The sequence below is a fragment of the Symphalangus syndactylus genome, chromosome 21 (assembly GCF_028878055.3).
Source record: "Symphalangus syndactylus isolate Jambi chromosome 21, NHGRI_mSymSyn1-v2.1_pri, whole genome shotgun sequence".
Classification (NCBI taxonomy): Eukaryota; Metazoa; Chordata; class Mammalia; order Primates; family Hylobatidae; genus Symphalangus; species Symphalangus syndactylus.
Window position 1 is genome coordinate 24,559,777 of NC_072443.2, and position 576,716 is coordinate 25,136,492.

General features: G+C 38.0%; 3 protein-coding genes, 1 long non-coding RNA gene, 2 other non-coding genes and 2 pseudogenes across 48 annotated transcripts in view; 5 read left to right on the forward strand and 3 right to left on the reverse strand.

Moving 5' to 3' along the window:
* The first annotated feature begins 9,711 nt into the window (after positions 1-9,711).
* Positions 9,712-50,533, forward strand: TFG (trafficking from ER to golgi regulator). Of its 31 annotated transcripts, XM_063630015.1 has the most exons (10): positions 11,582-11,819; positions 11,943-11,983; positions 14,880-15,106; positions 21,284-21,367; positions 30,342-30,488; positions 34,117-34,281; positions 38,189-38,317; positions 44,948-44,997; positions 46,396-46,494; positions 49,716-50,533. In XM_063630015.1, the coding sequence occupies exons 3-10, from the start codon at positions 14,923-14,925 to the stop codon at positions 50,007-50,009; spliced, it is 1,152 nt and encodes a 383-aa protein (XP_063486085.1). In that variant the 5' UTR covers positions 11,582-11,819; positions 11,943-11,983; positions 14,880-14,922; the 3' UTR covers positions 50,010-50,533. The 31 variants fall into 31 exon arrangements, with proteins under 31 accessions (XP_063486074.1, XP_063486067.1, XP_055115001.1 ...); XM_063630010.1 differs by lacking the exons at positions 11,582-11,819; positions 11,943-11,983 and adding an exon at positions 9,718-9,858 and having other exon boundaries at positions 38,189-38,329; XM_063630012.1 differs by lacking the exons at positions 11,582-11,819; positions 11,943-11,983 and adding an exon at positions 9,726-9,858 and having other exon boundaries at positions 14,893-15,106; positions 38,189-38,329.
* Positions 50,534-50,901: 368 nt separating this feature from the next.
* ABI3BP (ABI family member 3 binding protein) lies at positions 50,902-296,951 on the reverse strand. Of its 13 annotated transcripts, XM_055259010.2 has the most exons (68): positions 296,813-296,951; positions 228,488-228,667; positions 205,665-205,733; positions 201,787-201,919; positions 189,167-189,348; positions 188,562-188,614; positions 179,497-179,545; positions 178,490-178,561; positions 177,824-177,916; positions 169,579-169,656; positions 167,543-167,617; positions 166,701-166,775; positions 165,532-165,603; positions 165,010-165,084; positions 153,628-153,693; positions 152,406-152,480; positions 151,794-151,868; positions 150,548-150,622; positions 149,352-149,423; positions 148,127-148,201; positions 143,723-143,764; positions 142,540-142,581; positions 141,789-141,887; positions 141,288-141,335; positions 140,122-140,184; positions 139,930-140,004; positions 138,835-138,882; positions 137,314-137,373; positions 136,397-136,486; positions 134,838-134,870; positions 133,982-134,065; positions 132,295-132,351; positions 131,308-131,391; positions 129,687-129,746; positions 127,036-127,095; positions 126,116-126,199; positions 124,661-124,717; positions 123,784-123,867; positions 122,244-122,303; positions 121,383-121,466; positions 119,703-119,759; positions 118,609-118,668; positions 117,865-117,945; positions 117,086-117,145; positions 114,841-114,915; positions 113,652-113,708; positions 112,916-112,987; positions 112,414-112,461; positions 111,595-111,660; positions 109,351-109,425; positions 106,001-106,075; positions 97,565-97,624; positions 96,959-97,006; positions 96,077-96,157; positions 93,825-93,902; positions 90,577-90,639; positions 88,851-88,925; positions 81,582-81,659; positions 79,740-79,832; positions 76,690-76,818; positions 76,092-76,160; positions 72,257-72,466; positions 67,344-67,452; positions 56,120-56,199; positions 55,327-55,356; positions 54,329-54,490; positions 53,096-53,218; positions 50,902-52,138 (listed from the first exon to the last, which is right to left on the reverse strand). In XM_055259010.2, the coding sequence occupies exons 1-68, from the start codon at positions 296,889-296,891 to the stop codon at positions 52,023-52,025; spliced, it is 5,367 nt and encodes a 1,788-aa protein (XP_055114985.2). In that variant the 5' UTR covers positions 296,892-296,951; the 3' UTR covers positions 50,902-52,022. The 13 variants fall into 13 exon arrangements, with proteins under 13 accessions (XP_055114985.2, XP_055114986.2, XP_055114988.2 ...); XM_055259011.2 differs by lacking the exon at positions 143,723-143,764; XM_055259013.2 differs by lacking the exon at positions 96,959-97,006.
* Positions 213,220-214,462, reverse strand: LOC129471670 (BRCA1-A complex subunit Abraxas 1-like; annotated as a pseudogene).
* Positions 228,579-260,457, forward strand: LOC134735405 (uncharacterized). Its single transcript, XR_010118451.1, has 4 exons — positions 228,579-228,653; positions 258,952-259,198; positions 259,541-259,641; positions 260,362-260,457. It is a non-coding gene; the product is annotated as an uncharacterized lncRNA (long non-coding RNA).
* LOC129471799 (U6 spliceosomal RNA) lies at positions 256,274-256,380 on the forward strand. Its single transcript, XR_008653747.1, has one exon. It is a non-coding gene; the product is annotated as a U6 spliceosomal RNA (small nuclear RNA).
* A 192,532-nt stretch (positions 296,952-489,483) lies between the features above and the next one.
* On the forward strand, positions 489,484-490,023 carry LOC129471194 (actin-related protein 3-like; annotated as a pseudogene).
* Positions 490,024-526,900: 36,877 nt separating this feature from the next.
* LOC129471760 (small nucleolar RNA U13) lies at positions 526,901-527,004 on the forward strand. The gene has a single exon (XR_008653721.1). It is a non-coding gene; the product is annotated as a small nucleolar RNA U13 (small nucleolar RNA).
* Positions 527,005-551,311: 24,307 nt separating this feature from the next.
* The window catches only part of IMPG2 (interphotoreceptor matrix proteoglycan 2), a 101,048-nt gene continuing 75,643 nt past the window's right edge, over positions 551,312-576,716 (reverse strand). Inside the window, exons 12-19 of the mRNA XM_055259840.2 lie at positions 575,826-576,129; positions 573,547-574,811; positions 572,697-572,916; positions 562,738-562,948; positions 555,968-556,156; positions 554,389-554,599; positions 553,797-553,876; positions 551,312-551,982 (exon numbers count right to left, since the gene is read on the reverse strand). Coding sequence (XP_055115815.2) covers positions 551,970-551,982; positions 553,797-553,876; positions 554,389-554,599; positions 555,968-556,156; positions 562,738-562,948; positions 572,697-572,916; positions 573,547-574,811; positions 575,826-576,129 — 2,493 coding nt within the window. The 3' untranslated portion in view covers positions 551,312-551,969. The remainder of the gene's footprint in view (positions 551,983-553,796; positions 553,877-554,388; positions 554,600-555,967; positions 556,157-562,737; positions 562,949-572,696; positions 572,917-573,546; positions 574,812-575,825; positions 576,130-576,716) is intronic.

The following is a 576,716-nucleotide window of genomic DNA, read 5'->3' on the forward strand; positions in this document are numbered from 1 at the left end:
TAACAGAGAGTAGAATGGACTGGGACTGGGAAGTTGGGGGAAAGGGGAGATGTTGGTCAAATGGTACAACATTCAGTTATAGGATAAATAAGTTCTGGAGATATAATGTACAGCATGGTGACTACAGTTGATAACAGTGTATTATACACTTGAAATTTGCTGGGAGTAGAAAAAGCAATATTCACAAAGTGTATCTTTTACAAAAGCAAAATCCATAATTCCCTAACTTTCACTATTGTGTATTTTTCCATAATCTCTATGCTCTTTGTCTGAACACATAAGAATTTTACATAACTAATGACAATACATGATTTGATTTTCACTTGGTAATAACCTAGTTATGCAGTCTTTTTTTTTTTTTTTTTTTTTGAGACAGAGTCTTGCTCTTTCACCCAGGCCAGAGTGCAGTGGCGCGATCTCGGCTCACTGCAAGCTCCGCCTCCCGGGTTCGCGCCATTCTCCTGCCTCAGCCTCCCGAGTAGCTGGGACTACGGGCGCCCGCCACCGCGCCCGGCTAATTTTTTGTATTTTTAGTAGAGACGGGGTTTCACCGTGTTAGCCAGGATGGTCTCGATCTCCTGACCTCGTGATCCGCCCGCCTCGGCCTCCCAAAGTGCTGGGATTACAGGCGTGAGCCACCGCACCCGGCCGCAGTCTTCTTAATGATTGCATAATATGATATAATTTACTAAGTTGTTTCCCTATTGTTGTATATTTAGATCATTTTAATATTTAACATTGTAGTGACACTGTGATGAATAAACTAGTACATGTATTTTTTCCTTTCTTTTTCATTATTTCCTTAAAACAAATTATCTTGACTCAGATAAATGTGCCAAATTCTCTTGACCAGATAAATGTAAGACCCTAGTGTATATTGGTATATTGTTTAGAAAACATTGCAAGAATGTATAATGTCATCAACATATGGAGGACCATAAACTTTTTTAATATAGTTGTTTATTGCGGTATTTTCTTATTTATAATTTTGGCCCATTTTCAATTGAGCTATTGTAATTTTTTTTCTCAGAAATGTGTGTTTCTTATCTATCATAGATCATAGCCTTTTAAGTATTACATTTGGTGAAAATATTTCTTCCAGTTTATTGTTTTCTTCTCCTTTTAGAATAATGAAATGATTACTCTGGATTTGATTGGAAATGTCCAAAAGATTAATAGAGCATTTAGGATTTTCCGAGTTTATATGCCCTTACCCAGGCAGAATAATTTTTCATGTTAGATTAGGAAATATGTTAAGAACTATGCAGAAACTTCTAAAATGTAGAACAGTGGCATAAATATGCCACGTGAGATCAAATGACTCATGTATGACACATGACATCTCTAACCCTTCTTTACATCAGATAGCAGTTGAGTGGGGTTCCATGACAAAGTTATTTTTTCCTTTCAAATGTTTTCTGTCTCTTTGTGTCCACCTGCCTTTTCTTAAAAAGAAAACACTAAATCTTGGAGAAGTTTTATTAGCAATTGTTAATTAGAAAAAATTTTAAAAACCACAAGGAGTTTCAAAGTAATGTTACATGTGTGTCATCTACATTACTTCATTTACTTATGTACCTGTTATAATGTGTACTTGAAAAAAAGATATAAAAGCTGCTGAAAAACTGATTAAGAAGTCAGGAGTAAGGGAAAATAAGAATAGAAACAAAAAGTATGAAGCCAGGGATGAGAGTGATACCCAAGAATCATAATCTTGTAATTTTGCTAGGAATCAGCCACAAATTAGACTGTAAGCTTTTTAACACTCAACATAAATATAGAAATATTACACAAGTCTATCTCTTAACAATTAAACCACAATTTCTTGGCGAAAATACAATTATTTTGACAGTACATGAAATTGGCATTAAGTTTTTTTGAAAACGTCCATTTGAATATATTACCAAATCAGAGGGCAAACCATGTTGAATGAACAGAGACCAAAATGAGATTGTTATATTTCATTTGTGAATTCAGTATATTCGCATACATGCCTGCAAGTCTGCTAAGTGCATACACTGAAAAGTTATGTATAATCAGTGTTACTCTGAAGTTGCACAATACTATGTACACATAAAGACACACTTAATGCACCACAGGAAACTTTAGTATCAAAAGTGGATCAGTGAGGAGTTTTTTTTTTTGTTGTTGTTGTTTCTTTGTTTGAGATGGAGTCTTGCTCTGTCGCCCAGGCTGGAGTGCAGTGGCACAATCTTGGCTCACTGCAACCTCCGCCTCCCGGGTTCAAGCGATTCTTCTGGCTCAGCCTCCCCAGAAGCTGGGACTACAGGCACGTGCCACCATGCCTGGATAATTTTTGTATTTTTAGTAGAGACGGGGTTTCACCATATTGGCCAGAATGGTTTCGAACTCCTGACCTGGTGATCCGCCCACCTTGGCCTCCCAAAGTGCTGGGATTACAGGCTTGAGCCACTGCGCTGGGCCTTTTTTTTTGTTTTTGTCTTTTGTCTTATATTTGTGTTCCTTAATTTTGACTGGTGAAATTAGTTTTCATTTTGCTTGTTTGCTTTGGTAGAGGGTTTGCTTTTTTTCATTTTTAAATTAATTTTATTGATGTATGATTTACATACAATAAAATACACTCATTTTAAGTGCACAGTTAGATGAGTTTTAACAAATTCATACACCTGTAAAACCACTGTGCCAGACAAGAATAAACATGTTTCCATGACTGCATAACATTCCTTCATGCTTCTTCCCCTATTCTAAGCCCCAGGCAACCACTGATCTGCTTTCTATCATCAGATCCATCAGATACACACAGTTCTGTCTCTTCCAGAATATCACACGAATTATACAGTGTGTTCTCTTCTGAGTCTAGGTTCTCTCACTCAGGATGTTTTTGAGATTCATCTATATTGTTGTGTGTATCAGTGGTTAGTTGTTTTTTTTTTTTTATTGCTAGGTAGTATTTAATTGTTTGGATATACCACAATTTGTTTATGCATTCACCAGTTCATGGGCATTTTGTTGTTTCCAAGTTTTGACTATTGTGAATTAAAGCGCTATTAACATTGTTATACAAGTCTTTGTGTGGATATGTTTATTCTCTCTCTCTCTTGAAATACCTGGCCATGTGCAGTGGTTCATGCCTGTAATTCCAGCAATTTAGGAGGGCAGGATTGCTTGAGCTCAGGAGTTTGAGACTAGCCTGGGCAACATGGTGAAACCCCATTTCTGAATCTAAAAAAAAATTAAATAAGAAATATGTAGTGAAATTGCTGAGTCATAGAGTAAGTGTATATTTACCTTAAGAAACCACCAGTTTTCTAAAATGTTTGTACCATTTTATGCTCCCAACAGCAATATATGAAAGTTTTGAAGTCCAATTTGTGAATTATTTCAGAAACTGAAAATAGGTTATTTATATTTTTTGTAGGCCACTGATCATGTTTCTAAAAAAATTTCATATATGTTAAACCTTTAACAAACAGAAGAAAAAGGAACGCAGAGTGGTATGCCCTAACGCTGCTATCTTTTACAAAGTATTTCTCATAGAACTATAGTTCAATTCTTATCTGTATTTTTCTTGCAACCTTGCAAGTTGGTGCTTTTGTACATGTGGAAGTGTGACCTTTATAATTTGCTGAACTTTAATATAAGCTGCTATGAAGCCACGATATAACAACTGAGACTTTATGGACCTTTGTGATAAAAAAAAGAAAATGATATTTCTAGCCCAGTATTCAGTAGGCAGCAGCAGGGTAAAGAAGAATTCTGGACTGGGAGTTGTGGTCTCAGCTATAAGTTATGTGACTTGTGGCAAGACATTTACCCCATTTACCCAGGCATCACAACCTGAGGCTCTGTCTCTATAAAGGAACTGGCAAGACTAGGTGAAGTCTAAATTTCCTACTATCTCTAAAATTTTGTGAATCTAACTGCAGGCTGAAATTGTTCTTAAATTAACTTAAAATATTTTCCCATCTAAGTAACACATGAGTATGTTTTCCTTAAAAAAAACCAAAAAACCCAACAACAAAGAACAACAAATTAGAATGTTCCAGATAGAGCTAAAGTCCCCTTTGACCATTACCACCAAATCCAAGCCCCTCTTGTCTTTTTCCTCTTCTCCCCAGATTTAACTACTGTAATGAGCTTTGTGTGTAAACTTTTAGATTTTAAGAAATATGTCCATACATCATACACTCATAGCAACTCATAGTCTTGTGTACTTTCTTTTACATAAATGGTATAAGCAACTGTGTCAGTGGTCCCTAAGACAACTCCCAGTTTTGATGAATCACTAGAAGCACTCATTAGATTCAGCAAAGACTCACATTCATAGCTATTATTTATTACGAAGGGATATAAAGCAAAACCAGCAAAGGAAAACGTTGCATGGGGAGAAGTGCAGAGGAAACCAGAGCAAGCTTCCAGGAGTTCTCTTCCAGTGGAGTCACACTGGATGCACTTAATTTCTCTGGAAACAAACTGTGACAACATGTGAAATGTTGTCTGCCAGGAAATCTCATGAAAGATTCATTAATCAGGGTTTTTTATTGGGGCCTGGTCACATAGGCACCCACTGCCTGGCATGTACCAAAATTCTAGACTTCAAGAAAGCAGCTATTCTGCATAAATCACATTGTACAAACAGTTTAGACACAGTTCACCATTCTTATCAAATAATGGGATGAGAACACTCCTAAAATCCAATTTGTCAGACACCAGCCAAGGGCCAATCTTGCAAGTGGGCCTTTCTGAGGACAGCAGATTCAGGCTGCTGTGTTAACTATTTTCTGCACACTAATGTAACTTTCTGAAACTTGCTTTTTGCACTCATCAAAATGTTTTTGATATCTAACTATATGCATGTGTACATTTCTTTTAATTGCTCTATAGTCTTTCACTTGAAAACAAAACATTAATGGGTGTGCTCTTATGTGCAAATATTTCTCTGGTACACTGTAAATAAAATTGTTGTGTCATAAGGCATTTTAGATGCTGATACAAACTAATGTCCCCACAACAAAGCGCGAATGCCTATTTTGCTGCATACTTTTTTTTTCAAAGTGTTATGTAACTATTTTATTTTTCTCAGATGAAAATATGAAAAATGGTATTTCATTGTAGTTTTACTTTGCATCTTTTATTATAAGTCTCTCTTTATTGAAATGCCTTTTTGAGAATGCTGTTTAATTATGCATCTATATGGAGGGACTAAAAGCAGGATCCTTGGCATAAATGTTAGATTAGAGACATGAGTGTCTCCAAGTACCCAGAGTTTGTCCCTGATATGCATGATTCCTAGACTCTGGCAACTAGGTTTCTTTTACTTTTCTTTTTCTTCTTTTTTTTTTTTTGAGACAGAGTCTCACTCTGTCACCCAGGCTGGAGTGCAATGGCGTGAGATCATGGCTCACTGAAAGCCTTGACCTTCTTGGCCTCAAGGGATCCTCCTGCCTCAGCCTCTCAAGTAGCTGAGAATACAGGTACATGCCACTATGCCTGGCTAATTTTTTTGATTTTTATTTTTAGTAGAGACAAGGTCTCACTATATTGCCCTGGCTGGTTTCAAACTCTGGGGTCAAGTGATCATCCTGCCTTGGCCTCCCAAAGTGCTGGGATTATAGGCATGAGGAGCCACCACACTGGGCTTCAGTTTCTTTCTTTCTTCTTTTTTTTTTTTTTTGGAGATGGAGTCTCGCTCTGTCACCCAGGCTGGAGTGCAGTGGCACGAACTTGGCTCACTGCAACCTCCACCTCCCAGGTTCAAGCAATTCTCCTGCCTCAGTCTCCCCAGTAGCTGGAATTACAGGCGAATGCCACCATGCCCAGCTAATTGGGCCTAGGTTTCTTAAATGAGCCTAACAAAGCTACTCTTGATCAAATGAAAAGTTATATCTTCTTGCACATCTTGTGGCATTTGTATGAGTCTACTAGGGCTACCATAACAAAACACCACAGACTGGGTGGCTTAAACATCAGAAATTTATTTTCTTATAGTTCTGGAGGCTGGAAATAAAATTTGGTAAGTTTGGTTTCTTCTGAGGGCTCTCTCCTCGGCTTGCAGAAGGCTGCCTTCTTGCTGTATCTTCACACGACCTTGCCTCTGTGTGCACCCATCTCTGGTTTCTCTCTGTGTGTCCTAATCTCCTCTTCTTATAAGGACATCAGTCATACTGGATTAGGGGCTCACCCCAATGACCTCATTTTAACTTAATCACCTCTTTAAGAATCCATCTCCAAATACAATCACCTTTTGAGGTGGTTCAATATATGAATTCTGGGGGGAGGATGCAATTCAGCTCACAATTGCATTTCTCTTTCAACTTGAAATCTGACAGGTAATTTAGCAGAGAGGTAACTTAGCACTGTCTCCAGGGGATGTAAATGAAGAAAAGTGAATGATTTCAAATTACTAAGAGACAAATCCTACATGGTTAGGGAGCTAGGAACTTACCCATTGACAGCTGATCCTTTTGTTTTTTCTGGGAGCTTTCCCTGTAAAGTGGCGGGAAACTTAGTTTTCATTATTTTATTCAATAACTATGTATTGAACGTCTAGATCAGCCTCCAGGGATACAAAATCTAGGAAGAACTGCCTTTGAGAGTAGTTTCTCGAAAGAGAGGTTGGACATACAGCACTATGGTAAGACAAAAACATTTTAGGGATTTCATGGATGTGAAGCTGGTAGGACAGGTTGAAGTATTTTGCTTAGCTAGTGCTAAGAATCACTCACTCAAAGGTACAAAGTAAGAAAATCGTTCCTTTCTCCATTATCTCTGCATAGGGTGGCAGCTCCCTATGTTCACACAAGCAAATCTTTACATTTAGCCAGTGGAGGTGAGGCTGAGCTGACTCGCTGGCTCCTGTTTGGTCCTCATGATTCCCCTTCTGTTTGGAGTTCTCTTTTTTAGCTAGCTGCTGCCACAACAGAGCTGATTCTTGGCAAGGGACATAACTTCTCAATGGAAATTCTCATCCAAGGAGGAATGTACACCCTTTCCTTTGTTCTTCTGAGGGTATATAAGATGACTCAAATTTTCAAAATGATTTATACTGAGTACTAAAGAAGAATATGATGAAACATAGATTTTATCTAACTTGCTAACAGGGCTCATAGTCTTTGTCTCATTTCTTGTCCAGTCTGAGAATCCCGTTTTCATTCTTAGGATTTTCCCCCTTTCCATGTGAGTTTTAGCTACACAGACTTTCAGGGAGAAAGAGCAGGTGGTAGGTAAGTTGGTTGGTTGACTCCTTCTCTTAAAACCACAGTGTAAGTCTTAACCCTTCTTCAGATGAAACATGGAAAATAACCTGTGTAGTGCAGAATCTCTTATCTTTCCTTGCTACAGTCTGGGTCAAAGATATTTCCTTGCACTCCTTCTCCTTCCTTCACATATCCTCAACTTTAATATACTACCATTAAGCAGTATTTTCTTTCTTTTTTTTCCTAGCAGTTCCTTGGAAGAAATGAGTAGTATTTTCTAGTTCAAGACTATGCCCAGTGTTCATTTAAAACCAAATTCATCTAGATGCAGAAAAGAAGGCCAGTATGTATCTACAGACATAGTAGAAGAGACCCATGTTCTTGGTAAGTGAGGTAACTGGTTCAATTCAGGTTATGGCTCTGTCACTAGTTATCACCTGTATTTATTGGGAGCCTAAGTACACAGATGTGCATCAGCTTCGACTTGAGACGTCACCAGAACCCCACCTCTCAAGTTCCACAGAAGTGGCTGGGAATAGGCTTTACCATTAAACAAGACGTTACCGATGGCTTGGGGATGAAGCATGAGGGAAATTACATAAAGAGCCTCAAGTTGCTTTCAGAGTCCATGAGCTACATGAGTTCCAGCCTTTCCACAAGGCCAACTTATGGGTGCCTCTCTTCCTAGCGTACAGATGACCACAGTGTAACAGGGACCAGCTTATGTCTCCTCAGTAGCAGGACTCTTGAGTGCCCCCTCACTGGGGATCCTCAGAAGATACTTTTTTCACCTTATAATAGGCCAAGGTTCACCTCCTTATCTCCTGCCTCAGGATCTGACCTCTTTTTAGTTTAAATATACTACTATAACAGTAGTATAATTCACTTCCTTCAGGGAATATTTTACCTTTGCCATATGGTTGTGGTTTTACCTCATCCCAAACCATCTTAATGAGATCATAATACTATTATCTAACAGCAGTGCATCTCCCCAAATCTGTATTATTCAGTTTTAAAAAATAAACAATGAATAACATTTTTGGAGAGCAATCAGGAACTGTTTTTCATTTCTTCTGCAGTACTCCATTCCCTTATCCCTGCAAACAATTGCTCAAAGGTCAATACAACTGTTGGAAAATACAAATCAGAAGTGAACAGTGTAAACTTACATTATTTCACTCTCAAACAGAAGTTTCAGAGACTTACAACTGAAAAAGATCACACTACTTATGGTTGTAAAAGTACATAGCTTCTCACCCTGAAACGCCAGAAGTTACTCCAGGTCCTTTAGGAGTATCTGGTGTTAAAGCAAACTAAATATGGCCTGAGAAGGACTCCATACTTCTATATTTTAATCCTTGTGGATGAACTGTAACCTAGCTTAACAGACAAGATTGAAAACCTAACTTAGGAGTATGCGTCTCTTACAATAACCGAGTCTTGGCCAATTCTAGCCGCCACACTTCAATCACTCATGGACTGCTAAGTGTTCAAATAAGGCCAACGCCAACCTGTAACCAATCCAGCTGTTTCTGTACTTCACTGCCAATTTCTGTACCTCATTTCCCTTTGTCTATAAATCTTCCACCACGTGGCTCTGCTGGAGTCTCTGAATCTGCTGTGATTCTGGCCGCTGCCCAATTCGTGAAATCGTTCATTGCTCAATTAAACTCCTTTAAATTTAATTCAGCTTATGTTTTTCTTTTATAACTGGTAAACAACTGGAGACCAGGTAGGGTCTAAATGCTTCATTTATCGGCTTAGTCTCCACCTTAGAAGTGACAAACATTCTCCGTTTGGCCAAACTTGAGGCTCCCGGGCCTTCTCCTAGGACCATCTGTGCATTTTCTTGTAAAACTCAGTTTCGTCAAAGAAACTTGTTAAGTCAGTGTAGTGAGAATCCATCACCCTTGACTGGGTTCCTCATCCTCCACTACCTCCAGGTGATGTCTGTTATCTTGGCCTATCTTCGTCTAGAATCCTGTTGTGTTGGTTTAGCCAGAATCTCCCTTGCCCCTGATATTTCCTCTTAGTAATTTTCCATCCACTGACCGACTTCCACCCCTTGGCTATAAATTCCCACTTACTCACACTGTATTTCTATTTGAACAGTGTGAGTAAGGGAGAAGGGAAGAGTACGTAGGACACACTCAAATGCCTTATCTCTAAAAATCACTCAGGATAGCCTTAATTTCCCAGCTTTTGTCCTTTACACAGTTACAGATTTGTCCTTGCTCATAAACGCTGTAGGTCTTCCCTGCTGAATTGGAAACTCCTTGCTCACAAAATGATTCACCCCCATTCCTAAAACAGGGCTTGGCAAAGCGTAGGCTCCCAATAATGAATGAATGGATTTGCAGAAGAAAAGGTTTTTTCTTTTTCAGCTGTTACTACAATGGTCAACAACAACGACAAAAACCACTTAAAGTTGGACAGACGTCTACTGCAACCGGCTCTCAAGAAGTCCAGAACAGCGCACTACACCCCGCCCATTGGCGAGAAACGGAAATACACGCTTTCGAGAAAACCGGAAGTGCCTGGTCACGCCCCGCGCATGCGTGCATCGGGGCAGCTCACGCTTCCTAAACCCGGTGGTCCAGTGAGAAAGCAGGGACTTTTCGGCCGAGGCAGCCGGGACCCAGCCAGCTCTGCGCCTCGCGCCGTCGCGCATGCGTCCTGGGTATGTCCACTCGCAGTAAGGAGGGGCGAAAGGACATTTTTTTTTCTTGCTCCCGCCTCTGTTCTTCCCCCACCTGCCACGTACAGAGCCCGAGTTCTCGCTAGGCTTGTTGGGTCAGCGCGATTGGCCGGGGCTCACGCGAGCCTGCGAGCGAGGTGCGGCGGTCGCGGAGGGCAACCTAGCGGGCCGTGACCACCGCCTCCCCGCGGCGCCCCAGTCCAGTGGCCTCGCGTCCGCCCATTCAGCGGAGACTTGCGGAGAGGCGGCGGCCGCGGCCTCCGCAAGCTGGTATGGCCACTGGAGACGGGGGTTGCTGCCGCTGTCTCCGAGGAGGCCGGGAGACTAGGAGGCGCTGGGAGGGCCTCGCTCGAACCGCCCAGCGGCTGGGGTCGGAGGCACTGTGGGAAGGGGCTGGAGGGAGGAGGGGGCGCGGGGGAGGACGAGGCCGGGGGGAGGACGAGGCCGGGGGGAGGATGAGTGGGGCCTTGCATGGGGGGAGGGGAAGGGAGGTCGCGGAGGGGGAGGGGAGAAAGGCAACCCCTGGCCGCGCTGGCCAGGAGGCGCGCCTCGGGGCTCCGGGAGGCGAGTGCGCCAGCTAATGCCTTGGTGCAGCCTGCCTCCAAGCGTTTGTATTGAGAGGAGAGGGGCTTTGGGAGGTCTGGGGCGGCCGGCGCCCGATCCCCGAAGGAGCTCGGAAGGGTGTGGAGTGGCGCCTACGGGAATAAGTTAATTGGGGTCACTGAATCGGAGCCTCGTTTCTTGGCTAAGTCAGCGCTTAATCAAGCGCCAGCTGGAGGCCCAGCCTGGTTTTATAGTGATGATTCTAGATAACTTTAAGAGTTTGCTTTGCTGGACACTATAGTAAGTACTTTGGATGCACTGTCTCATTTAATCATCACGAGGATCCTTCCAAATTCAGATATTGTTGTTTTCATTTCGAATGTGATGAAAGTGAGCCTTCGAGGACTTAAGATCACATGGCTAGTAGTGAGAATCTTTACTGTCTTGCTATACTGCCTCTGAGGCAGGGTTTGAGGCCTCTTGGCATTCTTTAGAATAATTATAGGTTGACTTGGCTTAGTATTTCTTGAAGGAAACTGCTCCCCTCAGGAGGTGCCTAAGCCACAGCCTCTGAAATTGAGCAGGGTCTTAGCCTTAGAGGTAGTAGAACCAGAAGTTTGGCCCCTGAACCTAGAACCTGGTTCAGGAGGCAGTCTTTTTATATGACCTTGGGCATGTCAGATTATTCCCAGTGCTGAGAAAAGTGTTCCTGGTGGAGGGTTATACTATACAAGTTAGAAGCCGAGTCATTTCTGGACTTCAGAGGGGGCGGAGCAAGGACAAGATGGGAGAAGAGCTTGTCGTAGGCCTCCTACTGGCAGTTCTAGGAACTAGTTAATACCACTCTCTACTTTGGAAGAGAAAATGAGTACCAGAATTCTGTATATGAAGTAGTGTTGGGATGGGATTTCCCCTTGAAGGGAAACTTGTTGCACACTTACTTTTGAGATACTTTTGTGTTTACTCTGGGGAGATGACTGCAAGAGCAAACGACAGCTTTAGGAAAGAAGCACTGGTTCCTGGCCACAAGATGTTTACAGTCAATGGGAAACACAAAAAGTGAATTTGCAGGCAAACGTGGCAGATAGAAAGTATACGTGACTCAATTTTTTTTTTTTTTTTTTTTTTTTTTTTTTTTTTGAGACGGAGTCTCGCTCTGTTGCCCAGGCAGGAGTGTAGTGGCGTGATCCCCTGGCTCACTGCAACCTCCGCCTCCTGGGTTCAAGCGATTCTCCTGCTTCAGCCTCCTGAGTAGCTGGGATTACAGGCGTGTGCCATGACACCTGGCTAATTATTGTGTTTTTAGTAGGGACAGGGTTTCACCCTGTTGATCGGTCTAGTCTTGGACTCCTGACCTCGTGATCTGCCCGCCTCGGCCTCCCAAAGTGCTGGGATTACAGGTGTGAGCCACCGCGCCTGGCCCTCAAATTTTAAATCCATTGAAATTGGGCAACAAACCCGTACCCCAGTCAGAAGGACATACCACCGATTATATTCAAAGCTGGAATTTTTTTCTTAATTAGGAGTGTGTCTGATGGAAGTCACTTCTAGCTACATAAAGAAGGTACAGTGTGAGGGGTGTGAGGGTCGGATGTAAAAACTGATCTATATTACAGTTTTCTTCTCCCATAATTTAAAAAATTTAAAGTCTTTAAATTCTATGTGTCAGGCACTTTTCTGGGTGCTGCTGGGAATAGATAGTACCAGCTCACCGAAGCTAAGCACTGGTTCGTTTTACATTATTGCTGGTTTACACTTCTTGTAGGAAGGAGAAGGTAACAAATACATTGATTTATTGAATGGTCTTTATTACTCTTAGGCTGCCAGAGCAAACAAGATGGAATATTTACCATCTTGGTGAAGTAATTATACTTTAGAGCTTGGCACATAGTAGGTATTTAATAAGTAGTTCCTGAATGCAGAAAGCATTGCAGAAGGCATTGCAGAAGGCATTGATTGTAGAAGGCGAAGAGTTGGTTGTATGGAGATTTCTGTTAATCACTGTCTTCATGAGAAGTCCATTGTGAGAACTGGCAGATAGAAAGCTAACTGTATTCTTATTTTGCGTTAAGATAAGTATGGCATCCCTAGAGTGAAATGCAGTTCACTCTATTCTGCATTGACCTTAGAGTGTTATATTTAGTTTTAATGACCCATTTCATTGAAGATTTATTAATAAAATATAATCTGTTGAGAGCATGGTGAGGGGTCTAGAGATATTAATTTAAGGACTAGTTAGATGGAAGGACCTAGGGTATTTATATGAAGAATAGTAGAGCATTAATATATAATATTCATATAATAGGATTCATGAAAACTTTTTTCAAGTACTTGAAGGGTTGATATGTTGGGGGAGTAGGTGAGTGCTTTCACATACTCCAAAATAATAAAGAATAATTGCAGAGAAGTGTGGCATTAATGAAATAACAGATTGAAGAGGCGGAAGCAGAAAGCTGCTAGTAGTAAGGCGGGAAGCTGAAACTAGAATGTGGCCAGTAGTAGTTTGTAGGACACCTTGAAAAGTCTCAAGAGATCGTTTTCTTGGTGCAGGAGGAGGAAGGAGTTGATGCTTAGAAAATGTTCAGCGATTATAGATAACATTCAGGAACATCTTGGCCTTGAGAAGAAGAGATATTAATCCATTATTTGATAAGTATATCCTCCCTTCTTATCTAGCAACTATTTAACTTGCTAGAGACCTTTAACGTTATTTTGAATTTAAAATTATACAGTCATGGCTAGACTTGGTGGCTAACGCCTGTATTCCCAGCACTTTGGGAGGCCAAGGTGGGTGGATCACTTGAGGTCAAGAGTTCGAGAGCAGCCTGACCAACATGGTGAAACCCCATCTCTACTGAAAAATACAAAAATTAGCTGGGCATAGTGGTACATGCCTGTAGTTCCAGCCACTCAGGAGGCTGAGGTACGAGAATCCCTTGAACCCGGGAGGCGGAGGCTGCAGTGAGCTGATAGCGTGCACTGCACTCCAATCTGGGTGACAGAGTGAGACTCCAGCTCAAAAAAAAAAAAAACAAAAAAAACAGTCATTACAGGATAGTCATACTGAATAAAATTAAAGATTAAAACCTAAGGGAAAATTCTGTAACCAATTAGTGTTTAGTGGCTAGTTGTTTGATACTGTCTTATTTAATAAAGTATACAGTCCAATCGTACACACCCACCCAGGTGGGAGAGTTATGGAGTATGCAGCACAGTGGACAGTCTTTAAAAAGTTCTGGTGGGTGTTACTAATTTGTCCTTTCTCCTTCAGTTCCCTCACATAGAGAGGAAATTAAAGACACACTCATGAGTTCTTTCTTAGAAAAACTTGAGGCTCTATTTGAGTATTCACACGTAACTCTCTCTTCAGAGTTAGCATTTAGGGTTTATAGGATAATAGAGTTTTGAAGCCAGTAGTTATTTTTCCTTTTATTTAACAGCTGTTGAATGACCGTTGTCTGCTAGGCACTGTTGTAGGCTCTGGGAATATGGAAAACATAATTGTTTACTTCCTACCATCAAGTGGAAAAGACAATAAAAAGTTATGAATTTTTAATGTCTGGTAGTGTTAAGTGCTTTGAAGAAAAATAAAGCAGGATAAGAAGATAATGACGGGAGCCATTTTAAATTAGATGGTTAGGAAAGACCTCTCTCAGTTAACACTTGATAAGGAATCTGAATCATATGAGGGGTATCAGAAGGGGTCAAGACAAAGGGAAAACTTGAAGTATGGGTATAGCAGGGGTGAGTGAAGAAGAGAGGTAGGAAATGAAGTTAAATACTTGGCCAGGGACTGGAGGCCAGATGAGTTTATAGGTCTTGCTTTTTGAGGTGAGAATGCATTGGAAGGTTTTGAACACAAAGATACTAGGTTTTATTTAACAGTGTTAACGCTGGTGTTCTGAGACTGGATTAAAAGTGGGCAAAGGTAAAAAGCAGGCAGACTGGTTAGGAGTCTTTTCCAGTCATTTAGGCAAGCGATGATGGTGGCGTGAATCAAGTTGATAGCAGTGAAGGTGCTGAAGTGGTTGGACCGCAGAGTTATTTTAAAGGCAGTGGCAACCATATTTTGTTGGCAGTTTGGATGTAAGTTTTGAGAAAAAGAGATCAACCAAGATTTTTTTGTCTTATACAACTCAAAGGAAGGAAGATAAGCCTCTAGGAGAGGCAGCTTTTAGGTGGAAGATCAGGAATTTATTTTTAAATCTATTAAGAAAAATCTAAATGGTAATGTCAGATGAACAGTTAAATATGAGAAAAAATAATAGATGTAAAATAAAAGCTTATTTTATTATTCCTACAGTAAAATAATGTTGCCTCCAGACCATTTTAACATAAATATGGTAACATGGGGATAATGAATCTTTTGTAGGCTAGAGTTTCTTAGCATCTAATAGTAGCTTTGCTCTCAACTTTTAAGGTATGTTTTGTTGTTTAATTATCAAAATCACTTTTATCAGTCTTTCTCTAGAGTTGTATATATAGAACATCCTGGAGTCCACCATGAACGGACAGTTGGATCTAAGTGGGAAGCTAATCATCAAAGCTCAACTTGGGGAGGATATTCGGCGAATTCCTATTCATAATGAAGATATTACTTATGATGAATTAGTGCTAATGATGCAACGAGTTTTCAGAGGAAAACTTCTGAGTAATGATGAAGTAACAATAAAGTATAAAGATGAAGGTAAGAGTGTTTTTAAAGCTATTTTTTAAAGTCCTTTTTTTCTTTAAAAAAAAAAAAGAGACAGAGCCTCTGTTGCCCAGGCTGGAGTACAGTGGTGTGATCATAGCTCAGTGTCACCTGAAACTCCTGGGCTCAAGCAGTCCTGCCTCGGCCTCCCAAAGTGCTGGGATTACAGGCATGAACTGCCGTGCCTGATCTTAAAGTCTTAAGTATTGTATGTGTTATTTTGCCCATTTTTATTGGACTCTTTCCCATCCTCTCTTCATGGTAGTTGAGACCTCACTTTCTTGTATTGAATGTGATGTTCCTATAGTTACTATAATTCTCTTATCAGTTAAAATTAGCTAAGTGCGGCCGGGCGCAGTGGCTCATGCCTGTAATCCCAGCACTTTGGGAGACCAAGGTAGGCGGATCATTTGAGGTCAGGAGTTCAAGATCAGCCTGGCCAACATGGCGAAACCCTGTCTCTACTAAAAATACCAAAAATTAGCCGGGTGTGGTGGTGTGCACCTGTAATCCCAACTACTCGGGAGGATGAGGCAGAGAATTACTTGAACCCGGGAGGTGGAGCTTACATTGAGCCACGATCGCACCACTGCACTCCAGCCTGGGTGACACAGCAAGACTCTGTCTCAAAAAAAAAAACAAAAAACAAAAAACTAAGTGGTTTATTAGAAGGGAATTTTAAGTGTTAGAACATTTTCACATACATTTTTACAAGCATTGTTTTCTCCTTTTGTCCATATAATTCTGGTTTCTTTTAGCTTAAAAAAATTTTTTTTCTATTCTTATTTCCCAGAATGAAAGGTTTTAGTATGTATTGAATGAAAAGGGATTTCATGGTCAACTAAGGGAAAGCTGTTTTAAACAAATACAAAAGTGTTTCTTTATTTTAGGAGTTTTCAGATTATGTAATATGCTTATATACATTTTCAGAAGTTAGTAGTATGCAGTGTTCTCAGACTCATTTGTTGACAGAATTCTCTTTATGGAAATAGGTTTTGAATGAAAAATGTTTCAGCAAACACACTGAGTAGAATTATAGTAGTAGACTGTATTTCCTACTCTTTAACCTGTCTTCGTTAACATCTCTTTAGGTGGTTACCAGTGTTTCCACTGGTTTACCACCAATTTTCTCTTTAGGTGGTTACCAGTGTTTTTTACTGTTGAACTTACTTGCAGTGTATTTAATCTTGACCTCACTATTTAGCACTGCTACCCATACCATCCTTGTTTTTAAATACTTTTACCTCTTAACATCTCTGACACTGCTTAACCTAGTTTCTTATCACTAACAGTTTTTTCTCTGTCTGTGTTAGGGTTGGCTTAAAGTAATGCCAGCAGATATAATAGAAATCTTAAAATCTGAGTGGTTTAATAGTTGAAAAATCTTTCAGGGATCCAGGTTCAAAGAAGCTGTTACCTTCAACACATGGCTTATAAGCTCACCATAGGCATTGACATTGGCAGGCAGATGAGTGAAGACACAGTATGAAGAATCATATGGGAGATTTTACTCACTAGGCCTGATGGTGTTGTATGTCATTTCTGCCCTTATGTCATTGGTCAGTACCCAGTTACATGGCTCTGCTAAGATGCAAATGGGTTGGGAAGTATAGTCCCTGGCTGAGAAGCCACTTAGCACAACTTATACTGTGGAAGAGAAGTGTAAATCACTGGTGATCAGTTAAATTGACCATCTAGCTAAAGGTATAATTCTCCTTTGTTTTTGTGATGTGTAGTCTAAGAGTACCCAGAACAAATTTTTGAGAGTTGTCCATGTTAAGAAACAATAAAGGATAGTACTTTTTTTTCCTGTTTTCTTATGTTTATCATACATTGATTTGCACCTCTGTGACTTTGAAATGTGTGCCTTAATTTGATCAGTGAATTTTTTTTTTGAGACAGGGTCTCACTCTCATCCAGGCTAGAGTGCAGTGGCATGATTATAGCTCACCATAACCTTGAACTCCTGTCCCCAAGCAATACTGCCAACCCGGCCTCCCAAAGGCATAAGCCACCATGCCCAGCCTACAATTCAGATTTTTTAACTTTTTTTTTCTTTTTTTAGCAAAGTCTCAAGAGTGCTTTTTTAAAAAAATTTTGTTTTAATTGATAAATAATAATTGTACATATTTATGGGGTACATAGTAATGTTTCATTACATATAATGGGATTAGATCAGGGTAATTTGCATACCCATCACCTCAAATATTTATTTCTTTGGGTTAGAAGCATTCAATATTCTCCTTCTAGCTATTTGAAATTATATAATATGTTATTGTTAACTGTAGTCATCCTATAGTGCTGTAGAACACTGGAACTTCTATCTAGTTGTAATTTTGTGTCTTTTAATAAATCTCTCCCTATCCCTCTTTTCCCCTACCCTTCGCAGCCTCTACTGTCATAAGTTCTGCTTTTTACTTGTATGAGATCAACTTTTTGTAGCTTCCACATATGAGAGAGAGCATGTGTTATCTTTTTAACTTAATGTCTTCCAGTTCCATCCATGTTGCTATGAATGACAGGACTTCATTCTTTTTATGGCTGAATTGTATTCCATTGTGTATATATACCATATTTTCTTTATCAGTTAATCTGTTGTTAGACACTTAGATTGATTCCATATCTTGACTATTGTGAATAGTGCTGCAGTAAAATGTGAGTGCAGATTTCTCTTCAATATACTGGTTTCCTTTCCTTTAGTTAAATACCCAGTAATGGCATTGCTGAATCGTGTGTTAGTTCGATTTATAGTTTTTTGAGGAACCTTCATACTGTTCTCCATAGTGGCTGTACTGTTTACATTCCTACCAATAATATATAAGAGTTCCCTTTTCTCTTCATTCTTGCCAGCATTTGTTATTTGTCTTTTTGATAATAACCATCCTAACTGGGGTGAACCTTGTTGTGATCTTCATTTTCCTGATATGTGTGCATTTCCCTGATAATTTGTGATGTTGAGCATTTTTTCATATATTTATTGACCATTTCTATGTCTTTTTTTGAGAAATGTCTGTTCAGATCATTTGCCGATTTTAAAATTGGATTGATTGTTTTTTAGCTGTTGAGATGTTTGAGTTCCTTGTATATTCTGAATATTCATCCTCTGTCAGATGAGTAGGTGTATTTCCTCCCATTCTGTAAGTTCTCTTTTCACTCTGTTGATTGTTTTCTTTGCTGTGCAGAAAAGCTTTCCAGTTTGAGATAATCATATTTGTTTAATTTTGCTTTTATTGACTGCACTTTTGAGGTCTTATTCATGAAATCTTTTCCCGACCTATTAAAGAGGTTATCCTTTTCCTAATGAGTGGTCTTGTCAAAAGTCAGTTGGCCATAGATAACATGGATTAATTTCCAGGTTCTCTATTCTGTTTTATTGTTCTATGTGTTCTGTTGATCTGTGTGTTCTCTTGGTCAATGGGTCTGTTTTTGTGTCAGTTCTGTTGGTCTGTGGGTCCGTTTTTATGCCAGTCCATGCTTATTACAGCTTTGTAGTATATTTTGAGGTCAGTAAGTGTGATACCTTCAGCTTTGTTCTTTGCTCAGTATTGCTTTGACTGTCTGGGGTTGTATGTAGTTCTGTACAAGTTTTATCGTTTGTTTTTAAATTTTTATGAAGAATTTTATTGGTAGTTTGATAGGAATTGAATTGAATCTGTAAATTGCTTTGAGTAGTTTGTCATTTTAACAATATTTGTTCTTATATAAGCATGGGATGTCATTACATATGTATGCTCTTTGGTTTCTTTCATCAGTTTTTTTTTTTTTTTTGGTAGAGGTTTTTCATCTTCTTGGTTAAACTTCTTCCTAGATATTTAAAAAAAATTTTGTAGCTATGGTTAATGGGATTGCATTTTTGATTTTTTTTTTTTGTATGTGTATAGAAACACTACTTATTTTTGTGTACTTATTTTGTTTCTGGCAACTTTATTGAATTCATTTATTGGTTCTAAGGGTTTTGGTAGAGTTTTTAGGTTTTTGTTTATATAAGATTATGTCATCTGCAAACAGGGACAGTTTGACTGCTTCCTTTCCAATTTGGATACCCTTTATTTTTTTCTCGTGCATAATTGCTCTGGCTAGTACTTCCTTAACTGTCTTTTTTTTATTTTTTATTTTTATTTATTTTTTATTTTTGTCTTGAGACAGGGTCTTGCTCTGTCTCCCAAGCTGGAGTGCAGTGGTGTGATCATGGCTCATTGAAGCCTTGAACTCCTGGGCTCAAGCGGTCCTTGCAACTCAGCCTCCCATGTAGCTGGAACTGCAGGCGTGTGCCACTGCACTCAGCTTCTTCTTCTTAATGTTTATCAAAATGGGGGTCTCACTGTGTCGTCCAGGCTGGTCCTGAACTCCTGGGCTCGAGCGATCCTCCTGCCTTGGCCTGCCAAAGTGCTGAGATTACAGGCATGAGCCAGTGTGCCTGGCCTTTAACTGCCTTTTTTTCTACTTAAAGATGCTTTGCATTTATCTCAAACTGACCTTATTGATTGGCTTTCTCTTAACTACTGTTTAGGGCAAAGGTCAGCAAACATTTTCTTTAACAGATCAGAGATAATAAATATTGTAGCTTTGTGGGTCACATAAGGCCTCTGTCTCATCTTTTTTTTACAATGTAAAAACCATTTTTCATTCACAGACCTATAACAACACAGGGATTTTGTCCCTTGGTCACAGTTCATGGACTCTTAGCTTGAGGTGTCCTCGTTGTAGTTTGTCTTCCACATTTAGTTACAACTTTGTATTTCATGTTTTTTTTTTGTTTTTTTTTTGAGACAAAGTCTTGCTTTGTCGTTCAGGCTGGAGTACAGTGGTGTGATCTTGGCTTACTGCAGCCTCCACCTCCCAGGTTCAAGCGATTCTCCTGCCTCGGCCTCACAAGTAGGTGGAATTATAGGCACACGCCACCACACTCGGCTGATTTTTGTATTTTTAGTAGAGATGGAGTTTCTCCATGTTGGCCAGGCTGGTCTCGAACTCCTGACCTCAGGTGATCTGCCCACCTCAGCCTCCCAAACTGCTGGGATTACAGGTGTGAGCCACCGCACTTGGCCAAAAAGTTTTTGATTGTTTTGATTTGTGTCCCTTAGATTCTGTTAGACAGTAGAGTGGAGGGATGGCTTAGGTAAAGTTCCTGCCATCAGAGATACTCTGTTTCTGTTGTAGGAGTCAGAAAAGAAAAAAAGAACAGGAAGTTTTCTTCTTTTACATACCTACTTTATTTTCTTTAAAAAATGTGTTCATGAAAGTTCAACAGTAAACAGGTATGTTATGGGAAGTGGGTCTGGCTATAAGGAGCTAAAAACAGTTATAAAATTCTCAGTTTTGTCATCTCTGTCCAAAATAAATCCACCTAATTAGTGTTAAAGTAGGTGCAGCAGAGCATCCCAGCAGTAGTCTTGTGGCCTCCCCAGGACAGAACTCCTCCCCACCCAACTGTTTGTGAAGACACCCTGCAGAGGTCCCTGATGAACTCCTTGTCTCTGGCTGCTTTTCTGTTCTTGCTTTCTTTAGAGAATGTATTTTTCCCTTAGCCGTTTGAAAGCTTTTGACACACACAGTTGGTATGCCAATTATGGCATTCTTTATCCCTGAGATCTGGAGGATTTCATGGTCGTAAATATGCACTGTTTTGAATATATAAATATTTTTCTGGGGAGAGTTGATTGTTTTCATCTTAATATCAAAATGGTCAGTGACCTGAAAGAATTTACTGTCTATCCATTCATTAAAGCAGTTTTGCAACAGTAGTGTTTTACTCTACCTGTGATTAAGATTTGAACTTTGGGAAACTTTTTTACTTCTTGGTAAAAGATGTAAATTTTTTGGAATGAAAAGATTTCAGTCTAAACCAACAATTTATGGTATTGCTCTCTAAGAATCTCTTCTTAGTGACTAATAAATATTAAGGCACTTAATGGATTCACTTTAGCAATATTTTTTCATGTGGATATGTGTAAATACCTTGCCATAAGAGTAATAAGCAAAATTGATTTAGTGTGTTTTTGAACAAATGCATTTTTGCTAGACAAACTTTTAAAGTTTAAGGTTTCTATGGGAGAGTCCAACTATGTTCTACAATCTACATTTTGGATTTTTAATTTTTACTAGTTTACTGCTTATACAAATCTGAAAATTTAAAAAATTTAAAAAAACCCTTTTTTTTTTAAATTCCAGATGGAGATCTTATAACAATTTTTGATAGTTCTGACCTTTCCTTTGCAATTCAGTGTAGTAGGATACTGAAACTGACATTATTTGGTGAGTAGTAAACTTTCTAATAAATTTACTATTTTATTCATTGTGTTTTAAAGATGTTTGGCTTTTTTCCTTTTAAGACTCAGGTAAGCAATAACTTATTCAACTATTATTACATTTATTTGTGTTCAGGTAGTTGTTTTAGATTACTTGAAGCTTATGGCTGTGTATGTTTTAAGAAAATGATGGAAGTTTAATTCAGTAAGAACAGAGTGTTAAGTATGTTATTTTTTTGAAATCAGGTATAACTTAGGTATCCCTGGTACAGTATTATAGTTTTAATTTAGCTGTATTAGAATTTTTGAATTGTAATTATCTTCCTTCACATTACAGTATGTTGTTACTTATTCTCAGGGTGTAACATATAAGTCTGATACTTGAAACCAGTAGTCGCCAACCTTTTTGCACTGGAAACTGGTTACATGTAAGACAGTTCTTCTGTGGAAGGGGGCAGGAGAAGGTTTCGGGATGAAACTTCCACTTTGCATATGGAATTCACTATGGGGTTCACACTCCTATGTGAATCTAATGCCACTGCTGAACTGACAGGAGGCGGAGCCCACCACTTAACCTCCTACTGTGCTGCGCAGCCCGGTTTGGTTCCTAACAGGCCACAGAGCAGCACTGGGTTGGGGACCCTTGCTTTAGGCAGTATTTTCCAAGGGGTACTTAGAGATTAAAAATAGTTCTGATAAAAACCAATAGAAGACTAATCTTTTAGATTTTTTCTTTTAGATCTTAATAGATATGCAAGGCAGAACTCTTAAGGGACAAGATAGAAAAGATTACAGAGTTAAATGGTAGTGTGATTATGTGAAAAATAAAATGTGTACACTTTTTCCGGTTTTGTTGTTTTGTTTAGCATTTATTTTATTTTTTTTAAATTTTGTTGCATGAACCTTAGAGTTCAGTATGAAATATGATCATGGTCTGTTGATTTAATTTGTATCTATTTCATCTCCATCTAGGAAGGATGAATATGAATAATCAGAATTTAAATGTTAATAACAAAAACTGTTAAAAATTATTTAAAATAAAGGTATCTTTTTACAGTATTGAATGTAAAATACTTAACTATTGACTAGGCATAAAGCAGATTAGATAATCTGAAGACCCTTACTTTAAACAGGATCTGCTAGATAAACTTCCAAATGTATTTTTTGAATTCTGTAACTCAGCTTGCCCAGGAAAGTAAGGGAAATATCCAGGGAACAAAAAAATAGATGGAACTAAAGGCCTGATGTACCAAAAGCTGAAACTTGGGGTGTTCTTGGTGGTGATAGTAGAGATTTTAGCGTGCATAATTTAAGGAATTGCCATCTGGCGTCTACATGGTGTAGGCCCTTGGTCCTAGTCCCTCAGTAGGCCATGCTTTCAAAAAGAATATTTTAGAAAAGTCTACCTTGATATAGGGAAAGTCAAGGAAGCTTAACTCATACCTTGGGCCGTCAGGGGCTTGGGAAGTCTCCCTTGAGGATTCATAATTGTGGTCCTTAGGTGAGTTGGGTTTAAATTTAAACTATCCGTGTAGTTTGGTAACTCCCAAGCCCAGATGTTACCATTTTAGAAAAATCTCAGAAGAAAGGCCAAAATCTCTCTTGAGGGGTATATTCTCAATCCAGGTCACATAGGTTTCTCACAGACAAAACCATAAGACATATGAAGCTGTCATGTAAGCAAGAACCACTGGACACAACTAATAGCAGGATTAGATTTTCAACAACTTCAGTTAAGATATGTGATAGTCTACAAAATTAAAAGTTATTTAAGACATAGAAGAAGGAATAAGAATATAAAAGCAGCCGGCTGTGGTGGCTCACGCCTGTAATCCCAGCACTTTGGGAGGCCAAGGTGGGTGGATTGCCTGAGTGCAGGAGTTCGCAACCAGCCTCAGCAACACGGTGAAACCCCGTCTCTGCTGAAATACAAAAAAATTAGCCAGCTGTAGTGTTGTGCGCCTGTAGTCCCAGCTACTTGAGAGGCTGAGGCAGGAGAATTGCTTGAACCTGGGAGGTGGAGGTTGCAGTGAGTCGAGATCGTGCCACTGCACTCCAGCCTGGGTGACAGAGCGAGACTCCATCTCAGAAAAAAAAAAAAAGGAGAACGTAAGAGCAAGGTGCTATTGTGTTACACAAAAGAATAAACAGATTTTATAAAGAATTTAAAAGTAACTTGGAGATGAGAAATATAATCATTGAAATTAAATACTAAGTGGATAGGTTGAACACATTAGTTATCGCTAAAAAGAGAATTAGTGAACTGAAAAGGAAATCCAAAGAAATTACAGAGTAAAGCACAAAAACACAGGCAAAGAGAAGTTGAAAATGAGAACATCCAGAATATTTCTATTCAGAGTTTCAAGAAGGAGAGAATGGGAGAGTGGAAATACATTGAGGTAATGACTAAAGAAATTTTCAGAATTATATAAAAGATATTGACCCTCAGATTCAGAAGGCACAGGGAGCCTTGAGCAGGGATAAGTAAAAGTAAATCCCCACTGGACATATTGTCATGAAACTGGAAAATGTCTTAAGACAGAGAGAGATTACCTTAAAAGTAGCCAGAGGGAATAAGACTGATCACATAGGAAACAATTAGACTGTTGGTAGACTTCTTCATAGTAATAATAGAGGCTAAAAGACAGTAGTATTAGAGTTGTAAACAGTAAAGAAAAATAACTAGAAAAGTAGCATCCTATACTCCACTAAATTTCACGAATGAGGAGAAGTAAAAATAAAGACTGAGAATTTACCACTCATGGACCCTTGTTAAAATAATTTTTAACAATGGTCTTTATCAAGAAGGAAATTTAGTCCAGAAGGTGGTGAAAGATGCAAGAAGCAATGTGAACAGATAAACTGTTACCTGGTCCCGGGCCCTCAGTAGGCTATGCTTTCAAAAACTATTTTAGAAAAGCTTTTCCATTGATACAGAAAAAGTCAAGGAAGCTTAACTCTTAAATTTTGGGCTGTCAGGGGATTGGGAAGCACCAATGAAATTTATGAAATTTATGTGTACTTTTTAATGAGCATTGATTGTTACAAAAAATTAATAGTCTTAGGGAATAAAAACAATTTGGGACAAAAATACTGGGCAATAATATGTAAGAAAGGAAGGGGTGATAGGAATAAAAATATTCTAAGGACTTATTTGGGAGGAAGATTGTAATTACCTGCAGATTTTTTTAATTGCATACTACATATGCGGAAGTATGCATGGTGTGCATGTAAGAGTTATAATTGAAAAATTAGACATTGTCAGGAAAGGAGAAAAAAAGAATACAAGGGTACCTGTTGAGTTCAGTAGAAAGTGGTGGCGGAATAAAAGAAGTATAAAGCTCAACAGATAGAACAGAATACTAATCACGGTACACAGAAATTGACTACATATATCGGTTAAAATAATCTCTTAATGGAGTTTAAAAAAAAGTACAGTTCCATGCTACTTTCAAGAGACATAAAAGATTATTATGCAAAGGTTGAAAGTAAAGGGCTAGAAAAAGAGACTAGACAAATGCAAAGAAAGCTGGTTATTAACAGAATAGACTTATATAAAAACTTGAGTAGTAATAGTCACTTTATGATGATAAAAAGAATAATTCACTCGGACTATATAACAATCTGAACACTTATGCATGTTAGCTTTAGATGTTTTCCCCTAAGAAAATTTGACAGAACAAAGATAAATCAATAAATTTACAATTATGGGAGAGCTGATAAATCAAGCAGACTCAAACAGCGTTGGTCTTGTACATCTAGCAGTTAGGGAGAAATACAGTTTTTTTTTTTTTTTTTTTGAGTTCTCATAGTGCATTATAGAAGTTGACTATAAATCAAGTCTTCCAGAAAATCCCCAAATATAACAGATAATTAGATATCTTAAAGGTCATATTCTCTGGCTTCTTTAGAGACCATTGGGCAGAATATGTAACCCAAATTTCCCTACTTTTGGAGACAAAATATGCTTTTAAATAAGTCAAAGAAGAAATAATAATGGGAATTACAAATAAGTAGATAATGACTTCTATGTAACCAAGTTTTTAGAGAATGCTAAAGCTGTACTTAGAGTAGTACTTACAGCCTTAAATACTTTGTATTAGTAAACTGGATTGGAAATTTTTGAGCTAGGTATTCAAACAGTTACAGAAGGACAAAGCTCAAATAACTTGGAAGGAAATAATAAGAGCAGACGTGAACTAGAAATCGGAATTGTTAGGATCAACAATTTTGAAAAGATGCAGTCGGCAAATCTTTATGAGGATTAGTTAAGGAGAAACAGGCACAAATAAGCAATGTTAGAAATGAAAAGTTTATAGTAGAAACTTAAAAAATTTATATATACCATGAATTCCTTTATTTAAATTTGAAAACTCAGGTGACATGGACAATTTCCTAGGTAAATTTAATGTACTGTTTCAAGAAATAGAAAATTTGATTGCCCCAATTAACATTAAAGAAATTGGACCAACTATTATACCAAATACCTAAGGAACAGATGATTCTAAATTATACAAACTATTCAAGAGCGTAGGCAAAGAGGGAATATACACTAATTCATTTTGTGGGGTTAATATAACATTAACATGAAAACCAGCCAAAGTAAATGCAAACCAGTGTCACTTATAAACATAGATATAAAATATTAAGTAATATTTACAAATCAAACTCATCAGTGAATATTTAAACACACCATTGTCAAAATTGCTCACCCAAGGAGTCTAAGATTGCTTTAAATTAGAAAATCACATGCTACTTTCCATAGAACAGATTAAAGGAGAAAAACTGAATCATCTCTAGATAAAGAAAAGCCATTCATATCTCAATCATGTTGAAAAGTCATAGCAAACTATGAATAAAAGGGAATTCTTTTTTGTGAGACAGAGTCTCTCACTGTTTCCCAGGCTGGAGTGCAGTGGTGTGATCTCAGCTCACTGCAAGCTCCACCTCCTGGGCTCACCCCATTCTCCTATCTCAGCTTCCCGAATAGCTGGGACTACAGGCACCTGCCACCACGCCTGACTAATTTTTTTTTGTATTTTTAGTAGAGACGGGGTTTCACCATGTTAGCCAGGATGGGCTCGATCTCCTGACCTCGTGATCTGCCTGCCTTGGCCTCCCAAAGTGCAGAGATTACAGGCGTAAGCCTGGCCAAAAGGGAATTCTTTTACCTCATATGGGGGCATTTATTACGTAGAACAACTGCTGTATGCCTAATATAAAAGGCTTATAAATGTAACTAAAATACCAATTATAATTATATGCAACAAAAGATACTTGGGATAAATCTAACATGGCAAGATTGTTTTGGATGAAACATAAAATTATTTAAAATCAAGTAGGGGAATGGGTTTTGAGGAAAGGTACTCTGGGAGATTTAATTATGTCTATGCTGTTTCATTTCTTGGTGATTAGGAGCAAAGATGAAAAAAATATTAAGGTTTGGCCAGGTGCAGTGGCTCACACCTGTAATCCCAGCACTTTGGGAGGCCAAGGTGGGCAGATCACGAGGTCAGGAGTTCGAGACCAGCCTGGCCAACATGGCGAAACTCCGTATCTACCAAAAATACAAAAAAAAAAAAAAAAAATTAGCTGGCTGTAGTGGTGCACGCCTGTAATCCCAGCTACTTGGGAGGCTGAGGCAGGAGAATTGCTGAACCTAGGAGGCAGAGGTTGCAGTGAGCCAAGATCAGGCCACTGCATTACGGTCTGGGTGACAGAGCAAGACTCTGTCTCAAAAAAAATATAAATATATATTAAGCTTTAACAAAGATGGGTGTTTAGTAAGTTTATCTTGTTGTGTGCTTGAAATGGTTCATTAAAGTCTTATGATTATATTCACACTAATGAAGATACATTATTATGTGTGCTATGGTTCTCCAGAGGGATGGAACCAATAAGATACATGGGAGTTTTTTTAGGGAGAATTGCAGAGTGATTACAAGGCAAAGTCCCATGATAGGCCATCTGCAAGCTGGGGAAAGAGAGAAGCTGATGCTGATAGTGGCTCAGTGGCTTAATCCAAGTCCAAAAGCCTGCAAACCAGGGAAGCTGGTAGTGCAGCCTTTGTCTGTTGCCAAAGGCCTGAGAGTCCCCTGGGAAGCTGCTGGTACAAGCCCTAAAGTCCAAAGGCCAAAAAACCTGGAGTCTCTTGTCCTGGAGTCTGATGTCCAAGGGCAGGAGGAGTGGAAGCAAGCATCTGGCATAGGAAGGAGAGCGAGCGAAAGACCCAGCAAGCAAACTTATCCTACCTTCTTCCGCCTGTTTTGTCATAGCTGCACTGGCAGCTGATCGGGTGGTGCCCAGCAACACTGAAGATGGGTCTTCCTCTCCTGGTTCACTGACTCAAATGTCAGTCTCCTCTGGCAACACCCTCACAGACACACCCAGAAAGAGTACCAGTCATCTAGGCATTCCTCAGTCTAATCAAGCTGACACCTAATATTAACTTAATTAATTTAAACTTAGCTAATTTAAACTTTTAATTGAGTATAATTTGGAGTTTAGTGCTCTTAAATCCACTAAGTAGATAATAACAGATTATAGGCCATACTAGGAATGTAACTGCAGGGTTCTTAAAAGTTCTGGTAAGATGTATCAGTGTGCTCCAAAGACCACCAGGAACACACCTGTAGTTGAATGAAGTTGGGTTTACTGACTTACTGCAGCAAGGGAGAATGAATACCACGGAGAACAACAGGATGTCTTACAAGTATGTTAGAAAAGGATTTTTTTGTTGGGCTTGGGTTTGTGTTAGCTGATTTTGGATGAGGTTCAAGGAGGTAGAGCTTTGCTCTGCATTGGATGCTCTCAGGAAGTAGAGATGATTCTGTGTTTGGGTGTCTTATCATATCTTGTCTAGAAGGTGAGAGGAATGAGTCTTACTAAATCTTATCTGGAAGGTGAGAGGAATGAATCGAGGCTAAAGCTGCAGTTGGTAAATTAGTAGCAGTCACTCATATTAGCCAAGATAAAAGGTTTGGTCATTTTTCTGGTGTGATCAGTGTTCTTGTTTTTGTCTGAGTTTTGGCATGGTTATGGGCTGTTGATCTATCACAGATGATAGTCTTGTGTGATGTTGGTGTTCTTTGAAATATTTGTGTTCAACGGGAGAACACCACAGCCTACCTGTGAGTGCCAGGCCAGCTTCCAGCAACACTAAGGCCTGTCTTACTGCACCAGACCGGTTTCTGGCTGCTGGGAGCTGTTTTTCTCATTAAATATTGGAGAAAAAACAGTAATACCAAGTGAAAACCAATAATTAATTGACGTAGGCAGGAGATTGTATTGAACTTCATAGCTATGCAGGGAGTATATGAATTACTGGGGAGTTTTCTTCTAAAAGCTTATAATTGATGGTTTGATTTTGAAACATGTTTAACAAAGAATCACCCTGAACTTTTATTTTCACATAGATGTCCTTTTCTAATTAGGTGCTTCGGGAGTTTGTATGTATGTATACTGGCAATGCGCAAAGCATTTTAGTTTAATTTTTGAACTCCTGTCTTGGGGTTTGCAATCAGAGCCTTGTGTCACTTTTGTTTCTCTTCTTTTTAAAAATAACCTGAGTGGGCTGGGCGCGGTGGCTCACGCTTGTAATCCCAGCACTTTGGGAGGCCGAGGCGGGCGGATCACGAGGTCAGGAGATCGAGACCACGGTGAAACCCCGTCTCTACTAAAAATACAAAAAATTAGCCGGGCGTGGTGGCGGGCGCCTGTAGTCCCAGCTACTCGGAGAGGCTGAGGCAGGAGAATGGCGTGAACCCGGGAGGCGGAGCTTGCAGTGAGCCGAGATTGCACCACTGCACTCCAGCCTGGGCGACAAAGCAAGACTCCGTCTCAAAAAAAAAAATAAAAAAAAAAAAAAAAATAACCTGAGTGGTGACAGTGTTTGTTGCTGAATGAAGGATTTCATTTTTTTCAGTCAACTGAAAATCATTTGGACAAAATGAATAATAAGTGAAGTAATGTTGCTTTCATTAAAAAATCACAACCAGAGATTACCGAGTAATCTCTGGCATTTTGTGGCTTATATACTGTTTCTGGAAGTAACTGCTTTGAAGGACAGTCATGATGTAGATAAGTTCTGCATATATTTTTAAATTTATATTTATTTTTTAAAATTTTTTGAGACAAGGTCTCCCTCTGTCATCCAGGCTGGAGTGCAGTGGAGTGATCTCGGCCAACTGGACTTCCCCTTCTGGGATCAAGCAATCCTCCCACCCCAGCCTCCTGAGTAGCTGGGACTACAGGCATGTGCTGCCACACTTGGCTAATTTTTAAAGGTTTTTGTAGAGATGAAGTCTCACTGTATTGCTCAGGTTGGTCTTGAACTCCTGGGCTCAAACAGTTCTCCCACCTTGGCCTCCCAAAGTGGTGGGATTACAGGTGTGAGCCACCATGCCTGGCCCTGCATATATTTTTTTAACGATTTCTTTTAAGATCAGCTATTTTAGTTAGCTGTTTTTTTTTCAAGACAGTTATGCAAGAGGGATAACAGACCTATCAGTCATGTTATATCTTTAAACATGTATAGAGTAAGGTATTTTTGTATTATTTTAAGAATACCGTGAAATAAAACGAGCTTTTTAAGTTATATAATTTTTATTTAATAATTTCTATTAAATTTAATATATTATTTTAAGAACAGCATGAAATAAAATGAGCTTTTGAAGTTATGATTTTTATTAAATTTAATCATTTCTATTAAAAAGTAGAGCTCGGATTTTCCTACTAAACCTTTTTACTAGTAAGGTCATAGGCTATAGGTCTGGCATCAAGAAAGACTGATGAATGCTGCTTTTTTTCCAAAATAAGTTATTAGCCATAGAGAATTTTTTTTTTTGTTAAAGTTACTCCATTATCTCGATATCTTGTGTTTGTTTTTTTAAGGGAATTGTATTTATTTTTCCTTGTTGCATATTATTAGTATACTTATTCATGAACTTCTAATTTTAAGCAAATAAATGTTTTTATTTCAGTTAATGGCCAACCAAGACCCCTTGAATCAAGTCAGGTGAAATACCTCCGTCGAGAACTGATAGAACTTCGAAATAAAGTGAATCGTCTATTGGATAGCTTGGAACCACCTGGAGAACCAGGACCTTCCACCAATATTCCTGAAAATGGTAAACCCTGAATCCATTGTATTCTGTTTATTGTTCTTAGTCTTTTTGGAGGTTTTAAAAAACTCTTTTTAAGTAGGAGAAGGATGGCACCCCCAATGTCACTCTTATTTCTTCCTCTGCCTCTCTACTAGTATTTATGTCTGTATTCCTAAACTTTGCTGTTCATCAAGATTAGTAGGAGGTTTCGTTATACCAATTCCTGGATCTCATCATAGACCTACTGGAGTGTAGCACCTGGAAATCCCATTTTTAAAGTGTTTTCTGGGTGATTCTTTCGCAACTAGTCTTAGACTTTTGGATTTATTACACAGGTCAGTTTTCAAATCCTTTTGACACATGAACCCTTTTTAGTATAATAGATAAGTAATGAACCTTGGGAATTGAAAATCATTTCATGAATATTATATAGTGCTGGAAGTATTTTCAACTAAAAATCACTTAGATTAGTAATATTCATTAAAAATGGTATGTTACAAAGTTGAAACACAGTTTTTAATAATAATATTTAAAGAAAAACTGATTTTTTTCCCCATTTTATAGATGACATGTACTGTTTGTGTTAAGATAAAGCAAAATGTATCAACATTTGGAACTGACAATTTTGGGACCAAATGTATTTTAAAATGTGGACTGAACTTTAAGTATGTGTTATGACTTGAAAGTGGAGTTAAAAAACTGCTTTCTTCTTTTAAGATTCTTAGATGTTGCATTTAAAGAAAACTCTTATTATCGTTTTTTTTTTTTTTACAAATTCTTTGTTTGCTTATAATTTTCTTATGTTTAAAACTGTCCATATTGTGAAATAGTAATTTAAAAAAAATCTAGTCTGGATGACTGCATATAAAGGGCTTAACATGAGATAATTTTTGTGGATAAATGGCATGTATTCTATTTTTGGCCACTAAATAATTTGGGAGTTTTTGTTTTCTGTTTTTATTTTAGTTACAGTTTAAATAAAGATGTATTTTCCATCATTTCTCTCTTCCTGTCTTCTAATAGTCATATGGAATTATGTCAATGATAGATGTTTAATATATATTTGGTGATTGATTATTTCTAGTTCCACTTCTATTTCAGAACATAGTGGAGATTTGCTGAATACTATAATGAGATCTTCTTGGTCGCTTTATGATGAAACCTTTTATGTTTCAGGTCAAAGAAGGTTGCCTATTCTGAGCCCTACCTCTCTAAACAAAGATTTCCAATTTTAGATCAAGAATCAATGAAAAAGTTAGACAATTTTTCCAGAAGAATTCATAGATGCTGACACAACATTTGCATATAATTTCAGGGGATTTAACCATCTGCAGAATATTAAGAAATGTAGATGAGAATTTAACCAGTATAGCCAGTACTGTTCAGAAATTAGCTACAGTGGCCCACATTCTACTCTAAGGAATGGATTTGTGAGTTTTTTGCTTTAGGTGAAACTTTTTCCTCACCTGTTTCTTGCTACTATTTATACTTTATTTTTTGTTTCTGTATATTTTATACGTATTCTTGTTAGCTTTTTACCTATGTTAATGTAAAAGATGTTAAAATTGGTTTCTTCTCTGCATCTTGGAAATCATGCCATTATGTTGTTTTCTTGTATGGCCATCTTCTAGTTATTGTGTCCTGTCTGACATATCTGATGATAAGATGATATAAGAATAATACAATCTACATTTTATTTTTAGAGATAGTTATAATTTTTTTAAAAAATAAACAAAAACAAAAAAACCTACATCAGAAACTGAAATCTAGTCCACAAAATGAAATTGCCAATCAGCTATCAGTGCTATTTAGAACCTGTGGCTTACCCTCACCAAGAAATGTGGCCACCTGTGGTCTTCAGCTCTCTGTTACAGCGGTTCTTGGATGCTTGTTTTCCTTTAAGAGGCAAATGATGTGTAAACTACCTTAGATAGAAGACTGACCTGTTGGAGTATCTCCAGCAGCTAATGGAGCAAGTGGTAGGACATATAGTGTGTTTCCTGATGGTTTTAGTTTGTGATAAGTGAAAAGAGGCATAGGTAGTGAGATGTGAGGGGAAACAATTTGTAAGACTGACGTGGTATGCTCTTGGGATTAGAGGAGGGAAGTTGGTATGGAAGATAGATAACTGGTAGACATGTTTTAAAGGAATACTTCTAGTAGTTTTCTTTTTCCAAACATTTAGAAAATATTAGGGTAGCGTGGAATGGTATGTTAGGAATGAATGAGCTGCCAGCCAGTGTGTGCTGTGGGTACTTATATTCCGTTTAGCACTTACAGTTTTTTCAGAAGATACATTTTGTCTTGATTACAGGGGTGATCTAAGAACTGATGTTCATTTACTTGCTTGGTAACAAAAGTGATAATCATTGTCCCTTAATTGAGTAAATGGTTAGCAACAGTCTTTTTGTTTACTTGTTCGTGTTTTTTGTTTGTTTCTTTTGATGTCTTTTGTATCTTGGACTTGGATTCCTATTTGTAAAATGTAGGTTATTCTTGAACTCTTTTTCTTTCACAAGACAGTAGTATAAAGGCCTGTGGAATATCTTAGTATCCTTAGAAGAAAAGCATGATTTTAAATTTAACATACTCATAATATTTGACATTTTGTTTTTCTATTGTTGTTTTAAACATTTTATTATAGAAAAGTTTAAGTATATAAGAAAGTAGACATTATAACGAATCCCAGAAACCCACATCCAATTTCAACAGTTACCAACTTATAGTATCATATAATTACACTATACACACTTCCACCCCTCCTGTTACCCAGACTGGAGTGCAGTGGTACGATCTCAGCTCACTACAAACTTTGCCTCCCGGGTTCAAGTGATTCTCATGACTCAGCCTCCTGAGTAGCTGGGATTACAGGCATGCCTCACTGTGCCTGGCTAATTTTTGTATTTTTGGTAGAGATGGGGTTTTGCCAGGCTGGTCTTGAGCTCCTGTGATCTACCCACTTTGGCCTCTCAAAGTGCTGGGATTACAGGCATGAGCTATTGCACCCGGCTCCCCTCCTGTATTATTTTGATGCAGATTCCATATACATCATTTCATCTGTAAGCATTTTAATAAGTAATACATATTAAAATAGAAGGTAGCAAATTCAAAAATGTTTTTAGTGTGCTATTGGAAGATTATGAATTAATTATGGTTGGCTTGATTTCCATGTAATTTAATAGTGGACCAGTAGACAGTAGAAATAAAATGTAAAATTTGAGATTATAACCTTAGAAGTTTCTTTTTATAAAATAAAGCCTTAGTTCCTATAATTGTTATTTCCAGAGTGCCCAGTGGGTATCTGATACTAGGATATAGGTTATTGGGCTCCAAAAAGTCCCAAAAAAGTAAAATGTTTCTCTTTATCAAGGAGCTTGTATTTTTTTCATCTAATATTTCTTACGAAAGGAGGTAAATAATTTTTTTGGAAAAGCTGTTCATCTTCTGTTTCTTTTTGACCTCCCTGTTACTAGAAGTAAAAATACAAAAAAGTATAAAGGAATTAAAATGATCTATAAGCCTATATTCCGACATACTTAACATTCCAGACTATCATTATACACCTACATTATTTCCCTATCTTGTACGTTTAGGCCTTACTGAGTATAGATAAAAAGGAAACAAGTTTTTGTTTATTATTCTATTTTTACAGATACTGTGGATGGTAGGGAAGAAAAGCCTGCTTCTGATTCTTCTGGAAAACAGTCTACTCAGGTTATGGCAGCAAGTATGTCTGCTTTTGATCCTTTAAAAAATCAAGATGAAATCAATAAAAATGTTATGTCAGCGTTTGGCTTAACCGATGATCAGGTTTCAGGTAAGTTAGTTTCCAACTCCTTTACACCCTTCGTTTCCTTCCTCTTTCCTTTCTTCCCTTCTTTCTTTAATTGAAGAATAACTTGGATATGGTGAAGTACACAAATCTTAAGGGTTCTGTTTAACAAATTTTTACATACGTGTACACTTATGTAAAAGACTAACTAGATTAAGTTGTGGATGATTTCCAGCACCTCAGAAAGCTTTCTTATGTCCTCTCCCCAAGAGTAGCACTCTCCCTGTTAAAGAATAACCACTGTTGGGTTCAAGTAAATTTTTGAAAGTAAAATTTAGAAAGTTTTAAAAAATCTGAACTACTTTATAATTTGATTAGTTGCAGTATTCGAATTATATTTGATTTGTCTTTTCTCATCTTAGAGAAATTGACAATTAAATGTAGATTTTCTGGTTAAATTGCTTGAGTATACAGTGGGCTTTTATATAAATAAGTTTTTAACCTTAAAGCAGTACCTATATTGTTTTATTCTTTTTAACTTTTGGTTATAATTTCTTCATTATTTTTTCCCGCTTTTCTCTTTTCGGATTCTAATAACACGTACATTGGAGAGCTTGATACTGTCTCATGGGTCATTAAGGTTCATTTTTCTTCAGTCTTCTCTCTGTTCTTCAGGTTGGGTGATTTCTACTGAACTCTTCAGGGTCGCTGTGATTTCTAATATGCTGTGGAACCTTTCTAGTGAATTGTTTAATTGTGTTTTCAGCCCTAGAATTTCCATTGGGTTTTTATAGTTTCTATTTTTCTCTTGAGATTCTTTATTTTACATTCTTTAAGACTATATTTTCCTTTAATTGTTTGAATGTATTTATGTTTGAGTCTTTAAAAATATTTAGAATAGCTGCTTTAAAATGTTTATCTGCAACATCTAACACTTGGACCCATTTGGAGTCAGTTTTTATTGACTGGGTTCCTCTCCCCCACACACACTCCCCTCAACTCCAGTAGGGTCACGTTTTTCTGTTTCTTTGCCTGTCTGATAGTGTTTGGTTGAAAACTAGACATTCTGGTTAATATGTTGTAGTGACTTGGGACTCTTTATATTCTTTTGAGGATTTTCTGTTATTGTTGATCTAGCAGGGAGTTGATTTGTATGGACTTAACATAAATAACAAACAGAAAAGCGCTCTCTAAAAGAAAAAGGTATTTGGGGATAGAGCATTGCATTGAAAATATGCATGCCATAGTAAACTATGCATATTCAGTGAGGTAAAGGCAGACAAAGGTTTTTAAAGGAAAAAATGAGGAGAATATATAATTGTTTTGAAATAATTATTGTTGGCTACAAAGATCATTAGCAAGAGTGCCAGTCTGAGGTCGGACAGGCAGTTTCTGGGCAGATGTCCTCACAGTCACAGAAGTTTTTTTTTTTTTTTTTTTTTTGCAAAGTTGTGATGGCCTTTGTGTAGGCTTGTGGTTTTTGAACTCTTTTGTGATAGTTTTTGCAAAAATCTTCTCTTCATGGCCTTAGAGTTTTTAATATTTTTTTAACATTAATGACTTCATTTTGGTTTTGATAACTTTCACATACTCAAAACTGCTCCTCCTTTCTCCCTATGGTGTATAGCAGCTGATATGTATGCTCAGTCCTTTCAGCTTGCTCTAGGTGCTGCATTTTCTCTGAGCCTTCTTGAGATATCCTCCTCTGCTCTCCCAGCCCTACAGTCAGCTGGGGATTTGGGCAGAGTATATATACCTAGATTTTGGGTCTTACCCTTTCAGTAGCACCCTCACTTCTGGGATTTTCCTCCTAAATCTTCAGCTGCTTGTCCAGCCATAAGGTTGTTAACACTGTGGTTTTCTGCCATTGGAGCTGCAGAGGGCAGCGCTTTTAATTCTTATCCATTCTAATTTTATTGGGATAAACTCCTCTGGTTTCTGATTGACTTTCAGTTATTTCACATAGTTTCTTTTGTTCATGTTTTTAGTTGTTAACCTGGGGGAGAGTTTATCTGACGGATTTACTTTGCATTTATCAGTAGTTGGAAATGTATACAGTCTATTCATTTTATATTTCTTAGAGACTTTCATGGAATTACAAAAGAGAATTGTGTGAAAATTTGATGAGGTCAGACTTTTAAATTTTGATTTAAATGTAGTATATTCCAGACTAGAATAATATTAATATGATTTACATTATTTGAAGACCATTTTTCTCACAGCTTTGTATGTTGAATTATAGTAGGAAAAACTGTATGCATAGCTAGGATACTTTTGTAGTTCTTCAGGTGTGATGTGGTAAAAATATGGCTTATTACAATAATGAATGTGGCAATGGGAAGGAGGGATAAAATATTACAAACATGGAATGAACATTAACTGTAATAAATTACATATAAGGGAGGAAGGAGGAGCCAAAGTAACAAATATATATATTTAGGCTAATAACACAGTGTCTTTTGTAGGAAGAATATGTGTATTTATCTACATAGATATAAATTTAAGTAAAATGGTGGTAGATAGAAACCATCATCCATTTTATTTTGGCAATCATCAGTCTCTCTTGCATTACCACTATTATATCCTAGTTTAGGTTCTTATTAATACTTGGACTGTCAGCTGTCAACTGTGCCTAATACTGTGGGTAAGTTCTAGGGCTACATCAGAGCAGAAGATAGAGGTTTGCCCTTAGAGAAATTAGTCTGCTGATAATAGCAAGTACTTATATGGAACTTTCTGAGTAGTAGTCACTTTCATAAGCTTTTGCTGTATAATTCCTTTTGTAAGCCCATGCTGTAAGATCTTGTTAACTCATAATCCTCACAATAACCTTATCAAGTAGGAATTAGTATATCCTTTGTACAGATGAGGAAACTGAGGCACAGAAAGAGATTATGTAACATGTCCAGAGTTACACAGCTAGTGAGTGACAGCACTAGGATTTGAACCTGGGTAGTCTAGCTCCAAAACCTATGCTTTTAACCACTCTTCTGCATTGCCAAAGCAGAAAGAATTTAAAGCAATAAGACATATTTACATTGTCCTCAGAATATCTTTTTTGACTGTCACAGCATTGGAACTGTAGTATATTCTCTCCATTCATTTCTGTGTTCATTATTTTGGAAGAATTATAGTGGCTCCATATGTAAGTTAGAGTGCTAGGCCTTGTTAGGCAGACAAAAAGAATCAACGGTCAGGAGCCCGGCCAAAAGAGTGCAGAGCCTTTAAGAGGGAAAGTGAGAGCTGTTCAGAAATGCAAAGTAGAAGTCAGTATGGGTTAACAAAAGTAAACTTAGATAGAAGTTCACTAGTGGAAAAATATTCATGAGTCAAGAAGGCTTACTAGAAGTGTGGAATTATAATTGGATTTTAAATAATGTTATATTTAAACATGTGAATGTTATATTTAAATATATGGAATATACTGGGAGAGAACAGAGATAAATGAAATAGAGGTCAAAAAAATATTAGCTATATTATGGGAGTAGGGAGAAGGTTAGTTTAGCTGAAAGGGAGGCATGTGAGAAGAGAAATTGTGAGAAATAATGTTTGGACCCTTAATGCCAAACTAGGAGGTTGAACTTAATTTATGGGCAGTGAAGACCCCTTGAAGAATGAAGTGACAATTTTGGTTCATGTGCAGAATACATTGCTTGGAGTAGGGGGATATTGGCATTGCAGACATGAGTTTTGATTTTTGCAGGGAGAGATTAAGACTCAGGAATATAGTACTCTACAGTTTATAAGGAAGGATTTCCAATTGTAGCTTTGGATTAAGAGACTGGAGCAAAGGAAAAAAATAAAGTACATACATTTAATGTAAAAAGCCGTATTTGTGGTTATATACTTATTCTATAGTACTTTTAGTATCTTTTAACCAAACTTATTCCTTGAGCTTGCTGGGGGAAGGCCTTGTGTTGGATACTAAACTGACTTTTTTTTGACTATCCAGGGCCACCCAGTGCTCCTGCAGAAGATCGTTCAGGAACACCCGACAGCATTGCTTCCTCCTCCTCAGCAGCTCACCCACCAGGCATTCAGCCACAGCAGCCACCATATACAGGAGCTCAGACCCAAGCAGGTCAGATTGAAGGTAAAATAGAGATTAGAACACATGTTTGGGAAAGTACATGCGTAGAAGTGTTTATTGCAGCATTGTTGTAAACACTTCATGTATTTAGTCATGCCTTAAACACAGGAAAAATTTTGATTTACTGATGTGATTTGATGTTAAAAAACCAAATAGAACAATGTGTCAGGTATGTTTCCAATTATTGGAATGAAAAAAATACCTTTAAAAAGTGTTTCTGTGAATATAGATACAGAGTGAAAGACCAGTCATTAGTCAGTGGTGACCCTTGGGGAGGATAGTGAAGTTCAGACTGGTGATTTCACACTTTATTTTGTGTTATAGATGCTGTTTTATCTCCCTCGTTTCTTCAGCGTCTGTGCATGATTTTTGTAATTTAAAAAGATTTCTAAATAGAGGTAAAGTTGTAGTGGGTTTTTTTGGTAAGATTAATAGCCTTTTATAATTTTGTAAATTTAGCAATATGTCTTTAATGGAAAAAACAAGCAGTGTATTTTAAGTCAGACTTTTTCTTCTGAAATAGTCTGTCCTTGGATATGCAGTTTAGTCACTCTGGGTTTTGATATTCTTTCACTGTAAAATGTGAAAACTGGACTAAACCCAGTGGTTTCAAAAGAATGTCTTTAGTTCTGAATAAAATATAAAGCTCTGTATTTAAAATAGAGGATTGACGGGCAACAGACTTCAGACAGCAGGCACTAAGGTGCCTCATTGAGAACCTTGGAGTTCTGCAGAATGTGACTAAGTACTTAACTAATCTCTAGGGTGCCTTCCAGATAATGAAGTGTGATTTTTGTGTTGCCTACGCATGTTGAGACCTTTAAAGCCACATTCCACTTCAAAACAAACACCAGGTGGTGCTCTAACTATTTGTTTAATGGGTCAGATAGTGGTATAATGTATTTCCAGCCCCAGAAGCAAGTGATTAAGGTTATCAATCACATTAAAACAAAAACAAAACATAGGCTAAAATGAACTGACCACTTTTGGAATAGAATCCTATCATCCTGTGGTTTCAGAGTTACCTGGCTAGGTGTGGTGGATCATGCCTATAATCCCAGCACTTTGGGAGGCCAAGCCAGGAGGATCACTTGAGCCCAGGAGTTTGAGACTAGGCTGGGTAACATAGTGAGACCCTGTCCCTACAAAATAAAAAAAGATTTAAAAAAATTAGCTGGGTGCTATGGCATGTGCCTATAGTTCCAGCTACTTGGGAAGCTGAAGTGGGAGGATTGTTTGCATTTTTGAATTGAAGCGGTCTAGGCTGCAGTGAGTTGTATCACTCCACTGCACTCCAGCGTGGGCAACAGAACGAGACCCTGTCTCAAAAACAAACAAAGTCAAAAAAAAAAAAAAAAAAATCCACAGAGTTGTCTGTTGGATGAACACCAGTCATTATGGACTAGCGGGTGACATTTTGCTGATCAATCAGTGGTTTGCGAAGAATTTCTTATTGCTTAAGCCTTTTCTCAACCAACTTTAGTTAATTCCTCCTCTGCACCAAAATGCTACTGCCAAAACTAGAACAAACTAGAACTAAAGCAGATGTCAGCTGAAATGGACAAAAGCAGAGTATAGGTATGATGAGAGTTTAATGCCTACATCAAGTGAACTAAAGATTTGTTTTTAAATAAATCCCATTTTAAGCAGTGTATACTATGATACAATGACAGTTGGAAGGATCATTGTACCAAATAATGTTTGCTGTTTATGTATAAATAAATGGGAATTAAGGTACTACTAGCAATATGTAAACATTCTATGAAGTGTTTAATTGAGCATTTTCAAATAAGTAAAATTCTAAAAATGTGAAAGGACATACAGTGAAAATTCTCTCTCCCACCTCTGTCCACAGCAACCAAATTCCTTTTCCCAGAGATAGCAGATTAACACTGTTTATATGCATTTAATTTTTAGAGTAGTATTGTATGCCTTGCTACAATTAACTGTTAGCTTACATTAAAATATACAGTATGAAAATTGTACAGTTAATATGTGACATCATTTAGACTATTAATAACTGATCTAATTCTAGATCAGTGCTGTCCAAAAGAATTACGATAGAAGCCACATGTTATTTTTCTATTTAGCAGCATTAGAAAAATGTTTAAGAAAAGGTAAAATTAATTTTGTTTAGCCTAATATATCCAACGTGTACTCACTATTAAAAAGTTAACTTTTTTGGTACTGTGTATTGAAGTCTGATTTGGAACACTTCAAACAACAAACAACATATCACAATTCAAACAAGCCACATTTCAGGTGCTCAATAGCCACATGTGGCTAGTGATTATTTTAAGAGCACAGCTTTAGATAAATATATTCATTATTTATAGATTCCCAGCATGAATTATAGGCTACTTTTACTTTTTGATGTATAATGAGTCTTTGACATTGTCAGTTATTTAGATCAACTACTGGTTATAATTTGAGCAGAATTACCAACAAAAAATGTATTACTTATAATTTGTTAACATAGCAATTCTTACAATGTGTTAATAGTCCAAACTAAAATTAAGAATTCTGAGTTGTTACTTAACTCCCATAAAAGGGACTTTGGAACTGTGAATTTTATTCCAAATAAATGTAGTCTTAATATGTTGTTCAGTTAAAAGGATCAACAAGATATTGAGCATCATTAAAAAAACCAAAAGGGATAATGTTACTCTTCTTCATATAAAGCCAGTGCCTGTTACAGGAAGACTATGTGATGTTGCCACAAATGTAACTGGTAAGGAGAAGAATGCTAAAAATCATCAGAGATCGGGAGACATTGCTGTTTGACAACCTAAAAAAATGAAAAAGCATATAGTTAAAATCTGTAAAATCATATGCCAATATAATGAAAAGCCGGGTAGACTTTATTATGTAAATATTGAAACATACATAGAATAATCAACTCTTCATGTAGTCGTGTGGCTTCAACACTTACCAATATTTTGGCATTCCTTTTTCATCATTTTTTCCCCACTGCACCCCTTTTAATTTGCTGGAGTAGTTTAAATCAAATTATGAACAGCTTATTATACTCAGCTATTTCAGTATGTGTGTCTAACTGATAATCTTCTTTTTAATATAACCACCATGCTGTTATTTAACAGTGATTTTTTTTTTATTTTTGGTTGAGACAGGGTGTCACTCTGTTGCCCAGGTTGGAGTGCACTGGCTTGATTACAGCTCACCTGCAACCTCAGCAGTGATTCTTAATGTCAACATGTGTTAGTCTATATTTGAATTTCCCTAATTGTTTCAAGATTAGTTTGTTAAAATTGACTTGTTCAAATTAGGGGCCTAACAAGGTTCACACTTTGCATTGTTAATGTGTCTTGAGTCGTTTTTTCTAATAGCTATCATCCCTTACATGTTTCTAAAATCAAAACTATGTATATTATCTATTACTGTGTAACTATTATCCCAAAACATAGATGCTTAGACAACAAAAGTTAATTATCTCATACAGTTTTAGACAGATATCCCAGAATGGTTTAGCTGGGTGATTTTGGCTCAGCATCTCTCATGAGGTTGCAGTTAAAAACGGCTGCTGGGGTTATAGTCATCTGAAGCTTAACCAGAGCTGGAGGATTCAGTTCTTTACCATTTGGACTTCTCCATGGGGCTGCTTGGGTGACCTCATGACGTGACAGCTTCACCAGAATGAGTAATCAGAAGAGAGCGAGGTAGAAGATACCTGTCTTTTATAGCCTGTCTTCAGAAGTGTCACTGTCATTTCTGCAATATTCTCTTGGTATACAGGTCAGCCCTATTCAGTATGTGAGGGACTACACAAGGGAGCAGATACTCATGTGCTTGTTGCTTATTCTTTGGTCATTTTTGTATTGTGGAGTTAAATCTTTCTAATTTCTAAGAATATAAACGATACCAACCCATTGTCATAAATGCTATACATGTGCAGAAGCCATTGAGGGTCATGATAGAGGTTGGCTATTCTGTGTAATAAATAATTTCCAGAAGTCTTACCATTACTCTTAGCTTCATCCTGTTCTCTTTTTCCCCTTAATTTTTTTTATTACTTTTTACTTTATTCTGTCATTGATTCTTTTTGAAAATATGCATAAAACATAGCTTATATATAGTCATGCACTGTATAACAACCTTTCACTCAACAGTGGACTGCATATATGATGGTGGTCTCATAAGATTATAATGGAGCTGAAAAATTTCTATTGCCTAGTGATGTGTAGCCATCATGATGTAGTGCAAGGCATTACTTATGTGTTTGTGGTGATTCTGGTGTAAACAGGCTTACTGCCAGTCATATAAAAGTGTAGCTCACATAATTATGGGTAGTACCTAATACTCGATAATGATAATAGGTGACTCTCTTACTCATTTGTGTATTTACTATATTTTTAAATCATTAGAGTGTACTCCTACTTATTTAAAAAAAAAACAAAGCTGTAGAACCAGGCTCAGATATGTCCTTCAGAAGGTATTCCGGAAGAAGGCATTTTTACCATAGGAGATGACAGCTCCATGGATGTTCTTGACCCTGAAAACCTTCCAGTGGGACAGGATATGGAGGTGGAAAATAGTGATATCAATGATCCTGATGCTGTATAGGCCTAGGCTAATGTGTATGTCTGTGTCATAATTTTTTTCTAAATGTTTAAAAAAGTAAAAGAAAATTTAAAATTAAAAGAATAGAAAAATGCTTATAGAATAAGGATATAAAGAATAAATATTTTTGTATAGCAGCACAATGTATTTTAAGCTAAAGTATTAAAAAAGTTAAAAAGTTAAGAAGTTTATAAAGTAAAAACATTACAGTAAGCCAATGTTAATTTATTGAAGAAATGGAATTTTAAAAAATAAATGTAGTATAGCCTAAGTGTATAGCATTTGTAAATCTTTAGTAGTGCACAGTAATGTCCTTGGCATTCACATTGACTCAACACAAGTACCTCACTCGGAGCAGCTTTTAATCCTACAAGCTCCAGTCGTGGTAAGTGCCCTAGACAGGCATACCATTTTTAAATCTTTTTTGCCATATTTTCACTGTACCTTTTTTATGTTTTGATGTGTTTAGATACACAAATAATTACCATGTGTTAGAATTGCCTAAGTATTCAGTACAGGAACATGCTCTACAGGTTTGTAGTCTGCTCTGTACCATATAGCCTAGCTATGTAGTAGGCTATATATATCTAGGTTTGTGTAAGTATACTATATGATGTTTGTACAGTGACACAATTCTCAGAACCTACTCTTGTCATTAAGCAATGCATGACCATATTTTTTATTACTCAAAACATTGCTCACTATAAACAATGTCTGCATGTTGCTTTCTTCATATATCCTATAGATCTCTCAAATATGTGAAGAAGTTCATCCTTTTTCTTTTTTTAAACAATTAAACAGACGTCTTAATTAATTTTCAGAATACTGTGACAGTCCCATTTGGACTTGAATGAGGTGGGTTTAAAGTAAGTACCGTAAATCCTCACTTAACATTGTTGATAGGTTCTTGGAAACTGTAACTTTAAGTGAGACGATGTATGAGGAAATCAGTTCATAGGCTAATTGAGATGAGTAAGTTGAGTTCCTACAGCATATTTCTGATCACAAAAATACCCCCAGACTTCTAGATAAAGACTAAAAACAAATGTGAGTTATAGATACATTGAAGAAAGATTAATAAAAACAAATAAGATAATGATTTATGCAGTTATTCCAGTTCAGGGTTGTGGGTGGCTGAAATCTATTCCATCAGCTCAATAGCAAAGTGGGGACCAACCCTGACAGGATGCTATTCCATTGCAGGGTGCACTTGCAACCACACACACACCCATAGTCGCTCAGACTGAGATCATTTAGGCATGCTAAGTAACCTAACATATACATCTTTGGGATGTGGGAGGAAATTGAAGCGCCCAGAGAAAACCCACACAGACTTGGGGAGAACGTGCAAACTCCACACAGAACAGTAACCCCAACTGGGAATAATTTTTTTTTTCCTTCTCAGTGTTTTAATGAAACAATGTCGAACAAAAGATGTTATTTGAGGATCTGCTGTAAAAGGAATATTGCGTAGAGATATAATAAACCTCTGAAATTTTTAACTCTAGGGATGTTTTTCAAAATCAATTTATAGCAGTTTATGAAAACATGCAAAAAAAAAAAAAAGCTTTATGAAGAGTTGTACCCTATAAATTTTTATTGAGAGGAATAACTACGGTTTTGACCAGGAGTTCCTTACTCATTGATGACCACAGTCTACTGCTACATGGAGCCTTAATCTCAGCCTTTTTTGATGATGCCCAAGTTAATATTTATATTATTTCGTTCATGGGATAATATATGCAAAATGACTTTATAAACTAAAGCTTTGGAGTTATGCCTGAGTTCCAGTGATGGTTCCTAGCTCTTGATGGTTCTAATCTTAGCTATTGACTGCAGGTAAGTTGCTTAATTTTTCTGTATCTGAGATAGGGAGTAGTAATTTGGTTGAATTTTTTAAAATGTGTTTATTGCCTGTTTGCTTATTTTTTTACTGTGGAGTTAAGCCTTCTAATTTTCAAGAAGTAAGAGTTCATTGTTATGTGCTATACATATTTATTCCCCTTGATTATATTTCTATACCTACTTACCTTTTTATTTTAGATTCTGGTCACTTCTATTCCGAAAGTTATGAAGTACAATCCAGGATTAAGGTGACATCTAAATTTGGTTAATTTCTGTGCTACCTTTTATGCTATTAGTCTAAATCATTAAGAAAGCATTTAAGAAACTTTTGTGAGCGTTTCTGTTTTTTTTTCTTGTCATATTTGGGAATAGGATCAATAGCTTAAAATAGCTGAGCTGATTTTTATTTTTATTCTGTTTTTATTATAAAGAAACATTTGCTAGGAAATAAGCTGGATATAAACATAGTTGTATCTCCTTTAGTGCTACCCAGTGGGCAGCACTTAGACACGTTTAGGGCTGAGCAGCTAGTATAATAGAGTGGGCTCCGTCTCATTTTCTAAGCCTGTGAGTCCTAGCTGCCTACTGCAGCTTGATTTGAGTGGCAGTTGATATAATGTCTTTTTTTTTCTCACTTCTGCAGTAAGTATCTGGTTTGCTCATAGTCTTTTGATTAATAGGTAGTTTGAATATTTTTCAAAGAATCAGCCAACATGTGATTATTTTAAAGATTTAAATACCAGATAGATATTAAAATGCAAGATTATTGCTGCTAGATAATACATCTAGTTAAATCAACCATTGTGAAACAATTGAGAAGTAGGGATAATAAAGACAAACCAATAAATCTTTGCTTGAAAAATCACAGGTATGGGAACAGATTGTGAGGACAGAAAAATAAAAAGTAAAAAGAAAAATCATAGGTAATAAGTGTCTAAAAGGTTTCTTCATAGGAACAGTGATTGTTGACCCCAAATAGGACACCCATGTTCAGAACACATCACCATTGTTAAAAAGGTCTGCCATTATTAAATAGTGCAGTGAAGAACCCTTTAGGCTTTATTAGAGTCCACATTATTGGCGAAAGATGTTGGATTTTCATAGAAAATCAAACTTGACAAATTCCAAAAGTGTCTTTCAGCTCTGGAACAAAAGATGTCATGTAGTTCCTTGCTACCAAAGAGTTTGTTCATATGGTAATAGAGGCCCAAACCTTTAGAGGGCAAATACAGTGCTTTAGGAAGGGACTTAGATGATATAAATGGTATTTGTCCCTTTTCTCATTTTTATTTACTGATTTTCAACTCACTTGGCTTTTTAATGAACATTAGCGTTACTTATCTGTTGGCAGCTGGGTTGGAAAACATTTGTTTTTCTAGACTTTATGAAATGGTAGCCACTGGTGTTGCACTTAATGTTTATTGCCAGTGAGTTCTCTGCAGTTAATCCACAGCAGAGGAATCACACTTCTAAAATGGTTCATTCTCTTCTTCATAGACATTTAAAGTTAAACAAATACTTTCTTGTATATTGTTACTCTGTTTGGATGGGGAGAGAATGTATATGTAGCTTAAAAATATTTCTCTTTGCCACATTAGACATGCCTTTTTCTCTTGTGTGTGTGTGTGTGTTTTTTTTTTTTTCAGGTCAGATGTACCAACAGTACCAGCAACAGGCCGGCTATGGTGCGCAGCAGCCGCAGGCTCCACCTCAGCAGCCTCAACAGTATGGTATTCAGTATTCAGGTGAGCAGGTGTTGAAAGGGAGTTGGCTCATGGTTTTTGTTTCTATACTCATTAAACTTTAAGCTCTTCTTAATTCCTTGATTTGTAGTACATTGATGTAATAGGTATTAAGTTTTTATTAGGGGAAACGTTTGTTTTATTTTTAAATATTTTATGTTAATATTATAAATCAACATTTCAGTTTTCTGGTGGGCAGATAAAACTTACAGTAGATGATTCTGCAGTAACTTGTCGTATAAAAAGTTTTTAATACAAAGCTGTCTTACTAACGTGATCAGTTTGTCTTAGGCGACTTAGTGCAAGTTTTCCCCCTTCCCTCCACCTCTCCATTTATATGTAACACGTAATTCCAGTGTACTCTTAGTACCTGTAGAAATATGAACAGTTTACTCGTACATGGAAAGGTGATCTTATTGAAAAGCTAAATTAAGCTACTTAGATTTTAAAATCTCTTCCAGGTATGTAGGAATACCAGAAACAGGCCATAAAAATAAAATTGTATAAAATGTAATTCAGGCAACTAAGAACACTGTTTAGTTGTTTTAAATAAGCATCCTGAGTATTTTGTTTCTATTTTACCATCTGTCCACTGAAGATTATATGTATTTAAGTATGATAAATATTATTAATGTAACTTTGGCTATAATTCCAGGATTTTTTACAGTTATGTCAGAGAGTTTGTGTCCAACTCCTGTTTTACAGCCAGACTGAAGTATCAGAATTTCAACTGTAATTAGAAATAATTTATGCAAGTTGAATCTAGCCTAAATTCTATTTTATAGAGTTTTGTGGTATCAGCTAGAGCAGGAGTCAGTAAAGTATAGCCTACAGGCCAAATCTGGACTGTTGCCTGTTTTTTTGAATAAAGTTTTATTGGAACCTTTTTCTACTTTTATATTCTCTACTGCTACTTGGGCACTAGAATGGCAGAGTTGAGTAGTTGCAACAGAAGACCATGTGGCCCACAAAGCCTAAAATATTTACTATCTGGCTCTTTACAGAAAAGTTTGCTGACTCCTGACCTAGACCATAACATTCTGTCATTAATTAACATTTGAAATATTTTAACACAATTTTATTTAGATTGTATTTGCTGTAGAGTGACAACTTGTAGCTACTTGTTTTTAATTGTATAAAATACATAGAACTTAAGTTTGGATTATATCAGGAGAAAGGTTATTTTTAGGATGCAGTTCTTTTAAAAAAAAATCAGTGTTACAAACTGTTATTTATAGAAAGAATAGCAGAGCTGAAGAGATTTAGTCGTCATTTAGTCTCGGGATTTCGGTTCTCACTATGCTTTAGAATCACCTGGGGGAGGCTATGTGTGGGGGCCCCATTCCCAGAGATTTTGAATTTCATTTGATTGGGTGTGGGACTCAGGCTTTTGCATTTTATAAATGAGGCAACTAGTTTTCAAAGAGATTGTGACTTGTCAAAGCACATAGAACCATTCAGTAGAGGGAGCTGGATCAGTTCAGTATTTCCCTGTATCATTCTGCATTCTACAACCTAGACTGGAGTTGGCAGACTTATTCCATAAAAGGCTAGATGTCCTATGTATTAAAAAAAAAAAAAGAAACTCACATAATTTCCGTATTTCCTTTTTTTTTTTTTTGCTATTTCTGATGTTCTTCACCTAAAGTTACTTATTATTTTGGAGAGACGGAAGGGAGACTATATATATATATACACACACACGATAGAAGCATTGCCACATTATGTTCAAGAGACTGGTGGGCTGCTAATGAAATCTTCAGCCCGTAGGGTTATTCCCTCCTCTAAGCAATAATTAAGGATGAGATTACTTCCAGGCCCAGTTAAAAAAAAAAATTCAGATTTCAGGTGCCAGGATGAAAAGGCATTTTTCTTTTTTCTCACAGTCTTAAAATGAATAGGCATTTTCAGTATAAAGCTGAATCCGTCTGTTTCTCCAAAACCTTATAGTGAAAATTTAAGTTTTATATAGAGGACAGGAGAAATTGTGTGACGTTCAGAATTTTTTATGAGTTGGTTTCAGGTCAGTATTTAGATGCTACCGTGGGTTAATGCATTAAAGATACTTGATTTACTTATTAAGAACTAAGCTTGCTCTTAATAAATTTAGTCAGGGTCTTCACTCTGAGTAAAATTTAGTTTTTTCAAATTATTATCTTTGTATTTCTGATCCTACTAGTCTATTAACTTGAATTTGATTGAGAGATATGGAAATAGTCAACTAAATACTCTGCTTGGAGACTAAGAGGTGGTGGTGGTAACATTGGACCATCTTTGACACTGTTGGTTTGCCAGTTTCCCTCTGACCTTTTCCAGTTTTGTTCATGGACTATGTCATAAAGGTTTCTTTCATGAGTAAATTTTGAACCCAGGTTCAAGGTGAGTTCAGAATATACTCAAATTCATTCAATCCTTTTTTTTTTTAATGCAGGGTTGTACATATTTTAATAATTTTCTTATGTATCTGGTATTTAATGCTGACAGGATTCCAGTCAATGGAGAGGTTTCATTGCAAGTAGCTGCAGGTGTGTTTCATGGTAGAGATAAAAGTTTTCAGTGAAGCAGACTTTCGTTGTAAAAAAAATTACATCCTAGTAAATAATGAATATAGATGTTGCTTTTTATGGGGCAATATGGTATGCTTTTTATGTGTTATGCTGTACTGCTAAGTAAAAATTTTGAGTTGTAAAGGCAAAAAACATCAGATACCAAATCTAAAAGGAATGAAAGATTTTAAAGATTGTGAAAATGGTACTTTGTATTTATTCGCAAAATTTAAAGCACCTAATTAGTACAAGATGTATTTATAGTATTATTTCATATAAAAATGTTCATTCTCCGCAACGTGTTTTTATTTGATACTGTTAAGTAGGTCTCCCCTGAAAACCTGGTTAATGACTTATTTAGCTTTCCCATTTTTGGTCTTCCTAGAAAGTATAATAATTCTTTCATTTATCATTTGAGCATCTGTTCTAGGAATTATGCTGTGGCAGGAATTTGCTCTCAGGGATTATGTCTCAGAGGGTTTAAAAAATTGTAGAGAATGCCTCTTTGATAACTACTTGGTCTTGAAATATTATGTGATGGAGTCTACCACTCTGCTTGTTACGTACATATTTATTAAATTTCTCACCATTTTTGGTCCACCTAACAGTAAGACTAATTCTTTGGAAAAGTAGTTTTACTAAAAGATAAGATACATGTTATTTATTTTGCCTTTTCAGCAAGCTATAGTCAGCAGACTGGACCCCAACAACCTCAGCAGTTCCAGGGATATGGCCAGCAACCAACTTCCCAGGCACCAGCTCCTGCCTTTTCTGGTCAGCCTCAACAACTGCCTGCTCAGCCGCCACAGCAGTACCAGGCGAGCAATTATCCTGCACAAACTTACACTGCCCAAACTTCTCAGCCTACTAATTATACTGTGGCTCCTGCCTCTCAACCTGGAATGGCTCCAAGCCAACCTGGGGCCTATCAACCAAGACCAGGTTTTACTTCACTTCCTGGAAGTACCATGACCCCTCCTCCAAGTGGGCCTAATCCTTATGCGCGTAACCGTCCTCCCTTTGGTCAGGGCTATACCCAACCCGGACCTGGTTATCGATAAGGAGGCTCCTCTACACCAATTAATGTAGCTGCTAGCTATTGGCCTCCCAAAAGACTCCAGTACTATTTTAATTTGTATTGAAGTTCAGAAATTTAAAAAGAGCATTTTTTATGATATCATTGTTGCTGTTAATTGAAAGTATAATTTGCTGGAACACAAAGACCAAAATGAAAGTTTTTTCCTCCCTGCTTAAAAATGTAGCAGCTTCTTAGTTACTTTGGAACACTACTCTTACATGTATAAAGTGATTGACTTTCTAGCTTCCCTTGTCTGGAGGATATTAAAATGCTAGTAAAATGCTAGGGTGAGGTTTAGCCATCTTACTTGGCTTTTTACTATTAACATGATGTACTAAAGTAGAGCCCTTTGAGAATACAAGATAGATATTATGTATAAAATGTAACACTGATAGGTTAATAAAGATGATTGAATCCATTAGTGGTCTTGAAATTTTAATTTAGTCATTAACATTATATGAAAAAAGGAACAATTTTTCAGAAGTCCTTATTGGTGTTTGGTCTTTAAATGAAGTATAAACAAACATTTTAACTAACTTACAGATTTCCATTCAGAGAAAACAGTACAATTTGGTTTTTGTCCTTCCTTTGAAAAAAATGCATTTGGTAATCGTTGGTTTAAAATGAACTTTATTACTTCATAGGATGAAAGGTTAATTTAGGACATAAACAAACAATAGATATAATGGGGGTTGGTAGAGCCTGGATAACTTTGTGATTTTCCTTCTAGATAAAAGGTATAGTTAACATACTGATGAACCATTCAGAAATAACAAAAACTCAGTCTTAAAAAAAACTACATCTCTTTATTGCAGAATTTATACTTGTTTGAAAAATACAAAATGTAGCATTGATAAGATTGAAGCATGTTGAAAGGTAAGTAAGTACAGGGAAAGGTCCTTTCAGAATGACTGCAACAGTGCAGCAAAGATTCCCATTCCCCGCCTAAAGGACAATACCTTTTTAATAGAAATGAGTCCGATTCTTATTACAGATTGAATTAAACAGTTACAAAGCCATTCTCTGATACATTCATTCATAGAGGTCTTAATGTATAAATACATAGTAAATATCCTATAAAATGGTAGGCGATCTCATCGTGCATTATCTTTTTTGTGCTCAGACTTCACATTCAGTCTCTACATACAGCTTGATTAGAATCATAAAAACAATATGAAGACGACTGCATAAAGGGATAGTTTGACAAAGCATATTCAGATACTGTAACATTTATGGTGGGTAAAAATGTATCTTTTGAAACAATGTATTAGACTCCATTTTTAGCTGAAATGAAATTTACTGATTCAATCTTTTAAAGAATTTGTGCATGTTTAAAGGAAATGTATATTAGCATGAATGTGTAACTATTAAACTCCTCCACAAAGCTATTTAGCTGTTGCTAAAAAAATTGAAGTTTAAATATAAATGTGAAAATTCGGACCTTTTTTCCCCAGATATATATGCTGAAGATAATTTGATCCAATAAGTTAAACTAAGTAGAGATTTATGGAATTAACTCGTCAATAGGAAGAGTACACATCAATAAAAGTAAATAGTTTTAAAGAGTATATACCTTTTTTGATGTTAATTTTGTTATAAAAGTATCTCAAAACATCATTACAACAGTGTGATAAATAATATACAAACGATCTCTTAAAATACCATGAATAGGGAGCCAGCTTCCCCAAAAATGTTATTCTGTTAACATCAATATCTTGCTTTCTTAAAATGACTTTGTAAAACCTGATAAATACTCTCAGCAATCTTTTCTAATAATAAACATCTAGTATTGCTATTAATTAGATTGTAGACTTTTATACATAGTAAACAAAATAAATGAATGTGACATAGTATTTTCAATGATTTTTGTTTGCCATGATGAAACAGAAGGTAACTTTGTGTAGCATCTACCATTTTCCAGGAATTGTAGTCCCACATTCATACCACTGAACATAATTGATTTGGGTGTGACCACCTATTTCTCCAAATTGGACAGGTTCCTGGCGAACTGCTCTGAAATAACCTGAGGGAGAAAATAGTTTCATTTTAATAGCTGCTGTATTATATTTCTGCCCTCATAGCTCATAGATTGAAGGATGTCGTTGAATAGCTGAAGGCCAATCTTAGTGAAGCGAGATAATTTAGAAAACTGAGAGCAAGAAGCTCTGGTCTTTTTTCCTGAGGTGTAGTCATGGTTGGCTAAAATGGGCACCTGAAAAACTGTTGACATTTGCCGTGTCAAGCTAGGAGGGGATGGTTGGTAGTGACAGTTTCACTGCCCATTAATGTGATCACAAAACTTAGTAGGTCATCTTTCAGTATTGTTGGTATTTTTAAGTGCCCGTGAACAAAATGTGTTACTGAAAAATTGAATCAAATAGTTTATTTAGAGACCTCCAGGTGATTCCGGACTAATAGGAACAATTAATTTACCCCCTTCTGCACTGTTTAGACAAGGATTAATTTTCGGTCTTATTCAGTCCTCATTACACAGCTTGGTGCCAATGGGTCTTTAGCAATTTACAGAGGTTATTCATTTCCCACAGAATTATTCTATTTTAATTATATTTATACAGTTACTTGCAAGGTAAGTGCTATTTTTTCCATTTATGGTAGCAGTAGTTAAAACTTTTTTTTTTCTTAAGTAAATAAAGATAATGCAAGTACACTCAGTATGACAAAACCCATAACATTAATAAATGAGTGATTTAAGTTTGGGAAACTGCTTTTTTATAGCTGTTTTTGCAAGTTTAGATTTTCTTGAAGCAGAATGCATTTATATTATGTCTGTAATTTCCCTTGGCTCCAAGTTTCTAAGCTGAGAAACTTACATTGAAGTCTTCATTTTTTCCTAGATATGTGATATGTGGAGCAGTAGTACTATAGAATTCTTTTTAAATTGATTGCTTTCCTCAGCTTGATTTCTTTCTGGGTTAACCTGTAAAACTCTGTTGCTTACTAGGAGGATCAGAAAACATACCTTCTTTGATTGGTAACTGGTCAGAAGTGAGTTGCTGCCCAGTGCGTCCATCTAAAAATGAATCCACAAACTGGCAGTGATCTTCTCCATGGCCCCTCTGATCACCTATGTTATAAAATTTTCCTGAAGAACCAGAAATTAAAAGGATAAAGTTTACTTTCTTATTTTGAAATGTGACAATTTTGAAGTCATCACTACTGTTTTTGTACCTTCTCCCCTCATTCTCTGTTACCCTAGTTCAAACCAACAATGTCTCTTGCCTACCTGTATTCTTCCTCCCCTCCCTTTATCAGGGATTAGTGATCTTTTAAAAATGCATGTCAGATAATGTTTGTTCTCTCCATAAATTTCTCCAGCAGTCTCCCATTATACTCAGAATCAAATCCAAAGTTCTTACCTGATTTCAGAGCTCCACATGATTTCACACCTGCCTGCCCCTCCACTTACTGAGTCTGGGCCATACTGGTGGAACTGGCAGGTGTATTCTGCCTTAGGCCTTTGACCTTCTCTTTCCTCTAGACCTTTGTGTGGTTAGTTCCTTCTCAATTTTCTCCTTAGCTAGTGCTAACTTTTTAGAGAGGCCTTCACCTTTTTGAAAATGTTCTTTAAAGTACCTCTATGAAATGTTTACTTATTTACGTGTTGTCTATCTCTTCTTACTAAGGAAAGGAAGGAGAGGTAAGCTATAGGAAAGTAAGAAATATCTTTTATGCTGCTTTGTGTTCAGCACTTAGAAGAGTTGAATGACTGAAAAAATATCTACTTTTTAATGTTAGGGCCAGGCCTATTCATTAAAAATTTTTACTCTATAAATATAGAAAATTATAACCTATTGGGCATGGAACAGGGGGTTATAGCTCTTCTAGCATCTTGAAGATGTTATATTCGTTCTATGGTTATTGTTAGATTTAGTCACTTTATTGTCAATAGGCTTTTTATCCCTGGATGGTTGTAAGAAAATGGAGTTTGACCATGGTTAGTGAATGTACATTCCAGTTTGCCATGATGGCACTGTTTTATAATTGCATTTTTATTATTTACCTTCTAATAGCATGTCTTAAATTCTTGCTTTCTAGGAATGATAACCGTTTCCGTAACATTTTGCTCAGAGGAAAACTTGTGTTTACAGCACCCATTAGTGCCTGAACCTCTTAAGAAAAGGCCAAGTTGTACAATGCTGCAAAACATTCCCATAAGTTAAGGGCTGAAAACAGAGCTGGTAGCTCTGCTTACCTGTGAGGGAGTCGCTCAAGTAAATCTTGTATCTGAGAGAGTTGCACAGCTGCACTCCTACAAATTTTTTATACCATGTCCTTTTAACATATTGTTTGCCCTTACACTCTGAGTAAGAGTCTGAATTAAAGGGTCTTTCAGTCCAGATGGCATCTCTTCCTGCTACATAAGGAAAACAGTTTGAGTTTAGTATCTGACTCTTGGGTCAGATACTTTAAGAAATCAGTTTACAAAATTTGTCATCTTGCTGATCCCTTTTTTTTCCCCCATGCTAAATACTGGAGCCAAAAATATTAGAAGGATTTAAACAAGTAAACCCCGGAATAAGTTTCTGTCAATAGATAAATCTGAGAGCAGTATGTTAAGGTGTTTAGGTGTTGAATAGCCTCTGCAGAGCTAGATGTAGACAGTGTCATTTAGGAGCAAATTTAGGTTTCTTTTTTGTAGCATGTTATAAAATTTAGACAACTGCTGTAGTATGACGTGTTATTAAAAGTGGCAATGAGGGTGTTATATCTTTTTTTTTTTTTTGAGACAGGATCTCACTCCGTTGCCCAAGCTGGATCATGGCTCACTGTACCATTAACCCCCTGGGCGCAAGCGAACATCCCACCTCAGCCTCCCAAGTAGCTAGGACCACAGGTGTGCATCATCATGCCTAGCTGATTTTTTATTTTTAAATTTTTTGTAGAGAGGGAGTCTCATTGTGTTGCCAGGCTGGTCTCCAGCAATCCTCCCACCTCAGCCTCTCAAGAGTGCTGGGATTACACTGGCTATTTTATTAAACAGTAATAAGCCTGGTGCATGAGTGAAAGCAAATTTCAAAATGTCCAACTTGTTCCCAGAACATCATGGGTCCTCAGTGTTGTACAATGTGTAGGTAAACATTCACACCTGTTTGGTATTATAAGAAGACTAAGTGGAAAAACGCAAAATCATGATTCATTGAATAAATTTAGAAAAGCATGTAGTTGTGTCTCATTGAGACAGGTACTTACCAGAAACTGGCTCACTCACTCTTGGGTCCGCTGAGGAGAAATAAATACAAAAGTCAGACCTTACTAGGTAAAACCCCAACATTCCAGTGGCATGGTGAAGATGATGGGTGCTTACACTTGTTAAGAAGTCTTATTTGCAAAATGGTACTCTTTTGCTAAGGATTGAATTTGAAAGTTTGCTTTGTTTTGGAAATTGTTCTTGATTGAATAATCTCCTGCCTGGTAGGTATTCAGCTGTATCTGTTACATGTAATTTGAGTAGTTACGAACATTTGTCGCTGTTCCAGCTTTCACTTGAATTTCAAAAGCTGCTGCTTTTAGTTTGATAGAAAAACTTCATGGTAAAAATCACCAAGATGCCATGAACTACCGTTGGTATAAAAATTATGCAAATATTAATGCTGTATGTGCAGATGTATCTCATTAAGGAACTGGAGCTTGTAAGGTCTAATTGGGAAGTTTCACAGCTGTTATTAAACTATCATGGGTTCCCTTTGTGGATGTACGCACTGGTATTTTCATTCTAGGCATACAGGGGAGGATTCATTCACTAGCTTTTTGGAAGAGTATAGATTCATTATGCTTTTTAAATTAAACTGATGTGTCTTTAAGTGAGGAAAAATATGAATGGTGTTTCTCTAAACCTTCATCAATTTGCTTTTTCCCACAAATGGGTTTTTAGAAATTCAAGAAACAGTACATGTAGTGGGTTTCAAACAAGCTTCCTATGCAAAACATTGCTCCACTGTGGCCCTTTTACATCCTTTTTGGGAATTACTGTTGATGTAATTACCTGATTCAGTACTGAATGCCACTGTGTTGCTGACCGGGCCTTCACCAAGCGGGTTTTTGGGTTTCACCTGGAATTCATAACTGTTAAGGGGAAAATAAAAAAATACTTAGACATTCTTGAGGGCTAGGAGGCAACATTCCCCTATTATACAGACATCCACTATACTGACATCCCTTTGAAATTATGACAGTGAATGGTAACATATGTTCCAGAAGTAGGTTGAGGAAAGAAAAATGATTTCTTAGTTTTACTATCTGAACAGCTTGTCTAATGTTTGAGTAAGCATTAAGTTGATAAAAAAGATGGTTGTCTTTAAAAATCTCCAAATTAGTACAAATGACTTGGCAGGTTAATAGACATATAAGAAAGTGGTATATGGTAGAAAAAGGCTAATTCCAGTAACAAGGAGCCTGTTTCTTTAAGATGTTTCAGCTACTTCCTGAGGCCAAGAAGTGGCAAGATTCCATTTTATTTTCTGTTACCCCAACTCTGAGTATAACCCTGGACTTAGGCCATCTTCCTCCCTGTGGGGTTTGAACTACTTATGTCAGAATCACATCATAGGGTGGCAGTGGTGAAAGTGTGTTAAACTGCAAATTTCTTGTCCTACTCTAGGTATTGAAGCAATTTTTGAGGAGATTCAGGTAAGAATTTATAACTTCCATAGGTAAGTCGTGTGCCCACTGATGTTTGAGAACTACTAGACTAAGCTATAGTTAGTCTATTTAACTGTAGACTAAGCTATGGGAATAGATACACATAAATGTTTCTTTGCAAGGGCTTCCTAGTTGTATCACCTGGAACTTGGGTCTTCTGTGGATCACAGGATGCTATGATGTCTCCAGAAACGAGGCATGGTAATGCTGCCTTATGAAGAGCAGGAACACAAACATAGACATTTCTCTCCTTCCATGCCCCAAATTCATATCGGCCAGTCCCTTAACCTTTTGTAAAACAAAACCCCCAAACAACCCTAGGTCCCTTAGAATTATAAGTTCCTTTGATTGTATCCTTAAGAATTATTCATCAAATTATTGTGCAGTATTAGCAATTTTTATTCATAAAATGTGTAAGCAAAGCAAATCCTTTAAAGAAATGTAAACAGTAAAGCAATTTGCCATTTGCCTGAAATTAAGATTTCCTTTCAGCAGCAAGTGGACTTGGCAGTGAAAGAACATTGAATTCAAAAGTCAACCTGAGTCAGCTGATAATATTTTGAGAGTTTCAGATTTGCTCAAGGCTTTTGGGAGATAAATTTCATCTTTGAGAAGTTTATAATTAAATAAGAATGCAGAACGCACAAAAGATAGATATTTTATAAACAAGTGAAAAACAAGGTTGACCGCTGTCAGTTTGGTACGGATGGTACTAAGTGAGCAGGAAAAAAATTTGAGTCAGTTTCTTGATCACTGAGGTATTGCATTAACACTCCTAGTATCTAAGACAACAGATTCTAGTGCTACAACAATGGCAACCATTTTCTGAATGCTTACTATGTATCAGATGCATTAGTCATTCTACATATATAAAGCAATACAACACATGCAAACCCTGATGAGATAAATCTTATCCTAATTTTCAGCTGAGAGCAATGAGGCTCAAAACACTTGTACTGTTACTGTTTGTGCTTTTCAAAACTTTAAAACTGGCCGGGTGCGGTGGCTCACGCCTGTAATCCCAGCACTTTGGGAGGCTGAGGCAGGCGGATCACATGAGGTCCTGAGTTTGAGACCAGCCAGACCAACATGGAGAAACCCCGTCTCTACTAAAAATACAAAAATTAGCCGGGCATGGTGGCACATGCCTTTGTCATTGTCATTTGCAATGAGAGATTGTTGATACAAAAACACCTTTGTCATCTACAGAAATCACACACATAGGGGGTATTTTCACATGAAATATTTTCCAGAGATTAAATTTTTGCTAAGAGGCCTAAAAACAAAACAAAACAAAAAAGCCCATGGAACTATAGTGAACTGAAAATGGAAAAAAAGAAATCATAGCCATCTGGACTTTGATTCAAATGGGCAGTGCATTCCACATTTGTTCCAGGCCATTGCCAAAAGCCCTGTGCTTTGGCCAAGTCTGATTGCTGGAATTGTCTCCATGTCTTTTTATTTCACAGTTATGTACACTTAAGCTCCATTTTTAGCATGCCACAAATACAAGCTACTTTTTTGGGGTTTTTTTTTTTTTTGGCCAATATTTTGTGATATTCGACAAGTTTCAAAGAAATTATTTTGCACTAAATTTAATTAACATGGGAACTGAAAGGCACGTTTTTGTTTTGGTCTGATTAAACCCTATATAACAAAATTTATTTGTGTTGGTAAAATTTTTTCTGAAGAAGCACATTTTGTCACAGATGAATGACATCATAGGTCTAAGAGAAATGTCTCATAATATTGATTGTACATAGAAAATAAAATTTAAAGTTTCAGGGAACAGTTATTTGAAGTAAGAAACTTCAAATAGAAGTTTTGGAAGATAAAGTTGAGGACATTTTACAAATACTAGAACAAAAAGTCAAAGAGTTGAAAAAATGAGAGAAAAGAAAGTTGGAGAATTATTCCGGAGAATATAGTACCCAACTAGTAGGAATTCTAGAAGAGAGAAAGGAAAGGAGATAGAATATTATTCTAGAAATTGTGTAATAAATTTCCCAGTACTGAAAGACAGGAGTTTCCAGATTGAAAAGACCTACTCTGCCCAGCAAAATGAATAAAAGAAAAAGGACTAGAACACATGAGTTACAAAATCTCAGAGTACTGGGGTGATAAAGACAAGTCCTCAAAACTGAGAAGAAAATAGGTCCCATTCAAGGGATCCAGAATCAGGATGACATTTGACTTTTTAACAGTAACACTGGAAGTTAGAAAACAATAGAACAATTCCTTCAAAAGTCTTCATTATATCCTAATATGTCCAGCTAAAGAATAGTATCAAAGTAAAGCAAATTTTAAAACATGTAAGGACTCAAAAATAATGCCTTTTACAACTTTTCCTCAAGATTTATTTAGTGCTACAAAGTAATGGAGTAAACAAGGAAGAAGTCTTGTGATGCAGGAATTAGGGGATTCAAAACAGAGAGGCAAAAGATGTATAGGAATTCCAAAAGAGATGTTGCCATTAAAAACATACAACAAATAGAACAAAGAAATGACTGGAGTATTTGAGCATCTTGTGAAAAGGTCAGTCTAGACATATGGATTTAATTGACAGAAGAAATGGACAAAATGATAAAAAAAATTTGCATCTGGGGAACCAAATTTAGCAATAGGGAAGAGATGCTTTTATGGTAATTTAATTTTAAAAGAGTGTACATACATTTCTGATGAAAAAGAACTGTTAAGACCTACCACATCAAAATGAATATCTAAATGGAATGCAGTCCAGATGACAAATGCAGTCAAACCTTTTGGCCCCATCTAGGACAAGTCAGGTAAACAAAGCCTCACAGAATGCCATGCCTGGTTCTACCTGGGTAGGTGTAAATCCCCAAAGAAAAAACAATCTTCCCTGCACATCCCCATCAGGAGGCAGCATGATCCAGGGGGCATTAAAAACATGGGTTCTAGAACCAGAAAGATTCACAGCTCACTGATGTGTGACTTTAAGGTAACTTAACCTCTCTGAGCTTCAGTTTACTCATACCTAAAAATGAGGATAATGCTATTTGTGAGGATACTATTCATTATAGTAATTATAACTTCATGGGGGGTATAAAAGCATCTGTGAGGATTAAATGAGAATGCATGTAAAAGCAAAGTGCCTGACACATAGTAGTTGTAAGTATTCACTAGGATCATATTTGTATCTCTAGATGATTTTTTAAAAGAGTTTCTATTACTGGGGAATTTGACAAACACTGCCATAGAAATCTCAAGGCAGAACTCTTCTATGGCCACACACTTGCTTTTTGCTTGTGAAGTTTATAATAAGGGCATAGCTCAGGGGTTATTGGAAAGATTGAAAATTTAACAGGTAAACCTTTCTGCCTGCCATCAACATCATAGATCCATAGGCTAAGAAAAAATTGTTATATTAATATTTCATTGAGTCTAGAAAGCACTAAAGCATTATCTCAGAAGAGTGGCATAATAGAGGGTATTGTTTGACACCAACAGTTTGAGAGCAGCTGTAAAAATCAGCATGAGAACAAAAAACATACATCAGTTCATTGAAAAGTGAAAAACTAGGATTTCAAAAAGTGTGACCTGTGGCTCATGAGCAAAACTGTTAAGAGACAAGAACCTCCAACCTGCAGGATTCTAGCCTGAGACTGATTTCTTCTTTAGTGGAAGAGGGAATATCCTCAAGCGTAACCTTCAGATCTGGGTGGAGCAGATGCTTGCCGTTCCCTACCCACTTTTGATCCTTTCTATAACCTTTTCCTTCTATTTCTTGCCTACAATTTAGAACTGAAAGTTTTCATTATTTGATAAACTTTTTAGTTACATACTCCTTACTGATTTAAAAAGTTGGTTTTCATTCTAACAAGTCTTACAAACCTCAAGCAAATTGCTTTTTATATAGAAAGTCCACCCTATAGCTGTTGGTTTGAGTTGTTTAGCCGATTTTTACCCCTAGTGTAGTCGTGAAATATTTGATCCCCATTCAGGTGAGGGTTCAGAGGGAGATAAATGGACAAGTAGAATAAGAAAAAAAGAGGAAGGGCTGCTCAACATGGGAAAGGAGACATCTAATCAGTTTGGGTAAGCTTGACTCCAAGGACACTGAAGGACTATGGTAAGTATTTCTGGATACCTGCCACATGTAAAGTTATTACGCTGATCTGGGAACACAGATAAGGAGAAAGAGGGGAGAGCCAAGGGGGCACTCAGAAGACAAAATAAGGCTAAATCAGGGTATCAGCAGTCATGGGGTCACAAACTAGCTGGCTCTCATGCCATAAGGGGCATTTGTGTTCCCCCACTTCTGTGGGGACACAAATTCCAGAGTTGGGCTGTACTCTAATTCTGTGGTACTGTTATCACTTTCTTCCACTCCCTTCCTAAATGCCAAGTGATAGCAAAGAAAAATAAAAACTATGTGGTTATGTGAGAGGGAATAATTGTTCTCTTTATAGACTAGTGGAGTTATGTACTTTTAGGTAGCTGTCCTTCTGCCCCATGAAAAGTTGTCAAACTGAGCAATCAAGTCAATTTCTTCTTCAACAAGGAAGGAATTGGTCTGCTGCTGCCCACACCTACCACAAACTAAATAAAATGCCTGATGCTTTCGTAGCTTATTTTACTCCTTTCTACAAAGCCCATAAGAAGAGATGTTGAAAAGTTAATACAGAATATGCAGAGACCAGAATTTCACAGAAACACTATGAAAAGGGTATAATGGCTATTCCACATGCCTGCATCATTCAGCCAGATTGACAGTGTATAAGAAGTTGCTGTGTCTATTCCAGCTAACCAGTGCCAACATTTTATTAAATCAACATAAACAACCGTCCCAAACTATCATTGCTGCCAGCTTTAGGATACTTTGGTAGGTTTCAGTCTTAGAGGAAGATTTGTTCTTCAAAATCCTCCCAAGCCAGAGAGGTCAATAAAAGTACTTGAGCAGATTAAGTGAATTTGATTTATCTCAATTACTAGACAGTACATTTTCCATAGGAAATTGTTAGACCACATGTAAGTCTGGCACACACAATGAATTCTTTAATTTTTCAGTAAAGTAAGGAGAGAGGTGAGTTCATTGGAAGAGAAGAGTAGGATTAAAGGGCTTTTTCAGTGTGCAGTGTGTGTGTTCATCCATTTGCCCAGCCAGTTCATTAGGAAGAACTCCGTCCATCAGTGGATTATCAAAATGTGTGCTAAAAACAATTCATCTGAAAACAAATTGCAGACTGCAGACAGAGATTTAAAGACAAAAGAAAGTTTACTGGGACAATTCTACTTGTTATGGGATTGACCTAGGTTTTAGTTTTCAGTTCCAGTTCTCTGGCCGACTCCATGTGTGGCTTTGAATATCACAGAATTATATCATTTCAGAGCTGGAGGAGACTTAAGAGAGCGATAATCCACACTCACTGTCCCAATAAGCAGTGATGTAAGACTTATTAAGACATACTTTATCAGCTGCTCTATTCGCAGAACTAAAGCTAATCATAGTGGCCTTTGCAAAGTGGTTTGCTCTAGATAGGAGAGGCTCTTAATATTTTTCTTTTAGTTTAACAAGAGGCATACATTGCCTAAGGAGACACACAGAGGATTGGTGTTCTTGGGTAACTGTATGGCAGGAGAGGGTTTTTTTTTTTTTAATTTTCATTTTAGGGGTACATGTGCAGGTTTGTTATATAGGTAAACTCGTGTCACAGGAGTTCATTGTACAGATTATTTTGTATCTGAGTGCAGATACAAAGCCTAGCACTCAATAGTTGATTTTTCTGCTCCTTTCCCTTCTCCCACCCTTCAGTGGGCCCCAGTATCTGCTGTTCCCCTCTTTATGTCCATCATTTGGCTCCCACTTAGAACATACAGTACTTGGTTTTCTGTTAGAAGAGGACTTCTAGTTTAGAAATAAATGGAAAGTAAGTACTGGGGAGGGTAGATGAGTACTGATTCAGCTGGATACCAATATCTACAATTTATTTTAGGAGTAAGGGGTGAGAGAGGGATCCCTTAAAGAGATGAAATTTGCCTGTGTTAACAGATCTCTTTTGCATCATTTGACTAAAACAATCACATCTCCCCACAAATGACACCCCCTTCCCTGTGCACATATGTAACCACAGTGCACTGCAGCTAGTAGCCAGGCTGGGGAGGCCCCCCGTGCCACCTTTGGAGCTGCACCCAGCACCCTAGAACAGCCATGTGGCTCTCTATTGACAAGAACATCTAATGCCAGGTGTGGAGCTAAACTCTACCATTAGCAAAACAGCTGCTGGATGGTCTTTTACTTTGGACAATTTTTTGAGCTTCTGGCAGGCTAGATAAAAACCTTATGTCATAAAAACAAGCACGAGAAGGTTGGTATACACTGAAAGGAAAGGTAGGGGAATACTCCACTGTCACTCTGTTTCAGGATTAGGGTGTGAGCATTCAGAATTTCTAACAAAAGCACTCTATAGATCTCTAATCCCTGCCTTGTTTCTCCTGGGTTAAGTGTTGTAACACGAAGCTCTACTCTACCCATGTCTGTGTGTAAAGTTTAGCCAGTAATTATCATCTGAATTCAGATCTCACGTTTTTTAGTCAGGACAAGTGATGGAAAATGCTACTAAAATAAATGATTTACACGTATCTCCTAGTGTTGGAACACTGCTGTAATAATTCTTTCAGAAGCTTTGATCCATCTTCCAGTTATTCAAATAGGGAATTCCAGAACCTCATGAAGGAATTTTAACAGCTATAATTCAAAGTTTATCTATTTCAAAAATTCAATTTTACCATACACTTTGATTCCAAATTTCCTCCAAGCATTGAAATATGACTAGAGTTATTGATTTTTTTTTTTTTTTTTTACAGCTAATAACAGCCACCTGGTGGCTGCATCCTGTACATACTTCCTCTTTATTTTACGGTGTCTTTTATTAGTGTTAATCTTGGATCATGGTTGGATAGAAGAAACACAATGGAAAGAAACCTTGCCTTAACAACTTAAGGTAGTATGAAAAAAGCTTTTCATACTATTTGGACACCAGTGATTTTATTATTCTGACTGTAGCCTTGCTATCAATAGTAAGTTTGAGAACTACTTGCGTGTCACCTAAATCATGTGTATGGATTTGATTAGAAAGAAAAATACTGTTGTGTTTTTCCTTTCCTTGTTGGCTTACCCCTTCCATCCTATTCTTTATCAAATTCTAGTCTCAAGTATTCTATGAAGCATTCTCTCTTAAATCACAGAACTTTGGTATCAATCCTACATTTACTTGGTATGCTTTTTTTTATGCTCTCCAATTATTTAACGGGTGTTACTTTTGTTTCCCCAGATACTTTTTGGCTTCAGAAATCTCAAATTAATTGAAATAATTTACCTGATTTTATTTTTCCATAATTCATTATTTTTACTAATGGAGATTTCAATATATTTTAATATTTCAGCCCAAACATTTTTGTTAATTGAATAGACAAATGAATCTCCGACTTACCTGGTAAGAGAGATGTGAAATTCATTCAGAGGCTCATCGGGGGCTAGGATCTATTGAACTCCTTGACCACCATAAAGTTTCACATACTGAGGACTAAACAGTGTTCATGAAAGCACCTTTACATCCGTATGTATTATATTTTTCCCCAAATGGAAAAATGTTCTTTACTTCAGACTACTGATTTACAACTCCTAAGTCATGATCCATTAGTTAGGGACTACCAATATAATCCTGGCCAAATCATTTATATGAAAATTAATGATTTTGACATCCTGATGGATTTCATTGAACCATACCAAATTCTTAAAATAATGTTAAGTAAGCCACATATACTGAATGGCCTCAAATTAGTGCCAGTGGTAAAATTTGGCATGGGATCCTGATTTAGAAGGCCCTAAACTTGATTTAACATTGCTTTTCCCAAAGCTAAATCTAGACAGGGGTTGGGCGTGGTGGCTCACACCTGTAATCTCTCTCAGCACTTTGGGAGGCTGAGGTGGGTTAGTCACCTGAGGTCAGGAGTTCGAGACCAGCCTGGCTAACATGGTGAAACCCCATCTCTACTAAAAATACAAAAAAATTAGCTGGGTGTGGTGGCACGTGCCCATAATCCCAGCTACTTGGGAGGCTCAGGCAGGAGAATCGCTTGAACCTGGCAGGCAGAGGTTGCAGTGAGCCGAGATTGCGCCGTTGCGTTCCAGCCTGGGTGATAAGAGCAAGACCCTGTCTCAAAAAAAAAAAAAAGAAAAAATCTAGACAGGCACTCCTCTGGGCTTTGCTAGTCTTGAGTGTTGAGGTAAGGATAGGTTTTAGGGGTCCTCCTCAGAAGGCCCACTGACGAAAGACAGGAGCAATAAACAGGACATATAATGAGGGTAGGATAAAGAGGGCCATGCTGTCTTTTAGTGTGAAGCAATTTCCAGAAACAGCTAGAATGAGTCCTAAAACAATTACAACCAGAAGCTACATGTGAGCCCCATGACCTGTGATTACAGAATAAAATGCATCTTAGCCCTGGGGCACTTTTCTCTACCTGCTTCACCAGGCAGGTCAGATGCCCAAATGGCACTCTTGCCAAGACATTAACAAAAAGTTATTTTTTGTTAGATTTATTCCAGCAACCGTTACTCAATATAAACAGGCTCAAATATTAAAAGTGATTATTCCAACTAAAAGCCAGAATGAAAACACAAATGAAAAGTAGGAGCAAGTCATCCTCCCAATTACCACCCTTCAGAGTCTCCCCATCTCCTGATCTGGCTTATAAGACCCTCTCCACCCTGACTTCCCACTGTTTCCTCTGCCTCCATCCACTTATCATTACTCATGCCGAGGTAAAAATAGCCTATTTTTCACTGCACACAACCATGCCATTTTGGCCCTCCGTGTACTGACGTATACTATTCTAACACTCTCTTTCCCTATAATCACCTGGCTAGCTCCTTCCCACTCATCCTTCAAGCCTCAGACCAGATGTCACCTTCTTCAGGAAGATTTTCCTAATTTCCAATGACATTGTGTAGTGCCTCCCACCCTGGGATCCCATAGCACCTTGGGCATGCTTCATTCAGAGTTCTCGCTACTTTGTGTAGAATCCTTGGTCATTAACTGCCTCTCCTCTAGCCTTCAGTTCAAGGGCAGCCACCATGTTTATTCGTGTGTGTAGCCATACTTAATAAATATTTGCTGAATGGAAATGCAAATGCAAACCTTTTACAAACAAATTGGGTTTAAAATGATATTGAAATAACTGTATTCAACATTCAGATCATTAGCTAATAGGTGCACTGTGAGAAGATCTGAGGACAGTCCAATTCAGAAAAAAACCACAATGAACATTTAGAAACTGGATGCCTTTCAATGACGGTATTGTACTTTACAAGTCACTTTTTATTAAGTGGAATAAAAAGCAGAAAACGGAAAAGAAAAGCCAAATTTCATAAGCACAAATTCACCTATTAAAAAGTCCAAATTAAGTGACCTTTTCTTTCACTCATTCCTTCAAATATATTATGGCAAAACAGGCTTTCTCCCCCTGTCAATCTAAGGAAATGCTAAGGAAACAGAACAAAGAGCAAATGGGCTTTTACTGACATATGCTTATTTTGGTTAAAAGTCTTTTAAGAAAATTAGCAGTTGTAAACTATATCTTAAAATAGAGAACTTTAAAGAAAAACCCCATGCTTGTGAAAGAAGTATCCTTTTTGCAGTATCGGACTAGTTTATACACAGTGAACTGCCTGTAGTGAATTAGATGGTGCTTCCTTTTCTACAAAAAGATTAGAAGAGTCGCCCTACTGTCAGAGCCAAAATAGGCTCTTTTGAGTGTCACTATCAATAACCAATTCAATTCAATCAATTGATGACAATATGAACATTATGGGAAAAAAAACTTGGAACTTCCTTACTACGTTTCTAGAAATGTCTAAGACCCTGATTTTTCTTTCAGTAATAAAATGAACTAATAAAATGTTGGATATTTTAGATTGAAAAAAGAATCACAAAACTGTACAGCAATATGAACAACCTGGTATCAATATGTAATAAATAGGGATACTTAGAAAAGTTATCAAATAACAATGTTAAAGATATGTAACCCTTGTCAAAACGCTATTTCATTTTATCCATGATAAAAGGTCCCAAAGCAAAGAATTGCTGTGCCTGAGACTAGTCTGTAGTTATTTTAAGTATTAACTCTTAACAACTTTCACCTATATTTTGTCACAAGACTTTCCTTTTCTTGCCCTCTCCTTTCCAGGAATTTTTTGGTGCTTCCGATCTAGTTTACATCATGCACAGTCCAATTGTCACTGGTCCACAGACTTTTCTTTATTTTCGTATTTAATATCAACATTTGGTATCAAATGTTTTTTTAAAGATGTCATACTGTTAATTAACAAGACCATCTTGTCAGCAATTTTAAACCCACCAGTAATTCAAGTATTTGCAAAACATGACTCCAGAGGTATCTAGTGCTATATATAGAAAACCCAAGAGTGAAATGGAAGCTAGAGCCACCCTCAAGACAGAGAAGATGATTATCATTTCTTTCCTTTGTCGTGGTTATAACTTTTGCACTCTCAGAATTTACCTGGAATAGCACTGATGGCTTACCTTGTGTTTGGTTTCAGATTTTCTACTGTGGAAAAGGTCTGATTTGTCATTTGAATGGACTTGTTCTTCCCACTGAATGACCCATTTTCTTTGGATATAACTTCATATTCTGTAACGTGAAAAAAGCCAACATATACTTGTCTTTATTTCTTGGCTGATTTAATTGCTCCTGAAGCTAATAGCATAAAAAAGCCACTTACATAAAGTGAGCAATTGAGATTGAAGTTCTAGAGACATATTGATCTTACACATCGGCAAATTCCATACGGGGATGGTCAGCAGATGAAGGCTCCAGAAGCATTTTGGGATTTGCTCATTGACTATTTCTGCATTTCCTTTACCAGAGGCAAAGGAAGGCCTGGTAAGTGGTGAAGACCCATGCCATGCCTGTGGTTGCTTTGGATACATAGCCTTTGATTTTTTAGGTGAATCAGATAGTCTGTCGCTGCTGCAAAGCCCCATTTGGGGAAAGCACTGTATGAGGAGTGGTGCCTGAGTAGACATGTTCTCTGTTCTACGGGCTTTAGAATATAGCTGGGGAAAAGGCTACTGGCTACATGGTATTGCTGCAGAAAACTTCTTTCAGTTGAGCATCACAGCAGCAAATAGCAGCTAATCAAATAATAAACTCTACTTTTCTATAGTTCATTATTTTGAACTATAGGAGTAGTTGGTTTTTGTACTCACTGCCTACATAAGTTATGCCCCCTTGATTATTTTCCTCGTATTGAAAAACAAAATAATGTCCTTAAAGTCTGCATAGAGGTCTGCCTAAATTTCACTTAAAGGCACATTTCTATAAACTTGCAGGGCTCATCAAATGGGAAAGAAATTTAGAATAAGGGAATGCCATTTACACATTTGTTCATTGATTTCTCTGCTCTCATTTGGGGCTTAGCTTAATGCACATAATGAGATGATATAGAGGACTAAAAAAGAACCAAAAACCCAAACAATAAACCCCACTCAAAATCAGCTCCATTAATATGAAGAAATATGCAAGTACTGGGCATCAGACAAGGTGAAAAGGCTGCCAAAGATCTGGCAAGTTATATTAGGGATTTCTGCTATTAGCACTTAGCCCAGTGGTATGAGATGCATATTGGAAATAAAAAACTAGAATAACCCAGATAGACCCCAAATCACCAATTCATATTTGGGGAGGATTTTCTTTTCCTTTTTTTTTTTTTTTTTTTTTTTTTGAGACAGGGTCTCTGCTCACTGCAACCTCCACCTCCCGGGGTCATGCTATCCTCCCACCTCAGCCTCCTGAGTAGCGCACCACCACACCCAGCTAATTTTTTGTAGAGACAGGGTTTTGCCATGTTGCCCAGGCTGTTATTGAACTCCTGAGCTCAAGTGGTCCACCCACCTCAGCTTCTCTAAAGTGTTGGGATTACAGGCGTGAGCCACTGCGCCCAGCCTTAGGAAGATTTTTCATTGCATATTTAAAAAACCCCAAGAGGAGGATGATTTTTTCTGAACAATTTTGTATGACCATTCTTCCAAAAACTAAAAATTAAACTGGAAGACAGTGGCCATGGTTTCTGGATACTATTGGTGCAGCTATTAAAGTACTGATGACTGTTATCTAGTGCTGTCACTGAGACTTCTTTTTGATCCAAAACTATCTCTCAGCTGGCTCTCCTAACAGACTGGAAAGGGAAAGGAAGGGAGAGAATTCTGAATTAAAATCTGTCCATTTTATATTTTTTCCTCAGCTGTGAAGGGATATTTGTTAGAAAAAGATGGAAGGACTTAAAATGCAAGTAAAATTGATTAAAAAAAAAAAGGAAACCAAACAGTTTAATGGAAACAGACAAATTAAGCCACTTGCCTTGAACTTGGTCTCAGTCTTCCCATCCGTGCAAGGTTAATAATATCTCTTCATAATACTGCTTATAGGGATTAAATTGGGTACAGGTGGAAAGTGCCTTGACTATTTTTCATGGATTTTGTTCAACAGGTGGTACCTATTATTATGCTGCTTTTATTATTTATCATCCTTGAGTTGTGGCTTGAAAATATGACTAGAAACATTTTAAGATTCCAATAGGAAAGGTTCACGTGCTGCCAAATCACCAAAAGAACAATTTATATGACACTCCAGTTGTTTATGCACCAAAGCAACCACCTTCAGAAAGCATCTTTGGCTTGGGACATTCCTCAACTGTATGACATTCTTCTTAATATTAAACCTGCCTTTTAGTAGTTGAAACTTCTATTGCATGTCTTCTCTGATTTCCATTTGGCTCAAGTTTTTTTTTTTTTTTTGAGATGGAGTCTCGCTCTGTCACCCCAGGCTGGAGTGCAGTGGTGCCATCTCGGCTCACTGCAAGCTCTGCCTCCTGGGTTCACTCCATTCTCCTGCCTCAGCCTCCCGAGTAGCTGGGACTACAGGCGCCTGCCACCACGCCTGGCTAATTTTTTGTATTTTTGGTAGAGACAGGGTTTCACCGTGTTAGCCGGGATGATCTTGATCTCCTGACCTCGTAATCCGCCCACCTCGGCCTCCCAGAGGGCTGGGATTACAGGCGTGAGCCACTGCGCCCGGCCTGGCTCAAGTTTTAAAAGCTGATTTAATATTTTTTTTTTTTATGGAAGATCAGAATTCTCAAAATGGATCTAGAAACTTTCTTCCTAATTAAAAAGACATTTAGAATTTCAGAATTCTAGCTTTTGAATATACATTTGTCTTGTGCTTTGTAAATATATATTTCCCATTTTTAATACTTTCAAGTGCTAATACCTTTTCATAAATCCACCATTACAAAAATTGCTCCTACTGATAAACATTAACAATTTCTGGTTTATGCTGCATATTCAAATATCTTATTTTTCTCCTCAGGATAAATTGATAACAATGAGGATTATTATTATTACACCTAAGGAAACTAAGGCTCAAACAGTCTAGTTTTATACACAAGTTGCATATCTAAAATAAAGCTGGTCTGGGATTTAAATCTGTGTCAGCATGCTCTTGGACTATCAGAATATGATGCTTATAACTAACAACTTGAAGTTGCCCAAGGATCCAGGCTATGGCCAATTTTTTGGGTGTACCTTTTTCTACTTCAGTATAGAAGGGACATGTAGAAGCAACTGAACCTGGTTGTCTTCACTGGAGGTGAATATGTGTCCCCATCAACTCAAAGAAAGAAGCCAACTCAGGGGGAAGAATAGATATAACTCTATTATATCTCAGTTCCTTTTTGTAAAGTCAGTTCAAGAGATATAAGAATTAATCTCTATATTATCTGAGCTGCTGGTTTGTAAACAATCACTTTTGAAATCAAGTGGTATTTAAGGGAACACCAAAACAAAATGGAATGAAAAACCAACAGGATTTTAGGGCAAATGGTCTAATGTTTAAATATGGACTAGGTGAACTATGGTTAAATATGAACTTAATTCTATTTAGGAAATTCTGCAGCTAAAGAGATGTGGTCCTTGTCCACGAAAATTGTTATAAATCCTCTGTATCATGTGACAGATCTCAAGCAACTCATTAACATTTAGTAACAGCATTACAAAAGCAGTTTGGTTAGATGGATAAAGTATACTCTATCCATGATTTTTTGAGATTAAACCTTTATACAATCAGAAAGCACAATTCTTCAGCTTAATAAAGTTACATCGGATATTATGAATATATCCAAGTTGATGTGTATTTGATATTTAAATGTATTAGATTAACCAGTTCCAACTCAATGTTCTGTATCTTTAAGGCAAATGAAATTTTATAGATCATTTAGTTTCATGAGAACTAAGCCTCAGACGATCACAGGAACTCCTTACTAGCACAGTATATGAAGAGTTTTAGACATTTTAATGGGTGTAGATAATCAGTACTGAGAGATTAATTGATTTTTAGATATTTGTAGTACTTATTAGCACAGTCCCAAGGAAAGAAGCAGGACTAGGAAAATCTCCAGGAACCATGGGTAGCAGTGGGTTCTCTCTCAAAACAAAGGCTAGCTTTGCATGAGAAAGGGAGACTCACAAAATATGGTAAAGAAAGCTAGTTAAGATAAGCCGCTTACACTGGAAGTTGCCCAGATCCAATGGTTCTGTCTGAGGAGACATAGCTGCTGTTTTCCACGGGCAGTAGGAAATGTTTTTGGCAGATCCTGAGTCCCTGCGTGCGCTACCTGGTCCTGTGCACTGCTCCTCTCTCTTCCTGATGGCCTCTTAGTTGACCCCTCTATTCCCTGCCTGCCTGCACCAGGTACATGGCAGGAACTTGGGTGGCAGGAATTCACCTACCATGCTATTTGCTATATCCTCCAGCTGATTTAGCTTGCTAGTCTTTTTTGATCCTCCTCTCGTTTGACTATCCTCTTCGTTATGGAGAACCAGACTGTTGTATAACAAATTCAAAGAGTATCTCGGGGTTTCTTAGTTTTCACAATCATTTTTAGAGGAATTGGTGGGTGGTAACAGAATCAAAATTTCTTAAGATGAGCAGAAAATTGATCAGGAATAGAATTTTTGTTTTTATTTATCCTAAGACAGTTGAAGTAACCTTTAGTCTGCTAGAAAGTTCTAGGTCAATTATAAATTGGGTTGGTGAAAGGAAAATTAGTTTTAAATTAATCAGCAATGTAATTTTCTTGGTAATGAAAGACTAGCTTCTTCTTCATGGTGTGAAAAAGACTTCTGAGAGGAGATGGAAAGAATGCAGCTTGAAGAGATCTACTAAATTAACAGGGAGCCCATAACAAGGACGAAGATGATCTTTTCTCATCCTATGACATTGTTGACAATAATGTGCCTTAAAGGCAGCAAAACTGCTAGTTTTGGCTCCTCCCCAGATATGCTTCACATGTCAACGTTGACCCAGGGTACCCCACTCCCAGGGTATCTTGTTATCAAAGCTTCCCACTATATCAGCCCTCATGCCATGATCTTACCAGTGACAGTGTCATTTAGTGGCTTTTCCCAGTCCAAGATGACAAATGAGGGGCACCCTTCCACGGTGACCACAGTGAGGTTGGTGGGTGGGTTCTGTGGTGGGCTGGTGGCATTCCCCTCTGTGGCCTCCTCTTTGGGGAACCGTTTGACGGAGTCAGTAATGGAGCAGGGACTGTTGTCAGGCTTTTGGATGTATCGCACATGAGGACCTATGAGAGAGAGGACCCTTGACATTTAACATTTTTGAAACTCGTGAAGAAGATGGAAGAGAGCTCATAAATATAATTTGAGGACATTTGGTCTCATATTATAAGCAGATGGTTGAAAGCCATGACGTGGATGGTTCAAACTAGGAAAATTCAAAATCTTGCCTCTGAGACACATGATATAGGGTGGTGTTGATTTACTTACTGAATAGGTTTAGCTTATGCTAATATCCGAAAGTAATTGGATCCCCTTAAGTATAGTTTAAACTTCATACTTTATGGGGCACTGGATCTTACCCTCAGTAGTAGGGAATAATTAGCTCTATACTAAACACAGTTCTGGTCCCACCCAATAAATTTTAAAAACTAGACCCAAAGAATCAAGTAGCTTCAAGTATTTTACTGTATCCCAGAACAAAACTCAAGAATATTCTAGGAATAATTAAAAAAAAATCCAGCACATAAAAGGTAAAATTCATAGGAAAATATTACCTATAATAAGGAGAAAAAAATCAATCATTTGAAACCAATGAAGATCTCACATAGATGTTAGAATAATCAGATAAGAATTATAGTTATTGCTATAATCCACATATTCAAAAAGTTAGTAAAGACATGTATGATATTAAAAAAGACCCAAGTCAAATTTCTAGAGATGAAAGCTACTAGATAGAAGATGCACTGGTTAGAATTAATACCTATAAGATAATGCAGAATAAATGATTAGTGAACTCAAAGACATAGCAATAAAAACATCCAAAAAGAGGGAGAGAAGATAAAAATTAAAAATAATGAACATCACTGAGCTGTGTGGACCATTTCTGGTGGTCTCATATACATGTAATTGGAGTACCTGAGGTAAAGAAGTGGGTGAGCAGAAAAAAATATTTTAAGAAATAATGGTCCCAAATCTTCCAAATATGATAAAACTTCTAAACCCATAGATCCAAAAAGCTCAAAGATACCTAGGAACAACAAAAATGTAGAAAACTATATGCCAGTCATAAACAAGTTTCTCAAAACAAGTGATAAGGAGAAGATCCTTAAGGCAGACAAAAAAAAGACATGTTATATACAGAACAACAAAGATAAGGATTGTGGCAGATTTCTTACTAGAAAGAATGCAAGTGAGAGGCATTGGAGCAGCATCTTCAATTATTGAAATAGAAGACATCATTTGGAATTTAATAAGTAGTGAAAATACCTTAAAAGCAAAACACTTTTTCTAGACATACAAAATCTGTAAGAATTTATTTACCAGAAGACCCACACTAAAAGAAATATTAAAGGAAGTCTTTCAGGTAGGAAGGAAACAATACCGACAGAAATATGGAGCCACACAAAGGGATGAAAAGCACAGTGACAATAAACACATAGGTAACATACACAATGTTTTTCTTATTATTTATCTCTAAAAAATAGTTTACTGTTTAAACATAAATAAAAACACCTTACGGTAATGTACATAACATGTAAAAGTAAAATGTATGACAATAATAGTCCAAAGGCCAAGAGGGGAGTAAAGCTATGCTAGTGTGAGGTTCTTATATGTGAAGTTGTACATTATAACTAGACGGCAGATTGTGATAAGTTAAAGATACATACTATAAACCCCAAAGCAACCATTAAAATAATAAAACAAAGTTACAGCTAATAAGACAACAAAAAAGATTAAATGAAATCGTAACATACTCAACCTAAAAGAAGATTGACAAAGAGGAAAAAAGGGAACAAAGAATAGATGGGAAAAATAGAAAGCAAATAGCAAGATGAAGAGTTAAATGTACCAATATCAATAGCCATATTAAATGTAAGGTTCTACACACCCAAAATAAAATGCAGGCTGGGCGTGGTGGCTCACGCCTATAATCCCAGCACTTTGGGAGGCCGAGACGGGTGGATCACTGGCAGTCAGGAGTTTGAGATCAGCCTGGCCAACATGTTGAAACCCCATCTCTACTGAAAATACAAAAACTATGGGCAAGGTGGCAGGCACCTGTAGTCTCAGCTGCTTGGGGAGGCTGAGGCAGGAGGATCACTTGAACCCAGGAGGCAGAGGTTGCAGTGAGACGAGATCACACCACTGCATTTTAGCCTGGGCGACAGAGCGAGAGTCCATCTCAAAAAAAAAAAAAAAAAGAAAAAGAAAAACTCTTCTGAATAGCTCTATTCCTATTAAAGAAAGTGAATTCTATTAAAAATTGATACACTGAGCTTCATTAAAATTAGAAGACGTACACTGGGAAAAAATATTTTCAAAGTATGTATCTAAAAAAGGTCTTGTATCCAGAAAGTACAGATTCTCAAGATTCAACATTAAACAAGCAACTCCATTTTTTAAAATGGGCAAAAAAATTGGAAATAGCAAAAAAGATATATAGATGGCAAATAAGCACATAAGATGTTCAATGTTATTAAGTGGTTGCAAATTAAAACCATAATCAGATACCATTACACACCTATTAAAATGGCTAAAATAAAAAAGACTGACCATAACAAATGTTGGTGAGGATTTGGAGGAACTAGAACTCTCATCTTTGCTGATAGAAAGGTAAAACAGTACAACTACTTTGGAAAACAGTCTCTTAAAATGTTATATAAACACTTATATGTCATGTAGCCACCTCTTCCTGGGTATTTGTCCAAAGGAATGAAAGCATATGGCTATACAAAGACAAGTACATGAATGGTCATAATAGCTTTATCAGTAATGTAAAAAAAATAGCAATGCCATGAATGCATTTACTAAAGAAACAAATTATTGAATATCCAAATAATAGAATGCTAGTCAGCAATAAAAAGGAATGGACTACTGATATACATGCAGCAACATAGATGAATTTGCAAATATTTATGCTGATAAAAGAAGCTTGATGACAAAAAGAGTTCATACTGTATGTTTTCATTTATATAAAATTTCATAAAGTACATACTATAGTATGGCAGGCCTGTTGTCACGTAGGCACTGGGGGGTTGAGTGGGAGGAATAAGAGAAAGGTATTGCAAAGATACATGATGAAACTTTTGGAAGTTATAGATGGGTTATTATCTTGATTGTGATGATGGTCTCATGAGTGTATACATATGTTAAAATTCATCAAATGTTACATTTCAGAAAAAAATGGCTCTATATCATATCTCTCCTACTGTGGTAGATTGTTATTCAAAACTATTCTTTATGTCCATAGGATAAGTATTCTTCCCCAATCCTTGATTTGATCTTGGCTGTGTGACATTTTTTGGCCAATGGATATTGGTAGATATGACACAAAAAGGAGCTTTAAATGTGGTTTTGCATTCAGACACCCCATTTCTTGATTTTGCATTGTTATGAAAATGGCTTCCCCTGGGTCACTGTTGGTTGTTCATCCTGGGAATCAGAGTAAACACATGTGGGGTGGACCTGAGTCTAACCCACAAGAGGCCTAGCTCTACCTGCTGCTAGAAGCAGAACAAACACATCCTAGATTAATCAGCTGACACCCAGTTGACTTGCAGACACATGAAAAATAAATCCTTATTATAATAGGCTACTAAGATTTGTGGTTTGTTAGACAGCAATAACTGGCTGATACACCTACCAAAAATAGCCTTTTCAAATGTGAGATGCACAGCCAATCATACATACCTTTGAATCTTGGCTTCCCAAGAGGATCAGTTTCTCTTGTTGGGCTTGAGCTAAAGTCAGTTATATTTTCTGAGAATGGAAAATAATGAACAATTTTAGCAAAAGATAAAAAAGCTTCACAATACAATGAAAAAGTTGTAGACTAAAGATATTCAATATTTCGCCTTGTAAACTGCTTGCAGTTTTGATTTTTTAAAATTATACATATTCATCCACAATATAAGGCTTTTAGTTGTGTCCTGCTGCAAGGTGTTCTATAGTGTAATGAATTACAAATTATAACCAAGCAGTTAATATGCACTAATAACTTATGATATGTGTAGTTGGTAACAATGTGATTTAGTAGTAGCATTAGGTAGTCTAGATCTTTTTATGAACCAGAGTTAGGCCGTTTCTTCTATATCTGCTAAGGGAAGGATAATACTCTATAAGGGAGTGTTGAAAATAAGTATAATTTTAAAATTAAAAACAACCATATTAATCATAAAATGGAGTAAAATGGAAGACCTCAAACTGAGACTCACACATCCCCACCAACATTTAAAATCTTTTGCACCTCACAGCTAAGTATCCAGTGAGAACTGATTGCCATACGAACCCAGTTCTTCTCCAGAGGCAGGAACTGTTGGTTGCTTTATATCTGTTGCTATTCTCTCCAAGGGAGTTCCAGTAGGTCTGAGTGTTGACCTCAGGGGTGGTATAGTTATTGGGCCTGATGAAATGATTCCTGTAATGTACAGCCAAAGTAGTCAGGCTTTATAGGCACACTGCCAAGTTTCCTGTAAACATTTATTTATTCCGTAAATGTTTTTCAGCACTCACCTTGTGGCTTGGCACTATAGACCAGCCTTGGAGAGAAAATGACCTGACTCTTGGGGGAGATAGATGTATGAGCCAAGTATATCAAAGCATTATTATAGACATTGTAAAAAAGTACTAGATAACATCACAGAGGCGGCGCGTAAGAAGAGGGAGTGGTTATGTCTGAGGAAAGATGGAGGGTTGTCGGGTCGGAGTGGGCAGAGAAATGCCTTCACAGAGGATATGCCAATACAGGAGAAATTATTGGTAGGCAGAGACAAGAGCTGTATTATAGACAAAGGTTATAACAAGAACCGTGTCAGGGAAGCATGCTGTTGCCTGGTGTGTTTAACTTGAAGGGGTACAATAAGAGCTGAGAGTGGAGGGGCAAGGAAAGGCAGATCGTGAAAGAAGTTGAATATCATGGATTTGGATGTTATTTTTAGGGACTGAGTCATTTGTGTAGGCAAGAGAAAGGAAGGTGAACTACAGCAAAGGCAGTGGGACTGGATGGAAGGGGTGGACATGAGAGCTGTCAGGGAGACTCAGTGGCAGGCATGGAAGATGGCTAGAGAAGAAGGAAAAAGATTCCTAGGGTTAATGTCCATGATTCTGGCCTGGTGGCCAGTATAGTGCTACCCTGATTGCTATATTCAACAGTGACTCCTCCACTCTTAAAACACTTGTAAGTCCCTAAAACTGGATCCATCCCAAGGTCCAGGCAAGTCTGGGTGTTTGGGGTGGAAAGGAGACTAGATTGAATTTTATGTTCCACCTGGGAGAAGGAGTCACTCTTGGGCAATAGAGAGTCAAGGGATACAAGCCTGACCCGAGGACTATGGCCCAGCATGGAATCAGGGCTGAGTAGTCAGATGGGCCTCCAGGGATGCATGTTCCTGACCCTAGTGGGTGTGAGCCACAATAAGAGGTCAAGCAAAACCCAAGAGAAGTTGCACTGCAGTCCACAAGGGCTTTCCAGGGTTGGCAGAGTCAACAGGAAATGCTGGCATAGCATAGCATTTTCAGCCTGGTGAGGACAGTGGGACTCAGAAGCCTGGGTAGATCTGGAGATTGAGGGCAAGTGGCACATGTCACATGACAGCCCCAGATTGTGCGCACAGACACATATGAGAGAGCCTCAGAGGACTCCAGGACATTGGACTGGAATTCAAGATACACTTTCTGTGATGCTAATCAGGCCAAATCTGTACCAGTGCCCTCAGTTATGGTTTGGCTCCTCAGTGCAGCCGTTTCCCTTGAGTTAGAGGTGAATGGTGGAGGGTGAGGGTGGAGAGCAGGGACTAGGGTTCATCTCAGAAGTGGAATGTATTTACAGTTCTTCTTCAGGCTGGGTGGGCTGTACCAAAGCTACGTTTACTGACAGGAGAGAACAAGGGTTTATATGGCAGGCACCAAGGCCGTCAAACTGCTCTTTAAGGCACACAGCCTCACAGCATTGCTCTGGAGGGGGCCCCCAAGTGGCACACTCAGGCATCACCCTGTGGCTCATCCAGTCTGATCTGCAAGCTGCTGGAGCTCAAGTCACAGCTGCCCCAGGTTATAGTAAATGGGGAAACCCGGTCTCCTAGCAAGGCCATGTCACTGGGCTTTGAGTCAGAAAGGCACCAGAGGTATGGATGGGAGGCTGCTTCCTCCTTCAGCCCATGGGAAAATGACCTAGAGTTCACTGTGCACATGGGACATCCTACAAGCTCCATCACAACAGCCTCCTTTCATCCTGTGAAAACACTGACATCCACTCCCTTTCACAGCGATCCTCATCAGTTTCATCTTTCACAGCTGTTTTAACACTTTTATCCCGATTCCGCCTACAAAATATTTAGGGAGTAGTGTTCTGGAGAGAGGGAGGAAAGATGGGGAACATGCTGAAATTTGCTGGCAGGTCCTGGATGAAGAGCCCTCAGTATGAGGTAAAGCTTCCATCTGAACTAGGTGAATTTTACTGACTCAATTTCATTCCTTTATTCATTTTGTTATTACTCATCAAATATCTTCTATGTGCTAAGTACTGGATTTGGTTCTGGGAATTCAGAGAAAAAAAACCAAGGACTTTGTCATCACAGAGCTCACAGTCTCTTAGGGGAAGAGAAGTATGCAAACAAACAGCTCTGAAACAATTTTCTCTTTGCCCTAACAGAGGTGTATGTCAAGGACAAGAACGGAGAAGCAATGCCAAGACTACCTCGAGGAGTTAGGGAAGGTTTTTAAAGAAAAGGATGAAGTCTGAGTATCCCAAGCCTCGAGAGGGTCATTCTATAGGGAGGAGCAATGTGTGTGCCCAGACATGGAGGTTAGAGGCAGCTTGCCTCCAAAACATATTCCTGTATTGTTGCACAGGCTAGGCCTTTCAGTCACCCTGAATATTTTAGTCCCAAATCTTCCCCTGAGCACCATATCAGGCCTGGCATGAAGGCTGTTGGATAGGAGAGCTTTCAGTGGGACACACAGGATTTTATTTCAGGAGACAGAATAAGTCAATGACAAGTCATCACACCTATTATTCTTGGGGCCTTGGCAATGTACAGCATCTTGTCCAAAATAATCCATTTGTTGAAGGGTCTGAGTCAGCTTCAGTCTAGGCTCCAAGCACTCAGACATCTAAGAAGCAAATTTGCCTAGATGCAGAGAGGTGGTTTCCTTCTTTCTGTCCAAGAATCAGGTTGTAAGTCCTGAAAGCCATCATTTACAGTGTCTAGTCTTCAGGGCCAACACAAACGTGTCACACACATCAATAGTGTGCCTGTTGCTAGCACGCCAAGAAGAGCTTATGTTGGCTAGTAAAACCGAAATCATGGCGGGAGAAGGAAAGGTACATGACTTACGTACCCGCACTTCCTGGCTTTCCAGTGACATTATTTGGTGGTAAAGGTTTTCTTCGTGGGGGTGTAGGTCTGGGTGGCAAGGGTGGGCGGAGAGTCCCTGGGATTGTGGATAAGAGATTATATTTTAGATAAAGCCTTCATAAAGATTCACTATCGAAAAAAACAGAGTTTTTAAAAATAAAAAATAATGTTTGATAATTAGCAGTTGAATGACAGAGAATAGATTCTACAGAAAACTGCACACAAATATATTCAGATATTCCTATAAATTAATGTTGGTAATGTACCAGGGACAACAAAGCACTTTAGTATATAGAAAACATGTCCTCATTATAGATGAATATACAGTCAGGCCCTTCATATCTGTGGGTTCCCCATCAGTTAATTCAAACAACTGTGGATGGAAAAATTTTTTAAAAACCACAATAAAAATAACAATACAACAACAGGAAAACACAAAACATAACAATTATTTACATTGCATTAGGTATTATAGTGGATGATTTAAAGTATATGGGAAGATGTGCATGGGTTATATGCAAACACTATATGATTTTATATAAGGGATTTGAGCATCCTCAGATTTTAGTATCTGAGGAAAATCCTGGGACCAATCCCCCATAGATACCAAGAGATGATTGTACATAGGTATATCTACTTTTTGAAAGGCTATAAACACGTATAGAATTTAACATCTTTCATTTTCCATGTAGACTTCTGACCAAGGAGCACTTCTGAACTTCATTATCCCCAGTTGCCTTTTATTTTGAGCCTACAATTTCTTATACCATTTTAGTTTTAAATTGTTAAAGCATAAAATTTCTCCTTTTGTGGGTGTTTTACTCCATTCTCAGCTCTATTATATAATTATAATTAAAACCCTTTAGAACTTCTCAAACACTACATCGAGGTAACCCTGATGGCTGAAACAAGTCTGTATCTGTGGGGAGCAGGCTGTGAACAGTTGTGGTAGTTGTGTACCGCACAAAGACACTTGGCCCAGGAGGTGTAAGTGGGGGACAAAGCTTAGCACCTGCTCTGCTCATCCACTTAGGAACTCTCATGCAAGGCTGCCAGCCCAGAGGAAGGGCATTGTTTTTCTCATTGTCTGCCTAAAGGGTGGGGTAAACAGGCACCTTTTTATAATTTGCAGAAAGGTTGGCGAGGTCAAAGGTGCTCGGAGAAGTCCACTTTAACCCACATTTTAAGTCTTGTGCTATAGTTAAACAATTTATATCTTTTTTTGGCATAACATATGTTGGTTTTAAAATCTTCAAGAAAAATAGTCAATCCAGGAAAATGTCTGGTATACTAGTAAGAGAAAGGCTCTCTCTCTCTCTCTCTCTCTCTCTGTGTGTGTGTGTGTGTGTTCAGGGGTGTACTTGTGGTTGACATTAATAAAAGTCCTTATTCAATGCAAAGGTATTCTGAGTCACCAGATTCATACTTTTGGCCTATAACATAGAGCATACTCTTAAATCAGGAATTGAAGTAATCTCAGGCAAAAAAATATTGTAATAAATTACACAACACCAAAACTTAAACATGATAAAAACTAGAAACCACAGTGATTCTGCAGCATCTGTCCATTATGGCCCCTCAGAACATTATAGAAAGTAATGATTCAGTTAGTATCACATTGGAAGTTCCTATTAATATTTAATTTGTGCATAGAGCACTTTTAATTCCTCCAAAAATAATATTCCAAATGTTTTCCTAGCAATACCCATGCACTGTGTGCATGGTTCTGATACTTGTGGCTGTTTTTGCCACAAGAAATGATACTGCAGTTACCATCCAAGTTTCAGAGCCGAGCTGTCATAAAAGTCAGCATGTTATTCCTTACCTGGCTTTTTAGTGGGGTGAGTAGAGTCCACTGATACATTTCTACCAACACCTGATGGCCTGGGTGCTTGCTTGACCCCTATGAGCAGAGATAATGAAAGGGAATAAACATATAGCGAAAATGTTCCATGGAAACTTGGTAGAGTTGCCAGTAATAACGTACATTCTTTGCAGAGCAGGCGCATTGGTGTTTTCATGCCAAGACATTTTAACGGGCTTCTATTATCTGGCTATAGAAAAAAATAAAAACCCTACATTCACTAGTTGTGATATTTTCTCTGTAGAATTAGCATTTCATGGTAAATTGTGGTTTTGTCCAAATCTTTCATGAAACTCATCCTGCACTGCCTTACTGGGTGGTATTGCCTCACCAGGTGGGATTTCATTTATGGTAACTGGCCACCTTTTGCAAATATTCATCAGTACATTTTGTAATTCAAAAAAAATTTTTTTCTTCCAATCCCTCTATGCCCATTAAAAGAAAAAACCACACACATACACCTTAGAATTCCAATGTGTTTGGGTCTATACTTAATGAATTGACTTTAAAATTATTCCTGGAGTGGCATTAGCTATGAGGCTATTGAGACCACAAATGATCTTTTGGGATTTGTAAATTAGCCCTGGGCAGGCCTCTAACTCAAAATTACTGTTTGAAATAAACTGATTTGAAAATCACTTTGTGTGATATTTTGTCTCCTAAGCCCCTCAATAATCTTGTGGTTATTACCAGCCATTTGCCTAAATACTCAGGCTTGGACTTTGGGTAGCAATCCCACAGGGAACTAATTAGGTTTTTGTTGTATTTTAAAAATTATTCTTTTATATTATAAAATAATCTTCCTTAGTTTGGGTGACAGTCTTCATTATAATAGAAACAGACATTTTTAGAATTTAAACAATAAAAATCACTTCAGAAATAATGACCTGTCCTAAAAAAAAGAATTCCTACTACTTTGATGACCTGACTGTAATTTACATATTAAAAATAGGAATGAAATGTTTACATTAATATACTAGTTAGTACATTAACAATGACAACAACCCTGTTTTGAGGACTCACTGTGTTCCAGAAACTGTTTGGGGACATTATATACTTGATTTCATTTAATGTGTGGGCAGATATATTAAATATACAACAGAAGCTTTGCCTCCCAAAAATAAAATGACATTTTCACATTAATTTATGACATTCAGGGGCTGAACCTAATATTGCAATCCCACATCCTCTGCTGCTTGAGTAAGAGATAAAATATATAAAATTATGGAGAAATTACATACGGAATCATGAATTAAAGCTTATTTGTGGTAGGAAAAAAATGTTTCTGGGGGCAATGACTTTTGTGACTAATCCCATAGGCAGGCCACAAGCAAATGGTTCATTAGTCTTCCTCCTGTGTCTCACTGTCAGGGGTAGTGGGGAAGGGAAATGGCTCATTTGAGTGGTCACTCTGTGAACAGCATAGGGAATTGAAGAATACCTGCATGTGGGTCACTGGGGTAACTTGGCTTGCCGAGGTTTGATTTACCACTATTTCTCCAGGGTAACACAAAGTTTTATATACCCTAGAAGGCTAGTAGGCTGTCTTGAGTAGACCCTTCTTTACAGCCCCTTTCCAAATCTTCCTGCCCTTGAAAAACAAAGTATCTTGATCCAATACTGTGCAAGTGCCTTACATATTCATGACTTGACTTAATTCTTACAACCCTCTGTGTGTGGAATATAATCCACATCCCACAGATGAGAAAATCCAAGGCAAGGGGAGATTAAGCAATTTGCCCAAGGTCTCACAGCTAGGAAGCAGTGGGATTCAGGCCTACATATGCCAGGATCCAAAGCCTATCCCTTCAGCACTAAGAGGCAAATAACAGAGTACTTACTGTCCTCTGATCATTTTCTTCCTGCCATTCCTCATAGTAACTCTGAGTGAATATATTCCTAGAGCCCTCTACTCTGTCTCTTGGGTGGCTTGAGCTGCCACAACTGTATGAGGGCTAAATGGCCATAGCTGGCAAGCATGTGTTATCCAGCCATGCCAGGGGTGTGTGGGACTCAGAAAGTAGTCCAAGGCTGCCGGCAGTCGCTGATAAGGCATATGCAAATCCACCAAGTCACAGGGGCTGGTAGGTTAGAAATCTAGGAGCTCTGAAGAGAATCCAAATTTTGCAGAGTTACCTTATACGTAAGACCAAAGATACAAATTCCTTTGCCCTCTTTTTTTTTATCTAGGGAGAAACGGGAAGAAATGAGCCATTTTCTATGTAGGTGGAGACAGAGGCATCATATTCTTATGATCCTTAGATATAAGTTCCCAAATCAAATAGAGAATCAGCTGCAAAACTGGACTTTCTCCAGCCTTTAGAAATGGATAGAAGCCAGTGGCGCCTGAAAGCATTGGGAAGGGCCATGCAAAGGGCAGCTGTGTGGCTCAGTGGCAAGATCTGGGGACAGGAGACTGAGCTCTCATTCTGGACTTGCTCTCCTGCACCTAGCTGCTGTTGAGGCATTTCACCTGGGCCAGAACTGGAGGGACTAGTGAACATCTCTTGCCTTGAGTCAGAGGAGAGCAAATGAAGGCCAAAGGCAGCAGAGTGGGAATGGGAAGAGAAAGGAGAAAATCAGCAAGAGAAAGGAGAAAATCAGTAAGAGATACTGTAAAGAACACATTCTCAGGAATTGGCACCCAATTAGACAGTCTGGCCCAAGCTGTGACCTGACTTCTTTTTCCCTCAGGCAGGATTAACCAACACATCTTCTAAAGGGCAGAGTCAGCTCTGTAAGCACCAAGACTTGAGCCTCAGAATGAGCCCCCAACCTTCATATGAGAGTCCTCCGAAAATCTCTGGATTTACATAGTTCACCCCTCAGCAATTTATCATCCGAAATGAAGTAACAATTTGGGTATTTTAAACCATGGTAACAAAAACTTTGCAAACAAACAGAGTAAACTGGAAATCGGTTCTTAAATGTACCAGTGACTTCATTCCCTGTGATCAAAAAAGGGTGATATTTATGGATGATTGGTTTCTGCACTCTTGTCCCAAATCTTAGCACCTGGCTAAAAAGCCACAGGCAGGGAGCCAGCAGCCTGGAAGATTTAGTTACAGCCCAGAAAAACACATTCCTCAGCCTGAGGGGACTGGATTATCGTGCAGCCCACTCATGTGGGGGCAGTAAATTGTGGTTCCCTCATTAGGGTGTAGAGAAAGGAGTCTAGGGTTCAGGTATTTAACAATATCTGCCAAATCATATGTGCCAAGGTGGTTTCAGAATTACACCTTGCCTAGTACATAATGGGCTTTCAATAAATGTTGGTTGAATGAAAAAATAGCTGCACAACTTCCCTCAGGGAGAAACTCAGAGAGATTGTCTAGCACTGGATTGGCAAACTTTTTCTATACTTACTTTCACAGCACAATGGCAGAATTAAATATCTGTGAAAGAGACTATTTTGCCCACAGAGTTGAAAACATTTATCCTTTACAGAAACAGTCTGCTAACCACATGCAGACTGCTAACCCCATGCTAACCCAATAAATATTTTCACCTTTGTAGGCCATACTGTCTCTGTCACAACGATTCAACTCTGCCATAGTACTGTATACGTACCTTTGTACACAGTACACATTGTACATAGTACAATGTGAAAGGGAGATGTGTTTCCAATAAAACTTTATTTACAGAAACAGGCAGTGAGCCAGATTTGGCCTGTGGGGCTGTAGTTTGCACAATCTCTTGGCCTGGTGTGTGCATGGCTTGTAGCATCTCTGTAGGCAGGTCTCAAGGAGATTTTAATAGGCAGGACACATCAGCTAAGATGGGACACGTCTCTGGAAACCATGGAAAAGCAGAATGCTAGAGAAATGACCCACTTTAGATCTCAACCTCTGCAGGCTACTTTCTAACCTTGGGGTAGAGCAATACCTATCTACACATACATGTATAAAATACACATACATCAGGGAAAATATCTATAATGATGTGAAATAACATATAAAATACTGAGCTCAAGATATTCCTGGGGCTTATGGAATCACAAGATTTTCATAGAGACCTCAACAGTCAAAGGTCTGTAGTCTTTAGGCCTCAGAATCTGTTTTTCTTTTTTTAAGTCTTCCAAGGGCACAACCTTAGGTGGTCTAAGACCATAAAGAACATGTCCTATAGGAACTACAAATCAAAACCACAATGAGATACCACCTTTCTCCTGCAAGAATGGCCATTATCAAAAGTCAAAAAACAATAGATGAGATGGCGTGGATGTAGGGAAAAGGGACCACTTATACATTGCTGGTGGGAATGTAAATTAGTACAACCTCTAGAGAAAAGAGTTTGGAGATTTCTTAAAGAACTAATAGTAGAACTACCATTCAACCCAGCAATACTGCTACTGGGTATCTACTTAAAGGAAAATAAGTCATTATATGAAAAAGACACATGCACATGTATGTTTATTGCAGCACAATTCACAATTGCAAAGATATGGAACCAACTTATGTGCCCATTGACTAATAAGTAGATAAAGAAAATGTTTGGTATATATACACCATGGGATACTACTCAGTGATAAAAAAAGGAACATGATAATGTCTTTTGCAGCAATTTGGATGGATCTAGAGACCATTATTCTAAGTGAAGTAACTCAGGAGTGGAAAATCAAAAACCATATGTTCTCACTTAAAAGTGGGAGGTAAGCTGTAAGTGCACAAAGGCATACAGAGTGATATACCAAACTTTAGATACTCAGAAGGGGGAGGGTGAGAGGAAGCTAGGGATAAAAAACCACAACATATTAGGTACAGTGTACACTACTCAGGTAATGAGTGCACTAAAATCTCAAATTCACCACTATATAATTCATCCATGTAACAAAAAACCATTCATGTTTATCCATGTAACAACAAAACCCAAAAGCCATTGAAATAAAAATTTTAATAAATAAAATTAAAAAGAATATGTCCTATAGATCACAAACACTTCCTTTATTAACTAATTTTTTAAAATGTGAAATATCTGAGTTGAAAACTTCAGCAAGAAAAACTATAGGAAAATGTATGTGAGATGGATAATAAAGATAAATATTCTGAGTAAGACGTCAAGGCTGAACATGAAACCATTTAACACAAAAATGATGCATTAAAAGAGTCAACAGAGGCTGAAAGTAAGTGTGGATGAGACAGTAGAATTGTGTCAGAGAAGAAAATAAACTCTTGTGAACAGCTGCATTTCTGTGAAGAAATCTGATCAAAACTATGCAGAATCAAAGGAAGGTGGACTAAGGTAAGTCTACAACCTGGAGAGGAGAGATTTTTAAACATTTTTTCCTCACCAATTTCTGAAAATAGTATTCTCTAGGCAAATATCTGACAGCTGTTGTTTTCCTTAATAATATGCTACATAGATAATCATGTTATCTATAATTTCTGAATTTTATTCCATTTACTTCTTTTCTTGCCTACTGCAAGAAAAGAATACTAATTTGTTTGAGTGTTGAGCCAACCTTGCATTCCTAGGATGAATCCCATTTGGTTGCTATAAATTACTGTGGCTGACATGGAGATGTACTGCCCAGATCTCCATTCAGTGCCCTCTGGTTGAAGCTTACTCTGAAGGAGATGATAGCTAGATGCCATCTGCTGACCTCACTCCCTGCAGGCAGGCAGCAAGTTCTTCCTTGTCAGGGGATCCCAACTGACAAATAAAAGAATATAGACCAGGCACAAAAAATTTTGGTTGGGGATGGAGGTGGAGTGAAGAAAGAGGAAACAGTGAGCACAGCGTTGTCTACCTGTGCCCACCAGCCCAATTTCTCCCAACAATTGACAAATTAAATTGAAAAAGCCCTGCTATATTATTCTTCCAAAGCTAAGTTGGATACATTATTATAAAGTTGACTTTATGTATACAAGAAGGTAATAGATATCCATGTGTAATACAAATGGGCTTTGGAAAAATATTTATATTGTTGATAAGCTAAAATATAATAATGGTTTGTTTCCGTGAGAGATAATTGCATGTTCCTAGTAAGAATCAGTATTATAGTGAAGGTTAGTAGCTTTCAAGTGTGATCACAGCTACTTTACTGTTCTTTCATTTGCTTGGTTGACATCTAAGTGCTTTCTTTTATTTTTACTTATGCAACTTCCAAGGAATTATTTGATTGTTAAACAATTTGTACCTGCCTTCCTCCCAAAAGGATCTGAGAGAAGGTGGCTCCATTTACAACCAAATTGCCTATGTCAATCTGAAAAATTGTGCACCATCTAATCCCACAGTTGGGAAGAATAAAAAGAGTAGCTGAGCACAAATAGATATTGAGATGCTTTCTTGCTTTTCATAAGTCATGAATTTACAGTATTGGCCTCATTATTTGGTTTGAAGATAAGTGAATTCCTAGAAATTCAGAGACTGTAATAATCAAGTACAAAAGGCACATTCTTAAACAAAGCTCAATAATTTTTAGACTAAATATCTCTAGGTATTATTCATATCTCTTTCTCATTAGAGAACCATCATGGGTTAATCAGATATATATACATTAAATAAATTCTAATTTTTTTTTACCTAAGCAAACACAAGAGTTATATTACTAAAAATATTTAAAGGGAATGATACAATTCTGTGTTAAGGCATCTAAATAACTACCATTTATCCATGAAGTTGGGTGTTTGAATATTTATTAGATCAGTATCCTAGGTTTTCTAGCATAATACTTACTCCCATAGATCTGATTAGATTACAGCTATGTTATTTAAGATGAATGATTTGAAAACATTAATGACTGTTACCAGGGTAACCAAATACGAATTGCTCTGATTAAATATTTCTTGTATAAATTTCATATTCCAGACTGCTAACAGATGCAGTCATTCAAAAAAATTTTAATGGTACTTGTTAAATTATAAACTTAAAAACCAACTAATTATAGTTCAAAGACCAGTTTGTGTATAAATAGTATTTTGAAATTAGGGGAAATAGCTACTTTTAGTGTTTTCACTCAATTTATACTTAATCAGGATCTTTTTCAGAAGCAAGATTATATATAGTAACTAGTAGACCAGGTTTAGGAAAAGTGAAAAAGTCTTCACTATTTTTAGAGACATTTGAAGTTTTGATTTTGGATTGAGTTATAATTTTCAGTTACAGAATTACTAAGAACTTTAAAAACTGGTAAAAAGGAAATTAAAATGTGAATTCAACAATATCATAAAGTTAAATAACACTTATAGTTTTGACAGGATAAAAAGGAAATACACTTGTGATTATTACCTGTTCCAACTCCATTCCTACTGGGCATCCCACTGGGTTTGGGCCTAGTAGGTCTTGTAGTTGTCCTATTCAGAACTAAAATAAAGTGGGATATAAATAGTTCATTTCCTTATTGAAAGTTTGCAGCCAAGAAAAACAAAATTTCTCAGAGAATTGAAAGTCATTTAGGCAATAAAAAAGATGACTTACCAAAAATATTATTCAGAATATAGAAACCACAGTCTTGTATAAAAATAATAGACTTGAATTTGAAAACAGAGACGTGAATTTGTATTCTGAGGTGATGACTGTGCTTCAATACTTGACTTGAAAAAGTAACTGGCAAGGGAATTTATAATCCGAAGTGGGAAAGATCTTGTCTCATTTATAGGCATTAGATACATTCCAAAATGGAACTGAAGAAAGATCAGGACTACAGATGTCTAATGAAAAACCAAAATCTGAAGTGTATTTGTCAAGGCCTCCATTCATAAGTTGGAGTCTTTCCACTTCTTTTCGTGGGAATCCGTAGGTACAGAGGTTTCATTATACTAGTCCTTTCACAAAGTCCATTGTCAAGCACAGAACTTGATGAAACCATTTTACTTCCTTTCCTGCTCGGGAGAGAGTCATAGCCTTACCAAAGCCTTAAGAGGTGACCTATTTTATAATCCATTTAGAAGACTCTTTAAGGAGGAGCACTAAGTGTATTGTGCTTATGTGAGAAGCTCTGGAGCCATACTGCTCATCTTTTGATCCACTTTCTAGTTCCTCTCTGTGCCTCAGCTTCCTCAACTGTACCTCACAGGGCACATGGCCAGTGCTCGGTCATTATTAGCCATGATCGTTACTGCTTATTTTTTAGAAATGTTTAATATAACCAGTCTCACATTAAGCTCTCAACACCTATCATGACACACAAAGTCACAGAGAGATACACATGGTTATAAAAGATTTCTGTGCCCAATTATCTTTAGAAGTTGGAAAATTATAACAAAATATATGAATTCTACATAAACCAAAGACTATAAAATTATTGTTCTAAAGATGCATTCACTGAGAACATTCATTCGTAAGCAAGTTTCATCATCTGGAACTTTAAGACTCCTTAGAATCACAAAAAAAAGAAAATAAAACACCAGTGTTTGGTCCAACTTGTGCCTCAGCATAAGAGTGAGTTACGTGAACTAGATCAACCCCTCCAAGTTAACTTTTTTTCTGAACAAGCTCCAGTGAGGGCAATCCTAGGACCTTTGGAGAATTTAGTAAATTTAACATATTTCCCAATATATAACTATTTTTGCTGTTTAGAACTTGTGATATTTTTATTTTCTGAAGGAATCAAGTAAAAATGTTCTCCCAGAACAAGAGCTTTTCTATGCTGAAAAGAGACCATCTTTTCTTCAGAAAGAAAGAATATCTGAAAGTAACTATTAAATAATAACATGTCATAGCTAACTCTATGCTACCTCTTTGTCAGGAAAATTGTCCAACACTATTTTAAAAATACTTTTAAATCAATAAAATTTCACAGTGATCTCTGCATCTGATTATCCTTAAAATCCTTAGTCAAGTCTCATCACATTTATGGATTCATCAGTACCTTTCCACTTATCCACACAGATCAGAGTCTCCGTACGTCTCTTATTGCAATGTAAGGGTCCCCTTTGGTGTATTTGGCTATTTCAATCCATTTCATATCTTCCCCTGCCTGCTGATTATTTAAGTCATCAGAGAAACAACTTACCAGGTCTGATGTGTGGCTTGTCAGATGTTCTGGGCCTCACAGTAGTATAAAATCTGTGTGGTGCTGAAACAGAGGAACACTTTTTATTTAATAAGCAGCAGACCAAAGCCTCCTGAATGGAGATTTAGCATCCTAGGTACCAACAACTCATACACTTTGCATGGACGTATAAAGAAGTTTCAGAAAATTCCCATTATGCATTATAGACTTCATGCTAAAGGAAAATAAAACAAAGAAAATATACATGACTGAAAATTAAAGATGCACATAGAATGAGGTAGTTCATTTGTAAGGTGTGTTAAGGATTAGTCATCATTTTGTCCCTATTTTTCAAGAGCATTCATTTTACCAGATGTTTGCTTAGCATGATAAACCCATAAGCCATCCATCTGTCTGTTCATCTGTCCATCCATCCATCTAATCTCTCAGTGAAGAGTCATTGTGAAATATTATTTTGCTAAAGAAGTCAAACAATCTTAAAGGTAAAAAGAGAAATGAATGTTTAGGTAGGTAAAGAAGAAAGAGTAGGAGTATGTGGTCTCTATCAAATGGTCTTTGCTCATGAACCTGAAATGAGTAAGTATTCACTCAGTGTCATCCATAATGCTGTAGAAATGACAGAAAATGGTATCTGGTGCCCTGCCTATCAAAAGAGGACAAGTGAGGAACAAGAACTCAGATAATCCCTGGGCCAATTATCCAGCACCTGCACAGAAAGGCATCCTAATGAAGACTTGCTGAATGAATGAATAAGTGTGTGACCATTGCACCCAGGCAAACTTGTGAGAACCTGCTGAGATATTAATGCATCCTAAGGTTTTAAGGTAAGCATTCATCCTGGAATTCATCTATTCCATGCTGCTCTCCTCTGTCCCCAATTCCCCATCACATACTGCCTTCTGCTACCAGCTTTCTTGGGAATGTTTTTGGAAAAATTTTTTCTTGCAAACTATGTGAGTAGATTACATCGTTTTAATGATTTTATTCACATATCGAGTGGATATATAGCCATAAATCAGCAATGCCTTGCCTACTAAGTTAACAAAGTATGCCTGTGAAATAGGTTATAATGTAGCTCATTTATAAACTTCCAATGTAAAGACTGTGATGAGCAGAATTTTGCCATACTTCAAGCCAACAACAGCAGACACACACTGAAATTCTCTATAGGTTTATTTTGGGCTTTCCCAAGTATAATAACCATAAAAATTAATTCTCACAGACCCTAAAGTGCCCGATGATTTTTTGTAATTTTTTTCTTCCAATTTTGAGATGGTGGGATTCCCTGTTAATTTAACCTATTTCATCTTTCCACGTAAATCCCTTTGAATGCTAGGTTGCTTCTGCTTAAAAAAGATAAGAATCATAGTTCTTGTCTCATTCTAGAATATATATAAATTTTAAGACTTTGGACAGGAAAGAGATTGAGAATAGACCACAGAAATAATCAGCACTACATGATTTCAAAGCCATGGCACCTGAATTTTTGTTTTAGTTTTCTCCATGGTCTTCATTTAAATCTAGAAAGAATTTTTTTATAAAAGAGCTTAAATATAATTTAAGTTTAGGTTGTAAGTTACTCATATAGCTCATCACCAAACAATATATGGCCTTGAGGGTTTCAATTTTAAACATAGAAAAAGAGCTAAGGATATAAGAAAAAAGTCAACATATATAAATATGTTAAGACAATTTGTATAATGATATGAGATCATGGATATATTCCCAATAACAGGTGAAATTTATATTTAATACAATATTTTGAAGGAATTTGATTAAAATTCCATATATACTAGTAATGGTAACACAAGATTGATATTCTGTTTAAAGTAGGAAAAGGCAAAATGAGGAAAGAACAGGCCTGTGATCTTTTATCCTCATTCTGAAATCCTTAAATCTCTAAAAAGCTGAAATCTTTCTCATTTGGCAACACAACCTGTGTGGAATGAAAGTCTTTATTTATCATGCTTGTTGTAAATATTTATGTATTTTGTGGTAAAAACAGATTATGAGAATCCAGCTATCTTCCCTTAAGCCAGAAATTAAAGAGATTTGCAAAAACATGAAATAATAAACATACAGAAATCAGGGTGGAATAGGGATATATCACAACGGAGCATCTGTTCATTGTTGAGGCTGGTAATAGAGATCTGAGAGGGCTGTCATTATATTATACTTCAGAATTCTGTGTATAATTATAAATTAACAGCAACTAAAAATTAAATGAAGTAATTGAATAAAAGTTTAAAACATAACAAAAAGTTAAACCAAACAAACAAGTAAAAAAGATTTAGAAAATTTAAAGGAACTGCCCTTTATTGTAGTCTTTCTTAGTCATGTTTACTTGGAATAAATATTGCCCCAGTGACACATGTACTTTAAAATCAGATTTCTTTCATTATCATTTCCTCTTATTATCAAACTTCTCCCACCAACTTTCCCCCTCAAATTAGAACTCATAATGGGCAACATAAACTTATTTGTCTTCTAACTCCCTAAATGTTTGCTTTTTTTGGTCTTATTTTTGGCTTTCTACCATCTGATAGAGGCAGAGATGGGCAAAAGGGGTCATAAAAAAAAAAGTATTAGCAGTCCACAAGTGTTATAACCTAAGTAGGATAGTAGGATAGAAAAGTATAAACAGGAAGACTCCTGAGTGCATGAAGATGAGATGGAGCTTTGTGTAGGCAAGTTCACTTCCCCAAAAGCAGAAAATCACAGAGAAGAAATAAAAAGCAGGAAATCACTTCTGTGGATGTTTAAATATTGGCATAATTTTGAAAAGTGATTTTTCTTTTTAATAGCTTTTTTCTTATTAGTGTGTTTCATCAAATGGGGGAAGACTGGAGAAAGTGAGAAAAGGAGAGAAGAGGAGGAGGAGGACCAGGAGGAAGTTAAAGAGAGGGAGCAGGAAGAGGAAGACAACGGTTATTATTTATCAGATATGGAAAACGAGGCAAATGAAGGTCAAATGTGGGGAAAAAATGGGATCTTCCACTCTTAGTTATAAGCATCAAGTGGTCAACAATACATTGAAAAAAGTAAGTGCCAATGAAAGAACTTGTCTTGCCTACATTCAACTGATACTCATATAAGTATTCATATTCGGCTGATTTCTTTTGCCTATAAAATGATAAAAAAACAAGTAATCCACTGTGATGAGAAATGACATTCTGAAAAGAAAATTTCTTTCCTGATTAAAAGCAAATAAGGAAAAGTTATTCTCCAGAGGTAGGGGAGAGGATTACCCTGAGTTGTCTTTGCCAGTTCAGTTGTTCGTGGAATCTTAGTTGTGAAAGGTTCTTGGGTGGATTGGTCTGTTTCTTCTAGAGAAAACACAGTAAGATTGCTTGTTTTAAATAATTACCATTATGAATATGACCAAAAAACCCATACTCTTTTCTGCCCCATGCAATAATAAAAGGATAAGTTGCATTTAGAAATACACTCAGTAATCACAATAATTCAAAGTTAGTGGTACATTTTAATAACTCTCCTTTATGATATCTGCTGTTTTACACTATTATTTTAATGATTATTATAAGGATTTCCAAAAGCTTTTAGCTCACAATCATTGTATCATTAATCTAGTTGTGGCTATTCTTGGATATGGCTCATGTATGAAAGTCTCCTAGTTGCCTCAATGTATTTATCTCCTTCATGTTTCTTTCCTGCCCATAAATCCCACATGTTATTTTGATGAGCTGGAAAGGAAATATCATATGAAAAGATGTATATGATTTCATATATTTTCAATATCATATGAAAAGATGTATATTTACATCACATAAAACAAATATTCTATTTTTCTCATGTGAAAATCAGAGCATATGTTTGACATACAAACACAATCCTCTTGACAAAATAAAAAAAAATACATACAGCAATACTTCCATTCCCATGTTACCTTGAAATCATATATTATATAGACACAGCAAATTACACTGTTCACTTTGCCCATACTGGATCCAAGGAAATACTTGGTATAAATGATACACTGCTATCTTTTTGTTTTCTGTCCTGCTTTTGTATTCTCTTGATTCTGCTCAAGAAATATACTTGTGATAATTGACAGGTAATGGTTCTGACGTGAATAAACCAAGACACATTAGAAAAATAGGGAGTAGAAGTTAAATAATTAGCATATTCAGTAGTGGTTTTTGAAAAGCACTTTCAGCTTTGTCATCATGGGCGCCATTGATTTTGCAGAAATAAGCTAGATTAGATGAATATTTGATTAGAATATATTTGCTCGATTTAAATTTTTTCTTCCAAAAGGATTTTATTTTAAAATGTGATCAGTAACTTTATTTCAGTAGATACCCACAAAGGATGGATTATTAGAAAAGGAATGAAGGGAAGCAAATAGGGCCACTGACTTAAAGCCATATGGGATGCAGTGTAGACAGGAGACAGGAGCCAACAAATACAAGCCAGAACTCTAGCTTTTTGGTTCATTTTCAACCTAGAGGCAGGCAAACTGGAGTTTCCCACACATTTGTGTTGAACTCCTTGAGAGCATGTTCAGCTCATCCCGATGGACCTTTCCAACTTACCCATCCTTGTTTCTCCAGGCAACTACCTGCTCATCAGTTTAGTCTGTCATTCCTTGCCCTGTGCCTCTTTCCCATCTGTCTGTAACTTGAAAGAACCATTTGCATCTTTGACTGGTCAACTCTCATTCCAACTTGAAGACCCAGTGTAAATGACCCTAATCTGAGAGGCCTTTCCTTATTTCTCCAGGTAGTTTGTTTGTTCAACATGTTGCTCTTTTCTCTATCACACTCATTGTAGTTAGTATAACATTGACGTTAATCCTAGGCACCCTGGCGGCTGAGTGTGTAGATTCTAATCCTGGCTCTGACACCAGCTGTTTCACCTTGGCCAAACTTTTAAACCCTCTATGCCTCAATTTTCTAATCTGTTAAATGGAGCAAGTAATAGAACTTAATTCACAGAGTTACATGGTTTAAATTTTAAAAAGGCATGTAGTGTATTGGGTGGCACAGAGGCTGCAGTATTGTAACTAAGTCCTGTCTTCATATTAGAGATGAGCCCTCTAGGGTAAGGACTCCTCTTTCAAAGTTTCTTTTTAGAACTGCATTACTTAACAGTGCACCCAGTAAAGCTTAATAAATACTAGATAAGTAATTTTTCTTCCCAAATGCAGTTTAAAATACAGAAAAAGCAACAAAAAAGAACAGCATTGATTTAGGAACATTTTTCTTTTTAGAATACTTAAAATTCTTAAGTATTCTAAATCACACTTAATCACCAGAGCCAATTTAACACATCTTAGATGTGTTAAAACATTCTCATTTTATATTGAAAATCAGCATATTAGGACAAATACACAGTTAATGTAAAAGTATTGAGTGAAATGGATTTTTAAATAACCTATTATTTAGAAACAATCTATGAACATAATGTATTATGGTTACTTTAAGGGAAATTCCTAAAAGGCAAGTCCTCCTTCAACAAGTATTAAAACGAAATTTACCCAGAGTAGTCTGTAGTTCCTCTTGACTAGGACTTGGGGAAATCATGGGTATAAAAGGGATGCCTCGTGTCTCTAGAGGAGCTGTAAAAAGAAAAGGGCCAAGATTGTAAATTTTTAGATTCAAAGCCAGCACCAGACCGGATTGGTATTACATGAAATTCCTTCATTTGAAATAGAAAAAGGAAAGAAGAAAGTTAAGTGTGCACACAACTTTCAGAAAAATGACTGTGGAATATTAGAATAATGGTTCTCAACTGTTTTTCCACCAGGACACATACTACATGACATTCTATTCTTGAACCAATCCATCAGAATGGCTGGTTGAGATGGGGTGTGGGTTAGACACAGTCCTGGACTATTGGCTGTAGCTTTGTCCCTCTCTCCCCCATTCAAGAGAGCATGCATGATTACAAAATGAGTGAGAATATCATCATTGTTGGCATCATCTCCTTGAGTCTGCTCAAGCAGACTCAAGGAACAAATCACTGGCGATTTTCAGTATTTTGACCAATAATGATAATTACTTGCAGTATCTTTCAAACTTACCACATTCTAGTATGTTACATTACAGCTGAGAACCACTAAACCAATGGAAATTGTTAAACGGGCACCATTAGTAAACACAGTGGACTCGTTTTGAAACATGGAGATAGATGAAGTAAATGAAGATGGATTCAGTAATGTCTTAAGGTAGTCTTCAAAGCAAACCCATTACGACACTGAAATAATTGCTTTTTTATTTTGGAAAGAGTAATAATAATGAGAATGAAATGATGAAATGGATTAAGAAGAAATGATGTTTCAACAGGATCATTTGAGAAAGGCCTACAATCTTGATGGTAGCAAAGAAAACAGAGTTGGTCAATATGGGAAAACCATTACCTATTGTTGTCTTTGGTGGCTCAAATCTAAAGGTAACAGGTTGCAGAACTATGCCAAAAGCAAGCCAAAGGAACATATTTATGAGAATTACTACCTGACAAAGTCAAAATAGTTGCCCTATTTTTTTAGATGCGTTGATTTAATAATTTAAATGTTCTCTAAGAATTGTAATAAATAAGAGAAAATTCTTCACATTAGATGCCAATCAGAGAACTTAGTTTAACTAAAACTTTGAAGTTCTCGATCACTGTCACTTTAGGGAAAGTTTTGAGTAGGCACCCACTTTTTTTTACTTAAAAGTACCTCCATAGTTGTAATGTAGCTACATTTACATTTTGAAAGGATATAAGAGTTGGCTTGGTTAACAATGGTATTTATAATTTTAGCATGATCTCCTCAATGAACCTATGTACTATTCCCTCACTTAACCCAGGAAAAATATTTCAACCAGATGATTCAATTTACCCAAAGGAAATATGCATTATACCCACATTTTTTTCTCTGAATTTCTTCCATATCACAACCATTAAAAATATATTTACTTCAAGAATTTTTTTTTTTTGAAAAATATACTTCTTAGCCAGAAGGATGAAATAATTAATTTACCAGGTTCACTCTGAGAGACCTCAGGGTCTGGTTTGTGAGGAAGGAGCACATCTTTTGGAGCTGAAAGAAAAAGATTATAAAACACTGCGTACTCTAAATATCCCAACTGGAGTGAGCTTAACCAACAGATATAAAAATTCCAGAAAGCATGAATGAAGCAAAAGTATTTTTATAATGGTTAATGACCAAAGTTGAGAAGATGCCTGTTTTCTTCAAAATGGAAAAATGTTACTGTGCAGGGAAGGTTCTGGTGGCAGTGAAACAGAAATAGGAAGTCAGTCACAGTTCATTTTGAAGTCTTCCTTGAGGAAGAAGAGGAGATAGCTAACGTAATTAAACAATGAGGTAGAGCTCCCTCAAGTGGCTTTCAAAATAGAAAGTCGTTTTTTGCACAAAGTGGTTAGCTGCTGTTTGATATTCATGCTGAAAGTCCACTAACAGCAACAAAAATATGTATCTTAGATAAAGTACAAAAGTGGCTACAAACTGGGGGGAAACAATAAGAAATGGAAAAATCTTGAATATGTAAGAAGATGATAACACAGTCTTATTCTAAATGGCACTTACAGTTGCTGGGGGGAGAAAATGAAGCAAAAGGAATCAGCTAGTCATTAGAAGATACCACATGTAAAGTTAATGATAGTGCTTGTTACTTAGTAAATGACAGCTGTTGGCATTTTTGTCTTCTTTAGTGATGTGGCTTCCAGTATATTAGGTATCAAGCATGCTTGACATAAGCATATGAAAACAAAAGACAAAAATGTCAGCTGAACAATAGGCCTACTTGTATATGTAGTGCCTGAAATCCAGTATATTTTTTAATGTTTGTGTTCTATTTTAGCAAAATTAAACAGTAGATTGGAAACTTGGTACCGTATTTCTCAGTGGGGAAAATATTAGGGTGATTTGTCTATTTGTTAGTAGCAGATTTCTACAACAAAATCTCATTCCACAAATAGTGTAAAGTACTTCAACTCAGTTTCCCCACAAACCTACCCAGGCCTACTCTCTCAGTGAAAGGTTTTCCTACCACACTAAACCTTTCATACACACCAGTATCTTTTTGTCAGGCAGTGTAATTTCCTTGCATCTTATATAATGCTGGAAAAAAAATTATGATTCAGGCTAGAACTCTGCCTCAGAAGAAAGATGAAGAAAACTGTTTTTTGTTTTTTTTTTTTAATTATGAGGTGGCCAAGCACCACTTTACCATTAGTGGAGAAATAGGTTATATAAAATGAACACTCTCTTTTTATTGTTTTTGGGAATCATGTTTAACTTGCATGCCACATCTGTTCGTAGACTAGGCTGCTAAGTATTAGTGAAATTACAATTGTGAAAACTGGTACACTGAACAGAAACTTGACTCAGAACTTTTATGAGCTAAAAGGTAACATCCAAGGGAATTTGAAAATATGGATTGTTTTCTTAAAGAAAAAAGGAAACTTTACAAAGATTAGTGGTTGATAAGGTAGAGAAAGCCCACCACAATAGTGAACATTCTGCCTTTGCATGTAGTTTTTTTGGGGATTCAAATAGTAACATATGAGAAATTTCCAGCTGTAAATGAAAGAAAATGTTTATCTTGAGGCTGAAGAAGGCACTTTGATTTAGCTCTGTGAAGGCCATGAACATTCAAAGCAGCCTTTAGTTTATAAATACCCTAGTTAGTTACAGTACTACACCAAACAAAAAGGAGCTGGGATTAAGGAAAGGAGAAGCTGAGAAGAGATGTGGTACTAATAAATCCACCATACTGTAAATACATTATTCACTGCTGCTCTAGTTTACTGAGGAATTGAGGCTGGGGTAATGTGGATTCCAGCTGCTAAAATTGGCACTTTTCTTTTTAACCGTGAAGTGATGATTTAATAAACTGTCATAGCAGACTTCCTAAGCAGGTGAAATCAGTGGAAAGGAAAAAAATAGAAATATTTACAGGAAAGTAATATGAATCATTCTCCTACTTAGTCAACTACAGCTCCAAGAAATTCAAGTTGTTTTTTCTTTTTTTCCTATGTGGCATTCCTCTGTATATTAAATTCAACCAGAGCACGATCCCTAAAACCTACATCTTTCATGCTGGGAGAAACTCATCAATGAAAATAATGATGACAATTTTCTGAGAAAGCAGTTTTGATTTCTTTATAAGAATATTTACTATTATTATAATTTTAGATTTAATTATGTTAACCAACTTATACCATTTATACTAACCAATCTGTCTTTTTGAATAAAGCGTGCCACTCCAAAGTCAACACAAGTAAGAACGCACAATGTCTGTCATAGACAAACGTAAATGAATGTGCATGAAAGTTTTGATAGTTAGAAAACAATTAATGTGTTTGCTTTTGATAAAGTTAGAATATGAAGTCTGCGATAAGGTTTACCCTGGCGATAGGCTACAAAGACACTGATTCTCTTAAAAAAGTAAGACATATAGACTATATACCGTATTCTATTCCTTTAATCTATACTCTCTATTCCTTTATTCTAACCTTGTACGATTAGGTTCAGTCTGAGAGGAAGCCCCGTTGGAGGCCACCTGCTGGCTTTCCCTGTGCTCTTGGGCCACCCTCCCTTCTATCTCATTTGAGGCCTTTTACTTTCCGTTATTTCTGTTATATTTTTCTCTATTTGTCCATGTTTTCATTTCTCCATGTTACTTCCCCTCTACCTACAAAACAGCTCAAATGCTCTAATATCTTAAACAAAACTATTCCCTTCACATGGCTTCTCCTTCAAACAATCCTTCTCTCTTGCTCTCATTCCTTTAATAAAAAAACTGTATATCTGCCTCAGCTTCCTCACCTTCTAGATGTATTTTCTTCATGCACTGTGGCCCAGCCTCCGCTCATTTCCTGCAACAATGCCTTAATCATATTCTTAGGTCCAGAAACTCTGAAAGCTGAGTTTTCTCTTAATCTATTCAATAGCAAAACATAACTTGTACTGATCTAAGGGTTGTTTATAGGTTTTAGTTATTCTGCTTGGTAAGACTATTCATACTGCTCACTGAATACATATTACTGTTTCTAATCAATGGTATATGTACTCACGTAAGTTTCCAAAATCTGGAAACTGCTAATTCTGAAGCATGCAGCCCAAAGGTTTCAGAGCGTGGGATTCTGGACATGCATGGTCAAGCTGGCAGCCTCTTCTGACCCCTCTCCATCTCATTGCCACCGCAATGCCATTGCCAACCTTCCCTTCTTAGGCCTTTTCCTGCCTCATCTCCCAACTCCTTTCCTGATTCTCTCTTTTTTGACAACATCTGGAAGCTCTTTTTCCTCTGCCTACTCCTTAAATATAACTATGCTGCCTAAATATTGGATTTCCGGCTTCTTATTTTCTCCATCTATATTTTCTCCTCTATGATACTATCCAAGATTTAAGAACTATCTAGATGTAAACAAGCGGCTCCTAAATCCGTGCCCCAAATCCTGACTTCTGTTTAGAAGTCCAGAAAACATTTTCAACCATCAGTTAGGGTCTTCCCACTGAAAGTCCTACTGGCCCTGCAAGCCTAGCATGTACACACCCGTCTTTATTCCTCTCTCTACTCCCTGTTTCAGTTAACGGCATTATTATTTACTACTTGTGCAGTCTAGGAACAGCATTGTCATCCTTCTCTCCATAACAGCATTCAGTCATTCTCTAGGTCTTTGTAGTTCCATATCCAAAGGCATTTCAGCATTATTCCCTTAGTTTCCTTTCTACCACAATTAGTTCAATTTCTCAGACTTACCTTTCTAGATTGTTGCAAACCTACTAAGTGATTCCTGGCTATTAATCTTTTTTTTTTTTGCCAGTTAATATTCCATTTAAAAAAAATCACAGCCATCTTTCTAAAATACAGATGTAATTATATCACTCCCATGATTACAAAAAGAAACACACATAATTTTAATGTCTCCTAATTGTCTGAGGAAAAAATTTTGAAGTGCTTAGCATAACCTAAAAGCCCTCAAACATATGAATCCAATTTACACTAAGTCTTCGTCTCCCAATAATCTCATCATATGGCCAGCAATGTAGTCATTCTGAATCATGCTGTTTCTCAGCTATATGGAGCACGGAGTTTCACTCTGTCACCCAGGCTGGAGTGCAGTGGTGTGATCTCGGCTCACTGCAAGCTTCGCCTCCCTGGTTCACGCTATTCTCCTGCCTCAGCCTCCCTAGGTAGCTGGGACTACTATGGGTGTGTGCCACCATGCCCGGCTAATTTTTTGTATTTTTTTAGTAGAGACGGGGTTTCACCATGTTAGCCAGAATGGTCTTGATCTCCTGACCTCGTGATCCACCCGCCTTGGCCTCCCAAAGTGTTGGGATTACAGGCGTGAGCCACTGCACCTGGCCTGGAGCACTTTTGATACCTCCGAATCTTTGCTTCCTTAAAAATCATCAGTAGCTACTTGCCTATTAAAATCTATCTTAAAGCTCATTTTCTTGATAATACCTTCTCTAATTCATACATTTAGAATGTATTACTTTTCTGTTATTTCATTTTTTGTTTATATCACTAACCCATTAATTACTGAGATTTGCCTTGTTTTATAGTTATTGATATTATTCCTGTTTTCTCCCCTGCACTGTGTTGGGTGGTAGAGATCATATCTAATTCTTTTAATCCTGATTTTATCCCTAAGCATGGAACCAGGCAGATAAGTGGCAATCAATATTTGCTGAATTGAACATGCATTAGTGAATTTTTTTTTAGAGCAAATCTGGAAAAGATGGGCAATTCCCATGAACCAGCATTGTACTTTGCTAAGAAACATTTTAAAGACTCAAATTGACCTCTTCCAAAAGTCTCTAATTCTTTTCCAGGGAATTGTAAAACATTATTTAAAAATCTAGGCCAGGCATGGTGGCTTACACCTGTAGCCCCAGCTACTTGGGAGGCTGAGGCAGGAGGGTCACTTGAGCCCAGGAGATCGAGGCTGCAGTGAGCTGTGATTGCATCACTACACTCCAGCCTGGGCAACAGAGTGATATCCTGTCAAAAAAAAAAAAAAAAAAAAAAAAGAAAGAGAAAAGAAAAGAAAGAAAGATTTAAAGAAATAATTTATTAATCACATCAATGGCATACATAAGCTTAAAGAGATTTTGAGGCAAAGAGGAAGGCACTGAGTCACTAAAACTTGGGGGAAAAGCATACTGATATTTAATATATCATCAGGCAAATAAGCAAATTGCTGAAAACTCCAGATTTGAGTTCTCATATTTGAGAAGACATCTTGCCTCTAGGAAAATTGTTTGGAAAAAAAAAACTATTTTGACAAAGAATAAAATTACATAGTACATCCTTAAGGGGAAAAATAAGAAGCTTTAGGAAAAAATGGCAAAATGTCGAGAAGATGATAATGAAACATTGTAGAACAGTAATGATAACAGTATGATCTTAAGGAGGCAGTTCTCTATCCTGCTCATCCCAACTCCTATTTTGACAAAAAGTATAAATGGAAATAATTGTTAACTATTGTTATCTTGGCTTGCTCAATTCTAAACGTATTGTCTTCTAAGACTATATCAGAAAAAATACATTTATTAGGTGAATGTCCAATCGGGTTTCTCCCTAATATAAATCTGGCAATATTTTAAAGTATGTAATCCAGCAAATGATTGCTTTATGAACTCTAATTATCATTTTAAACAATAAGGCTCAATTTTTAAGAAATATTTAGAATTAAACACTTATTCTTAATTAGTTCACGAAAAACTCCCCTTAAAACCAGTTTAACTGAAAACATAAAACTAACTACAGAAATCCTGAAGAGTGTGACTACACATAAGAATTTTCCAAAGGGAAGAGACACGTTGAACATTCATGAGGATTTGGATAGCTGGCTGAAATCTAGATTTACTTCCTGGTTTGCTCCTGATGACTGAAATCTATCCCAATGCCTGGGGGCCAGAAGGTTGACCACAAAGCCAAGACAGCTCTTGGTGTAGAAAGGAACTCATAAGGAAGACAGAACTCTGTTGAGCCAGGAACCTCCTGTTTAGACTCCAAGTTAAATGGCACCCCTTTCTAGCAAGGAAGTTCTTTGCTCTGAATTCTAAATCATTCTTCCAAGGTAGATACGGGGAAAAGCCACTTTCATTTTGGTGTGGACATGGAGTGTGGGCTTAATTTGTCAAGATTCTTCATTGAATGTAATAGATAATTCAACTGAGTGGCTGGAAGGTTTTTCCTAAAGGCCTCACTGGATGAAGCTGATGTTATGCCTAGGAATCTATAGAATGGAAGTGCTGTACAATGAATCTGAGACTGACTTCCTTTTTGATGCAGGTCAAGAAATTGAAGTTTGTTACTTCTGATCTCTCTCAGAATACATTTTGAGATAAATGTCACAATAAAACATAACTCTGTCCTGACCTCAGGACTACATTTTACATTTTGAGACTTTTACAGAAGAGTTTATTTCTCCAGGATACTAATACATATTAAACTACACATGTCATTTACCCTCTGTTTTTTGAAGTATAACCCACAGGACCTGGTAAACAAAGTACTGGGTTCATTAGGGTGTGAATTTGAGCCTACATAAAGTCTAAAAACTGTCTGAACACATCAGAATCCAATGTATTTGAACACTTCTGAGAAAACTGAAATGTGGTAAGAGTTGCCTTCTGATTATTCCTGGGGGTGCCACACTCCTGGGGCAAGGGAGAACCCTGATCATATGGCAGGGCCAACACCAGATTTAGGGACAGAACCTTAACTCTGAGCATGTGGAGCTGGAGAGGTGACAGAAGACCACTAGGAGAGGCCCTAGTGTTCCAGGAGGCAGTTCTCTACTCTGCTCATTCAAACTCTGGATAAAAAGTATAAATAGGGATAGTTGTTAACGATTTGTGTTGTTACAGGGATCAAGATCACGGGTTAGAGTTTGTATGAAAAACAAGGTGTTGGTAGAATTAAGTTTTTTTTTTTTTTTTTTTTCCTGCCAAAAGTGGTCTACTCTTTATAACTTAGCTGTGGGAGAACATTTGAAGAATGTGGTTCAAGAGAAGGACGAGCTAACAGAGAAGATTTTAAAATATATACCTTAAAAAGAATTTTATGAGGGTAAGTTCCAAAGGTATATGAAAGTAGAAAAACAGTAGAATGAATTCTTAGGTACTCACCACCTGGCTTCAATAATGGCCAACTCAGGGTAAATATTAAATATTAAAAGAGGAAAAAACTTAACTAGTCAATATATTGATGTAATGAGATTATACTAATATTATGTTTTATACTGAAAAGGAAAAGTAAATAAAGTTACTCAAATCTACTCTTATCTATAACAAATTAATTTCCATTAATTTCCACAATTGAAAATAAGCTGATCTTTTGCAAGTGAGATGAGGGTTTTTTCTGACTTCCTGTTTATAATATTGGCTATTGTGTTTGGTGGTACAAATTTACATTCTAGACTTCAGGGCAAAGGAGATTCTCTCTAGCCTGCTACCACCACCACCAAATTGACTATACCACAGCAGCAATAGTAGCCTTTGCTTAGACAATCTGGAAAACATTATAGGAAGTGAATTCAGGCTTGCTTCCAAAATGCTATCATTTTAAACTATAGCTTAGAAATTCTTCGGCTCTGGAAATGTTCTATATGCTTTTAGGAGCATTTAGGAATTTATAATAATTGTACCTTTAAAAGGAAAGAGAAAAAACTCACAGTATTTCCCAGATTCTCTAATTAAAAATGAGCTTGGCTTTTTAGAGAAAGTTGTTCAGTTACCAGCGGCTTCCTAAGGCCACTTGAAGACTTCATGTAAATAGTGGTGGTAATACCCATGAAATGTCTGGGTCCTTGAAATCCCTACCCTGGATACTCCGCAAACATGAGATTACCTTCCCCACATGTGAACAAAAGGCCTTCTCAGATGATTGGCAAAAAAACAGATTTGTAGCTAAAGAAACCATTGTGTGTGTGTGAAAGAAATTTCTTAACCCAAGCTATGTCTCCATCAATTTGTAAAATAGAATGTGACAGGGAAAAAACTCAATGTGGACACAGTACAATTTATGTATCCAAGTAAATGGCTAAACATCATTGCCTCCATTTGTAAAAACACTAATTTATCATTTGTGGGGGAGAACAAAAGTCTTTATCTTTGTGTTTAGTGAAATATTTGAGCATACCATAGAATTGGCAGCATTTTTTGTAAGTCAGGGAATAAGAGAAATTTAGTTCTAGGAAAGACATTCTACCCTTGGCATAATTCTCTGCCTTTTGACTGCGATCACAGCTTTACTAGATGAACCACTGGGCACTCTTATGAAACTTCTGAAATTATCATACCACATATGATACAACATGGGATTTAAACATAAGTGAAATATTGACCTCACTTCCACCAAGTCTCATGTTTCACTGAAGCAGAGTGGGACAGTAGAATGCATTTGGCTTAAACATGAAATAAAGCATTTACCAGGTGTGGTGTATGACACTTCTGGACTTGGTGACGTTTTTGGTTTTGCAGTAACGCGCTGGGGCACCTTAGGAACTGAAAGAGAGAACTCATATTGTAAGTCATTTGGTTTCAGCATCTTCCAGTCATGCTTAACACATAAGACATGCCAAGGTGTAGCCTGAACACTGATAAAACAAAGCATTAGAGAGAAGACAGAAGAAGGACTCAGAAGACCTAACCTTAAGCTCTAGAGATAGGTTAGTTAGAATTCCAGATAATTATATAATAGTGAAATCTGAGAAACTGCAAAATTTCAAATTACAAAACGTCAGAGTAAGATGACGACTTTTTAGAAATCTTTATTTCAGAGGAGACGACAATGGAATGAATGTGAGAGCTTTTCTTTTCTGGATATGTTTGCTTGACTTCTCCTTCAACCCATTTTTATGTCTTTCCTTAAACACAAAGTAGGTAAAGATGGTGAGGTCAGGGTGGAATCCTGTGGAGCGTGGATATGCTTGAAGTCCTCTCGGGCAACAGCACAGTGGTAAGTGGACAATGCAATGGAATGGGTTGGTTCACATCTTACCCGCCCTGCATTTCTCTGGCCCCAGAGAAACCTTCAAATGAATTTGTTGACAACTAAAATTAGATTTCCACAACTGTTCCTTGGGAATAATAAGGTACTAATATAATAGACACCAGGAAAATAAGTCTAACAATTATAGTGTATTCTATGATTTCAAAAATGCCTTTATAAGGTTTACACCCTTTGAGTCTCACCATAATGTTGGGAGGAAGGAATTACTAGCTACTCTTTAAAGCTGAGGAAACAGAGCTTCGGGTGTGTGACATCATCTGCTTGAGGTTATGGTTATTAAGTACCAGAGTCAGGACTTGAACCAAATGCTGAAGATCAAACATTATCAATAGGTCTAAACACTTGGGCTTTCTGTATCCCAGTTCTGCAGGTCAGATTTTAACTCGCTTCTCATTTTTTAAGGTGAAACAATAAACCTGCCCTAACTCAAGATATGGTTATAAGAATCCAATGTGAAATGTCAAAATGATGTGAAAATTATACTACTATAAAATTTTTTTCCACTTCTCAAGGAGCTTCACAAATTTGGTTTTGAAGAATCTGAGTATATTCTGATTTTCACATTGTTTGCCCATGTGAAATCTAGGAGCACCCATAATTTTGATGGTTATAAGAAATTCTAGGTACACAATTTATAATATTGCTATTACCTATAAACACTGGGATCTAAGAAATCAAACTTTGACTTATAAAACATTCCTTATGCTTTCTTTCAGATTTTAGATTTTGAATGTTAAATACAGATTTAAGCATTGCCAATTTATAAACACACTTTCAGTAAAACTAACAATAAAGGTTACATGCCCAAATTACAGAATCTTATTCTGTGAAAGGTGGTGGATGAACAAAATCTGTTGCGACTTAAGTTGTAAATACTATTGTTAGATGATATTACAGCCCAACAATAATAGTTTGTATTGCTTTCATGCATATAAACAGGACATTCTCCTGTCCAAATGACTTTTTGAAATTTGCAGAAACTAGTCAAGGGTAAGGGAAGAAGTATTAGGATTTGACTATTTGTCTTTAAAATATTTTGTGATATATATGTGTACATATACACACCTCCTTGAAAGACTATAAAAATCCAGGATATTGCTGGAAACTATTACATAAGAGTCATATTCTTGTGGGACGAGGAGGTCCCAATTCTACCCACTTTTAAAAAGAATAAGTAGAATGCATTTTGTTTTTCATGACCGGTTTTCCAAATTGTTCCCTTACATTAAGTAGCACTGACAAAGCCAGAAGTATCTGGTTTGCAGCTACTTTCCACAAGAGATGCTGATGGACTGGAAGTTGCTTCAGTCGGGACATCAGAAGGCTCTCTCATTACAGTCTGGCAGCCACTCCATGGTTTCAGAGTTAGAGAGTGGAACTCACTGAGGACGTGAATCTATCTATTCTGAGGAGCCTGTCTTGTCAAGAAAGGTTGGCTAAAAGTCTAAGTAGAAATAAATTTGAAACTTAGAATATAGTATAATAATGGAAAATTAGAGCAAGCTCCTGATTTACTATACTGCATTTTAATAAGTACAAAGTACAGCTCAAAAAGATAAAATTGCAAATAAATTTTTCCTATTACTTCCTATCTTCTTTACCTTAAAAATTTTTTACTGACCATGATTCATGCCTGAATGTCTTAATTTTTAGTATTTTTCATCTTTTATAGTTCAACATTCAAGTTTTCGTGGTTTCTTCTCCCCATTTGTTTTCTACTTTTGTTCTATGCTTTATATTCAAATCCAAAACTGAGCTTCTTCTCATATAATTTTGTCTGCTATTTTTGAAGTTAGATTTTAGTTTCCTATTATAATAACAAATTTAATATACTTGGTTTATTTAATAACTTGGTATATTCTTAAAACTTTGATGTTTTTATTCCTATTCATTATTATTCACTAATCATTATTTTCTTGGACTTTTATTATGTTAATGTTTCAAATGTATTATTATTATTTCAAATTTCATATTATTTGGGGGAATATTGCCTTGGTACCTTCATATATTTATTATCAGAATAAATTATTTTCATAGCTAAGTTTTAGTAATTAGAACATATTTAAAATTATGCTAAATAAGGCAGATTTAAAATCATAGAAAAAATTTAATGATAGGTAAAATTTCCCTTAATTGATATTAGAGACCACACCTAAAACTACAGGGGTTTTCTTTTCCCCTGTAGCAAAACAAGAATGACAGTACCTCATGACAGAGATTCTGAGGTATGAGTAAAATATTTGTGGTGGGAATCCAGAATCACTACCTGGATCAAGCATAATGTGACGGTGCTAAACATTTTCCTTTCCCCAGACTAGATTAGCGGTCACGAAGGTTCCTTTCCCAGTGTCCTGGGTGGGTGTACCTCAGACATTTGTTGTAGTCAGGCCGTGTATTGAGGAAAATTTCAAATTAGATGACTGGCAGAAGGAAGCACATACAGGAATAGTGGAAGGGATAGGAGTGTAGTCTTAGGCTGGGGAAGGAAAAGGAAGTAGGCAGGCTACTCTTTCTTAAGCAATGCCATTCATGTCCATCTCATCTTCAATAACACAACATTAAGGAAAGCTTTGTGGAATAAGCTCTTCCAATGATGTAATTTTTTAGTAAGTCCAAAAAGAAATTTAAATATTTATTAGGTTACAGAGGAAGACTTGTTTTACAAGTATTAAAGACAATCTGCTATCATAACTGTTAATTAACAATTTGCTAGAATAACCCCACTAACCTCAAACTTTTCAAGCTAAAATGTAAAATATATATTTACCTGGTTGTGTTTGTGGGATTCTTGGGCGTGGTGATGTTTTTGGCTTAGGAGGAGCACGTGGTGTCTGCTTGGGAGCTAAAAGAAAGGATATAGGTTCGGAAATTTTGAGCCCTTCAAGAATGACAGTACCTAAGCCTCTAGAAGCTCAGAGATGTTTACTGAGTGACTGAAGACCTAAATAGCCAACAATTAAGGCTCCTAAAGATCTGCAAAGCATAGGAAGGTAACTTTTTTATATAACAGAAAACAAAACAAAAAGTCACATTAAATGATATCTAAGATGTTCAGCTGGCAAAATGAAACTTGGGATTTCAGAAATATTGACATCAAATACCTTTTAAATAGTTTGAAAATAAATTCACAATAACAAGAATTCATCCTTATTATGAGTTCATATAATTTTATCAGAATATTTAGTTGTACTATTTTAAATGCAAATACATGTTTTCTAAATAAAAAACAAAGTTAACATGTTATAGCTCAAATACATAATGTATTTTAATAGCAAGTGCTAATGGAAAAATTAATCTTACTAAACAAAACAGTTTTATTGCTTATATAGGGGAAGAGAGGGAAGAGAAATTGCACACCAAGGATATTTTCTATGCAGAGTTATTCCTTTGCTGAGCAAATCCTAAAGAAATTCTAGGACAATCAGTGTAAAAACCAATTTTTTCTTCACCAAAAAAAAAAAAAAATGAAAAATCTATCTTGCTGAAGGAAAGGAATTATCAGATGCAAGGTTGCAGCTTGTGGAGACACCTCATCTGGTTGAACTAAAATGTGTCTGGGATAAAGAAAGGTAAGAAGAAACATGGTCAACGTCATGTAGTTTAAGACACCTTAAGAAAAATTTGCTGAAAATAAGAGTTATTTGACACGAGAAGTTTCTGAAGGAGTCTGCAGAATCTTCTTCCTGATACTACATGAAAAAATACAAGGTATACAATGGTTTCAGTGGAATCTTCTTGCCTGTAGAGAGATGAATACTGATATATGCTGGAGATGACCTGGTTTAGAAGCCTGGAACCTGGGGGTTTTAGAGCTCCCTTTGCTAATCACTGGGTCTATGGTCTCAGGTTCTTCATCAAAAGTTACACGGTTTTAAAGAACCCTTCCAATTTTAAAATTCTGTCATTCTAGAGTTTCTCACAGTTTGTGATTTTCTGATTCTCAACTACCCTACTTGCTAAGGTTCTAACTGATATGCCACTTACTTTCCCCAGAGGATAAGAAAGACCATCTGAAGGTTAGGCATGTCATAAAGCAATTCCATGAAAAATGATACAGAATGAGATAAGAATCACTAATAGCAGTATTTGCAATGAGACATTCCAATAATATTATTATAGTTATTAAGAACAAAATTTGGAAAAGTTAGGTATAACTGACTGATTTCATTATTTTAGTCAATGTAGATTTCTTTTTGTTAAAAAACTATAGGGTTTATAGGCAACCTCTAGTAGGATATTCAGCAGACAATGAGTAAACTGAAAATCCACATCTCCCTTGGAAACAGTCATATAAAAATAATTTAATGCCAATCAAAACAGAAGTTAGGGCTTATTGATAACCTTTTATTACATTGAAACCTATAGCTATTGAGAGGATTTTTTAAAATAAGAGGCATATTTAGTTATTCATGTTGATTATTTTTCATTCATTTCAAACTCCACTACTATGTAAAGCTTTATGATAAGCCAAAGTAATTGTTTTGATGTTTTTATTTGTATGCAGTGAAATGGCCAAAGCACTGCAGAAAGGAGTGGAAAGAAGAAAGGTATCTGAATAACTACAAGGTGACTGGCCAGTACATCCCCTTTCATGTGAATTGCACAGTCAAACCTGTTTCTGGAGGTTTCTTTTAATGTCAAAAGCAAATCAGAAAGCTTAAAATACTTTTTACATGATCATAGAACTTGTAAAACTAGTTGAGATGAATTAGAATTAAAATCAGAATATATATATTTTAAAATAGAACAGAATATAAATGTTCTTCCCAGAAGCATTCCTATTCCCTGAATTAAACACTTGCAGAGTAGCTGAGAGTATTTTTCAACCATATCCTAAAGAACACTGCCATTTGAGTAATTATCAATGATAGCGGGACATCAGACAGGTAGGATTACCCATCAAAGTCTGTGGGCAGAATGATAAAGTCAGGGCCTCTGATGCCTTGAGGTGACCATACTGACATTCTGCAAACACTCACCTCACATATGACATACAAAATAATGTATTTACCGGGTTCAGTCTGAGGCTCATCTGGGCTGGGTAGGGTTATAGACTGAGAAGGCAGAGGCGACGTTTCTATGGTAATTGAAGGAAAGTACGTGGGTTACTATAGCACTTGACAGACCTTGAGTACAGATAACAGGCAGGATGGTAACAAATACATTTTTTTAAAATAAAGAAAATTGCAAGTCTGCAGCAAAACAGCATTCCTACTCCTTCATAATGCATTTGGTTAAAAAAAAAATGGTTGCAGATGAAGCTTACAAAGTACTTCTAAAATTCTCATTTCACATTAGAACTCTACCTCCTCAACAATGCTAGAAAGATATATTCAATAGGAATCATGAAGGGAAAAAGGAATTTTAAAAATATTATAGTATGAGTCATTTAAGCAGCACTGAATTTCACTGAAAGAATGGAGAAGAAAACCACATATGTAAATAACTGTGATGGGATAAGTGTTAATGGAAAGTATGTTGCTAGGTCAGAAAGTATAAATGGATCATCACGCCAAAAAAGCATTATCTGAAACATTCAACACAATGCCAAGCTGGCAGGATGTACAGTGTTAGGAAAAAAATATTTTAGATTCAACAGTTCTGCTGACTGACGAAGAGAAAAAAAGCAAAGTCTTGTTACACAACTGAATGGGAGGAAGGACATTTTTGGACAATGGTTATGGACAGGAGCACCTTGAAAGAAAAGTAACTGCCATGGCGAAGAGTGACGGTGTAACATGAATTCACAATGAGAGAGACCCGGAGGTTCCCAGGCGATGGTGGCAATGAGGACAGAGAGCACATAGGGTTGGGCTAACGAGGTTATTACCTAGTGTGGTCTCAGGTGGTTCAGACACATATGTAATAGTTTCCACAACTGTACCAAAACAAAGGAGAAAAATTTTAGAAACTGTAAGATATTAAGCTATAGTAAAGTATTTTTTTGAATATCAAATTTTATTAATAATTTGCATCATAATTTTACAGACAGGACAATGGATTTAGACAGGAAAAAAGAATTAGGAGAAAAATCCTATTCTATAATGCTAATCCTCCAATTAATATTTATGTTTTAATTGTCATTAACTGGGTTTCAAATGTTATTATGCCTCAATCTTTAGACTTCAGCAGAGAAAGACGAATTTATTTCTGTATTCAGAGAGAGTCAATTATCACTTTAAGAATTCAAGAATGTTGGAAGCTGTAGCTCTTCAAATCTGTTTAATTGTGAATCAAGTACCACAGCTTGAACTTTCATATTCCATGGATGTAACTGATGTTAATTTAAAATGTGTGAAATAAATGAATCAAAGCATTAAAACCTTTGCTACCTTCAGTCTTTGGCTCCTCTGGCCAGAGTGGTGCTTTGGCAGTGGGATAAACATAGTCTGTTTTGGCTGGTGCTAGGGAAGAAACGGGAATGGCTGGTTAGTTGTGGGCAACCCAAAGCACGCTGTAATAGAAACCTGCATTTAATTTAAAAATAGAATTGAGCTATCTTAAGCAGATACATTCTTGAGAATAATTAACATTTAGGTAGATTATGAAGATGACCACAATTTAGGACGGCAGAAATGAAAGCAGGAAATGAAGGCAGTGTGCTATGTGGGAAACACGCACACCCCATACATAATGTATGGCAGAGTCAACAGCAATTCTACCTGGAACAAAGAAGATAATTCCACTTTCTTTTTTTTTTTTCGTATAAGAATTCCAATTAGAAACACACATAGAATGAGTACTTGGAGAGCAAAAGCACGGGATGAATCCTAAAAGTGATATGAAAATGAAAAATAGGTTGTACATAGTCATATTGAAAAAGCAAACAGAAAATGTTAAAATTTTCATTTTGAGAATAAGGAAATTATGAAACTTGCATAGCAATACAGCAGATGTGAATACAATGTGCTGTATACAATGACATTCAAGACCCATTGGATGAGCACAGACAAGCTGTGAGGAGCAGGTGGCTATGAAATGTCACAAAGTGTGAGGACATCCAGAGATGACTTTGCAATGAGATGGAAAAGCACATATGCTTGACTTCCCATTGGGGAACATTTTTACCTATGGTCTCCTTTGGTGACTCAGTACTAAATGTAACCGATTCCAGAACATCAGAAACTAGTAAAAAACAGAAAATGGTACAATTGATAAAGGATAGGTTGTAAGTATTTACAAAAGTGTTTTGCATCCAGTAAGTGTTCAATGTTAACTGTTAGGATAACAATATTATTAACACTAAGGGAAGCTCTCGTAACTGAACTGAATTCACAACATTATAACTACTGTAGGTTACCATTAACAACCTACTTTGTACATTCAACATGAGTACCAAAATGTCATTTATCTAATTAAAAGATATTCAAAAGAGATGGAAAGAAATTACAGTCCTATGGTAGAAAAATATAGGATCCAGTGTTTTAAAATAAATGTCAGGAAGTAGCAACAACGTTGCTAATACAGATTTTTAAAATTTGCATCCATTTTTTTCCCCCAGACAGGATCTGACTTTGTCAACCAGATGGAGTAGGGTGGCATGAACATGGCTCACTGCAGTCTCGACCCCCTGGGCTCAAGCGATCCTCCTACTTCAGCCTCCTAAGTAGCTGGGACTACAGGCGTACACCACTATGCCCAGCTAATTTTTGTATTTTTTGTAGAGTTGGGGTTTTGCCATGTTGCCAAGGCTGGTCATAAAATTCCGAGCTCAAGCAACCCACCAGCCTTGGCCTACCAAAGTGTTGGGATTACAGGTGTGAGCCACTATGCCTGGCCTATTTACAAGCTTGAAGGGCAGTATGTTTTAAAGGATTCACATTGTTTATGAGGAAATTTTATTAATTTTACTGAAGTGAGAAATTTCTCCTTCCTTGATGGTCACAATTGAACTAGTGTTCTTTTAGCACAAATTTAAGTTACTATTAAAGAGAGTCACAAACTTGTAACTGTTGAAAAAATGAGGATAAATAATAAAATTAGTTCTTCTAAGTGGTTTGTCAACCACTTAATCAGATGTGATTATTTTCTAGAATGATACAAATGCAATGAAAAGTATTTTTATACATTCAAGTAGTAATATTAATGTATTACTAATTTAACAACATGCAATCACAAAAAAGAGCATTGTGCAATATTTAGAGTTATTAATGTGTATTCCTTTTTCATTTTTTATCTTTGGAAATATAACTTAGAGAATTACAGTATGCCTCTTAAAGCACACAGCATACCCAGACAGATAAAACAATCTATTTACCAGGTTGACTTTCTGTCATTTCTAGGCTTGGTGATGTCACTGGTTTCAAAATAAGAGTTTGCAGTTCAGTTGGAGCTGAAAGAAGAGGGTCTCAATTGTAAGAGTAATTTTGAGTTATTTATTTCATAGGTTTCAGACAGAGGTAGCAGTGAACTAAAATACACAGACCCTGAAAATCATGAGGTTACGGAGAGCCATACAGAATGTGCCCTATTTAAAGCAAAGGTCAGCAAACTATAGCCCTTCCAAGTCTAGCCAGTGGGCCAATAATGGTTCTCACATTTTTTTTAAGCGATGGGAAAAAATGAAAAATGATATTTCATGACACGTGAACATGGTATGAAATTCAAATAAAGTTTTGTGGAACATAGCCATAGAATGAACTAAAATTGTTCAGAGCATATTCATGTATCAGCTTTGGTTGCCTTCAAGGTAAAACAGCAGAATTGAGTAGCTGTAACGGAAACTGAATGGCCCACAAACTCTAAAATAGTTATTGTTTAACTTTTCACAGAAAAAAAAAATTGCTGACTCCTGATTCAAAATGTCCTTCTGAAAAAGCAGGAGCCTACTTGGAAAATTAAGTTCTCCCGGACTATTGTATCTGAATCTCAGTTCCCGCAAGAGCTAAGAGCTGCCTATAGCTGATGTCATGATAGTAACATTAACAAAATGTTGAATATCATCTAGGAGCGTTTTGTTCTATATTTTAGTTTCACCATCCCCTTAGCCACCCTTAACAAGTGTTGGTACTTGTTTTATTTGTGCTGTTCCCACCCTTCCACCCTCTAATCCAAATCCTATAATTATTTCAAAGTCCAACTATTCTCTGTCATCAGCCCACATCATTCCTTGACTCCTGTAAATATTTTGTTTTTACTACTCAATTAAACAATTAGTAGGAGGAAATTGTTCTATATTTAGAAAACTGTATCTAAGAAAACCTTATGGTTTCTTCACAATTACTTTGTACTTTAAGAGGTAAAATGTATCCTTTCTGTCGGTTTCTACCTCTGGCTCCTTATTCCACCCCACTCAATTGTTAATATGGTGTTGGGTACACAAAGAATGAGGAAATGATTGTTTTCTTAAGCAAAAGTAGCAGCACCATTGAGAAAGAGATGAATGAAATGGAATCAGAACTGTATAAGATCGATCTTTTGTAAGATACAGTCTTTATGTAGGGCACACGATGAATTTAGCCACTGGATAGATCTCCCTCAGCTATGAATCTAATAATGAGCCCTGTAATTGTCAAGCTGTTGACTACTATAAGTGCCTTTTCTCTCAGAAGGCACAGAAATGGGAAGCTATTCAAGCTTATTGTCATACCTGTGATTCAAGTGCAATGGGCTAAGACTCCTTAAACCTCCTAAAACCTAAGCCATACATTTTCGTTATTTCAACTGAGAGGGTTTAGGGAGTTTAAGGTCTGAGGGATGGAATAACCTCTATTCACCCTCCTTTATGTTTTTGAAACTAGAAGATGATGATCTTAGGTTGCTATAGTGTTTGTAGGTCTAGAAATCATTGAAAGCATTGTATGTAGATTTATGTTTTCTAAAACATGTTAGATTTTCTTATTTCCTAAATTAAAAAAAATTACTTTGTTTGTGATCATCACTAAGCGTTCCTTTAGAGACCAAAACCACATATGAAGTGATTAAAGGAATAAATATTGAACATGCATAGATATTCAGAGGGATTCCTACTTAGCAAAGATTAAAAGCCATTACTAAGCTGTGGTGAAGAACAGTGGTCAAGCTTATCAATGATTGAGGAGCCAGGAACTTTCAGGGAAAAGCTATTTTAATGTAATAGGGACACCTTATTCCTTAAAATAGGAAGAAAATAATGAGACTAAGACACAGGTTTTATAGAAACTAAGTTACTCAAAGGGAGTTCATGGTACTTAATTGTTGCTTTATAGATCTAAATACCAAATGGAAGGGTATTTAGATCTATAAATACTAAATACCAATTTGGACCTCAGATTTAACACTGAATCATATGGTGCAATTTTAAAGAGAGTTTCATGATGGACAGCTGTCCTTCACTGGGTCCAGGGACATCTGCGAAAAACAACAGGTAACACTTGAATTAAAACTGCTGACCATTTTAAAATGAAGTGTAGAATGGAATAACAGTGTCTTAGGAAGCAGAAGCAACTCTGGTCATGACAGTGCTCAAGTGGGTTTTTAAACAGCAATAAAAAGCATTTAATGCAAGTCACAAAAATCATTACCAAATGTTGTTCCTGGAGCATCAGTACTATGAACAACAGGTTCAAAGCCTGTAACAGAAACTAACCAAAAGCAACAACATGAATACAAGAAAGCTTAAAGACATTTTAAAAAAAATCCTCAATTTTTATTTTAAAACATGGGTTTCAAATGATACACAATTTTTTAAAACTTTTGAATTGATAGGAAGCATATAGTTGCTTTTGGAAGATTTGGCCACACTAGCTAGAACAATTCATCACAGAAGGTAGTTACAACTTTTGAACTCTGCTACATATCTTGATATTATCCACATGAGGTTTTCCTAGGTATTTGGTTTTCTAACTAGTATGGATGTCTGGCTTTGGAAATTTGTTTAGGCAACAGATATGAAAATATATAGAGAAATATATATGAAAGCAACTTGTTGCTTTTCTTGGAAGTTGAAAAAAATGCCTGTTTATGTAATCATGTCTATAACAAACGGATCACGTTTCAATGCAGATATAACAATAAATACCCATGAGTATGCTAATCTCACTGTAAACACATCTTTAAAGAGGGACCAAGAACGTCATCCAAACCAAGTCATTTAGGAGATCAGGCACACAAGTGTCCCCAAGCCATGTTCTCCTGGACAGCTCTGTACAAGCAGCAGCTGCTACCCATGTCACATAATTTGATTCTTAGAAAACATGACGACTGTTACTTCCCATCATAGGCATTTCTTTAGGACTTTATTGGGATAGCCTGCCAGGGTTCAGGTTCCTTGGCTACTTAAACCAAGGATTCACACGTTTACCCGATTTGTTCTGAGGTACTTCAGGACTTGATGTAGTTTTGGGTCTGGGACGGGGACGACGTGTCCGTTGTGTTTTAGGAGCTGAAGGAAGAAACTTTGGATTACTCTAGTGCAGGTGGCTTTGGAGACAAAACTTTAGGTTTTTAAAGGTATGTCATATTTCCTTGAGATTTAAGTCATATGTCTTTTAAGATTAAAATATTTTCTATTTTGTTAATTTTTTTTAATCACGGAAGATACTTGAGAGAGAAAACTTATGTATAAAATCAAGTTGAAAAGTGAAGAGACTCATACATCTTTAACTTCAAAAACACTAGAGCCAAACTCTGGATGATAGAGTCTTAGGCTCACACTAAATCTTTTGAGTATGCCGAAGAATCCATGATATCATAAGAACTGTTAGAGTTTAGTCAGTTTACATAAGATATAGCCACCAGCAACTGTGTTTAAAATTTAGCTTTAGACATGACATGAATGCTGTTTAGACAAAAGTACATGACACAAATTCAAATAAGATTACATGGTAGACTCTGAACTAAGTCCACGCATAGCTTTTGAAAATAATAAGTAACTTCTAAGGATCACTAATACTCCAATATAAAGTTGAAGGACACTATAAAGTTGAAGGATAGCAGAAGATGACAAGACAGTCCTACAAAGCTGATGATAATGTGATTATGATAATGATGGAATGGATTTGAAAATAAGCAGAAAAAATTATTCAGGAACACAGAATATCATTACCTAATGTTGTTTCTGGAACCTTGGTTCTAAAAGTGTCAGGTTCAAGGACTGTAGTAACAACTAGACAAAAATAATAAAGCAAAGAGATTTAACTTGAATATTAACTTCACACGTCACTTTTTAAGCTTCAGAACTGAGAGAAAAGTAAGACTTGTTTTTTGCAGATTTGGCCAAACCATGGTCAGGTACCCATTAGTCTCATAAGACAGACTTGCAAGATAGCATTGCACTCAGATTAATATCACTATGTGGTCAACAAAACATTCTCTTAGATGTTTGATTATCTGATTCTTGCTACACATTAGTGGAAGATTGTTGGACAAGCTTTTTACACGTTTGCATAATATATGCTTTTCTAACTGTACTGAAAAAGGCATTTATCAGTTTACAGTCTACTTGCACTTCTGTAGAAGTTGGGATAAATGTCTTGTTATCTACTGTCTAAATAACTATGGGTACAATAAAGAGTTCATATGTATGAAAGCATAAAGAATACCATGTAATTAATAAACTGTGCTCATCAAAATCTCAAAGCATTCCTTGATTCAGTAAAAGTTAAGAAACTGTTAAATCTTAATAGAGTTGAATAAAGAGTCAGTCTATCCTATTATGGAAGCCTCTCATTAAAACTTTCAAGACTTAGGTACATTTTACAATTTGACAATTTACTAAAAACATCATTCCTTGAAACAAAAAAATCAATATTACACAGATCTAATATAATGAAAAATAATATGAGCAAAGAAACACTGTGCTTCCCTACAATTGATGAGGAATAAGCAGCATAAATAAGGGATAGAGATTCGTGTTTGAAATGCAGCTTAAAATGGTCAATGCTGTTTAAACAAATGCACATGATCACATGACACATTGAAAGGTTAAAAGCAGTTTGATGTCCTGATATTAGTTCATGCGCAGTTCTCTCAAATTCAACTGATAATGTGACACAGAGCCTAGCATAATTTCAAGATAAAGACTATAATGGAATGATGACAAAGAATGACAGGACGGTCTTATGATGAAGAAGAAACTGACTACAGTAGTATGACAATAAGCAGGAAAAGCACTATTTGAAGGACACACATTCTCATTACCCATGGTTTTCGGAGCTTCAGTTCTGAGAGTACCAGGTTCAAGATCTGTAGCAGGAACTAATTAAAAGCAATGAAATAAACTTGTGAAAAGCCAATAAATTATATCTTTCCAGTATAATACTGCTTCAATCAGTATATGGCAATTTTAAGAAATTTTCTGAAATTTGATACTTGTTATTTGAAGACTTGGCCATCTTATAGCCAGATAATTTTTTTAAAAGGCACTTAGTCACAGCCTACACAATTTGGCACACATCTCAATAAAGCCCACGTAATATTCTCCTAGGTGTCTGAGTACTTAGTTCCAACTATTGTAGAAGACTGCCCTAGAAGCTTATTCAGACATTTTGCCAAGTACATACTTATCTAACTGTCCTAGTAACTGTTGGCATGTTTGTGGAAGCTTTAACAGTGTGTCTAAATGACCACAAATACAGTCAACAGCCTGTTTGAGAGAAGACATAGCAAAGAATAAAGCAAAGTGAATCATAGGCTGAGATTTCATTTGCAGTAAAGGCACTCAACAAATCAGGATAAGGGACAAACACGCAGAGTAGCTCTCTACTCTCTAATCATAAAAGTGCAGGACCCTAGATGGGTGATGCTTCTTGGGTCAGATGCAAACTTCCGAGTCATATCTTCAAGGACTTTCTTCAACTGCTCTTATAAACCCTTCCAAATGCAGCTGTCATCACTACTTAGAAGCAGAATCCTGCGTGTTTCAGGAAGCCTGCGCCCTCTGACTTGCCTCTACCCTTCCTGTCTGACTCTCTTCATCTCTAAGATTTTAAGACCCAACTTCTTTCCAATGATTTATTCTTATTCTTCATAACATTTTCTTTTTCTAAGTGTTTAGATGTGTACGGCACCCCTCAAAACAAGTTCAATTTACCCAGATACACTCCCTTGCTTCAATCTTTGAATGTTTCATACTGGGACAGGTTTTGATCTTAACTATACTACAGAGTAAGATGTGAAAAACAAGCTTCCTCCTCCTGTGATAGCCTCACAATTGTTGATGTGACTGTGGGAAGATAGAAGGCACTTAAATTTTTTTCTAGAAATAAAAATGCCTGATTCTATGTAATGCATTTTTGTATTTATGAGGACAATTCAATGAAATAAAAAGTAGTAAATAAGAGGCTGGGCGTGGTGGCTTACGCCTGTAATCCCAGCACTTTGGGAGGCCGAGGCAAGCAGATAACAAGGTCAGGAGTTTGAGAACAGTCTGACTAACATGGTGAAACCCATCTCTACTGAAAATACAAAAATTAGCTGGATGTGGTGGCACGTGCCTATAATCCCAGCTACTCAGGAGGCTGAGGCAGGAGAATCACTTGAACTGGGAGGCGGAGGTTGCAGTAAGCTGAGATCACCCCACTGCACTCCAGCCTGGGCAACAGAGTAAGACTCCGTCTCAGAAAAAAGAAAGAAAGAATTAGTAAATAAGATACACAGTAAGAGACAGACCTATATGCAGAAAATGGAAGGAATTCACCTGCCACACAGATCTATCCCAACTGTGTTCTCCCTTGCTAACTCAACAGGGGGAGCAGTAGCAGATCTTTTGTGCCTTCATCCACATGGTGCTCACACAGGCCATCACTCCCATCATTGGATCAGTTATAAATTCCTGAGGGCAGTTAGGATGAGCTACTTTAACCAGAAACCCAAATTTACCCGGTTTGGTTTGAGGAACCTCAGGACTTGGTGTGGTTTTAGTTTTGGGACGTGGACGACGAGTTCGTTGTGATGTTTTAGGAGCTGAAGAAAGAAAACCTTCAGTTACTACAGAGTCCGTAGTTCAGAAGCTATGAGTAGCATGACATATGGTTTGAGATCTCTTAAAACTTACTAGATTTTCTCATATTTCAGGAAATTTGTCTTTTTAACTTTTTAATTAGAAACATTCATTATTATTATAATAGTATGTCTCCTTTTACAATTGAAGAAAGTTGATTGGGAGGAAGTGTCATATTCTAAAATGAAATTGCTAAATTAAGAAGTGAAGAATAGTCAATAGGACTCATCAGATAAAAAGGTCGAGTCACTGCTAAAATATAGTGGTGGTGGTCAGTTATAAGTTCTTTGACAATTACTAAAATAAGACCACACAATTAACGAAAATGTCAATCAGAGAATATCACATAGATAGCAAAAATAAATGAGTAAATAGAACTTTAGATTCATAAAGAAACTCTCTGGTATCGAATAATGTTAGAATCAAGAAAACTGCATTTTAAAGTCACCTTTAACAAAAAAATAGGTTAAAAAACACACTGGATGACAAAATAATTTCAGATGGTTACATACCCAAAACATAGCCTGAGTTAGGTTCATACATGGCTCTTTTAAAAACAAAGGGTGAATTTGTTTTAAGAGTCAGAATTTTCAATACTTTTAGGATGAAGAATATGATGGAATGACAACAGAGAATGATGATGTAGTCTTAAAAAGCATAAGAATCTGCGGCTATGATGATGGAATGGGTTTGACAATGAGAAGGAAGAACACTTAATGAGGATTGCAACATGCTATTACCTTGTGTTGTCACCCAAGTCTCAGTTCTGAGTGTAACAGGTTTGAGCTCTGCAGTAAGAACTGACCAAAAGCATTAAAATTAACCAAATGATTATTTTAAATGAATGTGAACTCAAAACTTTTCTTCAAAAATGAGTCTTACTAGTATAATACAGCTTATAGAATTATATAGCAACCTTTAAAAACTGTTAAAACTAAAAAAGTAGACAGTTGATTTCCTAAAATTTGACTATACCTAACTCAGGTACCTATTTCCTTATTCCTCATTCTCTGGTTATCTAATTAATAATCCAGAATGGACTATGTAGGTATTGCTAAGAACTCATCTTCAGAAAGAGACGGAGGCCTTAGCATGATGAATTGAGTAGGATGTTCCTCCATTCTGAGCAAAGAAAGAACATGCCTTCATGTGGAAAGAACAGCTTGCTGATGTCTACCAGATCAAATCTCAACTGCTCCATCAAGGACCTAGGCATCTCTGCCATGGATATCCACGGTCCTAGTGAGATTCAGAAGGGATCTGCCTGTCATCTTGAAGTAAGACTTTTTTTTTTTTTTTTTTTTTTTTTTTTGAGATGGAGTCTTGCTCTGTCACCAAGGCTGGAGTGCAGTGGCGTGATCTCGGCTCACTGCAACCTCCACCTCCTGGGGTTCAAGCAATTCTCTGCCTCAGCCTCCTCAGTAGCTGGGATTACAGGCACCCACCACCATGCCCAGCTAATTTTTGTATTTTTAGTAGAGATGGGGTTTCACCATCTTGGCCAGGCTGGTCTTGAACTCCTGACTTCATGATCCACCCACCTCAGCCTCCCAAAGTGCTAGGATTATAGGTGTGAGCCACCGCGCCCAGCAAAGTAAGACATCTTTATATCAGTTGTCCAGTTAGACTGTCTCCTCTGGTTGGTCTCTACTTGTGTCTTTTCCTTCTGATTTTATTCTTCCCACCCTTCTACTCATCCCTGTGCCTTGGTGATTTCAAGGCTCCATTTCTCCCTAATCTATATTTCCGTGCTCCAAATATTTACACACCAAGCACATCTTGTTGCTAGCACTCCAAAACCAGTCTTGTATTTGCACAGATACTGCCCCATACCATCTTTTACTTTATTTACAAAGGAAAGGCTTCTGTTCTCAACTGCCTTACAGGTTTGAGGATCAAAATGCATCTCTGACATCTGATGTATACCCCAAATGTGCTAATATGATTGGGAGGATATCTAAGGCACTTAATGTTTGTTGAGTTGAGCTGAATATGTCTAATTTTTCTAAAGAAGTTTTATTTTTAAGAGACAAATGGAAGTTAATAAAATGCACAGTGCCAGAGAAGACTGCACAAAGGAAGCATGAGGCATTCACAGTTGCTCCACAGATCTCCTGACAGTGTTTCTCTTACATCTTCACAGTGGGATCTGCTGCTGACCATGAGTTGTAGCTTCCCTCTCACAGGGGCCTATTGGTTACTCCCAACCACTGGGATTACTCTTGAGACCCTGCTGGCTTAGGCTGCAGGGACTCTTTAAACCAGGAACACATAGTTTACCTGGTTTGGATTCAGATGCTTCAGGACGTGGTGTGGTTTTTGTTCTGAGACGTGGACGACGTGTCCGTTGTGATGTTTTGGCAGCTGAAGGAAGAAGTTCTTGGGTTACTACATAACTACATTATCTATGATTCTGGAAGCTGTGTGAGGTAAAAAAAAAAACATGACTCTATTGCTTGATAGATATTTGCCTTTTAGTTTGAGATTTTTGTCACATACATTCCTCTTTATACATCTTTTATCATAGAAAGCTCCTTAAGACAAAAATCACTTTTTAATTTGAGAAATAAAGATTAGAAATTTTAATGAAAATCTCACAGGGTAGCTTTACTGGGTACCAAAAAGGTTATTAAGTACTATTGCCAAATTTTAATGGATAACGAAGGACAGTTCCACTAAATCTGAGATGTACAACTTACTCTTTCAATTTTTGGCACATATTCTATACAGCTGTTAAAATCTGAACATATTATGACCTTATTAGAGACAAAACAATAAATTTCTATGCAAATAGAAAAAAGAGTAGAAATTTAGATGCACAATGAGTCCTCTGGCTTTATGAGAGTTAATAGCTTCATCTGTCCAGGAAGGAGTTAGAAACCCACTAATATGTTTGAAACATAGCTTTATCACAAACACTGTTTAAACAAAACACAGAATAACATGACAATTTCAAGCAGGTTATATGGCAAATAAATGTTCTCAAGTAGATTCATGGATGACTGCTTCTCTTAAAAACAACAGTTAAGAGTCTTCATAATTTCAAGAAGAGTTGAATGGCCATCAAGAATGACACTTGTCACAAGAAACAAACTGAAACTCTAGGTTTGACAATAAGCAAAAGAAGCTTGTTGAAAACGCTGTGTATCAACATTACCTAATGTTGTTGAGGCCTCAGGTCTAACAGTGACAGGTTCTAGGACTGTAGCAGGAACTGACCAAAACAACATGTAAATCAAAGAGATTTTTAAACATATGAGAAGTTAGAACACTCACATGCAAACAAATTTTACTGGTATGTCAATTCTTCCAGAAAAACAAAGAAAAAAATTAACTTCTTAACTGAGGGGAAGAATGTGTGTTTGTTCATTGATGGTTTGGCCAAACTATAGGCATGGTGAGTCTCAGGCTTAGCTTTTGAACTATCTTGAGTAGGTTAAAGAAGTCAACATGAAATTCTATTAAGCTTTTAACTAATGAATTCTGATATGGAAAACTGCACTGGAAAACATTTTAATGCATTTATCTCACATATACTTAGAAATTATCTTAAAAGATACAATTACTCTGTACTTCTGAACACTAGCGCTTATTATGTATAAGTAAACATGGATACAAGAGACAGTTCATATGTTTGAAACCGATATAAAAAATTAATCATTGAAGTGGACTATGTTCATCTTGCCAAGAACTCATCTATAGACAGAGTTTGAGACCTATGTCCAAACCATGACACCTAAGAGAACAGGGTGGTCACTCAGCCTATAATAATCAGTAGAGCATCTGTCTGCCCTCAGCCCAGAATAAGTGGAAATAAAAGACTTTTGATGTCTCTGTATCAAATCTAAGCTTCTGACTCAGGTCCTCAAAATCCTTCTTCATCTGGCTTGATGTACCCTTCCAAATGCACCATCATCAACAGTCATATATGACCATCTAGAAGGAGTCCGTCTAGACTGGACTGCCTTTCTAGCTGACCCAACACATGTGGTCCTTCTGCCCTAGTTCATTCTTCCCTCCATTCATCCAAATCCTCAGTGGGCCCAAGGTCTAAGTCCAGCCCACCTCGATCTTTTCTTTTGAGATAAAACACAAAGATCATCACTTTATGTTTGTGTCAGGCGAACATATCTTCATGATTATGTAAAATCATGAAAAATCTTCATGCAGAGAGGGCATACTTCATGAAGTAAAATCATGAAAAATCTTCATGCAGTAAAATAACTCTCCTAAAGCTGACGTATCACCCATTGTTGCCAGCGTGGGAATGGGAATATGCAAGGCACTTACAGTTATGTTTACTTGAACTGAATATGTTGGCTCTGCTAAAGAAGTTCTACCTTTAAGATGTGAATGGAATTTGACAGTAAAAAATATACTAACTATGTGATTTCAAAGAAAAGTCTCACATAGAAATAAGATATGCTGGCACCAGTTGGGTCTCACCCACACATTATTCTCCTTGAAAGCTGAGCAGATGGTACTGATGATGCCTCATGCCCTCATGCTTAGGGAGAATAAGACCTGTTGCTGCTCAGCATCGGCACTGCTTCAGTCCCCACTGCGACAGACTGCCAGGGATCACCCTTAAATCAAGGAATCACAGATTTACCGGGTTTGGTCTCAGGTGCCTGAGGGCTCGGTGTAGTTTTAGGTCTGGGACGTGGAGGGCGGGTTCTTTTTGATGTTTTGGTAGCTGAAGGAAGAAAAAGCCTTGTGTTACTCTAGGTCTTATGATTCTGGATACTGAGGAAAGGTTTTTCCAAAACTTGTCAGATCTCCTATAGTTCCAGGAACTTCAGTTGTTTTTAGTTTGACTTTTTCATTCCTTTTATAACATGTGTCATTTTATCATTGATGGTACTTTTCAGGCAAATTCATGTATATAGTCAAGTTGCTCACTCAAGGAGTGAAGATTAGCACTTGTATTGAGAAACTTACAGAACTTCCTTGCTGGGGAAAAAGAAAATGATTGGGGCAGAGTACTCAATGAGAAGGGATAGGAAGTTAGGGTCACATTAAGGAAGAGGCTTATAATTTAAGATTTCAGACTTCAGTAATTCCCTAGTTGTCAAACTAGTAATAAAACATATCATTACTTAAAGCACTAATAAAGAAAGAAACATACTGGACTTTTTTTTTTAAATTTAGAAACTCAGATGTGCAAAGGAGAGTAAGAATAGCTGTTATTGCCGATCAGCTTAGATAAGAAATAGATCCCAATTTGTTTTAAACTCAATGTTAATATAGAACTCTGCAAATGAAGCATGGGATGACATGATAATTTCAAATGTGCCACATGGCAGGTAAATATTTTGAGTTAAGCCTGGCTCTCATAAAAACAACAGGAAACTTGTTTTTAGGAGGCTTCAGTATTCTTCAGATGATAGAAATAGTTGAATAGTCACAGGCAGTGATGTTTGTTATTTCATAGAGGAAGACATGCCATGTTATAGGGATGAAGACTGAATGGACTGTGCAACAAACAGCAAAAGCACTTGGCAAGCAGCCAGGTAATTGTAGGATCGTTACCTAAGGTTGTTGCAGGGATCTCAGTTCTAAAAGTAACAGGCTCAAGGTCTGTAACAGGAACTGAGTAAGATAAACAAAAGAGATGGTAAAAAATGTGTGGGAGCTATAGTATTCACATCAAAATGTATCTTACTTGTGTAACACTGCCTCTAGGATAATTAAACATTTCTGGGAAGGGCATTAGGACTGAATTATATTTCCACTCCCACCCCCAACATATCAAATTCATACGTCAAAGCCCTAATCCTCATAGCGAGACCTTTAAAGAGATAATTAAGTTTAAATGAGGTCGTAAGGGTAGAACTCTACTTCAACAGGACTGATGGACTCATACGAAAGAGAGACATGAGCTGCACACACAGAGGAAAGGCTGTGTGAGGATACAGTGAGAAGGTGGCCATCTGCAAGACAAGGAGAGAGGCCTCAAGAGAAACCACACTTGTAGACACATTGATCTTGGACTTCCAGCCTCCAGAGTTGTGAGAAATAGACTTCCGTCATTGAAGCCACCTAATTTATACTGCTTCGTAATGGCAGCCCTTTTTCAAATGGAAATTAATTTTTTTTTTGTCTAGACTTGGCCGAACTATATCAAGTACACCATCTCATGAGACGGTCATCATCTTTGGTCTCTGTTTAGCACTACATGAGGCAAACAATTCCTGTAGTGATGGTGTTTATCTGAATATAATATGGAAGACTTTAGGATGTTTTAAGGCATTTACTTAAATATGTTTCTAATAATTCTCAAGAAGCACGTGAAAAACTAATTTGCACTTTAGTGATGCTGAATAAAGAGAACATGTACTATATGTTTATCAAATTATGGTTGCAGGAAAAAGTGATGAAATATCCAAATGGTCATCACACAAATAACTAAAAATGACTGATGATCTTGCTGGGAACTCCAGTTTGGAAAGAACTTTTCACTTCTGTCAAAACAAAAGCACTCAAGATGCTGGGTAAGGGGTGGCCACTCAGTCTGTGGCATCCAGTAAGTCATTGTCCACGCTTAGCAGAGGGAAAACATGATCTAGTGTGGAAGAAAGATTTTCGATGCTCATGAGAACAATGTCAGGCTCAATGAATGAGACATTCAAGCCCTCCATCCACTTTCCATGGCGTCATCCAAATGCAGAATTACCAACAAAAATGTTTTGGCTGACCCTAGAAGCAGGATCTCTGCCCTTTCTGGTCGCCTCTATTTATATCCAGTTTTTTCATCTTTGTTCATTCTCACCTTCCTATTTGTGCAAATTGTGATGTGACTTCAAGACCCAAATTCTTTCCTGGCTCTATTGAAATCCAAATTCATTTTTTACTTTAAGACCCTATAATAAGTCTAACACTTAACATTTATATTCCCAAGAAAAATCTTTAATTTGCAAAAACACCCTGGCTTATTCTCATTCTCTAGGCTTTTCACGTGGGAAAAGTTTTTGTGTTCAACTAGCCTGCAGACTGCGAAGTAAAACATGTCTCCTACTACAAAAAGGGAAGATCCTGCAGGTCTTTTCTAAACTGACTCCTTGTCAACCATGAGGGGGTAACAACACTCTGGACTCCCACACTAAGGGGTATGTAAGTCTATTATTTCTATCAGTGACAGGCTCCTAAGCTCCATAAACCAAAGACCCTATACTTATCTGGTGTAGTCTCAAGAGTAGCCAGACAAGGAGTGGTATTAAGTTTGTGCTGTGAATGATATGTTCAATGGGAGGTTTTTGGAGGTAGACGAAGACAACCTTCAGTTATTTTAAATCTTATGCTTCTGCACATCATAGACTTAAAAAAAATCTTTAGCTTTTCCAAAGCTTGGTAGATTTTCCTGAACTTCAGAAAATATATCCTTCTAATGCAAAAATTTTGCTCCTACTATACTTTATCTTCTTCTGTTAAGATACTTCAATAACAAATTTGCAAATATGCAAATTTGACAGATTAAATAAAGTTATTAATTCAGATACTTAGGATTAATATGTTTATCACATTCTCCTAGAGTGCCCTGCCTGGATTAAAAAGATTATAAATCATCCAGATTATGATGGGGACTAGGGGGGATTCAATTTATACTAAGGATAGAGTTTATTATTTAAATCTACTAGCCTTGATCACATTATCTGTTGATTAATTCACTAAAAATATTACTCATACATTAACAAAATAACAAAAATAACAGGCAGATTAAAAAGGTAGATGTTTGGGAATGGTTGTAAGTGCGATAAAAAAACAAACAAAAATATAAACCCCCAGAAAAGGAAAAAAATGAAAAGGGAGGTGTATAAGGGATATATAAAGAAACTTCTGTGTTATAGCCTGGTTAGCGTAGATCAGGTAGGAGACATGTGTTACTTCTATGTTACAGCCTGGTTAGCGTAGATCAGGTCAGAACCTCGTAAGAATATGTGAAATCTCCCTTAATAGAGAACTCTGGTTAAGCCAGAAACAAAATGAGATGATAAACATTTTAAGTTAAAGACCAGGAAAGATCCCAAACTAGATTCAGATATAGCTCTCTTATGAGCAAGAGGCAACTTGTTTTATGCATGTTCAACCATTACAAAACCAAAAATGTAATTGAATGGCAATATACAGTGGAATAAGCTTGACAGCAGAAAAAGCACTTGCTGAAGATCAAAAAGTGGCATTACCGAATGTTGTCCCTGGAGCCTCTTTTATAGGAGAAACTGGTTCAAAGATTGTACCAGGAACTGGCCAAAATAATAAAAATAAAACACCAACAAAACATTAAAAATTTATAAAAACTCAGAACATTCAAAAAGAATTTTACCAGGTCACGACATATCTGTCCAGAGCACAAAGCAAACACAATTAGCCTCCTGAGCTGAGAGAAAATGGCACCTCTGTCCTTGGGTACCAATTCATCTCTAGGAGGAATGGTCATTTACTTTGTAGTCAGATAATTCAGATAACGGTCCATGTGAAGTGTCCCAGGAGTTTTTCTCATTCTTTGGTGATCTGAACCTAACAGAGCATAGTAGACCATACACATTTTGCTGAAAACTCATCTTTGGAACAAGACCATGAGCTTTGTCCAACGTGAGTATTTAAGAGGACAAGAAGAGGGCCAGCCCCTCAGTCTGTGGTATACAGCTGGGCAACACCCAGAGAAAGCCTGACAGCACAGGGATGCAGATGATGCCTACCTGAAATCCAAACGCCTCAGGCCAGCATTCAAGACCCCTTCTCACTTAGCTGCAGACACCTCAATGAAATGTTCTGATCAACACCTAGAAGCCTGACAGCCTCTGGTGGTCGGAGAAACTGCCTCCTCAGACTGGTTTCCATACATTCCCTGCCTTTCTGAATTTCTCTATTACTCTTCCCCAAGAATGATTTTCCCCTGAGAATGATTTTTCTGTTTTTAAGTGGTTGTAAAAAAAAGAAAAGAGTTGGAATCAACCCAAATGTCCAACAACGATAGACTGGATTAAGAAAATGTGGCACATATACACCATGGAATACTATGCAGCCATAAAAAATGATGAGTTCGTGTCCTTTGTAGAGACATGGATGAAACTGGAAAACATCATTCTCAGTAAACTATCGCAAGGACAAAAAACCAAACACCGCATGTTCTCACTCATAGGTGGGAATTGAACAATGAGAACTCATGGACACAGGAAGGGGAACATCACACTCCGGGGACTGTTGTGGGGTGGGGGGAGGGGGGAGGGACAGCATTAGGAGATACACCTAATGCTAAATGACGAGTTAATGGGTGCAGGAAATCAACATGGCACATGGATACATATGTAACAAACCTGCACATTGTGCACATGTACCCTAAAACCCTAAAGTATAATAATAAAAAAAAAAAAAAAAAAAAAAAAGAAGAAGAAAATACTACAGGGACTATATGGCCCAGAAAGCCTAGAAAATTTACTATCTGGCTCTGTCTAGAAAATGTTTGCCAACTCCTGCCTTAGATCCTTATTTGTGACTCACATGACTCCTATAGTTAACAAGAAATAATCTCCCACTTGCATGAACCTATGTTCCTTCTCTGGCTGTTTCACTTTATCATACATTCAACATTGAAAGGATGAAGAGAATTGAGTGAGAAGTAAATTAAATAGATGCTGAGAGAGAAGCATAAGGAATTTGGCTACCACATCATCTCCCCAGCCCTGTTCCACATTGCCTAGTCTGATGTGGGATCAGCTGCTGACCGTGCCCACCTACTTCTTTCTCTTTGGGTCCCACTGGGGTGGGCTGCTAGGATTCCTCAAGCATGACCTACAAATTTACCCAGTTCAGTGTGAAGCTCTTCAGGACTCAGTGTGGTTTTAGGTTTGGGATGTGGACGACGAGTTCGTTGAGGCACTTTGGGAGCTAAAGGAAGAAAACTTCGGGTTAATACAGCATGCTTGGTTCCAGAAGCTGTGGATAAGATTATGCTTGTTATAATTTCTTGACTTCCAAGAAATGTTTCTTTTGGGTTTGAAATATTTGCCCCTATTTCAATAAAGTGTCTCTTTTTATCATGTAGCTTTTTCTGAAGAATAAAAATCACATAGAAATATGAGTTTATTGATGATATTTCAAGGAGCTTCTCACAGGGATTCCTGAATGAAGAACAAGTTCTAAAACCTTGCTGAGTTATGGCGGTGAGGGGGGTAGGTATAGGGTGATTTTATATTTGTGATGGTACTTATAATTTAAATTTACCAACCTTGGGCATATTTTACTCTTTACTTGGGAAAATTTTACTCTTTACTGAAACAAGAACACATCCTTACCCCCAAATGGCTATATATATATATATATATATATATATATATATATATATATATATATATATATAATGCAGACAGCAAAAATGTAGACATTTAGATCTGCAAGAGAACTATGTCACACCGTAGTAGCTGTGCCGATTTACTCAGCCTAGATCAGGGACAGACACCTTCACCCCCACCCTCCAGTGATTATATTTGAAACTCAGTAACAAAGAATGTGGTTAAAATGTTATGTGGGAGCAAGACGTGGGTAATTCAAAGTCATTACATTGCAATATATAAACCGACCCTAAGTTCATGCTTGGCTCTTTTATCATACAAGTATATATATATATATATATATATATATATATATATACTCATATATATAAAGAAGTAATGAATGATAGAGGATAACACAGAAGCCTTGTGAAGTGGGAGAAGCTGTGGTTATGATGGTGATGAATGGGTTTGAAATGAGCAGGAGAGGCAGATGTTGATGGACATAACATGCCATTACCTACTGTTGTCCCTGGAGCCTCAGTTCTAAGAACTGGTTCGAGGATTGTGGCAGGAACTGATCAAAAGTAATAAAAGAAACCAAAGAGATTTTGTGAATGCATGAAATGTCGGAACATTCATCTTACCACTAAAAATCAGATTTCTAAGGCTGCAAAATTAATTCTTAATATCATAACTCAAAAGAAAGTGGATGTATTTTTTTTCCTTTGAATATTTCTCCAAACTTTAATCAGGCACTCATTTGACTCAGAAGATAGTCAGCAATAGCCTTTAGACTTTGCTGAGCATCTCACTGAGGTCAATAGTAAGATCTTGTTGTTGGTTAACCATCTGATTCTAATCAACACTAGAAAAGCTGGCCAGTCATTTTCTTAGAAAAAGATACGGTAACGACTAGAACTTTTGTGGAAGCCAAAAAACCAAAGAGCACTCATTATAAGCAGTAATCAATAATGATAGATAGAATAAACATTTACACTTGAAAGCAAACACAGTGTAGCAGAGAGCCCCTATGGTGATTCCCAGTGGTTTCTGCCTCTGGTGTTAACACCTTTGTGTCATCTCTTCCCCTTGAGTGTGTGCTGGATCTCTGACATCTTTTTAACCAATAAAATAAGGCAAAGGTGATGGGTGTCACTCCGTTGAATAGGTGCATGTGCTGGGGGTGTGTCTGCCATGCTAGCACAAGAGAGAGAGAGACAGGGAGGGAAAGAGAGAGGATGAGAAGGAGAGGATGGATTATATAAAGGTGTTAACTCCAGGAGCAGGGAATCATTGGGAGGTTGCCCTTGAGTTTGTGCACCACACATATTAACAGCCAAAAGGAAGCTGAGACTACACTCATTAAGAGACTAGGTCTTTATAAATACAGCCGTACTTAACATAAGTAGCTGAAGAACCAACTCTCAGTTTTTGGTATCATTGGGCTGGGTATCTTCAGGTCTAAGAACAGAAAAAGCACGATCCTGTGCAGAAGTAGGGATCACTGAAGCCCCCTAGATCAAATTTAGCTCTTGAGCAGACATCCCAGGTCCCTTTAATTCATCACTGAACAGCAGGGTATCAACGAGTCATCCTCTGTCTGGTGAGCCAGCTTCAACACATTCCCTGCTTATCAGCCTCTGTTCCCTCATCCCTCTACTCATCCAGTTTCTATGCTGGTTTCTAATTATCCTGGACATTTTCCTCCTCTAAATATTTGCCATGCTTCTAGGAGGTGGCATTTATACCATGCAAGAAATTATATTTGCATAAACATGCTGCCTCATATTCATTTCTAACTGGTTATGCAGGAACAGCTTTTGTTTACAACTACAGTGTAAACTGATTGGGAAAGAAAACATTCTTCCCACTTCTGATGTATGGACTAATATGGCTTTGGGGAATTAGAAGTGACTTAACAAAAGTAGTCAATTTAAATGATTGTGCTGGCCCAATACTGAGCAGCTTTATCTTTAAGACAGGAATGAAATAAAAGAGCAAGAAGAGTAAATAATCATCAGCAGAGAAGATCCCTATAAAGGAAGCAAGAGGTGCTAAGCTATTCATGTTCTCCTCACTAACCAGTAGCTTTTACTCTTAAGAGATACATAAGGCACGACACAATGGATTGTATGTACATAGAACTTACAGTCCCAATCATGGTAGACTGCTTGGATTCTACAAAACAGAAACTACATATTTACCCAGTTTAGTCTGAGGTACTTCTGGATGGGGCGTGGTTTTAGGTTTGGGATGTGGACGACGGGTTCTTTTTGTTGTTGTTGGAGCTGAAGGAAGAAAATTTAGGATTAATATGGTGCTGATGGCTCCATTTACTGTGAATAGGATGACATAGCTATAAGTTTTAAAATACTTGTTAGAGTTTGAGTTGACAGAACTTTGTCACTTTGGTTTGAAATTTTCTCCTTCAGTATCTTAATAGGTTTTCTTTGATAACTGAAAGTTCTCCAGAGACAAAAATTATACATATAATTACATTTAAGAAACGAACATTAGAAACTATCATTATTTTCTTGAAAGTGTCTCTAATCCAAATCACTGCTTAACTCTGATGGTGTGAGAGAGGTTCTAACCAACCCTGCACTATTCACTTATAATTTAAGATAACTAGGCTTGGGCAAATTTTCCACTTGGTAATTTACTAGACTAAGTATATAAAATTCACAGAAACATCAATAAAGCAAAAAAACTACATAGAACTTGAAAAACAGAAAGGTGCGTAAAGAAACTTCATGATATCATCATTTGATACTGCATTGGTGCTCTAAGGAATATATGGGGAATTGTAGTTGGATCTTGGCTCTAAGAGTATTGTTCAGAGACTCGAACATGACACAATTTCAAGCTGGGCTGTGGAGCAGATAGCTGTTTTGAATTAAGTCCTTGCATATTTCTTTAAAAAGAAAGCTTTCCATATTTTAAGATGAATACTGTAATGAGATGACAACAAAAGATGGTACCATAGCCTATATAGCACCACAGCGAAATCTGACAATGAGTAAGAAAAAGCACTTGCTGAAGGACATAGAGAGTCATTACCTGAAGATGTCCCAGGAGTAATAGGTCCAAAGTCTGTAGCAAGAAATGATCAAAAGCAATTTTAAAAAGAAATAAATGTTAAACACACGAGAAAATCCATCATGCTCTTGAAAAGTGAACTTTACCATTATAGCATTGGTTCTATAGCCACAAAGCAAACATTTTGAAGTTCTCAAGTAAGGGTACATATTTATTTGCTTCTATGAAACAGATATAACCTTAGCATCTGTAACATGGTTAGCTACCAGTTTTTCTTATTTTTATATTATCTGATAATACAGTAGAAAACACTGCTTAGAAAAATCTTAGGACATCTAATAATGTTATGTTTAAAAATTAGGAAAAACTAATGTGAAAGTATAGTTACACTATAAACTGGAAAACAAAGCCCTAGTTCATGATAGATGCAATTACTGATACGTTTAAGCACATACACTGATGAATGACTATAACAGATAATGCTCTTCTTTGTTGAGAGTGCACTTTGGAAAAAGACCAAGACCCCTGTTCAAACAAAGGCATACAAAGAACCCGATATAGAGGGTCATTCAATCCGTCGAACTTGTTAGTGCATCTCTTTGTTATCAGGACAGAAAAGGCCTGACCCCTCGGTTAGGAGAGCGTGCTGGAGCCAATTGGCTCAAATCCAATCATCAAAGTCAGGCATTGGAAGTGCTCTTTGTAGACCTACCAAAAGCAGCATTACCGTCCAACTAAAAGAACTTTGCCTTTCTTACAATCAGGTTGCACTTGCAGTTCCTATCCTTCCAATGTCACCACCACACGACACCTTCCTGCCTCTGTTTATATGATTCCTACCCATCCACCAATAAATCTACAGGCTCTACAGATTTCAAGGTCCACAAGAGGAGCTCTTGCTCTGTTGCCCAGGCTAGAGTGCAAGGGTGCAATTGTAGCTCACTGCAGTCTTGACTTCCCGGGCTCAAGCGATCCTCCCACCTCATTCACCCAAGTAGTTAGGGCTACAGGCGCATGTCACCATACCTGGCTAATTTTTCTTAAATTTTTTGTAGAAATGGAGTTCTCCCTAAAGGTTCACATTACACTTATCAGCCCACAGATGTTTTGCTTCTCTAAGAATTAATGATGTGCCTAACAGTTGGTAAAATTTAATAAATATTTGCTTTTCCTCACATTCCTGTATATCCGTTATGAAGAGTCTCACACAGGTAAGTCATTTGTTTTTTTCTAAAATATTCCTCACAGATACAAACGTTCAAAATGTGTGACAGGTTGAACTAAATATGCTAACTAGACACCTAATCAGGTCAGTTTCTGCTGAGCTGAGGAATCAAAGAGAAAAGTGTAATTGAATGTCAGAGAAGCAAGTAAAATTCCCAGGCACCAAGGAGGTCCTCACGCAAGCAGCATGAGGAAGTCACAGGTATCGCCAGAGCACTGTGTTGGTAGCAGCTGCTTTCCATGACTTGGGCCTTCACCCCAAGGGTCAAGTGGGTTATAAGGTGGCATCTTAAACTGCCACCCCCATGCCACATCCAATGGGATGCCACCGGGACAAGGAACCACATATTATTTACCTAGTTTGGTCTGCGGTGTCTCTGGGCGTGGCGTGGTTTTATGTTTGGGACGTGGACGACGCGTTCTTGTTCGTTGCGATGTTTTTGGAGCTAAAGAAAGGAAACTGGTTATTGTAGTCTTATGACTCCAGACACCAAAGAAAGGATTACACATGATTCTAGGTTTTCTAAAGTTTTCCTAAGTCTTGAGAAATTTGTCTCTTTGGTTTAGAAGTTTCTTCTGATCATCTATATGCAAAAATATGTATTTTTGGTCTACTGACAGGTCTTTTGAGACAGATGGAATATATGTAATTTTAAAAAATAAACTGCAACTTTATTATTAGTTGCTGGTATAGGATTTTCAAAGAGGGCCCAGACCCAAGGGAAGTCAGACATAGGCACGTAGACATCGCATCAGAGAGGGACCCAGGCCCGCCTGCTTTTGGGAGAGGATACTAAGAAATTACTTGGCTCAGACACACATTCCATTCCAAGTTATTAGTATAAGCACATTTCGTTTTCTAAAATAGTTGGTAGACAATAAAAATTCTCTGTATATCTTAAAACAACAGAAAGTAAGATGCCCACAGAATTATAATTGATATTTGTCAGGCAGACATTCCTAATTGTATTTGAAATTCAGTTTGAACATAGAACACTACTGGAGCAGAATCACAGGCTCTGTCAAGCATTAATAAAGCTGGATAATATGGGAAAAATGGGACACAGACACTGTTCTCTAGTGGCGTACGGGCTTATAACCAAGTAACTTGTTTTAAGCACTTTCAATACATTCAAAATGAAGAATATAGTTCAATGACAAGAGGATGATGAGAAAATCTTATGAAAGAAAAAACCCTTAGCCCAAATAGTGATGGAATAGACTAGACAATGAGCAGAAAAAACTCATACTTAAAGACATAAGAGGTCATTACCTAATGTTGTCGCTGCAGCCTCAGTTCTCACAGTTACAGGCTCAATGTCTGTGGTGGGAACTAACCAAAAGCAATACAATAAACAATGGAGATTAAGAAATACAGAAAAAGAAAGTTATTTTGAAAACGAATCTTCTTAACCCTTTAATGTTTTAAATGCATTTCTGAACTCTGGGAAAACATTATTTGTTTTCTCCTAACTAGCCAAACTATCATATCCTTTTATTTCACAAAATATCCATACCCTTTGCATCCCTATAAGGGCAATGAAAAATATTTTTCTGTATTTCATTATCTGATTCCAACAACATAAAAAACCTGGATCCAAGAAAATCTTAGTTGTCCAATATGCAATTTTAAAGTACTCTAAAAATTTGTTGTAAAAGCTTCCATTGGTATTTAAAAAGTTTTCACCACCATTATTAATTTGTTTTGAGAGTGGTAGTTGTGAGGAGAATTAGAAAAATGTTCTCAGTCTATTTACTGGAGATTTGTGAGAGTTGTGCAAAATTCTTGTACTTTTTATTTGTAATATATGTGATATTGCTTCTTACTCTGCCTCCTTGTTCATTTATTTCAAATGGCTAATTAGGAGATAATTATTCAAGTAGAAAACAGAGATAATTAAGAAAAAGGTCTAAAAGGTAATGATACAACTTTTGTCTAGATAAAAAGGATTTCTATAACATTCTGAAGTTGATTATACAGATATAAAATTAATCAAGAATTGTAACTCTCTGGCATTAGCATCTCCATTTATCTTTCACTAAACCCAGAAGGCTAAATGTCCCATTCGAACATCTCATCCTCAAAAACTCTTTAGGCATTTATAGAGAGGCTGATTTGCCCTTATTGCTCAAGACATCATAGCACAAAGTTGGTTTAAGCCACCACTGAGAGCATCTTCAGAACTAAAGGCATATATAATAGAAGAGATGGAGGAAGTCAGGACAACAGGATGACAACAATATTTATAACTAATTGTCTTCAAACAAAACAGAGAATCCTGATTTTGTTTGGAATTTTGCATCGCAAGATGAGTTTAGCAACAGAAAGATCAATTTGGATATGAATAATGTGGAACAGGAAGAAAGGACTTTTGCGAGAAAGAAACAGTTATGTACCATCATGAGCTCCTTATAAACACATGGAGGACAAACTCCAACCAGCTTTTTCATTGTTCCCCTCCCACATCCATAAATTGTACCCACACAGAAGCAGAGGTTTCAAAAAATTTTCTGATTTGAAAGATGGATATAGACAGAGTGACTGTGACTCAAGCAATCCGAATGTCTCTGAAGGTGATCGAAGAAAGAATAACAATTATGTGTTACAAGCCGAGCAGCAGATGTAAGCATGCCTAATGATGTTAAAAAGGCCCCCGTTGAAAATAGTAAACAATTTTTAAAAACGAAAACAAAAATGGTGAATGACAATTGTGCATACTATAGCTAATGAAAAAAGAGATGAGAGGGGCAAGCTCAGAGAAACATTGGCCAAGAAGGAAGAAAGCATCATTACCTATGGCCATCAAGGGAGCTTCAGTTTCAGATGGAACAGGCTCAGAGACTGCATAATAAAAAATAAACAGATATAAGTAATAAAAGCAAGGAAGTCTAAACTTTTGGGTGCTCACTGGTGTTTAATACAGGGGACACAGAGTCTAGTTTATTCTAAGTTAATATAAATTGCCTTCTTGATAGGCTTATTTATTATGTGAGATGCTTCTTAGCAAGTTAAAATTTTATACTAATTGGAATCTTGGGAGAAAATTTCAACTGCAAAACAGATGGATTCTGAGAACTGTTATATAAGTATCTTCTTATGTGGTAGAAAATTACTCAGTTAACAGTTACTGTTTAAAATGTTGGCCGGGCACGTTGGCTCATGCCTGTAATCTCAGCACTTTGGGAGGCCAAGGCAGGTGGATCACCTGAGCTCAGGAGTTCAAAAGACCAGCCTGGCCAACATGGTGAAACCCCGTCTCTACTAAAAATACAAAAATTAGCCTGGTGTGGTGGCGGGTGCCTGTAGTCCCAGCTACTGAGGAGGTGTAGGCAGGAGAATCGCTTGAACCTGGGAGGCAGAGGTTTCAGTGAGCCAGCTGGTTGCACCACTGCACTCCAACCTGCGTGACAGAGCGAGACTCCATCTCTAAATAAAAAAATACAATACAATACAATAAAATAAAATGTCAATAGAGTATTTTAGAGGAAGCTAATCCCTGACTAGCAAGTCTTCTTTTCAGTTGTGCCTATAAATGAAGAACAGTGTCAGCCTTCTGTGTGTACTAACAGTAGTTACTAAAATCACTTTCAAAAATGTTTCAGATACAGAAAACTCAGGCTTCTGTTCATTACAAATTCAGAAAATAGGCCTAAAAAAGCTTCAAGAAAATGAAATGCCAGCCAATCAGGTATAAAATTTGCTAATTTCCTACATATTGACTTGTTCATTTCGCACTTGAAACATCAGTGTGGCTACTTGGAGAAGATAATGAACAAAATTATGGTATTTGGGTTTCTATGATTTATATGATATGACAGATTGGAAACATTTTCAGCAATGTTTCCAAAGAAAATCCTGTTAAGCTAAAGCACTGGAAATTATGTTTACCGGATTTAGTTGGTGGCATGTCTGGTTCTGCTGTGGTTTGGGGTTTAGGAAGTAATTGTTTTGGTGGTTTTAAACCTGAAGAAAATTAGAGTGCCATAATTAGTGTTACAGCTGAGATGTGAATGTGAAGATTAATGTTACTTACACATTGTTTTCCTATTTATAGATCAAGGCATTGAAAGTAATGATTACCAGGCTGAATTTGAGGTGCATCTGGTCTGTGTGTGGTTTTAGGTCTCTCAGATGGTTTTGAGGCTAAAGAAAAAGGTATCAAAATTACCAAAATGGGTCATGGCTGTGACTGTCAAAATTAAGAACAAGTATGTAGAACAAAGACACTATATAAATTCAATGAATCTATAAAAATTTCTGGGGTGTGGGAAGGGTGAAAAGGGTGTCTATTTTAACTACACACTAGCATAATTAGTTTTTCCAGAAAGGAAAATTAATCACTAAATGCTCAAAATGTGTTTTTGAGCAAAAGTAATGAGTACCGTCATAAGACTTTTTCCTATATAAATAATTTCAAAATAGACAAAGTATATTGGTTCTATGTCTTTGATCAAAAGGTTTTCTTCGGTATACAAACAGTAAGGTAGAAATCTGATTGCTTAGGAGGCGATCTGGAAGTAATCCATAAACATTTGAAATTACACACGAGAAATAATGTTATATGGCTGCCAATGTCTGGGATTTTCCAAAGTAAAGCCATGATAGATTTTGAAAGCTAAGAAACTATAATGAAATGATTATAATCAAACAGTATTAGTAGTAAAAACAATAAAACCAGCTTGGGACTTTTAATGCTGTCAAGTTCCAAAGACCATCACTAGTTTTACACTGGACTCTAGATCAAGAACGATCTTGGTAACTCTAGCTATCCAAACCTTCTCAAAAACATTTTTCAAAGAAACAGAAAAGCCGAAGAAGCCATTCTTTCATGCAACTTTTTTAAAAAAAGAAAGTCTTAGAAGTTGAATCAGTAAAGCAATGAAATGCTAACCATGGCACTGGAGTAAAATTTTGCCATTTGTTCAGTTCAGGATGAGCACAGAGGTCCCTGTCTGAGAAGGAGTTGATGGCTTTCTCAACCCCACGACACATATAGGGCAGACAGAAGGTCAGCAGAGAACCAGGAAGTTGTATCCAAGACCACAGACCTTCCCTAAATGAGCACACTGGATTGTTTTAGAACTCTCCTGTCTTTAGGATCTTCAGACCCAGACAGTAAAGGTGAGGAAAAGCATGGGATGAAACTGTGATGAGGTGGTGGAACTGCAGTCATGCCTGTAATGGAGAGTGGGGAAAGCAAAAGCTACAACCCGTGAAAGCAGCTGGGGTGGAGGGAGTAGAATTACCAGTTGTGGGCACCAAGGGCTCTGGTTGTATCGTGGCAGGTTCCAGAGCTACAGAAGCAAACACCAAAAACATGAAATATTTCAAGAAGTGGCATCTTGAGGAGGGAAACATTATGCCTCAAGCTGGGACACTCTATCTAAATGATGCATTTTTTCTGAATGTGATTTTCCCTTTTACAGTTCTCATTTTCCTTTCTCCTTGTTGCTTTCCCATACCTCATCTGCCATGAATGTACATCATAAGATTTCAAGGTGCTTTACTTTAATAATTCACTTAATGGGCCAGCTTTCTGCTGTGTGTAGCTAATAACTATGGGAGTCTAAACATATTATATAAAATATTACATATATAAAATGAATATAGAAAGTGAGTACAGATGCTCAGTTATAAAAGTCAATTCCACTGATTCCTAAAGCCCAGCTGCTTAAGTAGCTGATATCAAACCAGAAGCTGCCATATTCCACTTTCTATGTTAATTGGAACCCGAATATCACATTTACCCGGTTTGGACTTGGGCACTTCTGGACTAGGTGTGGTTTTAGGGCGGGGACGGGGACGGGGGCGGGGGCGACGACCTGGTCTTTTGGTCTTTCCTGGTGCTGAAGAAAGAAAATTAGCAAGTTAATACAAGAAGGGTGGATTTACAAACTGATGATAAATATTACATCCATCTTAGAACGACATTTAAACCCTTTGATTTACTGTGGACATGTTTCCATCTGTTTTGCAAATTTCTATCATTATTTATGTAGTTAAATGGGGTCTTGAATGATTTTTTTGTCACAGATTAATAAACTGTCCGAGAGATCTCTCTGTTCTTCCATTTTGAGATGGAAAATCTCAAAACTTTGTACAGTTTAGAGAAGTAGTCACTCAAAAATATTGAAGGCATATGTTCAACAGGAACATGAGAAAGGTTGCTTTTATAAAGCCATTTGGGATAAAAATTAAAATTTGGCCCAAGATTTAAACAGAGAAATTTTTCACTTAGCATTTAAAATATCCACAAATCAACAATATATGCAGAAGGCTTTGAATTCAGTAATTAGTTCAGGACAGGTTAAGTTTTAAAAAATGAGATAGAGTTTATAAACTATAACCTATAGGAATTAACTTTTTTTCTGAAGAACAGAGCACTCACACACACACAAATGGACATTAATGTATTAATTCATTAATGTGAGCCTGTCAACACAGATACCAGCAGACAGGAAAAGAAGAAACAAAGGTCACCCACTCAATAACTATTACCTAATGTTGTTGTTGAAGGTTTGGTTCCCAGTGTTTCAGGTCCTAAGACAATGTGAAAAAATCACCAAGAAGGAATCAAGATCAAAGGAAAAATGACATGTATTTAAAACATGGAATATGCTTAATTTTTAATTACTAGATTGAGCAAATATAAATGGTGAAACTTTTATCCACATACAAAGTTTCTTTTCTTCAATAGATTCCTGTGTTTTCGACACAGTGAACAAAAAAATGTAGCCAGTCAGTTAAGTTTGGAAAGAGAAATGGAACAAAAAGGCATGATTCTCATTTGGAATATGTGACTGTAATAAAGTAACCAGCAGTTCATGTTATGAAGGAAAATATGGGTAATTGGCTAAGATGGCACCAGAACACATTTTTTTTCTCTTTTGAAGAAAAAGAAGCTATAAAGATTGGGGTTGGTTTTTCTATTTCTCTCTGAGTGGATTTCCTAGTGACACATCAGGGTGTTTAGATGTGGAAAGACTGTGGCACTTTTCAAGAAAATCTGCAAAAGTTAGAGTTTTGAAAGTAAGAAAAACACCTCCAAAAGAGAAAACATAAATATATCCTATGAAAGTCAGGGTCCTCCCTGGCAATGAACAGGTTAGAACAAGCTCAGGGCACATTCCTCAAATATAATTGAAGGAGAATAAAGAATCTATCAAATTAAAATTAGTATTGCTTTCATGGGTGTCTCAGAACCACTGCTAAGTCAAGCACAGGCTGAGGGTATATCTTCGGGCAAAAATGGCTGGAAAAAGATCTGAAGGAAAATTAAGAAATATTAGGCGGGCACGGTGGCTCACGCCTGTAATCCCAGCACTTTGAGAGGCTGAGGGGGGTGGATCACCTGAGGTCAGGAGTTTGAGACCAGCCTGGCCAACATGGTGAAACCCTGTCTCTACTAAAAATATAAAAAATTAGCCGGGCATGGTGGCTCAGGCCTGTAATCCCAGCCACTTGGGAGGCTGAGGCAGGAGAATTGCTTGAACCTGGGAGGCAGAGGTTGCAGTGAGCTGAGATCACGCCACTGCACTCCAGCCTGGGCAACAAAACAAGAGCGAAACTTCATCAGGAGAAGAAAAAAAAAAAAACAAAAAAAACCCCAAAGCTGAACAAAGTTGAACATGGAGAGTGTTAAAGATACTTTGTTTTCACTCATTAGAAAAAGCTTTATTACCTATTGTTGACTGTGATGGCAGTAGAGTCTGAGGTTCTGGGGCTGCAATAAAAGCAAGTAATATCAAAAGCAATGCTGAAGAGCACCATCTAAGATAGAAGATACATGTTCTTTAGTATAAACGATGTTCTCTCCTGGGTGAATGATTAGGTTCTACTGGCTTATGCCAGTGAAGTTCAACCTTCCACATCCTCTCTACAAACCACAAGAATTGAGAATTCTCATTTTTGTTGTTGATCTTTAGCTGTTACTGTCACTTCCCGATATTCTGGTTTGCCTCTGGTGCTGAGGGAATACTAACTTACAGGGAGTTCTGGGTAGCCTCTCTGAGGTTGTTCAGAGTGTCCTGTCATTTGCTATTTGTTTCTTGCAGGACAGCCAATTTCATCCAAGGAAATGGAACAGGCAACAGACTCACCACCTGGTACCGTGTCTGTGCTGTTAGTTTGCAATCTCCAGCTTGGCTGCACCTGACGTTCTCTCACAAAAAAGATAAGAATTAAACTTATTGTTCAAAAGTGACCACAAGTGTTCATATGATCCCTGTATTCACTAGTATCTGTTGCTGGTAAACAAATTGGTTCACATATGAAACTTAACCCATTTGGATTGGTAAATCAATGAGTCCAAAAGCAGTCTCAGATTTCATAAAATGCTAAATTAAATAACAGTATCTAAATATTCTGATAAACTTTCCAATGTTTGTTCAAACTAGCAATAAGTAAATTAAACTTCATGTTGAATTTAGTTGGGTTACAATATTTGGGCTTAAAAAAAGATTACCCAATAGGTTTCTCATTATTCTGTGAACAAAAAGAATTATTGTTTAAGAAGGAGAAAATTAAAAAGGAATTGTTTTTAAAATGGAAAGAAAAAGTTAAGATTCTTTGACTTTTCTTAAAGAAAGAAACTAATCAATGTGGCACTCACAGACTATCTTAACAGAACTGAAACCATTCTTCTACTTATACATTTCCAATATTAGACTTATCAGAAATGATCGCTGATATTACTTGACAAGGGAATGTGGCAGGTTTTGAGAATACGTAGTGACTAAAAAAGAACTATAACAATAATTTCTATGTAGCAACTAACAACAACTGCTTCTATATAGCAACTAGTTTTTAGCAACAGAGAAATATAATAATGCAGGTAGAGAATTTTTATTTCTTCTAAAAGCAATGCATAATAGCATAAGGTGCTATTTAAAGGCATTATCATCCATTAACATATCTGTGATCAAAAAATTTTTGTGTTGAGGCTAAAGAGTACAAATTAGGTGCAAGAGAAGCAGGTTAAAGTTGTTTTTAAAAGCCCAGAATTCTGATTTCTCAAGAACTTGTGCAGAAATAGATTGTAACAGATGAACAGCAAAAGCAGTAGTGATGTGTCAGACTGAAGTTCATATAACAAAGTAAAAATTCTGTGTGTGTGCGAGTGAGTCTGTATGACAGAAGAGAGAAGGGCGGAGGGAGAGTGTGTGTATGTGAGAGGGAGGGAGGGAAAGAGAGGGAGGGAGAGGGTGTGTGTGTGTGTGTGTGTGTGTGTGAGAGAGAGAGAGAGAGGGAAGGGGAGAAGAAAGAGTGTGGGAGAAGGAGAGAGAGAGGAGAGTATGTATGCGAGAGAGTGTGAGAAAGAGAAAGGGAATTGTATGTGTGTATGTGTGAGAGAGTGTATGTATAGGTCTAGGTATCTCAGATGCTATAGGACAAGAAGAAAATAAACATCAATACATGAAATATAATAAATATCAAATAAGCATTCATACCTGAAGATAGCAAACAAAAAATTATTTTGAAACTTCAAGATTGTAATTCATGTTTTTGATTCTACAAAGTTGCCTTCCACAAGTGTGAAAAAGAATATAAAATTTGCTACTCATTGCATCTTTCAGACTTCACAAAAATTAAAGAATGTTGTTTTTGAAATTGTAAGGAAACATCTGCATTTTTTAGTTCCTGACTGAGTTTGAGACCAAATAGGGATAGAACTCCATCAATTAAGCTTCAAAGTCAATTGAACATAAAAACAGTAAGGTCTATGTTTAGTAAAAATAAATATATCTTCTGACACGACTTCTATTTGACAATCATAAGGTATTATAGGCAAAGGTATAAAATGTTCCATAACAAAGCTGAGTGGTCTGTAACTGACTAAGCCACTCATCTCAGCACAAAACAAAGACAAATTTGACTCACGTGTGTGGCTAGGAATGAGAACAATTTACAATTCTATTCACCTTGGAAGACAGTTAAGTGAAACAAGCACCTGTAATTGGGGGCACTCCCTTATTTTCAGTCCATTAGAAGCTTAAAGATTAAACCATGAAGGAAACAATTCCCACTGGACGAGGTAGACAAGTTAAGACATGGTAGGTGGCTGTGGTTTTTGAGAAATGCACTGAATTGTACTTATAAAACAAGCCCAAATCGATGTAGATTTTTACTCGTTGACTTAACCACCAAGCAATGCCAAAGGAAAAGGAGCCTGTAATGGAAAGTGAAACAGAAAAATAGAAGAGTGTGTGGAGAGGGCTGGGAAAGGCCTCAAAAAGCTTTGGGTGGTTTATTTGCTCTTCCGAACCTTGGGGCTAGAAACAGACATCTTTAGGAGAGCTATGAAGGTGGTCTGCCCTAAATAAAAATAAATAAAATTTAAGAAGCTAAAACCAAAGCAATGGTTTGCAGAGATCCAGTCATCATCCTGTGTTGCTATGGACCATTCAAGGTCCACTTGAGTTGGCACAGGCCTAGGTGTGGATTCTGAAGTCATTACATTGCTGTTAGAGGAAAAGGGGTGGATTTTCTTTGATGATTAGAAGGTTTAGAAATCAAAGGAATGTAAACACATTAGCCTCCAAGTAATTCTTCCCATGTTAAAAGGAAATGTCAAATTAAGAAGTCTTTTTGCTCAAACACCTTACAATGATAAAAACATAACCTTCCTCCCTCATTTGTACTGAAGAATTTCCTCTCAGAAATCTTTTCTTAGAAACCGCTGAAATGAATAACGTAACCTATCATATATAAACTGTAATCAATGTTTAGAGAAATTTGATGATTTCCAATTTTATGTTGTAATAACAGAAATAATTCATTTGAGAGAAATCCTTATTTAAATTTGGTGACTCAAACAAACAGTACTATTTCATCATCTACTTGGTAATAGTCCTCTGTTCAAAATACAGCATAATTACTACTTTATCCCAAAGCTCTCTAAGCATGATTTTTAAATAAGTGTGTATTAAACCCTTCTCTCATACAGCTAACTGTCAGAGTTATTTGATTTAAACCACTGTTAAGGCTTTTGAGTTTTATTAGCTACGCTTCTTCCTCCGAAAAACCTGAGTGAGAGTTTTTCATTCCATTTCTCTGACTTGGAGACCTCATCCATGGTCACGTGTCAACTATACTCCCTTTGCCTAATCCCTAATTTCCTTCAGTCTGCACCTACACCTGGAAATCTCACTGCTTCTTTACAGGGAGTAATGAGAATTTTTTCTTTAAGCAGTTACATTTTTCTTCCTTAGCCATTTCATTGCAAAAACAAATTATACCCACTTTAGCAGAAAATCTCTTGCTTTAATAATCCTACTTTGTAAACATGACATTAATGGAAATGCAAGTTGAAAATCCATTAAACATTATAGTGAGAAATATTTTCTTCTCAGAGCTAAGGGTTTAAAATTTAGATAATGATGACGCTGAGTGGCGACAAGGTTCCCTGTAGTCAATCTTATAAGTCAACATTTGAAACTGCTACATGGATTACAGATAGATAAAAAAAACTCCAAGATTTGGTCATTCAATATGTTCCACAATCTTTTTGTCTTAAATTATATATATAGAATGATCCCTTCCTGAAAAAGCAGCCTTTTTTTTTTTTTTTTTTTTAAAGGAAAACACCACTAAAAATTTCTAAGAGGTAAACAGAGGTCAGTGTTCAGAAATCAGCCCCAATTTAGAAGTCTTGGAGCACTAGGAAAATACAGGTCTTTCTGGTCTTCTAGCCTGAGAACTGAGAAACTCTAAAATAATGCAGGGTTCTTAGAAGATAGAAACACTTCTCCCCTTTCCAGCTGAAAGGCTATTGTTCATGTGATTAGAATTCCAGTCAACATTGGTATCGGAAACGATTTTGCAGTAGTAGACAAGGGAGTTCTCAATCATTCATATCATTACATTTCTGTGTTTTCTCTGTGATGACCATGAACATTGCTCAGAGCAATGCTGTGATATCACAGTGGCTATTTATGATTAGATCATTTCATTGCATGCTTACACTTTTCATGGAAAAATGTAACAAATGTCAAAATACAAATCAGAAATTCTTGCTCCAAAGAATTGCATAAAACTTGTTTTCAACCCCACTTTTGGAATATTCAAAAAAGTTTAGGGTAATTACCAGGTATGGTGTGTGTCACTTCTGGGCTGAGAGGGATTTTAGGTTTCAGAGAAATAAATTGTGTTTTACTGGGAGCTGGAAAAATAAAGAAACAAAATAATAAACAAATCAATATTTAGGCATTTCAGTGTCTAAAAACACAGAAGGAAAACCTAGAAATAAACTATACATTAAATGGAATGAACTCATCGTCTTGGAAGATTTTGGAAATACTCCGTTAAGAGAATATTTCATGATCCATTCACAGGGAAGTAGTTAATTTTCATCTTGTTTAGAAAAAAAATTTCAAGAGTATATTTAACAAATATAGCATTGCTACAAAATAGTCACAGTAACTACTCAAAGTAAAGATAGTTCTTATAATCTATGATTTTTAAAAATCAGTAATTATTTTGCACCCTTACTTCATATTTCTCAATCACATCTAGGTCTGAGCACTAGGAAAAAAAACCATGTTTTACAATTAATATTCACTGACGTACGTGCAGGATGTGCAGGTTTGTTACACATGTAAACTTGTGCCATGGTGATTTGCTGTACCTATCAACCCCTCACCTAGGTATTAAGACCAGCTAGATTTTTATCAGCTTTATAAACTAAAAAGGAAAAATCTAAAATCATTCAACCAGTAGCTGATGTATATGTCTTTTTCAGATGCAACAATAAATTTAAACTTCCTGCATACAATTTTAGGGTGGTGTTTTTCTTTTTCCCCTAATATTTCTAGAATCTGTCACTTTGAGCCTGTCTACCTAAACACATTTTAATAATAAAAAAACTACTCTCAAAAAAAATTAACCAATAGGTATAATGCTACGATCTGAAGCATAAAGTAATTCTACTAATATTAAAGTTAAAAGTTGTTTTTCCAAATGAAGTCTGAAGTTGAACTTGAGAGTCTTACTAAAAAATAAAAGAAAAAGAGAACTATATACAAGATTCAACTTCAAATACAATGACTGGATAGATAACAAGGAAGCAGCAATGGTTCAAAAGCTTGCACAGAATGACATCTGAAGGCTGAGTTCAGATCTACTAACTGTCGGGCCAGCTAGCCACAATCACAATAGCCATGGAGTTGGTGCACGCTCTGGGATGGGCCATACTGTTCAAATGAGCCATTTTGAATATCTTAATAGCTAACAGACATTACATAAAAGCTGGGGTACTGGATTTTCCATGGTGAAATGAAGCAACACGTCTACTAAGGACATATCGTTATTACCCGGTGTTGTCCATGTAGGTTCAGGGATTTTAGAAATTTTAGGTGTAATTGTTCCAGCACTTGTGGTTCTTTCTGGTGATGGAAAGGAAAAAAATATTGAAATATCCTAGAGACAATAAAAAGATACCCTCTAAAGAGGAACTAAATGATCCATTTAAAATTCTGCCATATGTAGTAGTACAATGAGTAAAAGTTTTGAGGAAGAAGTTTTAAACTGTCATAACAGTATACATCATACAAAATTACATTTATCTTATAATGGAATAAGCAAAACCCAGTTGGTCAGTCATGATTCTGAGTATATTGTCTGACAATGAAGAATTGACCTCCAGGTTAATAAGCATCTGTACCACCCAAACTCTGTGCTATAATATATATGTTATTCCCTTCTCCTTTTCTTCCAAATCCTACATGTATTTTGGGGGCTGCATCTTCAACTCTTTCTTGGAGCATTTACAAAAATATTATAGTCTCAGAAATAAGTTATGTAAATGTGTGTTGTGCTGCCATTTTTATGTTTTATCTTCTCAAGGTTATAATCTTTTTGAAAACCAGAGTCACGTCCTCCCTAACTCAGCCATTGCCCTGGTGAAACACTGAAAACAGGGTAGGTACCAAAAAATAAGAACCATCACCCCAATGAACATTATAATAAACATGCACACCAAAAAAATGAATTACATGTATCACCCTGCATTGCTATGAGTGGGACTTGTTTCTAGGTTTTTACCAAAATTCACATGCAAAAATATAATTTTCAGTAAACCCCTTTTGGAGACATTTGAGTTTTGTTATTTTGCATTATTAATTATTTATCTTTAGTTAATCTCAAATTTTGTAAAGAAACTAACCTATAAAACATATCCTTTTTTTTTTCCCCCTGAGATAGAGTCTTGCTCTGTTGCCCAGGCTTGAGTGCAGTGGTGCCATTATAGCCCACTGCAGCCTCAAACTTCTTGGCTCAAGCAGCACACCATGCCTGGCTAATTTTTTAAACTTTTTTGCAGAGACGAGGTCTCACTATCTTGCTCAGGCTGGTCTCAAACTCCTAGCCCCAAGTGATCCTCCTGCCTTGGCCTCCCAAAGTGCTGGAGTTGCAGGTGTAAGCCACTGCACCTGGCTATCCTTCTTACTATAGGAAGATGGACATTGTCTATCTGGAATTACATATCATGTAAGGATAAAGAGACATTTACCAGGTTTGGTTCTTGGCGGTTTGGGCCGGGGGCGTCGTTTAGGTGTAGAAGGGATAGATGTAGTTTGCTGGGGAGCTGAAAGAAGATTTAATATAGCTTTGATAAATGATATTTTTCAGGGGTCAATCAGGTTGTGCCTTTAAATTTGCAAACTTCAAGTACAAGAACTGCTTTATATTTCCTTGTATCCTTAGAATGTCCAGTACACCTTGTTTTATACATAGTAGGTGCTCAATAAACAAGGGGTGACTGGGACAAAAGGTATAAAATTTCTACATGAGAATTGAAGATATACGTTGTTCAATTAAACGTATCAGAAGTGAGCACCCTTGAGGCGTTTCAGAACACAAGGTACAATTAAGAACTCGAAAGGATGACATTGAATGGCAGGAGAGAAGCACAAATAATGGAAATTTGGAACTACTTTTTTTTTTTTTTTTTGGAGACAGAGTCTCACTCTGTCACCCAGGCTGGAGTGTGTGGCACAACCTTGGCTCACTGTAACCTTGGTTTCCCGAGTTCAAGCAATTCTTGTGCCTCAGCTGCCTGAGTAGCTGGGACTACAGGCACGTACCATGACATCTGGCTAATTTTTGTATTTTGACTAGAGATGGGGTTTCATTATGTTGGCCATGCTGGTCTTGAACTCCTGGCCTCATGTGATCTGCCTGCCTTGGCCTCCCAAAGTGCTGGGATTACAGGCGAGAGGCACCACACCCAGCCCAGAACTTTAATTCTGTAGCTCTTTACTATCCCCACCAAAAGTTAATGAACTTGGCTATTTCAATAATTTTCTGTTATAAAATGTAGGTTGTGTTACCTCTCTTTAACCATCTTTCTTCAACTTGTCCAGGACTGCAAATCCTACTTAGTGCTCTCTATACTTAGACTACTTTGGGTAAAATACTTTGATCAAATGGTACCTAAGTGTGCTAAGCAGAAGGGAATGTATTTTGAAATAATTGTCTATAATTCTGCTGCTATTTTCCAGCTGGTAAAGTTGAAAGAAGAGTTGGAAGGAAACAATTTCTCAAAATATATAGTCATCAGGATTGTGAAAATTCTTTAAGGATAATCATAAGGCTAAGTAGTCAGATTCTTGGGAGAATTTCATGGTAGAGACTGAAGGGAAATATTTAGCAAAAACAAACAAAAGAAAAACACACAAAATTCTGAAATGGCCGACATGACTTGTCACATTACCTGTTTCGTCAATGCATATAACTACACAAATGTCATTAGTTACCAGGTGTCGTGGGCTGCATTTCTGGACTGGTAAAGATTTCCAGTTTTTGAGGAACAAATGGTGTTTCGCTTGGAGCTGAAAGCACAAACACCCCATCCCATCAAATAATCCCAGTTAAAATGAAGTATTTGAAGAATTTTAGCATGCTTTTAGATGGTACAAAGCACATGCCACGAGTACATGATTAAAGATGAAAAATGCATGTAGTCTTGAAAGCTAGTGAATAAAATTCTGATTTAAAGTAGGGAAAAGGCTAGAATGATGATTGTTCAGTAGATGACTTCAGGCAGACTTGATGCATGGAAGTAAAGTGACACAGGCCACAAACATGTGAGGTGAGATGGTGCAGGTGATGACGTCCATGCAGTTTTCAAAGCTTTCACAACTAAAAGGATAGGGAAAATATTATCTATTACAGCTCGAAAAAATAAAAGCGAGCCCTAAATGGAACATAAAAGATGACTGCATTTAAAATATATAGATGTGTATATTAAGAAATAGGATAGACAAATGATTAGATGTGATGGAATGAAACGGTCATTTGGAAGAAAGGCATTCACATGATTTTTTTTGATGGAAAATAAACTATGATTTTTCTGTTAAAAACATTACCCAGTGTTGCCCTTGGCTGTTCAAGAGTTCTAGAAGTTTTAGGTGGGACAGAATCCAGAATACGATCACTTGTTGCTGTTGGAATAAATGTCAACATTTATAAAAGCAGTAGAAGGCCCCAGGAATAAAATACAAATTCATGAGTAATAAATTATGCCTCATATGAGGGAAAATATCAAGAATACTTGAGGGCTTGCTGGCCCACATTTTAAAACTAGTGATACATTAGGAATTGAAGATGAACTCACTTTAAAAAACATACACACTTTAAATATTAGAAACCATGAATAAACAGCATTTTATACATTCAACTGGTTTTCAACAGGTTTTTCTGGTTTCCTCCATTTTGTTTCATAATTGCTAACTGAACTCACCACTGACATTCCATTTCATCGTCTTATTTTCTGCTCTTTAAAATTATTCATCTTTATTTACAATGACACAAATAATGTTATACATACAAAAAATATCAGACATCTATCTATACCTGGCAGAAACCAGTCTCACTCCCTTTGAATCTCCTACAGTACCCAGTTTAGTAGGTGTTTGATAAACGTTTGCTGAAAGGAGCTGTCGGACTGAGGTAACTCACTATAGATGGGTCAGTAATTGAATGCCAAAGATTAGACCCAATTGAACTGCTACAGTCAAATGAATTATGTGACTGTTCTACAGCAAGGTTTCTCACATTAGCACTACTGACAATTAGGGTCAAATAATCTGTGCTGTGGGAGGCTGCCCTTGTACTGCAAGGGTTTAGCAGCACCCCTGATTTCTACCCACTAGATGCTAGTAGTGCTTCCCCAAGTTGTGACAAGCAAAAATGTCTCCACATTAGCAAATATCCTGGGGAAGGGATGGGAGTTGAAGATTACCCCCCATTTGAGAACTACTGCTCTAGACAAAACCCTCTAGAAACTCGAAGACCTTTTTATGATGATGCTGAACAATACAGTGATAAGCTATTACATTACTTTTCCTCAGTGGCAACCAAATCTATCCACATCTCCCTTATGTGACAGAGCTTATTTACTGAGAGATGTAAAGAACTAACCACTCGATGGGAGGAGTGGGTAAAACACAACTCCCTGACACAGGTGGAAATTTCTCCCATGCAGAGCTCCAGAGGATACAATTTTCCACTCTGTGAAAAACTAAAGGAAGAACCACCAAGTGTTGGAACACCTGGGATCCAAAGACAGAATTGAGAGGCCGGGTATACCTGTGTAGGACTCTGATATCTCAGGCTCATCTGATGTTGTAGGGCTTGAGAAAACATCATAAGTTGCTTAAAAAAAAAAAAAGGCAAAACAAGAGAGATGTTAATTTTGGTTAAATCTGATGAATTTAGAAAGATTACATGACATGTTGTAATGCTGGCTGAAGGACAGTTTTATGTAGGTGCTGGTGCATTTTGGCTCCAGGCTGCCAGCCTTGTCACTAACATGTAAGCACCAAAACTCGCCTTTGGTCCTTTTTGCTCTGAATCGTAGGATTTTATATAGTGAGCCCTGATGCTGGCCTCCAGGGTGATGAGAACATAGTGCTATATATTTATAATCATGCAGTGCCAGCTGTAAATCAAAGAGCCGCAAAGAGTATAAACATAAATAAAGTCAGATGGCAGTTTGGGGAGAGATTTCTAAAGAAGGAAACAGCAGTCCCATTGAGGCGATTTGCCGAAAGTCTGTTGCCTAGTCTTTCTGCTTAGTAAAAGTTACTGTTACGATATCTTATGTATGGACAGCACTTCACAGTTTGCAGAGACTTTCTCATACATTAACTTATTGAACCCTCTTAACATCCCTGAGAAATAGGTGAGGTAGGCAGTAGCCCCACTTTATAGATAATGGGAGGTTATCTCCATTTTTTAGATAACCAAGTTGAGGTTTATAGCATGAAGACATCTGCCAGTGGTCACACACTGAAATTGTCCCATCCAGTGTATTTTCCTCTCCTTCAGCAGGACCAGAAACAGCAGGGCTAAAACCAGGATTCTCTTTTGGCACCTTCCCCTCCTGACATGTTACCTAGAGGCAGCTTTCTGTGCTTCTCCATAGAGCCATGAGCCTTTCTCGAGTTTGGGCGGGTTTAAAGATAAATTTTCTATTCTATACGAAGAAAAGTAGGATGAGCTTAAACATAGACTTATTTTAATATGCGGATAATTTTCATGTTCATATAAGAGTTGAACCTGCAAGCAAAAACAGCATCACAAAGTGTTCTCTTTCCTATACAAATAGCTGTCACTATGGTCACAGGGGATATAGAGAACACATGAATTATTATGAGGTAGATGTTGCTTTCCTTGTCCATTCAAAATGGCAGCACAGAAATCAAGAAGAAGGGAGCTCACAGGAAGACGTAGTCATTGGGGTGACTTGTAATTCAGTGACAGTTTAATGATTTTGAACCAGTGGTGGTCGAAGCTGTAAGAAAGATAGTATCAGACCATGTGACATCCTCTGAAAGTAGACAGCATTTTATATTGTACTACATACTAAAGAGGCAGGAAATACATTGCAACATGTGAAAGTGAATCTACTGTTTCACAAAATCCTCAAAAATAGCAAGAATATTGTGAGTTAAAGATATGCACACGTTCTGAGAATGCATCTATTATATTGTAATGTCAAGTTTCCTTTAGCCTTGCTGTCATTTTAAAAGGTCAGATAAGAATGACTAATTTTTTAAAAGATTAATCAAAAGTGCCCGCAATTTCTGATCTTATGCTCATTTTCAGCCAATTTCAAGTCATGGATCTGGCAAGGTCAGCTCTATCTCCTACAAAATAAGAAAAACTTGGCCAACTTGTATTTAATCCTCTCACGCTAGGTAAGAAACTATGAGTTAATGGCTTTTTATTTCCATTGTTGCTTTTGAAAAATGTCATGACTGTCTTTCTTTGTTATCCTAACTCCTAATCTCCCTTCCATTTAGTGACGCTGGACCAATTTTCCTATAGTCTGTATTTTGTTCCAAAAGATGATATTTATTCACTTTTTTTTTCTTTTTTGAGACAGAGTCTAGCTCTGTCGCCCAGGCTGGAGTGCAGTGGCGCGATCTCGGCTCACTGCAAGCTCCGCCTCCCGGGTTCAAGCCATTCTCCTGCCTCAGCCTCCCGAGTACCTGGGACTACAGGCCCCTGCCACCACGCCCGGCTAATTTTTTGTATTTTTAGTACAGACGGGGTTTCACCGTGTTAGCCAGGATGGTCTCGATCTCCTGACCTTGTGATCCTCCCGCCTGGGCCTCCCGAAGTGCTGGGATTACAGGCGTGAGCCACCGCGCCCGGCCTTATTAACTCTTTTTACTTCTTTTTCATATTTACAATTTCTTTTCAATCAGGAGGCTCCAAGCCAGGCATCCATCTCCTCTCGTTATTCCCATAAGGCATTTACTGGGGAAAGAAACCTTTCTTCCATCATCCTCTGGCAATCGTGGCTCGAATCTGGAAGTTCCCAATTTTCAGGGATCCCTTAACTTCCAAACATTTTATCAAATATACTTAAGACAAAAATAAGACATTTGCCAGCATACTTTGTTTTTAATATTTCTATCTCTGTAGTTTCCAAGACTTGGAAATAAAAAGAGTGCTAAAAAGCCACATATGCCACTAAAAGTTTTATGTTGTTTGGTCAGCCTTAAGCAGCATACCACACCTCGTTTCATTTATGAGTTAAACAAGATCTTTTGATTCAGAAATAAAGAGATTGCCTGGGCGTGGTGGCTCACTTCTGTAATCCAAACACTTTGGGAGGCCGAGGCGGGTTAATCCCTTGAGGTCAGGAGTTCGAGACCAGCCTGGCCAGGAGAGTGAAGCCCTGTCTCTACTAAAAAAAAAAAAATACCAAAATTAGCCAGGCCTGGGATGGTGGGCGCCTGTGGTCCCAGCTACTCGGGAGGCATGAGAATCTCTTGAACCTGGGAGGCAGAGGCTGCAGTGAGCCGAGATCATGCCACTGCACTCTAGCCTGCGCGACAGCAACTCCATCTCAACAACGACGATGACAACAACAACAACAAAAAAAAAAAAAAAAAAAAAAAAGAAAAGAGATGTCGGGGGAGAGGACAGTGTTGAAACAGAGTTCTTTGAAAAGCTCCCTAACAATCAACAGCTTTTGATTTCTTTATAAAACCCTTCTATATACATGCCTATACCTGAGAAAAATTCATGAAATTGTTAGGCCTGGTTTCTAAAAGCTACACTAGCTATAAAATTGATAAGTAGCCAAGAGTTAAGGGTGAACCCTTCTGTATGGTAGCCTGTAAATTACCATATATTATTACTTAGAGGCAAACTTCTATCACTATGCTTATTGTAGTGGGTGAAACGCTACAGCTATATGACATTAAGCAGTATTTCTGATTTTGCATTGACAGAACATACATGGGATCAAAAGTTGTAGGTTAAATCTAATGCAACAAATAAAATAGATAATTCAATTCACAGGTTATAAAAGTCAACATTAGTTTATTTCAAAAAATAGTAATGACTTACAATCATAACTAAGTTTTACTTTCAGATTTTCCAGAGGAAAAAATAACATGAAATAACTTGCACTACCATTTGCTCTATACCTTCTTAAAACTACTTTGTTAAATTATTATTATTATTTTTTTCTCAAGATGCAGTCTTGCTCTGTCGCCCAGACTGGAGTGAAATGGCACGATCTCGGCTCACTGCAACCTCCGCCTCCCAGCTTCAAGCAATTCTCCTGCCTCAGCCTCCTGAGTAGCTGGGATTACAGGCATGTGCCACCACATCTGGCTAATTTTTTGTATTTTTAGTATAGACAGGTTTCACCACGTTGGCCAGGCTGGCTTTAAACTCCTGACCTCGTGATCCGTCAGCCTTGGCCTCCCAAAGTGCTGGGATTACAGGCACAAGCCACTGCGCCCTGCCCTAAATTATGTTTTGTTGATAGTACATTTTAGTTTTACTTCGAAAAACTGACTACATGCAAAGCCCCCAGTAAAAATGCTCTGATTTTGCTCTGGAAACACGTGATGGCATACAGGCAAACCATTTCAAATGATCAAGACTTTATCTTATTCAAATCCTCTGAATATTAGTAACTATGTGAAAACTTCCTTCTTAACATTAACTTAGACAAAAGACCTCATTAATGGAGAAATTGTGTCTATCATGCTCATTATGCTCATCAAGACTTACTTAATCCAGAAACTGGTACATGGTGGATACTCAGCAGAATTAATCTGCAAGATGTCCATTACAATAAACAATAACAGTGAGTTTGACGGTTGGGTAGCTTAAGCTCTTAGTAAGGATAACTTTCTGGCTTAGTTTGGAGAATAAATGAACACATGTCCTTTAATTATGTTATGATGTACAAGTGTGTGCACACAAATCTCTTCCTCTACTACACAAATACCTGGCATACACTTGTGTAGACATACTCTGTCATGGAAATGGAATTCTAAAAAAAATATATGAAGGAGCAATGAGAAAATACAGCAAGTAGCTAGAGGAGAAAAACAATACCACACACAGAGTTCACAGTACCACTTAAATACATTGATAATGCTTTCTTCAGTGAGTGGAAAAACAAAATACCTTTCTAGTTGGCCTTGCAATTTGTGAAAATATTGCCTGCAAGAAAATATTCATTAAAATGTTCATGAAATAAAAGTAAAGGCTGAGGATATAAATCTCTTCAAATCCACAGTGAATCTACAAACCATCTGCTGTACCTGAAATCTGTTTTCCTGCTCTCAAAGCATCAACACCACAACCCACTCCTTCGTTTTCTCCTCTTTGGAACTCAATCCGGTTGGGTGGGCCAGATCTGTGCTAATCAACACCTTACAGGGCAGACAGATAATAAATGAGCATGTCCTTATATGTTTACTTCTTTTCAACCACTCTTAGCAAACTGCCTGCTGCCAAAACTTTCTAACCAATCTACTACTCCTTGGGCATGCTGATGGCTGCAGTTTTCAAGCCTTGAAATGATATATAGGGCTCAATACATATGCAATTTACTCTAGTTCTACAAAGTACCATAAGAATTTAACACTGAAAATAATTAGTGATGACCTCCTAAAAAGCTCCCAAAGAAAAATCTAATGGAAAAACTGAAGCTGACCGTGCTTGGTTCTGTCAAGGGAAGTCTCTATAAGATAACTGTATATGGTTCAAGAGGAAATTATACCAGAATAAGTAGCAAGTTACTTAGTAACAAGTAACAGTAGAGTTGGAGCAACATTTGTTTTTTCTGGACACTTGGGAGAAGAACAGGCAGGAGGATTTCCTAACGATGAAAACAAACACTTCAAATTAATGGGTTTGCAAACGTTGTCTTTATTTGCTTTTGAAACTCTCTTGGTACTCAATGATGGTCTTTTTAAGGTTATGATTAAATAAATTAAGGAGGCTTAACACTTATGGCATTATCAATCTAGAAATGGAAAGCTCATTTCCACATAACCCCCCAACCCATATTAAGTCTTTAGAAGTCATGCACACGCCCATCTGTGGGATGATAAATACATGGCATTTATGCTGCTTCTCCTTCCCTGGTGCCCACAGAAAACACAGCAAGTTGATAGTGGCATTATTTTGCTCATTGATCCAAGAAGGACCTCAGAGCCCAGTTTATAGAGTGATTCATGCTGCCACAGTAACTGAAGAGAGAGACTATGTGATACGATTTACCATCCTTGCCGTAGGGGTAATAGGTCATTAGGCTATTCCCAAGGGGTGGCATGACCTCTGAGTAATACTGCATGTCTTTTCCTTTCTCAAACTTTTTTTTTTTTTTTTACAAGTGAAATGAAGACCCATAGATCATTTGGTATGATTGTATATATATATATACAAGCTTAGGGTTTTTTTCTTCTCTCCTCCTCTTTTATTAAGTAATTTAAAAGCATAATTGCTATTCTTGATTATATGTAGCAATTCAGGAGGTTGGGATAAACAGTATGATGTGAAGGGATGGCAGCCAATGCAAGATTTCATTGTATTAAGGAAATGAAAACAAGGCACCCCTTTATATATTGTGCATTATATTAAGTAATTTATACATTATTTCTAAGACGTAACCACCTGGTGAAAAATTTATACCTTATTTCCATTTTATAGATGGAACAAGTTATTTAACTGGTAGTTGAGCTGGTTATTAACCTAGCTCTATCTCACCTTAGATCTCACAGATTTGTGATCACATTCACAACGAGAATAAGCTTCAGGGACTGGCTGGCCTCTCACAGATCATGTGATGTTTCTTATACACCATAACTGGAAGGCACATGGCCCCAGTAATAACATTCAATTTCCTCAGTTGTAAAGGCTGTTCTCAAATTTTCAGAGCAAGCTATATGTCATTGCTTTGCTTTTAACTTGGAGTGGTTTATTGAATAAAAGATTAGGAAAGAAATGAATGAGCCTAATTTTTCCCCCTCTAACCCATTCAGAGTTAAGTTCCTCTTGTATCACTTTAAGATAAAAGACAATAATTCTGCCAGTTTCTAGGGACTTTGGACGTCTCAGTATGATGGTATATAATAGCCCCTTGAATCTCCTAGAAGAAAATTGCTATGCAAACACAATTTATTGTGTTCCAGTAGAGAAATGATACAACAAGCACGTGCACATACGTGTACATGCACAATTCATCTGAATGGAAGACATTGAGAACTTTTCTAGTGCTTGCTCCTTAACAACCCTGAGATTATAGTTAACTAGCTACTTCCAATAAAACATGAACCAATTTTATTGCATCATCAGAAAGACTGGCTTTTCGTGAAATATTGTCCCAAGCAGTTAAGTTCTAAAGTGTGGTCAACTTCCTTTAGATACAACATTTATAAGTAATTTTATATTCTGATACTTAATTATAGAGAAGATTTTCATGATTACCTTTATATATGTTACAGAAAGTTAGATTTGCTGAGGGAATCAAAATCAATCAATTTCATTTCAACATACTTTACAGAAGGTTTAATGCCAAATGCAATTCCAAATAATGAAATCACAAAATGCAGCACTAATGACAGATCAGGACAAACAGGCCGAAAGCAGGAAGAATATATTTGATGACTATACATCTCAGATTTCCTGGGATATTCCAAACTTCAAATACTCTGTCCCCTGGTTGCCAAAAACTATTGAAATGACCCAGGAATTTCAATTTTCAGTGTGCAAGTTAGAATTTTCATAAAGTCTTTTATATCCAAGAATGGTACAGAAATCTTTTTGAGTACACATATTCTGATTTTCTGACATAGAATATGTTGAAAACAAATCCAGAAAATAGTAAAGCAAAATAAGCTTTACAAAAAGTACGATAAATCTCATTTAATGGTTGATAAAGTGAAAAGCAGCCCCTGGCATCCAGGAGCTGGTCTAGTACCCACAGGTAGGCTGTGGTATTCTCCTGTTGAACATCGACAATTCCAAAGGACACCAATATCAGACAAGACCACTCTGCGATTATGATGGATCAAGACAAAAACAAGACCAGTCTCTAATTATGTGGCACACAGACAAAAACGTGAACATCACCCAAAGCACAAACATTACCCTCCCTACCTTCTGGCTAATACAAGTAGATGTGACTTCTCAACTAGTCACAGCTTTAGCTTCCCTCTGCTGGTCTTGCCTTCTAATTAAGAATTATGAATACATTCAATCACAGAATTACTCCCACTTTCTGACTACATCCAATTCAGAGCAAAGTTTTACCGTCTTGGACACTTCCCTCAATCGTTTAACACAAGACAAACTCTTACAATAAGTCTTTTCTATCATCTTCTAAGAGATCCCCCAGTTTATCATGGTCTGTGTTCTCCATCATTGTAATAAGTAAATAAATGTAAATTTGTTCAACTACAAGTGTGATCTGCTGGTCTTTGGCTGAAAGGAATTGATACAGTAAATATAGATGCATCAAACCCCAACAGAGAAAACAGAATGCGCTCATTTGGCTGTAATAATGTCATTATTACCAGTTAAAAATATTAGGTTGGTACAAATGTAATTGTGGCTTTTGCCATTAAAAGTAATGGCAAAACCATGAGAAGTGATGGCAAAAACTGCAATTATGTTTGCACCAACCTATATAATGTTTCTTTAAAAGATATTGGAACTAAAAATGGGATTCATGGTTTTGTGGACCACCATTTAAACACTATCTCTACCTGTCTCTTTTCTCAGTTCTCAAAATAGTTGCTTTAGGAAGCTGTGTGTGTAATTGGAAAATAAAATACCTATTATGTATGTTGAAACTAACTGGGAAATAGAACGTTAGTACACACGTAAATTTGCACGAAATCAAAAGAAACAAAGGCTGAAATAAAAGAGCTATATAAATATACCACTCTTTAAATCACAGATAATACATTTGTTATTAAATTTTAATTTGAAATTTAACATAAGTTAGGAAGATGCCACAGAGCACTTACACTAGAAATGGAAGCGTTGCACATTAGCAGAAACAAGAGATACCTAACTACCCACTTTGAAAAATCGATCTTGTATTGATGTGAGGCCCATGGTGCTATAACCAGCTACACCCGATGATTCTTACCGGTACCATGTAAAAACATTATAAACTATATCGATAAGGTAGTGCTTCTCAAACTTTAATATTCAATACAAAAATTAGCCAGGCATGGTGGCAGGTGCCTGTAATCTCAGCTACTCGGGAGGCTGAGGCAGGAGAATTGCTTGAACCCAGGAGGCAAAGGTTGCAGTGAGCTGAGATTGCACCCGTCGCACTCCAGGCTAGGTGACAAGAGCAAACTCCATCTCAAAAAACAGAAACTTTAATGTTCATATCGCCTGGGCATCTTGTTGGAAAGCAGATCTTGTTTCAATAGATCTGGAGTAGAGCCCAGGTTCTGCCTTTTCAACAAGTTCCCGGGTGATGCCAAATGCTGTTGGACTGGGGATCATGCTAAGTAGCAAAGACATAAAAATTAGCTGTTACAAGGCAGGATGGGAAGCTTCAAGGGCTAATGTTAATACGTGCAATCACATACTGTACTGTTATTACAGTTTATGACAAGTCTCCATTCTTTGTCTAGACGGGGTTGGGAGTTCTCAGTTGGAAGTTCTCTGGCGACCTAAGGTTGCCCTGGCAGTAGTGCAGCAGCTGAATAAAGAGTCAGTTTCCTGCTTCATTAGCCTCTGCTCATAGTCCATCAGGGCAAAATCAGAATATTCCTTTTTTGAATTAAAGGCAAAAGAAACCTTTCCTTTATTGGCATTTCCTATATCATCTATTTTCGTCTCATTGTAACTCTACAACCTTCACATTCCAACATATTCTCCCCATTCCCCAATGCTTGGTTCAACTCAAGCCTTCATATATAATTCAAATGCCAGGCATTAAAGTCTCGAAAATGGTTTCCTTGATGTTTTGGTTAGTTTGCTCTTGAATATTCATAGAAACCAAACACTAGATGTTGCTTAAAGAAAACCCAAAAGAACCCCATGTTCCCCATGTTATAACCCAAAAGCTAAAAGATGAAAGGGATCTAAAAGTTTATCTAGTCCCCAAATCCCCAAAGGCACTTGGCTCAGGTGCTCTTGAGGGATGTGGGAGTCACAGCCAGAGCTGTCACGGTGCAGCAGATAAACCATCACATATGCCCCTAGACTAGTTGTTGCATCATAATTACAATGCAGCTGCACCTGGGTGATGGCTACTGCTGCCAGAGGCTCAGTATGAAATTCAACTCAGAACCCAGATTTTAGACCCAGGTGACTTGGATTGCTAAAGGGGTTTTTGCCCCCACTTTAGTTTATTGCACTGGAAGTTTAGAATCAGTGACTAGGGTGCGATTCCTCAGGGATCTAGAACTAGAAATACCATTTGACCCAGCCATCCCATTACTGGGTATATACCCAAAGGATTATAAATCATGCTGCTATAAAGACACATGCACACGTATGTTTATTGTGGCACTATTCACAATAGCAAAGACTTGGAACCAACCCAAATGTCCAAAAACGATAGACTGGATGAAGAAAATGTGGCACATACACACCATGGAATACTATGCAGCCATAAAAAATGATGAGTTCATGTCCTTTGTAGGGACATGGATGAAACTGGAAAACATCATTCTCAGTAAACTATCGCAAGGACAAAAAACCCAACACCGCATGTTCTCACTCATAGGTGAGAATTGAACAATGAGAACTCATGGACACAGGAAGGGGAACGTCACACTCCGGGGACTGTTGTGGGGTGGGGGGAGGGGGGAGGGACAGCATTAGGAGATATACCTAATGCTAAATGAGGAGTTAATGGGTGCAGCAAACCAACATGGCACATGGATACATATGTAACAAACCTGCACATTGTGCACATGTACCCTAAAACCTAAAGTATAATAATAAAAAATAAAATTAAAAAAAAAAAAGAATCAGTGACTAGGGAAACCAAGACTTAGATACAGTTTGAGGCTTCTCTGGATAAGCGAACAACCATGGCCAGCTTTCAAGTGTGTTCCCACTTAGGGAAACTAGGGGTGACTATAATAGACATATTCCCTGAATTTGACGTCATCTTCTATCTTTTGCAGATATCTGAGCCCATTACATATACTAGAGAAAGGATAATTTCACCAAGATCTATGAGGGCTCATGCTCATCCTTTCTCAAACCCAGTCCTCTGCTGGACTGTGGAGAGCACCACAAAATGCTGCTGCATTTAAGTTCATTACATGAAACGTCCAGCTTCATTATACACTATATGATATGTACCCCAAATAAAGTCAAAACAACTAGAAGATTTACAAATATTAAAATACAAATAAGCAAAACACAAAAATCACGAAAGTAATCAAAGGATGGTTTCTGAGGTCTTCTTATAATTCTCATATGCTGAATACACTCTTTAGTTTACTGCTAGGCAATCAAAAGATGTATAGAATTTAGTTGAGAAAAATATTTTTTGTAAAAGAAACATATCTCAATCAATTTTAATGGTGGAACACAAGAATTCTCAACAGGAAAAAAAAAAAAGCCAGTTGCCACAGTTTGCAAAAGAGGAAACCAATACCTTCCGAAAGTAGAGAAAAGTAGCCATCAAATGGTTACTAGGAGAGCGAGGCCTGGAACCAAGGTCTATTATTAACCGCAAGGACCTGTGGTCTCTCCTACATGTCATGCTATACTTACAAATTTTAGAACTTGCTATACTATCTTCACATAGTAAGCTCTTAAATGTTTATTTAATTATTTTGCCAAAAAGAAGCAAATATTCCCTGCAAGAGAATATGAAACTCATACTGTTAAATCAAAACCATGCTGATGCTTCTTATTTTGTACTGCTTTCATGTCACTAAAGAGATCTCTATCAATGAGCCAATTCATAGTTCATGTTCTGGCCACATTTCTAAGATGTTATAGTATCCAGAAATTAGAACAGGTGTCTTTAAAACATTTAAGACCATTTTGCTTTTGTAATGGGGAAAATGAGGTTCATCTCAGTATCAACAAATGTATTATAGATTTTCCATTACAAAGCATATTGATAATCAATTAAGGAACCTATAAAAATAAAAACAATAAGTTACTCAATATTCCTTGTTATAATTGATTTTTTTAAGAAAAGGATTTAATTACCAGTTTGAGGCTGCAGAACTTTGGAATCTTCAGATATTTTTGCTGTAGGCACAATCCATGGCTTTTCACTTGAAGCTATATTGAAAAGAAATGGAATTTGCTGAAGATTTTTTTTTTAAGAGGAGAATGAGACAGAAATAGGTTGCTGGTATGGTTAAGTGGCTACCAGAAGCCTGCAATATACCAATACAATAAAAAGTCATTATATATCAGTAAGAAATAAGTATGTATCCATCCAGAGAACATTTGATTAGTGGTCAGAGAAAGACCAGAGTTTGGTGTCAGACTGTCAACATTTTTCAGGACAAAAAGCTAAGTGGATTACGTGGAATTAAGACTGATGGGTTTTACTGAATTTGCAGAAAATCCAAACAAATAGATTAATTAAAAAAAATCAAATCAACCACTTGTTTGCCTGTCAGTTCATGAGGTTTGCAGAAATAAGATGCAGTAAATGTGTCCTGCAGAATTAAGCAATCACCACCCATAGCCTTAATATTAAATTTAAGGTACTCTTATTACCCAGTGTGCCCCTAGGTTTCTCAAAAGGGAAGGGTGTTTTTGCCTCAGGAAATTCTGGAAGCCTTTTTGGAGCTGTAATGAAACACATAAGGAAAGTTACGACCTGAGGTGCAAGTAACAGAAAAGATTTTTAAAATTTTAAGCTTGCAAAAACAGAAGCAAACACAAAAAGGCAAATCATGTTAAGAGACCATTAGTAGCATTTCTTACATCTGTGTTTCAGTGTTGACTATAAGAAAGTTTCTTTTTCAATTTTTTACAGTTAAGTGACTAAATTTAAGCTACTGTATTTGGACTCTTCTTTCCACCCTTATTAAACCAGTTTGCTGATTTCTTCAGCTATGTTTATGTGTGTTCTTAAATATATTTCATTTAAATTTAAACCAAGCAAACACATCTGAACTAGAAAATGTCCATCTGAAAGCTTTTAAAAATAGTTTTGGCAACTATGTGGCTTTATATGTAAGCTCCTCCCCCGACCTTTTTTTTTTTTTTTTTTTTTTTTGAGATGGAGTCTAGCTCTGTCACCCAAGTTGCAGTGCGTGGCACAATCTCGGGGCACTGCAACCTCCGCCTCCCAGGTTCAAGCAATTCTCCTGTCTCAGCCTCCTGAGTAGCTGGGATTACAGGTGCATGCAACCATGCCAGACTAATTTTTGTATTTTTAGTAAAGATGGGGTTTCACCATGTTGGCCAGGGTGGTCTCGAACTACTGACTTCAGGCAACCCACCTGCCTCAGCCTCCCAAAGTGTTGGGATTACAGCCGTGAGCTGCTGCACCCTGCCCTCATTTTTTTCATACTTCACTCAGAATTCTAAGAATTCTAAGAAGCAGTCTGCAGAAATATCATAAATATATCTTCTCTGTTAAGAGAGACAATAGAGTAAAAACATTTACAAAAAATACAGAAATGATCAATTTGTTCAGTGACATATTGATTCCAAATTAAAAGAATCAAACATAATATTAAAATATGACCACTTAAAAGAAAAACAACCCAACCAAACGATTTGTCATAGGGAGAGCCTCTTTGGGATCCTAAACTTGAAGACTGTGTCACCTTTAAGGGATTGGGTATAAATTAGCGTAATTAATTCAAAAGACTTCTTTGAAGCATGCATACAATATCCAAGGTAATAATAAAGCTGCAGTATTTATTAATTTTTACCTAGGGTGCTCAGTGGCAATTCAGACTGAGGTATTAGAAGAGTTTGCAATGTTTCCGGGGTCCTTTTGCTGAGAACTACAATAAAAAAGAGTGCGGTTAGCAACTCCCGGACTTGGGTTTTGATGTTGTGGCTTAACCATGATCATGCGCAGCAAACTTTGGAACAGACTCTCGCACACAGAGCAGCCAATACCTTTAATGGAAATAACTTTCCCTGGAAAAGTTACATAGCTGTTAAAATATGAAGGTGTACATTCAAAGGGCAGTGGTGTGGCTGAGAAGATCAACATCAAATTACAGAACAAAACACATGCGCTCCTTTTCTTCAGGAGAAAGAGAACAACAAAGCAAGTTAGATTCTCTTGGACTAAGAAACAACAAACATGGGTGCCATGAAATTCTCGTTTAAAAGCATGACACTTTTGGGGCTTCTTCCCAAATTTAGTACGCACAAGACTTCCCAAAGCCAATCTGAGCAGAAAGCACAGACTCAAGACTTCCAGGTTTCCTTCATTCTCCTCCAAGATTTGGGGGTTATAGGCTGGTATTCTGTCTGTATAACCCAGAGACTGGTTAAAAAGGGCATTCAGTTAGCAGTTAGCATCCAGATTTGCCCAGAAGTTCAGTCACCAGGATTAGCCATGTGGTTAACTCTTCAGTGGAATCTGTCCAAGAAAGAGGAAGGTTAACCACTGCCAGGAAGGAAGGAAAAGGAGAAAGTGGGGAGGGAGAGAGAAGTTGAGGCATCAGGTTTCTTTTCTGTGAGTCCTGGGAGTTACTTCGTTGTTACTTTTGGTTTTTTTTTTTTTTTTTTTTAAGAAAAAAAAAGTTCTTAGAATTACCCAGTGTTGTTTCTGAAACATCTAATGCACTAGATGTAGTGGGTTTAGTGCTTCTTGGAACTGTTTCAGGAGTCACTGAAAGGTAAAAAGCACAACTTTACAAATCAAGATAAAGTGAAGCAACCAAACACCAGGAGACACATTTTGTTGCCTTTTAGAACTAGTGACTGATATTTGTATAGCCCATTTCTTTTTGTGTTACCATGTAAAGAGCTCCTTGGCTTGTCTCAAGTGCCTGAGCTGACACTCCTCCCCAACTGGTCCTTTCTGGGTTTGCTTTCTATCCCAAAGAGCACTCTGACCTGACTTTCATTGAAACACTTATAAGCTTAATCATAATTTTAAATCTGCCTTTTTCTTTATCACCAGGGCTTAGTATAATACCTGGGGTATAGTAAACAAGCACATGATAATAATAGTTTATTACTTTTTAAATCATTTATTGAAGAATCTGAAGGATAATCAAGATAATAGTTTATTAAATGAATAAATGGGCAAATGAAAGGATGACTCTGGGCTAAAAGTCTTACTTAGAGCTATCACATTATAAGACTTCTCTCTTACACTGCAATGAATATGCAAAGCTTGAAAATGAATTGAAATTATGATCAGAATTTAAATGCTCAGCCACAGATTTGTCCCAAATGCTAGATTAAAGGTAATAAAAAGCTCAATTAAAAAGCTCACACTCCTTCCCCACCAGCCAGTCAACAGTTTTGGAGAAATAAGAACTAAGATCACTGGGATCTGAAATGAATTGAGAGCCAGAAACCCCCAGAATGTTGCAGGGCAAGAACACAAAATAAACACAATAACCCTGAGTAATAAGCTGTGGTGTTTTCCTAAGTGTTTCTGAAGTGGAAAACTCTGAGGAGGGTTTGGCAGAGGCCTGAAAACATGTAGACTCTCCCATCAGAAATGCTGCCAAGAGAAAAAAGTATAATTGGGGAAAGTAGGTAGAATCTTTGAGGGAGAAAGGGACTTGGAGTCCCTATAGAGCCATGCCTATGCTTTTCTGGATATTGATCACATATACTGAAGTCAGAAACCATCTAGGAATTTCATCCAAATGGGTCACTCCAGTAGCTATACCTCTGCTCCAACTCCCATGAAGGTGGGGATGAAAGGTCCATCTCTCTTCTTTGGAAAAGGACCATATTCATCTTGCTCTCTCAGACATATTCCTACTTGAATGGATTTCTCGAAGTTATTTTACTGCCACAACAACTTTTATCTTCTCTGGACCAGTTACGAGTCCAAAAGTTAGTAAAAGGTATATTATCAATATTTCAAGTTATAGGATTTTGTGGACTAAAAAATTCACTTCGGATTGGAGTGACTCTGCTAAATACAGATTGTGGGAAATTCTTGCCAGATGTCTGTTTCATCAGGTCCTGGATAAGGTGGTACTACTCTGGCAAAAACTCTAGCTCAGAGATTAATGCCTCCCCGCTGGACTGGACTTGAGTAGTTCATTCATAGAAGAGATGCTGAATGTTTGTTAGTAATGGTGATAAACTATGGAGAAAATGCTTACTGCATTAGTTCTTTAAAGGATTGTTACTGAACTATTCTATATTCTCTACACTAGGATTGCTAAAGTTCCAGAGACATTTGTTTCTAAATGATTCCAGGGTATTTTCATAGATATTAAGCTATGGATTTGTGAAGAATATATGGCATTCTGCTACACTGACCACTTGTAAAAGTGTAGAAATGAAAAATGGTCTAATGTCATCATATGAAAGAACAGCACCAAACTTGTGGTATGATGTTTTAATATAAAATTGAACTAATAATTTTCATTTAGAGTAAAAAATACAGCTTCTGTATTACATATTAGTTAGGTGATTCGATAGTCCATTTTGCAGCTGTTGTTTTCCCAAACGTTAGAGACATAGAATCCCCTACTGCTTTGCATTTATGATCAAAATGAATTTCCTACTGGCTCTTTACTGAAAAAAAGGCTGCAGATTAGTATTTGAAAAAAAGCATTTTTTCTTTTCTCAAGGTTAACAACATAGCGATCTCATTACCTGTTGTGGGTCGTGCTGAGATTTTTTCAACCTCTGGTGTTTTAGATTCGGCAGGTAATGCCAAGGTTTCATTCTTAGCTAAAAAGTCAGAGAACAAACAATTTACCCCACTTGCAGTGTCCAAAAATACCTCCCTCAATGCATAATCAAGTAGCAGATTAAAAATCTAATCTCACACTCCTTCCCCACCAGCCAGTCAACAACTTTATTGTGTATCTCTAGCAGGAACTAATATAAGTCTTCAAAATTCTCTTATTAACCCTAGATAATTCTTTCTTATTAACCCTAGATAATTCTTTAAGATCTAAATTGGCATTGAAATGAAGAAAAAAAATCACAACCCAATACTTGGATACATCGCAAGTCATCTGATTGATAAATAGAATTTCTGGAAGGCATAGGTTGTATTACAAATGCTTCTTGGAATTTTATATTCAAGTACTCCCAATTTTAAAAAATCAACCTGTAGAAAATTTCCAGCTGGGCGCGGTGGCTCATGCCTGTAATCCCAGCACTTTGGGAGGCAGAGGCGGGTGGATCACGAGGTCAGGAAATCAAGACCATCCTGACTAACACGGTGAAACCCTGTCTCCACTAAATATACAAAAAATTAGCTGGGTGTGGTGGTGGGTGCCTGTAGTCCCAGCTACTCGGGAGGCTGAAACAGGAGAATGGCATGAACCCGGGAGGCGGAGCTTGCAGTGAGCCAAGATCGCGCCACTGCACTCCAGCCTGGGCGACAGAGCAAGACCCCGTCTCAAAAAAAAAAAAAAAAAAAAAAAAAGAAAATTTCCATTATTATGCATGGTAAAAAATGTAATAAGTTATGACATTGAGATTTTAGAAAACCACAAGCAACACATATAGGAAACTAAGCTATTTGAAAATATTTGTGGCAAAAAATTAAACAGTAAATTTTATTTGAGCCTCATATTAATGTAGATCTTCTCTTTTAATCTCTATGGGAATTCAGTACAAAGGATAAAATAATTTTTTTCCATTTTTCCTCTTTATGCAACTATTTGAGAAACTTCATTTTAAAATGTGGATGTTCTTTTTCAAAGAAAGTAACATTTCTAAGCCAGTGTTCCCCAGCGATTATGGTATTCCCCATTTGAAAGGGTATAATTAGGATTCATTCTATTCAGTTATTTTCTGTGTTGAATCATAATATTACCTGCTCATAATATTTTGAAACAGTCTAGTGGCATGAAAGAATTAATGCCCCCTTGGGATACCCTGATCATGCCACCTTGAGCTGATTACATAATCGGACAGGATTTTTCAGAGTCCTAAGGCTATATAGAACTTAGATTTCCCAACTTTGGCACTATTGATATTTGAGGCTAGATTATTTTTTTGTATGGGTGGCTGGCCTGTATACTGTAGGATGTTGAACAGTATTCTTGGCTTCCACCCATTGGATTCCAGTAGTGCTCTCACACACTTTTGGAATATTTTGTGTTCCACAGATACTTTTCTTTTTTTTTTTTTGAGACGGAGTCTTGCTCTTTCTCCCAGGCCAGAGTACAGTGGCGCGATCTCCGCTCACTGCAAGCTCCGCCTCCCGGGTTCACGCCATTCTCCTGCCTCAGCCTCCCGAGTAGCTGGGACTACAGGCGCCCGTCACCGCACCCAGCTAATTTTTTGTATTTTTAGTAGAGACAGGGTTTCACCGTGTTAGCCAGGATGGTCTCGATCTCCTGACCTCGTGATCCACCTGCCTCGGCCTCCCAAAGTGCTGGGATTACAGGCGTGAGCCACCGCACCTGGCCCCCACAGATACTTTTCTAACAACCAAAAGTATCTCCAGGCAATTCTAGATATTCCCTAAGAGACAAAATTGCTCCCTGTTAAAAACTTTAATTTTCACACTCAAAACTCTTTGAACATGTATTTTATAATCTGTAGTTCACTTTATTTTTGTAAAGACCATCTTCTTTTCTGTTAATGTGGGTTCAAAAATATTTATTTAATCCTGATGAGCTTGAAGACAATTAGAAAGTCATCTTTCACAATGTTTATAGCAGCAAATCAGTTTTCAATCCCTACTTGATAAAGGCATACAACAGATTTCTAGATAGCTAATTTGCAGGAATTATTTAAAATGCCACCACTAAGTGTCATAAATGATAATTTGCAACAAATTGTGTGTTTCTGAAGTTGCAAAGCATGTTTGCACAACAAAATATTTAATAGCATTGTTCAAATTAATTTAGCAGGGCATAAAAAGGAACTTTTAAAAAATCGAGCATAATTTTATAAATTCTATTTTTAAAACGTCTAAATTTTATCAGTATTTTTTTTCTGACGTCTTTTGTGTGAACCATTCTGATTGTCAACACAAAAAAATTCAGATCATGAATTTTTCAAGCACTCTGTTCCTATTATTTTCAACAGGCACCATAGGAAGTTTTTTTAAACGTAAAATTATAAGGTTTCCTTTCATGATCTCTTCTCTTTCAGTGTTCTCCTCTCCTTCCAGGGCTCCTTCCTGATTAAGAATTTCCCATGTTCTCAGTGAGTCCCTGGCTGACCTAGGACCTCTTATTATTTATTTGCTTAATCGTCCAGATCCTAGACTTTCACAGGCAATGCTCTCAATTTCTTTATTCAAAACATGTTCTTAGCTGGCAATCACATTAGCCTAAAATCAGGCTGTTAATGAAAAAAGGCAAACTACCCCTTCCTAAGAGACATTTGTATTCTTTATATATTACTAATTCATCTTACAGGCATATTGCTTTTTCTTTTTCTTTTTTTTTTTTTTTTGAGGCAGGGTCTCACTCTGTTGCCCAGGCTGGAGTACAGTGGCATGATAATAGTTCACTGCAGCCTCAAACTTCAAACTCCTGGGCTCAAGTGAAACAATTCTCCTCCTTCTGCCTCCCTGGTAGTAGCTGGGACTATAAGCACGTGCCACAGCACCTAGCTAATTACTATTATTATCTTGTAAAAACGGGATCTCACTATGTTGCCAGGCTGGTCTTGAACTCCTGAGCTCAACTGATCCTCCTGCCTCAGCCTCCCGAAGTACTGGGATTACAAGTGGGACCCACTGCACCAGGCCATACTGTATATCTATAAATGATATTTCAGACATCAGAGAACTTAGTAGATGGGGAGGGTATTTGAATGGGGAACTCTTGATATATCAACCCCTGAGCATTCATCCACACTGTCTATGCACAACCGCAGTCTTGGCAATAGGAAAGTAAAATGCAATCAGAATACAGCCTAAAACCCAGGAAATTCCTTTTCCTCTATTTCTTCTGTACATTTTTCCATCACAGTTGTTTCCTTTAATTTTTGGCAGGCTAGGTCTTGACTTTGGCAAATGCTTTGTATGTCCCTTGGGGATGTGTGTGTAATCCTAACTTTTTTGTTTATATCTCTCATTATTCACACCATGTGTTCTTAGAACAAGCTATTATACTTCTTGATGTCCCATTATGAGCTCTGCTGGAATGAGGATGTTATTTTTAGGATTTACTACCTCAAAAAATACAGCTTTTCTGAGTTGCAGCGATAATTAACTTTAGGGAAGTTTATTTCTCCCTTCATGGCATAAAGGAATGTTTATGCCCACACTTTGCAAAAAACAGTGCTTCTGTGCAGCAAAGGAAGCAATAAACAAAATGAAAAGGCAGCCTATACATTGAGAGAAAATATTTGCAAACCACATCTATCTGATGAAGGGTTAAGATCCAAAATATATACGGAACTTACACAAAACAGCGAAACAAAGTAACACAACAACCCTCAACCCCAAATAACCTAATTAAATCATGGGCAAAGGTCCTGAATAGACATTTCTCCAAAGAAGATATAAAAATGGCTAACAGGTATAAAAAAAAAGTGCTCAACGTCACTGATCATCAGGGAAATGCAAAATTAAGACCACACTGAGATACCACCTCACTTCTGTTAGGATGGATATTAAGCAAAACGATAAAAAATAGGTGTTGGCAAGGGTGTGGATAAAAGGAAATTCTTGTTTATTGTTGGGGTGGAAATGTAAATTGGTGCAGCTATTATAGAAAATGGTATGGAGTTTCCTCAAAAAATTAAAAATAGAACTACCTTATGACCCAACAATCCCTCTTCTGGACATACATCCAAAGGAAATGAAATCAGCACCTCATAGAGACACATGCAGTCCCACATTCACTCCAGCATTGTTCACAACAACCAAGATATGGAAATGACTTAAATGTTCATTGATGAATGTATAAAGAAATTATGGTACACACACACTGGAGTATTATTCAGCCTTAAAAAAGGAGGTCCTGCCATTTGCAATAACATGGATAAACCCGGAGGATATTATGCTAAATGATATAAGCCAAGCACAGAAAGAAAAAGACTGCATGATTTCACTCATATGTGGAATCTAAAAAAAGTCACATATACAGAGAATAAAACTTTATGAGGGATGGGATGGAGAGGGGGAAATAGGGAAATGTAGAACAGAGGGTAAAAAGTTGCAGATGCATAGGATGAATAAGACTAGAAATCTAAAGTAGAAAACAAGAACTATAATATTGTATATTGGAAAATTGTTAAGATTTTTGGTACTTTTACCACATGCACACACAAAGGGTAACTATGCAAGAGAATGGATATTAATTTGCTTGAATATAGTAACTATTTCACTAGATATACATATAAAAAAACTTCATGTTGGATTCTTGAAGCATATACGATAAAAAATTTAAAAGAATTGTATATGTAGTTTTTGTAAGAAACATGGTCTACTAAGTTGGTACATTTGTTGGGTAGGATTTTCCTTTGATTTATTGGACACTTTCAAACATACTGGCTATCAGTCTCTTCGGTGCGCGATATGGTTTGGCTGTGTCCCCACAAATCTCATCTTGAATTCCCACATGTTGTGGGAGGGGACTGAATCATCGGGGCAGGTCTTTCCCATGCTATTCTCGTGATGGTGAGTAAGACTCATGAGATCTGATGGCTTTAAAAACGGGACTTTGCCTGCACAAGTGCTCTCTTTTTGCCTGCTGCCATCCATGTAAGATATGACTTGCTCCTCCTCGCCTTCCATCATGGATGTGAGGCTTCCCCAGCCATGCGGAACTATAAGTCCAATTAAACCTCTTTCTTTGTAAATTGTCCAGTCTCGGGTATGTCTTTACCAGCAGTATGAAAATGGACTAATTCGGTGTGTAAGAAATTCTGCATATGTTAAATTTTCTATGTGTTCTGTTATTATTAGCATCATATTTTAAGAGACCGGGTCTTGCTCTGTTGCCCAGGCTGTAGTACAGTGGTGCAATCAGAGCTCACTGAGACCTCAAACTCATGGGCTTAAGTGATCCTCCTGCCTCAGCCTTCTGAGCAGTTAGGGTTACAGGCATGTACCATCATGCCTGGCTATTTTTTTATTTTAATTTTTTTTGTAAAGATGGGGTCTTGCTATATTGCCTACGCTAGTCTTGCATTGCTAATCTCAAACGATTCCCTGGCTTCAGCCTCCCAAAGTGCTGGGGTTACAGGCATGAACCATCCCATCTTGCCCATGTATTCAATTTAAGACAGGCATTTCCCTCAAAAGCCAAGTTTAAAAACATATTTACTATTTTCATAGTTTTAATTATTTGCATTTTACTATTTGCATTTAATTTTTCTTTATTAGAATAATACTTAATTCTGGACTTTTAGTGAATCATATCAGAAAGGCAAAAGTAAAAACGAATCCCAAGACAAAAATCCACTTTAATTCCTTAAAGAAAGCAAAAATGCTACATTGGTATTATGGTAGCATGTAGAACTTTTAAACATTTTTTTAAAGATTAGGAAATATCACTCAAGACTAAGCACTGAGGAATGGACCATGACATCTTCCAGTTTGAAACTGACAGCCATGGTCTGAGAAACACCCCTGCTCATTTTCAGTCCCCTTCACAAATCCTGCTTTCTATAATTTTGATGGACACATTAGGGACTAAATCAATAAGAGATTGACCAGCTCCTTTTTTTTTCCTCCTTCCAAACAAGTTCTAGGCACGGGGCAAAGTATACAGTCTCTGGGCAGAGAACAGGTGGATGCAAGAGTCCAGAGCTTTAACTCTTCCAAACACAGATTCACTGAGGGAACTTAATTTGGGAGCATCCTGGCAGCATCACATTTACATGATGTATGGTTGGGTCAGGGGGTTTTACAGTTAAAGAGAGGTGATCAAGTCTGATGTACAAATTAAGAAAATGAAGTCCAGAGTCACTTATCTATTTTCTGGGAAGTAATTCACTCTATGACTACTAGATATGACTATTTTAAAGTAAAAATATAAGGATTGCACGAAACCACAAAGATATATTGGCAAATATTTTCACATCTTACTAAGATGTTGAACCATAAGTTTTGGAAAATTTTTCAAAATTGTAAGTCTAATAGTCCCCAGTTAAGTGCTTTTCTACCCACTTAAGGCCTTCCTCTTCCTTCTTCCAGGAGTTTCTCAAAATCAACACCTAAAAAGAACTTAAGATCTTGCCTTTTAAAATTTTTATAACTGGATTGCCTCAGATCAGACAAGCAAAAAATGAAAAAAAGTTAACTTAAACTTTCAGGTAACACTATTTATGCAAAGTTAAGTGTCTGGATATTTGAAAAACACATGAAGAGATAGCAATTTCTTTTCAAGTTATTTTAAAAAATTAAGTAGCTTGACATTATGTGGACAAAACTTCTGAACATCTCTACATGGCCCTATTCCCTAAAGAAGAAAATTGGAAACAAGAAAAAGACATCAACATTTGGTACCTCATTAGATTTGACGTCTTTTTCCCCCAATAAGCCTCCAGGGCAGGGAGGGAAAGGGGGAAAAAGGAAATGAGTTATTGGCTTGTGGGATCCGCACTGTACCAGCAGCTACTCATCAGGAACACCAAGGGTTTGTTCCCAGTGGACGTATGCTCTTGCTAACAGAGAGATCACAGCAAGCCCCGACCTGACCAGAGGGTCTGCCCACCTAGGACCCCAGCCTATTGTTATGTTTCATGGTATTTTCTTGAAATAAAAAATACTTGGGTTATATCTTATTTGTCATTTCTTCTGCCTCTCTCTCAGCCAAAAAAGAGGAAATATCAACTGAAGGGGACAGGTAAGGCCCCCAGTAAGGGAGGAGAAAGTAAGTGCCTTGTCTGAGGTCCCAGAATGAGCAGGTGCCATGCCTGGGTAACTCACCATCATAGCCCCCAGCAACTTGTGGTTTTGACATAGGGTAATGCATAGTATCTGTTGAATGATTGTTGCCAAACAGGGGCTTGGGCCTCCGTTTCTTTATCCATACAACGTGCTGATTCAATCATATATTAAACATTAAAGTTCACAGCCAGTGCCTAGCTCAGGGAATACATTCTGTATTCTTAAGGCTTGTTCCATTTCTACCGCACTATTTCTTCCAAATTTATTAACAGCCCAAGGCATTCTCTAGAGACATTGGAGGGGTAGTTCTCAAAGTGTGGTTCCTAGACCAGCAGCGTCAGTATCACCTGGAAACTTGTCAGAAATGCAAATTCTCAGTCCCCATACTGGACCTACTGAATCAGTAATTCTGGAGGTGGGTGGGCGTTGGGGCGGGGGTTGGGGGGTGGGCAGCAGTCTTTGCGTTAAGCCCTCCAGGTGCTCCTGATGTTTCCTCAAGCTTGAGATTCTCTGCTAAGATACAATTCAGAGCCTAATTTGATACTTAAATGCAGCAACCAACTCAGCCCAGGGACCTCCACATTTATTCCCTGGCCCTTTTATAAGTGGATTTTCCATTTTTTTTCTTTTACTGTTATATGTTTTTTAAACACTGAACTCATAACCAGTTCTTTCTAGAAATAGGAAGCAATATCAATCTCAAGTAAATAATTCTAATGAACCTGACCTTCACATCAATTCTCATTGAAAACACCTAGTCGCCCCATAATAGTATAGTAAGTATAATTTAGAATTACTTTATTAGAAAATTATATATATGTATTTTGAAGAATTTCATAAACATTCACTCTTATTTCATACATATAAATATACCTTATATAAATATATACATATAAAATAACTATTTTCTTATAGAATGTTATTTATAATGAATACCTCCAACACTCCAACCTCTTTGCCTCTACTTTTTTACTTTGAGATCCTCAAACAGCTCATTTGCAAGATTCTTTGGATCTCCTAAGAATATCAGTGCTAGTACTCAGTCATTGCAAAGTTCAAATACAAAACTTTTCTGCTTACCTAATTGTGTCTTGAGTGCATCTGAAATCTCAAACATTAGGGATGCAGGAAGTTTTACAGTAGTTTCATTAAGACCTGGAATAATAAGGTGGACTGCAAGGAAATAGATACAAATAAGATAAGGGGAAGAAAGTGCATCGTGACATAAAATGAAGCTCAGCACATCAGCTATTACAAACTATGAAGCATAGCACTTATTTTGCTTAGTAAATTTTAACCCAAACTTTAAAACGTTGGAAAAAATATGGCCATACATTCTAAACAGAATATTTTTCATATTTAACCAAACTACTAAAATCCTCTGGCTTTTAATCCATAGACTCAAAAATTGTATAATGGCTGCTAAGATGTGTGGTGAACAAAGATTATTATCAATAATAATGATTTTTAAAAGAGCAGTTCAGTCAACTCTGTGGGGCAGGTAGGACAGGTGCCATCATTCCCACTGCACATGTGCTAGAGCTATTTCTTTAACACACCATGATAAAGATAGCATGGCTTGGCTCCTAGACTGGAATGGACACAAGCCAGGATGCTAAACAGTGAAAGGAAGTGAACCACGTCAATTAAACAGAACTACTCACACTGCAAAACTCCAGCAAAGCCCTATCCTCAAAAGATAGCCCGATTTGCTTAATCTAGGCATAGATTTCGAGATCCACTCACCTAGTATCACTCCTCCCAAGGGAGCTTTTTCTGGGGATTTAGTTGAATCCTTGTGAGTAACATTCTGAATCACTGTTGAAATACAAAAAGACAGTGTGAGGCGGTGGGAAATAGGAGGCAGTAAGAAGCTAATAACGTGAAGCCATCTGCACTGGAAAAGCCTTGATCTAACTTTATTAATTAATACAAAGCAACTCAATGGGCTGGCTATATAGCCAACAGAAGGATTGGAAGGCATACCTTATCTTAACACCTGCGCCTTTAACTGATGAAAGGCTATTATTCTATCATAAGGTGTTCCATTCTAATTACTGGAACATTTTCTTCCTAACTCTATTCCCTGAAGCCTTCCTTTTCCCCAAATCAATCAGTACTAGCACAAAATGAAGTGATGACCCAGCAATAAAAATTTAGAGAACTTATTTTCTCAAAGCAAAGAGTCTTTGAGTAATATCAACACTAACTGACTCTGTTTTGAGAATATACTTGGGATGTTGTGTTTTCTGAAAATGAAGAACTATTTTTTTAAAGGCCCTGTCTCTTCTACCAAGAAACTTTCTGGAAATAATATATTTTAATAATTTGAAAAACCAGAAGCCAAAACAAAAACAGTCAGATACTGAAGTGAAGTGACATTATAATTCTGGAAACTTGGACATCTTTACTTTCCTTAAAGTGACCACTAAATCAGTGGGTTTCTTCGGGTATGACAACTTAGTCCTGGGCAAAGCTCCACATATTTAACTTGTTTTAAAAAATTTAATACTTGTGATGGTTGCTTTGTCCTTAGTTGTCTGACCAGTGTGACCAGCCCAAAGCTTGGTGTATTGGTAAAAGAGCCAAAATTATCCATTAACTTCCAGTTTATTAGACCATTACATTTTCTTTGAACTTTTTCTCAAAAAAAATCAATTAAAAAATTGAGAAAATACGTGCCGTGTTTGATTACCTTAGCTAAAAGTATATTAAAGATTGCGCTAAACACATTTCCAGAGCAGACAAATTACCTTGCTTGATGATTGTTATTGGGATTAGCTTCCTTGGGACATATGCTGGCTGAAAAGAGAAGAAAGTCAGCTTTTGAGTCATTGTGAATAACTTTTTGTTCTTTAAAATGTTCAGAGAACTGGAAGTAGCCCTTTCTTGTCTTCAATGAAGTCTCCTGTGACACTAGTTTAATAGTTGCTGGTGGCGGGGCGCGGTGGCTCACGCCTGTAATCCCAGCACTTTGGGAGGCCGAGGCGGGTGGATCACCTGAGGTCAGGAGTTCGACACCAGCCTGGCCAACATGGTGAAACCCCATCTCTACTAAAAATACAACAACAACAACAAAAAATTAGCCCGGCATGGTGGCGGGTGCCTCTAATCTCAGCTACTCGGGAGGCTGAGGCAGGAGAATTGCTGGAACCTGGGAGGCAGAGGTTGCAGTGAGCCGAGATCATGCCATTGCACTCCAGCGTGGGTGACAGCAGCGAGACTCCATCTTAAAAAAAGTTGCTGGTTAGATTGTTAGTACATCCATCTGCCTCTACTTTATTGGATTCACTTGGTTTCCCTCATAAATATCCCAAGGTTTGACAGAAGCAATTTCTTCAGAACTCCCATTAGTTCACTTTACTTAGAAACTGCAATGGAAAGAAACCAAATCTTCTGTATTGAATATTAGTTTATTTTCATTACATTTGAGATAAGACACCACCAAATTGTTTTTACGGTCCCTCTCAAAAAGATGCTAAGCTACCCATTATCTTTGAAAACCAATCACGATCAATTGTTTGAGGGTATCCAATTGCTGCTGCTGCTGCTGTTACTACAGATACCACAACCACCATGAACTCCCAACACCAAGCACTTATTGCTCAAGAAAGCAGAGCAAGGACTCTGATCCAGACATTTCTTATTCCACAGCCTGTACTTTCAACCATTCTGCACATGTTTATACACAAGGGACCTCAGAATCAGAAGGACATATCCCAGACGACTCTGCTTCCTCTCTTCACCCAAATTACCTCAGAAGTCCCACAGGAGGTTCTGATGTCATAAAGTAGCCTGACCTAGGGATGGGTGTAGACTTTAAAGCAGAGTCATTGCCAGACATAATCATGAGGCCAAGGATAAGACAGACTAGAGGGACACAGGGCAGATGAGGAGAAGGGCAGAAAATTATACACAGGAGAATTAGAGTTGAGTTGAAAGGGCAAGATTGATGTCCACTTTTTAATACTTGGTTTAGCCTGTATACATAATACAGATATGGCATATACTAGACCTGTTGATCATCAAGGATGTGCTGAATATGAGCTGCTTACCAGATAGGTGTTTACCTGATTACCAAATCCCTTACAAGGGCAAACACCTAGTAGTGAGCAAAATATACTTTTTGACTTACTACCATTTTAATAAGTGATATCCCCCTGACAAAGAAGGGACAATACACCAAGCTTACTGTTGGCTATTTTCCTTATCATATTAAGGTTCTTATGTTTTAAAAAAATCACAACAAATAAAAGTTTACTATTATCAGATTATTTTTTAAAGGGGTGTCTGCATGCATTGACTCAATGATTTCCTCCTTAGCAACCAGGCCTAAGGAATTAATCAAAGACGGTGTTTATTATCATAACTTAAAATAAATTTATTATCAAAAAATAGAGGTTTTATTCAATGATAGTTCAAAAATTTGACTTGTATTTAATAAAATGGAAAAACACAGAATATAAATAAGTACCAAGGATACAAATTTGCATCCACAGTATAACCCAATTTTATAAATACATGTGTAGAAAAGACGCCAGAGGGAAATAAATCACTGTTTCCTTAAAACGGTATTCATTTCTTGTAAGCCAACATTCACTTTTTTTTTGTGTGTACCTTTCTATATTTGCCAAATTTCTGATAAGGGCAAGTTACATTTATAAGCAGAAAAAGTTATTTTAATCAACAATCTGTTTAGCTACCACCTATGCTTCTGTATCGCAACTTAGCGCATACACTATTGATAACTAGAGGAATGATGCAAATATAATTTAGACATGCTCTTTCTTGGCAACAGGAGGGAAATAGTAGGAAGATAAATATAACTTTCAGTGGAGGATAAAAAAATACCAAACTCTCAGCTTTGCAGTTATATGGGCAGGAGGATCCCTTTTGACTTTATTATAAAACTATTAAATGTGAGCACTTGCACAGAGATCCTTCCCCAGGGGAGAAAAGTTAGGCCCACCCTTGGCACTCTGCACTTACTCACGAGCCCACCTTAAGAGAAGCCCCACCAGCTCCTCCACCTGCACTGTCTAGTTCTCACCTGCCTTGCTCCAGCAAAAGGGTTGCCAGCATATAGCCTCTAACTCCTCTGAGAATTTTTATTTGTTCATGTTAAAACAACTTTTATTTTTTGCTATTTTTAAAAATCATTTCTTTTTCATAATTGTATACATTTCTGGGGTACAGTGCGATGTTCTCATCTAAGTGCACAATGTGGGATGATTAAACCAAGCTAATTACCATGTCCACCTCCTCACCTGTCATTTTTTTGTGGTGAGGCATTTGAAATTTATCTTCAGCAATTTTGAACTATACGTTAATAGTAACTATGGTCACCCTGCTGTGCAATAGCACTCTAAAGCTTACTCCTCCTGCCTAACTGAAACTTCCTACCCTTTGCCAGTATCTCCTCACTGCCCCCTTGCCCCTCACCCCCTGGTAACCACCATTCTACTCTCTGCTTCTATGTGTTTGACACTTCTGAGACTTTTAAATGCTTGGCATGGCAACCTTCAACTACATGGGAGCTGCCAGGCAAGAAAGCCACATTATTTTTCTAGGTACCAATAATTAGTTTTGTTCAGGCTGTGGCTGCAGCTACAGAGGCTTTTGAATGGCCTGTCCTCTATTTGCCCTACAACTCCTGTCACTTAGTGCACATTTGTACTTAGTGCATGTTTTGTTGAATGCGAAGTCTTTCCAAGATACTTAACACATTAGAGCAGAAAAGCCTACATGTTGCTGTGCTGACTGAATTGCATTATACCAGTTTAATTTTCCTTGTTGTAATGATTTGTTTTGAACAAACAATTTTTTGACGGGGACAAATGGAAAATATTCTGCTCTTCACATGAATGGAATAAAGTTTCTGTTCTGAGTTCTGACTCCAGTACAGACCAGTGACCAGTTACAGACCAGTGTCCAGTTAAAGTGACAAGAACATATTTACACTATGTACTGCCAAAAATTAAAAAATCATTTAGCTGAAGAATGCAATTTTTTTTCTAGGCCTAGAAATGCTCTCCTGCTTAATCCACAATCCAAAGCTGCTCAAGGACTCTACTAATGAACAAATAGCTGCGTCTCTACAGGTAGGTTTTTAAAGGGCATCAGGAAAGTCCTGTGGCTCAACATGTCTCTGCCAACACCTCTACAATTTCCATTCAGAAATTCACAATGTGAATCCTGTCCTACGTCTTCTTATCAAATAAAAGGGCAGGGAAAAGTTTGTTAACCAGACTCACTGCAAAATGAAGTACTGTGATAATTTCCAAGATACAGTGTTTAACCAATTACAATCCAATTTTAATAGAACTGTTTTATGTACAATGTTTTTAAAAAACATTTCCTTGCCGACCTTTCCTTACCTTTTCTAGGCTTGTTATTACGAACAGCTATTAATGTATATCAGAGTCACAGGTGTAGACAGTGTGGGGCCTGGAAATGGGAAGGAGGTAGTGACAGCCTCGCGGGCTTCCACACTATTTTGGCTGGTGTGGCCTCAGCACAATACTGCTGTCCTCAGACACCACTCTGGCAGCGATTTTCCTTCTTAGTCATTCCCTTGCTGGCTCTCTTTTCTCTACACAGCTTGCCAATTTCCCCATTCTTGCTGCAAACCTCTACCGCTTCTTCCTTCCATAGTTCTTGTCTTTCAATGTTTACTAAATGCCAGGAAGAAAGCATATTTCTTTCTTGTCCTATAATAGATTTTTTTCTTCTTCATTTCCAGATATCCTGTCCATTAGAAACCCAGGTTGGGCTATGCCTTGAGCAGAAGTCTTGTTAAGATCATTTATTTTTACCGATTTTCTGGGACACTGTGGTGAAGCATACAGTTGGTGAAACTCAATGAGGAGAGACTACTCAAGTGTAAAGGTGATGCCCCTGCAGAAAAATGCAGCATGCTTTCTTGCCATGGCTAGGGAAAGCGTATGCTCCTTTAGAAATACCTGCAGCAGCAGCAGCAGACGCTGCTACCACCACACATGACAAGGAACTTGCGTCTCACCCTGCATTACACTAACTTCCTCCTGAAAGTATATTGAAAATTAGCTATAATAAAGTTAGTGATAACTAAGGATGTTATTTTTTGTAGGTTTGTCCATTTGACATTTTTGTGGGATCAGAATATGATTATTGTAGGTTTAACATTATTTTCAGGCCCCGAGATAAAGAGGAGCTGTCCATTTTGGTAGTGGCTAAAACAGTGGCTCAAAGTCAAATTTCAATGACTCAAGAGTCAAACCACATGAGAACTTGGGCATATTAGATTCTGGCTTTAATTCACTTTTAGGATGTTCTAATGAAACTTACAAAACATACTGACTCAATCTAACATCTGGCTAAAAGTGAATCTAATGTCCTACTTTCAAAAGGCTTCAAATTTCTGGTCAACTTAACCTTTGATGATATATTAATAGTTTGCCTACATATAAATTTTTCAAGTTTCTGCTTAAGACAAGGATTGCTAAGAATGGAAGGATGCCTGATACATTCACTGTACACAGTCGTAAAGTGTGGGTGGGGACCGTAAAGGTAATCTGTCTTCACATCAATCATTTGATAATTGTTACATTTTAACAATTGGTACCACTTCTCTTTTTGATGATAATAACTGTGGATTTCTTAAAATATGGGTGGATCTCTGATGGAAAACAAAAAAAGATAAAAATAGATGTCATATTTTTGGAGAACCCTGATTCTAGGAAGATTTAGATTAAATAATTAAATTTGCTTTCAAAAATCTGTTAATAAGTGCTACATACTTCAAATATTGATTTTGTTTAGTTAGCTAGTTAATACATTTTTTCAAAATATAGAAAATGTATCAAAGTATTAGCCATGATTCTTTAGTTTTTAAAACAATAAAACCTAATAGTAAACATTAGGTTTTACCTTCAGAAAAGAGTGTCCTAGATTCTCTAAATGGAAAAAAAAAAATAGCACGAGCATCATGATAAATGTATCTTTTTCTTCCTCAATCATATAGATCTCAAGTGATTTATTTTATATGGAAAGAACACAGTTTTGTTTCTGCATATGCCCTTTCTCTGATTTTTCTAGAGGTATAGGTAGGAGCAATATTGAAAACATTTAATAATTGGTAGAACAAAGGCACCAGCCAACTAGAAGAGATTCCCTGCTATATGTTCTAGGCACAACTGCACTGGGGCTTGTCTGCCAGCAGAACACATATCTAGATATATGAATTACAATATATAGTGTAACAGAAGGGTAGGATGGGCTGTATTTTGTATTCAAAATTTTGACCTAAAATTTATTTATCTTTCAAATGGATAGCCTAAAGTTCAAGTTCTTTTTTTCCATTCTGAATACCTCTTATTGGAAGATGTTCAAGAGTTTTTGCTGCTTCTCAGGTTTCAGGTGTAACCATGTTCATGTGAATAAAAAAAGTTTTCAATGCGTCTTTTTGCTTGAAATCCAAAAAGCAAAACACATGAAATTAATTTCATATCTCTTGAAGTACTGCCTTCTAAGATAGGTCTCAGAGAAGAGATGGGTGAATAATTGGGTATACACTTCTTTGGACTAAAATATACCTCTAAAGTATCAAACCAGTTTTCAGAATCAATTCTATGTGGTCACATAAGATGGTCAAAGTTATCCCATGCAGTTCTGTTACTACTTCCCCATGTCCCAGAGCTACCTGACAGCAGAGATGTAAGTTCATATATATGTGTGTGTGTGTATATATATATATATAAATTATTTTTTTTTTGCTGCCCAGAAGGAAATAATAAAGCTTCTCAAAGAAGGCTTAAAATATCCTTTTAATGAATTTGGTTTTTCCTCTGGAAATAACAAAGAGTTTTAAACTCATCAGAGCTGGCTGGAGTCAGGATACTCCACCTCACAGCTTGAAGTGATAAAATGCCTGGCTCTGTGTCATGCAGGCAGGAAGTTGCTTCCTAGCCCTTCCTATCATGGCTGCTTATATTGAGGGGGAAAAAATTAAATTCCCTGAGAGTAAAACGTCAATCATCTTTCCCAATCTTGCTGAGTAACTCATCCTAAATGAAATATCCTGCCAAGACAAATACAAATTACTGGGATATGATAGCTGAAAAGAGGGAATGAAAGAAATGATATCATGGAGTCACATGAAAGGTTAAGCGTGACAGCCAAGAGGGTAGGAGACAATGCATGCTTCCTAGGAAACCATTCACAACAAAGAATGAGGATTGTTCTAGAAGAGGATGAAAGAGCAATTCTATCCCACTGTTTTGCCTGTGAGGTACAGCAGATCTACCTTTCCTACACAATGTTGACTGGATTTAAGAGACAAAGATGAAGGGAACTTAGGGAGAGGCACAATTCAATACATAAATACACAGTACTAAGCCAAATGGTTATTTGGGGGGAAAAATACATAGCCTAATCAATATAGAACCTTACTATATACCATAGTTAAATAAAATTCACAGAATTATTATAAAATCAAACCACTTATAAAACTAAAAGAAAGTAAAGAAATATTTATCTGCTCTCTGGAGAGGGAGGGTCTTTCTAAAATATAATGCAATTGAGGATATCACAATGGACAAGTCTAATAATTTGGTTAAGGAAATTTCATGAGTTGTCTATTTCAAAAGTGTCTATGAGCAAACTTAAGCGATAACAAATGTGAGAAAAATATTTCTAGATAGTATCATCAACAGGTCAATGTTTCTTTAATGTATACAGTCTTAGACTATATAGTTCTAAAAAGAACCCATGAAACGCCCAAAAAAGAACTGCAAGAGAACGTCGTTAAATGGAAAATACAACTGGCTAATAAACAAGTGAAGAAACTACTGCTTTATCAGCAATCAGAGAAATAAAAACTAAGATAACAATTATAAGCTATTAGACAAAAATTTAGTGATGAAAATATATAAAGTTGGCAATCAGGGTACTATAGCAACATAAACTGATACATTGCTGGCAAGTTTATAAATTAGTACCACTTTTTGGGAAAGAAATCTGACCATAGTATTAGGAAGGCTTAAAAATGTTAAAACTCTAAACTGTTAATTCCTCTTCTAAGTATCTATTTTAAGGAAATGATTAGAATTGTGAACAAAGCTTTATCACAAGTGTTCATAAACCTATCATAAGTGTTCACTATAACATCACCCACAATTTAAAAACAATTAGAAGTAACTTAAATGCCTACAAATTGGAAACTTATAATCATGCATTTAGATCATACAGTACAAAGCAATTAAAATTATGTTTATGGAGAGCATTTGATGATATTAAATATGTTCATATTTTGACCAAGTGAAAACAGCAATATAGAAAATTGCAAATATAGTATGATTTTAATTTGTAATGAAAACATGCTTAGAAAACAAAAGATGTTCTAAAGTTTTACCAGACTATTAATGGTTTTATACTACCTTTATAGGTAGTTTTGTTATAGGTAACCTTGTTAATGTTTCTTTTCCCACTTAACATTCTAAATATTTAAGTATTAGAAAATTAGAAAAGCAGCAAAACCTAAAAACCAAAAACCAACCAAACAGACAAGTTAAAAAAAAGAAAGCGAGAAAAAAAACAGGCCTATGAATTTATCTGCAATCTCTTTTTTGTATTAATATCTGAACTACATCGAAATATTTTCCTAGCAATTATAACAATCTCATAATTATTATTTGATAATAATTTCACAATGAACACATTTTTCTGCCATTTCAAACCACATGAACATTTGCCTTAGGCGGATTAATTTTTAGTCAGTTCTACTTTATCTAAGACTATTTTCTGTTACCAAAACCAATCCTCCTTTTTTTGTTTTTAATCCCAGTGAAATATGTACCACCATTTTTTTTCCAGACTGGGCTACATGATCTATGGGGCTATTCTGTGGACTCCTTAATTAGACATAAAAAGATGTTCAGCCACACACTTCAAGCACACATCTCAGAGAGCAAAATTCCACCCACAAATAGTCTTTGCACACTCATTTGACTGTAGGATACTTCCAGTATCTAGGGGCCAAAGTCAGCACCAAATTCCCTTCTTCTCACCGAACTGCCTCCTCTGTCTGCCCAGTAATATAATGTCCTTTGTTACTCTAATGTCGAAAGCTGCAATTATTTTGGCACCAAACTAATTACTGGGTATGAGATTTGATATGCGAACATGTCTGTGGTGGCTCTAACAGTGACTTACAGTCATCCCAGGTGGGGTGGTATATACTTAACATGATGCTTCCTGAGAATAGATTTTGAAAAGTGGAAGGAAAGAGAGCATGAGAAACCGAGTGGCTGAAGTGAGAGAGAAAAGGATGTTTTTAGATTCATGGGGAAATGCCTGGTTCATAAAACACAAACATTATCTGAACTGAACAGAGGCTGGGCATTTTACAAAATCAAACTGGTTGCTCCATCACTGTGAAAAAGACTGGCTCTTTTAAGTAGGGTATGATAGAAAATAGAAAGGAAAGGTTTGAGCTGTAGCAATGTACATAAAGCATGTATCAATTTGCTCTTGAAACATTATATTAAAAAGCAATCGACAGAAGATAATATGTATAACCTTGAAATACCCAGAACACTGAAATATTAGAATAAGCTACATTGAATCTCAGAATTTTAGAACTTCACACAAATCAGATGATTTGAAATCATGCTTTTACTTAGTATTAAGAAAAAGAAACTAACTCCTAAAACTAAGTACTTTCTCCACTGTTTCATAGTTAGTCAGTTAATCTAATTTCAGTATCTTATAATAAGACTATTTCCTTAACAATGCAGATACAATTTTTTAAAAACATTCTTGAAAATAAACTGTTACATACCACTGTGTGGTCTTGGTCATAGGTACTTTGGATTTTCCCATTTACTTTTTTACCTGATGAAACAAGGGAAAAATGACATTATTTTTATTCTCCTTGCTCCCAAGTTAGCTCTAGCTAATCATTATGAAGACAACTACAACTCGTCCTCTAACTTGGATGTATAATTTTAATTACTATCATTTTAAACACTGATGCCAATGAAGTTTTAATGATGGGATGACTGGAAGAAAGCTCAAGGTTCCCGAAAGTCTTTTTATGGGCATCTCTACTGGTCTAGATTTCCATTCTGAACGTTGGTACATGTTATTGTTTTTCTGGTTCTGTTGGTGTTTGCAGGTAGGGATTGATTTTAAACTACTATAATACAATAGCCAATGACATCAATGGAGGCATCAAATATTTATTACTTATTTTAAAAATCACTTATAACTAAAGATTCTGAAATATCAATGATCAATATATCCTGTTTGCTTCTATATTTTCATAAATGCTAGAGCTTAGGAATTAGCTTATTTCATATTATACAATGAATAACATAATTAAAAATTAGGTAACTAAGAAAAAATTATAAAAGCTTACTGAAACAAACATTTCTAGGTACTTACTTCCAACAACAGTCTTGTGATTGAAAATCTTACTCCAAATTCCACCTTCCACATTGTCTTTCACTCCAAATTCATAAACTGTGTTGGGCTTTAGGTTTTCCACAATTGTTTCAGTGGCTGGACAGATTTGAAAAATCCACTTCTTTTCTTTATCCTTTTCTCGATAGCGAATTGTATAAAATCTGTTGAATAACCAGAATATAATGCTTTAAAATCACAGGGGGATTCAGAATGTTATTTCAAGTTTCTTACTTAATCACAGATTTCAACCAACTTGGGATACTATTTAATATTGGCTTCTCTTCTGATTTTTAAAAAATTTGCAGAGAACATGAAAAAAATAAGTTCAACGTGTGCTTAGGTTTTTAATTTCTCATTGCAAGTTGGAGTCTTTGCAGCAGCACAGTTTTGGCCCGATGGAATTCCAGAATTCTCATTCTATTATTTGCTGCTTTGCAAGATGGAAGTTGGAAAACACTAGAAAAAACACAGATATTATACATAGTAGAATATAGGTGCCATTTTATAATTAGTATGGTAGTTTCATAGTTGTATGAGTTTAAGCTTTTTCATCCATGGAGGATATGTTAGAGGTAATATCATTCAATTTTGTAAAAAAAAAGAACCTAAGACTAAGATGTATTCAGTACTGCATTTTAAGGTTGAGCTGTTTTTATTATTAAAAAGAAGACCAATAGCGAAGTTAAGAGTACAATAAAAAAAGTTAATGCCAATTCAATATCACTGTTACGTATTTACTCAGGCCTTCATAATACTCATATATACATAAATATATACATATATATGTGTAAAATAATCCCTACCACTATTTTTTGAACCTAGGTTTTACATATATTACCCGGTTTAATTGTCATGAAAACATCTTAACTGGTGGAAATTATTAATCTCATTTTACAAATGTGAAAATGGAGTTTCAGAACATTCACTTAACTTGCCCAATATCACCCAGCTACTGACTTTTACCAGTGGCAGTGGCAGAATCGCAATACAAAGAAAGACTCCTCTGACTCTACTTTAGACAGCCTCTGTAAGTGGGGCAGCAGATCAAGTACAGTATACTACTATATACAGTAATGAGAGTGAATGAGAGAACTACATGTATCGATGTGGATAGATTTTAGAAACAAAATATCTAATAAAAGGAACAAATTACAGATTGGTGCATATAGTTTCCTATCATTTACATACGTATTAAGACATATGAAATATGTTACCAAATATTATTCCTGGCACTATAAAGGGATAACAAATACCGGAAGGATACAACATTTATGATAGTGCTTTAACTCCTAGTGAGCAGGTGAGGAGAAAAATAGGATTTGAGGTGCGGTCAATAGGTAAACTTCATCTGCTTTTTATTTTTAAAGAAACACTAAGTTAATAGAAAATAGTAGCTGCCATGTTATGACGATGGAAACATAGGCATTGGGTAAACATTTTTGGGTCCTTCTTATATCTTAAAATTTTCCTCAAAAGTTTAGTACCTTTCCTCCACTCCTTGCATCAGCAAAATTAAATGGAGTAAGATCAAGGTTACTTGCTTTTATTTAAAGCTTTAAAAAATCAGAAATTTTGCTCATTCTGAAAACATTTATTGAGCATTCTCTAAGTGTCAAGCCTAAGCTCTTGGTGATGCAAAACAATCCCAGTATCTAGAGTATCAAAACTGGCTACCTAATTTGTGGGGCTCAATACGAAATGAACATGTAGACTCTGTTCAAAAGTTATTAGGAATCTTAAGAGAGTGACAGCAGAACATTAAATCAAATCTGGGCTCTTCTAAGTTGGGGATCTAATAGTATGCCCATGAAGGTAGTATGCCCATGAAGGTAGTATGCCCATGAAGTCAGCAGGGGTTTGTAGTTTAATAAGTAGAGAGAGAGAGAGATGAGATGCATTTGTATATTCAGCCTACTTTCTTACTAGGCACAAACCACTGAAAGGCTTGCGATCATTGATTAGCTTGCTCCTTTCTAGTGAAAGCTGTACTCAGGGCTCCATTCCCCCATTCCAAAGTAGCAGAAAACAGAATAAGTGAAGGAGGCTGTTCCAGACTAAACACTAACTGCTACTGGAAACAAATTTTATATTATTGAATTGTAATAGAATGTAATAGAAATCCTTTGTGTCCTGTGAGTCAAAATATCAGTGATTTACGAAATGCATTTCTTGACAAGTATGCTGCATGAAATTTTTGTTGTTGTTTTTCCCCTTGTCCTGGCTCTTAGAAAAACGTTGAGAAGCTAAAATCAGACCAGATGGGCCACCAAAATTATGCATCTCTAGTAGATACATTTCTGAGGACTTAATTGCTTTCATGATGCAGGAGTCCTGTTGCTAACAGAATTACCGAAGGTCAGATTCAAGGCTTTGCAGTCAACTTGATCTCACATAACCTTCTTATGAATAAATGAGACAGAAATGTTTTGTTGTTTAAAAAAAAAAAAAACCCTAAACTTCACCATGTTTTAAAAATCCAGAGTGTAAATCTTTTCCATTTTGATCACAAAACATTTGAAATACCCTCTTATACCAAGTTTTTCAGGAAAATAAAGGTTTAGGCATTTTGCCCTTCTCCTAGTTAGGTTTGTCCTTTCTTACACTGTCTCAGCTGATACTTGTACATTATAGGCAAATTCCAATTTTGTTTTATAGCACTATCATCTTTTTTCAAGCAGAGAGATTAGGCCACTTAACTACACTTAAAGTGGTGAAGTAAATTTTCATTGATTTTAAAACAAAATATAGATCTTATGATAATAAACAGTTCTTTATAACCTAGTACATAGTAGGTGCTCCATAAATATTTGTGAAATGAATATGTGGTGCTCTAAGGGTCATTTAAAAATTAGAATATAATATCTCTAAATAACCAATTATTCAATTCCCAAGACATACTGACTTAAGCCATTAGGTCTACAACTATATTTTGCAACACATCTTTGCATAATGCACCATTCCTACAGAACCAATGCAAACTGAAGCCAAACACAATAAACTTCTGCATTATACATTTGCACAGGGCTTATGATTTTTATTTACCTATTTCAGTTTATCTATACAATAAACTCTGAGCAGAGAAAGAATTATCATACAAGAAGAAGAGAACCCAAGAAGTGTCTAAGCCCTGATAATCAGTGACAGACTCAGGCAAATGCCAATTTCTGACTCCTAATCTAATGCCTTTTGTACTGCACTGGACTCACTCAACTGTGGTGCCAGGCAAAAGATATGGAAGAAGATGGAAAAATGAACCAGAATGGAAGAAAAACAAAAGTAATCAGCATTTCACATTATTGAAGCCTTTTAAGTTTTTGTTTTAATGTGTATTTACCATAACATATAGTCACAGTCTTCTGTCAAAGGTTAGTTGACCCTTTTTCTGTGAATGATTAAAATTGAGCCCAAGTGCACAGACAGGCAACAAGTCTATTAAAAATAGAGGTAGTAGTCTATGAATGTCATCAGACTAGACTTCTAGAAAGTCTGCCTCCAGCAATTTGGATTTTAAGAACAAGAGCATCTCATATCCTAATTAAGAGGTAAGAAACTGTTGAAGGTAGGATTTGGTTCAACTGGCATCATTCTGTGCTTGGGCCACCTGAGTAGTCTCAATGCTGCCAATGATTGTTGTTATAGCATTGGAAAATCCACAGCTCCTCAAAATGTAGCAGAAAGGCAGGTAGTAGCTTGACTAGGATTTTAGTCAGCTGCAAACTAGTAGCATGATCTTGGGAGGGGGGCATCTCTCCACCCTCTTAAGAATCAATTTCTCAGAGGGGAACTGGACTCCACTATCTTTCAGATCCTTTCTGTTTCTAAAAATTTATTCCAGCAACATATTGGATATTCTATTCTAACAAAGTACCTGAGACAGAAGTAGAAACTCCATAAACTGAATTTATGATGTAACTGGTAGTGAATTACACTAAGTGAAGAAATTGAACACCAAACTAAGCTTAGTCCTTCTATGAACTACCCCAGCTTAACGTACGTGGTTGACTATCTTTTGGGTTTTCCATACTTTCTTCAGGAATGCTTTTATTTCTATGTGATTCACCACTTTTACATTTCCTAAAACATCTATTTCCCACATTTTTGACTCTTCATGTCAAAGAACACTTCCTGACACTGTCTTTGTCAGTGTCGCCTCTTGCTTTACTGAGAATGTAACTACGAGAAAAATTCTGCCCTCATCCCCTTCCTCTAAAGGGTCTCTCTTCCCCTTCATTCTCTCTTTGTCCCACGCTGATTTCAAGGGAAAAACCATTCTCATCTTCTCAAAGATAAGTTTCTCAATAATTGTATTCCACTTCCTTGTTCCACCAGATCTCCATCCTTTCTCTTGATCCTTTATGGACCTTCCCCTAAGTCTAAAAGTTGTTTAAATATCTTTCATTCTACCCCAACAAAATTAAAACTAGTACTTTTCTCTTAAACCTGCCACTATATTTTAACACAAAATTTCTTAATAATCTGTCTTCTCCCACTTTCTTACCACTCAAAAAGTCTATATTTCTTTGCAATCTGGTGGCTGACCTCTTTATTATAGTAAAACCTTATGATCAAATTACTTAATGCTCCGTGAATTTCATAACTAACTTAAAATCTACTCTTCATTTTCTTCTCCAAATCTGTTTCTCTTGTGATCCCCATTTCTGGTGACTTCAGAGTCCTTTCTCCCCTCACGTCCAATTTGTTGTCAAATCCAAGTATGTTTTCTTACGTGAATTCTCTTCCACTTGCCTCTCCACTATTCCAAGGTAGCATGTGAGCCCCAGTTTAGGTCCTTAATATCTTTGGACTCGTGATAATTTTCAAACTGGTCAACTATTTTTCTTTTTTTTGTAGACCACAAAATCCACTTTTATTTGGTAGTTTTTACATCTATGGCCAAATAGAAAGTAATGGGTTGACACAGTAATCTAGAGTTTACCTCTGAAAAAAAGTAATGTGAGTCTGTCTAACCATATTTTCCTAACAGTAGGATCATGATAAGGCAAATGCAAGTTATTTTTACCATGATTCTCAAATGTGAATTGAATTCTGACTCATCACAAACTGGTCAACTACTTCTAAGATCTCCTTTCTTTGTATAGTATCATCCACTGGTGGCTGGTTTAAGTACAACAAAAGAAATGTTTCTACTGATATTAGAGCTATCTGAAATGGAATGGCTTGCCTGAAGTTGGCAATTATAACAGAAAGTAAGTAATATCAAAGCAATGAGAAGGCTAGCAGCAGACAGTATAATTTCGAGTGTTCACTGCATGCTAGACACTGCATTAACCATTTTACATGTGTCATCTTACTAAATTTTGACAACCCTATGATATTACTTACCCCTTTTTGCAGATAAGAAAACCAAGACTAAAAGCATTTAAGCAACCCATGCAAAGCAACTAAGATGATAATAGAGCAGAGTTTTGAACTTGGGTAAGTCAGTGTGACCAGAATTTGTATCTTCAATGTCCATGCTATGATGCCATCCCTGGAGATGCTCACTGTGGACTCTGGATGGGAGATGTTGCAAAGAAGCTTCAAGAGCTGAATAGACTGGCTAGATGATTTTTAAAGCCTCTTCTTGACATCCCACTTGCATATTCACTTATATGTTGAGAACTACTATTGTAAAATACAATGCTGGGTTCTGTGTGAGATGGAAGCAAGTGGTACTCTGCAGAGTTTCAAAAGTGAGCTTGCACTCTAATGAAGGAGGTAGACATGCATGTGTATGACTGAAGAAGGCAGAATGGAAAGCACACAGCATAGAGGTGGGGTTGGGTGTGGCACTATCCAGCCTGAAGCTGAGAAATGGACAGGCTGCATTTTAAATCCCATTCCAGTGATGTGGTTTACTTCAGGACATACTACCCAGGCCCCTGGAAAGCAGAGTGGATTGCATTTACACCTCATTTCATGAGCATGACTCAGATATGCGTTGAGGTATATTCCTTGAGAGATTCTATGACCTATTTTCCTAGACAGTGGGGAGCTGGTGGCAATTCCTCAGTAGGTAAATAAAGTTGAGCAGTAATGAAGGAAGCTAGAATTACCAGTGTGGAAGAATAAGTCACAGAGAAACTGGAGGGAGGCATCTCAAGGTATAGTCCAGATGTGAGATAACAAGGAAAGGAATCACACACACACATAAAAATCAGAACAGATTAAAGTTATAGTTCTAAGAAAGAATTGATGAAACCAGACTCCTTATAGGATATGGGTACCAAAGAAAGTGAAAAAAGTTAAAACTGAGTTTTCAAAAGTGAGAATAAAGTGATGGGAAAACTATTCTTTTAATAGTGTAGAAAGTATGAATTTAGTCTGAGTGTGAGGTGCCAATCACAGTTACCTGGTTATTGTGATGAAAATATTCCATGGACAACTGAAAACATAATCTTAGTAATTTGAAAATGGGCCCAGGTCAGAGATTCAACCCTGGAAGTCATTTACATACTTGCCACTTCTGTTCTCTGTAGAACAGCAACAAAAGCAATTTCTGAGAGCTTTTAAAAATGCAGATTCTCAGGCTCCTTCTCAGGCCTACTGAATCAGAATCTGCATTTTAATAAGGTTCCCTACATGACTTGCATGCACAAAGTTTGGGAAGCACTAGTTGTGCATAGAGGGGATTGTTAAAGACTAGACATAGATAAGAAGGGTACTGCAGGTAAGAGATTCAAGGATAGAACATAATTCCATATTTAGGAGATATAATAAGGAGTGAGCAAAGGAGAAAAGGAAAGGTGTGATGGTTAATAGTGAGTGTCAACTTGATTGGATTGAAGGAAGCCAAGTATTGATCCTAGGTATGTCTGTGAGGGTGTCGCCAAAAGAGATGAACATTTGAGTCAGTGGACTGGGAGAGGCAGACCCATCCTCCATCTGGGTGGGCACCATCTAATCAGCTGACAGCACAGCTAGGATAAAGCAGGCAAAAGAAGTTGGAAGGACTAGACTGTCTGAGTCTTCCAGCTTCCATCTTTCCCCTGTGCTGGATGCTTCCTCCCCTCAAACATCAGACTTCAGGTCTTCAGCTTTTGGATTCTTGGACTTACGACAGTGGTTTGCCAGGGGCTCTTGGGTCTTCAGCCACAGACTGAAAGCTGCACTGTCAGCTTCCCTACTTTTGAGGTTTTGGGACGCGGACTGGCTTCCCTGCTCCTCAGCTTGCAGACGGCCTGTTGTGAAACCTCAACTTGTGATTCTGTGAGTCAATGCTCCTTAATAAACTCCCCTTCATGTATATACATCTATCCTATTAATCCTGTCCCTCTAGGAAACCCTAATACAAATGGTTAAAGAGGCAAGAGGAAAATCTAAATAAAAATGTAAAAGAAAGAAAGAGTTTAAGAATAGGTTAAGAAGGATAAGGACTGAGAAAACTCTACTGGGTTTAGTAACTCATTGGTCATTAGTGACCGCCAAGAGACATTTCAATGGAACAGTGGAAAAGGGATGGAAACTAGTGAGAAGGGATGAGGACCGTGTGGATGGTACAGAAATCAGAATGTGGGAGCCATAACTCTGAAAAGTTTGGAAATTAAAAGAGACTGAAAAGTAGCTTAGAATACATAACAGGATCAACAGAAGGCTTTGTTTTCAGGGAGAGAAACTTTTAGCATGCTTGCCAGCAGGAGGCAGGGCACCATTGCCTGCGAAAGGGCAAATGGCAGAGAGAGGAGATCACTGGGGCAGCAAAGGCTTAGATGACATGGGAAAGATGGGATCATGAGCACTGTCTGAAGTCAGAATTGTGTTTCTTGAAAAAGAAGAGAGGAGAGTTAAAGATAAATTCAGGATGAGGAAAGAGTGAGTTGATAAAGGATAGTCTAGATTTCCTCAGTACTGCAGAAGCTAGGATAGATTGGGGGAAGAAAATAGCAGGGAATGTAGCCAGGATGCTATTGCCAGAATCCAGGGTAAGGTGAGGCATGCTTGGATTGGGAACATTAGTGTGAAGTGGAGAAGGAGAAGACACAGATGCAGATATGGGTACATCTCAAAAGAAAAAGGAATGTATCTTGGGGCCTTCATAAACGATAGTAGGTGAAAAATAGAAAATGAATGAAGTTTTAAGTTAGAGCGAATGGGGCAATGATACTACTTTAGAAAGCAATACAGAGACAAGTGAGGTGATATTTCAAGAGAAAAAGTCTGAGTTTAATCTTGTCATGTTGAGTTTGAGGTAATGGTAACACATAAAAGTGAGAATGTTGACATTTCACTGGTTATTTCATTCAGCATGTATTTACTTGGGGCCTGCTATGTTCCTGATGCTCTTCAGGGGACCGGGAAATAATGGTGGGCAAAATACATGGGGTCCCTGCCCTCACCGAGCTTAAAACTTACATGGCAAGACATGTAACAAGGCACTGGGGTCAATCAGGTGAGAATTCAGACGCTGAAAATACTCGCTTCTTACAAACTTGGGGGCGGAAGAAAGGCAAGAGAGTCTGCTCTGGACTGGCCAAAGAGGAGAGCCCTCATTCTACACTAAGAGTAAATAAACACGGCCGGGCGCAGTGGCTCACGCCTGTAATCCCAGCACTTTGGGAGGCCAAGGCAGGCGGATCACGAGGTCAGGAGATCGAGACCATCCTGGCTAACACAGTGAAACCCCGTCTGTACTAAAAATACAAAAAATTAGCCAGGCGTGGTGGCGGGGGCCTGTAGTCCCAGCTACTGGGAGGCTGAGGCAGGAGAATGGTGTGAACCTGGGAGGCGGAGCTTGCAGTGAGCAGAGATTGCGCCGCTGCACTCCAAACTGGGCGACAGAGCAGGACTCTCTCTCAAAAAAAAAAAAAAACTCACAAGATGAGAATGTTAGAAAATGTGAAAGTGATTTCTAAACTATTCATAAAGCTTTAATACGTTGGCAAAAGAGTGAGAACCAAAGCAATCTTGAAATCTTTAACAAGTTGGAAACATGAGAAAGAAAACATAAGCTATTAATGGTGAAATAAATTTGGGTTAAAAGTATTTGACTCTTCATCAGGGCCAATTGGAAATCTTTCTTTCAAATTGAGGCTGTATTGAAGACAAATGTGTACACTCTTCCATTCAAAACCCATTAAGAATAAAAACTGTAAATGAAGCACATCTGCTCTCCAGCGTGAACTCAGAAAAGAATCTTAAAGCATGGGAGACCCATAAAGACCCTGTGCAAATAGGTATAGAGACATGTGCCACAAAGGATAAAGTGACATTTCGTTGATACTTCCAAGCTAAAAACAAAACAAAAACAACGAGGGTTTTCTAACTGGAAACTTACTACCTAAGAGCTTTGATATCCAAAGTCCATAGTCAAAATATAGAAACAAATTCACTAAGTTATTTGCACAGGATAAATGAGGCTGCACAAACCAATGTAAATCATTTTTAAAAAAAATCAGAGACTGTACAGAGGGAACCAAATATCAATGAATTAAAATGATACCAGTTGGTGTTCCTGTAGTGAGCCAAGTGCATTCAGATTGCAATGGTTTTGTAAAAAGATACTCCTGAAGGAAAACTTTAGCTGTATTAATCTTCCAATTTTCAGGAAATAACCATCATTTTTAGCTATTATTGCTTATGTTAACCTAGTGGATTAGTCTAAATTCTAAAAAAATTCTGCGTGAACATATGAGGGTAGATTTCTCCAAGTCTAGTCTGCTTCTAATTACACTAATTTGTAGTTCTGGCAGATTTATTTGGATGCTTGTAATATGTACAGTATTTCCAGGCTTTTAAATCGGGACTATTATTTTTTCCTCAAACATCACAAAGACTTTAAATGTCAATTTATTAACTATGCTAATTAGGGAGAAAGGAAGCATAGGGAAATGAAATTTACAAGTACTCCAAATACTTCTTTTTAGTCATTACTGTTTAATTCTTCCCTTCAACTCATGTCCTAATGGTTCCCTACTTTGGTCAAGAATATCTTGCTTGTCATTATTGTATCTTTCAAAAGACTTTACTCAAAATGAAATTATCGATTTTGAATATTGTGATGTGCATAATTCCATCTATTTGATAAGCGTAGAGCCAGGGTGCATGTGCAAGGGGGTGAGGGTGAGGGTGAGATCCATGCTTGGGCCTTAGAGTCAACGGCCTGGGTTAGAATCCTAGCTCCATTAGGTCATCTGTCCTAAGTTTCTCTATATTAATTATCTCTGGGTGCTGTCAAACCATGGCAACATCTATCAGTTAGAATCAGTCATCAGATAGATTCTTTTACAGAAAAGTCAGTAGGACAAAGTGAAATTGGAGGAGAGGCTTGAGGGTGGGAGGAAGAAATTACTCCAAATTATGCTACACAAGTTTGCCAGGTTACTGACCTATTGAAACAAGCAGTCCTACAGATTTATCAAGCAAGTTGAGTAACCCTTAAAATCAGGTTGCATTTTGCTGTAAGACTACAAAATTTCCTTTCTTCCTTCCTCTCTTCTCCCTTTCTTTCTCCATAACATTTTTTATCAAGATAATTTTTAAAAAGAAAAAGAGCAATTCATAAATGTTTATTTTCTCAGCATTAGTACCCTAGACCAATCCATTAGGAACTGGAATTATCACAAGGAGGCATGTTCTTTCGAGTCCATTTTCCAAACAAAATAAGTCATGGGATTAGTGGTAGGTGAAATAAAAAGTATTTTAGATTCTTTGAAACATTTCAAAATTATTTTTCAAATAATTGGGTTTTGGCAATATCTTCTACATGTTTTTCCAAGTATTCATCCCTTGAGAACCATGGGCATATGAAGGAAAATTTAATTTTTTTCTTGAGTCTAGATTTCCCAACGTCAGATGAAAGGTAATTTTGAGAACTTATAAACACTTTTAAAATTCCTTCATTTTAGTTTGATTTGGACAAATAAAAATAAATAAAACACTACAAAAAACATAAACATGGCCAAAAAGCATATTAAAAAATATGCAATAGCCTTAGTGTAAGGGAAATGCATATCAAAACTGTAATGAAAAACCACTACACTAGAATGGCTAAAATGAAAAATGCTGACCACCCAAAATGCTGCTTTAGAATGTTGAGCAATCAGAGCTCTCCTACACTGCTTGTGGGAATGTAGATGGAAAAATTAAGCAAAAAATAATCAAATATACATCTTCCTACAACTCAGAAATTCCACTTATGTTTAAGAGAAATTAAAATACATGTCCACCAAAATCTTACGCAAAAATGTTTATACAGTCTGTATTCATATAAATAAAAAAAAAACATAATTCAGGTGCTCATTAGCAAGAGAATAAACTTTTGAATATTCACATAATAGACTATCACTCAGGAGTACAAAAAAGGAATGAATTATTGATATCTGCAATGTCATGAATGAATCTCAATGCTCAGTGAAAGAAGACAGTCAAAAAACCCATACTATATGACTCCATTTATATGGAATTCTAGAGTAGGCAAAACTAATCTATGGTGATAGAAATCAAATCAATGGTTGTTTCTGGAGGAAATTACTTTCTAGAGTGATAAAATTTTTCTATTTCCTAATGGGTATTGGATACATGGTTATAGGCATTTGTCATAACTCAAACTGTACACTAATATTTATGCATTTTACTGTGTTTAAATTATACCTCAATACATTTTTATTCAAAAAGGGAATAAGAAAACTTCTGAAATGTAAAAATCACTTTGAATGTATTTAAAATAGAAAACTTAAAAAATATATATAATTATAAGTAATATTTTATAACTTTTATAAATTTTATATTTATAAATTTTTATATTTATAAAAAGTTTTATTTATAACTTTTATAAATTTTTTTATAAGTAATATATAATTATAAGTAATATTTTATAACCAACTTAGAAGTATGGTTCAGCATGTAGCACAGGGCCTATTACATATCCATCCAATGCATCTAAATACATGCCATCAAATGGTTGGATGGATAAATGGCAGTAGTTTAAAAATATACTTAGATTTTTCCCATTTGTTCTTCCAAAGAAAATGGTAGCTTCATTTCCAACTTGCTTTTCCTCTGCTTGTATCTCTGCCTATGTGTCTCTCCTCAGTTTTCTAAGCCAGTGATTCTCAAACTTCAGTGGGCATCAAAACCACCTGGAAGGCTTGTGAGAACACAAATGGCTGGGTCCCACCTTGAGAGTTTCTAACTCAGTGAGTCTGAGGGTGACCTGAGAATTTACCTTTTTGACAAATTCAAGACATGGTGATACTGCTTGCTTTGGGAACCACACTTTGAGAAGTATGATTTAAGTGCTTCAATTGCGAGATCAAAGATCCATCCTTTTCCAATCAACTTTCCAACTTTTAATTGTCTTTCCTAACTGCCTTTGGCCCCGTTTTCTGAGTTTCTAATTGTACTTATTATTGATACCACCCATTTGCTATTTGACTCATACTTCCTTGTATAATAGTTTATGATTTTTGAAAAGAATTACATGTATGTGTTTTCTATTCAGGTAGATAACCTTCTCAAGGGCAGGGCCCCTGACTTTGTTCGCCTCACACCTAGAACAGGCTGTACAGCTAAGAGGTGTTAAGTCAATGGTAATAGTCCTGATACTTACATATTCTTCTAAAGCATGTACAGATGCTATTAAAAGCAAGTGCTAATATTACCTGTCATTGGGACAGTGACTTGGCAATGTCCAGTCATGGTGTGGGTTGATGAGGAAACCCCAGGACAGGAAGACTGAGCTCGGTGTCAGAGTGCCAACCACCAGCTGGAGAGGTTTGCGAGAACGAGTTTTACCTGTGGAGGTGGCATACAGGTTAATTCAGGAGACATTTAGTAAGTTGCCATGATTCAGGTAAAATGCATAAAGATGACTTGGCAAGATGATGAAAAATGTGAAAACATCAAGTTCCTTTCCTTTTCTATAGTCCACATTATTACTAATTTTTGCCCATGAATTTAAATGTGAATCAAATGAAATAACTTTTTCAGATTTGTGTCTATGCACGTGTGCATATGCATATACACGTATATGTATATTGTACCTGTAAGCATATTAACAATATCCAGCTATACCTAGTTTTATTTTCTTGTGGGTCAGGGAATGATATGGAGGTCTTAGCTGTGATGAGTGAAATAAACAAATGCACATAAACACATTTAATTTCTTTTACAGATAAAATGAAAGTATTTTTATTTTTTTCCCGGGACTGTGAATGAGTATGAAATAACATCTAAGACAAGAAAAGAAACCTTATTATCTAGATTGTAGGTTATAATCTTTTTTAACCTGTTTAGAAGTGTAAAATCTCTTGATGTTATTGTAGTAAGTATATATTTTACAATGAGTACCTAAATGGAAAAGGCAAGCACATTTTTTAACAATGCTGGAAGAGTAGGAGTAACACAGGAAGCACAGTTGTTCTGATGGTGCCAGCTGGATCTAAATAATGCCAAGTTATGCTAATAAATCACTGGAGATTGTGTTCAAGTACACAGGAGCAGGCACTTGCACTTTCAAAATTATCTGAAACTGCAGAAGTAGGGCAGCGAAAAACAGGAAGAACCTCAACCGTGAAAACCAATGCTGACTCATTAAAAATAATTAGAGTAAATAAGATAGAAATCCGATAGAAAGCCTAATAAAACTACATAGAACATAAAACATACATGCTTTGTATTGCTGTTGAATTCCTTCTTTTATTTCATGAGACTATGTATGACGTATTTGCACTAGAAAGAACTTGTGCTATCTAATGAAGTGGGAGCCAAATGGCAGAATGGCCTGCCACCTCTATTAAGGTAGGTAGAAGAGTGCCCCTTGCATGAGACGACTGGTGGTCATCTGAATCAAATGCTCTTGAAAATTGTGCCAGGCTTGTTTCTTTTGTTAAATTTAAGTTCTGTAAGTTGTTCTTCAAGCAAGAACTCTTCTTAGCACAGAATACACCTAACCTAGTGGTGGCAAATTGCCTCATTATAGGATAGTTGACTTTTAAAGATGTTTGAAATAATTTTAAAGATAGTTATCATTTACATGGTTGGAAACACGGGTTTATTCTTCTCTAACTTTTGCAGACCCAGCTGTAATTGTGCCCCATATGATGGTGATTTAAATTGTCATGTGTGAGCTCCAATGAGGGCAGATTAGAATCTGCAGTGAAGGCAGGGAACACTTATAGTTTGAACAAGCCCTGGGATGATTCTGATCTTCCCTTTTCAATTCCTGAGTTGATTTTCACTAATGTGATGCAACGATCTCATTCACTTTGCAGATGAAAAATAAGGCACAGAGAAGTTTCAAGATTGTCCAAAGTCACACTAAGAGCAAAGTCAAAACTCAAGTCCTGGGTCTCCTCAATCACAATCTAGTTTTATTTTTATGATATCACTGTCTTGGCTCTCAATGTATAAAGATAATGCCATCTAGAGATGAAAGACATACTTTTCATGTAAGGAACCTAAGGCTTGTATGACCAAGGGAAACTAATGGTCTCCCAATTATTTGTATGACCAAATAACTATTTCACTAAGGTTGACTCTTAATATAAAAATAATTAATTAAAATTTATGTGGCAGATACAAATATAGAATGAATGGAAGCTAATCCCTTAGTCATTACATTATTCCTAAATGCAGATAACGAAAACAAAATTATATCTGCTATCCAAAAAGAAAGGTGGGATGTTATATCCTGAGCAAGATGAAGCAATTTCCTGAGCTGGTCATAAAGTAAACAATAATTTCTAAGGCTAGTGTCATAGAATCCTCAAAATAAAATGAAGTTATAAAGTGCTAAGGCATAATAATTCTCTTGACATTCCTTATATAATTTTGTATATTTGTACTATGATCATATTCCTATCAAGAAACAGTTCAATGAGTATTCATCTGAAAACAGACTCCATGGAATCACACTGATGTTTCTTGAGTTTGTGGCTATTTTTGGAGTACAGTGTTGAAATATTGAGAGTACATCTATTTTCAAGTATGTGGAAAACTGTCTGGACAACTCTCACTAACAAGTTGTAAGGAGCGATTGGAATTTCCCTTTTGCTTTGGGATGATCTATGAGGCCAGGAAAAAGAATTCGTATTTTTCAAAATGCTTAACCATTCAATGCTGCTCTTAAAAGAAGTGGAAATCAGCAGAAAGAGGGGAGGGAATTGTGGCAACTGATTTCTGATTTAAGCTATTTAGTATAATTGAATAGCTGAGTGCTCTTTCTCCCATTTTATTTCTCTAGAAAAATATAGCAAACAAACAAAAAGATCCTTTTATTGTGTGGTATCCAGTGTACCATAAAAGATGAACATGCTTTGGAAATAATTACTTGGAGATCATTCACATTAGAAAAATAAAAGCAGGCCGGGTGTGGTGGCTCACGCCTGTAATCCCAGCACTTTGGGAGGCCGAAGAGGGTGGATCACGAGGTCAGGAGATCGAGACCTTCCTGGCTAACATGGTGAAACCCCGTCTCTACTAAAAAATACAAAAAATTAGCCGGGTGTGATGGCAGGTGCCTGTAGTCCCAGCTACTGGAGAGGCTGAGGCAGGTGAATGGCGTGAACCTGGGAGGCGGAGCTTGCAGTGAGCTGAGATTGGCCACTGCACTCCAGTCTGGGCCACAGAGCGAGACTCCATCTCAAAAAAAAAAAAAAAAAAAAAAAAAAAGAAAAAGAAAAGCAAAATTTTGTGAACAACTCTGTATAGAGTTAGGAAGATGCAACATCAGATAGAAAAAGCATATTCACAGCTTCTCCTTATAGCAATGGTCAGCTATATTTGATCTGAGAAGAAGTTTTGGTAGTGAAATTAGATGACACAGAATTTTAATCTTTAGTTATGTAGAAAGTTTCTACTTACTTATTTATATATCCACTTTCCTGTTGCAAGTCTTCCTAGACCTGGAAACATGAGTGTTGCTATTATTTTTATTTTATGGAAGAAATCTTTCCTTTGTTGAATTGAAGAGGTTTAGAAGGGAGAGATAAGGAGTAAATAAAACCTATGTGCTGATCTATTTAACACACATACCTGAGTTATCTTTTTAAAATGTAAACAGTCTCCTTAAGAAAACGTGAGACATAAAATTTTGCCCTTAACGTCTGAAAGGCACAATAGTGAGAATGAGTTCACACACTGCAGAATAGAAACAGGCCAATAGGAGCTAACCCCAAATGAGCACTGACTACAGGCCAGGCACTGTCCTTAACTCATTTAATCCTCAAGGACAACCCTATTATGCAGCAGAATCCAGGAGTAGAGAGGTTCAATAACTTATGTAATTCCCTGCAGTTTGCAAGTGGTGGCACCAGGAGAAAATCCCAAGCAGTCTCTACCACCAGGCCGTGTTACTTCTCCAAAAGGGTAAACTGTGGACCCAGGGCTGACATCTCCTTAAACTGTGGACCCAGGGCTGACACCTCCTCTACATTCTTAAAGCTTCTCAAGGCATTTGGTCTCCATGGGTCCAAAAGAGATGAAAAGTCATGGTTCAAAGTTAATAAAAGAAAAAAAAAATCAATGCAAAGGTCTATACCTGAACATGACTTCTTTTGACTTGGAGGTGGAGCAGGTCGCACAACTATCAGATATTTCGGCTCTGCATCTGGAAACAATAACATTATTTATCAGAAAAACCCTTTGAGAACCAGCATTGGAGGCAGAACACCCCTACCCTGATTCAGCATTCCCTGAGTCATCCTCCATAACCGCAGCTCCAGGGAGTGAGAGGACCCAATAATCTGAAAAGTTAACACTTCCTGAGAAGTTTATTAAGTCATTAAAATGAAAATTAAATCCAGATTTTCCAAACCAAATGGGCAAGGGTGAGGGAGAAGTCTTAAAAGAATTATACTCTACACAGATTTTAAACGCTGTTTTCATCAGTTCTTTTCTCTGCAAATATATTTTTTAAAAAATCAGAGTATGTCCATTCTGTTACCCCACACCTCAAGGAGAGCCAACCCTGATGCTCCAGGGAAGGAAAAATTCTACTTGCACAAGACACCGTGGGCCTCACCTGCATAAGCTGAAATCACTCCCTTTCATGGGAACAGGAATATTTATAATGCCCTTCCTAATTTGTATCCTGTTTATGTAATTTCTCAGCCTGTTTTCATAGCTAGTCATTTTTAATGAACAATTTCTAAACAGTCACAATTTATAACTTGGTATAATTTTCATTTTAAATATGTTTCAATGAAATGTACATAGGGAATCTCAAGATATTTGTTTTAAATAAAATTATATTAAAGCAATCAGCATATGCTAACTCAATAAGGAGCTAATAATTTATCAAATAATTTTTTAAATATTGATGTTTGCAAGATGAATGGCTGGTTACACATATGTAAATAAACCAAATATATTTTGGGCATATGAAATAGCATTTTATAAGCAACTCTATTGGATTAATGGATTGATAAGTATTCTTTACAATGTTTCTCCAGAACTTTAAACTCTGAAACTCATTCTATAAGAAATATCATTTGGATGCTGTAGTCAGCCAGAATTCACACCTACTTACTCAGGCAGACTTCATATCTTTATTTTGCTTTCATTCTGGGTTCAAATGTCTCCCCTCCATGTGTCTGGAGCAGAGGCCTTCTTGCCCAAGGCTTTGCTGAGCTGGCCTCTTTTCAGATGGAGACAACCTGGCAACTCAACTTCTCTTAGTAACTTGTGCCTTTGTCTTTTTCTGGACACCTTACACAGTGCTATTGGCTATAACCTGCTGCAGTAATTACCACTGAATGAAGTAACTTAGGCAGCCTGATGAACTCACCTCAGAGCTTAGCCTGATTATTGTACAGTTGTCTCCTACCCACCACACAGATAAAGGAGCATTCATTCTGTTCCAATCTCATGTGTTTGAAAGCACATCTTGCTTAGTGAGGCTCTTATAAGGAATGCTGGACCCAAATCAAATAAACAAGTTTCCTAGTAGGAATACAATAACCATTTCCTGATTTTGAGATATAGAGCAATAAACTACCATGTACTGAGTGCTTTCTATGTGCAAGATACTATATTGAGAACCTTATATTCATAACTTAATTACTCCCTCATGACAATCCTTCCTGGCACTAATATTATCACCTCAATTTGTAGATGAGATAACTGGGGCAGGGTTGACTTCATGGACATGTGGCATATACAGTCACATGGGACCCCATGCTCAGAAGGGCCCCATGCTTCGTTTAAGGTCCTGATGTCATCATCTTGAAATTCTTAATACTTTTATCTTTGAACTTGTGTTTTGCAAGGGAAGTCTGATAGGACAATAGAGCATGCATGTGAGTGGGGGAAACAGAAGCAATAAGCATGTCTGCATTTTCTGGACTCCCCACTCATTTATGGCATTGGAGGAATCCATTATATATAATTCCAAAGGAACCATGATGTGTGGGAGTTCAGCAAGACTCAAAGGTAGAACAAGGTAAGTATGTCACATTTACCATTCAGTAAGAGGGTAAGGAGGGGGACACACAGAGCTCTGAGAGGCCATACTTTCCATTTGAACCAGAACTTGCTTTAGATGCAGAAAGAAGGCAATGTCACTTTAAGGTACGAATGACCAAGAAACTCTATCACATCCTTTCTTACTTATGCATTAGCCAACCACTTATGCTGAAAATGATAAAGGAGAAAAGGAAAAGATAGGGAAACCCAGAGGTTTTTTATTTTTTATTTTTATTTTTGTTTTTAACTCTTCCTCATTCAGAAATAAGTTGAAAGAAGAGTGTTGGTAGAATGTGCACATATCAAGAAGTGAAATAAACAGCTGAATTAGCTTTGTGCAGCATTTCCACTATTCTGGTAGGAACAAAATACATATGCATATATGTATAAACTGTAAAATACAAACTGTGCAATTTCAGTAATTTCACTTAGGAGTTAAAGGCTTTTACGTTTGCATTTAAACCTGGGATTGAACAATATAAAGATACAAAGTAAACTTCACGCTAATAATTTTAAATTTTTTATTTACTAAGACTTCAAATAGTAAATTGAATAAATACAATCGTGACAAAAGGAGAAATCACAAAAAGGAAAAAGCTTTATATTTTAGTATCTTTAACAACACTTTTTTCATGTTTTTGAACCAGGGGACCTACATTTTTATTTTGTTCTTGGCTCTGCAAGTTATGTAACTATCTTAATCAAGTCTACAAAATACTCTTTTAATAAATCTCAGGAATTCACTTTTAGAAAACAAAACCCCTAGTTTTCCTAAATTTTTCTCACTCTAGCAGAGTCTCTTAGAGTTAACCTTTTAGATTCTTCCTTCATATGGATTATGCCTAATGCCTAGAGGTTTTTAACAAAAGACCTGAAACACTAGAAAAATAACATATACAGAAGCCAAAGATAGTACCATGATCCAAGACATATGGTTATATGAGCAATTTAAAGATACCTTTTGTTATGATCACAGTTATTTTGCATAAAGCATAGGCTGTTATAGCCAATTACAAATTGGAACAAATGTCGCTACCTGGGTGCACGTGTTGGCTCTTACTGCTCATTAAATATTTCCAACATACACGTATTTTGGGAGTCTTTGTGCTCTATTGGGGACACAGGTGTGGAAAAATAAAACTGAAGAATAGGATTTCTATTTCTGTTCCGTACAATAAAATTCTTTGTGGATTTATAGTAGCCTAGAAATATATACATTGTAGACTGAAATTCTGCCAATATATGTTACTTCATTTAGAAAGATATATAATTAAAATGTCAATTTAGGAAAAGTTGCATAGAATGCAGTTACCTTAACAAAGTTTCCATTCCTGATAGTTAATTCTATACAATGTTGCAGACTAATTAAATCTAATTTGCTTAATATTTTGAATGCCCTATGGTGGAGGACAGGGACAGTTTACTGCTTAAGGAAATCTACTGTTGAAATATTTTGTTAATTACTGGATTTTTCAGTAATACTCTTATAATTGCAGTTTGATAAATCCCAATTTTCACATTTGGGGTCTGCTCCCATTAGAGGACGCCTGCATTGCAAGCCTCACTGCTTCAGAATATTGTCACAGGGAAGCTTAGTTCTGCATGCAAAGTTTCTGCCATTAACGTGTCCACAAAAGAAGCATGAAATAAACCAAGATAATCCTAAAAGAAATTAGGTAAGGGGGTCTGAAAAAGGCCCTTGCCAGGTTTAACAATTTTTTCGTTAAACTAATTTTCTGGACATAAGAGCACAGACTCTGGAAACAGATTAAATCCTATGCAACTACATGCTAGTACAAGTCAAAGTACTTAACCTCTGTGTACCTCAGTTTCCTGCAAAGTAGGAAAAAATCATACCTAGTCTCATAAGGTTCTTAAAGATAATTAAAGTTGTAACAAAGGCCAGGCATGGTGGCTCAGCCTGTAATCCCAGCATTTTGGGAGGCCAAGGTAGGGAGATCGCTCGAGCTCAGGAGTTTGAGACTAGCCTGGGCAACAGAGTGAAACCCCATCTCTACAAAAAATACAAAAATTATCCATGGATGGTGATGGGCACCTGTAGTCCCAGCTACTCAGGAGGCTGAGGTGGGAGGATTGCTTGAGCCCATGAGGCAGAGGTTGCAGTGAGCTGAGATTGCACCACTGTACTTCAGCCTGGGTGACAGTGAGACCTTGTCTTAGGGGGAAGAAAAAGAAAAAGCTGTAACAATGTCAAACACAAAAAGTATGAATTAAGTATTAGTAACAATCGTGATTTCTAGAAAGCAGAGCTTGTGTTCTACAAAGTCTAAGGACATATTACAAGAGAGGAAAATATTCAAAAAATCTTTACAGCAAACACCACAGGTTCCAAAATGCAAGCATTTCACAATAAACATTACAAACCAAACTCATTCATAAATATCGATGCAAAAAAAAACCCTAAAAATATACTGACAGGCAGAATCTGGATCTGACAGCACATAATACAATAATAAATTATTACCACATATAGTTTATCCCAGGAATGTAACATAAAGGAAAAAAAAGGCCAGGCATGGTAGCTCACGCCTGTAATCCCAGCACTTTGGGAGGCCGAGGTGGGCAGATTATGAGGTCAGGAGATTGAGACCATCCTGGCTAACACAGTGAAACCCCATCTCTACTAAAAAATACAAAAAATTAGCCGGGCGTGGTGGTGGGTGCCTGTAGTCCCAGCTACTCGGGAGGCTGAGGCAGGAGAATGGTGTGAACCTGGGAGGCAGAAGTTGCAGTGAGCCGAGATCGTGCCACTGCACTCTAGCCTGGGCGACAGAGCAAAGACTGTCTAAAAAAAAAAAAAAAAAAAAAGAAAAGAAAAGAAAAAAAAAGTAAGCCTATTTCCACAGGTGCTGAAAAGTCATTTGAAAGAAATAATAACTCTGAATAAATAAGAATTCAGTGGAATACTTTCTTATAAAATATATCTTAAAACATCTAAATCAAATGTATGATCCTCCTTTACTAAACATGCCAGACCCTTGCTGGCACCAAGAATGATACTGGGTAAAAAAACAACGGGACTGTTGATAACTGAGTTGAATTTCCCATTATTCCTATACACCAATAACAGACAAACAGCGAGCCAAATAATGAGTGAACTCCCATTCACAATTGCTACAAAGAGAATAAAATACCTAGGAATCCAACTTACAAGGGATGTGAAGGACTTCTTCAAGAAGAACTACAAACCCCATAATCTCAGCCCAAAATCTCCTTAAGCTGATAAGCAACTTCAGCAAAGTGTCAGGATACAAAATCAATGTGCAAAAATCACAGCATTCTTATATACCATTAACAGACAAACAGAGAGCCAAATCATGAGTGAACTTCCATTCACAATTGCTTCAAAGAGAATAAAATACCTAGGAATCCAACTTACAAGGGATGTGAAGGACCTCTTCAAGGAGAACTACAAACCACTGCTCAAGGAAATAGGAGAGGACACAAACAAACGGAAAAACATTCCATGGTCATGGATAGGAAGAATCAATATTGTAAAAATGGCCATACTGCCCAAAGTAATTTATAGGTTCATTGCCATCCCGATCTAACTACCATTGGCTTTCTTCACAGAATTGGAAAAAACTACTTTCAATTTCATAAGGAATCAAAAAAGGGCCTGCATAGCCAAGACAGTCCTAAGCAAAAATAACAAAACTGGAGGCATCACACTACCTGACTTCAAACTATACCATAAGGCTACATTAACCAAAACAGCATGGTACTGGTACCAAAACAGATACATAGACCAATGAAACAGAACAGAGGCCTCAGAAATAACAGCACGCATCTACAACCATCTGATATTTGACAAACCTGACAAAAGCAAGCAAATGGGGAAAGGATTCACTACTCAACAAATGGTGCTGGGAAAACTGGCTAGCCATATGTAGAAAGCTGAAACTGGATCCCTTCCTTACACCTTATACAAAAAATTAACTCAAGATGGATTAAAGACTTAAACGTTAGACCTAAAACCATAAAAACCCTAGAAGAAAACCAAGGCAATACCATTCAGGACATAGGCATGGGCAAAGACTTCATGACTAAAACACCAAAAGCAATGGCAAAAAAAAGCCGAAATAGTCAAATGGGATCTGATTAAACTAAAGAGCTTCTGCACAGCAAAAGAAACCATCAGAGTCAACAGGCACCTACAGAATGGGAGAAAATTTTTGCGATCTATCCATCTGACAAAGGGCTAATATCCAGAATCTACAAAGAACTCAAACAAATTTACAAGAAAAAAAAAACAACCCCATCAAAAAGTGGGCAAAGGATATGAACAGACACTTCTCAAAAGAAGACATTTATGCAGCCAACAAACATGAAAAAATGCTTATCAGCACTGGTCATTAGAGAAATGCAAATCAAAACCACAATGAGATACCATCTCACTCCAGGTAGAATGGCCATCATTAACAAGTCAGGAAACAATAGATGCTGAGAGGATGTGGAGAAATAGGAACACTTTTACACTGTTGGTGGGAGTGTAAATTAGTTCAACCATTGTGGAAGACAGTGTGGCGATTCCTCAAGGACCTAGAACTAGAAATACCATTTGACCCAGCAATCCCGTTACTGGGTATGTGCCCAAAAGAATTATAAATCATTCTACTATAAAGACACATGCACATGTATGTTTATTGCAGCACTGTTCACAATAGCAAAGACTTGGAAGCAACCCAATGCCCATCAGTGATAGACTGGATAAAGAAAATGTGGCACATATACACTACGCAGCCATAAAAAAGGATGAGTTCATGTCCTTTGTGGGAACATGGATGAAGCTGGAAACCATCATTCTCAGCAAACACAGGAACAGAAAACCAAACACCACATGTTCTCACTCATTAGTGGAGTTGAACAATGAGAACACATGGACACATGGAGGGGAACATCATACACTGGGGCCTGTTGGGGAGTCGGGGGCAGGAGGAGGGATGACATTAGGAAAAATACCTAATGTAGATGATGGGTTTATGAATGCAGCAAACTACCATGGCACTTGTACACCTATGGAACAAACCTGCATGTTCTGCACATGTACCCCAGAACTTAAAGTATAATTTAAAAGAGGTAAAAAAAAATTATCACTTTAGGAGAATTTTAATGACTTAGATAAAAAGTAAATTTTCATACAAATTTCTTTCTACATTGTGAAAATAAATTCTATTTCTTTTCTAGTCTTGCTTTTCCATTTTTTTTTTTTTTTTAAATAGAGATGGGTCTCACTATGCTGCCCAGATTGGTCTCTAACTCCTGGCCTCAATAAATTCTCCTGCCTTGTCCTCCCTAAGTGCTGGAATTACAGGTGTGAGCCACTGTGCCCGGCCTCACTTTTCCAGTTATAAAGAATGTGTCAGTGTAAGGCTTTCCCTCAACAATTTAGTGAAATGTGAAAAAAGATTTTGAAATAAAAGCATCTGATGTTCGAAAATATACTTTATAAATTAAACATGCCAAGACTTATCTGTGGATTACTGCAAACAGGGGAACATAGTAAAAACAAATGAATTTATCTGTATTAGTGCAAGTAGCTCAACATAGTAAAAAACAATAGAAATGTTTGGCTTTACCCATCAGCTAAATAAAAAAAAATTCTCCTTTTAGGTTAAAAGGATCAAGATGTAGGAGACTGGATATTCACTAGATCCTTTGATTTTCTCAATTTCTTCATCTATTTCTGGGCTGCTCATCGTAGATGCTTTTTCTTGGTTACTACTATCAGTATCTGTTTTAGATGGTTTGTCTTGTATCTCTAACTGCCACGATCTCTTGAATCGTCATCTAAGTCTAAGGCTTTATGCTTAATCATTTGTGGTCTACTAGCTAGAGTAGCTTCAGGAATGTCAGTGTGTTCTATCATTAAGGTCAGATTGGCTACTACATCGAGGTGGAGGTTGTTGTTACAGCTTTTAGAAACATGTCTGTTTTTTAAAGACATAACACATGAATGAAGAAATTCAGAATCTGGATAAAAGGTCCGTAATGCTTGACGAGGAAAAATGTTCCCCTGAGGGTCTTTTTAGATGTTTTTCTCTCATGCTGCCTGAATCTATGGTCATCTCCTTTTTTCCAATTTCTTGTTTTAATCTGTTTATATCCTTTACTAGTTTATTTATTGCTTGTTCATTGTCTTCCACTTTTTTTTGCATATACTCCTTAATTCCTCTTGTAATGAAGCATTATATTTCATTTATCTTATGTACCTCCTTTAATGATCCATCTTCTTCAAAAAATTTAGAGCTGTGTGTTTTTACTGCTTGGCTAAAACTAGTGGACATACAGGAACCTGATACAGTTTTATAACCTAGTTGTTCAGAAATACCCAGATTGGCAACCACTAAAGGTACCCTGTGAAAAAGTCCTTTTTGAGGTTTCAAGGCATGTTTCAGCCGATGAGTATAGCAGCTTTCTGTTATTATACTTGGTGTTAATAGTAGAAAAACAAGTTCTTGGTTTGAAAAATGCTCCTGCAAGTTTTTGTGAAGCAGCCTCTCTCTAAACATCATGATCTGATCTGAATGATGACGGAATTTGTACCAACCTATCACATTCTTTTTGACATTGGAGAATATTTTCTGCAGTGCTTGCTCATTTACTTCACTTGAGGAATTATAAAAGCAAAAAAAAGCATGGAATATATTTCTGAATGTCAATTGTATAAACAACTTCAACATCATCCATTTGGGAATCAGTAATGCTATTCTTGGCTTCATCTTTTACTTCCTCAAGAAGAAAACCTTCCATGTCCCAGACCGTGCTGGGGTGCTGTAAGGCAAGTTGGTCAACACAAAGCCTGAGAGTACCTGCTCTTACCCTCCGTGCTGCCGTCGCCTCAGGCTTCATGAGACCTATCTTCACAACTTCATTAATCTAAAATGCTTCTAAAATAGTTTATAGAAAAGGAAATGATCTCTTTTGTAAAAAGAATAGGCAACATAAAATGTACACATCAATGAGTCAAAGGAAGCTCTTTCCATAAGTATAAAATAAAAGCCTCAAGGGATACAAGAGCAGTACCATTAATTAGCAACTTTATTGTTTCTTAGTTTTATATAAAATAGACTGATTTACAGTTGAAAATGCTTTAGAATTTGATGAAATAAGGTAATTATTTATATTAGAAGCCAGTGTGGCACATCATGAGACCCTAGTAAGAATAAAATCACCCATAGAATTAAAAAAAACTATATTCATGGAAATCTCCATAACAGAAATATTGTTGATTCTTATTTGCATCTGTAAGTGCCCGCAAGCCACATTTAACTATATTCAGACCTGAGCGGGTATAATCTAAATTTAAGCATCCTCTAGCTCTTGACATTTGGCCGACAGCTCCTGTACTGCATTTCGTCAACACTAACCCTGAGTAACATCTGCCTGAAAAACACCCTTGAGAAATATTGCTGTCTTTAAGCTCCAGCAGGGAGTTCCACTCACCCACTAGTTGGTTCTCAAAAAAGGGACCTCCTAGTGTGGCCGTGGAACAGGTACATAAACAGCTCACCAGTGCCCTGGGCTCTGTGACTCTGTGGCTATCAGCTGCCTCTGCCCCTGCTGTAGATGGGTCCCCTATGGCCTATTGGTAGATGAAGGGGAGAAGGGAGAGGGGAACCCCACTGAAGAAGTCAGTCTAGGCAGAGATGGGCAGGCCTGTGGGGAGCTGGAATGTAAAAAGAGTAGAATGCTGTTGTCTCCTCACTTATTGAAAGGCTACTTACCAGTAGTTCTAAGTTTCAACAGGGGGACCAACTTTGCGCCCCACCCACCCCACCCATTGTCCTATTCTGGTGACAAAGAACTGACTAATAAAACCAAATTTACACCACAACAGCAAACTGGTTTCAGCAATGGGGTATAAAAATGATTCATAATTCAACTGTAGTCCACATCCACCCTGAAGACCATTGCTGGAAAAAGATAGGCTCCAATATTGTTGATGCCATCACTCCCCAGGACAGAATCAATACCGACTACAGAAAACCCGCCCATCTATGATAATTAAGTGACCCTGAAGTAATTACATATGAAAAGGCCAGAACAGCAGCAACTGAAAGTCTGGACCCACTCGAGAACATCGCTAATGTTCTTTCAGGAAGGATGGCGTCACTTCTGGAAAAACACTGATGATTATTTTTCTAGAAAATTGGGGAAATCCTGCTGTCTGCTTGGGCATGTGCTAAGTTGTAGCTTTGCAAAATTTCATGATAGCCTGAAGCTCAAGTAGAATACAGAGTAGCATAAGTAATGTCAGTGTTGTATCAACTTTACTATGTTAATACATACAATATAATTGACTAATATACAATGTTAATTTTTAATACATCACTCAGTAGATTACTAGCACATTGCCCTTAAACATAAAAAAGAACGTCTATAGAATTATGGAGCATCACAAAGTAATATAAGTCCTCCACCTTTTAGAGTATTCCTAAGCCCCTGATGAAAGCCATAAGAGGCTGAGGATCACTCTGGACGTGGGCCAGGCTTTCAGTTCATGCTGTTTATTCATGGACCTCTAAACACAGAAACATAGTAATTGCTCAATAAACACATTCTGAAAGAATGAATGAATCTGCTCTTCTACCCATTTAATGCCTGGGGCTAGAAGAAAGATGAATGAAGCCCAAGGCTTTGCAGGCAGAAAGGAAAAAAATAGAGGGTTGGGAAATAGCACAAACAAGTATTTTTTGAAAAGTAATCAAACAATTAGTCTTTAGTATGTCCTATTTGTAGGACTGTTGTTTTTTTCCTCAGAAAAAGTATATGTTTTCATGTGGAAAAAAAACTTTTCCTTCTTTGCCTGAAAAATAACTGGAGAGCAAATTTTAAAGCAAATCCTACACTCTTCAGTAATTATTTCCATTAAACATTACAAGATCTGTTGAATAACGAACCCACACCCAGTTTGACAGAACACTCTGTTATGCCCCATGGCTTGGAGAATTCTGGCTTATCTCAGTCTCTAAGATGCAGTCTGTGGAACGAGGCCCCTGGCAGGCTGAGCTCGTACTGAAGGTTAAACTACTCACAGAAGTGCAGCCAGCCGTACCACAGAGCAACAATGCAAAAATGACTAGGAACAGCAGCCACTGCTAGGATTCCAGAATGTTCACAGGCCTGTTCTGAAGGGAGCTCAGAGCTCATGTTGGTGCGGATGTCACAAGAGAAGTTGCTAAGAATTGTTTGGAAATGAATAACAGCAGTGAGAAGCAGCCCCTCATTGGCCCGCTGTAGAGAGTGAGTGGAGCTTCTACATATGAAATGGGAGTGCGGCATTGATTGGAAGAGAGGATGTGGGGAAAGGGGTATGGGAGGAAGACAAGGTTAAAGGGGGAAAGAGGGTGTCTCTTTCCAGTAATGTGTATTCCCAATGGCTCTGCCATACTTGATCACCATTTACAGCTTTCTCAGGTTGTCTGGAAGAAAAGACACATGTACTTTTTCTAAACAGAGGGTCATTTTAAAGACAATCCATGGAGGAAGACATTATTGGAGTTTTTCTCAGTTTTACTTTCATTCTGTGAGAGTTGGGGAGGCAATGCTATTAAAAGCATGCATTTCACCCAAGGCTGACTACATAATTTGCAGGGTCGGGTACCAAATCAAAAGGTAGGACCCTAAAAAGAGTGCCATTGAAGGCACAACATTCAACTTTTACTTTCTTCCACCATCTCTGTCCTGACCCATCATAATGTTTATTTGCTATTTAATATTGCACTGTACAGGCCCTCAGCCCACTCTCTTCCCCCTCCACTTACTATCTCCCTCCAGCAGCAGTACCAGAATCAAGATCAAAGTGCTTTACCCTTATTCCCCAACCCACCCCCCAGGGGAGAAAAGTCAATCTCCCTTCCCTACAGGTCTGTCATCCCAATTCATAGACCTCCCAAGGGACTGCCATTTCTGCACTGGGACATACTGTGTACCTGAGGCAGGTGAGAGGGAGGCTTGCCCCCACCAAATGCCCTACTTAATGCACAGTGGCACTGCCAGACACTGCAAGGACTGCTGCCGCCATGACCAGCCAGATGTCATCACAGAGGTGTGCACACCCAAGTCCCTGCTGGAGGTGGAGGGCAGCTGAAGTAGCTGAATAGAGATGGGAAGTGGAAGGCAGCCAAGCTGCAGGGACACCAGGGCAGGAGGACATGACAGTTGAGAATCAAACTAGGGGAGGGGCTGGGAGGCCAAGCATAAGAACCCAGGCTCCAAGCCCTCTGCACCTGCTCTGTTGTCTGATAGGACCTTACTTACAAAATAAAATGGAAAGATAAAGAATTCATGACAGTGACAGCAGGGCATTAAACCCAGAATGCAAGGTCCTCGAAGTGCACTGGTCATCTGATCGTGAAGCCAGCCCTGACCCTTCCACTTCCAGTGCCTGTACACTGACCACAACACTGAGGTTCCAGGTCATTTCATTTCCTGGGCTCCTGGCATAGAGTTGGGAGCATCCGCTTCAACTACTGTCCCAAACTAACTCTGCTTCACTCGCATGCTCTGGCAGAGTCTCTCCCCAACACCACAGATGTTTAAAGACTATTTCTCTTACCCACTTGCCACATCCTCTCCTAGTTTAGCAGACCTGTTAGGCATTACAATTGTTGGCTTTATTGCCTGTAGTTTTTTCCTTGCCCGTGTTTTATATGTGCACCCCACAGAGAAGTTTAGTGTAGAGTGTGGTCTGTTAACTGGTTTAAGCTTTGGCAAGGGCTTGATTTTGAAGTAGAGACTGTACATTCGCGCACACACATTTTTCCAGTGAATTCACCGCTTTGTTCATGTTATCGCTACAGGAAGTGTGTCTGGATATTTTTCTTTATCAGGACTTTGTTTGGATATTTTTCTTTCAAATTATAAAGCCAGGTCACATTAGCTCTCAGATCCAAAAGTCAAAGCCATCAAATCAGCAAAGATTTTTCTTCCTTTTCAAATGTTCTTGTCAGCTTTTCCATGTAGGAGTGGGGAGTCAGGAATAATTTACACAACACGAGTTTTTAACATTGAGTTCAAAAGTACTGGAACACTTACAGGCCTGGAGAAAAGCACTTTGGCATGGCGTTCAGATATACAGGCTGAGGAGTCAGCCTGCTACTTGTAGATTTCTTAACCTCTTGGGGACTCACTGTCTTCAGTGGGACAAAGAGAATGCTAATAGTACCTGCTTCATGGGGTTGCTGTAAGGATTTAATAATCCATTTCCATAAAGCCCTTAGCCCAGCACATTGTAAGTGCTCAAAAATATTAAATCATCAGCTAACAGGTTGATAAGAAGTGCCATTCCAGTATTTGACCATCTATGTGCCCAGCCTGGAGAATGGAACACAGCAGTGGCAAACCTGTGGCGAACCCTCCAACCCTTGATTTTGTCTCTCTTTTCTTGATGCAGAGCATCCCCAGAGGCAGAGAAAAGGCTGGGCTATTACCTTGGGATCAGATTGTGAAATATCGGGACCATGCTAAGAATTCTAGGCTTTCTCCCGTATGTAGATTGCATATAGATTTTTCAACTAAACTGGGGTACTATTGAAAGAAAGGGAGCACAATTAATTATATCAGAACAGCAGGTGCCAACCATGACTATGCCAGATAAAACAGGGTATATAGTTACTTTACTAATAGGGTAGAGTCAACCCTTTACCCCAGCTGAATAATTTTTTCTCCTGGATATTTTTACTATAGGCAACTAGGGACTTTTTATTTGGGCAGGGAGGCTTCCCTAGCAAACTCTGGGTAGCCAGCTACTATAGCTGTGAATATATTGACCCTGATTGTGGAGCCCATCAGGGAAGGTGAGACTCAGCTCTGGGTCCTCAGGAGCTTACTATTTTGCTGGTGAGACATGACACAGAAGAAACACACACATGACAAAAACAATTGGGGAACAATACAGAAGAGTATAACCTAATGCTGGCTTTCATGGCATAGCACTTGGTGTGACCCACATGTGTCAGAGAGCACTGAATTTCCATGGAATGTAAAAGATTTAAAGGAAAATAATATGTGGATAATCAGGAAAGTTGATGTGACCATGTTCTTTGGTTTTGAAATGTAAAAAAATAAAGAAAATTCTAAAGTTTAAATGCTATCTTATATATCTATTCCAGATAACCCTTTAATATCCTTTTACTGGCAGCTGTCTTTCCACTTAAGACCCCTTCTCCATAGCAAGACTTTTGCAATGAATCTGGGACCATATATCTTTTTGGCCCATGACAAAAAGGGCCATTAGCCATTCGGGGACACTCTTTTGGATATAATAGAGAATGACTTTTTAAAAGTTAGATTTTGATCTCAGTGCATTGTGTAATACATTTGAAAAAATTGTGCTTTATATTAAAATATTGTGAATTTTTGTATTGTATTTCCAAGAAAAGATAGACTTGGCGACAGTTTATCATTTGATGGAGTCAAGCAGACCATGAAAACACTGTGGTTGAATTCAGTAGAAAAAACAGGACTTTGAAAGGATGTTTTCTTTACCAAAACATGATGAAATGGTCATCTCTTCTCATACAATGGCTTTCTGGTATAAACTTATGGTGAATTGTTTAAGAGACGGTGTACATTTATTAAGAAATTGATACCTATTAGGCGAATTTCTTTAAAAATCCCCTTTGAAGCTTAAGTCCTGGTAAACTTTGTGCCTTGGAGGAAAAAAAAAAAATCAAATGATTCTGGGATTCCTGTTTTTTTAAAATGATAAATTTGGACTCATCTTGAAGATTTAAAGCCAAATACTTCCCAAGTGGTAAATCTATTTCCAAAGAAATAACTAAGAATTAGATGACATTTCAAAAATAATTTTAAAAGAGAAAAATCTATCTTAAATGGTACCCACAGCTGTTTCAGGCTTTTTGGGTCTTTCCTTTTCCTCTTTCCCATTTATTCATCCACCCATCCACCCATCCACTCATCCATTCATCTATTGTGTTTCTGAAATCAATGACGACATTGAGAGTAAAAAGAAATCTAAGGTTCCTAGGGTCCTTAGCTCCTGGGAGTTTTCTACTTGGGTGAAGTATAGAGGCAGACAAGACACACAAAAATAAAAACAAATAGCAATTGACTAACCTTAAGAATGATAAAAGCAAATGCTAAGCCTCCAGGATATTCATGGAGAGGGACTGAAATGTCTATCCTGGCCAGAAATGGCCTTGTGTACAGTAAAGTAGGACTTGATGGATGGGCAGCACATAATAAACAGAGATGGTGGTGGTGGAGGAAGGGGAGAAGAGAATAAGTTTTGAGAAAGAAATGAGTGCCTTACATATTTTATTTAAACCTTAATGAGGAGGTAGCCATAATACATCTCCCCACCCACTTTTTAACCGTTTTTTACAGGACATTATAGAAGCAACCCATCAGGAACTTATGACCATTGTCCTGTAGAACAGATAAAGTTCCCCAAGTTCTGAGAGGCAGTAGAACACAGTGGTTCAGAGCTCAGACTTCCTAGCTTCAAATCCTGTACCTGCCATATACTAGCTGAACAGCCTTAGGAAGTTTAAAACTGTTGGAGCTTCAACCTCCTTCTGGGTCAAAGAGAACTAAAAATACTACCTATCCCTGCAAAACTGCCATTTTGCATCGGTATCAGGAGTCTGATATTCACTCCTGGCAGCTGTCTTGCTCCCTGCCTTTGAAGCCTCTTGCCATCTCTCTAAGGACTCTGCCAGGAAGAGAGGGCTCAGGTGGCTTCAATGGCTGGTAATACATCATTTCCTTCTATTGGTTTATCCTGCTTCTTTTTTTCATAAGTTATTTTTTTCAGCTTCTTTATGTTCTCTATATAGTTCCTTCAGTTATTTTCAACCCCTATTTCTGTTTTTCTTCAATGAATGCATAACCACTTATGATAGGTATCTTTCAGTGTAATAAACAGTATCAATCTCTATTATTTTATATTTCATCCCACTTTCCTAAAAATAGAGCATTCTTAAACATTTTTATGATAGAGAAGTAGAAGAGAACAACTGACATTCTAAGGGTTGCCATGGTAAAAGAGGAAAAATTGTGCATTTCCTCTTGCTGTCTATACAAATGTAAAAATTAAGGGTAAACCTTGTAAATGGTACTAATAATCTATAGACATATAAATTGCATTAAAATTTATAAACATACAATTTATACTGATTCATGTCTGATCAATCATAAATCAACTTTGCTTTTAAAGTTTTGAAAATGTTTCACTGTGAAACAAAGTGAGAAACTTCAAAGTAAGAAACTGATGGTTGAATTTTAGCCCAAATGCACTGAGATAGAATTGCCATCAGTTAAGTAAATTAAAGCGTCATGCACTTATTTTTATCTGTTTAGTAGGACAGGTCAAAATTCTCGCTATCTTCTTGCTAAAAATTGCTTTATTTGAATAAGAGATTGAAAAAGTGAGATCTAGAGATGACAGACTTTTTCAGGTATATATTTTTGGGGGAGTCACCATATTTTTCTTTGGAGGCCACAGCTAAGGAATTCTAAGAGGCACCTGACGACTCTCTTCACCAAAGGCACAAAACAGTCAGCTTTGACACAGGATACCCTCAATAATTAAGAGATAATAATGACTTTGGGAGAGATCTGTGTGTGTGCTACTGTGTCATCATCTTAGATTTTGCTTATTTTGTTTTTTAATCTTGTTTTGAGAGTTGACCCTGACGAGAAACATACTTGGGTATGATAGATGGGCATGGCTGCCTTTCAGTGACTAACAGCTCTGCTAAAACAATCTACCCTCTACAGTTTTACCAACACTATCTCCCTACCCACAAATATAAAAGAAAACCACAAAACTGCCACTTAGACCAAGCTTTTTCAACGTAGGCAGTAACCTCTTAGAGCTGGCCAGAACTTTAGTGGAAAGTTAACCCAATAGTTATTAGCAACTGAGACAAACAAAGCTCAGAAGTGTTAGGTAAATTATCCAAGGCCACTCTGCTTGTTATAACAGCAACTGACAAAATTCATAAAACATGCCTACTGTGTGCTAGAGTTTATATTGGCTTTTATATATATATATATATTTTTTTTTGATATGGAGTCTTGCTCTGACACCCAGGCTGGAGTGCAGTGGCGTGATCTTGGCTCACTGCAACCTCCCCCTCCCAGGTTCAAGCAATTCTCTGCCTCAGCTTCCCGAGTAGCTGGAATTACAGGCACCCGCACCCATGCGTGGCTAATTTTTGCATTTTTAGTACAGACAGGGTATCTGTCTGTACTATCTTGGACAGGCTGGTCTTGAACTCCTGACCTCGTGGTCCACCCGCCTCGGCATCTCAAAGTGCTGGGATTACAGGCATGAGCCACCACACCCAGCCTATATTAGCTTCTTTATATGATTCAGCCATAGTCTTTACAATGCTTCTGGAAGATTATTCTCTATTTTAGAAATGAGAAAAATATAATGCAGATAATTTAAACTACTTACCCACAACTATTCCACAATAAGTCGTGTTGAATTTGAACCCAGGTCTGTCTGACTCAAAAGTAAATAGGTATTTTTTCCGCACACCATGCTGCCTCTCAAATGAAGGCTGATCTTTCCTAGAATACAGATTTTAACATCCTTGTCCAGGACTTTCTTCAGCTTAGAGCATTTCCAGCGCGTTGGCACTGCATCCTTTTCCTCACTAGAGCTGGCGTCACTTGGAGGAGTTATAGGCAAGATAGTGACTGAGAGGCCTGGGCTCAGTGTGAGAAATGCACTCCCTTAGGGAAATGTGTGAGGGTTAGCAGCTGTGAGAACACGAGAATTAAAACATTTGCACCCCATTAGTCCCTTTGGAGTCCTAACACCTGGTTGGAAGACAAAATCTTCAATCAGAATTTGTCATAGTGAACACATGTATTTAAACTTAAGCCTTCTCTGCAGTAAGGATACGAAGGTAATTCTTCAACGTGCACCACATAATTGATGGCTCTAGGTCTTCCTCTGCAGGTGACACTGATTAAAGTGTTTTCAGATGTCAACAGAACATCATTAAGTATGAGTCTTTAAAGGTCAACGCTGAGAAAGTTCTCAGCTAATGAGACATTAGCAAAATTACTAGCAGCTGACCATAAAAGAAAGCAGCAGAAACTTAAAATGTTAACCAGGAGTGAGAACATTCATGATGTGAGTAAAAAAAAAAAGACATAGGAGCTTAGAGGATCTATGAAGTGTGAATCATGTTTTATCACGTCATCGCAGGGCTCTGGAGGCCATTAATATTTATTAATAGCCACCGGGGAAAATACTATTTTTCCTACTGCCCCCTCTAGTACAATCTTAGATAAATTTTTACAGAAATTTCATATGAATATTAATTTCCAAAATGGCAAAAGGATGGTTTTGCTTACTTTTGCATGGAAAAGCAGTAAGTGACTTAAAAACATCTCTGTCAATACTTAATAAATAGAAAGATAATAGGTATTAAAATGTAAAAATGGTTATGAATGATTACTTGGTGGAAGTCCTAGTCCACAGGTCACTAAATGTTAGCTTGAGTATTTCTGAATAATCAACAGCTTCTCAATTCAATGGTAAAATGAAAAATGATGGTAAACACATCATTAAACAAATGAAATGTGTCAGACAAGGCTGTACTTAATATTTGCTTCGAAACTGAGGGTAATTCACTGTGTTTGAGTATAGTGCCATGCAACTGAAAAACATACCACTACCTTATTACAAAAGAAAGTAAGAGCAGGAGCTGTAAGTGATGCTTTTTTTCCATAAAGAAATAAAAATTCTTTGCTCTTGTATAGCACTTTGCACTCAAGGGACTTTAATTCATCACTTTATAGTTACAAATACACTAAACCACCACAGCATATCTGTGAAAAATACACCTGCTATAGATGAGCAGAGTTGAGATTTATTGCATAGTAAACTGATATCAGACAGGGAATTGAATAGAGATGCAAATTTTAAACACAGAGCTTGTGGCAGACAGGATAATGCACCCAACAAAGCTTGCTTACATCCTAATCCCCAGAATCTGCGAAGATGTGAGGTTGCACGACAAGGGAGAACTGAGGTTGCAGGTGGAATTACGATTGCTAATCAGCTGATTTTAAAATAGGGAAAGAATCCTGGATTATCCAGATGAGCTTACTACAATCACAAGGGCCTTTAAAAGTAGAAGACGAAAGCAGGAAAGGAGGCCAGGATGGTGATGGTGATGGTGATGTGATAAGGGCTTGACCCACTGTTGTTGACTTTGAGTGGAAGAGAAATGCAGTAGCCTCTAAAAGCTGGAAAAGACATAAAACCAGATTCTCCCCTCAGAGCCTCCAGAAAGGAATGCAGCTCTGCCCACACCTTGATTTTAGCTCAGTGAGATCCATGTTGGATTTCTGACCTATAACTGCAAGATAATAAATCTGTAATGTTTGAAGCCACCAAATTTGTAGTAATTTGTTTTAGCAGCAGCAGGAAACTAATGTATGGCTGCTTAATCAATTAGGAGCAATTAATGCAAATGCAGTCACGGAAGACTATAACCAATTTAAACAACCAAAAAATAACATTTTACTTGGAACAAAAGTTCATTTTTGAAGTAATAAAAGCAGAAGCACACAAATTTCTTGGCTTAAAGAAATACAGAAAAGGAAATACGTATGAGGAATGTTTTTTTCATTTCCACCAGAATACTAGAGGAGAAAAGGAATTAATAAAAAGAACATATTGATCTACAATATTAGGTAAGAGTTTTAAAAATAATAATTGGAATTGCCTTCTAGGAGTTGTGGAATCTTTGTCCCTAGGTTCTTTGAGATGCACAGTGACCTATTTTATCTGCCCTAAGTGACTTCAGTAGCTACTTTCCTGATGACAGGACTTAGATTAAACAATCTCTCATGTCCTCTTCCAGCCTAAATATTCTACAGAGACTGAAGTCTATCCAATTCTGTGGCACAAATATTTAGTGCCTATCTACTTAATGTAAATTATCTTGATATGAATAACCAAAGAATAAAACATAAGCTTGACTTTAAGAAGTTTTCAGTATTATAGTTAACCAAAGTAAACAATCAAGCATATTTAAGCTAGACCAAAAGAATCATAAGGCATAGATAAGTGATATATTGATAAAAACCCATTAAATATATAAAAATCAATGCATTCTTATTGGCCCTAAAAAAAACCCACCAACAAACACTGTCACTGGTCATCTTCGGAAATAATCAGAGCATCAACTTATAACACTGAAAATTTATCCTGCCTTCCTTATTGAAAGTAACGGCAAAAACTGCAATAACTTTTGTACCAACCTAATAAAACCAACATATATGGAAAATAAAAAAGGAGATGAGAGAAATTTCTTCTTTATCATTGGCTAAAATAGGAAGAAAGAATAATAGAATGAGAAAATTGCTGTTTATAACTCCTGAATAAAATAATAGATCTAGGCAATGATTATCAAAAGATGCTAAAACCATTAGGTAAAAATTTGATGGAGAATTTTACTGTGAGAGACCAGGCTGAGACTACCTAAACACATTAGTCTTAGGATCACTAAATGGGACAGGCAGCCATTATGCACCTCTTTTTGTGAGTCATTAGGAAATACATAGTACCACCTATAAAGTACTACATTTTCCCCCTTCCCCCAAATTCAAATCTAATACAGCCTCTAGATCTAATTACATCTTCATAGGAAATACAGGGGATAGGAGGAGCCAGCTCAAAAAATACAGAATTGAAGCAACCAGTTCCATATTCTATCATATAGAATATGGAAATTCTCTGTGATAAATGACCCAATTTCTCTAATCAATGACATTTAAAAAGAGAAGGTAGTGAGGATTGTTACAGAATAAAAGACACTTAAGAGGCATAATGAAATATATCATATGGACCTGTTTGGATCCTGATTCACACAAACTAACCCTAAAAAGACATTTTTAAGATCACCAGAGAAGTTTAAATATGGACTAGGTATAAAATGGTATTATGGAATTATTATTATAAAGTGATAAACTCAGTGTTATTAAAAATATTTTTTATCTGTTAGAGATGCATACTGAAACATTTTTAGATAAAGAAATGTGATACCTGGTTACGCTTTAAATACCCAAGCAATGAATACAGTTGTATGAAAGAATACACAGGGCAAGTCTGGCAAAACAGTGATAGGTATTCAAGCTGCATGCTGAGATATGAAGGTTCATTTTAATACTCTGTCCTTGGTTGTCTGAAATTTCCCATAATAAAGAACTTTAAAGAATGAACATAATATAAATAAATAAAAGTGTCCCTAGTCCATTTAATCAACTTTCATCATTGAAACAGTGAAAGGTTAAAATAGTTGTGCAACAAATTTTCTTTAGTTTTCTGAACATTTTTTTTATCAGTACTAATTTGACTTCTATTACTTTAAGATTGAACACTTTTCACGTTATATGGAAAAAAAGCTTACAACTGACCAAAATTTCAATTTATATAACAAAAAAATCTATCTAAATAAAATATTAATCCTAATGCTCAATGAAAAAAGGGGTAATATGTCATCTGTTTCTATTTGTGTGGGGGCAAACACACAGCTTCAGGTCACTTTTTATAGTAAAGAATGAATACAGTGAGACTTCTTTATGGTTTTTGTGGTCAAGGTTAGTGTTATTACATTTGTCAGAAATGCTTACCTCTCAGTTTTTTGGTAACAAACTAGTAGGTTTGCTTTAAAGTGTTTGTCTTATGTAAAATCTAGTTTAGACGCTTAATTAACAATATTACTCTGTTGCCAGATGTTGAAGTCCAACAGAAACGTCTCTGTGAGAAACAAGAGGCTACAGGACAAAATAGATTCATCTTCAACATTCCCTGCATATTATCAGAGCTGATATAAAGTAATTGAATTTATAGGATAACACTTCTGAAACTCATAGGAAAGCTCATAAGCAATAATCCTAGCAGTGGAACAAAATATAAACCTCGTATTAGACTATCCAGAAAGCCTTTAAAAGTATTCACAACAATAGAGGATCCTTTACATATTTATATATTTATATTATTTATTTATTTATTTATTTGACAGAGTCTCACTCTGTTGCGCAGGCTGGAGTGCAGTGGTGCTATCACGGCTCACTGCAGCCTCAACCTCCCCAGGCTCAAGAGATCCTCCCACTTTAGCCTCACAAGTAGCTGGGACTACAAGGCACAAACTACCATGCCTGGTAAATTTTTGTATTTTTTGTAGAGAGAGGATTTTGTCATGTCTAGAACTCCTCGGCTTGAGTGATCTACCTACCTCAGCCTCCCAAGGTGCTGTGATTACAGATGTGAACCACTGTGCCAGGCTTAAAAAAAGTTATTCTTAAATGATTTTATTTGCAAACAATTTTTCTGGAGAAGGCTTAAAAGTGATCCACATCCTCAATTTACATTTTAACATACTTTAAAACATTTTTAAAGAAATATAAAATTTTATAATACATAGAAAAACTTTAATCTTTTTCTCTGAAATACTCTTAATTTTTAAAAATGTAATACATTTCCTTTTTTCAAAATGTAGCTTTTCATGAAAAGACACTCAAAATGCTGTAGTTGTACTATCAAAAGATAGGAAGATACAGCAGTAAGGAAAACTAGTCCACATAAAATATGTTACAGAGACTTAATCCCAGACATTTCAGCTGTTTTTTTCCTTATGAATTTTTAAGTTATATGGCCAGGGATAATGAAGATAACTATTTCTGCATGTAATAATTTTTTTAATGTAAAGAATTGTGCTATGAGTTGCAACAGTTATGAAGATGTCTTGTAATTCTACCATTTGATTAAGCTAAGGATGTAGAAAAAATAGTTCTTGACATCAAGATTTGTAGGTTATGTTACACCCACCACCTCTTACCTCCTTTCCTTCCCAGCCCGATACCCAAACACCTTACCAACTATAGCCTCTGTGAATTTCCCTTCAGCGGGAAGAGGGAAGTACTGGTTTGGTGATACATTGCTGCCGTATCCCAGGAGAAGACCTTCAAGCTTTACATTTGGACTTGGACGCAGGAACTTCAAGAGGATGGAGTCACTTGTGGTATTGATGTGGACTTTCAGGTTTGGCCTTTTACCTAACAATGGAAATGAAAACATTGATGGCTGTTACTTCCCCTTTTTAGCATCCTACCCAAATTCCCAGCAAGTGTTGGTGGCTAGAGGCATTGTTCTTGATTGGAAAACATCATTCTCAGTAAACTATCGCAAGGACAAAAAACCAAACACCGCATGTTCTCACTCATAGGTGGGAATTGAACAATGAGAACTCATGGACACAGGAAGGGGAACATCACACTCCGGGGACTGTTGTGGGGTTGGGGGAGGGGGGAGGGACAGCGTTAGTAGATATACCTAATGCTAAATGACGAGTTAATGGGTGCAGGAAATCAACATGGCACATGGATACATATGTAACAAACCTGCACATTGTGCACATGTACCCTAAAACCTAAAGTATAATAATAAAAAAAAAAGAAAAACACGTTGTCTACTTTGCTACTCAGTATCACAGCATACACACCGAAATGCCCAAAATGAAGCTTAATAACACAGAGTAGCCTAGAATAAAAAGTATATCTTACTGTTCAATACTTAGTAGTTTATTATTGGGCAGGTAGATGGAATTTGGTTTATTTTGGCTATTCAAAGTTGGTCAGAACCTTTGCTTTATACACACTGTCTGGGTATGGTGAAAGGACCTGAATTTTCTTATTGGTAAAATTGAATTACTACAGCTCAAAAACGCCCAGCCTCCTCTATGAGGCTTTCCAGTGCCACATCCACAGGTCTTAGTCATTGACAGAGTTGGAAAGGGAGGGAAGAAAAAAGGTTTTTGTCTTAGGGGTAACTGAGATGGTAGAATAGGGAATGCTGGAAGGCAGAGAACGGTTGAGGAGAAAAATGATTAGTTCCACTGGGAGTACATCTGGGAGTACATGGAAATGCCCAGTAGTGAGTGGGATTTCTAAGTGTGATACTCAGGATGGGGGTAGAGACCCCCATTTAGCTTATAAGTCATAATTTATAAGTCATTAGCTTATAAGTGATAATTGGATGAACTTTCCCAGAGGGATGCCAAGAATGAGAAGAGAGACCTTAATCAAATTCTCAAGACATTTATTTTTAAACTACTAAGGCAACAGAGGCAAATAATCACACTAACTAAAGGTCTTGACCAAGTGGTGAGGAAACACATTGTCTTTTGCCTTTGGAGCCAGAAGGAACCAGGTTCAAACCCCACTTCTGTGACTCTGGCATCCCCCTGAAGATACTCGAGCCTTATCTTCCTGGTTTCTAAGTGATATATAACATTTACCTTCTTGCTGAGTTATTTACAAAGGTTAGTGTATTAGTCTGTTGTTGCACTGCTATAAAGAAATACCTGAAACTGCATGATTTATAAAGAAAATAGGTTTAATTGGCTCATGGTTCCTAAGGCTGTACAGGAAGCATGGCTGGAGAGGCCGCAGGGAACTTTCATCGCAGAAGAAAGGAAAGCAGGCAAATCTTACATGGCCAGAGCCTGAGGAAGAGAGAGAAGAGGAAGGTGCCACACACTTTTAAACAACCAGTTCTCGTGCAAACTCTATCACTAGGGGGAGGGTGCTAAACCATTAGAAACCACCCTTGTGATCCAATCACCTCCCACCAGGCCTTACCTCTAACATTGGGGATTACAATTCAACATGAGATTTGAATGGGGACATAGAGCCAAATCATGTCAGTCAGTTAATGTAAATGGCACAATCTTAAACCTGGCATATAGTAATTGCTCAACAAGTGCTTACTAATACAGGTCCACAGTTCTTTAGCCATGATTCAGAAATCAAAAAACTTTGTAGTTTTTTCGTGTCTTTTTTTTTTTGTAAGTTTATCTCAAATTCATCTGGCAACACATCCCAGTCAGAACCATCCTGAGGTCATTCAATATTTATTTAATCCACTGGGGTGACTATTCATGTGTTTCACTGAAGAAATGTGTTCAGTTAAATGTGTTGATCAAGACCCCACTGAGGAAGTTATGTAATATGTAATCTTGGCATCCTAGTTCTTTTCTAACCCTCCTCTCCAAATTTCTGAATTCCAAAACATGTCTGGCCTCAGGGATTTTAGATAAAGGATTGTGAACCTGAATTATGCTTTTTCTTTATTCCCCAAAGATTTAATATTTAAAAAATATTTTGACTATTGAAAACACTGCATTTACCAACTTAATAATTCACATTCTATTTCTCATTAATCAAAGACTTGGATTGTACAAACACCAATCACCACTTTTGTGCAGCATGTGCTCCCCAACATCATCACAATGAATTTATTCTACGCCACCCAAAATCAGCCTGCACAACCTCAATATAACCACAGAAAATGATTTAATTAGGCCTTTGGAAAAAGAAAAATAACCCTTTCTTGGATACCAGGTTGTGGGGATTATTCATACCTCAGCAGCTAAGGCTATAGGTTCCATGTATGCACATAGTAGTTTTTACTTTCCAAGAACTTGATGACATTTTTATAAACTTCTTGAATCTCAGACTGCTATTGTTATACTGTGGCAAAATAAAAACCCAGGGATACGAGTGGCCTATCCAAAATCTGAAAAGGGATCTTACAAATCAGCTAGTATAATTCCTCCAAATGAGGAAATTGAGGCACCCAGCACGTTAAAAGTGGGTCAAAACTAGATCTTGGGTTCTCTCTAGGAGAGAGAGAACTGCTCTCTTTTCATTGAGAATTTTGTGACTGTCCAAAAGGGTAAGGAGTGGCCACACCACAGATCATAATGCTCAAGTTGGGGTGACAATTGCTAGTGTTTTGTGCGAACTTTGCCAGGTTTTGAGAAGATGATTTATACTTCAGATAAAACACAGATTTTGTCAAAGTCAATTTTTTCCCTTTTTAATAATATGCGTAGATTAGTTACTTCACCCTGCTCAATAGAATGGAACCAATGTAAAATCGAACACATATTCTGCTACCTTAGAAGGCTCTCAAGTCTGCCAACGAATCCAAACTCAACCAGCTTATTTCCAACACTTAGTTGGGAGAGAGCATTTAACAAATCTTAGTACACATAGGCTGCATTCATATTTGACAAAGAGCCAACAGTCACAGCATCATCATCACGTTAGACCTTTGCTCATGGACTCTGGCCTGATGAATCACATTATTTCTCCCATGGGGAAGTGGAAAAGATGGCTACATCAGATGAGAATAAGGAAGGCTGTTGCATTTTTCCAAACAAAGTGGAAGTAATCCACCTCCTGTGCACAGGACTTTTCATGACTCCAGTCTCTCTCCCTTTTGCTAAAAATGTATATCCACAAATACATCAAAATCATATAACTATTCAAATGAATTGGCATTTAGCTGTTTTACTTTTTCTAAAATTCCAGTTCATACTACTCTCTCGAGCTAAACTTAAAATGTTCTGAAAAAGAAAAATATACACAGACAAATCTCATCTCAATATAGCATCACAAACTTAATTTTAAGATCATTACCTGAGTTCTTGTTTTAGAGATGGTAACTCAAATGTCTTCATTATCTTACCACACATTACTTCTTCTCTTATTACTTTTCAACATTTCTCATTTGTTTTTCACCCTTACAATCCTCTCACATTCTGCAATGCATATGAGGCTTTGGCCCTACACCTTTGCTCAGGTTGTCCACCCAGGATGGATTCCCTCTATCTTTGGTTTGCCTTCCCTACGTGCCTTGACTTACTCAGTTATTACCAAATTGACTCTTTCAATGTCAGCAAAAAGGTTAAGCAAGTTTTTTTTTTCCTTCAATATAAATAAGTTCAAGTGTTCCTTTGAATGAATGTTCAGATGAGTATTAAATGACATTTTACACTCTTGGACAATTTCTCTGATAATTTGAGGTATGCCTATGTACATTCTACACTAATGTTTAATCTTTGATAATACATTTATTTTCAGTGTAATTCTGGTTTAATAGTTTGGAATACTAGTCATAAAATGACATCTTTCAACAGTTAGTATAAAGTCCTCTGGTGAGTGCCTTAAGGTAGGGATCATAGAAAATAATACCACATGATACAAGCTTAACTAGTACAACATCTATAAGTAAAAATGATATATATGTCACCAGAAGAGCCCAGGAGTACAGAAAAATAAGACTACTGGAAGAACGTTTTGTTGCACCTTATATGAGGAACAAAGCATATGGCAACAGGAGTGAGAAAAAATAAAAACAGAATGTAAACATTTTGGGAAAGTAACACTAGTAGGCCTTAGACAAAAAATTGCATATTTGCAAAGTAGAATCTTGGATCTACGATGGTGGTTTCTAATCCTCTGTTTGCAACACCTTAGTGCATCTGTTAATATTTCAAAGAGTGTTATGAAATTCTTTAAAAAAAAGTCTTTCTCAGAAATGACAAAGGTGACATTACCACTGATCCCACAGAAATACAAAAAATACTCGGAGACTATTACAAATACCTCTATGCACACAAACTAGAAAACCTAGAAGAAATGGATAAATTACTGGAACCATACAACCTCCCAAGATTGAACCAGGAAGAAATTGAAATTCTGAATAGATTAATGAGTTATAAAATTGAATCAGTAACAAAAAGCCTACCAACCTGAAAAGGCCCTGAGCCAGAGAGATTCACAGCCAAATTCTACCTATAAAGATGAGCTGGTACCAATCCTACTGAAATTATTCCCCAAAAAATTGAGGAGGAGGGACTCCTCCATAACTCATTCTATGAGGCCAGTATCATTCTAATACCAAAACCTGGCAGAAACACAATGAAAAAAGAAAACTTCAGGCCAATATCCCTGATGAACATAGATGCAAAAATCCTCAACAAAATACTAGCAAATCAATCCAGTTGCACATGAAAAAGCTAATTTGCCATGATCAAGTAGGCTTTATTTCTGAGATGTAAGGTTGGCTTAACATATGCAAATTAATAAATGTGATTCATCACATAAACAGAACTAAAAACAAAAACTGCACGATCATCTCAATAAATGCACAAAAGGCTTTTGATAAAATTCAACATCCTTCCATGTTAAAATCCTCCACAAACTAGGCATTGAAGGACCATAGCTCAAAATAATAAGAGCCATCTATGACAAACCCACAGCCAACATCATGCTGAACATTCAAAAGCTGGAAGCATTTTCTCTGAGAACTGGCATAAGACAGGGATGCCCGCTCTCACCATTCCTATTCAACATAGTACTGAAAGTCTTAGCTAGAGCAATCAGGAAAGAGAAAGCAAGAGAAAGAAATAAAAGACATACAAATAGGAAGAGAGGAAGTCAAACTGTTTCTCTGCAGATAATATAATTCTGTACCTAGAAAATCCTGTAGTCTCTGCCCAAAGGCTACTAGAAATGATAACTTCAGCAAGTTTCAGGATACAAAATCAATGGACAAAAATTAGTAGCATTTCTATACATCAATAATTTCCAAACGAAGGGCCAAATCAAGAATACAATACCATTCACAACAGCCACAAAAAAAAAAAAAACTACCTAGGAATACAGCTAACCATGGAGGTAAAAGATCTCTACAACAAGAATTACGAAACACTGCTGAAAGAAATCAAAGATGATACAAAACATGGAAAACATCTCATGCTCATGAATAGGAAGAATCAATATTGGTAAAATGGCCATATTGCCCACAGCAATGTACAGATTCAATGTTCATTCTATCAACTACGAATGACATTTTTTTCACAGAACTAGAAAAAACTGTTCTAAAATTCATATGGAACCACAAAACAGTCCAAGTAGCCAAAGCAATTCTAAACAAAAAGAACAAAGCTAGAGGCATCAAACTACCTGCCTTCAAACTATACTACAGGACCACAGTAACCAAAACGGCATGGTACTAGTACAAAAACAGACACATAGGCCAATGCAACAGGTTAGAAAGCCCAGAAATAAGGACACACACCTACAACAATCTGATTTTCAACAAAGCCGAAAAAAAACAAGCAATAGGGAAAGGACTCCCTATTCAGTAAATGGAGTGGGATAATGGTTAGCCATATGCAGAAGATTGAAACTGGATCCCTTCCTTTCACCATATATAAAAATCAACTCAAGATGGATTAAAGACAAATGTAAAACCTAAAACTGTAAAAACCTCAGACGAAAATCTAGGGCATATCATTCTAGACATAGGCCTTGGCAAAGATTTCATGACAAAGTCTCCCAAACAAAAACAAAAATGGAGAAGTGGGACTTAATTAAGCTAAAGAGCTTCTGCACAGCAAACAAAACTATCAACAGAGCAAACAGACAGCCTATAGAAAGGGAGAAAATATTTACAAACTACTCATCTGACAAAGGTCTAATATCCAGAATCTATAAGAAACTTGAACAAATCAACAAGCAGAAAACCAAATAACCCCATTTTAAAAAATAGGCAAATAATAGGAACAGACACTTCTCAAAAGAAGATATACATGTGGCCAACAAGCACATGAAAAAGTTCCCAACATCACTAATCATTACAGAAATGCACATCAAAACCACAATGAGACATCATCTCACACCATCAGAATGGCTATTATTAAAAAGTCAGAAGATAACAGATGCTGGCGAGGTTGTGGAGAAAAGGGAATGTTTACACACTGCTAGTGGGAATGTAAATTAGTTCAGCCATTGTGGAAGGCAGTTTGGAGATTTTTCAAAGAACTTAAAACAGAACTGTCATTCAACCCAGCAATCCCATTACTGGGTATATACCCAAAGGAATAAAAACCATTTTACCAAAAAGACACATAGCCCTAATACATGGTACTCAGTGAGACAAGCTAAACTATCATGGACATCCAGTCGCTTACAGGAGAGAAAGGAATCATCATTATAATCCATTTAGTAGGCGGAATTCTTTCATATCTAATCTTTCATAAGGTTATCTTACATTCTCCAGGATATTTCAGAATGTGGTTTAAATTGTTGATATCAAGTTGGTCAACATAATAAAATTACTTCAAGAGAAAAGCTGCAAAATATTAAAGCACTCTTCTAAAGGTTGATAATACTTATTAGTGTAGCAACAATTATTATTTTATGTTTTCAATGTGGCAGACACTAACAAAGAAATTAAGATTATTCTAAATAGCACATATAGACTTAAAACAGATCAGGTACCGCATTAATTGCCATAAGATACTAAGTAAAAGAATAGCTATAATACTGATGTCAATAAAATAATAACATCATTTCAGGATTAAATGCATAACCCTATTCTTATCCATAGTGTGTTCTTCTTTCATTGCACAATTTTCACTTACAGTGCCAAACTCTATACTTACTCAGCTACTTATTTCATTATAAAAAATAAAATTTTCTAAGATATCAAAATAATAAAGTCAATTCCTGTCAGTTGAAATATGGCATATGAAGCACAGATTTTAAAAACTGATAAATTGGACTAGGTCAAATTTTTCAAGTTTTGAATTTTAAAAGAACAAGAAAAAAGGCAAGCCACCCATTGAGAAAAAATATTTGCAATATATATATCTATTGAAGGACTTGTATTTATGTACAGAAAATAATTCTTTCTATTCAATAAGAAGAAAGAGAAAACATGAAAAAAAACCCCAAAATTTAAATAGATTCCTCATTAAAGGAGACATAGGATAGCCAAGAAGCTCATGAAAAAATGAGCAACATCTGGGTTTGGGAGATATTGTCTGTAAGGGGTCAGATAGTAAATATTTTAGGTTTGTCAGGACAGATGTTCTGTACCACAACCATTCGACTCTGCCATCATAGCACATAAGCAGCAATAGACATCATATAAACAAATGGACATGGCTAAGTTCCAATAGAGTGATTTTTTTTGTTTTAATCCAATAATAATTTTTAAAATTATACTTTAAGTTCTGGGGTACATGTACAGAACATGCATGTTTGTTACATAAGTATACATGTGCCATGGTGGTTTGCTGCACCTATCAACCCATCATCTACATTAGGTATTTCTCTTAATGCTACCCCTCCCCTAACCCCCCACCCCTCAACAGGCCCTGGTGTGTGATGTTCCCCTCCTTGTGTGCATGTGTTCTCATTGTTCAACTCCCACTTATGAGTGAGAAGATGCAGTGTCTGGTTTTCTGTTCTTGCATTAGTTTGTTGAGAATGATGGTTTCCAGCATCATCCATGTCCCTACAAAGGACATGAACTCATCCTTTTTTATGGCTGCATAGTATTCCATGGTATATATGTGCCACATTTTCTTTAACCAGTCTATCATTGATGGGCATTTGGGTTGGTTCCAAGTCTTCACTATTGTGAACAGTGCCGCAATAAACATTTGTGTGTATGTGTCTTTATAGTAGAATGACTTATAATCCTTTGGGTATATACCCAGTAATGGGATTGCTGGGTCAAATGGTATTTCTAGTTCTAGATCCTTGAGGAATCGCCACACTGTCTTCCACAATGGTTGAACAGTGTAAAAGTGTTCCTATTTCTCCACATCCTCTCCAGCATCTGTTTTTTCTTGACTTTTTAATGATCACCATTCTAACTGGCATGAGATGGTATCTCATTGTGGTTTTGATTTCCATTTCTCTAATAACCAGTGATGATGAGCTTTTTTTCGTATGTTTGTTGGCTGCATAAATGTCTTCTTTTGAGAACTGTCTGTTCATATCCTTCACCCACTTTTTGATGGGGTTGTTTTCTTGTAAATTTGTTTAAGTTCTTTGTAGATTCTGGATATTAACCCTTTGTCAGATGTGTAGATTGCAAAAATTTTCTCCCATTCTGTAGGTTGCCTGTTCACTCTGATGATAGTTTTTTTTGCCGTGCAGAAGCTCTTTAGTTTAATCAGATCCAATTTGTCTATTTTGGCTTTTGTTGCCATTGCTTTTGGTGTTTTAGTCATGAAGTCTTTGCCCATGCCAATGTCCTGAATGGTATTGCCTAGGTTTTCTTCTAGGGTTTTTATGGTTTTAGATCTTACGTTTAAGTCTTTAATCCATCTTGAGTTAATTTTTGTATAAGGTATAAGGAACGGATCCAGTTTCTGCTTTTTGGCTTATGGCTAGCCAGTTTTCCCAATACCATTTATTAAATAGGGAATCCTTTCCCTATTTCTTGTTTTTGTCAGGTTTGTCAAAGATCAGATGGTTGTAGATATGTGGTGTTATTTCTGAGGCCTCTGTTCTGTTCCACTGGTCTATATATCTGTTTTGGTACAAGTACCATGATGTTTTTGTTACTGTAGCATTTTAGTATAGTTTGAAGTCAGGTAGTGTGATGCCTCCAGCTTTGTTCTTTCTGCTTAAGATTGTCTTTGCTATGCAGGCTCTTTTTTTGTTCCATATGAAACTGAAAGTAGTTTTTTCCAATTCTGTGAAGAAAGTCAATGGTAATTTCATCAGGATAGCATTAAATCTATAAATTACTTTGGGCAGTATGGCCATTTTCACCATATTGATTCTTCCTATCCATGAGCATGGAATGTTTTTCCATTTGTTTGTGTCCTCTCTTACTTCCTTGAGCAGTGGTTTGTAGTTCTCCTTCAAGAGGTCCTTTGCATCTCTTGTAAGTTGGATTCCTAGGTATTTTATTCTCTTTGTAGCGATTGTGAATGGGAGTTCACTCATGATTTGGCTGTCTGTTTGTCTGTTCTTGGTGTATAGGAATGCTTGTGATTTTTGCACATTGATTTTGTATCCTGAGACTGCTGTAGTTGCTTATCAGCTTACGGAGATTTTGGGCTGAGACGATGGAGTTTTCTAAATATACAATCATGTCATCTGCAAACAGAGACAATTTGACTTCCTCTTTTCCTAGTTGAATGCCCATTATTTCTTTCTCTTGCCTGATTGCCCTGGCCAGAACTTCCAACACTATGTTGAATAGGAATGGGAGAGAGGGCAACCTTGTCTTGTGCCAGTTTTCAAAGGGAATGCTTCCAGTTTTTGCCCATTCAGTATGATATTGGCTATGGGTTTGTCATAAATGTTATTATTTTGAGATACGTTCCATCAATGCCTAGTTTATTGAGAGTTTTTAGCATGAATGGCTTTGAATTTTGTTGAAGGCCTTTTCTGCATCTGTTGAGATAATCATGTGGTTTTTGTCATTGGTTCAGTTTATTTGATGGATTATGTTTATTGATTTGTGTATGTTGAACCAGCCTTGCATCCCAGGGATGAAGCTGACTTGATCGTGGTGGATAAGCTTTCTGATGTGCTGCTGGATTCGGTTTGCCAGTATTTTATTGAGGATTTTTGCATCAATGTTCATTAAGGATATTGGCCTGAAATTTTCTTTTTTTATTGTGTCTCTGCCAGGTTTTGGTATCAGGATGATGCTGGCCTCATAAAATGAGTTAGGGAGAAATCCCTGTTTTTTTATTGTTTTGAAGAGTTTCAGAAGTAATGGTACCAGCTCCTCTTTGTACCTCTGGTAGAATTCGGCTGTGAATCTGTCTGGTCCTGGACTTTTTTTTTGGTTGTTAGGCTATTAATTATTGCCTCAATTTCAGAACTTGTTATTGGTCTGTTCAGGGATTCAGCTTCTTCCTGGTTTAGTCTTGGGAGGGTTATGTGTCCAGGAATTTACCCATTTCTTCTAGATTTACTAGTTTATTTGCATAGAGGTGTTTCTAGTATTCTCTGATGGTAGTTTTTATTTCCGTGGGATTGGTGATAATATCCCCTTTACCATTTTTTATTGCATCTATTTGATTCTTCTCTCTTTTCATCTTTATTAGTCTGGCTAGTGGTCTATCTATTTTGTTGATCTTTTCAAAGAACCAGCTCCTGGATTCACTGATTTTTTGAAGGGTTTTTTGTGTCTGTCTCCTTCATTTCTGCTCTGATTTTACTATTCCTTGTCTTCCACTAGCTTTTGAAATTGTTTGCCAATAGAGCGATATTTATAAAAACAGGCAGTGGGCTGGATTTGGCCTGCAGGTCATAATTTACCAACTTTTGGTTAATATCATGAGTCATTAGGGAAATGCAAATTAAAACCACAGTGAAATATTACACATAAGAATGGCTGAAATTAAAGACTGCTAATCCCAAGTGTCAGGAAAAATGTAGTACATCTGGAACTCTCATACATTTTGAGTGTAAATTTTAAATGGTCTAACCACTTGGGAAAATGCTTGCCAGTTAGCTAATAACCTATTAATTTGATTCGTAGGTATTTACTCGGGAGAAATGAAGACACAAGTCTGTGCAAAAACTTGTGTGCAAATATTTAAAGCAGTGCCAAACGAGAAACAAACCCAAATGTCCATCAACAGTTGAACAGATAAATATTTACAGCTCATCCCTACAATGAGATATAGCTCAGCAATAAAACAGAACAAATTACCTACATACACAACATAGTTGAGTCTTTTGTCTGGCATGCCATTACGCTACTGTAGAACGGGCTATGACTTTCCTCATCTCCGTAACCACCCTATACAGACTCTCCTGATGGAAGGTCATTCAAGCTTCTTACAGCACTGGCAGAATTAGTTTTAACAGTGTCTAATATTATTATTTGCCACTCAACATATATAAAGTTAGCAAGTCCTTTTCAGGAATTATTATGCTCTAAGAACTGACAATGCTAAGTTTCAAACGTAGTCTATGCTCTTCTTTGACAGTGGGTTACAAGTAGGAAACATTCCAATGCCTTTATGGTCACATCAGCTTATTAAGGAGCTGTCAAGATGTCACATCTCAAGTATTATTTATGTATTAAGCAGGGCACTCACTGTCAGAAGCTTCCAAAAATCATAGTATGCGACATAGATTGTATTAAATTAAACTTTAATGCCAAGATATACAAACTATAATCTTAAAAAAGAACAAGAGAAAGTCCTTTGTGGGAACATAGATGGAGCTGGAGGCCATTATCCTTGGTAAACTAACACAAGAACAGAAAACCAAATACTGCAAATTCTCACTTATAAATGCGGGCTAAACAATGAGAACATATGGACATGAAGAGGGGAACAACACACACTGGTGCCTACTTGAAGGAGGAGGGTGGGAGGAGGGAGAGGATCAGAAAAAATAACTATTGTGTACTAGGCTTAGTAGCTGGGTGACAAATTAATCTATACAACAAACTCCTGTGACATGAGTTTCCCTATATAACAAACCTGCACATGTACCCCTGAACCTAAAAGTTAAAAAAAAAACAAACAAGCAAACATAGGGGTTGGCAATAATTTAACATTTTCTTTAATTCTTAGGGAGTCGAAAAGCGATCACATAGCATAGGCTTTCTGTTGAAATGACTCTCCCTGTCCTGCCACCAGGAATCCAAGGAAAGGTATTAAAAGGAAAAAACCATAGAGTTTCAGTAATTTCCCTGTGACAGTGAAGAGTCACTGTGAAGAGAGTGGCCAGAGGCAATTATACAAGTATCTTCAGTTGTTCCTGATCCTTATATAGAAATGTGTAGTCTTGTGTGTTAGTCTGTAAAATGACTTTTTTCTTATCAAAGACAAGCTGAAAGTCAGTGATGCTAGTGGAAATTTTCATAACAAAAAACCGTGGCAGCTTCAGCTAAATAAGGAGAATGAAAATTAAATGTTATCGATTAAGTAATATTAGACAGTATTAAAAGTGTTTTCACCAGTGCTGAAACAGCAAGATGCTTACATGAGCTTCCATCAGAACAAGAGTCTGTGTAAGGTGGTTGTAGAGATGAACAAAGTCACGGCCCCTCCTGCAGTGGTATGATGGCATGAAAGAACAAAGTAGGTGGAAGGAATTAAATTGCTTTGGTGGTGGTAGACATTGTTGGGCGGTGCATGTGTGTGTGCAGAATTGTAATTAGAAACACAGAATAATTGTTAGGCAAATCCTTTCTAAATTTAAAGTCCTTATATTCCAACTACCAATTCCGTGTATCTCATTTTATCCTGGCTCTCTGGATCTCTAGGCTGCAATCTTTTCTCAAAATCCCAGATTCTCCATCACTGTCTTCCCAAACTCTTTGGGAATGGAGTTTTACTAGGTTCCAGTAGGGAATTTCTGAGTGCTTACAGAGAATTAATGGGCAGTGAACATGTAGCTGCTCTAAAACATGTCTTCCAGAAAGAGAGATGTCGCTGACGGTTGTTCAGGTTATGCAGTGCAAAACTCATTCAAACCATCTTTTTATTGTCTTTATCTATTTTATCTTTATTTATCTTTATCTATTTTATCATCTATCGGGGAACCTGCCCCGACAATCACGTAGGTTCTTTCCTGTTTTCCTTAAGCATCGGCCGGCTTAAGAAATAAAGGGACAGAGTACAAAAGAGAGAAATTTTAAAGCTGGGCGTCCGGGGGAGACATCACATGTTGGTAGGTTCCGTGATGCCCCACAAGCTGCAAAAACTAGCAAGTTTTTGTTAGGGATTTTCAAAAGGGGAGGGAGTGTGAGAATAGGTGTGGGTCACAGACCTCAAGTACTTTACAAGGTAATCGAATATCACAAGGCAAATGGAGGCAGGGCTAGATCACAGGACCACAGGACCGGGGAGAAATTAAAATTGCTAATCGAATATCACAAGGCAAATGGAGGCAGGGCTAGATCACAGGACCACAGGACCAGGGAGAAATTAAAATTGCTAATGAAGTTTCGGGCACCATTGCCATTGATAACATCTTATCAGGAGACAGGGTTTTGAGAGCAACTGGTCTGACCAAAATTTATTAGGTGGAAATTTCCTTTTCCTAATAAGCCTGGGAGCACTATGGGAGACTGGGGTCTATTTCACCCCTACAGTCTACAGACCACAGGAGAAGACCACACCTGGGGGGCCGTCTATAGGCCTATACCCCCAGGCACGTATTCTCTTTCCCAGGGATGTTCCTTGCTGAGAAAAAGAATTCAGTGATATTTCTCCCATTTGCTTTTGAAAGAAGAGAAATATGGCTCTGTTCCGCCCAGCTCACTGGCAGTCACAGTTTAAGGTTATCTCTCTTATTCCCTGAACAATTGCTGTTAACCTGTTCTTTTTTCAAGGTGCCCAGATTTCATATTTGTTCAAACGCACATGCTCTACAATTTGTGCAGTTAACGCAATTATTACATGGTCCTGAGGTGACATACATCTTCCTCAGCTGACAGGATTAAGAGATAAAAGGACAGGCATAGGAAATCACAAGGGTATTGGCTGGGGAAGTGATGATTGTCCATGAAATCTTCACAATTTATGTTTAGAGATTGCAGTAAAGACAGGCATAAGAAATTATGAAAGCATTAATTTGGGGAACTAATAAATGTCCATGAAATCTTCACAATCCACATTCTTCTGCCATGGCTTCAGCCAGTCCCTCCATTTGGGGTCCCTGACTTCCCGCAACAATCATCCTTATTATGGCACCATTCAAACCATCTTTTATTTGTGACTATATACATTAGCCACATTCACAACGCCATGCAAAAATAGTTGCTACTGACACAAATGAAAGATTTGATAAGGGTAACCAACCTACCATTCTGACATTTCCTCATAGGCCTCAAGCCACCCCACCCATCCTGCCCTTCTTACTGCATGCCTTTCATGTTTATCTTCCCTGCCTCTTAATTCTGCTGTTACTGGTAATTAGGGATACTAGTAGTAGGATGCCTGGTGCAAGCTAGATAGGAACTCAGCTACAAACACTTTGGACATGGTAATCCCTCATTTACAAAGGAAATTACTTCACTATACATATATATATATATATATATATCTGATATAATGAGTCAGGAATTTAAATAAGAATATAGAGGAAAAGCAATTCTGGACTTTTGTAAATTAATAGCACACAGATTTAGAGGTGGATAGATAGCATCCCTATTTGTGTTCTATAAACACAAATCAGAAAACACAGGAAAAAATTCTGATTAAAATTATTAAATAAAGCAAGATTTGTATAAATCCAAAGAATAAGTACATTTTAAAAAATGTGCAGAATAAAAGCTATGGTAAAAGTCCCATAAGCCACACAGATAGCTGCCTCAGTGCCAAAGAATGGGGGCTTTTTTAAAAAATCAAAACTTGACTTTACTTATACATGAAAATATGTTAGCAAGAAGCTCAAATGACAGCATTCCATGATCTCTGCTCCAGGGCAAGCAGAACAGCACGTTCCCTCTCCAAGATGCCTTGTTGTAAGTCTGCCAGCTGGAAGACATGCTCCCACATGTAACATGTGTTCTCAGAGTCCAGGAAATTAAAAGTCTCAGTTCACCTGGAGCACTCCCTTCATAAAGCCACACCCAAGCAATACCCATAGATCCATAATTCCTAGGAGTCAATTAGTGGGCTTTTTATTAGGACATTTTGGTCACCAAATACCCAAAAGATGGTTACTTTCGAATTTAGAAACAAATGTCACTTTACAAAAAGTCCAAGGGGGAAAATCTTCACTTCCTAATGGGGCACTTTATATCTGTTTGCCCAGCTGTTTGCACAAACAAGTTCCAATCCAGCTAAAACCACCACAGTTTCCACCTTGGTCAGAATTCCCAGTGCTCTGATTCCTCAGGCCAATACTTCACCGTCTGGTGAATTTGGATGACTGAATGAGACAGACTGAAACTGCCAATGTGGACATTTCAGGACCATTTGGAAAGGCTAATAGTTTTACCAAAGAAGCAATAACTACATTACCGACTTTGTAACCCAACCAACAGCCAAGTAGGAAAATTGCTTTTCAAAGACTACTTTCTAAGTCAACAGTCTCTCATTCTTAAGAAGACACTTCATTCTGAGACATACACAGGTGTCAATTGCACACATTCCCTCAATCTGATTATGGTAAAATTACTCTTTAAACTTTGAAGTGCGCTGGGGTTTTTTTGGAAGGGGAAGGTGGGAGAGGCAACCTCACACAATCAATGATCATATACAGGTATTTGCTGTAAGGGAAGTGGGACAGTGACATGGTTAACTTCAACTGATCAAAAAAACTAAATAAAACGTATATTTACCTTGGGGCAAATATATTTTTACTTATCTGCTTTTTATTTTATTCCTTTTGTTAGTGGTAGGCATTAGTGACACAAATTCAAATATGATATGTCTGATGGCAAAGACTGGACATTCTAGTAAATAGGGTAGATGAATAAGTCAGTTATTTCAGCGTAGCATGATTAGCAGAATTAGTAAAATAATGCTACAGTTGAGGGATTCTGAACCTGATATAAAAGGGGTGGAAGAAAGAATATATATAGAAAACGTCCCTTTAGTTTTGTTTAATTAGTCACAAAAATAGTTTTTATCCCATGAGGATAGATATACCAAAAGCAGGTAGGGAAGAAAGGAGAAAAATACAAGGTGTCAAAGTTTATTTTGTAATACTTTTTCTGTTACCACTTTGGAAAAATAGCAGATTCTTAGTCATTATTTTTTTTTTAATTATTATTATTATACTTTAAGTTTTAGGGTACGTGTGCACAATGTGCAGGTTTGTTACATATGTATCCATGTGCCATGTTGGTTTTCTGCACCCACTAACTTGTCATTTAGCATTAGGTATATCTCCTAATGCTGTCCCTCCCCCCTCCCCCCACCCCACAACAGTCCCCAGAGTGTGATGTTCCCCTTCCTCTGTCCATGTGTTCTCATTGTTCAATTCCCACCTATGAGTGAGAACATGTGGTGTTTGGTTTTTTGTCCTTGCGATAGGTTACTGAGAATGATGATTTCCAGTTTCATCCATGTCCCTACAAAGGACATGAACTCATCATTTTTTATGGCTGCACAGTATTCTATGGTGTATATGTGCCACATTTTCTTAATCCAGTCTATCATTGTTGGACATTTGGGTTGGTTCCAAGTCTTTGCTATTGTGAATAGTGCCACAATAAACATACGTGTGCATGTGTCTTTATAGCAGCATGATTTATAGTCCTTTGGGTGTATACCCAGTAATGGGATGGCTGGGTCAAATGGTATTTCTAGTTCTAGATCCCTGAGGAATTGCCACACTGACTTCCATAATGGTTGAACTAGTTTACAGTCCCACCAACAGTGTAAAATTGTTCCTATTTCTCCACATCCTCTCCAGCACCTGTTGTTTCCTGACTTTTTAATGATTGCCATTCTAACTGGTATGAGATGGTATCTCATTGTGGTTTTGATTTGCATTTCTCTGATGGCCAGTGATGATGAGCATTTTTTCATGTGTTTTTTGGCTGCATAAATGTCTTCTTTTGAGAAATGTCTGTTCATGTCCTTTGCCCACTTTTTGATGGGGTTGTTTTTTTCTTGTAAATTTGTTTGAGTTCATTGTAGATTCTGGATATTAGCCCTTTGTCAGATGAGTAGGTTGCAAAAATTTTCTCCCAATTTGTAGGTTGCCTGTTCGCTCTGATGGTAGTTTCTTTTGCTGTGCAGAAGCTCTTTAATTAGATCCCATTTGTCAATTTTGGCTTTTGTTGCCATTGCTTTTGGTGTTTTAGACATTATTGTTTTTTAATACATAGAAAAGTAACCCAATAGCCTAAGGAATTTAACAAGACTCATTTCCCTTCTTTTTGTTCTTTGCTTATTTTCATGAAATTTCATGGAGATGATTTGCTTACATTCTGTTGCTCTTTAAAGTAAGAAGTGATGGTATGAAGTGCTCTTGATGGAAGATGGGCTAGGCTCAATTCCAGGGCTCTGAAAATGTGGTCTCTGGATTAGAGAATCAACATCATCTGGGAACTTGTGAGATCCCATCCCAGACCTATTGAATTAGAAACAGACCCCATCCCAGACCTATCGAATTAGAAACTCTGGGGGCAGCTATCTGTATTTCGACAAGCTGTATGGATATTCTGGCGAATACTCAAGTTTGAGAGCCATTACTCTTTTAAAATTCAGTGCATCGACAATAAAATTAATGGGCCCAGTGTCATTTGAAAGACATTTACAGATATTCAATACAGTATGGAGAAAAGAAACTTCACTCAAAACTCTGTTAAATTTCCTATCATGAGACTTTTACACGTATTTTGGTCTGTAAACAAATTCTGTTAATTAGGGTTTCTGAGAACTATTTCTGGAGACACATAAGGTAAAATGTTATGTTTGGAATACTACTAACTTCTGAATGTCAATTATGTGTCTTTAAATCTAACCAATATATTTAGAGATTTAAAATCAAAGATGAGTTATTTTGCAACATTTTATTATAAAAAATTTTAAACATACAAAAACTCGAATTGTGCAGAGCACATCCATAAGGCAGCAACCAAAAGTCAATGATTCCTGTCTTACTCATTTATCATATACGTTTCCATCTCTCCATCCCTCTGTCCATCATTCAATCCATCTTAATTTTTAATTAATTTCCATGTCAACTGAATTTCAGTACCCTTCACCCCCAAACACTTCAGTATGCATGCCATTAACGAAAGTTTAATATTTATTTATATTTTTCTTTTGAGATAAAATTTAGGTACAATGAAATACATAAATCTTAACTATACATTACTGTTTTCCCCAAATGCCATACGTCTATGTAACCCAAACCTTTATCAAGATTTATAATATCATCATCAACCCAGAAAATTTCCTCATGCCCCTTCCCAGTTCATTCCCACCACATCCTCCCAGGAACTATTGTTCTTAATTTTACTATCATAGATTAGTTTGCCTGTTCTAGACTCTTCGATTAAATAAAATCACACAGTATGTAGTCTTTTATGTAAGGTTTCTTGCACTTAAAATGTCTTGATGATACATCAGTTTTGTTGCATGCATCAGTAGCGTTTTGTTGTTATTGTCACAGTAGTATTCAGATAGTTATTAAAGCCAACATTTTTACATCTTCCAGTTGTCTTCATAATCAGCCTCTTTTGATTGTACTATTTTTTAAATGTTGATTATATGGTGATACATTTTTTTCCAAGAAAAAGTGAAATTATATATGTATATTTCTAATTTTCCAGATTATTTACTTATAATGCTATTTACCAGGGAAACAAAACTATCAACTCTTCTATTTATAATAGACAATTACTACAATTAACTAAATTCTTAGTAGTAAGTGCAGATAAAACCATATAATGACTTCATCTTCACTGAAAAGCTAAATACTGGACACTGATACTCAAGGTCTCTGCCACCTTTCCCTCTCACTCCCAGCTGAGAGAATGCCAGGCATGAGCCTCTTTTGACAATGAAGTGTAATATTGACTTTCTTATGTCAAAGAATGATTTTCATGAAAATGAAAGTAGATAAATTTAACTGTTTTTAATTTTTAAAAATCCTGTCCTTACAATTCTCAGAGTGATCAGGTATCAAAAAATAGAAAATATATCATTTAAATTAATATTACTCTGAGTAATTTTCCAAAAGGACTCATACTTCTTTTTCTTTTCTTCTCTTGATAACTCCAATTTGGGCACTCATTAAATTCCATTGGCCGAATAGAGGTTAAGTTTAATCAGAGTGATTATTTACAAGACAAAGCAGAAAATTTTACTTCTACCAATACTAAAACATCCTGCCTTTACAAGATTACATATTTCTATTGCAAAACACTGTTCCAGGGAGCAAATTGAAAATACTCTTGATAAAAAATGAAAATTTTGCCATCTTGTAAAAACATTGTCAAAAAATCACACAGCTTTCTTAAATAAATCTGATTTTTTTAAAGTTTTGCAAATAAAAAACATGAGATGAAACTGGAACCAATGCTTTTATCCGCCATCTTTGCTTAAACATTTGGCATCTTCATGAATTATTTGTAATTTGTTTAGTTCATAAATACCCAGTACTGATGGTATATAGTTGTTCATTTGGAGATTTCACAGCATCAAAAGTCTTCCAAGGACTACAGGGAAATGGCTAAACTTATCCTGAGAATACGGCCAAGTGGCCTTATATACTAAGGCTGAGTGGCCATGAGATGTCAGGAGGCTCTAAGAAAGGCCATTTGCTCTCGACTCCACTGTGGGCATCTTATATTATTCATAATATGTTGTGGAAGAAGCAGGAGGGGTTCTGAGATCAACTTGGCCTTTAATTGTGTTTGACTTTAGGTCAGCTGTCCTCTCTAAGCCTCATTTTTCTCCTCCGTAAAATATTTTGAGGAATCTCAAATTCATTCTCAATCTAATACTCAAAAGTGTCTCTAACATCTCATCCAGAAAAAATACTATCTTCCTATTAAAGTGCAAGAAAATCCAAATAAATCAGAAAATAATTTTTTAAGGAAACACTAATAATTTCCAGATAATTTTTTCATAGGACTCCCAAATTGTACTTCAAATATAAAAAAAAGGAACAAATATTTTCATGAGCATATGGAAGAAATATATGTGACTGTCACATATAATTTTTAACAGCTTTAGTGGGATGCAATTTATATATCATAAAATTCTCCTATTGTAAGTGTACAGCTCAATGATTTTATAGCTCAAACTCACAGAAGTTGCTAAATTTATGTAATTTACTAAATCTATCATAATCCATATTCAGAACATTTCCATTACTCTAAAACATTCCATTTTACCCATTTATAGTAAATCTCTCTGTTCCCACCCTTAGCTCTAGGCAACCACTGGTCTACTTTCTGCTTTTCTGGCAATTAAATATAAATGGACTTACATGACATGTTCTCTTCTGCACCTGGCTTCTTTCACTCAGCATAATTTTTATGAGACCCATCCATCCATGTTGTATCACTAGTTCAGTCCTTTTAATTGCTAAATAGAATTTTATGAATATATTACATTTTGTTTATTCAATCCAAATATTTGATGAATATTTGGATTGTTTCCAGTTTTAGCTATGAATAGTGCTGCTATAAAATTTCATGTACAAGTCTTTGTGTGAACATATATTTTTATTTTTGGGAGGTAAATATGTAGGTGTAAAATTGTTGGGTCATATGGTAAGTTTATGCATAATTTATTAAGAAACTCCCAAACTTTTCCAGTTTTATATTAATTGCTAAGATTGTGAATATTTCTCTTGCTTCAGGACCACTCCAAATTGTGATCATCCAGAAAATGAGCTGTCTTGTTTTATCAATGTCACTAAATATATGTTGGATAATAAAATTAATTATTTTAAGCCCTGGGATTTCTATCTTTAGTCATTAAGGAAGATGAGATTGGCCGAGCATGGTGGCTCATGCCTGCAATCCCAGCACTTTGGGAGGACAAGGTGGGCAGATCACCTGAGATCAGGCATTCGAGACCAGCCTGGGCAACATGGTGAAACCCTGTCTCTACTAAAAATGCAAAAATTAGTCAAGCGTAGTGCTGTAATCACAGCTACTCAGGAGGCTGAGGCAGGAGAATTGCTTGAACCTGGGAGGCAGAGGCTGAGGTGAGCTGAAATCATGCCACACACTCCAGCTTGGGTGACAGAGTGAGACTCTATCTCAAAAAAAAAAAAAAAAAAAAGATGAGATCACTTATTTTGTTATAATAATTATTGTGATTCCAAATTTATCCAAAACACAAGAAACACACTTTTTGCAAAACAATACAATGACCATTGACATTCTTAGAAATGAGTTTGAAGGCTGGGTGTGGTGGCTCATACCTGTAATTCCAGCACTTTGGGAGGCCGAGGTGGGCAGATCACCAGAGGTCGGGAGTTTGAGACCAGCCTGACCAACATGGAGAAACCCTATCTCTACTAAAAATACCAAATTAGCCAGGCGTGGTGGTGCATGCCTGTAATCCCAGCTACTTGGGAGGCTGAGGCAGGAGAATCGCTTTAACCCAGAGGCAGAGGTTGCGGTGAGCCGAGATGGTGCCATTGCACTCCAGCCTGGGCAACAAGAGCGAAACTCCGTTTCAAAAAAAAAAAAAAAAAGAAATGAGTTTGAATTTGAAGCAGAATACATTACTGAGTTGTCTTTTCAATCTCCAGTCATTTCAGTTTTAAGAATAGTTTAGCCTATACTAATTATGTGAATATTTGTTCACCATGAAATTAATCAGTTCTGAAGACATTAACTTTGTTTCTCCTTAAAATGAAATTACATGTATATTTTGACCTTGTAACCAAATGCTTTGGTTGGGTTTTTCTATGAAAATAAATAGCTATCTTTCCTGACTAGGGATTTATTACTATTTTGACAATATTTGTCATTTTTACGGTAATAATTAAAACATTTTGAGTGTCTAAAATGTTTTTCAATATTAATAAAATATTGAAATTTTGAATTATGCACATACCTGATATATCTCATCACTAACATCTCTGATGGTTTGCTATTAATGTAGAATTTGAGCTTTACTAGGTGAGAAAAAGAAAGTCAAAGTGGCTTGGCATCATTGCCTACTAGGCTGATATTATTAAAATTTCCTCATCTTGCATAGTGGATGTGGCCCAAGCTTAAGACTACGTACTTAAAATAGAATTTTATAACATTTACCCAATGTTCGCAAAATCTAACTGAATAAATCCATTTGAAAAAATAGTCTTCCTGACTTTAAACTGCAGAAATAAGAAGGAAGGCTGTCTCACAACTTTTTATCAGGCAAATTTTTTTTCTTGTATTTTAAACCTAGGAGCTACAATGAATTTCCCCACTTCACTCCAAACTCTGAACTTGGAAGTGAAGAAATGTGATTGTCCTTTGAGTAGTCCAAATACTGCCCATGGGGAATTGTTCCTTAGACACTGCAAATACGAATATAGTAATTCCCACTGGTTATACTATTCCCCAGTGTGAAATGAATTAATTTAAGTGGTAAGAAAGAGAGCCCAGGAGACAGAATAAGGGATTGGAGTAAGTTGAAGTTGAGATAGTAAACTGTTAGGTAGCAAAAACTATGAAGCTGAGAAAAAGAAAGATAAAGAATGGCGGATAAGGAAATTTATTGGTAGCAGGAAATAGACCCAAGGGAACACTAGAGGGAAAATCCAAGATTGCGGGACTGAGGTGCCCAAACCTTCAATAGCTCTATAACTGCTGTGACCCGAAGAGGTAACACATTTAATGAATGGGTAGGAATGAGTCAGCCAACGTTTAAGCGTGCATATTGGGTGAAGACGGAGGGCAGGAACAGCATTCTCAGACATAAGGAATAGCATGAGCAAAGGTGCTGAGGGAGGAAGTAGATGATGGATTTAAAGATACTAAACAAAGTCCGTCTGGTGGGATATAATGGGTTAAGGAGTATGCAGGGAAGCTATAGAGGACAGGGGGTCAGATCATGCAGGGCCGTGGTAGAATACATTAAAATATGTGTTAGAAGCAAAGCTAAATTGTTTTTCCCTACGAAGCTACACACAAGCCAAACTGCTGAGAAATGAATAATACAAAATTCAAATCTTAGATGATTAAAAATAAGTCCACATGGTAGAAATGTTGCCTCACAAGTTCTTAGCAACAAGCAGCTCAAATGCGCAGAACAAGATTTGATTTCAGTGGGAAAAAAATGCTATTTTTAAAATGAAAAGTGCCAAACATATTTTACAGCTAGATTACAGTTTAAATGGAATTCGATCCATACAAGTCCTTACTGCAAACAGAATGTGTTACTAAAATCAGTTGTTATTAATTCTGTTTTTAGCCAAAAGCTAGATGAAAACAAAGCAATTACAGTTTAATTGCCACTATTGGCAGAGACAGCCTGAGAATTAAACTGCTTACAACTTACTATATGAATACTTCTGTCTTTCCCAAACCACTCATTTCACTTTCCTCCCAGGCTGGTGGCACATTTTCATCTCCCTTTCCTCTACCCCAATAACAGTCCCTGAATTCACTTTTTAACTTAAAAAATTATACAAATAATACTGTTTGAGTATCCTTTATCCTAAATGTTTGGGGCCATTTTTCAAATTTCAGAATTTTTTAGGATTTTGGAATATTTGCATTATACTGGTTGAGCATCACAAATCCAAACATTCAAAATCCAAAGTGCTCTAATGAGCATTTCCTTTGAGCATTTGGGATACTCAACTTGTACACATTCATTTTAATAAGAAATTTAAGAGAGTTGGAAAAGAGAATATTTTTTAAAAATTATTCATTTAATATGCAGATAAATCTTCTATAAACATTTTTATATGTTCTTCCAGATAGTTTCTCCTGGGAATAATATATTACGGTCTACCAAAATAAGGTTATACTCCAAGTGCTGTTCCATAACCTGCATTTTCTTCAATATAAATATAGCTTTATATCTTTATTTTTAATGACACTACTATCTTTCAATTAATTCATTGGGAATTTTCTTTGATAGTAGGTAAACTGACCCTGTATCATCTCAGTGAGCTGGCACAGTTTAACAATCATCTCAATAAATTCACAATTGAAGTTTTTATTTATTTATTTATTTATTATTTATTTATTGTTGAGACAGATTCTCGCTCTGTCACCGGCTGGAGTGCAGTGGTACGATCTTGGCTCACTGCAGCTTCTGCCTTACAGGCTCAAGCAATTCTCATGCCTCAGCCTCCCAAGTAGCTGGGACTACGGCGTACAACACCACGCATGGCTCTTTTTTTGTTGTTGTTATTTTTAGTAGAGACGGAGTTTTGCCATGTTGACCAGGCTGGTCTCGAACTCTTGGCCTCAAGGGATCTGCCCACCTTGGCCTCAAAAGGTGCTGGGATTACAGGCATGAGCCACCATGCCTGGCCAACAATTGAATTTATTTTGGTGAAATTTGTTATTCATTTTACGGATAAGGTATTGATCTTATAAAGTTTGAGCTCAGTTTTTTAAAATCACATTTGAGATCTGTTATATTGAATCCATGACAATTAGATAAGCTCACTGTATTGTTTGTGAGATTATTGCTAAAATTTTTGGCTATGGAAGCACTGATATTTCCATGACCTTGAGATTCCTCATCTGATCCTGTAAGGAGTGGCGTTTTGAAGAAGGAGGACTGTAGAGTGGAATGTAATGGGCCACAGGGTTTGGAGTTGGAAAATCTGTGTTCAAGTCCCAAATTAAACCCATAATTTCCCCTTTGTTCAACTGTTACATGGATGCTTCACTTACTATCCAAATGTCACCGTTTCCCCTATAAAATAGTATTAATCACAGAACTCTCTCAGAGTTTATGGGAAGATTAAGTGAAATAGATTGTGAAAAGCCGTTCCTGAACTGTGCAGCTCAGTAAGGGTTGTTTTTGATCTGACTTTATCCATGGGTTCTTTTTGATTTCAGTGTACTTTGAATTTTTAACATTCCTTGTCTTTCAACCAAAAATTCATTCTATATAGATGCTGTTTATATGCAGACTATAAGCTATATAAGGATACTGTCCCTAGCACAGTGCCTGGCAGAGAAAGGATATTCAATTAAAATGTTTTAAATGAATGAACAAACACATACAATAGTTTTTTAAAATGGAAAATATTATGCTTGATAGGAATTAATACTATAATAAGCAAATGAGTCTCTTCAAATAAACTGTACTGTACTGGAGGATGTGGACTTGTAAGTTATCACTCAATGCACTCAACAAATTCTACATAGAGGATGGACCCGCATGCAGAAGTAATTCAGAGGAGCACTGACTAGTTAGAAGTGGGTGAGTCAGGAATGGTATCACAGAAGAAGTGGCATCTGATCTGGGTCTTGAATGTCAAGAAGGACTTGTCCAGAGAACAGGAAGAAGGAAATTTCAGACTGAAGAAAAGTAAAGATGAAGGTTGAGGTGTTGATATCTGTGATAATTCATTCTGCATGATATTATATAAGGTGTAGACTATCAACATCTCTTGCTGGTCAAGCAGTCTTTCCATCTACTCTCTTTTAAAAATTAATATAAGATTACAAATATCTAATGGCATTTCATATCATTTCCACAAGGAAATCTTTCTTCTGAGTGGAGAGTTATTTCTAAGGGCTCTAATCATCATAGGCATGTACTTGATCTCTGTGATGTCCATTTTCATCCAGGCATCTCATACTAGTCATTCATAGTAACGTGACAACCTGTTTTATGGGGCTGAGGCCACATGCCCAGGGAACATTACATTAATCCCAGCACACTGAAGTCAACTGAGGATAAGATGCACCCAAAACCTCTCAAAAGAACAATGTGGACTAATTCTTAACGTTCATCTGCCACACTAACAGCTCACAGGAGAGTAACGAAATATCATTATTTCCCACACCAGCATTAGAATAATTTCAATGATTTTAATGATTCTAAAAATGTCAGAGATAAGTCTAATGCAGATTGGAGAATCCCATGTTGCAGACATTTGTCTGAAGTTCTCATTTCCCATAACTTCTCTATAGCATTGCAGACCTCTGACCACCCTAATGCATCTGCCTTCTCGTGTGTATGCAAGTGTGTGAGCACCCTTTGCCCCATCTCCCGCTACGCCTTGATTTTACTCTGTGACACAGTGGTATCCTAATTCTCATTTTCCATGAAATCTCCATCTCTCTCCCTTCTTTTCCTCCTCTGGCCCTCATAACACGGCAATTCACAAAGTTTCTGTCTTTTGCTCCTTTAGAGAACTGCTTTACAATTAAGGCTTCAATCATAACTTAGCTGCTAACTAGTAAGTAGCTTAGCTGATTCTGATATCTGAACTTCTATTTATGAATACTCATTTGGTTCCAGTCCTACAAGCTTTGTTAACCACTGACACTTTTGTTGATGCGGTCAGGCTCCAACCAGCATTATCTTCCTCAAAACCAGTTTACTTCTCTACCATCCATGATGTGTCACAGTCCTAGGTACCCAAGTCACACTTGAGGAGTCAGGTTTTATACACACCTTGCTCCAAAACCTGCATAAAACATGGAGAAGTCCAAATGCAAGGATGCCTATGACTTTGCTTCATTACCATCCTGAGGACTTGGAGCAGTGGTTCTCTTCTGAAAGGCTAAACTTCTAATTAAAAAGTGAGTTTTCTTCTTTTCCTTCTCCTTGACCACTTTGGTGCAGGTCATCTTGAGCCCCAAATTTTATTACAATAGAAGACATTCTTAAGGACAAACCATTTATAGGTTATGGTTTCATTTCACTTAAATTACTTGCAATGAATTGTAAATAAGTCAATGTTTTCCAGCAATTCCTATCTCACCTTCTTTCTTAGCCCCACCCAACAAGATCACTGTTTATTAACTCTAGTTCACCCCATTTGTACACAGTTGAATAAAATCCCAGCTCCTCCTGCTAGTATTCTGATCTTTAAGGGGAAAGGCATTTTTATCTCTTGGCTACAAATAATCCCTTAAATTTTGGCCAAAACTGTCTCCCTTCCAGATCAATTCATCTCAAGAAACATTTTAAGTTCACAATACCTACTATACAACATAGTGACTATAGTTAATAACAATATCGTTAATAACAATTCAAGTACACTTGAAAATTGCTAAAAGTAGATTTTAAGATACAAAAAATGTCATGTGAAGCAATTAACTCGGTGAATTAGCTGGATTTAGCCATTCTACAATGTATACATATTTCAAAACATCATGTTGTATACCATAAAAATATATGATTTTTGTTAATTAAAAATAAATAATAAGAAAATGATGTTCACCTTGTATATGTACTATATACTGCATCTTTTGTACTAGAAAAAAATTAAACACTCTAATTGTAATTTGGTATAAAAACGCAATGGAATATGCTATTTGATCTATTAATATAATATAGATATTATATTTGATCTATTAATATAATTTGATCTATTATATATGCTATTTGATCTATTAATAAAACATTTAGATTTCATTTAAATTAAAAGAAGCAAATAGGTATTTTATAATTTAAGAAAATTGTGCTGTCTTCGGCAGCACATGTACTAAAGTTGGAAGTATACAGAGAAGATTAGCATGGCTCTTGCGCAAGGATGACACACAAATTCGTCAAGTGTTCCATATTTTCATAAATAAAGAAATAGAATTGTAAATGAGATACATTAAAAAAGAAAAGTAGGCCGGGCGCGGTGGCTCACGCTTGTAATCCCAGCACTTTGGGAGGCCGAGGCGGGCGGATCACGAGGTCAGGAGATCGAGACCACGGTGAAACCCTGTCTCTACTAAAAATACAAAAAATTAGCTGGGCGTGGTGGTGGGTGCCTGTAGTCCCAGCTACTTGGAGAGGCTTAGGTAGGAGAATGGCGCGAACCCGGGAGGCAGAGCTTGCAGTGAGCCGAGATTGCGCCACTGCACTCCAGCCTGGGCGACAGAGCGAGACTCCATCTCAAAAAAAAAAAAAGAAAAGTATTTTTAGGGAGACGTCCATCAGCAAAGCACTAAGACACTGAGGACATAAATGCAAAACCATTTCAACTTGGAATTGCTTGTTTCTCTTTTATGTATTCTAGATGAAGTTTCTATAACATCTTTCCTTTTATTTCTATAAAATTCCACCTAGCTCCCCTGAGCTGTTTACTTGCTCTATTTTATCCACTCTTTGACTCTTTCTTTGCATTTCTAGCTTCTAAAACTTCATCCTGCATCCTCTTGACGTCATCTTTGATTCTTTTCACTTTTCAAATATACTTCTTTCAAACCCATGTAGGATGGGCTCATCCCTTTTTGGGTAAATGCATTTCTGGGCTTCAAACACTAGGCAATTTTGTCTCCTGTGCCTACATGATATCCAAAGGCTTGGCCTGAAAAGACCAGCCAGTCTTATCCATTTTTATAATTACCAACCTCATTACCTTTCCAATCCACCCTTCCCACTATTTCCGGGTTAATCATTGTACAATACTACTTTGTTATGTTATCTCTTTCCTCTGCCCCTGCTGGACAAAAATAGCACGTGACTCCTTAATGCTCACAGAATAAAGGTCAGAATAAGGCTATACTCATAAATGAAGAAAAAATAGACTATCACAAAATAATGTCATAGGCACAGGCTAAATAGTGTGTATGCAAAAATGAGTAAGATACTACATCACACATCAGTAGTGAGGGATACTGATCTCCAGGAGTTAACTCTGACACACGTTAAGAGCTATATGCAAAAAATTACATTTGCAAAGGAAAACAAGGATTTTTCTGAGGCATGTAAGAAGATACTGTTGGGAACACTTCTCAGAGAAAGAAATACTATTTTTTTTTTTTTTTTTTTTTTTTACCTCAAAGAGATTACCAGACAGAGAGACGATTGTCATACAAAGCAATGCTTTACATTTCTTGAATTTAGAGGGAGTGGATATTATTTTCTAGGCAAAGGTTCATGGAGAAGGTGAGACTTCAACTTAGCTTTGAAAGTAAGAGTCAAATAAAAGGCAGGACTTGAAAGAATGTTTCAGTTAAAAAATGGTAGTAGCAAGAAGCTCATGTTGAACTGCAAACCCTGTACAAAATTTAAAAAAGCAAATAGACCAGTTTGATTAAAAAGAAAGGATCATGCTCATAGATACTTGGAAACTCAGAGTTGGGAGGAATTTAAAAGTAATTGTAGCTATTCTCCCTCCTTCTTGGGGCCAGACTGTATATTACCTCTTAGGATGAACTGTCTTTCTCCCTCCCAAATACTAGTATATGTAACAAAGGTCCAGATACAGTGACCTCTAGGAATTATATTTCTGGTGCTCATCAGAACATTTCCTCTCAAACACAGCATTTAGAAATATACATGAGATATTTACCTTTTAATTATTATTAATTTATTTATCTTTTAATTATTTAGAAATAATTCAGTGGTCATATGAAAGACTTATTGCTATTTTCTAATGTGGCGTAATAACCCAAAACTTGGAATCAGCAATACAAACAGGAAGCATTAACTTCAGACCAAAAAGACAACAACTCCAATTTTTTCTTTTGGTAAAATTATAGAAAAGGGCAAAGAAGGCTGGGAATCATGAAATCTTGGAATTACCCTTTGGATAGAATTTCACTGGCTCACTATCAGTCATGAAATCCCTTCTACTCAATTTAAGGCTTATTTTCACGTACATGCCCTTCCTTCATTACATTTATTTTTAAAATAGCTGTTCTCTGGCAGCCTCTCCTCATTCCTTGTCCATTTCCTCTATCCTTTGCTGTTATAATTTATTTAAATAAATAAAGTAGCAATAAACTATGTTAAGAATGACAGGTACTTTACAATATAAGTCTCAGCCATGCCCTTCAAAAACAGGTGGAATGAGACCAACCTAGATCCAAACAGTTCCACAGACCTTTACATCACACATGGATGATCTTGGTAGATAATCTTAGCGTGAAAATCTTGTTTGAATGGCAATGGATTAGTCCATCTGCATTATTACTAATGGGGTGGTGAACCCTTTTCCTCTACAATTCTGGGCCCCAACTAAGGCACCAGATAAACTGTCACATAAATCCACAAGACATAAAAGCATACATGGAAAATGCCTATTAGCAGCTCTCATTATTATCAAGAAACAGCACGTTACCACCAAGCCCAGGGCAAAAGTAAACGTGTTTATCATCCCTTTAATGTTTTAAATTTTGTCTTTTTTTTTTTTTTTCACAGAATCATAAAGCTCAACTGGCAAGGGATTGGGCAGGGAAAGTAAGACATGTCTCTTCTCATAAAGTCAGCAAAGGCATTCCATAACCACACAGAGCAGTCAGCACGTGTGTCATCAGGCAGAAGTGGAAGTTTTGATATTGAGAATCCCAGCTGCATATTTCTAGCATGAGGGGCTTGCTGTCTGCTCAGTAAAAGAACAGACTGGATCCAAGAAAAGAACACGGTCCTGTCCCTGACAGAAATCCAAGTACGATACTCCGTACATGTCAGACGGGTGTCTCAATAGCATCATCAGAGCAGGGCAAGGCACAGGGCTGGGTGGACTTTTTAACAAGTGAAGATGAACTTTACTTTCACAAATGACTGTGCTGATTCAGTTTCCCTTTACAACATGTTCATTAGGACTATTTTTTTGCCCTGTAAATGATATTGGATCATTTCCATGCATTTAGCAACTATTAAATATAGTGGCAGCCATATTAGATGTTTGACTTATGTGTTTCTCTTCTTCATAAGATTTTAAATTAGACTATTCTCTGCCTGTATCCTCCATTGTTTGGATAATATTTTTATATCTCCCATTTCACAGATGTCTTCTAATTAGAATTCTACCATACAACAAGAAGTAATAGTATTAACAATACTTTACACGTGGAATCTTTTGCATCTATCTACAAATCTGCAAGGAAGGTTGGTATTTCTTTTTCTTAAAATCATTGTAAAAATCCAATCACTCATTTATTTAACAAATATTTATTAAACTCTCTGCCATAAGCTGGAACAAAACAAACAGTGAATAAAACAAACAAAAAGCCATACTTTCATTGAGTTTACATTCTAGTGAGAAGAGATAAATAAAGAAATAATAAGTAAAACATGTGGTATGTCAGGCCAGGCATGGGGGCTCATGCCTGTAATCCCAGCATTTTGGGAGGCCGAGGTGGGCATATCACTTGAGGTCAGGAGTTCGAGACCAGTCTGCCCAACATGGTGAAACCCTGTCTCTACTAAAAATACAAAAATTGCCAGGCACGGTGGCAGGTACCTGTAATCTCAGCTACTTGGGGGGCTGAGGCAGGGAGAATTGCTTGAACCCAGGAAGTGGAGGTTGTGGTAAGCCGAGATCGCACCACTGCACTCTAGCCTGAGTGACAGAGCAAGACTCAGACTCTGTCTCAAAAAAAAAGAAAAACAACACACACACACACACTCTCTCTCTCTCTCTCTCTCTCTCTCACACACACACACACACACACAAACAAAAACAAAATATATGGCATGTCAAATGATGGGGCAGATACCACTGCTGTTTCTTGATATCTGATTCCCCTATTATTCTGAGCACATGAAGATTATACGTCCCCATCTCTTGAAATTAGTCACAATCATGTAACTAATTCTCACCAGTAGGTTGTGCAAAAAAGGGACATAAGCCACTTCCAGGTCAATTCATTAAATTGTTGGTGCCAGACACTCCAACTCTGTACTTCCTGTCCTACAAGGAAGCAATTGACCAGATGGAGCCTGGGTCTTGAGTGACTACGAAGAACAGAGGCCCTGGTAAACATGTGATTGAGCATAAAGTATATGTTTGTATGTTTTTAAGACTTTGAGATTTGGGGGTTTGTTGTTGAGACACAATCAAGCCTAACCTAATGAGTACAGATGGTGATAAATACTGAGGAGGAAAGTAAAGCAAGGAAACAGGAAGAGTCAAAGTGGGAAGGGGCACAATCTTTGATAGAGAGAGGAGGAGGCTTCACTTTGGAATAAAGCCCTGAAGGAAGGGAAAGAGATAATGATAATAATGGACCATTCAGATATTTGGAGGAAGAACATTCTAGGCTGAAGGAACACCCAGTGCAAAGACTCAGAGAAAGGAACATGCCTGGTTACTGTGGCTATAGGAAGATAAGCGAGGAGAAAACAGGAAGAGGTGAAGCTAGAGGTAACTGGGCCAGATGGATAGGGTCTTAGAGGACACTGAGGGAGTTTGGCTTTTATTCTGTGATGGTAAGTTATTAGAGGTTGTTGAGCAGAGAAATGATTAGAATCTGATTTATATTTTTACAGAATTACTTTGGGTGCTATGTTGAGACTATTCTAACAGCCAAAAACAGCGAAACTATTTAGGAAACTACAGCAATAATCCAAGTAAGAGATGGTAGTAGTTTCAATCAAGGTGGGAGATAATTTGAGTAATAAAGAGAAAACATTTCTTGATAAAACTTGAAAGCAGAGCTAAAAAATTTGTAGGTGAATCAAAAGAGAAATTTATGAGGAGTTACAGATGTCTCCAGTTTTATTGACTCGAGTAATGGAAAGATAGAGTTGTCTTTAGTTGAGCTGGGAAAGACTACAGGACAGGAAAATATGGGGTAGAGGAATTTAGAAGCTAGGTTTTGAACATGCTAAACCTGCATGTCTATTAGAAAGCCAAATAGAGATATTAAGTAGGGAGTTGGATAGATGGATCTGAAGTCGAAGGGAGTGGTCAGGGCTAGAGATATAAATTTGGAACTTGTTGGTATTTAGACGGTATTTAAAGTCATAAGACTAGATGAGATCACCAAGGGAGGGAGAACAGATAGAAGAGATCCAGGAACTCAGTCCTAGGACACTCCAATTTAAGAGACTGGTAAAATGAGAATGAATCAGCAAAGGAGACTTAATAGCAGCCAGTGAGAAAGGAGGAAAACCAGACAAATGAGGAAACTTGAGCCCAGAGATGTTAAGCTACTTGCTAAGGGAGAATCAAACCTTAAATTTGACCCTAGCTCCCCATGCTCACAGCTCAGCTCCTGATGCAGGGAAATTGTGAGGTACTTAATGTAACTGCTTATTATTATCTGTGGATTCTATCATTAAAATAGTCCAAGTCAGTTGATTCATGGATTGATATGTGGTAAAGATAAAGCATCTGGTTTTAATCCTTGGAGATTCTTGATATTTAGAGCTGGAGGAAAATGACAAAACAAGTGACACTGAGAAGAAGTAGCTCATGAGGTAAGAGAAAAGACAATGGAGTTTTGGAATCCATAAGGAAAAACATGTGTATCTTATGAAATAGAAAGTGGACACTATCAAATTCTGTTGACAGATTAACTAAAACAAGTGCAGAGTTGGAACTCATCCCTAATAGACTATATTCTGAATATAAGACAATGAGTTTGATTGTAAGTCTCACCTGCTGATGAAGATAAGAAATAAATTTATTATTTACAAAATTGTCCAAATTGAGAAATATGTGGCTGGTGCTAAAAACAGTAAGTTGACTAAGAAATGAGGAGAACAAAGAAGAGATAAAGTGAGTGAGGAGAGACAAAGCAACAGTTTGAACAAGTATTTCCTTTGCTGCCTTGCTTCATTAGAGCGAATGTGCTTTGAGGATATACTTAATCGGAGGGATAAGCAACAGTATTTTATCCAGGACAATTTTACCATATGATAAATATCCTGTAATGTATACACTGAGAAAACTAATAAAAGGAATAAGGCATACCTGCAGTTTTAAAACAGGAATATTTTATGAAAGTGTCCTAAAACTTTTGTAAAACATTGAACTTCTGGTTTCCACTTAGGATGTAAACATTACTCCCACCTTTGCAACAAGCAAAAAAGAAAACAAACAACCACCAAATAATCTTCAAATTTGTAATGTTTCTAAAACTCATCAAAGAGCTAAAGTTGCAGGGAAACCTGAAATCAAAGATAAGCATATCCAAAAAGAGATGCCACTGGATGCTATAGAAGCTAGTAAGATAAATTTGGTTAAAATTTTTAACGAATTCCTAAAAGCCTGGAAATGTAGACTATCATTTGAATACAGAATCCGTGAGAACCAAGGACACAAAGGGAGTTTTTATCTACTTGTGGGCTCTTCACGAACCTTGTGGTTACTTACAGAAAAGATGGGAAGCAGCAAGAGAGTTCTGAGAATGCCTCCTATGGACATTCTCAAAACCACCCAGATCCTTTTATCTTTCCTATGGAGCATAAACCTAACCCCACAGGGGAAGAACAACCATCTTGTTGCTCCAGGGCATAGGTGAAGATCCACTGCAGCCAGAATAAGGGAACAGGAAAACATGCTCTATTCCTACAGGAGGTATGGGAATACCTTCTAGGCCAGACCATTAGAGATCTTCCACAGGGAGTGAGAGATCCCACTCGTAAGACCCAGAACATGGTGCCTTCTTAAGAATAAGGCTGAATCAGAACAACAAAAAGATTCCTCAATGTCTCCTATCAATCGGCTAATAATCATTGAATAACAAGTAACAGTAGTCTACTGCCCAGGGGAGCATTTAAAGGTTGGAGAAAAACCTTATTTTGGTTGTAAGCTCAAAGGGAAGATCCAAAGCTGAGGGTAGAGTAAAACAGACATTAAAAAAAATACTCTGGTAAATCAGTCTTGACTTTATAAGATAATGCTAGAGAAATTTGAGGCCTGTGGTGCACTGGGGTAGCCATGGCAACAACGTAATGCAAACTCAGCTCAACTAATGACCCAGTTGTCTCAAACTACCACACTAAAGGCCTAACAAAAGAAAATGCACGCAAATTTTCAGCCATAAAAACTATTTCCCTCAGTGTCTACTGTCCTACATAATGTCTACATATGACTACATAAAGTCAGTTTTTAAAAAAAATTATATTTGCAAAGAACCAAAAGAAAAAAATTATAACACCCTGTCAAGAGACAAATCAATCAACATAACCAGACTTTGATATGACACAGATATTGGAACTATTACATAGTTAAAATAACTATGATAAACATACTTAAGGCTCTCATGGAAAAGGTAGACAGTATGTATAATCAGATGATAATTTCAGAAGAAATAAAAAAGGATAAGAAAGAATCAAAGTGAAATATCAGAAATGAAAAAATAATAGAGAAGTAAAGAACAAGGAATGAAGATTTTTTTAAAGTAGGGCATTCAAGAGGGGTAGTATGAACCAGTGCAACACGCATGCAATTGGAAACTCGGAAGACAAAGAGAATTGAACAGAAGAAATGTTTGAAGAGAGAAATACTCAAAGAATTTTTTAAAATAAATGAACACCAAATCTCATATCCAAAAGGCTCAGAGAACATCAAACAAAATAAATACAAACAACAATAACAACAACAGCTAGACACATCATCTTTAAACTGCTGGAAAGACAAAAACTGGAAGACGACCATGGCAAAAAGACATATTACGTACAGAAGAATAAAGTATGTTACGTAGGAAGATTCTTATAGATTATCTGCATAGGCTCAATCTAATCATGTCTCCTTAAAAGCAGAGAACTTTCTCTGGCTGCAAGCAGGAGATATGAGGCAGAAAGGACATCAGAGAGATTCAAAGCATGCAAAAGCCTCAACCCATAATTGCGGACTTTGAGGATGAAGGAAGAGAATCACATGACAAGAAATGTTGGTGGCCTCTAGAAGCTGAAAATGACTTCCAGCCAACAGTCAGCAAGGAAACAGGGTCCTCATTTAATGACCAGGTGAAACTTACTTCTGCCAAGAAACTGAATGAGCCTGGAAGTGGATTCTCACCCTCTGGCCCTCACAACACCCCAGCCTCCAGATAAGAGCCCATGCCAGCTGACACTTTTATTTCAGCCTTGTAAGAATTGGAGCAGAGAAACTAGCAAAGCCTACCCAGACTTTGACCTACAGAGCTGTAAGATAATAAATTTGTGTTGTTTGAAACTGCTAGGTTGGTGGTAATTTGTTATGGCTGCAATAGAAAACTAATAAAGTGTCTTTACATCAGACGACTCAAAGGCAGGCTTTATAAATAGTAAGGCACAACAAAGGCAGCCCTAGTACCAACTAGGCTAAAGAAAGAAGTGGCTGGGGCCTGATTTCAGGCACTGAAATACTATCCCCAAATATACCTCACCCCAGCTGCTCACTATCACGCTTGAATTTCCAATTTTAAATCACAGTGTCAATTTTAGAGACACAAGCTACCTGTGTTAGTAACAAACAGAGAATTAGCAAGAAATGCTCTCTCCCAGGGCTCAGGTAGAAATCACACACACTTAGGAAGTGAAGGCTCACTGCAGGATGGAGTGAGGTTGACAGCAATAAACACTATTCAAAAGATTGAGAAATGAAATGATCCCCCATTTAGAAAGAAATGACAGCATGAGAGGGATGGTCAGATACAACAGTTGATGGGATACCAGTGAGAACGTAATATGGGCAAAGGAGGAGAAAACTTATCCTAATTCATAATTAGAGCTACATCAAGTTATGAACCCAGATCCAGATATTATTACTGCTACTAGGATGCAAAAAGTCACACTCTTGTTGGGCAAAATTCCATGTGTTACAAAAATTGAACTTTCTATTAAGACATTCCTATGTAAGTTGGCCGTAAAATTACCTTCAATAAATCTGTTCCACTTTCAAAGGATCCCAGTCTTTAACCACAGCCTCTTCTTGTTTCTTAAACTACTTTCACCACACTCTTAGACATCATTGAAAAATAGCCTTCATGGATGTTTTTTACTTCCTCCCAAACTAGCAGCCTCTTCCGTGGTACATAATTAGATTCCATGGCCCATCACTGCAATAATATTCTTGCCAAACCTCCAAACGCTTAGCTTACTTTTTTCCTGTCACATCCTTCTGGAGATATCTCAACTGTGGATGAGCCCAACAATCTTCTTTCATGGCACCTGCCTCCAAGTGGCAAACTCTACTAGAGAACCTCAAATAGTAGGGTAGATGGTATAAGTATAAATTCATGGTCACTAATCTCAACTGGGTCCTCATTCCTCTTGCCAAGTCATTCTCATCTTCTCCCATAACTTGTCAAATTTTAGCCCTTTCTTCTGACTTGTCTCCTCACTTGGCAGACTCTCTCTTCAACAGAAAATTGAAGTCAATGGACAGAAACTCCCTCAAATTCCCACTTTTGAACCTATAAACCTGTCTACATCACCACCCATCCCTCTCCTTTCTTGTTCTGCATAACAGGAATTGTCTGTCCCTTTATCTAATTACTCTGTCTATACTCTACATCTTATTCATTCTCCTTTTTCCCTTGGGAAAATTGCACTATTCCATGAGTTTCTTTCAACTTGGTCCTTATCTTTGACAGTTAAAACACTCAAATCTCGCTTATCTTAAAAAACAACAGTAACAAAACATTGTCCTCATCTGACCTTACATTCTCTTTCAGCTCTTGCTCCCTCTTCTCTCCTATTTCCTTCTCCCTTCAGTCCACTATGAAATAGCTTCTGTGTCAATTACACAAACAAAACACTCTCTGTAAGGTCAGCAGTGACTTCACTAGATTCACTAGATAATCTTCATTTTACTTAAAGATTAGCATTTGACACTGTTGATCACACCCTCCTTCTTCAAGTATTCTCCCACTTCTCTGACTGGTCATTTCTGTCTCTCTGTACGCTCAAACTCATCTACCTGGCCATTATATACTGGAGGACCTTGGGGCTCATTATGAAACATTTTTTGGAGATTGCATTGATTTTCATGACTTAAACTATCACTTACACACTGACGGCTCCTAAATTTGTAGCCCTAGTGCAGACCTCATCCCTGAGTTCTAGACTCTTATAGGAAACAGCCTACTCAGCACTGTTCACTAAGAAGTCTCAAAGGCACCTCAGACTCAATAAGTCTAACACTGAAGCCATACTTTTTAGCCCTACATCTGACTCTTTTCTAGTACAGGAAATAACCTTCACTCAGTTTTCAGTGATGCTGAAAACTAACCATTGGTAATACTCATTCTGGGTCAGGTACTGTATGTATATGTTAACCCATTTAATCTTCATTATAGCTATGATGTGGCTACTAGTATCATCTCCACCTCCATTTCCAAGATGAGAAATGGAGGCATACAGTGGTCAAGCAATCGGCCCAAGATCACACCATTACTAAGCGGCAGGGATGGGATTTGAACAAAGGCAAAGTTATGATTCACATTCTCAACCACTACATTTTTTCAATGCTCACTATATGTGTAGGCTAGAAACCCAGGAGTCATCTTTGATGCTTTTTTCTTTTCTCCTCAAATATCTGATTGTCAAATCTGTATATTTTCACCTTCTTAATACCTTACAAATTTATTCCTTTTTTACTTATCACCACTAAATTACCACTAGTAAGCATTAGTAGTCCAAGCCACCACCATCTCTTACTTCAGCTACTATGATAGACTCTACGCTGGTAACCAGAGACATCTTTTAAAAATATAATTCAGATCATATAGCTCATGCTTAGGACATTTCAACAGTTTCCATTGTTCCCAGATGGCAACTAATAATTTTGATGTAGTTGACCCTCCAATGTATGTTAGCCCCTGTTTCTCTCTCTCCAGGTTCATCTCTAAGCCCTCTCTGCTTAGTTGCTGTGCTCCAATCGCACTGGCCAGCTGTTATTTCCACCCACTTACCTGCTCCATACACAGTAGGGTGTCTGCTCAGAGCTGGTCCCTCTCCCGGGGAGGCTCTGATTTCACTCCCATAAAGCCATTCACTAACCAGCCCTGAAAGTCCTCAGTTAGTTAACACTCACCCATCCTTCAGACTTGACTCAAGAGTTCCTTTCTTATAAAAGCCTCCTCTGACATCCCAGGCTAGAGTTGCTTTCTCTGTTTTTAGCCCTCCTTTACAAAGAACATTCATCTTAGTTTGCATTATTCATTTAGTATACTATTAATACAGCAGTTAAGAAGAAATCACTTAGGCAGATAATAAGGGTATGGGAGTCCTCAGTAAGACTTTTCCTTTTGATGAGAAGCAGCCCCAAGTCGTTTTCTAGCAAAAAGCAGCCTGCAAGGTGGGAGCTTGCAAGGGTGAATGCTAGCAGGAACTAGGGTCTAGACATGTTCAAGATGGCGGCTCCATCTTCCCTTTCTTTGTCAGCCACTTGTACAGTAAAGAGCAGACAAGATGGCACCAATCAACTGGAAAATCCATTTGCATAATAAGATTAGGGGTTGGGGGACTAGCCTTCCTCGGGCGCTATGTAAGTGTCATACCTGATCAAACTAATATGTGAGCCCTGCGTAAATCAGACACCACTTCCTCAAATTGGACTATAAATTCTGGGGCATCTGCGGCCAACTGGTCCTTTCTGCTCAGAGAGCCCTCTCTCTACGGAGAGCACTGTTGCTCTTTCTCTTCTCTTCTGCCTATTAAACCTCTGCTCCTAAACTCGTGTGTGTCCCATTTCCTAAATTTTCCTGGCATGCAACAACAAACTCCAGGGTATATACACCAGACAACGTAGCCATTTCACTATTATGTGTTTAACATCTTTTTGTCTCGCTAAAATGTGAGCTACCTGAAGGCACAATTGTCCATTTTTCTTCACTTTAGTATTTCTAATGCATGGGTCCTGGCACACGAGAGGCACCCAACAGCCCAGAAATCTCAATTAACCAAATAGCATCCCAGCAAACTTCCATAAGATGGTCCTAGGGGGTAAAATTCTATAGACAAAAATTTTGGCATCCTCCTGTTTCTAATTTCTGCGTATTTCCCCCAAATTCTGGCTTCTGCCCTCACTGGTTGTACCAGCCTCTCTTCTTTAAAGCTTTGATTGGTTAGCTGTCACACTGGAAAAGATCTGAAGAGCTAGTTCCTATTAAAGTGTAAAGACTCATAAAGAATGAAGAAGTTTCTTATCTCATGATAAATTTTTGTATTAATAAGGAAAAACAAACGGCATTATTTAAGTTCTAATAGTATAAGTGCAATGATCAGAGATAACTTTGGAGTGGAGTCTTCTTATTGGTCCTTTGCTGCTCTCTTTCCATACCCAACTCTCCTTCCACACATAAGCCAACTCTTTTCAGTAAGAGTTCAAACCTTGGACATCTGAACTAGCAGAATCATGAATCTAAGGTAAATCCCCATAAGGGGCCATGACCCTAACTCATCTCAAATGCCATCTTTTTCAAGTCCCATCTGCCTCAAGGACTAAGAAAATTTAGAAACCTTATGGATATTGTGACAAAATTCTGGGCTATTCAAACCATTAAACATCCCAGTTTATTTAAATATTGGGGTTCATAAAAGAAAATCAACGGTATAGTTTTAACAGATGCCCTCCAGAATGGCCAATTATTGCTAAACCAAAGTACATCCTATTAAATTTGTTACAGCAATGATGTGAAAACATGGAAAGCCTTTACTCTGAATAAAACAAACAAACAAACAAAAACAGAGGAAGTATTCAATTAACCATCAGAAGGGGTTTTAGTAAGGAAAGGACTGAGTTTATACATCATTAATTTAAAATAAGTTTATTGAGAAACTTCCATGTACCAGGCATTAATCTGGGCGCTCTGAAGAATGGAACCATGGTGTGTTAATGGTGGCCTTGGGGATCGTAACAGATGAGGTCAGCAGAAGCCAGATTGTGACATGATTTGTCAAAATGCCACAGCTGGGGATAAAACAAAATCCTTGTCCTCAGCCTGCTCAGTTCACGTTTTAGATGATTTTTACAAATGATAAAATGTCCATTATTTGGACATTTGATGCAATAATGATCTTTCCATTATTGTAGAAAGATGTGAAAAGCATGAATGCTTTAAGGGAGGACTTCAACCAAGGGCAAAGATGGGCCCCAAACAGTCCATGAATCAGGCCCAGTTCTGTGACTAGCTTAGGTTTCCTCCTACTTTGATCCTAGGAGACCTACATGAAAGCACGATCGACTTCATAAGCCTGAGAATGTCTCTGTTCTCTAACCTGAAGCAGTCACATTGGATTCATAACACTAATTGTTTCCATAGTGCACAGCTGTTATGTTGAAAATAGAAAACCATGACTTCATGTGTGGACTATGAATACAGGCAAGAGATCTGTTATCAATAAACCCAGTTTCTCTAATTTGATCATCTAGCTAACAGGGTAAGACCTTCATCCATCACCTTAGCTTTTGCCAACTTTTCTCTGGTGAAGTGAAGGAAGTGAGGCAATGCTATCTCTGAATTTCATGCTCTAAAAGGCAAACTATGGCCCATGGGCCAAATCCAGTCCACCACTTGTTTTTGTAAAAACAGCAGAGTTGTGTATGACACATAACATATGGCCCACAAAGCCTAATGTATTTACTATCCAGTCTTTTACAGAAAAATTTTGCTGACGCCTGCTTGAAAGTAAAATAGTTAAACAGCAATAAAATGTAAGCAGATTCTCCATTGACACAAGGGTGTATTGCAAATGAGAAGTTAAGGTGGTTTGTAAAATATAGTTTCTTACTTCATTAAATATATGAATTACAGCAAAGATTAAGTTATAGGAATTTAAAACATGTAAAGATTCAAAATACCTTCCCTGATCCATCACACATGAAAAAGATTAATGTGAGAATGTCCTTCTTCTTTTTCTAGATGTAAAGTATTATTTGAGATGTCAGGATTGATGGCTTTGTATTCATGATTATGTCCCTAGGAGACTACATGCTACATCTCTGTACCACACCCCTATGATAAGCATAGAGTCCTACACAAAAGAACTTCACCATGTTATGTGTGCAATAAATTTTAAAGTGCTAGAATTTGTAAGGCTTTTTTTTTTTTCAAACTGAAGATGACTCAGATATGGGAGACTTATCGGCAGACCCAGGTCTGTTTTTGATTAGCAGTGTAATCGTGGTTAATTGACTTAATGTTCCTAAATCTCAACTTTCTCATCTGTGAAAGGAAAAGCTTGAACTGTATACCCTCTGGGGTTTTGATCTCTGAATTCTGACTAATAAAGGTAAACCTTGTTGGATTCCTATCAATTCCAAGTGACAGCTCAGGTTTTGCTACTTTAAAATTTTGTTAAATCAAATATTATTTGAGGGCCAGGTGCGATGGCTCACACCTGTAATCGTAATACTTTGGGAGGCTGAGGTGGGTGGATCACTTGAGGTCAGGAGTTCGAGACCAGACAGGCCAACATGGTGAAATCTCGTCTCTGTCAAAAATACAAAAATTAGCCAGGCTTGGGGTGGTGGGCACCTGTTATCCCAGCTACTCAGGAGGCTGAGGCAGGAGAATCACTTGAACCTGGGAGGTGGAGTTTGCAGTGAGCTGAGGTAGCACCACTGCACTCTAACCTGGGCGACAGAGTGAGACTCCATCTCAAAAAAAAAAAAAAAAAGAAATATTATTTGAGATTGATGATGCTTCAGACATGTCAGGCCTCTCAACCTTTTGGAGCACCAATATTACAAAGAACAATTTAACTTGTGAATATGCAATACAAATTATTCCAATTTTATGGTGATTTACCCATGTCTCTTTGTAATATTCTGATTTCAATCAATTCAAAAACAATTCAATAAGGTAGAATAATTACAACTAGCTTGACCTTTAAGTTTTACTATATTAGTCTAGGAATAGAAATGCCCAATGAACATTTTATAAAAGGTATAATTTTAATCTGCAAATAGTCAATAGTTTTCAGATCAGCCTCATCTTCATAAAAATATACATTCATTCCTGCTCACAAGGGGCACAGAAAAAGAAAAAAAATGCATTCCTATGTGAAACAACTGTAGTTATTTAGGTCAGTAGCCACACTGCCTTTTTAAGTTCACTGAAATGACTGAGATTAGGAGGGGGCCAACCATTAGATGGTTGAAACTGACATCAAAATGGGGCTATGTGATATTAGAGGACACAGGCAAGGACTGCCATGGATGGGCCTGGGGAGTTCTAATAGAACAATCTGGCCATACCTGCCCCATATTCTGTATATGATTGAAGTTACTTTCAGCCTTTTATTCTGTTACTATAATATACAGCTTTGAACCCCAAAATCCCGCTAAGAAAAACAAATCCTGAATGATCCATTTCAGAAATTTCAAATATATATATGTATATATATATATATATATTTTTTTTTTTTCCTAAGAGGAATAAAATGCCAAAGAAGGAATTTCATGGATTAAAAATCTCTTTTAAAACACTTGGAAAGAGAACAGGGAAAATCCAGTTTGTACACTTTTTTCACTTTATTATTCTCTTGCATAATAAGAAATGTATACAGCTATACAAGAAATATATAGTATTTTGCTACCTATAATTATGTTACATAGTTTAATTTTAATTGTGATTTTGCTGCAATCAAATAGGAAAGTGAAAACTCAGATCTTAAAAACCATCTCACAAAATTAAAGGTAATCTTTTAATCCATAGCATGTGGTCAAGTTGAAATCTTGTTCTGTATCTTTTAAACTGAAAAGTAACTTGAAGATTATTTGGGTCTCTCTTAAGTGACAGCTATTTACAGCAAAATTTTATGTTGTTGATTTTTTAGTGTACTTTTTTTCATTTCTTTTTACTTTAAGTTCTGGGATATGTGTGCAGAACGTGCAGGTTTGTTACATAGGTATACACGTGCTATGGTGGTTTGCTGCACTCATCAACCCGTCATCTGCATTAAGTATTTCTCCTAATGCTATCCCTCCCCTAGCCCCCCAACCACCGACAGGCCCCAGTGTGTGATGTTCCCCTTCCTGTGTCCGTATGTTCTCATTGTTCAACTCATAATTTGCTGTCTTAAAAAAAAAAAGTACAGATTATTCTTTGAATGTCAGTTTCTCCTGCAGGCATGGGCCCTTTGGGATTTGCTGAGCTTTTTCAAACCTGTAGAAGGAGTAATCTGTTCACCAATAAGGTCAGTATTGCTTCATCTTACGCAGATCCAGTGTTTGACACAAAGGGCGGGGAGACATAGACATGGTCTAAGTGATGCAAACCATGAAGCAAGAAAGTCACAGACTTGAATCAGAGCCAAGACTTCCACACATACAGCCTGCAGTGAGCCACAAAGCAATTCCCAAAGTGATCTTACATATGGAGTACAGCATCCTGAATTTTAGAGATAGAGGAGAGTTTAGAGATTATAGACCAAGCTCTTCATTTTAAAGCTGAGATAGTTGAGGCCAAGTGTGGTTAGATGACTTATGTAGGGCTCTAGAGCTAGCCAGTGGCATTGTCAGAATTAGAACCCTGGACTCCTGCCTACCAATCCGGCCCCATATCAGGCATCCCCTGCTGCCTCACACGAAAAGAGCAAGAGCCAAGTACTAAAGGGATGGGCTCGCCCAATAAATGTGGCCAGCAGCAGATCCTTGACTCTGGATTTTATTATAAACTTGAAAAAAATTCTCCATCAATCACAAATAATAAAGGCTATATATGGAACAGCATCTTGTTCCAAAAGTGTGCATTTGAAAAGAAAGGAGAAAAAAACCCTACACTATCTTTAAATCTTGAGGCATAGCTCTAAACAGATGGAAAAGCCGATCTATGTCATCAAGAAAAAAAATCATGTTTTTTTGAAAAGGAAGAATGACTTTTGCTGGAATAGAGTCAGGGTGGAGTAGGAAGAGTCCACATCTAAGAGTGTTAACTCATTTTTTTGTAGACCATTTGCCAAGAGCCAGAGGAAATCCCCAATAATCTTAGCAGAGTAAAGCTTTTTTCTTTTTTTTAAGGTTAGAGGAAAATGCATTTTATACTTTTTTCCTGCTCATGTAAAGTTAGTCTTAATCAACAAGCTACACATATTCTACAAAGGAAATCATTATTAAATGGCCTTCATTTACAAATTTCATGTTACATAGGAGTTACAGCATTTCTTTCAATAGAATATTCCCATGGGGCTACTCTCATAGGTACAGGTCTAGCCTAACCTTGGTCATTCCTCTAACATCTTGCTGCAGCCTAAAATCTACTATAGTCACATGCCCAGATGGCCTGTTTGGGTCTCTGTTATATTGTTAAAAAAGAAAGGGCACTCTTATCCATGTGCATTCTCCTAAAGATCTTGAACTATAACGAGCAATTAATAAGTATTTGTTGAGTGAATGACTGGCTTTTGATTTGAAGCAGAAATTAGGCTTCTTACTCCATAACAATGCTCAGTGGTAAAATCAGAAGCATCAATTTGACTTTGAAATACATTGGTTTTTGTTTCTGTGAAAAATGGAGCACCCCATTGGACACCTGGGGAAGTAGCTACAGTTCCTTCCAAAGGGAACACACTAAAAAATATGACAAAGTACATGATGCCCAATTCACAGGTATCCAGTTGCAGAATAATGTGACACATAGAGACATATGGACCCAGACCGGGATTTGGGGTCTTACTCTTGCCCCTCTCAAATACATAAAACAATTCAAGCAATTTTTATTAAATTGCTTGCTTTTAATCACTCTAGAGAGTCCCAGACTCTCACACGGATAGACCTCACTCCTCTACTTGTGGGCCCTCAGGCTTGAGGAGGAGGACGAAAGGTGGTCAAGTGGCAACACGAGTTCCTGGCTTGTTATTTCCTCCTTGCAGGGTAGTTCCCCCAGGAGAGCAGCTCTGCAACTTGTGCTAAAAGTTTTCTTCTGTCTTTGCAGCACCTGTTCTCCCTCTCCTTACAAGTTAGGGCTCCTGGAAACTTTCAAGTGCGCAAGACGCATGGGAGGGCCATGAACTGCCACCTGTTAGTAACGGTTACTCCATCTCAGTATCAAAATGAAATGATTGGGCAGTGGTCTTCACAGGGGCCCATGTCACATGCTCCATGCCAAGAGTTGTTTTCCTTAAATCCTAATCAAAACTGAGTTACTCCAAAATGTCCATCAAACAAAGAGTTCTTAAAGCTGCTTTCTTGGTAATTATAACTGCTTCAAGGAATTTTGGTGGCTGCTGATACCATTTTCTGGATTAAACATACAGCCTTTAAATATACAGCCTTCCTCAGCGTGTTTTGCACATGTCAGGTAAACATTTGTATTTCAGTTAGGAATTTCTGCAGTGAAGACATTGCTTGGTACATTTTCCAGGACCCAGCTGACATTTAAACAGAAGAGGTGACCATTTATTTGACAAGACTTTTAAGAGACATAGAAAGGATCTCATGATTTAAGAAATTCTTCCATTATAATGCTACCTGGTGGTTGAAATCTTCCCATTAGAGAAGATAGGCCTGATTCTCTTGAATTAGGGCTCTACATAAGCATCGTTAAATAAAAAGCAAGTGTTTCAAGAGAATAAGTATGGCAGATAATTTTCAAGAGTAGGCTAGCAGGAATGAGGCACTAACTAGGGATATTTTGACCAAACATGGTGATGAAATAGTCTGGAGCTGACAGCATTATAAGGAGAAGGCAAGTTTGGAATGGGGCAAGATGAATCTTTAGATATCAGGGACACCAAGTCCAGGATGGAGAACACAGGGTGGCCCCCAAAGACAAAACATGCTTCCACTCTTCCACTTTTATGCTTACCACTTGTTCTAGAATTTTTCCCCTTAACTATCAAAAATGCCTTACATAGGATTATATCCTACAATTGAAATGAAAGCAGCTGGTAAGTACAGAGCTTTATATGTGGTGGGTGTTTAATAGATGTTGATGGAAGTTGGATTTCGTTCATCTGCTCATCAAGATGTTTTTTGCTCTTTGTCCCAGCAAAACCACAGCTTTTTAAAAGATCAGGATCAGGAACAAGGTCATTAAAAATATATTTTAAAATGGAAATTAAAACAGAAAAGAGGTGTGAAGATTCTTGCCAGTCCAATCAACATGCACTTTCTCAGCGGAGGAATCACAGAAATGCAGGCTGAAAAGGGTGTGCCTTCCTAAAAAGGGGCAGGGAGAAGGGCAGCTGGGAATGGAATGTCATCCTTCCCTTAAGCACTGGATTCTCACGAACACATATCTGCCACCTGGTAATTTCACCTCACTAGCTCCATGCATCAATGTATTTAGAATCTCTTTTTTATCATAAAGCTAGCATTGCCGTTAAAACAACATCTGCATTAAATTTTAGAAATAAAACACCATATAAATTAAAGTGAGATACTTATGAAAGTGCTTTTTAAATTAAAAAGCAAAATCAAATTTTTATGTGAAAAACACCTCTGTGCTGAACCCTTTCAATAAACCCTGCAAATAAACTAGTGCTAGCAAATATTTATAAAGTACCTTTAAGATGTGAAAATTAATCTCTGGGCCAACAAGAGAAGTGATGGATGACCACTTAGTTTAAAAACGGTCCTACAGGCATCTGCAAACGTGCACTAGAACAACCAGGTTCCAACAAGCTCTTACCCACTGTAAAGAAAGAATGGAGTTATTATTTTTGCCACTCAAGGCTCTCATCAAGATGTTATCTTCATAAGTTAATGCACATAAGGGCTGTCTAGAGTTTCTGAGCACAAGAATGCTGTGATGTGCCTTGTGGAGCAAAAACGTGAGTTAGATAAGCTTCATTCAGTAATGAGCTATACTCCTGTTGGCCATGAATTCAATGTTAATGAATCAACAACGTATATTAAGTAAGGCATCTTTAAACAGAAACACACATAAAACAAAGTTATGTACTCATCCATTGATGAACATGTTGTGACCAGCGGCTCACAGGAATCCAACTCCGTATTTCCCCATAGAAACAATGGTCTGGCTAATTTAGTGTTTTCAGCAACTTTATAAAACATTACTACTGCAAATAATGAGAATTGACTGTATTATGCTCTGTGTTTTTTCAATGAGAAAAATAAGACCCATGGAGGTTAAATTTCTTCTCCCAAGGTCACCTGTCCAGTTAGAAGCAGAGCAAAGGCTAAAATAGAGGTGTTTTGTTTCCAATCCAGTGATCATTTTTCTGCTTCATTGCTTCTTTCACCAACACCTTCATTATGAATGAAGATAAGGGCAATAATTTCTGCATAACATGAGATGCTCAGATTAGCGAGCATTTTCTTCCCCAGAGCACTGTCTTTCAAAGTGTTTAAAGCAGGCTTAAATTGACTCTTGAAGCCCCAAATGGCAAAAACTATATGACAGTTCAATTTCAGTTATAGAATTTTAATGTTTGGCTTATGATGACTCATGAATACAAGATATAGTCAGAAAAGGAGACAAGACTAAACGTTTTTGAAAGTTCCCTCTGTGCCAGGCAAATGTAGCCAATTTCCACATATTATCTCATCTGATAGGAAGTTAGTATGAGTTTCAGCAAATTAATTTGCCTACTGTTATACCTTTTAGACAAGATGTGGTTTCTAAGAAAATGGATCATACATTTTTTAAAGAAATATACCTAACAAGTATGCCTAACGAATAGAGATATGGAATCAAAACTTATCTGACTCTTTCCTATTAGCAGCTAAAAATAAAAACACAAAATAAAAAAATCAACAATATCAAGTTCTGGCAAGGATTTGGAGCAATTGAAATCTTCATACCTTGCTATTAAAAAAATGTTGTAGCCACTTAGGAAAAATAGTTTGATGTTTCCTTTTTTTTTTTTTTATACTTTAGGTTTTAGGGTACATGTGCACAATGTGCAGGTTTGTTACATATGTATCCATGTGCCATGCTGGTTTGCTGCGCCCATTAACTCGTCATTTAGCATTAGGTATATCTCCTAATGCTGTCCCTCCCCCCCTCCCCCCACCCCCCAACAGTCCCCAGAGTGTGATGTTCCCCTTCCTGTGTCCAGGAGTTCTCATTGTTCAATTCCCACCTATGAGTGAGAACATGAGGTGTTTGGTTTTCTGTCCTTGCGATAGTTTACTGAGAATGATGTTTTCCAGTTTCATCCATGTCCTTACAAAGGACATGAACTCATCATTTTTTATGGCTGCATAGTATTCCATGGTGTATATGTGCCACATTTTCTTCATCCAGTCTATCGTTGTTGGACATTTGGGTTGGTTCCAAGTCTTTGCTATTGTGAATAGTGTCGCAATAAACATACGTGTGCATGTGTCTTTATAGCAGCATGATTTATAGTCCTTTGCATATATACCCAGTAATGGGATGGCTGGGTCAAATGGTATTTCTAGTTCTAGATCCCTGAGGAATCGCCACACTGACTTCCACAATGGTTGAACTAGTTTACAGTCCCACCAACAGTGTAAAAGTGTTCCTATTTCTCCACATCCACTCCAGCACCTGTTGTTTCCTGACTTTTTAATGATTGCCATTCTAACTGGTGTGAGATGGTATCTCATCATGGTTTTGATCTGCATTTCTCTGATGGCCAGTGATGATGAGCATTTTTTCATGTGTTTTTTGGCTGCATAAATGTCTTCTTTCGAGAAGTGTCTGTTCATGTCCTTTGCCCACTTTTTGATGGGGTTGTTTGTTTTTTTCTTGTAAATTTGTTTGAGTTCATTGTAGATTCTGGATATTAGCCCTTTGTCAGATGAGTAGGTTGCGAAAATTTTCTCCCATTTTGTAGGTTGCCTGTTCACTCTGATGGTAGTTTCTTTTGCTGTGCAGAAGCTCTTTAATTTAATTAGATCCCGTTTGTCAATTTTGGCTTTTGTTGCCATTGCTTTTGGTGTTTTAGACATGAAGTCCTTGCCCACGCCTATGTCCTGAATGGTATTGCCTAGGTTTTCTTCTAGGGTTTTTATGGTTTTAGGTCTAATATGTAAGTCTTTAATCCATCTTGAATTAATTTTTGTATAAGGTGTAAGGAAGGGATCCAGTGGTGTTTCTTATAAACATACACTTAATATATGACAAAAAGCAATCTCATTCCTAGATCTTTATCCAAGAGAAATAAAAATGTATGTTCACACAAAGACCTATGTAAGCAAATGTTTATAGCAGTTTTATTCATATTGGCCCCAAATTGGAAACAACTCTACTGTTGAATTGGTGAGTGAGCAAGTTGCTGCATGGCCATATAATGAAATTCTACTCAACCAGTAAAAGGAGCTAACTACTAATACGTGCAACAACATGGATATATTATGAAAGAACTGTGCTAAGTGAAAAAAACAGACAAAAATGTTAATATACTTCTATTCATAGAACATTCTGAAAAAGACAAAACTATAGGGATAGAAATCAGATCAGTTGTTGCCAGAAACTGGGGGTAGGGGAAGGGATTGACTACAAAGCACAGTGGAACATTCTAGGAAGATGGAAATGCTTTATTTGATTAACATTGACAAATTATAAAAATTCACTGGATTGAACGTAGCAATTAGATAGACAAAGGAACTAGAGAAGGTAACTTTTATGGTGCGTTTAAACCTAGAAAGATTTTTAAAAGGTATTTTGTTGCTTATTACCTAGATTAAGATATAACTACAGAAGAATATTTACTAATTATCTGAAAGTAATGGCAAAATAAGTCACGGTTAGGTTTAGGGTGTGACAGGGAATAATAGGTATCCCAAGACAGGAGCATTCTAGAAAGTGACACCTGGCCAAGATGCGGTTTGAGATGTTCTCTCTGTAAGAGACAGCAAGCAAGTTGTTTATAGACAGTCTCGGCAAAAAAGCTTATAGATAAGCTTGATAAGAAGCTTAGTTATTTGATAGGAAGTTATTTTGATAAGAAGTTAGATAAGAAGTTAGTTATTTTAATATATTAATCTGAAGATTATTTAATAATTCCATATACTAGTAATAGTACAGGGAATTTTTTCAAGAGAATTTTTATTATTACCTTGTCTTAGAAAAAAGAGAGAGAAGGATATTACAAAAATCAAAAATGTTTACACTTGGATGTAGATAAAACTTTTAATCATTAGAAGATGCTTCCTTGTATTGTCATACTGAAATTCAACTTTAGTAAACAAGATAACAAAATTGAACCTCAAAGCAACATACTCGCGCTTCTAGTAAGGGAGTCCTAGGAGCAAGTGAATCACTTTAGAAGGGAGCCCCAGCTGTGATCTAGCTGCCTTGGGGGAGATGGGCTGGTAAGGATGAAGGGGCTCCCCATTTCCAAGGACAGGATGGGAAACTGATTATACAGTAGTTGGTCTCTAGTCACAGTTGTGACATTTCTAGTGGCACCCTCCCTGTTGGGACGATGCTTTTAGACCTGACTCAATTTTTTTCAGTCCTTCACAAATAGCATTAGCTTCAAAAGCCTGAATGTTTTGCTTGTTTAATTAGGTGTGTGTATTGAGGGTGAATAAAGGAGGGGTAGAAAATAACATGTTTTCACCACCAAAACAATCCTTCCCTGGCAACTATGGGATGCTCTGGGAAGGTCAAGGCCAACGTGCCTTGAATCTGAGTGAAAGCAAGAGACCACAGGGGGCCTTGTGGTTCCCTGAATGATGATACATACTAGTAAATAAAAAAAACCCCACCCTGAAATATAAAAAAAACCCTCGGAATCCAGAGGGTATTTGGTCTGGGAAGAGGCACTAATCAGAAGACTCCTTGTCCCCTGTGACCTGTATTATCCAAGCAACCCAGATCTTGACTGGCCGAGGGACTGGCCAACTGGATGGAAACTCCTTACCCAATTTTTATGTTTTGTTATATGCTGTCTTAATAAGTCCTTAGCAACTGGTGATAATAGTCTGTGATTTTTCCTCATAATCATTTTATAAACAATAGTATTTTTGAAGGGAGCAAATGTGTTCAACTTAAAGCAATAATGGCATCCATTAATGAAGTAAACTATAGGTAAAATATAAAGTTAAAATGTCTTTAATGTTCTGAGAGAGCCCTCATTTATAAATATGCTGCCTGCTTCTTCAAAAATATATTCATATTTATCATGTATTCTGGTTTGGGGTTAGAAAAATTTTCTCACCCTCCACACAGGGTGCATATAAAATATTCCTTACATAAAGCTTTTTCTTTTTTTGATAAAACACTTATGGAAATGCCATAAAATTTTGCAGAATGGCAGAGAAGGCCCTGTTCAAAGCCTCCCCAATTCTCCTAAGAAAAATAAAACTATTTTTGGAAAGGAATAAAGCCCAGTTCAGCTTTATTCCTTCCTCAGTTTAGCATTTATTACATTGTAGTATCCTGTTTGGTGTGTGTATTCCTCTTGCTAGGATATAAATTCCACCAGGATGGTAACCATTTTTCTTCTTTCTTTATTTATTCTCTCATAATGTTAGATGCATAGAAAATGGTATTTTAATAAGACATGAGAAATTTCACAATGCCTACCCTGGAGATATAATTACATGAGAATGCCATGGCATAAGTTTCAAGATGGGGTCTAAGCTAAGACCAAGAAGATGAAAGCTTGGCTTGATCTAAGTTTGTCCCAGGAGGCCCATTTGTTCCTCAGGGGAATTCCGGGATGTAGGTCAGCTACAGGGCAGATCTCAGATCTGGCTGTCTTTAAGCTATCTTGGGCACAGGTTGACTCTTCTAAATGATAGCAGGACCAATACAGATCCACACCCTTGGCCTAAGGCCAGTCCTGAGATGGGCTCTGGAATGAAAGACAAGGCCATCTATGAAGGCCTCAGGAGATGTGGTCCTTTAGCTGCTCTAAACTACCAAACATTTTTCTATGAATTTTTTTAAAGGGATAATTGTTCATGTATTTTTCCAATCACTCTTTAATCAGCATTTATGCTCAGTTTTTTGTGGTCCTGGAAAAGGTAATTGATCCCAAAATTCTCTTCCTGTATTTATTTCCAATTTTCTTTTGCCCATAGGCAAAACTACATTTCCAAAGCCATATGCCAACAGATAAGATTATTTATATTTCTCATTCTATTTTTATTCCATTTAAATAGTCCTTTAAAATTAAAAAGGCATCACATATGCTCCCTACATTAGTTATCTATTGCTATATAATAAATTAACCCAAGGCTTAGTAGCTTAATCAACAATAAGCATTCATCATCCACACAGTTTCTGTGGATCAGGTACTTGGGAGGAGCTGAACTGGGCAGTCCTGGCTCAGAATCTCTCATGAGGTTGCAGTTAAGATATTGGCTAGGATTACCATCATCTGAAGGCTTGACTGGGGCTGGAAGATGTGCTTTCCAGATGGCTCACTCCTATGGCTAGCAAATTTGTTCTGGATATAGGCATGAAATCTAAGCCCTTCACCATGTATATGGACCTCTCCATAGATCTGCTTGAGTGTTTCATGACACATCAGCTGGTTTTCTTCAGATTTGGTGATCCAAGAAAATGAACAAGGTGTAAACTGCAATGTCCTTTATGACTTAGCCTCTGAAAGTTACATATTTTCACTTCACTTTTTCCATATTTAATGAGTACACAGCCCAGCCTTGATTCAGTGTGCAAGGGGACTATATAAGAGCATGAATAACAGCAGGTGGGAATAATTGATGGCCACCTTGGATACTACCACACTTAAATTTTTTTATACCACATCAAAAGAAATAACATAAACTGTGTGCTCACATCTTAGTTACAAAGTATGAGATTTTTCATGGACCATCTCGAGGCCCTCTCTGCATGATCTATGCATATGGTAGTAATTCTTCAGCCCTTCACTTGACCCATCCTAATTCTTGCTTGGTAAAAGGCAGCTGTCTAGACAGCTCTTAAGCTTTATCAGCTCTTAGACTTCTTCAAGAAGCTCAATATCCAAAGAGCAACACTCCTGAAAATGCACAGACCCACAAGTGTACTAGTCTACATGCAGCTTCAAGGGTTTTATGGCTCCCCTGAGCTTAAGAAAAGAAACTCTAACCTGCAAGCTACACACACAATGTTTTCAGCTGACTGCCAAGTGTAAATGTCATAGCTAATGCTCAACAATAGGCTGATGTCCAATTCTAGCTGAAGGGCTGGCTAACACTCTATGTAAGACAAAATGACAGAAAACATTCACATGAAGTATCAAATTCATCTTTAGTGTCACAATTGTGTCTTTCTTCATTGACCTAATAAAGTAAACTGTCCATACTTTATAGTGAGTTTTCTTGAATTTGGGTTACACTTAACATATGCCTCTGGTTAATATTAGGCATTAACTTTAATACATATACACAAGTGGAATGACTCCCACTAATAGCTCATAATGTCACCAAAACCTTTCAGCTGAAGTTTTAAACATTACTCACCACCAAACAAGGTTACATTAAGCGAGTGCTGCCCAGGGCTCCAGCTAGCTATGGTAAAAAATAGTTTCTAATTATAAAAGGCAGCCAGCAAGTTCATCTCAAGAACTAGAGGGTCTCACTCTATCAAGCTAAATGTTTTTCTACAGACATATATCATATATTCAACAACAGAAAGCACAAATTCTCCAAATTTCTAGAACTAAGTAAATTAGCTAAGTTTATATTATCCACTTTCTTCAAAGTAGTACCCCAGTGCTTTGTACTGATTATATAAAGAGATCAGCATTATTTCTCAATGCATGGTTAATCTCATCAGAATCATCAGTGATAGTTGTTTAACATGCAGATTACCAGAACAACTGAATCAGAATCTGATGTGAGTATAGTAAGGGTGGGAGGAGTGAAAGTGGGGGAGGTTAGGGGAGGCAGGACTCTGCATACTTAGCAGATTCACTAAGTCAGTGGTTTCCAAAATGTGATCCCAGGACCAGCATTGCTAGTAGCATCTGGGAACTTGTGAGAAATGCAAATTATTCAAACCACCCCACCTCAGATCTACCGAGTCAGAAACTCTGGGGATGGAGCCCAGTGTTCTGAGTTTATCCAGCCCTCTAGGAGATGATGATGCTTGCTGAAGCTAGAGGACCACTGCACTCAGTGATTCTTTGTTTCTCCATATACTAAGAGTGAGAGTCATTATCTCTAGGTTTGTTAAATAGCCATATTTCAATAAAACAAAGTCAAGTCATACAATTTCTTTCATATCCATCTAATTATCTTCTGCAACCAGGCCTTGTAGATGTAGGATGCAAGTTCATAAATGAAAAAGGGTAGGTGGGAGAGAGACTTTAGATTCAGAGCTGACAAACAGAGGTAAATGTTTCTTGCCATTTTTTTTAAAAGAAAGAATTGCTCTCACAAAATAAGAAAGTCCCTAGAAAGAGATATCCCTAAAAGGACCTTTACTATGCTAGTGCTTATCCTTTAATGCCTTTTAAATTATTTGATAATTCACAGGAAATTTATTTAGTGTTAACATCTGTGGTCCCTTTGTGGCCTATCAACCTCCAGCCATGAAACGGAATGTTTGAAATGGACGTTTCTGGGACGCCACAGAAACCTTACAGATGACATCTGAGCCATGGGTTATGACGACTTTGGAAAACACCACAGTAAATACTTGTTGTCTTAATTTTCCGACATAAGTGAAAACAGATGTTTGCACTGAATGGCCAATTAAGAACAAATATTATATAATGCAATTCAGCTCACAAATTTATGGGATTATAAGACTCAATGCACGTTCCTTATAAACAACTGAGAAAGGCACTGACATGTTTTTAAAAATTTGTGAAAATGGGATTTATTGCCAAGAACATGTGGAGAAGGAATTTTGACTAACCTGTACTATGAAGTATTGTTAATTCTCTAAGTAATCCAATGGTATTTCTTATTAGTCATTCTGGTAACTCAGTTGTAATATCAATATTTAAAATTTGAGTTGTTCACAAAATGGGATAATGTTCAAAATCACTTGTTTTGCTGAAAGACTGTCTATAAAGAATTTTGCAAGTAGGTTATTATACATTAGAGCAAAACCTTAAACCATACTACTGCCAATATGTTGATCATTCAAAAATTCACTGTGTGTCACACCAAATTTAGTCGGTTTGTAGGACTTTCATCTATCTCTTTTTTCTTTTTTTTGAGATGGAGTCTTGCTCTGTCACCCAGGCTGGAGTGCAGGGTGCGATCTTGGCTCACTGCAAGCTCCGCCTCCCAGGTTCACGCCATTCTCCTGCCTCAGCCTCCCTTGGTTTTTATTTGTATCAGATGAAACTGATCAAGTTGAAACAGCACAACAATCCAACGTGGCATGCACATGTGCAAACATATACACACCTGGATTTGGAAAGCTCACTGAAATACACATTTTTTTCCAGTATTCACTATTAATGTGGGTTATAAAAGTCTAAAAGCCAACAACATATAAAGTTACCATAGCAGAGATGATGAGGGTCTCCCAAGCACAAGAATTAGAACCTGAGAAGACACGCAAGTGGGAAAGAAGAGGGTTGTAAACAAAGAGTGAGAGGAAAATTTGGAAGTCATCCATTGAGTATAGCAAAGAAGACAGCCAGCCAGAGAAATGAAGATCTAAGAAAGAAGTTTATATGTTGAAATGGTATTAAATGCCTGCAACTGTGATCTAGTCACCAATTACAGGATCACCATTTCCTGGGCACACTTTACACAGAAACTCAGTTCTATTGAAATATTGGTAACAAGACAAATGAAGAGAAATACGACATTTGAACTCAAGATCCAACTCAAAGATCCACTGGAAAACAGCAGAATTCTCTGCAAGTTCTTCAAAATATCAAACTCCAACTACAATAGAACAAACATCCAGAATAAATTGAAAACCAGCTTTACAAAGGAACACTATAATGTCTGACTGCTATTGTGCATTTGTTGTTGCCACCCTTCAAGGGACACAGTGATTTATGTTATAGCCAAAGCCACTTAGGAATGCTATGGTGTGAATATACAGTTATGGTTTGTCTAATCTGATATACACAGAGCTGATCAAATGAATATAAATGTGTGCTTTTCTAAGGTTGGTCATGCCAAGATAAATGAACAGGAAGCAATGATATTCTTCAACCAAGTGGAATACTTTGCATGACCGAAACAACACTTTTGCCTTTAAAAAAATAAAGTGTGCATCGTCTTCCAAAGGATAATTCCTGCTGCATCCAAACAGATGAGGAGTCAGCTGTGAGGCAAGGACATGGGCCAAAGTGGTCAGCAGGAGTGGCTAGGGGTGGAAGCCAGGAGAATGCTCTGAAGACTCTCATCATCTTGAGAGAAGGGAGAAAGAGGAGGGGCAGGAGAAGGAGGATGAAAGTTTAGGAAAGAGAAGGATTAGGAACAAAAAGAGGGAGTGCAGAAAAAGAGTCACACAATCAAACCAATCCAGTACCTGCAGACTGACCAGACAGACTGCAGCAGGCATCCAGGGGCAGGCTAAGTCACATGGAATTGCATCCCAAGGATAGGCGGAGAAAAAAATGACCAAGGACCACAACTTGTACCTTCAGATGTTTCACTGTAAAAGACAAATATGCTCTGAGCAGGATCTTCCAGACTCCTTCAGGGAGAGCTGGATGAGAGAACAGGAGTGGGATGCTCATGGCAAGAATTATGTTGAAAACACTCCCAGTGTCCTGGCTCCTCTCTGCAGATCCTGTTTCACTGTGTGGATGCCACACCACAGGCTCAGACACTCTAGACTTTGACGCCCAGCAAGTGTGTCTTTCTGCTCAGCACCAGTGTCCAGGCTACTGGAGTGTCTAGATCTTTCCATCACTGCCAAGGCAGATGTATTAGTCCATTTTCACACTACTATAAAGAAATACCCAAGACTGGGTAGTTTATAAAGGAAAGAGGTTTAATTGATTCACACTTCTGCATGGCTGGGGAGGCCTCAGGAAACTTAGAATTATGGCAGAAGGGGAAGCAGGCACATCTTACATGGCAGCAGGCAAGAGAGAGAATGTGTGAGAGTGCAGGAAAAACTACCATTTATAAAACCATCATCTCTCATGAGAACTCACTATCACGAGAACAGTGTGGGAGAAACCACCCTCATGATCCAATCACCTCCCTCCAAGTTCCACCCTCCATGTGTGGGGATTATGGGGATTACAATTCGAGACAAGATTTGGGTGGGAACACAGAGCCAAACTATATCAGCAGGTAAAGAGTTTTAAAAAGGTACCTGGTCTTCACATTTGTTTACTTGGATTAAGAAAGTTACTATCAAAAAAATCCATTAATGCCACCCGAATACTACTTGTTAATGAAAGCTAAAGAGGACTGATACTTTTATTATTTCCTTTTTTTAGAGAAAATAACCCTGATGTTCAGAAAGGTGAAGCATTAGGTGGGTACGAAAGTAATTGTGGTTTTTAATGGCAAAAACCACAATTACTTTTGCACCCACCTAATGACTTACTCGGGCTCATGTGGATTCCTGCACTTTACCCACTAACCCATGGTGCTAATTTTCAGTATTTATCTTTCCAGCTCATAACAAAACTACAAATTAGGTAAACCTGATATGCGAGAGCATGCCCAGCATCGTTTTCCTTTTAATTCTTGTAAAAAGGAATAGTTAGGGAAGAATTCTGTGACAGCAGGATCATTAGGGGAGTTTGGAGAGGATGGGCTTGGAGAGGAACGGAGGGACTGTCTTCCAGGTCACCTGATACCTTACTCTAAACTAACTGGCCAGAGTGTCTTAACTTCATCTGGGAAAGTGAAAGGAGAAGGAAATTGTCCTGCATCTCCTGCCGACATAGCTGGAACAGAACTGAATTCCAGAGCTCGCTGCCAGCATGACTTTGGCAGACACTCCAAGCCCCTCCTTGAACGACAGAATCCGCTGCTCTCAGAGAAGCAAGGCCTGTTAGGTCTCACACACCCACACACACGTGCACAGTGGCCTCTCAGGAGGACCCTTGGGAAACCAGAACGTTTTCTTATCAGCTAACAGAATGGAAAAATCACAGAATTTTATTTAACAAGAGAGGGTATCTGAAACTCCACCTTGGCATCACCTTGTAAGCAAAGCGCCCCTGTTCAGAGTCTTAGCAAGGTTTCATTCACCACTACTCAGAGAAGACAGAACTTCCATTACATTAGAGAAACAGTGGAATACATTTTAAATATGTTTCAGATTATAAGACATGCTACATGCTGAAAAATTATCCTTAACATAAAATACAAAAATCAGCTGGAATATATATGTTAATGTGCACAATTAAAGAAATTATTTTCAATATAATTTACATAACCTGTACTTTCTGAGTATGGAAATCCATTGCATATTTGCTTAACTCCTATATTTTGTACTGAAATCATGAGGTGCTTTGTTTTTCTTAAGAGATTACGTTTGAATTCGTTTTTCTTCTTCTTACGTATATCACTTAAAGCCAGTACATGGCAACACAGTGGGATAGCTTAGCTCCTGCAAATGTTGGTTGTTAAATGAGGATAAAGAATTAATACACCAACAGTTTCATATAAAAGTAAATGACTTTTGTGTGGCCAAGTATTTTTAAATAGAACTGATTTCAAACCCCTTAAATGCAGGAAATGTCTTATTCATCTTTATAATCCTAATATGATGATTAAAAAATATTAATTAAATGACAAAATGAGTAAATGTAAGTCCAGTCTTAAAAATCACAGTCTACAGCTTCTCAGATCTGGCTTCTGAGAGTAGCACTTATGTTCTAACACTAAAAACAAATGTTCCTCTCAATTTTACACATTTACTTATTTTATATAGCTTCAGGAGGAACTCTGAAAATTTTTTCAAACAATGTTTTAAAATCCTGGAACAAAGCAGCATAAAAATAAAAATAACTTAAATTTACAGAAATCAAAACTTAAATAGTAGAAAAATGTACTTACAACTTTTAAATTTTACTCTGTACTCATCAAGAAAGATTTATTTATCAAGCACTTATACGTACAAATTGTCAAAAAGCTCCAACCCTGTCCATATTAGAATCACCTGAGGAATTAAAAAAAATCCCATCCTAGACCAATTTAAAATAAATTTGAGGGGGAGGCAGAGCATTACTGATATTTTTGAAAACATTATTATTCTCATGTGCATTGCATCCATGATTAAATATATTGGGCTATAGCCTATATTGGGATATATGTTATAGTATTTATAGTCATAGGTAAACTTATTAAATGAAGAAAATATTGAATTGCTATGTCATAGGTGAGATGTGACTTAGGCCTCAATTTTCTCTAAAATTAATTTCTAGTGTGACCAGAAGATGCTTGAAGTGGGTGAATTTGCCCTGGTTTTCTAATGGCTAGGCTTTCAAAGTATGATCCTTGACTGGAGAATGACAAATCTTCTATGAAAATGTCACATCTTCTAGCTCCTTCTTTAGAATTCCATAGGAAGGAATATTAGCTGACTTCATAGCATGTGTACTGAGAGGCCTTAAACCTTAGACCAGCTCTAAGGCTTCCAAATGTTCATCAAAATCACTGTAAATATATGTCAAGGCTTTAGTAGGTGAGGGAAACCTAAAACACACTGTAACTATCTTGCTGTGGAAGGCTCTTGGTGGGAAACCCAAGCTAATATTATACGGAGTAGAATAAGTACTGATTTAGTCTTGCTGTCCACAGAACTTTGCCAAAGTAGCCTGAGACCTTGAAGCCAGCCTTTCCTACCATGTGCCTCCTGCACTTTTGGGGCCTTCCCAACACAAGAGAAGACTGTAGGCTAGAGAAGAGACCCACAGGGTATCTAGTATTAAATGTTCTATGAGAGTCTGAGTGTCATGGTTAGAATTCTACACGATATCAACCTCATTTGATGGACCACAGAGGAAACCAGCAAAGGAATCTAGGCATTGACTGGGCTCCTGTATACAGAAAACAAGGTCCATATTGGGTGCTGAATATTTACTTTGTATTCTTAATATATTTATCTCAATTCTCAGAGATTTCTTATAATTAACTTCAAGCATTGAGGGAGACAAATTAGCAGTTTGCCAATGTTGGCATCTGCCACAAAATGCTTAATTCTTTAGGAAGTTGATGGAGTTTTAATGCTTAAACCAGTATATTATCTGGAGTTAGATTTCCCATGTTCATAGTTTCACTATATCACTTGCTACCAGCCATTGAGCTCTTTGTGGTGCATAGACTCTTACATAATCTGAGGTATACAATCAACTTGTATGTAAACCTGTGAGTTGCTTCTAACCAATAGAATATGGCAGAAGTGATGGGTTGTCACTTCTGTGATTCGGCTACATAAGGTTGTGACCTCCATCTTACCAGTAGACTCTTCTGGGCTTGTAGATTTTGATGAAGCAAGTGGCCATAATAGAAAGGCCTATGTGGCAAAGACCTGCAGCAACCTCGGGCCAATAGCCAGTGAGAAAATGACGCCCTTCGACCAATGATCCTCAAGGAATTGAATTCTGCTAACAACCACGTGAGCTTGGAAGTGAATCCTTCTTCATGCAAACCTTCAGATCAGACCTCACCTCTGGCCAGTACCTTCACTGTTGCCTTGTGAGACATCTTGAAGGAGAGGAGAGTCTGCCCAGCTAAACCAGGCTCAGACTCCTAACTCACAGAAATAATGTGAAATAATAAATGTGTGTTATTTTAAGCTGATAATTTTGTGGACATTTGTTATAAGAAAAAGATAACTAACATACTCTTTTTTTTTTTTTTTTTGAGATGGAGTCTTGCTCTGTTTCACAGGTTGGAGTGCAGTGGCACAATCCCAGCTCACTGCAACCTCCCTCCTGGGTTCAAGCAATTCTCATGCCTTAACCTTCTGAGTAGCTGGGATTACAGGCACCTGGCTAATTTTTGTATTTTTAGTGGAGATGGGGTTTCACCATGTTGACTAGGCTGGTCTTGAACTCTTGACCTCAAGTAATCTGCCCACCTTGGCCTTCCAAAGTGCTGGGATTACACTAATATACTCTTTAAACTTAATTTCTTATCTGTGAAATGGAGATAATAATAATATATATTTCACATGTTTATAAACACTTAGCATTAAATATCATGCCTGATACATAGTAATATGGTTATCATCTTTTTAAATGTTATTTTAATAGAATGTATGTATATCAATTTTTTTTTCTGTATTATGTTTAGCATGTTCCTTCCTTAGCTGATACTATTTATTTTTACTTTTTGGGGGTTATTTTTACAAGTGTGTTTTTATTTGACTAGTAATCTCTCTAGATAACTAGATAATCTAGATAATCACATTAGAGTATTCTATTTCTTAATTTTATGTTTATTCTGAGATCAATTTTATTAAATTCACCTATTTACTTTCAATATTCTCTTGTTTATACCTACTGTTACAAATTGCAATCAGGGAACAGCTAAAGGGAAATTTTTTCTGAGGGTGGTGATCCAGATAGAGTGATTGGTCCCATCTCCTCAAAGGCATTCCCTTCATTAAACACATCACTTATGTCTTTAAGAAACCTTCTGTAAACTCACATTAACCTATAACATTTTAACTGTCTTTGCTATAATATTACATTGATGAATTCTTCTATTTTCAAGTGTTCCCTGTGTCCCCTCTCTTTCTTGAAGGGAGATAGGGGAAGATACTAAAAATTCTTAACAGTATCTTATAGCCCAATATAGCAGTCTATAAAACTAAACTAGTGAATGTATAATTAACACAAGAAAACTTTATTTTTTTAAACCTCAGGTTCTAAATTTAGCATCAGGACAAATTATATTTGGTCAATTTTTACCTTTGTAACATAAGGTTCTTTTATAGCAGGGGCTGTATCTCATTCAGTTTACCTAGTAGATGCTTAATAATCTGTGCTTGATGTGTTGACTATTGATTATTAAGGATTATTAACAGTCAATTAAAGATTATTGTGGAAAATTTTTATGCAGCAACAGATAGCTAACATACTCTTTAAGCTTAGTTCTTCATCTGTGAAACGGAGATAATAATAATATATTTCACAAGTGTGAGGATAAAATGAGATAATTTACATAAACACAGCACTAAACACCATTGCTATGTAACATGATGATTAATATCATACTTTTAAGAATTATTAAGGACTACTGATCATCTTTAATAATTGATAGACAAACATCAATAAAACTGTCAAGAAAATTTAGAACTGTAAAAGATGCTAAAATAATTTTCTTGCTTGGTGGTTTTTAAGCTTCTTTTTAGCAGCAGAACCATTTTTTTCTAATGTACTGTTTAATACAGTCCCAGCACTACATAAATATATATTACTCAAATAAAAGCAGAACCACACCAAGTAGGCTTTGCACTCCTCACCAGTATGTTCCATAACTTAGGATGGACGAGATCCTCTGCAGCCTCCCATAAGCGTCAACCACCCCTTGGAGAAGTGGGCTGAGCTGTTGGAGTGACACATTCTTGTTTTGTCAAAGTGAGGTTGGAAGGGCTCCATGGAGAGCCAGCTGCCAGGTGAGCAGCTGGAAAGTTGACAGAGCAAGATGTAAGAGCCTTCCTCTCCAAAGACAACATTTTATTTCCTCTTTGTAATCAATCATGAGGAGTCAGGCCAGATAGAGACAAGGAGAGCACAGTTACATCTCGTATGGTTTTTGTCAGTCTAGGCTTCCCTCTCAGTACTTTAACACTCACTGAGCTTTGGCCCTTGGGGTTGCCTGGGCTCTGGGCCAGCAGCTACCTTTGTTGAGAAAGCCCCTCACCTCTCAGCAATCCTTCTCCTTGTCTCAACTTGTGTCTGTACTCAAGACCTCTATTTGGGTTTCTTATTCGCTCATAATTCTTCATACCTCCCATCCAGATTGGATCCTTTTTTTCTCAAAATGCTTTTTGCTTCACCCACATTGAAGGATGAGCCCTCTCTATTGTAATTATCCCTTTCCACACCAGTCCCTTATCTTCTCCACAAGCTGGTCAGCTCCCTGAAGACAAGTGCCTAGCTTTGTCTCCCCAGCCTCAGTTCTCTGTGTATACATCCAATATAATTTACTTGAATGAATTAATGCATCTTTACATAGAGCAGGGAACTAATATTGCATCAAAATTAAAGGTATAGTCGTTTGCCACTTTCTAGCTGTTTTATTTGGAGTAAATTACTTAAACACTCTGAGGCACAATTTTATGCTCTGTAAAATGGGAATAATAGATTTACCTGCTTCATAGATACTATAGTCTGAATGTGTTCCCTCCAAAATTCAGGTGTTGCCAGTGTCATAGTATTAGGAGCTGAGACCTTTAAGAGGCAATTAGGCCATGAGGGCTCCTTCCCTGTGAATGGGATTGGGTGCTCTTATAAAAAGGCTTATGGAGGAAGTTTATCCTTCTCTTGCCTTTCTGCCTTCCACCATGTGAGGATGAAGCAAGAAGGCCCTCACCAGATGCCAGCACCTTGATCTTGGACTTCCCAGCCTCCAGAACTGTGAAAAATAAACTTTGTTCTTTGCAAATTACCTAGTCTCAGGTATTTTGTCATAGAAGCACGAAACAGACAAAGACAGTGGAGGAGCTTCAATGATTTAATTAGGTTTTCCACATTAAAATATGAAGCACTAAATTACCACATGCAGGATATACTCAATGTTACCTGTGATAATAATAATGGTAATAGTTATTAATAGCTGTGGCAGTTACTGTTATGATTATCATTTCCTCTGTGTTTTGTTCCTAAAGTCAGAGATTTCTACTCTGTTAGGTAAGAACCCAAAACAAAGAGCCAGCTGCCTCTTCCCTCTGCCACATCCCAAGAGTCACACCCAAGATCCCCATGCCCTCTGGCCATCTGATTACACTTGTATCTTGGAGGTTCCTCTGTGGTTTTTCTCACACTTGCTTAAAAATAATGGCCATTGCCTTTGGGCTAATTACAATCTTCTGTATACTGGAGTTTCCACACAGAGGTGTGTCAAGGGCCTGTTCTCCCACTATAAGATTTTGTTGGCCCCTTTCATTACACATTGTTCTCACTGGTTTTTATTTTAGCCTGCTTGCCGGGAAAAGAAAAAAGATCAATGGTGCCAAGAATAAAGATTTTGAGAGGTAGCTGGAGTACAGGGGCTTCTAAAGGTATAAAACAATGTAAGAATTCTTCTCTAGTGTGGTCTAATTCACCTCCTGAGAAACAAGCTTAACAGGAGGAGAGTCTATGACATCTTACAAATCCCCATGGAAAAGCTGATCTTAGAGCAAAGGTGCAGCTTTCCGCAGGGTAATGTTGGCCGTATGGGCAGAAAATGGTCAGGCTAGAATGCAGTAGAAGCCTCCCTTGTTGCCACGTAGAACGACACTGCAGTCCTGTACCCCATCTTTCTGCCAAGATCACACCACCTCATTTCCTACCTTACAAGAGATTTGTCTTACATTTTGAATACAAGATCATGTGTTATTCAGTGTGCATGTTTTTCAACATTGATCCCCTTTTCTATGACCCCATAAGGATTTATTGAAAATCTGTTATGTGCCAGACTTGTGTCTCTTATCTCATTTAATCCTAAAATACTATGAGATAGTTATCATTAGTCCCATTTTACAAATGAGAAAACTGAGGCCAACAAAAATAAATAATTTGACAAAACTATAGTCATTTAGTGGTGGGGAAGAGAAAAGTTCCATTAATAAGAGTCTCCAAGCTTTTAAAAACTAAGCAAAAATCTTCTAATAACTTACTTTTTATAACAAAGTATGTGGCTTGGTATGCAAATAGGCACACCACATATAACAACTGACTTCTTATAAATAACCATATATATATTATATATATATAATATGTACATAAAAATTGTGGATATGTTCTTAGGAAAAAATGTTAAAATTAAAATGCTGTTAAAGAAATTTACAAAAAACTCTTTTATTCAAGGAATAGGTAGCATTCACATGTACACTGCAGAAGGTCATTCCTAAGGCTGGGGTCAGGGGAAACTGCCTATCTGGCAGTAGGCAGGTTAGAACATGGATTTTGAATGAGAAGCTAGGTATCAAGTCCTGGCTCCATCATTAACATGGGAAAGTTACTGAATCTGACCTGCTTTGGGGTATCTTCATTTGTAAAATAAATGGTTATGTTAGGTCAGTGGTTTCCAAATATTGGCCTGTGATAAATTTTTCATTAGTCTGTGGGAAAATGAGAAAAATAACAATGGACTTATTTATGAAATTAAATTTATTTATTGTATAAATCTGTTAAAATTGTTTACTTTTATAAACACTAGGCATTTTCCCCTGTTCCCTTTGAGCATCCTCACATAGCAAAATTCAAGTACGCTCTCTATAACAGGACGCTGATGTTAAAGTATTTGTGTATTTTTGTGGGTCTATAAATCCAAGGGTCTGGAAATCACTAGACTAAGTGATCATGAATATCTTTTCTAGCTCCAGAATTCTAACCACTTCTTAAGTCACAAATAGTATTTAACCAACTCTAAAGTAGAAGGAAGAATAAAAACGTTTACTTCTTTTTCTTCTTTTTTAACTCAACATTTCCACAAATGTGTCCTGTGACAGACAAACCCCTGTTAAGATATTATAGATCTTCTATGGAAAAGAGGATTCTTAGTCAAATGAGTGTGAGAAACAAAAAGTTGTACAGGTTTCTTTATTGAGAATGTGCAAACTGCTAACAGTTATTGTGATTCCCCCCTTAAAGACTCCACAAGTTATTGACAGGAATCAGCTGCCTTTCCACCCTCACCCCAAACTCTACCCATTGTAGGACAAACAGTGCACCTATGCCTGGAGCACAGTTTGAAAAAGATGTCTTCAGCTAAAAGGTCCTCAATAGCTTTCCAATAAAGAAAAAACATAGTATTAAAAACAAGACTTGCCATTTCTTTTATCATTATTATAATTTGATGGTTTCTTCCAAATTACCAAAACTACAAATATTTTTTAAATAAACAACAAAAGTTTTGTGGCCATTTCTGACAACTATGTTTTTTTTCTTTCCCATTATAAATAAAGAAAAATTGTGTCAAGAGATTTGTGTCTAGTGATTGCAACATGATAATTAAAGCACTGGGATGTTCCCGAAGTTTGCAGTAACAAAGTTGCAGCTATATCATCCCTATGCAATGAATAAAAAGTAAAATAAAAGCCTTCTGTAGGTATTAAGCCTGAGAAAACCTCCAGACTCTTCTCAAATGATATGTCACTGTTAAATATTCCATTAGTAGGTACAATTAACTCTGCATGCCTGTGTCTCATAATTGATTTATTTAAATCACAGTTTTATTGTGATCAAGGAGCAAAACTTGGTAGAAAAAGATCTAAGAGTGTTTGTTTTTTATTTTTCTTTAATTATTTGATAAGACTTGAGAAAGTTTACTCAGTCTTTTTTATTGCTGTTCACATCATCATGTGAAATATCAACTAGCTAACCGCTTCAGCCTTCACATGCTGGATTCAAGTTTCACTTTACCCACCGAGGAAAGAACAGTTTTCACTTGGGACAAGATGATCCTGGGGCAGACTACTCAGAGAGAGGACCTAGGGATGATCCTTTGGATATTCTGACACTAACAACCTTTCTTTCTGACTTTAGGCACACCAGGTTCTTGACAAGCCTGCAGCTCTGCATTACCTCTGATGTTTTCCATCATGACTGTACGGTAAATTCCAGCCTGTTTTTCACAATCCTGCTGACTACAGCAGTCTGTAACCATGAAAAGCCTTCACAGACCTAGAGTTGGCTTAGAGAAGTGCCTCTGCAGAGAAACAAAAGTACATGCAACATTTATGTTCAGAGACAGGAGAGAGGCAAGAGCCTCTTGTTTTGGTTCTGATGGGCTCAAAGGGTTGCTTTTAGGGTCAAAATTTGGAAATTTTAATTTCCTTCTGATAACATTTGTAAACAAAATACCAACACTAAAATGAGAGCAATTTAGCCAAAAAAGGGGGAGTGTCCTGTCCAACAGCTCAAGCCCTCTTCCAAACTCCACTGGAGGGACGTGTCTACAAATTAGCACATGACCGTACTTTGGTCTGACCTTCCTAGACTCCCTCAGCCTCCTAGTCAACAGGTATGTCTGAGGTTCACACCAAAGATTCAAGGTTTCAGAATCAGCTTCTTTTGAATCTTAAGCTAGTACTGATTCAGTCTCTGAGGAGGAAGATAAAAACACAAAACAACTCTAACAGACTATAATATCCATTTACATAATATGATTCAATACACAAGTACTAAAGTTAGAAAGTATACAGTTCACGCTCTGATGAACAGCTGCTCAATGTAATAAGTTTGTTTTCATTTTTGCAATAAAGAGCTGTAATTGAAAAGTAAATAACAGGAGGGGAAAGTAAAAGTTTAAGCGACCCCTACACACATTTGAACTTTGACTCTCTGCAGAATAACTCTATTCCCCCCATATGGTCGAGCAGATCATATTTAAAATCAACATTTAAAAACGTCTATATAGTAATATTATTTTTAAAACATAAAACATCAGGCTACTTGCCTTTTGGCAATTTCTGTGCATTTCCCAGGGCTAGTGTAATACTTCCACAGAGAAGTAGACACCCCAAGCTGGAGAGCATGTTGCATTTGCCACCTCGCACGGGGAATGATGCTGGTGGGTGCCTCGCAACCCTGGAGCTGCATTTAAGTGGACTGTCTCCCAGTGACAGAGGCGGGCGGCTGCACTTAGCTGTGCCGTGGGCTTACTCACAGGGGGTGGAGACAAGATGACATCACACCCTTTCCCACACACACACCAAAAAAAAAAAAAAAAAAAAGCACAACAGCAAAAACATATCATCACATTTCTTTCCTTCTGCTAAATTGTAACTGTGTCTCTTCCTTCTGTGATATAAAAATTGAAATTATGGCAGATCTGTATTTGTGAAAGAAGAAGTATTTAGGCAGTTTTGAAACATTTGATAAACTATTTTAAAGAATCCAGAAATAATATGTTAAAAACTATCAAAATGTTAAAAATGTAAAATAAAACCTTATTAAGAAGGAAACTGTTTTTAATTATCCAGTAAACCAACCCAATTCTTTTAAATGGGAGTAAACTCATAAAATATATTTTGAGCCATTCTGTAGTTCCCGTATTATGAGAAACATTTAAGAGTAAGTCTTTGGCTACAAAGCTATACATTACGTATAATACATATGTGTATACACATATATTCTACAGATGTGGATGTAGAGACATAGAGAGAGCACTATTACCATGTGCGCCTCAACTATGGACTGAGTTCTGTAATCGAGTCTTTACCTACTTTATTGTATTTTAATCTTCCCAGTGCCTCTGCAGGAGACATGGCATTATCCCCATTTTGCCATTAAGAAAAACTGAGGAACAAAGGTTAAGTGTCCTGACAATGCTAGTATATTCTACTGATTAATAACGGATGCCACTTACTAATGAATTGTCCTTGAGCAAACTTCATCTCTATATTATCAATATTGATGACATTTAAATGCTCACTCCATGTTAGGCACTGATCGAATCAGTTTACACATGTTAAGATATTTATTTCTCAAAATGGTCTATGAGGCAGGCATTGTCATCATCCCCGTTTTACAGATAGATAAACTGGGCACAGAGAGGTCAAGTGAAAGTCCAAGGTCACAGTGCTGGCATTTTAAGCAGCCCATTTAACTATAGTGCTTCCAGTCTTAATTACTACATTTGAAATTCTAAAATAAAGATGACAGTATCAATTTCATACATTTGCTAGCAGTTTTTCGAAAGTAGTTGCCATAGAGCCTGACACACAGGAAACGTTTACTAAATGGCAGTCACTGGAAACAATAATAATGAAAATGATAAGCCCCCAATTAAGTAGAACTGTAATTCTAACTTGGGCATATTTACCTCTGAAGTCCACATGTGTATCCTTTCCCCCTATATCACTTTGGTCAAAATATATAGAGGCATGGGTGGAATGGCTTTAAACCTTGTTGGTATATTTATACTGACTCTTTGAAAATCGCTTACCTCATTGGGGTGCTGTAGCTGAACCAGAAACAGTAAGAGAAAAATTAAATAACACTGGTCCAATGAAATTCTAGTTAGAAAACTTATCAAAAAGAAAAAAGAAGAAAAAATCGAAGAGACAGCCCCATCTTCCAAATAAAGTGTGAGAAGGCACCTTGTTAAAGTCATTTAGAGCTGGCTGGGTCTAAGCTCTCACCATAGGAATGCTCTGGCACTGACTACAGGAGGCACTGGGTTATTTAACAGGTCTTTTTCATCTCTGATTTTTTACTTGAATAAGCAGCTCCTTCAATCCAGGTTAGGACATTTATCCAGCTGGCACTGCTGGTTCTGCTCCTATATGTCATTGCCATCACGTTAAGCCAGTGAGGCCACTGTGTTAGTAGGAAATGACAGGTTTTCTGAGGGGAACAAACCCAGCAGAAATATTGTAAAGAAGGCTGGTTCTTCAAAACATTTATGAGGGGCTGGTGCAAGAGTTAGGAATTGACCTCTGCTTGGCCAGCAGGGATTCAGGAATTGGCTTCTGTGTGGCAGCAGGCAAAGTCAAATCCACCTTAGCAATCACTATTTGCAGTTTTGCAACTGACTGTAGGCTAATTAAATGAAGCACAATCTCTAATTATTGTGTCAGAAAAACAATGGTTGCATTATCTTAGCTAGTAGGACACTTGAACATTCAGTGAAGATGTTGAAAGTATTAGGGCTCTCCTCAGACTAGGGAGGAGTAACGCTACAGAAAGCAACTGTGCCTCTTTTACTACTGTCTCTAGTGCCTACAATATAACAATGCAATAAGTACATGATGAGTAAGTGTCAAATGAAACAGAATTCATCAATTCCTCCCAATAGCCTAAGGGTTAGTTCTAGATTATGTCAGAGAACACTTGAGTATGACCTAGAATGTACAGTTGTTGGGAGACAATTTTGCCAAGGGTGACTAATGTTTCTGCACATCCTGTGAGCAGAGGCACTAACTCCCTGTGTTCCAGAACATCTTGTAAAGAATATTTGCATATGAAATATCCTTGGAAGATAGAAATTTGTGTTCTGTCCCATATAATAAAGGTAACATCTCCCTCTGGGACAATGGGAATACATGATCACTTCCCATTATAAAAGATTTAAGTTCTCTAAGCTTGTCATTCCTCTTCTGTAAAACAACCCATGGCATGTGTACATATCACCTGTACCTCTTTGTGTTGTCCTGTGAGAATTTGGGCTCCTAGAACTAGTGCAAATGCTGATATTCAGGCTACTGCTATTGCTGTAATAAACTGTCCTTTCCTTTGTCTTTGACCCAGGTGTTTTGTGTCTCCTGCCAGCCTCTATGAACTGCATGTTAGCTTGCAGATAGGGTAAAAATCTCAGATCTTTCACAGTTCTTGAAAATAGTATTGGCCCGCGTTAAAATATTTTGATAAATCATGCTTTAGTATAGTGCATTTTGTGTAATACCTACACTGAAGTCTATTATAAGAATCAGCCATGAAATCCTCTATCGTACATAGTAAGAGTGTTGCTAGACATTGCTTATTATGTCGTATAGTACCTCTTAAAACATAACAACCCTGGAGAAAAACCTCTGACTGCTATGTCAAGTATGAAAAGTTGTGGCTATTTTTCCAGAGCAACTGTATTTATTTTTTGACATTGTAACCAGGTTTCTCTTTCTGTGTTGACTGGTAGCAAATTAGAGCCAAATACATCCCCCACCCATATTAAGTGTATAGGTCTTTGTGATGTGCATTCTTTGACGTCATTCTTGGCTTTATTTTTTGTCCCCACCCTTTTTCTTGCTTATTTTACTTGGAGTCTTAATTTATGTGATTTTGTAAGTTGTTTTAATTTGTTTCTGGAGCAAGGTGAGGTAAAACAAACAAACCCCACACACAGAAGTTGTGTCAAAAAACATGTGTCAAGGAAGAGGAACATCACACTCCGGGGACTGTTGTGGGGTTGGGGGGAGGGGGGAGGGACAGCATTAGGAGATATACCTAATGCTAAATGGTGAGTTAATGGGTACAGGAAATCAACATGGCACATGGATACATATGTAACGAACCTGCACATTGTGCACATGTACCCTAAAACCTAAAGTATAATAATAAAAAAAAAGTGTCAAAAGCTATAAAGTGGGAATCTGGGAACCTGTTCTCTTTCCTTTTCTATGCAACTGTAGACTCTGATAGAATTTTGGTACAATGATTGTATGGCATCATTTTTTAAGAATACTTTCTCCTTGGGGAAGTCAGTGAAATCCACGAGACTAGAAGACATCTAGAACACTGCTCAAATAAGTGTCATGGTTTTCAGTCATGTCATGTTTGATTTTTTTTTTTTTTTAAATGGAGTCTCACTCTGTCACCCAGGCTGGAGTGCAGTGGTGCGATCTCCGCTCACTGCAAGCTTCGCCTTCCGGGTTCGTGCCATTCTCCTGCCTCAGCCTCCCGAGTAGCTGGGACTACAGGCACCAGCCACCACGCCTGGCCAATTCATGTTTGATTTTTTAAGGGCTCAACATTAATTTCATTATTTCAAATGAGACTTCTATTAAAACTCATACATCTTTCAAATCTTGGAAGTCAACTCTGTGCAGTCATTTAACCTATTTGTCCATATTTTTAGTCTCTGTAAAGTATTATGCTAGGAGATTTTTAAAAGGCTTGTATGTGTGCAATTAATATTTGAAGCTATGTTGTTGTTTTCCTAAGGGATGCTAATAAAATTAATTTTAATATGACTCATTTGAAATGAGAAACCCAGTGTTCCATGTTTTCATCCCAAATCTTATTTCTTTAATCACTTTCCTGAAATTAGACCCATGATCCAATTGGACAAGTGTCCTGCTCCAGTGGAGGTACATTTGGCCAGAGCATGAAGTTCTCTTCCACAATTCTTCTTATAGCACAGAGATGTACTGCCCCTTAAACACCTAAGTGATATTTGCAGGTTATTCTTCAGTTTGTCTAAGGCATCTTGACCTCTAAATTTTTGGCTTCATAACCTTGAGTTAATTAGCAACTTGTACTTATAAAACAGTGTGAAGGATCTATTCATCTAGAAACAAGCTTCTTTAAGACCTAAGTTGTGTATCTCTAAGCTGTCAAATTTGCCTTCCTTGTTTTGTCTACATTCTGCTTTCTTCATAGAGATGCCGAGTACCTAGCTGAACTTAGTTCCAGGTGAAGGGAATATTTTTTTAACTTAAGCTTCAAATAATGTAAGAATTGATGGAGTCAAGAGCTGAGTGAGAAACATAAGTTAGTAAACTAGAGAAGGAACTCTGAACAGGAGGATACGCCAGAGGAGGATCCTGAAAGTTAGAGTACTGCATCAGGGAGTCTGAGAGCCTGGGGCATGCAAGTACGCAGCAGCATGTTGAACAAGTAGTTGTCTGGTGGTCCTGGGAACATACCTAGGATCATGCAAATTCAACTAATGTGCACATCTTTGAGATGTGGGAGGAAACATGAGGACCCAGAGAAAACCCACGCAGACATGGAAAGAACATCAAACTTTACATAGTGGCACCAGTTATGAAACAACTTTATTCCAAGAACTGCTGTACATAATTTGGTGAGTTTTAACATTTGTGTTGGCACATGTGTTTACTGGGGAAATCCTCACCACAATCATGACCATAAACATATCCCTCACTTCCAAGAGAGTTCTTGTGTCCCTTTTCAATCTCACCCTCTTCTCTCTCGGTGCCTACCACATGATGCCTCACAACCACTGATCTGCTTGCTAGTACAATGCACTTCATTGCATTTTCTAGAATTTTACATAAATGAAATCATGCAGTATGTACTCTATTACTGACCAGCTTCTTTCACTCATCATGGTTATAATTAGATTCACTTTGGGCTATCGCCAGTTTGGGCTTTTACAAATAAGGCTGCAATGAACATTTGTATATACGTCTTTGGATGGATGGATGGATTTTGTCTTGGATAAATATCCAATATTCCAAGTAGAGTGGACTACCTAATCAGGTGTATGTTTAAATTTTTAAGAAACTACCAAACTCATTCCCAAAGTGGCTGTGTAATTTTACCTTCACACCTATAGTACATGGAGGTTCCAGTTCCTCCATGTCTTCAACATTTGCATGTCAGACATTTTAATTTTTGCCCTTCTTACAGGTATGTAGTGCCAGATTTGGGGTTAATTTGCATTTTCCTAATGGCAAATGATGATAAACATGTTTTCAGGTCTTGTTTGCCATTCACTTATTTTTTTTTTTTTTAGTGAGGTGTCTGTTCAAAAGTATTTTTTCCACTTTTGAGGGAAGAGGTTGTTTCTTTATAATAGAGTTTTGTGAGTCCTTTACATACTCTGAACTTAAGGTTTTTTTAAATCAGATATATACTTTGCAAATATTTCCTCCCTATCATGGCTTGTTTTTTATTCCTTCAGCAGTGTCTTTTGAGGTGCAGAGTTCTTAATTTAGGTAATGTCTGATTTGTCCTACTTTTTTGTTATAGATTTTACTTTTGGTGTCATAGCTAAAAATCTTTTGCCAAATCCAAAGGCATGAAAATATTCTAAGTTTTATGTTTGAATCTGTGAGCCATCCTGAGTTGATTTTTGCATACAGTGCATGGTATGAATCTGAATCCAAGTTCTTTTTTCTTTCCTTTTTTTTTTTTTAACATACAGACACCCAACTGGGCTAATATCATTTCCTGAAAACACTGTCCTTTCCCCACTGAACTAATTTTGCACCATCATAAAAAATCAATTGTTCATATACATGTGGATTTTTTTTCTGGAGTCTCTATTATGTCCCATTTCTCTATTTGTCTGTCTAAATGCCAACAACCTCCTGTCTGGAAAACTGAAGCTTTATAATAAGTCTTAAAAGCAGATAATGCTTGCCCACCTATTCTCTCTCTCTCTTTTTTTTTTAGACACGATCTCAGCTCTGTCACTGAGGCTGGAGTGCAGTGGCGTAATCATGGCTCACTGCAGCCTTGACCTCCTAGGTTCAAGTGATTCTCCCACCTCAGCCTCCTGAGTAGCTGGGACTACAAGCACACACCGCCATACCTGGCTACTTTTTTTTTTTTTTTTTTTAGTAGCAATTGGGTCTCGCTATGTGCCACAGCTGGACCAGAACTCCTGAGCTCAAGTGATCCTCCTGCCTTGGCCTCCCAAAGTGCTGGGATGATAGTCACAAGCCACTGCACCTAGCGGACTTTTGTGTATCCACATGAATTTTAGAATTAGCTCATCAACTTCTACCAAAAAAGCTGGAATGAATTTTGACGGGAATTCAACTGAATCTATGGATCAATCTGGGGAGAACTGACATTTTAACAATTGAGTGCTAAAACACAACTAGGTATTTCTCTCCCTCATCTGTGTCTTCTTTAGTTTCTCTCAGCAATGTTTTATAGTTTTCCATGTTACAGGCCTTGTAAACATCCTGTCAGATTTCTCTCTTAGCATTACTTATATTTTAATGCTGTTGTAAATGGTATTTTTTTATTTCAATGACCAATTTTTTACTGGAGGAACATAGAAATACAATTGATTTTTGTATATTGGGCTTATATCTGTCAACTTGTTAACTTCATTTATTACCTCTAGTAGTTTTTCATGCATTCCATGCAGATTTTCTAAATAAATAATCATGTCATTTTAATAAATACTGTTTTACCTTTTTCTTTCCATTTGAATGCTTTTGATTTATTTTTCTTGTGTTATTGAACTGTCTATAATTTCCAATACAGTGTTGAATAGAAGTGTTGAGAGCAGACAAAAAGTGCTGTGCCCTTTAGAAATCATTCCGATTTTCATAATTAAGTTAATTTGATATCAGCTGTGAATTTTTTTGCAGATGGTTTTTATGATTCAAAAGGTTCCCTTCTATTTCTAGTTTACTGAGAATTTTTATCAGGAATGGATGTTAAATTTTTTCAAATATTTCTTCTGCAATATTGAGATGATCATATGGTTTTTCTTTTTTAGTTCATTAATATAATGAAATACATGATTGATATTTGAGTGATAAAAAGTACATACTTGGGATAAACCCTGCTTGGTCATAATTTATAATTCTTTTTATATATTGTTGTATTCATCTTGCTAAAATTTTTTTTTTTTTTTTTTTTTTTTTTTGAGACGGAGTCTCGCTCTGTCACCCATGCTGGAGTGCAGTGGCACAATCTCGGCTCACTGCAAGCTCCGCCTCCCGGGTTCACACCATTCTCCTGCCTCAGCCTCTCCGAGTAGCTGGGACTACAGGTGCCCACCACCACACCTGGCTAATTTTTTTGTATTTTTAGTAGAGACGGGGTTTCACCGTGGTGTCTTGATCTCCTGACCTTGTGATCCGCCCACCTCGGCCTCCCAAAGTGCTGGGATTACAAGCGTGAGCCACCGCGCCCGGCTCATCTTGCTAAAATTTTGTTTAGAATATTTGTGTCTATGTACACATGCAATAGTGGTCTGTAGATTTTTGTGTGTGTGAGATGTCAAAGTCAAGCTTTTAAAACTTTTTTTAATTTTCGTGGGTACATAGTAGCTGTATCTATGGGATGCATGAGATGTTTTGACACAGGCATGCAATACATAATAATCATATAAGGGTAAATGCAGTAATGCAGTATTTATCACCTCAAGCATTTATCCTTTGTGTTATAAACAATTCAATTATAGTTTTATTTTTACATGTATAATTAAATAATTATTGACTATAGTCACCCTGTTGTGCTATCAAATACTAGGTCTTATTCATTCTTTCTATTTTTAGTACCCATAGCCATCCCCACTTCCCTCTCACCTATCACCAACAATCCTTCCCAACCTCTGGTAACCATTGTTCTACTCTCTGTCTTCATGAGATCAATTGTTTTAATTCTTAGCTCCCCAAAATAAGTGAGAACATGTTAAGTGTGTCTTTCTGTGCCTAGCTTATTTCAGTTAACATAATGACCTCTAATTACATCCACGTTGTTGTAAATGACAGAATCTCATTCTTTTCTGTGGCTGAATAGTACTCCATTGTGTATATATACCACATTTTCTTTATCCATTTATCTGTTCACGGGCACTTAGGTTGCTTCCAAATCTTGGCTATTGTGAATAGTGCTGCAATAAACATGGGAGTGCAGATATCTCTTTGATATACTGATTTCCCTTCTTTTGGGTACACACCTAGCAGTGGGATTGCTGGATCATATGGTAGCTCAATGTTTAGTTTTTGAGGACCCCCCAGACTGTTCTCCATAGTGGTTGTACTAATTTACATTCCCACCAAAAGTGTATGAGGGTTCCATTTTTTCCACATCCTCACCAGCATTTTTTATTGCCTGTGTTTTGGATAAAAGCCATTTAAACTAGAGAGGGGTAATACCTCATTGTAATTTTGATTTGCATTTCTTTGATGATTAACAATGTTGAGCACCTTTTCATAAAATGTTAGCCATTGGTATGTCTTCTTTTGAGAAATGTCTATTCAGATCTCTTGCCCATTTTTCAATCTGATTATTGTATTTTTTCCTATTGAGTTGTTTTAGCTCCTTATATATTCTGATTATTAATCTCTTGTTGGATTGATAGTTTGCAAATATTTTCTCTCAATCTGTAGGTTGCCTATGATTTGGTGGGCAGTTTCATGGTTTGAAGTCTTAGATTCAAGTCTTTAGTCCATTTTGATTTGATTTTGGCATATAGCAAGAGATAGGGGTCCAGTTTCAATCTTCTGCATATGGACATCAAGTTTTCACAGCACCATTTATTGAACAGACGGTCCTATTCCCAATGTATATGCTTGGCACCTTTGCTGAAGAGTTCATTGTAGGCATATGGATTTTTTTTCCACATTCTCTATCCACTTGTTCATGTGTCGGTTTTTATGCCAGTACCATGCTATTTTGGTTACTATAACTGTTGCATAATTTGAAGTCAGGTAATGTGATTCCTCTAGTATTGTTCTATTTGCTCAGGATAGGTTTGGCTATTTTGAGTCTTTTATGTTTCCATATATATTTTAGGATTGTTTTTTCTATTTCTGTGAAGAATGTCATTGGTATTTTGATATGGATTGCACTGAATCTGCAGATTGCTTTACGTGAGATGAACATTTTAACAATGTTGAGTCTTCCAGTCCATGAATATGAAATATCTTTCCATTTTTTTTTGGTGTCCTCTGCAATTTCTTTCATCAATACATTATAGTTTTCCTTATAGAGATCTTCTTCTTTAGTTTCTTTACATTCACTTCTTTAGTTAACTCCTAAATATTTAATCTTATTTTTAGCGACTGTAAATTGGATTACTTTCTGGATTTCTTTTACAGATTGTTTGCTGTTGGCATATAAACATGCTACTGATTTTCTTATGTTAATTTTGTATACTGTAAATTTATTGAATTTGTTTATTAGTTCTAATAGTTTATTAGTAGGGTCTTTAGATTTTTCCAAATATAAGATCATATAATCTACAAACAAAGATACTTTGACTTCTTCCATTCCAATTAGGATTCTCTTTCTTTCTTTCTCTTGTCTGATGCTCTAGCCAGGACTTCCAGTACTGTGTTGAAGCACAGTGGTAAAGTGAACATCCTTGTGATTTTCCCAATCTTACAGGAAAGGCTTTCAGTTTTTTTTCTATTCAGTGTGATAATAGCTGTAGGTGTGTCATATATGGCTGTTATTATGTTGCAGTATATTCTTTCTATACCCAGTTCATTGAGTTTTATCATGAAGCTATGCTTAATTTAATCAAATGCTTTTTGGCATCAATTGAAATGATCATTTTTTTTGTTCATTTATTATTATACTTTAAGTTCTAGGGTACATGTGCACAACATGCTGGTTTGATACATAGGTATACACACGAAATGTTGGTTTGTTGCACCCATCAACTCATCATTTACATTAGGTATTTCTCCTAATACTATCCTTCCCCACGCCCCCCACCCACCGACAGGCTCTGGTGTGTGATGTTCCCCACCCCGTGTCCAAGTGATCTCATTGTTCAATACCTACCTATGAGTGAGAACGTGCAGTGTTTGGTTTTCTGTCCTTGCGATAGTTTGATGAGAACGATGGTTTCCAGCTTCATCCATGTTCCTGCAAAGGACATGAATTCATCATTTTTTATGGCTGCATAGTATTCCATGGTATATATGTGCCACATTTTCTTAATCCAGTCTATTGTTGATGGACATTTGGGTGGTTCCAAGTCTTTGCTATTGTGAATGGTGCCACAATAAACATACGTATGCACGTGTCTTTATAGTAGCCTAATTTATAATCCTTGGGGTATATACCCAGTAATGGGATTGCTGGGTCAAATGGTAATTCTAGTTCTAGATCCTTGAGGAATCACCACACTGTCTTCCACAGTGGTTGAACTAATTTACACTCCCACTAGCAGTGTAAAAGCATTCCTATTTCTCCACATCCTCTCCAGTATCTGTTGTTTCCTAACTTTTAATGATTGCCATTGTAACTGGCATGAGATGGTATCTCATTGTGGTTTTGATTTGCATTTCTCTGATGACCAGTGATGATGAGCATTTTTTCATGTGTCTGTTGGCTGCATAAAAGTCTTCTTTTGAGAAGTGGCTGTTCATATCCTTTGCCCACTTTTTGATGAGGTTGTTTTTTTCTTATAAATTTGTTTGAGTTCTTTGTAGATTCTGGATATTAGTCCTTTGTCAGATGGGTAGCTTCAAAAATTTTCTCCCATTCTGTAGGTGGCCTGTTCACTCTGATGGCAGTTTCTTTTGCTGTGCAGAAGCTCTTTAGTTTAATTAGATCACATTTGTCTATTTGGCTTTTGTTGCCATTGCTTTTGGTGTTTTAGTCATGAAGTCCTTGCCAATGCCTACGTCCTGAATGGTCTTGCCTAGGTTTTCTTCTAGGGTTTTTATGGTTTTAGATCTAACATTTAAGTCTTTAACCTATCTTGAATTAATTTCTGTATAAGGTGTAAGGAAGGGAGCCAGTTTCAGCTTTCTACGTATGCCTAGCCAGTTTTCCCAGCACCATTTATTAAACGGGGTATCCTTTCCCTGTTGCTTGTTTTTGTCAGGTTTGTCAAAGATCAGATGGTCGTAGATGTGTGGTGTTATTTCTGAGCGCTCTGTTCTGTTCCATTGGTCTATATATCTGTTTTGGTACCAGTACCGTGCTGTTTTGGTTACTGTAGCCTTGTAGCATAGTTTGAAGTTAGTCAGTGTGATGCCTCCAGCTTTGTTCTTTTTGCTTAGGATTGTCTTGGCAAAGCAGGCTCTTTTTTGTTTCCATATGAACTTTAAAGTAGTTTTTTTCCAGTTCTGTGAAGAAAGTCATTGGTGGCTTGATGGGGGTGGCATTGAATCTATAAATTACTTTGGGCAGTATGGCCATTTTCACGATATTGATTCTTCCTATCCATGAGCATAGAATATTCTTCCATTTGTTTGTGTCCTCTTTTATTTAGTTGAGCAGTGGTTTGTAGTTCTCCTTGAAGAGGTCCCTCACATCCCTTGTAAGTTGGATTCCTAAGTATTTTATCCTCTTTGTAGCAATTGTGAATGGGAGTTCACTCATGATTTGACTCTCTGTTTGTCTGTTAATGGTGTATAGGAATGCTTGTGATTTTTGCACATTGATTTTGTATCCTGAGACTGCTGAAGTTGCTTCTCAGCTTAAGGAGATTTTTGGCTGAGACGATGGGGTTTTCGAAATATACAATCATGCCATCTGCAAACAGGGACAATTTGACTTCTTTATTTCCTAATTGAATACCATTTATTTCTTTCTCTTGCCTGATTGCCCTGGCCAGAACTTCCAACACTATGTTGAATAGGAGTGGTGAGAGAGGGCATCCTTGTCTTGTGCCAGTTTTCAAAGGGAATCCTTCCAGTTTTTGCCCATTCAAAATGATATTGGCTGTGGGTTTGTCATAAATACCTCTTATTATTTTGATATACGTTCCATCAATACCTAATTTATTGAGAGTTTTTAGCATAAAGGGTTTTGAATTTTTTCAAAAGCTGTTTCTGCATCTATTGAGATAATCATGTAGTTTTTGTCTTGGGTTCTGTTTATGTTAAGGATTACGTTTATTGATTTGCATATCAGCCTTGCATCCCAGGAATGAAGTCAACTTGATCATAGTGGACAAGCTTTTTGATGTGCTGCAGGATTTGATTTGCTAGTATTTTACTGAGGACTTTCGCATTGATGTTCATCAGAGATATTGGTCTAAAATTCTCTTTTTTTTGTTGTGTCTCTGCCAGGCTTTGGTAGCAGGATGATGCTGGCCTCATAAAATGAGTTAGGGAGGATTCCCTCTTTTTCTATTGATTGGAATATTTACAGAAGGAATGGTACCAGCTCCTCTTTGTACCTCTGGTAGAATTTGGCTGTGAATCCATCTGGTCCTGGACTTTTTTTTGGTTGGTAAGCTATTAATTATTGACTCAATTTCAGAGCCTGTTATTGGTCTATTCAGAGATTCAACTTCTTCCTGGTTTAGTCTTGGAAGGCTGGATGTGTCCAGGAATTTATCCATTTCTTCTAGATTTTCTAGTTTATTTGTGTAGAGGTGTTTATAGTATTCCCTGATGGTAGTTTGTATTTCTGTGGGATCAGTGGTGATATCCCCTTCATCATTTTTTATTGTGTCTATTTCATTCTTCTCTCTTTTCTTCTTTATTAGTCTTGCTAGCAGTCTATCAATTTTGTTGATGTTTACAAAAAACCAGCTCCTGGATTCATTGATTTTTTGAAGGGTTTTTTGTGTCTCTATCTCTTTCAGTTCTGCTCTGATCTTAGTTATTTCTTGCCTTCTGCTAGCTTTTGAATGTGTTTGCTCTTGCTTCTCTAGTTCTTTTAATTGTGATGTTAGAGTGTCAATTTTAGATCTTTCCTGCTTTCTCTTGTGGGCATTTAGTGCTATAAATGTCCCTCTACACACTGTTTTAAATGTGTCCCAGAGATTCTGGTACATTGTGTCTTTGTTCTCATTGATTTCAAAGAATATCTTTATTTCTGCCTTCATTTCGTTATTTACGCAGTAGTCATTCAGGAGCACGTTATTCAGTTTACATGTAGTTATGCAGTTTTGAGTGAATTTCTCAATCCTGAATTCTAATTTGATTGCACTGTGGTCTGAGAGACAGTTTGTTGTGATTTCTGTTCTTTTACATTTGCTGAGGACAGCTTTACTACCAATTATGTGGTCAATTTTAGAATAAGTGTGATGCGGTGCTGATTAGAATGTATATTCTATTGATTTGGGGTGGAGAGTCCTGTAGTGTCTATTAGGTCTGCTTGGTGCAGAGCTGAGTTCAAGTCCTGGATATCCTTGTTAACCTTCTGTCTTGTTGATCTGTCTAATATTGACAGTGGGGTATTAAAGTCTCCCATTATTATTGTGTGGAAGTCTAAGTCTCTTTGTAGGTCTCTAAGGACTTGCCTTATGAATCTGGGTGCTCCTGTATTGGGTGCATATGTATTTAGGATAGTTAGCTCTTCTTGTTGAATTGATCCCTTTGCCATTATGTAATGGCCTTCTTTGTCTCTTCTGATCCTCGTTGGTTTAAGGTCTGTTTTATCAGAGACTAGGATTGCAACCCCTGCTTTTCTTTTTTTTTTTTTTTTTGCTTTCCATTTGCTTGGTAGATCTTTCTCCATTCCTTTATTTTGAGCCTATGTGCATCTTTGCATGTGAGATGGGTCTCCTGAATACAGCACACTGATGGGTCTTGACTTTTTATCCAATTTGCCAGTCTGTATCTTTTAATTGGAGTACTTAGCCCATTTACATTTAAGGTTAATAATGTTATATGTGAATTTGATTCTGTAGTTATGAATTTTGCTGGTTATTTTGCCCATTAATTAATGTAGTTTCTTCATAGCATTGATGGTCTTTACCATTTGGCATGTTTTTTGCAGTGGCTGGTACTGGTTGTTCCTTTCCACATTTAGTGCTTCCTTCAGGAGCTCTTGTAAGGCAGGCCTGGTGGTGATGAAATCTCTCAGCATTTGCTTGTCTGTAAATGATTTTAATTCTCCTTCACTTATGAAGCTTAGTTTGGCTGGATATGAAATTCTGGGTTGAAAATTCTTTTCTTTAAGAATGTTGAACATTGCCCCCCACTCTCTTCTGGCTTGTAGGGTTTTTTTCCAAGAGATCCACTGTTAGTCTGATGGGCTTCCCTTTGTGTGTAATTTGACCTTTCTCTCTGGCTGCACTTAACACTTTTTCCTTCATTTCAACCTTGGTGAATCTGACAATTATGTGTCTAGGGATTGCTCTTCTCAAGGAGTATCTTTGTGGTGTTCTCTGTATTTTCTGAATTTGAATGTTGGCCTGCCTTGCTAGGTTGGGGCAGTTCTCCTGGATAATATCCTGAAGAGTGTTTTCCAGCTTGGTTCCATTCTCTCCATCACTTTCAGGTACACCAGTCAAACGTAGATTTGGTCTTTGCACATAGTCCCATATTTCTTGGAGGCTTTGTTCATTTCTTTTTACTCTTGTTTTCTCTAACCTTGTTTTCTCACTTTATTTCATTAATTTGATCTTCAATCACTGATACCCTTTCTTCCACTTGATCAAATCAGCTATTGAAGCTTGTGCATATGTCATGAAGTTCTCATGCCATAGTTTTCAGATCCATCAGGTCATTTAAGGTTATCCCTACACTGTTTATTCTAGTTAGTCATTTGTCTAATCTTTTTTCAAGGTTTCTAGCTATAGGGGTACAGGTATTAGGTAAATACAGCCATGTCAAATGGGAGAAATTAGCCAAAACAAAGGGGCTACAGGGCCCATACAAGTCCAAAATCCAGCAGGGCAATCAAATCTTAAAGCTCCAAAATGATCTCCTTTGACTCCATGTCTCACATCTGGGTCACACTGAAGCAAGAGGTGGGTTCCCACGGTCGTGGGCAGCTCTACCTCTGTGACTTTGCAGGGTATAACCTTCCCAGCTGCTTTTATGGGCTGGTGTTGAGGGTCTGCAGCTTTTCCAGGTGCAAAGTGCCAGCTGTCAGTGTACCTACGATTCTGGGTCTGGAGGACAGTGGCCCTCTTCTCACAGCTCCACTAGGCAGTGCCCCAGTAGGGACTCTGTGTGGTCTCTTCCTCACTGCCCTAGTGGAGTTTCTCCATGAGGGCCTGTCCCTGCAGCAAACTTATTTCTGGGCATCCAGGCATTTCCATACATCCTCTGAAATTTAGGTAGGGGTTCCCAAACCCCAGTTCTTGATTTCTGTGTACTCGCAAGATCAGCACCACATGGAAGTTGCCAAGACTTGGGGATTGCACTCTCTGAAGCCATCGCCCCAGCTCTACATTCGCCCATTTCTGCCATGGCTGGAGTGGCTGGGATGCAAGGCACCGAGTCCCTAGGCTGCTCACAGCATGGGGACCCTGGGCCCAGTCACATTTTTTACTCCTAGGCCCCTGGGCCAGTGATAGGAGGGGCTGCCATGAAGACCTCTGACATGGCCCGGAGACATTTTCCCCATTGTCCTGGGTAATAACATTGGACTCCTCATTATTTATGCAAATTTCTGCAGCTAACTTGAATTTCTCCTGAGAAAATTGGTTTTTCTTTTCTATTGCATGGTCAGTATGCAAATTTTCCAAACTTTTATGCTCTGCTTTACTTATAAAAGTGAATTATTTTAATAGCACCTAAGTCACCTCTTGAATGCTTTGCTGCTTAGAAATTTCTTCCACCAGATACCCTAAATCATCTCTCTCAAGTTCAAAGTTCCACAAATCTCTAGGGCAGGGGCAAAATGCCACTAGTCTTTTTGCTAAAACATAACAAGAGCCACCTTTGCTTCAGTTCCAATTTCCTCATTTTCATCTGAGACCATCTTAGCCTGGAATTTATCGTCCATATCACTATCGGCATTTTTGTCAAAGCCATTCAACAAGTCTCTAGAAAGTTCCAAACTTTCCCACATTTTCCTGTCTTCTTCTGAGCCCTCCAAACTGTTCCAACCTCTGCCTGTTACCCAGTTACAAAGTCACTTCCACATTTTTGGACATTTTTTCAGCAATGCCCCACTTACGGGTACCAATTTACTGTATTAGTCCATTTTCACACTGCTGATAAAGACATACCAAGACTGGGCAAAGAGAGAGAGTGCTTGTGCAGGGAAATTCCCATTTTTAAAACCATCAGATCTTGCAGGACTTACTCACTATCACAAGAACAGCACAGGAAAGACTTACCCCCATGATTCAACTATCTCTCACCAGGTCCCTCCCACAACACGTGGGAATTCAAGATAGTATTTGGGTGGGGTACAAAGCCAAACCGTATCAGAGGTCAAATATGTTGACATAAAGTTTTCATTTTTTAAAATTATTCCTTTAATATCTACAGATTGCAGTGATGTCACCTCTCTCATTCCTGATACTGATTAGTGTCCCTTTTCTCCTGTATAATGTCCAACACTATATAAACACCATATATTCGTTATCTCACTTAATCCTCAAAGAATCTAATGAGAGAGTCACTACTATATTTTTAGCAGATAAAACACTGATGTTCAATAAACATAAGTAACTTCACTCAAGGTCAAACAGCTAAATCTGAATGTGATTTCAGGGTCCTGGCTCCTAATGGTTTATTGCATACAAGTTGACTTGTTGCTATATAAGTAACCAAAATGTAACCGAGCCTCCTTGGCTAGCCGTGCCCTCACCTAGTGTCTTCTATTGAATTCTCCCCTCCTTGCCCTCAATTCTAAGCGCAAAAGCATTGATGACGTGGTCTGTATTGAAGGTTTCATACTGAGACAAGGGAGGAGCTAGTCACACAGCAACACATCCGAAATATCCACTTTTAAAAGAAGATCTAAACTCTATTTCCTCACAACAGCTTTCAAGTATATCTTTTCTCTCTTTCTTTCTAAAGCTTTTCCTCATTGTTTTTCCCAGAAGAGCTGGTTGTTCTCTCTTCAACATTTGCAAAACCCACTCCAAGAAAAAAAATTAGAAATGATTCATTATTTTTCTAGCATTCCCTTGGTAGTGCTCAATTTTTAAATTGTTTCCCAAAGCATACATTTCACATTCCCTGATCCTCATTAACAATCCTGTGAAAGTTTTCAGATGGAAATGGGGAAGGCATGACTCAGACAATTTAAGAGATTTGCCCAAGGACACAGTTAGTCAATGGTACAGCTCAAAACTTTAGTGTGTATCATCTCCTAAAAACTTAAAGCACAAAATTTCTTCCCTCATTCACTATCTTAGATGTGAAATTAAATTTTAGAGAATTCTTTTGGCTTACATATAAAATGCAAAGATTTCTTAGAAGGGTAACATTGTGAGCTAGCGTATGACCAGTTATTATACCTTAAAGTTCATGAAGATATTCAGGACAGACTGGAGGACGGAGCAAGAGAGGAATGGGAAGATGATGAAATGGTACATAGGACATTGAAACCTGGATTATCCTCAGGACATGAGTGAAATCCAGGCCTGGGCTTATCCTGTAGTATATTAGAATCCACAGACAGCCTTACTTTCCCATGTTCTTCTCTTTTAGAATCCATCCATTCATCTAACGATTTATTCCTTATGACTTATTTTGAGTTTCTTATTCTTTCTCTACCCTCAACCCTGAGAACCACAAGAACTTGTTGGAAAAAAGAAATCACCTAAACATCCCTGAATTATCTCTAATTCAAGACCACCTGTAGATCAGGACTAACCTTCTGAGGTCCATCAGCTTGTTATGGTCCTATTCTTCAAGGTGGAATTAGTTTCCCTGAGACCTCATTACCAAGTAGGATCTTATGACTAGTAGAAGAAGGGATTAGAATCCTCCAGAGAATTTCTTCTCAAGTGTTGCCTCAGGCAAATGATGAGAAAATCTTTTTCCCCATTTCTCCATGCTAAAGTGAAAGAAAACAGCTTTCCTTGAAATTATGTGATTCACCAGAAACATCTGACATTAATTCCAGGAACAAGGCTTGAGATATGAAAATGTGTAGAAAGCAACAGGGAGGGTCTCACAGAGAATCCATGGCATAAGATGTGGAAACTCCTTGTTAAATGTATCATCAGCTCTCACTTCCTGAACTGAAAACTGGTGGTCTTTGACTTATGAAATGTCTTGTTCTCAGCACCAGTGTACAGAGAGGACATTAAATCAGGTCAAAGAATGCCAACCACATAATATGATGCTGACAGGGCTCTGAATTCTCTTCAGAAGACTGGCATTTTGCATTTCAAATGGCCTAGCCCGTCTTCCAAAACAGGATGCACTGCATCACCCAAACCCCTTAAGCCAGTCTGGTCACCAGCCTGACGCTTGAGGCACCGTAAGCTAGACTCTCATCATCTAAAGTCATCCAGTCCTGCCACCCAGCTTGTCATTCCTAGGCAGATAAAAAGCATAATTCTCACTAGCAATTGATTGTGTAGACTTGCCTAGTTCATTAATTTGACCAACATCTATGGAAAGCCCAAAGCTTGCTAGACACTCTAAAGCATTGAGGCTCAAGAGAAGAGACCATTCCTTGCCCTAGATGAAGGCCTTTAGGACATGAAGAAGAGCAATCCAATGGTTACTAAATAGTGTGCTTAGTATTATGTATTGGGGGAATCCACCTCCAATATTTCAATGTAGGTTCTATTTTCCCTAAGTGTTGGCCAGTCTGAGAAATAAAGAGAAAGAGTACAAAGAGAGGAATTTTACAGCTGGGCTGCCGGGAGTGACATCACGTATCGGTAGGTCCGTGATGCCCACCTGAGCTGCAAAACCAGCAGGTTTATATTAAGGGTTTCAAAAGGGGAGGGAGCGTATGAACAGGGAGTAGGTCACAAAGATCACATGCTAAGGGCCAAAAGGAAAACAAAGATCATATGCTTCTGAGGCCAATAAGGATCACAAGGCAAAGGGCAAAGCAAAGATCACAAGGCAAAGGGCAAAATCAGAAACTCCTGATAAGGGTCTATGTTCAGCTGTGCACATATTGTCTTGATAAACATCTTAAACAACAGTAAACAGAGTTTGAGAACAGAGAACTGGTCTGACCTCAAATTTACCAGGGAGCGGTTTTTTCCCCACCCTAATAAGCCTGAGGGTACTGCAGGAGACCAGGGCGTATTTCAGTCTTTATCTCAACCGCAAAAGACAGACACTCCCAGAGCAGCCCTTTATAGACCTCTCCCCAGGAAAGCAATTCCTTTCCCAGGGTTTTAGTTATTAATATTCCTTGCTAGGAAAAGAATTTAGTGATATCTTCCCTACTTGCACATCCATTTATAGGCTCCCTGCAAGAAGAAAAATATGGCTGTATTCTGCCTGACCCCATAGGCAGTCAGACCTTATGGTTGTCTTCCCTTGTTCCCTGAAAATCACTGTTATTCTGTTTTTTTTTTTCAAGGTGCACTGATTTCATATTGTTCAAACACACATGTTTCACAATGAATTTGTACAGTTAATGCAATGCTCACAGTGGACCTGAGGTGACGTACATCCTCAGCTTACAAAGTTAACAGGATTAAGAGATTAAAGTAAGACAGGCATAAGAAATTATAAGAGCATTATTAGGGAAGTGATAAATGTCCATGAAATCTTCACAATTTATGTTCCTCTGCCACGGCTCCAGCCGGTCCCTCCGTTCGGGGTCCCTGACTTGCCGTAACAATTATCAATAGTGGTGAACACGAGAACATATGAAAACCCTAGAAGGTCTCTAGCCCTACTTAATCCAGTGGGGAGGAGGAGAGGGTGTAAGAAAATCTTCCTGAAGATACCAGTTTTTGATAACTCTTTAAATGGCAAGGAGAGTTACATAATGAAAGGGCAAGGAAGGTATTGGCCTCTAACAAAATAAGAACGATGTCCGTTTGATTAATCAATAAATGGAAAGTAAAATGAATTGATGTAAAATGAAAAACACAATGATGAAAGAATATAGTTTAACTCTATTTAGAAGTGAAAATTGAGTGTGATAATTTCCTATGGTTGCCATAAAAATTATCACAAACTTAATGGCTTAATACAATACAAATTTAATATCTTACAGTTCTGTAGTTCAGAAGTTTGACATGAATCTCACAGGAATAAAATCAAAGTATTGGCTGGGCTTCATCCCTTCCTAGAGGCTCTAAGAGATAAGCTGTTTCCTTACCTTTTTTCAACTTCTAGAGCCCATATTCTGGCCTTGACTCCTTCCCTCCACCTCCAAAGTCAACAACATAGTATCTCTCTGAAACTGCTTCCATCTTCACATCTCTGTCTCTGACTTTTCTGTAGCTCTGTCTTCCATTTTTGAGAAACATTGTGATTACATTGGGCCCACCTGGATAACCAAGATTATCTCTCAATTTTATGGTCAGTTGATTTGCAAGCTCAATTCCAACAGCAGCCCTAATTCTTTTTTGCCATGTTACCTAACATTCAAGTTTGGGAAAATTAGGATGTGAAAATTTTTGTAAATTTCCCTGAAGAAGCAAAGTGTCTCCACAATCACAATGACAAGATGGTTCAGAGAACCTAAGGAGTATGTGAATGTTAAATAGAAATATTTGGCTGGGGCCGGGCGTGGTGGCTCATGCCTGTAATCCCAGCACTTTGGGAGGCTGAGGCAGGCAGATTACGAGGTCAGGAGATTGAGACCATCCTGGCTAGCACGGTGAAACCCTGTCTCTACTAAAAATACAAAAAAAAAAAAAAAATAGCCGGGTGTGGTGGCAGGCGCCTGTAGTTCCAACTACTCGGGAGGCTGAGGCAGGAGAATGGCGTGAACCTGGGAGGCAGAGCTTGCAGTGAGCCGAGATCGTGCCACTGCACTCCAGCCTGGGCGACAGAGTGAGACTCCATCTCAAAAAAAAAAAAAAAAAAGAAATATTTGGCTGGGCACAGTGGCTTACGCCTGTAATCCTAGCACTTTGGGAGGCCAAAGTGGATGGATCATTTGAGGTCAGGAGTTAGAGACTAGCCTGGCCAACATGGTGAAACCCCGTCTCTACTAAAAATACAAAAATTACCTGGGCATGGTGGCAGTCACCTGTAGTCCCAGCTACTGAGGTTGAGGCAGGAGAATAGCTTGAACCTGGGAGGTGGAGGTTGCAGTGAGCCGAGATTGTGCCTTTGCACCCCAGCCCAGTGACAGAGTGAGACTCTTCTGTCTCAAAAAAAAAAAAAAAAAAAAAGAAGAAGAAAGAAAAAGAAATATTTTAGTCAGGGGGTTAAAGAGGTTAAAAAGACACAGCAGTAAAGATAAATGCGGAGTTTTTGTTGGAGCATTTGCAGACGTACTGCTTGTTGATTCTTCCTGAGAAAATAGCACATGGGCATTATGAATGGATGGAATGTGTTAACACATCACTACTGGATTAGGCTTTTTACAATTTAAAAAAATGTGGGTACATGGTAGATGTATATATTTATGGGATTACATCAAGTTAAAAAGCTTCTGCACACCAAAGGATACATTCTTATCATTTGAATGTATGATTTCTCCCATGTCCTTGTCACTGGATTTCACCTACACCAATGAAACCAATTCATCCATACTAAGAAATAGTTCTTAATGTTTCTCTACCAATAACTGCCAGAGCCTTTAAAATATTCATACCCTTTGGCTCAATAACTCACATTAAAAAATATACACCAAGGTAATGATTCAAAATTTAAAGATCATCTAAACATCTTTTAGGAAAAGTGAAAAAGTTTGTGACAGCATACAACAGCATAAAACACTTAAAAAAGAGGCTGATGATATAAATTGGAGCACAATCTAATAACTAAATATAACCTGGTCACTAAAAACCCATAAAATTGGCTACTTGAGAAATCCTAAAATGCTAACAGAAAAAAGACACAATTTATGAAACATTAAACACTGTATGAACATAGTCATATTGAAAATGTGTATAAATTTTAAAGGCTGGAAGAATATAAACCAAAACCCGTTGTCTCTGTGTGGTAGAACTATGGAGATTGTATTTCTTCTTTCTATTTTTCCATAGAAATATTTATAAGCAAGTCCTTCTTGTGCAATGGAAAATTGTTCTAGAAATAATATTTTTCTTATTCATAACTGTCTCAATATATAGCTGGTAGCAGTAGGTGGATCCAGGAGGGTTTAGATATGAACCCAGTAGGTAATCAGGTCCCCAACTCTTCCCACCCAAGTGAGTTATTCACAACATCTTAAGCAAGCCATATAACAACAGACAGTGGAAGCTCACACAACACAAAATAAAAGAAAAGCACCAACAAGTAATTGTGGCCACATCAATCACACAGGCTGAGGCATAATTGATATGTTGTCCCAGGTTTAGATGAGACAGACCTGCTTCAGACACGACGCTGAGGGGCAGTGTCTAAGTAGGCTGCATTCGGAACAGACAGGTTGATGGCGGCAATTCTAGGAAAGCCCAGCATCCAGTCCATTGCAGACACTCGATAATTATCCACTGAACGGGAAGCTACCATCCTTTCCCCCTTTCTTATGTTGCAGCACCCACAAGACGTCTGCAGGGAAATAGGACTAAGTGGTCACCAACTTGTAGCTATCATGTAAAAAAGCAGCAGAGAGAGGGAGGAAACACTATCATCTGTATAGGCACTTATGGAGTGAGTGTGTGTGTGTGTGTGTGTAGCCCCCCTCTCTTGGACCTTGTTTCCAATTGTCTGAACTCTACCACCTCCGATCAATAAAAATATCCTAAACCCCATAACCCTAGTCCGCTGTTTCCTTCCCCTGATCAAGCCCTTCTTTCTGTTCCACTTATTAGCACTTACACTTGTTATTTTTTTCCAGTTTATCTCTTCACTGTAAGTCTCTGTTATCCAATTTTGCATATTTGCTTTGCATAATAGAAATGTGTGTATTTAATAATAACTAATTCTAAGTAAAGTTATTATTAGTTTTTAATATTAATTAATTCTGTAAGTAATTCTGAATTTTGGAGTCATAAAGATAAATTTTCCTTAGGTTGTTTTTGTTCTCTCCCACTTCATGCACTGAAGGAAGGATGGGATATAAAAGTGTATTATGTTTAGTGTGGAATCAGCCTGGTAATGACCATAAAAGGTATAATTAGGATCAGAGCAGAACACCTCACAGTGAAAAGCTCTGGCCTCCATCGCCTCAATCTACTGAAAAACACTGGCATTTAGTTTAAGGCCTTGTTTAAATGTGAATTTACTTGGAAAGGAGTTTTTAGCTATTTTTAGTCAGTGTGAGTGGATTACAAATACTTTCTTCATAATCATTTTCAGAGGAGGGAAACAAAGATAAAGATGACATCTTGGAAGCCTACGGGAGGACAGAAAATGGCACAGGAAACAGGAGCAAGAGGCAGCAAAGGGACACATAATTGACTGCACCATTGTGCTTGTAACTGGTCTTAGACATACTCATGCCACAGACATCTGCCAATTCAAGACGTGCATTTTAACGTGGCCTCTCAGCTTGGCGCACAGGAAATTACAATCCGGCTGAAAAAAAAAAAAAAGAGCATTCCAGAATATATAGCACATGAACTAAAGTGTCTAGAGAAAATGTATTTTCCTTTTCTGTCCCCAAAGTGTAAAACCTGAGGCATCTTTAACTAAGAATGATTGTGGAGCACATGATTCTTTGCTCATAAAAAATCTTGGAAGAAACTACTGCTATACTTTTGGCTCCGAATTGCAGATGAAGCAGGAAATGTTAAAATATTAAAATATTCTGGACTCCTACACAAAGGCTCTCAGTCTAAAATGGAATAAGAAACTCTTTTGGAAAAGATAGGGGATTAACAGGTGTGGGTTTTAAGTGTGTGCATTCTCCTTAGCTGACTCCTGAAAGTGTCCCCAAGGCTCTGTCTTTGGGAGATGGAAAGAGACGAAGCCTTAGGCAGGCTGATGCACAGATACAAAGATACTTAGGTTTGTCAGGAGCAAAAAGGAAACCATGAGTCACACAGAAAAGAAGGATTAAATACATACAAGAGTTTTTTGCTTTTCCTGGAATTCTTACTAGGAAAAAAAGCAACTTATTTTTTTCCTTAGTGCAACAAATACCATTTTTCAGTGTAGAGATGAACAGCATGTTTACATGTGCAAAATTAAGTAATTTTCCAATTTATACCCTTCCTTCTCTTTCATTAAGGTCAAACAAAATGCCTTCTAACAGATGAATTGCTACTCTTTAAAACAAACAAACAAAAATCTAGAGAATGAAAGTGTATAAACGTGAATGTTATAATGTTTCTGTGCCTTTAGAGGCAAGAGTACACTTCTATTAAGTTATAGCAGTTCTATACTACTAAAAAAAATATGGCAGCTTAAAAGAGAAAGCTCTTACCTTGGTTTTCCTTAAATTTACCAAATTTATTGAATTTTATCCAAAGCATTACACTCTCAGCAAAATATGTGACAGATGGTGGGGAAAAGAAATTTTTAAGAAGTATCACAATTCTTATCTGTCTTCTAGTTTACAGTACTTATTGTTTTTAGTGAAAGATAACAGCAGTGTGCTTTAGTGCTTAAGCAAAATGTGCAATGCATACCTAAAGGAGGCTATTTCTGTTGCTTTATCGGATTATCAAAATATGGGCAATGAGGTTGGTGGGCATGATGTGAAGAGCCTGCCATAAAGAATTGAACTACAGTATCCTTTATCCAAAATGATTGGGACCAGAGGTGTTTCAGATTTTTTGAGTTCTGCAATATTTGTGTTATACCAATTGAGCATTTCAAATTCAAAAATCCTAAATTCAAAATGCTCCAGTAAGGATTTCTTTTCAGCATCTTGCTGGCACTCAAAATGTTGCAGATTTTGGAGCATTTTTAACTCTAGATTTGGGGATTTGGGATGTTCAATCTGTGTTACACTTGAAAGTAAGGCCAGTGTTAAATCCTCAAGCTCATCTCCCACTTTGCTAAAGTGGGAACCACACATTCCAGAATCCTTCAGTTTTGAGTTTCCCCCACTTAGGGTTTTCATGGATTTAAGTGATCAACAAAATAATGTTTCTGGTGGTGGCTGATGGCTGGAGGGACCACCTCTCCTGTATAAACACCTTAAGCACCACTGTGTCCAGATTTGGACTCTGGCCAATAAGAGAGAAATTTACCTAGACTAGCTAGCAAAGAAGTACAGTTGGAATCAATAAGGAGTTGATTAAGGAAGTAGAGTTTGAATCAATTGTCAGCCTAAAGGAGGAGAAAAAGATGCTTACTAAAAATCATCATTAGATAATTTGCCACAAGGAAAAGTTCTATTTGACACAATGACTAGGTGAGTGATTTTCACATTCCTTCCTCAGTACTGACAAGAAATATATCACACACAAATTATATCAATTGTACTTGCTATTTTAATGTCTGAATTCCTTCCCCCATTTTCCCCTTGTGGGCAGAAACACTCTCATCTCATCTTTGTATCCCCGCTGCATACCATGGTCCCTAGAGAGCAGAAGAGACCTTTGACAAATATTACTGGATATCATAATCATGAGAATTACTGAAATTAAGGGTAAAATGTAACAAAGGAAGATTTGACGATGAGAATTTGCACACATTCCCAAGACTGTCCAAGGAAGAGAACACTTGTTCAATGCAACTATTCCAGGTCTTTGAAAGGAACTCTCAAATACGTAATATATTGTAGAGGTAAAAAAGAAAGAAAGAAAAGCGCTGTATAATAATTACAGCCTGGAAAATGTCATGAACTTTCTTGGGAGCCAAGTTAGTCAGAGTTGTCTAAGCAGAGGTGACATAACCAGTTGTGCGTGATACTGCAAATGTATTACATGAACATTGGACCATTAGTTTCTTCCCAATTCAAAAGTCATTAGTTGGCCTATTCATCTGGCTATGTACAATTACTTGTTGATCCTATCCCATAATGACAGTTAGCATCCTTGCTCACCTCTATATTTGCTGTTAAGAAGGGTCCTTGGTAGTTTTATTTTCTAAGGCGATTCTCCCAGCAAGAAGGAAACAAGGGCTCTAAGATAAGTGAGTGTGATTTTAATGTCAGGTACATCTTCTATAATTTGTAAATTGACTATATGGCACTAATCAATCTTCTGTAGATTTGGTCAGCATTACATAAATTTTACAAGGATTTAAAAATAACCAACATCCAGAACAGCATTATTCAAAATGTGCTAGTCAAAATGCAGGTAGCTGGGTCCTCTTACTGGTACCCTTGCCTCTAGTCTTGTTCTATCTAACGCATTTTTTTTCTCTGATACAAGAGTGACCATCCTAAACATAAACCTAAAACTACCACCACACTCCACTCCATAAGACCCTTTAATGTCATCTAATTGCCTTCAAAAGAAAGTCTAAATGGCCCTAAGTTGTCTCTCCCTTAACTACCTCTTCATCTCAACCCCAGATACTCCCTTCCCTTGCCCTATATTCAGACATTGACAGATTTACAGTCCCCAATTGTGACATGTGCTCTTCTTCCCTATCTCTGGAGATCAGCAATTCTCCACAGGAAGCAATTTTGCCACCCAAGGGACATTTGGTAATGTCTAGAGGCATTTTTTGGTGATCACAATTCAGAAGATGCTACTAGCATCTAGTGGTAAAGGCCAAGATGCTGCTAAACATCTACAATGCATAGGATTGTACACCTGTCACATCAAAGAATTAACCAGCCCAAATATCAATAGTGCTGTGGTTGACAAGTTCTGTTTTAAATAAATGAATGATAGCAAACTATGTGCAGCAACTCTTAAGGGAAATCCCTTTAAACAGTTCCCCTAAGACAGAGTTGGCAAACTGTGACCTAGGGGCTAAATCGGGCTCACTGCCTGTTCTTGTAAATAAAATGGTGCTGGAACATGGCTATGCCCATTTGCTTATGTATTGCCATTTTATCTATGGCTGCTTTTGCAGCAGAGATAAGCGGTTGCGAAAGAGACCGTCTGTCCCACAAACCCTAAAATATTTTCTATCTGGCTGTTTACAGAAAAAAGTTACCAACCCTGCTGTAAAATACCCCTACTATTGCCCTGATCCTAAGATTTCAGAAAATGTATACAGTTATGACTTGTATATGAGAATGAAAATAATTTTTCCCAACTGCCACACTATTTCTGTTTTGGAACAGTAAACATAGATATAGAATAACTTAAAAGTTGTTTTCTGGGTGTCCACATAGTCTTCTGGGAAAAGCATTTCGTGGAAACAAATACTGAGCTTTGCTGGCAAGATGTCATTAAAGAGGGTTCAGGGCTTGGCAGTAGCAGATGTGGGGAGGGGTAAGAAAAACTTGGCAATCAGATCTTACTCTTTCCTCTCTAGAAGTCTCTCCACTCAACATGTTCTGAACACAGCCTGGCATACCCTTTGAAGCAAGTAGACTGTGTCATGTCTCACGTTCAAGCACTTGCTAAAATTTGCATCAAGAGATGGTAAGAGACAGTGAGGCAAATGGCTGTTAGGAGGAAAATAGCTAATGTCTCAAGAACTTGCTTTGTTGTTGAATCATTCCTCTAACATTAGTAGATTGCTAATAAAATGAGAGGCATACAGAGGTTGCAATAGATAGGTGACCCTGGAAATATCAGCTAGGGTTTCCCCACATGGTTATTGTTGGCAAATGCAGACATATTTCAGATGCATGAAATATCAATTCAGTATATAAGTTCTTTTTTATATAATAACCCTCAATTTATTGTGTTTATGGTGAAGGAAATGGGTTCCTTATTACCACACGTGTATGCACCCCTATGCACATACATACCACACTGTGCTTCTTGCCTACTGACATATTCATAGTTTGGGTGGCATCCCAGGAACTACAGGAGAGGGAGAGGAATTTCTGTGACTGCCCACATAGGACGTATTTTCCCTGGGGATAGAACAGAGGAGAGTACTGCTCCTATAATTGGGACATCTACCTATCAGGCAAATCAAAATAGGGATCTTCCCAGATACTTGAAAAAAATCATGTGCTCAAGCAGCCAGAGAACTAAGGATTGTAAAATAAAACAGAGGTTGTCCTGAGAGCAAATGCCAATATCAGAAATGTGATCTGCAAGGGTACTGCAAAGACTGCAAAACCACCAAACAATGCCTTTGTGCAATTTATTTATTTATTTATTTATTGAGATGGAGTCCCGCTCTGTCGCCCTGGCTGGAGAGCAGTGGCGCGATCTCGGCTCACTGAAACCTCCGCCTCCCAGGTTCAAGCGATTCTTCTGCCTCAGACTCCCGAGTAGCTGGGACTACAGGCGCGAACCACCACAACTGGCTAATTTTTGCATTTTTAGTAGAGAGGGTGTTTCACCATATTGGCCAGGCTGGTCTCGAACTGCTGACCTTGTGATCCGCCCACCTTGGCCTCCCAAAGTGCTGGGATTACAGCAGATTATTTTTAAAAAGTGTTTTCTTTGGCAGGAGTAGCTCTGAAAACAGGACATGAAGCCTTGGACCAGCAACAAGGCTGGGAAATCAAACCTGAGAGTCCTGCAGTAGGACAGGGATCCCAAAGGGAGCTTTTCCTAGGAAAACAAATACAACTTAAATAAAACCGTATCAAATAATAATAGAAAGCCTAAATATGGAAATTCGATCAGTAGTTTAAAACCTTCTCCAGAAAGGCCGGGCGCGGTGGCTCACACTTGTAATCCCAGCACTTTGGGAGGCCGAGGCGGGCGGATCACGAGGTCAGGAGATCGAGACCACGGTGAAACCCTGTCTCTACTAAAAATACAAAAAATTAGCCGGGCGTGGTGGCGGGCGCCTGTAGTCCCAGCTACTCGGAGAGGCTGAGGCAGGAGAATGGCGTGAATCCGGGAGGCGGAGCTTGCAGTGAGCCGAGATTGCGCCACTGCACTCCAGCCTGGATGACAGAGCGAGACTCCGTCTAAAAAAAAAAAAAAAAAAAATCTTCTCCAGAAAAAAAAATCTTAAAGACGAATTTTTTAAAGGCTAACATATGTAATTATTTAATTATGTATGTTTAAAATCCTGTACAATAAAATACCAGTAACCAAGTCAGAAAAGATCTGTATAAAAAATTACAAAATATGTGAAGTCTTTAATAGTCAAATTAATGTGCAGAATCTATAGACAACTCCTAAAATCAATTGAGTGAAAAAAGAAAGTTATGAACAAGAAATTTATATGAGATGAAATATAAATGGCCATTTTGTATAAAAAGATGTATATTTACCTTCTCTAATAGAAAAATGTAAATTAATATTAAATATTACTTTGGGTCTATCTGTACTAGTTTTCTTTTTTAAAAAATTTCAATAGATTTAGGGGCACATGTGGTTTTTGGTTATATGGATGAATTGTATGGTGGTGAAGTCTAGGATTTTGGTTCACCCATCACCCAAATAGTGTACATTGTACCCAAGAGATAGTTTTGCATCCCTCACTCCCTCCATTCTCTCCCTTTCTGGGTCTCCAATGTCCATTTTACCACTCTGAATGCCTTTATATACCCATAGCTTAGGTACTACTTACAAATGAGAACATGCAGTATTTGGGTTTTGATTCCTGAGTTAATTCACTTAGAATAATGGCTTCCAGTTCCATCCAAATTGCTGCAAAAGACATTGTTTCATTCTTTTTCATCACTAAGTAGTATTCCATGGTATGTACGTGTATATATACCACATTTTCTTTATCCACTCATTGATTGTTAAACACTTAGTTTGATTCCATATCTTTGCAATTGTGAGTTGTGTCGTGATAAACATATGCATGCAGGTGTCTTTTTGATATAATGACTTATTTTCCTTTGGGTAGATACCCAGTAGGATTGCTGGATGAAATAGTAGATTGACTTTTAGTTCTTTAAGAAATCTCCATACTGCTTTCCTACTAATTTACATTCTCACCAGCAGTGTATAAGCATTCCCTTTTCATCCACAAAAACATCTATTGTTTTTTGACTTTTTAGTAATGGCCATTCTGGCTGGGTTAAGGTGGTTATCTCATTGTGGTTTTAATTTGCATTTCCCTGATTATTAACACTGAGCATTTTTTCTTATGTTTGTTGGCCATTTGTATATCTTCTTTTGAGAAATGTCTACTCATGCCCTTTGTCAACTTTTTAATAGGATTATTTGTTTTTTTCTTGCTGATTTGTTTGAGTTCTGTGTAGATTTTGGATGTTAGTCCTTTGTTGGATGCATAGTTTGCAAATATTTCCTACCTATTCTTTGAGTTTTCTATTTCCTTTGATGATTATTTCTTTTGCTGCACAAAGCTTTTTAAGTCTAATTAGGTCCCATTTGTTTATTTTTGGTTTTGTTGCATTTGCTTTTGAGGTCTTAGCCATAAATTATTTGCCTCCCTCTTGTCCAGAAAAGATTTTCCTAGGTCTTCTTCTAGAGTTTTTATGTTGTCAAGTTTTAGATTTAAGTCCACCTTTAGTTAATTTTTGTATATGGTGAGAGATAGGGATCTAGTTTCATTCTTCTGCATGTGGCTATCCAATTTTCCTGGCACCATTTATTAAACAGCATGTCTTTTCCCTAGTTTATGTTTTTGTATGCTTTGTCAAAGATTAGCTGGATATAAGTATTTGGCTTTATTTCTAGGTTCTCTATTCTGTTCATGTATTCTATGTATCTACTTTTATGCCAGTATCATGCTGTTTTTATTACTATAGTCTTGTAGTATAATTTGAAGTCATGTGATGTCTTAGATTTACTCATTTTGCTTAGAATTGTTTTGGCTATTCAGGCTTTTTTTTAGTTCCATATTAAATTTAGAATTAATTTTTCTAATTCTGTGAAAAATGATGTTAGTATTTTGATAAAAATTGCATCGAATCTGTAGATTGCTTTGGCCAGTATGGTTATCATGATATCAATTCTTTCAGTCAGCGAGCATAGGATGTATTTCCATTTGTCTGTGTCATCTGTAATTTCTTTCAGCACCGTTTTATAGTTCTCCTTGTAGAGATTTTTCACCTCCTTGGTTCAGCATATTACTATGGTTTTTTGTTTGTGTGTGTGTGCATGTGCGTATGTGTGTGTGTGTGTAGCTATTATAAAAGGGATTGAGCTCGATTTGATTCTCAGCTTGGTCACTGTTGGTGTATCACAGATCCACTGATTTGTGTACATTGTTTTTGTAACCTGAAACTTTATTGGATTTATTTATCATATCTAGAAATCACTTGAAGGAGTCTTTAGGGTTTTCCAGGTATAAGATTATACTATCAGCAAAAGTTTGACTTCCTCTTTCCCAACTTGGGTGCTGTTTCTTTCTTTCTTTCGTCTGATGCTCTGGCTAGAACTTCCAGTAGTATGTTGAGTAAAAGTGGTGAAAGTGGGCATTTTTGTCTTGTTCCAGTTCTATGGGGGTATGCTTTCAACTTTTCCGTACTCAATATGACCTTAGCTGTAGGTTTGTCATACATGACTTTTATTATTTTGAGGAATGTTTCTTCTATGCCTACTTTGTTCAGGGTTTTATCATACAGGGATGCTGGATTTTACTGAATGCTTTTCCTGTGTCTATTGAGGTGATCCTATGGCTTTTGTTTTAAATTCTGTTTACAGGATGAATCACATTTATTGACTTGCATTCAACCATCTCTGCATCCCTGGGATGCAACCTACTGATCATGGTAAAATTTTTTTGGTTGAGCGTTTGGATTCAGTTTCCTGATATCCTGTCAAAGATTTTTCATCTATATTCATCGGGGTATTGGTTCGTAGTTTTCTTTTTGTGTTATGTTATTTCCTGGCTTTGGTATCAGGGTGATACTGGCTTTGTAGAATGAGTAAAGGAGGATTACCTCCTTCTTTACCTCCTTCTTTTGGAATAGTTACTGAAAACTTGGTACAAATTCTTTGTCTGGTAGAATTTGGCTGTGAATTTAGCTGGCCCTGGGTTTTTTGTTGTTGTTGTTGGCAGTTTTTAAATTACTGATTTAGTCTCACTGCTTGTCATTATTCTGTTTAGGATTTCTATTTCTCCCTGAATCAAGCTAGGATGTTGTATGTTTCTAGGATTTAGCCATTTCCTCTAGGTTTTCTAGCATGTGTGCAAAAAGGTGTTCATAGCAGTCTCAAATAATCTTGTATATTTCTGTGGCATCAGTTGTAATGTTTCCATTTTTATTTTTAATTGAGTTTAAATATTCTCTTTTTTTACTCTTTAGCATTTTTTTAATTTTTATTTTTATTATACTTTAAGTTTTAGGGTACATGTGCACAACGTATAGGTTTGTTACATATGTATACATGTGCCATGGTTAATCTAGCTAGTGGTCTATCAACTTTGTTTTTTATTATTATTATTATTATTATTATTATTGATAGGGTCTTGCTCTGTTGCCCAGGCTGAACTGCAGTGGCTTAATCATAGTTTGCTGCAGCCTCAACCTCCTGGGCTTAAGCGATTCTCCCACCTCAGCCTCCCAAGTAGCTGGGACTATAGATGCACACCACCATGCCAGGCTAATTTTTGTATTTTTTTGTAGAGATGAGGTTTCACCATGTTTCTCAGGCTGGTTTTGAAGTCCTGAGCTCAAGCAATCCTCTGGCTCTCAGTGAAATGCACTGAGGACTTCTCAGGGAGAAGGGAGAGAGCCACCACAGCTCTCCTTTTAGGCCAGCAGGAAAGTAATCCACCTCCAAGTTACACCCCTTACCCAGTCTTCCAGCTATTCAGACCAGACAGGCACCTCTTTTCATCTACATGGATTCTGACGTTCCATGTACAGAGGGATTGTGACTCTACCTCTCATGCAAGCCTGAACTTGGAGGGCATGTCTATGGGGATGCAGTCACCCTGAAGTGTTCCACAAATGCTGCCTACAGAGGCACCCACACCAAGCTCCTGTGGGAGAAGCTGCAGCTGTGTCTGCAGTGGTTGACAAGAGAGAAAAGAAGTCACCTTCTCTAAGACCCTTCACAAGCACCAGGGGTTCCTGACTGTTGAGGTAGAGCTGCAGACTTTCCCCATTTAGCCTAGCACTGCACCTTTGCCTCTGCTGAAAGAAACTTCTCACAAGTCGAAATTTCAGGGACTCAGTGCCTGCATTCTGGTTTCTTTTGTCCCATGGGGTGGTTCTTTAATGTGTTGCACCTCCTGTTCCTCTAGGAATAGCAGTCCCTGAGAACCAGACTACTGTGAATCCTGCTGCTCCTCTGGGTCTAGGCACCCAGTGGGGCTACTATACTTCAAGCTGGTGCCAACAAATGTCTGCAAGGGATCCAGTGATGTGACCTGTCCTATTGTTTCCCAGAAGCAGGCACCAGCACCAGCTCTGATGGAAATGGGAGGAGAGTAATATAGACTGAGATTTCCTTTGTTATAAATAGCCTTAGTGTGTTGGCTTTCTCAAATGCCAGCTGTGGTAGTAATGTACTGGGTACATGGACAGACCCAAGATTTCCTAGTTCCTATGTCTCAGGGTGATACAGGCAATGGTAATAGCTGAAGTTATGCAAGTTTTCTCCTTTCTGAGTGCTGTGTTTTTGTGCCTGCAGGTGTTGTAATGGGCTGTGCTGATTGGCTTCCAGCCAGGAGGTGGCACTTGCAAAAGGGCACAGTCTGCGGTGGTAGCAGTGGAATTTGTGCTTGCCTTGTATTACCCAGGGGAAGGTGCTCTGGTGTCTCAGGCAATGGACAGGGCCATGGAGCTTCAAAATGTCCCTGTCCATTGTGTTAAGATACCAGGGCAGGTAGAGGGGCAAAGCCAGGTGGGTGCTGGGTCATGCAAGCCTGCATTCTGATTCCCCACATGTAGGTTCAAGCAGCAGCCTCAATGGGATCAGAGGGCAGTTCCCTGGCCTCTGGGGTAATGTTTCAGGGAGAAGCACAATTGCCTCTGCTGCACAAGAGAATCCACACAGGGAGCAACCAGTAGTAACACCCCATTCAGCTCCCATAAACTTGGTAAGGCAGGTCTCACACCCACAGTGTTCTGCTAGCAGCAGCTAGCTGCATTCTAGGCACCCTGCACTCAGAACTCAAAACTGCCCCAGGCCATAAGCCTTCCTGAGACAAAAAGCCTAGGCTTCAGGTCACACCCCTCCTGGTGGTCCACTCATGAAGCAGGGTATCCACCTCTTGTGCTCATGGTTATAGCACACTTCTTGTGGTTCTAGCCAAGAGGGTTTGTCCCCACTCGAGATTATATTGCAGATCTTCGTTGGGAGCTTCTTTCTACCTGTGACCACCACCTGAGTTAACTGACAGACTTCCATGAGGTCCCGTGTGAGGTAGGATCAGGAATGGCTTTCCTTCATGCCTGCTGGAGCCTGGGAGTGCATGCAAAGCATGCTCCAATGCCACTCCTTCTCATATACTCCCCACTGCTCACTAAATTAGCTCCAGCACTGGGTAGGATTAAGGGCTTCCTGTGTGGCCTGGATTGCCTGGCTCCCCTGTAGGAGAGCGTGTCATAGCAGCTGTCTGTCCTCCTTTCATGGTGTGCAAACTCACAATTTTCCATCTGGTTCACAGTATAGGCTGCTGCCTTCCACTTCTTTCAAAGGGTTGGTGGTTTCTTTCAGTTTTTCTGTTAAATTCTTGTGTTGCTTATTGGAAAAAAGTTCACAATGTGACTCTCTATACACTATTGTGTCTTTCCAAGTAGGAGAGGTATGCTAACATTGCCTCCAACATGCCATCTTGGAAAAAGAATTAAAGATGAATTCTATGAAATATCCAAAGAATAGATAATCCCAAACTCTTCTAGAGAAGGGAAACAAGGAACATTTCCCAGTGCCTTCTATGAGACAAACATAGCACTGATGCCCAAACCAGAAAAAAAGAGCTGAAAAAAGAAAACCATAGGCAAATTTCACTCTAAAACACAGATACAAAAATCCTAAAAATAATATTAGCAAGCCAAACCCAGCAGTTAAAAACCATATGTAACATTATAACTGAATTGAGTTTATCCCAGGAATTCAAGGGGGGTTTAATAGTCTATAAATATATTTTATAATATTAACAAATTAATAGAGAAAAACCATATGATCTCAACTTCACAGAAAAAAATACTTGAAAATATTCAATACCAATTCAAAATGTGAGATTTTGTTTGTTTTTAAGCATTTCTTACAATGGAACAGAATCCTGAGGCAGACAGACCAAAACAAAATTTGAAATGTTACAATGTTAGGGAACGGAAGGAGCTATTCAATAAATGGTGCTGAGAAAACGGATTCTCTCTATGAAAAATAAAATGACACTGGATCTCTTACATCATACTGTATTAGTCTGTTCTCATGCTGCTAATAAAGACATATCCGAGACTGGGTAATTTATAAAGGAAAGAGGTTTAATGAACTCACAGTTCCACATGGCTGGGGAGGCCTCACAATCGTGGCAGAAGGCAAAGAAAGAACAAAGGCATGTCTTACATGGCAGCAGACGAGGACTTGTGCAGGGAACTCCCCTTTATAAAACCATCAGATCTCAAGAGACTTGTTCATTATCATGAGAACAGCAAGGGAAAAAACTCCACTCCCATGTTTCAGTTACCTCCTACTGCTTTGGGTACTTCCCATGACACCTAGGGATTATTACCATTCAGGGTGAGATTTGGGTAAGGACACAGAGCCAAACCATATCATATACCATACATAAATGTCAATCCCAGATGGATTAAGGACATTATTGTAAATGGAAAAACTTTAAGACTTTTGAAAGAAAACGTGGAAGACTATCTTTATAACCTCAGTATAGAAGAGGTTCTATGTAATAATAATGTTGAATATTATCATACAACGTAACCTAGAAATTCCACATCCCCCCACAAAGGCATACATAAGAATGTTCATGGTAGTTAAACTCATAATTTATTTTATTATTTTAACTTTTATTTTAAGTTCAAGGGTACATGTGCAGGTTTGTTACATAGGTAAATTTGTATCATGGGTTTGTTGTACAGATTATTTCATCACCCAGGTAACTAATAGGTATTAGTAATGAATAGGTAACTAACATAACTAATGGATATTAGTAACTAATAAGTAACTAAAATAACTAATGGGTGCTAGTTACTTTTCCTGATCCTCTCCCTCTTCCCACCCTCCACACTCCAGTAGGCCCCAGTTTCTGTTGTTCCCCAGTATGTGTCCATGTGTTCTCATCATTTAACGCCCACTTATAAGTGAGAACATGTGGAACATAAGTGAGAACATTTGATTTTCTGTTCCTGCATTAGTTTGCTAAGCATAATGGCCCCCAGTTCCATCCATGTCCCTGCAAAGGACATGAGATCTCATTCTTTTTTTATGGCTGCATAGTATTCCATGGTGTATATGTACCATATTTTCTTTATCCAGTCTACTATTGATGGCCATTTAGGTTGATTCCATACCTTTGCTATTGTAAATAGTGCTGCAACGAGTATACACATGCAAAGTCTTTATAATAGAACTATTTATATTCCCTTGGGTATGTACCCAGTAATGGGATTGCTGGGTCAAATTGTATTTCTGTCTTTAGTCTTTGAGGAATCACCTCACTGTCTTCCACAATGGTTGAACTAATTTACACTCCCACCAGCAGCATATCAGTATTTTTTGCTCCACAACCTCACCAGCATCTGTTATTTTTTGACTTTTAGTAATAGCCATACTGACTGATGTGAGATGGTATCTCATTGTGGGTTTGATTTGCATTTCTCTAATTGTCAATAATATTAAGCTTTTTTCATATGATTATTGGTCACATGTATGCCTTCTTTTAAAAAGTGTCTGTTCATGTCCTTTGCCCACTTTTTAATGGGATTGTTTGGTTTTTTTCTAATAAATTTGTTTAAGTTCCTTATAGATGCTGGATATGAGATCTTTGTTGAAAGCATAGTTTGCAAAATGTTTTTCCCATTCTGTAGGTTGTCGGTTTATTCTGTCTATATTTATTTTGCTGTGCAGAAGCTCTTCAGTTCAATTAGATCCCATTTGTCAATTTTTGCTTTTATTGCAATTGCTTTTGGCATCTTCATCATAAAATATGTGCCCATGCCTATGTCCTGAATGATATTGCCTAGGTTGTCTTCCAGGGTTTTTACAGTTTGGGGTTTTCTTGTGTTTTTTTTTTTTAATTTTTATTTTACTTTAAATTCTGTGATACAAGTGCAGAATGTGTAGGTTTGTTATGTAGGTATATGTGTCCATGGTGCTTTGCTGTACCTATCAACCCATCATCTAGGTTTTAAGCCCTGCATGCATTAGTTATTCATCCTAATGCTCTCCCTCCCCTCACCCCCACCCCCTGACTGGCCCTGGTGTGTGTTGTTCCCCTCCCTGTGTCCATGTGTTCTCATTGCTCAACTCCCACTTGTGACTGAGAACATGTGGTGTTTTGTTTTCTGTTCCTGTGTTAGTTTGCTGAGGATGATGGCTTCCAGCTTCATCCATGTCCCTGCAAAGGACATGATCTCATTCCTTTTCATAGATGCATAGTATTCCATGGTGTATATGTACCACATTTTCTTTATGCAGTCTATCATTGATGGGCAATTGTGTTGGTCCCATGTATTTGCTATTGTAAATAGAGCTGCAGTAAACATATGTGTGCATGTGACTTTATAGTAGAATGATTTATATTCCTCTAGGTACATACCCAGTAATGGGATTGCTGGGTCAAATGGTGTTTCTAGTTCTAGATCCTTGAGGAATCGCCACACTGTCTTCCACAATGGTTGAACTAATTTATATTCCCACTAACAGTGTAAAAGCGTTCCTATTTCTCCACAGCCTCACCAGCATCTATTATTTCTTGACTTTTTAATAATCACCATTCTGACTGGCATGAGATGGTGTCTCATTGTGGTTTTATTTACATTTATCTAATGATATTGAGCTTTTTTTCATATGTTTTTGGCCACATAAATACCTACAACCATCTGATCTTTGACCAACCTGGAAAAAACAAGCAATAGGGAAAGGATTCCTTATTTAATAAATGGTACTGGGAAAACTGGCTAGCCATATGCAGAAAACTGAAACTGAACCCCTTCCTTACACCTTGTATAAAAATTAACTCAAGATGTAAAACCCAAAACCATAAAATCCCTAAAAGAAAACCTAGGCAACACCATTCAGGACATAGGCATGGGCAAAGACTTCATAATGAAAATGCCAAAAGCAATTGCAACAAAAGCCAAAATTGACAAATGGGATCTAATTAAACTAAAGAGCTTCTGCACAGGAAAAGAAACTATCATCAGAGTGAACAGGCAGCCTACAGAATGAGAGAAAAGTTTTGCAATCTACCTATCTAACAAATGTCTAATATCCAGAATCTACAAGGAACTTAAACAAATTTTCAAGAAAAAAAACAAATGGCCCCATCGACAAGTGGGCAAAGGATATGAACAGACACTTCGCAATAGTTTTGGGTTTTACATTTAAGTCTTTAATCCATCTTGAGTTAATTTTTGTATATAGTGTAAGAAAGAGGTTCAGTTTTAATCTTCTGCATATGGCTTGAGCTCATAATTTTAAAAAATGAGAACAACCCAAATATTCAACAGGAAATAGAAACATTTTTCTATAGTCTCACAAAGCAATATTATACAACAGTGAATACAAGTGAACTATAACTAAATGTAATAACACAGAAGAATTGCTAAATTGACAACAGCAGATTGATAAAGTCTATAGCATATCAGAAAAGTTCAAACAATAAAGTTCAACAAAATATTTTTTTAGGACTACATACATATGAAAACTGCCCAGAAAGAAAAAGAAAAATAGGATCTAAGACCTGAAACTATGAAACTACTAGAAGAAAACATTGGAGAAATACTCTAGGACATTAACCTGGGCAAAACAATTTTTGAGTAAGACCTCAAAAGCACAGGCAACAAAAGCAAAAATAGATAAATGAGATTACATCAAGCTAAAAACTTTCTGCACAGCAAAGGAAACAATCATCAAATTGAATAGATAACTCACAGAATAAGAAAAAATATATGCAAACTGTCCACCTGACAGGAGATTAATGGCCAGAATATGTAAGGAACTCAAACAACTCAATAGCAAAAAAACAAATAATCTGATTTTAAAATGGGCAAAAGATCTGAATAGACATTTTTCAAAAAAAGACATTCAGGCCAGGTGCAGTGGCTTATACCTGTAATCCCAGCACTTTGGGTAGCCGAGGTGGGTGGCTTGCTTGAGCTCAGGAGTTGGAGATCAGCCTGGGCAACACAGCAAAAACCTGTCTCTGCAAAAAAAAAAAAACTTAGTTGGGTATGCTGGGGAATGTCTGCTATAGTCCCAGCCACTTGGGAGGCTGGGGTGGGAAGATCTCTTGAAGCTAGGAGGTTGAGGCTACAGTGAGCCATGATTGTGCCACTGCACTCCAGCCTGAGTGACAGAGCCAGACGCTTTTTCAAAAAAAAAAAAGAAAGAAAGAAAAAGAATACATACAAATGGCCAACAGGTATATGAAAAAATGCTCAACATCTCTAAACATAAGCAAAATGCAAATCAAAGCCACAATGAAATATCATCTCACTGCAGTTAAGATGGCTTCCATAAAAAGGACAGGGAATAATGGACGCTGGCAAGGATGTGGAGAAACGGGAAGCCTCATTCACTGCTGGTGGGAATGTAAATTAGTGCAGCCACTATGGAAAACTGGAAGTTCCTCAAAAAACTAAATAGAACTACCACATCAACCAACAATCCCACTACTGAGTATACAACCAAAAGAAAGGAAATCAATATGTAGAAGAAGTATCTGTACTCCCTTGTTTACTGCAGCACTTATTCACAATAGAAAAAAATATATAGAATCAAACTTAGTGCCCATCAGTGGACGAATGGATAAAGAAAATGTGCTATACACACACAATGGATTATCCACCCATAAAACAGGATGAAACCCTGTAATTCTTAGCAACTTAGACAGGACTACAGGTCATTATGTTAAGCAAAATAAGCCAGTCACAGAAAGACAAATATCACATGTTCTCACTCAACAGTGGGAGTTAAAAAAAATGAATTTCATGAAGATAGAGAGTAGATTGGTAGTTGTCAAGGTCGGGGAAGGGAAAGGAAGGGAAGGGAGGGGGGATGAAGGGAGATTGAATAATGGGTACAAATACATTTAGATAGAGGAAATAAGACCTAGTGTTCATTAAATATGTAGGGTGAGTATAGTTAACAACAATCTATTGTATATTTCAAAATAGCTAGAAGAAAATAATGTGAATGTCCCCAGCATAAAGAAAAAATAACTATTTAAGGTGGTAGATATCCCAATTACTCTGATTTTATCATTACACTTTATATGAAATATGAATGTATGAAAATATCACAGGTACCTGCTAAATAGGTACATCTATTATATATCTACAAATAATTCAAAAATAACTTTTAAAAAAGAAGGATGGGATTCATAAACAAACTTCAAGATATTAATTACCACTTATTGCAGATGAGGGGGTGAACAGAGACAAAACACACATGCATATGCAACAATATTGCTAATATTCTAGTCTTAAATTTGACATCAGATTCATGAATGTTCATTATTCTTTCGCTTCAGAATTTATATGAGGGGTCTTCAAAATGAGGAAAATGCATATTATGAAAAAAGTATGCATGGATTTCAATTTTTTTTGCACCAAATTAAACTCATACTAACTTGTTATAACATGTCTGAACAGGATCTAGTTTGAGGCAATAAGAAGGATAAGACAAGAGTTTGAAAAGAGAAACATGAGTTCTGCTTGTTCTTGAAGCAAGAACAAATACCAAATTTACAGTGAAATGGGGTGAAAGAATAGTCAAATCACTGAACCTTTATGAAAAGTTTATGAAGACAATGCCCCAAAGAAATCAGCAGCTTACAAATAGGCAATTGATTCTTAAAAGGGACAAGATAATGTTAAAGATGAAGCTTAGACTTGGGAGCCAAGATGGCCAAATAGGAACAGCTCCGGTCTATACCTCCCAGCGTGAGCGACACAGAAGACGGGTGATTTCTGCATTTCCATTTGAGGTACCAGGTTCATCTCACTAGGGAGTGCCAAACAGTGGGTGCAGGACAGTCAGTGCAGCACACTGTGCACGAGCCGAAGCAGGGCAAGGCATTGCCTCACTCGGGAAGCGCAAGGGATCACGGAGTTCCCTTTCCTAGTCAAAGAAAGGGGTAACAGACGGCACCTGGAAAATCCGGTCAGTCCCACCCTAATACTGTGCTTTTCCAACGGGCTTGGAAAACCGCACACCAGGAGATTGTGTCCTGCACCTGGCTCAGAGGGTCCTATGCCCATGGAGTCTCGCTGATGGCTAGCACAGCAGTCTGAGATCAAACTGCAAGGCAGCAGCGAGGCTGGGGGAGGGGCGCCCGCCATTGCCCAAGCTTGCTTAGGTAAACAAAGCAGCCAGGAAGCTCGAACTGGGTGGAGCCCACCACAGCTCAAGGAGGCCTGCCTGCCTCTGTAGGCTCCACCTCTGGGGGCAGGGCACAGACAAACAAAAAGTCAGCAGGAGCCTCTGCAGACTTAAATGTCCCTGTCTGACAGCTTTGAAGAGAGTAGTCGTTCTCCCAGCACGCAGCTGGAGATCTGAGAATGGGCAGACTGCCTCCTAAAGTGGGTCCCTGAACCCCGAGCAGCCTAACTGGGAGGGACCCCCCAGTAGGGACAGACTGACACCTCACTCGGCCAGGTACTCCTCTGAGACAAAACTTCCAGAGGAACTATCAGACAGCTGAATTTGTGGTCTCACGAAAACTCCGCTGTTCTGCAGCCACCGCTGCCGACACCCAGCCAAACACGGTCTGGAGTGGACCTCTAGCAAACTCCAACAGACTTGCAGCTGAGGGTCCTGTCTGGTAGAAGGAAAACTAAAAAACAGAAAGGACATCCACACCAAAAACCCATCTGTACATCACCATCATCAAAGACCAAAAGCAGATAAAACCACAAAGATGGGGAAAAAACAGAGCAGAATAACTGGAAACTCTAAACAGCAGAGCACCTCTGCTCCTCCAAAGGAACGCAGTTCCTCACCAGCAACGGAACAAAGCTGGATGGAGGATGACTTTGACGAGTTGAGAGAAGAAGGCTTCAGACGATCAAACTACTCTGAGCTACGGAAGGAAATTCAAAACAATAGCAAAGAAGTTAAAAACGTTGAAAAAAAATTAGACGAATGGATAACTACAATAACCAATGAAGAGAAGGGCTTAAAGGAGCTGATGGAGCTGAAAGCCAGGTTTTGAGAACTACGCGAAGATTGCAGAAGCCTCGGTAGCCGATGTGATCAACTGGAAGAAAGGGTATCAGTGATGGAAGATGAAATGAATGAAATGAAGCAAGAAGGGAAGTTTAGAGAAAAAAAGAATAAAAAGAAACGAACAAAGCCTCCAACAAATTTGGGACTATGTGAAAAGACCAAACCTACGCCTGATTGGTGTACCTAAAAATGATGGGGAGAATGGAACCAAGTTGGAAAACACTCTGCAAGATATTATCCAGGAGAACTTCCCCAATCCAGCAAGGCAGGCCAACATTCAGATTCAGGAAATACAGAGAATGCCACAAAGATACTCCTAGAGAAGAGCAACTCCAAGACACATACTTGTCAGATTCATCAAAGTTGAAATGAAGGAAAAAATGTTAAGGGCAGCCAGGGAGAAAAGTCGGGTTACCCACAAAGGGAAGCCCATCAGACTAACAGCTGATCTCTCGGCAGAAACTCTACAAGCCAGAAGAGAGTGGGGGCCAATATTCAACATTCTTAAAGAAAAGAATTTTCAACCCAGAATTTCATATCCAGCCAAACTAAGCTTCATAAGTGAAGGAGAAATAAAATACTTTACAGACAAGCAAACGCTGAGTGATTTTGTCACCACCAGGCCTGCCCTAAAAGAGCTCCTGAAGGAAGCAATAAACATGGAAAGGAACAACCGGTACCAGCCCCTGCAAAAACATGCCAAATTGTAAAGACCATCAAGGCTAGGAAGAAACTGCATCAACTAATGAGCAAAATAACCAACTAACATCATAATGACAGGATCAGATTCACGCATAACAATATTAAGTTTAAATGTAAATGGGCTAAATGCTCAAATTAAAAGACACAGACTGGCAAATTGGATAAGGATTCAAGACCCATCAGTGTGCTATATTCAGGAAACCCATCTCACGTGCAGAGACACACATAGACTCAAAATAAAGGGATGGAGGAAGATCTATCAAGCAAATGGAAAACAAACAAAGGCAGGGGTTGCAATCCTAGTCTCTGATAAAATAGACTTTAAACCAACAAAGACTAAAAGAGACAAAGTAGGCCATTACATAATGGTAAAGGGATCAATTCAACAAGAAGAGCTAACTATCCTAAATATATGTGCACCCAACACAGGAGCACCCAGATTCATAAAGCAAGTCCCGAGTGACCTACAAAGGGACTTAAACTCCCACACAATAATAATGGGAGATTTTAACACCCCACTGTCAACATTAGACAGATCAATGAGACAGAAAGTTAACAAGGATATCTAAGAATTGAACTCAGTTCTGCACAAATTGGACCTAATAGACATCTACAGAACTCTCCACCCCAAATCAACAGAATATACATTTTTTTCAGCACCACACCACATCTATTCCAAAATTGACCACATAGTTGGAAGTAAAGCTCTCCTCAGCAAATGTAAAAGAACAGAAACTATAATAAACTGTCTCTCAGACCACAGTGCAATCAAACTAGAACTCAGGATTAAGAAACTCAGTCAAAACCGCTCAACTACATGGAAACTGAACAACCTGTTCCTGAATGACTACTGGGTACATAATGAAATGAAGGCAGAAATAAAGATGTCCTTTGAAACCAACGAGAAAAAGACACAACATACCAGAATCTCTGGGACACATTCAAAGCAGTGTGTAGAGGGAAATTTATAGCACTAAATGCCCACAAGAGAAAGCAGGAAAGATCCAGAATTGACACCCTAACATCACAATTAAAAGAACTAGAAAAGCAAGAGCAAACACATTCAAAAGCTAGCAGAAGGCTAGAAATAACTAAAATCAGAGCAGAACTGAAGGAACTAGAGACACAAAAAACCCTTCAAAAAATTAATGAATCCAGGAGCTGGTTTTTTGAAAAGATCAACAAAATTGATAGACCGCTAGCAAGACTAATAAAGAAGAAAAGAGAGAAGAATCAAATAGATGCAATAAAAAATGAAAAAGGGGATATCACCACCGATCCCACAGAAATACAATCTACCATCAGAGAACACTACAAACACCTCTATGCAAATAAACTAGAAAATCTAGAAGAAATGGATAAATTCTTCGACAAATACACCCTCCCAAGACTAAACCAGGAAGAAGTTGAATCTCTGAATAGACCAATAACAGGCTCTGAAATTGTGGCAATAATCAATAGCTTACCAACCAAGAAGAGTCCAGGACCTGATGGATTCACAGCCGAATTCTACTGGAGGTACAAGGAGGAACTGGTACCATTCCTTCTGAAACTATTCCAATCAATAGAAAAAGAGGGAATCCTCCCTAACACATTTTATGAGGCCAGCATCGTCCTGATACCAAAGCCTGGCAAAGACACAACAAAAAAAGAGAATTTTAGACCAATATCCTTGATGAACATTGATGCAAAAATCCTCAATAAAATACTGGCAAACCAAATCCAGCAGCACATCAAAAAGCTTATCCACCATAATCAAGTGAGCCTCATCCCTGGGATGCAAGGTTGGTTCAACATACACAAATGTAATCCAGCATATAAACAGAACCGAAGACAAAAACCACATGATTATCTCAATAGATGCAGAAAAGGCCTTTGACAAAATTCAACAACCCTTCATGCTAAAAACTCTCAATAAATTAGGTATTGATGGGACGTACCTCAAAATCATAAGAGCTATCTGTGACAAACCCACAGCCAATATCATACTGAATGGGCAAAAACTGGAAGCATTCTCTTTGAAAACTGGCACAACACAGGGATGCCCTCTCTCACCACTCCTATTCAACATAGTGCTGGAAGTTCTGGCCAGGGCAATCAGGCAGGAGAAGGAAATAAAGGGTATTCAATTAGGAAAAGAGGAAGTCAAATTGTCCCTGTTTGCAGATGACATGATTGTATATCTAGAAAACCCCATCATCTCAGCCCAAAATCTCCTTAAGCTGATTAGTAACTTCAGCAAAGTCTCAGGATACAAAATCAATGTACAAAAATCACAAGCATTCTTGTACACCAATCACAGACAAACAGAGAGCCAAATCAAGAGTGAACTCCCATTCACTTCAAAGAGAATAAAATACCTAGGAATCCAACTTTCAAGGGATGTGAAGGACCTCTTCAAGGGGAACTACAAACCACTGCTCGATGAAATAAAAGAGGATACAAACAAATGGAAGAACATTCCATGCTCATGCATTGGAAGAATCCATATCGTGAAAATGGCCATACTGCCCAAGGTAATTTATAGATTCAATGCCATCCCCATCAAGCTACCAATGACTTTCTTCACAGAATCGGAAAAAACTACTTTAAAGTTCATATGGAACCAAAAAAGAGCCTGCATTGCCAAGTCAATCCTAAGCCAAAAGAACAAAGCTGGAGGCATCATGCTACCTGACTTCAAACTATACTACAAGGCTACAGTAACCAAAACAGCATGGTACTGGTACCACAACAGAGACATAGATCAATGGAACAGAACAGAGCCCTGAGAAATAATGCCACATATCTACAACTATGTGATCTTTGAAAAACCTGACAAAAACAAGAAATGGGGAAAGGATTGCCTATTTAATAAATGGTGCTGGGAAAACTGGCTAGCCATATGTAGAAAGCTGAAACTGGATCTCTTCCTTACACCTTATACAAAGACTAATTCAAGATGGATTAAGGACTTACATGTTAGACCTAAAACCATAAAAACCCTAGAAGAAAACCTAGGCAATACCATTCAGAACATAGGCATGGGCAAGGACTTCATGCCTAAAACACCGAAAGCAATGGCAACAAAAGCCAAAATTGACAAATGGGATCTAATTAAACTAAAGAGCTTCTGCACAGCAAAAGAAACTACTATCAGAGTGAACAGGCAACCTACAGAATGGGAGAAAATTTTCACAACCTACTCATCTGACAAAGGGCTAATATCCAGAATCTACAATGAACTCAAACAAATTTACAAGAAAAAAACAAACAACCCCATCAAAAAGTGGGCAAAGGACATGAACAGACACTTCTCAAAAGTAGACATTTATGCAGCCAAAAAACACATGAAAAAATGCTCATCATCACTGGCCATCAGAGAAATGCAAATCAAAACCACAATGAGATACCATCTCACACCAGTTAGAATGGCCATCATTAAAAAGTCAGGAAACAACAGGTGCTGGAGAGGATGTGGAGAAATAGGAACACTTTGACACTGTTGGTGGGACTGTAAACTAGTTCAACCATTGTGGAAGTCAGTGTGGTGATTCCTCAGGGATCTAGAACTAGAAATACCATTTGACCCAGCCATCCCATTACTGGGTATATACCCAAAGGACTATAAATCATGCTGCTATAAAGACACATGCACACGTATGTTTATTGCGGCACTATTCACAATAGCAAAGACTTGGAACCAACCCAAATGTCCAATAACGATAGACTGGATTAAGAAAATGTGGCACATATACACTATGGAATACTATGCAGCCATAAAAATGATGAGTTCATGTCCTTTGTAGGGACATGGATGAAACTGGAAACCATCATTCTCAGTAAACTATCACAAGGACAAAAAACCAAACACCGCATGTTCTCACTCATAGGTGGGAATTGAACAGTGAGAACTCATGGACACAGGAAGGGGAACATCACACTCCAGGGCCTGTTGTGGGGTGGCGGGAGGGGGGAGGGACAACATTAGGAGATATACCTAATGCTAAATGACGAGTTAATGGGTATAGCAAACCAACATGGCACATGGATACATATGTAACAAACCTGAACATTGTTCACATGTACCCTAAAACCTAAAGTATAATAATAAAAAAATAAATAAATAAAGATGAAGCTTACACTAGAAGACCATCCACATCCATTTTTAAGGACAAAAGTTAATCTTGTTTGTGCCCTAATTGAAGACTATTGACAATTATCAGCAGAAACAATAGTTAATAATGTAAACATATCCATTGGTTCAGCTTACACAATTCCAGCTAAAAAATTAAAGTTGAGCCAACATTACACTTGATGGGTACCAAAAGCTCATCTGTGCACCCAGATGAGCTACAGACAAGAGCAGAGCTTTCCACAGAAATTTTGAGTAAGATCAAGCTCCTGAATCATTTCTTTGAAGAATTGTAATAGCAGATGAAACATGGCTTTACTAGTATGATCCTGAAGACAATACACAATCGAAGTAATGGCTACCAAGATGTGGACATGGTCCAGGTCAAACCAACAGTAGACTGGTCAAGAACAAAGTCATGGCAAAAGTGTTTTTGGATGATCCAGGCATACTGCTTGTTGACTTTCTGAAGGACAAGAAGAATTGTAATAGGAGATGAAACATTTCTTTCATTATGAGAGCATTTTGAGAAAGTTAGCCAAAGCTTTAGCGGAAAAATTCCCAGAAAAGTTTTACCAAAGAGTTCTTCTCTACCATGCCAATGCTCCTGCTCATTCTTCTCATCCAATAAGGATAATTTTGTGGAAGTTTTGATGGGAAATTATTAGGCATCCACTTTATAGTTTTGATTTGGTTCCTTCTGACTTCTTTCTGTTTCCTAATCTTAAAAAATCTTTAAAAGGCACCCATTTTTCTTCCATTAATAATGTAAAAAAAGACTGCATTGTCTTGGTTTAATTCCCAGGAACTTAAACTCTTTAGGGATGGACTAAATGGCTAGTATGATTGTTTACAAAATTGTCTTGACCTTGATGGAGCTTATGTGAGAAATAAAGTTTATATTTTTTATTTTTACCTTTTCATTTTCCACAAACTTTTTCAATATCTCCTCCTGTATATGTTAAATATTTTTCTATGTAAAAAATGTTATATAATAAACATCTTAATGCAAAAATTATTGAGGTAGAGAAAGCTCAGAAAAAGAAGTCAGGAAAGCTAAGCCTAACAGAAAAAACCTGTGTTGACTCAAGGTTAATCAATTAAAGACGAGATTCATTCCTCCAATAATTGCAAGCAGCCTTACCTAAAGTAATTAGCAAATACTTGCTCTGAAGACTGAGGGCTGATGAGGTTAGATTGCTTCCTTGGACATTTACAAAAATCACTAATGTGACAGAAACAAATTGAGACCTTGTTATTAAACTGAATGAAAATGAGAAAAAGATGAGCTACGAAGAGCTAACATTTTAAAAAATCTCCCACAGTCAAAATAGGAGTTAATGTGAATTTAGAGTGCTACCTTGAGCCAATATGCCTGCCCTGACAAAAATGCAGATTCAATTCCTTGTAAGGAGGGTCTCCAGGTTGGGGAAAGGTGTGTCACCAAGTCACCTCAGCACGAGTGTCTTAAATCTCTTCTTCACTCAGATTCCCTGTTCATCAATAATTATTCTGATTGTAATTTGATTTTCCTTTTCCAAGTCATTTTTCCTACCCTGTTTCCTCCAGGGAGTAACAGAACTCTGAGACAAGTTTGATCTTTTCATTTATAAATGTGTGTGTGTGTGTGTGTGTGTGTGTGTGTGTTTAAATCATACACACAGTAGCAAAAGACAGTTCTGTGTGAGTCTGGCAGCATGAGGCAGCTGTCTCTAGACACCAACGCTTCCAGCCCAGCACACTATACAAAGACCATTGCTGAAACGCATTCTACATAATGATAAAACGATCTGTAGACAATTCCTGGCAATGCCTTTCAAAACTTCCCTGCAACTGAGTACAGATAAAGAAGTAAATCTGGACATAAAAATACATATTTGATCAAAAGGAAAAGATCCCAAGCAACTACCATCTGCACATGCATCTCTCTCTCACTGATATTGAGGATGATTTAGAATTAATATGCAGTCTAGGGAATCTCTCCTCTCTGCTTTCCCATGGAAATAGATACTTCCCACGGAAACAGAGCTACTCCCTCTTTGGGGGAGAGGGAGTGGCTTCAGCTATTAGCTTCTCTCTAAATCTCATCAAGTTCTACACCTTGCCATTGCTACCTTTCTCACAACAATCATTCTGCTTGCACAGGATCAGTTTCACCTTAGGACAGAATCACCAAATCTGAGTAATTACTGAACATTGTGGTCACTAATAGTTGATCCTAGAACACAGAGAGTTTTAAAAGTACACCAGAGGAAGCTATTTTATAATGCAACAGAAGCGCCGCTTACTTACTTGGATAATTGAGGAGATAACTTTCAGAATGCCCTAAAGATTGATATCCATGTTTTGTTTCACCCCCAATTAAATGTATGTAACTATTTGTAAAGGGAGGAGAGAAAGTGAGAACAAAAGCAAGATCAAATGGGCAAATAGATGTCAAAGAAAATATGTACTTCAGCCAAAATTTGGGATTATAGTATCCCTCATCTAGGTGAGAGGTTTTGTTACTACTGAGAGAACATGGTAAAGCTCTCCTTTTCCACTGAAGGATCCCAAAGGCCTAGTATGATGAGCTGGGAGACTGGCTTTAGCTGGTAGCACCTGCTGCATACTCAGAATTTTCTAGTCTTTTTTTTTTTTATTTTGCATCTGACAAAGGTCCAATATCTATCATCTATAAAGAACTAAATCAACAAACAAAAAACAAATAACCCCATTAAAAAGTGGGAAAGGGACATGAACAGATAGTTTTCAAAAGAAGACATACAAGGGACCAACAAGCATAGAAAAATGTTCAGCATCACTAATCATTAGAGAAATGTACACCGAAACCACAGTGAGACACCATCTCACACCAGTCAGTATGGCTATGTTACAAAGTCACAAAATAACAGATGCTGGTGAGGTTGCCGAGAAAAGGGAATGTTTATACGCTGCTGGTAGGAATGCAAATTAGTTCGGCCATTGTGATAAGCAGTTTGGTGATTTCTCAAAGAACTCAAAGCAAAATTAACATTCAACCCAGCAATCTCATTATTGAGTATATGCCCAAAGAAATAAAAATCATTCTACCAAAAGGACACATGTGCATGTATGTGCATCACAACACTATTCACAATAGCAAAGACACGGAATCAATCTAAATGCTCATCAATGGTGGACTGGAAAAAAAATGTGTTGCATACGCACCATGGAATACTACACAGCCATAAAAAATAATGATATCGGCCAGGCGTGGTGGCTCACACCTATAATCCCGGAACTTTGGGAAGCTGAGGCAGGTGGATCACCTGAGGTCGGGAGATCGAGACCAGCCTGACAAACATGGAGAAACCCTGTCTCTACTAAAAATACAAAATTAGCCAGGTGTGGTGGTGCATGCCTGTAATCCCAGCTACTCAGGAGGCTGAGACAGGAGAATCACTTGAACCTGGGAGATGGAGGCTGCAGTGAGCTGAGATCATGCCATTGCACTCCAGCCTGGGCAACAAGAGTGAAACTCTGTCTCAAAAAAAAAAAAAAAAAAAAAAAAAAAAAAAAAAAAAGACATCAAGTCCTTTGAAGCAACATGGATGAAGCTGGAGGCCAGTATCCTAAGTGAATTAATGCAGGAACAGAGCCCTCACTTATAAGTAGGAGCTGAACACTGAGTACACATAGACACAAAAAAAGGAACAACAGACACTGGGACCTACTTGAGAGTGGAGGGAGAAAGGAGGGTGAGGATCAAAAATCTACCTATCAGGTACTATGCTTACTACCTGGCTGGCAAAATAATCTGTCCACCACACCCCCGTGACATGCAATTTACCTATATAACAAACCTGCACATGTACCCCTGAACATAAAAGTTAAAAATCTAAGTGATTTTTTTTCTATTTGGCCTATAATACATCCATCAGAAAACAGAATTACACTGATTTTTCCCTCTACATGTGTGTAACAAAATCTTTTAGGAATGTAAAAATCCAATGTCTCCCCACCGCCAATATTTTAGGATAAAATAGAAGCATTGAGATAATGTGTCGTACTTAACTGTAGTTTTGTGAATTTCAGAGCAGAAAGTAGGAGCTAAGTCAATTAGCACAATAGACAAATGTGAAGAAGAGAAAGAATAAAGTATAGCTAGATGTAACAGAGAAGAAAATCACTGAAATTTAATGTTAGGTTTTTTTGCAACACATTGTGCTCTTCCCACAGATACTGTCAGATCAAGGAGAAAAATAACAGAGTCACATCACTTCCTAAAAAAATAGTCCAATGTCTTTAATAATCAGAGATTCAGCATTCAGCTTCTAAGGAAGGATTGACTCTTCCTGATTCCTTGGGGATTAGTCTTCATAACCACAGACAGAAGAACTCATAGCAATGAGCCAGGAAGAAATTTTTAAAATATTTTATTCTAGAACACACAAAAAGTGCAGCAGTGATCTCACGCTCATGGAATTCACTGGTCTTGCCACATTCCACGCCATCCTGAAGCCACTGGCTTGATAGGATGGTGGAATGGCCTTTTGAACACTCAGTTATAATGCCAGTTAGATGTCAATACCTTGCAAGGCTTGTACAAGGCCCTCCAGAAGGCTGTATATGCTCTGAATCAGCATCCAATATATGGTACTCTTTCTCTCAGAGCCAGAAGTCACAAGTCCAGGTATCAAGGGGTGGAGATGGGAGAGGCACCGTTTCCTATTTACTCATAGTAACTCACAAACAAAATGTATGCTTCCTGTTCATTAGACTTTATGCTCTGTTGGCTTAGACGTCTTAGTCCCAGAGGTAAGAATACTTCCACCAGGAGATACAACAATACTTCCATTAAACTAGAAGTTAAGATTGCCACTTTGGGCTCCTCATGCCTCTGAGTCAACAGCCAAGAAGGGAGCTATCATGTTGGCTGGGATGACTGATCCTGACTACCAAGGGTAAATAGGACTACTACTCCGCAATAGAGGTAAGGAAGAGAAGTCTGAAATACAGAAGATCCCTTAGGGCATCTTTTAGTATTACCATGCCCTGTGATTAAGGTCAAGGAGAAACTACAACTACCCAATCCAGGCAGGATTACAAATGACCCAGACTGGTCAGGAATTAAGGTTTGGGTCACCCCACAGGTAAAGAGCCACAATGAGCTGAGGTCCTTGCTGAAGGCAAAGAAAATACAGAATGGGTAGTAGCAGAAGGTAGTTATAAATATCAGTTACAACTACATGAGCAGTTACAGAAATGAGAATTGTAATTTCATGAGTATTTCCTCCTCATCTTGTTATGAATATATTTGGGTGTACATAGATATATATTAAGCAAATATATTTCATTTCTGATCTTATTTCCTTATCATGTAACATGATATGTATTAACTTTATATCAGTATTTAACTATTGTTAATTTTATATCATAGTATTCAAGTGTAACTTGTAGGATATATGTGTGTATATATGTAATTTTATATATACATACATATACATATGTAATTTTACATCATAGTATTCAAGCGTAACTTGTAGGATGTAAGTGTGTGTGTGTGTGTGTGTCTGTGTATGTAACTTGTACATAGTATTCAAGTGTAACCTGTAGGATATCAGAAGAGAAAATGTCACTGAAAGACTTTACCTTCTCTTCTGAGGAAAGGATTAGTATTCCTTGTGTACGCAGGATCCTCCTATCATGGTAGGTGGAATTACGGCCTGGTTTTTGTCTTTATTTGAAGGTTAGGAATGGTTTAAGGAGATTCATATGGGTGCCAAGCTTACAAGGAGTAAATTGTGATGTTAATTTTATGTGTCAACTTGACTGAGCTAAGGAATATGCAGATTGCTGGCAAAACATTATTTCCCAGTGTGTCTGTGAGGCTGTTTCTGGGAGAGATCAGCATTTGAATAGGCAAACTGAGTAAAGAAGATTGCACTCACTAAGGTGGGTGGAGGTAATCCAATATGTAAATGGAACATAAATATGGAAGAAGGGTGAATTTGCTTTTTTTCTTTGTCGGAACTGAGACATCCAAGTTCCTCTGCCTTTGGACATATATAATCCTGGTTCTCAGGCCTTCAGACTCAGACTGGGACTTATACCACCAGCTCCCTTTTTTCTCAGGCCTTTGGACTTGGAAGGAATTATATTACCAGCTTTCCTGGTTCTGCGTCTTGCATATGACAGACTGTGGGGCTTCTCAGCCTCTATAATCACATAGGCCAATTCCTATAATGAATTTCCCCATATATATCTATATTATTGTGGGGATTCTTGGCCCCCATAATCACATAAGGCAATTCCTATAACAAATTTCCTCTTCCATATATCTGTCTGTCTGTCTGTCTGTCTGTCTATCTATCTATCTATCTATCTATCTATCTATCTATCTATCATCTGTCTATCCTATTGGTTTTATTTCTCTGAGGAACCCTGACTAATATCCCAGGGTAAGAAATCTACAGAGATGTGAAAAACTATTCCCTATTAAAAAAAAAAAGCATCAGCTACTAACCAGCTGGTACAGAATTGAGTGGATCCCTAAATCTTAGTAAGGTCTAAGTGCAATGAACTTGCCGAGAGAGAGAGTGAAGCTAAAAGCATGACTACAGTTTGTGTGAGCAATAACTATTTTTGACTTGTGGTGTGATGATGCTGTAGTAATCAGAGAAAATCTTGTTCACAAGCTTCCACCTGGATTTTTAAAACATTTCAGCGGAAACAACCAAGTGTCAGTCTTTCAGCAGCTAACTGCTTGCATCACCTTTCTTTCTTTCTCCAGCAGTCTACTTTGGATCTTTCACTACCCCTTAGCAGCTCCTCCAGCATTGTGAAAAACATAGATGAAATTCAAATTAAGCCATTTTGCCTTCAACTGCCAGTTTGATAAGGCAAGAAAATGGACATATTGCAAACTTATTTTTATGGTAGTTATCCATAGAAGAATTGTAATTATCCCCACATTCATGGTAGTAACATCTGCTCATTACACCACTGTCCTTTTCCAACCATTATACTTGCAATTCATCACTTCCTGAATGTGAAAGTAATAATCTCTCCCCAGAGGAAACCAAGGATTATTATTGCCATTCTTTGTTGAGACCAAGAAACGCAGCCAAACTCTAGTTTTTGCCTAAGGGTAAATCTTATGGGATTCATGAATATGAATTAAAAGTAGTGTGTGGTAAAGACTACAGTGATCTGTAGTCTGAGAGTAAAAGATGATTTGTTCCAAGTCAGTGACTACCTGTGACTCATATTCCCTTTAGCATTGCACAGCAAAAAAACCACACTGGATTGGGAGTTAGAGGCCCAGGTTCTAACCCTGTCTCTACTACTCCTCATGCCTCTTGCAGAAGTCATATAATCTCTCCAGACCTTATGTCTCTTTCTAAATTTTAATTCATACTCTAGCTAAGGTCTCTCCTAGCTGTGACCTTCTTTGAGTCCTTCCCTCTAGCAGCTCTATGCTTTCACTAACCAAATCTTGGAAAAGTGCAAGATGCAACTTTGGAGGCTTAATTAAAGGCAATTGCAACCTCTGCCAAGTTGGGAATCACCTACAGCTGTTACTCTAGCCTTGAGCCTCTACGGAGACAGTCAGTCAGAAAAATTTCTTAATAAATAGGGCTAGCCCTTGGCTAAGCAGTCAGATAGGTGGAATTTGTGTCTTACACTCCTCCCAATTTCTATTTCAGAGTGCCCTTCATGCCAGCCAATTTTCTTATATCCCACAGAACCAGCCTTTAGCAGTCAACTAAACCATAGGATGTAGGTGGCTAATAAGCCTAAGGTAGGATTTCTTCCCAAAACTATGTTGGAACAGAAGATTCTTAGAGAATGAAAAAGACCCAACAGTGTTCCCAGCATGTGCCTCTCTTTTAGTCTTCCCTTCCACCCTTCCAGTTGCTGAGGCCCAATTCTTAAGTGCTATCCTGGGTTCCTCTTTCTATCATGCCCATCACGTAGTCCACCAGTAAATCCGGTCAGCTCCATTATTGAAGTAGATCCAAAATCCAACTATTCTTCATCATACCCATTATTATTATTCTAATCAAAGCCTTTGCATTTGAGGGGTAGTATATACAGGGAAAAAAGGATAAGCAAAGAGAATCAGGCTTGGTTTAATGCAGAAGTCAGCAGACACTAGAAAGAATTCATTTTCTGAGAAAGAATGCCATATATATCTATACATATTTTAACAACTTAGCAGCCAGTACTGAGGGGAACATGCTTCTCATCCAGCTTTGGCAACAGCCTCCTAATCAGTCTGCTTCTGCCCGTGCCCCTGGGAAAGCTATTTTCATCCCAGCAGGCTGTTCTACAATGGCTGCCAAAGTAAGCCAGTTAACAGGCAAATAAGATTATGGTCGAAACTCCCCCATAGCTTCCCATCTCTCTTGGATTCAAGCCAGAATCTCATCCATTGTATACTTATCCCTGTGTACTGGCCCCCCTGACATCTCTGACCTCACCTCCTCCACTCACCTTACTGCTCCTACTCCCCTGCACCAGCTCCCTCCTCGTTCCTCAGATACACCAGGCATGCAGCTTAGGGCTTTCATGCTTGCTGTCCTTGCTGCCTTCTCTGCTTGGAAACTCAGCCCTCAGGGACCTGCAAGGCTTGCTTTCTTGTGACATTCAGTCCACTATCTCTTCCAGAGACTTTTGCAAACCACATTATATAAGAGTGTACCACACACACACACACACACACTTGCACACAAACACACCTTCTCCATCCCCTTATTGTTTTTTGTCGTTTCACTTTTCACCACCTGATGTCATATATATTTGCTTATTACAGGTTGAATGTCCCTTATCTGAAAATCCAAAATGCTGCAAAATGTCAAACTTTTCGAGTACCAGTATGATGCTCAAATAAAATACTCATTGGAGCATTTCAGATTTTGGATTTTCAGATTAGGGATGCTGAGTCAGTAAGTATGATGCAAATATCCCCAAATCACAAAAATCTGAAACTTGAAACACTTCTGGTCCCATGCATTTGAGATAAGCGATAATCAACCTACATCTCTTATTCTTCTGTCCTCCTTCCCTCCACCAGAGCAGAGCTGCCTCTTGTTTGTTGTTGGACTTTTGCTGCTGGGACAGTGCCTGATATGCCATAAACACTCAGATACTTATGACAATGAATAGACTGAGGGATGGATGAACCATTCTCTAATGCAAGGAAATACACGTTGGTCCTTCTTCCAGCTTCTCCTCAGAACACATCTACTGTTATATTCTAGAAAGATCATAACCAAATGGCATCCAGCCCTAGCAGGACAGGCTTTGCTTCAATCCCTCCTTGCAATGAGGTAGTATATTGCTAGCAATTACCTACATATGACATTTCCTCTTTTTTTCTTGCTCTACTATTGGTTTTGTCTAGATGCATCAAGGTATACTTAACTGACATGCACTATGGTCATACAATCTTACATTCAATCTAAGTCTATTAAAATAATTTCTAAGAAAACGCTCTAAGAAGAGGAGTTTTTAGCGTGTCAAAACTCTAATTTCAATTGTCTGGGGCCCTGAGCCCCAGTTCAAAACAACAGACTAGTTTACATTTACTGATAGAAAAGTGAAAAGAACTAGAATTCATTAAGTCTCCACCAGCAACAAGCACTGTGCTCAGAGCTTGTTAAATGCTATCTCAGCAAATCTATGGTATCTCTATAAATCATCCCATGATTTCAATCATATAAATGAAGAAAATGATGCCTGGGGTGACTTTAAAAACTTAGCCAAAATTATAGAATCAAGAATCTGACACTTATCTGAATCCAAAATTCATTCTCCTTCTATACCAAAGACATAACATTCACCCCATTCAAGGGAAAAATCAGTCCTTTTTCCTTCTCATGCACAAGCCCATGACTAATATTATTTGGCTAAGGATTTTCTTAAGGGGTCAGAAGAGTTCTAAAGAGGTATTCTCAAGAATGAAATCCACAGCCTCTGAAACTGAACTTATCTAGCACGCACAGGGATTTGATCGGTTTTCATGGGAAATTACTTCCAGCTTAGGAAAACTCAAGCACAGAATGAAGACGTATCTACATATTAATGTCCACATAAGTTTAAAAACCACTGAAAACAATTATCCCAGACTCGTTTTCTGAAATGCTAGTAAGAACTGGTTTCCAAATATTAAGTAGTACCTGGTAGCTTCTGGGAGTACAAACTGAACCTTCCTCCTTCTCTGCAGCCATTTCAGAAGCCCAGCCTTTTATTCAGGTGCCACTTGAGGTGCACTGGGCAGGTGCTGGGGACACAGCAGGGAGCAGCAAGCACTGTGCTACTCCTTTCCTACTTATGGTCTGACGTAGCAAGCAGACAATTATGTGAATCTTTAATTACTTTTTTGTTAAATGCTATCAACAAGTGCAGAGTTGTGCTATTACAGAACCTATAATCCCTGCTAAAGTGGTCACGATAGCCTTTCTTGAGAAAGTAATGTTTGAGCTGAGAGCTAATGCATAAAGAGACGTGTCTTAGGTGGGGGGATTGGGAAGTGGTGGCTGAGAGTCAGTTTTTTCAGGCAGAGAGAGCAGCTTGTAGCAAAGCCCTGAAGTGGGAAGGAGACGGATACATTTGAAGAGCTAAAGGGAGGCCATGTGGCTGGAAGCTAAATTTGAGAAGAGTGAGAAGAGGAGAAGACTGCAGTGAGATGAAGCTTCCCAGATGGAAAGAGCTTGAGAGGGATTCTGGGATGGACTCCAAGAGCTGTAAGAAGTAAGGAAATGTTTTAGGCAAGGGTGCCTCACTCAGATTTGCATTTTGAAGGGTTCACCGTAGACGTAGTATGGACAGTGGCTTTATGCAATGGGAGCTAATTAAACATAGATGGAGGAGGTGGAGCTGATAAATACAGAGAAGACAGCGAGAATGCGAAGGCCAGAAAAAAATAAGAGTAGCAATGAGTTTGTATAAAAGTCAACGCATTTGGGATATGTCTACAGGATAGAATCAACAGAACCTAGTGATACATTGGATATAAAAGATAAGGGAGGGGGGTATCAAAAATGACTCCTAGATTTCCAGCAGGTTGGCTGGATGGTCACACTGTGTCCTGGGGAGGGAAACACAGCAGGAGTACATTTGAGGAAGGGGCATGGAAAGCATGAATTCATATTATACTTTGACTCTGAGTTGCCCATGAGACATCCAGTGGGATGTTGAGTGAGGAGTTGGGTATTTGAGATCACTCCGAGGAGCTATCATCTGGACTTGGGACTTAAATGTGGAAATAGATGCAATCACTTGGGAAAGGAACATAAAGTATTAAGAGGATGGAGTCATGACAAACTAAAATACTTAAAGGTCAGGTAGAAAAGGAATGAATTAACAAAGAGACATGGTGGAATTTCATCACATGCTGCCTTGGTATTATAGCTCCCCTTGAAAATGCCAGTGAACTTGTTTAGGTGAACCCATTAAAGTAAGGCATACCCAGGAAATCAGAATAAACAGTGTTTTCAACACTTTTTCTAATAGCAGAGAGAGCCAAGACAGGTCTTTGTGAATCAGCCAAAACAAAAATTGTTTATGTACCCAGCCATAATTACATAAGGCATTGAGTTTGCCCTGATCCTTATCCCTTCCAAAAACACATTTTTATTTTTTACTATTTCCATTCCAATTTTGACAATTTATTCCTATTCTTTTTCTGTACTACTTCTGTTCTACTAGAAGTGTGGTTAATTGGTATCATTTGTTTGGCAAAGTAATTAAGTCTCTATTGTACAGTCATCCGTTGTTATCCAAGGGGGATTGGTTCCAGGACCCCACACAGATACCAAGATCTGCAAATGCACAAGTCCTTTATATAAAATGGTTTAATATTTGCATATAAACTACACACATTCCCCCGATACTTTAAGTAATCTCTAGATTACTTACAATACCAAACACACTGCTTACATATCACTTCATTTGTGTGGATTTGACATAGTATTCAGTGCGTGGGAAGTTCAAGCTTTGCTTTTTGGAACTTTGTGAACTTTTTTTCCCCAGTATTTCAATCCATAGTTGGTTGAATCCATAGATGCAGAACCCACAGATATGGAGGGAAGATTCCAGTTTATTTTAAATAAAACATTATTCTTTCTTCTTCCTTTCCTAGAAGGAACTCTTATTCTGAATTTAGTGTTTATACACCTGCATTTCTTAATACATTTACCAAATATTTTCAAACCTATAAAGTTTTGCATGATTTTAATTTTATAAATGGCATCAAATTGTATTATTCTGCAACTTGTTTTTCTGGCTGAACACTATGTTTTTTATGTATACCCATGTTGATACTGGCAACTCTAGTTGATTCATTTTAACTGCTGTATAGTATTCCAGGGGATGACTTTGCCACCATTTCTTCTCTTTTCTTGTTGAGCATTCAGGTTGTTTCATTCTTTTTGCTATTGCACACAGCTATAATTATTTTCATACATTTCTTCTATGTACATTTGCTATGGTTTCTTTGAAGTATGAACCAGAATTGTCAATTTACTGGCCAAAGAGTATACACGTATTTGACTTTACTAGTTATTATCAAGCTACTCTCCAAAGAGTCACCAGAAATGTCTGAATTCTCACAGAGTAGAAGTACTGGGATGAGATGAGCACAGGATACCAAGGGCACCACAGAGGATACCAAACAGACTGAGGAGGGAGAAGACCATAGAAGGAGAGTACATCTGAGCTAGGATTTGAAAAATGAGTGGGAACACACCAGAGAGAAAAAGCATCCATGGTTTTAAACAAAAGCAAAAGAGAACATGGCAAGTTCAACGAATGGAGGGTATTTTGAAATGTTAAGAAACAGATATAAGGGGAGAGTGGAAAAAATTCTACAATACTCAAAGAAATGGAAAGACTAGCTGTAGATTATAAAAGACCTTGGCTGGGCACAGTGGCTCATGCCTGTAATCCCAGCACTTTGGGAGGCCGAGGTGGATGGATCACCTGAAGTCAGGAGTTCAAGACTAGCCTGGCCAACATGGTGAAACCCTGTCTCTACTAAAAATAAAAAAAAATAGCCGGGCGTGATGTCACGTGCCTGTAATCCCAGCTACTTGGAAGGCTGAGGCAGGAGAATCACTTGAACCCAGGAGGCAGAGGTTGCAGTGAGCCAAGATTGTGCCATTGCACTCCAGCCTGGGCAACAAGAGTGAATCTCCATCTCAAAAAAAAAAAAAAAGGCCTTGTGCCATGTGCAGGAGCTTGGACTTGATCCTTCAGGTGATGGGAAGTGCTCAGACAATATTTATTTTGCAGGAAAGTGGTAGTATTAGGATTTTTCCCTCAGTAAGATTCCCCCTGGGTCTTATATGGATAGTGATTAGGAGTAGGCAAGAACAAAAGCAAGACTGTCAATTAGATTTTTGCAGGTTGATGATCCAGGCTGCAAAGAATGGTCCTTTAACCTAATAGTAGCGGGGATAGTGAGGGGGAAATTAAGGACATTAAAAAAATGTTCAACAGAATGTGAGGGATAAATCAAAGGTGAATCTCGTGGTGCCAAGCAAATAGGGAATTAAGGAGGAAGAGATTTGGGGAGTGTAATTTGAGGATGGGGAGAAAAGATGACAATTTCAGTTTTGTGTTTATTGAGTTTAAGGCTCACATGGAACAGCCAAGCAGAGAATGAGGGCTTGGAATTCAGGTGAGAGATCTGGGCTTGAGATACACATTTAAGAATTATCAACTTACAGATAGAAAGTAAAGTCATGGCAATGGATTGGAGTGTTTAGAAAGAGTGTATGGAGGATTGTAAGATCAGAAAGGAGAACCTTAGGAAGCACCAAAACAGAAAATAAATAAGGTGATAGAGGCTTAAAAAGAGACAGAGAGACTGGCGGGAAAAATATGGAAAAAGTCCAGGAGAATGTGGTGCTACCCAAGGAGCCAAAAGTTTTCAATGAAAGAGTCTCCAGTGACAAACGGTCCAGAGATCACTAACAAAATATCACCAAAAAGTGTTCACTGGACTTAGACACAATGTGATCACTGGTGATCTTGGAAAGGGCAAGTACTTCTGAAGTCACCAGCATATGAACTATCTCTAATTCAACAAGATATGGATATTTATAGAGTATTTGTACCACCACCACACACAAAAAATGGTTAATTGTTTCCTTTAACTAAAGCAAGTCAATTTATCTTCTTAGGCTCCAATTTGTTCAGCTGAATGAGGAGTAGGTCACATTCAGTGAGAAATAGGGCACTCCCAGAGCTCTGAAGTGATCATGTTATCTCCCCAGATATATTTTTATTTTGTTCATTTAATTTTCATTTCTAGGATTTCTGTTTGTTTTTTAGGGTATCTGTCTCTCTCAGATCATGATTTCTTGATTTATTCACATTGTTCATCTGTGTTCTCTTGTATCTCACTGAGTTTCTTTAATATTATTATTTCGATTTTTTCAGTCGTTTCATATATTTTCTTTCTGGTGGAATCTGTTGCTAGGGAATTATTGTGTTCCTTTGGAGATGTCATGTTTTCTTGCCTTTTCATGATTCTCTTTTGTACTTCTGTTGCTATCTGTGCAGCTGGTGTAACAGTTGCCTTTTCTAATTTTATGGATTGACTTATAAGAAAACACTTTTTCCTATAGATGTATCTATAGTGTTGGTTGGGTGAGGTGCTTTGGCTTTCATTCTGGGTGACTGTAATAGTGTAGTCTGCATATAATTTCTTTGTAATCAGCACAGTGGAGTTCCTCATTGGCTTAGGTTGTTAGTGAAGGCTGTGGTGAGGCTTTGCTGGGAAAAGGACACCAAGCGGGCCAGTCCTTGGATACCAGTGGTAATAGTGGTGGGTCAGGCATGCCAGTCCTTGGGCCCCCGGGTGGCATAAATGGGCACTGGTGGTAATGAAAGCCAATCTTTGGCCTCCAAGTGGCTTGCTCAGGTACCAGCAGTGGCAATAATTGGCTAGGCAGGTGGGCAGGTCTCCAGGTTTCTGAGTGGCATGCATAATGTCAGTAGTGGCTGTAGCCATGGCATGCCAGCCCTCAGGCCCCTGTGTGGCACATATGGGTGTTGGAGGTGGTCGTAGCAAGCTGGATGGGCCTTTCCCCAAGCCAAAGGGAGATTTTTAAGAACAAGAATCATTTGTACGTATCCATTCAATATTTATGTCATCTCTACCAAAATTTTTTGATTGTACATTATTTTTCTTAATCAAAGTTCAAGCTATTCTCTTAATTTTTTATCTCAAGACAAAATAATTATTAAACAATTTTTTGAGCTGAGCAAATCTAGCCCCTTTTTTCTTTATAGTGTTTTGGCAAGATCTAAAATTAAAAATTCTTTCGGTAGTCTTTTCAATATTTTAAAAATATTTTTGTTGATTTTTAAATATTTAAACAACTAAATTGAGTTTAAGTAAGCAGATCATTACTGGGTACAGCCGCTGTACTATATATTCCTTAGGATGTACCACAAAAAGGCATTTATCTCAATGACACCATCCCCACAAGGGAAATGAAATAAAATGCTTGCTGCCAATATGAACATGTAAAGGTCAGGTTTCCTTTACTATGATAAAGGTCAAACAAGTGGGCCCAATTGAGTTAGGCATTAAAGAGCACATGTGGGTCAAATTTGAACTCCCTCAAAGTTTGTGCTTAATTGAATTCAAATACCTGAAACTGCTTTTGAAAAAAAAAAATACACTTGTTGTCTTTCAAGAAAGACACCTTTAAGATAGGACATGAGACTTCTTGAATATGTCAGTGCTCTTTCAAAAGAGCCCTAAAATTTTAAGTAAAATTTGTTGAGTTAAGCAAGGTTGGACCAACTCTACTCTTATGCTCTATTGGGAGGAAATTTATTTTTTTAGTGTTGACAGTGCAAGCCAACTTCAGACCTCATGGATATGTTTGTGGCTCTCCTTGTAATAAAGTGAAAGTAAAGGAAGGAGCTATGCATAACTGATCAGAGAGGAAAAGATGGCACATTTGAGAAGAAAAGAGAGACATAAATTTACTGAATTTTTACTGTGTATCAAACATGGTTCAACGGCTTCACATGAAGTCTCTTTTAACTCCTAAAACAACTCTATTTAAATATCACTATTACACAATGAAACTAGCTCAGAGAAGTAACTTGCCCAAGATTGCATAACCTGTAAGAGGTGAAACCAGGGTTGTAATCCAGGTCTACCCGGTTCAGAGCCCAACTTATTCTTCTGTTCTGGGAGTAAGGGGGCAAGGAGGCCACGTCACAGAAGAATGTCATAAGGACACCTGACTGGTGCATACCCATGTTCATAGCAGCATATTCACAAGAGTGAAAAGAAGGAAGCAACTCAAGAATCCATTGATGGATGAACGGATAACAAAATGGGGTATATATATAAAATGGAATATTATTTAGCCTTTAAAAGGGAGAAAATCCTGACACTTGCTACAATATGAATGAAGCTTGAGGACATCATGCAAGGTGAAATAAGTCAGTCACAAAAACACAAATATTGTATAAGTCCACTTATATGAGATACCTAGAGTAGTCAAAATCATAAAAAGAAAGTAAAACAGTCCTTACCAGGGGCTAGGGGGAGGGGCAAATGGGGAGCTGTTTAATGAATATAAAGTTTCAGGGTCTGGCGTGGTGGTGGCTCACGCCTGTAATCCCAGCACTTCAGGAAGCTGAGGCAGGTGGATCACCTGAGGTCAGGAGTTCAAGAGCAGCCTGGGCAACATGGTGAAACTCCGTCTCTACTAAATATGCAAAAATTAGCTGGGCATGGTGGTGGGCACCTGTAATCCCAGCTACTCAGGAGGCTGAGGCAAGAGAGTCACTAGAACCCAGGAGGTGGAGGTTGCAGTGAGCCAAGATTGCACCATTGCACCCCAGCCTGGGTGACACAGCGAGACACTGTCTCAAAAAAAAAAAAAAAAAAGAATATAGAGTTTCAGTTTTGCAAGATGAAAAGACTTCTGGAGATCGGTTATGCACAAGAATGTGAATATACTTAACACTACTGAATTGTACATTTAAAAATCATTAAGACAGTAATTTTATATTATGTATATTTTACAACAATTAAAAAAAAACAAACCTGTATGAGTTGAGTTGTTTCCTTCACCTTTACCAATTACTTCACTTTCTTTTCTACTCAGTGTTATCCGCCAAGGTGGGTGGATCACCTGAAGTCAAAAGTTTGAGACCAGCCTGGCCAACATGGTGAAACCCTGTCTCTACTAAAAATATAAAAATTAGCCGGGCATGGTGGCACGTGCCTGTGATCCCAGCTACTCAGGAGGCTGAGGCAGGAGAATTGCTTGAACCTGGGAGGTGGCAGAGATTGCAGTGAGCCGAGATCATGCCACTGCAGTCTAGCCTGGGAGTTCCTTTGCAAGGCAGGAATTGAGATCAATGAAATGAAGCTTCCACACAGACATACAATCTGTTCAAAGGAAAAAAAAATCCTAAAAACAAGAATATCCCTCCACTACACTAAACAGCCATTTATTTAAAGGACACAAATTCTTTAATAGAATTTACGTAGTCCATTGGAGATGGGTTCCTACATGATTTGTTTTTAGCTGATTTTTCAGCCAGGCATCTCAGGTTGAGAGAGAGGTCACTATATTTAACAAACTTCAAAGCACTCAATGTGTATCAGGAACAATTCTAAGCACTTCACAGATGTAAACTTAATTAGTCCTCACAACTCTATGAAGTGGTATGATTATTATCTTCATTTCATAAGTGAGTGAATTAGGGCATTGAGAGGTTAAGTAACTTGCCCAAGGTCAAACAACTAATAAATGGCAGACTCAAGATATTAACAAAAGCAGTCTGGCTCCAGAGTTTATGCTATGTAACTGGTCACTTGGATTTTTTTGTGGGCCTTCAAATACTATATTCAAATATATTAAAAAGTAGGGATACAAGAAATTTTTTTGAAGTTTAAATTTCATTGTTTTCTTTCAAACTTGCTGGCGTTGCTAAGTAACTTTGTATTTAGGCTCATATGGAGATAAGATTAAAGTCTAAATGTGATGCTCAAGCCAGCTAGCTCTGCTGCCCTCCCCACAACCCTCCTGCCAATAGATTCTGCTTCTATCTACCCCAGGTCTACCCTAAGTTCTACTTCAAACCTAAGCTCCTTATTGCCCTTTGACTCCTGACTGGGCTTCCCTGGAAAGTGTCCATACCATTTTCCTGACCTAATTTCTCCCACTCGGAACACAGCTGTTGAATTTAGTTTCCACCGATTGCCCTGATCCATCTGCGGGTCTCTCCATTCACAGAGTCTCAGTTGTCTGCTCATCCCCCTTTGTTTTGAAGCTCACCCACATCATGCCTCACTTCCAGAGCCTCTTGTCTCCTATTTTGTTCTCCGAGGTTTTGTTCAGAGCCCAACTTATTCTCCTATTCTGGGAGCAAGTCACGTGTTTCCTGACCCATTGTCTTTTTTCTGGCCAACCTTCCATTTCTCTGGCACCAACACCTTAAGGTTCTCAACCCACATGGCATCATGGCAAGGGGCATTTTCCTTCACACTCTGCTGTCAATGTCTTTATCTCCTGTCCTGAAACTCACCCAGCTGCTTCAAAAAGATAGGCCAGCTCTGTAATTTTCTTTATGATTTTGAATTTTAAAAATCTATCTGGGGCAGGGCATGGTGGCTCACGCCTGTAATCCCAGCACTTTGGGAGGCCAAGGTGGGCGGATCACCCGAGGTCAAGCGTTTGAGACCAGCCTGGCCAATATGGCGAAACCCCGTCTCTACTAAAAATACAAAAATTAGCCGGGCATGGTGGCATGTGCCTGTAATCCCAGCTACTCAGGAGGCTGAGGCAGGAGAACTGCTTGAACCTGGAGGCAGCAGAGATTGCAGTGAGCCGAGATCATGCCACTGCATCCCAGCCTGGGCAACAGAGTGAGACTCTGTCCAAAAAAAAAAAATCTATTTGGGCCAGAAGGTAAGAGAGTGTATGACCAAGAAAACAACTGATCATAGTGACCATTTTGTCAGCTGTGCCCACTAACAATGCATTGTTTGAGCTAAACAATGCAAGTCACATTTGATCCTGTAGGATTTAAAGCAGGGGTGGGTGAACTTTTCTGTAAAAGGCCAGGTAGTAAGTATTTTAGGCTTTGTGGGCTATACAGTCTCTGTGCCAGCTACTAAACTCTGCCTTTGCTGGGTGAAAGCAGCCATAGATGGGGAAAAAAAAAAAATGGGTGTGGCTTTTTCCAATAAAATTTTATTTACAGAAACAGACACTGGGCTAAACTTAGCCCATAGACCATAATTTGCCAGCCCCTCAGTCAAAGCATTAAAACCCTTTGTGGTGTTTTTGAGCTTTAACATGGGTTTCCATGAAATTAGAGCCCCTCTTAATTGTTTCTTAGACCATACTTCATTAACTCTTCACTTCAGTAAAAATAAAATTAAAGTAAAATAAGAAACAGGATCCCTCACATAATTTGGCACATTCTCTTAAGCATAAGAATACATCTAAGACATGACAACCACTCGCTTCCAAAAACTGATAAGCATTTTCTAGCACATACAGTGCTTCAATCAGGTACTTTTTTACTTCCACAAAGCACACCCTTTCACAAAGTGTTCATGAAGGATCTCCAGTCCATGACTTGCCAAATACGGTTTTGAGACAGCAAAACAAACGTTGTGCAGGCGTGCCAATAATTGAGTATGCGAGAAGCACACAGTGCCGAGACCTCGAGGAACAGTGGTTTGCCAATACCTGCCCTAGTGAACATTTTCACAATTTGGAGCACTCTTGGCTATTCTACATTGTCCCCACAAGGCTCTGAGGTGCTCATTCATTAACTCATTTTTTTCATTTGTTTAACAAATGTTTTGGAGGACTGTCTTTGGGCCAGCTATGTGGGTAGGCACTTGGAATCCAATGGCAAGGCAAAGACAGAAAGACAAAATAACTAACTAACTAAATGAATGAATAAATAAATAAATAAAACACAAAAATCAGAAAGACATACAGAGAGAAGAGAGAGAAAAGAAAGGGACCAGTTTCTGACTTTGAAGAGCTGATAGTCTAGTGTATGGTAGCCAACAGAGCTTCCCATAATGGTGGAAATGTTCTTTATTCTCTGCTGCCCAATATGATAGCCACTAGTCACATGTGGCTCTTGAATACTTGAAATGTGTCTGGTGTGACTAGGCAACAGAACTTTCTATTCTATTTAATTTTAATTAATTTAAAGTTAAATAGCTACATATAGCTAGTAGCTACTATATTAGACAGTACAGGTCTAGAGGGAGAAATACTTGAATCAAATAAATGTAACATTTTACCTGTGTTATGTGCTAAGAAGGATATTAAGTACCAAGTGCTCTGAGAACTAATAGGAAGATTTGACCAATTAAGTAAGTTCAAGAAACACTTCCCTAAGGAAGTGGCAAAGGAGAAGAAATCAGAAAGAAGAGTAAGGTTCAGTCAGATGGAGTGAGGTGTCACATAAGGCAATCCAGGCGTTAACTAAGGGAAAATAATATGTAATACTAGTGTGGCTGAAGCAGAAGGCATTAGGGGAGTAAGAGCCAGATCTTACATGGCATCACAGGCCATGTAAGGGATTTTGGTATTAGCCTAAGGACACGGTTTAAAGCTAGTAAGAATGGAAAGTTTGGGTGTGTCTGAGGTTACTGCATTTGCATTTTGAAGTGCTCTCCTTGGTTGCAGTGTATGGAACACACTGAAGGATGGCCACCAGAGAAAGCAGACAGAGACCGGTAAATTATCTATTGCAGTGGTCCAAACGGCCAGTGATTGTATATGGCTTGAATTCAGACAGATGTATGGGATATGTACAAAACAAAATTGACAAACCCTGGAAGAAAACTGGATGTGAAAAATAAGGAAAGAAAATCCAGCTTCAAGGATAAAAGTCCAGCTTGCACATCCTCGTGGATAGAGGTGTTGTTAACTAATCAGAAAATACAGGGGGAAGAGCAGGTTTGGGGGTGATTATGTTAGTTGTGTCTTCAACATGTTGAGTTTGAGGTTCTCAGAGACATCCAAATGGTCTGTTGAATAGGCAGAAGAGTAAAAAAGAAGTATGAGTTGAATAGACATTGGAGAAATTTCTAGAATAGAAATTTGTTGAAAATTCATTAGTGAATATTATATTACTACTTCTTTCACTATGATAATGTAAGGTATTCTTGGGAGCTGCTATAAATGTTTGTTAATGCACTCAAGGTAGTATGTACAAATAGAATACATCTAAGGCAATGCAGTAATTACAATAGTAGTTTAAATGGGAGGAGATCAGAAACTATTCAGAGATGGAAAATACTGTTGAGGTTAATTTGTAAAATTTTCATAAGACTAAAATTTCCTAAAGAGATGGGAAACAAAGCATGATAAATTTACATACAGCGATGCTTAATGCAATTAGAAAGGAACAGGAGAGATGAAAAGGATTCAATTCGAGATGAGGTCTCAGAGAACTCAACTGAGTTGTTCCCTAGAAGAGAACAGGATGTAGCTCACGTATAACAGAAAGCAACAAATGTACAGGGAATTGGGACAAGAGTAAGTGACGTAGATCATTAACAGTGGTAGATGCTAATTTTAAAATTAATTTGTTTGGTTTCTGCTTATGAATGTTGTTATAGATGCCACAATACAATTGAAAATATAAACTAGAAAGTCACTCATGTTTTTCATTCTATTCCCGTACACTGTTTTCATCTTAGAAGCATGTAACTTCAAACTAGTGAAAAGAAAAGCCTCATTAGTTTTAAATAATCTGTTATCAGCTAGCCATATGCATGACTTGTTTATTTGTCTTCCCATCACTCCATTAACTGGGGATCAAATTCTTCCATTTAAAAGTCCACCTACATCACTTCCCAGTCTTTTGGCTAAGATCAGGTGTAAATGTCCTCCCAGTGAACTATAGATTAATGGAGCAGTAAAAATATAGAACATGGGTATGATTACTCCAGTCAATAATTTTATAACTTGCTCTGAAAAATTACAAAACTAAAAACACAAATCTCCATTTGTCCCCCAAATAGTAAGCAACTATGTTGTCTGTAGTTGAAATTCTTGGAAATGTGTTCAGACATAAAAGGACCTGAGTCTAAATCAAATCAGAATTTAAACAAACAAGCATTCAAGTACTTCAAACCAAGACATTGTGCTTGTTCCTGCTACTTCCACTCATCCGGTCCAATTCCCATCCCTTCCTACCTGGAGGCAGCCACTAAGAGGAATTTGGCATGTCCCTTCTGGTCCAAGCTTTTATACTTTTGCTATATTTGTGAATATAAAAACAACATATAGAATTGCTTTAGGCTTAATTTATGTAATTGCTATTCTATAATATGAATCATTTTGAAGCTTGCTTTTCTTCTTCCACCTTTGATTTGAAGATTTCTCTATACTGATGTGTATTGCTTTGGTCTGTTTTAACTGCTGTTATGTTCCAACGTAGGAATAAACCACATCTTATCAATTTCACTATTGATTAACATCATATTATTTCCAGGTTTCACTATTTCAAACACATAGCAATGAAGATATTTTACATATCTTCCTGTGTATATGAGCAAGAGGTTCCAGATCTACATCAACTTAGATCTGGATCAAGTGGGTCTTAAACCATGACTTTATTAGACTTTAGCAAATGTCTCAACAAGTGATGAGAACCCTTGATACTCTTAGCAACGGTGGTAAGATCTTTTTTATACACATACTTGAAAATACTCTCCAACTTTTTGACATTTGTCAACCAAATGGGGGTGAAATGGTATCTCATTTTAATTTTTTCCCTGGTTACTAGGTAAATATCCTTTTATTGTTTATTAGTTTATTTTGTTTGCCTCTTCTTTGAACTGCTGGCTTATATCTTTTATCTAATTTTCTAGCCATCCGTCATTTTCTCCAGAGTTCTTTTTTTTTTTTTTTTTGCTTTACACGAGTTATCTCATTTAATCTTCACAACAATATTGGGTTCTACAGATGAAAAAAGCTAAGGCTTAGAATACTTATCAAACTACTTATCAAACTACTTACAGTAGTAAATATTGGAGCCTGGATTGAACCCAGGCAGTCTGGCTTCCCCACTATGCTGTATTTTAATATCTTATCATGTGGGGTATTATCTCTCTTTTTTTTATTATTATTATACTTTAGGTTTTAGGGTACATGTGCACAATGTGCAGGTTTGTTACATATGTATCCATGTGCCATGTTGGTTTGCTGCACCCATTAACTCGTCATTTAGCATTAGGTATATCTCCTAATGCTGTCCCTCCTCCGTCCCCCACCCCACAACAGTCCCCGGAGTGTGATGTTCCCCTTCCTGTGTCCATGAGTTCTCATTGTTCAATTCCCACCTATGAGTGAGAACATGCGGTGTTTGGTTTTTTGTCCTTGCGACAGTTTACTGAGAATGATGTTTTCCAGTTTCATCCATGTCCCTACAAAGGACACGAACTCATCCTTTTTTATGGCTGCATGGTATTCCATGGTGTATATGTGCCATATTTACTTAATCTAGTCTATCGTTGTTGGACATTTGGGTTGGTTCCAAGTCTTTGCTATTGTGAATAGTGCCGCAATAAACATACGTGTGCATGTGTCTTTATGGCAGCATCATTTATAGTCCTTTGGGTATATACCCAGTAATGGGATGGCTGGGTCAAATGGTATTTCTAGTTCTAGATCCCGGAGGAATTGCCACACTGACTTCCACAATGGTTGAACTAGTTTACAGTCCCACCAACAGTGTAAAAGTGTTCCTATTTCTCCACATCCTCTCCAGCACCTGTTGTTTCCTGACTTTTTAATGATGGCCATTCTAACTGGTGTGAGATGGTATCTCACTGTGGTTTTGATTTGCATTTCTCTGATGGCCAGTGATGATGAGCATTTTTTCATGTGTTTTTTGGCTGCATAAATGTCTTCTTTTGAGAAGTGTCTGTTCATGTCCTTCGCCCACTTTTTGATGGGGTTGTTTGTTTTTTTCTTGTAAATTTGTTTGAGTTCATTGTAGATTCTGGATATTAGCCCTTTGTCAGGTGAGTAGGTTGCAAAAATTTTCTCCCATTCTGTAGGTTGCCTGTTCACTCTGATGGTAGTTTCTTTTGCTGTGCAGAAGCTCTTTAGTTTAATTACATCCCATTTGTCAATTTTGGCTTTTGTTGCCATTGCTTTTGGTGTTTTAGACATGAAGTCCTTGCCCACGCCTATGTCCTGAATGGTATTGCCTAGGTTTTCTTGTAGGATTTTAATGGTTTTAGGTCTAACATATAAGTCTTTAATCCATCTTGAATTAATTTTTGTATAAGGTGTAAGGAAGGGATCCAGTTTCAGCTTTCTACATATGGCTAGCCAGTTTTCCCAGCACCATTTATTAAATAGGGAATCCTTTCCCCATTTCTTGTTTTTGTCAGGTTTGTCAAAGATCAGAGAGTTATAGATATGTGGCATCATTTCTGAGGACTCTGTTCTGTTCCATTGATCTATGTCTCTGTTGTGGTACCAGTACCATGCTGTTTTGGTTACTGTAGCCTTGTAGTATAGTTTGAAGTCAGGTAGCATGATGCCTCCAGCTTTGTTCTTTTGGCTTAGGATTGACTTGGCAATGCAGGCTCTTTTTGGTTCCATATGAACTTTAAAGTAGTTTTTTCCAATTCCATGAAGAAAGTCATTGGTAGCTTGATGGGGATGGCATTGAATCTATAAATTACCTTGGGCAGTATGGCCATTTTCACAATATTGATTCTTCCAACCCATGAACACGGAATGTTCTTCCATTTGTTTGTATCCTCTTTTATTTCATTGAGCAGTGGTTTGTAGTTCTTCTTGAAGAGGTCCTTGACATCCCTCTTAAGTTGGATTCCTAGGTATTTTATTCTCTTTGAAGCAATTGTGAATGGGAGTTCACTCATGATTTGGCTCTCTGTTTGTCTGTGATTGGTGTACAAGAATGCTTGTGATTTTTGTACATTGATTTTGTATCCTAAGACTTTGCTGAAGTTGCTAATCAGCTTAAGGAGATTTGGAGCTGAGACGATGGGGTTTTCTAGATATACAATCACGTCATCTGCAAACAGGGACAATTTGACTTCCTCTTTTCCTAATTGAATACCCTTTATTTCTTTCTCCTGCCTGATTGCCCTGGCCAGAACTTCCAGCACTATGTTGAATAGGAGTGGTGAGAGAGGGCATCCCTGTCTTGTGCCAGTTTTCAAAGGGAATGCTTCCAGTTTTTGCCCATTCAGTATGATATTGGATGTGGGTTTGTCCTAGATAGCTCTTACTATTTCGAGATACATCCCATCAATACCTAATTTATTGAGAGTTTTTAGCATGAAGCGTTGTCGAATTTTGTCAAAGGCCTTTTCTGCATCTATTGAGATAGTCATGTGGTTTTTGTCTTTGGTTCTGTTTATATGCTGGATTACATTTATTGATTTGCGTATGTTGAACCAGCCTTGCATCCCAGGGATGAAGCCCACTTGATCATGGTGTATAAGCTTTTTGATGTGCTGCTGGATTCGGTTTGCCAGTATTTTATTGAGGATTTTTGCATCAATGTTCATCAACGATATTGGTCTGAAATTCTCCTTTTTGGTTATGTCTCTGCCAGGCTTTGGTATCAGGATGATGCTGGCTTCATAAAATGTGTTAGGGAGGATTCCCTCTTTTTCTATCAATTGGAAGAGTTTCAGAAGGAATGGTAGCAGCTCCTCCTTGTATCTCTGGTAGAATTCAGCTGTGAATCCATCAGGTCCTGGACTCTTTTTGGTTGGTAAGCTATTGATTATTGCCACAATTTCAGAACCTGTTATTGGTCTATTCAGAGATTCAACTTCTTCCTGGTTTAGTCTTGGGAGGATGTATTTGTCGAGGAATTTATTCATTTCTTCTAGATTTTCTAGTTTATTTGCATAGAGGTGTTTGTAGTATTCTCTGATGGTAGATTGTATTTCTGTGGGATCAGTGGTGATATCCCCTTTTTCATTTTTTATTGCATCTATTTGATTCTTCTCTCTTTTCTTCTTTATTAGTCTTGCTAGTGGTCTATCAATTTTGTTGATCTTTTCAAAAAACCAGCTCCTGGATTCATTAATTTTTTGAAGGGTTTTTTGTGTCTCTATTTCCTTCAGTTCTGCTCTGATTTTAGTTATTTCTTGCCTTCGGCTAGCTTTCGAATGTGTTTGCTCTTGCTTTTCTAGTTCTTTTAATTGTGACGTTAGGGTGTCAATTTTGGATCTTTCCTGCTTTCTCTTGTGGGCATTTAGTGCTATCAATTTCCCTCTACACACTGCTTTGAATGTGTCCCAGAGATTCTGGTATCTTGTGTCTTTGTTCTCGTTGGTTTCAAAGAACATCTTTATTTCTGCCTTCATTTCATTATGTACCCAATAGTCATTCAGGAGCAGGTTGTTCAGTTTCCATGTAGTTGAGCGGTTTTGAGTGAGTTTCTTAATCCCGAGTTCTAGTTTGATTGCACTGTGGTCTGAGAGACAGTTTGTTATAATTTCTTTCTTTTACATTTGCTAAGGAGAGCTTTACTTCCAACTATGTGGTCAACTTTGGAATAGGTGTGGCGTGGTGCTGAAAAAAATGTATATTCTGTTGATTTCGGGTGGAGAGTTCTGTAGATGTCTATTGGGTCCACTTGGTGCAGAGCTGGGTTCAATTCCTGGATATCCTTGTTAACTTTCTGTCTCGTTGATCTGTCTAATGTTGACAGTGGGGTGTTAAAATCTCCCATTATTATTGTGTGGGAGTTTAAGTCCCTTTGTAGGTCACTCGGGACTTGCTTTATGAATCTGGGTGCTCCTGTGTTGGGTGCATATATATTTAGGATAGTTAGCTCTTCTTGTTGAATTGATCCCTTTACCATTATGTAATGGCCTTCTTTGTCTCTTTTGATCTTTGTTGGTTTAAAGTCTATTTTATCAGAGACTAGGTTTGCAACCCCTGCCTTTTTTTGTTTTCCATTTGCTTGATAGATCTTCCTCCATCCCTTTATTTTGAGTCTATGTGTGTCTCTGCACGTGAGATGGGTTTCCTGAATACAGCACACTGATGGGTCTTGACTCCTTATCCAGTTTGCCAGTCTGTGTCTTTTGATTGGAGCATTTAGCCCATTTACATTTAAAGTTAATATTGTTACGTGTGAATCTGATCCTGTCATTATGATGTTAGTTGGTTATTTTGCTCATTAGTTGATACAGTTTCTTCCTAGCCTTGATGGTCTTTACAATTTGGCATGTTTTTGCAGGGGCTGGTACCGGTTGTTCCTTTCCATGTTTAGTGCTTCCTTCAGGAGCTCTTTTAGGGCAGGCCTGGTGGTGACAAAATCACTCAGCGTTTGCTTGTCTGTAAAGTATTTTATTTCTCCTTCACTTATGAAGCTTAGTTTGGCTGGATATGAAATTCTGGGTTGAAAATTCTTTTCTTTAAGAATGTTGAATATCAGCCCCCACTCTCTTCTGGCTTGTAGAGTTTCTGCTGAGAGATCAGCTGTTAGTCTGATGGGCTTCCCTTTGTGGGTAACCTGACCTTTCTCTCTGGCTGCCCTTAACATTTTTTCCTTCATTTCAACTTTGGTGAATCTGACAATTATGTGTCTTGGAGTTGCTCTTCTCGAGGAGTATCTTTGTGGCGTTCTCTGTGTTTCCTGAATCTGAATGTTGGCCTGCCTTGCTAGATTGGGGAAGTTCTCCTGGATAATATCTTGCAGAGTGTTTTCCAACTTGGTTCCATTCTCCCCATCACTTTCAGGTACACCAATCAGACATAGGTTTGGTCTTTTCACATAGTCCCATATTTCTTGGAGGCTTTGTTCGTTTCTTTTTATTCTTTTTTCTCTACACTTCCCTTCTTGCTTCATTTCATTCATTTCATCTTCCATCAGCGATACCCTTTCTTCCAGTTGATCGCATCTGCTACCGAGGCTTCTGCAATCTTCGCGTAGTTCTCGATACTTGGCTTTCAGCTCCATCAGCTCCTTTAAGCCCTTCTGTCCATTGGTTATTCTAGTTATCCATTTGTCTAATTATTTTTCAAAGTTTTAACTTCTTTGCTATTATTTTGAATTTCCTCCCGTAGCTCAGAGTAGTTTGATCATCTGAAGCCTTCTTCTCTCAACTCATCAAAGTCATTCTCCATCCAGCTTTGTTCCGTTGCTGGTGAGGAACTACGTTCCTGTGGAGGAGGAGAGGTGCTCTGCTTTTTAGAGTTTCCAGTTTTTCTGCTCTGTTTTTTCCCCATCTTTGTGATTTTATCTACTTTTGGTCTTTGATGATGGTGATGTACAGATGGGTTTTTGGTGTGGATGTCTTTTCTGTTTGTTAGTTTTTCTTCTACCAGACAGGACCCTCAGCTGCAGGTCTGTTGGAGTTTGCTAGAGGTCCACTCCAGACCCTGTTTGGCTGAGTGTCAGCAGCGGTGGCTGCAGAACAGCAGATTTTCGTGAGACCACAAATTCAGCTGTCTGATAGTTCCTCTGGAAGTTTTGTCTCAGAGGAGTACCCGGCCGAGTGAGGTGTCAGTCTGTCCCTACTGGGGGGTGCCTCCCAGTTAGGCTGCTCGGGGTTCAGGGACCCACTTTAGGAGGCAGTCTGTCCATTCTCAGGTCTCCAGCTGGGTGCTGGGAGAACCACTACTCTCTTCAAAGCTGTCAGTCAGACAGGGACACCTAAGTCTGCAGAGGTTCCTGCTGAGTTTTTGTTTGTCTGTGCCCTTCCCCCAGAGGTGGAGCCTACTTAGGCAGGCAGGCCTCCTTGAACTGTGGTGGGCTCCACCCAGTTCGAGCTTCCTGGCTGCTTTGTTTACCTAAGCAAGCCTGGGCAATGGCGGGCGCCCCTCCCCCAGCCTGGCTGCTGCCTTGCAGTTTGATCTCAGACTGCTGTGCCAGCAATCAGCGAGACTCCGTGGGCATAGGACCCTCTGAGCCAGGTGCGGGACACAATCTCCTGGTGTGCTGTTTTCCAGGCCCGTTGGAAAAGTGCAGTATTAGGGTGGGACTGACCCGATTTTCCAGGTGCGGTCTGTTACCCCTTTCTTTGACTAGGAAAGGGAACTCCCTGACCCCTTGCACTTCCTTAGTGAGGCAATGCCTCACCCTGCTTCAGCTGGTGCACAGTGCGCTGCACTGACTGTCCTGCACCCACTGTTTGGTACTCCCTAGAGAGATGAACCCGGTACCTCAAACGGAAATGCAGAAATCACCCATCTTCTGTGTCGCTCAGGCTGGGAGCTGTAGACTGGAGCTGTTCCTATTTGGCCATCTTGGCTCCACCCTCCGTATTATCTTTTTTGTCTTCTTTCCCTTCTTCCTCATTTTTTATTTTTCCATTTTTCCAATATCTATATTCCAAATATTTGTTCTAGTGTTCTTCACAGATCATATCAATTCTAGGATGGTCCTGGGAGTCATGTAGGCTTGGGCAAGGCAAAGTTAGTTTACTGAAATTTGTACTTCTGAACTACTAACACTAGAAGACTACAAATCAGTCCTATTAGCTTACCTAAAGGCACATCACTCCAGAGTTCTTTATATACTTACTATGTATGCCTGAACATAAGGTGGCCTCAAATGTAAGGCTTTCTCCCAGTATTCGGAATGAGGAGGTACAAAATGTTTTGTATAACTTGAATATAAAAATAAATAAAATAATCAAATGTCTGTGATTACACTTGATATTACTGTCATTTTCAGATGCACTTTTAAAATCACCTATTACATAATAAATTATTTTATGACTATTGCTTTCCCCTTCATTCATATTTCCTTAAATACTTTTATTCAAACTTTTAATGGGCATATCCAACATCACGGTATCATCATTGAGCCACTTTTTGCATCATTTACATTTTTTTTTAGAGCAGACCACCTTCATTTCTGTTCAGATAAATGTTGAATCTGGGCTTGATACAGTCACAAACATTGTTCCAAGCTACCAAATACCATTTGCAATTCATGAGCGTCACAGTAGGATCATGTAATATATTGCTTTTTCTGCGTTATCTTTCATTTGCCCCCTGAGATCCACTTTCCTTCCCTCTTCCCCCTGCTTTCTGCCATGGAAAGCTGACCTCTAGGGACCTTATCACCAGATCCCTTAGGTCTAGCTTCCTTCTAGGGTCAGTCAGTGGGAGGCCCTAGCAGGAGATGAGGGGAGGTAGGAGAGAGAAGTTGGGATATTTATTTCTCTCATTCCCACTCTCAGAGGTCACCTCCCACTGGTTGCATCCCTAGGCAGAAGGTCATTGCATCTCATGACTCTCTCTCTCCTAATTCAAGTGTGCCATCAATTTGCCATTGGGGAATGATTGGGTTCAAGCAATTCTCCTGCCTCAGCCTCCCAAGTAGCTGGGACTAAAGGTATGTGCCACCACGCCTGGCTAATATTTTGTATGTTTAGTAGAGATGGGGTTTCACCGTGTTAGCCAGGATGGTCTTGTTCTCCTGACCTCATGATCTGCCTGCTTCAGCCTCCTGAAGTGCTGGGATTATAGGCGTGAGCCACCGCATCCAACCATCACATTTTCTTTATCCACTCATTGATGGGCATTTGGGCTGCTTTCATGTTTTTGCAGTTGCAAATCGTGCTGCCATAAACATGCGTGTGCAAGTATCTTTTTGTTTAATGACTTGCAAGTATCTCTTTTGTATAATGACTTGTTTTGCTCAGGGCAGATACCTAGTAGTGGGATTGCTGAATCAAACTGTAGATCTACCTTTAGTTCTTCAAGAAATCTCCACGTCATTTTCCATAGTGGATGTACTAGTTTATTATCCCACCAACAGTGTAAAAGTGTTCCCTTTTCATCACATCCCCATCAACATCTATTATTTTTTGAATTTTTTTATTATGGTCATTCTTGCAGGAGTTAGGTGGTATCATATTGTGGTTTTGATTTTCATTTCCCAGATCATTAATGATATTCAGCATTTTCTGATATCTTGTTGGCCATTTGTATATCTTCTTTTTAGAATTAACTATTCATGTCCTTAGCCCACTTTTTGATGGGATTTTATTTTATTTTATTTTTTACTGATTTGTTTGAGTTTCTTATCGATCATGGATATTAGTCCTTTGTTGGATGTATAGATTGTAAAGATTTTCTCCTACTCTGCAGGTTTTCTGTTTACTGTGCTGATTGCTTCTTTTGCTGTGCAGAAGCTTTTTAGTTTAATTAAGTTCCATCTATTTACCTTTGTTTTTGTTGCATTTGCTTTTGGGTTCTTGATCATAAATGCTTTGCCTAAGCCCATGTCTAGAGGGTTTTTCTGATGTTATCTTCTAGAATTTTTATTGTTTCAGGTCTTAGATTTAAGTCTTTGATCCATCTTGAGTTGATTTTTGTATAAGGTGAGGGATGAAGATCCAGTTATATTCTTCTACATGTGGCTAGCTAATTATCCCAGCACCATTTGTTGAATAGGATGTGCTTTCCCCACTTTGTTTGCTTTGTTGAAGATCAATTGGCTATAAGTATTTTGCTTTATTTCTGGGTTCTCCATTCTGTTCCATTGGTCTATGTGCCATTTTTATATCAGTACCATGCTGTTCTGGTGACTATGGCCTTATAGTATAGTTTGAAGTTAGGTAATGTGATGCCTCCAGATTTGTCCTTTTCGCTTAGTCTTGCTTTGGCTATGTGGGCTCTTTTTTGGTTCCATATGAATCTTTGGATTGTTTTTTCTAGTTCTGTGAAGAGTGATTGTGGTATTTTGATGGGAATTGCATTGAATTTGTAGATTGCTTTTGGCAGTATGGCCATTTTCACAATATTGATTCTACCCATCCATAAGCATAGGATGTGTTTCCATTTGTTTGTGTTGTCTATGGTTTCTTTAAGCAGTGTTTTGTAGTTTTCCTTGTAGAGGTCTTTCACTTCCTTGGTTAGGCATATACATAAGTTATTTTGTTTTATTTGCAGCTATTGTACAAGGGGGTGAATTCTTGATTTGATTCTCAGCTTGGTTGCTGTTGGTGTGTAGCAGAGCTACTGATTTCTGTACATTAATTTTGTATCTAGAAACTTTGAATTCATTTACCAGTTCTAGGAGCTTTTGGATGAGTCTTTGGGTTTTTTAGGTATATGATTATATTATTGGCAAACAGCGACAGTTTGACTTCCTTTTTACCAATTTGGATGTCCTTTATTTCTTTCTCTTGTCTTATTTTTCTAGCTAGGACTTCCAATACTATGTTAAATAGAAGTGGTAAAAGTAGGGATCCTTGTCTTGTTCCAGTTCTCAAAGGGAATTCTTTCAACATTTCCCCATTCAGTATTGTGTTGGCTGTGGGTTTGTCATAGGTGGCTTTTATTACATCAGGGTATGTTCCTTCTATGCCAATTTTGCTGAGGGTTTTAATCACAAAACCATGCTGAATTTTGTCAAATGCTTTTTCTGCATCTATTGAGTTGATCATGTGATTTTTGTTTTTAATTGTTTATGTGGTGTATCACATTTATTGACTTGCATATGTTAAACCATCCCTGTGTCTCTGGTATGAAACCTACTTGATCATGATGGATTATCTTTTTGGTATGCTGTTGGATTTGGTTAGTTAGTAGTTTGTTGAGGATATTTGCATCTATGTTCATCAGGGATATTCATCTGTAGTGTTTTTTTTGTTGTTGTTATGTCCTTTCCTGGTTTTGGTATTAGGGTGATACTGGCTTCATAGAATGATTTAGGGAGAATTCCCTCTCTCTCTGTCTTGTGGAATAGGGTCAATAGGATTGGTACTAGTTCTTCTTTGAATGTCTGATAGAATTCAGCCATGAATCCATCTGGTCCTGGACATTTTTTTGTGGGAAATTTTTTTGTTAGCATTTCAATTTTGCTCTTTGTTATTGGTCCATTCAGAGTTTCTATTTCTTCCTAGTTAAATCTAGGAGGGTTGTATGTTTCCAGAATTTATCCATCTCCTCTAGGTTTTCTAGTTTATGTGTGTAAAGGTGTTCATAGCAGACTTGAATAATCTTTTGTATTTCTGTGGTATCAATTGTAGTATCTCCTGTTTTGTTTTTAATTTAGCTTATTTGGATCTTGTCTCTTTTCTTGGTTTATCTCACTAATGGTCTATCAATTTTATTTACCTTTTCAAAGAACTGGCTTTTTGTTTCATTTAACTTTTGTATTGCTTTTGTTTCAATTTCATTTAACGCTGCTCTGGTCTTTGTTATTTCTTTTCTTCTGCTGGGTTTGAGTTTGGTTTGTTCTTGTTTTTCTAGCTCCTTGATGTGTGACCTTAGATTGTCTATTTGTGCTCTTTCAAACTTTTTAATGTAGGCCTTTAAAGGCTATGAACTTTCCTCTTAGCACCACTTTTGCTGTATCCCAGAGGTTTTGATAGGTTGTGTCGCTATTATCATTCAGTTCAAAGAATTTTTTAATTCCCATCCTGATTTCATTGGTGACCTAATGCTCATTCAGGAGCAGATTATTTAATTTCCATGTATTTGCATGGTTTTGAGGGTTCCTTTTGGAGTTGATTTCCAATTTTACTCCACTGTGGTCTGAGAGAGTACTTGATATAATTTTGATTTTTTTAAAATTTTTTGAGACTTGTTTTGTGGCCCATCATATGGTCTATCTTGGAGAATGTTCCATGGGCTGATGAATACAATGTATATTCTGCAGTTGTTGGGTAGAATATTCTGTAAATATCTGTTAAGTCCATTTGTTTTAGGGTATAGTTTAAGTCCATTGTTTCTTTGTTGACTTTGTCTTGATGACCTGTCTAGTCCTGCCAGTAGAGTATTAAAGTCCTCCATTATTATTATGTTATCATCTATCTCATTTCTTAGGCCTAATAGTAATTGTTTCATAAATTTGAGAGCTCCAGTGCATATATTAGGTGAATATATTTTCAGAATTGTGATATTTTCCTGCTGGACTAGTCCTTTTATTATTATATAATGTCCCTCTTTGTCTTTTTTAACTGCTATTGCTTTAAAGTTTGTTTTGTCTAGTATAAGAATAGCTACTCCTTCTCACGTTTGATAACCATTTGCATGGAATATAATTTCCACTCCTTTACTTTAAGTTTATGTGAGTCCTTATGTGTTAGGTGAGTCTCTTGAAGACAGTAGACACTTGGTTGGTGATTTCTTATCCATTCTGCCATTCTGCATCTTTTCAGTGGTGCATTTAGGCGATTTACATTTAACGTTAGTATTGAGATGTGAGGTACTATTCTGTTCATCGTGCTATTTGTTTCCTGAATATCTTTAGTGTGTGTGTGTTTGTTTTATAGGTCCTGTGTGATTTATGCTTTAAGGAGTTTCTATTTTGGTGTATTTTGAAGATTCCTTTGAAAATTTAGAACTCCTTTTAGCAATTCTTGTAGTATTGGCTTTGTAGTAGTGAATTTTCTCAGCATTTGTTTGTCTGAAAAAGACTATATCTTTCTTTCATTTATGAAGCTTGGTTTTGCTGGATACAAAATTCTTGGCTGATAATTGTTTTGCTTAAGGAGGCTAAAGATAGGACCATAATCCCTTCTAGTTTGCAGGGTTTCTGCAGAGAAATCTGCTGGTAATTTGATAGGTTTTCCTTTATAGGTTACCTGATGCTTTTTCTCACTGCTCTTAAGATTCTTTCCTTTGTCTTGACTTTAGATAACCTGATGACTTATGCCTACGTGATGATCTTTTCATGATTAATTTCCCAGGTGCTCTTTCAGCTTCTTGTATCTGGATGTCTAGATCACTAGCAAGGCCAGGAAAGTTTCTTTGGTTATTCCCTGAGACATGTTTTCCAGAGTTTTGCATTTCTATTTTTTCTCGGAAACAACTTTTCTTAGGTTTGGTTGTTCAATACAAGGCCAAACTTCTTAGAGACTTTGTTCATTTTGTTTTGATTCTTTTTTCTTTGTCTTTGTTGGATTGGGTTAATTTGAAAGCCTTGCCTTTGAGCTCTGAGGTTTCTTCTTCTACTTGTTTGATTTTATTTCTGAGATTTTCCAGTGTATTTTGCCTTTCTATAAGTGTGTTCTTCATTTCCAGAAGTTGTAATTGTTTTTTATTTATGGTATCTATTTCTCTGCAGATTTTTCTGTCCATATTGTGTGACATTTTAAAAATTTCTTTAAGTTGGTATTCACCTTTCTCTGGTGCCTCCTTGAGTAACTTAATTAACAACCTCCTAAATATTTTTTCTGGCAATTCAGGGATTTCTTCTTGTTTTGGATCCATTGCTGGTGAGCTAGTGTGACCTTTTGGGGGTGTTAAAGAACCTTGTTTTGTCATATTACCAGAGCTGCTTTTCTGGTTTCTTCTCATTTAGGTAGACTATGTCAGAGGGAAGATCTGGGACTCAAGGGCTGCTGTTCAGATTCTTTTGGTCCATGGGGTGCTCCCTTGATGTGGTTCTCTCCCCCTTCCCTTAGGGATGGGGCTTCCTGAGAGCCAAACTCTAGTGATTGTTATTTCTCTTCTGGATCTAGCCACCCAGTGGAGCTACCTGGCTCTGGGCTGGTACTGGGGAGTGTCTACAAAGAGTCCTATGATGTGATCCATGTTCAGGTCTCTCAGCCATGGATATCAGCACCTGCCCCAGGGGAGGTAGCAGGGGAGTGAAGTGGACTCTGTGATGGTCCTTGGTTGTATTTTTGTTTAGTGCACTGTTTTTGTGTTGGTTGGCCTCCAGGCAGGAGGTGGCGCTTTTAAGAGCTCATCTGCTGTGGTAGTATAGGGAGGCTACAAGCTTGCCCTCGGTCACCTGGGTAAGTATTTGGGTTTCTCAGGTGGTGAGTGGGGCCATAGAGCTCTCAAAAGATTATGTCCTTTGTCTTTGTCTACCAGGGTAGGTAGAGAAAGACCATCAGTTTGGGGCAGGATTAAGCATGTCTGAGCTCAGACTCTTCTTAAGTGCAGCTTCCTGTGGCTGCTGTTGGGGATGGGGCTGTGGTTTCCAGGCCAATGGAGTTACGTTCCCAGGAGGATTATGGCTGCCTCTGCTGTGTCATGCAGGTCACCAGGAAAGTGGGGGAAACCCAGCAATTACAGGCCTTACCCAGCTCCCACATAGCCAAAAGACCAGTTTCAGCCTGACCATGTCCCCCACAACATCTCTATTTCCAGGCAACAGGTGAGCAGGGCTGAGAACTTGCTCCAGACTACAAGCCTTCACACTGAGAAAGCAAGCAGTGCTTTTAGGTTTCATTCCTCCCTTCATGGCACAGTTTCTGTGCTCATATCTGCACTCCTGATTCACCCCCTTTCCTGGGTTCTGTCCAGGAAACTTTGCATTCAGTTGAATTTGAATTTGTTACAAAGTTCACCTGGAAGTTTCCTTCTCTCTGTGGTCTTTCCTCAATTCCACTGACAGCCCTCCCCAAGGACCCTTGAGAGACAAAGTCAGAAATGGCTTCCTTGGAGACTGAGAGGGCCCACAGGGCTCTTCCCTCTGCTTCCTCTGTCCCCCTATTTCACTTGGCTCTTTAAATTTGTCTCAGCTCCAGGTAAGGTCAAATCTTTATCCCATGATCTGGACCTTCAAATTCTCCAGTGAGGATGTATTTTGGGGGTTAGATGATCTCAATTCTACATTTTCACACTTTGGGTACCCACAGTTTTTCGGCTGTCTCACAGAACCTGCAGCAGCAATCTACTTTCTTCAAAGGGTCTATGGATTCTCTTTGCTTTTATGGTATATTCCTGCAGTAGTTCTTAGAGGAAAACGTTACTATATGAGTCTCCACACACTGCTCTGTCCATCCGAGTGGGAGCTGTAAGTTAGTCCTGCCTCCTATCTGCCATTTTTTTCAAGACCACCTTTTGCCCCATTTTTAATCAGGTATTTTGTTTTTTGCTATTGGATTGTTTGACTTCCTTATGTATTTTAGATAATGGCATACCTATTGAACATATGGTTTGAAAATATTTGCCACCATTCTTTTAAAATTGTTTAAAATTATTTATTTTGATTTAATTATTTATTTACTTACTCATTTTGTTTTAGAGACAGGGTCTTACTCTGTTGTTTAAGCTGGAGTGCAGTAGCTGAAGCTTCTGGGCCCAAGCAATCCTCCTGCCTCAGCTTCCCCAGTAGCTAGAACTACAGACATGTGCCATCACCCTCAGCTAATTAAAAAAAATTTTTTTGAGATGGGGTCTCTTTATATTGCCCAGGCTGGTTTCAAACTTGTCCTCAAGCAATTATCCCACCTTGGCCTCCCGAAGTGCTGGGATTACAGGCATGAGCCACTGCACTTAGCTTATTTGCTGCCATTCTGTAGGTTGCCTTTTCGTTGTCTTGATTGTTTCCATTGCTGTGCAAAAACTTTTTAAAAATTCACCCTTTTGTGTAATTCTTTTTTGCAGAGATGTTGATACCTGAGTTAATGAATGATTCTCCCCTTCCCATTAGTTTTCTAATGGCTATTATTAGATCAGATCCAAACATTTCACTAGAGCCATGAAACCTCCCTCAACACATTGGGTGATGTGTCCACTGATTTTTTTTTTCTTTTTCTTTAGAAACATCCCACCAGGGTCCGTTTGTTCCTTTCTCCAAAACTAGACTGCTTGCTCTTTAGGTAGAGCTGTCACTCTGAAGTTCTCCTTTGTTATCATCCTGTGAATTGCTAACTGCAGAGTAAATTCTCCTTCTAGCTCTCATATCAAGCCCCAGTCTTCTAGACCATTTAGATTAGGTGCACCCTTTGGCCATTTAGCTAGCTTTGTTCATCTTTTTCACTTTAGGGTGTTTTTCGTCAATTTTGTTAACTGAGAATTTCCTTCTAATATTTAAACTTTTTATTTAAGACTTACTTTTGTTTTAATTTTTACCAAATATTCTGTGGTTAGGAGCTGGGGAAGGCACTTTTCCTTATCACCTCAGTTTGTCAGATGTCAACCATCTCTAAAAGATGGCATTTGGAAAGATATCATTGATTCATTTATTGATTCACTCAGCAAATTATGTGAGTGCCAGGTGTGTTAATATTTTTTGTTCCCAGAAATGCAAGGATTTTTCTCTTGGTTTAAAATAACCAGTAGGCACATATATAAACATCTTAAAAATAAATTATGTCACATTTCCTTCAGATTTACAATAGAAAGAAAAAAAAAACAAAGAAGAACAAAATTATTTCAATAGTCAAACTCTGATCCTGATACTTTCTATAAACTGTTTTTGGAAAGAACACTCTAATTCCCTTGGAATTGTTCACATTTCCCATAATTTGATGCAACAGCTTTTCTCTTCAGGGTGATTCTTTCCAGCTGTAATGAATGCATGCAGACTCTAAATTTGACTGCTTAGTGGAAATCGCAGTAAACAGATTGTATTTCATTTTATTATTTTTAATCTGATTACACGAAAAAAACAATATTATTACTACTTTTTATATATCTATATCCTAAAAATTCCACACTTTAAAATTGTTCAGAGATTCCACATTTAATTGGAGTTCAAAGTATTTTAGGAATATTATTTCCTTTTAAGCTTGGTAATTTTTTTAACTGTGTATAATAAATTAAAATTTTTTATTAACTGCCTTGAATGAAAATACATTAAAAAGGTTAAACACAGTCATAAAACTATCTTCTTAGGACTTATATAAATCTATAGTAGGATCTCAAGTTATATTGGATAGCAACAAAGTAGAAATTTAAATCAAAGAGTAAAACCAGGCTTAGTACCCCAGTCCTTCACAATCTCCAGACATCAACAACTACATATTTCATTAACATATCTCTAAGAATTTGGTCAGTTTATTGTATCACGTATTAATACCAAAAGTCATGGAAGGTCCACCCCAACATCAACTCTGTTGTCATATAGAAAAGGTAATAGACTAGCTAATAATGTAAAATCTATTCTGTGTTGCAGTGTGTCTCTGTTAAATGAAAAGATGACATATTGAAGTTAGATTGATTAAGATACCTTCAACTGAGTTCTCCCCACTTATAGTCTGGGGCAGCCTCTGCTATTTAAATGATTGAAGAAAATTGATATCAGTGACTATATTAAGTGTCCAAAAGTTTGTGTGGAAAAATTCTGATCACATTAGGCTCCATGGGGTGGACTTATTTGTCATAATATATGGCATGTTCTAGGCTTATAATAGAAGCATTAAAGTTAAGAATAACGAAGTCAAGGGGGATAAAAGCAACCAGCAATTGAGGCTTTAACAAGATTTGAAATCTAAAATCCTGTTTCAAAATTTAGGGCTATTAATCTATTAACTCTACTTATTTCATCCAACTTTAATATCAGCTTCTTATAATTTTTCTCACATTTAGTGTACATTTAAGAAATTTGTTCTGAAGAACAGATGGAAGTAATCATGGCTAAAACTCCCACCCCTTCTTCTCTTCTGCTGGCCCAATTTTTCCAAGGGCACATCTGGGCCTGGGATGGGTCCTTTTTATAGTTTTCTCAAGAGCATGTGATTAAAACATTTCATGTGTTTAATTAAAGACTTCTGTGTGCACTATGTGCAGTGAGGACCTCATGTCTTTCCAAGATCACATATCTGAACTGTGACACTGTGAACCATTAATATCTCAATCTGAAATCAAGTTCACTAAATCTGAATGAATGGGTGGTTAGAGAAAAGGAGGAAGAGGAGGAAATGAATCGCTATAAATTAAGAATGTATTATAGAACATGAGCATTGGCAGATCTATTCATGTCTATATACAAGCCTCTCCCCCTACAACAGTCATCTTTTAGAATTGAATGAGCCTGAGAAAGCATCTAGTCCAAACTCCTCACCTGACACAGATGAAACCAGAACACAAAAAGATGATGTGATACACCCTGGATTATACAGCTTGACATCAACTGACCCAGGACTAGAACACAAGGCTCCTAATTTGCTTCTAGGGTTCTTCTCATTGGAGCCTTAAAACACAGGACTGAAATTTTAAAGCCTAGTTCTAAGAAAAGCAAATAAAACAGGGAACTAAAATAGGGATATGATGTGGAAGCCCTCACATCCTGAATGACTGGGATGGATCATTTGTATTGCAAAAATTAGCCTTAGGAATCTCCTATAAGACTTTTCCTGTTTTTCATTGCTATACCCTAGTTTCCACTTGGCCCTATCACCCACAACTCATCAAATTGGAAATATTATAAAACCTTGATTAATGCATGAAATGCATGGATTTTCCAAAGGAATCTGATCCCTGAAATGGAATGAAAGTTACTCATATTTAAATCCAATAAAATAAGAGTAAAAATAAAAGTAATAATAACAGCTAATATTTAGGAACATTTTCTTTGTACCAAGAATACACTGATTGTATTATGTTTCATAGTTTGTTCTTACAATAGCTATGTGAGCAGAGTGCTACTATCATACCAACTTTACCACCAAGAAAGATTTAAATGATCTTTCCGTTATTGGGTAGCTTGAAAGTGGGGCAACCAGTATTGAAGCCCAGGACTGCCTGATATAAAAAAAATCTGCTCTTCCCTCATCCCACACTTGGCAGTCATTCCTCTACAATACAAGAACAACTTTTAAGACATTCTCCTTCCAAAACTCTCATTGACTATAACCCTTCATAATCCAAGGTAGCTGGGGCTTATAAAAAACATACATACGGAGGCATGTTCTTCTGATGTGAAGCCGTTAAAAAGAGAGGTGAAATAACGGAATAGGCAAGGAAATCGGTGCCTTTGGTTTTGTTACTGTTCAAGTACTACCCTTGTCAAAGAACTGCAGTTGTTCTCAAATGATTCAGGGAAAAAAATACCCTTCTGAGTCAGTAAATTCGGCTGAAAGACAAGAGAAAATCAAGCAGAGTCATTCTAAACCAATGATTCATTGACCTTGGAAATCTGGCTAGTAGATGTCTAATAAAAACAATCCCTTTCAGTTTAAGAGATGAGATATTTACTCCATAACCTAATGAAAAGTACAGAGAACTTAGAGAAATTAAACATTTTTTTCTAACACAAAACCTGGACAGATTTCTTCTTTTTCAAGGACAAGTAAAACAATATTAAGTAACATAAAGAAAGGAAGTACTGCCTTAGGGATACAGGGTATGCACGAAAAATGATTAACCATAGGAAACTGAAGCTATTTTTAGAAATTATCTACTTTGCATTTTTAATAAATTAAAACAGCCTTTTCTGAAACATAAGAAATGAGTTTAAGATAAACTAGAATAAAGGGTAAGATTAAAATTAAAAAGGAATTGATCAGTACAAGGAAAGAATGCATTAAGTTAAGGGAGAAATTTTGTTCTCTCGTCATTACCAATTTTCTTGCCACAAACAATTACAAAAGCTAAATAAAAGATAAAGAAAAATGTTTGAATGCAACAGTGAAGGGATCAAAGAGCAACCGAGGCTATCAGAAGTTGAAGGGCAATTATCCCATAAAGAAGAGAGACAGACTAATATGAACACATTTTTATAACTGTCTTTCCTCAGAGGTGTTGGTGATGTAGACCACCATTTCTAAGCAGAAAGTGGTAAGCTGGCACTGACAGCAGCCTCCCCAGGCTGGGCAGACACAGAACCAAAGAAGCCAGAATGTAACAGGGAAAAGGGAATGCAGAAAGGATAGCTCAAAATACTACAGCAATTTGCCCTTCAGGCATTTGCCAACTGCTAAGTTTTACTCATACAGATTGAGACTTGAAAAAACAAGGAAAAAGCCCCAGCTCAGATGCTAAAGAGTGAAGCCAAGATTTCAGCAGTTTATCAGTCCATCAGAGAGACAGAAGTTTGAATTCACAACCCAATAAGGTGGGGGGACCTTAGTAAAAAACTCCAGGCTCTCAGTTGAGACACAAAAGAGAAAATACGTATGTACCTGAAAGCATCAGGTCATGCCAAAGTTTCTCCAATATGCATAAATTGCCTATATATATATGATATATATATATTTCTACGTAGTTAAAATATCAATGGTTAAAATCAAATATACAAAAGATTAACCAAAATAAAATTCAGATTCCTATATGCCAAAACTTATGAGTTATAGCTTTATAAAGCTGCTATTAGTAAAAGTATTGACTTTGAATAATAAGAATGAATAAATTAAGCATTAAATTATAAAATTACAACTAGATTAAAAGCAGAAATTTATAGAGACAAAGAGAAAAAGAGAGAAAGCAGTGAAATACAAAAAAAAAGTAGAATGGATATGTAATTGATAAACAACTAAAGAATTAGTTCTGAAAAATCCTATAAAAAGTTGTCTAGAATATAAACGACAGGATTTTTAAATTGAATTACTGATTCTAAAGTTCATTTGGGAAAAAAAGCCAGTTATAAAAATAAAAAAACATTGAACAACAGAGTAAAAAATGATACTGACCCAGCCAAATATGATAAATCATAAATGTATTTGTCATATACTATAATCTCTATGTTCTGTTCAGTGTCTTTGTTCTTAGGTGGCAAAATAATACTACATCATATTATGAGGTTTTGCCATGTTGCCCAGGCTGGTCTGGAACTCCTGGCCTCAAGTGATCCACACGCCTTGGCCTCTCAAAATGCTGAGATTACAAGCGTGAGCCACCATATCCAGCCAGCTCATTTTCTTAAGAGGAAGTTTAGTTGATAGAGAATTAGGGATTTGATCTGAAAAGAAGTAAAGGTAATTTATACATATTGGAGAAATTTTGGCATGACCTGATGCTTTCAGGTATTTATAACCCAGATCTCTTTATAAGTATTTCTTTATTCATTCCACTCTATTTGAGGGCCTATCATATGCCCAACACTTTATACAGCCTTGGGAATACACAGTTGAGAATAGCACAGGGATACTCCCTGCGTTCAGAGAGCTTACAGTTTGAGGGTAGGACAGACATTAAATAAAGGACACAATCTGTAGGTGAATTTAAGGAAAGAACCAAGGTGGGATTAAACACTATGCTGCTTCTTACTGACTCGTGACTATCTCTCATCATGATATTAACAGCATTAAAAAACACCTAGGAAATGTCAACAAATTATAATACATTTCAGTCTGTCAAGCAGTTTTATTTAAGGCAGCTTTAAAAAATCCTGACGTCTAGGACACAACCAAGACCAGATAAGTCAGACTTTGGGGTGGGACCCAGGCATCAATATTCTTAAAGCTTTCCAGGTGATTCCAATGTGCAGCCAAGGTTGAGAATCACTGATTTCAGGGGAAGTTTACATGTTTTTAATTTCTTTTGTATAAACGTATAAACTTATTTTTCATTATATCTAATAACTAAAGGCCTTCTAATTCATATGCCCACTTGGTCACAGAAAATATTTATGCCTCATCACCAAGTGTAAAATTTCTGGGTGGGGACATAACCTGAGCTAAGTAGCTGGAATATGGCACTGGCTATTTATAATAGTAATCTCAAAAAAAAGAGGCAAGATGTTTATTTAATACTTATTTTGGCTATTACTTTATGCTTAAAAGTCCAATATAATTACATGTGATGCTAAACAAGAGTCATGTGTATCTGAGTATTGCATTTTTGAGGGTAACTGCCACGCCTCCCTATAGTTACAGGCTAATGTTCCTACCTAAAGCAAAATATTAAACTGATCCTCTACAATTCTTCTCATGTTGCAGGGTTTATCTAGGATGTTTATGGACAGAGACAAGCATTGGGACTCAAAGAACGACTCCAAACGCCATAAACAGAGTATTAAAAATCTTATTGTTACCAAATAGGCAAAAGAAAAATAACATAAGCAAAGACTAGAGGTTTTCCAAAGTTTTCGTCAGTTATTTTATTCTTTGATTATAAGGCCGTTTCAGGCTGTGATGTTTGGAATTTGGCCTGTTGGCCTCCAAAACCAAGGGCAAGCCATCTGGCTCCAAGCACAATGAGCTCCAATTATGGCACCATAGAATTTTTTTCTCTTTCTTTTTCCTTTGTGGATAAAACTAAGTTTTGCCATTTTGTTCTCAAGTTTCTAAGTTTTATTTTTGCTTTAGGACTCTCCCCACAGCAGCAATTCTTGCAATTACACGTTTATGTTCTGAACTCACAAGTAAATCCTATAAAAATACTCCCTTATCCCATGTTAATGACTCAAAAATCAAACCAAAGGAATAAGTCCGTAGTAACAAAGGGTTTTCTGCAAAGCAGAAGATACATGAAGGAATTCCTTACAGTTTCATCCTACTTTATAATCAGGGTGTGATTTTACAGCATTTAGAAAGAAATAAACAAAGGATACATTATTCTTTGAAACTTTATTTTGTCTCCTTATTTCCAAGAGTCAAATAACTACAGAACCACAAAAATTGACTCAACAAATCCTACAGCAACTCCTCTTTGTCAGGTCCCATGTTAGAACCACAGTTTACAACACAGTATGAGAGAAGTGAGAACCTGCCATCATGGACTGTAAAGCCATAAAGTAGATAACAGAAATATAAATGACTTCATGTGTAAAGAGAAGTCATTAAGCAACCTTATTGCTCCAAATTCCATTGCTTTTTACCCTGCTCCCCAGCTCCTAAATTATCACACAAGATCACGTTCTCCCTCTCTCCCTCCTCCTCCCCTTCTGCTCTGTAGTTTAAAGCTCAACTTAATTTCTAATTCTTTAAACTCCATCCTGTTATCTTCTTTAGGGGCTGAATGGGCTGAATGGGAGAAGGGTGTGTGATTTCCTTGTGTATTGGGGAGGTGCAAAGAATGGAAACAAACTCTATCTGATTTAAGCAGGAAAAAAATGACATGAAAGGATATTGGAATTTCACATTCCTTGGGAAGTTAAACAAGCAGGAACAAAGGAAAGCTCTGCAGCCATGACCACAGCCAGAGATGCAGCACAGAGCCTCCAGGTGAGGACACGCTGCCCCTACCCTGACACCTGCACCCAGCATCGGACCCACCACCAGAGGGCACTCCTGCTGCTGCCCTCCAGGAACTCCTCCCTATTTATGCCTCGGCAGCTTCTCTAACTCCAGATTAAAAAATTCAGGCACTAGATTAGACAGACCTAATTCCATAGGAGCTGCAAAAGCAATTTCTGAGAATTTTCTATTTCTATGGTGGTAAGGAATCTTCTGTGTCTATAGGGGGTGGACTCTGCTTCCCACCAAGACTTAACGGCAGGGAATTTCCAAAATAGAGAAAAGGAGGTAAAATGCTGGAGAGTTTTGCTTTTGCTTTTTTTTTTAATGACAAGCAGTCACTCTTCCACAAATTTCTCAGGTAATTGTTCAGAAAATGTCTTGTGGGCATATTCTCCTTTCCTGATTCCCCTCTAAGGGAATTGGATTTTTATGGTTATCCCTAAGTAAATAGCCTGTCTAATTTCACAGAGAAGTCTAAACTTCCTGTTATCCAAATGCCACTCTCTGGGTGTCCTCTACCTCACCCAAGGCTGAAAGGACAGAATATTTTTCTGGGTGATTTTCCCCACACAAGCCTATCCACTACAGAATGGCCTCCACTTCACACTCAACTTCCTGCGTTATTTTAAAATATAGCTCAGGGTAAAAGTACACTGGGTTTCATTACTGCATGAGATACCATCATCTTCCTCTTTCCTTCCTTCGTTGACCTAGAGACATGTCTAGTGTACTTTGAATTCTCCTTCTTTCATCAGGCCTCTGACCATTTTCCCTTCCATAAGTACGATTTCTAAGTAGTCATGATGTTACGTGCACATAGATTCATCAAATAAGGAGAAGCCATCTAACACAAAGTCTAAGACTTTATAAAGTAAGCAGCAATGACCTTGGTTAATTCTAGAAAATAGTTGTTGTCTGAGTTCTTCCAAGGTCTCCCAAGCCACCTGCTTTCCTCCCACATCTGATACTCCTCACCCCCAACCCCTTTTGCTTAATATCCTCCAGAAATAATCTGGAACTCAATAATACTAACATGTGAATGATTGACACTAAAAGAAATCTGTCCTTGACAACTCAAGTGCTTTAGGGCTTTTCTGAAAAATATTTTCCCTCCAACAGTGAAGATTCAAAACTAACCAAAGATGTCTGCATTTCCTTTTTCTATGTGTCCACAAATTGCTTTATTTCTAATAAAAGGTCCAAGATAAGAATCAAACACCAATGATAGATATTTTGGATAAAATCTGTAATTCTATTATTGGTTGCTGAAATTTTGATTGGCTTTTTCCTTCAGCCATGATTTTATTACAAATTTTCCCCAAAGAGTTACCAGCCCCTACAATTAAGAGTTACATACCAAGTTTACTCTAACAAAAAATCCTGGAACAAAAGTCACTGTGATTTCTGGCTAATTTTATCAGTTAGATGTATGATACCCAATAACCTGATCCCCTCACTCGATACAATAGCCTAATTAACAGTACAAGTTCAGCCGGGCACGGTAATTCATGCGTGTAATCCTGGCACTTTGGGAGGCCAGAGTAGGAGGATCGCTTGATCTCAGGAGTTTGAGAACAGCCTGAGTAAAATGGTGAGACCCCATCTCTACAAAAAAACTAATAATAATTAGCTGGGTGTGGTGGTGCACACTTGTAGCCCCAGCTACGCGGGAGGCTGAGACAGGAGGATTGCTTGAGCCCAGGTGATTGTAGCTGCAGTGAGCTATGATCATATATCACCACACTCTAGTCTGGGCAACAGAGCAAGACTTGGCCTCAAAAAATAAAATAAAATAAAAATGAAAAAGTACAAGTTCATATTCATGTTAGGACTTATTCTGATAACGAAATGCGCTATCCTTTCAAGAGGAACCCCACTGGTCTCATTAACATTATTTAGACAAAAATCTAAAGCCATTTATAAGCCTCATCTACGAATCTATCAAAGTGAGGCCACTATGTTAGAAAAACACAACCGAATTATTTATCTAACATTTCCTGGTATTTTACTTAATGAGTAAACTGTATGTTGATCTAATAAGAACAGGGAATGGAATGGGGTGTATCATTTCTTGACTCAGACATTTTTTACAGCTAGTAGGAAACTAGATGTCATTTACTCCGGAGGTCTCAACCTGGCAGCCTGTTCTGCAATTGTGTTTTCTTTGTTTGGCAGTGTTTTGATTTAATCCGTTGCTAATATTAAACAGTATACTTCATGCAAAAATGTCCAGACTTTCACTTCTTTTTAAAAATTAGAATATCTGGCCCCATTTCTCATATTTATATAAGGTAAGCATCTTCTTATATGTAAAAGTCATCAGCTAATCCACTTTACTCATTTAAATTATCTGCATGACTTTTAATTTTGAGGAGTATTGACAGAATCTCCACCATTACTCATCTATCCTGCATTCTAAACAAATAAACATTCTAAACAAGGTGTTAAAAAACCAACCAACCAACCAACCACTATGAAAATAAATCATTGTTCTTGTTTTAATTAGGACTCAACACCAATTTGATTAAAAAAAAAGTTCCACTCAGTATTGCTTCTCAATGTCACTAGGACATAACTACTTTCATCCTAAAGCTCAGGACAATCATCCCATTTAATTTAATATTGTGAGATTAGAGAAAAAGAACAGGGCAGGGTAGGAGACAGAATTAATGATAAAATTGGATATAACTCTTAGATTTTTATTTGAAAGGCAAAAAAATAATCTTTACAGTGGCATATGCTTATTTTCATGGTGTATCAAACAAAAGCAATAATTAGTTTTCTGAAAAGAACAACACAGATTGCTGGAAATTAACTCTGTGTGTTTACCCTAATTAAGTTGGTGGTTAAAATTGCATATGTTAGTTGCTTTATTGTTAGAAAGCTCAAACTAAAGAGAATGTAATTAAGTTGTTTGGCATTTTAAATAGGAAATGTATTAATTTTTCCACTTAGACTGATAAAGTAATTTTGATTCTTAATAACCTGGTCTGATATGTCAAATTCAAATGACCAAGGGATTGCCAGAAAGCAGCCTGTTAGAGCTCAAATAATCTAAGGAAAATAATCCCTTAGAATGTTTATCTAATAGCAAGTAACTTGTATGAAAGTTTATAAAACCTTAAATAACTTTCTTTTTAGAAATTTTTGAAGATCAATCTAAGGATATTTGTGTTGTCATGGAAATTCATAATAGCATCATCACCTAAGCCAACCTCTTCAATGTTGGTATCTTAATTCTACTCCAGTTTTTATAGAAGTATATGACTTAAAGCTATAAAAATGAATGAAATCATGTCTTTTGCAGCCACATGGATGAAACTAGAAGCCATTAAGTGAAATAACTCAGAAACAGAAAGTCAAATACCACATGTTCTCACTTATAAGTGGAAGCTAAAAAATATATATGCATGGACATAGAGAGTTGGAAGGGTGGGAGGGTGGGAGGTGGGTGAAGGACGAGAAATTACTTAATGGATAAAATGTACACTACTCAGGTGATGGCTATATTAAAAGCCCAGACTACACAATAAATCCATGTAACAAAATTGTACTTGTACCCTCTAAATCTAAAAAAATTTTAAAAAGAAAAAGAAAAAATCCCCCACAATTTTCTCACATCCCGTTTTTGTCCCAGCAAATTCAGTTTTCCTTCTTTTCTACTTTCCAACAGAAACTGAGGAAAAGACAAAGTTGCCCAAATCACACAACTAGTTAATAGCAAAAGCAAGTCTTCTGACTTTAATCTAGAACTCTTTGTGTATTATCACCATAGCCCAAAACTGTGCAAGATAGAACACTGTGAAAAACACCACACATTATCAAACTATATCCCCAGTAAGAATTCAGGTCCTTGGGGATCCAGGATAAAGAGCTTCTCAGATCTGTCCTGTCCAGCTAGTCTGTATTTACCACCATGACTGACTCACTATACATTGGAGAAGGAGGTGAGACATAAATAAGAAATATGGATTTTCCTTGTAAAGTTATACATATGTAAAATATAGACATTTGTCAATACCCTTTTTGGTTTCATACATGCATAAAAGTAATCCATTGCCGAAATCAGTACAGATGAGGATCTGATCTCTATATAAGAAAGCCAAGGGACAATTTTTAAATGAAAATCACCCACAATTCAAACCAGCAATCTGTGCAGTTGGTGTATTTACAGGGCCACTCTCCTCACTTCCTACAAAAAAAAGTTCAAGAACTTATTTCCGGATTGTTTATTTTAAGTTAGCTGAATTTAAACAAAGGTTAATCAGTCTCAATTGTTTAAAACTGGGCTGCAGAGTTTGTTTTCCCTTCAATGAAAATGCCTGATGGCGTTGATGCGAGAATACAGAAATGTCACCAGGTTTTCCCTTTGCTTCTGAGAAGAAACAAGACACTTGAGAAAATTTTTGGCTAATTAATTTATAGAAAATTATTTAAGCCTAAGATTGTAAATATGAAGAATCCTTCCAATATGCCATTGTTTTTCTCAAATTATTTTATAGCCATGGAACGCCATGTAAAAAGCTGCTAAGCTAGAACACTGTGAAACGCTGCCAAGAAGAGGTATAACAGCTTCAAGCACTCAACCTCTGTGTTGTGACCCATGGGAAGTAGATAAGGCCATTCAGAGTCAATAGTGTGAGCCCGCTTGGAGGTTAATAGTCTACAGGTTAATAGTCTGCAGGTTAAGTAGAGGGTTCATGAGAGGTTTTACTTTAATGTTTAATATCAACCCAGTACATTGTCTTCAATTCAGTTATAGCATACCTATATCACCCTGAAACTTAGAACACTCTGCTATACTATTGGAGTGTTTTCCTGTTTCTATAATGTAAATATAGACACTAGATTTGAATTAACTTGGTGCTTCAACTTCCTAGTTTAATTCTACTAATTTGAGATTTTTTTTTTTTGAGACAGAGTCTCGCTCCATCCCCGGGTTCATGCCATTCTCCTGCCTCAGCCTCCCGAGTAGCTGGGACTACAGGCACCCGCCACCACGCTTGGCCAATTTTTTTTGTATTTTTTTTACTAGAGACGGGGTTTCACCATGTTAGCCAGGATGGTCTCGATCTCCTGACCTCGTGATCTGCCCGCCTCGGCCTCCCAAAGTGCTAGGATTACAGGCGTGAGCCACCGCGCCTGGCCTAATATGAGATTCTATAGTGCAGTCCACACACACATTTTTTTATATCTCACAAGAACAAACATAACAAACCTTTGAGATATGAATGTATAGATTTTGATTAGCTGTGATGTTTAATATATTGCAAATAATTAAGAAGAAATTTAACATTTTTTCTTATGGTCACAGAAGGCTATAAGAAGGACCATGTGTCTACATTTATATTAGCATACTCTCAGAACGTGCACAGACGCTTCAAGATAGCCATGTCTCTCTTCTCACAGGAAACATTCTCCACTCTAACATTTTGGCCACTGCCCTGTGTCTGGGCAAGGCACCGTGCTAAGGAGTAAAGATGGAATAAGGAAGATAGGAGGTCTATTCTTCTGGCGCCCATTTAGGCTAGACAGTGAAATCAACAGCATGATATAATGTAACTAATGGAATATGTAGTATACAAAGGAATTGATCCCAGAAGGAAGGTGTGAAAAGGGGTAAAGGAGACACCAGTGGTAGTTGGGTGGGGGTTGTTTACAAACTTTTGTATGAGGCTGTAGATCAAGATGTGTAACTTACCTTACAAGACTATCTATTTAAAGAACATAAGCCAAAGTAACTAAGAGTGTAACCATAGTTGGGGGAAGGCATAAGGGAAGATAAAGATGCTGTCATTTCAGCATACACAAATACACACCATATTTTCTCATTTTTCTAGAAAAAAAACTTAAGTCATAGAAACATAATTGTGTCTTCAGAATCATCTACTTATATTGTGAATCAGTAGCCACATTCTTTCTATTGCAATGGTATGAAAAATAAGTTATTGGGAAAATAAGTTATATAAGTTATACTACCATTTGCCCAAGAAATATGGGTCTCTTCTACCCCAACCCCACCAACCACTTTAGACACACTACCCATGTGCCTTAACTGTACTCATGGCCAGGCTAAGAATGTAAGTCCCTGGACTTTGCTAGCCTAACAGCCAAGCAACTTTTGGATCGATGGGAGAAAAGGGCACAGGATGGTAAGAACTTCTTTCCAAGGATGTCAATCAAGGAGTTGAGGTTAGAAACGACATGAGCTTCAGGCAGTGCTTCCTGTCTCCTAACTAGTACTTAATCTAGTGGGGAATTCACGTGTTTTAGGATACCTTGTTCTTTGAGAATAATGGATACTAGCACTAAAGCTCCCTTTCTCACTCATTCTTCCAATAGAAAATTAATCTTTTATATTTAAAGATTCTTTAATATGTCATGACAATGATCAAGTTTTCTTTTTGTATTTTTCTAGAAGTTATTTTTAAGTGATGGTTACCATCATCATTATTGAAGTTCTTTTCCACAATTTATTCATAATCCTGTGCTGATCAAATGCTGTGTGGTAGAAATGTTCTGGCTAGGAGGGCAGACAGCAAAGCACAGAAATTGAAAGAGACTGGTGTAGGATTTTTTTAGAGGTTCAGTAATGCAAAGGATCAATCAAGGTAGGATACATTTTATGGGGGAAAATGATGCTGTATTTAGTTGAGGATATGAAGCGTGAACTTGAATAGGAAACTACTGAGGCAAAGTCCAGTAGTGAGAAGAGAAATATCCAGGGAATTAACTAGTAGTTAGGGAACAGAAGTGAGGCCATGTTATTTTCCTGTGTGTTTAACGTTCATTCTGTAAGGTTACAGTAAGGGCTAAGATACACCACATTTCATATGCACACACATAGAGCCTGGCACAAAGTAGATGCTCAATAAATATTAGTTGAACCTGAGTCTGATGAGCAGAAAGCAGTAGAAAAGTCATAGTGGGAAGATGAGAGTACAGTTGTTATTTAAGTACTAGCTGCATTGAAGAGTTCCAGATAAATGGAAAAATCTAAGGGGCAACTAGAATAAATTAAGTTTGTTTTTATTGCACACACACGCTAAAAACCTTTTTGTATGTATTCTCATTTTAAAACACTCTGGTTTTCCAAGGTATTTATGTCTGAATTTCCCTGTTAATAGTATTGACCAAATAGAGCAAAACTTTTTTAAAAACAAAAGGCAAATTGAACAAAATATTTTAAAAGTAAAAGCCAATATAATGTAGCAACATAATCCCATAACCAACATATGGAAATCAGTCTTACCAGTGCTAAAATCTGAATCAAGAGACCTTTAGACAAAATTGTCTCTATCATTAATTAGCTGTGTTACCTTAAATATACTACTTAAGCAAGACCCCAGGTTTAACATATATAGATTTAGTGCATGCTATTTCTAGTTATATTTTGAGATTACTTTTAAAAAATGGTTCAATATAATAGGTTTACAAATGTTTATTTGTTACATCATGGTTTATATTTACGGGAAGCAACATGGATCAGAAGAAATAGTGCAAAATTCTGAACTGGAATAGACTTTAGCCCTCTTAGCCCCAGAATAAGCAGTCTCCTTGAGTCTAATCACTTTTGCATATGAACTTGCATATTAACTTTGTCAGTACCTATTTTACAAGGTTATCATAAAATTTAAAATAAGTGTACTTAAAAATACATCACACCAGGAACTCATTCATTGCTGGCACGAATATAAACTGGTACAGCCACTTTGGAAGACAGTTTGGCACTTTGTTTACAAAACTCGACCAACTCTTACCATACAATCCAGCAATCACACTCCTTGGTATTTACCCAAATAAACTGAAAACGTATGCCCATACAAAAACCTGCATATCAATGTTTATAGCAACTTCATTCACAATTTCCAAAATTTACAAGCAACCAAGATGTCCTTCAGTAGGTAAGTGGATAAACAAACTGTGGTATAACTAAACAATGCAATATTATTCAGCACTAGAAAGAAATAGCTATCATGCCACTAAAAAAAAATACAACAACCTTAAATGCCTATTACTAAGTAAAAGAAATCAAGTTGAAAAGGCTGCATACTATATGACTTCAACCCCATGACATTCTGAAAAAGGCAAATCTATGGAGACAGTAAAAAATCAGTGGTTGCCAGAAGTCGTGGGGAGGAAGAGAGGAATAGGCAGAGCATAATAAGGCAACAGAACATTCTGTATGATACTACAATGGCAGACATATGTCATTATACATTTGTCAAAACCTGTAGTATACACAACACCAAGAATGAACCCTAATATAAACTATGGACTTTGGATGATAATGATGTGTCCATGTAGGTTCATTGACTGTCACAAATGTGCCACTCTGCTGCAAGATGTTGATAGTGGAGAGGCTGTGTGGGGGTGGGGGCAGGGGGGGAATCTCTGTACTCTGTACCTTCTGCTCAATTTTGCTGTGAAGCTAAAACTTCTCTTTAAAAAATAAAGTCTTTTTTTTTTTTAGGAAAATCACACAAAAGAGTCTTTAAGCATTCTAGCTCAAGCTCTTTTCAGAGGTGAACATAAAAACTTACAAAAATTGCATCCAACAAAATAATTATGTTGATTGCAAAAGGATATGTTTCTAGCTGCTTCGATTCACTTACAATCAGTGAGAGATGGAGAGGAAAAGAAAAACTGGATTCGTACAATTAAGAACTAAAATGTTTTTATTTTAACATTAACCAAGTCTTTGTAATTATCAGATGAGTCATCTAATAAAAAAAAATTACATGGCATTTAGAGAAGGAAGAGACAGAATGAGAAGCTTTATCCTTGATTAAGCTCTTTATTTTGTCAAATAACCACAAACATCCTTTAAATAATCATGACAAGATCCACCCCACTCTAGCAGCTGCTCTTGGAACTGTGCAGCTGTGCTATAATCTGGGTTATTGGAAATTCTCAAAACTGTGATCTTATAGCCTATGAAAAGTAAACCAAAGAGTTGGAGAAATTCCACTGATTTCCAGCATGAGCAAAAAGTACCTTGTATTTGCACATGGTGAATCACGTACATATTTTTCAGAAAAAAAAAATCTCCAGTATTGTTTTGAAATTTTAAAAGGTCTCAGCTATGATTCTGCAGAACTTTCTGGTGTCATTAAGGAAGGAGGTTACAGGCCAGCATATTTTCAAATAGCTACACAGGTGTTAGAACTGCATAGTCTTATAAAGAAGACAAGTGTGAATATGGAATCCTACAGACCACATAGTCATATCTTTCTTTTTTTTCTATTATTATACTTTAGGTTTTAGGGTACATGTGCACAATGTGCAGGTTTGTTACATATGTATCCATGTGCCATGTTGGTTTGCTGCACCCATTAACTCATCATTTAGCATTAGGTATATCTCCTAATGCTGTCCCTCCCACCTTCCCCCACCCCAAAACAGTCCCTGGAGTGTGATGTTCCCCTTCCTGTGTCCCTGAGTTCTCATTGTTCAATTCCCACCTATGAGTGAGAACATGCAGTGTTTGGTTTTTTGCCCTTGTGATAGTTTACTGAGAATGATGTTTTCCAGTTTCATCCATGTCCCTACAAAGGACATGAACACATCATTTTTTATGGCTGCATAGTATTCCATGGTGTATATGTGCCATATTTTCTTAATCTAGTCTATCGTTGTTGGACATTTGGGTTGGTTCCAAGTATTTGCTATTGTGAATAGTGCCTCAATAAACATACCTGTGCATGTGTCTTTATAGCAGCATGATTTATAGTCCTTTGAGTATACACCCAGTAATGGGATGGCTGGGTCAAATGGTATTTCTAGTTCTAGATCCCTGAGGAATTGCCACACTGACTTCCACAATGGTTGAACTAGTTTACAGTCCCACCAACGGTGTAAAAGTGTTCCTATTTCTCCACATCCTCTCCAGCACCTGTTGTTTCCTGACTTTTTTTTTTTTTTTTTTTTTTTTGAGACGGAGTCTCGCTCTTTCGCCCAGGCTGGAGTGCAGTGGCGCGTTCTCGGCTCACTGCAAGCTCCGCCTCCCGGGTTAACGCCATTCTCCTGCCTCAGCCTCTCTGAGTAGCTGGGACTACAGGCGCCCGCCACCACGCCCGGCTAATTTTTTTTTGTATTTTTTAGTAGAGACGGGGTTTCACTGTGGTCTCGATCTCCTGACCTCGTGATCCGCCCGCCTCGGCCTCCCAAAGTGCTGGGATTACAAGCGCGTGATGGCCATTCTAACTGGTGTGAGATGGTATCTCATTGTGGTTTTGATTTGCATTTCTCTGATGGCCAGTGATGATGAGCATTTTTTCATGTGTCTTTTTCCTGCATAAATGTCTTCTTTTGAGAAGTGTCTGTTCATGTCCTTCGCCCACTTTTTGATGGGGTTGTTTGTTTTTTTCTTGTAAATTTGTTTGAGTTCATTGTAGATTCTGGATATTAGCCCTTTGTCAGATGAGTAGGTTGTGAAAATTTTCTCCCATTCTGTAGGTTGCCTGTTCACTCTGATGGTGGTTTCTTTTGCTGTGCAGAAGCTCTTTAGTTTAATGAGATCCCATTTGTCAATTTTGGCTTTTGTTGCCATTGCTTTTGGTGTTTTAGACATGAAGTCCTTGCCCAGGCCTATGTCCTGAATGGTATTGCCTAGGTTTTCTTCTAGGGTTTTTATGGTTTTACGTCTAACATGTAAGTCTTTAATCCATCTTGAATTAATTTTTGTATAAGGTGTAAGGAAGGGATCCAGTTTCAGCTTTCTACATATGGCTAGCCAGTTTTCCCAGCACCATTTATTAAATAGGGAATCCTTTCCCCATTGCTTGTTTTTGTCAGGTTTGTCAAAGATCAGATAGTTGTAGATATGCGGCATCATTTCTGAGGACTCTGTTCTGTTCCATTGATCTATGTCTCTGTTGTGGTACCAGTACCATGCTGTTTTGGTTACTGTAGCCTTGTAGTATAGTTTGAAGTCAGGTAGCGTGATGCCTCCAGCTTTGTTCTTTTGGCTTAGGATTGACTTGGCGATGCAGGCTCTTTTTTGGTTCCATATGAACTTTAAAGTAGTTTTTTCCAATTCTGTGAAGAAAGTCATTGGTAGCTTGATGGGGATGGCATTGAATCTATAAATTACCTTGGGCAGAATGGCCATTTTCACAATATTGATTCTTCCAACCCATGAGCATGGAATGTTCTTCCATTTGTTTGTATCCTCTTTTATTTCATTGAGCAGTGGTTTGTAGTTCTCCTTGAAGAGGTCCTTCACATCCCTTGTAAGTTGGATTCCTAGGTATTTTATTCTCTTTGAAGCAATTGTGAATGGGAGTTCACTCATGATTTGGCTGTTTGTCTGTGATTGGTGTACAAGAATGCTTGTGATTTTTGTACATTGATTTTCTATCCTGAGACTTTGCTGAAGTTGCTAATCAGCTTAAGGAGATTTTGGGCTGAGACGATGGGGTTTTCAAGATATACAATCATGTCATCTGCAAACAGGGACAATTTGACTTCCTCTTTTCATAATTGAATACCTTTTATTTCCTCCTCCTGCCTGATTGCTCTGGCCAGAACTTCCAGCACTATGTTGAATAGGAGTGGTGAGAGAGGGCATCCCTGTGTTGTGCCAGTTTTCAAAGGGAATGCTTCCAGTTTTTGCCCATTCAGTATGATATTGGCTGTGGGTTTGTCATAGATAGCTCTTATTATTTTGAGATACATCCCATCAACTAATTTATTGAGAGTTTTTAGCATGAAGGGTTGTTGAATTTTGTCAAAGGCCTTTTCTGCATCTATTGAGATAATCATGTGGTTTTTGTCTTTGGTTCTGTTTATATGCTGGATTACATTTATTGATTTGCCTATGTTGAACCAGCCTTGCATCCCAGAGATGAAGCCCACTTAATCATGGTGTACCAGCTTTTTGATGTGCTGCTGGATTCGGTTTGCCAGTATTTTATTGAGGATTTTTGCATCAATGTTCATCAAGGATATTGGTCTGAAATTCTCTTTTTTCGTTATGTCTCTGCCAGGCTTTGGTGTCAGGATGATGCTGGCTTCATAAAATGTGTTAGGGAGGATTCCCTCTTTTTCTATCACTTGGAATAGTTTCAGAAGGAATGGTACCAGTTCCTCCTTGTACCTCCGGTAGAATTCGGCTGTGAATCCATCAGGTCCTGGACTCTTTTTGGTTGGTAAGCTATTGATTATTGCCACAATTTCAGAGCCTGTTATTGGTCTATTCAGAGATTCAACTTCTTCCTGGTTTAGTCTTGGGAGGGTGTATTTGTTGAGGAATTTATCCATTTCTTCTAGATTTTCTAGTTTATTTGCGTAGAGGTGTTTGTAGTATTCTCTGATGGTAGATTGTATTTCTGTGGGATCGGTGGTGATATCCTCTTTTTCATTTTTTATTGCATCTATTTGATTCTTCTCTCTTTTCTTCTTTATTAGTCTTGCTAGCGGTCTATCAATTTTGTTGATCTTTTCAAAACACCAGCTCCTGGATTCATTAATTTTTTGAAGGGTTTTTTGTGTCTCTATTTCCTTCAGTTCTTCTCTGATTTTAGTTATTTCTAGCCTTCTGCTAGCTTTTGAATGTGTTTGACCTTGCTTTTCTAGTTCTTTTAATTGTGATGTTAGGGTGTCAATTTTGGATCTTTCCTGCTTTCTCTTGTGGGCATTTAGTGCTATAAATTTCCCTCTACACACTGCTTTGAATGTGTCCCAGAGATTCTGGTATGTTGTGTCTTTGTTCTCATTGGTTTCAAAGAACATCTTTATTTCTGCCTTCATTTCATTATGTACCCAATAGTCATTCAGGAGCAGGTTATTCAGTTTCCATGTAGTTGAGCGGTTTTGAGTGAGTTTCTTAATCCTGAGTTCTAGTTTGATTGCACTGTGGTCTGAGAGACAGTTTGTTATAATTTCTGTTCTTTTACATTTGCTGAGGAGAGCTTTACTTCCAACTATGTGGTCAATTTTGGAATAGGTGCGGTGTGGTGCTGAAAAAAATGTATTTTCTGTTGATTTGGGGTAGAGAGTTCTGTAGATGTCTATTAGGTCCGCTTGGTGCAGAGCTGAGTTCAATTCCTGGATATCCTTGTTAACTTTCTGTCTGGTGGATCTGTCTAATGTTGACAGTGGGGTGTTAAAATCTCCCATTATTATTGTGTGGGAGTTTAAGTCCCTTTGTAGGTCAGCCAGGACTTGCTTTATGAATCTGGGTGCTCCTGTGTTGGGTGCATATATATTTAGGATAGTTACCTCTTTTTGTTGAATTCATCCCTTTACCATTATGTAATGGTCTTCTTTGTCTCTTTTGATCTTTGTTGGTTTAAAGTCTATTTTATCAGAGACTAGGATTGCAACCCCTGCCTTTTTTGTTTTCCATTTGCTTGATAGATCTTCCTCCATCCCTTTATTTTGAGTCTATGTGTGTCTCTGCATGTGAGATGGGTTTCCTGAATACAGCACACTGATGGGTCTTGACTCCTTATCCAGTTTGCCAGTCTGTGTCTTTTAATTGGAGCATTTAGCCCATTTACATTTAACGTTAATATTGTTATGTGTGAATTTGATCCTGTCATTATGATGTTAGTTGGTTATTTTGCTCATTAGTTGATGCAGTTTCTTCCTAGCTTCGATGGTCTTTACAATTTGGCATGTTTTTGCAGGGGCTGGTACTGGTTGTTCCTTTCCATGTTTAGTGCTTCCTTCAGAAGCTCTTTTAGGGCAGGCCTGGTGGTGACAAAATCACTCAGCGTTTGCTTGTCTGTAAAGTATTTTATTTCTCCTTCACTTATGAAGCTTAATTTGGCTGGATATGAAATTCTGGGTTGAAAATTCTTTTCTTTAAGAATGTTGAATATTGGCCCCCACTCTCTTCTGGCTTGTAGAGTTTCTGCCGAGAGCTCAGCTGTTAGTCTGATGGGCTTCCCTTTGTGGGTAACCCAACCTTTCTCTCTGGCTGCCCTTAACATTTTTTCCTTCATTTCAACTTTGGTGAATCTGACAATTATGTGTCTTGGAGTTGCTCTTCTTGAGGAGTATCTTTGTGGCGTTCTCTGTATTTCCTGAATCTGAATGTTGGCCTGCCTTGCTAGATTGGGGAAGTTCTCCTGGATAATATCTTGCAGAGTGTTTTCCAACTTGGTTCCATTCTCCCCGTCCTTTTCAGGTACACCAATCAGACGTAGGTTTGGTCTTTTCACATAGTCCCAAATTTCTTGGAGGCTTTGTTCATTTCTTTTTATTCTTTTTTCTCTAAACTTCCTTTCTCACTTCATTTCATTCATTTCATCTTCCATCAGCGATACCCTTTCTTCCAGTTGATCGCATCTGCTACCGAGGCTTCTGCAATCTTCGCGTAGTTCTCGATACTTGGCTTTCAGCTCCATCAGCTCTTTTAAGCCCTTCTCTCCATTGGTTATTCTAGTTATCCATTTGTCTAATTTTTTTTCAAAGTTTTTAACTTCTTTGCTATTGTTTTGAATTTCCTTCCGTAGCTCAGAGTAGTTTGATCGTCTGAAGCCTTCTTCTCTCAACTCGTCAAAGTCATCCTCCATCCAGCTTTGTTCCGTTGCTAGTGAGGAACTGCGTTCCTTGGGAGGAGGAGAGGTGCTGTGCTTTTTAGAGTTTCCAGTTTTTCTGCTCTGTTTTTTCCCCATCTTTGTGGTTTTATCTACTTTTGGTCTTTGATGATGGTGATGTACAGATGGGTTTTTGGTGTGGATGTCCTTTCTGTTTGTTAGTTTTCCTTCTACCAGACAGGACCCTCAGCTGCAGGTCTGTTGGAGTTTACTAGAGGTCCACTCCAGACCCTGTTTAGCTGGGTGTCAGCAGCGGTGGCTGCATAACAGCGGATATTCGTGAGACCACAAATTCAGCTGTCTGATAGTTCCTCTAGAAGTTTTGTCTCAGAGGAGTACCTGGCTGAGTGAGGTGTCAGTCTGTCCCTACTGGGGGGTGCCTCCCAGTTAGGCTGCTCGGGGGTGAGGGACCCACTTTAGGAGACAGTCTGTCCGTTCTCAGATCTCCAGCTGCGTGCTGGGAGAACCACTACTCTCTTCAAAGCTGTCAGTCAGACAGGGACTTTTAAGTCTGCAGAGATTCCTGCTGAATTTTTGTCTGTGCCCTGCCCCCAGAGGTGGAGCCTACAGAGGCAGGCAGGCCTCTTTGAGCTGTGGTGGGCTCCACCCAGTTCGAGCTTCCTGGCTGCTTTGTTTACCTAAGCAAGCCTGGGCAATGGCGGGCACCCCTTCCCCAGCCTCGCTGCTGCCTTGCAGTTTGATCTCAGACTGCTGTGCTAGCAATCAGCGAGGCTCCATGGGCATAGGACCCTCCAAGCCAGGTGTGGGACACAATCTCCTAGTGTGCCGTATTCCAAGCCCGTTGGAAAAGCGCAGTATTAGGGTGGGACTGACCCGATTTTCCAGGTGCCATCTGTTACCCCTTTCTTTGACTAGGAAAGGGAACTCCCTGACCCCTTGCACTTCCCGAGTGAGGCAATGCCTCACCCTGCTCGGCTCGCGCACAGTGCGCTTCACCGACTGTCCTGAACCCACTGTTTTGCACTCCCTAGTGAGATGAAACCAGTACCTCAAAGGGAAATGCAGAAATCACCCGTCTTCTGTGTCGCTCAGGCTGGGTGCTGTAGACTGGAGCTGTTCCTATTCGGCCATCTTAGCTCCACCCCCCCACATAGTCATATCTTTCAAGTCCCAGACCTTAGCCAAGAGCAGGTACAACCACTCTGTGGCCATTACCATGTAACCAGATTACCCTCCAATCAGACAAGTCACTCCAGCACAGGTCAGAAAATATGAAGGGGCAGAAATACAAATGTTCAAAACTCAGCCTCAAAAGGAGATGTGAAAAATTGCTAAACACTTACATTTTGAAAAACAGATGTCTTGTCTCTAATCGTTTGAAGCCAATCAAGTCTCTACGGTGCATCTACTCAAGTAAAGAACAATGAGGCACCTATGACTTTTTTGGATAACTGCCATATGAGTCCTCTCTAATTTCCTTTCCCTCCTCAAGAACTAAAATAGGTATATATTATCTTTTTTAAAAAACAAAAAGCAATCACTAGGACCTGTTTTATGAAAGCTTGTCCAAGAAAATTGAGTAACTTTCTTAGTATCACTGTTTATTTCCCAGCTAGGACTAAAGAGGTAATGGGACTAGTTGAAGGTACAGTTCCCTGTTGTCTGATAGATATACTCAGGACCAGTGGATGGCTGTTTAAAGTAAAAGTTGGTCAATATGGACTATTATAAATTGGTTAGTACTTTAAACATTTTAAGGAAAACATATAAATATACATCTATTCACCAATCTTCAGATATAGGGCAAATTATCACAATATCACATTCAAATTTCCAATTAGTTTCAGAGCAGGAACAAACAAAAGTCCCTTGTCAAGCATGTCAAGTGCACTTTCTAGACTGGTACTATCCCTCCTTCTAATCTCAATTGTCTCATTCACATCTACGTAGACAGCAAGCCCAGTGCCCTGTCCTTACCAACACTCCCCAAGCCTTCACCTTAGTTTTCATAGAAATAACTCACTCAAACATTTGATTGACTTATATAGTGTCTAATTATATTATATAATTATAATAAACATATATTAGATTTACAATAAAAAATAGCGGAAGTAAACAGATTTTTGAAATAAATAATTTAACTAGTGGTAGCAGAAGCACATGGATGTGCTAGAAAGTAGCCTACAGTTGTGTGAACTACAGGTTTAGTGTGCTGCATTAGAAACAGGCTTTAAGAGGGAAAGGAAAACTTCAGTAAATCCAGAAAGTTGATAATTGAAGATCAGCTAGGAGTGTTTCTTTCAAACTAGTTGAGGCACTGGATTGTGCCCATGAGAGAAATAGGCCTAATGAATTCCTTTCCCAAACATAGTTGCAAAACTACATCACCTGGGTATTTCCAAAATCATCCTATTTCAGTGAGTGTGTGTGTGTGTGTGTGGTGGAAGTGCTCAGAGATGTTTTTAAGCCTTTTAAATTTTTTATAATTTAAAAAATGTATGTGAATATATTTTATGTCATCTAGAAAGCCACCTCAAAACTGAATCCTGCCTCCCCGAGTATTACTATTATATCACACAATTTAACTTTGTACGTGTTGGTAAGTATGACTCCTATTAGGTCAGTACCATCTAATACCAAACTAATTGTTCTGCACTGTATTTGTATGAATTTATGTTTATCAGTAATAATGACAATTTCCCTTTGTCAATATAATCTGTAGTTGAAAGGCCTGTCTTTCATTTAAAAAAAAATACTTCAGTTTAAGATATTAACATTGAACCCAATTTGATATAACAGCAACACAGTATAGTGGAGAAATGTACTGTTACAAATAAATAATAAATAGTATAAATGTATACTTAATGCATAAATGTACTCACACCAAATGAAGGAGAAATCACAACAGTTTATAAGAGTTTAATAGTTCAAATTTTCTACTTAGAGATGAAGAGAATAAAGAAATCTGAGCTTCAGTCATGTAATTTTCAAATGGGATGCTCAAATCACATCCAGTATTTAGATTGACAGTTTGAGAGCAGAATCAGCATTTAAACTATTACTATTTTCCAACACCTGCAAAAATAAAAAACTTCAGATATTTATCCTCTATCATAATTATATTAGATACTACTTCAATTTAGAATTCAACAACAATACAATGACAATCTTATCCTGAATAGACATGGGACTTTTGAAGTTAAAGTGATAGCCCATTAAGAAGGCATTCTAGGATTGTTTATTGACAGAGTTTCAGTTAAGGATGAAGTCTAATTATGGCAAGCTAGCAAACAAAGCCTCAAAATTATTAATGATATGCACAGCATACTTATATAAGCAGGCATTCTCTACATTTGTAGAATTGAAGTTCAAATACATGACCAAATCAAATATGTTACATATAACAAAATATAATTTAATTTCAACAAAATGTGCATGTTAAATTAGTTCATTTGAATTGTATTGGATTTGAAAATATTATTTGATTACTTGTAAATTTGCTTTTCTTTTATAGCTGTTTAATGGCTACATCAGATGTGGTAGTGCATGCCTGTAGTCCCTATGTGGGAGGCTGAGGCAGGAGGATTGCTCAAGGTCAGGAGTTTGAGGATGCAGTGAGCTATAACCACTCCACTGAACTCCAGCATGGGTGACAGAGCCAGACCCTGTCTCTAACAACAACAACAACAAAAAGGTTACTTTTAAAATATTTAAACTGTTACTAATTAAAATAAGAAGTAAGAAGGAAAATGATTAAGAAGAGAAGCTGGACACAGTGGCTCGTGCCTAGAATCCCAGCACACTTTGGGAGGCCAAAGCAGGAGGATTGCTTGAGGGCAGGAGTTCAAGGCTAGCCTGGGCTACATAGCAGGACCCCCATTCATATGGTTTGGCTATGTCCTGACCCAAATCTCAACCTGAATCATATCTCCCAGAATTCCCACGTGTTATAGGAGGGACCCAGGGGGACGTAATTGAATCGTGGGGGCAGGTCTTTCCCATGCTATTTTGTGATAGTGAATAAGTCTCACAAGATCTGATGGGTTTATCAGGGGTTTCTGCTTTTGCTTCTTCCTCATTTTTCTCTTGCCACTGCCATGTAAGAAGTGCCTTTTGCCTCCGTCATGATTCTGAGACCTCCTCAGCCATATGGAACTGTAAGTCCAATTAAACCTCTTTTCCTTTCCAGTTTCAAGTATGTCTTTATCAGCAGCATGAAAACAGACTAATACACCCATCTTTACACACACACACACACACACACACACGCAAAATTAGCTGTATGGTGGCACATGCCTGTAGTCACAGCTACTTGGGAGGCTGGGGCAGGAGGATCTTTTGAGCCCAGTAGTTTGAGGCTGCCAGGTGTTATCAACACTCCACTGCACTTAAGCCTGGATGACAGTGAGACCTCCATCTCAAAAATATTAAAAATTTAACAAATTTAAAAAGAGCTACAGATGCAAGAAGTTGATAAATATACATGAATATAAAATATCTAAGTAATAGTAAAATAAAATAGTTTTGCAGCTCCCATGTCTTTGGGTGGCTCCACCAGTCACTGAGCAGGTTTTTATTGGCACCACACAGTGTTCCAGTCTCACTTGTGCCTTCCTCTCCCAGGACTCTAATCAGGCACTTCTCCAAAGAAGGAACTGGGAAAGTAAGATCTGTTCACCAAGTATGTCATTGCTGCTATGGTGCTGCTGCTTATATGCTCTTCCAAGAGACAGAACTGATAAATACATTTTTAATAGATCATAAATTCATATTGATCAGTTCATACTGATATCTCCAATTCAAGTTCATTAACACAAGATTCTCCCTCACTTTCCTCATTCCATCTTCATTTTTCCTTTTTCCGGTAGCAAGGACCCTCATTCCTAAAGTCAGTATTTGTACACATATACTCTATCATACCATACATACAAAACAGTTTCAGAATTAACTGAATTAACAGTTAGTTCGATACTACAACTAACCTCAATACATAAAAGTAAAGTTCAAGATTTCTGTCCTGCCTGTATCTACACCCGTATCTTCCTAGACAATTCAGGCCCAAAGCCATTCAAGGAGGCGGAGGCATCTGTATGTGATAGGGGGAGCCAGAGTGGCCCAGTGTGGGGAATGGAAGCTCACCCAGGGTCCCTGAAACCCCTTCAGGTAATCTACAAGGTTAAACTATTTTCAGAATAACACTAAGTGCCTTTTGCGCTTACATCATCTCATGAGTATACTGTGGAGTTTACCAAAAACTTCAGGACATCATACCTGTATGAGGCTGGGTTTTCTCCCACCAAAGTAGTATAATGGGATACTTGAATATAATCTAGCTGCCTTCTAATAAGCTAGACATCTGAGGTTTATAGAAACATAAAACAATGCCAACTTCTCACTAAATGATTTGTTTTGGGAAATAATTACTTTCCATAAAAATATTTCATTTATGTTAACATGTAATGGGTTTATTACTACTTTTGATGAGTTAGTTACTTTCTTCACAGAACTGGAAAAAACTACTTTAAAGTTCATATGGAACCAAAAAAGAGCCGTATTGCCAAGTCAATCCTAAGCCAAAAGAACAAAGCCGGAGGCATCATGCTACTTGACTTCCAACTATACTACAAGGCTACAGTAACCAAAACAGCATGGTACTGGTGCCAAAACAGAGATATAGAGCAATGGAACAGAACAGAGCCCTCAGAAATAATGCCGCATATCTACAACCATCTGATTTTTGACAAACCTGACAAAAACAAGAAATGGGATAAGGATTCCCTATTTAATAAATGGTGCTAGGAAAACTGGCTAGCCATATGTAGAAAGCTGAAACTGGATCCCTTCCTTACACCTTATACAAAAATTAATTCAAGATGGATTAAAGACTTACATGTTAGACCTAAAACCATAAAACCCTAGAAGAAAACCTAGGCAATACCATTCAGGACATAAGCGTGGGCAAGGACTTCATGTCTAAAACACCATAAGCAATGGCAACAAAAGCCAAAATTGACAAATGGGATCTAATTAAACTAAAGAGCTTCTGCAGAGCAAAAGAAACTACTATCAGAGTGAACAGGCAACCTACAGAATGGGAGAAAATTTTCGCAACCTACTCATCTGACAAAGGGCTAATATCCAGAATCTACAATGAACTCAAACAAATTTACAAGAAAAAAACAAACAACCCCATCAAAAAGTGGGCGAAGGACATGAACAGACACTTCTCAAAAGAAGACATTTATGCAGGAAAAAGACACATGAAAAAATGCTCATCATCACTGGCCATCAGAGAAATGCAAATCAAAACCACAATGAGATACCATCTCACACCAGTTAGAATGGCCATCATTAAAAAGTCAGGAAACAACAGGTGCTGGAGAGGATGTGGAGAAATAGGAACACTTTTACACCGTTGGTGGGACTGTAAACTAGTTCAACCATTGTGGAAGTCAGTGTGGCGATTCCTCAGGGATCTAGAACTAGAAATACCATTTGACCCAGCCATCCCATTACTGGGTATATACCCAAAGGATTACAAAACATGCTGCTATAAAGACACACGCACATGTATGTTTATTGAGGCACTCTTCACAATAGCAAAGACCTGGAACCAACCCAAATGTCCAACAAAGATAGACTAGATTAAGAAAATGTGGCACATATACACCATGGAATACTATGCAGCCATAAAAAATGATGAGTTCACGTCCTTTGTAGGGACATGAGTGAAGCTGGAAACAATCATTCTCAGCAAACTATCGCAAGGACAAAAAACCAAACATCGCATGTTCTCACTCATAGGTTGGAACTGAACAATGAGAACACATGGACACAGGAAGGGGAACATCACACACCGGGGCCTGTTGTGGGTTGGAGGGAGGGGGAGGGATAGCATTAGGAGATATACCTAATGCTAAATGATGAGTTAATGGGTGCAGCACACCAACATGGCACATGTATACATATGTAACTAACCTGCACGTTGTGCACATGTACCCTAAAACTTAAAGTATAATAAAAAACACATGCACACACACAAAAATAAGAACGAATGTTTTGTCTACTGACCCAACCAATGAGTATGGAAATATTGAATAAGAAATAAAACTTTAAAAAAATGAAAAAAAAATAATATTTTCAAAATTTACAAGATTTTTTCCTGTTTAAATATGATTATAATGATTATTTTACACATTTAATGGGTATAAGTGCCATTTTGTTACGTGGATATATTGCATAGTGGTGAACACTGGGCTTTCAGCACAACCATCACCCAAATAATTTACATTGTATCCATTAAGTAATTTCTCATCTTCTAGACATCTCCAATGTCTATGATTCCACTATGTCCCTGTGCACACATTGGATAACTATATGCAGGAGAATGAAACTGGACCCCCATCTCTCACCATATACAAAAATTAACTCAACATGGATGAAAGACTTAAAGGTAAGACCTGAAACTACACAAATACCAGAAGAAAATCTAGGAAAAAACTCTTCTGGGCATTGGCCTGAGCAAATAATTCATGACTAAAACCTCAAAAGCAAATGCAACAAAAACAAAAATAGGCAAAACAAATTTAATCAAACTAAAAAGCTTCTGCACAACAAAAGAAGTAAACAACAGAATGGACAGCCAACCAGCAGAATGAGAGTTTTATTTTCTAATATGGTAAATATCAATAGATCTAACCCACGTAAATTAAATTTAAATAAAATTAGTAATCAACTCACATAAATTAAAGTTATTTGGAGTCCTCCATAATTTTTTTTTTTTCTTTGAGATGGAGTCTTCCTTTGCTGCCCAGACTGGAGGGCAGTGGTGCAATCTCTGCTCACTGCAACCTCCACCTCCCAGGGCCAAGCGATTCTCCTGCCTCAGCCTCCTGAGTAGCTAAGATTACAGGGGCCCGCCACCACACCTGGCTAGTTTTTGTATTTTTAGTAGAGACAGGGTTTCACCACGTTAGCCAGGCTGGTCTCAAACTCCAGACCTCAAGTGATCTACCTGCCTTGGCCTCTCAAAGTGCTGGGATTACAGGCGTGAGCCAATGAGCCTGGCCAGGAGTCCTCCATAATTTTTAAGAGTGTAAACAGTCTTGGAAGCTGGGGAAGTGTATTGAGAACTACTTCTTTAATGCAATGACAAAGAAATAAGGGTGAGGGAGAACTGTAACAGATAAGAGACTTACATAATAACCAAACATAATGAACGTGTGTCTTTTGGATCCTAATTTTAAGAAATCAACTATAAAAAGTCATTTTTGAGATATCAGGAAAATGTAATTATGTACCAAGTACTATTAGATAACATTAAGGGATTTTAATCTTGCTAGATATGATAAAGTCACAGTGATTATAGGAGAAAACATCTGTCCTTATCTGTTGTATATGACTTCTGAAATAGTTACAGGTGAAATGAAATGACAAAATTTTCTTTAAAACACTTCAGAAGAAGAAAAGTATATGAAACAAAGTTGGCAACTTCTGACAACATAAAATCTGAGTGATGGATATATGAATTGATGATAATATCTCTACATTTGTGTATCATTGAAATTTTCCAAAATAAACCTTACAAAGAGAAACAACAAAAACTTAAATGATGCTCAGTTTAAGATTTCCAAGGGAACATATTATATAGAGCTTCAAATTTAATTTTTAATTGATAAATGTCAATTTCTACTTTCTCCTAACTGCCATGTTTAATTAAAAGGACATCAATAGGCTAAGCACAGCTAGAAAATAATGAGAATTTCAATAGATGGTCATGTATTGCTTCCTCTACTTGACTTCAAAAATTTCCCCAGATTACAAATACCCATGACTGTATGGAAAATCCCAGGAAATTCTGAAGTTACAAAATAAATTTAGTACTGGAATGGAGAGTGTGTAAACTAATTAGGGAGATCCTTTGTAATGAAAATAATTTAGAGCAAACTGGAAGTAAGCCCTTTTATTCTTAATCAAGTAAGATCAGTAACATGTTTTCTTGACAAAAAATGGAAGCTTGCTCATATATTAGAGTCTCCTGATAACAAGTGAATTAATTATCTTATCTTCTGGAAAGCAGGACTCTGTGAGGGAGGGAGGGAGGGAGGGAGGGAGGGAGGGAGGGAGGGAGGGAGGGAGGGAGGGAGAGAGAGAGAGAGAATGAGAGAATAGGGTTCCTGCCCTGTATTCTAGTTACAGATCTAAGAGACAAGAAGACTTGACTCTGCAAAGTGCCTAAATGTGTGTGACAGGATAAAAGTTTCACCATGTGCCTGAGAAATCTTCTTGAAACACTGGAATTCAACTTTGAAGTATGGGTTCAATTCAAAAGAGCAGAAATGAAGAGCATTCCAGGTGAGGCACTGTTGGGAAAAGGGCTTGTGGGAAAAGGGCTTGTGGGGTGCCTACATAAACTGGCCATAAAAAATATGGGACAGTAAGTTATAAAAAGCCACAAAAGGCCTCTGATGAGGAAAGCCTCCTAATTGCCATCATGTTCCCATCCTCAGAGCGAAACCTGCTTTCTTATCTGTAAACACTGTGTTCAAAAAAAAAAAAAAAAAAACACTCCTTTAAAACATTAAAATGTGAACAAACATGCAGACTCCTAGTTAAGCCCACTCCCACTAAGTTAAAAATATACTGTTTAAGCACAAAAAAATTCATTTAAACCGCTATTGCTACAAATTATGCCTATAACACATTGCCTCCTTTTCACTGTTTCACCCTGAACATCTGCTTCTTAAATCTAAGTAATTATGTGTCCGGAATTGGTGGGTTCTTGGTCTCACTGACTTCAAGAATGAAGCCGTGGACCCTCGCGGTGAGTGTTACAGCTCTTAAGGTGGTGCGTCTGGAGTTTGTTCCTTCTGATGTTCGGATGTGTTCGGAGTTTCTTCCTTCTGGTGGGTTCGTGGTCTGGCTGGCTCAGGAGTGAAGCTGCAGACCTTCGCAGTGAGTGTTACAGCTCTTAAGGCAGCGCCTCTGGAGTTGTTCGTTTCTCTCTGTGGGCTCATGGTCTCGCTGGCTCAGGAGTGAAGCTGCAGTAGCAAGATTTATTGCAAAGAGCGAAAGAACAAAGCTTCCACAGTGTGGAAGGGGGCCCGAGCGGGTTTCCACTGCTGGCTGGGGCAGCCTGCTTTTATTCTCTTATCAGGCCCCACCCATGTCCTGCTGATTGGTAGAGCCCAGTGGTCTGTTTTGACAGGGCGCTGATTGGTGCATTTACTATCCCTGAGCTAGACATAAAGGTTCTCCACGTCCCCATCAGATTAGTTAGATACAGAGTATGGACACAAAGGTTCTCCAAGGCCCCACCAGAGCAGCTAGATACAGAGTGTCGATTGGTACATTCACAGACCCTGAGCTAGACACAGGGTGCTGATTGGTGTATTTACAGTCCTTGAGCTAGACATAAAGGTTCTCCAAGGCCCCACCAGAGCAGCTAGATACAGAGTGTCAATTGGTGCATTCACAAACCTGGAGCTAGACACTGGGTGCTGATTGGTGTTTTTACAATCCCTGAGCTAGATATAGAATGCCGATTGGTGTATTTACAATCCCTGAGCTTGACATAAAGGTTCTCCAAGGCCCCACCAGAGTAGCTAGATACAGAGTGTGGACTGGTGCATTCACATACCCTGAGCTAGACACAGGGTGCTGATTGGTGCATTTACAATCCCTGAGCTAGACATAAAGGTTCTCCCTGTCTCCACCAGACTCAGGAGCCCAGCTGGCTTCACCCAGTGGATCCTGCACCGGGGCTGCAGGTAGAGCTGCCCGCCAGTCCCGCGCCGTGCGCTCGCACTCCTCAGCCCTTGGGTGGTCGATGGGACTGGGCGCGGTGGAGCAGGGGGTGGTGTTCCTCAGGGAGGCTCCGGCCGCACAGGAGCCCATGGCGGCGGGGGAAGGCTAAGGCATGGCGGGCTGCAGTCCCGAGGCCTGCCCTGTGGGAAGGCAGCTAAGGCCTGGCGAGAAATCGAGCACAGCGCCGGTGGGCTGGCACTGCTGGGGGACCCAATACACCCTCCGCAGCCGCTGGCCTGGGTGCTAAGTCCCTCATTGCCCGGGGCCAGCAGGCCCGGCCGGCTTCTCCGAGTGCGGGCCCACCAAGCCCACGCCCACCCGGATCTCCAGCTGGCCCGCAAGCGCCACACGCAGCCCTGGTTTTCGCTCGCACCTCTCCCTCCACACCTCCGGGCAAGCTGAGGGAGCCGGCTCCCGCCTTGGCCAGCCCAGAAAGGGGCTCCCACAGTGCAGCAGTGGGCTGAAGGGCTCCTCAAGTGCTGCCAAAGTGGGAGCCCAGGCAAAGGAGGCGCCGAGAGCGAGCGAGGGCTGTGAGGACTGCCAGTGCGCTGTCACCTCTCAATTATACTCAATAAATAGTATAAAAACCAAAGCTCTAGGCCTTTTACAGCTTCCATATTTTACACTGGCCCCTTGGCTCCCCACCTTTACTCCTAACCTGTCTCTTCTCAATCCTTTGTCACCACCAAACTTTAAATATCCTACAGGGAGTATTAAGGCTGGTCCCCAACAAGGTACATAACAAGAATAAAATCAGAATAAAAGTAGAAAATTCAAGGTATGTTTAAGAAAAATGAGTAGGTCAGCCTTGCTAAAGCAGAGAGATTGGTGAAGGAATACTAAGGAATAAGTGGGAAAAGGGGTCAAGTCCAATTGTGGAAAATCTTGAATGCTAACGTGAGTACCAAGAGAGGAGAGGCAGTAGCACTGCAGGAGATTTATTTGATAGTGCACACAAATTTATTCAGATATGACAGGAAGATATTACAGGCAGGATCTAATGGTGTATGGTAAAAAAAAAAAATGTAGCTGGCATAGTGGAAGGCAGACTAGAAAGGAAGAAACACAAACGACACACAGAGCGGAAAACAATCAAAATGACTTGATAAGCTCCTGAAAGATCTTAGATTTAAGACCTTTATTAAAAATCTTAAATGTAGTGAGCTGCTGCATGCATTTGCCTCCATTTTCTCCTAGACACATGGAAGCAAAAGTATGAAGTATAAAAAGAATAAACCCATAATAATAAAAAAGTGGGGGAAAATTAAGTTTTATCAATGAATAAGGTATTTCAAAAAACTTGCTAACCATATGATGAGCTGGCAGATAAAACAGGTGGAGAGAGGCCCCATAGCTGTCACTGAGTTGTGGAGGACATGGTCATCAATTTGTCCAATAAAACTAAAGAGAGACTCTGAGCTGAGGTCAACAGATAAAGTGGAGGGCATGAGTGTGCAATGGGGCTAAAAACCGGGAGATCTATATAAGTCTTCATAGGAGACTTCTGCACCAGTCAGCGCTCTCTACCCACAAGTCACAGCATAGGCATTTACCACCCAGCCAAAATAATGGATGCATCTTTTCCAGATAAGTTGAAATAAATATTTGCTGAAAGCCGAGGATATTTTCATAGACACTTATATTTATAGTACAATTTAGGGGTTGGGGTCTATTCTGTCCTTTAGCAGTCTTTTCACCTCCTCTCGTAATGTAAAGCAAGCCAGTCGATGAAAACTACTCATCCACATAAACTCTTGGTTAAGAATTTCCATTCAGGGAAGACATTGAACTGAAAAATAAAGCTATTTATAAAATAATAAATATATGAGCAATAAATAGGATAATTGGCATGTGCCAATTATCCTATTCTTTAATCATGAATGTAAATAAGCAACCAAGGACCACCAGATATGCAAAGAGAGTCAACATTATTGAAGTAAAAGACAATCCCTCTGCCACAAAAAGCAAAACCAAAACCAAAAAATAACAAAAGTCCTTGGTAGAAACAAACAGTCCAAGATACAGAGCAGAACTTTTAAAAGACAAAAGAAAAATTTGAAGTTTACTTAGAAGTTGAATCTATAACACTGGAACACAAGATTAAAAAAAAGAAAAGAAAATTAAAGAAAGCTTTTAATATTTTTAAATAGCCAAAATAAAATAAAATTTAGTAGAATGACTAGAAAATAAAGTTTTAGTAACATCTCAGAATAAGAAGACAGAGACATAGATTACATTAAAAATAAAAGACATGGGGAACCAATCCAGGGGATTCAATTAACAGGAACTTCAGAAAAGGTAAAAAAAAAAAAAAAATGGTAAAGAAAAAATTATCAAAGGGGATAATTTCAGAGATTAAGGACAAATCTTCAGAGTTAAAGGGTCTGCTAAGTATACATTAAAAATATGTCTTGAAAATATAAAAATTATACTTGGATGCACCATTGTAAGATTTTTAGATTAAGAATAAAGAGAAAATCCTAAATAAAAACAAAATAAAAATCAAACAGGCACAAGACTTCTCATCAGCAATGGTACATACTAAAACACCATGGTAAATTAAGCACATTAATGGCCCAAACAAAATAATGATCTCCGTGTATCCACCCTTGCCTTCTAACTGTAGCTTTCTCTTATCTGACTCTGAGTTCAGCCATGTGACTTGCTTAGGCCAATGGGATGTTAGCAATAGACATTAGAGAAGGTGCTTATGTACTTCCACTCTTTCTCTTTTATCCTTGCCACTATCATGGGAACATACCCAGGCTAGCCTGCTGGGAGAATAAGAGAATTACATGAGAGACAGCTGAGTCATTTCAGGTGATCTCATCCTACACCATCCTATAACTAGCCAATTCCCAAACATATAATAATCTCATAAATGATCAGCAGAGTTGTATAGCTACTCTCAGTTGACCAAAGATTCATGAGTAGTCCAACTGAAACCAAAGGAACCATACAGACTTGGGAGCAATGGTTGGGTTTTTTGAAGCTACCACATTTAAGGTACTTTGTTGTACATCATTTTGTGGAAACAGGTAACAGAAATACAAACGATCAGTGCTGTCAAAATTTTCAGGGAGTTTTAAATCTAAAACTCAATACCCAGGCCAACTATCAATTAAGAGTGAGGCAAGAACAAGATATTTCACAAATGTAAGAACATGTATCCATTCTCTTCTCATGTATGTACCATTTTTTTTTCAAAAAAATTACTTGAGAATGTTTTCCAGAAAAATAAGGGACAAAGCAACATAGAATGAGGCACTGCATCTAGAAAACAGTGAATCCAATCCAGAGTGTTCCAGGATAAAATCTGTGCAATAGGCCCAAGGAGAATGTCAAATGATTAAGGGGCACAGGCTCTGAGAAGGAGATGTCTGGGGAAAACAAAAGACTCACTAAAAGAGTAATATGACTGAGGGATTAGAAAATAGTGAAAATGTGTTACAAAAATAGGATAGGAGGGCCATCAGTGAAAATGGCAAGTGAGGACATCTAAAATGACTATTCTCCCTAAAAGCAGTGAGAGTACTGGTAAAACTTATTAGAATCAACTTTTTCAGAACTCTGGAAATTAATAAAACGCTTGCTGCAATGTAGGAAACATGTATTCAAGAAAAGCAGTTATATCTCAGTAATAGTAAGTTTTATGGCATCTTAAGTTGCCCTATTTCTATCTCCCACTCTTTAGCTCTGTAATAGCTTTGAAAACAACCCCACAATCACAGTACAAAACAGCAGGCTGGAAGCCACTGGATGGGGTCATGCATTCCCAGAGGATTGTCCCTATTTGACCCATCTGGGATTCCCTGGAAGACCCTTTTCACAAAGATGCCTTTGTTTAACCTGACTTGGAGGTTATCCAATGTAACAATTGGATATCCGCATGCAAATAAATAAAGCTGGACATCTATCTCATATAATATTAAAAAATTCACTTAAAATGAATTAAAGACCTAAAAGTAATAGTTAAAACTATAAAACTCTTAAGAATGTAAATATAATTTCTGTGACCTTGCATTAGACAATAGTTTCACAAACATTATACCAAAAATGCAAGCAACAAAAGAAAAAGTAGAAAAATTGGACTTCATCAACATCTAAAATTTTGTGCTTCAAAAGACATTATGAAGACGGTGAAGAGACAATCCACAGATCAGCAAATAAATCATGTCTGATAAAGTTCTAGTATCTGGAATATATAAAGAACTCTTAACAACTAATCAATAAGAAGACAACCCATTTTTTAAAAATGGGAAAAAAATCTGAATAGACATTTCTCCAAAGAAGATATACAAATAGCCAACAAGCACATGAAAAGATGTTCACTGTCATTAATCATTGGAGAAATGCAAATTAAAACCACAAGGACACACATGAACACAGACTGTGGAATAACAGACATTAGGAAGGTGGGAGGGAGGTGAGGGATGAGAAATTACTTAATAGTTACAATGTACACTATTCAGTTGATGGTTACACAAAAAGCTCATACTTCAGCACTACACAATATATCCATGTAACAAAACTGCACTTGTACCCCTTAAATGTATACAAATTTTTAAAAATAAATAAGAAAACAATGAGGTACAAATTCACACTCACTAACGTGGCTATAAATTAAAAAAGAGATAAGAAGCGTTGGCAAGGATCCAGAGAATGGAACCCTCATTGCTCTTGGGAATGTAAAATGATGCAGCCACTTTAGCAAATAGTCTGACAGTTTCTCAAAAGGTTAAGCATCAAATTACTGTATGATCCAGCAATTCCATTTTTAGGTATATACTCAAAGGAAATGAAAAGGTATGTTCACACCAAAACTTGTGCATGAATGTTCATAGCGGCAAAATTGTTAACAGCCATCAACAGAAGTAATCTAAATTTCTATCAACTGATGATAAACAAAACGTGGTATATCTACATAATTGAACATTATTTAGTCACAAAAAGAAATGAGGGCGGGCGCGGTGTCTCATGCCTGTAATCCCAGCACTTTGGGAGGCCGCGGCAGGTGGACCACCTGAGGTCAGAAGTTAGAGACCAGCCTGGCTCCTGGCTAACATGGCGAAACCCCATCTCTACTAAAAATACAAAAATTAGCCGGGTGCGGTGGTGGGTGCCTGTAATCCCAGCTACTTGAGAGGCTGAGGCATGAGAATTGCTTGAACCCAGGAGGTGGAGGTTGCAGTGAGCCAAGATCACACCACTACACTTGAGCCTGAGTGACAGAGTGATACACTGTCTCAAAAAAAAAAAAAAAAAGAAAGAAATACTGATTTGTGCTACAATATCGATGAACATGCTGCAGCATAGATGAGAACATTAGGCTAAGTCAAAGAATTTAGATGCAAAAGGGCATATAGTTTATGATTCCATTTATATTAAGTGTCAAAAAATAGTCAAATCCAAAGTAGACTGATAGTTGCCAGGGCCTGGGTCCAGGGAGGAATGGGACATGACTGCTAAAGGGGTTTCTTTTTTAGGTGATGAAAATATTCTGGAATTAGTGGTAATGGTTGCACAACTTTGTGAAAATACTAAAAGCCTCTGAGTTGGACACTTTAAAGGTTTAAATTGTGTGATATGTAAAGTATATCTCAATATTTTTTGGAGACAGGGTCTCACTCTTTTGCTCAGGCTGGAGTGCAGTGGTGCCATCACAGCTCACTGCAGCCTCAACCTCCTGGGCTCAGGCAATCCTCTCATCTCAGCCTTCCAAGGGGCATACCACCACACCTGGCTAATTAATTTTTTTTGTAGCGATGAGGTCTCACTATTTTGCCCAGACTGGTCTTGAACTCAATCAATCCTCCTGCCTTGGCCTCCCAAAGTGCTGGGGTTACAGGCATGAGCAACTGCACCTGGCCCATAGCTCAATTTTAAAAAGTAATAATGAAGGATAAGAATCACAAAGTTTCCTCCCCACAAAACGTCACATTCTAAATATTGACTGAAGTGGAAAGTGATGTTAGGCAATTGGTACAATATAAGAAAAGACACCTGGAAACAGAGAACAAGTTCCTTCAGCACCTGGGGACATCAACATTGAATTTGGGGGGAAAGAAATGTAATAGGAACCCACATGATACATATAATAATGTTATAGTAATGTGGGCAATTTTTTTTGGTTTTCAACCTTTAGAGATGATCAAATACAGCAAACTTGTAAAGTGGTTGCAGACAGAAGGCAACTGTGGCCTATAATAAGGGTAGAGGAGAGAGCGGAGGCACTGATGTTCTTATTTTACAAAGAGAAATCAAGAAATAATATCAGGAGCTGAAGAACAAGAAATAGATGCTCACAGAGATTAAAGTAATGAAAGAAAAAAATAAAATAATTAAAATCACAAATACAATATCAAAACTTCAGAAGAAGACGAGAGTAAAGAATCTAAAGGCTCATCTTTTATATTGGAGCATAAATAGAGATGGTCTGAAGTTGATAGTTCAATAATTAAATAAAGGTATAAGCACGTTGCCTACAGTTTTTGAAGTAACCACTAGGACAATAAAAACTGTTTAAACATATTTCCTGTGAGAGTGGAAGTACAGATGGGCAAGGGGGAAGAAGAAAACTGTTGCTTTTTAGAAGCTCTTCTCTACTCATTTGATGCCATGTACCTGTATTTGTTTATTCAAAAGTAGTTCATTAGGAGTTTTACAACTTACTCGATGGGTGACAAATGATAAAGAAATGAAGGCTGACCTTATCTGACCCCAAGTAATTAGAAAAGTGATCTCAAAAAACAGAAAAATTGAAAAGAGGAGAAACCGGCAACTTGTTTGGGGGAAGAAGATAAAGACACTGAAAGATGTAATCAGAAGAATATAACAGGTGAGAAAATAAGTGTCCAGAAAAATTCTAGGGTAAAATAGAAACTCTTACATTTACATGAATGTAAGAGTTGGACTGACACCAACAAAAGTGGAATAGGAAAACAAAAAAGGAAGAAAGAATTTTAGAGGAATTCCAGACAGTGAAGCTTAGAGCACCCCTGGTGAAGGCACAGAAGGAAGAAAGAGAAAGAAACAGTGTAGTGTATATGGTCAAGGAATGAGAAAGTTGACCAAAATATGTCCAAAATTATAAACTCTGACCCTATCAATTATAATTAAAGAGGTAGAAAATACAAAGAGAGGAAAGTAGCATTGAATGCCCTACACGCCAGGGTGGATAAATTCCCTGTGGCATTCACAGACAATCCTTAAAATAGACTCATGGAAGTTTAAAGTTGATCCACAATTTTCTTATTTATAACTGGCTGTCTCATAACACAATTGAAAAAAATTACTGCTTGTTATACTTTTAACTGTGTAATGCATGTAAAAAAATGTTCTGCCAACTCTAGTCTAAATCCTTCTCATTTATTGTGACCTGTTCCCAAAACGTATCATTTGGGGAAAAAAAATACACGCAATCACAAAGAGCTTGAAGTCATTATTTCCTCAAACTCAGTGATGTAATCTTTGAGAATTATATCAAACAACATTACTAGATGAGGACAATATAGAAACATATATGTTTTGCTTATTTTTATAAGAAACTTCCTGCATCATTCACCTTGGGTCTCCAGGAAAAAGGCATATGCAATCATGAGTGTCATGGAGCTGATACTAAAAGAGTGCTTATTATAAGAAAGATCTAAAGTTACAATCTAAAGTTTGAAGGAAATGTGCATTTGCAAATGAAACCAATGGGCCTTCTGCATAAATTACAAACATGCATCATTGCTTCTCACTGACAATATCAGAACTTCTATGGCTGCCTCATCAATCTAAGCTACACCAGTTTAAAACTCTGCCATGCACATCCCGTTCTGCTGTTGTCTCCTCTTTTCTCTCCATAACAGCCACATGTATTTAGAGATTCCTCCAGCAGTCACCATTTTCTTATTTCCAACTCGCTCCCCAACCCTCCCAATTTGCTTCTGTTTCATCACTTCATTCAGGTGGTTCTGGCTAACATGAATGAGGACCGCGATGTTTCTAAAATGGATGTATATTTTTCAATGCTCTTCCTATCTCTTGTCATAGGCTGCATTCAATACCTTGAACCAGTCCCTTGTTTTTGGAACACTTTCCCCCCTGCTTTTCAAGATACAGCACTCTTAATGTCTCATTTGTAAGAACATTCTCATTTCAATTATCCATCTGTAAGCCCAACACTATAAAGCCCTATATGCACCCAAATGTACAAGTATCTTTTAACACTTATCCTTCGATGACTGAGGCATCTCAAAATTGATCTCATGGTATCTTCTTCTCAATCTGATTTTCTTCATGTTTCCTATTTCTATGAATAGAACTACAATCTATCAAGGTATGCAAGCAAAAAAAAACTTGAAATTGTATTTGATTCCTCTTCCATCATCAATTTCATCATTGAAATTTTGCTATCTAAATGTCTCTTGAATCCATACAACACTTGGTCCCCACAATTACCCATTGGTCAGGCTGCCATAAACTCTCTCTCTTTTTTTTTTTTTTTTTTTGAAACGGAGTCTCACTCTGTCACCCAGGCTGGAGTGCAATGGTGTGGTCTCAGCTCACTGCAACCTCCACCTCCTGGGTTCAAGCGATTCTCCTGCCTCAGCCTCCCGAGTAGAGGAGACTACTGGCGCCCTCCACCACACCTGGCTAGTTTTTATATTTTTTAGTAGAGATGGGGTTTCACCATGTTGGCCAGGCTGGTTTTGATCTCCTGACCTCAGGTGATCCACACGCCTCGGTCTCCCAAACTGCTGGGATTACAGGCGTGAGCCACCGTGCCAGCAAAGTCAGGCTGCCATGATCTCTTACCTGAACTACTGCACTAGCTTCCTAACAGATCTTTCTACATTCACCTTGGACTCTTCAATCTAGTCTCCCTATTGCAGCTAGAGTTGTCTTTTACAAAGCATACATTTCTTCTTGCACACAAGCCTAGTTGTTTTGAGCCCCTGCTTAAACTCCTTCAGTGTCTTCCCATTGTTCTTAGACTACAGATCAAAATTCTTAACATGGTCTAACAGGCCCTGCACAGTCTGGTCGCTGTCTACTTCTCAGGCTCATTTCACAGAACCCTCCTCTCATTCTCTGAACTCTGACACACTGACATTCTAGTTCTTCAAATGGGCAAGCTCCCCACCACCAGAGTGGCTTTGCACAGGCTTTCTCCTCCTCAGCCCTGTTCACCTAGTTTCCCACTGATTCTTCAGCTTTTGCTCAGCCACTATCCTTAGAGGGAAGTCTTTCCTGGTTTCCTAGGCTAAATTAGGTTTCTTTGTTATCTGCCTCTATAGACTGTTTCTTTCTTTCAGAGGACTTATCCCAGTTGGTTCACATTCTATCACAGTCAGTGATGTGGTTATTTTACGAACGCTCTTCTTGCACGTTAGTCTGAAGCTTCATGAGTCAGTAGCCACATCTTTTATTTTGCTTGCTGTCGTATCTCCAGCTCCTAGAAAAGTTCCTAGCATATAGGGTAATCAATACATATTTGATGAATGAATGCATGCATGAATAAAGGGCAAATTTGGTTTAAAAATAGTATATGGCTTATAGACCATCCCTCATGCCAATTCAGACCTGATGTTCTCCAATTTTTACCTTAAAGTGTGTTGTTTATTCTTATTCTTATATATGTACAACCATAAAGATTGCTCAAAGTACTGAAATGCTATAGTGCCTATGAAGATATCAATTTCAGACCCACAGGGAATAGTAATAAGATGAATACAGAATTTTTCATACCAAATAAGTATTTTAGATAATGCCAAATAGACTCTATAGCTAGATTCTATAGCTAGACTAAAGGTCTGTTCAGATAACACTCAATAACATCTGAATCAACTGATCTTTATTCTGGCTCTGCCTCATAGAATTCAGGAAAGTTCTTGTGTCAGATGGAGGAGGGGAAGGGAATGGAGAAAGCTACAAATAAAGAGGAGTCTGTTGAGACTTGACTATACATTAGTCTAGCAATCAAATTTTGTATAATTCCAAAAGAGATGATCTATCTGTGGCCCAAATGCAGAGCCGGCGCTGCTCACATGCACCCTAGAACTTAAAGTATAATAAAAATATATATCTATAAAATAAAAAATAAATAAATAAAATTTGCCAGAAAACGAAAAAAAAAAAAAGAAAATCCAAGGCCCTTCATTAAAAAGCAGAAGACTACCTTCTGCAGTCTCTTGATTGATCTGTCACGGTGGTTTTATTTTTATCGTTGTTATCTTGCTATTTAATGTTACATTCCCTTGGACACTAAACACTCATGCAGTGAGTGCAGACAACAAGTACCTTGGTCCCTGCCCCTGTGACTTGTGATATACAAGTATCCAAAACTGACCTTCCCCATGCCTGGTCCCATACAGGGTATGGAGGGCCACAGCAATCAATGAATGGGGCAGGGGAGCAGGTGGCTGAGAACCCAATCTGAGGAGTCAGGAGGGAGCGGGAGGCAGGATTACTTGCAGCCAAGGCTGTAGGTTCCCAGTGCATGTTCTACTGTCCCATCAGACATTAGTTATAAAGTGCAAATTCAATAAACTAGTGTTAAGAATTTCAAAATGATGCCAGCAGAGCATTAAACCCTAAGTGCAGGGTCCCTTTCTGAGTGTAGACCCTATGCAACTGCACATGTCACACACTTGTGAAGCTGGCCTTGTGCAGATAAAATGGTTTCTAGTGAACCACAGTGAAGAAGGTATAACATATTCTTACACACTCAGACATCTCTATCTGAAACTATCTACTCACAGGTGCTTCCTGTCATGGAAAAGGTGGATTTGTGCACTCTTTGGAAATTGTTGATTTCTACTGAGTAGCCGAACTGTACTAAGTTCATTATATATCACTCGGATAAGTGCATCTTCTGTAATATTTCCAAGTGTTGTCAGTGCCTGGTGTTTTCTCAAATCCAGTAGACAAGGCCCATTTATTTAAGTATTAATATAGAGCATATGCTCTCTTAGGACAGGAATAATCATCTTCCTAACTCTACTATAATCAACAGTACCTTGCATCAGTTGATGCTCAATAAATGCTTCTTGAGTTGAAATAATAAACTCCATACTCCTCTTCTAATTATGCTATTCCTAAAATAAAAGTCAACTTAAAAAATGCATGGTGGAATCTTTAAAATATCAGCCTATTTGGTGTATGTATGTATGTGTACACACACACAGACACGCACACATACAGAGTCTTAATTCCACACATTTCTTCTCAAGAGGTCAAGGTGGCTATCAGGACCAAGCCTACAAATAAGGAGATTGAAATTTCCACAGAGTTATCACTTTAACCAAAAGGAAGTCCTAGTTAAAGTGCAAAAACAAAAACAATATTTACAAAGAATATTTTAAAACTTGGAGAAGAGCTTATGGTATAATTAAATAAAAAACCAAGAGGAAATAATATGATATTGCCAGTCTTCAAAATAAGAACATGTACTTATATACACGAAGTAAAAAGATTGGAAGGAAACATTATCCGACATTATTAGTATTTATCTCTTGGTGTATAAGATTATGAGAGATTGTAGTTTTTATTTTTTATTTTTTTATTATTATTATACTTTAGGTTTTAGGGTACATGTGCACAATGTGCAGGTTTGTTACATATGTATCCATGTGCCACGTTGGTGTGCTGTACCCATTAACTCGTCATTTAGCATTAGGTATATCTCCTAATGCTGTCCCTCCCCCCTTCCCCTCACTCCACAACAGTCCCCAGAGTGTGATGTTCCCCTTCCTGTGTCCATGTGTTCTCATTGTTCAATTCCCACCTATGAGTGAGAACATGCGGTGTTTGGTTTTCTGTCCTTGCGATAGTTTACTGAGAATGATGGTTTCCAGTTTCATCCATGTCCCTACCAAGGACATGAACTCATCATTTTTTTATGGCTGCATAGTATTCCATGGTGTATATGTGCCACATTTTCTTAATCCAGTCTATCGTTGTTGGACATTTGGGTTGGTTCCAAGTCTTTGCTATTCTGAATAGTGCCGCAATAAACATACGTGTGCATGTGTCTTTATAGCAGCATGATTTATAGTCCTTCGGGTATATACCCAGTAATGGGATGGCTGGGTCAAATGGTATTTCTAGTTCTAGATCCCTGAGGAATCGCCACACTGACTTCCACAATGGTTGAACTAGTTTACAGTCCCACCAACAGTGTAAAAGTGTTCCTGTTTCTCCACATCCTCTCCAGCACCTGTTGTTTCCTGACTTTTTAATAATCGCCATTCTAACTGGTGTGAGATGGTATCTCATTGTGGTTTTGATTTGCATTTCTCTGATGGCCAGTGATGATGAGCATTTTTTCATGTGTTTTTTGGCTGCATAAATGTCTTCTTTTGAGAAGTGTCTGTTCATGTCCTTCGCCCACCTTTTGATGGGGTTGTTTGTTTTTTTCTTGTAAATTTGTTTGAGTTCATTGTAGATTCTGGATATTAGCCCTTTGTCAGATGAGTAGGTGGCAAAAATTTTCTCCCATTTTGTAGTTTTTAAATTTATTTTGTGTACATATTAAAATTTTTCTTCTATACTGAGCATATGCTGCTTTTATATTCATAAGTTTTTTTAAAAGCAAACATTTGAAAAGAATAACTTTTAGTCATTTAAAGTGGCAGTTAAAATTATTTTTTATTAATAAAGTCTTTTGGCATCAATATTATAGCATCCCAATATATATTTTTTAAGTGAGGAACAGCTTCCTTAGGCCATTTAAATCTTCATCACTAGGCAGAGAATATTTCATTGCTTAAAGGAGCTTTTGAAATGCCACTCAGAAAGTGAATGAGTTAAATCCAAATCCCATCCGATTGTTGTGAAAGAGGCATATAAATGGCCTTTCATCTCACTTCTCTGATTCATATATTATTCAAGATATTGGTGTGTTAGTTAAGTAATTCTTGATTATGCTGCAGTAACAAATAAATCTTGAAGTCTTGGTGGCTTAACTACAAGGGTTTATTTTTCACTCAGGTCAACCCAACCCAAACCAGGTGGCCAAGTACTGACTCAGGATCCAGGCTTCCCAACTTTGCAACTCCATCATCTTATACTTCTTCACTTCCAGTTACACAGATAGAAGAGAGAAAGATATGGTAGAGGCACATACACAAATGTGTATGTGTGTATACATGTGTGTGTATGTATATAGTGATGGCGTGTGTGTGTATACATATATATATTTAGCCAGACCTAGTCATTGGCCCCAACCTAACCTCAGTATTGCAGTGGTGACTGAAAAATGTAGAGAAGCACAAAAGAATATTTGGTTTCTACTGATTCTGATTGTCACAAGATTTTAAATTTTCAAATAAAATTAAAGAAGGACATGGGAATTATAATGCAGCAAAAGTTAAACTAGGACATAAGATACTATATTAGCAGAAACTACTTTTTTCTTCAAAAGATTGAAAAAAACATCTGAGACGATATGACAAGATAGATCATTGATATTAAGAGGTGTTGAAGATGAGATTAAATAGAGCTGAAGGCATGAAACGATACCCTGAGATGTCAGACAACTCTGCTCACCACACTCAGATTTCCTGAGGTTCTATATTGAGACAGGCAAGCAGGGCTTTTAAAATGTCCCAGCAGAAGTAGAAAGCTGCCACAACTTATTCATTTCTCAAAGTGTGATTTATGTTGCTTACAATAAACTTCAAAGAGGTACGTGCTGATGGTTTCTAACTGCCATATAAACACCACTTCATATAAACATCAGCCTGGAACTCCACCAACTCGTACAGACCTGATGGATGTTCACCAGGGCAAACTAGCAAAGGACTATTTTTAAGCCTCCACAACTGAGGATAATTTTGTTAATTTTTCTACTTATTTAGTAGAGTGCCCATTTAACGTTTGTCCTTCAGGCAGGAATGTATGCTCTTCATGGTTTTACATGTCAGTTTAGATTTCTCGAAAAAGAGGTCTATAAATTTAGGGGAAAGAATGTTTACCAGTCATGTACACTATGCCTAGGATTATACTCTTGTATTCATTGGTCCCTTAAGTAAATGTTGGTGATTTACAAATATAGTAACTGAAATCAATGGAAGATACATTTGAAATATAATTCTAATCACATATGTACATGAGATAATTTTACAAATGTGACCTCATTCCTGTCATATGGATTAAGTTCATTAATGCCAAAATGAGAGATAAATTATTTCTATACCACGTTTTCCTATACATGGCCAAGAAAGGTTTAAGGTAAACTAATGCTTAGGCAAGCTATATTTTTCAGAAATTTATAAAGGATAATTCTTGCTCCTTCAATTTAACAATAAGAAAGGAGAAAGGAAAAGAAAGAAAAGGAGAAAGGAAAAGAAAAGAGAAGAAAGGAAAGGAGAAAATCTATTTGAATTATTTAGAGAACATCCTGTACTCTCTTTAGATCATATGTATTCAGTTTTGTTTCGTTGGTGTTCTTGTTTTGCTTCTTTATTATTTCTGATTTTGTAATAAATGGAGGGTAAAAGACAAAATTTCTACTGGTTGCTAAATAGACAGCTATGAGATCTATAGTTTTATACATTAAGGGATGGAATCTCTGAGTAAACAATTTTGATTGGCTCTTACTATCTGCAAGCTCCTTCGTCATTAAACTGAATAAATCATCAGTTTAATTCATCAGGAAATCTCCAGGAGAGGTTCGCAAGTATAAAAAGCTTTTGGGGCCGGGCGTGGTGGCTCACTCCTGTTATCTAAGCACCTTGGGAGGCTGAGGCGGGTGGATCATTTGAGGCCAGGAGTGTAAGACCAGCCTGGCCAAAATGGTGAAACCTCATCTCTACTAAAAATACTAAAATTAGCTGGGCATGGTGATGCACGCCTATAATCCCAGCTACTTGGGAGGCTGAGGCAGGAGAATTGCTTGAACCTAGTAGGCGAAGGTTGCAGTAAGCTGAGATTGCGCCACTGCAGTCCAGCCTGGGTGACAGAGCAAGACTTTGTCTCAAAAAACAAAATAAAATAAAAATAAAAAGCTTTTGACCCAAGTACGGTCAAAGAAGTAAGCCACCTGAACATATCCTTCAGTAACTTTATCTTAGTTCAGAGTGAGTCTTAAATTATCATACAAATGAAAGAGTTGATTCATCATTTCAATTTCCTTATCTTGGATGCATTACTGAAACAACAATTAAATTTAACTTTCAGTCATGAGGAATTAAACAGGCATGACTTGGTATGAGCCTGTTCCATTTTCCCCCTAGAATAAGTCAATATGGTTTATAACTGAAAACAATCTCAAGGGACTTTTGACTCTGTCATTTTCCCAAAACAAATGGTTCTGCTGCTATCACTTCCAGAACAACATAACATGCCACTCAGAGTCTTTATGCTGCTAAGCCACTCATATGCGTGTGTCAGAATTAATCTGACATCCTAAAAGCAGAGGGGGCTTGGGCCAGTTGCACTGATGTGGGCTATATTTTAAGCATCTGTTTACTAGTCTGTCTCCTACATTAAACTGTGAGCAACATCAGAGGGTCTCTCATAATCATCATTGCATTTTTTTCAGCACAAATCTCAACTCTGACAAATGTTCAATTCATTTTTTAAAAATGTGTTCATAGAATACCAAATTTTAGTGAAATCAATATAGTCAGTAGTGGTGGAAATAGATACTAAGTATGTAATTAAGTTATGTGTAGACTCTCTTCTTTCCAAATGCCAGTAACCCAATAAAAGGACCTTCCTTTTGTATTCTCGGCCTTAACTAATGTTGAAATTAGAAAAAGAAAAAAAAAAGAGAGATTATCTCAAATAAACCACTGCCATGAATTCTTGTTACCTGAAGAAAGCTAAATGGAGATATTACTTCTTTTCTAAGGTCTATGAAAATGTATTTAAATTATTTTCCTTAAAAAAAAGTAGAACTGCTAATATATTATATACTCCAAGAATGCATTCAAAACTAAAATTCCAATTCACATTTTCAATCTCAACCTAAATTTATACTTTTGCAAGTCCATCCTCTTCCTCTATTCTCTCTTATTCTCTTTCCTGTCACCAATTTTCCTAGATAGAAGAGGATTTCTGTTTTGAAGTTTACTATTGAAGAAACTAAGTTCAGTGAGTGAGGGTATTTAAAAAAAGAAATGAAAGGAAGAAAAAATCCTGACACAACACAGGTGAGTGTTTAAAATTTTTGCACAGCAATGCAAATAATCAAAAAATGAAAAGGCAGCCTACAGAATGGGAGCAAATATTTACAAAGCACATATTCAATAGGGTGCTAGTATTCCAAATACATAAGGAATGCAAACAACTCTAAAGCAAAAAAGCAAATAACCTGATTTTAAAATAGGAAAAGTATCTGTATAGACATTTTTCCAAACAAGACATACCAACTGACAACAGGTATGTGAAAAAGGTGCCCAATGTCACTAATCATCAGGAAAATGCAAATCAAAACTGCAATGAGCTATCTCACACCTGTTAGGATGGCTATTACCAATATGTTAAGTGATAACAAATGTTGGCAAGAGTGTGAAGAAAAGGAAACCCTGATATACTGTTGGTGGGATTGTAAATTAGTACAGCTATTATGGAAAACAGTATTGAGTTTCTCAAACACTAAAAATAGAACTACTATGTGATGAAGTAATCCCACTTCTGAGTATATATCTAATCGAAATTTCAAAGAGGTATGTGCACTCCCATGTTAATTGCAGCATTACTCACAATAGCTAAGATATAGCAACCTAGGTGTCTATCACTGAATAAATGAATAAAGCAAATGTGGTGTATATATATAATGGAATATTATTCAGTCTTAAAAAAGAATGAAATCCTGCCATTTGTGACCACATGGATGAACCTAGAGGACACTATGTTAAGTGAAATATGCCAGACATAGAAAGACAAATACTGTATGATCCCACTTACATGTGTAATTGAAAAAAGTTAAACTCATAGTAGAAGCAGAGAGTAGAATGGTGCTTGCCAGGGTCTGGAGGGGGAAGGCAGAATGGGCAGGTGTTGGCCAAAGGGTGCAAAGTTTTTGTTAGGATAAATAAATTCTAGAGATCTAATGAACAGCATGTTGACTATAGTTAATAATACTGTATTTTATACTTGAAATTCACTGAGTAAATCTTGAATGTTCTCACCAAACCACCAAAAAAAAGATAACTATGTGAGGCAATGAATATGTTAATTAGCTTGATTGTGGTAATCATTTTACAATGTACATGTATATCAAAACAACATGCTGTACATCTTAAATATATTCAATTTATATTTGTCAATCATACCTCACTAAAGCTAGGGGAAGATTATACACCTTTAAACAATTTTTATAAAAGGAAAATAATTGTCCATAAGATATTTGACTGAAAATAGGGAAACTATTAAGAAGCTGTTGAAGTAATCTAAGAATGGAGTAAGGCTAGTCTAGACTTGACTCTGGACCAGTGGTTATTAAACTCCATTACCCATAAGAATCACCTGGATAACTTACTAAAACACAGATAAGAAAAGATTTTAATCCGGAAGGTCTGCAATAAGACCAAGCACTTGCATTTCTAACAGGCTCCTAAGTAGTACTGATGCTGTTGATCCACCAACCATGCTCTGAGTAGCACTGCTCTAGACTACTGAGGTAAAAGCAACAAAACCAAAACCCATTTTTACTAAGAATCAAAATGACCTAACAAACCTAGGTATAAGGAAAAAGATACTAAAATTTCTAGCATGATGTTTGTGGTGTTGACCTGCATGGAAATTGGAGGAAAAAAAATAAACTAGTTAAGAGTAAGAGAGGTTTGTTTTTATAAATGCCGGATTTGAGATGACATCCAGATATTGATGTGTACATGACTTGCAGGGAGCAGGAAATGAATGGCTATCATGGACATATAGTTAGACTTCAGATTTCAAGGTAAAGATTTACAAGTTTCATGAACACAGTAGTCAAACTCAAGAGGGGACTCTGAGTTATGAGAAGAAATAAAAAAGCCACTCACAGAACCTCAAAGAACTGTCATGTCATGGGGTAGGAGAATGAAAGATATCAAAAGAAAGAGAAGGACTGGTTACAATTATTATGATAGAAGAGAAGCTAGTAGGTGAGTGAGTGTTGCAGTTAAAGAAGAGAACATTTCATTTATTATTAATAAGTTGTCTGTGCTGAATACTTTAAAGAGATTAAGGAGAATGAAAACCAAAGAAAGATCCAGGATCAGTAGCTCACTGCAGTCACTAACAAACTTTCTGACAACCTCAGTAGTCACTGGCAAACTTTGGAGAGCATTGTACCAGTAGCATGGAGCAGAAGCCAAACTGGAAATGGTTAAGAACAAAATGGGAAAAGAAAAAGTGAGGCAGTTCATGTGAATAAAATAGGAGAATCACATTAAACTTAAATTTTGTTTACAGAACTAAGACTCAAGAACATCTATGATATTTACGCCTTCCATTTTCATTTTCTTTTTATATTTCCAAAGAGTCCTGCATGGGTTACAAGAGGCTGAAAAACGGTTCCCCCCAAAATGTCCATAGTCCAGTCCCTGGAACCTCTCAATATTACCTTTCCAAATGTGATTAAGTATCTTGAGATGGGGAGTGAATTCTGAAATATGCAGATATGTCCTAAATGCAACCATAGGTATCTTTATGAGGGAGGCAGAGGGAGATTTCACACACTCAGAATGAAAAATAAATGTGAACTGAAGCGAGATGCTACACTGCTTCCTTTGAAGATGAAGGAAGGGGCCACACACCAAGGAATGGTGCTCTAGGAGCTGTAAAAGACAAGAAAACAGATTCCCTTCTAGGTCCTCTAGAGGCAGCATAACCCTGCCAATCTTGGCAGTTTCAAGTGAAACAATTTCAGAAGTCTCAGCCTCAAGAACGACAGGAGAATAAATTTGTGTTGCTTTCAGCTACCAGGGTTGTGGTAACTTGTCATAGCGCCACAAGAAACTAACACATAGGTCAATATTCAATTGTAACTTTGCAATAAATTAAATTTAATGTATTGAGTCATCTACTGTTAGACAAAATAACACTCTAAGTGATTATGAGATACTTCTCAATTGAGGATCACAATATATTGTTACTTTCCTCATATCCAACTTGGTAAGAAATATTTCTGCTGTGTTATAAGACTTTGTAGGGCATCTCTATTTAAAGAATATGAAAAATGGTGGAGCCAAGATGGCCAAATAGGAACAGCTCCAGTCTACAGCTTCCAGCATGAGCGACGCAGAAGACGGGTGATTTCTGCATTTCTAACTGAGGTACCAGGTTCATCTCACTGGGGAGTGCTGGACAATTGGTGCAGGACAGTGGGTGCAGCACACCGTGCGTGAGCTGAAGCAGGGTGAGGCATAGCCTCACCCAGGAAGCTCAAGGGGTCAGGGAATTCCCTTTCCTAGTTAAAGAAAGGGGTGACAGACGGCACCTGGGAAATTGGGTCACTCTCAGCCTAATACTGCGCTTTTCCAACAGGCCTAACAAATGGCACACCAGGAGATTATATCCCGCACCTGGCTTAGAGGGTCCTACGGCCACGGAGCCTCACTCATTGCTAGCACAGCAGTCTGAGATCAAGCTGCAAGGTGGCAGTGAGGCTAGGGGAGGGGTGCCCACCATTGCCCAGGCTTGAGTAGGTAAACAAAGCAGCTGGGAAGCTCGAACTGGGTGGAGCCCACCACAGCTCAAGGAGGCCTGCCTGCCTCTGTAGACTCCACCTCTGGGGGCAGGGCACAGACAAACAAAAGACAGCAATAACCTCTGCAGACTTAAATGTCCCCGTCTGACAGCTTTGAAGAGAGTAGTGGTTCTCCCAGCACACAGCTTGAGATCTGAGAACTGACAGACTGCCTCCTCAAGTGGGTTCCTGACCCTCAAGTAGCCTAACCAGGAGGCACCCCCCAGTAGGGGCGGGCTGACACCTCACACAGCTGGGTACTCCTCTGAGACAAAACTTCCAGAGGAACAATCAGGCAGCAGCATTTGTGGTTCACCGATATCCACTGTTCTGCAGCCACCGCTGCTGATACCCAGGCAAACAGGGTCTGGAGTAGACCTCCAGTAAACTCCAACAGACCTGCTGCTGGTACTCAGGCAAACAGGGTCTGGAGTAGACCTCCAGTAAACTCCAACAGACCTGCAGCTGAGGGTCCTGACTGTTAGAAGGAAAACTAACAAACAGAAAGGACATCCACACCAAAAACCCATCTGTATGTCACCATCATCAAAGACCAAAGGTAGATAAAACCACAAAGATGGGGAATAAACAGAGCAGAAAAACCAGAAACTCTAAAAATCAGAGCACCTCTCCTCCTCCAAAGGAACGCAGCTCCTCACCAGCAATGGAACAAAGCTGGATGGAGAATGACTTTGATGAGTTGAGAGAAGACTTCAGAAGATCAAACTACTCTGAGCTAAAGGAGGAAGTTCGAACCAATGGCAAAGAAGTTAAAAACTTTGAAAAAAAATTAGACGAATGGATAACTAGAATAACCAATGCAGAGAACTCCTTAAAGGACCTGATGGAGCTGAAAATCATACCACGAGAACTACGTGACAAATGCACAAGCCTCAGTAACCAATGCGATCAACTGGAAGAAAGGGTACCAGTGATGGAAGATGAAATGAATGAAATGAAGCATGAAGAGAAGTTTAGAGAAAAAAGAATAAAAAGAAATGAACAAAGCCTCCAAGAAATATGGGACTATGTGAAAAGACCAAATCTACATCTGATTGGTGTACCTGAAAGTGACGGGGAGAATGGAACCAAGTTGGAAAACACTCTGCAGGATATTATCCAGGAGAACTTCCCAATCTAGCAAGGCAGGCCAACATTCAGATTCAGGAAATACAGAGAACACCACAAAAATACTCCTCGAGAAGAGCAACTCCAAGACACATAATTCTCAGATTCACCAAAGTTGAAATGAAGGAAAAAATGTTAAGGGCAGCCAGAGAGAAAGGTCGGGTTACCCACAAAGGGAAGCTCATCAGACTAACAGCTGATCTCTAGGCAGAAACTCTACAAGCCAGAAGAGAGTGGGGGCCAATATTCAACATTCTTAAAGAAAAGAATTTTCAACCCAGAATTTCATATCCAGCCAAACCAAGCTTTATAAGTGAAGGAGAAATGAAATACTTTACAGACAAGCAAGTGCTGAGAGATTTTGTCACCACCAGGCCTGCCCTAAAAGAGCTCCTAAAGGAAGCACTAAACATGGAAAGGAATAACCAGTACCAGCCACTGCAAAAACATGCCAAATTGTAAAGACCATCAAGGCTAAGAAGAAACTGCATCAACTAATGGACAAAATAACCAGCTAACATCATAATGACAGGATCAAATTCACACATAGCAATACTAACCTTAAATGTAAATGGGCTAAATGCTCCAATTAAAAGGCACAGACCTGCAAATTGGATAAAGAGTCAAGACCCATCAGTGTGCTGTATTCAGGAAACCCATCTCACATGCAGAGACACACATAGGCTCAAAATAACAGGATGGAGGAAGATCTACCAGGCAAATGGAAAACAAAAAAAGGCAGGGGTTGCAATCCTAGTCTCTAAACCAACAAAGATCAAAAGAGATAAAGAGGGCCATTACATAATGGTAAAGGGATCAATTCAACAAGAAGAACTAACTATCCTAAATATATATGCACCCAATACAGGAGCACCCAGATTCATAAAGCAAGTCCTGAGTGACCTACAAAGAGACTTAGACTCCCACACAATAATAATGGGAGATTTTAACACCCCACTGTCAACATTAGACAGATCAACCAGACAGAAAGTTAACAAGGATATCCAGGAATTGAACTCAGCTGTGCACCAAGTGGACCTAATAGACATCTATAGAACTCTCCACCCCAAATCAACAGAATATACATTCTTTTCAGCACCACACCACAGCTATTCCAAAATTGACCACATAGTTGGAAGTAAAGCACTCCTCAGCAACTGTAAAAGAACAGAAATTATAGCAAACTGTCTGTCAGACCACAGTGCAATCAAACTAGAACTCAGGATTAAGAAACTCACTCAAAACCGCTCAACTACATGGAAACTGAACAACCTGCTCCTGAATGACTACTGGGTACATAACGAAATGAAGGCAGAAATAAACATGTTCTTTGAAACCAACGAGAACAAAGACACAACATCCCAGAATCTCTGGGACACATTCAAAGCAGTGTGTAGAGAGAAATTTATAGCACTCAATGCCCACAAGAGAAAGCAGGAAAGATCTAAAATTGACACCCTAACATCACAATTAAAAGAACTAGAGAAGCAAGAACAAACACATTCAAAAGCTAGCAGAAGGCAGGAAATAAGATCAGAGCAGAACTGAAGGAAATAGAGACTCAAAAAACCCTTCAAAAAATTAATGAATCCAAGAGCTGGTTTTTTGAAAAGATCAACAAAACTGACAGACCACTAGCAAGACTAATAAAGAAGAAAAGAGAGAAGAGTCAAATAGACACAATCAAAAATGGTAAAGGGGATATCACCATCAATCCTACAGAAATACAAATTACCATCAGAGAATACTACAAACACCTCTATGCAAATAAACTAGAAAATCTAGAAGAAATGGATAAATTCCTCGACACATACACCCTCCCAAGACTAAACCAGGAAGAAGTTGAATCTCTGAATAGACCAATAACAGGCTCTGAAATTGAGGCAATAATTAACAGCTTACAAACCAAAAAAAGTCCAGGACCAGATGGATTCACAGCCGAATTCTATCAGAGGTACAAGGAGGAACTGGTACCATTCCTTCTGAAACTATTCCGATCAGTAGAAAAAGAGGGAATCCTTCCTAATTCATTTTATGATGCCAGCATCATCCTGATACCAAAGCCTGGCAGAGACACAACAAAAAAAGAGAATTTTAGACCAATATCCTTGATGAACACTGATGCAAAAATCCTCAATAAAATACTGGCAAACCGAATTCAGCAACACATCAAAAAGCTTATCCACCATGATCAAGTGGGCTTCATCCCTGGGATGCAAAGCTGGTTCAACATATGCAAATCAATAAATGTAATCCAGCATATAAACAGAACCAAAGACAAAAACCACATGATTATTTCAATAGATGCAGAAAAGGCCTTTGAAAAATTCAACAACCTTCATGCTAAAAACTCTCAATAAATTAGGTATTGATGGGACATATCTCAAAATAATAACAGCTATCTGTGACAAACCCACAGCCAATATCATACTGAATGGACAAAAGCTGGATGCATTCCCTTTGAAAACTGGCAGAAGACAGGGATGCCCTCTCTCACCACTCCTATTCAACATAGTGCTGGAAGTTCTGGCCAGGGCAATCAGGCAGGAGAAGGAAATAAAGGGTATTCAATTAGGAAAAGAGGAAGTCAAATTGTCCCTGTTTGCAGACGACATGATTGTATATCTAGAAAACCCCATGGTCTCAGCCCAAAATCTCCTTAAGCTGATAAGCAACTTCAGAAAAGTCTCAGGATACAAAATCAATGTACAAAAATCACAAGCATTCTTATACACCAAGAACAGACAAACAGAGAGCCAAATCATGAGTGAACTCCCATTCACAATTGCTTCAAAGAGAATAAAATACCTAGGAATCCAATTACAAATCCCTTACAAGGGATGTGAAGGACCTCTTCAAGGAGAAGTACATACCACTGCTCAATGAAATAAAAGAGGATACAAACAAATGGAAGAACATTCCATGCTCACGGGTAGGAAGAATCAATATCATGAAAATGGCCATACTGCCCAAGGTAATTTATAGATTCAATGCCATCCCCATCAAGCTACCAATGACTTTCTTCACAGAATTGGAAAAAACTACTTTAAGGTTCATATGGAACCAAAAAAAGAGCCCGCATCGCCAAGTCAATCCTAAGCCAAAAGGACAAAGCTGGAGGCATCATGCTACCTGACTTCAAACTATACTACAGGGCTACAGTAACCAAAACAGGATGGTAGTGGTACCAAAACAGAGATATAGACCAATGGAACAGAACAGAGCCCTCAGAAATAATGCCGCATATCTACAACCATCTGATGTTTGACAAACCTAACAAAAACAAGCAATGGGGAAAGATTCCCCATTTAATAAATGATGCTGGGAAAACTGGCTAGCCATTTGTAGAAAGCTGAAACTGGATCCCTTCCTTACACTTTATACAAAAATCAATTCAAGATGGATTAAAGACTTACATGTTAGACCTAAAACCATAAAAACCCTAGAAGAAAACCTAGGCAATACCATTCAGGACATAGGCCTGGGCAAGGACTTCATGTCTAAAACACCAAAAGCAATGGCAACAAAAGCCAAAATTGACAAATGGGATCTCATTAAACTAAAGAGCTTCTGCACAGCAAAATAAACCACCATCAGAGTGAACTGGCAACCTACAGAATGGGAGAAAATTTTTGCAACCTACTCATCTGACAAAGGGCTAATATCCAGAATCTACAAAGAACTCAAACAAATTTACAAGAAAAAACAAACGACCCCATCAGAAAGTGGGTGAAGGATATGAACAGACACTTCTCAAAAGAAGACATTTATGTAGCCAAAAGGCACATGAAAAAATGTTCATCATCACTGGCCATCAGAGAAATGCAAATCAAAACCACAATGAGATACCATCTCACACCAGTTAGAATGGCCATCATTCAAAAGTCAGGAAACAACAGGTGCTGGAGAGGATGTGGAGAAATAGGAACACTTTTACACTGTTGGTGGGACTGCAAACTAGTTCAACCATTGTGGAAGTCAGTGTGGCAATTCCTCAAGGATCCAGAACTAGAAATACCATTTGACCCAGCTATCCCATTACTGGGTATATACCCAAAGGATTATAAATCATGCTGCTATAAAGACACATGCACATGTATGTTTATTGTGGCACTATTCACAATAGCAAAGACTTGAAACCAACCCAAATGTCCAACAATGATAGACTGGATTAAAAAACTGTGACACATATACACCATGGAATACTATGCAGCCATAAAAAATGATGAGTTCATGTCCTTTGTAGGGACATGGATGAAGCTGGAAACCATCATTCTCAGCAAACTATTGCAAGGACAGAAAACCAAACACCGCATGTTCTCACTGATAGGTGGGAATTGATCAATGAGAACACATGGACACAGGAAGGGGAACGTCACACACCGGGGACTGTTGTGGGGTGAGGGGAAGGTGGGGAGGGATAGCATTAGGAGATATACCTAATGCTAAATGACGAGTTAATGGGTTCAGCACACCAACATGGCACATGTATACATATGTAACAAACCTGCACGTTGTGCACAAGTACCCTAAAACTTAAAGTATAATAATAATAAAATATATATATAATGTATAAGATATAAAAAAAGAATATGAAAAATTAGGTAGAAGGTAGAAGGTACAGATTTTATCCCCTAAAATTTTACCTTTTTAAAATATAGTTTGGCCAAGTCAGTTGTCCAGCTAACAACTAAGTGACAAATGTGCCTGAAAGTATAGTCATCAGCATTTTATAAGACAGATACAAAGATTAAAATCCCAATGTTTTAGTAATTATAAAAGTCCAATAACAAATCCTAACAGGAAAAAAATAGAATAGCATGGAAATTCCAGAAAAATCAATATTATGTGGGAAGTGACAGCCTTGTCAACAAAGATAATTTGTATTCAATTGTATTACTTTTTAAAAAATGATTTACATCAAGTCAACAATGAAAAAAAAAACTCAATTTAAAAATGGGCAACAGAATTGAATAGACATTTCTCCAAAGGTATACTAATGGCTAATAAGCGCATGAACAGATGCTCAACCTACTAATCATTAGACAAATGCAAATCAAACCACAATGAAGTAATACCACTTCAGGCCCTTTAGGATAGCTAATATCAAAAAAAAAAAAAATCTGCCAAATGGAAAGTAAGTGTTTGTGAAAATGTGGAGAAATTGGAACTCTCATGTATTGTTGATGAGGATGTAAAATGGTGTAGCAACTATAGAAAACAGTTTGATGGTTACCCAAAAAATTAAACATAGAATTAATATATAATCCAGCAATTGCCTTCAGGATACAGAAACACATCATTTTATTGCATTTTGCAGATACTGAATTTTTTACAAATTGGAAGTTTGTGACAGCCGTGTATTGAGCAGGTCTGTTGGTGCCATTTTCCAACAGCATGTGTTCACTTTGTGTCTTTGTGTCATATTTTGGTAATTCCCGCAATATTTCAAACTTTTATTATTATTATTATTACGTCTGTTATAGTAATCTGCAACCATCTTTGATGTTACCACTGTAATTGTCTTGAGGCCCCACAAAGTGCACCCATATAAGATGGCAAATTTAATCAATAAACGTTGTGTGTGTGTTTGTGTGTGTGTGTCCTGATAATTCCATTGATGACCATACCCCCATGTCTCTCCTACTCTCTGGCCTTCCAGTTCCCTCAGATGCAAAACTATTGAAATTAGGCCAATTAATAATCCTACAATGGTCTCTAAGTGTTCAAGTGAAAGGAAGAGTCACATGTCTCTCATTTGAAATAAAAAATTAGAAATGATTAAGCTTAGTGAGGAAGGCATGTCAAAAGCCACAACAGGCCAAAAGCTAGGCCTCTTGTGCCAAAGAGTTGGCCAACTTGCGAATGCAAAGGAAAAGTTCTTGAAGGAAATTCAAAGTGCTACTCCATCCCATTGTGCACATGGACCCTAAAACTTAAAGTATAAAAAAAAAAACAAGTACTCTTAAAGCTAGCACTGTTTTGATCCCCATCACTGAAGTTTGCAACATTTACCTTATTTGTTCAATATAGTGCATTGTAACAGAACATGTTAGAAAAGATAGATTACTGCCACAGATGAAAACTGGGTGGTTTTCTTTTGTTTGTTAAAAACCTTATTACCTTGACAGTTTGAGATTCTGGAGACATCACCTTTCTATGTACTTATTATTATTATTTTAAACAATCAACAGTTGTTAAAATAAACAGTTAAAATAAAAGTTATTATTTTAAACAATCAAAATGCTTTAATCAGAACTTGTATGAGGAGTGGATTTGATGCACAATATAAGAGGAAGCTTTGGAGCCTGATGTGAGGGACTCAAGGGGACTTTTTTGAGTCTTTGAGATGATGTCTCTGCCCATGCCCAGCCTGAAGAAGGGAACTTGTAAGAATCACCATTAATTAATATGCATTCCTACCCTACTTACATATGGCTCTGTCAATACCAGTGGTTGAGTCTGATTGTCTTAACCAACTGTTTTAAGCTTGTCTTAGAGCTCACCCCAATTAAAATTTGTACTCTTCAAGAGCATTGACATAGATCTTGACCTTCTATTTCTATTTTGTCTCTGTTGTTTTGTTACCAAGTAACAATTTCTACATACTGTGGCTCCTACAGGTAGGCTTTATTTGTATCTATGTACACACACACACACACACACACATACACACAAAGTATTTTTATAAATAATAACAATTTATAATCATCTGGAGATTAATTCGATAATACTTTATGACTGAAATTCTCTTACCTATTACCCAGCAATTCTGCTCCTAAGGGAATCATGCATGTATACAAGAAAACATAAAAGGATATTTAATGCAACACTGTTTGTAATAGCAAAAAATTATAAACAATGTAACATAAAAGGATATTTAATGCAACATTGTTTGTAATAGCAAAAAATTGTAAACAATGTAATTGTTCATCAGCAGGTAAATAAATGTAGTATAGATTATATATGCGATATAAATAGGATTGTATACAACAGTTAATATGCATAAATTGGATTTGAAAAATAAATATGATAAATCCAAAAATATAGTATTGACTACAAAAAACAGAAAAAAATAAAAATAAAAGTGCTACTCCAGAGAACACATATATGATTAAAAAAATAAAACAATCTTACTGATGATACAGAGAAAGTTTTTGTGGTCTAGATAGAAGATAAAAGCAGCCACAACATTTCCTTAAGCCAAAGCTGAATCCAGAGCAAGGCCCTAACTCTTCAATTCTACGAAGGCAGAGAGGTAAGGAAGCTGCAACAGAAAAGATGGAACATAGCAGAGGTTGGTTCATGAGGTTTGAGGAAAGAAGCTTTCTCCATAACATAAAAGTGCAAGGTGAAGCAGCAAGTGCTGATATAGAAGTTGCTTTTTATATTTGAGCAAAGAAAGTGCTTTCTTGAGATAGAATCTACTCCTGATGAAGATGCTATGAACATTGTTGAAATGACAACAAAGGATTTAAAATATTACATAAACTTAGTGGGTAAAGCAGCAATTTTGAGAGGATTGACTCCAATTTTGAAAGAAGCTCTACTGTGGGTAAAACGCTATCAAAGGGATGGCGAAAACGTTCTGTTGATGGATGATGGTAATAGTTGCACAACAATATTAATGTATTCAATGCCACTAAACTATACACTTAAGTTATAATGGTAAGTTTTATGCCATGTTTTACCACAATAAAAAATTGACTTGTGGTAATGTTAGATTTTGATCTGAACCACTAAACATCCCTAATGTTGTCCTGTCAAGGGGAATCTCAGACACCATGAAGCATATGACAAGAAGGCTCCACAAATATGAGCACTTCCCCATTTTACTGGCAAACAAGTGATGGGTCTTACTTGACCAGAATTCTCCCTTCTTCCAGATAGTCTTACAGCTGTTTTAGGGGCAATGTCTAGACCTCATCTATAAGGATACCAGGGAAGAGCCAAGGTTCCCTAGTGCCTGTTAACATGATGTTTCTCTTCCTGGTCAGGCCATATATTCCTTCTCTGGTACGAAGGTACAGTATCTGTGAAGGTTATTCTGTATAATACTTTAGGATGCCTTAATTACTAGTTATAAATATGTTCTCTTGTATATTATGACTTGTTTGTCAGTCTGTACTTGCTCATGCCTTATTGCATGTTGTGTAAAGAAATTTTCATCTATCATCTACTTACTTGCTGTAAGGGGAACTCCTATTTGTTCATTCATTGATTGATTCTGCAGATTCCTTCCGTTTTCACGCTCACTCTGTGACTGAGGGCCTAAGTGAGCCACATGGTACATCAGCTTGGAGACAGATAAGAGGCAACCAGAATTCAGCTGTCAGCACTGTTGTTATTTACCCCAGTGACTATGCCTGTATTTCTCATACTAGAGTTCTTCCTAGTGAGCGTCACTTTGCCTATCTCCAACAGTGAAAGCACTTGGCAAGTGCCTGTCTTCTCTGAGTAAAATGGAGACAATTATTCTTCCTGGGGTTTTGACAATTAAATGAGAGAAAACATGGCATACAGTTAAAATACAAAGACATTCAACAAATGTTCTCTGAATATATATGAGAGATATGTATCAGACACTTTTTGTGTGCAAATTTTAATCCCTTAGTAACCCTATATGAAACATTTATCCTAGTTTTACTGATAAAGAATCTGAGGCTTGGAGAGGTTAAATGAAATATCCCAAGTTACACAGACTAATTTTACTCCAAGTCTGTGGAATTCCATGTTCCCAGTATCACATCAGCCTTTAACAAAGAGCTAATGAACTGAGAAAGATAACACTGTTGGAAATAATCTGAGGTGTATTAAGACCAACAGTCTTTTAATACTATTCAAATAGGATAGCAAATTGATTTGCCTTCTACCAAGGTTATCTCAGTAATACCTAGCAAGAGATTTGGAATTTTGTGCATTCTCTTGACCTAAAATTCCATGAACTGATTCCAATTAATAGAAACTAACTTTCAATTAATAGAAACTACTTCATAAGTAAGTAATGAAAGGACTTAGGCACAAAAGTCTTCACTATAGTTGTCAATAATTGTGAAAAATTACAAAGCATCTAAGCATACTTAAGTAGGAAATCAGTTAAATTACAAAATCTAATAGAATGTTATGCCATTATAAGTCTTATAGATGTATTTTTGACACACACACATACATAAAAACATCATGTACAGGGTAGGTTATGCACATACAGAAAATCACCTAGAAACATATATTCCGAAAGGTGAACAACTATCTCTAAGTCACATGAGATTATGGGTCATCATTCTCTCTTATCTGTATTTCTGATTTTTCTAAAATAAATATATACTACTTATCTACTAAAAGCATGATTTAAGATATTTTTACTAAATGAATGAATAATAAGATATTGATTAAAGAAAAAATTGGGGAAATTGTCATTATAAAGAAATAACTGATACCTCAGAAATATTTAAGGGATGTTTCTATGATTAATAAAACTCTAAAGAGAAATTATGAAAGGAAATAACAAGGAAATACCACATTCTTTTGATTCGAGAGAAAGTACAGAGCTCCAGATGGGATAAATGGCAAGGAGCTTCCCTGATTTCTATTTGACCTCACGTATAATGCAAGAGTACATCATAACAAAGCCCTGAGCAGCAGACTAGTATAATGTAAATGAGCATTTCCAAATATATCCTATGGATAATACAAGTCCCACCAGATGAATATTAGTAATATCAGTCTATGGTCAAATAAGCTTGTAAAGTGCTTGGTTTTAAAAAAGCTAAACCAATTTCTTTACTGCAGGATTTCTCAAACCCTTTGGTATGCTTCATGCACTATGAGTCACCAAAAACAGATATAAGATGCATGCAACGTTCACTAAATAAATGGAATTACATCATTATTGTGGCTTGTCTTTCAGAAATAATATTCCAGAAGACACTTTGAAAACCTGGATTTAAGGAACACATGGAGGGAGCCAACATAACGGAGTAGAATACTCACCAAAGGCAAGTGAAATTGAATATATGAAGTTTACATAGAGGGATTTTGAAAAATATCGGCAAAAACTAATAGAAGAAATGAGGAGGCTGGGGCTGGTAAATATAAAGAGAAGACAGATTCAGGGTAGGCTAAAACTGTCAGATTTTGATAAATAGGATTACACTGAGTCAATTCAGATCTTCAAAGCCTGAGCCCTTAAGTATCACTGACTGACTACTTTCTTCTCTCTAGGCTATCCTTACTTAAATATCTAATACAAACTAATATCCTTCTGTATAACAAGATATTAAAATAGGAACCCTCTCCCTGTTTTGGCTGAGACCTCAGAGAGATAGGTACCTACTATTGCCACATTCTCAAGCAGCATGCTAGACTGTGCAGGGCTTCTAAAAAAGCAGCAAAGAGTCAAGTTTGTAACACTTTCCAGCCTTTTAGAAAAGATAAGGAAGCTGTATTAGACTGTTCTCGCATTGCTACTACCTGAGACTGAGTAATTTATAAAAGTTTTTTTAAAAAAAGGTTTAATCGGCTCACAGTTCTGCAGGCTGTACAGGCTTCTACCTCTGAGGAGGCCTCAGGAAACTTACAATCATGGTGGAAGGCAAAGGGGAAGCCATCTTCACATGGCAGACAGGAGAGAGAGAGAAGTGGGAGGTGCTACACACTTTTAAACAACCAGATCTTGTAAGAGCTCTATCATGAGACAGCCTTAGGTGCTAAACCATTAGAAACCACCCCCATGATCCAATTCCCTCCAACCAGGACTCACCTCTAATACTGGGGATCACAATTCAACATGAGATTTGAGTGGGGACATAGCTAAGCCATATCAGAAGTCAAATGGTGAGAAAACTCCTTTAGAGAGAATTGTTGGTGGGTTAGGAGCCTTGGGAAGCAGGTCCTTCTACTTTCCTCAAACCTTGTTAGAGAGTCTTTAGAAAGACCACTTGGAGGGCTTAATATGTATCCTTGGGTTTGCAGATACAGAGTGTAATTTCCCAATAAGTTTCAGACACCAGGCTGAAAGTAAGAGGCATTGTGTGGAGCCCCTACTTTGAAGATAGAGCAAGCATGATAGCCATATTTGGGACAGCATATGTCTTGGTGAGCTCAGGCTGCTATAACAAAATAGCATAACCCAAGTGGCTTAAACAACAGACATTTATTTCTCACAGTTCTGTAGCTGAGAGATCCAAGATCAAGACACTGATTGGTCAGGTTCTGGTAAGGGCCCTTTTCCTCATTCGTAAGCAGCTGTCTTCTTACAGTGTCCTCACATGGCAGAGAGAGGAAGGGGAATCAAGTTCTCTGCTGTCTCTTTTATAAGGACACTAATCCCATCATGGGGGTCCCCCTCTCGTGACTTCATCTAAACCTAATCACTTCTCAAAGGCCTTGCCTCCTAATACCATTACCTTGTGGGTAAGGACTTCAACATGAATTTAGTGGGAACACATTCAGTCCATAACAGTCTGTAATTCCAGAGTTGCTTGGGACAAGGGATGTGTTAATACTTCTCCTGGACTAGGGATGGTCAGGGGTCAGAATCTGCCTGCCTGGGGGACTGCCTGGAGGTGTGGGAAACCCAGTGCATAAAAGCTAACGTTGTACTGCCAGATGTCTGAAGACTGAAGGAGTTTTGAGTACCAGCTAAAGAAAAGAGTTATTGAACTACAGATAAGGGGCTGCTATAGTTTGGTGCGGAAGAGGTCTCTGAAGACCAACAAAGCCTCCCACGAGGCTCAGCTTTAAATATACACTAAGGGTAGAAGAAGCCAAGTCTTTATAAATTGGGGTCAGTCATGCAAAACCTTTCCTGGTTATTACCCATTTCTCCTTTCCCTATGGTTCAAACCTGGGATATGGTTCAGAAGCCTAGGATAGAAAGTGAGAAGGGAAGAGGAGCTGGCATGGAAAAGAGACAGAGAAAAAGAAACCTAACCTGAACCCACTCTTCTGACAGAAGATAGAAACTGAAGTAGAAGAGAAGTTTTAACTTAGTTTTGATTATTTCATGATTCTCAATGTTTTATTCACTGAAACTAGACTCTTTGAATAGGGGAAGAAGACTTAATATCTGAGCATCTAGATTTTTTTTTTTTTTTTGAGACGGAGTCTCGCTTTGTCACCCAGGCTGGAGTGCAGTGGCGCAATCTCGGCTCACTGCAAGCTCCACCTCCCGGGTTCACGCCATTCTCCTGCCTCAGCCTCTCCGAGTAGCTGGGACTACAGGCGCCCGCCACCACGCCCAGCTAATTTTTTTTTTTTTTTGTATTTTAGTAGAGACGGGGTTTCACCGTGGTCTCGATCTCCTGACCTCGTGATCCACCCGCCTCGGCCTCCCAAAGTGCTGGGATTACAAGCGTGAGCCACCGTGAGCATTTAGATTTTAACCAAAGGCAAAGAAAAAACTTTTTTCATAGAAAAAATTTGAATGAGAGATGGTGATGAATAAAATGATTTCCAAGTATGCCTTAAATGTTTTGCTCCTTCAACACAAAAGTTAAACTTATAATCCTTGAGGAGTAACTAGAAATTAATTTTTATTCCTCACTGTTTTTAAAGACCAACTGCCTCTGTTTCCTTACTACCCACTTAGTCCTTGCATCCTTGAGACTCTTTATCTATAGAAATTGCCAGTACAATTTACTGTTGAGTTCCATTAAATAAGTTTTTTTAAGAAAGAATCCCATTATAATGTAAACTATTTTAGAAAAATCAAATCCAGACTCATGCTAGAGAACAACACATCATGTCATAGTTGGTTTTATCCCCAAAACACAAGAATAGTTTCCTATTAGGATATTATTAAAACAATTCATCACATCAGTCACAGGAGGAAAAATGATGTGATTATTATAAAATTCATAAAATAATTACTGATTTTAACAAATCCTAGAAAATGAGTAAGACTAATGGCTTCTTGCGATAAGGATCCTCTTAGATTGAACATTCGACAGAATTGTGCATGTGAACCTGGCCAGATGTTTTGCTACTTGACTATACCACCCACCTATGATGAGGGATTTGTGTCTAGGTTACACAACCATAGACGCTGTGATAAAAAGCTGGCAATCCAATACCCTAATTGCTTCCAAGACAACTAAGTAAATGCAGTGTCATCTCATGGTATAGTTGGAGAAGGGCAATGATTCTCTAACCTAGCTGCACATTAAAATCACCTGGCCAACTTTTAAAACATACTGACACAGGAAGTACAGGACTCACCTCAGAGATTCAGACTCAATTCACCTAAAGTGAGGCCAAGGCCTTTTTGTTTTTAAGTTTCCCAGGTATATAGTACAACTGACCCTTGAACAGGGCAGGGATTAGGGGCACTGACTCATACAGTTGAAAACCCACATATGACTTTTGACTCTCCACATAAACTTAACTAATAGTCTACTGTTAACTGGAAGCCTTACCAATAACATAACTCAGTTAGCACATTTTTGGTATGTTATATGTATTATATACTGTAGTCTTGCAATAAAGTAATCTGGAGAAAAGAAAATGATATGAAGAAAATCACAAGGAAGAGAAAATATATTTACTGTTAAGCATAAGTGGATCATCATAAAGATCTTCATCCTTGTCATCATCACACCGAGTAAGGAAGGAGGAAGAGGAGGGGTTGGTCTTGCTGTTTCAGGGATGGCAGAAGTGGAAGAAAATCCGCATATAAGTGGACCCAGGCAGTTCAAACCTGTGTTGTTCAAAGGTCAACTGTATTTCATCATAAAACAAAGGGGATGCGATTTATTCCTTGGCAGCTGCAAATCTGTGGTGTGGGAAGGCTTTTGAAAACTAATGGTAATTTTCCCTCTCATCAAACATACACAATCTTCTAAATTGAACAGTCCTACTCAATAATTCAGAAAGTAAAGAAACACCTTTCTTCAAGGCAAATCTGGTTTCTGGTTATGTACTTTCTTCAAAAGCTATGCTTTTAGTCCCTCTGAACTTTATTTTTTATTTTATTTTATTTTTGAGACAGAGTTTCACTCTTGTCCCCCAGGCTGGAGTGCAATGGCATGACCTCAGCTCAGTACAAGTTTCACCTCCCGGGTTCAAGTGATTCTCCTGCCTCAGCCTCCCAAGTAGTTGGGATTACAGGCACACACCACCGTACCCAGCTAATTTTTGTAACTTTAGTAGAGATGGGGTTTCACCATGTTGGCCAGGCTGGTCTCAAACTCGTGACCTCAAGTTATCTGCCCTCCTTGACCTCCCAAAATGCTATGATTACAGGCATGAGCCCACCACGCCCAGTCCCTCTGCACTTTAAAATCCTCTTACACTTCAACATCTTCACCTTCCTATGACTTCGTAGCTAACCTTTATAATTTTAAAATTATTACTCTCTTCAACAAAAGAAGGCAAAGGCAATGACTAATTAGTTAGAGAAACTTCAAATTTGTATTTTTGAAGGCGGGAATAGAGGACTTACAAGATTAGACAAGGCACATGGCATACATTCATGTTGGCATAACAAGAGCTCTTGAATTGTTTTTCCAAGTCAATGTGTTCGCCAGGTAAAAGAAAAAAGAGAAAAAAAAAAAACTGCCAGGGAGGCAGGAATATTTCAGCATGAACTCCTAGCTGTTTCATACATAAGCACAAAAACATCTTCACACTGAGTACATAAACTCTACTAAAGCACTCTCTTTGAAGAGAAAAACATTCTTCAACCTTGATGCTATTTCTCTAACGACTTAGGAATGTGGTTTCTAATCACCACTGAAAGCCGCACAACAAATGCCCTGGGCTGGGTTTACATCCTACAGTGTTTTGTTCGATTTCTTAATTTTTGCAAAATTCTTTGACCTTTTACTATGTTTATTCTACTTAAACTAGATGGTTTGAACTAGTTTCTTATGAGCCAGGAATGTCCCTTTGTATCTTTATCCCATAGCAACTGGTACCAATTAGCACTCAATAATAACTCAACAACAGTTGCTTAAAATCTTCTTCTTCTTCACCCTAAAGCAAGATCTCACATGAATACAAACCTAAATAAACAGTCCTTGGGTAAAGGGCATCTCCTCAAACTCTATTTGTTGGAAGACTCTGTCCTGTTAAGATACGCAGTTATAGGAGAAAATGGAGGGGCAACAAGTGGTAGACAAGGTGGCTTATTCATTTTGGGAGCATAAGAAGAAAGCTCCCTTGCTTTCTCCATTCTCCAGCAATCTCCATTGCCATAAGTGGCTTCAAATGGCACCAGAAACAGCCAACACCACCAAGGGAGCAGACCAAATCCCAGAAGGAGAATAGGCTGAGTGACTGTGGCTGTCATATTGATTTGTGGCTAGATGAGCCTCCTTTGGAGGAAACCCAGAAATATTAGAAGAAAAGATCCCTTTGAAAGGTATAGAAAGTCTTACACAGGCAACTGGAGGCAAAAACAGAAACTCTGACTTGCTACTGTCACTGTGACCCTGTTGGTACCCTCAGGCAGGTGAAATATGGTCATGTTAAGTTGTAACCAAAAGGGAATGCCAGAGATGTACCAGCATGCTTTCTCCTGATGCTCTTAAGCCCAAAGTCTGCCATTTCTACCCCTCCCAGCTTCCCCAAATCCCTTCTCCAACTGCGCAAACCATACATGGGGAAGCATGAGGTTTGCAGAGCCAAGACTCAAACCTTAGTTTGTGTGATGTATTCAAACCCATATACTTGCTGCCACACCATGCTGACACAGGTCAAATGTGCATGAAACTGAAACATAAAGCAGACTGTATCTTTTTTAGGATTTACTACTATTAAAAATCAAGTATTCAAAAATGGAAATTCAACAAAAGGAAGGCTGTATATTCTTTTAATGTCATACTGAAATGTCATCTGATGGGTCCACCCAAGAATTATTTAATATTGTGGGAGATATACCTTTGTTTGAGTTGCTATATAATGTTGATTCTGTGAGGATATGTAAAAACTTGTAGATTTTTGTCCAGTAGAGATGTAAATAGATTTCTGTTCAGTAGCAAAAATAACCCCAAAAGTACAATGTACAACCCCTTTAGAACTTTGGCCAGTTAGGTCTCTAACTTAGCCAACTCATTGTAACATGCCATTCTCAACAAACTATATAACGCAAAAGCCCTTTGAATTCATTTATCATCTGCGGTCTCCATCATTGAGTTAAATAAATTTTTTACAAGATCTCACTAAGTATTTATATGTGTCATGTTAAAATTGTTGAAAATTATACTTTGACACTAAAACATACTGCAAAGATTTGAAATAGGAAGTTATTTTATGAAGTAGGAGGCAAGACCAAGGCAAGGTAAGGTTTCATGGATGAAAAGTCACTGATTGGGACCTGCAGGGTTGGAAAAGATTTCACCAGTAGCTGTGGGAAGAAAAGTCATTGCTGGCATGACTTCAAACACATGTTTACATGGAAAGTTGACAAAGGGATTCTAGCCTGGATAATTTAAAAACACTTACTTTATCATTGTTGGACATTTGGGTTGGTTCCAAGTCTTTGCTATTGTGAATAGTGCCGCAATAAACATATGTGTGCATGTGTCTTTATAGCAGCATGATTTATAGTCCTTTGGGTATATACCCAGTAATGGGATGGCTGGGTCAAATGGTATTTCTAGTTCTAGATCCCTGAGGAATCACCACACTGACTTCCACAATGGTTGAACTAGTTTACAGTCCCATCAACAGTGTAAAAGTGTTCCTATTTCTCCACATCCTCTCCAGCACCTGTTGTTTCCTGACTTTTTAATCATGGCCATTCTAACTGGTGTGAAATGGTATCCCATTGTGGTTTTGATTTGCATTTCTCTGATGGCCAGTGATGATGAGCATTTTTGCATGTGTGTTTTGGCTGCATAAATGTCTTCTTTTGAGAAGTGTCTGTTCATGTCCTTCATTCTCAGTAAACTATCGCAAGGACAAAAAACCAAACACCGCATATTCTCACTCATAGGTGGGAATTGAACAATGAGAACACATGGACACAGGAAGGGGAACATCACACTCCGGGGACTGTTGTGGGGTGGGGGGAGTGGGGAGAGATAACATTAGGAGATACACCTAATGCTAAATGAGAAGTTAATGGGTGCAGCACACCAACATGGCACATGGATACATATGTAACAAACCTGCACATTGTGCACATGTACCCTAAAACTTAAAGTACAATAATAATAAAAAAATACATTAAACACTGTTCTAACTCAAAAAAAACACACTTATTTTAGATCCATTTCATGTAACCTTCTAGATAAAATGTCATTGAATGGGATTCACCCCTACATGAAAATAATACATTATGATTAAATAGAACTTATTCCAGGAAGCAAGGGAGGTTCAACATCTGAAAATCTATCAACATAATAAACTATATCAAGAAATTACAGGAGAAATACCATGTGATATCAATAAACGCAGAAGAAAAGACTCAAAATTAAACCACCATTTCTAATAGAGACACTAAATAGATGAAAACTACTTAAATATAATAAAAATTATTTCTCAAGAATCAACAGCAGATACCATTATAAATAATTTTTAAACAAAGCCATTGTCATTAATGTCAAGAACTAGACAGATGATTGCTACCATCATTATTGATTTACCATTGATAGCAAATGCCACACAAGTTTTAGAAAAATTAAGTATCACGTAAAAGTCATTGGAGAAAAACAAGGTTAATCACTTTACTGACAGGAATATATTTTAAAAAAACAAAAAAGAATTAATATGAATGTGTGAAGTGAATAGGTACAGGATAATTTTTTAATCAATAAATTGTCCTGGTTTAGCGATAACTGAGAAATGGAAACAGGAAAGAATTTCTGTTTTTAATGACAACAATAACAAGAAAAGTGCCTAGGAGTTCATTTAATGAGAATTCTATATGAAGATCTATATGAAGAAAAGTTGAAATCCTATTGAAATACAAAAAAATAGGACAGGAAGAAATTGAAAGATGCATACTATATTCTTGGTTAGGAATATTATAAAAGTACAGATTCTTCCAAAATTAATACATAAATCTAATGTAATTTAAATGAAAAAACCTAACAGAGATGGTTATATTGTACTAAAGTTTTTATAGAATCTTAATTCCCTTGGGTCCTATCTTGTGTTTTAATATTTTCACAGCCTTTATTATCTTCTAGAGGCATATAGGGGTGCACGTGTGTGTGTGTGTGTGTGTGTGTGTGCGCATGCATGTGTATCACATTTCCACCAAGGGGAAGGTATGCTGTGGTCTCAAGTTTTCAGTCATCTTCCTACCTCTTCTGTGTGGTAGAAGACCCCAGTGCAACAGAAAACTCTCTTCTGCACTAAAGGAGGCTGAGGAGGGATATCTGCTCTGGTTTGATGATGGAGGGAGGTGGGAGACAGAGAGGGAGGGATGAAGAGGGAAAACAATAGTTTCAACTCTATGCTGGAGCTCGCCTATTTTTACTGAAATATCTGAAGGCAATTTTACTCCTTAACATGACGACTCTCTGTCTTCTACACGATAAGTGTACATTCGCATTAATATAACTTAAATCTCATTTCTTACAAACAAGTAACCTTAGCCTAAAATAGCATGTGCCTGTCTTGGGAGCTTCCTTACGTTGTACACAGTTTTCCTCCCTCAGCTGATGATGAAGAACACCTTGCTCAAATGTCCTTTTTCTAATTCCTACTTCTCTCCCCTTGGTCCACAACTGGTTTGCAGTGTGATAGAGGTGTGGCAGCACCTCAGTTCAGGTACCCTCAATAAAATCAACTAAGGAGAAAAATGAATCTTTATAGGTCAAGTTGCCTCCAAAGATGCTTAGAAAGACTAAAGCACTGGAAAGTCTGACACTGACTTCGTGCCCCACTCCAGGTCATTTTGCCCATAATTCTTAGAGACTCCTTTTGCCTCTCAATGACAACATGTGTTTTTATTGCTTAGTAAAAATAATGTTATGTAAGCACTATTTTCTCTCATCAACACATTATTCAAAAAAGGATAGAAAATATTAATGTCTCATTCAAAGATTTCACTATATTGAAACTGCAATTTAAAGTTTTACAGAGGATAACAATTAGTTTATTACAAGTCTGTCATTGCAACTTCTCAAAACCACAAATACTATACTCTCCTAGGCACCATTTTCTTTAAATTGTAGGGTTGGGGAGGGAGGCTTGCTGTTTTTTACATAAAAGAACTCTAATAGCTACAAGGACCCCTGTTGAAAATTAGCCTTTGTAAAGTCAGCCATCTGTACAGACAGAAAGTACACAGACAGCTTAATTTGCCTGATCGGCAACTTTAAACCTTCATTCCCAAACCCATAACACATTCCAACTCATTAAAAGTAGTATTGCTTGTGTTTGTTATCTGTGAATAGTGCCAGCTGATGCTACAAAAGATAGCAATCTGAGCAAAGCATCCTTTTTGGGAATAAAACAACAGCTGCTGTCCAGGCAACAGTATTATTTATTATGTTCAATTACTAAAGCAAAAGAAAATATAAAGTGTTTGAAATGGGCCAGCTAATAAACACCCACTATTTACTGCTTAATCACCACCAGGAAATATTTTACATCATAAACAGCTGATAAAGAGAACATTTTTATTATTCTCACTAAACACAGAGGTGTTTCTCAGTCAACAGATACTCAATTCATACTTTAAATCCCACTCCTCCTTCAACAAGAATCATTCATGAGCACCTCCTATGTGCCAGGCACTAATCCTTTCTGAGATATCCATATGTTCAACATTTAGTGAGTTCTAAATTCTCATATTCCAAAACATATGATCGTTTTACATGAAATCTAATTTCTTTCGATGTTAATCAGTAGATATATTCTTTAAATCAATGGTCACATTTTAAATCTAACCCCATTAGGTGAATTCATTTTAAACAAATATGAATTAGCTCCTACACCATGGACAACACAGATTTCCCTCTGGAAAAACTATCTCTTGAAGTCTTTCATTAAAACTAACCTCAAATAAAGCTCAAGGCAAGAAGAAACCCCCCAAATCATTTTGCCACTCCAAAGCCCACTTTGAAGCTCCAACAAGCGAAATGGAGTTTGCATAGTTAATTATATTCTATTAAACATGCCAATAGCTTTATCAAAATATACGTGTTTTCCAGGTTAGGAAGGCAGGTCGCTTACCTGTTTCCTGATTTTGACTTGCTCTGACAGCAAGGTTATTGGAAAGGTCAGGACACAGCAATGACTCAGTGCTGGAAGTACGTGGGTTTGGAATGGTTTCCTGCCTCTACATGAAGCATCACAGAAAGCCACTAAAATTGTTCGACTTCGGGAAATGGCTGGGGTAGATGAGCTCAGCTGGCAAAACAGTAAAACTCACTTTACCCAACAACAGCACGGTCAAGCCAGCCCCCACTTCTGAGCTGTCTCACTAATTTCCTTAAAATCTTCTGAGACCTTATTTCATCTGTTTGAAGACAAACCTGATTTAAGTAAAGTTCAAAATCCTTTGGAGGCACAGGTGTTCAAACTAGAAAACATAAGAATCACCTGGAGTGTCTCAGCCCGGTCCTTCTGAATCAGTATCTTTGTGGGGTTGCAGGTGGGGAGTGCACTTGTTTATATGCTTGCCTAGGTATTTCTGAAAGAGTTAATACTGTTGTAAAAACACTGATCTAAAATGCAAACATGTACTCCCTAATGAACAGGTATAAGAAATGACTGCTTCATTCTTTACACTAAAATAAATCAGATAGGTGTTTAAAGTCTCTTGGAAGAAAAAGCTACCAAAAGAAAAAGAGTTGAGGTCTCTGGCTGACAGCTAGATCACTTTTCACTTTAACCCAGACCAACTAATACCAGCATTTCTTCAAATATGATGCCATCGACTCTACTCAGTTAAATCCTAGAAAGAAGAAGAGTGAGAGAAAATGTCACAACCCTAAAACTGATTTCCACCATTTTGAGTTCTTGGTACAGAAAAAGCTTGGACTAAGGGCATGATTCGGAAGACAAGAGTAAACGAGTTAGTGCTCCTCATAAGCAGAGAACTGAAGTCCTTAAAATCAGACTCAGAGCTCCAGAATGGGTGGGACAAAAGCAGGATGTGTCAGATGCCAGCTTTGTCCTTCATATCTCAGACCTCAGCTTGGTGCTCCCCTTTGATTGGGAGAAAGTTCCATACACCAGGAGGTCACACCAACACACTCCTTTCATAAACCAAGGGGATATGAGCTCATCTTGTAGCCCACCTTCACCTTTCCCACCTCCGCCTCCCCTTAGTTTTTGGAAAGGTGTGGTGTAAGCCAATGCCATTTTGCTGGAGCATGATTAACTGGAAATATATTGAAGTAAACATAAGCATTAACTTCACTTTTAAGAATTGTGGTGGTGAATTTTATGTGTCAACTTTAGTGGGACCTGGAGTGCCAAGAATAAACCTTGTTTCTGGGTATGTCTGTGAGGGTGTTTCCAGGTGAGATAAGTATTTTAGTGAACTCAGTAAAGGAGATTCCCCTCCCCAGTGTGAGTGGGCATCATCCAATTCATTGACAGCCTAAGGAGAACAAACAGGCAGAGGAAGGGGGAATTTGCTCTTCTTGCCTGAATGCTTGAGCTGGGGCATCAGTCTTCCGCTCTTGACTGAGAATTACACTATTAGTGCTCTGGTTCTCAGAACTATTCCACTAGCTTTCCTGGGTCCCCAGCTTATAGACAGAAAATTGTAGGACTTCTCAGCCTCTATATTTGCTATATCCGATACTTCTGAGATCTAGCTAAGACTTCCTATGAAGAGATCAGAAACTCAAAATATTGACTACAAGTGGGACTAAACTAAAATCAAAATACCCATGAAAAGGCTAAGCCTTGGCTTGAGCTCATCTGACTGCCAATGGACAATGACAAGTCCGTCACCTCAACATGCTGGTCTCCTGGTCAATTAGAGTCAAGCCAGGAGAGTGGGAGACATCCAGGAAGGACAGCAGGAGGTACGGTAAGTGGAGGAGTCAGTAAACATCCTTGGATGCAGGTGATCCACAGGATTCAATGTAAGCAAATAGCACCTAGGCGAAACTGCCCCGTAACTGCCAGAAATTATGGCGATACTTTTGGATCCCCACATTTGAAGAACAAAGGGTGTAAGTGGAAAATCCCTACTGAAAGCTAACTTATGTATTTGTCTAACTTATTTATATATACTTATGTATGTATCTTATAAATGAGGCCTACCACTCACACAAGATCAACAAATGAGTCTATAGATGGCAAGCGGCCTTGTCAGTTTCAGAGTGTAATTAGTATGAAGGCGAATTAATTTGGTTTTATCATATTTATATTGATTAGTATAAATCAGTAATGAGTGCCTGTCCCATATTTCAGATATTCCCAGGAGTGATAAAAGAGAAATTACATAGCCAAAAGTGGAGTTATACATTAGATCTAAACATCACTATGGCTCGAGCTTCCTTCCCACTCACTCTAAACCTCAGTGCCTGACGGCCTAGACTCTTTATAACTTGACCCTACTTTAAATGCCCAGTTATTGCCTAGCCTCAGCCTCTGTGCCAGGCATGAAAGCCTCTCTGTTTTGTGCAAGTCACCACGCCCGGTGCCTCCTCACCTTTACTCATGCCATTCCTTTAACTTATCATTCTTGTCCCTCTGCCTCTCCTGGTGCACTTGAATGAGTTAAGTCTGTTTGGATTGCAAGCAACAGAAACCCAACCCAAATGTCTTAAGTAAAAATGAGAATGCATTGGCTTACATAACTAAAATGTAAAGAGTAACACTGGTTTCAGGCACAGCTGGATTCAGCAGCTCAAATGATGTCACCAGGTTCAGTTCCTCTGCATCTCAGCTCTTCCCTACACTGAGTTGACTCCATTTTCAGTCATGCTGCTCCTTGTGGAGGAAAATGACTGCAGTTGAAAAGAGAGGACCCTTCATGACAACTCAAAAAGTTATTGATTGAGTCTTATTAGCTCCGATTGACCTGAATTGGGTCACGTGTTCATCCCTGAACTAACGGTGGCCAGAGGAAGGAATACGCTGGTGACTTACCATTTGGTCACTTGATACCCATGGAGACAAGAGTAGGGTCAGGGTCATCTGAAACACATGGGCTGAAAGTGGCAAAGTGACGGTTCCCCAGAGCAAAATCAAAATATTGTTATCGTAAGAAGGGAGAGTGAGAGTTGGGGGCAATATAACAGAGACCCTCTCTACACCTATACATCTTTTGGGGCCTGGCCATGTTTCTTCTCTTCAGAAGAGTTCCAATTCAATTTTTTTGTACTTACTGTGAATATTAAACTATTAGCTCATGTTATAGAACTTTATTCACTAACTTACCTATGTGTGCCTATTTTATTTCTCCAACTACACTGAAAGCTCCTTCTGGGCAAAGACCACAGCATTTCTCTTTTTGTATTCTTCTCTCACTGGCATTCGATAAATAATTAACTTTGTACCAGGCACTGTATCCTGAGAATTTCATAGGTGTGGTTTCAGCTTCTTAAAATCCCATAATCCAAAACCAGTCACAGTGAAGAAATATGGATATCAAATGAAAACGGCATTAACCTGAAACAAGAAAACATAGATGTTTAAGGTGTTATTACTTACTACTACCTGCACCTACTTCCCCAAGAAGGTTTTCATTTCATGTGTCTTGGAATAACATACCATAAAACTACCAAGATGATGGTACAAGATCAATGCTGTGTCCAAGGGAGAGATTACAGTCATGAGTTCTTAGTTTCTGTTTTTGGTTGGGCCAGTAAAGCCCCTTCCTCATCCCTCTTTTCCACATATCACTAGAGACAGAAGCTAAAAACCATGGCTTCAGGCTGCTAAAATCCTAAAACAAAACAAAACAGAACAACCAAAACAAAGTAAGTTGTGTTGGACAAGCTTGGTATGGATGTAGAAAGTGGCCCCAAATTCCCTGCAAGGACTATGGCAAAATTAGTTAGACATATGGTAAGCAGTGTTAGCCCTGCTGTAAACCTTGAATGTAAATTCTACATTATGCTATGATTGCATGGATAGTGATATAGTTTGACTGTGTCCCCATAAAATCTCAACTTGAATTGTATCTCCCAGAATTTCCACTTGTTGTGGGAGGGATCTAAGGGGAGTAATTGAATCACGGGGGCTGATCTTTCCCATGCTATTCTTGTGATAGTGAATAAGTCTCATGAGATCTGATGGGTTTATCAGGGGTTTCTGCTTTTGCTTCTTCCTCATTTTTCTCTTGCCACTGCCATGTAAGAAGTGCCTTTTGCCTCCTGCCATGATTCTAAGGCCTCCTCAGCCATGTGGAACTGTAGGTCCAATTAAACCTCTTTTTCTTCCCAGTTTCAGGTATATTTTTATCAGCAGCATGAAAACGAACTAATACAGACAGTTTTAACAGCACTACTTCTTCTCCACAGCCACCACCAACAAACACACAATAATAACAACCACAAAAATCCGGAGGATTCTCTTTCTCTCTTTGTGAGCTCTACTCTGCCTCACTTCTATCTTTAAAAAGAAGCAGAGGATCTGACTCCAGGCCAGTGTGATCCAGGGAGTCAAGTTGACAGGTTAATACATTCAAACTCTCTGCCCCTCTCCTTAGACATTCTAACCTCGTTCCATGTCCCCATTGGGAATTGATTTGTCTACATGTCGGGGATTAGACTGTATTGGGAACATCATGGTCGAAAGTGAAACTGAGCCCTGGCTTCCTGTGCAAGCATTCAAGAAACCAGTTTCTTGAAACTACTACGATTCTAGTCGCAGCATAATTTCAGTTCCTGGTATTTCCATTAGGTAGAAAAAAATAGAATCTTGAAGCCAGGTCTCTCTTTTTTCCCCTCTTTTAACAACTAAACTGCTTTATACTAGCTTTTCCAATTGTACATTTTATGAAGCAACAGGAACGAACTGTTAAATTGGTGGGAGATCACAAAAAAAAATCTCAGGGACCCAATAGCCTGAGTTGTTTAGGTAGAGGATGCAGGTCCCAGATCCTAATGCACCTTCTTAATCTCCTTGGAATCTTTAAAATGCTATTTAAATGTACTATGCTGCTTTCTAAGTGTTAACCATGACAAATATAGGCTCAAATTGCAGGCTGAGAAATGAGAGATTTGGAGATTTAAAAATAATAAAATCATCTCGTATGTATTCTTTTTTTTATTATACTTTAAGTTTTAGGGTACATGTGCACAATGTGCAGGTTTGTTACATATGTATCCATGTGCCGTGTTGGTGTGCTGCACCCATTAACTCGTCATTTAGCATTAGGTATATCTCCTAATGCTGTCCCTCCCCTCTCCCCCCACCCCACAACAGTCCCCGGAGTGTGGTATTCCCCTTCCTGTGTCCATGTGTTCTCATTGTTCAGTCATATGTATTCTTTTTAAATAATTCAGCAAATATTTACTGAGTTCCTGCTGTATGATAGGCATCGTGCTAACAGCTGAGAGTACAACAAGGAACCAGTCTGACAGACGAGTTTCCCAATTAGTAAAGATTTTCTCCAGGGAGCGTTATAAACAGGGTGTGCTCCTCCACTCTCACTGTGACCTTGAGCTGGGTAAGCTCACTAATCCAGTTCCCTGTGAGCGCTATGATTCTGAAGTGCCCACCCACCCGCATAACCACATCCATCCACTGAAGACGCCGCTAAGGCTATAGATCAGTCCCACTGACCAAGTTTCCTTTCTGAGTTTCCACAGGTGACATCTTCAGTTTCAAATCAAACAAGGTCATCTGGTAGCACATTTCTTAGGGGGGATTAACTTGTCAGACTGCAATTTCCTTAAGGACTTGCCTCACTGTTCAGATAATACTTGGTAAGCATGTCACTGTCTTCAGAGGAAGAGTGCAATATAAACACCAAACTTCTGGTGTGGTTGTTTCCTCGTTGTCTATATTCTCACTCTTTGAGTTCCCTTTATTAGAGTTTTTTTGCTTGCAGGATCCTGCATTCTTCCTGTTGGTATTTAATCTGTATGCAGAGCTGGGCAGGGAGAGAAGGGTAGAAGTAGTGGCACATTTTGCCATGAGACAGGAGCCCAAATGCTCTGAGCTTCAGGATTTCTTCCAGTTCTATGATTTGAACAAGAGCAGACTGAATGCAGGAAATTACATATAGCTAAAGCACTCTTTCTTCACATCTGTTATGCCCTTGGGGGGCCCAATAGGATGCTGGTGGGGTTCTGGCGTCCAAGCCGATGGTACACAAAGTGACAAAACCTAAGGTGAGTTTAAATTCTACCCAGAGAAATGGATCAGAACCAGGAAAGTGTCACAAAAAGACAAATACTGTATGATTCCACTCATGTGAGGTACTTAGAGTAGCAAATTCTTAAAGACAGAAAGTAGAATGGTTGTTGTCAGGGCCTGTGGGGAGGCAGCAACATTTAATGGGTACACAGTTTCAGTTTTGCAAGATGCAAAGGGTGCTGGAAATTGGTCTCACAACAATGAGAATGTGCTTAACACTGTTGAGCTGTACACTTAAAAATGATTCACATGAAAAATTTTATGTATATTTTACTACAATTTTAAGAAACATAAAGGCCAAGTATGCTGGTAGATTAAAGCTGCTTTAGTGATGTATGTTTATTGCAGCACTATCTATAACAGCAAAGACAAGGAATCGACCCAGGTGTCCATTAACAATGGATTGGATAAAGAAAATTTGGTACAGATACACCATGGAATACTATGCAGCCATTAAGAAGTATGTTCTATTGGGTACACCTGGGCACAAAGATGGGCACAATAAACACTGGGAATTTTATTTATTTTATTTTAAGTTCTGGAATACATTTGCAGGACATGCAGGTTTGTTACATAAGTGGGAATTTTAAAAGCAGAGAGGGAAAGAGGGGGGCAAGGGCTGAAAAACTACCCACCCGGTACTATGTTCACCACATGGGTGGCAGGATCATTAGAAGCCCAAACCTCAGCATCACAAAATATACCCATGTAACAAATCTGCACATGTACCCCCTGAATCTAAAATAAAAAAAATTAATGCTTTAGTGAGGAAAAAAATGCAACGCAAAAGCCCCAAAGCAGTCAGGAGCAGGGTACTCACTGGATGGGAGCAAGGGCTGCAGAGAAGAGACAGTGCCCAGGACTGTTTTTCAAAATCAAGGTTTTATGTTCAAAATCTGCTGTTATTGGGAGCTGACCATGCAATACTATCTGGTTGTCCTGGTTTGGAGTCACCAGTCACAGTGGGCATATTAGACATTATTGAACGCCTCCAGTCTGCATTAGAGAGAAGAGGCATGTACCTCAGAGACACGTGGTGTCAAATTTTAGGTCCAACTTCAGAACAGAGCAAAACTTTTCAAATTATGTTTAACATGTTATTCCTTTGGACCTCACCAAATTGATCAGGAGCTTCAGAAAGTAAAGCATTTCTTCTTTGGTTAATGGCCTCCAGGAAGCAGAAAGAGAAGGAAAGGATTAAAATGACATGGCAAAAAGAAGAGTCAAAGAAAAATACTGAGTGTTACATTGTTCCATAAAATTTTTACTATTTATTTAGAAATTCTTTGTGATGTTTGCAATTTTGCTTCTCAAAAATAATCTGGTCACTCCAAATTTAGACCAATAAAGATTTTCAGGCTGGAAACCACTAGACCACCCTCTTCAGAGTGCCATAAATGTGCCTCCTGGACTTCAAGCTCAACCTTTGCAAAACTGAAGATAGACCAAACATACTTTTCCTCCTGAGTTCTCTTTCCCAGTAACGGCACCAGTATCCTCGCAGCCACCCTTGAACTTGAACTATTGGAGTCAAAAAACTTTTCCTCAACCCACACCAATTTGGTTGCCTAAGCCCTTCAACCGTGCCTTAAGGATAGTTGCCACATCCATCTCCTCCTCTCCACTGCCTCTGCCTCTGATCTAATTCAGCTCTTAATATCAATCTTTTGCTTGGTATGCTGCCAGAGCTTCCTAAAGGGTCCCAGCTTTCACTCGCCTGGTTTCCACTCCAACTTTTTAATAGCCATGGGGGTTGCAAGCTTATACTCCCTCCTTAAATACCTTCAGTGGCTTTGTTTGGATGATGAAAGTCCAAACTCCTTAGTCTCAATTTTATGCTCCCACGCAATCTTTTTCAAAACTTCTCTCTTAGCCCCATCTTCTGCTATATCCCTTTAGGTACCTGTGCTTTGCCATATCCAACTACTCACCATTCCCCAAACATGCTAGGAAATTTTACACATCTGTGCTTTGATTATGCTCTTCCCTCAACCAGGATGTTTTTATCTTCCCCATCTTTTTCACTCCCTGAAATTCTACCCATCTTTTATAGTGTATCACAAACACTATCTCCTCCATGAAACTTCTAAGATTTCTCATTATAATGAATCATTTCTTGTTCACACTCAACTGTTATTAAATGCCTAATATTATATTTTGGGTACCACGTCACAGGTCCTGTTTCAGAAAGCTAACAGTGAGCCATAAAGAAAACACACTATAGTCTTTCTGTTATTCTTGCCTATATTTGTTGTTTACATTTTTATCTCACCAGCAAGATGTTAAATTTCTTTGTTAGAAGACATGTCTCATTAACTTCCTTTAAACCACTATTGATGTAGTAACAGTGCTTTGAATTTAATAGGTACTCAATAAAAATAAATGAATGGAATAATTCATCTTTACATCCTAATTTACTATGTCATTACATTCTAGCCTTTTAAAGCAACAAAAGATATGGTTTCACCTTTGTGTTTCATTCTTACCAAGGAATTCAAAGTTATTCATTTTGATATTTTTTAAGGCCAGTGGCTAGTTATTATATATAATAAGTAGTAGCTTTTTATATATAATAGTAGTAGCTTACTATATATAATAAGTAGTAGCTTTTCTCTTTCCCAGCAACATCTAGTCAGAAGTGAGGGGGAAAAAAATCTAATTCACATTAGCTACAAAGTTGTAAAATATTTGAGAATAAATTTACCAAGAAGGATACAGCGCCAATATAAAAACATAACTACAACACTTTATTGAAGGGCATAAAACTAGTTCTGAATAAATAGAAAGATATACCATGTCTCTGGAAAGAAATAATTAAAATATTAAAAATATAACTTTTCAAAATTAATACATAAATTTAAATCTACTCCACTTGGCCAAAAAAAAAAAGTTCAGTGGATTTGCCAAGTTGTATAAAATCAAGCTATATATGCATCTCAAAAATGTTACATACATTCCTAAAAGTAATACTTATTTTTTAAACACCAGTGCCACTAGCCTTATGTACCAGAATATTATATGCAATCATATGGTATCGACATTTTCTAGGCATTTCCAAGAATGTTTTTAAAAAATTACATTCCTCCATAATGCTCTCTAGAGAGGCTGAATGTGCAGAAATTAGCAGCAAAATCTGCAGTTAATAATATATTCTAAATTCTTATTTTTTAAGATAGGTAACTCTACAGCTTTGAAGGACAATGCTGGAAAGAATTCCACAAGATCCATCAAAGAATCCTCTGCTATTTGTAAGCGTTTGCCTTAACCAATGTTTAAAAGATTGTAGGAGGAAAGATGCAGGAGTGTCTTTGGTGGGTATCACAGATTATTATTCAGAAATATTCACACTCGCTATCTCAGACTTGGCCATGTGAATTGTTTTTGCCAAGAGAACATTAGCCGATGTGACATGGCCAAAAGCTTGCAAATTACTTGCATAACTAGCCTTGCTCCCTTTCACTTCTGCCATTTCTATGAGAAGAGCATCCATGGGTGAGCCTAAGGGTCCAGGAAAAAGCAAGACACTTGGGAAACAACTGCTCCAGCAAGACCACCCCAACTGGGCACAACCTAAAAAAAAAACCCATAGATATGTGAGCTAAATAAATGCTTACTGCAGTATGCCTCTTAGATTGGGGGCCTGTTTGCAATGCAACAATATAACACAGTAAGCTCCCTCCCCCATGTCACTGTAATCTGGCAAACAATATCTTCATCCTCACTTTCAGGCTTAGTCCCACACCTAATATCTTGTGCTAGATATCTCATATTTGCTCCTTCAAATCCATGCTCCAGCTTTCTCCAGCCTGCTTTCTTCTCAGGGACACTGACCTGGATGAACTGTGTTGACAGACTTCCTTTCCTCAGGTTTCCAGTAGGGCTCAGCCAATGGGAAGCCAGGAAAAAAAAAGAGAGAGGGGCAGAGAGATTGCTAAGAGGGTGAAGAATGAGGTCTGGCATTTATTCCCTTGACTTCCTGCACCAATTCCTGGGGTCCCCTATTCCCCAGAACATTCACTTTTGCAGATGGTCCCCTTAGGGCAAATAGATCTTTCTGGAAATGTCCTGATTTGTGTGTGTCACCTCTTTCCTGCTGGGATCCTGACTGATACATGTCCCCTCTGGATCTCGCACACCTTCTGCCTAGCATCACTTTTCTGATGACAGCTTACCTATTTTATTCTTCCTCTCATTTAGACTTCGAACTTATCAATTCACCCTGTCTGATTTAACATCTCTTATGTTGGACATGGTGACAGAGTCAGTCATTGAGTATTTAATTGAGTATTTACTAAGTGTTACTAGGCAATAGAGATACAGCAGACTCTGCCTTCAAGGACTTCATCATATAGTCAGAGAAACAGACAAATCAAATTAAAATACAATGTGGCAAGAACAATAACAGGGATATGCACAAAATGCTATGGAGGCCATAGGAAAAAGGTTATGTAACACAGGACATCCATAAAAAGTAGGAGCTATGTCAGTAACGATGACAGAGATAAGGTTATAATGTGTGGGAACTGCAGAGACAATTAACAGTCAGGGAAATGCAGGGCTGTGTATTTCTAGGTGTGTACATTTGACCAGATACAATTATTTGTTTTACACATTGGAATTCCATAAATTGTTTATTTTTTATTGATACATAATATTTGTACATATTTATGGGATACATGTGCTATCTTGACACATGCATACAATACCTAATGATCAAATCAGGGCATTTAGGATATTCATCACCTCAAACACTGATGTCTTTTTGTTGGGAACATTTCAAATCTTCTCTTCTAGTTATTTTGAAATGTACAATGTATTGTTGTTAACTGTAGTCACCCTACTGTTCCATTAAACACTAAAACTTATTCTTTCTATCTAACTGTATTTGTACCCATTAACCAACCTCTCTTCATTCTCCATCTCCCCACATACCCTTCCCAGCCTCTAGTAACTATCATTTTACTCTACCTCCATGAGATCAGCATTCGGCTTCCACACTTGTCTTTCTGTGTCTGGCTTATTTCAGTTAACATAAAGATCTCCAGTTCCCTTCGTGTTTTTGTAAATGACAGGATTTTATTCTTTTTTATGGCTGAATAGTATTCCATTGGGTGTATGTAGATGTATGTGTATATGTGTGTATGTATCACATTTTCTTTATCCACTAATCCACTTACGAACATGTAAGCTAATTCCATATCTTGGCTATTGTGAATAGTCCTGTAATAAACATGAGGGTGCAGATATCCCTTAGACATATCAATTTCCTTTCCTTTCCTTTGAATATTTATTCAGTGGTACTGCTGGGTCATATTATAGTTCTATTTTTAGCTTTCTGAGAAACCCGATACCGTTTTCCATACGACTGTATCAATTTACATTCCCACCAACAGTGTATAAGAGTTCTCTTTTCTCTGCATCCTAGCCAGCACGTATTTTTTGTCTTTTTGATAATAGCCATTCCTACTGGAGTAAGATAATATCTCATTGTGGTTTTAATTTCTATTTTCCTGATTATTAGGATTTTGAACATTTTTTCATATACCTGTTGGCCATTTGTATATATTCTTTTGAGAAATGTCTATACAGATAATCTTGCATATTTTTAATGGGATTTTTTTTTTTTGCTGTTGAGTTTCTTGTATATTCTAGATATTAGTCCCTTCTCAAGTACATAGTTCTGCCACTCAACAGGTTGTCTTTTCTCTCTGTTGATTGTTTCCTTTGCTATGCAGAAGCTTTTTAGTTTAATATAATCCAGTTTGTTTGTTGACTTTTAGTTTTTGTGGCCTGTGCTTTAGAGGTCTCAGCCATAAAATCTTTGCCTAGGCCAATGTCCTGGAGCATTTTCTCTCTGTTTCCTTCTAGGGGTTTTATAGTTTTGGATCTTACATTTAAGTTTTTAATCCAAATAAATCATTTCTTTTGAACAAAAATTCAAAGACTTTGAAGACTGAAAGCCTATAAATCAAACAATAATTGAAAAGAATTTGGAAAACTGGAACCGCTAAAATCTATGAACAAGAGTTAATAAAATCAGAAGAACTACACAATGGAACAGGAAATGATGAATATTTGTGTTGCTTGGAAATAATAGCATTAACTAAACTAGCTGTGAAACTAAAGAGTAGCTTTCAGCAACCACATACACCAGAAGGTAGAGGTAAAGGCAAAAGAAGCTCTGTTTTTTTTTTTTTTTTAATCAAGAATACATGTGACTTGATAAAATATATGCTCTGATTACACTGGACAAGATTTACTACAAAAATGTTTTCTTTGCCTAATTGAGTTTTAAAGACTGGATTGTGCATAGAAGCATAATTAACACATATTTTTAAAACAACTATTCAAAAAATCAATAAGTGGTTACTGCTCCTGTAATTTTGAAATGACCAGGGAGACAGTATATAGAAGCAGTGGATGGTTTGAGGAAAAGATTCAAACATATCTCTGGCCTAGGGAGAAGCAGTCCTCAGCAGAGAGGCAGAGAGTTTGTAGGAATTGACAGGACTCAGTAATTGCCAACTGTCATTATCTAAGCACCTATTCTTTTGTGCTTTCTGCTATAGAATTATGCTTATTCATATTTAGAGTTGACATTTATTAAGTCTCCTTATGGCCCAGGAATTATGCTATAAATTTTATTAATACAAGTAATATAAAACTGATTACTAGTAAACAAAATTATTAATTTTAAAAGATAATTTTTGAATACTTGTTATGTGCCAGTTATTGTGCCAAGTGTTTTATGTACTTATTTCCCACTTGTAATTAACTATCTGAGTTTTATATTCATCCACTCAATAAGTGTTTTACTCTTTCTTCCATATACATTTATATTATGTGAACTGTTTAAAAGAACATTATGAGTTTTGTCAATGAACAAAAAATACATAGACCCATACTAGTAGGAGACATTGAAGTCCCTGTCCTCAACCTGGAGATAGAACCATGAGCAAAATAGGCAAGAGGACTGTCCTCATGAAGCTCTAATAAGGAAGACAGACAATTACAAGCAAGCAAGTAAATACCTAATATATTGGATGGTGATAAGTCAGGAAGTGAAGATAAATGAAGGAGAGTAAGGAAGGCAGATAAAGATATGGAAGTGGGTGGGGGAAGGTGGCGAGAGGGACTCTTTTATACAAGGTAACAACGTGTGGGAACTGCAGGACTTATAGGAACTCATAGAACTTATAGGAAAGGTCTATATTTATGAAAAAGAGACATTTTAGCAGAGACCTGAAACAGGTAAGGACAGAATTTTTCCAAGCAAAGGTAACAGAGATAGATGCCATCATTAGACCTATTTTACAAGTGAGGAATCAGAACTGATAGAGAGGGGCACAGACAGCAATATTCATCAGATATTCCATTTGTTCCTCTACATTTCCCTGTCCCCTTTCAGTTACAAAGCATAATGACAAATTCACTGGAAATGGTTACAGTACAATATGTTAAGTTTGAGTAATTTGTGTTTTATTTTCAGAATCCTATGCCTTTTATTACAAAATTAACAATGTTTTGTAAACCACTCAAGCAATATAAAAGCATGCTAAGAGAAAGAAAAATTCTCCCTTAAGCCAACTTTCCAAAGGTTACCATAATTAATAAGCATGTGTCCTTCCAAATACTTTCTTATAACAGCGTATTATTATATAAAAATAAGTATGTCCATTTCATAATATTTCTTAAAATTAGCTGAATATCAGTGGAGTGGCAGTTGAAGCGAGACGGACATTCTGGGGTAGGAGATGTAGCAGTGCTGGTTTTGATACTGAGCATCAGCACCTGTGATCCCTCTAACAGAGATTCACAGTTTATAGAGCTTGGCCCTGTTGATGGTGGAACAATCTTCTCACTGAGCCTCTTTCTGGGACATAATTTTTGGGCACTGTTCTTTGCTGCTTAGCCTCCAAGCCTGGTTCTCCAATCCTCCTTGCAATTCTGGACAATGCCCAATTTCATTTGTAAATTGAAATGTTAAATTGGAAGTAGAGACTGAAAAGCACCAGCATCCAATTCTCAAAATATTCCTAAATGAGGAGCCAAACCAAATTGCAGAAATTTCCAAGCAGGTGGCTGAGAACCAACATGCTGTTTACACTTTAAAGAAATTGTTTTTCTGCTTGAATTAACCAGAGTTCATTTCTACTCATTGCAACTAAGCTACCTGACAGACACAATGACCTTAATTAACCCCTGGCCAGAGTTGATTGGTCAAAAGTTGGAAACCTCAACCCACCTTGACTCTCTTATTATCCAGTTCTGCATTATGACATTTAGTGGCCTAAAATGGTAATTTGTTATCTCCCAATGTTCAGTGGATGGCTGGACTCAACTAGGAAGTGTCACTTGGGATCTCTCATGTACTTGCAGTCAGATATCAATTGGGCCTGCAGTCATCTGAAGGCTCAGCTAAGCTGGATGTTTAAGATGATTCACTTATATGCCTGGCAGCTGTTGCTCACTGCCCACTGGGATCTTGGTTCAGGCTATTAACAAGTGCACGCTACATAGCATCTCCATACGGTTTGAGCTTCTTGCAACATACTGAGAAGTTCCGATAGAGAGCATCTAATAACTAGAATTCCAAGAACCCCAGGTGGGAAGCTGCAAGGCTTCAAAATTTACACAACATCACACCCCACTCAAGACAGAGCCACAGAAACAGCTTGGATTTGGGAAAGGGACCTGTAGTATAAGGGCATGTGGCCGGCAGAGAAATAGTCCTCCAAAAATGTCCATGTTCTAAGCCACAGAATGTTACCTTATATGGCACAAGGGGCTTTGCAGATGTGATTAAGCGTATAAACCTTGAGACGGGGAGATTTTCCCTATGCCCAATTTAATCATATGTGAACTTAAAAGTGGAGAAACCTTTCTCAGCTCCAGAGAAACAGAGAGAAGGCAACATGAAGACTCAGCCTGTCATTGCTAGCTTGAAGATGGAGGAAGGGATCTCCAAACCAAGAATTCAGGCAGCCTTGAGAAACTAGCAAGTGCAAGTAAGTAGATTCTCCCCTAGAGCTTCCAGAAAGGAATGCAGCCCTGCTGGCGTATTGATGTTGGCCAACTGCTACCTGTGCTGGACTTAGGACCTACAGAACAGTAAGATAATTCATGTTAACCCACAAAATCTATAGCAATTTGTGGTAGCAGTGATAGGAAACTAATTTACTAGAAGGCATGGCTCTTTGGGATATTATCTTTGAACACCAGGTACCACACCTGACCTATAAGAGCCCTTTCTTAGAAGTTCAAAATTACAGGTAAAAAATCAACCTCTTAGGTGAAAAAGATTTAAATCCACAAAAATATTGGTGGCAGTCTGTTTTCTACCCTGTGCTCTGTAATCGAAATACTGTATAACACAACTTTTGAAATGAATTAATGATAGCAACGCTAATTGAAAATGAAAATTCTCAGACACTTAACCTGTTATTTTATCTCCATTGTACAAAAGAGGCTTTATCAATTTACTTGAACAATCAACCTATTTCTTCCAACAATTAGACCATTTAAATCTAGAGATAGTCATTTGCTTTAATAAGTAAGTTCCTTAGGTAAGAAAGAAATATATACATATGCTTTGGTAGATATAAAATAAGTGTTCGAATGTAACTAACTTTAAGAAGGAACTAGACAGTGTGAAGTGGGATATCTGGATAGGGGAGTTTAAGAGACTAAGAAGTTAGGCATCTGAGTTACCCACCTGACCCAAAGGCAACCAGGCTATAGCAACACACAAGATAACAAGTTGAGGAAAGAAGAAATATTCAGGGGTTTTTTACACAAGTTTTTCTATAAGTCTGGTTATAGGATAGTAAGATAAAAAATCAGCTGAATTCTCAATATTTAGTTTTTTTTAGTGGTTCTGTTATTCCAACAAACAAAAAATGAAATATAAATTTAAAGAGTGTGGGATTGTCCTGTCTCCAATCACTACTTTACTCTTCTCCTTCCTACTCAACAGCACTTAACTTCCCCAGAAAATGCATAATGAGATGCTCAAGATTATGTTAGTGGAAAACTGCCTTTTTAACTTATTTGGAATAAACAATGTTTACCATGAAGATTTTAAAAACTAAGCCAGAGTCTTCCTTTGATACTAACTAAATATTGGTGAACAAAGGAAAAGCTGTGTTTTAAATGAAACTGGATCTCTTCCTTCCACCTTATACAAAAATTAATTCAAGACGGATTAAAGACTTACATGTTAGAACTAAAACCATAAAAACCCTAGAAGAAAACCTAGGCAATACCGTTCAGGACATAGGCATGGGCAAGGACTTCATGTCTAAAACACCAAAAGCAATGGCAACAAAAGCCAAAATTGACAAATGGGATCTAATTAAACTAAAGAGCTTCTGCACAGCAAAAGAAACTACCATCAGAGTGAACAGGCAACCTACAGAATGGGAGAAAATTTTCGCAACCTACTCATCTGACTAACGGCTAATATCCAGAATCTACAATGAACTCAAACAAATTTACAAGAAAAAAACAAACAACCCTATCAAAAAGTGGGTGAAGGACATGAACAGACACTTCTCAAAAGAAGACATTTATGCAGCCAAAAAACACATGAAAAAATGCTCATCACTGGCCATCAGAGAAATGCAAATCAAAACCACCATGAGATACCATCTCACACCAGTTAGAACGGCCATCATTAAAAAGTCAGGAAACAACAGGTGCTGGAGAGGATGTGGAGAAATAGGAACACTTTTACACTGTTGGTGGGACTGTAAACTAGTTCAACCATTGTGGAAGTCAGTGTGGCAATTCCTCAGGGATCTAGAGCTAGAAATACCATTTGACCCAGCCATCCCATTACTGGGTATATACTGGGTATATACTCAAAGGATTATAAATCATGCTGCTATAAAGACACATGTACACGTATGTTTACTGCGGCACTATTCACAATAACAAAGAATTGGAACCAACCCAAATGTCCAACAATGATAGACTGGATTAAGAAAATGTGGCACATATACACCATGGAATACTATGCAGCCATAAAAAATGATGAGTTCATGTCCTTTGTAGGGACATGGATGAAACTGGAAACCATAATTCTCAGCAAACTATCGCAAGGATAAAAAAACAAACACCGCATGTTCTCACTCATAGGTGGGAATTGAACAATGAGAACACATGGACACAGGAAGGGGAACATCACACACCGGGGACTGTTGTGGGGTTGGGGGGAGGGGGAGGGATAGCATTAGGAGATATATCTAATGCTAAATGACGAATTAATGGGTGCAGCACACCAACATGGCACATGTATACATATGTAACAAACCTGCACGTTGTGCACATGTACCCTAAAACTTAAAGTATAATAATAATAATAATAAAATGTGCACATCTCTATCCTTCTCATTTAGACAGGGGACAGATACTTAAAAGCCAGGAAAATGTCAGAAAGTTACTTTATTAAAATAAGCTCAAGTTAGTTTTATGGGCAAGATTAAATTAGTGAAGCTCCTGAGTGATCCAAGAAGATGAAGGAGTTCAAACTTCATAAACTCACTTGTAGTACTGTTTATTATCGTTATTACACAGCTGAACTTGTTAACTTGTTTTAGTTTCAAAAGAAAAGCAAATACATCCCAAGAATCCCTTTATTGATTTTATGCTCTTCTAGCTTTATTTTTCTAATAACAAATGTTTTAAAGATTTCTTTTCTACTTTAGTCCTTTAAGAAATATTATATAGAGAGATGAAAAAATATATCATCAGAGCTTTTGAAAAAATAATCCCTTTTCTATGACCAACCACTGCCCCAAAAAAGGGCGTTGGTTCCTGTTTCTTTCTATGTCAGTTAATTAGATAATCTCGCTCATCAGAACTGAAAGTCTCAGAGGCGAGAAACGTCGACTCCTCTCCTTTCTTTCCCCTCCCACTCCCAGGAACAGTCAATCGCTCATGTTCAGTCCACCCCTCCAAGCCTTCTTTTCCATTCCCATTGTACTCCAGATTTCAGGTCCTTGTTACCTCTCGCCTGAACTATCATAAAAGCCTCCCAGCTAGTCTCTGCCTCTGGTCTTTACCTTCTACAATCCATTCCTTCACACAAAGTTAGATTCCTAAAATCCAACCTTGAGGGCAGAGTTTTAAATTCCTAAAACCCATACTTGATCACTTCCTGCAATGGCATCTGTTGACCACAGAATAAACCACAAATTCTTCATAATAATACAAGTCCCCATAATTTGGGCTCAGTGTCTCCTATCTCATCCCTCATATTACTCTCCCACTCCCCATTCTCCCTCTCACCTTTAGCCTCATCCCGAACAATACCAGAACATACACTGCAATTTTTTACCTTTAATTCTCTACATAGAATACCTTTCTTCTTTACCTCAGTGTTTTCAAATTCTGTCTTCTCTATGAAGCTTTGACACTCACCCAAGTTGAAATAACGTCTCCCACATCTATGTACTGAGCTACTTCATTTGTATGTTGGCTACTAACATAGAGCTTCGCTTATATTAAACTTTGATCAGTAAACTTTGGTGGAATTGAACTCAAAAGGGCCAAGCTAGAGAAGAAAATGCAGTTGGGACAAGGGAAGGGATAGTCTACTAAAATGAAAGGTTAGCATTGCAATTTGACAAATTCTAAGTTTATTTATGCCACAAAGAGTTTACCCAATAGCTACTGATTAGACCAAAGAAAACTAATCTCAAACAAAAAGATTAGTGACAAAATCAATTCTATTCTTTCACAATTTTTATTTCAAAATATTCATTCTATTATCCTGGAACTTTTCCAAGCAAAAACTGAAGGACTGGCTGAAACTGAGTCATGGTGGCCACATGTATTATCTTTAGCACACACTCCATGGCAATATGACCAATATCTTCCACATACATGCTATTAGCCACAGAGAACCTACCTGTGACTCAGTTGCAGTGGCAGGGGTGTGGTTTGAAGGAGCTGGGGCCACTGTGTAATGAGATTGACAGTTTCTTAACATCTCCAAAAATATCATGCAGGAAATTGATTCTATTTATTAATACCCCTCTGCCAACACCCACCGTGAACCACCCCAATATGCTAACAGACAATACCCATACCAGCCAGAAATAAGAAATATCATGGGTTCTGCCCATGAATGAGCTATGTCACTATGACATAGTGATGAAGAGAACAGGTTTTGGATTTAGATCCTGACCATACCTCTTACTAGCTTGGGAAAATTATGTAAACGATCTGTGTCTCAGTTTCCTCACCTTTTAAATGAATATAATAATAGTCCCTACCTTTGTTTCCCCCACTATTGTAAATAACTTATGTATATTACCTAATTTACATATGTAAAATATGATTATTACTAGCAAGAGTAAGCACTCAATAAATATTAGTTTTCATTATTATTATTTTATTTACTGGAGAAACGTAAAAGAGGATATAATTAAAATCAACAATATAAAGGAGAAAATGGTATAATTCATATTTTTATTGGTAACATCTGCACATAGAATTATGAAGACCCCAAAAAATAAAATAAAATCAAGATCTGTACTCATCCGATTCATCTGGCAAAAGTTCCAAATGTCTTTATTTATGAAAGTTAATGTATGTCTTTTCATCTCACCCACAAGGAGAGCTCTTAAATTTAATTGATTATTTTTACACTTTTCTCCATCAAACTCTAGGTGGGTTAATATTAGCACCAGATGTTGGCCTGGCACATTCTCCTCCTTCCACCAACAGTCTTTTAGGGAAAAGTGAAGAGGTTAGAGGAGAAATATAGGGGTTCACACTCAGTCGTAAATATGGGCAAACGATGAACACCCAGAACTAGGCAAAAACCCCAAACTGTCACTTAACCATCACTTTCTGAATAATTATGCATTGATTTTAGTAAACAATAAAATGAAGATGTATTTGAAATTATATGTTTCCAGCAGCACATCATAAGAAGTGGTGATTTAAATTTGGTATAGTTGAATTTCTGCTGCTCTTGAGGCTGTATCTCTATGTCCAAATGGTAAAATAATCAACAGATTCCATAAAATAGTATTATAAAAAGTCATTTGATTTCTAGCAAAAAAAAAAAAAAATCTTGGCTTTCACAGTGGTATTTGGAAGGCTATTTTAGAATAAATTTTATTAGCCTGAAAAAGACAGTAAATGAGCATCCCAGCTGTTATTCCATGAAATAGAGCAATGAGATTGTCTTTCTTGGGGTTTTTCCCTGCTTCATTATGTATATTTAACTAATAAGTAGTTAAATACTAATTTAGTCATTCTCAAATTTTAACTTTTAAACTACATTAACTTTAAAGAGTCAGACTAGAGGAGAAGGTGGCAGTGTTTCTAAAGGGACAAGATATACTAATATGTTTTATTGATTGTCTTTGCATGTTTGACTTCCAGAACTATTTTTCCATTTCTGGAATTCGTAATAAAAATGTGTCTATCTTCTTAGAAAGCCATTTTTTAAATTATTTATTTTTTTAAATTGACACATAATTATACATATTTATGGAGTGCAGGGCGATGTTTGGATACATGTACACATTGTGCAATAATCAAATGAGAGTAACATATCCATTACCATATATTTATCATTTCTTTGTAGAAATGATAAATGAAAACATTCCAAATCTCCTCTTCTAGCTATTTTGAAATGTACAATACTGTTAACTATAGTCCCCCATTCTGCAACAAACACCAGAACTTATTCCTCCTGTTTAACTATAACTTCGTACCTGTTGAGTACTCTTTCTCCATCTCCCTCCAACCACCCACGAAAATGCCCATTGATGTTCTACGTGTCTCATAGTCACGTAATGGTGTCTGCAGTGAAATGAACAATAAAGTAAACTTGTTTGGGACCATGAAATAATTCCGTGTCTTGGTATTATCCATGTGCCAAAAATTAGAGATAACTAAACACTTATCAGAAAAAAAAACACTTGAAAACCGATAGCCCCATTTTTTATGCATTTTCAGAGCTATATAACCTCTATCTCAGAAAGCCATAGGAATATGAAGAGTCAAGGAAGTTATGCTTATAATTTCATTATTACTCAAGTGGATATGAGTTACATTTCCTCCTTGTAAGTATGATGTCATAAGTATGGAGGTGTGTATCAGGATATAGATTTTTCTCCATGCCTCCTCTGCTGGAAAAGGCAGTTTCTTGTCCATGCAGTCTTTTGATCTCCCCTTGGCTGCATAATAATGGGCCTTGGGCCTGGAACACCTTCTTACCCAGATATAAAGAGTCCTCACAGCTCAAGATGGGCTATATCTGTCCTCTGCAGGGAAGAGACAGGGTCCTTCGTTCTGCAGCACTAGAGGAGCGCATGTGGCCAACGGCCCTGTGTTGGCTGCCAGGAGGGTCCTGTGGGACATGGGGGACTGATGCCCACTACTGAAGCTGATCTTGCTCTCTTTATATGAGTAAAGTATGGTTCCATCTAGTACTTGGCTGTATTGTGTTTTTGTGTTTTTCTTGGTGACTCTGACACCAAGGTGCAGCGGGCAAAAGTGTTAGACTTCTACTTCTGGTGACGGACAACACATGTCACTTGCTTATCAAATCCTCATAGTTGGGACTTTCTCTTACTCTCTATGCTGTGTTTCGCTGTGTTAGAAGGAGCTCAATTCCAGCATCTTTGAACATGATCCACAAGAAGTTGTTTAAAACCGGTGAGAAGCGAAAGCCCATTAGTTTCCTGACTTTCTAATGCCTAATGATATGAAGCTGAGCAATTTATTTATGCTTCTCTGGGTGCTTTAATTTTTTTCAGAAGGAAGATATTAAGAAAGATTGTGAGAGCTAATACAAGCTTGATACTCTACTTGGGAATGTTTATGAACCATCCTCTATAAATACAAACATTATATCATAAAAGACATTACTTGCTGTGTTGCATAGAATAATAAAATGTCTTGAAATCAGTAACATTTATTATCTGTAAATATTTTCCTAAAAGTAAGGTGCTCAGCCACAACTGTAATGGTGGCCATATGATTTTGTTATTCTGAATTTTGTCAGTGAACACTTCAAAACATTCTGGGATAAGAATTTCATCACAAATGACCTCATATCCTCTCTTCTATTTCTAGGAATGGGACACATGTGTGTGGATGTGTTAGGGGCCAAGGGGCCATGATGCAGTACTGTCAGCACATGAGACAGTCTGTGAGTTCATAATTTTACTAAAATGTGATTAACCTTTAGAAAAAGATGGGGAAGAGAACGTAGTATTCAGTTTTACCACTGACCTTCTTGTTAAACAGCAAAACACCTCTACATTAGAACTTTAAGTTCCCTCATGAGCTCATAAACTCCTTCTAAGATGTGGCAATTGTTCTGTGAAGCATATTATGAAACTTTCCAGGGCAAAGTAGCAAAGATATTTCAATAAGTCAACATCCTTAGACATTTCTAGTTGGAAAAATAATTGAAAAAGTCAAGCCCCGCATTGCCAGATTTTACACATGGACTTAAATCTTTGTGCCAATGTCAGAGCTATTTATTGAAGCTGTGGAATGAAACGATGAAACATATTCCATATTAGAGATGCAACGAATCACCTATGTGTACCTAATGATAAAAATTCTAAATATGATGAAATGCAAATTCCAATCCAAAATGTAAAAGAGGTATATTTTAAACTACCTTGTCTGATGTATGTTTTAATGTATGATCATTTCATGCAGCAATTCTCAATAAAACATGGTATTGAGTAGTAATAGATTAGACAAATAATAAAATACATATTTACTATCCCGAATGAATTTGCTAAGATTTTTAAAAATTTTACTCAAATTGCATTTGTATCAAATTCCAAAACACTTCTAGAATAAGTGCCACGTTTTGGTGGGGAAAAAAATCTTTCAGGGAAAAAAAGTCTTCCAGCTTGTAATAAATCTTTTGTGAATCAATAAATGAAGGAATAAAACCTAAAAATGAAACCTAAAAATATCTGAAACTTAAAAATAAAAAATTGAATTTTTATATTTGTTCAACTAGTTTAAAAAGCAGATGTTATAATAACTTATTAATATGTCTCATAGCTTTCCTTAGTCTCCCTCCAGAAGCTGTGGAAGAGCTGAAACCAGGGAAGGCAGGGCACATGCAGAAGCAAGAGGCAGTGGAGAACCACATCCAGAAAGCCACAGTGTGGAGTCTGAGAAAGTTTCCAAAACCAAGGACAGGAAACAGATACTGTGTTCCAATCTAGAATAATTCTAGATCTCTGGAATTGCTAGAGAGTTCAGTGATGAGCAGTCCTGATTCACTGTACCTGGAGGATTTTGGTTGGCAACCCAAATGAAGGGATAATGATCAGTTAGAAATTTTTGTAGTAACCCCCAAGGTATTACTGTTTCCACTATTCAAACAGTAGCACATCATTCTAGAAGGGACCTTAGAATTCCTACAGGTAGTTCAACTGTTAATTTAACAAGTAAATGCACTAAAACTCAAGAGAGTCTGGTCAAAAGAAAGCTAAGACTAGAGCCCTGTCTCAGGACCCTGTTCACTGCTCTTTCCATCATGACAACTGTGATTTCATGTCCATTTACACAGCAAGAAATGAAGAGTGGCTTCCACACATTACCAGTTATACATTAATATGGTTTGGCTGTGTCCCCGCCCAAATCTCATCCTGAATTTTAGCTCCCATAATTCCCACATGTCATGGGAGGGACCCAGTGGCAGGTAATTGAATCATGGGGATGGATCTTTCCTGTGCTCTTCTCATGATAGTGAATAAGTCTCACAAGATCCGACAGTTTTATAAACAGGAGTTCCCCTACACAAGCTCTCTTTGCCTGTTGCCATGTAAGATGTGACTTTGTTCCTCCTTCACTTTCCACCATGATTGTGAGGCCTCCCCAGCCATGTGGAACTGTGAGTCCATTAAACCTCTTTCCATTATAAATTACCCAGTCTCAGATATGTCTTTATTAGCAGTGTGAGAATAGACTAATACGTACATCTCTTCTTGTCTGTCCACAACCTGTTCAGGTTCTCTGATGCCCGTAAGTCTTTCTTTGTACTGTAGAGTCAACATTTCTAAATGACCAAAGGTATTGTCATCCACATCTCCTTTTACCATCGCCTGCACTGTAATGCATCTTTTCCTTATAAAGGGAGGCACAGCAGCACAGTAAGCTGAATGGAGAACTCTAACTGCATTAAATACCACCAAGCACTGGCCAGGCCACCAGCCAGCCACATACCATCCCTTCCAGGACCTGCAATTTTCTGTCTACCCTCTGATCACATTCATAGCAGTCCTTCACCTTACCCAGTCATGGTTCTATTGCAGAAACAAATAAGCTACCCTTTTTTAAAGAAGCTCCTATAAGAGCTTTGAGAACATATAAATGTTACTTGCTACTATAACCACTTTAGATAATTTACCACCAAAGCATACTCTACCCTGAAAAATGTTTCATGACATTAGCAAAATGTACACCTAAAATGAATGAACCTTAAGATAAAGTTCTTTTTAGGCATATTTAAAAATTCTTACTCTAACATGCCCCAGGCCACTAATGCCAAGTTCAATATAATACTTAGAAGTTCTTCCAGATGATTCCATGCTTAAAGTCATTACAGATAATTTGAAAATTAAATGGAAATGTAATTTAATCTCATATTTCTGTTTCTCTCTCTCCCTCCCCATTCCTCTCTGACTCCTCTCTGGCACCTCTTCCTCTTGCTTCTGTGGACCGGATAACCTCAAGATTATAAAACTATTTAGTGGTTATAAACACTCAATAAAAGCAGCTTTTTTAATGAAGAACTTTACCCTTAACCAGATAACTACAGTTGGCTTAATAGCAAATTAAGTTGAGTTGCAAAGAATTATATATATATATGTTAGGCACATTAAAAAATTTTTTTACAACCACTTTGGGTATTGTTTTAAAATGTTATTTATTACATAAATTTTCAAAAGGATAGGTAACCAAAAAAAAAAACAAAAAATCACTCATAATCCCGAGATTTAGATATACATCTCAATACTTTGAAGACCTTCCTCTGCTGTTTTCATGTAGATATCATACACATTGTTTAAAAGCATACTTTTAAAATTTTAACATATCATATATGTTTTTTTGTCATTAAATATTTGTATTAGTTGGGGTTCTCCAGAGAGACAGAGCTCTTGAATTGTAGCTCCCATAATTCTCACACATCATGGGAGGGACCCAGTGGGAGGTAACTGAATCATGGGGGCAGACCTTTCCTGTGCTCTTCTCATGATAGTGAATAAGTCCCATGAGATCTGATGGTTTTATAAAGGGGAGTTCCCCTACACAAGCTCTCTTTGTCTGACGCCATGTAAGATGTGTAGATATAGACAGATGTAGTAAGATATATAGATATAGACAGATGATATGAATACACACACACACACGAGAAGAGATTAGGGGAATTGGCTCATATGATTATGGAGGCTGGGAAGTCTCATGACAAGCCATCTGCCAGCTGGAGACCCTGAGATGCTTGTAGCATGGCTCAGTCCAAGTCCCAAAGCCTCAGACTAGAAAAGTCAAATGTCTGAGAACCCAGGGGGCTGTTAGTGTAAGAACCTCAGTTCCAAGGTCAGAGGGGCCAGAGTTCTGATGTCCTTATTGGCAGGAGCTCCGAGAGAGAGAAAGGGGGAATTCACCTTTCCTCTGCCTTTTTGGTCTATCTGATCCCCCAGTAAATTGAATGGTGCCTGCCCACATTAAGGATGGACCTTTCCCACTCAGTCCACCAATTCACATGCCCATCTCCTCTGGAAACAGCATCACAGGCACACCCAGAAGTAATGCTTTATCAGTTCTTCAGATATTCCTTAATCCAATTAGGTTGACACCTAAAGTAAACCCCCAAACATTCTTCCATAGCCTTTTTGATACTTACATGATACCTCATTACATAGATAATATTATCTTAAATCTAACATGTTTTACTATAAGAAACACCACTGCATTGAATATCCTTGTATCTTTGTCACTGTATCTTTCCACATACTTTTCATTATTTCCTTCGGAAAAAATAGTGGAAGAATGATGGTTCTGCAAACTCTGAATGCTTCTCATATATATTGCCAAGTTACAATCCGGAAAGGTGTACCAATTTATAATCTACCCCAGACTTCGTAAATGATCCATAGCTCTGAAAACCCACTCTAAGTTTACAAATGATAAAGAAAAAATTATGGAAACATTTAGAAGGCCCTTATAAGTACTATTTCAATTAAAATATACTGAATATAATTTATGAACCTAAACTTTTTTATAAGATCATAAGATTTATTTTTATAAAACTGACTACTTATGTAAGGTCCCAGAAAGACAGACCTAAGAGCTTTAGTAGGTTTTCTATGTTTAAAAAATAAATAAGTTAAGCAAAGCACATATAGCCTTCAGCTTTTCAAATTGAACATGTTTAGAGATTGCTATAGCTCACAGTATATCCCAGAATCAACATGAATGTTATCGTGCGTGCATGTGTGTGTGTGTGTTTGTGTGTGTGCTTATGTAGCAGGGAGTTAGATTGTCATATTCATTCCCCTTTGATTATATCCCTTGCCAGTTGGCTAAGCTTAAGAAATTCTGAACGCAAGTGTTGCCAGAATTCTACCCCCACAACCTGGCTGACAGCTTTATCAACAACCCTGGAGGGAGAACAGTCTCCAGCTTGTCCTCCCATCTCTGTAGTGCCAACTGCAGCCTGAATGTTTGGGCTTCAATGGTAAACAGAAGCAGACAAGCCCCAAAGATCGAAAGCGAGCAGATATTTGTTTTACTAGCAACAAAAACAAATAAGTAAATACATAAAAAGCAACCTGTGACATTCAGAATGTGCACGCCCTTTTAATGCACTGAAGATTTAAGCAATTAGCAATTTAAATTCAGCAATGATACTTAAAGAATATTGTATTCAAAAATATCAATAATCACATTGGAAAATAAAATCACTTTCATTAAACAAATATGACCTTTCAACTGTCTAGAAGGTAAATCATAACACAAAGAATAAGACAATTAACAGAGCAATGGCTCAGGTAACATATGTCAAATCCCTCTTCACCTGCATGGATAATCAAAGCCAATTTGGACATAAGACTAGAGAAAGGCCCTGTAAAGAAAACTGATGCAAATTTATCATTATTCTTTAACTGTTCTTGTTCAATGAAGTCATACTAGTAGTTCCAAATTTTCCCACAAATTTCTCTGTTAATCACCCATCAATTACCCAAAAACATTGGCTGGAGGTAACAAGAAGGGAATTATATCAGCTAAGTCCTCCAAGGAGGTAGCTTAGCAGTGCAGTCTTGGCAGTTTCACTCCAGGGACAGGTCTGCTCCAGAGTCGAGGCTGGTCCAGAAAGATGGAACTAGCTGCTCAGAGGGGCAAGCTAGAAAGTAGTAAAATATTATTTACCTTTTGGTTATTTAATAATGAGGCACTTAAAAATAGATACCCATCAGGGTAGCAATGGTTTTTTTAATGGAAAATAGAAAGTGTTGGCGAGGAGGTGGAGAAATTGTAATTCTTGCATATTGCTAGTAGGAATGTAAAATGACACAGCCACTGAAACATTATGGTGGCTCCTCAGAAAGTTAAACATAGAATTACCACATGATTCAGCAATTCTACTTCTGAATATATTCACCCAACTACTGAAAACAAGGACCCAGATATTTATACACCAAAATTCACAGCAACATTATTCACAGTAGCCAAAAACCTGGAAACAACCCAAATGTCTATCAACAGATGAATGGATAAACAAAATGTGGTATGTATACACAACAGAATATTAATGAGCCTTTAAATGAAATGGCATCATAATACGTGCTACAACATGAACGAAACTTGAAAACAGTATGCTAAGTGAAATAAGCCAAACATAAAAAGACAAATAAATTGTATGATTCCACTATGTGAGGTACCTAGGATAGGCAAATTCATGAAGACAGAAAGTAGATTGGTGGTTACCTGTGGCTAGGGGGAAGGGAGATGGGGAGTTACCGTTTAATGAGTACAGTGTTTCTGTCTGGAATAGTAAAAACCTTTAACAGATGGATAGTGGTAATGAGTGCACAGGAATGCCAAGTAAGCTTAATGCCACTGATTTGTCCACTTTAAATGGCTACATGGTAAATTTTGTGTCATGTATATTTTACCACAATAAAACAATAGAAAAAAATTATCCATTGAACACTTAAAGAACCTGATTAAAATTTCTGTCTTTTATTCTTCTCTATAAATTGTATGTGGACAATTTTTTACCAACAACAAAAAAGCTAAAAATAGAAATAAGTAGATCTTAGACAAACACATGTACTTGGAACCATTTTGTTTGTTTTATTTGTTCTATTTTATTATTGCCTGATCTGACACAAAGGATCAGACTCACACAAATCAAGCTTATGGCCAGTGTCAAGCTTTCATCATGATGTAAAAGAGTCAGGTAATCCAGTAAAAGATGCAGGTTCCAGAAAAGCAGAGAGAAGTTGGGGACATTGAGAGCAGTTCCCCAGCTCCTTTCGGTTCATGAAAGACATCAACTCTCTGGCCCAGAGTGAAAGATGAGGTCCACAATGGAGGTTTTGTGGTGTTATCTCCTACCATAAGGGAGCATTTTATGAAACATCTCTGTGTTATACCCCAGCTTTCACGTCATTTTCAAGGATATACTGCTAGGAGCATTCTACAGAAAAGACCCTTCTGCTAGCATATTTCATCAGTATATTTACCTGGAGTCCAGAATCACATTGTCTAGGCACCTGCCTTCTTTCCCCCATTCCACTTGGAGTATCCCCCAGATAGTCAGGGGAAACTGAGTCACAGTTCAACTGCATTTTTTTCCCCTTGTTATAGACTAAAAGTTTATGTCCTCCCAAAATTCATATATTGAAGCCCTACCCCCAATATGATGAATTTGGAGGTGAAGTCTTGGGAAGTAATTAGGTTTAAATGTAGTCATGAGGGTGAGGCTCTCATGATGAGACTGGTGTCCTTATACGAATAGGGAGAGAGACCACAGTGAGCTCTGTCTCCACCATGTGAGGATACAGCAAGAAGGTGGCAACCTGAAAGCTAGTAAGAGGCCTTCACCAGGCACTGAATCTGCTGGCACCTTGATAGTGGAATTCCTAGCCTCCAGAACTGTGAGAAATAAACTTTTCTGGTTTAAGTCACTCAGTCCATGGCATTTCGTTATAGCAGCCCAAGCTGACTGCTCAATGACTAATCACTTGGATTGAATAAGTAAACAAAATGTGTATGTATGTACTTGTCTTTAGAAATAATCATTTAATATAGAAACCTGGGATATTTCCATGGGAGCTTTCTACTCCTCAAAGTTCAATGTCTAGACCTCCATACCAGGAACTCTCCTCAAACAAATGCATCAAAATCACCTGGTAAAGGTAAGGAGGAAAAGGCAAAGCTTCCTTTGGATGGGTCCCCAAGTCCTTGTACAGCTCAACAAGGTGTCAGATTTAAGGAGCTATAATCAATGAAAACCTAATGTAGAAGGAAAATTGCTTTCACAAATTAGACTTCAGGCCAAAAGGAAATTGAGGGATGGATGCATCATTGCCTCAGAAGGGCTCTCCAAGGTCCACCCGGCTTATTCCATCTTTTATATTCTCGTTGGTGACCTTCCACAGCAAAGTTCTCATTCTCCACCTCTTTTTTTTTTTTTTTTTTTTTGGCTACAGGATTTAGACAGTTCTTTGTATCCCAGGTCAACCTTGCCTTTGACAAAAACATAAATCGCTCTTTGCTCCCAAATCCTTGATTTGGCCTCAGTCAATTCCACCCCAGGCCCAGCTCTCAGGACCTGAGGCTGGATCAGGACAGGTTTCCCACAGATCCAGGAGGAAAAGCTGTGAGCAGAAAACCCAAAATACTAGGATTAGTGGCAGCAGCAGGAGCCACCCCAACCTGATCACCACACAGAAGACTTGGTCCTTTCACCATCACTCACCCAGAGGACAGGGTTTCTCTCTGCCCTGTACCTCCTACCCAAGTGACTCTTTTGTTAACCTTGGCAAAAGAGCAGTAACAGGGAGAGGCATAGGCCCTAGTGTCTTTAAACTCTCCTCAAAGTGCCCCAATGGGGGTGGTGAGTCTGAACTCCACTATCACTAGCTAGAATTCTTAGCTTAATGGTGGTGCCAGGAAGTCACAGGAATGGAACCAAAGCTGATGCCTCAGTTGTCAGCATATAGTGTCTCTAATTAATCCCACCTGGCTTCATATGATTATCTAAGCAGAAATGCTTCTGGCATTATTTGAACCGTAGAATTCTGCTGGTAGCTACAAACGTTTTCTTCAAAGCATGCGGCAATGCAAGCAGACAGAATAATTTGCTTCTTATAGAGTGCACACTGGACAAGAGACATCTTCTGAGTGAAATACCACCAGAAACATAATCAATAAGCATTTAAAAAACCCTTGTAAGTGGTACCAAATGCAATTTTAAAAACTTTAGAAATTATGGCGGTTTAAATATGAATGGCATTTTACAGCTTACAAAGAATTTCCACCCATCTTCCCACTTGAAAAGAAAATAGGAAGTTACTGTCATGCAACTCCAATATAAAAATAGCATAAGAAAACATAAGCCTGGTTATATAGGCTTCACAGAAATTCATAATGCTAGATAATTAATTCATGGGAAGAAAATGATTTGCTTTAAGCCACAGACTGTTTTCAAGAGCTTCTATGTTATGATGACAGCCGTTCTTCATAATCTTTACATTTCAGGCTCCGAAGAAAGGAAAATAAGATTTTCATCTCATTTATATGCATCAGAGAAGTGCAAGGAAACATTCCAATGAAACTCACTGCGGCAAATAATCTATTTAATTGCAGCAATGTATTTGATGTGGGCTCTAGACACAAGGCAAACCCCCAAAGCCGGAAATGGTAACTGATGTTTTCGCTAAAGTTTGCCAGTGGCTGGTGACCATCACTTGCCTAATCCTGAGTGGCTGTCTCTTAGTGGTGGTTTCCTGTGTGTGTGTGTGTGTGTGTGTGTGTGTGTGTGTGTGTGTGTGTGTGTGTGTCCTGCCAGAATTCTCTGGGTGGTCTGTGGAATATCTAGAATTTATGGTTGGCCTTTCCCATGGACAGTTAGGCAAACACTCCAAATGCTATTTCTGGCTGCTTGGCTGAGGCGTGGTACCTGGTTTAGTCTCTCTAAAATCAAATCAAATGTCAAGGATGCCGTTAGATCCTGGTTACTATTAGCATAACTCCTTCATGAGTAAGGGAAGAAATTGCCAACACATACAACATATCCTTTAGACCCACAACAAAAAAGGAATCATCTTTTGCCACTCCAAAAAAACAAGAGGAAAGGAGAAATGTAGATTCTATCCTTGTAAGCCCACAGATATCTTCTTTTTACTGCTGAGAGTGTCATACCCTGTTCATTCTAGTATGTGTTAAATCACTTTGCACTATAGTTCTCTAAATTTTGAATATCAATAAGAATTTCAAGGCAAAAAAATCTACCATTGAAAAGGAAATCTTTCCCCATTGTAAAATGGTGATTCAAATTTGATACTAAGACATCATCTCTTCCAGTTAAAAAATGTAATGCACTTAGAAGAGTAATACATAAAGTATTTGACATTATTTACACTTAGTATGAATGAAAGTTCTGAAAATTGATTTAATTTGGGAAGAAGAAAGACTCAAAATACTAACTCTCCCCAATAAATAATAAGAGAATAAATGAGAAGATAAACAATTAGCTTAGATCAAACTTCAACATCAATTTTTTATTCACCTCTGTGAAGAGCATGATGTGCAGTCTCAACTTGTTTGGTGGTGCGGTTCATCTGGTTTCAGGGATTTCTACAGGTTTTTTTTTGTTTTTTGTTTTTTGTTTTTTTTAGATGGAGTTTCACTCTTATCACCCAGGCTAGAGTGCAATGGCACAATCGCAGCTTACTGCAACCTTCACCTCCCAGGTACAAGCAATTCTCTTGTCTCAGCTTCCCGAGTAGCTGGGATTACAGGTGTGCACCACCACACCCGGCTAATTTTTGTATTTTGAGTAGAGATGGGGTTTCACCATGTTGGCCAGACTAGTCTCCAACTCCTGACCTCAAGTGATCCGCCCACCTCGGCCTCCCAAAGTGCTGTGATTACAGGCGTGAGCCACCGTGCCCAGCCAGATTTCTACTGTTCTTAATTGCATCTTTTAAACAATGGATTCATTCATTCATTCGTTCAACATTTATTGAAGATCCACATCCATCTACTACGTGCCAAGCACTGTTATTGATTCTGGGGATACAACAGCAAACAAAATAAGAAAAGTGTCTGGTTTTTATGGAGCTTTTGGTGCACTATAGTCTTCATATGATTAAATCAAATACTAGAGATATACTGATATTCGAATGTATGAAGCCATCACCCTGCATGCACTTATAACTCAATGCAAACACTTAGTACACAGCTGTGAATCTCACTTTGATCACCAACTCTCCTTTCCTAGGAATTGAGGCAAGATGACAACAGCTCCAGTGACAACATCAAAGACTTGAGTCAACTCCTGTGTGTGTTTTGGGCGAGCTTACTCTGTTTTGGACTGCATTGTCATATCATCAATCTCCATTCCCCTCCTCTGGAGAGCTATTCTTCTTCACAGAGGAGCTACAACAGGCCAATAGCAGGGTCCTCCCCCGAACCAATTCTGATCTGCACAGTGTCCTCAAAGCCTTCCTCTCCTATCCCATTTCATCATATGACTTTGTCTTGCATGTTCTTAAACATCCCTAACAATGCGGAACTACCTTCTTGAGTCCATAATCTGATTGCTGAGTGAAAAATAATCCCTATCCTTTTTGTCAGTGGTACTATTAACTCCTCAGGCCACCCCCCTTTTATTTGGAGATAGAAACTAGTCTCTGCAACATTATAAAATTATTCTTCTAGCCTAAATATGTCTTCCTCAACTCATCTCCTAAAAAGCTTTCTAAAACAAATACTACCCTGGAGATTCTGATTCAACAGGTTTCAGGCAGGACTCATACAGCTTTATCTTTTTTTTTTTTTTAAACCACGGGTCATTCAGATGTTCATCTAAGTTTGAGAGCATTGCCCAGAGAGTTAATCAGTCAAAATATACCTAACATACCTTACACAGTGACCTCAATTTCCCCCCACATGCACCTCCTGCTTACTTCCTCAGTTTCCCTCCAGATATGTCTTCTCCTTCCCATATTTCAACCTATACATTTGTACTTGTGATCACACTTGGTTGCATCATTCAGTATCTCTCCATCGCCATCTCTTTTATATTCCTAGGTGATCTTAGACTAGGCACTGCTTCCATTTGGCTCTTTTCATACTTTATTTCTAATCTATTGAGATTAGATTCTTGCCAACATTGTCTAGACTAGGCTTGATTTTTAGGCCATTTAAAATAAGCACTGAGGCAAAAAAAAAAAAAAAATCTAGAAATCAAAGTATTATTCTACTGCCCCTATAACTTCCATTCAAAACAATTATAGAGAACACTCTAGGTTGGGCCTGGCCTGGGTCTGACTGGGGCATGGGAACCAATGGACCATCTTGACTTCCTGGGAAAAGGCAGCGAAAGAGGAAGAAGTTGTAACAGAGGGTACCCAGCTATGGAGGGTTAGAAAGTCCCCATCTCCTGCCATTAATCTCAAACCAGTACAGACCAGATAAAGCAGTGGGGCAGCAGGAGGGAAGAAAGGGTGATAGCAGCAGGAGGGAAGGAAGATGGTGGGACAGCTACCAGTGTGTATGGTGGATTGTGGCACTGAGTATACAAAACTGGGACATGTTGCAAATACAGAAAAATAGTTTATTATCCCTTGATGTGTTGCTTTCAAGAATTCAGCAAAAGTGGGCAATTAAGCTCAAAGGAGGGTGATAAAGAAAGTCAATGTCATAGACTTCTTCATTGAGGATGTTGTAACAGGAAAAAGTGACATATACCATGAAGTGGTGAACCCACCATGGTTTAGTTGAAGACTGTTGACAGAAAGGTTTGGAGAAAGTAATCTTTAAATACTTAAAGCAGAACATGAAGGTCGTTATTTTCTTTGGCTAAAATTCCACTGAATGCTCCAGAAAACAGAATATGCTGCCGAAATAGTGTTTGAGTTCTTCAATATTCCACGCTTATACATCGCCATACAGGCAGTTCCTGCATTAGCAGCACTGTGAGCATCAAAACAAATAAGAAAACAGACATTGACTGGTATGGGAAGAGACAGTAAAGATGGTGGCACTCCTGTCCCACCTCCAACTGAAGGATATGGGGTTGGCAACTGCCATAAGCACATTCCAATCATAGGGCAAGCTCACATATTTCATTCAGCAACTGTTCAGAGGCTGAGAAGTAGAAATTCCTTCAGAGCAATCCCTGGAAACAGCCACTGCAGTAAAGGAGTGCTACAGTTATGTCTGCCCAGATTTAGTAAAAGAATTTAACAAGTATGACACAGATGGGCCAAGTGGATTAAACAGTATACTGGAATCAGGGAAATCTCAAAGAAAGAATTTTCCATTGACGTTAGTTATGAGAGATCTTTGTGACTTGATATCTTTTTTCACCCAGAATTTGCTAATCATGACTTCACACAACTACCTAAGAGGTAGCAGATGAAGCAAGTCAGAATGATCAGAATAATAATATTCTGGCTGGGCATGGTGGCTCACGCCTGTAATCCTGGCACTTTGGGAGGTCAAGGCGAGTGGATCACTTGAGGCCAGGAGTGTAAGAACAGCCTGGCCAACATGGTGAAACCCTGCCTCTACTAAAAATACAAAAATTAGACGGGCATGGTGATGCACACCTGTAATTCCAGCTACTCAGGTGACTGAGGCACGAGAATTTCTTGAACCAGGGAGGTGGAGGTTACAGTGAGCTGAGGTGGCGTCACTGCATTCCAGCCTGGGTGACAGAGCGAGACCGTTTAAAAAAAAAAAAAGAGAATTATCAGAGCTGAGCTGATATCAGAGTTTTCTCTGCAAGAATATTAACCTCACTGAACTGGATATGCAGGGACTTTGAATGTTGTTTTTATATTTTGAAGGAAAAAAAGTGACCAAGATAAATTTTTTTAAGTAGCCTCACACACACACAACAATGTGAATGTATTTAATATCACTGAAGTATATGCTTAAAATAGTTAAAATAATCACCTTTATGCAATGCATTTGCTTTTTAACAATTTAAAAGATAAATAAATGCATTCTTAAGTAGCCCTATGACACTTAGCATTACTCATCCACGAGACAAGGAATCCCAGTAATTATGAATTTCTACCATCCTCCCCACAAAAACAATTTGGTTTTAGTTACAAGTGCTTTTAGAACTAAGAAGTTAATATCTTAGATAAAGTCTACTCATATTCTTTCTCTGGTTAAAAAAAAAAAAAGTAAAGGCAAGACGGTTGGACCAGTTATACTTCATGTGCTAAAAAAGCAGTATTCACAACATTTTGGTATTGCCACACTATTTAGCCTCCTCATATTGAGATTTTCTCCTAGTTCACATGTCTAAGCAGGTATCTCAGACCCAGTGTGTGAGGGGCAGTCAGAGAGGCTGGTGCTGTGTGTGCAAACAATTGTCTCCTTCTGGGGAAGAAGATGTTGACCTCTCTTATTAACGCTCCCATGGCAGGAATGACTGACAGTGCCAGGGCTCAAATCTCTATTAGCTGATTTGAGGTGGTTTTAATGGACTTGTTTCCTCTCTGCTCTTTAAGGGTAAACATCAAGTTGGCAACATTTGTGGGCCAATATTTTTACAATAATTCAGAAAGGATCATTAGTATTGTTCCATTGTTGCAATAACATGAAATGTATTTGAGAAAGATGCATACAGATTTTGGTAGGACTTTCATGAAAACATTAGTTCCCAAAAGTAATTTGTTATTTCTATTTTTTCCCAAGAAAGAGGCTGAAACATTGAATAACTTTAAATGTCTAGGGCCCTCATGGTAAGTCTCACTTCTAACAGATTTAGAGACATATCTTATGCAATCTGCATACTCTCCATTCTCCAGTTGCTTTTGAAAAGAATTGAAGTGCTCCTGAGTGATGCTCTTTAGCGAGAGGGTTTTGATTATCTCATTGGGTCTCACCTTCTTACCTGTTCCTCTGACTCCATCAAGCAAACCATAGTGTATATGGTCAACAGTCTATGCCCAGAAATTCTGGGAGCAATAGGAAGACCTACAATGACTATGAGCCTTTCATCCACTTTAAAGCAAAACTTCATCACTGTCATTTTTTCATGTGTTTTGTTTGTAATACTGAAAAGAATAAGGAGGCCAGTAGCTGTTTCCATCAAAAAGCAAGCACTGGCAAAGTATATGCTGTGCACCCAGCATTGTGCTAAAGGGATATAAGCTTAAAACATGGCCACTATTCTCAAGAAGATTGCAACACAGTTGAAAGGGCAGGAAATGCACACAGAAACTTTTAGGGGAAGAAGTGGGCACCAGGAAAAATAAGGTATGTTGTCTCCTGACTTAGTGCATTGTGTGGTCTCACACCTATGTCTCAGCCAAATTTGTTTGCTCGTGGTGTTGGCCACGTGAACTCCAGGTTCTCCTTGATTCTAACTCTTAGCTAATTAAAGAGAAATATTTTGTCCCTGTTGCTTTCAAAGCATCATGCTCCTCTACTGGATGCTCCCAAAACCTGAGAGGTCATGTACTCCATCTCCACCTACATTATGCTGGGATGCAACAAAGGATGATTTTTGCTAGTACAGAAATAGTTCTGTACAGATTTCACCTTGGCTGTGGCTGAAGGCCATAGGAGGAACCCAGGAGGTTTAAGTTAGAGGCAAATCTAAGCAAGACACCCCATGATGTATGCAAATCACCACTTACTACTAGCGATGACCTATGGTTCTTAGTAATCATGGTATTTCCCCTGCCAGGTGAGAATGACCTGTAGTCCTTAGTCCATGTTCATGCACCTTGACTCTTCTGGCCTTCAGACTGATTTCTCCTCGATCCTCCATGCAAATTACCTCACAGGAGCTCATTTCATTATCCTTCCCCAAAAAATGTCCATTGTTTAATGATAGCTGAGCAGTTTATATTGGAATCCCCACTATGACATAAAAATTCAGGAACTGACACAAGCAGACCTCTCCATCCATTCAACCTTATCCACTTTTACTATCTATAGTAAAGATAGTGTCCTATAGTGTCCTGCCAAAAGATATGTCCAAGTCCTAACCCCTGGCACCTGTGAATGTGATCTTATTTGTAAACAGGGTCTTTATAGATGTCATTAAATCAAGTATCTCTTGGGGAGACCATCCTGGATTCAGGATGGGCCTTAAATTCAATGATTAGTGTCCTTAAAAGAGAAATGAAAGAAGGATTAAAGACACAGAGACCCAAGGGAGAAGGCCATGTGAAGCCAGGGGCAGAGATGGGAAGGATGCATCTACAAGCCAGGGAACACCAAAGAGTGCAGACAGCCACCTGAAGATGGACAGGCACAGAGCACAGTTTCTCCCTCAGAGTCTCCAGAAGGAACCAGCCCTGCCACCACCTTCATTCCAGGACTTCTAGCCTCTGGAACTGTGAGAGAACACATTTATAGTAATTGGTTACAGCAGCCTTAGGAAACAAATACACTAGCTAACAGTCACTTCATTGTCCCTGAAATATAACATCCTTTTTCCCACCCCTATACCTTTGCTTACCAATTCCCCAACCCAGAATGCGATATCTTTCACCTTTTCTCTCATGCCTCTTAACCTTCAGGCCTCTCTCAAATCCTACTTATTCCAAGCAATTTTCCCCAACTGATCCTAACCACTTACATTCTTAACCGTCTACCTTGATATAGATCATACACTGTTTTCCCTTACTACGTAAGGTTCTGTGTATCCTTAAAGACATGGAAAATGCCATGAGTACAGATTCTGATGCTGTGCCTATATAACGTTAAACTGGTAAGTGCTTGATGAAGATATATTTAATTATTGTGCATCATTTGGTAACCCAAGAAAATGGGCTTCACAGGCTGGTAAATAACAGATGCAGCACCACTGATAGTAACAATTAAATCTCAGGGATCTTATGCAGACTCACTCCACAGAGAATCCTCTGGGATACATCTACTATTACAATGGGATGAAGAAGGTCCCATGTCATTCCCCTGAAGTGCTGCTCAAGGCTGAAACTCCACCGCAAAAGCTGTTACTGTCACCCTGTCATTGTTTTTGTGAAATTAAAGGGGACCCACAGGAGGTTCTCACAGCAAGACCATATAAATAATGTTACAGTAATTAGTGATACTGAAGATCATTGATGTATTTTGGTCACAGAGGTCTGAGGCTGCTGAGGCCAGATTGTAATTAAAAAAAAATTAATAGTAAAATAAAATGAATGAAAATGACTCAAGAGAAATGTTCAAATATTTCTTTGTGATCCAAGCATGAATAAAACATTTTCTCAGAGTGAAATGGCCTTAAGTCGGTATTTTCAAATTATCTTTCCTTTTATTCTTTCTTTCATTCCAGCCAGCAGCTTTAGAAAAACACTCTTATTTTCATACTTTCTTGGCTACACATTTTCAGGACTCTCAGGTAGAAAACAATTACCCAACTCCCTGTGAAAGGTAGATGACCTGAGATCTTCAAGGCCAAAGCTGATCTAGAGTGAAGTTATCAACCAGCTGTCAGAGACGCCATTAGGACATAATACGCAGTGGACACTTCTCCTTCTGGCCTCTCTGGTTAATAGAATATGAGTTGTGAGGTGACAAACTGGGTGGGATTGGGAGGATACTGTAGAAGACACCTTATTGAGACTTCCAAATCATCATGGAAGTTTCCCTCTCTGAGTTGGTCTCAGGCCAGGTCATTGCCTGCCTCCCGTGGTGGAGTGGAATCCATGTGGTCAATAGAATTGTTTAAGCTTTCCCAGGCCAACAAGTCACTGCCTCCCCTAACATCTCAGGATCCCAAGGAGAATGGACACTAGGTCCTGGTGAGGGTAACTAATGATACCCTTTCATTTTTTCACTTATCACCAAGCCTAGCTAGGCAGATATTTCATACCCGGGCTCCACGTGTCCTACAGACATGTGGACTTTGCACTCCATTAGCCCACTCCCACTGGCCACCCACCACATGCCATACCCCTAGAGCTAGAGAGCTGCCACAGTGACCTCACCTGTTCCCCAGGACAGCAGTTCTTCTTCAAAGTGCAGATTTTCCTTCTCCTCTTTATACTCGGTCAGGATGAGTTCCTAGAGAAAAATTAAACCTCAAGAGACATATTCTTTCCCTTCTTCTCCCTCATTCTCTCTCTCTCTCTCTCTCTCACACACACACACACACACACACACATACACAAACATACACATACACACACGTGCATCTGGAGAGCCAAATGTGGCTTATTATTTCCTTTTCTGTAATGTACATGTATTCAGTAGGTTACCAAGTATCAAAAAACTTAAAAAGCTTTCCTAATATACTGGGGAGGAAAACAAAACCAAGTGTCGGTCTGTTTGTGTGTAGATGTTTGTGATATTCAAGGCCCTGTTGCTGACCCTGTGGGTTGGCACAGCACTCACACATACAGAGAAGGCGGGATAGTGACTGGCATAAGTGCCGCCTGCCACCACCTTTCTGTGTCTTCCAGGCTTCGTGGCAAGCCATCTCTCAGAGACCTACAGTCTTCTTCTGAAATCTGGTCTGTATTATCAACACTCTGGGTCTGCAAATAGTTCTGTACATTCCAGAAAAAATAGTTCTCAATCTGGGCTAGACATTAGACTCACCTGGAAAAAATGTATTAAATAGCTGATACCTCGCCCCAAAGATTCTGGTTTAATTAGCCAGGAGTTGTTCTCCTGGATCAGGGGATTAAAAGTTTCCCAGGTGGCTATAATGTATGGCGTAGATTAAGTGGGCCTGGGAATGGGGGTGGTAGGAAGTGGGTCAGAGTTCAAATGGCACAGCCTTGATGTAAATTCATACTTGCAAATAGATTTGAGAGGAAAATTAGATGCTAATTCCTCTCACAATCAGTATCGTAACTCTGCTTCTGCTCCCTATTACAACTATTTCCCTTTCAACTACAGCTTAAAACAAATACTAAAAATTTTGTCATAAACAGTATTGTTAGTTAAGCAAAGATTTCACACCAAGGCTCCACATGTCCCACAGAAAGGACTCTACAATTTATGAGCCCACTCCCACTGGCCACCCACCCCACCACCTGCCATAATCACTGCAGCTAGAAAACTGCTACAGTGACCTCACCCATTCACCAAAACAGCAGTGCTTCTGTCTACTGTCCATTCTCCTTCCATTTACTGTCTCTGTAGGAAGATGTAAATGTTGGCATTGCATTACAGAGTGAGGAGAAAAAAATTTTACCATCCTAAGTGAACTCGGAATGTGTTCATCACATCACCTTACCCTGCATTCACTCATTTTCCTTCAAACCCAAAGCAGGAAAAAGAGGTCTACCTTTCCTGTCTTGTGCAGCCAGAGGCTATTTTAATTAGAAGAAAGTATAGATAATTAACTGGAAGGCCTTATTCTATTATAAAAAAAGAAGCAAATTATTTCTCCAAAAAATGCTAGTAAATAACACCCTTATGTGACATATTGTCATAACCCTGTTCAAATGAGGACAAGGCCAGTTTATCAGATTTTCCTCTGACTCATAAAATTCTCCACTCCTCCAGAGCCTACAATTCAATTACAGAGAGAAACTATAAACTACCCTACCCTGTAGAGTGCAGGAGAAAAAATTAGCCATCATCTTTATTTATGAGTATTCTAAACAAAGAAGCTGGCAAATGTGGATACAGTCGATGTCTCCCAGGCCATACCAACCAGGGGGTAAAAATAGGGTCACCAAGTGTTTTAAGCAGGATTTTCTGGCTTTGTTCTCCAGCTACTCTGCCAAAACTTTAGTCCCCTCTTAGAAAACTCTTAAGGAATTCTGGGAGAGGGGTACTAGAACTGATGCTTGTGTTTGCCAGGGGTTTCTGTGCTTTTCATCTGTCCTGCTCAAGCTCCCGGAGGAGACAGTGCCTGTCTCAGAGGAATCCAAAGTTGTGAGCTACACCAGCACCACCTGCTAAAGATGATAGCACAGCTGCCCATGTTAAGAGTGCCACGGCCACACTCCAAAGGCACAGTCTTCACTCCTGGATCAGCTGCTGTTACAGAGCTGATAATGCCTTCAGCGATCTGGAGAGGCTCTCGAAGAATGGCTGTTCCTCATCTGACTCTTTCTTGGAGTCCCCTTGACCTGAGACTTAGGCAACTCCATGGAGTATGGGCCAGAGAACAATATGGTTGAAAGGCATCTGCTCTATTTAAAAGCATTTCTGTCCTCTGGATGTGGTCCATTCTTCCAGAATCAAGCATGTTTGCCTTCATTTTCACTTATGAAATTTTTTTACTGGAGACTCTTCAAGTTCACCAACTCCTCTGGCCCCACTGCTAGTCTTCTGGCTGTATTCATTCATTCAAGGACTATCCTAGACACTGAATGAGGGTACCACAATGACCTAGAAAGACAGTCTCCTACTCATAGACCAAGGTCAATGAGCAAGTTCCCAAGTGGGTAGTTCAGTATGCTGTGTGCATGCAGACGACAAACGCTTCCTCCTGATACTAGTGTAGTCAAGGAAAGCATCTCACAAGAAAGAAATGACCTTGGAACTTAAACTTGTTGAAGAATCAAAAGCTAAAGAAACAAGAGAGAGACAGTGGGAGTTAAGGGAAGAGAGATAATTCCAGACATAAATAACATGCACAAAGCCCCAGAGGTCAGGTAGAGCATATCAAATGCCACAGATAACCCCAGAATACTCACTTTCATCAGATGTTTTAACTTTCTGCACCAACAACTTGTAACCACAAAGGGGGAAAAAATGACTGATTGAGCTTGATCTCCTCAGTCTGTCTTTGAGAAGATGTTAATTCAGTGGGGACAGGCCCTGAAGGCAAAATCAGATGAAAATAGAATTGCCAGATAAAATATAGAATGCCCAGTTAAAATTGAATTTTAGATAAATAGTGATAATTGTATAGTATAAATATGTCTCAGATATGGCATGGGATATACTTATACTAAAAAGTATTCACTTTTTATCTGGAATTCTAATTTAACTGGGCATATTGTATTTTTATTTGCTAAATCTGGCAGCCCAAGATCATGAATATGACCACAAACTTGGTCACTTCTCACTGGAAAATCAATTGGAAAAAGAAGAGATAAGATTACAAGAGCAGACATCAATGGTAAAAACATAAAAATGCAACTCAAAAAAAAAAGGACTACAACAGGCCAGCCAACTTTCTTGTCTGAATTCTAAATAACTAAAACCCGTGGAGAATGCTCTACAATAGAAAGTAGTGGGTTCATTGCCAGGAACACTTCATAAGAGCAGGATTACAGAGGAAGGACTCCTAAGACTGAGTCCCCAAGTCACTAGTAACCATCTGCTTGGTTAATGAACCTGATACCAACAGAAAAAAATCCCTGAAGTCATCAAACAACAGGGACAGCTACTCCTGAACTTGTGGTCACATAAAGCCAAGGTGTTGACTACATCAGGTTCTTAAGAATTCTGTAGGGTGGAAGGATGTCTAAATGCATGCGTATTTGTCTTCTGCATCTCATTGTAATATAGCCCCGGGCCCTTGTCACATGGGCCAGTCTCAATATGTGGGCCTCAGAAGGAAGTGGATGAGAATCAGCACATCCACTAGAAAGAGGTAAATTCATGGCAGCAAGAAACAAACCAACAAAACAGATCAGCAGTGGGGAGGGGAAAGATTTGCTCCTTTCTCAGTCTTGATCTGAACAACAGTAGTATTTGATAAGAAAATTAAATGGAAAGGAGGGTAGTCATAAATAAAAACATCATAGATAAAGTTATGCGACTTCGGTGCGTTTAATGTCTCCATATGGCAGCCTTTAGATATATGTGTGTGTCCGTCTGCTGTGTGTGTGTATGTGTGTTTTTGTGTGTGTGTGTGTGTGTGAGAGAGAGAGAGAGACAGAGAGAGACAGAGAGAAAGAACGAGAAGGAGAGAATGCTTAAGAGATGACTATGATGGACACAAGAAAAAGATAAAAAAAAATATTTTTACGCTGTTTCAAACTTCTTCCATAAAATTGGTGAGCTTAAGTGGAAATGAACTAAGACTGAGGACAGATGAGAACAAAACCGATAACTTTCACATGACTGTAGTGAACACCAGATGTTGAAAGAAAGTTTTACCAAACCAAACATCTGCTTTCTACTCTAAGAGACAAGAGTGATATAAAAAAATACCAGAGAAAAAAGGACACAAAACCAAGAAGAATTTGAGAAGACAAAGTGAAAACACTCAGCTCCAGATTTCAAATCAGGAGGCACTGTCAGGAACCATTGTTCATTCATTCTTCACACCCATGTCCTCTGTCTTAGATTCCTGTGTTTCCACAAGGACCCATTGGTCTCAGTTCTTTACATTCAATTCCAATCTGAAATTATGGTTTCAAACCATTCAAAACTGAAATGCCTAGAAATTCCCTGTGAGTTCATTCAGACTGCTGTAATAAGACATCTTAGACTGGGCAACTTATAGACAACAGAAATTTATTGCTCACAGTTCTGGAGGCTGGGAAATCCAAGATCAAGGTGCCAGCAGACTCAGTGTCTGGTGAGAGCTTGTGCCTTATAGATAGTACCTTATTCTCTGTCGTCACATAGCTGGAGGTGCAAACAAGTTCCCTCACCTCTTTTATAAGGGCACTAATCCCATTAGTGAAGGGTGGAGCCCTCATGAACTAATCACCTCCCAAAGGCCCCACCTCTTAATACTACTGCATTGGGGATTAGGTATCAATACATGAAATTTGGGGGAACATAAACATTCAGGCTACAGCACCCCCTTCCATTCCTTATCCCCTTAAATCCACCCTCCCTGCAATAAACCTAAGTGTACTCATTCCTGATTACAAGATGGAGACTGGCCTTTCTTTCCAGAAGGAAGTAGAGCAGCATTGGGCCATGCAAGTCAATCTTCCCACCTAGTTCTTTATATCATGCTAACAGAAAAAATAGGTTTTGCTCATGAGGCTCATACAGAGTCTATATACATTTCATAGACTTTAATATATATTACCTTTTTACAATTAAAAAGTAGGAGTTTTCTGAAGACATTAAAAATATAATGCAGAAAAAAGAAAGTTAAGCTTTGCCTGTATAAAATAATATACAATAGAGATGAGCTATATTAAAAATTATCTCAGATGGATGCTACAATGGAATAGCTTAATAATCCAAAGCTGCTGTGCTTTCAGATCAAATCATCTGTTGCAAAGTGAACATGACCATTAAAACAGGTAGTTATTTTCTATGCATTTTAAAGAAATAGTTTTATCTTCTGCCACAAGATAAGGACCCCCCTCTCTCACGACTCCTACTCAACACACTATTGGAAATCCTGGCCAGGGCAATCAGGCAAGAGAAAGAAATAAAGGGTATTCAAATAGGAAGAGAGTAAGTCAAATTGTCTCTGTTTGCAGATGACATAATTGTATATTTAGAAAACCCCATTGTCTCAGCCCAAAATCTCCCTAAGCTGATAAGCAACGTCAGCAAAGTCTCAGGATACAAAATCAATGTGCAAAATACACAAGCATTATTATACACCAATAACAGACAAACAGAGAGCCAAATCATGAGTGAACTCCCATTCATAATTGCTACAAAGAGAATAAAATACCTAGGAATACAACTTACAAGGGATGCGAAGGACTTCTTCAAGGAGAACTACAAACCATTGCTCAAGGAAATAAGAGAAGACACAAACAAATGGAAAAAGATTCCATGCTCATGGATAGGAAGAATCAGTATCATGAAAATGGCCATACTGCCAAAGTAATTTATAGATTCAATGCTATCCCCATCAAGCTACCATTGACTTTCTTTACAGAATTAGAAAAACTACTTTAAAGTTCATATGGAACAAAAAAGAGCCCGTATAGCCAAGAGAATCCTAAGCAAAAAGAACAATACTGGAGGCATCACATTACCTGACTTTGAAATATATCACAAGACTACAGTAACCAAAACAGCATGGTTCTGGTAGCAAAACACATATATAGACAAATGTAACAGAACAGAGGTCTCAGAAATAACACCACACATCTACAACCACCTGATCTTTGACAAACCTGACAAAAACAAGAAATGGGGAAAGGATTCCCTATTTAATAAATGGTGTTGGGAAAACTGGCTAGCCATATGCAGAAAACTGAAACTGGGCCCCTTCCTTACACCTTGTACAAAAATTAACTCAAGATGGATTAAAGACTTAAATGTAAGACCTAAAACCAGAAAAACCCTAGAAGAAAACCTAGGCAATACTATACAGGACATAGGCATGGGCAAAGACGTCATAACTAAAACACCAAAAGCAATGGCAATAAAAGCCAAAATGACAAATGGGATCTAATTAAACTAAAGAGCTTCTGCACAGCAAAAGAAACTATCATTGGAGTGAACAGGCAACCTACAGAATGGGAGAAAATTTTTGCAATCTATCCATCTGACAAAGGGCTAATATCCAGAATCTACAAAGAACTCAAAGAAATTTACATGAAAAAAACCAACAACCCCATCAAAAAGTGGGTGAAGGACATGACCAGACATTTCTCAAAAGAAGACATTTACGTAGCCAACAAATATATGAAAAAAAGCCTATCATCACTGGTCATTAGAGAAATGCAAATCAAAACCACAATGAGATACCATCTCACTCCAGTTAGAATGGCCATCATTAAAAAGTCAGCAAACAACAGATGCTGGAGAGGATGTGGAGAAATAGGAACACTTTTACACCATTGGTGGGAGTGTAAATTAGTTCAACCATTGTGGAAGATAGTGTGGTGATTCTTCAAGGATCTAGAACCAGAAATACCATTTGACCCAGCAATCCCATTACTGGGTACATATTCAAACGATTATACATCATTCTACTATAAAGACACATGTACACGTATGTTTATTGCAGCATTGTTCACAATAGCAAAGACTTGGAACCAACCCAAATGTCTATCAATGATAGACTCGATAAAGAAAATGTAGCACATATACACCATGGAATACTAAGCAGCCATAAAAAAGAATGAGTTCATGTCCTATGCAGGGACATAGATGAAGCTGGAAACCATCATTCTCAGCAAACTAACACAGGAACAGAAAACCAAACACCACATGTTCTCACTCATAAGTGGGAGTTGAACAACGAAAATACATGGATGCACAGAGGGGAATATCACACACCAGGGCCTGTCAGGGGGTGGGGGCTAGGGGAGGGATAGCATTAGGAGAAATATCTAATGTAGATGACGGGTTGATGCGTGCAGCAAACCACCATGGCATGTATATACCTATGTAACAAATCTGCACATTCTGCACATATATCCAAGAACTTGAAAGCATTAAAAAAAAAAAGAATAAAGAAAGAAATAGTTTTATCTTAAAAACAGTGTCAAAAATTTGGGAAGCCAAAAGCACAAGGAAAATTTACATCACCCATAAGCCTACCACTGAGAAGTAACCACTGTTAATTAAGAAGTTGGTATTTAGCCTCTTAGTCTTTGTTCTACATTAACATGCCGTTATTACAAAAATGAAATCATTCTGTGGTTATTGTTTGGTAACAACTTTACCAATAAACAATATATAGGCAATATTGTCACATAATTAAACATTATTCCAAAACACATAGGCAATTTATAAGCACTGCAAAATATTTCATTGTTCCTCCTAAGTGGAAACACACTAAATTTAAGGACAGGTGAGAATAATAAATTGGTTTCATTTTATGAATGTACCTTAATTTATTTAACCAAATTCTCCCTCCACCACTTTTCTCTCTCTCCCCCAGCCCTGCTATAAGCAAGAATAAATGTAACATCCTTGTAATAAATTTTTTGCACGTCTATTTGCAAGTTATTATCTTGAGATAAATTCCTACATGTGCAATTACTGGGTCAAAGAGAATCCACTATGCTTTTTAAACCAAATTATTTTTTATTTTCTCCTGAAATTTTCTAGAATCAAACAACAGCTCCAACACTGTCAGTGAGGTATGAAATTTACAGGTATGTCTCTTGTAGTTCACAATACCTAATTTCATTCTACCATGTAGCTGATGTCAAGCACGTGTGTTTAATTTTTTTAAAAACAGAGTCATTGCAACTCTCTTATGTTGACAGCTCCAGTCATTTACAGTTTATAAAAATTATATCACAAATTTAAACCAAGTCATGGAAGCAATTTACATAATAAAACCAAGAGGGAGCTAATTTCTGTTCAGAGCTGTGTAGAGAGCTCCTCATTCTTAAATCAAAGTCAATGAATTGCAGATACACACAACAACATGGATGAATCTCACAGGCGCTATGTTGAGTGGAAGAAACCAGACACTAATATGCACATATTTATGATTCCGTTTATGTAAAGTTCAAGAATAAACAGAACTCATGAGAGTGACAGAAGTCAAAACATCGGTAACCTCTTGGGGTCAGGGAAGATGATGTTGACTGGGAAGCAGCCCAAAGGAGTCCTCTGGGGTCCTGGAGATAATTTATCTGTGGATCTAAATGAGAGTTACGTAGTATAGTAAAAACTATTAAAATGTACACGTAATAATTGAACAATACACTTAAAATATGTATATTTTCACTTCATGTATGTTACTATTTATACCTCTATTTTTACAAAACCAAAAACAACCTAAGGTATGAATGTTGTGTATATTAGTTTCCTAGGGCTGCCATATCCAAGTACCACAAAGTGGGTGTAAACATAAATTTATCCAGAGAATAGAAGTCCAGAATTAAGGTGTCAGCAGGGCCATGCTGCCTCCTGAAACCTGTAGGGGAATTCTTCCTGGCCTCGCTATACCTTCAGGTGGTCTGCCAACAGCCTTTGGCAATCTTGGCTTGTAGGTGTATCATCCCGACCCACCATATTCACATGGACATATTCCTTTTTTTTTCTTTAATTATAAGTATTTTTAACTTTTATTTTAAGTTCAGGGGTACATGTGCAGGTTTGTTACACAGGTAAACTTGTGTCATGGGGGTTTGTTGTAGAGATTATTTCATCACCTAGGTATTGAGCCTAGTACCCATTAGTTATTTTTCCTGATCTTCTCCCTCCTTCCCTCCTCTTCCCTCCAATAGGCCCCAGTGTGTGTTGTTCCCCTCTGTGTGTCACGTAGCCATATTCTTAAAAGGACACCAGTCATACTGGATTAGGGGCCTACCCTATTCCCCTCTGACTTCATCTAATTACATCTGCAATAACCCCTATTTCCAAATGAGGTCACATCCTGAGTACTAGGGGTTAGGCTTTCAACATCCATTTTGGGGTGATACAATTCAATCCATACTAGTTTGCAATCTTCTTTTGAAATTTTCTCTTAAAAGTATGAGTTCTGCAAAAGGAACCAAAAGCAAGAAAATAGTGTCTGGAAGGGTTTATATTACAGTCAGCAGTGCACGGGCCCTGTTTGCAAGGAGCTTCAGTAGGATTGCAGATTTGTTCTTAGTTTCCAGAACATGTATCAAGAGGAGGGAAAGACACCTGGGAAAAATTACACAAGGAGAATCATAAGCTATCAAGAGATTGCTCACTTAAGTAGCGATGCAGCGTAGTACTTCTGAGATATTAAGATATATTATGCTCATTGTTCTCCCAGTATCCAGTGACTTGGCTGCACTGGGGGAAGCTTTTGGCAGGGCAGAAAACAGAAGTAGAGAATGAGCCTTCCTGGATTTTGTGTTCCAGAGTCGGGAGATTAAGTGTGGATACACAATGTCTTGGGCAAAAATTTGAAGGGAGAATCCTACCTTTGTCCATTAGGTGTGAGAAGGATTCTTTCAGCCTTGGGATGGAAGCAAAAAGCAAGGGAGACTGATTTCTGATTCCCAGCATAGCCTCTTGGGGGGTTCAAATGCCAGAGAAAGAATAACTGCAGCAGAAGGGAATGTGGCAGCCTCATAGATATTTCTATGTCCCAAATGTGGCACTGCATCAGCAGATAGAGCTGCAGGGCTCATAAGCCACGTGGACAGCCAAGAGTCCTACCAAGAGTCCTACCAAAAATCTGAGGACCACACAGGCCCCTTACAATATATAGGCCAAAAATGAAAAAGTGATTCATTAAATTGATAACTAAATCTCAAACAGTTTGTCCCCATTTATAAGGCATTTCAAATAAATAAATGCACAAATAAGAAACGTAAATCCCTTGTCAGATAAGACATTCCAATTTTTGGTTCAGACATTATGGTCACATAAAAAATCTGGCAAAAGGGAAAAATGGTTCTAAGAGCACCAAGAGGGACCGAAACTAAAATCAAATTAGAGCTGGAACCTAGAACCAGAGATTTAGCTTATATCGACTTCTCAGTGCAGATCTAAAGAAGAAGAAACAGAAAGTATTAAATGTTTGGTGTGCTGTCCAGGATACGAGAGCATGAAAGGAACACAGACCAACAATGTCTGGTCAAGTCTTGCCCGTGACAATCAATACCGAGGAAGAAAGCAACAGATGGGATGCAAAGAGAGATGCTGTGGAAGGAATTCCAGTGAGTAGCAGGGCATGCCTGTTGCTTCTCTTAAACCCATCTTCCAACATTACCTTAGCTGCGAGTGGTTCCCAGCTTTATAAAATCTACTAACAGACTACTAATGAAACCACTTTTACTTTTAGAAGAACATGGATGGAGAACAGGCGTATTTATACATAGTTACAGCAACTGGTGCTGTGTCTTTAGCAGATAGGGCTGGCCTGTGTTCATTTGGTTTGTTCCTTGTTAAGTAGTTCTACCTGCCCATTTTAGCACCATTGAATATTTCAGCCTCACATCTGACTTTTTTGATGACCATGACTTCTGAACCAAAATTTGGAAAGTCTGACCTGACAAAAAAAATTTTTTTCTGACTTGTGAGTATATTTATATAATATTCATCATCTCATAACTGAAGATGAATTATGTCAAATTTAGTTAGAGATTTACTTATTCAATTGAAAAGTATAAAATCAGATAAAATTGGGTCTAGGCTAGAAAATCCAGGACACGTGGTCATCATACGCGGAAAATTGGGATTTGTAGAGGAGGCACCAGCAGTCATCTGGAACCTGTCCCTTGCTTCTGGCAGCACAAGAATTTGCTTCAGGAAAATGGATCATCCTGTGAATACAGGGTCCAGCTTAGCATCATGTGCCAAGGAAGACGTAACATGATGAAATGAGAGGGATTCCACAGGCTGGAGAAAGATATTTACTGGGATCCAATTTCCTTCCACTACATTCCTACAGCTCCTGGTCGGCTGTCAGCAGTTGCCTGTATGCCCCTTTCTGTCCTAAGCACACTGTGCTGTCCCACGGATGTCTGAGATTTCTTTCCAACAGACCTAACTGTGAGACAGCCTTTCCTGCATGTTTGCTGATTCTGTTAGTTATGCCCTATACCATGCATCTCAAATTAAATCATCAGCAGATAAACATTTTGGCCAGAGCAAGATAGTGAATGCTTCCATTTCTAAATAGTAGGATATCAACAACAGAATATAAAATTTATTTCCATTCATTGATGACTCTCCACCATGTACCTATGCATTTGTTAAAATAAAAAGTATATAAGCTGATTTCTTGATTGAGGATAAAAAGTATGACCCTCATAACTTTTAGTTGATGATAAATTATGAAAAAAATGGAAATTTATTTCAATCATTTTTCATTCTCCTACACAGGAGATCTGATAACATCTAATAAAACATGCCCTTTTATGGATGAAACACTTGAGTCAGGAGCTTCTGGATAGATGACCACATAGAGGTTCTAGAGGGTAGCGTGCCCAGGGAGGGCATACAAGCTCCTTGCCCCTTCCCCCATACCTCACCCTATACATCTCTTCATCTGTATCCTTTGCAATATCCTTTATAATAAACCAATCAATGTAAGTGTTTCACTGAGTTATTGTTGTTGTGGCTTTTTTTACTTCCATAGTTCGGCGGGCAGGAGTGTTGCAGCTCTTTCACTCTAGCCGCCCATAGTTCAGTGAGCAGGAGGCTTACAGCTCTTTCATTCCCACAGTTCGGTGGGTTCCAAGTTCTTGTCTCACCAGGCTGGCTGTTCCCTCAGGAATAACCTCCTGAGTGTTTGGACTATATATAACCGTCTTCAATTTTTCAACAGTGAGCTGTGGTTCCTGCATCAACTCAAACATGCTCTTGCTCTTCCACTCTGCAGCATTTAAAACCACAGATACTGTCCCTAAATTACTTGCTCTCATTAATCCAGTCGGCTACAAATCCCTCTTTGGGTTTGACTAACTTTCTGGATAGCTCACAAGGATAGCAACAGGAGACAGACGAATACAAACCCCTCAAGTTGTACCCAACTTGAAGCCAGTCAGTCACTTGCAACTGGTGTGGGGTGGTGTGGGGACAGCCTTGAGGACTGAGCCCTCAACCTGTGGGATCCTACCCTATCTCCAGGTAGTGCTGGAATTGAATGAGAGGATACCAGCCAGGGCTCACTGCTTGGTGTGTTGGAGACAACCCACACACATTTGGTCACAGAATTCTTCTTCTGTGTTGATGATTATTGTGGTGGTGTGAAAGCAAGAAAAAAAGCGTGATTTGAGAAGAGAGTTTTTCCCTGAAACAATTGGTGTCAGTGAAGCTCAATTTCCTAGAACAACCCTCACTCATAGAAACATGGGGTTTGGGAAGAGAAAGAATGAAAGGGTGGGGAATGAGGAATCCTTGATTCCTGGACAGCCACGTGGTCATCCATGGTATGAAGCCACCCCTATGTTGAGATCAGTTACCTAAGGTAAAAGTTACCAGTGGAATTTAGAGATGGATCCAACTCCCCAGGAGCTGGTTCACTGGATCCATAAAGAAATGCAAACTAATATGAAAAAAGCAAAACATTCAATCCCTTGGTTATTGTTATCTGTAATAGCTAAAATGAAATTTAAAAAGAACTCTGGGGTCTGACCTTAATATTAGACCAAGCTTAGATTTCAGACAGCCTGAGCTCAGGCCACCAGCCTCAAAGCCACCCCCTGAGGGCAAAATTGTACGGGGACAATAGAAAATATCTCCAAGACCTGTGGCTACCAAGAAGGTAGTCAACGTGGGGGAAAGGCAAAGCCAAGTAACTATTGAAACCAGAGGGTATAGTGTGAAGGAAGTGTTCCATTTTGTATATCAGTATCATCAGTTGCCCGAGGAACCTTTACTAAGTTGGATTATGAGAGCAACTAATTGAGGGACAGTATCTTTGGTTTTAAATGCTGCAGAGTGGAAGAGCATGTTTGACTTGATGCAGGACCCACAGCCCACTATTGAACAATTGAAGACAGGTATATAGGGTCCAGATACACAGGAGGTTATTCCTGAGGGAACAGCCAGCCTGGAGGACTGGATAAAAGCCACCATACAGTCTGTTTACCCTGAGAAGGGGGAACTGTCCAACTGCCCCTTTAAATGCCAAGTGGAGCACTCTAGATGAGGCAGCCGATATGCTTTCTATACAAGCCATGCAGGACTAACTGCATAATGAAAGAAATATTCACGCACTGGATATGCCCATTACCCAGGTCATGGTAAATGCTGTAGTTAAGAGGTCCCCTTCTATAACGGCACCCAAAAAGACTCCTGCAGAATCAAACAAGAGTTCCAAAAGCCTGATCAAATTTGTTGTCTCAGCTTCCTCTCATGGGTCTTACGGATGCTAATAAAAATACTAGGTTAACTAATAACAGAATGCTGAACAGGAGAGGGGAGAGTCAAAAGACTCAGGACAGAAATTTTTAAACAGTTATTAAAAAATAAGATGAGGCCAGACATGGTGGCTCATGGCTGTAATGCCAGCACTTTGGGCTTTGGGAGGCTGAGGCAGGAGGATTGCTTGAGCCCAGGAGTTTGAGGCCAACCTCTGCAACATAGTAAGACCTCTTCTTTACCAAAAAAAAAAAAGTTTTAATTAAATTAATTTTAAAAATTAGCTGGGCATGTTGGCATGTGCCTGTAGTGCCAGCTACTTGGGAGACTGAAAGGGGAGGATCACTTGGGCCCAAGAGGTAGAGTCTGCAGTTGAGCCATGATTGCACCACTACACTCCAGGCTGATCAATAGAGTGAGACTCTGTCCAAAAAAAGAAAAAAAGGCTGGACACAGTGGCACGCACCTGTAATCCCAGCACATTGGGAGGTCTAAGAGGAGGATCGCTTGAGCTCAGGAGTTTGAGACCCGCCTGGGTAACACAGTGAGACCTTGTCTCTACAAAAAAACCCAAAAATTAGCCAGGTGTGGTGGCACATGCCTGCAGTCCCAGCTCCCCAGGAAGCCAAGGCAGGGAAAGGATGACTTGAGCTTGGGAGATAGAGGCTGTGGTGAGTCATGATTGCACCACTGCACTCCAGCCTGGATAACAGAGAAAGACCCTGTCTCAAAAAAAAAAAAAGTAAAAATAAATGAGATGAAAAAATATACTGTTGATGGGATGAAACTAAGAGGAAAGAGGAGAGTCATGGGACTTGTCCTAACAGGATAAAAATCTTCAGATGGTTATTTTAAAATTGAATTAATAAAATAAAAATTGATGGGGTTAAAAAAAAGTCTTAATATAAGATTAGTGAAAATCGAGTGGACCAAAGGGAGCCTCTGCTGGTCCCTCAGTATTAACGGACCCCAAACCATTTGCCACATTTCTCACAGTTGGAGGTATTTTAAAAGCCCAAAGGTAAAGATTACTCAAAAAAAAACCCCACCTGGAATTGCCTGGGCGATGAGTAGACTGGTTAATCAAGGTATTGACAGAGAGGCCAGAGTCCCTTAGTCAGACCCCTGGCTGAGACCCAAAGCCTCTTTTTTATGCAAGACAGGGTAAAATGGTGTGGGGGTGAAGAAGAGAAGTTCCTGGAACTAGACTATGAAAACGTAAAAGTTGATAGAATTATACAAGTTGGTGTATTTGAACACTATGTGAAATGGTTGCATCTCTCTTACCTGATTATATCATGGAAATGAACACTGTATCTGATTGTAAAATGTTTTCCCTACCTAGTACCATAAAACAGAAAGCACATAAGTCTGCCCTTCAAGCAATATAAATTGGACCTGCCGAATGGGAACCAATAAGATTTCCCAAGCCCACACAGTGCAGAGCAGAAACTAGAGTGCTATTAGGGACAACTTCTCCATTTCATAGCCCTTTATGGAGTATTTTCTAGAGTATATAGCAAAGGCCTATGAGTGCCTCCTAGCAGCAACCACTGAGACTTTGGACTAGAGAATTTCCGCTTGAGGGACATTTACTACCTTGCTAATGGGGTGGTAACTGAATCTACCCCATGGCTGAAGGACATAAAACGATTTTGATACCTGAAATATCAATGCTATGTCATTGATACTGAGATGTCAGAGAAATTCTCTAAGGGGAATAGCAGTGCCCAGAAGTATTCCACATACAACGAAAATGGTTTAAACATGATTTTGCTGTTCACTGGATGGATAAGGAAATGCAAGTAAGAAAAAAGTAAAGTATTCAAACCCTTGGTTATTGAACGCAATAACCAAGAGGAGAAATGCAAGGAGATACTCACAGCAGGGAGCCTCTTTACCCCTAGGGCTGACTCTGGAACTGTGTAAGGTGCTGCTGGAATCTATCAACACTTGGACAGTACCCTACAAACATCTCTCAACTGACCAACAAGGAGCTGCCTGGTTTACAGACAGCAGTTCCAAGTGAATGCACAACATCCTGTTTGGAAGACTGCTACTTTGATCAAAGAATGTAAAAATGAGATCCTGTCATTTGCAATACCATGGATGGAACTGGAGGTCATTATGTTAAGTGAAATAAGCCAGGCACAGAAAGACAAACATCACATGTTTTCACTTATTTGTGGGATCTAAAAATCAAGACAATTAAACCCATGGAGACAGAGAGTAGAAGAATGGCTACCAGAGGCTGGGAAGGGCAGTGGAGGGGTTGTGGAAGGAGAGGATAGTTTTGGGTCAGAAAAAATAGTTAGAGTGAATTAATAAGGCCTAGTACTTGATAGTATAATAAGGCCTAGTACTTGATAGCATAACAATAATTAGATTGCTTGTAATAGAAAGGAAAAACACTTGAAGGGATGAATACCCTATTTCCCATGATGTGATTATTATTCATTGCATGTCTGTATCAAAACATCTCATGTACCCCATAAATATATATGCCTATGAACCCACAAAATTATAATTTACAAGTTATTAAAAAATTGGCCAGGCATGATGGCTCACGCCTGTAATCCCAGCATTTTGGGAGGCCAAGGCAGAAGGATCACTTGAGCCTGGGAGTTTGAGATCACCCTAGGCAACATAGCAAGACCTCATCTCTACAAAAAGATTTTAAAAAATTAAAAAGAAAATTGTTGGCTGGGCACAGTGGCTCATGCCTGTAATCCCAGCACTTTGGGAGGTCGAGGCAGGTGGGTCACGAGGTCAGGAGTTTGAGACCAGCTTGGCCAACATAGTGAAACCCCATCTCTACTAAAAATACAAAAATTAGCCAGGTGTGGCGGCCCATACCTGTAGTCCCAGCTACTCAGGAGACTGAGGCAGGAGAATCACTTGAACCCGGGAGGCAGAAGTTGCAGTGAGCTGAGACAGTAGTACCACTGCACTCCAGCCTAGGTAACAGAGCAAGACTCCATCTCAGAAAGGAAGGAAGAAAGGAAGGAAGGAAGGAAGGAAGGAAGGAAGGAAGGAAGGAAGGAAGGAAGGAAGGAAGGAAATTTTTTAATCATAAAAAATTTTTTTAAAAAAAGAAGGTAAAAACAGATCAGCTCGGTGGATGGAATTGCATGCTATTTTTATAACAGTAATGAAAAAATGGAATAGTGGTGAAAGTCCCTGTGTTTAGGTTTTTACTGACTCACAGGCAGTGACAAATGACGTGACTACACACTCAGGCAGAAGGAAACCCGGATGATTAAAGGGATGCCCAAATGAAGCATGGCCCTATGGAAATTTGTGGGTGTAGAGTAGAACAAGTCAATGCCGATCAGAAGAACTCCCTTCCAGGTTACGAAGGTGACTGGAATCAACAAACAGATATTCCCATGTGCTCCCACGGGCCACCTTGGTCCATGAAATGAGTGGATTTGGGGTTACTGCAGCAGTGTGGAGATGAGCTGCATTAAAACATTGGCCGGCCATAGTGGCTTATGCCTGTAATCTCAGCACTTTGGGAGGCCAAGGCAGAAGGACCACTTGAGCTCAGGAGTTTGAGACAAACCTGGGCAACAGGGCGAAACCCCGCTTCTACTAAAAAATACAAAAATTAGCCAGCAGTGGTAGTGTGTGCCTGTAGTACCAACTACTTGAGAGGCTGAGGTGGGAGGATCACCTGAGCCCGGGAGGTCGAGGCTGCAGTGAGCTAAAATCCTGCCATTATACTTCAGCCTGGGCAATTAGAGTGAGACCATGTCTCAAAAAAAAAAAAAAAAAGGACATTCCTTTCGCACTCTCTTAGGCCTGCCAGTAAGAACTGTTCTGTTTCTCTGCAAGAGAGACAGAGACTGCCAATGGCTATGGGGCATATTCACTGGTAGGAAGGCCCTCAACACAGCTGGCACATGAGACTGATGCTGGTTTTCTCTGGGGGCTACAAATGGATCTTGACAGGATTAGACACTGACTTGGGAGTAGGCTTTGCTTACCCAGTAGAAGATGAAAATGCTTAGAGTGCCATAAAAAAACCACAACAGAAGATAATGCATGGATTTGGATGGCTAACCATCATTTCTTCAGATCAAGGAACACACTGTACAGCCCATAGTGTCCAACAATGGGCAGAGAGATATCTTCTTAGAGTAATCGTTTGATGGAGAAGTAGAACAGGCATAAGATATTGGTTGTCTAATACAGAAGGAGCTCAAAGCAGGAAGGGCTGGCCTACATGCCTTCAAGAGTGTGTGCTCACACTCAGTATGAGTGGGACTAGAGTGTCCCTGCTGGATTTTTTCAGTTTTTCTGGTTGACCTGGGGAAGAGGGAGTGAGAGATGCTGGTATGACTATGCAATTCTTGCCAAGGGAGGAGTACACTGGTATATGGACTATATGTTTTTCTTTTCTTCCCCATATCACCTCGAAAAAAATTTTTTTCTCTCTCTCCTACCTGATGCAGTGGTCCTAGGACCAAGGGCTGCAACTGCAAGTGCTGGAAGCAGGGATGATTTCTAAGCAAGAAATGTTCACTGTGTTTTTAAACTGTGTCAGAATTCCTAAGGGGCCTGATGGGGGTGGATTGTGCCTTCACCCCATCTGGCAAAATTGGGGTTAAGAATAAATGCAGCTATATTGCCTGGTGGTAAAAATGGCACATTAGTTTGGAACCTATGTAATCCTTCTCAACATGAATGGGGGTGAACTAAGGGAGAGGCACTCGCTAGACTAGTATTGCCGCAAGCAATCTAGATCAGCACAGTGGCCAAACCTAATGTCCTTTCCAAAAGTGTCAAAGTTTGGGTCAAAATAAATAATAAATGGGAAACAGGAAGAATAATAGCTGAGGGTAAAGAAATGAATAAACAGTCCTAAATGGAGGGAAATCCAATATTACATTAACAACTCTAAAGAGTCTCAGAGCAAGAGATGACATTGCCTTGTAGCTCAGTTATTCCAGATGCCTGAAAGGGAGAAGCTATGTATTTGCCAATACCACTCTTGCTTTTGGAACCTGACAAGAATAAAAGGAAGCCTGAAAATCTAAGTGGCCTCAGCCTGGGAGGGACATTCATACAATACGATGGCCTGGACCACTTATTAATGATTGTGTATCTTTGTTTTGCTATGAGGGATTCATGGTTGAAAAACAGGGAGTGGCCTGTGGTGTCATAATATATATTGGTATTTGCCCATGGTTTCTGGCCTTGTTAGAGTTTTTTGTTATAATGTTGGGTGTGTTAGGCCTCAGGGGCAGGCCCCTGGCCTTCTCCTGCCCTCTTTTCACTTGCCTCAAGGCAGGACTCTACCCATTCTTTCTGATTGTGAGGTTTTGTTTGTCTGTTTCTCTCTTTTTTTTTTTTTTTTTTTTTTTTGGTCATCCAGGCTGGGGCGTAGTGGCACTATCTCAGCTCACTGCAACCTCTGCCTCCCAGGTTCAAGCGATTCTCCTGCCTCAGCCTCCTGAGTAGCTGGGATTACAGGTGCCCGCTACCATGCCCGACTAATTTTTGTATTTTTTGTGGAGACAGGGTTTTGCTGTCTTGGCCAGTGTGATCTCAAACTCCTGACCTCAGGTGATCCGCCCACCTTGGCCTCCCAAAGTGCTGGAATTACTGGCATGAGCCACCATGCCCAGACCTGACTGTGAGTATTAAGACCCTCCCCAGAGAGGAGAGAAGGAGAATTATTCTAGGAATTCTCTAGGGAGAAGAAATGCTGACGTCATGAAGCTTCCATAAAATCCCAGGAGGACTGGATTCTAAGAGCTTCCAGATAGACAAACACATAGAAGTTCTTGGAAGGTGCCACGCCCGGGGAAAGCATGGAAGCTCCTCACCCCTTCTCTCATACCTCACTCTACACATCTCTTCATCTGTATCCTTTATAATAAACCATTACACATAAGTGTTGAGAAAAAAGAAAAGAACTTGAGTCACAAAGAGCTTAAGGCAATGCTTCTCAAACTTGAATGTGCATCAGAACCACTTAGGATTCCACAGAAATACAAAAGATCCTCAGAGACTGGTATGAACACCTCTATGAGCACAAACTAGAAACCCTTGAGGAAATGAAAAATTCCTGGAAACACACAACCTCCCAAGACTGAACCAGGAAGATACCGAAACCCTGACCAGACCAGTAATAAGTTACAAAATTAAGTCCGTAATAAAAAAGTTACCAACCCAAAAAGCCCTAGTCAAGGCAGATTCGTAGCTGAATTCTACAAGTTGTACAAAGAAGAGCTGGTACCAGTCTTACTGAAACTATTCCAAAAAATTGAGGAGGTAGCCCTCCCTAACTCATTCTATGAGATCATTATCATCTTGATACCAAAATTATTAATCATGTGGAATCTCACACTTGACTTAAATTTTAATATTTGGTGAGAAAATGGACACAAAGCACTTGTGCTGCTTATTGAAATACTATGTTGTCTTGAGGAAAAGCACTTGTGTGATTGAGTTGTGAGTTGAAGTAGTTGCTTTGTTTCATGGAATACTATATTCATTTTCTATTGTGACTGTAACAAACTGCCACCAAGTTGGTGGCTTAAAACAAAACAAATTTATTATCTTACACTTCTGGAGGTAAGAAATCCAACATGGGTCTCACTGGGCTAAAATCAAGGTGTCAGCAGGACTGTGTTCCTTCTGGAGACTCGGGGGGGGAATCAATTTTCCTGCATGTTTTATCTTCCAAAGGCCGCCTACATTCCTTGGTTCATGACCCCTTCCTTTATCTTCAAAGCCAGACTCATAGCGTTTTTAAATCTCCTACTGTTCTCTTTCACTCATAAGGACCCTGTTGACTGCAGTGGACTAAACCAGGTAGTTCAGGATAATCTTCCTATCTTAAGATCTTTAACCAAATTACATCTGCAATGCCCCTTTTGCCATGTAAGCTAACATATTAACAGGTTCTAGATTAAAACAGTCATTATTCTGCTTACCACTATCACCACTTTCACATGAAAGAATGAATAACAGACAAACAGTGGTTATTCAGTCCTGGGTATTTGGCATTTTCTCAAAATAAACAAAGTAAACCTGTAACTTTTAGGAAAACCACTTTTTTTTTTTTTTGAGACAGGGTCTCACTCTGTCACCCAGGCTGGAGTGCAGTGGTGTGATCTCAGCTCACTGCAACCTCCACCTCCTGGGCTCAAACGATCCTCCAACCTCAGCCTCCCAAGTAGCTGGGACTACATGCATGTGCCATCCTGCCTGGCTAATTTTTTTTTTTTCAGAGATAGGGTTTCTTCATGTTGCCCAGGCTTGTCTCGGACTCCTGGACTCAACAGATCTGCTTGCCTCAGCCTCCCAAAGTGCTGGGATTACAGGCATGAGACTCCCCGCCTGGTCAGGAAAACCACTTATAGTATTTGTTACCAAAGATAAAACTCAAATTTTCAAACTAAAATTAGAATATTGGAAAACTTGTGTCCACCACAGTGAACTTGACAGCCTCCCAATGCTTAGACTTCTAATGAGATTAGTAGTGTGATTTCTTTTAGACATTAAATAATGAAATGTGTCCACATTTGGAGGATCTGAGTAGCTAAGTAAACCAGTATTTTTCAAGTGACCACTGCACGATGTTACAAAATCATGCATGGGTAAGAGATTACTCAGCATGGAAGATGGACCAATGGGTTAAAATGTAATAGAGTATGAAAAGTTCATGATGTGGTTTTAGACTCCACATTGCAATCAACCTTTAAGAAACTACCACTTGTTGGCCGGGTGCGGTGGCTTACGCCTATAATCCCAGCACTTTGGGAGGCCGAGGTGGGCGGATCACGAGGTCAGGAGATCAAGACCATCCTGGCTAATGCGGTGAAACCCCACCTCTACTAAAAATACAAAAAAAAAAATTAGCTGGGCGCGGTAGCGGGCGCCTGTAGTCCCAGCTACTCGGGAGGCTGAGGCAGGAGAATGGCATGAACCCGGGAGGCGGAGCTTGCAGTGAGCCAAGATAGCACCACTGCCGTCGGGCCTGGGCGACAGAGCAAGACTACGTCTCAAAAAAAAAAAAAAAAGAAACTACCACTTGTTAAATTTTGATGTAGTATTTCAAAAGACTACTCGCAATTATCTGAAAAGGCTATAGAAATACAATTCCTTTTCCAACTGTCTATCTGTGTCAGGCCAGATTTAGTTTGGATACCTTAATTTTTAAAATCATAACAAATTGAATGCAGAATAAAGTAAGAATCCAGCTATCATTTTGTAAGTCAAACATTAAAGATATTTTCAAAAATGAAAAACAATGCCACTCCTCTCTCACTTTGTTTGAGGAAATCTAGTCATTTTTTATTTAAAAAACTAATTATGTTAACACATAATGGGTTTATTATTATTTTAAAGGAGTAAATAAAGTTTTTTTAATTTCTCAGTTTTAATTTCTAATATGGTAAATATTCATAGCTATAACTCACATAAACAAAAGCTCTTCAAAGCCTTCAATAATTTTTAAGACTGTGAAGCCAACCGGAGACCAAGTACCACTAGTCTACCCTTTGGCCACCAGAGCAGGGAACAGAACTGAAAAGGTAACAAGGAAGAGCTCAGCCACAGTAACCCTAATAACGGTGTCAAGTGACCCTGAAAAATGCAATCCAAATAATCTTTTCAACACCCTCTTCCCAGGGAGAGGAGGTCCCAGCACTAAGGCAGCTGTGATGAGGTTTAGAGGAGGTAAAGAGGTACAGTCAGGACCCATCAAACCCTGGGAGAGCCCATCACATGCCCCATGAGAGCACCAGCACTTTTGACACTTACCACACAGAGGGCATCAGTTAGCTGTTCAGGGTTAGCTAAAAAAAGCAAGGACAACCAATAAAGTGCAACATTTGTCTCTTTTCCTCTCTCTTATCAAGGCTCAAACCAAATGAGAAGCTAGAGATTTAGAAGAAGAGGGAGAATTCCAGAGGAAGATCACATACTCCCGCAGTGAGGGGGGCACAAGACTGAAAGAGAAGACCAAGACCTACCCCTCCCACATCAAGTCCCTCTAGCTACAAATCTGGTCGGTAATGAAAACGACTGAAACTGAACTCATGGACACAGGAAGGGGAACATCACACTCTGGGGCCTGTTGTGGGGTAGGGGGAGGGGGCAGGGATAGCATCAGGAGATAGACCTAATGCTAAATGACGAGTTAATGGGTGCAGCACACCAACATGGCACATGGATACATATGTAACAAACCTGCACATTGTGCACATGTACCCTAAAACCTAAAGTATAATAATAATAAAATTTAAAAAAAAATTAGAACTTTAAATTCAATAGATCCTCACTAACCAAAGGATCTGGAAAGCTACCGAATCTATCCAAGATATCATAAGGGAATCTGCTTTAAGTGGATGCAAAGTTAAGGAACAGTCCCCGAGACCACCCTCATTTCTGGCACCAACTGTGAGTTCAAGTGTTCCCAAGACCATCCTCAGATTTGGCAACTTGCTAGGACTCACAGAACCCACTGAAATCTGTCACACACATGATTATGGTTTATTACAGTGACAAGATAGAGATTAAAATCAGCCAAGAGAAGAGAGGCACGGGACAGAGTCCAGGACTAAGTTCCACTCATGCAGCTTCCAGCTGTCCTCTCCCAGTACAGTCGCAGACAGCATTAACTTGCCCAGCAACAAAATGGGATGATGCATACTGAGTACCGCCAGCCATGGAAGCTTGCCCCAGCCTCGGTGTCCAGAGTCTTTGTTGAGGCTGTAATGTATCCATGATAACTGCTCACATAACCAGTAACACATAACCAAAAGCCCCCACCTTAATCACACTGTTAGACTATTCAGTGTGGCCCAAGGCCCCCAGGTAAACAAAGACATTTTTAGCAGCAGGACATTTCAGGGACTCAGAGAATTCCTCCCAGGAATCAGTGCAAAGGCCAGATCTCTCTTTAGGTTAGTTTTATTACATTATTATTATTATTATTACTATTGAGACTGAATCTCGCTCTGTCACGTAGGCTGAAGTGGCAGTGACAGCTCATAACTCGCTGTAACCTCAAACTCCTGAACTCAAGCAATCCTCAGCCTTAGCTTCCAGAAAGTCAAATTCTTTGCTACATAGTGGAGAAGGGAGATCCAACTTAATGAAGCTAGTGGTAATGATTGGCAAAAAGTAAAACAACTTCATGTTTGTGCTTTGTCCACTGACCACAACACACAGTCTTTACCCTTCTTCCTTGTAACCTAACTTCCCTCCCTTGAGCTTCGGTCAGCACTGGCCTGAGTGCCTGTGCATTAGAATAGCCTGTGCATTGGTATAACCTACAAATACACCTCCCATCTGAGAATGGAAAACACCAACTAGTCTAGGCAGAATCAGGCAGGAGTTTATGCAAAACCGCATATGATAAAATTCCAACATGACACCCACTCATTTTGATTAACAAACTCTTCTTAAAATACATCAGGAAAGTTAAGATTTTGGTATATGTCATTCAAGCTTCTGTCATTAGTTTTTTTTTTTTATACTTTAAGTTTTAGGGTACATGTGCACAATGTGCGAGTTAGTTACATATGTATACATGTGCCATGTTGGTGTGCTGCATCCATTAACTCGTCATTTAACATTAGGTATATCTCCTAATGCTATCCCTCCCCCCTCCCCCCATAAAAAATTATGAGTTCATGTCCTTTGTGGGGACACGGATGAAGCTAGAAACCATCATTCTCAGCAAACTATCACAAGGACAAAAAACCAAACACCGCATGTTCTCACTCATAGGTGGGAATTGAACAATGAGAACACATGGACACAGGAAGGGGAACATCACACACAGGAACATCACACACAGGAAGGGGAACATCACACACAGGAAGGGGAACATCACACACACAGGAAGGGGAACATCACACACAGGAAGGGGAACATCACACACACAGGAAGGGGAACATCACACACAGGAACATCACACACACAGGAAGGGGAACATCACACACACTGTCATTAGTTTTATCTTACTGTTTTTCATCCTGAAAGCTGGATTAAAACAGTTGTTTGTAGGAAATAGAAACTAAAATATCATGAATCACAGAAGGTTTCTCCAAGCAGGTGAGTCTTTAATGCCACTTCTGTTGCTGGCTTTTCTTACATATATATAATAGTGTCCAAAGCTCCTGGAATTTCTCAAAAGCTACCCAGAAAAAAAAATCTCAAGTGATAATCATTTAGTAGTGTCTGCCTGGATCAACAAATTGAGGAAGATTCTGAAGCCTTACCTGCGCTCTGCTTGAAAACGTGTGGTAATGCATTAGTAAGGTCAGTCATGGCCACAGGAGAGGATGATAGAATTAGTACCTTCTAGTTCTCATTCTGATCTAATATTTAACCTCAGGCCCTGACACTGCCCTTGGGGAAGCTGGGCCACTTGCAAACCCTTAAGTTAAAATCTGTGGTTCTTCATCCTTGCCCACTCACTGGCCAATCCAGCCTTCCCATCTGTTTCTCTCCTGGTGACGTTTTACTCCTAGTGACCCAAAGACTATATCCCATCCAGCAAGCACCACTGGCTCTGAGGTCAAGGGTAACAATTGCTCCCTCACAGTTGTGCTTTGGGCCAGTTCCTCAGCATGTTCTGAATACCCTGACCCAGAAAGGAGAGGGCAGAAGTAGGACTTAATTTCTCCAGAGCAGTGCTGTGCAAGCATCTCCACCCCCAGGTGACCCAGGAGCATCCATTTTTACCTTCAAGGTTCTGAGCATATTGCTACCAGCAGCATCATTTGTGTGTTTACTATGTGCTAAACAGTGAGCTAAGTACCTTTAATGCTCACATCAACTCTATAAGTTACATATTATCATCACTTTATAGAAAAAGAAACTGAGGGATAAAAGGATTTAAAAATTTGCCCAAAGTCAAGTGAAGCTTTTTGTGGTTCACCTGAGTCCAGAGATTGTACTTTAAATATTACATTATACTGCTCACATCTTGCAAAAAAAAATAGCCATGCACAGTTGTGTTCTGTGTTTAAAAATAATTCATATTACATATTCTATTCTACAATAAATCTGGGTGTGTTTTAATATAAAACTTATATTACATCTCATACACTGTAGTAAAGTTGATCCTCCCACAAGAGATGATATGTTTATCCTGAGGCTTGATGTTCCCCTTGGGGCACAAGTACACTGTGAGAGAAACAGCACCAAGGCACTGGATTTTGTTCTACCTAATGATAAAATCTGTAAACTCAGCAAGTTTATGTTATCCTCCATACATCCTTGCTACATGTGAGACTATGAACAATGGGCTGGGAGCTCAAAGAGAAAGAATGGCCAGAATACTCGAGACAAAAAGAAAAAGAGGAATATTTTAGTTTGAATAATAAATGTGCAAGCTGAAAACATTTGAAAATTACCCCACTTCTTACTTTTATAGAGAAAACAGAGAACATAATCATCATTCACTATAAGGAGCTCATTAAATATGGTCCTATATAAATGATCATGAAGGTACTTACTTTTTGAAAAGCTATAGGCTCCACTTTTTCCACAGCCCAAGACCCCAGAGCCTTTGTCCTGTCATCTTTCCTAACATCAGTGACACACGTTTTACGTCTAAGTACTTAGAGGTAAAAGTTTTACTTTGTCTCAGATCCTCATAGGCATAAATTTGTAGGCTTAATAGCAACAATGCATTGTGTTACATATAATAACAAGCATGAAATAACATATAGCATACGTCAGCAATATATTCTATACTGAGGCCAAATTCCATGAAGGTCAGTTCTCTGGGGATAGGACTGTACCGTATCTGCCACGTGATGTAACACTGAATATCTCCAGTTGTGTGTCATCTCCTGAGGAATGTGATATTAATCTTCACTATTTGATGAGTACCCTTCTGAAATGTGTATAATTTTTTTAACTTTTATTTTAGGTTCAGGGGTGCATGGGCAGGTTTGTTCCATAGGTAAACTTGTGTCAAGTGGTGTTGTTATACAGATTATTTCATCACCCAGGTATTAAGCCTAGTACCCATTAGTTATTTTTCCTGATCCTCTCATCCTTTCACCCTCCACCCTCCGAAAGGGCCCATGGTGTTTTGTTCTCCTCTGTGTGTCCATGTGTTCTTATTATTTAGCTCCCATTTATAAGTGAGAACATATGGTATAAAACCACATTTTATTTATCCAGTTATCATGGATGGGCATTTAGGCTGATTCCATGTATTTACTATGATGAATGGTACCGCAATGAACATACTGGTGTATGTGTCTTTATAATAGAATAATTTATATTCCTTTGGGTATATATCCAGTGATGAGATTGCTGGGTCAAATGGTATTTCTGTCTTCAGGTCTTTGAGGAATTGCCACACCGTCTTCCACAATGGTTGGACTAATTTATACTCTCACCAACAGTATATAAGCATTCCTTTTTCTCAACAATCTCACCAGCATCTGTTATCTTTTGACGTTTTAATAATAGCCATCCGACCGGTGTGAGATGGTATCTCATTGAGGTTTTGATTTGCATTTCTTTAATGATCAGTGATGTTGAGTTTTTTTTACATGATTATTTGCTGCATGTCTGTCTTCTTTTGAAGTGTCTGCTCATGTCCTTTGCCTACTTTTTATGGTGTTTTTTTTTCTTATAAATTTGTCTAAGTTCCTTATAGATGCTTTGTCAGATGCTGTATTAGTCTATTCTCACACTGCTATAAAGAACTACCAGAGACCGGGTAATTTATAAAGAAAAGAGGTTTAATTGACTCACAGTTCTGCAGGCTGTACAGGAAGCATGGCTGGAGAGGCCTCAGGAAACTCATAATCATGGCAGAAGGTGAAGAGGAAGGCAACACGTCCTACATGGTCGGAGCAGAAGAAAGAGAGTGAAGGGGGAGATAGTCCATCAAACAACCAGATCGCGTGAGAACTCTATCACAGGACAGCACTAAGGGGATGCTGCTAACCCATCAGAAACCACTCCCATGATCCAATCCCCTCCCACCAGACCCCACCTCCAACACTGGGGATTGCAATTCCACATAAACTATAAAAACGCCAAGAGTAATTTAAAACTGTAAAAAAGCAAGAGTAATTTTTAAAATCCTCATAGAACTTTCAATCTGGAAAGGATCTTAGATACTGCCAAGTTCAAACTATACCCTGAGCCCCCAATCCCCATTTACAGATGAGACCACCTAGGGCTCAAAACATTAAAGAACTTGCCCAAGGACACATGACTACCAACTCACAGGACCAGGACTGGTACTACAGTTGTTAAAGTCCTCCCAGTCCGAGACTCTTTCTGCTTTCCTATATTTTTCATAATTTAAATACTGATACAGCGTCGAGCCGGGGTTAGCAAACTTTTCCTGTAAAGGACAAGAGAATACATAATTTAGGCTTTTCAGGCCATATGGTTGCATATGGTCTCAACTACTTAATTCTGCCATTGTAGCGTGAGAGCAGCCATAGGCAAAACATAAGCAAATGGGTGTGGTTATGTTGAAATAAAACTTAATTTGTAAAAACAGGTGGCAAACTAGATTTGGCCTGTGGGCAGCAGTTTGATGATGCCTGGTCTAGAGAAAAAGAACTGTACTTTCTCAGACTTCTGATTCACTTCCTTCCTGTATTACTCAGGCTATGGCATGAGCGAGCGTGGAAGAACAAGGTACATTTTGACCCATCCCCCAAGCTCCTAGAAAAGTTAGAAAACCCTTCCCAACCAATGTCGTAAATCATTAAAATCACATATACGCACATCCCAGAGAGAGAAAGGGTGAAAGGGTAGGGAGACAGGCTAACGAGTGAACATTCTGGTAGTTAATCAGCTGCCTCTTTTACTTACTAGCTATTTACTTAATGAGATCAAATCAAGTGGCCAAGCTTCCTTGTTTATTTGTATCTAGGGGACTCATTAACTACCTATAAATCTCTGCTGCTCTCTGGTGGTAGAAGACATTCGAGAGAAGATGAATACTGTAGAACTTAGCAACTGAGTTCCCAAAATTTTTTGGACACTAAAGAACTAAATGAGTGAGATAGAGTATTTTCAAACTTACTAAACAAAATCATAATTGAATCCCTGAAATATTTCTATGAATGATTTTCCTTCATCATAAATCCTCGTTGTTGTTTTTTTTTCCTATCAGGCCCAAGCATCAGTTTTTCTGACAACTGAAGCTTCCATTATTTTTCTTTCTCTAAAGCAGGAGCATCATAACTAATAAACATGGCTCAGAAGAAGCTTTAATTATTCCAGAACTTTTGGATAAGACGCAAAAAGGTAGCAGAGAGTCAAAGGAAATTAAGCGTCTATGTGGCAGCTGACAGCAAAGGGGCTTTTAATGCAAATGACAATTTCAACTCGTGCATGTAGCTGAACGTCAGCAGATTTTACTTCTCCTCAGTGCTGTTTTTTTTTTCTAGTGCCTTAATCACACCAGAGAAGGTGAGAACCCCATCTTCAGTTTTCTTGTCACTGAAAACTGCGCTTCAGGGATGGGTTGACATTTACACCAGGAGACTAGTCAGACCACTATTTTCATATCAATCAGTGTATGGCTCCTGGTGACTCAAGCCAAACCTGGGTGGAGAGATTCCAAAAACCAGAGATAAGGAAGAGTAGGAACAAATGAGCTTGAATCTTTTATGGGCCCAGGGGCTGTGCCTATCTTACCCGCTGTGGTTAATACATTCCAGCTCCTGGAACAGAGACTAATACATTGTAGGGACTAATATGCTTTTACTAAGTGAGTGAGGAAATAATTGAATGAATCATTAGTGTTTATGAGAGTGGTTTATAGGCTATATAGCACCCTATAAGTAATCATTGCATTCATACTAGAAGTAGCAAAGAAGTGAATTACAAATCAAGAGATAATGGCAGGAAATAGCACATCTAATACGGAAAGAAGTTCTTTCCAAACCCACAATTTCATGTCTCCTTTCTCAGTATCACAGCATCTCAAAACTTAGGGATTAGAAAGGATTTTAACACTTTGGTTGTCCAAACTTCCGCTGACGCTCTTTATTCAGATTTCCACAATATTCCCACCAAATGGTAGTCACCCACCCTCTGCTCAAACACTTCTGGAGACAGGAACTCAATGTCTGCAAAGACACTTTATATTTTGGATGGGGAAGGGAAGTTGAAGCAGTAGGGAAGTGTAGGGAAAGGAGATTCCAGAGTTGTGTTGTTCATTAGGTTATCACTATCCACCTGTGACTATTGAGCACTTGATATGTGGCTAGTCCAAACTGAGATGTGTTGTGATTTTTGAAAACTTAATACAAAAAAGGATATAGGATATCATTAATTTCTTATAATGATTACCTCGTGAAATCATAATATCTTGTATCCACTAAGATAAATATATTATTAAAATTAATTGCACTTTTTTCTGTTTACCTTTTTAATGCGGTTACTAGAACATTTAAAAGTATGTATATGGCTCACATATTTCTACTGGATGGCATGGGTCAAGAGAACACATTTTGTCTTTCTTTCAATTCAGCAAAACAAATAAAATGTCTTTAGGAGACACTAATATGGAAACTCTGGTCTGCTGTGAGTATGAAAATCAAAATCCTTACTCAATAATTTGAATCCTGTCTCCTCTTTTATGGGGCTTGTGTCTGTGTCTGTTCTTGGCTGTGAAATGGATAAAATATTTTCTCCTTTTCCTTATCTCTACAGAGAGTCATAGACTCATCATGAGCCTCTCATAATGACAGTCTCTTGTTGTCCTGGAAACAGTGTACAAGGAGAGCTGCCTCAGCTCAGTGAAAGGAAGGATTTTCTAACAGAGCTCTCCAGAGTGAGAATGATCAGCTTGACTCAACCCTACCCCAGTAGGTGAACTCTACATTTCATAATATCTGAAGTATCATCACAGCTAAAAATAGGAAAGGAAGAAAATGTTCTCAGAAACTCCCTGATAACAAAACAATAAATCTTAACCAATCATTATAAAAGTGTACTATTATTTTACCATTTGCCATAGCTTACATATATAAATCACAAGGAATAATTATTGAAAGTGCCTACGATATTTAAGACAGGTGTAATCCTTAAGTAATACAGTGATAATTCTATTCTTAAAAATCCATTTGAGTATAATTTGACATTGTACCCACAATTTAAAAGTTTGAGTCTTTTTAACCAGTTTGTTGAACAGGCTTGAGACAGTAGGTAAAACATAAAATAATTTCACTTTACTTATTTTACTCCATGTCATGAATGTATGAATGTGTGCATGCCCTGTGAGTATCTCCCACTAGCTTCAGAGAGAAAGCACCCTCCCTTACACATATCCCCCACCACACACACAAACACACACACACACACACACACACACACACACACAGGCTAATGGCTCAACTCTGAGGATTTCCCCTCCTCCAGTATTCAGACTAAAGATATTTGGGTTGGGGTGAGAAGAGTGTATTGATTTGGGCAGAGTCAGATTTGTCCCCTCTTCACAAGCCATAGAGGGTTATCTTCTCCAAAGCTGTGTTTTCACAAGCCCTAGAGGGTTATCTGCTTCGAAGCACAACAGAATTTGGCAACTGAAGTGTCCAAACTGTCAGTTATGAAAAATGGTTTTAGGCAATACTTGAGTTGCCATGTGACCCTAACACAGCAAATAACATAGGAAATGTAAAAAATGCATTTTCTGACATTTACAGCTATTAAACTTTAAGTTTAGTAACAAAGTGATTACAGGTGATTGCGACCGTCTTTAGAGGCTTCTAAGATCAGAAAAAAAGTCTTACCTATTTGAGCAGAATATTCCTTTTGACAGCAATAAAACTAAAGAAATTCTCTAAGCTCCTTCTGACTAAAATTTACGTTGCTAAGTTATTTCATGCAGACTTTCAAAGAGTGAAAATTTTGTTATCTTTAAGAATCTTTTCTTAAGGGTATTTCTTTCTATATTAGGGTGCAGAATTTGATTGGACTGCTGAGATAAGCGCTGTTCTATCAGTTTTAGGTCCAGGCACTCCAGGATACCTAGTCTGATTTCCTAAAGAAAGAGCAAACAATTCATTCTTTTATATGAGTGGGGAAACACAGCAGTGAGGTTTCTCTGCCAGTCACATGACCAAGTTCTCTGACCACCTGTAATCACAGTAGAAGTAGAGACTTCTCCTCATTCTGTTCTGTTAGAATTTGGCCCAACATAATTGAATAATTTTTAAAAGTTTGATATAATGTAGCTCATTGGTTCTCAAACTTAGCAAGCATCAGAATTACATGGAAGACATATTAAAACACACAGTGTTTGACCCCATCCCCCTAGCTTCTGATGCAGCAGGTCTGGGGGACATCTGAGATGTGCACTTCGGGAATGGACCCAGACAGTGCTGATACTGCTGGTCCAGGGACCCAACTGAAGAACGACGGGTCTAGATACAGATAATTATAACGAAGAAGTGCAGAGAGAAACCTGAGCAAGAGCTGTTCTTTGAGAATTCTGATTGAGGATTCCTTTCCAAAAACAGATTTAAACAACTTACTGAGGTCATTCTGCAAACTATTAAACCTAAGCATAAAAATATGGCCCAGAAAGATGGGTTGTCCATGCCTGATTAAATGAATAACTTGCTAATGTGGAGCATAAAACTTGATTTAAAATATAGCCATTATGCATGGTGATAATTTCCAGCAGGGAAAGCCCTAGAAGAACAAACCATATTCCTCAAATTTCTATCAGTGTAAAAAACAATTCTCAATCCTTTTGTAGTTTATAAGCATAATGGTTGGGTTTTTATATGCATGTGTGAAATGTGCTTCCCTCAAACCTTGTTACAATGTCAACACATTACCTACCTGACATGAAAATAATAAAGTAAAATAATTATCCTTTCATCACTCAGTGGCTTTTTTTGTTTCTGTAATATATATTTTATGCTTAAGTATACTTAGCTTCAAGTATCTTCATTTTTTCTTTTTAATAGCTTAATCAGTACCAATGCTTCAAGTAACCTTACAAGAATAATTTTGCAATACTATCAAATACCTAGGATTTATATTTAAAATCTGGTTCACCTTGAAAATCTAATGATCTTCTAAATTATCTAAGTTTTTGCAGTGGTAGTTAGGATAGGACTTATAACTTTTGTAAGACTGAATATTCAAGTTTTTAAATCTTAACTACTGCTAAAATATTTACACAGGCCCCGAATGAATATTAATATGACTAATATCACCAAAGGAATCTCTAATTAAGGCTTAAGCAATCTTTCTAAAATGGTATTAGGAACATGCCTTTCGGAATAAGTTGAATTGAGCATGTTCCCAAAAATCCTGCAAATAATGTATAAATTTAGTTAAGGCCAAAAAAATTAGCGGGGAAAATAGATCTATGAGCTTTCTTGACAGCAAATTGAAAGTCAAGAATGTGATGTGGCTGCCACTAAAAATGAATACTTTACAGGTAAAGAGATGCCACACCCATTTTATTCAGTGGTAGACAGACCACTTCTGAAATGCTGTATTGATTCTGCAGACATCTAAGAGACTCATCAACAAATAGGGGAGGCTTCAGAGATGGCTAGGATGGTAAAGGGTCTGAAAAACATGTCTTTTGTGGCATATTTGAAAGAACTTAGAGTGAATGACTAGAGAAAAGTTGGATGTCACAGGTAAGGGCGACACAGACACACGAATGATCTCTGGAAATATTTGAAGAGCTGTCAAAAAAGACAGAAATTTAACTTCCTCTTTTTCTCAGCAAATGGCAGAATAGAAACACATGAGCGTATCGGGAAGGTTAAGAACACAGCTTTGAAGTCAGACTGTGGAATTAAGACTTGGTTCCAGCCATTGTTGGATACGTAAACTTGGCAAACTAGTTGTTCATTAGAAAAAAAGCAATATTAGAAGTACCCATCCTTAGGTAAGGACTAAATGAGATGATAGATATGGCAGGCTCAGAACAATGCCTGACGAGTGTTCAGATAACTGTTTGCATCAGCTAATTTAATAGAGATGCCTGAAAATGCATTGAGCCACTTCTAGAAGGAAATTTAGCAAAGACTAAATGACCATCAGCCAGGGATGCTATGGTAAGTATCACTGCATTGGGTAGAAGAACTAGGTAACCTGTAAAAACCCTCTCAACTCAAAAATTCTTCACTGTTGTTAACTAGTGCTTCACTCTCCCTCCCCTGTGCTCACAGCACTTTGTTCAACCAGTATTGCAGAATTTATCACACTTTCTCATCAGTAGTTATGAACATGTCCGTCTCCCACCTAGTTGGTGAGTTCCTCAAGGTCAGACTATGCTTCATCCATCTTTGTCCCCTATGCATCTTGCCCAGTGCCTGGCATACAGCAAGCATTCAATAAACACTTGTTGAAGAAAGAAGATGCTCAGGGCTCAGGGCTAATGTGGACTCCTGGCTGCTTCTCTATCTGTGTGACAATTCCTCCAGGAAAGGGCCCAGCTAATATTCAATCCAGGAAGCTTTCAAATTCTTGTGGTTATGCTAGAAATATGACTTGGCGGGCATGACTTTTCTAGGTGAATAAGCATTCTAATTGGACAGCGTTGAGTACATTGTGAATTTATGACGTTTGGACCGATTCCTGATGCCCAACATGTGAAGTCTCCACCTGGCCACAGGCTGTGGCTCTTTCAGTTGATGCACATACTCTCCGCCGTCCTGTTCTCCAGCTGATGAAGTGGTTCAGTCCACACTCATGGAGATCCTTATGGACATCTTCCTTTTTCTGTACTAGAAATTCCTAAAAGTGGTAAGAGGCTTAAAATTGCACTCCAGCTATAGTATTCAAAATTAAAAAGACACCTGGTCATCTATCAGGAAACTGCTTGCATGATTACTAACTCTGATTCTTGTAGTGCCTAACTTCTTCTCTGGATAAAACTGAGGCATCTTTCAGATCCCCAGACTTATTGATCCTTAATGCTTGCTTAAGTACTTAGCAAAATATTATTGTTCCTTCAGCCACTCAATAAATACATGATGAGCAACTAAGAAGTATCCTAATGGCATGACGGCTTCCAAACTTGCCTAAATTATAACCATGGAGGAGCTTATGTACTCAGAGAAAGTGGTTTAACTGTCATTCAGTGGAGGAAAAATGTTTTAATACTTTAGACATTGAATTAAACCTGTTCTTAAAGAACCAAAACTCGCCAAACTACCTAAAAACTCAGGATGGGAGATGAACAGAAGCAGCAAATGAACTGCCTGCCCTGGTAACCCACAGTGTTTTGCCATGTGATTCTAAACAAACTGACAGTGGGTCTGTTCCAGCACCACGTGCTCCCCTGTTCTGGAATGTAGTGAAGGGAAAGTCTGAAAGGAAAGCCAATCTTGGCAAAACCTCTTTTGTTCTCTCACATATTCCAAAGATGTGAGGCTCAGGGAACACTCAAGTCCCCAGTCCTGGGCGTGACTAAACCTGACTTTTACAAAATTCACAACAATTTCCCTTCTGTTTCCAACAGTGCGTGCCGCACTGAGAACACAGAACCTACCCAAACTGCAAAAACAAGAAAGCACATATTTTCCATCAGGACCAGCTTCTTCAGTAATAATCGGTTATTTCTTTCTGATATTCTTAAAGCCCATTCTCTTTCTATTAGCATGTATGAGGTTTTTGGTAGGAAAAAAAATATTTTCCTATGCAGCATTCATCCATATAACTTTTTAATCCTTTCTGTCATTTGTTTTCATTTTTTATGTGATTTACATCCTAACTAGTATATTGTCTACCCCCACAGGAGTTCAGATATCTATATACAGTCCATTACCTTTGGCCAGTGAGGATCAAAAGGACTTTTATATACTTTTCTGATAATTAGCAGAAGAATGGGTGAGGAAATGTAAGACATAATGGTAACCAACCTAGTACCTAGCAATTCTTGTTACTATTTATTACTTATTATTGTGATGTATGCAGTGAATTGTTTGTAGATTTAATGGTTTTGTACCCCTGTTCTTCAGTGCAGTGAATTTAGGTTTGGGTTAGTTCACAATAATTTTTGCAAAACTAAGACTTTCTTAGAAAATATTGTTAAGGGATTATCTTGTATCCAGAGTTCATCAGTCACGGCCACTTGGCTAAACAATTTTGACATTTGTAATGACCCGAGAAAAAGCTCGAACAAACTTTACACCTCACAGAAATTAAAGGGGAAGGACCTAACATAAATGTTACCCAAAAAGCAGGTAAAGTGCTTTTCTCAGCAGGGTGATCAGAACACAGGAACTGCAGGATACCTGAAGATCAGTTAAGAAACACCATCCTTGTTCCAACTGAACAAAGTCATACCAGTGTTCTGCTTACATATGCAAGGAAAGGAAACTGAAAGGAAAGATGACTCTCTGAAAGACGACTTTCAGAGAGGTATGCTCTTTACAGTCACCGAAATGATGTCAAGAATTTTCACAGCCAGCCGTTCATCTGACAGATAGTGACCTTGAATGTGGAGAAACAGACTGGGCCCAGCATGACGTGGAATTTGTAACAGTACTCATAAATGAGTAAAATAGAAGTCACTCCAACCGTGGTAAACCCACACTAATAAAGATAACTTTCACAATATTTTTTCACAAAACCCTGTATATCCAAAATGTTAAGATCCCCAGCCATGCTGCAAGATGATAAAGATCTTCCTGTTTACATGGCCAAAACTGGGTGTGCGATTATATCATATGGCTCGTCTGAATGGAAGAGCCTCCTTATAAAGGGTGTTTCCACAACTCCCTTGAGAAGGATCAGTTTCATGATAGTAGAATTAGTGCCACTGTGTAGATACTGGTGAGATAATCCAGCTACAGAAACTAATAACAAATTCCCCATGGTATTCTACAAGAAACTCCAAATATACAAAAGAAGGAAATGGTGTCAACCTATGAGAATCAAACTTTTTCTTCAATCCATTTAATTTTTTTAAAAAAGGAACAAAAAAAGACATTGAAGCAAAGCCTGAACATCAACTGTATACTCAGAGGATCCCGCTGGTTATAATATCAACAAATAATCATGGTAAACAAGACTGAGGGAATGAGGTGTGCTCTGGCAATGTGGCCCTTAGGTGGTAGACATTCTCAATGCACTAAATCTAGGTTGTTCTTCTTGGAATCTGTAAAACCTCATCATGCCCAAGTACATCAACAGATGCAGGACACTATATTGAACAAAAATGTTTCTAATTCTGTGAACAGCTTTCCTAGTTAAGGAATGCTTCACTTGCAAATTCTTATTGTCCCTTAAATAAATTTCATTGCTTTATAGAGAGCTTGCTTTCTAGGATTCCAGATCTGCTCATGATGTAATGAATAGTAATTATAACACAGCATTTGTAGTTTAAGATATAATTTTTCATAAATATTAATCTCATTCAATATCTTTGAGGTTGGACTTACTATTATTTTTTTAATATAGAGATGGAGTCTCACTCCATCACCAGGCTAAAGTGCAGTGGCATGACCATAACTAACTGCAATCTCAAAAGTCTGGGCTCAAGCAATCCTTCTGCCTTAGCCTCCCCAGTAGCTAGAACTATCTGCATGCACCACCACACCTGGATAATTTCTTTAAAAATTTTTTTGTAGAGACAGGGTCCCATGATATTGCCCAGGCTTGTCTTGAACTCATGGCCTGAAGCAATCCTTCTGCCTTGGCCTCCTAAGGTGTTGAGATTATAGCATGAGCCACACTTCTGGCCAGGACTTATTATTATTCCCAATTAAAAGATTAGGACATTGAGGCTCAGAGGGGTAAATTTTCTTTCCCAATATGACACAGTCTATGAAGAAACCCAGATTTGAATTCCTATCTTCCCAGAATTTTTTTTTGCCTTTTTTCTATACCGTATTGTCTCTGACCAATGATGAGATGGATCAAAAGGTTTAAAAAGGAACAAGTTAGAAGCAGCCATACAATGTTTCTAAACACAGGTGAAAGCAAAAGATATATAAAACCATAGCTATGCAACTTGTATTTTCCATTCACAAAAGGCAGCTACTGCTGAGTCTTCATCACCTACAGGAAAGGCAATCCTTGACAGGTCTTTGTCTAAAGACAGTCTCCAAAATGTCAAGTAATGTTTACTTCAATTTGAGCTAGCACATTAGCGTAAATATAAATTTCTGTTTCTTACCACTGACATTTCATCTAATTATTTTGGAACTGAGCTTAGCCATAAAATACCAGCTGTCACAGAGCAACCTGTGTTTACTACTCATGTATTATGTCCCATAGAAGAAAGATTCGCACTCAGATTAACAAAGAAACTTTGGGGGTTACCATGAAAGGCAAGAATTTCCAAAATAATTCTAATATCAAGCCTTGACAGTTTGTTCTATCATCAAGCTATTGTTAGATCTTTTTTCCAAATATAAGCCTTTTTAGTATCTTTGGTTACTTTGGTTACTACGTAGGTTGCCCCTAGAGTTTAACTCAGTGCCCATGACTTCCTGCTTATAGGTAGAATTGCTTGCTGATGCTACTAACTGCTGCCATAAGTGCAGCCTTTTGCGAAGATTTTTATAAGAAACACTATCCAGCTCGTCTTTGCAAGCTGATCAAATCATTGGTTGACTTTTTCATATCTTAAGCTGGGTGTGGATGGAGGAGTCTGGATGAAAAACTGATGGAGAAACTTAAGTTTTTACAAATAGTGAGGATTAACCATCTATCCATAGAGGGTACCTTCCCTCCAAGTCCCCAAAGTCCACTGTATCATTCTTATGCCCTTGTGTCCTCATATCCTTGCTCCCACGTATCAGTGAGAACGTACGATGTTTGGTTTTCCATTCCTGAGTAACTTCACTTAGAATAACAGTCTGCAATCTCATCCAGGTTGCTACAAATGCCATTAATTCATCCCTTTTTATGGCTGATAATCTCCTTACTTTTTATATGAGGAACTCAAAATTCAGAGAAGTAACTTGACCAAGATTACTTAGTTATTTTGGGGTTGATTTATGGCTCCACAACTGAAAGTTAAGTCCTAACCAACCTCTTTCCTCAAATAGTGCTTTTTCCACTCTGCCTCACAGCTCTTGCCATTTGTAGTACGAATGTCAGATAGTTTCATGTTAATAGGAGTCCATATTTCTCACCATGAAACCTGGACCCCATTTGAAAGGAAGGCATTTATGATCAGGAAATTTATCTGGACTGTCACTATTGTATCTCTCCATTACCAAGCAAAGAGCCATTATTAATGAATGGTACAGAAGATTAAGGACATCCTAGTCTGGATGGTGAAAACACCCTGGCCAACTAAGTTATTCGAGATGTCCCTCTATGTTTAGCAACAAGAAGTAGTTCTGTTGACATAAGGCAGTTTTTCAAAAGTTGTCTTAATATCTTTTCAGATCTAAGAATGTTTAACACAAATCAGAATACATTATCCTGTTTTGTTTTTGTTTTTGTTTTTCTACATCAACTCTTTACTTATTTTTAACACAGATCTGGAACTATGGAATCTAACCGAGGTAGCATTATGTCATTAAAATAAAGTTTCTGAGTCTTGTGTTGTCCATCCCATTCTTTAAATTATACCAAACTGCTCATGCAGCATTCAGCCAGCAGCCCATAAAAGCAGGTCACAGGCAATCCTACTCTGTAAACCTGGAATCCCCTTGTTTTGTCCCTAATCTTGCTCTTGCTCCACTCTATCCTAGTTTGGTCTAATTTCCAATCCCTCTCTTATCATTTACATTCTGTGACTCACTTTGTCTTTACCAATTAACTTTTGTTGCTCTATCAAACTGTCTTTACTGCTCTTTACCGTATCAGCTCCTCCTGGCTCCAAGTGCTTCAACTCACCTTCTCTCTTGCCATTCCTTTGGACCCCAAAATTGCATAGACAAGAATTTAGAAATGTGTCATATGAGGTCAAAGCTGCAGACAGGTCAGTGTGTGGCAATGCCATGTTTACAAGCTATGAAGTCACTATTCCCTCCCAGGGAAACTTGGCTACCATTGCTATTTGATGATGCTTTTCTCTTAGACCAACTAAGAACTCATGTGTCTGAAAAAGTGAAGAAAGATATCATTGTTTTCTGAACTTTACAACTGTTGAAGGTGATGGAAATACTTGATGCCTCTTTTATATTCATCTGATGACCTAGGAACAGCTTTGAAAATGGATTCCAACATGCTTATTGAAAGAATGCTCATGCTAGTTAATTTCCCTGCCAAAGGGTTCAAAATTAGTAGTTTTGTTCCTCTTAAGTTTATGCAATGATATGCTATGGTGATTTAAGGTAAAATATCTAGAGTAATGTTTACAGCAAAAGAAGACTTGTTTATCCTTATCTTGTCTTCTAAAACCCAGGTCAACATTTTGAACATTAAGACACACTAATCTGTTCACTTTTAGTCATTTTTCTTTGACATTTATTGTTAAAGAATAAATTAGTGCATAAAGAAATATATGGTCAGGGTCCTAAGAAAGCATGAATCTACTATGGGCAAGGCATGGATCTGGAGGAGTGTGTGTGCACATACACATGTATGTGCATATGGATACATATATGCGTGTTTCAATAGCAGAAACTGATTTGCATTGATCCGTTCTCTGAAATTCCCAATACCTCTGGTGTCAACAGCATGAATTTGCAAACTGGTGAGTTCACAATTAGGAGCAAATTCTGTTACCAAAGAACAGAGCAAGTTAACTAGCCCATATTTAAATAAAGGGAAATGAAATCTGTGATCTTTGTCTTAGTAACATTACGCTAATTAGCTAATTAGGCTTGAATATAAATGGCTCCTGAAACTTAGAAGAAAACTTTATATTCTTCAAGACTAAGCTGTTAGCCCACCATTCAACTTTCTGCCTACCCTCAAGTTTACCACCTAGCATTCTAATACCAATAAAACAAAAGAAAAACTCAGGAGAGACCCACGGAGAAGAAAAAAAACATTTCTAAAACTGGATATATAACACTTTCTGCCATAAAGTGAGAATGAATCTAAGCTTCCTTGTTTCTTTTTTTTTTTAATTTTTTATTTCCATAGGTTATTGGAGAACAGGTGGTGTTTGGTTACATGAGTAAGTTCTTTAGTGGTGATTTGTGAGATTTTGGTGCACCCGTCACCCAAGCAGTGTACACTTCACTCAATTGGTAGTCTTTTATCCCTTGCCCCCTTCCCACCCTTTCCCCCTGAGTCCTCAAAGTTCATTTTGTCATTCTTATGCCTTTTAAGCTTCTCCGTTTCTAATTAAAAACTCCTTAATGTTCCTGGTGCCGGGTGTGTAATAGGCTATACCATTACTAGGTTTGTGTAAGTACACCATAGGATGTTCACACAATGACAAAATTGCCTAAGAATGTACTTCACAGAATTTATACCTGACGTTAAGCGAACACATGGCTGTACTTAATTTTATTCTCTGAATCATTTCATGTATTTGTGTCCTGACTTCTCAACTAGATAATGAAAGTTATTCATCTTTCCATATAGATATTAAGGTAAAATATCCAGAGTAATGTTTACAGCAAAAGACCTGTTTATCCTAATCTTGTTTTCTAAAGCCCAGGTCAACATTTTGAACATTAAGACACACTAATCTTCTATTCACTTTTAGACATTTATTTTTTCTTTGACATTTATTGTTGAAGAATAAATCACTGAAAAAAGAAATATATGGTCAGGGTAATTATTTAAATAATAATTACCAGCTTCTCATTTTGTGTAGTATTGACAAATCTTTACTCAATAGGGACTTTTATCACATAAAGCAAATATTTTTTGTAAGCACTAAAGTATAGTCATACACTGAAACAATCCCCCAAAATTTGTAACTGAGAATAAAAAGAATATATTTAAAAATTAAAGTAAAAATTCATTGTTACAGTGACATTATATTCCAGTACACTTGTGGCTGGGTACAGTGGCTCACACCTGTAATCCCAACACTTTGGGAGGCCAAGGTGGGTGGATCACCTGAGGTCAGGAGTTCAAGACCTGGCCAATATGGTGAAACTCCAGTCTCTACAAAAAATACAAAAATTAGCCGAGCATGGTGGCACGTGCCTGTAATCCCAGCTACTTGCAGTGGGTGGGGGGACTGAGGTAGGCTTGAGCCCAGGACATCGAGGATGCAGTGAGCCATGATCACACCACTGCACTCTAGCCTGAGCAAAAGAGTGAGACCCTGCCTAAAAAACAAAACAAAACGTAAAACAACCTCACTTGCACTAACTCATCTTTGATTTTAAAAATAATAAAGGAGACCCTGGCCAGATTAATTTGAGCAAAGAGGTGAGTGGAAAGTCAGGCCTGGGCACACTCTCTTGCTGGCTGCTGAGAGCCCCTCCATCCCAGACAAGCAGGAGGCCTGGTCTGGCTAATGCCCATGCAATCAGTCTGAGACCCAGCTTAGCTGACAGTATGAACAGATTGGCCAAATGGAAAGAAGGCTGTTGTCAAGTGAATGTCAAGAAAGTATAATTAAAGAAAAAAAAAAACACTTGAAACCTCAACGAAATCAATCTACTTCCAAAATCTTTCTTAAGGAAACATTCAGAAATGCAGAAAATATGATACTATTCCTTATAGTGCTCATTCTGACAATTTAAAAATTTGAAATAATCTAAAACAGATCACTATATGTAAATGGCTAGAGTAAGTTTTGGTAGGGCCATCTCAGAACTCTCAAAGAACATGCCAAGGGGGGCCAAACCAGTCACCTAGACTAGTGAAGTTGGCTAGTGGATGTGAAATCTCCTGATTTTAAAATACTGACAACTAATTCAAACATTTTTAATATTTTAAAGTCCAAAGAAAATATGTCTACAGGCCATACTTGGCCTCCATATCATCAGCTTGCTACATCTGATCTATGGAGTGAAATGTTTTTGAAAATTATTAAATAATTTTAATGAAAATGCTCTTTGTATAATATCTGGAGAAAATGAGTATTATTCTAATTACTTAAAATACATATGGGTAGAAAAAAAGACTAGCAGGAAAGACATCAAAACAATAATAGCTATGTGTAGAGAGAGACTATCGATGATTTGTTTTCTTCACACTTTTATGTAATTTCAAAATTAGTTTCAAATGAGGATTTATTATTTTATAATAACTTTTTAAAACCATCATAAAGAATGAAAGATACATTTGCTCAGCCTTTCATCAGCATTAATGCTGCATTACTGATTGGGTGATGTCCTTAAGAAGGGACAACTCAGTAAGGATAATGTCTATTCATTTTTCCAATCAGTCATGCTAAATTTTGTGTGGAAATGACTGTGAGGCCCCACAGCTGTGAATTGCTGGAAGACAAATTTAACATCTTTAACAGATTGAGAGAACTGCTGAAGGCAGTTGTAAAAATAATGCCATGAAACATTGCATATAAAGTACTTAACCCATAGACACACTCAATAAATGATAATTTAAAAATAAAGTATTCAGAATTAGCAGGAAGTAGTGGTGCCTCGTTCTCAAATGAGAACTAAAAATGAGGGAACACATTACTTTTTTAGTCCAAAAATAGGCATTTAAGAGTGAAACTGGAAATAAACTTGTAAAATGGATAATTGACAACAAAAATACAATTCCTATAAACATAAAATCAATCAATCTTACTAAAAAGAGAGTAGCAACAACATTCAATGGCAGTTTGCTCTTTATGCTGATATGGTTTGGCTCCATGTCCTCACCCAAATATCAGCTCTAATTGTAATCCCCACATGTTGGGGGAGAGACCTGGTGGTAGGTGACTGAATCATGAGCTTCCCCCCTGCTTTTCTCTTGATAGTGAGTGAGTTCTCATGAGTTCTGATTATTTGAAACTGTGTGGCACTTCCCCCTTTGCTCTCTCTCTTGCTCCACCATGGTAAGATGTGTTTGCTTCCCATTTGCCTTCTGCCATGATTGTAAGTTTTCTGAGGCCTCCCATTCATGCTTCATGGTAAGCCTGTGGAACTCTGAATCAATTAAACTTCTTTTCTTCATAAATTACCCTGTCTCAGGTAGTTCTTTATAGAAGTGTGAGAATGGACTAAACAAAAAATTTAGTCCCCACAGGAGAGTGGGGCACTGATATAAAGATATCTGAAAATATGGAAATGACTTTGGAACTGGGTAACAGGCAGAAATTGGGACAGTTTAAAAGGCTCAGAAGAAGACAGGAAAACGTGGGACAGTTTGGAACTTCCTAGAGAATTGTTGAATATGTGTGATTAAAATGCTAATAGTGATATGGACAGTGAAGTCCAGACTTAGGAGGTCTCAGAGATGAGGAACTTATTGGGAGCTGGAGCAAAGATTACTCTTGCTATGGTTTAGCAAAGAGACTGGTGGCATAGTGTCCCTTCTCTAGGGATCTGTGAAACTTTTAATTGGAAAGAGATGATTTAGGGTATCTGATGGAAAAAATTTCTAAGCCCCAAAGTGTTCAAGATGTGACCTGGATTCTCCTAAGAGCATATAATCATATGTGTTCACAAAAAGGTGGTCTGAGTTTGGAACTTATGTTTAAAAGGGAAGCAGAGCATAAAAGTTTGGAAAATTTACAGCCTGACCACGCAGTAAAAAAGAAAAAAACTATCTTCTAGGGAGAAATTCAAGTTGGCCGCAGAAATCTGCATAAGTAGTGAGGAGCTGAATGTTTCTTTTGTTCTTTCTTCCTTTCTTTCTTCCTTTATTTCGTTCTTTCTCTCTTTCTTCCTCTTTCTTTTTCTTCTTCGTATTTTTGTTTTTTTAGAAGCTGAATGTTAATAGCCAAGACAATGGGGAAAATGTCTCCAGGGCATTTCGAGATCTTCATGGCAACACCTCCCATCACAGGCCCAGAGGCCTAGGAAGGAAAAATGGTTTCCTGGGCTGGGCACAGGGCCCCACTGCTCTGTGCAGCCTCAGGACATGGCACCCTGTGTCCCAGCCACTCCAGCTCCAGCCATGGTTAAAAGGGGCCAAGGTACAGCTCAGCTTGGGATGTGGCTTCAGAGGATGCAAGCCTCAAAACTTGGTGGCTTCCACGTGGTGTTGGGCCTGTGGGTGCACAGAAGGCAAGAATCGAGCTTTGGGAACCTCCACCTAGATTTCAGAGGGTGTATGGAAATGCCTAGATGTCCAGGCAGAAGTCTGCTACAGGGAGGAGCCCTCATGGGGAATCTCTGCCAGGGCAGTTTAGGAGGGAAATGTTGCATGAAGCTCCGACACAAAGTCCCCACTGCGGCACTTCCTAGTGGAGCTGTGAGAAGAGGGCCACCGTCCTCCAGACCCCAGAATGGTAGATCCACCAACAGTGTGCACCATCTTCCTGGAAAAGCCACAGGCACTCAATGCCGGCCTGTGAAACCAGCCATGGGGCCTATACCCTGCAAAGCCACAGGGTTGGAGCTGCCCAAGCCCTTGGGAGCCCATCTCTTGTATCAGCATGCCATGGATGTGAGACATGGAGTCAAAGGTGATGATTTAGTAGCTTTAAGATTTAATGACTCCACCGCAGGGTTTCAGACTTGCATGGGACCTGTAGCCCCTTTGTTTTGGCCAAATTCTTCCTTTGAGAATGGAAGCGTTTACCCAATGCCCATACCCCCATTGTGTCACAGAAGTAACTACTTGTTTTTTTAACTTTACAAGCTCATAGGCACAAGAGACTTGCCTTGTCTCAGATGAGACTTTGGACTTGGACTTTTGAGTTAATGCTGGAATGAGTTAGTACTTTGGGGGACTATTGGGAAGGCACGGTTGGTTTTGAAATGTAAGAAGGATATGAGATTTGGGAGGGCCCAGGAGTGGAATAATATGGTTTGCCTCTATGCCCTGACCCAAATCTCATGTCAAATTGTAAACCCCACATGTCAGGCGAGGGGCCTGGTAGGAGGTGATTGGATCATGGGGGCTGATTTCCCCCTTGCTGTTCTCATGATGGTGAGTTCTCACAATATCTGATAGTTTAAAAGTATGTGGCAGTCTCTCACTCACTCTATCTCTCTCTCCTGCTCTGCCATGGTAAGACATGCTTACATCAACTTTGCCTTCTGCCATGATTGTAAGTTTCCCCAGGCTTCCCAGCCACCCATCTGTACAGCCTGTGGAACTGAGTCAATTAAGTCTCTTTTCTTTATAAATTACCCAGTCTCAGGTAGTCCTTTGTAGCAGCATGAAAATGGACTAATACATATGCCATCAAGTAGACATTAAGCTGTGTTTACTTTTCAATACTATGCCTAGAGGTTATTACTATAAGGCAGAATTATGTGCATATACTGAAAGTTTTCCATTGCATTTCAGAGACTGCATTTGGTATGGTTTTATGTAGTCTAATTTACAAAAAAGAAGAATCCTTAGACCAAGTCTATGTATATAGCCTAATATAAATTTCAGAATTAAAAACCAGCTGAGTAACTAAGTGGCCAGCACAGCAGGGCTTCCCCTGGGAAACTATGCATCCCTGGGTCATTTTCACACTACCATTCCTTGCCTTCTCCCAGCTCCCACTAGGCCCTTCCAATTGCCTGCTTCTAATGCAGAGCCTAGGCAGCAGCAGGACAGAAGTTGTTGCCTCTCAGCAGCCATTTAAACGTGGGAGCAGGAACAGGAAAATTCCTCATGATGAAAGCCAGCCTCTGCAGAGTGCCTTTTGTTCACCGATTTTTTATCCCTTTACCTGCCATGGACTCTCCCATACCAGGCCCCAATTTAGACTTCAGTACTCCTGTGTTGGAATCCTGCATTCAGCAGCAGCTTCTGGCACCCACTGACTTGACTTGAGAAATATTCACTTTTGGCTTGCCTGCTTTGATGCTGACCTCAGCCCACCCTGACTTTGAAACCATTATCTACAGCTCAGTTACTAGCATTTCTGAACCCTCTCCCCACCTTCTTCTGCACCACAAACCTACCTGTGCCTCAGATTCTCACCAGCATTGTTGACTGGAAACCACACCCTGGTCCCTCCAGGTTCTCCTTGACCATGCCCCTAACACCTGATTTCTTACAAGTCAGCAATAAAATGTGAATCTAAATGTAACTCATTAAGGAAAGCTTAGTTCAAATAATGGTTTTTAAAGTATATGTTTATCATAACCTATTTCCCCTCTTCTCTTTCTGATTCCTATTTAGCCAATATTTGTGATTCATTGTAGCCTTTATTTTTACACTCTGCACTGTTCTAGAACTGTCTGGAGAAAAGGTGTTTGGCAACTTAGAAGAGCATGCTCTCTTATGTAATCAGCCCCAGAAACTAATGAGTTGAAATACTAATCGTGAAGTAATCAGGTGACTTTTAATGAAGCAAATTCACCCATATCTACTTTCATGTTTTGATTAGCCAAATATGAAAATTATTTTGCATTCTCCTAACTCAGATTAAATAACACTGAGAAGAAATTGACCTCCCTGTCAAGAAGATATAAAATTTTACCATGGGTAAATGAGGGGTGATTGTTGTCACATTTTTCAATAATTTCAGAATCACATAGGATACCCAAGCAAGTAGCAGACCAAAGATAGGCATATAAAAAAGAATAACAATATCATCATAAAAATTTATCCCCTTGGAAATGTAAATTTGATAATATTCACAAAACGAACAACTGCTTTTATTTACCCATTCTTCTTAACAAGAGTGTCTAGCTTCTGGACAAGGAGGAAAGAAGTGGTATTGTTTATCTGCCACTTTCTACTGGCCGCTTTAACAACAGATTGTACTTTCAGCCCTTGTTTGTAGCCACTCAGTCCAACGGGCATTGGGCTGTCATCCACTCAGCACTGTGTTGCACAACCTCAGACACAGCCTTTTGTGAAGTTATGACTTTGAAACTCAGACACTGAGCTCACATAGTAACCGTGAGTACACACTGGTCACCATGGCCAGAAGAGAAGAGGATGCCAGAGCTGGAAGCCACGAGCAACTCAAAGCATGCAAAGGAACAAGACGTCACTTTAAGGGGAAAGGCAAGATAGAGACATTGCATGTGCCCATCAACATAACTCACTTCCCTGCTCAGTAGCAGCTGGAACAGGAGTTAAGTTTCCAGGCCTGAGTGGGCTTGTGAGTTCTAAACCATCACGGCTTAGGTTTTAACAAGTAGATTAATACTAGAAAATTGAGTCTTACCTGACCACTTCTCTTGGCTAGAATTACCATATTTTCGAGTCTTCTAGATAACAGAAGGAAACTTGAAGTGGAAACATTTTCAAGATTTTTCACTTCCTCTTTCTGCTCCTGAGGCACAGTTTTATAATCTGGAAAGGAGTACTATTATCTCCTCCTTAAATCAGTATAAAAATTGAGAGGTTAAAAACATTGTTTTGGTTCACATCATTTGGCAATAAAAGATGATCTCAACAGTGAATATTTAGGTAATAATTTAACCCAACACTATTCTCTAAATAAAACAGTACTGGGGACAAAATTTTCTAAGACACTTCTATGGAAACATTAGGGCAACTGAATTGCAAGTTAACATGTTTGTCTCTGCAGGTTGCCATGTAACTTTCTCCTCTGTATCCAGAGAGTTCTGAAACAGATAGCAAGGACTTTCACTCGGTGCACTGCTGAGACATCTCAAGAGAGGGTGACTGTGAGGTACTGATGTAAACATGTCCACAGAGAACAGCACAGTATGTCACAGGCCAGGAACAAGAAGAAATGATTCAATGCCATCAGTCAGTGTGGCTCCTGCCTGGACAGCACAGAAATACTGGCAAAGATAGTGTTTTATAGCATGCTCATTAACATTATCAGATTCCTACTCTCTCCAGCATGGTTTAATAAAACTGAGAGGAATCATTTGATTTTATAGATCTTTCCAAGCTATCACTTTTATATTTTCAAGTCAAAATTAAGACTGTCCTCAAAATAGAATGTCTAAACCTGTTCATTAATGGAAAGTCCATTTAAGCTTGAAGCTTTGCCATTCCAAGTTGAATTTTGACTTTGAAACATCACTGGCAAATCTGAAAGTAAAATAAGAAAAACTGAAGCAATGGAAAAATCTCCCCTGGCCCACAGTGTTGAATGGAAGGTATTTCTAATTCTCAACATGTGTTTTAGAGCTTTCTTTTATGAAGAAGAAAGATCATCCACTACTGTGTCATGGATATCATTTCATAAGGAAAATAAATTACTGTAGAAATAAAATTACCTTTACTTTTACATTTTTAAAAGAAACAGGCAACGTTTTAAAAAGGCAATTTCAACCTAACAGTCTCCTTATCTTCATACTTTGAAGAATATCATCTGGAAATAGGCCACTAAATACTTTTTACTGGTAAAAACTGCAACATGAATTATTGATTATTTGCCAGAAATAAAATTGTCACTAAATGACAGAAGGAGATGTAGGTGCTCATTTTATTTGTGGCATCCCAAACTCAAATAGTATTTCAAAAAGAAAATGTAAAAAGTAATTTTTTAGATTTAGATCATTAACCTTCCCTCATTTCTAGTAAATATGGTACTGAGATAGCAGAAAGCATAAATTCCTTGAGGAAAAAATTATTTCTCAAAAGTTTCCTATATGATAACTTTAAAAGTAGAAAAGTGTTGTCCACAGCAAAAGAAAAAAGGCAGGGGAGGAGACATCCCAACCAATTATCACTATAAAGCAAGTAGAAAATTAAATCAGGCTTGGTGCAATGGCTCACACCTGTAATCCCAACACTTTGGAAACCCAAGGCAGGCAGACCTCTTGAGCTCAGGAGTCTCTCAAGAACAGCCTGGGCAAAATGGCAAAACTCCATCTCTACAAAAAAATACAAAGATTAGCCAGGAGTGGTGCCAGGCACCTCTCGTCTCAGCTACTTGGGAGGCTGAGGTGGGAGGATCACCTGTGCCTCAGAGGTCAAGGCTGCAGTGAGCCCTGATCATGCCACCACACTCCAGCCTGGGTGACAAGGTGAGATTCTGTCTGAAAAAATAATAATAATGACCAATATCTGTTTTCAAATCACTATAATATAGTTTTTCCTCAAATTTTGAAGAATTTCTAATCTATTTTATTTTTCTGTACCTTCCAAGAAAGAGCAATTTAAAATCTGAATCAAAAATGGGTTTTCTTCATTCATTATAGAAAATAGTTAACAATTGTTATTACACAAAACTTTTTATAAAAAATTTTTACATCAGGCAGCCCTGCTGATCCAGAATATGTCCAGAGTGCCTCCCTTACATAAACCTTTGATGGTTTCATAGTAGCAGTGATAGTGACAGGAGGCAGTCAAATGCCTAGGCAGATAGGGGCGGGTCCCTGGTGAAATCCCACCTTCAAGCCAAAGACTGTTTAAAGCCTAGCTACAAGTCCTGGGTAAATCCACAGACCAGATTGAGAAGCTGTCTTCCTGGGTGGCATGCTTTCCTCTGACTGATCCCCACCCTTCGCCTATTTTACACATACCTACCCTTTCCTAATTGGTTTTCTGCATTGTTGTGCCCACCTTTGAATGGTGTCTTTGCTTTAAACTTTTTTTCATAGTCGCAAACCAATCAGCATGCAGTCCCCATTCTGAGTCCATGAAAAGCCCCAGAACCAGCCACACAGAGAGAAACCACCCAATTGTGGGGTTGGGGAACCACCCTTACATCCCATCTCTGCTGAGAGCCGTTCTGTTGCTCCATAAAATTCTTCTAGCTATCCTCACCCTTCAAAACATCAGTGTATTCTCATTCTTCTTGGACATGAGACAAGAGCTCGGTAACCACCAAACATTGAGTACAAGCTATAACGCAGGTGGGTCAAGTAGGCAGTGTGCCTCCAGTGGCAAGCCTGGTGTTCAGTGAGGCCTGAGTGGTGGGGGGGCATCACTGGCCATGGAGGTCCCCAGTTGGCAAAGTGGCCGAGAAGAATCCTGTGTCAGCACCAATATAAGTCTTGTTGAGTATTTGCCAAGTATCTAACACTGAGCAAAACTAATACCTGTTCTCTAGGAGTGTAGAAACACATAGATGCTTCCAAATACCTACATCACATTAGGGGCAATACGTCCTGGACAAACCCGGCATGAAGGCTTCTCTCTTAAGGGCCTTTCCTTTGGAGCACCAGGATACCTGCCACTATGTGAGGATAGAGTTACAGAAATAGGAAGTCGGGCAATTTTCCCCTTAGGGCAAACCCTGGGAAACTGAGGGGAAATACCAAAATCAGTCGCTGCTATGTTCAGGACAAACATGATCAATTTTGAAGGCACATTATCACTAACTTTCAAAAGAGGTAATTGCAGAAACTTGAATAAAACTGAAAGATGTAACCAACTACTCATCTCTCAGGTTATTTTTTTAAGAAAGGGAAGAACTGAGTCACACCTTCACCCATGTCTTGCTTTCTGATGCCCTTTTTCTGCCCTACATGATAAAGAAATAGACAAAGCATCAAGTCACTTTTTAGGAACATTTTTTAAGATTAAACAAATGCCTTTATATGCCTCATACTCCAAACTCTACAAGCAGAAAATAAGTTCATTATTGTTCCCATCTAGCCCCACAAGCTCCTCAGTTTTTACCCCTCTCTGAGCCACAGCACCTAAATTTTTCCTACTATCCTACCACCACTCCCCAAACCATTCTACCTCTTCATCCTGCCTTCTTCATTGAGTCTATGGTTAGGAAACTCAGAAAGGTTACTACATGTGGACATACAATGTATGGAATGTAGCAGTCCATACATTCTATGAATTACCAGATGAGAATAAGGTAGATATATATGTATCAATTTTATCTTGTGAAATATTTAGTGCTATTTTTAAATCTCTGTAAGCCATCTCTTTAAAAGTGATTTTTAAACCATTCAGGGTCCACCTAATTTGTTCCTGGTATACAAGGTAACCATTTGCTTGCTGGTGATAAAACAGATACCTCCCATTATTTCAAGCTAACTGAATTACTCATTATTGTAAACCAACTCTACATCAAGTACTCTTCGGTTTTGCAAATAACAAATGAATAAGGCATGGCCCTAACATAAAAAAAAACTCAGTTTAGTGGGAAGTTAATGACATGAATACAAAATTATAATACAGCTTTAGTGAATAACAGAATGGAAGCATATACGTGTACAGAAAAAGGCATGAACGAATAATTTTTTGAGGCTCATTGAAAGGCCCACCTGATGAAAATATGCATACTCTTCCCCAAACCTGCCATGGTGTGTGCAATATTGACAATGAGAGTTATTAATCTGAGATAATGAGCTGTTTCCCAAAAGTCCACACACAATGTTGGTGTTACTTGGAAAAGACTGATTTCTGAACACCTATTATTATATTAGCATCAATTCATTTGTTCTTACAAACAGGGGGTGCGGGGGGACAAGATGTGTGAGTTTTAGTGAGAAGATAATTTCAAGGTTAGCTCATGAAGCACAGCCCATAAGGACTAGTTCACATGGGACATAAATTCAGAGGAACTAGAAAGTGGACCAGCATTGTGAGAGCATGAGCTAAAAGTGACTAGGTCTTGTCTGGACCAGACTTCTTAAAAGCAGGGTTATTACTCACTGTTTCTCCAAAAACCAGGTCACTTATTAATCAATCAACAGATATTTATTAGGCATATTTCCCCTACTTTTTGTTTTTATAATATAGTCTTTGGAGTCAAATCAAGACCACCCTCCTATTTTCCTTTTTTTTTTTATATAATACTTTAAGTTCTAGGGTACATGTGCACAATGTGCAGGTTTGTTACATATGTATACATCTGCCATGTTGGTGTGGTGCACCCATTAACCCGTCATTTGCATCAGATATATCTCCTAATGCTATCCCTCCCCACTCCCCCTACCCCACGACAGGTCCCGGTGTGTGATGTTCCCCATCCTGTGTCCAAGTGTTCTCATTGTAAGACCACCCTCCTATTTTCTAAGACTGATTTACGATTTCTTCATGTCCTGTTGTCAGCAAGACATGCAAAGGTAGGAAGGAAAAAAACTGAAAACTGAGGTTTCTGATGCCAATGCACGGGGGAATCACCTGCTTAGATAACTAGTAGCTGATTTTCCTCCTGCCCCTCCCATGCAAGATTGCTTTAGATTGTTGCTACCATGTTTATGTCTTCTCTTTTCTCTTTAGACAGGTCACCCATTTCTCCTCTCCTTACAGACAGCTGGTGCTAGCTATGCCATCAAATCTTTCTTTAATCAGCTTCATCAGTTTTCTTTCCATTCCTACCTTAAGCAGATAATGGGGGAAAAAAAAAAGAGAGTTTCCAAGAGTTTAAAAGAGTAAAGTTTAAGAATGGCCAAATAATGACACATCATCATTAAATACAACAAAATTTGAGGCAACACTTAGGCTCCAAATTCATCTCCAGTCCTCCTATCTTCACTTCACAGAGATAAATCAAAGAAAGATTTTCATTTTCACACAATGCTCACATAGCATGTGTCTTTAAATGGTCATTACAATTCAACTGTTGCTAAGATCTACAATTTTCCTTCTAATTGACACAAACAAATGTAGACAGGTTCTTGAAAGTGATGTTTATTACTAATGAAAATAGTACAGTTGCATACATAGGAAAAGATCCTTATTTATTCATAAACACTTTAAAATGTTTATTTCTAATTATCCAATAATAAGACTAGAACATTTCAATAAAATAGTACAGTTAACATGAATTTATTTGATTCAAACTCTGGATAAAATGTCATTATAAACAAGGTGAAAAAGAAAAGTCCTTCATTATCCATACTCCATATTAAACATATATTATGGTATGTACACTATTGCTTACGTATCATCACATAGTCCTGATATATGAAAAATTTTACCTATATTCTCTGATGCCACAATTATTTTTTCTATATATAATCTTAATCTTTAAAGAAGTAATTAAATATGAGAATAAAAACACCAGGATGAGGAATCATTTAACCTAGGCTGTAGCTATAACTGTGTGGGCTGAAAGCAGTGTTTTTAACCAGTCTTACTATCCTGAGGGGAGTGGTTTAACCTGTCTCTTATTAACTCATAGCAGTAGTGTAAGGTTTTACAAAATGCATGACTCAAGGAAATTTCCAGGCAATTCTTTACATCATGGTACCCTCCCATATTCCCACCTTCCGCCAGGATATCCTTTGTGGAATACAATGCAATGGATTTGAGAATTGTGACTGTCACATCATTTTTCTGCATTTATTACACAATTGGGAGAATAAGCTAGGATCTTGACTCACTGCAGCTGGATTGTAAATGAGGAAGGCTGGCCCCACCCATTCCTACTGGGAATTGTTAGAAACATTTTAGAAAAAAATAAAACAAAACAACCCGTTTGGGGTTTGCGTTTTTGTTTTTTTTGCTAAAACATCTCAATTTAATAGTTATTCTACTTCATTAGCTCTTTCATTATGGAATAGATATGATGTTGTCTTCTCTTCCTTTGCAAAATGAAAATTCAATTCAGAGACAGAAAGATGTCAAAGTACCCATTGCTGAAAACAGAAATAACATAAAGCTACCAAAAAAATCATGAAATGGAAGTCAAACTTATAAAACAGGCATACGAATGAATAATTAGTTCAGGTATCATACTTCAGCCAACCTACTTTTAGAGCCTACAAAGAATATTTGTGCAGTTTCCAGCTTTTTGTTAGAGGTAATATTAAGTCAGAGTTGTTCAACCACATTACAATTTAGTGTGGCAAAAAAAAAAGAAAAGAATAAAGAAGAGAAAGTGGGGAGGAGCCAACCCATGGTGACAGATAATGCAGAAGAAAAAACAGAAGGTGAGAATAAAATCAGGTAAAGCCTGCACTTGTTTTATTATATAAATTAAATGGTGCCAGCTGCGGTGGCTCATGCCTGTAATCCCAGCACTTTGGGAGGCCAAGACAGGTGGATCACCTGACGTCAGGAGTTTGAGACCAGGCTGGCCAGCATGGTGATGGTGAAACCCCATCTCTACTAAAAATATAAAAATTAGCTGGGCATGGTGGTGGCTGTCTGTAACCCCAGCTACTCAGGAAGCTGAAGCTCGAGAATCGCTTGAACCCAGGAGGCAGAGGTTGCCGGGAGCTGAGATCGCCCCATTGCACTGCAGCCTGGGTGACAGAGCGAGACTCCATCTCAAATAATAATAATGATAAAAATGGGACTTCAGGCCACATAAATGTGAACAAACACCCTTAAACCATTGCAATGGTGAAAATGGAGCCCTATTTATCAAATAAATTCTGCTTTATCCATAACCCATAAAAAAGGATAGTGTATGTAATTCAATTATAAAGGCTACATCTGTAAAACACCACAGTATCTTACAACCTTTTATAATAACATTTTTAAAATCATTATTTACCATGTACTTTTATTGCTAACTGCATTTTATTATTTTCACATAAGGTGATAGTCTTATTGAATATTATATTCCTAGGTTAAGAAGAACGTTCTAATACTCAGAAAATTTCATTCCTCAATTGTGCAGTGTAAATGAGAGTTCAGCCTAAGACTTTTAAATGATGACATGCCATTAAATCACCTTCGAGGAGGGTCTTTTAAAAAGAAGCTCTTTAGGGGTAGTTTTTTCCATCAAACTAATAGCTCCTTTAGTGCTTTGCTTTGTACATGAGTGGATCTTTGCTGGGCAAACTGTGTTCTTCAGCCTTTCAACAGTGGTTCAGCTACAGCAAAGGTAGGACAAAAGTTGTATTCCTCAACTGAGGCCTCCTGTTCTTTCCCTGATAGCTGAGGGTTTCCTTTACTCTTCCATTTCATTGGTGTGGAGCAGACATTCATGAAGAGCTAAGGTTTTTTGCTTTTGCATGAAAAGGTCATGCAAAAGGAAATCAGAGATGGTGACGTGTGTCAGAATTCCCAAATTCCCACTTCACTGCTTAGTTTGTGGAAAATAACAACCCTCCTTTGGCTCAGTTTGTGCTTCTCCTAAGTGTTCCGCTTGGTGACCTGCCCTAGAGGGATTTGTGTCCATCTGGAATTCTTCCAGCAAGCACATATTCAAAGAGTTGCATTCTAAGGTTAATTTGTGATAAAGTACATTTTCATCTAACACGTAGTATAGCAAAACAGTTTACAATCTTAAACAGAAAACTTTGAAAGTTTTATAAATAAAACTAAGCATTTACTAGTGACAAATATCATTAACATTTAAAATGTCTTAAAGGTAATTATCAATTACTTTTCAAATGGGCCCAGTGGAAAGTGTCTAATTATCCAATATTAAGACTAGAACATTTCAATAAAATAGTGGAAAGTGTACCTATACTGAACTGTGAGAGGATCCATTATGTGAGTTGGGAATGAAAGGAAATACTAGGATAAGGGAGCCACCATGGCGCGGGCGCGCATGCGCGTGTGCGCGCGCACACACACACACACACATACACACACACACATACACACACACACAACCTGTTATCCATACATACTTTGCAAAATGCCTGGCCATCTTCAAGGCTTTCACTAGCTTTACTGTGGCATGCATCGAGCCCAGGTATTTAGTTTCCAGTGTCCTCATAATGCGCAGAATTGACAGTCATCAAGTTGAGAAAAAAAAGCGAACCAAGTATTTTATCTTATGGTCAGTTTATACTGGTTATTTATATCTGGTCATAAATAAATCAAAATGTTCAGAATTGTTTTTGGCAAACATGAAGACATCTAGCATAAAGTATCTGCATTAATAATAACCTATTGCATATGCAATTGAATATCATGATGATGATTCTTTGGCCTCCTCCTCTCCCCCTCCAAAGCAACCCCTTCAAAAAAAACACTAGGGGGAAAGAGGAAAATTTCCATTTTCTGTCAAAATTTATATAAGGTATGGACTTCCTATCTGTTCAGTTTTTAAAATATTTTAATTGTAATAAAAGCTTTGCCCTGTTTTGTATAAGCAGGAGTTAATTTAGACAGGAAGTATTACACAAAGGAGAAGCAATGAAAATGAGATAATCTATATTATGTGAGGTAGTTAAGTGCTGTTTTCCAAATTAGTACACCAGGAACTAGAGGAGAGACAGGATTTGCCCAAGACATCTTTAGATTTCAGAAGCAATCAGGGAACCTCAGTCCAGCAATCAAGAAACAAAATACATTCTCAGCACTGGGGTCTTGACCCGACACTCACTCCCTCCCTGCCCATGTGATTAAATTTGTCTTTACATTAATGGGAATCTTCTAAACTTTATATATATATATATATATATATGCATTCTTCCTGAAAACTAAAAAAAAAAGGATATTAACATAGTTAACATAACAATAATGTGGTCTTGATTAATATGCTCAGGAAATGAAAAACACTGATAGAAGCATAAAAATACAACCCTAATTCTATCCTGCAGCAAAAAAATTTGCTTTTTCTTTAGCAGTTTGATCAAAAAAAAAGAAAGAATTTTATTTAGATGAATGCCTGATTATAAACTATCCATTAAGACTATTTCAAAGGTTTCCCCTTCTACCCAACCATAACAAATATGCTCCAAAATATTCCCTTACTAAGCCAGACTTCTCCATGTAAGAGTCTCACCTTATTTTCCTATTGAGAAACCCGAGGCACAGTTCTTAGGAGACACCCCCAATGATTCAGAAGCAGACAGCAACTGCAGCCCTAACTCCTAGGTCCAGCTTTTTCTTGTAGAATACTTTCCAGAGTTTACGTAGTTTTCAATTTATTTAAACACAGCTTTCAGTCTTTATAGAAATAAAAATAGTAACATCTCTTACTACGTTCTGAAAACTTAAGCTGAAAAAAAGCAGTGTGCCCTATATTTAATTTTTTCATAGAAAACTCTTCTTCCAACAGTGTTTAAAATCCAGGTTACTTATATGACATAAGTAACAAGTAATCTCCGTCTTCTCCAGGCTTCTAATCAGTTTCAGAACAGGAGTTTTGGTTAAAGCTCTTCCCTGCCATGAAAACACAAAGAGCAATTCAGCAAAAAAAGCAAGAATGTAATAAAATGCAATTATTGTCATACATCACTAAGCTATACTCCTAAAATCATGAATACTTTCTATTTTTTTCTTTATTTGAAGGAAAGTTATTCTGTTCTGTGCTAAAAAAATTTTTAATCCACTCTACAAAGACCATGTGATGCTTTAATCCTGAATCAAATCCATTAACATTTTTTGGGCTACCTGATAGATGAAAACTCTGAAACTAAGTGAAAACTAGAAATGCTGTTTGGCTTATGTGCCTGACATCTTTCTGATGTCTTATTCCTTCTGTGAACCTCCTAAGGTTACAGAGCCTGTGTGGACTTTCTTTTGTCTCACAGGGTCTTCTAGTTCAAATCTTCTTTGTTTCATAAACTCTTTCTGTGTATTTTAATGTTAGACAGTGCACCAGAAGAAACAGAAACATGTAGTCAATCTGCCTATTCCTATAAGGCTCTCCTGAATCCTTCCTTTGGATGTTTTAGCCTAGAAAAGATGCATTTTTAATTCAGTGAACACATTCAGGCAGGTAGCTTTGAGCGGCTTTTAAAGGGTCGAAACGTTCATGTTCTTTCTATTGGATACTGCTGAAGTGGAGCCGTGGGTCATCTGCTGGCTGAAGATGCAGAGATGAATGGATTCTCTGGTTTAAAAGGCAGACACCTGGTGATATTGCTCTGGTGCATTCAGCAAAACTGGCAGCACCTCCTAGGAGCCAAGTCAGATGTTCAGAGATTTTTAGAGTTATCTCTACCATGCACACGGAATTAGAAAAGCATCTTTCTCAGTTTCCTCAGTTATCAGTTTGTCCCTTCTCTTACAGAGGAACCACGAGCAAAGGAGCCACCTATCAGAGAAAAAGAATTTTGAGTAAAGGGGCAGGGGTTCCACTCAGGGCCATGGGTGTTATTGTGACCCTTCATTAATTTCTTGTATAAGCATGCATGAATTGCTCTGATTTTTCTCTTCTAAAAGCCAAGCCAGAAGATACCTATCTGGCCCTCCATGAACAAACAGTTCCACGAAGGCAACACTAGGACCAAATATCAATACCAAACTGTAATCCTACCCAATATACTCAGCTAACGCCCATTATGGCCTCTTTTCAAAATAATTTATTTTGTAACCTATGTCTAGTTATGGATCGTGGGAACAAAGAAAAAAATTACAGACATTTGCCCAAAATGCATCCTGAGAAAAGCAAATGGGAAAATTAAGATAAACTTGATAGAGGCAAGAGATACAGTTTAATGAGGTTTGTAATTCAAAGCATACTGAAAAGTATCTACAATGATAGAATTGAAAGAATATGTTGAAATATGTGAGGACTTATGGCTACTCAAATGTTCTTCAAAGGAACTATCAATGAAAAATATTTTATGGCATCAGATCAATCAGATCACTAGTGAGATCTATGATAACAAGAGAGAAAATATGAAAAGACTATGTGTAGTCCAGGTGTCTCTAGTCCAAAACAGACAGTATCTTACTTTTAAATCTTCTCTGCCACTGGCTATCACTGTCATCTTAAGTAAGTCCCTTCATGTCTCCAAGATTTCCTTTTCTCAAATAAGAAACACTCAATTTACAAAGCCCTTATAAGGAAGAAATGAGATAATCTGCCTGGACATGCATAAACTTTGAAGAACTCAACAAATGTTGGTTATCACTGAGATTCCTGTCACATGGATAGGAAATTATGTGCTCACTCAGGTGTGAGACATTACTCTAGAGCAAACTGTTAAGTCTGTAGGTCGGGGTGGGGGGCTGTTTCAAAAGCTTACACTTGTTGCTCTCTCACAAAAGCTGCAAACTCAGGATCATTGGCATACAGTTCCAAAACTCTCATTCTCTCTTGAATTTCCTTAAACAAAAAAGAAACAATAGGCCACACATTGCATTAGAAAAACCTCAACAGCCTTTTAAAAGGGGTTCTAATTTTCATAAGGAATTTTTACATTCTGGGCTATTCAGGAGTGTGCTATAAGAAAGAAGTGCAGGAGTGTGCACTTTCAGAAAATGGAAGGATCTACATACACTACTCTGGATATTACATGTCCTGCTCTAAATCAGACATATTTCTAAGGAAGAAAGGGAGGAAGGAGAGAGTACCAGTTAATAATAAAAAAAAAAAAAAGCGCCATTGGGTGGGAAATAAGGTACCGCTTAGAATTTAATACTCTGTGCATATCATACTGACTAGGAGATACGAGGAAAAAACCAATTACTAAATATTTTTTACACTTTCTTAAAGTCTATGTGCATGCACGCATATACTCATACTCACCCCCACCTGCCACCACCCTCCCCCCAACACACACACCAGCAGTAGCTGCAACAGCAACAGTACAGCAACATAAACGCAAAGTTTCCCACCTCTCTGGAAAGCTCACTGCTCTCATACATCTGTCTGATTTCTTCTCTGCTCAGCCCACCAATCATGTCTCCGCTAGCAGAGCTGTAAAAGGGATGCTGAGGATAGGGTCCCTCATACTTCTCACATCCAGCCCTGTGACTTTCATACACGGGGTTGTACTTCACGGCATTCTCAATGGATGAGAGGCTGTCAGGCTGCCTGCTGAAGCCACTAAAAGAAAGATATGATTGATTCAGGCTCTTGTTTGGATGCTCAACTATGTGGAAGACTATTTACCTGGGACAAGATTTCTGTTGAAGAAAAATAGGTGCACTTTACACAAATGGTGGGACATAACTGTGAAAAACATCTAGATCAACCTCAAAAATTATTTGTCAGGTGTTATCATTATGATTTCCTCACATCCATGGCAAGTGCCCTGTGGACTTGTTCCATGTCTCATTCATCTTATTTGCCATAGCACCTGGCATTCATAAATGTTGGAAACTATGTCTGCCAGTAGATGGTGCTTCATAAACTGTAGCTTCATCATTACCAGAGTTATACACATTGAAAATCAGTGTGTAGTCACGCAGCAAATCTGACTGAAATACAAATATTAGGGTCTAGGGGAAGCAGAGCCTCAATTAAATTCAACTCAGGTCTACACATATTTACCGAGCATTGATTATGTGCATAGGACTGTTCTACACACTGCTGACACAAATAATCTTTTATCTCTGCCCTGGATGAGGTAACAGTCTAATGAAAAGTCAGACACAATAAGAAGTACAATAACAATGATGGAGGTATGTCCCAGGTGCTCCAGGACTTAGCCAAGTTGATGGTGAGGGAAGGTAAACTAGACCTCAAGTTGTACCTCTTACAGACTTCAGACACACAGAAGCAAAGTACAATGTGTGATTATGATCCTTGAATCCTTAGTCTAGTAAATGGACCAGGTTTTATTTCCCCATCAGTGAAGCAACACTTAACCAAACAGAGAATGAGAATTCATTTATTGACAGACCCTTATCTAGATTTAAAATCTGGCTTATTACCACTAGTATGAGCCAAAGAGGAGCAAGTTGTAACAGATCTGGTCCTCCCTGAAGGGAAATTCACCTCTTCTGTCTCATCTCCAACATTGCTTCTCCAAATTATTTCTGGCCATGAAATAGGCATTCTGGCCACACTCAACCATGCCTTTCCTTCAATGAGCCTTGAAGTTCACGCATGCCTCCCTGACTTTGCTCATGATCATTCAACCAGCTAGAAAGCATCCCAGCCCAAAAGTAGCAAATGTCTACTCTTTCTCTCCAGCAAATTACCACAGCCATCATTAAAACTTTTAAGCCTCTTTCCCCAGGCAAAACGTATTTATACCTCATCTAGGCTCCTTAGCATCTTATTCTTAGTGCTACTTCTGTTTTTCTTCAATTTGACACCCCTTTGAGGACAAGGACCATGTGTTTATTCAAATTCATAGCTCTCTTCCACCCACCCAGCTCCTTGTCCAATATTTGGCACCTGGTAAGTACTAAATAAATGTGTAAATGGAACATTGTATTCCATTACAGAGCTCTTTTCCTTATTTACCTGAAGGGCCTCTCTCTTTGGCTCCTGTCATGGTGTGCTTGAAGAGTCCTGATGAAGAAGTAGATGATAGCAGAAAAGATGACAAGAAGTCCAACCACGGAGGCAATAGTGATGGCTATGATCACCGGCTCAGACACAAATTCCTCACAGTGCTTGCCTCGGTACCACCAGTTCTCACCCACCCGGCACCTGCAACCAACAGTCACCAAGTCCGATATCTGAATCACTCTGCTCACACTGACAATTAACAGCAGAACCTTCTGAGGGACTAGAGAAAAGTAGAGAAATAAATGCTGACCAGGTGAAGCTTCATAAACCGTTGAATAGACATGTTAAAAGATCATACAATTTAAGGCAGTGCATAAAGCCCAGCACAGACCTAGTAGGTCCTCAACGACTGTTTGAAAAAAAATTGAATAAAAAGCTAAATAGGTTTAAGGAAATTATTCTACTTAACATCCTTATTTATAGATAACCAAAAAACAAGGCTAGGAAGGAAAGTGACTGGCATTAGGCCATACAATTAGTCTGCTACAGAACTGGGCCTAGAACCCAGGCCTCCAGACTCCCCATGTCCTTCCAGTACGTTAAAGATATCCTTCAAACCCTAAGGCCACAGGGAAAGGAAATCACTGCTTTTCTTTTCTTCTTCTTATTATTATTATACTTTAAGTTTTAGGGTACATGTGCACAATGTGCAGGTTTCTTACATATGTATCCATGTGCCATGTTGGTGTGCTGCACCCATTAACTCGTCATTTAGCATTAGGTACACCTCCTAACGCTGTCCCTCCCCCCTCCCACTACCCCACAACAGTCCCCAGGTGTGATGTTCCCCTTCCTGTGTCCATGTGTTCTCATTGTTCAATTCCCACCTATGAGTGAGAACATGCGGTGTTTGGTTTTTTGTCCTTGCGATAGTTTACTGAGAATGATGGTTTCCAGTTTCATCCATGTCCCTACAGAGGACATGAACTCATCATTTTTTATGGCTGCATAGTATTCCATGGTGTATATGTGCCACATTTTCTTAATCCAGTTTATCGTTGTTGGACATTTGTGTTGGTTCCAAGTCTTTGCTATTCTGAATAGTGCTGCAATAAACATACGTGTGCATGTGTCTTTATAGCAGCATGATTTATAGTCTTTTGAGTATATACCCAGTAATGGGATGGCTGGGTCAAATGGTATTTCTAGTTCTAGATCCCTGAGGAATTGCCACACTGACTTCCACAATGGTTGAACTAGTTTACAGTCCCACCAACAGTGTGAAAGTGTTCCTGTTTCTCCACATCCTCTCCAGCACCTGTTGTTTCCTGACTTTTTAATGATGGCCATTCTAACTGGTGTGAGATGGTATCTCATTGTGGTTTTGATTTGCATTTCTCTGATGGCAAGTGATGATGAGCACTTTTGCATGTGTTTTTTGGCTGCATAAATATCTTCTTTTGAGAAGTGTCTGTTCATGTCCTTTGCCCAATTTTTGATGCAGTTGTTTGTTTTTTTCTTGGAAATTTGTTTGAGTTCATTGTAGATTCTGGATATTAGCCCTTTGTCAGATGAGTAGGTTGCGAAAATGTTCTCCCATTTTGTAGGTTGCCTGTTCACTCTGATGGTAGTTTCTTTCACTGTGCAGAAGCTCTTTAGTTTAATTAGATCCCATTTGTCAATTTTGGCTTTTGTTGCCATTGCTTTTGGTGTTTTAGACATGAAGTCCTTACCCATGCCTATGTTCTGAATGGTATTGCCTAGGTTTTCTTCTAGGGATTTATGGTTTTAGGTCCAACCTGTAAGTCTTTAATCCATCTTGAATTAATTTTTGTATAAGGTTTAAGGAAGGGATCTAGTTTCAGCTTTCTACATATGGCTAGCCAGTTTTCCCAGCACCATTTATTAAATAGGGAATCCTTATCTCACTGCTTGTTTTTGTCAGGTTTGTCAAAGATCAGATAGCTGTAGATATGTGGCATTATTTCTGAGGGCTCTGTTCTGTTCCATTGATCTATGTCTCTGTTGTGGTACCAGTACCATGCTGTTTTGGTTACTGTAGCCTTGTAGTATAGTTTGAAGTCAGGTAGCATGATGCTTCCAGCTTTGTTCTTTTGGCTTGGGATTGACTTGGCGATGCAGGCTCTTTTTTGATTCCATATGAACTTTCAAGTAGTTTTTTCCAATTCTGTGAAGAAAGTCATTGGTAGCTTGATGGGGATGGCATTGAATCTATAAATTACCTTGGGCAATATGGCAATTTTCACAATATTGATTCTTCCAACCCATGAGCATGGAATGTTCTTCCATTTGTTTGTATCCTCTTTTATTTCATTGAGCAGTGGTTTGTAGTTCTCCTTGAAGAGGTCCTTCACATCCCTTGTAAGTTGGATTCCTAGGTATTTTATTCTCTTTGAAGCAATTGTGAATGGGAGTTCACTTATGATTTGGCTCTCTGTTTATCTGTTATTGGTGTACAAGAATGCTTGTGATTTTTGTACATTGATTTTGTATCCTGAGACTTTGCTGAAGTTGCTTATCAGGTTAAGGAGATTTTGGGCTGAGACAATGGGGTTTTCTAGATATACAATCATGTCATCTGCAAACAGGGACAATTTGACTTCCTCTTTTCCTAATTGAATACCCTTTATTTCCTTCTCCTGCCTGATTGCCCTGGCCAGAACTTCCAACACTATGTTGAATAGGAGTGGTGAGAGAGGGCATCCCTGTCTTGTGCCAGTTTTCAAAGGGAATGCTTCCAGTTTTTGCCCATTCAGTATGATATTGCTGAGGGTTTGTTATAGATAGCTCTTATTATTTTGAGATACGTCCCATCAATATCTAATTTATTGAGAGTTTTTAGCATGAAGGGTTGTTGAATTTTGTCAAAGGCCTTTTCTGCATCTATTGAGATAATCGTGTGGTTTTTGTCTTTGGTTCTGTTTATATGCTGGATTACATTTATTGATTTGCATATGTTGAACCAGCCTCGCATCCCAGGGATGAAACCCACTTGATCATGGTGGATAAGCTTTTTGATGTGCTGCTGGATTCAGTTTGCCAGTATTTTATTGAGGATTTTTGCATCAATGTTCATCAAGGATATTGGTCTGAAATTCTCTTTTTTGGTTGTGTCTCTGCCAGGCTTTGGTATCAGGATGATGCTGGCCTCATAAAATGTGTTAGGGAGGATTCCCTCTTTTTCTATTGATTGGAATAGTTTCAGAAGGAATGGTACCAGTTCCTCCTTGTACCTCTGGTAGAATTCGGCTGTGAATCCATCAGGTCCTGGACTCTTTTTGATTGGTAAGCTATTGATTATTGCCACAATTTCAGAGCCTGTTATTGGTCTATTCAGAGATTCAACTTCTTCCTGGTTTAGTCTTGGGAGGGTGTATTTGTCGAGAAATTTATCCATTTCTTCTAGATTTTCTAGTTTATTTGCGTAGAGGTGTTTGTAGTATTCTCTGATGGTAGATTGTATTTCTGTGGGATCGGTGGTGATACCCTCTTTATCATTTTTTATTGTGTCTATTTGATTCTTCTCTCTTTTCTTCTTTATTAGTCTTGCTGGCGGTCTATCAATTTTGTTGATCTTTTCAAAAAACCAGCTCCTGGATTCATTAATTTTTTGAAGGGTTTTTTGTGTCTCTATTTCCTTCAGTTCTGCTCTGATTTTAGTTATTTCTTGCCTTCTGCTAGCTTTTGAATGTGTTTGCTCTTGCTTTTCTAGTTCTTTTAATTGTGATGTTAGGGTGTCAATTTTGGATCTTTCCTGCTTTCTCTTGTGGGCATTTAGTGCTATAAATTTCTCTCTACACACTGCTTTGAGTGTGTCCCAGAGATTCTGGCATGTTGTTTCTTTGTTCTCGTTGGTTTCAAAGAACATCTTTATTTCTGCCTTCATTTCGTTATGTACCCAGTAGTCATTCAGGAGCAGGTTGTTCAGTTTTCATGTAGTTGAGCGGTTTTGAGTAAGTTTCTTAATCCTGAGTTCTAGTTTGATTGCACTGTGGTCTCAGAGACAGTTTGTTATAATTTCTGTTCTTTTACATTTGCTGAGGAGAGCTTTACTTCCAACTATGTGGTCAATTTTGGTATAGCTGTGGTGTGGTGCTGAAAAAAATGTATATTCTGTTGATTTTGGGTGGAGAGTTCTGTAGATGTCTATTAGGTCCGCTTGGTGCAGAACTGAGTTCAATTCCTGGGTATCCTTGTTAACTTTCTGTCTCGTTGATCTGTCTAATGTTGACAGTGGGATGTTAAAATCTCCCATTATTATTGTGTGGGAGTCTAAGTCTCTTTGTAGGTCACTCAGGACTTGCTTTATGAATCTGGCTACTCCTGTATTGGGTGCATATATATTTAGGATAGTTAGCTCTTCTTGTTGAATTGATCCCTCTACCATTATGTAATGGCCTTCTTTGTCTCTTTTGATCTTTGTTGGTTTAAAGTCTATTTTATCAGAGACTAGGATTGCAACCCCTGCCTTTTTTTGTTTTCCATTTGCTTGGTAGATCTTCCTCCATCCTGTTATTTTGAGTCTATATGTGTCTCTGCACGTGAGATGGGTTCCCTGAATACAGCACACTGATGGGTCTTGACTCCTTATCCAATTTGCCAGTCTGTGTCTTTTATTTGCAGCATTTAGCCCATTTACATTTAAACTTAATATTGTTATGTGTGAATCTGATCCTGTCATTATGATGTTAGCTGGTTATTTTGCTCGTTAGTTGATACAGTTTCTTCCTAGCCTCAATGGTCTTTACAATTTGGCATGTTTTTGCAGTCGCTGGTACCGGTTTTTCCCTTCCATGTTTAGAGCTTCCTTCAGGAGCTTTTTTAGGGCAGGCCTGGTGGTGACAAAATCTCTCAGTATTTGCTTGTCTGTAAAGTATTTTATTTCTCTTTCACTTATGAAGCTTAGTTTGGCTGGATACGAAATTCTGGGTTGAAAATTCTTTTCTTTAAGAATGTTGAATATTGGCCCCCACTCTCTTCTGGCTTGTAGAGTTTCTGCTGAGAGATCAGCTGTTAGTCTGATGGGCTTCCCTTTGTGGGTAACCCAACCTTTCTCTCTGGCTGCCCTTAACATTTTTTCCTTCATTTCAACTTTGTTGAATCCGACAATTATATGTCTTGGGGTTGCTCTTCTCCAGGAGTATCTTTGTGGCGTTCTCTGTATTTCCTGAATCTGAATGTTGGCCTGCCTTGCTAGATTGGGAAAGTTCTCCTGGATAATATCTTGCAGAGTGTTTTCCAACTTGGTTCCATTCTCCCCGTCACTTTCAGGTACACCAATCAGATGTAGGTTTGGTCTTCTCACATAGTCCCATATTTCTTGGAGGCTTTGTTCATTTCTTTTTATTCTTTTTTCTCTAAACTTCCCTTCTTGCTTCATTTCATTCATTTCATCTTCCATCACTGATACCCTTTCTTCCAGTTGATCGCATCGGCTACTGAGGCTCCTGTATTCTTCACGTAGTTCTCGAAACTTGGCTTTCAGCTCCATCAGCTCCTTTAAGCACTTCCCTGCATTGGTCATTTTAGTTATACATTCGTCTAACATTTTTCAAAGTTTTTAACTTCTTTGCCATTGGTTTGAATTTCCTCCGAGCTACAGGAGGAAATCACTGCTTTTCTACGTAATATTAATTTCTCTGGACATGAAGAGACTGTTTTTCTCCTTATAAACTTCATGCTTCTTCATATAGAAGAGTCTGGATTATTTCTACTTATTTCCTGTTTCTGGCATCTATGCCAACATTTGCCCATTTTGACCTTGCAAACTGTCCTCTACTTTGTGTTTCTCCTCCTTATTCTCAGCATCCTCTCCTCTTCAATCACGCAGCTTTGGTTGTGTGTGGTTGGAAAGTTGATTTGTTTGACTTTGTTTAGGGGGAGTGGGCAGATGACAGTTGGGCTAACTGAATCTGCTCATCTTCTCATTGGTTCTACCTTTAGAAAATGGATCTCAGATGTACTTAAAGAAAAATATTTTCGTCACCACTTTGAAAACTTTAAATACTTTTTTTTCTTTATCTTTGAATGAATACTAAGTAGGAATAAGAGGGGCCCAAAACCTTTAAAAATATAATTCAGGTATAACAATAAAACTCATTTTCACTTTCAGATATAGAGGAGCGTGATCTTATGCCTAAACCTCATTTGAACGCCAGTTTCCTTATCATCACCGTTAAAGACCATAATACAAAGATCTCCATCTGCTCAGTAGGACTTTGTTTTTTTCTTTTTTGAGATGGAGTTTCAATCTTGTTGCCCAGGCTGGAGTGCAGTGGCACGATCTCAGCTCACTGCAAACTCTGCGTCCCGGGTTCAAGCAATTCTCCTGCCTCAGCCTCCCAAGTAGCTGGGATTACAGGTGCCTGCCACCATATCCAGCTAATTTTTGTATTTTTAGTAGAGATGGGGTTTCACCATGTTGGCCAGGATGGTCTCGATCTCCTGACCTCAGGTGATCCAACCACCTCGGCCTCCCAAAGTGCTGGGATTACAGGCATGAGCCACCACACCCAGCCAGTAGGACATATTTAGATAGTTTTTTTTTTACAGTTCCCTAACAGCATAAATTACTGAATTGAAATTCAGGCCTGTTAAACGACTTATCCTCACATGACAGTTGGATGGCTCCCATCTATTGCCTAGATATAACTTTTATAATGCATACTATAGTAAGTATCCTAAAATTATAGATGCAGGCCCCTTTTCTTTAGAGGAAATATTTATAGCCTCTGAAGCCAAAATCTATAACTACAACATACCTACAAATAGCCCCGTGCCCAGGCATAATGTCACACTTTCCATCATTCAAGCAGAAGTCAGGCTGTAGGTCACAGAGACTCTGACAGGGCCGTTCTTCCACACTCAGGTATCCAGGGAAGCATCTGCACTTTGCTTCTCCACTCCAGGGGTTGACCAGACACTCCGAAAATTCATTACAGGCCTGAAACTTGCAAGGGTTGGCTTCATCACCTAAAACATTAAACAAAGAATAATGCAAGAAAAGGCAAAACACAGAAATTGGGGTATACAAAGCTCCTCATTAAAGTTCTGCCCCAAAGTATATGGGATAACCCCCTTCCAGAACCATTAAAGTACACCATCACCACCAATACCACACATAAAAATTCTCACTCATCCTAGATTGATAAGCTTTTGTCAAATTTTTGTGCAACCCAGAGCCAAATCATAAAACCCTATGACCTATCTAAGCCTTAACATGTTTTATCTAGGGAGCATGTAGAAGCTTTATAAATCCATGCCATGTAATTGTAGATCTAAGTTAAACACAATACTAATTGTAGATCTAAATTAAACCCAGTTTTCATGGACCATTTATTTCCACCAACCCCAAACTGCTGCAGTTGACCTCCACTCTACATACACTGCTACATGCCTTTCACAACACTGAGAACATGAATGGGGAGAGAGAGCTCAGAAGAGAACTGGTAGAAGCCTCAGGGATGGGTATAGCCCAGTAAGAGCGGCCTAGGAACAGTCAAGATTTGTGAAAATCAATGTTAGGAAAATAAGTCAGCCCTACACCTCCTGAGGCCATTTCCAACAAAATATTTTTGCTTTCATAACTTAATTTTTCATTGATATGGTGAGGGAAAATGACTATTTTTAAAAACTAATTAGGATAGTAATCAGTCAAAAAAGATATAAGACATTGACCATGAATGGGCCTTCTATCCTGCCACAGTTCCCACATGTTCTTCACTGGTCAATGGTAATCTGTGAATGGTAAGTGGGCAAATGGTGACACAGACATTGAAAACAGAGGAAATAGGTGGAAACGATCCATAGGCTCATCTGTATTAAAAAGTATAAAGTTTAGCTAGAAGGCTATAGGGAATAAAAAGAAATAGCATAGTCTCTCTCAGTTTCCAAAAAAAAAGGAAGGATCTACATACACAATGTTTTGAAAAGCAATGATTTCCTTGCTGCTCTGCAAATTGAACACAATTTTGCACAAGTCTGCCCTTAGAGTTTGGAGGATCACTGAAGTTGATCTCCTTTGGCCGCATGTGGTAACAGGGGGAATGTACTGAGTTGAATTGTGTCCCCAGAAGTTCATGTCCAACCAGAACCTCAGAATATGATCTTATTTGGAAATACAGTATTTGTAGATGTAACCAAGTTAAGAAGAGGCCATACTAGATTAGAATGAGCCCTAATGCAATGATTGGTGTTCTTATAAGAAGAGGGAAATTTGGACACAGACAGAAACACACAGGAAACAAGCCTATCTGCAGACAAAGGCAGAGATTAGAGTGATACACCTATAAGCTAAAGGATGCCAAGGATTGCTGGTAAACATCAGAAACCGGGAAAAGGTAAGGAAAGAGTCTTCCCTAGATCTTTCAGAGGGAACAGGGCCTGGCCAACATTTTGATTTTGGACTTCTAGCCTCAAGCACTGTGGGAGAATAAATTCCTGTTATTTCAAGGCACCTAGTTTGTGGTACTTTGTTACAGCAGCCCTAGGAAACTAATACAGGGGACCACTGCCAAAATGCTCACATAACAGGAAAAACATACAAATGTGTTGACAGGTGGGAAATTTCTACAAGGGAACTGCACGGCCAGATTTCACTGTATATTTCCTAAGTCTTCACATCTTTATCCTGGTATTCGTTTTGTGACTTTGTAATCAGAAAATAATCTGATCCTTACCCAGTGGTGAGGGATAGGAGTGTCTATAGGGGTGAGGAAGATGGTACTGCATAGCTCTCCTTTGTTAATGGAAGTTCAAGAGCTTCTGAGACACTGCATGTGAAAGTAAGTTGGGCAGGAGTCAAGTCAATCTTGTCTATAGCCAATCTTGAAATAAAGTACTTTGATCTGAAGGCCTTTAACTAAAAATATAAGATTGAATATCCCTTATCTAAAATTCTTGGGAGGAGAAGTAGTTTGGATTTCAAATTTTTCAGATTTTAGAATATTTGCCTTTACATATGAGATATCTTGGGGATGCAACACACGTCTACACAAAAAACTCATTTATGTTTCATATACACCTTATACACATAGACTGAAGGTAATTTTATACAACATTTTAAATAATTTTGTGCTTAAGACAAAGTTTGTATATATTGAACCACCAGAAAGCAAAGAGGTCACTATTTCAGCCACCCATGTGGACAATCAGTGGTTGTTCGGCATCATCATCATGCTGTGCGTGGAAAAATTGTATCACTCTGAAGGGAAGCGTGAGAGTCTTTTTTCCCCTGGGCCCTCTGAATAAACTGTTGTGCATCTGCGTTTTGACTGCAACCCATCACATGAGGCCAAGTGAAGAAATTTACCCTTGTAGCATCATGTCAGTGCTCAAAAAGTTTCAGACTGGAGCATTTCAGATTTCAGATTTTCATATTAGGAATGCTTAACCACTATACATGTAGTAAAATGATTCTATTTAAAATTTTTGAAACTTTGTAACCATTCTGCAGGTATATGTGCCTGAGGTGAGAAAAATTGAGTCTATATTTTCTATACATTAGGAAAAAGATATAGCCATAGGAAAAAGACAAAATATAGCCTTTCTGCTTCCAGGCCAAGGAGAAAGACAAAGCCTAATATTTTAATCATGGAAATAAAAGACTGTGGTTTCAAAGTCTCTTTCCACTCCTTTGTGCTGGTTAAGAAAGGGTGCCCAGGTAGCTGACTGTATGTTTGGAAAAGTGCCTTAGTGATTCTATTGGGGAAACAAATGTAGAGTTGGAGGTAAATTTAGGATGGGAGACAGGGATCTAAATTGTGGAATTAATTACAATATGGTTTTCTAGGAGCAGCTTAAAAGAAGGATAGATGGGTCCAGAAAAATGGGAGTAGAGGAAAGATGTGAAGATGGTCTGGAAAGACAGCTTTATGGCCTGAGCAACATCATAGCTGGCTGGGTCCTGGGAAAAAAGTTGGCCAGTAAGAGATGCCCTTGAGAGGGTGGCAGAGGAATTTTAGGATGGTTATGTCTAACTAATATTTTTAAGCCATCTGCCGTGCTGAGATAGAGCCTTCTCCATTACCTTCATACCATCAGCAAATGCCTGATAGAATCAACTGCCTTATGTTAGAGGTGCTTTGAGCAGATCAAAAACAGGACTGTGATTTGCATTAGGTTAACACCACAAGAATCAAGACTCATGTGAGATTGAAAATTCAGCAGAGAAAACTCAGAACTCAGGAGGATTAAGAGATATTTAAGTTGCCTAAGAATGCCCAGAAATACTGAGGAGTTGGGGGAACATAGATGCAAGTTTTACACTGCACAGGGGTGGGGCTAATGACAGCTAATTTAAATATTAAAAGTAAAGGTGAGCTTATAAACCTTGATGACATTGCATGCAGCTGACATGTGAGTTACATACAAAACTGATGGTGGCTGCCAAGATGGCCAAATAGGAACAGCTCCAGTTTGCAGCTCCCAGTGAGACCAATGCAGAAGGTGGGTGATTTCTGCATTTCCAACTGAGGTACCTGGCTCATCTCACTAGGACTGGTTAGACAGTGGGTGCAGCCCACAGAGGGTGAGCCAAAGCAGGGTGGTGTGTCACCTCAACGGGAAGTGCAAGGGGTTGGGGAACTCCCTCCCCTAGCCAAGGGAAGCCATGAAGGACTATGCCATGAGGAACAGTGCATTCAGCCCAGATACCATGCTTTTCCTACTGTCTTCACAACTCATAGACCAGGAAATTCCCTTGGGTGCCTATACCACCAGGGCCCTGGGTTTCAAGCACAAAACTGGGCAGCCATTTGCGCAGACACCAAGCTAGCTGGTGTTGTTTTTTTGTTTGTTTGTTTTTTGTTTTGTTTGTTTGTTTGTTTTCATACCCCATTGGCACCTGGAATGCCAGCAAGACAGAACCGTTTACTTCCCTGGAAAGGAGGCTGAAGCCAGGGAGCCAAGTGGTCTAGCTCAGCGAATCCCACTCCCACACAGTCCAGCAAGCTAAGACCCACTGGTTTGAAATTCTTGCTGCCAGCACAGCAGCCTGAAGTCAACCTGGGGCACTCAAGCTTGGTGCAGAGAGGGGCATCCGCAATTACTGAGACTTGAGTAGGTGGTTTTCCCCTCACAGTGTAAATAAAGCCACCCAGAAGTTCAAACTGGGCAGAGCCCACCACAGCTCAGCAAAGCCTCTGTAGCCAGATTGCCTCTATAGATTCCTCCTCTATGGGCAGGGCATCTGTGAAATAATGGCAGCAGCCCCAGTCAGGGGCTTAGAGATAAAACTCCCCTCTCCCTGGAACAGAGCACCTGGGGGAAGGGGCAGCTGTAGGTGCAGTTTCAGCAGACCTAAACGTTCCTGCCTGCTGGCTCTGAAGAGAGCAGCTGATCTCCCAGCACAGCACTCGAGCTCTGCTAAGGGACGATTGCCTCCTCAAGTGGGTCCCTGACCCCTGTGTCTCCTGACTGGGAGACACCTCCCAGCAGGAATTGACAGACACCTCTTACAGGAGAGCTCTGGCTGGCATCTGGTGGGTGCCCCTCTGGGACAAAGCTTCCAGAGGAAGGAACACACAGCAATCTTTGCTGTTCTGCAGCCTCCGTTGGTGATACCCAGGCAAACAGAGTCTGGAGTGGACCTCTAGCAAGCTCCAGCAGACCTGCAGCAGAGGAGCCTGACTGTTAGAAGGAAAACTAACAAACAGAAAGGAATAGCATCAACATCAACAAAAAGGATGTCCAGACACAGAAACTCCATGCAAAGGTCACCAACATCAAAGACCAAAGGTAAATAAATCCATGAAGATGAGGAAAAACCAGCATGAAAAGGCTGAAAATTCCAAAAACCAGAATGCCTCTTCTCTCACAAAGGATCACAACTCTTTGCCAGCAAGGGAACAAAACTGGATGGAGAATGAGTTTGATGAAGTGGCAGAAGTAGGCTTCAGAAAGTGGGTAATAATAAACTCCTGTGAGCTAAAGGAGCATGTTCTAACCCAATGCAAGGAAGCTAAGAACCTTGAAAAAAGGTTAGATGAATTGCTAACTAGAATAACCAGTGTAGAGAAGAACATAAATGACCTGATGGAGCTGAAAAACACAGCACGAGAACATTGTGAAGCATATACAAGTATCAATAGCAGAATCAATCAAGCAGAAGAAAGGATATGAGATTGCAGATCAACTTAATGAAATAAAGCATGAAGACAAGGTTAGAGAAAAAGCAATGAAAAGGAACAAACAAAGCTTCCAAGCAATATGGGACTATGTGAAAAGACCAAACCTACATTTGATTGGTGTACCTGAAAGTAACGGGGAGAATGGAACCAAGTTGGAAAACACTCTTCAGGATATTATCCAGGAGAACTTCCCCAACCTAGCAAGACAGGCCAACATTAAATCAGGAAATACAGAGAATACCACAAAGATACTCCCCGAGAGGAGTAATCCCAAGACACATAACTGTCAGATTCACCAAGGTTGAAACGAAGGAAAAAATGTTAAGGGCAGCCAGAGAGAAAGGTTGGGTTACCCACAAAGGGAAACCCATCAGACTACCAGCGGATCTCTCTGCAGAAACCCTACAAGCCAGAAGAGAGCGGGGGCCAATATTCAACATTGTTAAAGAAAAGAATTTTCAACCCAGAATTTCATATCCAGCCAAACTAAGCTTCATAAGTGAAGGAGAAATGAAATCGTTTACAGACAAGCAAATGCTGAGAGATTTTATCATCATTAGGCCTGCCTTACAAGAGGTCCTGAAGGAAGCACTAAATATGGAAAGGAAAAACAAGTACCAGCCACGGCAAAAAAAAATACCAAATTATAAAGAACATCAACACTCTGAAGAAACTGCATCTACTAATGGGCAAAATAACCAGCTAGCATCATACTGACAGGATCAAATTCATACATAACAATATTCACCTTAAATGTAAACAGGCTAAATGCCCCAATTAAAAGACACAGACTGGCAAAATGGATAAAGAGACAAGACCCATCAGTGTGCTGTATTCAGGAGACCCACCTCATGTGCAAAGATACACATAGGCTCAAAATAAAGGGATGGAGGAATATTTACCAAGCAAACACCAAACACCACAAGCAATGGCAACAAAAGCCAAAATTGACAAATGGGATATAAAATGAAACTAAAGAGCTTCTGCACAGCAAAAGAAACTATCAGAGTGAACAGTCAACCTACAGAATGGGAAAACATTTTTGCAATCTATCCATCTGACAAAGGGCTAATATCCAGAATCTACAAGGAACTTAAACAAATTTACAAGAAAAACACAAACAACCCCATCAAAAAGTGGGCAAAGGATATGAACAGACACTTCTCAAAAGAAAACATTTATGCAGCCAACAAACATGAAAAAATCTCATCATCAATGGTCATTAGAGAAATGCAAATCAAAACCACAATAAGATACCATCTCAAGCCAGTTAGAATGGTGATCATTAAAAAGTCAGGAAACAACAGATGCTGGAGAGGATGTGGAGAAATAGGAACACTTTTACACTGTTGGTGGGAGTGTAAATTAGTTCAACCATTGTGGAAGACAGTGTGGGAATTCCTCAAGGATCTAGAACTAGAAGTACCTCCCATTGCCAGCTATATACCCAAAGGATTATAAATCATTCTATTATAAAGACACATGCACATGTATGTTTATTGCGGCACTATACACAATAGCAAAGACTTGGAATAAACCCAAATGCCCATCAATGTTAGACTGGATAAAGAAAATGTGGCACATATACACCATGGAATACTATGCAGCCACAAAAAAAGATGAGTTCATGTCCTTTGCAGGGACATGGATGAAACTGGAAACCATCATTCTCAGTAAACTAACACAGGAATAGAAAACCAAACATCGCATGTTCTCACTCATAAGTGGGAGTTGAACAATGAGAACATATGGACACAGGGAGGGGAACATCACACATGGGGGCCTGTCAGGGGTGGGGTGTTAGGGGAGGGATAGCTTCAGGAGATATACCTAACGTAGATGACAGGTTGATGGGTGCAGCAAACCACCATGGCACATGTATTGTATACCTATGTAACAGATCTGCACATTCTACACATGTACCCCAGAACTTAAAGTATAATAGTAAAAAAAAAAAAAACTGAAGTAAATGTATTTATTGTAATTCTCTTTATTTTTATTTTTTATTTTTTTTAGAGAAAGGTTCTCACTATGTTGCCCAGGCTAGAGTGTAGTTGTGTGATCATAGCTCATTGTAATCTCAACCTCCTAGACTCCAGCAATCTTCCCACCTCAGCCTCCTAAGTAGCTGGAACTACAGGCACATGCCACAGTGCCCAGCTGATTTTTAAGTTTTTTTGTAGAGATGGAGACTCAGTATGTTGCTTAGGCTGGTCTCAAACTCATGGTCTCAAGCAATCCTTCTGCCTCAGCCTCCTAAAGTATTGGAATTACAAGTGTAAGCCATGGCACTAGGCCTGTAAATCTGTTTAAAAATAAGCAGATTGACTTTTGCAAAAGTTTTATAAACCATAACTGTTTGCATTTGTATAGTTAGTCAAATGTTTTATATATACTACTTGTTTAATGCTTAGAATAGTCTCATAAAATACAGAGGCCAGGCAATATTACCCCCATTTAATATACGAGGAACTAAGGGTCAGGGATAAAATAGCCCATCTAGGGTCACACAAATATTAAATGGTAAAACAGAAGCAAGAAATCATTCCTTACAAATTATAATTAATTGTCTCTTCCACTATACCACATGACAAAGAATGTGCAAATGGCCTTAGAGAACTCAAGTGGCAAGAGATTTGGATATGAAGAATTAGGGAAACCATTTTCCTCACTTTCAATGAGTAATGATTCTTAAAGACTTCAAAAGAAAGTTCACTTTTTCCCTAAAGAATAGGGCTGACTTTCAAACCAGTTTGAGATTAAAAGGCACTGGAGAAATACAAAGCCAGGCATTCCTTCTCACTCCTCAAAACCTCTGTCCTCTGGTATGTAGAAGGGAAGAAAGAACAAAATTTCACACTTCAACAGTGTTCTCTGCATCCAAGGCTTCCAAATAAAAGCAATGATTCATTTCATTCACTCACAGTACTTTTGAGTACCTTCTGTATTCAAGACACTATGCTAAGTTCTGACTAAAAAGTAGTTAATAAAACAAACACATTCTCAGTCCTTGTAAAAAGCTCATCTGGAAAAAAAATAGCCATTAAGCAACTATGCACATAAATTAACATTATTACAATGATGATAACTCTCTAGGGGAAAAGAACATTGTACTATTAATATAAAAACTGACAGGAAAGACTCAGTCTAGACTACAGGTGAGTCAATGAAAAGTCCTGAGGAAGTGACATTTGAACTGAGGCACATGGGTGAGCAGGAGTCAGTAAGAAGGCAAAAGTGGACAGTGTGTGCAAAGGCTTTAAGGCAAGAAGAAGATTTTGTATCTGAGTAACAAAAAACAAGCTGGTTTGACTAGAACATGTTGAGCAGAGGTTAGTTACGTTGGATATCGGGGAAGAAGATGGGGACCAGGCCTTGTGGCTACTGAACCAGACAGCCATTCAAGAGTACCATGGCTGCTATATGGAGGATGGATAGGAGGAGGAGCATGAGAGGATGTGGGGAAACTGGTCCAAAGGAGAGATCATGGTGATTTGGATGGAGTCATAGCAATGGAGATAGAGAAAAGAGCATGGATTTGAGATATACTTAGAATTCAGAATCAATGTAAGTTTGGTGAGTGACTAAAAGCTCCAGGTGTTAGGAATTGAGGTATCAAGGATAACTTCTCTGGCCAGGTGCAGTGGCTCACACCTATAATCCCAGCACTTTGGGAGGCCGAGGTGGGTGGATCACCTGAGGTCAGGAGTTCAAGACCAGCCTAGCCAACATGGAGAAACTCCGTCTCTACTAAAAACACAAAAAATTAGCCAGGCGTGGTGGCAGATGCCTGTAATCCAAGCTACTCGGGAGGCTGAGGCAGGAGAATTGCTTGAGCACAGGAGGCAGAGGTTGTAGTGAGCTGAGGTCACACCATTGCACTCCAGCCTGGGCAACAAGAGCGAAACACCATCTCAAAAAAAAAAAAAAAAAAAAAAAAAAAAAAAATTCTCAGGTTTCCAGCTTCAGTAGCTGAGTAGATAAAGCTTACATTTATGGCGAGAGATAGAGAAGCTGAGAGAAAGAGTAGATTTAGCTGGAGAGTGGTGAAATATGGAAAAGAAGAGCTCACTCATAGCTATCTTAAATTTGACATACACAGAATACATCCAAGTGGAGACTGTCAAGTAAGTAGATAGATATTGATTCTGGAGGGTATGAGAGATGTTTGGTCTGCATATAAAAAATGTGGAGAGTTACTGACATTTATATAAGGCTTACAACAATGGAAATGGATGCAAAAACTTAAAGGGAAGATGGCCCAAACCTTGCAGGTGACAACATGAAGGCATAGCAAGAATAGATTCTGTAGGTAAATAAAAACAAAAGCCAGATGCAGTAGGTAGAGAAAGGAATGGAGGTGAAATAGTAAAGTAACATGTGTGGACGATGTTTTGAAAAGGGAATGATATTGATGTTCTTGGGAGAAATATTTTACTTATATATAACTTACCAAGATGTGGAAGATTTGTCTGACATAGTACTCTTTTTTCCTACAAGTATTGGATTCACCTTAATGCAATGAGGAAGAAAACACACAAGAATAATCACTGGATTCTACTAAGAAACCACCATGCTAGGCAATATCATACCTGATTCCACATCAAGAGAGTATTTATCAATAGCCAAGTTCATGGTATTGTAGGCAGTGGTACAAAAGTCTTCCAGAATCATGTACACCGCATTGTTGACGTTAGGAGGGACAGAATTGGCAAACTTCATTCGGCTGTTCACCACAATGCTGCCATTTCTGAAGTTGAGGATTTCTAAGTTCTGGAACCCCGTGAGATTTGACTGGAGATAGGGAACCAGCTAAAATACACAAAAAGTGGTAAGTTTATTGACAGCGTGTCACATTTTGTTCAATATATACCCAAACAAAACAAAATGAAAACACAGGTAAGACCCTGCCTCACTTTTCCTAATTGTACTTTATCTACATTTAAACTGTTAATTAACAAAAGTACAAATTAGGAATGATTTGACAATATAAACTAGAAATGCTATGAGATTTTCATAGTGACATTTAGGAACCCCATGGAATTCATACATAGTTTTAGACACTCAGAGAGTTTGTTCTGTTTCACTAAAGGATGAATATAGGTACCCATAAAACAACATAGGTACCCATAAAACATTAGCTTCACAATAAAATGTGAAGAGAAATGTCAAACTTACTGTATGCAGTCCCATAATTCATGGAAAACAATCTTCCTCATAAATTATCACATCACTCTCATGCCACTTTTGTGTTTTCCATTTCTTGTATGTCTTACTGTCTTCTTACCAACCCTAGGCCATGATACTATTTGTGAATGATAGGAAGTGAATGTTCACAGCAGATCACACTTTCCCTGGCTCAGACCTTACGTGCTAGAGGGGAGGAGGAGTGGGTCATATATGATTATTCACTAGTGCCCATGTTTCACTTTTTATGCTTACCAATTCTAAGAATCTTTGCTCCAGGGCTTTATACTCCAAAGAGTTTTTATTAAACAGATCTTCTGAAAACATCATGTTAGTCACTCGGAGGCTGAAGAAAACCACCAAAGCTCCTGAAGTCTGGGTATAACTCAAGTCATCTCCTCCTTCTGTGGGCCAAGCCACACTAACCATCTCTGTGGAGTGAACACTTGTAGACATTTCCACATAACTACCAACCTTGCCATTTTGCTCTTGGACTTGCTCAGGCTGATAGTAATCTGTGCCTATCCGGTCCAGTTCTAATGAAATATCCTGTACACCCATAATTACTTCATCCTCTAGCAGGGTGGAGATTGTGGTTGGAGGCAATTTGGTAGACTGTGTCACAGAAGCTTTCAACCAGAGTCTGTCAGTACTCTGTGGTGTACTTGCCAATGTGTCTCTGGACAATTTCTCTAGGGAAGAAGTTCTTGTCCAAACTCTCTCTGATTCTGGCAATATAGTCCACAAAGTTTGCGTATCTGGCTTTACCATTGAAACCTCACTCTCAAACCATTCATAGTTGGATGACTCGGTAATTTGTTCCACATCCTCCCTTAGGATGGCATCTGCTTGATCTGATTTATCAGTAGAGGCAAAGATTGCTACAGATGTCAGTACAAGAGGTGCTTTGGTAACTGAGTAATCATCAACACCAGGTACTTCTGATATGTGCTTGGGGAGGGTTAGAGATGCAGATTCAGTTGCAGTGTCTGTGAAGATGGGCACAGCAGGCCCACTAAGAGGCTCTTCCTCTGGAAAGTGAGTGGATCTATCACCATGTTCATATTTTGAGTGCTTACTAATTTGGTCTGTGGAATCCATTTTGTCAACTAAAACTAGTTTCTCATCTTCAATCTCAGCTGGCAAAAGTGAATCGTCATCTTCAAGCCATGGCTTGGACAGTGGTTCAGTGCTCTCCTCTGATGAAGTCTCACTCCGTGGCCAAGTAATCAGATCTACCTTTTGCCCAGATCCTGAACCTAAACCACTGTCAAATATTGACTCTTTTTCCATGGATGCATCTGGCAGGAAAGGGCTCACTTTTAATTGGTCTTTGACTTTGGAGGTCAAGGAGTCCAAGCCAAAAGGTATAGAAGAGGTTAGATATGGTGAAGATGTTAAGGACACATCAGAGTCTTCCATGGATGGTATCGTTTCTTTTGGCACAGGTTGAGTGAATGAACTTGAAGGCAATGAATCAATAGAAAGAAAATCTTCCGACTCTTCAACATTGGCTAATCCTAAAAATAAAGTTTTCCATTAATTAATCTACAGAGTTGCCAAAGTGTATTCCTAGCTCTCCTAATAAGACTAGTTGCCTGGTTTTTCCCTGTGAAGTTAACAGGGACAATTGTTGACTTTTGCTTTTCTATATCTAGCAATCAAGAAGAAGATCTGATACCATGTTTATAATATGGGACAGTCACTCATGAATATTATCTCCTTCTCGAGGATAACAAGACCTTGACTATTGAAATAATCTTCAAACACTTGTGTTTTTTTTTAATTCCATGAAAATAAAGAACTGCTGGTAGTAATTTTGACAACAAATACAAAATCCAGCAGTAATTTAGGAGGAAAATTCCCTGAACATTGTGTTTCTCTTTGAATTCACATTTTCCCTGTTATGTTTATTGTCCACCATCCTTCAGATTCACTCAATGTTCACAATCCTGAACTCATTATTTATATATTTGTTCATCTTCCTCATTTCACATGTAAACTCCATTCCTAAGTCACATTTATTTTTCCTTTCTTCCACAACATCTAGATCATCTATTTCATTTTCACTTCTTTATCTCTGCTGTGGCTCCACGATTTCACTTCTTCCCTTCACAATACTACTACAAGCAAAAATCTTTAGACTTGGCCCCCACAACTAATTGTATTATAACCTAGTTGAATAATCTTCTTTGATGCTATTTGTTTATTACTCCAATATTTAAGTAAAGCGGTTCTTTAATAGTAGTAGCAGTAACTTAACTAAACTATATACCCTTCAATATGACCTTCAAAATATCTGTTAATTGATCCCCATCCCAGCTCCTCAAGTTTATTTCTTATTATTTACCTATTTGGACTCTCCATTCCAACAAATTAAATTTGATTGTTTCCTCTCACACACAATTTTACCAAGACATTTTCCCCCTAATTAATGCTACCATGTTTTCTTCATAGCCATAGTATCTTCCTCTCTTTAAAACCCCTGTCATCGGACACAATAAGAAGTATGAAAAGCGAGTAAAGTTTCTCACCATCTTCTACCAAGTGAGTTCCAGAAGTCCTTTCCTCAGAAGCCACAGGCAAGCCAGTCTGAAGCACTGCCGGGGTGACAGAATGAAGAGTCAAGCTGCTAACCTCTAAAACCTCTGGGGAAGAGCTGAGGCCCATCTTCGAGGGAAAGGCTAATTTGTGTGTAGACACTAAATCACCCAAAGGACTTTCTGACCAGAGTTCCCTGCCAGTGGCTGAGGGAGGACCAGAGCTGAAATCAAGTGGTGGAATACTGCTGGTGATGGATTCATCTGCTGAGGGCCATGCAGCTTGAAAGGTATTATCCTGGGGGGAAAAAAAGGCTAAATCATATCATAGATAAAAGAAACATATAAAAAGTGATTTTAAATACCACCTATCTGTCTATATTCCCAGATTTTCTAGGGACAAGGAGGCGGTGTATTAATAATATTGGGAGTAGGAGGAGACATGGGCTCCAGAATCAAACAGATTTATAGTCAAATTCCAATATCTACAGAAAAAGTGTATCACCTCTCACCTGAAAAGCAAGGACAGATGAGGTAACATATTTAAAAGCCCTCAAACAAAGTGAATTTGTGAGAGAAAATTTTTTTTGCTTTAGATGGTTCATTTTCCTCTGTGTTTTTAGCTTAAATGACTTTAAATACATAGAAGTTACTGTTATCTGTAACTTGTTGGCAAAGATCTAAGTACATTGCCCACAGCAGGAAAGAACAACTGGCAACTTTATTCATCATTCTGAAAAGATAATTAGTTAATGAAGGCCCTCTAGTTTGGTCAGAAATGTCACCACATCAAAATGTAGTCTGGTTACCTCAAATCAATAGCCACTCCTGTGAAATGGTATCACACTTATGAAACATTAACAATTTCCTCTTTCTAGTGATGTT

Coding starts and splice junctions, on each gene's coding strand:
- TFG (XM_063629997.1), top strand. CDS start 14,923: ATGAACGGACAGTTGGATCTAAGTGGGAAGCTAATCATCAAAGCTCAA. Junction 15,107..21,283: donor AATAAAGTATAAAGATGAAG/GTAAGAGTGTTT, acceptor TTTAAATTCCAG/ATGGAGATCTTATAACAATT. Junction 38,330..46,395: donor CCAAGCAGGTCAGATTGAAG/GTAAAATAGAGA, acceptor TTTTTTTTTCAG/GTCAGATGTACCAACAGTAC.
- ABI3BP (XM_055259010.2), bottom strand. CDS start 296,891: ATGCTCTCCAGCTTGGGGTGTCTACTTCTCTGTGGAAGTATTACACTA. Junction 165,604..166,700: donor ATTGCCACTGAGCACCCTAG/GTAAAAATTAAT, acceptor GTTTCATTACAG/CTCCAAAAAGGCTTCCAGAA. Junction 150,623..151,793: donor AATGCAGCCCACGACACCTG/GTAACTAATGAC, acceptor ATCTTCTTTCAG/CTCCCCAGCAAACTACATCT.